The 576,716-nt window shown below is 44.1% G+C and overlaps 1 protein-coding gene, 2 non-coding genes and 1 pseudogene across 3 annotated transcripts; 2 read left to right on the plus strand and 2 right to left on the minus strand.

Moving 5' to 3' along the window:
• The first annotated feature begins 2,440 nt into the window (after positions 1-2,440).
• On the plus strand, positions 2,441-482,113 carry LOC126456483 (frizzled-4). Its single transcript, XM_050092233.1, has 6 exons — positions 2,441-2,794; positions 120,140-120,561; positions 432,817-432,983; positions 477,144-477,322; positions 481,127-481,309; positions 482,099-482,113. The coding sequence occupies exons 1-6, from the start codon at positions 2,441-2,443 to the stop codon at positions 482,111-482,113; spliced, it is 1,320 nt and encodes a 439-aa protein (XP_049948190.1).
• On the plus strand, positions 243,477-243,594 carry LOC126459695 (5S ribosomal RNA; annotated as a pseudogene).
• Positions 396,329-396,400, minus strand: Trnaw-cca (transfer RNA tryptophan (anticodon CCA)). The gene has a single exon. It is a non-coding gene; the product is annotated as a tRNA-Trp (tRNA).
• Positions 482,114-567,220: 85,107 nt separating the features above from the next.
• Positions 567,221-567,294, minus strand: Trnat-ugu (transfer RNA threonine (anticodon UGU)). Its single transcript has one exon. It is a non-coding gene; the product is annotated as a tRNA-Thr (tRNA).
• Between the last annotated feature and the right edge of the window lie 9,422 nt (positions 567,295-576,716).

Raw genomic sequence — 576,716 nt, forward strand, 5'->3', positions numbered from 1 at the left:
TTTTTTTGTTTTTGTTTTAGAGTGAGACCACCTGCTCTACTCCGGCTTGCTAAAAGCTGTTCGGATGTTTCCAGATGTAAAAGTGGATGACTGTAGCTATGGTTGTGGGGTTGTGGATGTGAAGTCGCCACCTGCCAATCAGCACACGAGTAATAGCATGCATTGTGCCCCTTGCTCACCCTCCACCCCCCCCCCCCCCCCCACACACACACATACACACACAGACCCGTCGAATGAAGGTTATTAAAAAGAGTCTCACCAAACATCAGTGGTCGCGACTTTGAAGCCGTGTTTACAAACACACTATAGAGATATCAAATAGCTGTAGTGATGCCAGCGCTCCAACGACTACATTTCACATTGCAGTGAACAGAAGATGAACAACTTTTATGATCAAATCTACGGTGAGGCTCTAGATTTGATCACATTTCTTAGACGAAAGGCGAGATATGACAAAGTTCCCTATTACACTTTTAAATGAACGCACCGCCATTTGAGTGTGTTGATATTTATTTATTTGCGACCCACGTTTCGGGTTTTTATGCTACATTCGAGTGATTGGGTTTACGTCACTGATATATTGCAGGACATCAAGCTATTACACTGTCAAATTTCATTGATGTAAATATTTGACATACCAGTTGTGACAAAGAAATACACTGAAGGACCAAAGAAACTGGTATAGCCGTGCGTATTCAAATACGGAAGTATGTAAACAGGCAGAAATCGGAGCTGCGATCGGCAACGCCTACATAAGACAACATGTGACTGTCGCAGTTGCTACATCGTTTGCTGACGCTACAGCGGCAGGTTATCAAGATTTAAGTAAGTTTGAACGCGGTGTTATAGTCGACGTACGAGGTATGAGATACAGTATCTCCGAGGTAGAGATGAAGTGGGGATTTTCCCGTACGGCCATTTCACGAGTGTACCGTGAATATCAGGAATCCGGTAAAACACCAAATCTCCGACTTCGCTGCGGGCGGAAAAAGATCCTCCAAGAACGGACCAACGACGACTGAAGAGAATCGGTTCAACGTGACAATACTGCAACCCTTCGCTGATTGCTGCAGATTTCAGTGCTGGGCCATCAACAAGTGTTAGTGTTCGAAAGATTCAACGAAAACTCATTGATATGGGCTTTCGGAGCCGGAGGCCCACTCTTGTACACTTGGTGACTGCAAGACGCAAAGCTTTACGCCTCGCCTGGGCCCGTCAACATCGACATTGAACTGTTGATGACTGGAAACATGTCGCCAGGTCGGACGAATCTCGTTTCAAATTGTATCGAGCTGATGGACGTGTACGGATATGCAGACAACCTCATGAATGCATGGAACCTGCCTGTCAGTAGGTGGAGGCTCTGTAATGGTATGGAGCGTGTGCAGTTGGAGTGATATGGGACCGCTGATACGTCTAGATATGAACCTGACAGGTGACACGTACGTAAGCATTCTGTCTGAGCACCTTCATCAATTCATGTCCATTGTGCATTCCGACGGACTTGGGCAAATCCAGCAGGACAATGCGAGACCCCATACGTCCCGAATTGCTAGAGAGTGGAACCAACAATACTCTTGTTGTTGTTGTGGTCTTCAGTCCTGAGACTGGTTTGATACAGCCCTCCATGCTACTCTATCCTGTGCAAGCTTCTTCATCTCCCAGTACCTACTGCAACCTGCATCCTTCTGAATCTGTTTAGTGTATTCATCTCTTGGTCTCCCTCTACGATTTTCACCCTCCAAGCTGCCCTCAAATAATAAACTGGTGATCCCTTGATGCCTCAAAATGTGTGCTACCAACACTGTTATGAGTTTAAACACTTCCGCTGGCCACCAAACTCCCCAGACATGAACATTGTTGAGCAAATCTGGGATGCCTTGCAATGTGTTGTTGAGAAGAGATCTCCACTCCTTCGTACTCTTACGGATTTATGGCCAGCCGTGCAGAATTGATGGTATCAAATCCCTGCAGCACTACTTCAGACATTAGTCAAGTAGCGCATTCCACGTCGCGTTGCGGCACTTCTGCGAGCTCGCGTGGGCCCTACACACGATATCGGGCAGGTGTACCAGTTTCTTTGGCTCTTCGGTGCACGATAGTGTACGATACCGGCCTTCCAGAGTCGCACGTGCCAGCGTCGCTGGGAGTGCGGGCGAGATTCTGTCGGGAGGCCCTCGGGATCAGCTGCGGAGCGGTTAACGAGGCCCTCCGGTTTGTTGTGTCGCCGTGGCCGGCCGGCGAGTGGTGGGGGTAGACAGCCCGGTCCCCCCTCCCCTTCCCCCTCTCCCTGCCTCCGCCGCGCTCCAGCGCCGCCTCGGCCGCCGGCGCTCTCAGTAAGTCGCGGGCCGCGATGGCGCGAGTGCGGCTGCTGGCGCTGGCGGTGGGCGTGGCGGCCGCGGCGGGCCGCGCGCGCGGCTGCGAGCCACTGGCCATCGACATGTGCCGCGGCATCGGCTACAACCACACGGGGCTGTCGGCGCTCGCGCAGAAGGAGGCCGAGTTCATGCTGCAGTCGTTCAACCCGCTGGTGCAGTACGGCTGCTCGGCGCAGCTGCAGCTGCTGCTGTGCGCCGTGTTCGCGCCCATGTGCACCGACAAGGTGGCGGCGCCCATCGGGCCGTGCCGCGGCCTCTGCCACGCGGTGCGCCGCCGCTGCCTGCCCGTGCTGCAGGGCTTCGGCTTCCCCTGGCCCGCGTCGCTCAACTGCTCGCTCTTCCCGGCCGACAACAACCACGAGACCATGTGCATGGAGGGCCCCGGCGAGGACGAGCCGCCGCCGCCCGCCGCCGACGCCCCCGCGCCGCCCCCGACGCCGCCGCTGCCTCCGCGCGACGCCTGCCCGCAGGTATGGCGCTACCGCGTCCCCCCTACCGCCTCGTTTCTGCTCCGACCGACAACACGGTTGTGACGCCCCGCCCGATGCTGTCATTACAGTCGGCAAAAACGGTGTCGGAAAGAAATTCGTCCGTATCTGTCTTAAAGCAAACAAATCGCCTTAAACCGTTTAGGAAATCAGAGGAAAAACTGCCTGTCGTACAGAGGCCGCCCTATTCACGGTTTACAAAATTTTACTAAATTTTACTCCTGGATGCACTTCCTTTCGCGAAAGCCGTCAGTTGACCAAATGAAAGGCACGCTGTTTGCGCCACCTGGCTACGCATCGCGTAAAGTTTGCTCTGTTTCATCTTGGGTATTAATAACCGCTTCAGCTGTATTTTGGTCCTGTATCACTGTACCACTACCCGTTTCGTGGCGTTCAAGCCACATCTTCAGGTGACACATGACAAAACATTACATCGGAAAAGCTCGGAATCATTTTTCCCAACATTCGTTATCCGTCAAATACAAAACACCGCTAAAAGAAGGTATGACAGCGATTAAAAACTGCCAAATTTCAGTGTAGTGGATGGGTCAAAAGTATCATAATGGTCGCTTCTCCAATGTATATGGAACCGCGTACAGTGGACGCGGCCGTGTGCTCTGTTATAGTATGTTACCGTTTTATAGCTCTGTGTTTTCGATTTTCTGAGAAGACTGGCGACGACCACAGCATTCTGTCTGAACGACCCTGAAAAACCTCTGTTAAACCACACCTGCACCTCGCACCGAGACACTTCCCTTTCTCGCAACTTATTATTCGACTACAATATCTAAGCGCCAAATGCAGAGAAATGTAAGTTATTGATGTTGAGTAGGAAGAGCAAACCCGTAATGTTCGGATACGGTATTAGTAGTGTCCTAATTTACACAGTCACATCTTCTAAATATCTGGGCATAACGCTGCACAGTGATATGGATTGGAATGAGCATGTGAGAATCGTCGTAGGGAAGGCGAATGGTCGACTTCGGTTTGTTGGGAGAATTCTAGGAATGAGTGGTTCATCTGTAAAGGAGACCGCATATAGGACGCTATTGCGACCTATTCCGCACCAGATCGGATTAAAGGAAGACATCAAAGCAATTCAGAGGCGGGCTGCTACATTTGTTACTGGTAGGTTGGAGCAATACGCAAGTTTTACGGACATGCTTCACGAACTGAAATGGGAATCGCCGGAGGGAAGGCGGCGTTCTTCTCGAACACCAGTGAGAAAATTTAGAGAACCGGCATCTGAAACTGACTGCAGAACGGTTCTGTTGCCTCCAGCATACATTGCGCCGCGAGAATGATATACGAGAAATTGAGGTGTCATACGGAGGCATGTAGATAGTCTTTTTCTCCTCGCCCTGTTGGCGAGTGGAACAGGACAGCACACAGGGTACCCTCCGCCACGCACCGTGTAGTCGATTGCGGAGTATGCATGTAGACTTAGATGTAGATATTGCACTTGGGACTGAGTGCGCTTCGGTCGGATTATCTTGAGTCTTTATCGAGATGTTTCACGAGTACACGGTGAACCACTTGTCAGTACATGCACAAGTGTCCTGAAAGTAATCACAGTGCGAGGCGTTTTCCTAGTCACCGCTGTACTAGTGTACTGTAATGTCAATGCGTGTTTCCCGTAACAGCCACGGGAGACTAAGCACAATAATATCGTGGTCAGCTTCGTGCACGTCAATTGCTGCAATTGTTGTTATTTTCAGTCCGAAGACTCATATGATACAGCTCTCCATGCCACTCCATCCTGTCCAACACTCTTCATCTCTACACAACCTGTATGGATAAAGCCGGGAAAACAGGAAAAAGTTACAGTTTAATTTCCCGCCCGTCGACGTCATTAGGCACGGATCACAACCTCGAAGTGGGGAAGGAAAAGGGCCGTGACCTTTTCACAGGTATCGTCCTGGCATTTGCAATAAACGATTAGAGGAAACAACGTGAAACCTATTTCTGAGTCAATTGATGGTAGATTTGAACTACTGTCGTCATTTTCCTCACAAATGCGGCGATTCACTAGATTCTGTAGGACAAGAAATAGACTTGCATGGAGGGACGAAGGTTCAAATCTCCCCTCCCTAAATCGCTTAAGCAGAAATCCCGAAATAATTCCTTTTAAGGGTCGCGGTCGACTACTTTCCCCAATTCGAATTTCTGCTCCGAACCCAATGACCTCTTCTTCGACTACACGTTAATCTTCCCTCCTTCGTTTCTTTCAGATGAGTATAACTATTTACAGCCCTCAATAATGTCTACATGTTTTCGAATTACGGAATGTATTTTGCGCTCACGTGTAATCACTATTATAAAGACCAACAACTCCTCTCCGCGAATCAACGTGGTTTCAACAAGCACCGATCGTGAGACAGCTGGCGTACTATATTCGTTTATGACAGCTCAGGTTCATGCAGTATTTATCAGCTTCCAGAAAGCCACGACAACAGCTTCGTACCCAAAACTCGGGCGAACTGCCGGATGTTTGCAACTTCCTGCCACAATATTTCGGCGCAGTGTGTTCTGGCCATCTACAGGTGATACTGGCGAACACTCCCTAAGCTCTGGCATTTAAGGTCCCTCCGGCACATGCGTGGTGGATTCACTTGGCGTTGCGCATGCGCTACTTGAGCGCTTTCGGTTCTGCTGCGCCGCGCGCCCTCTGAGTTGAAAATTCGCCGCATCGATATCAATTCGATTGTCTTCCTGCGGTTCCATCATAGACCTACGCCGGCTACGGTGGACACGAAGTTTTTCGACAATTGGATTCCATGCCGAATTCAGTTGGTAACCGCCGTCACGATTAATAAGAGACTCATTGTCAGACAGCCGTATTTCCACGGATTCAGTAATAATAGAAGTCCAAAAGTTAGACGTATGGGCTACAATTTTTGTCTCATTGTAATTCATGGCATGTCCAGTGGAAATACAGTGTTCGGCGATGGCAGACTTACAAGGCTGAAGAAGGTGAGTATGCCGCTGATGTTCTACAATGCGATCCTGCACATACGCGAACGGTGTATGGTGCAGGGTATTTTCCGCCCCTTCGTATTTCATTCTCGGATAGGACGGGAGAAGTGAAAATAAATCTAGCACCTAATAAACTCCTCCATATACGTTGCAAAGGGCTGCGTAATATACACACAGGTCAAGATGGCTGGACGGACATTTCAGCGTTGGTGTGGTGGTAAATAAATCAGTTGGTATAAGATTATTCAGCTGAGTAGATCAGTAAAACATGTTAGTAACTCGATTCAGTGTATCGTATAGCAGTACAGTACATTTGAGTATCTCATTTATCAGCCAGGTCAGTTGCTGATAGATTGGCAACATGGCACGTTGGAGGAATGATAAAACACTAAAAATTTTCCATTGCTTTTGTGGGCGCTGACTGCTTATGGACTGTAATGTCTTGTGTACTGTCGACTTCCCCTGTAGAAATCGGTGTATCACGGTCCTTGAACTACATCCTGGATGCTTAGTACTGACTCCATTTTTGTTCTTGGCGATATGGTTTCTTTTGGACGGCTCACGATACTTAGGATGGCAGTTCGTAGTTTTTCTTATAAAAAAAAATTTGCGCAAATCTGCGAGTTTGTAATTCTGGAAAAGTATTGTTTAGGTACTCCATCTGCGAGTTCCCTAAGGCTAGCTCCATAAATTTCATTTTCGTTATCAGACACTTCTTCCGGGGTCAGCGCTGCTCTGAGATTTAATACCTGAAACACACTGTCTTTGCAGAACTTATTGTTGTCATCTTCCTCCGCATTCACCACTTGACTTCAACTAAGTTACGCTTGATTTGGTTCACTTGTTCTTACCCCATTTATTAGCGATTTCAAAACACTCATAACTTGACTAAATTACACTGACGTGACAGAAGTCATGGGATGCTTCCTAATATCGTGTCGGACCTCTTTGCTCGGCGAAGTGCAGAAATTCGACGTGGTATGAACTCAACAATTCATTTCAAGTCCCCTGCAGAAATATTGAGCCATGCTGCACCTATGGCCGTTCGTACTTGCGAAAGCGTTCCCGGTGCGGGATTTTGTGCACGAACTGACCTTTCGATTATGTCCCACGTCGAGCGATCTGGGTGGCCAGATCATTCGCTCGAATTGTCCAGAACAACCAATCCCAAACAATTGTGGTCTGGTGACATGGCGCATTGCTGTCCATAAAAATTCCAACGTTGTTTCGGAACATGAAGTCCATAAATGGCTACAAATGGCCTAGTAGCCGAACATAACCATTTACAGTCAATGACAAGTTCAGTTGGACCAGAGGACACAGTTCATTCCGTGAAAACACAGTCCACACGGTCATGGAGACACCACCAACTTGTACAGTGCCTTGTTGACAACCTGGGTCCATGGTTTATCGCAGTCTGTGCCACACAAGAACCCTACCATCAGCTCTTATCATGCTAAGTGATACCGGGACTCATCTGACCAGGCAACACTTTCCCAGTCGTCTAGGGTCGAACAGATTTGGTCACCATCCCAGGAGAAGCGGTGCAGGCGATGTCGCGCTGTTAGCATAGGCACTCGCGTCGGTCGTCTGCTGCCATAGCCCATCAATACCAAATTTTATGGCGCTGTCCTAATAGATACGTTCGTCGTATGTCCCACATTGATTTATGCGGTTATTTAACGCTGTGTTGCTTGTCTGTTATCACTGACAACTCTACGCAAATGCCGCTGCTCTCGGTCGTTAAGTGAAGGCCGTCGGCCACTGCTTTGTTCGTGGTGAGACGTAATGCCCGAAATTTGTTGTCCTCGGCACAGCCTTGACACTATGGATCTCGGAATATTGAATTTTGTAACAGTTTCCAAAATTGGAATGTCCCTTGCATCTAGCTTCTACTACAATTCCGTGTTCGAAGTCTGTTAATCCTCGTCGTGCGGCCATAATCACGTCGGATACCTTTTCGTATGAATCCGACAGTTGCGTCGGTGCACTGCCCTTTCATACCTTGTGTGCTTGACGCTATCGCCATCTGTATATGTGCAGATCGCTATTCCCTTGACTTTTTGCCACCTAAATGTATATATTTTATATGTAATGAGACCTAAGAGCCAAAACAAATATTCTGATTGACAACAGTCTGCTGGACAGTTGTCTTTTTGTTTTGATTTTTCCTATTCTGCACAGTTTCGGCTCTTTAGTGATTTTTAAGTGTGTAAGATACATACCAGCATACTATCCAAGAGAATAAGGATATCTTAATACCAATAAACGCGAACCAGTTCGGCAGACTGTTTGTTATCCTTCGGGAAACTTTCGATTAGGCAAGTGTTCTCGTTGCCAACAAGGCGTAGCCAAATGGGGCACTCTACCCACAGCAGTCGGGCTGGGCTGGGGTATATGTTTCAGCACGTGCTGGACGCGTGGCAGCGATCTCGTGAGAAATGGTGGGGACAACCTGTTTTGTCAGCAGCAAATCCACCGACCGTCATGTAGGTTACGCCCGGCTAAATTCCAGAAATGCTTGCATTCGGCAAAGAAAAAAAGTTGACTGAATTTGAACAGATTTTTAGCTAATATTAGAAAAGTGAGTTGAGAAAATAAATGGAGAATTTGTAGTTTCATCAAATCTGTGCGCAGGTAAATTCATATAAAATATTTGTTTCTGTATGTTTAGAGAAGTTTAAGTCACTTTTCATCTTTTTCATGTTCATGTACTTTATCTAATTTCCTAATAACGTCCAAAGATTATTATTACTATTGTTATTAGTGCTATTATTATTCCTTACAAATAAATGACGTTTCTGACTTTTCCATTCCATGATTGTACTTTCTGTTAATGGTTTCGTCTCGTACATCATCGCCTAGTCAATTTGGTAAAGAAACAACCAAAAGCAAAGTACTGCCTCCAACCGAAGCATTAAATACATTCAAGAAATAATGAAGCAATTACACGATGAGAACCACCTACTAGTTCTATCCTTGTACCCCGAATAAAAAAAATGGCTCTGAGCACTATGGGACTCAACTGCTGAGGTCATAAGTCCCCTAGAACTTAGAACTACTTAAACCTAACTAACCTAAGGACAACACACACATCCATGCCCGAGGCAGGATTCGAACCTGCGACCGTAGCGGTGGCGCGGTTCCAGACTGTAGCGCCAGAACCGCTCGGCCACCGGCGGCCGGCTGTACCCCGAATAGCCGAAGGTCCATTCATTTTTGCGTAGATGCCTACATTGCGATGATTACATAGCGAACGCTTCAATCTACTTCCGTAGCCCTGCCATTAGACAGCTAGAACCTACACAGCGCGAAGTATTACGTAGGTACCACTTATTTTCTAATGCGGTATTTTAACTAATACCTCACAAACGCCCATGTAATGTTTGTTGTTAGGTATACGTTAAGGGCACCAGATATGTTTATGGTTTACCCCACCGCGCTATGCTGGGGCACTGAGTTTTGCTCTTTTCTTTTTTGGGTTTTTTTTCTTCCACAAGCAGTAAATATTAAAAAATTGAGCATAAATTTCGGAACGAACATTTCTTACTCAGCAGCGGAATTGCCTGACAGATTAAAACTGTGTTTCAAACTCGTTCTCGGGCCAGAAATCTTGGCTTTCACGGCCAGGTACGGGCAAAGTTGAAGTTGTGAAGACGGGACTTGAGTGGTGCCTTCATATCTCAGGCGCTAAGTGGACAGAAATGACTTTCCTCTTGCCGTGACCACTGAAGTTTAGTTAACAAACCTCTGCAGCTCATATTGAAAGTATTGAGCATGACGTGTCCTATGTCATTAAACCACACACACAGACACCAAACATAATTGTCAATCACAAAACATATCACGAGCCACGCAGATGTCCAGATGTGGTAACGAATGACTGGATCACGATCAGAATTCTGTCTGAAGAAGAAACACATTACTTAAAATTTGTTTTCAACTTAATAGAAAACTTTTAATGGAGCAAGTTGTAAATTCGCTCAGTCCGAAATGATGGTAGAAACTGTGCTAACAATGACTATATGAAATAGCACTACAGTAAAATACACTACTGGCCATTAAAATTGCTACACCAAGAAGAAATGCAGATGATAAACGGGTATTCATTGGACAAATATATTATACTAGAACTGACATGTGATTACATTTTCACGCAGTTTGCGTGCATAGATCCTGAGAAATCAGTACCCAGAACAACCACCTGTGAACGTAATAATGGCCTTGTTACGCCTGGGCATTGAGTCAAACAGAGCTTGGATGGCGTGTACAGGTACAGCTGTACATGCAGCTTCAACGCGATACCACAATTCATCAAGAGCAGTGATTGGCGTATTGTGACGAGCCAGTTGCTCCGCCACCATTGACCAGACGTTTTCAAGTGGTGAGAGATCTGGAGAATGTGCTGGCCAGGGCAGCAGTCGAACATTTTCTGTATCCAGAAAGGCCCGTACAGGACCTGCAATGTAGGGTTTCGCAGGGATGGAATGAAGGGTACAGCCACGGATCGTAACACATCTGAAATGTAACGTCCAATGCCCATAGTGCCGTCAATGCGAACAAGAGGTGACCGAGATGTGTAACCAATGGCACCCCATACCATCACGCCTGGTGATACGCCAGTATGGCGATGACTAATACACGCTTCCAATGTGCGTTCACCGCGATGTCGCCAAAACGGATGCTACCATCATGATGCTGTAAACATAACGTAGATTCATCCGAAAAAATGACGTTTTGCCATTCGTGCACCCAGGTTCGTCGTCGAGTGCACCATCACAGGCGCTCCTGTCTGTGATGCAGCGTCAAGGGTAACCGCAGCCACGGTCTCCGAGCTGATAGTCCACGCTGCTGCAAACCTCGTCGAACTGTTCGTGTAGATGGTTGTTGTCTAGCAAACGTCCCCATCTGTTGACTCAGGGTTCGAGACGTGACTGCACGATCCGTTACAGCTATGCGGATAAGATACCTGTCATCTCTTACTGCTAGTGATACGAGGCCGTTGGGATCCAGCACGGCGTTCCGTATTGCCCTCCTGAACTCACCGATTCCATATTCTGCTAACAGTCATTGGATCTCGACCAACGCGAGCAGCAATGTCGCGGTGCGATAAACCGCAATCGCGATTGGCTACAATCCGACCTTTATCAAAATCGGAAACGTGATGGTACGCATTTCTCCTACTTACACGAGGCATCACAATAACGTTCCACCAGGCAACGCCGGTCAACTGCTGTTTGTGTATGAGAAATCGGTTGGATACTTTCCTGATGTCAGCACGTTGTAGGTGTCGCCACCGGCGGCAACCTTGTGTGAATGCTCTGTAAAGCTAATCCTTTGGATATCACAGCATCTTCTTCCTGTCGGTTAAATTTCGCGTCTGTAGCACGTCGTCTTCTTGGTGTAGCAATTGTAATGGCCAGTAGTGTACATGAAACTGGCGTACATACAACGCTTGGAGAAAAAATGGAGAAATGCGTGCTTGAACAAAATCTCCGTTGCTAGCCAAGTCTGCAGGTAGCACTGTTTTGTTTGACCACGAACGGCACCTGAGCAATGCCCTCAACACGATTTAAGTGTCAGTCGTGTTCAAAACAGTGTTCTGTGTAGTTGTGAGTGTATTGTGTTGGAGCTGAATAAATTCCAACGTGAGCAAACTGTTGATGCTCGTATGGTGGCTGCTTCCGTAACGAAGATAGCCGAAGTGTTTCCTGTTTCACGGGGCACTACGTCGAAGATTTATGTTACGTACAGGGAAACCGGAAAAATATCATCTGCTAAGTTACCGCGGACGAACTGCGTGTTGAGTGATCGTGGCTGAGGTTATGAAAGACAATTGTGACAAAAATTAACAGGAGACATCTGCAGAAGTCACTGCACGACGGAATGTCGCAGTCGCGAACCCTGTCACCAACAAAAGAACACGAAGGGTTGCGTGGGGGCTTAATTCTTATTAAATTTGAAAATCATTTTTATTTTTCGTAGCTGTAAGTCCGATTACGCTGTGTCTCGTAAACGGTTCGCCCTGACTAGTATTATTACGCACTCTGACTGCATAGAACAACAACAAAGAATGAAATGAAAATTTTCTGTTAACACAATTAATTAATTAAGTCCCCAGCAACTATAAAACCTACGAAACCAAAGCACAAGTCTAATTGTTCTGTGTGTGGGAGTGTGACTCAACGTACACATCTGGCACGGTTCTTCTTCAACAAGACAAGAAATTTTAAATATCATTTATACTGAAGTAATTAAAAAAATAGAAACCCTATAATCACGCAAGAAAACCAGAATTACACTCTAATACAAGAACACAAGCCAGATGCTTTGTTGACTGAACCTGTAATAACGCATTATTTACGACACTGAAATAATGAGAGAGAAAAGAAGAAAAAAAAATTTTTTTTTTTTTTTTTACCTTCGTTTATATTAATGAAAAGCACTCTAGACATTACAATCTCTCCACACCGACTCGCCACTGCCACATCTCAACAAGAACTTTTCAGTATCACATCTCAGCAAGCACTGCCTACTAGCACATCTCAACAAACACTCTCTGCTACGAGTTCTTAACAAGCACTGACTACTACGAGTCCTCGACAGGCACCGACTACTACGAGCTCTCCCCAAGCACTGTGGAGGCGGCTGAATAATACTCTTTGGCGCAATCTCTGGCGCTGTGGCTCAGTGTAGCCACCTTTCAGGGTGCTGCGTAACCTGGAAACTGCAGGGCGTGCTGGAATTCCAAGACCACTCATCGGTGGTGCAAATGCGCCCAACAGGAAAACATGGAGCCCGAGCCATAAGTAGTGGACTTGGGGGATAAGTGGAATAATGTCATTTGGGCGGACGAGTCTTCTTGCACACTGATTCAAATTTCTAGCAGCGTCTACGTCCCAAGAGTGAAACATGATGGGTAGTTCGCTGATGATTTGTGCAGCCGTGTCATGGTATTCTACAGGCCGCATGGCCACTTTGCCGGATTATGTGACTGTTTTGGTTGATCAGGTCCATCCCATAGTACAGTATTTGTTCCCCAATAGTGACTCAGTATTCCAATCGACAAGGCAGTTCACACAGCTCGCACCGTCCAGGACTGGGGTTGTGAACACCTGGATGAATTTTCGCATCTCACCTGGACACCAGTCACCGGATCTCAATGTTATTCCGCCTTTGTGGTCTGCTTTGGAGAGAAGCGTGCGTGGTCGCTAATCACCTCCATTATCGTTGCCTGGACGTGCCCCTATTTTGCAGGTAGAATGGTGTAAGTTTCCCTTGAAAACCATACAGGGTCTATACTTATCCATTCCGAGACAACTGAAAGCTGTTTGAATTCGGTCCATTTTCCTACAACGTTGAACTGTGAATTTACCTTCAAAACCTTTTCTTAAAAATTTACTTTATCTACTAGCGATTCATCAAGAACATTAACACATTTAATCACACTATGTGAACGTGGAAGTAGTTGCCAATGGGTAACTGATGAAAACAAATCAAATTTCTTTCAACAAATGGAAATTTTATTCGTAAAAGCCCTTTTTTTAAACAGAATTAAAATTATAATCAGAAAGCATCCTCTAAATATTAAGTTACAATTTATTCACAGGCAGCAAGAACAATTCTTGACTGTGTGAGCTTTTGGGCTGAGAACCTAACCGCTCCCTTTTGACACGGCTGTAGTAACGACCGCTCGCAACAACCTCTGAAAGACTACACTGGTGCAAATCTGCAACACACCAGATTACTTTAAACTAAAAATTTTAACAACTCACACAAGCACATAAACTATGCACCCCGTAGGAGGGATGGAAATGGTACAAAACACTAACATTAAAAGATAAACTTGCCACCGAAGGTGCAACTTGATTTTAAGAAAAAGGTCTTACGGTGGAAGGGTGGCAACCTTATATACTAAAATGACCATTTAAATAAAAACCCATGAAATGCAGTCTTACATAAAATATACAAGGTTGGCCAAACATGCTGTACATTACACATATACCGCCTCTCAAGATGATAAGCAAGATAAAAACATATTTTAGGAATTCGGCCGTTACACTTCAAGCAATAAATTCGTTAACACCGAATCCGACAAACATGACAGAGGCAGCTATTAACGTACGGCAAATCGACAGACAGACAGACAGAGACTAACTGCCTAACAAATACGGACGGGAGACAGACGAGCAAGCTGTGGACGAGAGACTGACCAAGAAAACAAATAGAATTTAACAAGTAAATGAAACAACATATCACGAATCACTTAACTTCTAGTAAACTGCGATGTCTGGCGAAGACCTGGCGCAGCACCCCCAAAACGCTCTCCCGAACCGTCCGCTGCCAGCTGCTTCAACGGACGAAGGAAGGCGCGCCGATCTCCCGTCTCACGGTGTCGCACCTCGCACCGGTCAGACCGATGTCGTCGGTGGCTCGTGTTGCTCTCGTATACGGCGCAGCCCACTGGACTGACGTGGCGACGCTCAAGACGGACAAGTCATCTTGTGTCCCAGTGCGCGACCGACCAACTGATCGATCCAACCGCCAATGACCATTGCCTGAACAAACTCGAGAATACTGGCGGCCTAACACATACTAGCACTCCGGACGACAGACAGACACTGACTGCCCACAATGGCCCAGCTGACCAACTGACCAGACTCCCCCTAGCGAGCTGATAGCGCCCCTTAAATGCACGTGAACAGGCTACCTCTCCCCTTTCCCACCAGTGGGAGACGCCGAAGCTGCGATTGCCACAGCGGCGCCACCGCCAGAAACGGAGGGCGACTGCTTCACACTACACGCTGCGTCGCGCTCTTCAAAACAGCAATTTTTATCACTGCTCAAACGTATTAGGCATTGTAATGTTTTGCGTTTTTGGTGTTTCCATATTAATGTCCACCCTCTGTATTCTGCTTCACCGCCCAGATTATGTGACGTGGCATTGCGGCGGTGTCGGTGTGAGGAAGAGGCAAAGCAGAGTGGTGGGGAAGCATTTCAAGACAAGGTCAAAGATACATACAGCCTGGCCATACGAAATATCATCCACCCCTGCTGCAACAGTACGACCATATCTCGGCAACTGCATGCAGCAGCCCGCTCGACCAGGAACGTTGCCGAGCAATACTGCAATACCGCTGCTACATCGCAACAGGTCTACTAAAGAGACTGCTTACACCACGCTTGTACGCCCTATTCTGGAGTATTGCTGTGAAGTGTGGGATCCGCATCAGGTGGGACTGACGGATGACATCGAAAAAGTACAAAGGAAGGCAGCTCGTTTCGTATTATCGCAAAATATGGGAGATACTGTCACAGATATGATACGTGAATTGGAGTGGCAATCATTAAAGCAAAGGCGTTTTTCGTTGCGACGGGATCTTCTCATGAAATTTCAATCACGAGTTTTCTCCTCCGATTGCGAAAACATTCTGTTGGCACCCACCTACATAGGGAGAAATGATCATCACGATAAAATAAGACAAATCAGGGCTCACACAGAAAAATTTAAGTGCTCCTTTTTCCCGCGTGCCGTTAGAGAGTGGAAAGGTAGAGAGACAGCTTGAAGGTGGTTCATTGAACCCTCTGCCAGGCACTTTATTGTGAATAGCAGAGTAATCACGTAGATGTACATGTCGGCAACACTGTCGCGGCGACACATTGCCGTAAAATATTGCCCGTTTAAGCGCACCGTCACACAGGACAAAAACTAGTCCTCGTTTGAAGGTGACCACTGCTATTCGCACGTAATTACGAAGTATACAATGTTGCAGCGCTTGTTTGCTTCCTTTGAGTTCAGACCCGTAACATGACATTTTCCAAGCTGCCCCTCCACCGAAACTATAAATAACTAACCTGATTGATTTCTATCAAACATTTAGCAAGTGGGAGAGGCAGAACCTTAAGACAGCGGTTATGCGTTACGACAAGTTTTCTGTTAAAATTCTGTGAGACTACTTTCTAAATAGAGTTGGGCGACGTCCGGTATCACTTCCTTGTGTGCACATCTCGCGAAGTGACCGTAACGCCTCAATCAGAAAAAATTGATAACTCGTCCTTCGCGGTGGACATGGAACCACGCTACACGCCGTGGGGTGTACAATTAGGTACGTACGGTGTTCTTCTCAATGACTCAGTTGTTACTTTCATCTCTGCGCAATGCCGTTTATTTTCGTTACAATGACCCATATGCTGCGTCTTCCGACCCCGCTAAGCTGCTCACGTAAATCTCGATTTGCTCGGGTTTCGACTTAGATGGCGTCACGCGCTCTTTTTGCTAGCCGACAACTGAATAAGTAGACACTTATACGCGCAGGAAGAATAGGGAGCTACAATCTGGCTACGTAATCGGCAGGTGGTTTGCAAAGTAGTTGGGAGATGAACGCTACTTGGCCCTAACCTGGCGAGTAGGACTCTGTGAGCTCTCAACAGAAAATGTAAGTATATCCTCGACTCAAAAGAATCCGTACTCGAATGTACCTCAGACTGTTCCCTGACAAGTCCACTCTTCGTCGCTGTTTAGGTTAAGCAAATTCGACTGCAAAATATGAACGTTTTATTACTACCATTTACAAGGATCCAGTAATAAATTTTGAAATGACAAAGACGTCGAGAATCTTGTGTTCCATGCATCATGTTTGCGCTCGAGAAAATTTTAATTCTGATGACGTTACGGCGCTTCCGATAAGTTGAGAAAAATGCATTGACGTAAGTGAAGGCTGTTAAGATAGCCGTTCGCGCTGTTTCTTATGTATTCTATTCCTAAACTCTCTGATAGCTCAGCATAGCTTGCGTACTTATTTTCCCAATCTTGTATTCAGGCAATGCGGGTTATATTTACATGTCAATCCCTCCCCCTGCTCGGCGAATGCAATCTCATCATAACACAAGAGTGAAGCAATGGCGCGGAAAGCTGTCGATCTGATACTAACATTAATCATTTTCGATTATTTTCCATGTTTCCGCCTATCCACTCACAACTGCAAGTCTACGATTGCTAGGCATGTTACTCCCAGTATTTTTCCAGCTGGGAAGTGGCATTTGCATAGAATTTGGTTGAAAATGCTCCAAATGGTTCAAATGGCTCTGAGCACTATGGGACTTAACATCTATGGTCATCAGTCCCCTAGAACTTAGAACTACTTAAACCTAACTAACCTAAGGACATCACACAACACCCAGTCATCACGAGGCAGAGAAAATCCCTGACCCCGCCGGGAATCGAACCCGGGAACCCGGGCGCTGGAGAAAATGCTCCACGCAATCGCTAGTTATGCTTTACAAGTTATCCACTTTCACGCCTTCACCATGAGTCAACTCCCAAATACCTTAGCAGCCCAGATTACGTTGGGTTTCGCACTAATATTCGTCGTTTTCGAATATTTTTACTTTACCCATAACCTCAAACACGCACACCCACGCGTCTTAGGACCTGTCACCACTCTAGCGAACACAATATTTTCGGAAGTACAGATATAGGTAATTATCGATAAATTCTCAGAGTGATACGGATGCTGCCAATATGTCGGCAGTAAAATGTCGCCATTTTCGATGAATCGGAATTTTTGATACGTCAAGAACAGTTTTTACACGAAAAAAACGTTAAACTTAAAACGGGAAACACTTATTTACATTTTTTGTATGACAACTTAGGCACCGCTGATTTACCATCTAGTATTACCAACAAATTTTCTCAAGTTTTGGAAAAAGGCTGTGAATCTTTTTCGTAGCGTTTGAAGAAATGAAAACAGCATCTGTAAATTAGTAACTTTGACATTTTTTAGAAGTTCTACTTTGTAGTTTAGTTCAATGTTGGCTTAAAGGTGGTATGGACTTAAATACGAAAAAGAAAAAACGTCTGGTCAACAACAGGCTCACGTTCAATAATTTGAAGAGGTATATAAAAAAAATCTTTGTTTCTGCAGGACGCCCATTTTTCTTATTTATAAAGTTGTTCAACGGTTGCAGACTGACAGTCAAGAATATGTGTGATTTCTCTATACTATCAAGAAGTCCAATGAATTCATTAAAATTTTAAAAAAATGTTTACCATATCGATGAATAGAGGTATCGTCTATCATGTGATATTAGAAATGTTTAACTCATCTTTGTCAAGTTTATTTGACAATGCGTGTGAAAAACAGCTTATTATTTACATCCAGTGTCCAATAAAAGAATATAGAAATAGAAAATAAAATTATGAATGACCGAAATATGGTAAAATGTATCAATATACCTCCAGTTTAATATCGATAAATGAATGTTCACATAATTTATACAAAGTATAAGGCCCCTGGAGTAGACGACATTCTGTCAGAACTACTGATAACCTTGGGAGAGCCAGCCACAACAAAACTCTTCCACCTGGAGTGCAAGAAGCATGAAACAGGGGACATACCCTCAGACTTCGAGAAGAATGTAATAATTCGAATTCCAAAGAAAGCAGGTGCTGACAGGTGTGAAAATTACGAAACTGTCGGTTTAATAAGCTATGGTAGCAAAATTTCAACACGAATTCCCAACAGAAGAATGGAAAAACTGGTAGAAGTCGACCTCGAGCAAGATCAGTTTGGATTTCAAAGAAATGTAAGAACACGCGAGGCAATAGTGACCCTACAACTTATCTTTTAAGATAGGTTAAGGAAAGCAAACCTGCGTTTATAGCTTTTGTGGACTTAGAGAAAGCTTTTGATAATGTTGACTGGAAACTCTTTTTGAAATTCTGAAGGAAGCAGCGGAAAAATAGAGAGAAGGAAAGGTTGTTTACAACGTGTACTAAAACCAGACGGCAGTTATAAAAGTCGAGCGGCATGAAAGCGAAGCAATGGTTGAAAAGAAGTGAGACAGAGTCATAGCGTATCCCAGATGTTATTCAGTCTGTAAACTTGAGAAAGCAGTAAAGGAAACCCAAAGAAAAATTTGGAGTGGAATTAAAATTTAGGGAGAAGAAATAATAATTTTGAGGTTTGTCGATGGTACAGTAATTCCGTCAGAGACGACGAAGGACTTGGAAGAACATTTGAACGGAATGGACAGTGTCTTGTAAGGAGGATATAAGATGAACATCAACAAAAGCAAAACAAGGATAATGGAATGTAGTCGAATTGAATCAGATGATGCTTGGGGGATTAGATAAGGGAACGAGGGTAGATGGATTCTGCTATTTGAGAAGCGAAATAATTGATCTTGAGGGTATTTTGGTTCAGTCGTTGGAACTACAGAAATGCGTGATTGTTTCCACCAGACGCTTTTCGCTTTATTGAGGTAAAGCATCATCAGTGGTCTGTAATTAAGTTTTTATATTTTGATTAGATTTTAGATCGAAAAACAGTTCGTTAAGAATATCATGATTTGTACTTACGGCGACTTACAAATCAGCATATTCGTAACGAACTGTTTTTCGATCTAAAATCAGAATGTAAAGAGTTGATTAGAGACCGCTGATGATGCTTTACATTAGTAAAGCAAACGCGTCTGATGAAAAAAATCACGCGTTTTTGTAGTTGCAACGACAGAACAAAAATACCCTCAAGAATTGTAATGCAACCACGGACAAATCGCCACACAAATGAAGAAAAGAACTGATGATGGTCGAAGTAGGAAGGATATAAAATGTAGACTGGCAGTGGCATGAAAAGCGTTTCTGAGCAAGAGAAATTTGTTAACATAGAGTGTAGATGAAAGTGTCGGAAGTCTTCTGTGAAACTAATTGTAAGGAATTTAGCCATGTATGGAAGTGAAACATGGACGATAAACAGTTTAGACAAAAAGGGAACAGAAGCTTTCGAAATGTGGTGCTGCCGTACAATGTTGAAGACAAGATGGATCGATGACGTAATAGTTGGGAAGGTACTGAATAGAAATGTGGGGACAAGAAATTTGTGGCACAATGTGACTAAAAGAAGGGATCGGTTGATCTGACATTGTGAGACACGAAGGGATCACCAGGTTAGTACCAGAGGGAAGTGTGGGGAGCTGAAATTGTAGAGGGAAACCAAGAGATGAATACATTAAGCATATTCAGAAGGATACAGGCTGCAGTAGTTGTTCGGGGATGAAGAGGCTTGCACAGTACAGAGTAGCATGGAGAGCTGCATCAAACCAGTCTCAGGACTGAAGACCACCACAACAACAACTTTATACAAAATATCAATCGTTCCTGTGTAATCAATATACAAGGTGTTTCACAAAAAAAATACGTATTTCCAATGCATATGTTTATTAAACTTTAAGACATACGAATATTAAACTTTAAACACATATTTAGGAACCTCTCAAGTTCGGATTACAAATGTTCAATATGTCGAAAAATGGAAATTTGTGGTAAGGTGTTATGGGACCAATCTGCTAAGGTCATCGGTCCCCAGGCTTACACACTACTGAAACTAACTAACTTTCGCTAAGGACGACACACACGTTCATGCCCGAGGAAGGAGTCGAACCTCCAACGGGGGAGCCGCGCGGACTGTGACAAGACGCCTTAGAATCTTAGATCGAGCGGCTACCCCGCGCGCCTACAGTATGTCCTCCACCAGCAACACGAATAATATCACGTCGATACTCAAATTCCTCCCATACACGGGCAAGCATGTCCTTAGTCACTGATGTTTGGCAGTACGGATTTGGTTCTTCAACTCTTCCAGGTACTGTGGGAGTGGTGTTGTATTTAACGAAACCCCACAGGAGGAAGTCAGAGGGCGTAAAATCCGGTGACCGTGGAGCCCCGCAGCGACATGCTACACTACTGGCCATTAAAATTGCTGCACCAAGAAGAAATGCAGATGATATTCATTGGACAAATATCTTATACTAGACCTGACATTACATTTTCACGCAGTTTGGGTGCATAGATCCTGAGAAATCAGTTCCCAGAACAACCACAACTGGCCGTAATAACGGCCTCGATACGCCTGGGCATTGAGTCAAACAGAGTTTGAATGGCGTATACAAGTACAGCTGCCCATGCAGTTTCAACAAGATACCACAGTTCATCAAGAGTAGTGACTGGCGTAGTGTGACGAGCCATTTCCTCGGCCACCATTGACGAGACGTTTTCAGTTGGTGAGAGATCTGGAGAATCTGCTGGCCAGGGCAGCAGTCGAGCATTTTCTGTATCCAGAAAGGCCCGTACAGGACTTGCCACATGCGGTCGTGCATTATTCTGCCGAAATTTAGGGTTTCGCAGGGATCGAATGAAGAGTAGAGCCACGGGTCGTAACACATCTGAAATGTAACGTCCACTGTTCAAAGTGCCGTCAATATGAACAACAGGTGGCCCAGATGTGTAACCAATGGCACCCCATACCATCACGCAGGTTGACACGCCAGTATGGTGATGACGAATACACGCTTCCGATGTGCGTTCACCGCGATGTCGCCAAACACGGATGGGACCATCGTGATGCTGTAAACAGAACCTGAATTCGTCCGAAAACATGACGTTTTGCCATTCGTGCACCCAGGTTCATCGTCGAGTAGTTCATCGCCGGCGCTCCTATCTGTGATGCAGCGTCAAGGGTAACCGCAGCCACGGTCTCCGAGCTGATAATCCATGCTGCTGCAAACGTCGTCAGACTCTAAGTGCAGATGGTTATTGTCTTGCAAACGTCCCCATCTGTTGACTCAGGGATCGAGAGCTGGCTGCACGATCCGTTACAGCCATGCGGATAAGATACCTGTCATCTCGACTGCTAGTGATACGAGGCCGTTGGGATCCAGCACGGCGTTCCGTATTACCCTCGTGAACCCACCGATTCCATATTCTGCTAACAGTCATTGGATCCTGACCAACGCGAGCAGCAATGTCGCGGTACGATAAACCGCAATCGCGATAGGCTACAATCCGACCTTTATCAAAGTCGGAAACGTGATGGTACGCATTTCTCCTCCTTACACGAGGCATCACAACAACGTTTCACCAGGCAACCCCGGTCAACTGCTGTTTGTGTATGAGAAATCGATTGGAAACTTTCCTCATGTCAGCACGTTGTAGGTGTCGCCACTGGCGCCAATCTTGTGTGAATACTCTGAAAAGCTAATCATTTGCATAGCACAGCATCCTCTCCCTGTCGGTTAAATTTCGCGTCTGTAGCACGTCATCTTCGTGGTGTAGCAATTTTAATGGCCAGTAGTGTAAGTAGCCAGCTTCTTGACGACCAATTCAACGGTTCGGTAGAGTTTCATTCAGATATTCATGGACTTGTTGGAAAATGAATTTGTCTTCGTGCAGCGTCGGAAACAGCCAATTTTGTAACATAGGGAGACACTGCTGACAGTTAATCGTGCTTCCATCAAAGAAGGATGGACCGTAAACAGATTATCGGGATATCGCACAAAACACATAGACTTTGGGCGAATCTCGTACATGTTCAATGGCTGCATGTGCGCTCTGTAGGCCCCAAATTCGCAAATTGTGTTTGTTTACCTGACCACCACATGTAAAGTCGCTTCATCGCTGAACATGATGCGTTGTGCGAAAGTGTTATCACTGTCAAAAGCATCAAGAATCTCGTTACAAAATGCCACACGTTTGTGTTTGTCATCAGGACACAGAGCTTTACTTACACAGCTTCCATGTGAAAAGAGTGCAGTGAAAATTTTATCAAAATTTCTTAGTTTTGCGTTGCTTGGTACATGGAAAATGGAAATTATAGCGTCTTACATAAGTCAATATATTGATAAAAGGCAGACTAATTTAACAGAGATGAAAACTTTTATCGATTTACTGTATTTGGCTCGATAAAAGTAAAAGTCAGGGCGAATGAATCTGGATGTAATGTGAGCTTCGAGTGGCTTCGGAGTTGAAATATTCTAAGTGACGATGGGGGTAGGACGATTTAGATTTCTTCTGAAATGTTTAAGATTTAATGACAGAGAAACAAGGCCCAGTAGAAAAGAAGAAGCAATCAGAAACTTCATGGATTGTTTAGTAACCTATTGTGAAACATACCACTCATCTGGTGAAATTGTAGTATTCTGTAGTGAGTGGAACTGTATAGTCTTTCAAAATCGGCGAAATATGGGCTAAAGTATGTAGTCCAGTTGACTGCAAAATGTTTTGTACCAATGATTTAGAAATGTGATAGCAAACAGTGTGAAAGGCCTTACCAAGTAGGGAATAAAAGTACTGTTGTTGTTGAAAGAATGGTTTTTACCAGTTAAAGAAACAGGACGTTATCTTACAGCTTGTTTAGCGTCGTCTGCCTTCTAGAGACTCTGACTAAAAATCCTTGGTTATCGTTCGTTAGCACACTTGTCAAAAATAAGTGGCAAATCCTTTCAGGCAAACTAAAGAACATAAAAAAATGCTTTACATTCAAATGTGTCGACACGCTAGGAATGTGGAACCGTAGTGTTCTAGTGCCGAAAGCGACGAAGATTGACCTCTACATTTCCAGCTCACATTCTGATGGGTTTATTGACGAGGCAGCACCAATCATTTTGTCACATTCTACAATAAAACAAAATGGAGTACAGGTACTGATATTGCCGATAAAATATGTTCAACATACAGCGTCTCTCGAAGTATAAAAATATGGACAATAGTTGTGTTTTATTCAACACTGAGCATCACAGGAATAGATGAGCATGTTATTTACAGAGGGTATCGAAACTAAATCTGCTGCCTCAAATATTTAAGAAACGAAAAAAAAAGTGAAAAACGTACTTGGCCAGGAACGTACCTATGTCAGCGGCTCACACAATGGGCAACAATGGACTGATTCATAAATGTAAACTAACATCACTTCGAACATAAAGTTACGTTTTTTAAATGGCTCGTGTACGTTTTTTCTACATCTACATCTACATCTATACTCCGCGAGCCACCTTACGGTGTGTGGCGGAGGGTACTTATTGTACCACTATCTAATCCCCCCTTCCCTGTTCCATTCACGAATTGTGCGTGGGAAGAACGACTGCTTGTAAGTCTCCGTATTTGCTCTAATTTCTCGGATCTTTTCGTTGTGATCATTACGCGAGATATATGTGGGCGGTAGTAATATGTTGCCCATCTCTTCCCGGAATGTGGTCTCTCGTAATTTCGATAGTAAACCTCTCCGTATTGCGTAACGCCTTTCTTGAAGTGTCCGCCACTGGAGCTTGTTCAGCATCTCCGTAACGCTCTCGCGCTGACTAAATGTCCCCATGACGAATCGCGCTGCTTTTCGCTGGATCATGTCTATCTCTTCTATTAATCCAACCTGGTAAGGGTCCCATACTGATGAGCAATACTCAAGAATCGGACGAACAAGCGTTTTGTAAGCTACTTCTTTCGTCGATGAGTCACATTTTCTTAGAATTCTTCCTATGAATCTCAACCTGGCGCCTGCTTTTCCCACTATTTGTTTTATGTGATCATTCCACTTCAGATCGCTCCGGATAGTAACTCCTAAGTATTTTACGGTCGTTACCGCTTCCAATGATTTACCACCTATGGCATAATCGTACTGGAATGGATTTCTGCCCCTATGTATGCGCATTATATTACATTTATCTACGTTTAGGGAAAGCTGCCAGCTGTCGCACCATGCATTAATCCTCTGCAGGTCCTCCTGGAGTACGTACGAGTCTTCTGATGTTGCTACTTTCTTGTAGACAACCGTGTCATCTGCAAATAGCCTCACGGAGCTACCGATGTTGTCAACTAAGTCATTTATGTATATTGTAAACAATAAAGGTCCTATCACGCTTCCCTGCGGTACCCCCGAAATTACCTCTACATCTGCAGATTTTGAACCGTTAAGAATGACATGTTGTGTTCTTTCTTCTAGGAAATCCCGAATCCAATCACAAACCTGGTCCGATATTCCGTAAGCTCGTATTTTTTTCACTAAACGTAAGTGCGGAACCGTATCAAATGCCTTCCTGAAGTCCAGGAATACGGCATCAATCTGCTCGCCAGTGTCTACGGCACTGTGAATTTCTTGGGCAAATAGGGCGAGCTGAGTTTCACATGATCTCTGTTTGCGGAATCCATGTTGGTTATGATGAAGGAGATTTGTATTTTCTACGGAAATGAAATCTAGAGTTACTGTCAGTGACAGCAGACTTGTTTTTACTGTTCTAAACCTCAAACTTCCTTAAATATGTTGACATTAAAGGATGCCAACGGAGCCACAGTAATGCGCAGAGCTAGGATTACCTACAGAAAGCACCAGGGAGTGCAGGCAACCTGCATTACAGCAGAAACTGTGGCTCCGTTTCTATTGTTTAGAGGCTAAGCATTCCAAAAGCTATATCGCTTAGAGCGGTCAAACAAAATCTTCCACCACTAAATTTACCTCCAGTTTTTGTTTCGGTAGAAAAAAAGTATGTGTGCAATTGAAAAATGTAATTTTTGTGTCCAAAGTGATGTTTGTTTACTTGTAGGGATTACGTATTCTTTCCCATTGTGTCATTCCCTGACAGAGTTGCATCCCTGGCCAATTTCGTTTTCTACGTCTTGCTTTATTTCGGAAATATATGTGGTGGAAAAGTTAGTTGGGACAATCTGTACCAACACTGTATGTACGGGGTGAGTCACTAACTATTGCCACCAAGTGTAACTCTGAAAGTATGATGGTAGCTGAAAAGTTTGTGGGACAAAAGTTGCATGGGACAATCGTAGCCATAATATGACGTTGGCGTTTTGTTGCTAGGTGATGTCGCTTCAGAGATATGGTCAACCTTTTTTTTTTAATGGGATGCTATAGTTTTTTACTTATTTTCTGAAAGCGGCTATCGAGACGAATCCGATGATGTGTAACAGTAAGGTCTTTGGAGGTCAACAAAGGTCACAAAGGTGGCATGAACGTCCATTTACAGAATGTGTTCGAAATGATGACAATTGGTATCAGTGCAGTGCTGCAATCTTCTTATCATAGATTGATTGATATTCCTTATCATATCGGCACTTATCGAAGCACATGCTCTGACAATTCTCTCTCGCATATCTTCAGGTGTAGTTGGAACGTCTTTATAAACAACGTTTTTTCCGAATCCTCACAAGAAAACATCCTGAGGCGTCAAGTCTGGCGAACGAGCTGACCACGACAAATCTGCTCCGCGTCCAATCCAACGATTTGGGAATTGTCTCTGCAGCTCATTTCTAGCCATCAGCGAAAAATGTGCCGGGCACCCATCGTGTTGGTACCACATTCTGATCCTTGTTCTAAAGGTATTTCTTCTAATAACAAACCTAATGTTTCTTGCAGGAATGTGGTGTACTTCCTACCATTAAGATTACCATCGATGAAATAGGGGCCTACAATTCTGTCCTCCAGAATCCCACAACATACCTTCACCGACCACCGTTTTTGGTGTGCAACTTGCCGCAGCCAACATGGATTTTAGTTGCCCAGTAATGCATGTTATGCAAATTGACATTTCCATGGTTTGTGAATGTAGCCTTGTCAGTAAACAAAACCAAATTAATAAATGTTTCATCCCTCTGAATCTGAAGTTGAGCCCATCGGCAGAATTCAATGCGACGCATACAATCCGTACCAGTTTATTCTTGGTAAAGACTGATATGGTAATGATGATATTTATGGCGATGCAGAACACGAACAACACTACTCTGGCTCATGCCAGATTCCCTTGCGATTTGACGCGAACTAACACAAGGATCTCGAACCACAATAGCAAGAGTACCAATTTCCGTTTCCTCGTTAGTAACTTTCCTTTGCCGGATATGTTTCCGATGCGTTAAAGATCCAGTTGTTCTCACCTTATCATACACATATTTAAATGTACGACCTTTAGGGTGAGTACGTTGAGGATATCTTTCAGCGTATAAGTCCCTAGCCCTCATTGAATTTCGTTGCATTCTCCGCAAATGAGAAACACATCGACTTGTTCTTCGAAGGAATACATCATTCACATTCGCTTGGTTCGACGATACTAGTCTTACCGTTCCTGTTGGTGTTGTATTGCGTAACCATCGAATGGTGTTTACATGTCAATAAAACGTTAGATGGATACGCCGTATTCGGCGAATATTTACTATTTGTACGATATACGAGAGAGAATTGTCAGAGCATGTGCTTCGATAAGTGCCGATGTGATAAGGAATACCACTCTATCCAAGATGAGAAGATTGCAGCACTGCATTGATACCAATGGTCATCATTTCGAGCACCTTCTGTAAATGGACGTTCATGCCACCTTTTTGGTTGGTTCAAATGGCTCTGAGCACTATGCGACTTAACTTCTGAGGTCATCAGTCGCCTAGAACCTAGAACTAATTAAACATAACTAACCTAAGGACATCACACACATCCATGCCCGAGGCAGGATTCGAACCTACGACCGTAGCGGTCGCTCGGCTCCAGACTGTAGCGCCTAGAAACGCACGGCCAATCCGGCCGGCATACCTTTTTGGCCTTCATTCCTGTTACAAATCATTGGATTCGTCTCGATAGCCGCTATCAGAAAATAAGTACCAAAAAAAAAAAAAAAGGTTGACCTTCATGTCTCTGAAGCGACCCCACCCAGCAACAAAAAAAACTACGTCATATGCATTTGTCCCACAAACTTTTCAGCTACTAGCTTTCTTCCGGAGTTATTCTAGGTGCCAATAGTTCTCACCCAGTATATTTCCTTACAGAGGAGAACAAATATATATCCAAATTTCCTTTATCTCTGTCGTCTGGGACATTGTCTCCTGCACGATATTTCTGTATTTAACGAGTATGGGAACCAAACGACTGGCTCATAGAAGATGTACGATTCTTGAAACGATGAAAGTCACTTTTCTTATCGCTGAGAAAAATTAGAACTTCTTGTGGACTTAAAAATAGCATCATAACTACTGTTGTAAGCAACAGCTGTTCACACTTTACTAAGTATTTTGTAATGAATGAAGGATTAAAGATATTTAATTCAGTTACTTGTATTGTTTTATTACGTCATTGACTATCTCCATGTGCGATTAGGTTATATTTAAGCGATGTGCATCTCAGATATCTGCTGACATGAACCCACTGTGCACGCTTGGGACCAGCTGAAACCTGCAAATAGGCGTCGAATGAGCCCTCCTGATACGCTGTACTTCGATTGAAATAACTTTTGTGATGGACGATTCAGCGAGCTGAGTGGCAGGCGCCAGCCACCAGCAAATCGTAATTCTTTCTCGAGCGCGCCACGAGTGTCCTGTTTTTGTTTCGTAGGTACGTGCTAGAGCCTTGTTAAACGTTGTTGCCAACACGACCTCGAGACTGCCCCCCGCCACTACAATCTGTCAGTCAGAAAGTTGTTTTTTCCGAGGTATGGACGACCTCAGAATGAGGGAGGTCGGGGAGGCACCGCCAAAGGAAATGGGCAGGCCTGATCAACACGTTGCAGTGCGCGGAATGGACCAACACGGTATCGAATGTTACGCAGCCGCAGGCGTTGATCTCACATATATCAAAAGAAGGTGGGCATTCGGTCAGACTGCCTCTATTTCGACTATTTTTTTGTTCTTATTTAACAGTAAAGACACATTACGTTTGTTTCCTAAGGGTTTTGCTTTCATTTACTGCTCCCCATCAATCTATGCCTACACACATTCGCAAATATGCAGGAGGAGCAAAACATTTTTAGAGCCGTTACCCTAAGCTGCGCTGGTGTTTTGTGGCCTGATAATCACAGCGCAGCCAAGTCATCGGCGTAACAGCTGCCGGTGTCTTTCATAACACACATTACAGCTGTGGAGCAACTCCCATTTAAATTGTTTCTTAATTGATAGTGAGTGCTTCGTTAGCGACTTGCAAGTGGTGCCTTGTTCTATAGCTATTTTTCATTCCAGCTTGTTGAATGGTTGTCAGCTGAGAGGTATACAGTTTTTAAATGATTTAGCTATCTCGTATCTTGTAAAGTAGAACAAAGAGTATTCATCCAATATGAAGGACATCTTCTTAAGCATACAAAACAAACAAACGCTTTTTCAACTGGCCTTGAAGGCTCAGCGGTACCGACCGGCCGCCGTGACATCCTCAGACCTTAGGCGTCAGCGGATGTGGATACGCAGGGGCATGTGGTCAGCACACCACTCTCGCCGACGCTGTCAGTTTTCGTGATCGGTGCCGCTACTTCTCAATCAAGTAGCTCCTCTGTTCTCTGTTGGCCTAACAAGGGCCGAGTGCACCCCACTTGTCAAGAGCACTCGGCAGACCCGGACGGTGACCCATCCAAATGCTAGCCAAGCCCGACAGCGCGTAACTTCTATGATTCGACGGCAACTGGTGTTGCCACTGCAGCTAGGCCGTTGTCTTCAAAATCACACATTCTGCACAGACTTAGCAAGTTTCTTTTGGAGCGCTTCTGTATCTACTGAAATGCCACAATCTCCACGCCTCTTTTCTATCTTCTATTTGGAATGGCTTTATACGCCATATGATGATACCCATCCATCTTCTTCTGTAACTGAGTGGTCAGTGTGGATGGCTGACATGCGGAGGACGTGAATTCGATATCCGGTATTGACAAGGATTTTTTCTTGGTGCGAGGACTGTTACGGTGTGCATACAATCTCGTGATGCCAACTGAGAATCTACTTGACTGAACAGTAGCGGCTCCGGAGTCTAGAAAGTCGGTAAAAAGGCCGAGAGAGCAGTGTGCTGACCACATCATCTTCCATACCGCAACCGCCGCGTGGAACCGCGAGGCAAAGAATGATCCGGCGGCCGGTTGACATCCGTTGGGCCTTCGACACCTTGACGAGGAGCTCGAAACATCTGCAAGGAGCGGCGATATCATGTATTAATTAAACAGGTGAAACAAGCAAAAGAAGTGAACTGAACTGCCAGCCTCTCTAATTAAACATGAATATTAATTTCATTTATGTTTCCTAAGTGTTAGATAGATGTCAATAACATCGCTAAGAGGTGATTCCAGTTAAATGAAGCCTTTTGTGACGAACCCGCCGTCACCCGCACTATTCCACTTCGAAAGTTATATTGGCTGTAAAAAGTCGCCAGTACCGAGGAAACTAACATTATGAGGCGTTTCCTTCAGAACCTACTGCAAAAAGACCCAATAGGGTGCATCAGAAGGAATGGATCTACTTTCGTCATTCGACTGTTTCTCTTCAGACAAGAGCCTTTAGAAATAATCGAGAGAAGGCAGCTATCAACATCTACATCTACTTTTATACTCCGCAAGCCACCCAACGGTGTGTGGCAGAGGGCACTTCACGTTCCACTGTCATTACCTCCCTTTCCTGTTCCGGTCGCGTATGGTTCGCGGGAAGAACGACTGCCGGAAAGCCTCCGTGCGCTCTCGAATTTCTCTAATTTTACATTCGTGATCTCCTCGGGAGGTATAAGTAGGGGGAAGCAATATATTCGATACCTTATCCAGAAACGCACTCTCTCGAAACCTGGACAGCAAGCTACACCGCGATGCAGAGCGCCTCTCTTGCAGAGTCTGCCACTTGAGTTTGCTAAACATCTCCGTAACGCTATCACGCTTACCAAATAACCCTGTGACGAAACGCGCCGCTCTTCTTTGGATCTTCTCTATCTCCTCTGTCAACCCGACCTGGTACGGATCCCACACTGATGAGCAATAGTCAAGCATAGGTCGAACGAGTGTTTTGTAAGCCACCTCCTTTGTGGACGGACTACATTTTCTAAGGACTCTCCCAATGAATCTCAGCCTGGCACCCGCCTTACCAACAATTAATTTTATATGATCATACCACCTCACATCGTTCCGTACGCATACTCCCAGATGTTTTACAGAAGTAACTGCTACCAGTTTTTGTTCTGCTATCATATAATCATACAATAAAGGATCCTTCTTTCTATGTATTCGCAATACATTTGTCTATGTTAAAGGTCAGTTGCCACTCCCTGCACCAAGTGCCTATCCGCTGCAGATCTTCCTGCATTTCGCTGCAATTTTCTAATGCTGCAACTTCTCTGTATACTACAGCATCATCCGCGAAAAGCCGCATGGAACTTCCGACAATATCTATCTACTTTGAACTTGACTTGGGAGAGACAAACACGTTCTCCCAGGATCGGTAAAGTCTGGAGATCCAGACCACACGGGTCCAGACCAGATTACAGTCTTAAGAGCCATCTTGGTTTAGCTATTTTCTGAGTGCTGAGGGTTCAGAACTGAGAAAGCCACTAATTTCATTTCATTTCTCGCGAGTCAAGATGCGACAGATGCTAATTTAACTATGATGGCACGAATGGACAAGCATCGCCGAGCCTGGGCGTGAGCCACTGTGGCGCTTTGGCAACCGCGTGAATGTCGTGCTCCCACTGAACCACCGCTCGTCTGTATCTCACTCTTCGGCGCGCCTTGTTATGTAATCTTCCTTGTTACCACTGTATTTTGTGTTTATTTGGGACTATTTATGCACTTTTTGCCGTCGGTGTGCTGTAACATGCAGGGTGAAACAGAACTCCATCGACGAACTTTTAGAGGTTCTTAATAGCTTCACAATATTTTCGTATAATGGACCCACGGTGTCCGTCTGCGTTTAAGGGGAGGTTTACCATCTTTGGCCCTTAAAAAGCATGTTCTTTGATATTTTTTCTGGGAATGTGTTATAGATATCACTGTCAAATTTGGTCAAAATGTTTATTGATATTTCCTCTAGAAACTGGAATTTTTTCGACCAGAAATGTCTTAGAGCAAAGGCGGAAATGCCGTTGGAAAGAAACAAAATTTCGATGTAGACCTCCACGCGCAGTATGTCACAGGTCAGCCGGCTCGTCTGAAATCAAAATTGAGTTGACGTTAGCGAAGTATATAAGATTGTTTAGGAGTTGTGCCTCGCTTTAGTTATTTGGACCATAGGAAACAAAATGGCGGCCATTTGAAAAAAATAGGTTTTTTTTCATCGATTTTTCGACTTCGTCGGCCAACTAAAAATATTTATAGTTGATGGATCGGAATAAAAGTGGGACAACTCCTAGACATGTTTAGCTTCGTCGGAAACAAAGAACCATGCCAATTGGTTCTGTATATTTGAAGTTACCATACCGCTCGATAAAAAAGTCATTTCGAGAAAAACGCATTTGAAGTTTTGACTACATATAAATGCAAATATTATGCAACGTACGTTCAATCTGCTATTCCGGGTCCATAAAATAGTCCTTCCTCTTCCTCAAAGAGGGCGTTCTGCTGGATCTGGGACACCCTGCGCTGCTCCAGAACCGATCGTACGGCCGGTGACAAGCGGTTTTCGGCCACTTGAATCCGGTGGTCGTCCAAATGCTTGGCGAACTGCGTCGAATAGAGTCCCAGGGTGACGTCCATCGTTGTCAAGGTCTTCAGGAGGAGGAGATTAGTGTTTAACGTCCCGTCGACAACGAGGTCATTAGAGACAGAGCGCAAGCTCGGGTGAGGGAAGGATGGGGAAGGAAATCGGCCGTGCCCTTTCAAAGGTACCATCCCGGCATTTGCCTGAAGCGATTGAGGTAAATCACGGAAAACCTAAATCAGGATGGCCGGAGACGGGATTGAACCGTCGTCCTCCCGAATGCGAGTCCAGTGTGCTAACCACTGCGCCACCTCGCTCGATTAAGGTCTTCAGAATTGCTGACTACCCTTCGTCGAAGCTGCTCACTACGAGGAAAGTCGCAATCTCCACAGTCTTCGCAACAGAATGCAAATGCTTGGGGGCTAACTTCCAAACACACGCGTTCAAAGTTTCATTTGAATTTTGTGTGTTTTCTCCCAAGCACCGGTACAATAACTCCTCCTCCGAGAAAAAAACTGGTACGTGAAAAAGGCTGATTTCTGCAGGTGCTTTTTTTGCTCAACCGCGAATAACAAATATTTCCGTTCCGTATTCGGAAAAAACCGTTTCAGGGGTGGATTCTAAACACTTTTATGGATCCAAAATTGCAATTTTTAAAAAATCGAATTTTTGAACCAAAAGATAGTAAACATTTCCTTCAGATTAATAATGTAATAATGATATATTCGATTTGTTATCCCAGTTACCCTTGTTACTGAGAAAATATGTTCGCATCAATGAAAATTACTGTCACGTGCAGTCATTCTAACGCGGAAGGATCCGGTTTCTCGTAGGTACCTGTGTGCAGAAGCAAAAGTACTGTGGTGATGTTGCCGTCCCAGCAGGAACACCTCAGCATAGATTCGTTGTGCCGCTGTTGCACTGCACTCAGTGAACCCACACACGAGGCCTACTCTTCTTCACCGCTAAATCCATCCACGCTACGTTAACGTACAACTGGCACTGCCGGAGAAACAAACCCGAGGCAAAACCGAGCAGTGCTGAATGCAAGCTTGAATGCGTAGCTTGTTTCCAAGTAAGACAGAGAGCACATAACTACCAATATCTGCAGTATTCTCCAGTGTTTTCAGTTTTTTTTCTCTTTTTCAAGGATGCTACACCCTCGCGGGTGGTGTCGACTGTTGAGTACTCAAGTCTTTATCAGCCTGGGGTTAGTTAATGCTGTTGGGGCACCATTTATTTATTCCGCGGGAGAGTCCTGCCTACTTGGGTTGGTTCTGTTATCCTCGCGCAAGCCATTTTGTAATCTGTCTTTGCCTTATTCGGTGTGGTGGAATTCCTCAACCCTCGATTAACCTAACAACTACGGGAAACCACCAAAACCCCGGTCAGGATGGCGGACAAGAAACCAAACGAAAGGCAATAATTCTGTAACGAGTCGCCGGAGACCGTGAGTCCCTAATAGCAATATACTCAGAAGGTATCACTAAACAACCTCTGAAAGTTTCGCACGGAGAATGAACAGGAATCCAGCAGCGACTGAGCAGCGTTGCATGCTTAGCAGAAACAGTCAGCGCGGGCCAGGGCAGTGCTGTCGCTGTTGGAGTACCAAAAATGGTTCAAATGGCTCTGAGCCCTAAGGGACTTAACAGCGGAGGTCATCAGTCTCCTAGAACTTAGAACTACTTAAACCTAACTAACCAAAGGACATCACACACATCCATGCTCGAGGCAGGATTCGAACCTGCGACCGTAGCGGTCGCGCGGTCCCAGACTGAAGCGCCTAGAACCGCTCGGCCACTGATGGAGTACCAGTTATTCTCCAAGTTATACTGTTTCTGTTAATACATACGGTATCGATGACAAATTTCACACTACACTAATCTGGGAACGCTCCGTCGAATCGGCACGTAAAGTTCTGCTTTAAAAGTCATTTTTGTTTGTACCGGGCCGGCCGGTGTGGCCGAGTGCTTCTAGGCGCTTCAGTATGGAACCGCGCGACTGCTACGGTCGCAGGTTCGAATCCTGCCTCGGGCATGGGTGTGTGTGATGTCCCTAGGTTAGTTAGGTTTAAGTAGTTCTAAGTTCTAGGGGACTGATGACCTCAGATGTTAAGTCCCATAGTGCTCAGAGCCATTTGAACCATTTTTGTTTGTACCGTTAAACAAACCGACGCTTCCCGTCGACACTGGGTATCACATGAAAGACTTCATCAATAATATTTCTTCGGGCTGACTCCAGCTACACAATAAAAAGACGAAATTGCAGATATCTGCCGAAACCCCAGACAAAATGCGGTTGGCGACTCTCATGAGACAGCCAGTATGTGTATTACTGAGGAGCCTAGACGTTCTTGCTTTGGAACGCAGTACGGTAGCATTTCTGAGTGACGCGGATTGGACAAGTACTTGGGTAGATTTCCGGAGGTACCTGACACCAGATGTCTACGCACTGGTCACGCACTTCCCGTAAATTACTGGTCGATAGTTAGTAGATACGGAACTGGCGCCGTATAGCGCCTTAGACTTTTTCATCTGGTTCCGATGAGGCGAATTTGGTGGCCAAGACATCAACGTGAGCTAACAGGCGGCGTGTCATGAGTTGTCTTGACACGCTTCCTGTTAGTACACAATCCAGTACAAATGAGGGACCATTAGCTCTTCAGATTTCACATTATTCGGTAGATACATACAGTCTGTGCTTTGATCACTATTTCGGGGTATGTGGGGACCCAATTAGCTCAACAGATACTGTTACTTATAGTATCACGGAAGCGTTCTACGTTATTTTGTGTCTGACGTGCGCTACTTGGCGAAAATTATCGACTGTGAACGCTCGGTCGTCCTATTATTTTTTCTCGATCAGAAAATGACGAAACCTCCTGACAGATTAAAACTGTGTGCCGTACCGAGACTCGACCTCGGGACTTTTGCCTTTCTCATTCTGGAAACATCGCCCAGGCTGTGGCTAAGCCATGTCTCCGCAATATCCTTTCTTTCAGGAGTGCTAGTTCTGCAAGGTTCGCAGGTGAACTTCTGTGAAGTCTGGAAGGTAGGAGGCGAGGTACTGGTAGAACTGAAGCTGTGAGGACGGGTCGTGAGTCGTGCTTGGGTAGCTCAGATTGTAGAGCACTTTCTCGCTAAATGAAAGGTCCCGAGTTCGAGTCTCGGTCCGGCGCACAGTTTTAATCTGTCAGGAGGTTTCATATCAGCGCACACTTCGCTGCAGAGTGAAAATCTCATTCTAAAAGATGATGATTTTATTGCCCTGATGACGCAGCTAAAAGGCTGCGAAACGTATTCCGCCTACAAATAAAGCACTTACAGCATAAGCGGTCTTATCTTTTCAAAATAAAACATCAATCTGAGTTCACTGTCACGATCCTCAAACCATCGTGGCACGATTCAGGCTGGAAGATGCCATCACCGTTGACGAATACATCAAGGACGAAGACTAGTACGTTGCCCGCAATAATATTCATGTTGTCTGCAACTTCGATGTTGCTTTCATTTACTACCATATGGCCCATGGAAGGCCAGGTCAGTGTCCCCTGTGACGTAACACTGCCCCCGTGGCGCGGAAATGTTTTAACAGCCGTTCGCACGGGTGACGACGTATCTGGCTGGCTATGACCATCGACTTGGTGTTACTCAGTCGACATACTACCTCTGATCCAGCCTCACGATCTCGTGCACACTGCAATAGTAATTGACGACGTCGTTGGGTCAACACTGGAACTAATAGAGGTCGTCCGCAGAGGAGTCCTGGTCAACAACGTGCGCCGAACGGCGTGCTCCGGGAAACACTTGTCTCTGCACCGGCGTCGTACTCTGTCGTCAGATCTGCCATAGACCCTGTGTTGTCTGGTGGGGCGTGGACGTTCAACACCTTGTAGGCTGTTCGTGGGTTCACAGCCCTTAAAGCACTTTGCATATTCCATCATGACACTAGCGCGCGGACAGACGGCAGGTTCGCCGTTTGCGAGTTGCTCGTTCCCAGCAGCTGTGCCATAACAGTCTGCGCATTGTCAGAGTCGCTTATGCCATTGGGTTCCCCCACATGCGGTACGTAATGTCGCTACAATAATTGCCCATTCGTCCCTCCTCGGCTTATATACTTTCTTGACTGCGCCACGTGCCCGCAAGCCACCACGCGGCATTCTTCGCCGCGGCGGGCGGCATCCATAATGTTCTCGCTCATCATTAAGCCTGAGCTAAAAGACTGAGCGTAAACTCACCTTGCCAGTAGGAAAAGAAACTCATGACAGCAAGCTTTCGTGCAGGTGTCCATTTTGATGAGAACCTGACCGAGAGCAGAGGTTACTTTCCTCTCCAAAAACGGTGTTCATTACTGCAACCTCATCTTATAGGGTGACGATTATGGAACTATATAAAATAGAAAATCGTCATAACTACTGAACGGTTTGCGTTAGGTCGTTCAGACTGCGTGGTAAGCGTGGGGCATAATGGGACTGCATGCGCATGCGCACGCGCCTTCTTGTTGTCGGCCATTTGCACGTGAAAATATCACAGTACAGCGTGCCTGAGCGTGTGGTGCTTGTGAAGGCCTACTGTGCGAGCAATAACAGCCCAATTGCGGCTGAAAGAAGTTTGTGACCGACTTCAAGCTGAAGACAGCCGGTCCAAGTGTGCTAGATTAGATGAGATTAGTTTTTCGTTCCATAGATCCGTGCTGAGGAGATCCTCGTGGATGTGGAACATTTTTTTTTAAGCTGAAATAACAATACTAATAGTATGAATTTATACAATACATCATTTGTTTTTATTAAAAACTTCGTTAACGGAGTAGAAGGAGTTGGCCACTAGTAAGTCTTTCAGGCTCCTTTTAAACTGATGTTTATTTGTAACTAAATTTTTTGTGTTTGCTGGAAAATTATTGAAGATGAGTGTTCCTGAGTAGTGGACTCCTTTTTGAACTAAAGTAAGTGCTTTTAAGTCCTTGTGCAGATCATTTTTGTTCTTCGTATTGTATGTATGAACTGAGCTGCTTGTTGGAAAAAGAGATATATTATTTATAACAAATTTCATTAAGGAGTAAATATACTGAGAGGCAGTAGTTAGTATACCCAGTACTTTGAAGAGGTTTCTACAGGACGTCCGTGAATTTACTCCTCAAATAATACGTATTACACGCCTTTGGACTCTGAAAACTTTTGTTTGACCTGAAGAGTTACCCCAAAATATTATACCATATGACATTATTGAATGAAAGTAGACAGAGTATGCAAGCTTATTCATTTTTATGTCGCCTATGTCAGCTAACACTCGAATTGCAAATACAGATTTGTTAAGGCGTTTCTGCAGTTCTGTGGTGTTCTCCTCCCAACTGAATTTATTATCAAGTTGTAATACCAGGAATTTAAGACTGTCAACCTCTTCCATCTGCTCATGCCAAGAAATTAAGCATTTGATTCACAAGTTTGACAGAACGGATAGTGTTCGTAATGACAGTGTTTGCAATGTCGGTCGTCCAGAAAGGATAAAAAGCCTGAAACATAGATAAGACACGCGTTGTGTTTCAAATCATCCCCATAAAATCGATCAGACGAGCTGCACAACATGTGGGAAATCAAATGGGAGACAATGCAACAAATTGTTGTTGAAGATCTGCATCTCTTCCCATGCAAAATTCAGTCTCATCAGCCATTAAGCCCACGACCATGGAACAGCGGTTGTGTTCCACCAAACTGTTGTCCACAGAACTAACAGGACTTTGATGTGAATATGTTTTGGTTTAACAACGAAACCCACTTTCATTTGGATGGGTTCGTCAATAAGCAAAATTGGGGGACTGAGAAGTCGCATTTCGCGATCGAGAACTCTCTTTCTCCCTCAACCGGTGACTGTGTGGTGTGCAGTGTCCAGTCACGGAATAATCGCTGCGATATTCCTTGATGACACGGTGCACCGAATGCCACGTGAGCCGGCCAGAGTGGCCGTGCGGTTCTAGGCGCTACAGTCTGGAGCAGCGCGACCACTACGATCGCAGGTTTGAATGCTGCCTCGGGCATGGATGTGTGTTATGTCCTTAGGTTAGTTAGATTTAAGTAGCTCTAAGTTCTAGGGGACTGATGACCTCAGAAGTTAAGTCCCATAGTGCTCAGAGCCATTTGAACCATTAGAACCAATGCTACCTGAAGGTTTTGGAGGATGATTTCATTCCCACTATCCAAAATGATCCTCATTTCGACAAGATGTGGTTCACACATGACGGAGCTTGACTCCTTCGAAGCAGGAGAGTGTTTGGTGTCCTGAAGGAGTACTTTGGGGACCGCATTCTGGCTCTGGGATACCCAGAGGGCGCTGGCATGGGTTTCCATTGGTCGCCATACTCTCCGGATCTGAACACATGCTAGTCCTTTTTGTGGGGCTGTATTACAGACTAGGTGTACAGCAATAACTCCAAAACCACTGAGCTGTAAGCAGCCATTCAGGAGGTCACTGACAGCATCGATGTTCCGACATTTCAATGGGTCATACAGAATTTAGCTATTCGTCTGCGCCACATCATCGCCAATGATGGCAGGCATATCGAACGTGTCATATCCTTAATCGGAATACCTGTAGAGACGTTTACGTAGTTTCTAACTAATATACATTTTTTTTCTTGTTCAATAACTGTCACCGTGTACATAATGACGACGGGTGCGTTGTCAGAAGTCGTTTGTTGAATCTCGGCAATAGGTCTGTTTGTGTCTGCGCTCCGCCCATGTCGCTGCTGTAAAGTGGAGAGAGCAAGTGGAGTAGTTGTGACGGATGGACGCGACATGTGCCACCGCGCCCTCTAGATGCGGCTGACGCAACGCCCGGCCGCGGGTCAACGGGACAATTGAAAAGCTCTGCTGGACGCCCCGCCCCGCGCAGGAACTTGTTTGCGTCTTATTGTAGCCTCTCCCATCCAGAGGAGCTTATCGTGGCGACAAGGAAGCACGCGTCGAGTGGCCCTCACACAAGACGTGAACGAGAAGGCGATTTGTAGGTAGTTGGTGACTACTCGGAAACGATCGTATGGATGTCTTCGTGGAAAATTACAAAAAAAGGTACTCATTACTAACTTATTCGTCGACTACTACCTAAATCTAAGGTGCTCCTCCCCTTCTGGCCGGTGGAAATAGAAGGCTTTGCTGGAAAACGAACAGATCCAGTTTTGTAATTTCTCAGTAAATCGAAAGAAATCTTTGTAAAAATCGTAACTGAAAATTGTGTTAAAATTTTTTGCCGGATGAAGTTCCTTGATGATTTTTACATAAAATGGCAATGTTTTCTCTCAAAATACCGGGTGATCAAAAAGTCAGTATAAATTTGAAAACTTAATAAACCACGGAATAATGTAGACAGAGAGGTATTGACACACATGCTTGGAATGACATGGGGTATAATTAGAGCCAAAAAAATTGCTAGACGCGTGAAAGATATCTTGCGCGCGTCGCTTGGTGGTGATCGTGTGTTCAGCCGCCACTTTCGTCATGCTTGGCCTCCTAGGTCCCCAGACTTCAGTCCGTGCAATTGTTGGCTTTGGGGTTCCCTGAAGTTGCAAGTGTATCGTGATCGACCGACATCTCTAGGGATGCCGAAAGACAAAATCCGACGCCAATGCCTCACCATAACTCCGGACATGCTTTACAGTGCTGTTCACAACATTATTCCTCGACTACAGCTATTGTTGAGGAATGATGGTGGACATATTGAGCATTTCCTGGAAAGAACATCATCTTTGCTTTGTCTTACTTTGTTATGCTAATTATTGCTATTCTCATCAGATGAAACGCCCGCCATCTGCCGTACATTTTGTGAACGTTTGTATTTTTTTGGTTCTAATAAAACCCCATGTAATTCCAAGCATGTGTGTCAATTTGTACCTCTCTATCTACATTATTCCGTGATTTATTCAGTTTTCAAATTTATACCGACTTTTTGATCACCCGGTATATATTCCAGATCTCGTGGCACGTCTCCCGTTGTTGAAATTATCTCAAATGGATGTTCTCTCTACTTTTACAAAACAGATTTCATAAAAAAGTACCATCTACTATCATAACACTTTATGCCTTCATCCTTCATGTGACACAAGTGCCTCTTTACGAACGCACTCATCACGCACGTGGAGAAATATCCGGTTGAGTAAACCGTGGCTTGACATTACCTATTCTTCTTTCTTCTGCATTGACTTTGAATAACACTAATGAGGCCTCGTAACTAAACATACTATGCTTCGTATTTGTCCGAGTTTAGTAAAAGAATCCGGAAGAGAGACTTTTTCGCTATCAGTAACTTTGCCGAAACATTGGTACATACAGATATGATCGCGGCCAGTAATTCATAGTGAGTTACGTTTTCCACTTTCGGTTTGGTAAGTCTTTCGTCATTCGCTCGCATTTCCTATCCATTCGCTGGGTTTCGAAACTTTACCCTTATCCTAAGAGCAATGCGATTGCTGTTTGCGCCATCTTCGCCACAAGTAATGTCTTTGCTATCGCTACACTCAGACTGGTTGTTCGATTATGGGGGAGGGGATCAAACAGCAATATCATCGGTCCCATCTGATTAGGGAAGGACGGGGAAGGAAGTCGGCCGTGCCCTTTCAAAGGAACCATCCCGGCTTTTGCCTGAAGCGATTTGGGGAACTCACGGAAAATCTAACTCGGGATGCCCGGAGGCGACTTTGAACCGTCGTCCACCCAAACGCTAACCACTGCGCCACCTCGCTCGGTGCGAACTAAATAGTACATCTTCTCGAGAATTACTCGTTATTCTTTCGACAGTATGCACCATTAGGTTTATTATAACCAAGACCACTATACACGACTGAAAAACATTCCACTGCTGATAACACTTCAGCGTTACGTTCCTGTAAAGTAACTACATCAGTCGTTCGACAGAACGAAGAGGTAAGCATGAGCTACCTCTTGCTAGTTGCAAACTAATGAGACTGAGTAACGAGAGAAATAACGACTGGAGCAGCATCTTCCTTGGGCAGACCAAAAGAGCTTATACTCTACTACAAGACAGTACACACGAACACATCAACAATTTGAAGAAATGCGTGTTTTCCATCAGCTGTAGAAATTTACTATTTACTTTCTACAATTTCGTTCGTAGCCGGGAAGAATTTGACTCTCCATGAGAGAAGATGAAAACAATCAGAATCATAGCATGTTTACAGAACGACATGACTTTCACACCAGCCCAAAACTGACTGCATTATCATTAAACGGAGCAATAATTGCGGTACTACGAGGAAAGACCGCTCGTATCGATAGATATCCATCTAAAGTACAGCTTTTGTTCTTTCTATAAACATGGCCACCAAGACCGAAACCGAAACCGGTAGAAAACAAAGAATACATTTGTACATCTGATGCCAAAAACGCAGTTCTTCAAATACTGCTCTGTGGAATCACCTCATCAAACTGTTACATCATCAATGCTTACAAACCAATGGTTAGCGCCATTTCACTTTATTGTTTGCTATTTTGTTTCTTTTTAAGTATTGCATTTTACTCCATCAATAGAATCTTTTATCTATTTACTTTGTTATTTATGCCCAGTGTTGACTTTTTCTTTGTCCCGTTACTGTAAAACCTAGATCGTATTTTGCTTTCAGGTAGCTGGTAACTCTTACACGAGGGAAAATATCGAGTCCTTGTGCAATCTTCGCAGTCTGTCACGAAAACAATCAAACAATGTACACTGAAGAGCAAAGAAACTGGTACACCTGACCAACATCGTGTAAGGCCCCCGTGAGCACGGAGAAGTGCCGCAACACGACGTGGCGTGGACTCGACTAATGTCTGAAGTAGTGGTGGGGGAAACTGGCAATATTAATCCTGCAGAGCTGTCCATAAATCCGTAAGAGTACGAGGGGGCGGAGATCTCTTCTGAACAGCACGTCGCAAGGCATTCCAGATATGCTCAATAATGTTCACGTCCGGGCAGTTTGGTGGCCAGCGAAAGTGTTTAAACTCAGCACAATATTCCTGGAGCCACTCTGTAGCAATTCTGGACGTGTGGGGTATCGCATTGTCCTGCTGGAATTGTCCAAGTCCGTCGGAATGCACAATGGATATAAATGGACGCAGGTGATCAGACAGGAAGCTTACGTACGTGTCACCCGTCAGAGTCGTATCTAGACGTATCAGGGGTCCCATATCACTCCACCTGCACACACCGCACACCATTAGAGTCTCCACCAGCTTGAACAGTCCCCTGCTGACATGCAGGACCCATGGATTCATGAGGTTGTCTCCATACCCGTACACGTCCATCCGCTCGATACAATTTTAAACGAGACTCTTCCCACCAGGCAACATGTTTCCAGTCATGAACAGTCCAGTGTCGGTGTTGACGGGCCCAGGCGAGTCGGAAAGCTTTGTGCCGTGCAGTCAAGAATGGCATACGAGTGGGCCTTCGGCTCCGAAAGCCCATATAGATGATGTTACGTTGAATGGTTCGCACGCTGACACTTGTTGATGGCCCAGCATTGAAATCTGCAGCAGTTTGCTGAATGGTTGCACTTCCGTTTCGTTGAACGAATCTCTTCAGTCGTCTTATGTTTTACCGGATTCCTGATATTCACGGTATACACTCGTGAAATGGTCGTACGGGAAAATCCCCACTTTATAGCTACCTCGGAGATGCTGTGTCCCATCGCACGTGCGCCGACTGTAACACCACGTTCAAACTCACTTAAATGTTGATAACCTGCCATTGTAGCAGCAGTAACCGATCTACCAACTGCGCCAGACACTTGTTTTCTTATATAGGCGTTTCCGACTGCAACGTTGTATTCTGCCTGTTTACATATCTCTAAACTTGAAACGCTTGCCTGTACCAGTTTGTTTGGTACTTCAGTATAAATAGGACTAAGAAGATGCAAAGACACAAAATCCATGTCATAGAAATAAATGCGACGAGAAGTGGTTAATTTGCGATATCCGCAGACGATGCTACCGTCTCCCCGATGCCAGCTGTGTGCTGCTTCTGCGCTTTTGCAGTCTTCAGCTTACTTGGGGTGTGACAACTCTTACAGTCGGCATGATCTGTTGACCACTGACGTTACCAACAGGTCGCGGCGTGGTTGGCGGCTGATTTACACCGAGGCATCCGACGCGCACCATTCACGATGATTCTTTTATTTGACTTTATTTTATTTTGCAAGGTTCGACTGAAGTGTCCTTACGCTCAATTATATTAACATTTTGTGTAACTAACATAACATCACAATGGTGGGAAAAAAAATTTACCATCAAGGTAATACAAACTCCAAAGCATGACAAGGTGCAGATGAATAACCAGTCTATGGAAAAAAAACCGACGCACCAGGGTGAATTATCCAAGTAGGACGGAAATCGATAGATGTAATGTACATGTACGGAACAACAAATGATTACAGTTTCAGAAAAACTAGGTGATATATTCAAGAGAATGAGCTTTACAAATTGAGCAAGTACAGTTGAGCCATATGGCCCAACAACCAGAAGTTATTGTCACGTGTGACACTTCTTTCATAGCAGGACCCCTTTGGTTGTTATCCATGGCACCCTTGCAGCACAGTGATACGTATACGATATTCTACGCCCCGTTTTGTTGCCCTTCATGGCAAGCCATTCCGGCCTTACAATTCAAAGAGATAATGCCCTCCTGCACACACCCGCCAGGGTAGCCGAGAGCACTAAGGCGCTGCTTCCTGGGGTAGGCGCGCCGGCCCAGGATGGAATCCGCCCGGCGGATTAGCGACGAGGGCCGGTGTGCCGGCCAGCCTGGGTGTGGTTTTTGGGCGTTTTCCACATCCAGCCTCAGTGACAAGACTCGCAGACATTTGAAACACGTTCGCACTATTCTATGGACTACACTACACGCAGGCAGTTGGGTACACTCATTCCGTCCCAGGGGGTAAGGGTAGGGGTAGGGGTAGGGGGGGGGCGGCAGGAAGGGTATCTGGCCACCCCTTAAAATTAACACGCCAAATCCGGTTAACCATAACAGCAGACCCCGCGAGTTGGGGTTAATGCTAGGAAAGAGAGAACTCCCCCCTGCACACGACGAGAGTTTCCACCGCTCGTCTTCGTGCTTACCAGATCTCACCTCAGGCAGCAAGGTCACCAGATCACATCCCAATCGAGAACGTTTGTAGCATTGTGGGCAGTGCCCTTCAACCAGATCGGGATTTGGACGATTTAACATGCCAATTGGACAGAATTTGGGACGATATCCCTCAGGGGGACATCAAACAATTGTATCAATCAATGGCAAGCAGAATAAATGCTAACATATGGGGCAGAAGTGAACCAATTCGTTATTGACTTGTTCCATTTGTAAAGCTAAATGGTTCAAATGGTTCTGAGTGTGGTGTCACCGCCAGACACCACACTTGCTAGGTGGTAGCCTTTAAATCGGCCGCGGTCCGTTAGTATACGTCGGACCCGCGTGTCGCCACTATCAGTGATTGCAGACCGAGCGCCGCCACACGGCAGGTCTAGTCTAGAGAGACTCCCTAGCACTCGCCCCAGTTGTACAGCCGACTTTGCTAGCTATGGTTCACTGTCTACATACGCTCTCATTTGCAGAGACGACAGTTTAGCAAAGCCTTCAGCTACGTCATTTGCTACTACCTAGCAAGGCGCCATATTCTTCAAGAATGTATTCTGAACAGATAATATTGTGAATCATGTACCGTCAAGAGCGACGTTCCTCATTAATGGATTAAAGTTAAGTATCAAATTTTTTACGTCCGCTTTCTGAATTCTAATTCCTTGTCGTGTTCCACACCTCACGTCAGTATAGTTCTTCCATCCTCACGTCAGCCTGCGTGAGCTAAGACGCGTGCATTTCGGCCTCCACTAGTAACACGGTGTTGGCTCTTCTGCCAACACAACACTGAGCACTATAGGACTCAACATCTGAGGTCATCAGTTCCCTAGAACGTAGAACTACTTAAACCTACTAACCTAAAGACATCACACACATCCATGCCCGAGGCAGGATTCGAACCTGCGACCGTAGCGGTCGCTCGGTTCCAGACTGTAGCGCCTAGAACCGAACGGCCACTCCGGCCGGCTAAAATTTTTGTGTTACAATGACCACCTCATAATTACATTTTAAACAATGATAGGTTTACAAAGATTCTGGTCAACTTTCATCATTATTGTAAGAAAGATGATGTTTGACCTCTAACACACATGACTATAAGATACGAATGTTTATAGTGTTGTAAGTCAGCTGGTCCAGGATGTTAAACGAGGAATAACTGACAAATTAGTGTGTTGGCTGAATAAGGAAGTTTGCTCTAAAAGCTTTCAGATATGGATAGATACTCTTCTGAAACAGTTTCAATTTTCAAGTCATTGTGGATTGTTGAGTTTGTAATGAAATGGAGAGCATTTAATATTATATGCATTTTCTTATTTTGGTAAATTTTTCTTGAAGGTAAGGCGTTTGCCAGCGGTAGCCGATTTAGAGAAGAAAATCACTCCAGTAAAATGGGCTTTAGACTTGATGACTGGAATCGTGTCGCAATAATGGAGACGGCTGGGTTTTCCGAGTACTCGTGCGGACTAGTGAGAAGTCCGTGTAAATGTTTACTAGAGTAATTGGTGTCTGCTAGAGCCTGCGAAAGCCGCGCGCCTTGCAGGTATTGCGGACAGACAGAGAGAGACAGGGCGACAAACTGGTTTACAGCCCATAAACGCCTGCTTCCATTAGTCCGTCCACGACTCTGGTTATAGTACTCGTCGGCTCCGCTCCTGCTGCAATCTGTTTGCTGCGATTGCTGCAGCCCACGCCAAGTACAAGACTGCAGAGTTCGTTCTAGCAGTCTGCCAACAATTCTCTGCTCCCAAACGAAGTTTGAAGGTGCTAAACGTCCGATTTACTTATCTATATCTACTAACATAGTCAGCAAGCCACCGTGTGATGCATGGTGGAGGTTTCCTTATACCGCTGTTAGTCATTCCCTTTCCTGTTCCATCCGCAAATGAAGCGAGGGAAAAACGATAGTCTATATGCATCCGTACAAGCCCTGATTTCCCTTATCTTGCCTTTACGTTCTTCAGGCGAGATGCACGTTGACGGCAGTACCATTCTACTGAAATTCCTTGTAAATTCCCGTTCTCTAAATTTTTTCAACAATATTTCACGAAAAGAACGTGTTCTTGCCTCCAGGGATCCCCGTTTGAGTTCGGGGAGCGTTTCGGTAATATGTATTGATAGATCCTAGTGGTAGCCAGTGTGGCAGCGCACCTTTGAATTGCTTCGATTTCTTCCTTTAACCCGACCTCGTGGGTATACCAAACATTCTAGCAGTATTCAAAAATGGGTAGCATTAGCGTTCTACACACGGTCTCATGTACAGACGAACCCCACTTACTTAAAACTCTCCCAACAAACATGTCGACGATTCGCCTTCTCTGCAACCATCCTTACGTGATCTTTCCATTTCATATCGCTTTGAAAAGTTACACCTAGATATTTCATAGAAGCGACTTGTCCAAACAATGTATTCGAATATTACAGTAGTGTTTTTCCTAGTCATCTGCATTAACTTACGTTTCTCTAAATTTAGTGAAAGATGCAATTCATCACACGAACTAGAAATTTCGTCCAACTCATTTTATATGCTCATACAGTCAGTCATCAGCAAAACCCCGCAGACTGCTGCTCACGCTGCCGGTCGGAGTGGCCGAGCGGTTCTAGGCGCTTCAGTCTGGAACCGCGCGACCGCTACGGTCGCAAGTTCGGATTCTGGCTCGGGCATGGATGTGTGTGATGTCCTTAGGTTAGTTAGGTTTAAGTAGTTCTAAGTTCTAGGGGACTGATGACCTCAGATGTTAAGTCCCATAGTGCTTTTTTTTTCCTGCTCACCCTGTCAGTCGGGTAGGTTGGTGCATAAGTCTATAGCGTTTTTCCATAAGTTTGATAAACATGACAGATACAAAACAAAGACTCTAGTCGTCAATAATATAATCTCCTTCACTGTTTGCAACAGTCTGCCAACGCTGGGGTAACTTTTCGATTCCACGCCTCTAGAAATGTCATCCGTCTTCTGACTGGTTTGATGCTGCCCACCACGAATTCCTCTCCTGTGCCAATCTCTTCATCTCCCGAGTAGCTCTTGCAACCTACGTCCTCAATTATTTGTTGAATGTTTTCCAATGTCTGTCCTCCTGTACAGTTTCTTCCTTCTACAGCTCCCTCCAGTACGGTCTTAACAGGTGTCCTGTCAACCTGTCCCTTCTACTTGTTAGTGTTTTCAGTGTTTTCCACATACTCCTTTCCTCTCCGATTCTGCGCAGAACCTCCTCATTCCTTACCTTACCAGTCCACCTAATTCTCAACATACGTCTGTAGCACCACATCTCAAATGCTTCGATTCTCTTCTTTTCCGGTTTTTCCACAGTCCATGTTTCACTACCATGTATGCTGTGCTCCAAACGTACATTCTCCGAAATTTCTTCCTCATATTAAGGCCTATGTTTGATGCTAGTAGACTGATCTTCGCCAGGAATGCCCTTTTTGCCAGTGCTCGTCTCCTTTTGATGTCCTCCTTGCTCCGTGCGTCAATGTTTATTCTGCTGCCTTGGTAGTAGAATTCCTTAATTTCATTTACTTCGTGACCATCAATCCTGAGATTAAGTTTCTCGCTGTTCTCATTCCCAGTATTTCTCATCACTTTTGTCTTTCTTCGATTAATTCTCAATCCATATTCTGTACTCAATAGGATGTTTATTCCATTTAGCAGATCGTGTAATTCTTCTTCACTTTCACTCAGGGCAGCAGTGTCATCAGCGAATCGTATCATTGATATCTTTTCACCTTGAACTTTAATTCCACTCCTGAACTTTTCTTTTATTTCCATCATTGCTTTTTTGATGTACAGATTGAACAGTAGCGGCGAAAGGCTACATCCCTGTCTTACACTCTTTTTAATCCGAGAAACTCGTTCTCGGTCGTCCACTCTTATTACACATGTAAGTATTGTATAACACCCGTCTCTCCCTATAGCTTTCCCCTATTTTTCTCAGAATTTCGAACATCTTGCACCATTTTACATTGTCGAACGCTTTTTCCAGGTCGACAAATCCTATGTTCTATAGAGAGCGCTGAAGATAAAAATCTGAGGACGTAGGATCATGATGGAGAGGTGCAGAATGACTTCACAACGCAACTCCTGAGTAGTGTTTGTTTTTTACAAGCCGATGAGAATACAGGCGGTCGTTATCGTGGACTAGCGTCACTTGACGCAGTGTTCCTGGTTGTTCTTGGATTTCGTCGGCAAGACGTTTCAGTTGTTGACAATAAATGTCGGCAGTGATGTTTACACCTCGGGGAAGCAATTCATAGTACACCACACCGTCACTGTTCCACCACATGCATACGTTGTGGATGCGCATAGGTGTTTGTACGGGAAGTTGCTGCTTTGTTTGGGCTCAACCATTCATTTTTTTCCCTATGTCAGCATAAAGACCCCATTTCTCGTCACTAGTAACGATACAGGATGGGAATGGTCGGTGTTGTTCATGAGCCAATTGACGACGAGCAAGCAGAGGACGCATATACAGCCACCCACTGATTCTTGTGATTTTGGCTTAGAGCTTGTGGTACCCATACACCAGATTTTTTAACCTTTCGCACTGCATTCAAATGTCGCACGATGGTGGAATGATCACAGTTCATCACATTTGCAGTTCCTGAGTGCAGTGACGCGGATTAATGCTTTCATCAAACACCGAAGGTTTTCCTGGACGTGGCGGGTCACTAACGTCAAAGCGATCCTCCTTAAAACGAGAAAACCATTTCCTTGCCATGCTCTGCCCAGTGGTACTATCCCCGTACACGTCGCGAATGTTTCTGGCTGTCTATGCTGCTGTTACACCTCAGTCACAAGTATATCTCGGAAATGTTTTGATTTCTCCACTTGGCTCTCCTCTTTTAGCGTCCACAGCTTCATTCACCATCCGCAAATAATAAAATGGCAGTATGTAAACTCAAATACCAGCAGTGAACTACAGATAAAAAATGACAATCGGTAAATAAACCCTTAGCAACCAAAATACCAACATGCAAGACAAAAACTCTACGAACTTGTGCACCAACTAACATAAAGAGGATAAGAGCGTTCCTATCGTATTTCCTTGGGGGACACCTGACATACACGGCCGGGGTGGCCGAGCGGTTCTAGGCGCTACAATCTGGAACCGCGCGACCGCTACGGTCGCAGGTTCGAATCCTGCCTCGCGCATGGATGTGTGTGATGTCCTTATGTTAGTTAGGTTTAAGCAGTTCTAAGTTCCAGGGGACTGATGACCCCTTCCGAGGTGTCCCATAGTGGAGGCGAGGCGAGTCCCATAGTGCTCAGAGCCATTTGAACCATTTGAGCTCCTGGCATACAACGAAAAGCACATACGTATACTTAACTAAGGAGACTGTATCAATACTACAAATCTTCTGCATCGATACTCTTCAAACCTGTGTGAAGCGTGCAGAGGGCACTTCCATTGTACCAGTTCGTAGGGCTCTTTACCGTTCCATTAACGAGTGTACCACGGGAGTGTGCCTCTATGCGCGCTATAATTAGTCGAATATCGTCTGTGTGGTCCCTAAGGGAGTTATACGTAGGGGTTGTAGTATACGCCTAGACTAAGCATATAAAGCTTGACCTCGAAAGTTTGTGTTTAAGACTTGACGGGATAATTTGCGTCTTCAGCATCTCTGTGACATTCCTCCGCGGGTCAGGCAAACCTGTGGCCACTCGTGCTGTGCTTCTCCGTATGCGTTCAATATACCCTGTTAGTCTTGTTTTGTACGGATCCTACACAGCTGAGCAAAATTCAACGAGTTGCACAAGCCTTTTGTTAGCAATCTCCAATTGCAGACATGTTCCCACTATGCTACCAGTGAAATCAAGTCTTCCACCACCTTCGCCTACGACTGAGGTTATTTGATACTTCCATTATATGTCCCTACAAATCATTACACCCAACTATTTGCACGAGCTGACTGATTCCAAATGTGGCTCACTGACTCCATAGCTCTCAAAATTTTTTATGTCTGACGAAAGCTGCGCCAGATTCATATTCGGTAATCATAGAATCATAGCATACTACGTTTTCTCGTTTCGTGAAGTGTATAATTTTACATGTCTGAACATTTAAAACTACGTGCCAATCTTTGCACAACCTTCAGATCTTATCAAAATCTAACTGAATGTTTGTGCAGTTATTATTCAGATGATACTTCATTACAGATAACTGCATCATCTGCGAAAAGTCTGAAGTTACTGTTGTCCGCCAGATCATTAATGTATAACAGAAACAGCAAGGATCCCAACACGTTTCCCTGCAGCATACCCGAAGTTATTCTACATCTCTCGATCATTATCCGTCCAAGATAAGATGCTACGTCCTTCCAGCAAGAAATTCTCAATCCGTACATAACAAAAAATCCAGACCAGAACTTGGTAATCTCAAGTGCCATAATGATTGTTTTGGCTTTGTCCTCCATGGGGCACGAAACTGGATATAAACGACTCTGTAAGAAGTCTTCTTTAGCCCCAACACTCACTAAACAGATTACGTAGTGAACCGCGTCTCTGGAGAATAGTTTTGCTTCTTGAAACACCAGAACGGATTCTGTTCAGCGACTTCCAGATAGTTTATTCTCCGCTAGGTCATGAGGGAGACCTTTACTTATCATCCACCGTTTTGCTTCCATAGCGCTCAAAACATTGGGGACTCAGGTGGTATACGACTTACTACGAAGAATAAAAAAATTATATATTTTTATCATTATTTTTTATGTCAGATGAAAGCTTTGATAGATTCATACTGGGTATTATATACAGTATCTCATGAAGAGTATCCGTACTCGCATTAGTAGACATGCATACGGAGCATGTCCACTCTTCGCCTTTATGAAGTCTTACACCCTGCTGGGGACACTTTCAGTCAGGTGTCTGAACGTCTATAGAGGAATTACAGCCCCTCCCTCAAGAACCGAAACCAGAGGAAGTAGTGATGTTGGATGCTGGGGCCTGGATCGAAGACGACTTGCTAAGACATCCCAAGGGTGTTCCATTGGGTTCAAATCGAGACGCTGGGCAGGCCAGTCGAAAAAATGGCTCTGAGCACTATGGGACTTAACATCTTAGAACTACTTAAACCTAACTAACCTAAGGACATCACACACATCCATACCCGAGGCAGGATTCGGACCTGCGACCGTAGCGGTCACGCGGTTCCAAACTGAAGCGCCTAGAACCGCTCGGCCACACCGTCCGGCTAGGCCAGTCGATTTCAGGTTTGATGCGACCCGCCACGAATCCGTCTCATGTGCCAGCCTCTTCATCTCAGAGTAGCTCTTGCACCCTACATCCTCAATTCCGTGTTGGATGTATTCCAATCTCCGTCTTGCTTTACAGTTTTTGTCCTCTACAGCTCCCTCTAGTACCATGCATGCCATTCCCTGATGTCTTAACAGATGTCCTATCATCCTGTCCTTTCTACCTTATCAGTCCACCTAATTTTCAACATAGCATTGCATCTCAAATGCTTCTATTCTCTTCTGATCCGGTTTTCCCACAGTCCATGTTTCATACCATACAATGCTGTGCTCCAAACGTACATTCGCAGAAATTTCTTCCTCTTGTTTGATACTAGTAGACTTCTCTTGGCCTGGAATGCCCTTTTTGCCAGTGCTAGTATGTTTTTCATGTCCTTGCTCCGTCTGTTACTGGTCATTGTCCACAAACCATTGCCTCAAAGATGCTGCTTTATGACAGGGTGTATTTTCATGCTGATACAACTATCGTCTTCGATCTGCGGTCTCAGTGTTAGCAGTGAACAATACTTTAAAATGTGTTCATGTCGTCCGCATTAAGTGTTTCTTATTGTACTTGGAAGTCGACTTCAGTTAACAGAAAATACGAGGGTCGTCAAGTACGCAAGTTTTCTAATTTTATAAAAAGCGTTTGACATTGTACAATGCTTCTGTTACTTTTCTACATAGTAGCTATGTTTTCCCAAGCATTTCTGGTAACGTCACGCAAGGTTTACCAAAGCAGTGTTGTCCAAGTCTGATCCAGTGCTCGTAACCAGCTGTTCACTGTCGATGTGACTTCATCATCAGCCTCGAATTGCTTATCTCCAAGATGACCTTTGAGTTAAGGGATCACTTCGGTCACGTCAGATGAATATTGAGGATGCGGAAACACTTCCCAGGTGAATCTTCCGAGCTCCGCCTGGATGATTCGAGCTGTATGAGACCGAGCATTGTCATGAAGGAAGAGAATTTGGCGAGACAAAAGTCCAGGACGCTTTCTTCTGATGGCAGCTCGCAGATTCATCAAGACGAGCATAGGAACCAACCTGTTACAACACTGCTTTGAGGAAACTTGTGTGACGTTAGCAGAAATGCTTGGAAAAGAATGGCTTCTGTGTAGAGAGGCAACGAAAGCGTTTTACAATGTCAAATAAATTATTTTAATATGATAAATTGTGTATAATATTTCTTTTTATGAAATGGGGAAAATTACTGCACGCGTCTCGTAGTTCTGCATAAGTGAGTTTTTTTTATTGCTCGTGGGCCTGCAGCGTTGTATATGTCTTGTAAGGACATTATATATTGGAAAAGCAATTACGTTGCTATAATGTTTTTATTGAGCTGTCCTGATTGCCATGAGCTCATTTCGAACCCCACGGTCATTTTCAAGCCATCTGCAAAAAATTCAATCTCGAAACAAACGTTCTTGTACATTTTCGTTTCTTACAAATTACGTTACAATTTTGAATTACTTACATCCTTAGCACATCGTTATTGCAGATGCTGTCGAAATGTTAATGTATGTGGAGATGTATTAACCTTCAGCTTTTGCAGGTACTGCACACTCTTTTTGAGACGGTCGATTATATTTGTATTTGACAGCTTATTTTGACAACTTTTAACGATGTGCTATGGTTACATCTCTGGATTGTTATTCTATGGGTTTGTCAGATGTTGTAGTCTTTGTTTTGTTAATTGGTACTATGGTTACACCTCTGTTATTAATCTATGGATTCGTATGATTTTGTTATCTTTGTTTTGTTTGCTGGTGGTGTTATCTGTGCTTAATTTATTTACCCATGATCGATTTCGATGATTTCAATGAAGTTCGACAACCTTTATGTTTTAATTCAGTTTGTTCGTTTAAGATTTTGTGATATTTGCGCGTATGTTGTAAATTTCTATTTCTTCCAGAAGATTTAGTTTCGGTCCCTTCGGTGTTATGTGCAAGATTTCTATGGCGTGTTGTAACTGGCTTTCAAATGACAGAGCACAGCAATCAGTGGTCCTCTTCTTGCAGATCTTGAAAGAACTGTGACACAAGCCCGAACAACAGGAGACTGATATACTAGAACATGCATTGACACTACGAAATGATGCATTGATAATGGCTAGGCACTAGCCGAAATCTAGATTTATCAAATAAAAACTGCAAGAAAAGGACGACTGAGTGCTGTGCTCTATCATTTGAAAGTGTTGTAACTGCTTTACGTGGTGATTTTTTGTTCTGATGTAATGACAGATAAATATAGAAAGTGAATTTTAATGTAGTAACGTATTACTATCTTTACGACGTTTCTCATCGAGCCATATACGTTATCTCGCATTTCTAGCTGCTTCTCTCACACAAATAATTATAAAAATTCAAAAATTCAGGGCCGCCATCAGCCCAAGCCCTTCCTAACCATTTAGAAAAAAAACAGAGCTGGAAAATTATTAGTTTAATTACTTTAATAATTTAATTAAAAGTATGTAAATTTATTTAAGTAGCCAGTAGCCAGTATTTAAGTAGTATAAAAAGTACTTCATGTCGTGCATGAAGCAACTTGATTAATTCAGGATTGGAAATCGGAGTAAGTGGGTAAGATCAACACCACAGAATTTATCTTTCACGTAGATTATTTATTGTATCTAAGCATTTGGTTGCACATACTAACTACACATAACTGATGCCTGACTAGAAATATTTAAGTAAGAATTACGTGAGAATCTAACAGAGCACAATTTAACTACTGCAAGAAGAAACACAGAAAACGGGGGTGGGAGACAATGATACTATCATCTCCTTTGCATTCATACCATAAAAATATCTCAGTGAGATTCGCATTACGATTCTACGCATGCACTATTCTGGACAGAGGTTTAACCAATGCACGAGGTTGTGCGATAATTATTCAACATACAAACTGCGTCTGCTGCTTGCAAACGGCCGAACTAGAGCACGTGCTGCATTCCGAATCAAACTGTTGTGCTGCTTTGTAGAAACGCGCACGAAAGAACAGATATTCTTGCAGAAATCATAGCTCATCAAAGAAGCAAACTGTTAAAATAAAGCCTACTGCGGTGCCGTGATGGACCAGAAGGGTCATTGATTACCAAACACGTGGCACAAAATCGACACACAAAGACAAAAGCAACTTCCACAAAATATAATATTAAAAATCATTAAAAATCATACTCGCTTCGACACAGTATTACACTCACGTACGGTTGAAGCGATCGTAACCAGCTTTTCCTAATCAGATTTACCGTTTGAAATTCTACTTCATCGTTGTTCAAAAGGAAGAAAGTAACTTCCACACTTTTAACTCAAACACCCTAAAATCGCCTATTTAAAGCAATATAATTATGGCACATTCGGAAAAATAACTCGCTTCAGTTAAGCTGAAGTTCTTAAGTATTTCAACAGTTAAACATAACAAAGTCCTAACTCAACCTGCTTCTCATCACCTGAAACCCACCCTTAAGAGCCACGATCCGTACTCACCAAGCATTCACCGAAGAGTGCCGCTTTCTCTTTCGAGATTACCTAGCTCCCCGTGCAGCGGAAGGTACCAGAGGGGTATCCCTCCGTCACCAACCTCACACACAAAAACAGCCTTCGACTAAGATGGCTAAACCTCTCTGTTCAGGTATTGGAAACCTAAGTTGGTCATCCTGTGCTCTCCTTCGAACGAGAAGCAACATCGTCTGCTCCCAGCAGACGATGACCAACTCAGCGTTTCCCACAAAATAAAACCGAATCCCCCCATTAAAACACACATATAATATTGAATAGGCCTTATCTGAGTGCTCAGTCTTTCAGGAAGAGTTCATGAATTGAGCTAAAATCAGGCAGTAAAATGAATAAGTTTTACCGAATTCGACAAGCGTCTTATGAAGCGACTTCACAGAGACGTTTCAATGTGGTTTCACGAGCACAGACAGGCATAGAAGTGTTCGTCATTTTCAAAATATGTTCTAGTTTTAAATTCGTAATTTGAAAAGTATTTTCTGGTTTTTAAAGCTGATGATGTTTTTTCTATAACTGAATATGCGTATCACTGACGCGGGACTGCTCTTATGTTGGACACGCTGTATTTTGTAGTTCGCGATTGCGTCGCAGCGTGATATTCCATGTCGTGACGTCACAGTCCCCGTTCCGTTCCACGTTCGCGCCCGCGTGTCGTGTGACTTCCGCTCGAGGCGTGTGTCGGAAGGGGCAGCTGCGCCGCTCCGGTGCCATCCGGCGTCTGCATTCCGAAGTCCGGGCGCTCGTGTTTTACGCCTCGCTGCGAGCGTCAGAAGAGCGCGGCCACGAAAAACCGCCGCCGGCTGCGTGTCGTGTCGTCGCGTTTTTACGGCGTCTAGGCCGCCAGGCGCTTGTTGCGGGCAGGCGACCGTTCTTACGCTAGCCTACCCAAGAGCGAGAGCGTACCCAGGGTCTGAGATAGGGGAGACGAAGAGAGGAAACGCAGCAAAATTTCTTACAAAACACCTTCGATAGTGATAGAAGCTGAATAAATGAATTGAAATCTGTCCTACGACCATGAATTGATCCCGGGTTTCCTGCTTACTAGACAGCTCAAATGTTCAAATGTGTGTGAAATCTTATGGGACTTAACTGCTAAGGTCATCAGTCACTAAGCTTACACACTACTTAACCTAAATTATCCTAACGACAAACACACACACCTATACCTGCAGTCCATGACTGCAGGGCCCCAGACCGCTCGGCTAATCCCGCGCGGCTACTAGACAGTTGTCCTAACCATTATACACTACGGTAACAGTATGGCTATTGCAGATGCACAGACTACCCTAGCCCAATGCCCTCTCTGACATGAAGTACAATGTATCACCTACGCCTGAGGCACAGGGAGAATTTCCCTATCATGTAAAAAGCTGGGATGCTATACCAGTACCAGAGCCTGGGCGATACTGACGATTTACGAAGGGGAAAAAGAGCTGCAGGTGTGAATTGAAATTTGTGTTAGCGAGCGCATTGGATTACAGTAGTCCAGGCAGCTGTGTCAGTCATACTGCTCCGGTGATGTAATGATTAGCTTATCGGCCTAGTACGCAGGAGGCCTAGGTTCAAGTCTCAGCTGTGGCACAAACTCTAATTCGTTTCTTCAGCTTCTGTCATTATCGAATATAAAGCTGGGACTCATATGTCTGAAGGAAAATTTAATTCCATCAGATCAGTATTGAAACACCGTATTTATCAATCAATAAATATACTACTGCTACCACTTCAGAATAAGCATATCGCCGGCCGCAGTGGCCGAGCGGTTCTAGGCGCTACAGTCAGGAACCGCGAGACCGCTTGGTCGCAGGTTCGAATCCTGCCTCGGGCATGGATGTGTGTGATGTCCTTAGGTTAGTTAGGTTTAAGTAGTTCTAGGTTCTAGGGGACCGATGACCTCAGAATTTAAATCCCATAGTGCTCAGAGCCATTTGAACCAATAAGCATATCGGACAAAAATTAGACACGCCAATAGAGATCAAGCTACTACCGCGTAACACCGCCTCTCACCTTCACAATGGCGTCAGTTCGGCGACGAAGATAGCGTACAAGTTTCATCGATTAATCAGTCAGATCTAAAGGCCGTAAATTCAACACCTAGCAATTACCTAGGTATTTAGTTGAATTTACGGCTTTTGGATTAGACTGATTTATCGAGTAACCGAAGTTTGACGAATTCCTTTTAGCACTCATATGGATGACCTCACACTTTTCGTTATTTAGGGTCAACTGCCAATCTTAGCACCATTCATATATCTTTTCTAAATCGTTTTGCAATTTGTTTTGATCTTCTGATGACTATCAGTCGATAAACGACAGCGTCATCTGCAAACAACCTAAAACGGCTGCTCAGATTATCTCCCACATCGTTTATATAGATAAGGAACAGCAAAGGGCCTATAACACTACCTTGGGGAACGACAGAAATCACTTCTGTTTACCTCTCTGACAGGAAATCACAAATCCAGTCACATAACTGAGACGATATTCCATAAGCGCGCAATTTCACTACAAGCCGCTCTGTTGTACAATGTCAAAAGCCTTTCGGAAATCCAGAAATACGGAATCGATCTGAAATCCCTTGTCAATAGCACTCAACACTTCATGTTAATAAAGGGCTAGTTGTCTTCACAGGAACGATATTTTCTAAACCCATGTTATTGTGTGTAAACAGACAGTTTTCTTCTGGGTAATTCATAATGTTTTAACACAATACATGTTCCAAAATCCTGCTGCATATCGAAGGTAACGATATGGGCCTGTAATTTAGTGGATTACTCCTACCTTTCCTGAATATTGGTGTGACCTGTGCAACTTTCCTGTCTTTCGGAGCCCGCATCTCGTGGTCGTGCGGTAGCGTTCTCGCTTCCCACGCCCGGGTTCCCGGGTTCGATTCCCGGCGGGGTCAGGGATTTTCTCTGCCTCGTGATGGCTGGGTGTTGTGTGCTGTCCTTAGGTTAGTTAGGTTTAAGTAGATCTAAGTTCTAGGGGACTGATGACCATAGATGTTAAGTCCCATAGTGCTCAGAGCCATTTGAACCATTTGAACCTGTCTTTCGGTACGGATCATTCGTCGAGCGAACGGTTGTATATGATTAGTAACTATGGAGCTAATGCATCAGCATACTCCAAAAGGAACCTAATTGGTATACAGTCTGGACCAGAAGACTTGCTTTTATTAAGTGATTTAAGTTGCTTCACTACTCCGAGGATATTTACTTCTACGTTAATCATGGTTCAAATGGCTCTGAGCACTATGGGATTAAACATCTGTGGTCATCAGTCCCCTAGAACTTAGAACTACTTCAACCTAACTAACCTAAGGACATCACACACATCCATGCCCGAGGCAGGATTCGAACCTGCGACCGTAGCAGTCGCGCGGTTCCGGACTGAGCGCCTAGAACCGCTAGACCACCGCGGCCGGCCGTTAAATCATGTTGGCAGCCGTTCTCGATTCGAATTCTGGAATATTTACTTCGTCTTCTTTTGTGTAGGCTTTTCGGAAGGCTGTGTTTAGTAACTCTGCGTTGGCAGCACTGTCTCCGATAGTATCTCCATTGCTTTCGCGCAGGGAAGGCATTGATTGTTTCTTGCCGCTAACACACTTCACATACAACCAGAATCTCTTTGGATTTTCTGCCAGGTTCGAATCAAAGTCCGCGTTAATACAGCAACAAATGGGGCAACTTAATTCACGGTGCGGTCACGGGCACGTCCAAACCCGATAGCGCCTTTGAAGCATTCTATCGCTCCTTAATGTCGCGACCGACTGCAACAAAGACACCGCTTCACTGCCACGGCATAAGGTCAGTTGTGGAGGGTTGCAGCTGCGCCTTACACCAGTTCTGCACTATCTACAGAGCTCAAGAGTGCCTAGTTTGCTGTTTTGAGGCGGTGACTAATATTTATTTTCTGAGCTTATTTATCTACTACCACTTATAATCTGCTTAACTCGGACAGTATAGTTTGTATGAGATTCGTATACATTATTTTTCTTTCACTTCTAATTTTATAATGTAGGAGTTGACACTGGCAGGCACCTAAAAAAAGTACATCACGAATTGAAGATAAAACGCTAGAGAAAGTCTACAGAACAGAGACAGATAAGAAATTTTCATCTGCAAGCAGACTAGAGGCCAGCGCGGAATAGTTTTGAGATTTCACGTCTAGTGGCTCTGGATATGCTTGCCACTAGTCAGTATCCATTACATTCTCTGTCTTCAATTCGAAATGTTTCATATGTGTGGCGGGGCAGTGTGCCGATTCTTATCCTTTTTTGTATAGTGGGGGGTGGGGGGAAGGGGGGGGGAAGAGATTGTCGCTTTTCTCTTCTTCTCGATACATACGCCCTCAAGGAAGAGCGATGAAAAGTAGTAAAAAGTAGGACAACAATTTGCTTAGCAACAAAGTCGGGAACGAAACAGTAGTGGAAGAATTAAAGGAGTCCTCCTGTGTAGAAAGTAAGATTACAAGGATCGTCGAAGTAGAAAAAAAAGCTTTATTCAGTAAAATATCTCCACTGGTATCACATATTGACATGGAGACGATGAGTAAGTACCTAGCAGTGTATGTCGAAGTTCTACAGTGGCACTTTTCGCTAAGCAAATAAATCGCAAACAGTGTACACTAGCGTGTTATGTATATCATATTATGGCGGGCGTGCGCCTTAATGAAACAATACTTTTACAGACTGGAGTACGAAACAATGTTCACTGATTGGATCACAAGCTTTACTTCCACCTTAATAATCCGTAATCTAACGAACTAGTCGTCTACGTCGGATTCAGCACTTGGTCAACAGCAGTATTGCTAGCTCGTGTTGTGCCTAGGATTAGTCATGTCACTCCTTTTCAACAACCCCAGTAAACCACACAGTGGGGTAGAGCTCTACAAGACGTCGTGTTGAGCAAATTATTCCATTCCAAGATCACGTTAACGGAACTAACTGCAGTCACACAACGTTGCATTTGAGTACCAGCCGCGGTAACTTCAAATTTAACGCGCAAGCGTAGTTATTTCCGTAAGAGCGAAATGCTAATCCTTTACTGACTACTTTTCAATTAGAAGATCGCATGACCTCGCCATGCGATCGCTCCTACAGTCCGACTATTTCAATGACCGTGGCTACTTTGACTTTACCTTTTTCTGTGCTTAACTTTCAAGATTGATAACGCGCTTATAGCGCTTCAACACATACACAGTTTGTTTAATGACTTCGTAAATGTATTCAAGAATAATAGGGAACGAGTTTTCAGTAAACTGCTCGTCACTAGTCTTGTTGGCATTATGACGAAAATGCTATGCGGAATACCTCTCATAAAATATTATATCTTACAAACAATTTGACGATAAAGTAATCTGTTAATGTTACTTTCCGTCTTCAGCTTGATAATATTATATTGTTTAAATAATATTAATTTTCTACACAAAGCCCGTCTTGCGACTAGATATCTGAATACCTAATGATTCTTTAGTCTCCTAAATCAGTATAAGGCAGACTTAAATGGAGGTCAGCCGTTTGCCTTTAAACCTTGCAGAATTACGTCACTGTCGATTCACTTCATAAAACTTACCGACCAGGTGATTAAATACTCACAAAATACTGTGCTGTTAAAGTGATGTTCTTCAAATAAACAAGCCCGATATTTTTATTCTAATGTTCGCACGGCAATTCAAGGTTGAATACTATCGTTTAAAGAGTACAAATCTTTCCTCTAAAGTCAGCGATGAGTGTAACTATACGTCAGCGATATAACCCTTGCCATGCTGACTACTGATAAGCTCTTTCTTTACTACCATTACAGAATGTTTCGTAATATTAACTATTCAGAATCATAATATTCAGATTATTCCTGATCCCTCCTTAAAAATTGTTTCACATTCATTTTCAGAATCTTATTTGAAATTATTTCTTTTGGTAAGTAACAACCTCTTCTTGATATTTTTCTTATTCTACAACCATCAAAGCTTCTAACTGTTTTGGCAAACCTCTCTAATTTATGTTCGTAATATTTTCTTTCTTAAGGCTATTACTTTCTTCAGTCAGTTATTTTCCTTTCATTACATCAATGGAAAGTCAATGGATTCCATTTTTTTTAAAGAATATTTTATTTCTCTTTCACAACACTGTTGCACGTTGGTGTGATACAAGGGCCGGCAACTTCCTGATGACCGGACTGAATATTTATAAAGTAAATAAAATAAACCCCTAACGGCCACCGCCACCTAAACTCTGACCTTTAACAGGTTAGGCTACAGAGCCGCTTCAGACATTGACCGATATATCGCGCACACTGAAGACGTTGCCTTGAGCCTGTCGTAACTTTCTATTTGAAGTGGATGGAACAGCTGTATTTGCTCAGTCATATGGTTCCGTGGTTACTTATTCAATTTTAGTAAGGACAAAACTTAACTTTCAAATCTGAGTAGCAAAATTAAATCAACCACCGACTACTGTTTCCATATAATGTTCCGCTCAAGTGTACGTAGCATCTGCAATAAACCACCTAAACACGCAATAAAGCTACAATCCCATACATTGCCCACAAATATATTACAATACATGCAAAAGCTTCGATTCAGTTAACCTTGAGCGAGCGAGACAGACGCACTTCGGAACAAATATCACCACACAATTTAACCTCGTCTCATACACGAAAGGGAAATAGCAATTGCAAAGCATCAGGTATTACTGAATTAAATCACATTAAATTTCTCTCACATTAACCTTTAGTAGACTTAGGTCCCGACACTCGCAAACTTCCGACGCACATCCAAGTAAATAACCTCTGTCACGGAAAACTCTTAATACTGCCCAACAATGATAGGCTGAAATTTTAACTCTTCACTAATTAGCAAGTCACGCGTCTAGCGCTGAAGACAACCTTAATGTGGAGTAATGCATGTCATTTTTTTCTTATGGTACTGTATTTATGTGCATCAGTGTTCGTTCTGCAGTGCATTGTGTAAACAAAGAAGTAATGATGGCCTGGAGGGTTTGTAAAGTAAAAAGAAAGTCTCTGATGTGTGTGAAACGGAGAGATTACAATAAGTGTGTTACCAGTTTTGACCTATGATAGGGGCTTAATGAAATAAAACTGCGAAATGGAGAGGTGAATATTGGCAGTTACTGGAAGGGACGCAAAAACAATGAAATGTTTCAAAAAAATGGTTCAAAAGGCTCTGAGCACTATGGGACTCAACTGCTGTGGTCATAAGTCCCCTAGAACTTAGAACTACTTAAACCTAACTAACCTAAGGACAGCACACAACACCCAGCCATCACGAGGTAGAGAAAATCCCAGACCCCGCCGGGAATCGAACCCGGGAACCCGGGCGTGGGAAGCGAGAACGCTACCGCACGACCACGAGATGCGGGCGAAATGTTTCAGTGAGCAGACGTATCATGGCTGGAGTAAACATAGCCAGGGAAACGGATGTCTCCCGAACCGCATAAGTTCCTTTTTGCATCCCAAGAGATAAAAGAAAAAGACCAATACACCTCGTATAGGTGAAGAGCGTAATGCGTGTAAAAACGTAGAGGAGACTTTTATCGCCGGCCGGAGTGGCCGAGCGGTTCTAGGCGCTACAGTCTGGAACCGCGCGACCGCTACGGTCGCAGGTTCGAATCCTGCCACGGGCATGGATGTGTGTGACGTCCTTAGGTTAGTTAGGTTTAAGTAGTTCTAAGTTCTAGGGGACTCATGACCTCAGAAGTTAAGTCCCATAGTGCTCAGAGCCATTTGAACCATTTGAGACTTTTATCCAGTGGCTGTTCATGATATCGGCCCTTTTCAGTCTGTTTACAGGCAGAGTACAGTTTGTAAACATACTGCAAACATCAAGCCCCCTACACAGGCCAAAGAGAGTTGGCTTACGGGCTCACAATTGGTAGTAACAGGTACAACATGAAGTTCTGAAATACAATTATGAAAAATGAGTGTACCATACGCAGGCCGGGTGCCGCACTTGTCAACAGCTCGAACACTTGAGTTAGTCTCCCGCTACCGATACTTTCGGAAGCCATGTTGGTGATTTTTTTTTTTTTTCAGGTACATCATTATGTTGTCCGGGTAATTTATTTTATACCCTTGCCTGTGCTATTCCTTAGTGCTGAAATTTTTCACAAACTGTAGCGTAAATCTAATCTTAGTGTCTAGCAAAGAGGTGAGTTTATATACTAGGCGGGAATTACGGTTGGCCATAACTGGAGTAAGTAAGCCATAACGTGTTCATTTGGAGATGGCGACTGCGCTAACTGGACGAACGAGTTGCAGCGTAAGGAGGCGGGAAAAAAACACGCAAACACTTTGGTCGGCGTCCGCGTCGCATAATGACTCCGCAAGGAAGCAGGCAGCGGAGTTAACTTAATAGCCGACAACCGCGCGCAGGGCAGCCGGCGTAACTAGGCATTACGGCGCGTAACTCACAGAGCGTGTGTGACAGGGGACAACAAACAGACGTGCGACGAGTTTATTTACGCCGCGACTTTAATTCGTCTCGCCAGTTTATACGGCAGCGGCGGCCGGTTTTTCCACGGGACGGACCCTGGCGAGGAAATATGTCCCGCCGAGGCAGAGGAAGGGGCCCCGGGGGTTTGTATAAAACCGGCGCTGCGGTGCCGGCCAATTTCTCAAGCCGCTGCCACGGCGTGTTTGTATAAATGGCGGTATTTATAAAGTAAACGCCGGGCTGCCGGGGAGATTACTCCGGGAGACAGTTTCCAAATGGCGCGCCATAAAAACTGTAAGGTGCCCGTGGCAGGCGGCGCTACTAGGGGACAGTTAGTAGTTCCCGCTAGCAGCGGGTGGTGGCGCCAGGGTGACGACCATCCGGCAAAGTAAACGTTTTCAGATTGTCAACTGGCGTGGCCTGTGTGGCAGAAAAGGGTCAGCGCAAACCCATCGCGAGACAGGATTGATACCATTTGGGACACCAGCAACCAGCAGTACACCCGTAGACATTTTCTTTTAAAATATCGTATAAAATACTAGGGCCGTTGACAAAATATCGATGTTTTTCCCAAAAGGTGTCAATAAATACAGGCAGCATTTTTTTTTTCCCGACATGTCGCCATAGAAATGGCAATATCAGGTGTCGATACTTTTATTCTATGTTATATTTTTGTCGCAATTTTTCGGTACATATTTGAAATTGTGGTAGAACATAATTTTACTTTCACTGTGTGACGGAGTCTTACTACTTTTTGAGCTTTCATCAAATCGAATCTTTCTCTTTGACTGTGTGGAGCATCTATAGGCGGCACAAAGAAGAAGTCCTGTTGCACTTTCGAGGGGCGGGGGGGGGTGAAAGGAATAACAATATATCCGATGTGAAGAAACAGCAGACAGCACAAGAGCTGCGTAAAAAACAATTTTTAACGCAACTAGTGTGCAATTTCTTCAGATGAGCGTTCTTAAAAAATCTACATTACAAGACTGGCTTTTGCGCTGGGCGGAGACGTGTGAAGGGAAGTGCTGACGTAATCGGAGCTCGGTACTACCGACAATAAAGGCAACGTTTAATTTCACCACGCAATTTTAAACTGCAACTGCTAGGTTGCTATCGTTTGCACGAAAAAAAAAAAAAACAGGGAAGTCGGCGAAGTGTTCCGATATGCGACGAAACCGAACGACGGACACCTTCCATTGTGCCACTTACCTGCAGTTACTATTATTAGCAAAGTGGTTATCGCCAAGCGTGAACGTGTACGGTTTTCCTTTCAGTTTTTTTTCTTTTTTTTTTTGCATGTACAGTGTCCCTTTTTCCGTCGATACATCGATAATTATTTTTGATATATCGTGGCTGATAATGATATTTTAAATATCGATATATCGGATTCGCTATATTTTCAAAAATATCAACACTCCGAGTGTGGACCATCAGGCGGTCACCACCAAAATGTACGTTCTGAAATTGTGTACTGCCGTCGCCCCTATCTGACAGAAAATAGCCAGCGCAACTCATAACGAGACAATCCATACCCTTTGGGACACCAGCAGCCGGCAGTACAACCATAGATCTTTTAGATTTTTTAAAACATCGTATTGTATACCTCTACAGATCTTCTCATGATGTATCAAAAATAAGGGCTCAAGTCGTACCTTTCAAATGCTTGTGTAAGAAAGGTGTTACGACTTTAGTGCGAACAACGCCAGACGACTTTAGCAGCGTTTGGAGTCGTTATCAATAAACACGACAAGAGACACTGAACAAAGTCAGAGACCAGATGCTAGGATCGTTACAGGTCGGTATAGCAAACACGAAAGTGTAACAAGAATGCTCGGAAAACTTAAAACAAGGCTTGTTGAAAGTGAGAGATGTAGCTGTTGCAAAACCCTGTTGGCTTAATTTAGAGAAGCTGTCTGTATTCCAGGAAGATTAGGCGAATATTCTGCTGCCTTCACGCTGCGTCTCTTGTAGAAATCTTTAGAATAAGATAAGAGACATTAGGGCGCGTGCAGGGACATATAGACTATCGTTTTTCCCTCCCTCAATACTTGAGTGGAAACGGAAATAAAATCCTCCATACACTGTACAGTGGCATACGGAGTACCTAAATAGATGTTAATAAAGATACGACAAGCGTTCAATGAATTGGGAAGTAGTATTGTGTTTAAGGAGTTGACGACTGTTTCGCTGCGAAAAATCGTCATGGGGTTCCTCTTTTCAGCTATCAAACAGTGGACGACATGATGAATATTGTGATAAGTGGTCGGAAATCCACTGCCTGACAAAACAGTGTAGCAACCAGAAGACATGGTCGGTCGTACACGCCATCGGCAGCTGTGTAAATGGTTAAATGGTTCAAATGGCTCTGAGCACTATGCGACTCAACCTCTGAGATCATCAGTCAACTAATTAAACCTAACTAACCTAAGGACATCACACACATCCATGCCCGAGGCAGGATTCGAACCTGCGACCGTAGCGGTCGCTCGGTTCCAGACTGCAGCGCCTAGAACGGCCACCAAAGTGCATCAGTACTGCTTGCGTTTAATGTTGTTACCAGTCCTGGTGGCATACAGTTACAATGCACGTGAAGAGCGACAACTCTGAAAGACATGCAGATGCCGCGAAATCATGTCAGACAGCTAGTCACAGAGTTTGAAATAGGTCTCTTTGTGCGTTTCCATTAGGCAGGCTGGTCGAATCGTGAAATAACCAGATTTGTGGGGCTCTGGAATGCGATAATGTGCCAATGTTGGACTGCATCGGGATGTGAGAACATGCATCCTTCTCGAGAAGGTTCCGGTCAACAAAGTCAGACCACCACAAGGGAGGAACGCCGTACTATGTCCCAAGCCCATCACAACAACTCCGCATCGGCGCCAGCCATCCGAGAGCAAATAGACGACTCCCTGCAACATTCCGCACTGAAACACCAAAAAAAACTGGTATAGGCATGTGTTTTCAAATATGTTTACAGGCAGAACATGGCGCTGCGATCAGAAACGCCTGTATAAGACAACAAGTCTCTGTCGCAGTTGCCAGATCTGTTACTGCTGCCACAATGGTAGGTTATCAACATTTAAGTGAGTTTGAACGTGATATTATAGTCGGCGCACGAGCGATGGGACTCAGCATCTCTCAGCTAGCGATGAAGTGGGGATTTTCCCATACGACCATTTCACGAGTGTACCGTGAATATCAGGAATCCGGGAAAACATCAAGTCTCCGACATCGCTGCGGCCGGATAAAGATCCTGCAAGAACGGGACCAACGACGACTGAAGAGACTCATTCAACGAGACACAAATGCAACCCTTTCGGAAGTTGCTGCAGATTTTAATGCTGGGTCATCAGTTGTCAGCGTGCGAACCGTTCAACGAAACACCATCGATATGGGCTTTCGGAGGCAAATACCCACTCGTGTACCCTTGATGACTGCATGACACAAAGCTTTACGCCTCGCCTGTATCCATCAACACCGACATTAGACTGTTGATAAGAACATGTTGCCTGGTCCGACGATTCCCGTTTCAGATTGTATCGAGCGGATGGACGTATATGTGTACAGGTTTGGAGACAGCCTCTTGAATCCATGGACCCTGCATGTCAGCAGGGGACTTTTCAAGCTGGTGCAGGCTACGTAATGTTGTGCGGCCGCCATTTAAGTCTGACTTACACTGATTTAGGAGAGTAAAGAATCATTAGGTATTCAGATATCTAGTCGCAAGACGGGCTTTATGTAGAAAATCACCTAACTACGCAATAAAGCAGTTGGAGTGATACGTTTAGATACGACTCTGGAAGGTGGCACGTATGTAGGCATCCTGTCTTATCATCTGCATCCATTCATGTCCATTGTACGTTCCGGCGGACTTGGGCAATCCAGCAGGACAGTGCGACGCCCCACACGTACAGAATTACTATAGAGTGGCTGCAGAAACACTCTTCTGAGTTTAAACACTTCCGCTGGCCACCAAACTCCCCAGACATGAACATTGTTGGGCATATCTGGAATGCCTTTCAACGTGCTCTTCAGAAGAGGTCCCCACCCCCTCGTACTCTTACGGATTGTTTGACAGCCCTGCAGGATCCATGGTGTCAATTCCCTCCAGCACTACCTCAGTCATTTGTCGAGTCCATGCCACACCGTGTTGCGGCACTTCTGCGTGCTCGCGGGGGCCCTATACGACATTAAGCGGGTGTACCAGTTTCTGTGACTCGTCAGTGTATGTCGTACTTCACTGTTGGTCGAACACTAGCGGCAGTCTTATAAGGGAATTAGCGTCCAATGCGTAGGCCGCCATTAACACCACAACACAGACGGCTACGTTTCAATGGTCCCCCAACGAAACACCACCATTTTGTACAACTTCGCATGTTCGTCGTCGGCGGGTTTGGCGGTAACGTCTGTACGAGACCCGTTCTTCCAATGTTTTGGAAAGGCACAGTGGTGTTAGTTCAGGAGTCATGGTATGGGCAGCCACTGTATATGATTTCAGCTTACGACCAGTAGTGACCAAGAGGGCTCTGGCGGCACAATGGTGTGTCACGAACATACTGCGTTCACACGTCTTACCCCTCACGCGGCACTATCTTGGTACTGTTTTTCCACAGCAAAGAGCTCATCAACCCATTGTACATGAACTGTTTGCGTGGTCAGCAAAATCACCAGATCTGCCCCGATAGAATGTGCTTGGATGTAGACCCCTTTCCAGTGGCAGTATCTACGAAATCGAGGACCAGTTACAAAGTCTCTGCTGATCCATCATGGACAGGGGACACCAGCTGGTCAAGTAATTATCAATGAAATTCGCCAACAGGCCTGTAATTGATAAGTTACTTTCTTTTATTTTGACTACCAGTTTCGACATTCCACTATGCAGTCTTCAGGCCCCATATGCATTCATTGATTGTTACAACAGTTGTTGTCCCTCTTGCCTCAGGAGAGGATACAGCGACTGTATGACACCCTTCCCAAACGATTCACTGCGTGCATCCAGACCACAGGGGGTGCAACGTAATAGTGATAAGTCGCCTCATAGTGACAAGTTATTTGTAAATTTAACTCGATTCTGCAGTCACTGAAATAACACCACATGCCGTGTTCACCCGTGAAGTTTCATTTCCTTCCGTTTTAGGCAACATATACACGTGCTCTGTTCAAAACATTCTGGAACATACGGAATTTCGTGCAGATGGTGTTGGGGCGAAATACGATTAGCATCCCTGCTCACGCCTATGATTAATATGCAACTTCGGAGGTTTCATTGTTGTTTGTCTTTTAGTTATTGTTCAGTGCTGTACTGAGTTGATCGTTGTGTCGCGCAGTTTGCGGATTTCGAGAGGACAGAGTTACAGGAGCAACGTGTCCGCATTAAATTTTGCGTGAAACTCAGGAAAACCTTTACAGAGACCCACCAAATGATGCAGGAAGCCTACGGTGCTTAAGTCGTACTCGATGTTGCGAATGGTTCACACGGTTTAAAAATGGCCGAACGGAAGTTAAAGACGACCCTTATTCAGGACGCCTTTCGACATCTACCGACGACACTCATGTCAGCAACGTTAACGAAACAGTCGGTGCCAATCGAACACTGTCTGTCCGAGAGATTGCAGAAGAATGTAACATTTCAGTTGGATCATATCATTTGGATCATATCATGAAATCCTGATACAGCATTTTGGAATACATCGTGTTGCCGCCAAGTTTTTCCCACGGCTCATGACTCAAGACCAGAAAGATCTTCGCCTGTGAAATCACTGTGCTGCCTCGTTCGTTCGTCCTCTCCATGCGTGGCCCTTGCGGATTTTTTTCTATTTCCAAAGTTGAAAACCCCTTTGAAAGGACGAAGATTTGCAACGATAGACGAGATAAAAGAAAATTCGCTGACGGCTCTTCGCCCGATCCAGCAAGAGGCGTTCCAAGACTGTTTCCGAGAGTGGAAACGGCGTTGAGAGCTGTGTATCAGTTGTAGAGGACAATATTTCAAAGGAGACCATGCACAATAAGTAGAAGATAAGCGTAGAAAAATGTTGTGGACTAAGTTCTATGATTTAGTGGACAACATCAGAAAACCTTCAAGTTATTTAAGGATGGTACTGTGGTATATAGGAACGTTGCAAAATGAGAAAAATGTGACGAAATGCAGGAAGACCTGTACAGGGACGACATTTACTCGCAAGATTTGCAGTCGATCATCAGCGTAAATGGATGTAATGCATTCCGCGTAAATTTGCGAAAAGAGAAGCGGCACTGAAAAGAAGCACAACAGGAAAATGTCTTGGAGTAACACAGGGTGTATACGTCGCGGGACAACCGGGAATTTTTTCATCCGGGAGAAATCTGGGAAAAACACGAGAATTTTTTAGTATTCCGGGAATTTACTTTTCAGTTACATTTTTGTAATGTTGACTGGTAAGAACTGATACTCTAACAAAGAATTCTACTTTAACTCGCTACTTCAGAATAATACTGCAGCAATAAAACATAAACGAGAGAATAACACCAAAATAAAACGTCAGTTGCAAGAAAATGCGCCATTTACAATAACAACACCAAGCACACACAAGCGTCTGTCGACAGAAAATGTGTCAAAGACTATGCAGTATTGCGTAACAACAAATTGCTTTCGATGCCTCTTTCTCATGAGCCTCGTTTCGATGAATGTGACGAAGACTATGCAACACAACAAACTGATTTCGATAAGCGTGACGTCACAACTGTTTACATTTCCAACACATGTCCTATCATCCGATGTCATTGTTGGTTTGAGAACCGCACTTAAAACTAAATTTCCTTTTACGTAAGGTGAATTATGTTACTTGTGAGAATGTGCGGTGAATTTCTTAAATCACACTGCGTTAGACTCTCATTTAAACTTATCACTGAGGACCAGCCACTTAGAAAAATTTCGGGGCAAAATACCAGCCATTTATGCCGTTTCTTAAAATTTTAGTGGCACATTTGTGTCTGATATGTCGTAAAGGTAACACACGCTAAAAAGACCAAGTTTCAATGTTAGTTTTTATATTTATTTTAATTCTTTCACAGATTACAAATTATGCAATAACGATGGCAAAAAGTATAATTATCCTTCAAAAGAAGTGCTAGGTGAGTTCTTGAGCAATTTCACACGTAACTGGCTTTTCTATTCTGTGCAAAAGTAAGTGCTTGACGGAACATGTATTCAGCCAGGTAAACGACGAAATGTTCGGTACGCAGCAGTGAAATTTATAATCGTGCTCATCGAATTATTCCGCTGCTGCAATTTAGGCTGTACTCTTAGGATCCTGCGTAACCAAATCCTCGGAAGAGCCGGCCGCTGTGGCCGAACGGTTCTAGGCGCTTCAGTCGGGAACCGCGCTGCTGCTACGGTCGCAGGTTCGAATCCTGCCTCGGGCATGGATGTGTGTGATGCCCTTAGGTTAGTTAGGTTTAAGTAGTTCTAAGTCTAGGGGACTGATGACCTCGGATGTTAAGTGCCATAGTGCTTAGAACATTTGAATTTTTCCTCGGACGAAAAACAGCAAAAACGTTTTGACGACCAATATCATATGTGAAAGCTTAGCTTTTCTTGCAGCTATACTGTATGTACAGGGTGAAAAGTATTTAAACCGACAAACTCTGGGAGGTTGTAGGGGACATCAAAGTAAATATTTTTCCCTAATGTCATTTTTTCCTATGATGAATATTTAAACCGGTAGAGCAAGATTTCTCTGGCGGCAAATTAATTAAGCCAACAAACACTTTTCCATTTTTTTATGACCAAGAGACATTAACACAACACAATTTCAATTACAGTAGATTTTCAAAAATGCTTCCATTGACACGTAAACAAATATTACACCGTTGGATCATGTTACGTCTGACACGGGCAAAAACCCCAGGAGTATCCTGAATTGTTCCCGAAGCTGTTACTATCCGGACAAACAGATCCTCTTCTGATGCAACAGAAGTTGCGTAAACAAGGTTGCGCATCTCTCCCCACACAAAAAAGTCCAGAGGGGACATATCTGGGTATCGAGCAGTCCATGGTACAGGACTACCTCTGCCAACCCAGGTTTCTGGGAACCGTCGGTCCAGAAATGGACGCACACGATGACTGAAATGTGCCGGCGCCCCGTCATGTTGGAACCACATATGTTGTCTTGCATGGAGCAGGACGTCTTCCAGCAATTCTGGCAATGCTCTGGCGAGAAAATTGTAACAGCGCCTGCCATTTAATGGCCTAGGTAGCAGATACGGCCCAATTAAACAGTCCCCAACAACACCAACCCACACATTAAAGAAGAATTGCACTTGATGAGCGCTAGTAACTGTGGCACGTGGGTTATCCTCACTCCAAACATGCGAACTGTGCATGTTGAAGACTCCATCACGCCCGAACGTTGTTTCATCGGTAAACAACACAGAGGATGGAAATTTAGGATTCATTTCACACTTTTCCAGGTACCACTGCGAAAATTGTGCTCTGGGTGGATAATCAACTGGTTCCAGGCTGTGGACACGCTGTAAGTGAAATGGAAGTAACAATTGCTCTCAAAGGACTGTTCTTACATTCGTCTGATTCGTCCCCATGTTACGTGCAATTGAACGAGTGCTGATTGATGGATCCCGCTCCGCATGCTGCAGGACAGCTTCCTCAAATTGCAGCGTTCTTACCGTGCGACGGTGTCCCTGTCCAGGTAATCTGCTAAATGACCCGGTCTCACGAAGACCTTGGTACACAGCAGCAAAGGTCATATGATGCGGGATACGGTGATTAGGATATTGTTGATAAACCCGCTGTGCAGCTCGTCTGTTGTGGTGCGCTACGTAGTACGCACCAACCATATCAGTGTACTCACTCCTAGTGTATCGCTGCATTAGTAATCAGAGACAATGCACTACTTCATTGTTGGACAGCAGTTGCCTACAACTGAAGAGCGTAATACGCCCTCTAACAACTGAAGAGCGTAATACGGCCTCCACCAGTTTAAATAATCCTCCTAGGAAAAAATTACATTAGGGAAAAATATTTGTTTAGATGTCCCCTACAACCTCCCAGAGTTTGTCGGTTTAAATACTTTTCACCCTGTACATTAATTTAAACCGTTAACTTTTCTTATTTATGCATTCGCACTACTTCACAGTGATTTGCCATTGGCTAACTACATCACTTGTGTTCTGAATGTCTGCTGTCATTGGCTGGCGAGATCATGTGACATGAGCTGTAATTGGCTGACAAATGCGCGTCGCAATATCGATTCCACTGCTCCGGAAGCTGACGTGCTGTATTTGGTGGAATTTGTGTTTACACTTTTTTAATACGAAAATATGCAGTGTAAACGTTGCCTCTCATCAAAGATCTTTACAAAAACATGTAATTTTTTGGTGGGTTTCTTTTCCTAATGTGACGGGAATTTCTATCTCGGTGAATAAAACTTTGGCCATTCAAAGAATTAATATGTTTTACAGCTCCGAGGGAAAGTATATTGCCACTTAACACGGAAAAAATGTACTTTCACCAGGGAAAAAGCGTGTTCTCACCCGGGGAAAAAGGGTATTTTCACCCGATAAAAGTGTTTTTTTAATCGGGAAATCAGGGAAAAATCTTGGAATTTTTTTTGTCGTGCCCGCGTATATACCTTGAAACAGTCCGGAGGTACATAGTTGGAACAGCCACCATAAAACTAATTCTAACAAAAGTGGATAGCAGACTGTGTTTCATTGCAAGAATCTTGAGAAGTGTAATATTCGTCCACGAACAAATGGTCAAAGAAACACTCTTTCGACGGATTCTTGTGTATTATTCGTCAGTTTAGGACCTGTATTAGTTCAGATTAAGAGAGTAGTAGCGCCTTTCGTCACAGGTTCATTTAGCAAGCACTAGAACATTACGAGAAACTGAACGAACTCCAGTGACAGGGTAAGAGAGGCGCTGTGCATCACGGAGAGGCCTATTATTGAAATTCCGACAGCGCACGTTCCAGAAAGAGTGGGGTAACATATTACTTCCTGCCAAGTGTATCTCGCGAAATGACACGGAGTTTTACGGAGAGTCGTTCTTCCCACACACCATTAGGAGTGGGGGTGGGGAGGGGCGGGGAGGGATAATAGCCGTACGATAGTTACCATCCACCGCATACCGTTAGTTGTTTTGCGGAATAAAGATGCAGAGACAGCTGTAAATGGAAAGTGGTTATGGCAATACGTTTACTTTTCTTAGAGGGTAGCTGAGTATCTGCCCTTCCTCTACTTCATGATCCACAGTTTTGATGAGTTTTTCGTTAGTCGCATTTCTGGCACTCCTCATTACTTCTTGTTCTCTTTGGTTTATTCTCTTTCCATACTCAGTGCCCGGTAGACTGTTCATTCTATTCTACTCGTGCTGTAATTATTCGCCACTTCCACTGCGGATTGCAGTGCCATCCTCGTACGTCTCCAGGCTCACAGATTCTGCTGCGGTGCAGTTCACAAAAAAACAGCGTTTCAGTCTGACTGCGGGAGTCCACCTTCGAAGACTTCAAAGAAACCTACATCATATTTCACTCCAGTCTGCAGACTCCAAACAAAATTCTTTCGAATGCTAAAAAAAACGCAGTGCGAGGCGGGAAAAAAAGAAGTGAGGCGAAACGTTGCGAAAATAATGGCTGCGTGACGGAATATTGTCAGTGACGAACGCGGGGTCATGCACGGCCCAAACTGTATGGCACAGCGCATGCGCAGGTTGGGGGCGGCACATCCTCGTCGCTCATATGTTTCCCTGCTAAATAAACATGAGCTGGGAGCGGAAAACACGCCGGCCCGCGAAACGCCATAAATATCCGCCTTTATTCATACTTACTACCCGGAAAATTTACGACGCACGCGCCTTTCTCAAACAAAAGAAAAGTCCCATGCATAATACGCCGACTTGACGTTGTTCTCGGACCGAGAAGGCCGGCTGCGGCTGATTTATCTGTGACGTTCATCCCGCAGCCCGCTGGGGAACACGGCCCAAATACACCAACTCGTAAAGCACCGTATTGTTGTCACAGTGCTCCCACTGTTGTGCAGTAAAATTCGGTTTCGCTTCTGGCGGGGTCCGTTGAAACCGCCAGCCGCCGTTGCGTGGTGCTATCGCAATTTTCGGTTCAGCCAAGCCGTAGAGGACAAGTCCAAGAAACAAACAAAACACAACCACCGTTTCCAGCGACCTCGCAATCACGAAGCGACGCTGGGTTATCCCGAGAAGGGAAGATTAGCTCGTAATGTCACGCTGGCGACAAGGTCATTGGGGAGGGAGCAGAAGAGATTCGGGATGATGATATCAGTACAGCCCTTTTCCGAGGAAACGTCTCATCGTTTGCCTCAAGCGACGTAATATGTCGATGAGAAATTGAAACGTCTTCCCGAATGCGAGGTTCAGTGCCTTAACCGATGTGTCGCCTCGCTTGGTAGAGCTTGTCCTCATTCTCGCAGTATTTTGTAGCAGATTGTCGTCACACATGTGCGCAGAGATGCCCGGGCCAGTCACACTGATGCCAATCGGAACATGTTTTATATGTACATATTGTGAGCTTTTTGAACACCAAAAATGAACATGGATACCGCAAACAGTAATCTTGTGAAATTCCGTTCGCTCTGTTCATCTAGAGAAGATTTAGGAAGTAGAAATAGCGGTGGACGAGTTGCTACTGTGTTACTCATTTCCGGGAGACAACCTTTCGCACTGTGCGGGATTTGTGACAGGACTGAAGACTTGCTAGGAAACAGAATTTCGTATGTCGTGCTTAACGAGGAGAAATGGAGGAAAGTAGCTTCGAATGCACGCCGAAGGAGTTTTATACCATCATTACCGTTGATGATGTACACATGGTGTTTCAGCAGAGTGGTTACAAACTCTGGCAAGAGGTACACATAGAGACGATGGAAAATCACACAGCAATACACGGTTGGAAACGCCAAGCGTCGGAGATGTGAGGCATGCACCACGATCCGCTTGTTCGATGACGATCGTTGTGTATTTTCGTTCTTATTTTTTGATTTCTGCCGAACTAAGCATAACAAACATATTTTCTCGCCGTGTTCGTGTCCTTATGTTCTTGTGTTTTTTGTCGTCATAAGCACGCCACGAAAGCGTTTCCGACCATGGACTGTTGTATGATTTTCTATCGTCTATCCGCTGTGCTGAACCACCCTGTATAGATGACTTGATGGATAACATCGAAATTTATTGCGATTTATTGGTAGAACACTTAGAAAACGCAACCGATCAACTCAAGAGACTGCGTACGCCACGCTTGTCCGCCTCTTCTGGAGTATTTCTGTGCAGTGTGGTATCCACATCAGATGGGACTGATGGAGGACATCGAAAAAGTTCAGAAAAGGGCAGTTTGATTTGTATTATCGCGAAATAGGGGAGAGAGTGCAACGGAAATGATGCGTGAAGACGTTCTTCGTTCCGGCAGAACGTTGTCGTGAAATTTGAATCACCAACTTTCTCCTCCGAATGCGAAAATAATCTGTTTGTTCCCATCTACAGAGTGAGAAATCATCGTCATGATAAAGTAAGATAAATCAGAGCTCGCACAGAAAGATTTAAGTGCTCGTTTTCCCACCTGGAACCGTAGAGAAATAGTTCGAAGGGTGTCCGATGAACCCTCTGCCGCGCACTTCATTGTGAATTGCTGGGTAATCACGTAGATGTAGATGTAGGCCGAGGTAAGAAAATCGTCGCGGATTGCAGAACCTAGAGAGAATAGAAACTTGGTATTGGTAAAATGAACCTCCGTATGGCGCATAAGTAGACGAAAAGATCAATTATTGTTGAATTAAGCGTTCTTTGATTAATCACTAGTGACAGCCAATATAGCAACAACAACAAAATCGATTAGAAGTGGAACCACTATACAAAACTCAGTATAGCACATGCCACACTATGATTCATTAGAATAATCTTAAGGAAATATAACTGAAGCACAAAAATCCTCGTTCGAGCGGTTTATGAGGACTGTTTGTCAGTCTGGGGCACTTTCCTGTTGGGATTAGTAGACGAGAAATAGAAGACACAAAGAAAATATTTTCGTCGCGAGTTCTTTTAGTAGGCGCGAGTGCGTCACTAAGATGCCTCTTGCATAAACTGTAGCAGAAAGAGGCATTTGGAGGGCAACAGGCAGATTCCATACTTCTAGATTTCATTTGACACGGTGCGCATTGCAGGATGTTAACGAAGGTACGAGCATATGGAGTAAGTTCACAGATATGTGAGTGGCTCGAAGACTTCGTAAATAATAGATCCGAAGTATGTTGTCCTCGGGGCGAGTGTTCGTCAGAGGCCGGGGTATTGTCAGGAGTGCCATAGGGAAGTGTGATGGACCCGCTGATGTTCTCTATATACATAAATGATTTTGTGGACAGGGTGGGCAGCAATCTGCGGTTGTTTGCTTATGATGCCGTAGTGTTCGGTAAGGTGTCGTAGTTGAGTGGCTATAGAAAGATACGAGACGACTTAGACAAATGTTCAAATGTGTGTGAAATCTTATGGGACTTAACTGCTAAGGCCAACAGTCCCTAAGCATACACACTACTTTACCTAAATTATGCTAAGGACAAACACACACACCCATGCCCGAGGGAGGACTCGAACCTCCGCCGGGACCAGCCGCACAGTCCATGACACGACTTAGACACAATTTCCTGTTGGTGTGGTGAATGGCAGCTAGCCCTAAATATGGAAAAATGTAAGTCAATGCGGATGAGTAGGAAGAACAAACCTGTGATGTTCGGATACAGTATTGATAGTGACCTGCTTGACACAGTCAAGTTGTTTAGATATCTGGGTGTAACGTTGCGAAGCGGTATGAGTTGGAACGAGCATGTGATAACTTGAGAGCTGTGGTAGTGAAGGCGAATGATCCACTTCGGTTTGTTGGGAGAATTTTAGGAAAGAATGGTTCGTCTCTAAAGGAGGCCGCATATAGGACCCTGGTGTGACCTATTCTGGATTACTGCTCAACTGTTTGGGATCCGTACCAGGTCGGATTGAAGGACCTCATTCTTTTTAAGTCTCTACGCACAGTCGTGCTAGCTGGACTGCTGGTAACACTTTGGAACTCAGGAGCGCTTCTACATCTACATCTACATTTATACTCCGCAAGCCACCCAAAGGTGTGTGGCGGAGGGCACTGTACGTGCCACTGTCATTACCTCCCTTTCCTGTTCCAGTCGCGTATGGTACCCGGGAAGAACGACTGCCGGAAAGCCTCCGTGCGCGCTCGAATCTCTCTAATTTTACATTCGTGGTCTCCTCGGGAGGTATAAGTAGGGGGGAAGCAATATATTCGATATCTCATCCAGAAACGCACCCTCTCGAAACCTGGACAGCAAGCTACACCGCGATGCAGAGCGCCTCTCTTGCAGAGTCTGCCACTTGAGTTTGCTGAACACCTCCGTAACGCTATCGCGGTTACCAAATAACCCTGTGACGAAACGCGCCGCTGTTGTTTGGATCTTCTCTATATCCTCTGTCAACCCGACCTGGTACGGATCCCATACTCATGAGAAATACTCAAGTATAGGTCGAACGAGTGTTTTGTAAGCCACCTCCTTTGTTGATGGACTACATTTTCTAAGGAATGTCCCAATGAATCTCAACCTGGCACCCGCCTTATCAACAATTAATTTTATATGATCATTCCACTTCAAATCGTTCCGCACACATACTCCCAGATATTTTACAGAAATAGGTGCTACCAGTGTTTGTTCCGCTATCATATAGTCATACACTAAAGGATCCTTCTTTCCGTGTATTCGCAGCCGGCCGCGGTGGTCTCGCGGTTCTAGGCGCTCAGTCCGGAACCGCGCGACTGCTACGATCGCACGTTCGAATACTGCCTCGGGCATGGATGTGTGTGATGTCCTTAGGTTAGTTAGGTTTAAGTAGTTCTAAGTTCTAGGGGACTGATGACCACAGATGTTAAGTCCCATAGTGCTCAGAGTCATTTGAACCATTTGAACCATGTATTCGCAATACATTACATTTGTCTATGTTAAGGGTCAGTTGCCACTCCCTGCACCAAGTGCCTATCCGCTGCAGATCTTCCTGCATTTCGCTGCAATTTTCTAATGCTGCAACTTCTCTGTATACTACAGCACCATCCGTGAAAAGCCGCATGGCACTTCCGACACTATCTACTCGGTCATTTATATATATTGTGAAAAGTAATAGTCCCATAACACTCCCCTGTGGCACGCCAGAGGTTACTTTAACGTCTGTAGACGTCTCTCCATTGAGAACAACATGCTGTGTTCTGTTTGCTAAAAACTCTTCAGTCCATCCAAAGAGCTGGTCTGATATTCCGTAGGCTCTTTGTTTATCAGGCGAAAGTGCGGAACTGTATCGAACGCCTTGCGGAAGTCAAGGAAAATGTCATCTACCTGGGAGCCTGGCTTCCTTCCGCTAATTTCATGCGATTTTTTACAACCACTCTCCGTCATCCTCGAGGGTCCCTATCCGTCATTTCAAGAGGTCTGCGTGGTCTTGTTGTTCCTTCGCGTTTCCGCTACGCAATCACATCACCAACAGACGACATCCAATGAGCCATCGACGTTTAGAGTCACTGAGATCTCCTGAGCGATTCATTCTGGCGTTACTGCTTACCTGCCGACAACACAATAGGTCTCCGTCCTTTTTATATTGAATGGTCCGCCCCTCGTGACATTTGGAAGTCAGTCCGGAGACTGACGAACAGACAGCTTACTTATGAGGTTGCATTGTGGGGACGAGTGGGCGGTGGCCGGGTACACGGAGTGACTCAGTCCGGCCAGCAGCACCTGTTTGTTGTGGCCCCCGCCGGAAGGTACAGACTGACGGGACGCTGGCAGGCGACATAAGGCAGCCAGCTTTATGTGGCGTCGCGGTCGTGATTCAACGCGGGCCGGCGGCCGTGGGCGTCGCCCGTGTCGCCGGCACGTGGGCAGCCGCGGTGGGCGACCGCGTCCCGAGCCTCCGCTAGAGGCGCTGCGAACAGGGGCGCACTTCACGTGGTGAGGCAGCTCGGCCACACCGGCTGGCATCCGACTGTTACCATTGTGATAGAAACAAAGAACAGCCCTAGCAGAAATAGCAGTCAGCCGCGACCCTGAGATATTACGGGGTTCACTGTAAACGAAATACACAAAGTTTTTTTAAACATCCAGTTTGTTAATACGTTCTTGAGAGACAAAATGTCATTTTTGGGCACAAAGTCCATCCCTTTCAATTGCCTTACGCCTACGTGGAGCAGCGCGGGATTAGCCGAGCGGTCTCAGACACTGCAATCATGTACTGTGCGGCTGGTCCCGGCGGACGTTCGACTTCACCCTCGGGCATGGGTGTGTGTGTGTTCGTCCTTAGGATAATTTAGGTAAAGTAGTGTGTAAGCTTAGGGACTGATGACCTTAGCAGTTAAGTCCCATAAGATTTCACACACATTTAAACATTTTGCCTACTTGGAAATACCTGCACCGTAGAAGTCAGAGCCGACGTGTTTTGTCACAGTTTAGCAGCCTTCACAAAGGAGTCACTGTTGAATCCTGCCTATTCGTCGAATAGGCGTTGTCTAGGAAACCTGCCTTCTCGGATCGCTAGAAAACATTCAAACAAATCGTATTCGTGACAAAACTAAATTTTGACACTAACACAGAAGTACCGCAAGCAAAGGGCGACATGTAAATAAGAAATCTCTTCATTATATACACTACTGCCCATTAAAATTGCTACACTAAGAAGAAATGCAGATGATAAACGGGTATTCATTGGACAAATATATTATACTAGAACTGGCATGTGATTACATTTTCACGCAGTGTGGGTGCATAGATCCTGAGAAATCAGTGCCCAGAACAACCACCTGTAGCCGTAATAACGGCTTTGATACGCCTCGGCAGTGAGTCAAACAGAGCTTCGATGGCGTGTACAGGTACAGCTGCCCATGCAACTCCAACACGATACCACAGTTTATCGAAAGCAGTGACTGGCGTATTGTGACGAGCCTGTTGCTCGGCCACCATTGACCAGACGTTTTCAATTGGTGAGAGATCTGGAGAATGTGCTGGCCAGGGCAGCAGTCGAACATTTTCTGTATCCAGAAAGGCCCGTACAGGACCTGCAACATGCGGTCGTGCATTATCCTGCTGAAATGTAGGGTTTCGCAGGGATCGAATGGAGGGTAGAGCCACGGGTCATAACACATCTGAAATGTAACGTCCACTGTTCAAAGTGCCGTCAGTGCGAAACCAGAGGTGACCGAGACGTATAACCAATGGCACCCCATACCATCACCCCGGGTGATACGCCCGTATGGCGATAACGAATACACGCCTCCAATGTGCATTTACCGCGATGTTGCCAAACACGGATGCGACCATCATGATGCTATAAACAGAAACTGGATTCATCCGAAGAAATGACGTTTTGCCATTCGTGCACCCAGGTTCGTCGTTGAGTACACCATTGCAGGCGCTCCTGTCTGTGATGCAGCGTCAAGGGTAACCGCAGCCACGGTCTGCGAGCTGATAGCCCATGCTGCTGCAAACGTCGTCGAACTGTTCGTGCAGATGGTTGTTGTCTTGCAAACGTCCCCATCTGTTGACTCAGGGACCGAGATGTGGCTGCACGATCTATTACACCCATGCGGACAAGATACCTGTCATCTCTTACTGCTAGTGATACGAGGCCGTTGGGATCCAGCACGGCGTTCCGTATTACCCTCCTGAACCCACCAATTCCACATTCTGCTAACTGTCATTGGATCTGGACCAACGCGAGCAGCAATGTCGCGATACGATAAACGGCAATCGCGATAGGCTACAATTCGACCTTTATCAAAGTTGGAAACGTGATGGTACGCATTTCTCCTCCTTACACGAGGCATCACAACGTTTCACCAGGCAACACCGGTCAACTGCTGTTTGTGTATTGGAAATCGGTTGGAAAGTTTCCACATGTCAGGACGTTGTAGGTGTCGCCACCGGCGCCAACCTTGTGTGAATGCTCTGAAAAGCTAATCACTTGCATATCACAGCATCTTCTTGCTGTCGGTTAAATTTCGCGTCTGTAGCACGTCATCTTCGTGGTGTAGCAATTTTAATGGCTAGTAGTTTACAATTCCTAAGTCGTTGGGCTTCATGCTGCTGTAGAAGTGGGCAGTGACCAGTGGGCGCGGCGCTTATGTCCTCTTCGCATAGAGGCCGCTGCTGTCGCGTTGTTGTACTGGATAGGGGTCGGTCAGCATGCAATTGGCTGGCGTCTTCTTGACAGCCCTCTCCACTCTATCGTCCCCGACTGTCGGGCCGGCGCTTGACTTCACGCCGTAACAGCCAGCATCCTCAAGTCTCGTTGGGCGAAGGGATTCTTTCAGTTCACGTGTTCTTTCAAGCCAGTCGTCTCCAGAATTCTCACAGTGTTCCGAAAGTTCGGTGCACAGTGTTTTCCCTGTTTCTTTGTTGCCATCCGTCAACATTCTCTGAACCCACCTGGCACAAAACTTCCTCTCCAACTCCCACTCTTATTATCTGGCTGACAGTTCGTTCATTGTTATGCATCTGTGAGCCAAAACCACTCGTGAATGCACATTGCCCGGAGTCTGCGCAGTGCTCGGTCTGCTGCTGGGCGGAGGGTCCCGAGTGATGGAGAGCCCACTCTCACCAGATACACTGCCGGCCCAACGGCCAACCGTACAGCGCCATCCCCATCCACCTCCTCCTATTTCTCGTCAATGTTTGTCACTGTCTCGTTCTCGCAGCAGAGCAGCTCAATAACAGCACGTTCCTTCAGAATAAGAGCAAGTGCAGCACCACCCTTCAATAAGTCCTACGACAGTGCGACTTACGAAAACACATCGAATTAAATTTGAATTGTAGCGGGAAGAAAGTTTCTGTGAGTTCCGTGAACAGCAAGACAGGTTAGACTTTTGAAAACTATTTGTACCTTTCGTTTGAAGTGACACTCGTTTTTGTTTTTCTCCTCCACGACGGAACCTGCAGTTCCTTTTGAGCCACACGTTTCTATAGTCCATGCTAAGCGATGATTGAAGTGGTATAGAGAACGACTACACTGGACAGTGATTTGCAGTGGTGAATCACGCTACACCCTGTGGCAGTCCGACGAAAGGGTTTGAGTGGCCAATTCCTTCACAAAGTTACCCGCCTCATCAATAGCACCAACAGTCAAGAAAAGAGGCCGTGGTTTCACGGTATGCTTTTCATGGTTACGCTCTGATCTCCTCATTTGGCGGAGCAAAACGCTAAATGCGGAGGAATGTGTACACATTTTATAGCATTGTGTATTGCTTACATTAGAGGAATAGTTTGGAGACTACGGTTGTATCAGCATGACAGTGCACCCTGTCATAAAGCAGCTTCTGTGAGGCAACGGTTTGTGGACAACAACACTCCTGAAATGGACTGCAGTGCAGAGTGTCCCGGCCTCTAGCCAACGGAGCACCTTTGGGGTGAGTTAGAAGGTGGATTTCGCTCCAGACCCCAGTATCCAACATCACTCCCTTCTCTGGTTTCGTGCATCGAGAAAGAATGATCTGACATTGCTCCACATACATTCAGACACCTCACTGAAAGTGTCGTCAGCAGAGTTCAAGCCGTAACAAAGCCAAAGGGATACACAACCCAAATGGAGATCCACTAATAGGTGTCTGGAAGCCTTCGATCAAATAGCGTATGTCACCCATGCCTTGTTGTTGGTCAGTCTGGTCTTCAGTCCAAACAGTTTTTTGATACAGCTCTTCACGCTAGTCTATCCTGTGCAAGCTTCTTTATCTCTGCAGAACTACTGTAAACTACATTCACTTCAATCTGCGTACTTTATTCAAGCATTCGCGTCCCTCTAGAATATTTGGCTGATTGGGGAGGAAGGACGAAACAGCGACGTCATCGGTTCATCAGATGATGGAAGGATGGGGAACGAAAAAGGCCGTGACCTTTCAATTGAACCGTCCCGGCATTTGCCTGAAGTGATTTAGGGAAATCGCGGAAAACCTAAATCAGGAAAGACGGGCGCGGGTTTGAACCGTCATCTTCCCAAATGCGAATCGAGTGTGCTAACCACTGCGCCACCTCGCTCGGTTCTCTAGAATTTTTACCCGCCAAGCTGTCTCGTCAATCCCATGTAGTCACCTGATCTTCAGCGTTCTTCTGTAGCACCACACTTCAAACCCTCCTACCCTTTTGTCTGAACTGTTTATCGTCCTTGCTTAACTTCACATATGACCTCACTCCAGACAAGCACGATCACGAAAGACTAACACTGAAATTTCTGTTCGTATTGGAGTATTCCTGTTGCTCAGAAAAGCATTTCCTGCTGCTGTAACTGTGTATTTTATATAAGCTTTACTTGTTCTACCGTCATTTATTTTGGTATCCAGATACTAAAACTCAACTACTTTTAGTGTCTTTTCCTAATCTAATGCCCAGTATGGCATGATTTAAATCGACTGCATTCCATTACCCTTTTTTTGCTTTTGTTGATGTTCGTCTTATATCTTCCTTCCAAGGAACTCCACTTCCAAGTCCTTTGGCGCCTCTCACCGATCTACAATATCATCGGTCATCGTCAGCACTAAAAGTTCTGATTTTTTTTTTTTCCTGAACTTCAATTTCTTCTCAAGATTTTTCTTTGGCTGCCTTGTCAGCTTCCTCAGCATGCAGACTGAATAACATCGGCGATTGGCTACAGTACTGTCTCACTCTATTCTCAACCACTGCTTTCCTTTCAAACCTTCCATTTTTACAACTGCCGTCTGCTTGCTGTACAAGTTGTACATAACTTTTCGCTCCCTGTATTTTACTGCTGTTACCTTCAGATTAGCTATTATAAGTCGAATGTTTTTAGATTAGGTAGTACTTCCAGTTACAAACGGCAGTATGTCAGGTATTGATGTGTGGACGCTTGGATGCAAAATGTTTAGCCTATACTGACAGGCATAGTCCACTTCGCGGTGCAATTATGACCGTGCAGAAAAAGTCAGGTCATAAAGTTTGTGACGTATTTGTTTGAAGACCGTTCGACGAAGGGAAAAACCAACCACTACATTGATGTCTATGCATATCAAGGTACCACATACAAAAATAATTGCACTTTTACCCGCTACAGCCTGCATAGTACGACAAGTATCCAGTGCCAAGCACTTCGTAACGATTCGTAGACTATTTACAAGTATTCGTTCATTTTTCTTTTGTACGCAGTTCGCCACAGGAATGATGCGATATTTGTTGGTGGTGTAGAAAACTTTTCCCACCACAGAAGAAGAATCAAAATGGCTCTTCTCGCCGCGTTCGCTAACTTCTGCCAAAAATTTACTAAATGAGGACACTAATCGCGCCACCCATGCACTGTCTCTAGCCTTCAATTGGTCTTGAATGGCGGGCTGCCGATCTCAAATAAGAGGACAGGACGTCATCTCAAATTCCCCTTTGGTCATGCACACTGAGGTTTTCCGCGATTTCCCTAAAACGATGGAGGTGAATGCCGCGATGGTTCCTTCGAAAGGATACAGCCCATTTCCTTCCCCAACCGAGCTTGTGCTCCGTCTCGTAGCGACTTCGTCGTCCACGTAATGTTAAACCCTGATCTTCCTTTCGTTGCGAGATGGGTGAGGTGCTGTCCCATCTTCTACTCGAGGTCCTGGAAAAATCCTCGGAAGGGGATGGTCAGCTCCGATGCTCGAAATTTCTGTAACGTGTCACAACTTACTATTATTTCCACTATGTATTTCGGAGAGTTATACCTACATCTTCAGGTAGCTTTATCACAATTAATAAGGCACACGTGTGACCTTTGGGCAGTTGGTGGCACTATTTGGCAGGGAAGAAAAATTACACTACATACACTATGTGACAAAAAGTATCCGAACACCTGGCTGAAAATGACGTACAAGTTCGTGACGCCCTCCATCAGTAATGCAAGTGGTGCAAGCCCCCTCTTTGAAAAACACGACCATATCATAACACCACCACCTCCGAATTTTGCTGTCGGCAATATATAAGCTGGCAGATGACGTTCACCGGTTATTCGCCATACCCACACCCTGCCATCGGATCGCCACATTGTGTGCCGTGATTCTTCACCCCACACAACGTTTTCCACTGTTCAATAGTCCAATGTTTATGCTCCTTAGACCAAGTGAGGCGTCGTTTGGCATTTACCGGCGTGATGTGTGCCTTATGAGCAGCCGTTCGACCATGAAATCCATATTTTCTCACCTCCCGCCTAACTGTCATGATGCAGTTTGGAATTCCTGTGCGATGGTCTGGATAGATGTCTGCCTATTACACATTACGACCCTCTTCAACTGTGGGCGGTCTCTGTCAGTCAACAGACGAGGTCGGCCTGTACGCTTTTGTGCTGTACGTGTCCGTTCACGTCTCCACTTCACTATCACATCGGAAACAGTGGACCTAGGGATGTTTAGGAGTGTGGAAATCTCGCAGACAGACGTATGACACAAGTGACACCCAATCAACTGGTCACGTTCGAAGTCCGTGAGTTCCGCAGAGCGCTCCATTCTGCTCTCTTACGATGTCTAATGAATACTGAGGTCGCTGATATGGAGTACCTAGCAGTAGGTGGCAGCACAATGCACCTACTATGAAAAACATATGTTTTGGGGTATCCGGATACTTTTGATCACACAGTGTATACCGCAGTGGCTCACAATCTTTGTTTGACCAGGGTCAACTTTGATTTCTTTATTTTTAGCAGTGCCCACACGGTTCAAGAAAACTAAACTATGTCAATATAAAAATAAACTTTCAACAAATTTTTTTCACATATTCGTAAAACTCAAAAGTAACATGCATTCTATTATAATAGAAAACGCAACATTTTTAGTAGAAAATCAATTTCTGTTTGCATCAATGTGATTTTTGAGCTTGCATATTCTGTAGAGGTTCGGTAATCCTGGGGCTGATATAACTGCTCCAAGCTACACACATACCATCACTTATTTCAATCGATTTCTGGACTTGTTTTGAATCACCAGTGAACGAGACAACATTTCTTCGCGTAAATAAGTTGTGAATAAAAGCATAAGATAGCGCAAGATAGCGAATTTAACTGCATCGAATTGCTTTTTGCACCAAAACTGTTCAAGAGAATCAGTGTCAAATGCATCCGTACAGTTTTTTTTTTTTTATTATTATTCTGGAATTCAGTGAGCTCTTCCCAGATTTCTTCTGTAACTTCTCTAGCACTGGTGCTAAAAGGGCCGTGACTCAGTTTTTGGTCAACTTTAGCTTTTGTTTTGTTATCTTCTAGGAAGATTGAATTCATCAGCCAACATCTGCAGATGAAACTTGATGTTTTAATCTACATTTGCACTAATTGTGTCATACTTTTATCACCAACGAGTGCTTTTAATGTCGCGAACGCAGAATAATTGTTTTCGCTAATTTTACCTGTCCACAATTGAAGTTCCCAAATAAATGCACGAATATCTACAAAGAGAATATATTTACAACGCCCTCCAAATATCTGTTTCTGGAACCTTGCAAGTTCAACTTACACAAGTGTGTGAAAATATCCACAAGTTAAGCCAAATGCGCCTGAGACGTCAGATCAGAAACCGGTTCTAGTAAGTCTCATTTCTTTCCCATATATAAACAACTCAACCTCTCCTCTGAGGGCCGGCCGCTGTGACCGAGCGGTTCTAGGCGTTTCAGTCCGGAACCGCGCTGCTGCTGCGGTCGCAGGTTCGAATCCTCCCTCCGGCATGGATGTGTGTGATGTCCTTAGGTTAGTTAGGTTTAAGCAGTTGTAAGTTCTAGGGGACTGATGACCTCAGATGTTAAGTCCCTTAGTGCTCAGAGCCATTTGAACCATTTGAATTTCGGTACAGCGTGATTTTAAAGCGAACCTGATCAGCACCGTCATAGTGGCGCTACTAGCGCTATTCTTATGCGACTGGCGCTAAATTTTAATAGACATCTTTAACACGTAAGAATCACGCTTAACAAATCTTGTTTATGTCACACAACTCATTCTTGGTGTTGCTACGTTTTTTCCATCTGTGTAGTTCCCTGTCTACAGTGGCTCAACCGGCGAAAGTTTAATTAGAACCATCCTTCACATATTTATCAATCGTCGCCATGCAGTCGGAGGATACACGTGTAACTTTGAGCTTTGAACTAAAATACTGTTTTCGTCTTCTGCTGCCAGAGAGCGACACAGTATTATCCAAAAGCCGCACACACAGTACATCCATGACTTGCTAGTTGACATAATACAACTGACGATGCAGATATGATCTTCCGAAACGCGTAGTGGAAAGTTAAGGGGACCACACCGTGGTTCAGGGCGAAAAAAATCGATTTTCGGTCTTCATCATATTTCGATGGATTAAGGTTTTATTTAAGTACTCTGAAAAGGATTTTGATGAAAAAAAAATTTTTTTCGAGCATTTAAAGACCAATTTCCTACCACGTGTGTTTATGTGCCACGCCCAATTTTCTGTTGTCACCCACTGTCAACCTTCCCACTGTCAATTCTAAGCCATATGGAGATGTCATTGTTAGCAAAATAGAATGTGTAGGCCATGTTCAAAAACATTTGGGAACAAGGCTGAGAAAACTAACTGCTGATATGAGAGGAAAAAAATTAGAAGATGGAAATTTGTTGACCGGACAGGGTAGGTTAACTAAAACTGAAATAGAAAACTTGCAGGTATACTATGGGCAGGCAATTAGGAGATATAAAGAAAATCTGGAGGCAATGAAGAGCGATGTTTGGGCCATATTCTTCCATAAGTCCTCTACTGATGATAAGCCATGTCATGGATTGTGTCCATCAGGAGAAAATTCGTGGTGCAAAGACAATAGGACTCAGAATCTTATTCTCACCAGCATTCACTTCCTGCTGCTATTATTACAGCAATTAAACCTATTTTCAGAGACTTGGCTCATCCTAACCTTCTAAGGAAATGTCTGCATGGGCAGACACAGAAACCAAATGAATGTTTCAACAGCATAATTTGGAACCGCCTTCCTAAAACTGTATTTGTAGTCATGCATACAATGAAACTAGGAGTTCATGATGCTATTATTACATTCAATTGTGGTAACATTAGAAAGTGTTGGGTACTGAAAAAGCGATAAAATGAGGATAGCCGATGCAGACAGTTCTGCATCTAATATGGCCAAGAAAGCAAGACAAACATTCAGGAAGGTGAAAAAGAAGCAGGAAGACCTGCTAGATGCCAAAGAAGGGCTATCATATGCAGCAGGAGAGTTTTAATTAACAGTAAGTAACAAATTTCAAAAGGTTTTTCTTTAACGTCAATTTCCTGCAAACTAAAATTTTCAGTACATATGCCCCAGAGACAGCAAAGGACTTGGAAGAGCAGTTGAACTGAATGGACAGTGTCTTGAAAGAAGGATATAAGATGAACAACAACAAAAGCAAAACGAGGATAATGGAATGTAGTCGAATTAAGTTCGGTGATGCTGAGGGAATTAGATTAGGAAATGAGACACTTAAAGTAGTTAAGGAGTTTTTCTATTTCGGGAGCAAAATAACTGATGATGTTCGAAGTAGAGAGGATATAAGATGTAGACTGGCAATGGCAAGGAAAGCGTTTCTGAAGAAGAGAAATTTGTTAACATCGAGTATAGATTTAAGTGTCAGGAGGTCGTTACTGAAAGTATTTGTATGGAGTGTAGCCATGTATGGAAGTGAAACATGTACGATAAATAGTTTGGACAAGAAGAGAACAGAAGCTTTCGAAATGTGGTGCTACGGAAGAATGCTGTAGATTAGCTGGGTAGATCACATAACTAATGAGGAGGTATTGAATAGAATTGGGGAGAAGAGGAGTTTGTGGCACAACTTGACTAGAAGAAGGGACCGGCTGGTAGGACATGTTCTGAGGCATTAAGGGATCACAAATTTAGCATTGGAGGGCAGCGTGGAGGGTAAAAATCATAGAGGGAGACCAAGAGATGAATACACTAAGCAGATTCAGAGGGATGTAGGTTGCAGTAAGTACTGGGAGATGAAGAAGTTTGCACAGGACAGAGTAGCATGGAGAGCTGCATCAAACCAGGCTCAGGACTGAAGACCACAACAATAACAATGCCCCATTATATCAGAAACTATCATAGATATATGAATGAAATTTCCAGGGACTCTGCATAACATAAAAAGCCACCTCTGGTACTATATTCATTAATATTCTCCCATTAGGAAGTTCACAAAAAAATATTTTCTGCAGAAAAATCTTAATATTTTTTGTTAATAAATAAAAAAAACTATTTCTTCAAATCTGCAAAATGGATAAAGTAGATTTTAGTTCAGTTGATTGTATTAGCATCATGTAACATACAGTAAAAATATTAAGGTCCTGCATCAAATAGTTTTTTCAGAAATGGGTCAAATACTTGCCTAAATTAAGATGGGTTATATAGGCAGGGTGTGGTCCCTTAAGTAACTGTCACTGGTCACAGTAATTCCTGGTTTCAACTGAATGATAAAAGTCACGACTAAGCGGAACCTAAACTTTTCGCATTTAGAATGTAAGGTGCGAGAGTTTCCGCGGCGGCGCCCTACCTGCTGTGCAGACGGCCGCGGCCTCTGCCCTGGTTGTGGCGAGGGGGCGTCGTTATAAATAGCCCCCACGCCACGGCTGAGCTAAGCTCGCGCTGGTCTGGCGCAGCCGCCACCTCTCACTGTGAGACAGCCAACACCTCGACATCCCTCGAGCCCCACTGGTGCTAGACGACACGCTAAAAGCCACGGATCGAGGCTGTCGGGTCGGTGGAGTATAAAACCATTTCACTGTGTGCCACACGAACACTTATTAACGAAAGTTAGGTAGCGCGGGATATCTAGCGAAGTTTGTGACACGATTGAGGATTCCTTAGAAGGCAGGATGCTGCATGTTATCATGCATGGAGAGTAGTCGAGAGATGGAGAAATAACCCCCAGTGTACCCCAGGCAAGTGTGATGGGATCCTTGCCGTTCATGTTGTCTATTAATGACCTTGCAGATAATATTAATACACTACTGGCCATTAAAATTGCTACACCACGAAGATGACGTGCTACAGAGGCGAAATTTAACCGACAGGAACAAGATGCTGTGATATGCAAATGACTAGCTTTTCAGAGCATTCATACAAGGTTGGCGCCGGTGGCGACACCTACAACGCGCTGACATGAGGAAAGTTTCCAACCGATTTCTCATACACAAACAGCAGTTGACCGGCGTTGCCTGGTGAAACGTTGTTGTGATGCCTCGTGTAAGGAGGAGAAATGCGTACCATCACGTTTCCGACTTTGATAAAGGTCGGATTCTAGCCTATCGCGATTGCAGTTTATCGTATCACGACATTGCTGTAAGCGTTGGTCGAGATACAATGACTGTTAACAGAATATGGAATCGGTGGGTTCAGGAGGGTAATAGGGAACGCCATGCTGGATCCCAACCGCCTCGTATCACTAGCAGTCGAGATGACAGGCATCTTAACCGCATGGCTGTAACGGAACGTGCAGCCACGTCTCGATCCCCGAGTCAACAGATGGGGACGTTTGTAAGACAACCACCATCTGCACGAACAGTTCGACGACGTTTGCAGCAGCATGGACTATCAGCCATTGGTTACGCGTCTCGGTGACCTCTTGTTCGCTTTGACGGCACTTTGAACAGTGGACTTTACATTTCAGATGTGTTACGACCCGTGGCTCTACCCTTCATTCGACCCCTGCGAAACCCTACATTTCAGCAGGATAATGCACGACCGCATGTTGCAGGTCCTGTACGGGCCTTTCTGGATACAGAAAATGTTCGACTGCTGCCCTGGCCAGCACATTCTCCATATCTCTCACCAATTGAAAACGTCTGGTCAACGGTGGCCGAGCAACTGGCTCGTCACAATACGCCAGTCACTACTCTTGATGAACCGTGGTATCGTGTTGAAGCTGCATGGGCAGCTGTACCTGTACACGCCATCGAAGCTCTGTTTGACTCAATGCCCAGGCGTATGAAGGCCGTTATTACGGCCAGAGGTGGTTGTTCCCGGTACTGATTTCTCAGGATCTATGCACACAAATTGCGTGAAAATGTAATCACATGTCAGTTCTAGTATAGTATATTTGTCCAATGAATACCCGGCAATTTTAATGGCCAGTAGTATAGTAACCTCAGAAGTAGATGATGCAGTTATCTACAATGGAGTACTATCTGAAAGGAACTGTACAAATATTCACTCACCTCCTGATATGCTTCCAAATAGTGCAATACTTAGCAGCGTGCTTTAAATGTTAAGAAATGTAAAATTTTGCACTTCAAATACGAAGAAATGTACTACCGTATCGTATTATTAAGTCACAGTTGGGGAGTTGGAGTCGCTATTTTCAACATACACTTCGCTGTGACAGTTTCTTGGAATGCGAATCGGTTCAGTGAAACGAGTGAGGACTTTGGTTCATAGGTAACATACTTAAAAAATGTAGTCACTGTACAAAGGAGATTCGTTACCAAACGCTCATGCGAGCCGTCCTGGAACCATCACGTTTCCGACTTTGATAAAGGTCGGATTCTAGCCTGTCGCGATTGCAGTTTATCGTATCACGACATTGCTGTAAGCGTTGGTCGAGATACAATGACTGTTAGCAGAATATGGAATCGGTGGGTTCAGTGCTGGACCATTACCAAATAGGAATAACAGAGAATATCGAATATATAGAAAGAAGAACAGTCCAGTCCACGACAGAGCATTTCTGAAGTACTGGGAAACCTGAAGTGACACCCTTACCATTTCACACACATCCGAAGTTTAGTTCTGACAACTCTCGTTCAAACAAAGCATTTCTGGCCATTGTACGCTTTAGTTTGTTTCTTCACTGTCGTTATCTTTAAACACTCTAAATACCGTAACTCATCAACGGATTGTATTAACTCGTCAACGGATTGTAGGACTGTAGATTGCTTTCTACTATTTGCCGTTCAACATATTGGTTGTACGACATTTTAGTCTTATGGTACCTAATTCTCAGACCTACTTTGAAACTTTCCTCTTGAACTTCCTTAATACACTGCTGAAATTCCTCTGCACTCAAACAAACGCAACAGTTTCATTGGTAAAACGGAGCGGGTTTAGATGTGCTCCACTAGCAAGTATGCTTTCTTCGTTGTCCCGGGGTAAGGAACTGAAAACTACTTCTAGAGCTGCTGAGAATGGTTTTAGTGATATGGAATCTCCTCTTCAAATTCTGAATTTCGTACTATCCTGATGAAATATAATTTAAGCTGTAGGATTGGCGTGTACATTTCTCAGCATCCTAACGTAATTTGAACCATTGATTTGTTTCTAACGCGTTGCTTATGTACAAACCAGTGAAACTACGTCAAAAATTTTTTCAATGTCTTTGAATCTCAAGCTAAGTAGTAATTCATTGATATTCACTACTCCGTTCCATAATTTCGGTCAAGACTTGAAATGGACCATCTGAAACTAGCTTTTTCCTTTGCCAGAACAAAACCCAAAGTTTTCTCTGAGAGGTTGTTTGATACTTGTACAGTGTGAAGAGGAAGCTGCCATATAAGTGTTAGGAAATCTCTTCTGAAGTCTGAAGTGTAGTCTTGTAAATAGGGGGAGACGTATACGATAATCAGTTCGGACAACAAGAGAATAGGAATATTTGTGCTACGGAAGAATGGTGAAGAGTACATGAGTAGATTAGGTAACTAATAAGGACTTACTAAACAGAGTTGGGGTGATTAAAAGAAGGGACTAGATGACTGGACACATTCTCAGACGTCAAGGGATCACCAGTAGTGGAGGGAAGTGTGGGGCGTAAAAATTATTCAAGGAGACCAATAGATTGAATATAGTAAGCAGGTTCAAAAGAATATAGGTTGCAATAGTTATTCAAAGATGAAGCTGCTTGCACAGGATAGAGTAGCGTGGAGAGCTGTATCAAACCAGTCTTTGGACTGAAGACTAGAACAACAATACTTAGGCCTACATTTTGAAAAAAAATTGCAGTTAACATTTTTATTACTCTGCATCCGTCTTTAACAGTTGAAAACGTCACCAGGAAAATAAATAGAAGTTGTGTAAGCCACATCTTGAGACGGTACTGATTACTCCAGCAAGAAACCGAAAGCATGTTAAAGGGAAAGGGATAGATTGGAAGAAGAAGATGCCAACTAACAGTAATAGGGAGGCAATCAATTACTACACGGGACTGGAGAGGAAACCACAACATGACCAGCAACGACCGATCATGTCAACTGTGATCATTTCTATCGAAACAGCGTTATCTTTCGGCACCGTAACTTTTTCCGGCATGAATGGTTCCGTGCACCTCATCTGGCATTATTTCCTGGAAGCTGATTTCTTTTTCGTCAGCTGCCTCCTCCATATGTACTTTCGACCATATATGTATCTATAAATGAACTAGTGGACAACATCGGAAGTTGTATTAGGCTTTGTGCAGATGGCGCTGTTGTATACAGAAAAGTTGCAACGCTAGAAAATTTTAGTAAAACACAGGAAGCTCTGCAGGGGATGGACACTTGTTGCAGAGATTGGCAATTGACTCGCAACATATAAAATTTAATGTATTGCATATATGTAGATAGAGAAGCCACGCCCATTATTATATCATTACATGACCGCAGAACAATTAAGGGAAGCATATCTAGGTACATCAGAGTGGAGAGAATTAAAAGTGGAACAATCACATAAAACTAATCGTAGATAAGGGAAGAATCCTCAAGAAATGTAGCCGACCCACAAAGTAGGTAACTTACAAAACACTCATTCAACGAATACTTGAATATTGCTCATTAGTGTGGGATCTGTACCAGGTAGGGTTCATAGAGGCAGTAGAGAAGGTCCAGAAAAGAGCAGTGCATTTAGTTAAAGGTTCATTTAGTAATTGCAGAAGCATCAAGGAGATGCTCAGCCAACTCCAGCAGCAACCGCTCCAAGAGAGACATTCTGTATCGTGGTATGGTTTACTGTTAAAGTTGCAAGAGTGTACTTTCCTAGAAGAGTCAACCAATATATTGGTTCCTCCCACACATGTTTCATGAAAAGACCATGATGGTAATCACACAGAGAACAGGAAAAGGGAGGAGTAACAGTAGTATGCTAATTACTCTCTGCGCCACACTGTTAGGTGGCTTGTCAAAAGAGAGAGAGAGAGAGAGAGAGAGAGAGAGAGAGAGAGAGACATGGAAGGAGAAGTGTATGATGTATGTATGGGATCTCTTCCTAAATCTCTCAACCGATTTCAACGAAATCTGCAGACAAAACTCGACGAGTATCAGCACTGTGGGGTTTATAACCCCCTAGCTCCAAAAGGAATGGAGATACGAGCAGATATGTTCTTTCAGCAGCTGCTGTAAGGCAGCCCTGTATGACAGGTATTTTGTATGGGAATAGTATCAATCTGCTTTATTGACCTGCACTGCAGCGTAACCTACACGGGTATCCAGCCCACGATATGTAGGCTGCCCTGCACAACAGGTGTGTTGTGTTGGTCTACTTTGCATAGCATGTTAGACAACAGGGGCAACAAGACGATTTTTAAGCTCAGCATGTGGCAGGAGTATTCGCATGTTTATCGTCCCTGTATTGTAGGGGCAATATGTGTGGATGGATATGGCTGTGCAAGGTTGGAAATGGGTAGACAAGGGGATGGACGGAGAGTGGGAGTCAGAAGGGGTCAAACAGGGAGAGATGGCATCAGGAGGGTACGGACAGAGAAGGGAGGAGGAAATGGAAAGAGAGGGACTGGGAGAGAGGAGGGGAGGAAGAGACGGTCTGGGACAGAAGGGGACATAGAGAGATGGGGAGGAGAAGGAGTAGATGGACAGCGGGGAGGGAAGAGGAACAGAACGAGTGAGAGGCGAGAGAGAAAACGAACGGAGGAAGGGATGGTCAGGGGGCGGGGGGGGGGGGGGCAGACAGAGAGGTGAGGAGGAGGAGGAAGAGATAGCCAGAGAGGGGGTAAGGAGATCTGTACAGTAACTATGTCGAACAGCATAGGCAGATGGCAGAAAAGAGATGGGCATCGTGTCTTGTGAGAAGGACAAGAGACAAAAACGTTGAGCACGGCAGCGCCTTGCTTGGTCAGCTCAGAAGCGATAGCAAACAGCGGAAACACCGGTGTCCGCAGTAAACGATGGCGACCGCAGACGGATGGGGGGAGGGGGGACGCCTCGCCTGGCCGCGAACACGCCTCGCCGTGACGTCACGCGGTGCCTGCGGTCGGCAAATCGCTTCCTACCGCTTTTTGCGGTGCGTAACGACGCCCGTGTCGGCGGCGAATGCTGTCACGTCGGCCCCCATCTGCCGCTTCTTACCACAGCCCGCTATTGACAGAAGCCTTCCCAGCAGCGGCCGACCACGAAGCCAGCGATATCTCTACTCTGCGAGTAAATGTCGAGCGCGTGACACATGGGTACTTTCTTATTTCTTCATTTTACTTTTGCATCGACTTCCATGTAGAGCCAAGCTACTTGGTCACGGACGACTCACCGTGTAACACACACAAACGCTGATGAAATTTAAAAACTAATCATTCTCTGCATTGAAACATCCCCTTTGAAAAACTAATGAATTGCTGTGCTGATAAACCTCTACGTTATTTGATTTTCAAACAGATGAGCAGAACTGAACGTACTCAGACATTTCGCTCTTTACCTATTCTGATCATCACTAAACTGACACACAATATTTTTAGCGCAACGCAATCTGACTTTAAAAAATCCCTACAAAAGAATGGCCCTCACTAACAATAACCTATACCTTTCATGAATCACTTACCTCCCAAAAATCTTCGTTACTAGAACTACTGCAATACAGCGAGCGCCACTACTGCCAGCTAAATAAAAGATTCTAACTACTGAAGGCACTAACTGCTCATTGACATAGTTAGCAAATGAAAGATTTTGATAGAGAACAAACAATGTATTTACCGTAATAGTGTTCCAAAGTCATCATATATACATATCAGTTCATGACATCCAGTCTTACAAATGTACTGTCTCTGATGGACACACGTCCAGATCATCCGCTCTCAAAACTCCGCCATCTCACTCCCCACATCCACCACTGCTGGCGGCTCACCTGCAACTGCGCAACGCTACGCGCTGTTCACATCCAACTGCCCAACACTACAATAGCGAAGTTCCAACAATGCCAACCAGCCACAGACTGCACACAGCACAGCCAGTGATTTTCAAATAGAGCACTACGTGGCGTTACCAGCATAAAAACTTAAACAGCCTACTATTGTTGGAACATTCGCTGTTGTAGTGTAGTAAAATTCATATTTTATAGGATCCACACTAACAAATTTCTCTCTCTTTTTATCCGTGTAAATTATTATACATACTTCTTATTTCCCCCCCCCCCCCCATGAACCATGGACCTTGCCGTTGGTGGGGAGGCTTACGTGCCTCAGCGATATAGATGGGCGTACCGTAGGTGCAACCACAACGGAGGGGTATCTGTTGAGAGGCCAGACAAACATGTGGTTCCTGAAGAGGGGCAGCAGCCTTTTCAGTAGTTGCAGGGGCAACAGTCTGGATGATTGACTGATCTGGCCTTGTAACATTAACCAAAACGGCCTTGCTGTGCTGGTACTGCGAACGGCTGAAAGCAAGGGGAAACTACAGCCGTAATTTTTCCCGAGGACATGTAGCTTTACTGTATGATTAAATGATGATGGCGTCCTCTTGGGTAAAATATTCCGGAGGTAAAATAGTTCCCCATTCGGATATCCGGGCGGGGACTACTCAAGAGGACGTCGTTATCAGGAGAAAGAAAACTGGCGTTCTACGGATCGGAGTGTGGAATGTCAGATCCCTTAATCGGGCAGGTAGGTTAGAAAATTTAAAAAGGGAAATGGATAGGTTAAAGTTAGATATAATGGGAATTAGTGAAGTTCGGTGGCAGGAGGAACAAGACTTTTGGTCAGGTGATTACAGGGTTATAAATACAAAATCAAATAGAGGTAATGCAGGAGTAGGTTTAATAATGAATAAAAAAATAGGAGTGCGGGTTAGCTACTACAAACAGCATAGTGAACGCATTATTGTGACCAAGATAGACACAAAGCCCATGCCTGCTACAGTAGTACAAGTTTATATGCCAACTAGCTCTGCAGATGATGAAGAAATTGATGAAATGATTGACGGGATAAAAGAAATTATTCAAGTAGTGAAGGGAGACGAAAATTTAATAGTTATGGGTGACTGGAATTCGTCAGTAGGAAAAGGGAGAGAAGGAAATGTAGTAGGTGAATATGGATTGGGGGGAAGAAATGAAAGAGGAAGCCGCCTTGTAGAATTTTGCACAGAGCATAACTTAATCATAGCTAACACTTGGTTCAAGAATCATAAAAGAAGGTTGTATACCTGGAAGAATCCTGGAGATATTAAAAGGTATCAGATAGATTATATAATGGTAAGACAGAGATTTAGGAACCAGGTTTTAAATTGTAAGACATTTCCAGGGGCAGATATGGATTCTGACCACAATCTCTTGGTTATGAACTGCAGATTGAAACTGAAAAAACTGCAAAAAGGTGGGAATTTAAGGAGATGGGACCTGGATAAACTGAAAGAACGAGAGGTTGTAGAGAGTTTCAGGGAGAACATAAGGGAACAATTGACAGGAATGGGGGAAAGAAATACAGTAGAAGAAGAATGGGTAGCTCTGAGGGATGAAGTAGTGAAAGCAGCAGACGATCAAGTAGGTAAAAAGACGAGGGCTAGTAGAAATCCTTGGGTAACAGAAGAAATATTAAATTTAATTGATGAAAGGAAAAAATATAAAAATGCAGTAAATGAAGCAGGCAAAAAGGAATACAAACGTCTCAAAAATGAGATCGACAGGAAGTGCAAAATGGCTAAGCAGGGATGGCTAGAGGACAAATGTAAGGATGTAGAGGCTTCTCTCACTAGGGGTAACATAGATACTGCCTACAGGAAAATTAAAGAGACCTTTGGAGAGAAGAGAACCACTTGTATGAATATCAAGAGCTCAGATAGAAACCCAGGTCTAAGCAAAGAAGGGAAAGCAGAAAGGTGGAAGGAGTATATAGAGAGTCTATACAGGGGCAATGTATTTAAGGACAATATTATGGAAATGGAAGAGGAAATAGATGAAGATGAAATGGGAGATACGATACTGCGTGAAGAGTTTGACAAAGCACTGAAAGACCTGAGTCGAAACAAGGCCCCGGGAGTAGACAACATTCCATTAGAACTACTGACGGCCTTGGGAGAGCCAGTCCTTACAAAACTCTACCATCTGGTGAGCAAGATGTATGAGACAGGTGAAATACCCTCAGACTTCAAGAAGAATATAATAATTCCAATCCCAAAGAAAGCAGGTGTTGACAGATGTGAAAATTACCGAACTATCAGTTTAATAAGTCACAGCTGCAAAATACTAACGCGAATTCTTTACAGACGAATGGAAAAACTGGTAGAAGCGGACCTCGGGGAACATCAGTTTGGATTCCGTAGAAATGTTGGAACACGTGAGGCAATACTAACCTTACGACTTATCTTAGAAGAAAGATTAAGAAAAGGCGAACCTACGTTTCTAGCATTTGTAGACTTAGAGAAAGCTTATGACAATGTTGACTGGAATACTCTCTTTTACATTCTATTGGTGGCAGGGGTAAAATACAGGGAGCGAAAGGCTATTTACAATTTGTACAGAAAGTAGATGGCAGTTATAAGAGTCGAGGGACATGAAAGGGAAGCAGTGGTTGGGAAGGGAGTGAGACAGGGTTGCAGCCTATCCCCGATTTTATTCAATCTGTATATTGAGCAAGCAGTAAAGGAAACAAAAGAAAAATTCGGAGGAGGTATTAAAATTCATGGAGAAGAAGTAAAAACTTTGAGGTTCGCCGATGACATTGTAATTCTGTCAGAGACAGCAAAGGACTTGGAAGAGAAGTTGAACGGAATGGACAGTGTCTTGAAAGGAGGATATAAGATGAACATCAACAAAAGCAAAACGAGGATAATGGAATGTAGTCGAATTAAATCGGGTGATGCTGAGGGAATTAGATTAGGAAAAGAGACACTTAAAGTAGTAAAGGAGTTTTGCTATTTAGGGAGTAAAATAACTGACGATGGTCGAAGTAGAGGATATAAAATGTAGACTGGCAATGGCAAGGAAATCGTTTCTGAAGAAGAGGAATTTGTTAACATCGAGTATAGATTTAAGTGTCAGGAAGTCGTTTCTGAAAGTATTTGTATGGAGTGTAGCCATGTATGGAACTGAAACATGGACGATAACTAGTATGGACAAGAAGAGAATAGACGCTTTCGAAATGTGGTGGTACAGAAGAATGCTGAAGATAAGGTGGGTAGATCACATAACTAATGAGGAGGTATTGAATAGGATTGGGGAGAAGAGAAGTTTGTGTCAGAACTTGACTAGAAGAAGGGATCGGTTGGTAGGACATGTTTTGAGGCATCAAGGGATCACAAATTTAGCATTGGAGGGCAGCGTGGTGGGTAAAAATCGTAGAGGGAGACCAAGAGATGAATACACTAAGCAGATTGAGAAGGATGTAGGTTGCAGTAGGTACTGGGAGATGAAGAAGCTTGCACAGGATAGAGTAGTATGGAGAGCTGCATCAAACCAGTCTCAGGTCTGAAGACCACAACAACAACAACAACAACAACTTCTTATTTAGGCCTAGAAAAATAACTTGCGTTTGTTTTACTTTCTTTTGACTGCCCCTAAGAAACTGAGAAAAAAATTATTTACTATGTAATATTTAACAAACAATACTCATTACTCCGTTCTATTGAAGTGATCTAAACTACTGTGAGGAACTCCCGTACATAGTAAAAAGGGTATGGCACAGGAATACCTTCCAGCTTATTGTTAGATTCGCAAATCTGGGGCTTGTCATTCAAGTTTTTCAATGGTGCTGGAAGCCAATTGAAATATGCAGAATAATGTACATATTTCTGTACCATGGTTAAAAAAAGTGTTATCGACGTGCAAATGCAGTGTTTACTGAGTGAATGTACCATTCCCTTGGAGTAGAACTGGAGTGGAATACATAATTATGAAATGAACGTGAAATGGAGATGGGCAGGGCTTGTGGCCAGGTGAATGGATTGTATGCTGACTGAAGAGGTTCTTTGCTGTATCCCAAGGAACAAGAAGCGATCGAGACGATCGCACACACGATGGACGGAGGACATACGGAAACATGAAGGATAGACACTGATGCGTGGGGCTGGAAACCGCAATTTTTGGAGAAGTATGGAGCGCTGCTGGTGATGACCTGGTATTACTTTTGCGAAAATCATTTAACAAATGACGGTACCAGTTACTTGTTTACTTATATGTTGCTTACGATCCTAGCGTACAGCCTCCCTATTTGCCAGTAACAGAATTTCAACGTCATGAGGAAAGTTTTCATTATTCCATCCGGGATGCAAATTCTGTATATCCATCGGATGGCGACAGAAAGCTCTTCTGGCGATGGGTAACAGCTTTTTTCAGCGTTCACTGGGCTGAGGACAGGGAGCTCTAGGGAAAACTTCCCAAAGACAATCTCGCAACTTTTCGTTTACTAATTTACCTGTGAGCGGGCGAGCCATGCCATGGTGGATGGGTGGACCAGCGCGGAGTAACAGTACTTTCTGTCAAATTTCTTCAATTTTTTATACGCAGTCAGAATAATAAACTACGGTGATACCACGTGGATTTGTGTCCCGATGATTCTATGAAGATTGAATGGAAAGATTATCCTTTTTTTTTTTTTTTTTTTTTTTTGAGGTTTGTGGTAAGGTCTTACGTCTTATGGGACCTAAGTGCTGAGGTCATCGGTCCCTAAGCCTGCAACTACTTAATTTAGTTTAAACTAACTTGCGCTATGGACGACACACACACCCATGCCCGAGGAGGACTCGAACCTCCGACGGGGCAGCCGCACGGACGATGGCAAGGCGCCTCAAATCGCCAGGGCTACCCCGCGTGGCATCACTTGTTTTACCCCTGACTGAACTAGCTGGATTTCTTTTTGTCGTGCGGAAGAATAACTCTGACAGTCTTACAATGAGTTCAGGTCCTGTTCAAAAAAGTGTACCCGACTTAGTGAAAGAATGCTCCACTTCCAATGTAGATTCTTTGAGAAAGGCGGAGACGTCCAGCCGTTTGTGCTCTTGTTCAACAGTCGAGTAGTGAGGGACCTACAGCAATAAAAAAATTTTTCTTCTTTAAATAATGTGTCAGAATTCGATTTAGTGTCTATGCTGAATCCCTATACCCTAAGAAAATTGTTCGTATTTTGAACGACTATCTATTCTTTCAGTAACTTTGTACTGTGGGTATTTCTCAACAACTTGGGTGTACTGCCATAACAAACCGGACAGAATTTACTTTGCCTGGGTAGGTGTCAGTTGTTAGAAATAAATGCTTATCCGAGTTACTTGTAGACAGGTGCACGAACATCAGTTTTACATTCTAGTACAGGTAGAGGAAGCTTTCTACAAGTTATAATTTGTAGAATTACGTACTTTTGATCCTCTTTACTGGCAGTTATTCCGCCATTCGAGCCCGCTAATTTCATGATTTGGCAAAATTATTTTATCTTTGTGGCCGAATGGATTTCCTGAAGGGACAGTCTTCAGTTCCCTTTACGAAAGAAACTCGTGTGCATTATCTGTCTGCGAGTGTTTTCATTTTTCTGCGTTATCGTGTCTTGAAAGGAGAATATAAGATGAACATCAACAAAAGCAAAAGGACGATAATGGAATGTAGTCGAATTAAATGAGGTGATGCTGAGGGTATTAGATTAGGATATGAGACACTTACTGTAGTAAATGGGTTTTGTTATGTGGAGAGAAAAATAACTGATGATGGGCGGAGTAGAGAGGATATAAAATGTAGACTGGCTATGGCAAGAAAAGCGTTTCTGACGAAGAGAAATTTGTTAACATCGAGTATAGATTTAAGTGTCAGGAAGTCCGTTCTGAAAGTATTTGTATGGAGTGTAAACATGTATGGAAGCGAAACATAGACGATAAAAAGTGTAGACAAGAAGAGAATAGAAGGTTTCGAAATGTGGTGCTACGGAAGAATGCTGAAGATTAGATGGGTAGATCATGTAGCTAAGGAGGAGGTACTGAACAGAATTGGGGAGAAGAGGAATTTGTAGCACAACTTGACAAGAAAAAGGAATCGGCTGGTAGGACACGTTCTGAGGCATCAAGGTATCACCAATTTGCTACTGGAAGGAAGCGTGGAGGGTTAAAATCGTAGAGGGAGACCAAGAGATGAAGACACAAAGCAGATTCAGAAGGATGTAAGTTGCAGTAGTTATTCTAAGATGAAGAGGCTTGCACGGGGTAGAGTAGCATGGAGAGCTGCATCGAACCAGTCTCTCGGCTGAAGAGCACAACAACGTGTTTTAACTGCTTGGGTATCATATTTTGTGAGCCGCAGATCGGGAACGGGATCAGCATTTGCCGAAATGACCGTGAAAAACTGGCAAAAAGCCACAGTCTGGCTGCCGCTGTACCAGATTACAAGGCGTGCTGTCGAATGCTTTTCCCGACTGCAACAGCGTACGGTGGTGCCAGTGTGCGAGCGCTGGGTGTTTTCCAGCTGACAGTGGCGGCATATTCCGCGACGCCACAGTCCGAGCGAGTGTGGCACGTCATTGTGGTGCTCCCGGATCTCCGCGTGGCAGCCCGGCTGCAACTTCCGCCGCGCTGGCCGCATCTCCGCGTTCCGTGTGATGCTCTCTCTCCCCCTACCACTCCAGATAACGCACACTCAGCCAGCCCTCGTCTCCACTTATCGTTTGCCTGGCGCTCGAGAGCTGCTCGAGTCGGAACGCACTCCACAGCTAACCACTTCGAGAGCTAAACATCTCCTCAAGAACACGTCACTCGCGATGACGCGTGATAAAGCTGTAAATTCCAAAGTACCTACAACTCATTTTGTCCACTCACGCCAAAGCATTGTCGGTTCAAATTACTGTAGAGCCAGCACGTGGAAAGAAATAAACGGGAAGAACTGATAGGGAAATTCGTTTGCTGCATTGCACTAAGGACTTAAGTCGTGTGCTGTTTTTATTTTTTGTCGGCCGTTTCTTGCAAAGTTTAAACTGACGAGCCAAAGCATTATGACACCGTTAGGACTGTAGCATCGAGAATGTCCTTCTTCAGATTGCTGCTTTGTATGCAGGGTGATTCCATGATAATGTTACAAATTCAAATAGTTCAAATGGCTGTGAGCACTATGGGACTTAACATCTGAGGTCATCAGTCCCCAAGAACTTACAACTACCTAAACCTAACTAAACTAAGGACATCACACACATCCATGCCCGAGGCAGGATTCGAACCTGCCACCGTAGCGGTCGCGCGGTTCCAGACTAAAGCGCCTAGAACCGCTCGGCCGCACCGGCCGGCCAATGTTAGTAACTTTCAGAGGTGATGGAGAAGTAAAAGACGACGGTCCGGAAACGATCTAGTTTTGATGCCTCTGACAGTGGACGTCTTCTACCGCAAGCTTACTTTCCGTATGCAAGGGAGGAGGCAGTATGGGCCAAAACAAGAAAAATTGTCTGATAAGGGTGGACTCTAAAATGCATGTCATGAGAGCTATGAGCGGAACCGAGCGAGGTGGCGCAGTGGTTAGCACACTGGACTCGCATTCGGGAGGACAACGTTCACACCCGGGTCCGGCCATCCTGATTTCGGTTTTCTGTGATTTACCTAAATCGCTTCAGGCAAATGACGGGATGGTTCCTTTGAAAGGGCACACTCGATTTCCTTCTCCATCCTTCCCTAATCCTGTGGAACTGATGAAAAATGGTTCAAATGGCTCTGAGAACTTCTGAGGTCATCACTCGCGTAGAACTTAGAACTAATTAAACCTAACTAACCTAAGGACATCACGCACGTCCATGCCCGAGGCAGGATTCGAACCTGCGACCGTAGCGGTCGCTCGGCTTCAGACTGTAACGCGTAGAACCGCTCGGCCATTTCGGCCGGCGGGACTGATGACCTCGCTGTTTGGTCCCCTTCCCCAAATCGACCAACCAATCACCTTTGCGTGTGTCAAAATACACTTCTTCTACTGAACAAGTGCTCAAAAAATGGTTCAAATGGCTCTGAGCACTATGGGACTCAACTGCTGAGGTCATTAGTCCCCTAGAACTTAGAACTAGTTAAACCTAACTAACCTAAGGACATCACAAACATCCATGCCCGAGGTAGGATTCGAACCTGCAACCGTAGCGGTCTTGCGGTTCCAGACTGCAGCCCCTTTAACCGCACGGCCACTTCGGCCGGCCAAGTGCTCATAGCTCTTGAGGTATGTACGAAAGTTATTCGTTTGTTACAATCCAATCGGTCGGGAAATGAAATCAGCGAAAATCAAAAATGTTTTACTTGCAGCACTTAGCTACATCTCCCAGCTACTTCTGTACATAGTTGCCACCCCGACGAAGACATATGTCGTAGTATCGTACAGCTTTGCAATAACCGCGTCACAGAAGGCCTGCGCTTTTCGCCAGTTCTCTACGCTGGTCTGCAGCTCATTGTCTGTGACGAAATGTTGTCTTTATAACCAAAAGTTCACGTGAGCGGAGATAGACTGCGGACTGTACTGAAGGTGATCAAACACTTCCCATCTAAAGCACTGCAGAGCGTCTTCATTGCTCGTGCAGTGTGTGGGCGAGAACTGTCATGAAGAAGGAAACGCACAACACTTATGTTACGTTAACCTTGCTGCATGACATCAGGCGACATCTCTTAGTAGGCACGCATAAGTGGCGGGGGACATTATTCTCGAGGTATCTTTATGTCCTCGCTGTGCGCTCAGAACTTAAAACAGCGACGTGACGCGATCGACGGGCTTACTGGAGACAATGCCCAATACATCTGTGCAAAGCTTCGTCGGCTTTTCACTGTGATTTTCATTTCGCGGCAGATCACATCTTAATAAATTAATAGCCCTCGTGGTTTAGAGCCCATGTTTACTGGACAGTCCTTCTCTTTTTTTGATCCACACTACCTCCACCCAAGATAAGTACAGCAAAGAGCTTGCAGTAGAAGAGGTCCACTGTCAGAAGCATCAGAAAGATTTTCGCTTATAACTTTGGACTTGATCGTTTCCGGATCAGAGCCACTTACCTCAAATTGATACATTAACCCTTCTCCATCAACCCTGAAAGTTTGAAGCATCGGCACGGAATCATCCTGTATACACATTTCCATCTTCTGGAGCTCTGACCGTAGATATACGTATCAAATTTATTAGCCATTTCTACAGTCTTGTAGGCAACAAACAAATGGAGTGCTCAAACGTTCACGTGGCAGCATACGAACTCAAGCGAAGTAATATTGTTTCGCAGCTCAGCATTGTAGTGCTGTCGACGTGAGAAAGAAGAAGCTAGGGTGAGACTGAGAAGGAAGCATTTACAGACTAGCACAGAGGCAGTACGAAATATTCTCCACCCTGATGGACAATCAGCAGCACAGTGGCCATAACTTGGCAAATTTGAGGGACGTTCGATAAGTAATGCAACATCCGAGCGTTGTAACTTAAATAGAAATGGTTCAAATGGCTCTAAGCACTATGGGACTTAACATATGAGGTCATCGGTCCCCTAGACTTAGAACTGCTTAAACTTAACTAACGTAAGGACATCACACACATCCATGCCCTTGGCAGGATTCGAACCTGCGGCCGTAGCAGCAGCGCGGTTCTGGACTGAAGTGCCCAGAACTTAAATAGTGGCAACTATTTACTCACAACCAATACAGAAGAGTTACATGTTTGCACCTGTTATTGTCCTTCACAGTAGTCACCAGCATAGTGTAGAACTCGTTGCCAGCGATGTGGAAGGCATAGTACACCGTTAGCAGTGCCTGCTCTGTTGATGGTGCGAATGGAGCGGTCTACTGCCTGTCGAATCTCTGGAACAGTTCTGAAGCGAATGCCACGAAGTGGTTCCCTCATCTTCTGAATCAAATCAAAGTCACAAGGACTTACGTCGTATTACTGTTCGTTTTTGGAGCATCACCTGCGACCAGCTTTGCGAAAGTATCGGCGACACTTTCTGCGCAACCCACCCATCATTTTGCACGACAGTGCGCGGGCGCATACAGCGCAAGCTGTGGGTACACTATTTGGTCGATGGGACTGGGAAGTACTGTACCATCCACCATACTCCCCAGACTTAAGTCCTTGTGATTTTGATTTAATACCAGAGATGAAGGAACCACTCCGTGGCGTTCGCTTCAGAACTGTTCCAGAGATTAGACAGGCAGCAGACCGCTGCATTCGCACCATCAACAGAACATGCTAACGGTATACTACGCCCTTCACATCGCTGACAACGAGTTCTACACAACGCTAGTGACTGCTCTGAAGGACAGTAACTCTTTTGTATCGGTTGTGAATAAATAGTTGACACTATTTAAGTTCCAACCCTCGTATTTTTTTCTCGGACAATTTCGGTCAAAAAATTTCGAAATATTCTCGCTTCAGTCCCTATAGCTTCATGAAGTTCCGATAGCTGGGCGACGATATATGTAATCTTCAAAATGGCGTCTGTAACGGAAATGCGTTTCAAGCAGAAAGCTGCATGGAGATTCATTTGGCGGAAAACCAGAGCCTCGCAGATATTCATAGAGGTTTGCAGAATGTTTACGGAGACCTGGCAGTGAACAAAGGCACGGTGAGTCGTTGGGCGAGGCCTGTGTCATCGCAACAATGTCGCGGAGGCCTGTCCGAACTCCTGCAGCCCGTCATGCCGCACACAGACGTGACTCCTGCAATGTTGGAACGTGGCGACACTCTCATTCGAGGTAATTGCCGGATCACAATCGAAGCACCTCGTTTCTCAACTGGAAGTCTCTGTTGGTAGTGCTGGCACACTTGTCCTCAGGTGTGCCGCCACTGGGTTCAAATGGTTCTGAGTGCTATGGGACTTAACATCTGAGGTCATCAGTCCCCTAGAACTTAGAACTACTTAAACCTAACTAACCTAAGGACATCACACACATCCATGCCCGAGGCAGGATTCGAACCTGCGACCGTAGCGATCAAGCGGTTCCACACTGAAGCGCCTAGAACCGCACGGCCCCACTGGGTTCCTCGCCACCTAACAGAAGACCGTAAAGAGCAACGAAGGACGATGTGTGCGGAATTTGCTTGCGCGTTACGAAGCTGATCGTGACAATTTTTTGTCGAACATCGTCGCAGGTTGTTAAACAAAGGTTCATCACTTCGAACCGGAAACGAAACGGCAATCGTTGGAGTGGCGCAACACCATCTCTCCTCCGAAGAAAAAGTTCAAAGCTGCGCCCTCAGCCGGTAAAGCCATGCCGACGGTCTTCTGGTACTCTTTAAGGGGTCATTCTGTTTGATGTCCTCCGTCACGATTTAACGACCAGCTCTGAAGTGTATTGCGCTACCCTCAGGAAATCGAAGGGACGACTTCAGCGTGCTCGCCGCTACAAAAATGCAAACTAACTTCTTCTCCATGACAGCGCATGGCCTCACACAAGTCTACGCATCCGAGAGGAGCTCACAAAACTTCAATGGACTATTCTTCCTCACCCGCCCTACAGCCCGGCCGTATCTCGCAGCTTCCGGTTTCCATCAGTTTGGCCCAACGAAGGATGCACTCTGCAGGATCTACATCTACATCTACATTTATGCTCCGCAAGCCACCCAACGGTGTGTGGCGGAGGGCACTTTACGAGCCACTGTCATTACCTCCGTTTCCTGTTCCAGTTGCGTATGGTTCGCGGGAACAACGACTACAGGAAAGCCTCCGTGCGCGCTCGAATCTCTCAAATTTTACATTCGTGATTCCTCGGGAGGTTAAGTAGGAGGAAGCAATATATTCGATACCTCATCCAGAAACGCACCCTCTCGAAACCTGGACACCAAGCTGCACCGCGATGCAGAGCGCCTCTCTTGCAGACTCTGCCACTTGAGTTTGCGAAACATCTCCGTAACGCTATCACGATTACCAAATAACCCTGTGACGGGAACGCGCCGCTCGTCTTTGGATCTTCTCTGTCTCCTCCGTCAACCCGACCAGGTGCGGATCCCACACTGATGAGCAATACTCAAGTACAGGTCGAACGAGTGTTTTGTAAGCCACCTTATTGTTGATGGACTACATTTTCTAAGGACTCTCCCAAAGAATCTCAGCCTGGCACCCGCCTTACCAACAATTAATTTTATATGATCATTTCACTTCAAATCGTTCCGTACGCATACTCCCAGATATTTTACAGAAGTACGTGCTACCAGTGTTTGTTCCGCTATCATATAATCATACAATAAAGGATCTATCTTTCTATGTATTCGCAATACATTAAATTTGTCTATGTTAGAGGTCAGTTGCCACTCCCTGCACCAAGTGCCTATCCGCTGCAGATCTTCCTGCATTTCGCTGCAGTTTTCTAATGCTGTAACTTCTCTGTATACTACAGCACCATCCGCGAAAAGCCACATCGATCTTCCGACCTTATCTACTCGGTCATTTATATATATTGTGAAAAGTAATGGTCCCATAACACTCCCCTGTGGCACGCCGGAGTTTACTTTAACGTCTGTAGACGTCTCTCCATTGAGAACAACATGCTGTGTTCTGTTTGCTAAAAACTCCTCAATCCAGCCACACAGCTGGTCTGATATTACGTAGGCTCTTACTTTGTTCATCAGGCGATAGTGCGGAACTGTATCGAACGCCTTCCGGAAGTCAAGGAAAATGGCATCTACCTGGGAGCCTGTATCTAATATTTTCTGGGTCTCATGAACAAATAAAGCGAGTTGGGTCGCTGTTTCCGGAATCCATGTTGATTCCTACATAGTAGATTCTGGGTTTCCAAAAACGACATGATACGAGAGCGAAAAACATGTTCTAAAATTCTAGAACAGATCGATGTCAGAGATATAGGCCTATAGTTTTGCGCGTCTGCTCGACGACCCTTCTTGAAAACTGGAACTACCTGTGCTCTTTTCCAATCATTTGGAACCTTCCGTTCCTCTAGAGACTTGCGGTACACGGCTGTTAGAAGGGGGGCAAGTTCTTTCGCGGATGATGGGGAGGTCATTGTAGCAGCAACGCGATGGCTCTGACGTAGACCAGCACCGAGCATACAAGTCCTCCCAGAAAGGTGGCATAAATCCGTCGCATTGAACGGAGATTATGTTGAAAAACAGGATTTTGTGTCGCAAAGAGTGGAGAATAATATAGATCTTGGAATCCTGAATAAAACTAACCTGCTATCAGAAAAAAATGTGTTGCATTACTTATTGAACGCCCCTCGCACCTGAAACCGCCTATTCCATCAGAAGTACTGCCTGGCCACATAGAAATATTGCTGCGCGTTGCAGCCTCATTGCAGCAGTACTGACAGCAACACTGTTGCAACCACACACCGCCGTGCTACCGTGCCGAGGGCCGGCCCCTGCGGCCTAGGCTGCCCGCCACGCGGCACTGTCTCGTTCTCCTCTTCACTGTCCCCACCCGCTGGAGCCGCGATGCTTGCCTTCGCTCAGCTCTCCTGGTCGTTTGTCAGCCGGGAGCGGGTCCGTCCGCTCCCACGCGGCAGTCTGCAGCCACACACCGGGCCGACAGATGCGCCCTGTCGCGACGGACAGCCGCCATCCATCACCGCAGCAGCCCTCTCCTCAATCGTCCTGCCCGGTGTCGTCGCGCATCGGACAGTCGCAAAGCTCCCACCGAACACGTCATTACTCACGCCATTCTCCCAGTGACACCTTTCTCATCGATCAAGATCGCTACATCTCATCGTCGTGGCTGTCGTTCCTGAGGCAACAGGTGGCTTCAGCTACGCTCAACACCAACTAAATTAGACACACGTTGGTAGCAGCGCTTAACCTGCACTGCATATCTGACTTTTTGAAGGCTTACTGGCAACTAACAGACGAAACTCCGCATCACAGCCCCCTCAGATTTAGTGCTAAGATAGCCCATTGGGTAGCCCGTCAAAAACTGAACACAGATCAAGATGAAAGGAGGAAGAAGGTGTACTGGACCGTGAAAAAAAAAGTAGTAAAATAGAAACTGTGAACGGTCGAAACGTGTAATATTGTGCGCAAATGAATAGCCATGGCGTCGTGGTTAAGTGGGTACGGTGTTGGACTATGGAGCAGGCGAGCTGAGTACGAAATTCCCTCGTGCCATGTAGTTTTTCCACAACACTACGAACTCTTCGTTTGGTCATTGAAACGTTTGTCCTCTTTCTGTAGTCTTGGCAGTTGTCATACTATATACTGGTTATAGAATATAAGTCACTTGGTAAGAATACGTTACCGTCGCAAGTAAACGTCATAAATAGTGAGAGCAGGCGAGACAGCACATAGACGTCTCACAGAAAAAAAACCGGGTGTGAACTATGTTACAACAAAGGAATTCTAGAGTCGAGACTTCAAAAACGTTAAAAACATATTTTGAGACAGCACACAGAAACTGTGTGGCTGTGAAACTGTTGCGTTCATTTGTTGCAGGTTGTGTGACAAACTAGTATGTTTACATTATTTCTTTGCGACTAAACACATTCACTTTCATACGAACACCTAAATCGGGCAAGAAGGCATATCCCACTCACTCACCAGGCGTACAATTAGGTGCTTTTGTAAGAGATTCCTATCATACGACACACATACTGTCACAAATACAGTGTACGACACACCAGACGTGTTTTCCGGTGCAGAATTCGGTTGACTTGTCGCCTTGATATCATACGTTTGCTGTTCCCATTCGAAACCCACTTTCTTTCGGCTGCTAATAGAGTAGTTGTGCGGAATCAACTGTCAATATAGGTCCCTTCCTTACACCTCGCTGTTGCAAACGGACGGTTACACCACGACACAGCTACGGTCACAGGTTCGAATCCTGCCTCGGGCATGGATGTTTGTGATGTCCTAGGTTAGTTAGGTTTAACTAGTTCTAAGTTCTAGGGGACTAATGACCTCAGCAGTTGAGTCCCACAGTGCTCAGAGCCATTTGAACCATTTTGAACCACGACACAGACACAAATTTGGTGACATCGGGCAGCGAAAAAGAAAAATAGTTTTCCCCAGGAGGGAGGTTTGAACACCGCTCGCCCGCTTGACAGTCCAACACTGTGACCACTTGACCACAACGCCATTGCTCTTTTAGCCTTCTCTCTATTGCAGTTTTTGTACTTCAACCGTTCTGTTTCTGTTTTGCTTTTTTTTTTCACTGTTCAATACACCTTCCTCTTTTCATGCTTGATCTGTGTTCAGTTTTTGTCGGGCTGCGCACTGGGCCCTGTTACCACCAAATCTGAGGGGGGGGGGGAGGGGGGGGAGGTTCCGATGGAGAGTTTCCTTTGTAAGTGATACAGGAGATCATGAAGGCGTACAATATTTGAAAATGTGAGGTTCTCATAGCCACAAACCACCTCAAACTTAAGTTATCTATATCGAAGACTTATTAAACGCCAGAGAATTTGGACGCAAGCGAGGAATGGAAGATAGTATGGGAGACATCCAAACGTAGCAATCACGTCCCTGTTACAGACCCAACAGCTAAGGTGCAAGAAATGACTGATGCAGGAAGACGATGACAGAGGGTATGTACAAGACGAGATGTATGTGACTGCAGACAGGTGCAGGCCAGGGAGCATTTACTGAAATGTGACATACCGCGTGTTCCAGGAGAAATGGTCAGTATTCAGGAACATGAGAAGAACGATCAGTTTAAGCAAGACACTTCATATTGACTTATATTCTACTCCCGAATGGTTTCCGAAGTAGAACACATTAAATGTACGTTTACTTTTGGGCTAATGGTCCGCAGATATATGTTTTGCCCACTCAATCCCTTTGACGTTTTATCTGGCGAAACCTAGCTGGTTGCTTTCAGCCTCTTTGCTAGGGGTGTCTTCGTGCCATTAAACTACGACATATGAAAGGTGAACACGCGAGATGAACTCCTTGGTTGCATCATAGACGTTGCTGACCCCATCAGAGAACTTTCACAGGCACTCACACAAGCACACGAACGCACTGAAATTGTTGTTGTTGTTGTGGTCTTCAGTCCTGAGACTGGTTTGATGCAGCTCTCCATGATACTCCATCCTGTGCAAGCTTCTTCATCTCCCAGTACCTAGTGCAACCTACATCCTTCTGAATCTGTTTAGTCTATTCATCTCTTGGTCTCCCTCTACAATTTTTACCCTCCACGCTGCCCTCCAGTACTAAATTGGTGATCCCTTGATGCCTCAGAACATGTCCTACCAACCGATTCCTTCTTCTAGTCAAGTTGTGCCACAAACGTCTCTTCTCCCCAATCCTATTCCATTCCTCCTCATTAGTTATATGATCTACCCATCTAATCTTCAGCATTCCTCTGTAGCACCACATTTCGAAAGCTTCTATTCTCTTCTTGTCCAAACTAGTTACCGTCCATGTTTCACTTCCATATATGGCTACGCTCCATACAAATACTTTCAGAAACGACTTCCTGACACTTAAATCTATACTTGATATTAAAAAATTTCTCTTCTTCAGAAATGCTTTCCTTGCCATTGCCAGTCTACATTTTATATCCTCTCTACTTCGACCATCATCAGTTATTTTGCTCCCCAAATAGCAAAAGTCCTTTACTACTTTAAGTGTCTCATTTCCTAATCTAATTCCCTCAGTATCACCAGACTTAATTCGACTACATTCCATTATCCTCGTTTTGCTTTTGTTGATGTTCATCTTATACCCTCCTTTCAAGACACTGTCCATTCCGTTCAACTGCTCTTCCAAGTCCTTTGCTGTCTCTGACAGAATTACAATGTCATCGGTCAACCTCAAAGTTTTTATTTCTTCTCTATGGATTTTAATACCTACTCCGAATTTTTCTTTTGTTTCCTTCACTGCTTGCTCAATATACAGATTGAATAACATCGGGGATAGGCTGCAACCCTGTCTCACTCCCTTCCCAACCACTGCTTCCCTTTCATGTCCCTCGACTCTTATAACTGCCATCTGGTATCTGTACAAATTGTAAATAGCCTTTCGCTCCCTGTATTTTACCCCTGCCACCTTCTGAATTTGAAAGAGAGTATTCCAGTCAACATTGTCAAAAGCTTTCTCTAAGTCTACAAATGCTAGAAACGTAGGTTTGCCTTTCCTTAATCTAGCTTCTAAGCTAGGTCGTAGGGTCAGTATTGCCTCACGTGTTCCAACATTTCTACGGAATCCAAACTGATCTTCCCCGAGGTCGGCTTCTACCAGTTTTTCCATTCGTCTGTAAAGAATTCGCGTTAGTATTTTGCATCCGTGACTTATTAAACTGATAGTCCGGTAATTTTCACATCTGTCAACACCTGCTTTCTTTGGGATTGGAATTATTACTACTCCCGGGGCCTTGTTTCGACTCAGGTCTTTCAGTGCTCTGTCAAACTCTTCACGCAGTATCGTATCTCCCATTTCATCTTCATCTACATCGTCTTCCATTTCCATAATATTGTCCTTAAATACATTGCCCTTGTATAGGCTCTCTATATACTCCTTCCACCTTTCTGCTTTCCCTTCTTTGCTTAGACATGGGTTTCTATCTGAGCTCTTGATATTCATACAAGTGGTTCTCTTTTCTCCAAAGGTCTCTTTAATTTTCCTGTAGGCAGTATCTATCTTACCCCTAGTCAGATAAGCCTCTACATCCTTACATTTGTCCTCTAGCCATCTCTGCTTAGCCATTTTGCACTTCCTGTCGATATCATTTTTGAGACGTTTGTATTCCTTTTTGCCTGCTTCATTTACTGCATTTTTATATTTTCTCCTTTCATAAATTAAATTCAATATTTCTTCTGTTACCCAAGGATTTCTACCAGCCCTCGTCTTTTTACCTACTACATCCTCTGCTGCCTTCACTACTTCATCTCTCAAAGCTACCCATTCTTCTTCTACTGTATTTCTTTCCCCCATTCCTGTCAATTGTTCCCTTATGCTCTCCCTGAAACTCTGTACAACCTCTGGTTCTTTCGGTTTATCCAGGTCCCATCTCCTTAAATTCCCATCTTTTTGCGGTTTCTTCAGTTTTAACCTACAGTTCATAACCAATAGATTGTGGTCAGAGTCCACATCTGCTCCTGGAAATGTCTTACAATTTAAAACCTGGTTCCTAAATCTCTGTCTTACCATTATATAATCTATCTTAAACCTGTCAGTATCTCCAGGCTTCTTCCATGTATACAACCTTCTTTTATGATTCTTGAACCAAGTGTTAGCTATGATTAAGTTAAGCTCTGTGCAAAATTCTATCAGCCGGCTTCCTCTTTCATTTCTTAGCCCCAATACGTATTCACCTACTACGTTTCCTTCTCTCCCTTCTCTTACTACCGAATTCCAGTCAGCCATGACTATTAAATTTTCGTCTCCCTCCACTATCTGAATAATTTCTTTTATTTCATCATACATTTCTCCAATTTCTTCGTCATCTGCAGAGCTAGTTGGCATGTAAACTTGTACTACTGTAGTAGGCGTGGGCTTCGTGTCTATCTTGGCCACAATAATGCGTTCACTATGCTGTTTGTAGTAGCTTACCCGCACTCCTATTTTTTTTATTCATTATGAATTCGACTCCTGCATTACCCCTATTTGATTTTGCATTTATAACCCTGTATTCGCCTGACCAAAAGTCTTGTTCCTCCTGCCACCGAACTTCAGTAATTCCTATTATACCTAACTTTAACCTACGCATTTCCCTTTTTAAATTTTCTAACCTACCTCCTCGATTAAGGTATCTGACATTCCACGCTCCGATCCGTAGAACGCCATTTTTCTTTCTCCTGATAACGACGTGCTCCTGAGTAGTCCCCGCCCGGAGATCCGAATGGGGGACTATTTTACCTCCGGAATATTTTACCCAAGAGGACGTCATCATCATTTAACCATACAGTAAAGCTGCATGCCCTGGGGAAAAATTACGGCTGTAGTTTCCCCTTGCTTTCAGCCGTTCACAGTACTAGCACAGCAAGGCCGTTTTGGTTAGTGTTACAAGGCCAGATCAGTCAATCATCCAGACTGTTGCCCCTGCAACTACTGAAAAGGCTGCTGCCCCTCTTCAGAAACCGTAAGTTTGTCTGGCCTCTCAACAGATACCCCTCCGTTGTGGTTGCACCTACGGTACGGCTATCTGTATCGCTGAGGCACCCAAGCCTCCCCACCAACGGCAAGGTCCATGGTTCATGGGGGGGGGGGGGGGGGGGGGCGGAATGGAATTTACGGTAGGATATTCGAACATTTGTTGTGAACTGCACAACAGGTGAAATGCGATGTGTACGAGAATGCTTGGAGGTGAACGTGTAGTAGTGTTTACTGACTGTTGTACATGTGTAGACCTGACAATATATAGGGTAGTACATGAAATAAATAACAATGTACGTTAAGTATGCTCATTTCAGAAAACATTCGGAATAGGGCGCTTCAAATGACTTAATGAATTGCTGCGACAGAAAACGAAACACTGCCGATAAAATTTCGTCGGTTGTATACCGAACAGCAGCCAAGTTCCTATTTTTATGTAACCGTTACCTAACAGAATAGTGATGATCGGGTTTAGCTGTTTTGTGAGCTGTTTTCATTCAGAATGATGCTGCTTAACAATGTCAAACACAATCGAGAGGGGTTTTTGCAGTAATCAACATCAAGATATTTTACACTATTTGGGCGATATATTGTGGTTAGAGACAATGTGAGGCAGACACTACTTTCGTCTTACACTTCTAGTTACGGTTAATCCCGACACGGGTCAGTACTTTGATATGTCGTCACACGCTGTAGCAAGAATCAGCACACACAATCCTCATTGCAAACCAAGGTGTGGCCGGCGCGGTTGACGCGAACGCGGACTTTCACGCTCCATAAACTTTTTTGAACTTTCGTCAATAACACTACTTGTCACGATTTGGTGTTACGTTTTACCGAGAGTGAAGCGGTGACGGTGGGGCACTCTCATCCGATATATCACGGGATACTTTTCGCGCCATTACAACCGCTATAAGCGCACTCACCGACGGCTACGCCCGGACTGCTGTCACCTACACTCACTTAGCGCTCGCTGCGCTTGACAATCCATTGTGCATACTATCGACCTCTGCGACGCAAAATGTGTTTATCTCTGAGTTAGAGATGGTGGATCCATACAAACAGATAGAGCAAATCAGTTGAGAAATATATAGAGTCAGAGGATGTTCCTTTTTATTCTATTTTTTAAATTGTGTATTTCGAGGAAACCAAAAGAAAATGTTTTTCGGTTTTTTTGTTCCTTAAAAAAATGGCTCTGAGCACTATGGGACTTAACATCTGTAGTCATCAGTCCCCTAGAACTTAGAACTACTTAAAAACTAACCTAAGGACATCACACACATTCATGCCCGAGGCAGGATTCGAACCTGCGACCGTAGCAGTCGCGCGGTTCCGGACTGAGCGCCTAGAACCGCTAGACCACCGCGGCGGCTTTTGTTCCTTATACAAACATGTGTCGACATATTTTACAGAAATAAAATAAGATCTTCGGAAGATGACTTACAGGTGTCGAATCATGTTTGTGTGAAGAATGAAAAGAAGAGAAATGTTGGGTACTGGAGAGGGCGCTATTCTAAAACGCCGAATGACAGTCTTATTAACATTACGTCAAACAGCTTGCTCTTTACGTTTTTGTCAAGCTAATCCAGACGGCTAAAGAAGTAATCTACACTGAAGAGCCAAAGAAACTGGTACAACTGCGTAATATCGTGTAGGCCCCCCGCGAACACGCAGAAGTGCCGCAAGACACGACGTAGCATGTACTCGACTAACATCTGAAACATCCAGAAGGAAGCTGACGCCATGAATCCTGCAGGGCTGTCCATAAATCCGTAAGAGTACGAGTGGGTGGAGATTGCTTATGAAAAGCACGTTGTAATACATTCAAGATATGCTCAATAATATTCATGTCTGGGGAGTTTCGTGGACAGAGGAAGTGTTTAGATTCAGAAGAGTGTTCCTGGAGCCACGCTATAGCAAATCTGGACGTGTAGGGTGTCGCATTGTCTTGCTGGAATTGCCCAAGTCCGTCGGAATGCACAATGGACATTAATGGATGCATGTGATCACACAGGATGCTTCCGTACGTGTCACCTGTCAGAGTCGTATCTAGACGTATCAGGGGTCCCATATTATTCCAACTGCATACCTCCCACTCCAATACAGAGCCCCCACCAGCTTGAACAGTCCCCTCCTGACATGCAACGTCCATGGATTCATGAGGTTGTCCCCATACCAGTACACGTTCATACGCTAGACACAATTTGAAAACAGACTCGTCCGACCAGGCAACATGTTTCCAGTCATAAACACTCGAATGTCGGTGTTGACGGGCCCTGGTGAGGTGTAAACCTCTGTGTCGTGGAGTCATCAAGAGTGCACAAGTGGGTTTTCAGCTCCTAAAGCGCATATCGATGATGTTTCGTGGAATGGTTCGCACGCTGAAACTTTTTGATGGCCCAGCATTGAAATGTGCAGCAATTTGCGGAAGGATTGCACTTCTGAACGATTCTCTTCAGTCGTCGTTGGTCCCGTGGTCCCGTTCTTGCAGGATCTTTTTCCAGCCGCAGCGACGTCGGAGATTTGATGTTTTACCGGGTTCCTGATATACGTAGTACACTAGAGATATGGTCGCACGAGTAAATTCCCAATTCACCACTACCTCTGAGATCCTGTGTCCCATCGCTAGTGCGCCGACTAACACCACGTTCAAACTCAAATCAAATGGTTCAAATGGCTCTGAGCACTATGGGGCTTAACATCTGAGGTCAACAGTCCCCTAGAACTTACAACTACTTAAACCTAACTAACCAAAGGACATCACACACATCCATGCCCGAGGCAGGATTCGAACCTGCGACCGTAGCGGTCGCGCGGTTCCAGACTGAAGCGCCTAGAACCGCTCGGCCACACCGGCCGGCGTTCAAACTCACTTAAAGCTTGATAACCTGCCATTCTAGCAGTCAATATAACATCTGCGCCAAATACTCGTTGTCTAATATAGGCGTTGACAACCGTAGCGCCGTCTTCTGCCTGTTACACATATCTCTGTATTTGAATCTGCCAACCTATACCAGTTACTTTGGCGCTTCAGTGTAGATTGTGGTAAGATAAACCACCTTATCAGTGAACTGCGCCGTTTTGTTTGGGCTCCTGCTGTGGCGTGCCAGGGTGCTGTGGCGCTGGGATTTCAGTGTGCAGGACGACTGCAAACAAACAGCAGATTAAATACACTACTGGCCATTAAAATTGCTACGCCATGAAGATGTGCTACAGACGCGAAATTTAACCGACAGGAAGAAGATGCTGTGATATGCAAATGATTAGTTTTTCAGAGCATTCACACAAGGCTGGCACCGGTGGCGACGCCTACAGGCTGCTGACATGAGGAAAGTCTCCAACCGATTTCTCATACACGAACAACAGTTGACCGGCGTTGCCTGGTGAATCGTTGTTGTGATGCCTCGTGTAAGGAGGAGAAATGCGGACCATCACGTTTCCTACTTTGTTAAAGGTCGGATTGTAGCCTATCGCGATTGCGGGTTATCGTATCGCGACATTGCTGCTTGCGTTGTTCGAGATCCAATGACTGTTAGCAGAATATGGGATCGGTGGGTTCATGAGGGTAATACGGATCGCCGTGCTGGATCCCAACGGCCTCGTATCACTAGCAGTCGAGATGACAGGCATCTTATCCGCACGGCTGTAATGGATCGTGTAGCCACGTCTCGATCCCTGAGTCAACAGATGGAGACGTTGCAAGACAACAACCATCTGCACGAACAGTTCGACGACGTTTGCAGCAGCATGGGCTACCAGGTCGGAGACCATGGCTGCGGTTACCCTTGACGCTGGATCACAGACAGGAGCGCCTGCGATGGTGTACTCAACGACGAACCTGGGTATACGAATGGTAGAGCGTCATTTATTCGGATGAATCCAGGTTCTGTTTACAGCATCATGGTGTTCGCATCCGTGTTTGGCGACATCGCGGTGAACGAACATTGGAAGCGTGTATTCGTCATCGCCATACTGGCGTATCACCCGGCGTGATGGTATGGGGTGCCATTGGTTACACGTCTCGGTCACCTCTTGTTCACATTGACGGCACTTTGAACAGTGGACGTTACATTTCAGATGTGTTACGACCCGTGGCTCTACCCTTCATTTGATCCCTGCGACACCCTACATTTGAGCAGGATAATGCACGACCGCATGTTGCAGGTCCTGTACGGGCCTTTCTGGATACAGAAAATGTTCGACTGCTGCCCTGCCCAGCACATTCTCCAGATCTCTCACCAATTCAAAACGTCTGGTCAATGGTGGCCGAGCAACAGGCTCGTTACAATACGCCAGTCACTGCTCTTGATGAACTGTGGTATCGTGTTGAAGCTGCATGGGCAACTGTACCTGTACACGCCATCCAAGCTCTGTTTGACTCAATGCCCAGGCGTATCAAGGCCGTTGTTACGGCCAGAGGTGGTTGTTCGGGGTAGTGATTACTCAGGATCTCTGCACCCAAATTATGTGAAAATGTAATCACATGTCAGTTCTAGTATAATATATTTGTCCAATGAATACTCGTTTATCATCTGCATTTCTTCTTGGTGTAGCAATTTTAATGGCGAGTAGTGTATTTAACTCTAACTAAAAGTTTATCATTGTCCTTCGTGTAAGTCCTGCTCGCAGATCTCCTGTAGTTCGCCCTTTGTGAGCCGCCACTGTGATGTCTAAACCCCTCGGTCGTGTTGCAGGGCCCTCCCGGCGTGCCGTCGCGCTGCCAGCCGGCGTGCGACGCGGACGTGGCGTGGGCGGCGGCCGAGAAGCGGCTGGCCGAGGCGTGGGCCACCGGCTGGGCGGCGGTGGGCTTCGCCGCGTCTCTGGGGGCGGCGCTGACGCTGGTGGGCGGCGGGGGCGGCGGCCGCGGCCGGCAGGGCGGGGGCGGCGCCGGCTCCTCGGGGGCGGCGTCGGCGCGCTCGCCGCCGGCCGTCGCCTTCCTGGCGCTGTCGCACAACCTGTGCGCCGTCGGCTGGGCGGTGCGGGCGGCGGCGGGGCGGCGCGCCGTCGCCTGCAGCGCCGCCCACGCGCTGCTCATGACGCGCGACGGGCTGGCCAACGCCAACTGCGCCGTCGTCTTCCTGCTCCTCTACTACTTCGGCACCGCCGCCTCCGTCTGGTCAGTAGCGCGCTCTGCTCACACCTGGCCTAAACGAGAACGCACAGTCGCTTCATAATGTACTATCGATTATTGGAACAAAGTCGATCGCAGATACCTAACGACAGGCTCTTAGAACCTAAACTAAATTGACATTGCGTATATTCCATTTTCTTTTTATAAGACATGTTTATAACAACATTGTTGATTCAGTAGATACCGTAAGAGTCCTTCTGATATTGTATTTTAAGATCCCTGTAAGAAAGCTCCATTTCGAATGCTGAAACCACTTTAATTCATCACGTCATACTTTGCTACCTTGAACTGACGAACGATACTAGTCACAGATCATTCTAATTTCATAGGAGACATACACATTAGGTTAATTGCAAAACTGTGTCACGTAGTAATGAAATATGAAGCAATACTGTAATTACATTAAACGATTGTTTTCAGAAGTAACGTTCATTCAACTAATGTTAGAGAAGAAACGATCATGCTTTACACATACAACTGTAACCCAAACACATAACATGAATTAATGCAAATAAAATTTTAATCGTAATATTAAATTCTGAACAACTTTGGTAATATTACAGATACAAAAATCTAACACCAGTTTTGGAATAAGCACACAAATTCCTTTAATATGAGACATTTAACAGGTCCTTTAACAGTCCCTCTAAATTTCGTAAAATTACATTTACATCATTTTGCCAAGATGGCAAAAAACGTTGTCCAAACAATAATTGACTCAAATATGGCTCCTACCACATTAACATTACAGGAAAAACTCAGCCTTCAGACAGTTCAATTTTGCTGAAGAACAGTGTCATGTATCTGAGTCACTCTGAATTGTAGTGCAGCGTTCATTGAAACTTAATTGACCTACCATAATAATAACGTGCAACCTCCATTTAGAAGTCCACTCGTGTTTCCGTGCAGTTGGTCGTAATTTTAGTATTGTCTTTTCCGTTATTGAGTCCATACATATATTACCTGGCTCCTCTCTTGTGAAGCAGGCCAAATTACAGTATCGTTCTAGTTCTGAACACACAGTTTCATGAAGCCTGTATAAAACAAACTAAAAATGATCGAAAACGCAGATCACTTTTGCGCTAGCTTGTTGCCTTAGGAGCTTCCGGTCGTTTTCTTAATAGAGCTCCACTTAGTACAGAAGTAGCACAGGGTACTCAGTAGGTAGCGACCACGAAAGAGCGCTGTGCCTGGCCGTGCACTTCCCTCTCCTCTTCAAACCATCCCACCACGTCCCGTCGCGTCCCGTCGGGTCCAGAATAAATTACGATAGGAAGCGGTGCGCGCATCGAGCACGCGGATCTCAGCGCTCGTTCGCCGTTAAAAGCAAACAAGTTTCGCCTCGCCATCAGCACGGCGCGCGGAAAAAAGGAGCACGAGGAGATTATTTTAAATTATCGGCAAAGTGTAACAGCCGCGGCGCGCCTGTGATGGCTGCACCTCGCCACGGGCGTCATTATCGATAGTGGATAGTGAGGCGCGTCGACCCGCGGCGCGGTCGACAAAAAGCCGCAGCGCTGCTCGGCTGTCCGGCCACTGTTTGTCTTAACAATTACGGCCGGGCATCCGCTCTGCTGTGCGCATGCGCGCCAGCCCTGTCTCACCTGTGCGCAGTACCACGGCGCACCGGGCCATCGTCGGCTTTTTTTTGTGGCGCGCGCAGCACTGTGGGTAATCACCGTGGCGGAGCGGCGTGCCAGATGCCATGATGGCCGTCCGCAATCGATTCGATGCAGTTTTGATCGAGCTTTCCACGCCTCCTGCTGCTCCTCAACTTCTTCTGCCCCCCTGCGCCGGAGATCTCTTAATTCCCGTTTGACGTACTGGACACTCACCTTGCTCCGGAATCCAGGCGCGAAGCACTGATCCAGCATTGTGCAGGAATGGTAATGAGAGAAATGTAGATGTCATTGCATCCGGGCTGCTACAAATATGGTATTTTAATGGCAGCAGCACTATAGCGTATGCAGAAAGTGTATGAACAAATGCTTTTGAAGTGTCGGTCATACACACAGAAGTAAATGCCATCGGCATCGACTCCTCCACAATTAGAGCTAAGTCGATGTGAGTAAAATTTCATATTTTGTTATCTAGTTTACTTTCTTAGGCAAAACTACACCTCCCACGAAATTTCATACGTTGACCATTTCTTTTTTCTTTTATAATGTTATGACGACTTATCTGATAAGAGATGGAGAAACAAACTCTGTACAGAATCAACTGAAATGTAGATAAAGTATTCTGGAGAAATCAGAATACTTCGTACAAGGGTTTTTGACTGAAATACTGTGGGCTCAAAGCTATTTTTATTTATTTATTAGCGATTTCCCCGCAGTTCAGCCCACATGTGTGTTCGACACATATCACCTCCTCCTCCCCCTCTCTGTGTCCACCTCTGCCTCCTCTGTCTGTCCAACTCATCCTCCCCACTCTGCTTGTCCCTTAATCTCCTCCTCCCTCTCTCTTTGTCCATTTCCTCCACCACCTCTATCTTACCACATCTTCCTCCCCCTTTCCTCTGACCATATCCTCCTCCCTTTCCACTATTCCATCTCCACCTCCCCCTCTTCTTTTCTACCTGCCCACTACCCCTCTTCACCTTCCACCTGCCATGTGCACCTCCCACTCCTCACCTCTGTCTGTCCATTTCCTCCTGCCCCTCACTCTGTCCATCCCCCCCCCCCCTCTATCTATCTCAACCTGCCCACAGCCATGCTTGTCACCACATGCAGCCCCTACAACACGGTTCAGTAAATGGTTCAAATGGCTCTGAGCACTATGGGACTTAACTTCTAAGGTCATCAGTCCCCTAGAACTTAGAACTACTTAAACCTAACTAACCCAAGGACATCACACACATCCATGCCCGAGGCAGGATTCGAACCTGCGACCGTAGCAGTCGCGCGGTTCCAGACTGTAGCGCCTAGAACCGCTCGGCCACCCCGGCCGGCACAGTTCAGTAAAGCAGACTGATACTAGACATACAACATGCCTGTCATGCAGGGCAGGCTACACATCAGGAGCTTCAATATCATTTATCTGTTCCTGACGTACAGGCCGCCATGCGAAACAGGTCGATGCTAATTCAACACAATGCACCTGTAATGCAGGGCAGCCTACATGTTAGGGCCCAGAAAACTGTTTTTTGGCCCTGATATGTAGGCTGCCCAGCAAAGCTCGTTGATCTGGTTGGCCAATACTGTTTTCACACAATTTGCCTCTCATGATGGTAGCCAATATGCCAGGGGCTGGGAAAGTATGTTTTTCCTGTATGCCTGCTCCTGCCGGAGCTAGGAGTTTACAACAGTGCTGACACTCGTGAAGTCTGACGTCTCTGTGCTAGATTTGGTAGAAATTCATCCTGGAAATACATACATACATACACTCTGCTTTATGTAGCAGATTGGCTGGAAACAATAAAAAATGCTTTCTACATTTGACTTGCAGTGAGTCAGGAGCTAATCCATTCCTTTTATTAACATTTCTTGATTAAAGGAATGAAATCAGAATAGGTTAGGTCACAAACAAATTCGAGAACATTCGCTCCCTCCACCTCCCACCTCACTTTGACATACAACAAGACCATTCACAAATTAATCTAAATTTATTAAACATGAAAGTGGATTGTTTTTTCTTTTAAAATAAGTGCTATATACATATTCCCTTGTAACAGAAAGAAATGTCGTTTATCTCATTCCAGTGATGCACATTAAAAGAAGAAATAATTCTTTTCCATTTAAGGTAATACCTGAGATCTTTGAAAACTTTTAGTGGTAAAAATTTGTTGTTATATGTACAGGAGGATCAAAAATAACAGCAAAAACTGGCACAGTGAAAGTATACGATGGGAGAAGGAAGATGTTCCAGTAAGCATGAATCCGTGAACAAGCCATTTATAAGATAACTAGAATGTGTGATTTTATTTATTTAATCGTGTTGAGCTACATCTGTAATTAATTAATAGGCTATATATACTATGTTACAAATACAACTAAATAATAGTTATAAATTCATATATACATTCATGATCTTCACATGTCGTAAGTCATCATTGTTGTCTATAGCCAGACTTATATATGTCTCCAGTGTTCAGGACACTCCACTGCAGCGTCGTTGGACAACCACAGGTCTTGAAAATGGCATGTGGCCAGCAAGGATGGAAAGGTCAACAGGTGTGTCATCATTTGTTTTCTTCCACATTGGCAGGGTTCTTCTTCGGCATATCCCCACTTGAACAGATTTTGATATTCCCATTTGACACCTAAGTCTATTTAGGCTCTTCCAGACACTGCATTCCAATTGCGATCCAGCAGGAAGTTTTTCTTTAATGTTACAACTTTTCAGGCTGCTTTTACCCAATTTCTGTTTCCACATTGATTCCCTGGTGTAGATTGACTTTCGTTTAGTGGACGTTCAGCTTTTATGAAATCTTTCCTGGATTTAAGTCGTGCCACCACTGGGTGATGTGCGTACTGGGGATGTCTCCTGTCTTTGCACTTCCTGCTTCGTTCGGCCATCGCCAACGTTTGCCATCTGATCTGTGGGGAGGGGGGAGGGCTATTCCAGAACACATATAAAGGAGATCACGGTTTGTAGGCTTCAGGCATCGCGTAATTAACCGACATGAGTCATTCAGTGCTGCATCTAGCTTCTGGGCATGTGTCAATTTTCTCCGTACGGGGCATGCATATTCAGCTGGAGCAATGCACAATGCCAGGTATGATGCACGTAGAATTTCAGAATTTGCTCCCCAGTGTGAGTTGGTAAGTTTGCGGATTGTACCGTTCTGTGTGTTGACTTTCGCTCTAGTTTTTTCTACGTGTTTCTTCTAAGACAGTGTTCGATATAATGTGACTCCAAGATAAACTGGGATTCGGCAGTGTTTAACTGAGCTCCATTCCAAATGTAATTCCCTGTTTGCTTCCTTACTGTTCAGATGAAACAAACAAGTCTGCGTCTTTGCTGTATTCGGTCGAAGCTGGTTCCCGTTGTAATATTCAGTTAGTACTTCTAAGCCATCTGTTAGGTTTCTCTCAATCTGTTTGATTGATCTGGATTGGCAGGCTATGGCTATATCATCAGCATAGATAAAACTTCTTGTCGTCGGTCCAACTGACGGGTCATTTGTATACAGATTGAAAAGTAGAGGGGACTAAACACTACCTTGTGGGAGCCCATTCTTCTGGTTCCTCCAGCGACTTCTTTGCTCTTGAAATTCCACATAGTATCTTCTGTTGGAGATGAGTGTTCTCACAACTTCAGTAATATGGTAGTTTCCCGTCATTTTGAAATTTTTTCCCAGGAGGATTTTGTGCTTTATCGTGTCGTATGCTGCTGATAAGTCGACAAACACCACACCAGTTTTTTCTCCCTTCTCAAAACCGTCCCCTATGTATTGTGTTAGGCAGATGACCTGGCCAGTGCAAGACTTACCCGGTCTGAAACCTGCTTGTTGTGGAATGATTTGGCTTTCTAGTTGTGGTCCTATTTTATTCAAGACAAGACGTTCATATAGATTGAAAGGGCAGCTCAACAGCGATACTGGACGATAGTTCTTGGCATCATCTCTTGATTTACCTGGCTTTGGAATAGCTACTACCTTGGCCTTCAACTATGGCGTAGGTACCGTCTTGTTAGACCAGCAAAAGTTATAGAGTTGTAAGAGCCATTCCTTAGCTATGGGCCCAAACGTCTTCTTACAAGTTGCAGAAAATAATGCGTTGGTTTTCTTGGACTCTTGGTCTGGACATAAAGACACCCCTTTCTTTAGGAGGACAACGAAAAGACTTAATATAATTCGGGTTACACCCGGAACGTGTAATTCAGCCTCTTGATGAAAAGAAATTGAATAGTGTAACGCACTTTATAGAAAATTGTCTGACAATATAATTTCCGGTAGTTCTTCGTTATTTCAGGTCTATCAGCGGAACAGTATTGTTAAATTTTAGTCATTTGTGCATTGTCAGTTTGCATATCCACGTTTTACGAATTGATCAAGTATGTCTCGTACGCAGCACAATATACAGAATAACAAGGGCCACGCCCAGTTCTTACCCCATCCGAATTCCGTCTAAATAAAAGTAATAATTATTGTGAAGTGAGTGAATTAAGTGATTTTTGTTTTAACAGGTCTGCCTGCTGTAAGAGAAATGTTTGTTTCCATCATCCAATAAACACTTCGCATTTTTGTGACTACTACAGAGCATAAATATGGAATTGTTTCACTGTTAGTAAAATATACATTATCCAAATTTATCATAAGAAACGTGCTACACGAACTGTTATAAAATACCTCATGTCAACAAATTGAAGCTCTAATTGATGGAAGTCTGTAATATAACATCATAAACGCGACATGGATTGCGGAGCTGAAAAAATTATTGATTTTTGGCCAGTTGCAATATGCATAGATGTTTCTGGGACGATAATGGAAACAATTACAAGAACAACTTCCTGCATCAAAAAATTCAGGGTGGGTTTCGACACGTCGTATTGGACCAATGCATTGTTACGTCAATGTGAAGCCATCTTGAAGAGAATGACTTCAGTGAAAGTACAGTTGCACAAATGCAGAAGATAGCAAAAGAACACTATGTGCAGCTAACGGTGGAGATAGAGAATATGCCATGTACAGAGCGAAACATTTTATGTCCAAACATCACATACAACAAACTTCTCAATATGAAACTTCCTGGCAGATTAAAACTGTGTGCCCGACCGAGACTCGAACTCGGGACCTTTGCCTTTCGCGGGCAAGTGCTCTGCCAACTGAGCTACGGAAGCACGACTCGCGCCCGGTACTCACAGCCTTTCTTTGCCAGTACCTCGTCTCCTACCTTCCAAACTTTACAGAAGCTCTCCTGCGAACCTTGCAGAACTAGCACTCCTGAAAGAAAGGATATTGCGGAGACATGGCTTAGCCACAGCCTGGGGGATGTTTCCAGAATGAGATTTTCACTCTGCAGCGGAGTGTGCGCTGATATGAAACTTCCTGGCAGATTAAAACTGTGTGCCCGACCGAGACTCGAACTCGGGACCTTTGCCTTTCGCGGGCAAGTGCTCTCGGTCGGGCACACAGTTTTAATCTGCCAGGAAGTTTCATATCAGCGCACACTCCGCTGCAGAGTGAAAATCTCATTCTGGAAACATCCCCCAGGCTGTGGCTAAGCCATGTCTCCGCAATATCCTTTCTTTCAGGAGTGCTAGTTCTGCAAGGTTCGCAGGAGAGCGTCTGTAAAGTTTGGAAGGTAGGAGACGGATACTGGCAGAAGAAAAGCTGTGAGTATCGGGCGTGAGTCGTGCTTCGGTAGCTCAGTTGGTAGAGCACTTGCCCGCGAAAGGCAAAGGTCCCGAGTTCGAGTCTCGGTCGGGCACACAGTTTTAATCTGCCAGGAAGTTTCATATCAGCGCACACTCCGCTGCAGAGTGAAAATCTCATTCTGGAAACTTCTCAATAGACGGCGCCAAAATCATCTGGAACAAATTTGGCAACCGCAGACTTTGGAACGTGATATGAATACTACTGGGCCGAGGAATAAAAGTCTCGACTTTCGAAAAAGAGCGCTACGCGTTTTCCACTTTCAATACTGACGATAATGCACCGTGTATTAGTGTATCTCATTTCCTTACAGCATTCTGAATTTGATTAACATCCTTGAATTTAGCTGAAGTCAATTTTAGGTGGCTGAAGTAGATTCCGGAGTAAACCTACAAAATACTGTCGCTGAGCACCCGAGCGGGAATCTCTGTCATGAATTCAGACGCGTTTGTTGTGTGTGTTTTGTTACGTTATCAAAGTAAGTGCCGAGACTTCCATTTGAGAGACGAAAATGGTGCTTCGGTACTTATAAAATTTCGAAACTTAAGCGTCCACTGATATGGCCGTGTAGCCTTACGAAACTAGTTTTGTACCACTGGTTTCAAGAAACGAGTTTGGCAATTCAGCGTCACCGTGTAAACTAGGCTTAATGGCGTATTGAAACCTATCGACATACACAGGACGTTAACGCCAACTGTTCGGAAAGTATTTGGGTTTCCCAGGGGCTGAGGCGATGTGACTGCCAACACATTGCACTGGTTTCGCTAACTGATATGAGTTACGTGGTGAACGACGAAATAGGTTTGAGCTGTCTTGACCCTGGCGATACCCACTGCTGGTCAGTACCCGTCACATGTTCTGGCTTTCGTCACACTGGTAATGCGATGACACGTGTGTCTGTGCGGCGGGACAGGACAGTACTTTCCCGTAGCTTTTCTTCTTTTCTTAAGGAGAATAGGATGTCCTCCCTGCTGCTAGGGCGTTGCTTGCGCCTGCTGTGGCGGAAGGAGCGCAGATCCCGGTATCTGCTATCACTGCTTCTCTAATCGAGGTCGCGGACGGAAGAACTGTCTGACAGGCACCAGAAGCTTGGTGGGAAGCCTATCCACTGCCTCACTACTTTGTTCATTTCACAGTAGTTGTTTATTATTAAAAAAGGATGATGTTACAAATGGTTCAAATGGCTCTGAGCACTATGGGACTCAACTGCTGAGGTCATTAATCCCCTAGAACTTAGAACTAGTTAAACCTAACTAACCTACGGACATCACAAACATCCATGCCCGAGGCAGGATTCGAACCTGCGACCGTAGCGGTCTTGCGGTTCCAGACTGCAGCGCCTTTAACCGCACGGCCACTTCGGCCGGCGATGATGTTACAAAAAGATCACAAAGGTGAGGACATTTTATTTTAATGGCGATGATGCCAACGCTGATGAGGCCAGTTTTGGAGAGCGGAAAGAAAGAAATTGCTTGAAGCCCTACTTAAGAAGAAAAAGAAATTGAAACTCATATATCGACCGTTAAGTCAGTGCCTCGTTTCTCAAGTGGGTGAAACGTCATTTGCTCATACTGAAGTAAACGTCTTGTGGATATTTATGAATCACAAACAGTGCATACACATATCCTGTATTACACACTACATCTTCGGCAACGAGTTGTAATAGACGAATATTGTGTGGTATCCACATCTGAAACCAGCTTGTTGATTTTCTTGTCTAAAATCCGATGACTTTTCCAAAGTCTACATCCACGTATATTCTCCGCAAGTTACCATACAGTTCACCAGTGTCAGCCATTTTCTGTCACATTCCATTTGCGTTTGCAGAGTAAAATAATGAAACGTACATCATGCCCCTTTACTTGCCTTATAGTGATGATCCATACTGGATGTCCTCATATACTGGCTCTCCAAATGCACCCAGTAAGGGGTCGCGACAAAATTATCATCTTTCTTCCGAAGATTACCCATTTATGTTCCCCGAGCACCTGACTTACACTGTAACGTCTATACCGACGTGCTAAGAACCTAGCCGTACGCCTCTTACCTCGTCCGATTTCTGTTGTCGTGCCAACCTGACACGATTTCGAAAAGCTAGAACAGTACTTTGCAATTGTTCGCCCTAGCGTCTTGTATGCGATTTCCTTTACAGATGCACTACACTTCCGCAGACCGGTTCTAACAAATATGTCTTCCGTCCGCAGTCTCCAATACTAATTTAACGCGACCGTTCCATTTCATATCTCTCCTTAGTATTATCTCTAAACACACATACGCTGTGAAGTGCTCAACTGATCTTGTAAATGGGTAATGTCACGTTCTTCCTCGTGCACTCTTTTGGAGGAGTCAGTTTGATCAATTGGCTTAATCTCACAGGTCAGCTTGCACTAGTTATAGCAAGATATTTTGCGCCTTTTTCCTTTAAGGTTCGTAATTCAGATGTTTAGATTGTGCTACTGAATAGGAACTGTGATCAAGAGAGAATGACCATAAGGTATTACTAAAAAGTAAGAATGACGAAATAATATTTATCTTAGGTGGAGAACTATTGTAAATTGGTATCGCACTGTTTGTAATGGAACTTTTATAAGCCGATGGCCTTTAATGATTGGACTTGGTACTTTCCTTTTTGCCTTATAATATGTCTACGGATACAGATAGAACAACGTATCTAGCGTATGGACAATCGAGGAAATGTGCGTTACAGTAGATCTAACGTAGGAATTTTACGTGCACCGACTTCGTAAAAAGTGTGATTTACGAGCTAGGAACATTCTACAACTGCCGCTGCAGCGTGTTGCGATCTCGGCACGCTCAGTGTTGATGTTGGAGAGCACGGTAGCTACCGCTTGCTGATGGTGGTGTTGGTGGGGAGGAGGGGGGGGGGGGGGGGTGCAGGGCGCTGCGCCGAAACCTGAGCGAAGGAAAGCAATTGTCCGTCAACTGGAACCGCTACGGTGGTACATCTGTTTCTAAATCGATACTATGCGAACACTATGAAGTATATGGCAGTGGATATAACCGCCGCGCTATGTTTTAGCGTATCTTCATGTTCCGTCATTCGCATATACAGCGCGGGAATAATGGCTGCTTAAACGCTTGCGTGTGCGCCGTAACTAGTCTATTCGTCGCCTTAGCGCCGCTACGGCAGCCTAAGCCGGCCGAAGTGGCCCTGCGGTTAAAGGCGCTGCAGTCTGGCACCGCAAGACCGCTACGGTCGCAGGTTCGAATCCTGCCTCGGGCATGGATGTTTGTGATGTCCTTAGGTTAGTTAGGTTTAACTAGTTCTAAGTTCTAGGGGACTAATGACCTCAGCAGTTGAGTCCCATAGTGCTCAGAGCCATTTTTGCTACGGCAGCCAGTAATGGTACAGACGACTTGTTTTAATAACAGATTGGCCGGGTGATTGTTTCTTCGTCCTAGCCTCTGCTGTCGTGTCCCACTGACGTGTCCTGAGAGGGAGTGGAAGGACTGCGTTGGTGCGCGTCAGAGAACTTACTTAGCATGAGGTCTCGTTGGTGTGGGCCGCCAACTCCTCACTGCTCCGTTGTAGAGAAGGCTGCAAGGTGAGCTAGAGTACGGAACTCGGATAGGATCTTAGGGAAGCTTTCATATATGAACACTCGATGTATAGAACGATTATACTGGAAGTACCCCTGACACTTGTGATTTAAATAAGATTCTATATACTGTCTCCAATGATTGTCTATCTGGCTATGCAGTTGCCATCCCTAACTTCCCAAACCTAAGTCCTAATACAGCAGAGGCGAGCGCACCAGACTAAGTGTCAGCTGTGTCGATTCAGCCTAAGTCCCTACTTGTTGCTGTGCTCAATACTCTCCTGCAACTCTTGCAGCATCCCGACGCAGACTGACGTGGACCGGCTTCCTAAGTACCTCACTCCATCACTCTCCTTCGATCTAGCGGCTATCTGCTTTTATAGGGGTTAGTGCACCCGGCACCACTTGTTCTAGAAGGTTCTAGCACCCCGAACTTTGAGCCCTGAGTAAGCTAGTCACGCGGCAGCATGTGATGCCTACGTGATGAACTAGCCATTCTCCACTGTTTGCTGTGTCCACGGGTTGCCACTAACTGTGTTTGAGCCTCGTGATACTGCATACTCCGCTCTGGTTAGTCGAGTACACATTACACATTACACATGAGATAGTCTGGTCACGTCCGCCTCGCTTGATCTGTAGCAATAATTTTCCAGCCTACAGCCTACATGATTTTAATTCTATCTTCTACTATTCGCGACACTGCGTCCACGTCAAATGTACGAACGTTTTTCACTCCCTCTCCATGTTTTGAGTGGTTTCAAATAATGTGAGACGGCCACCTGAAATTAGTCCCTGGAAATTACGTGACTGTCTCAGTCTTCGAGTAGGCGCTTTCACGTACATACCTCCTCAGACTGTGCGGTTTTACACGAACCATATGACTGGGGTTGCTGATCTTTTTACACAGGGGTTGCTGATCTTTTTACACAAAACTAGCGTTTCTTATTTTGAGGAGAGCACATTTCTAAAAATGAAGTAAGAGGGTTGCCCAAAATTTCCTTCAACAATTCTTTGTTGAACATAATGATAATTACACACACGAAAGAATGGTGTTTTATCTACACGCCCTATTTTTCCTCGTAATATTCATCCCGTTCTATGGCCTTCCTCCAGCGCGAAACAAGGGTGTGTACGCCCTTTCGGTAGCAATCCTTGCCCTGGTGGCGGAGCCAGTGCTTCACTATGTCAGTCACGCCCTCATCGTCTTCTCGAGTCACAATGCGTCTGTCCTCGCGCATGACATCAGTTCGTTGCAACGTGTCAGGTGCGAAACCTGAACGTGGTCTCCCCGACCGCTGCAAATCGTGGAGCTCCGTCGAACCGCCGTCTGATGACCTCACCCTCCGTGATCTGGTATGATTTTTTTTTTTAGTAATTTAATTGAAAGCTTTGTTGCTTTGGTAAAAATAAAATTGGTTCTTTTTGTCGTGACAGAATAAATTACTATTAATCACACCAGATTTGTCGGAGAACAGCAGCAACATGTGTAATTGACCCAGCTTTAAGAAATTCTATTACCTTTTAGCGGAAAATTCGTGCGGTACTCTCCGATGTTAGAAAAGTCGTGCTGTTCCGTTCGGAGCAGGAGGCGGCTGTCTTTTCTCATTCGCGATATCGAAAATTACTAAAAAATGAACAGAATTTTTTTTTTCGATTGCGCGGAGAAAACAGACAGAAGTTACATGAAAGAAACCTAAGGGACCAACTAATTGGATTTGTACGAACATATAAACGGAACTGAAAGAACTTGGAATAAATACTATAACGATGTCGTCACGACAGCCTCCTGTTCCGACAGAACACACGCTGGATCATAAGCTGCATAAATCTTTTAAACAGAAAAGATTATCACAAGTATAATTAATGAAAATAAGGTTGAGAGATTTTCTTTGAAATTAAATAAACTTCAAGGCTTCAAGTATTATATTATGAAACGGAAACTTACATTAACATGGCCACCCATCGTGGCGGTGGAGCGAATTTTCACGATATACATTCTCGCTTGTTTGTGGCTACATATATTTTTAATCACTTAAACTCTTAAATTTACAATAAAATGATTATATCAGTATGGAGCACAATACTTTTGCGTCCGACTCGCAACACATTCACAGAAGAACAGCTAGAGAGCGGCGCGGCTCCCTGCAGAAGTAAAAATTGGCAATTGTTATTTTGAAACATAGGTGCATCGTTTTTTTACTGATCGATAGCAGCGTATAACAGTTTATAGCTATCGTGGTATTCTGCGCTTTTCAGGAGCGCGGCAAAGATATCTGGTTACAACATTCATTGGTATATGTTAAAAGTTCGCACATACTGACGCGAATACAGAAAAAAACTTTTACATGTTAAAAATCGCAGTGATAAAGGCTGTAATGTCACAGTGCCCAGCGACTAATTGTACTTCAGTCGATAGCAGATGCTCCATAGACTTCGCACAAGCGTTTGTGAATATTCCCCACAGTTTCTCTCTCTGCAGTGAGAAGTTCAATGAGGGTACGTTGCTTGTAACGAACATCACCTACAGACGCCATTTTGAAACCGTCCTACAGCTACGCTATCTGTCGGAGGTGGTGGAAACTTGGTGCGCTCACGCAGGACAATTCGTAGCATTGTTTTCGGCTGAGAAAAAAAAATGTGGTGCATTACTTTCTGGGCAACCGTCATATATTCAAAATCTATGTTTTTATTTATTTAAACACGTACTTTTCCTACTTCAGGCATTAAATATCTATATTTGGTTGGTTTTGAGGGTTTGATAACTGGTGCTACATTAAATTTATCTTGAGGCTTAGTTTTCATCGAGTCATACAGTTTCTTCCATTCCCACGCAACCTACAGAAGAACTACAGCATGTTTCTTACTTTCTCCCTCATACGTCTCGCGAAATGACCACAACGAACAAATTCGAGAAATTAGCGCTGATGCGGAGGCTTACCGGTAATCATTCTTGCCCTGCTCCATTCCCGAATGCAACAGGGAGCGGGTATCGGTTAGAGGTACAAGAAGTAGCCTCCACCACACTCCTCAAGACGGCTTGAAGAGTGTTGATGTAGATGTAGAGAGTTTCAATTAAAACGAACGAGTGAATACGAGTAATTTAGTAAATCTGTAAAACTACAACGGACTGTATAGATTCGTTTCACTCGACAGAAATAAACGGATAATAATCCAGCCGAGAGGTAATACTACAACAGACTGTTTTTTAGGTTCTTCTCATATACTGGTTTCACTCAGAACAACGAACAAATAATTGAGCCGATAAGCAAAACTACAACGAATAGTTTGTTTTCCAACATCCGACTGAATCGATTGTTTTCGTTCGGTTGTCGTCATCAGTATTGGGTTGTACTATATTGCTAGATTACGAATTCAGTACAGTTTCTTGAATTTTGTAATTAGGTTTTCGTGAGACAGTTTTCACCCATCTTCAAGGGTCTGCCGTTTTCGAAGTATCTGCGTGACGTTCTCCCGTGGTTCAAGGAAACCTGTGACCATTCATGTTTCCCTCAACTGTGTACGTTCATGTTCGCGATGACGACGATTCAAATACACGTCCCACCATCCACTTTCAGCTCTTCCGTGATTTCCCTATATCGTATGTACATGCGGGGATTCTTCCTTTGTAAAGGACATGACCGATTTCCTTACCCATTCTTCAGTAGTCCGAGCTTCTGTTCCGTCTCTAAATGAACTCGTTGTCGATGAGGCGTTAAATTCTAAATCTTCCTTTTTTCTTTCTTGCATACATTCACCAACCCCTGTCAGTTCCATTTGTTATGGCTCATGGGTCGCACAAATGTCTTGCAACCAATCTCTTGAGTAGACACATCGCGTTTTCCGAGTATGCTATCAGTGAACCCACGTCTGCTACCTTCTTTTGACTGTCAGTGCTGATGCAAAGGTCAGTAACACTGCGGGCTGTGCCTCTAGATTGAAATGTGCAGTCGGTCACTCGCACTGAAATGGTGTTGTTCGCATTTACAGAATTAGATGACGTGGTATTCGTGTAAATGGAAACTGCTGGGAAGTAACGGGTTCTGTAGTGTCACGTAGCGACGTAGCTGAAATACAACGCACACCGGGGTCTCCAAGCCTATTTTAACGGATGAGAGGAACAGAGTAGAGATGGGCAAACTCGTTCATCCTTGGGAACTAGTTCGCTGGTGATCGCTCTTTTTTGGAGAACCGTTCATTTTTACTCGTTCACCGTTTATTTTGCTTTGTTATATGGTTCTTATGAAAAATTGAAAATTAGTAGCATAGGTGACAGAAGATGGAAGGCGCAAAGAGGGGCACTAGTCTCCCCCCTGGAGTACAGAGTTTTTATTCATAACAGAATTCTCACACACTTGTAATTTTCGTGATTCTGCAAAACCTGTAGCGTTATGTGGCTGATCGCAGTGAAATAATATGAGGTGGCGCACGAAAAACCGGCCCCGAGTACAGACTGCTCGCCAATTACGCACGATTTGTTGACCGCTACGAGCAGAATGGATAAACAAGTAATAATTAGGCAGCGAAGAAATAACAAATAAGCTAATGCAAACAATTTCGAAACAATAGATGACGATTGGTGGGCGACAATGAGCAGTCTAGTACTCGGGGCCGATTTTTCGTGCGCGACCCTGTACCACTCAAATAATATTGTGGAAGTTATCATATTCTCTTTACAAAATGTAACACCATACACTCGATTACGAAGCGCGAGTTTCATTCGACTGTAAGTCGGTCTACCTTCCATAACAATGAACATGCTCTTTTACTATGGATAAAAAAAGGACGGAAAATGGCCACTCCTGTGTGTCATGCCGACGTACTTTGTACGTGTGATAACAAAAAAATCTTGCCTTTTTGCAAGTATTTCTTCTGTTGTATATCGAAATAGTGAAGTAAGCTGATACGCAGTTTTGTAACCTGAAAAGATGTATGTATTACATACCACGTAATTTTTATGTAATTTACGTAATTATGAAATTCATTTTAATTACCGGTCGTGGACGTTGAATAGAATACGAAAAGAACCAGAAGCTCAGAGTTAAAAAATGTTTGAAACAGAAGTAGAATGGGTGTGCGAAGCGAACGAAACGAACAAAACTCGATACTGAACAATGAGCAGTGGGCAGGGGAACTGCGACGAGTGGCCACGCGAAGGACGAGTCCGGCCGAACGAGACAGACGGGAACGGGACAGAGGCTGGAACGAGACTGGCCGACGTGCCGTTCGGGAACGAGACCGACCGTTTGTCGTTCCCGGGAACTATAAGTAGAGAGCTGCGACCGAAGTGAACTACGAAAGACCGTTCCTTAGCATTCGTTCCTCGCTCGTTCCGTTCGTCTTGGTGAACCGTTCCTTTGGACCCGTTTGTTCTAGAAATGAGTCGTTCGTGAACTGAGTGAGTGGTGCTACGAAGCAGCAACTGAACAGAACAACTGCATGGAGCAGCGTTTGCTCGCATGAATAAAGTTGTTACGGCACAGAATAGTAAGGGGTAGAAATTAGAAAAAAAAATTATTAAAACTCGATCACATTGCCACAGCCAAACTCAAGTCATGCCAGAGACAGAGGCAGAAGCAGGAAGTGAGCCAGTATGTCGCAAGTGGGGCAGGTTGTCGCCACATTGCGGTACTGTCTGCCGAATCAGCAGAAAGGAGAGTGCGACAGTAAGACAAAGGAAGCGACACACGCATATTCGGTAGCTCGTAAGACGTGTTGCAAGAAACTCTGTCTCGTTCACAAGAGCACACAGCTAGGAACTGAGACAACAGTCAACTGCCTGTTAAGTGAATATAGCAAAATAAGGAGGACAAATTCACTCATTATGAACCGAGCGTTGCGTCATAGTCTCACGCCAGCTCCCATAATGTGTTGATCATTGGACTCAAAGGCATTCACAGTAATAGCACTTGATTCCATGATTATGATACTGTGGTGAATCTCTGTCCTAGATACTCCAGCACAGTCTTGGAACTAGTCGATGGTGGTCTTCATCAGATGAACTTCATGCTACTCTGCACCTATCATCCACTGATGAAGAGACTATCGTCTGACAACAGGACATCACAGATTGCTGCCAGCACTGAAGTTCAGCGTGAAGGACAGGAACAGGGCATCTTGGGGTCCATGTTCCTGTTCAGCACTCAGATACCTCCAGGTGCTAAAAGCTACCAGCCAGTAGGGAGGAGATCAACTGACCAAACAAGTGCCGACACCAGGTGCAATGCATATGGGTCACCTATTGTCATCGCGGAAATCGAAGTGGGGGATTGGGACCGACAGCACTCCAGCAGCCAGGGTGAAACCACTCAGCACTAGGCAATGGCCACTTCTGCTCAGTGGCAACCTGCTGTGGTACTGACAAAGGAACCTCCCCATCGCACCCCCCTCAGATTTAGTTACAAGTTGACACAGTGGATAGGCCTTGAAAAACTGAACACAGATCAACTGAGAAAACAGGAAGAATTTGTGTGGAACTGTGAAAAAATAAGCAAAATATACAAACTGAGTAGTTCAAGGGAAGATAAGCAACAATAAGGACGGTAGGAACGCAGCATCGCCGTGGTCTCGTAGTAACGTGAGCAGCTGCGGAACGAAAGGTCCTTGGTTCAAATCTTCCATCGAGTGAAAACTTTAATTTTTTATTTTCAGTTTATGTGACAAACTCTTATGTTTTCATCACTTTTTTGGGAGTGATTATCACATCCACAAGAAAACCTAAATCGGGCAAGGTAGAAGAATCTTTTTACCCATTCGCCAAGTGTACAAGTTAGGTGGGTCGACAACATATTCCTGTCATGTGACGCACATGCCGTCACCAGTGTCGTATAGAATATATCAGATGTGTTTTCCTGTGGAGGAATCGGTTGACCTATGACCTTGCGATCAAATGTTTTCGGTTCCGATTGGAGAGGCACGTCCTTTCGTCTACTAATCGCACGGATTTGCGATGCTGTCGCAAAACACAGACACTAAACTCATTACAGTGAACAGAGACGTCAATGAACGAACGGACAGATAATAACTATGCAAAAATAAAGAAAGTAAAATTTTCACTCGAGGGAAGACTTGAACCAAGGACCTCTTCTTCTGCAGCTGCTCACGCTACCACGGGACCACAGCACTCCTGAGCTCACGTTCTCCTTTATGTTGCCTATGTGGCCCATGGACTACTCAGTTTGTATATTTTGCTTATTTTTTCGCTGTTCCACACAACTTCTTCCTGTTTTCTCGATTGATCTGTGTTCAGTTTTTCAAGGCTTATCCACTGTGCCAAGTTATAACTAAATCTGACGGGGGTGCGATGGAGAGGTTCCCTTGTGAGGTCACTAAATATCGCCTGGGTGTGCAACCACTGAGCTGACTCGCCAGACGTCAGCTAGGTACGATATTGCAGTGCCGGTGTACTTGTGACGACGATGCACTATGGCGACCACAGCCGTTACTAAACACATCAAATGAATTCGCAATTGCGTCGGCCCCTCAGATCGGCACCGGATCGTGGACGTTAGTTATCAGTGACGTGCCTCAACTTGCCTGAACAGTTCACGTATCAATGACTCTAAATTATATTGGAAGTCGCCCCTTGTTTGCGACTACTATTTGTAAATCTCCAAAGTTAAGAGTTGTCAACTGCTTTACAGAAATAAAACTAGTAAGTCATTTATTTGAATTGGTGTGTAGCATTCCGAGAACGCTGCATCCCGTAGGCACCCTATTAGCGACGAGTGGGCAAGACCCACATCATTATTCGCAATTGCGAATTCATTTGATGGGATGTCAGCTAGAGTCGAAAACGCAGCTCAGTGAGCAACAGTCAAGGCTAGTGTGGAAGAATGGTGATTTGTAAACACTGAGAACAAAATACTGAACTCTAATAATGTTTTACAAGTATGTAAGTCTCTTCACAGATCCCCAACAGCTATCATGACTTCACACAAACTCGTCTCCACTCGGCCCTATGTAGAGAACCTCCCTTCAGCATTCAGTCACTTGGCACACGAGTGTCACACACAGCAGTGTGAAGTAAAGTAATACCAGCTATCACTCCGCCATTCAGAAAAAGAAAAAAAAAAATGCGAGCTTTAAATCCATCACGACTTTGGAGATGTTTGGACAACATGGTTACGGATTAACAACGATTAATATAAATTAACTTAGTATTAAGAAAACAGTCTTAATCGCGTTTATTATTTATTTAGTGCCGACCGGTTTCAGCCCATCGCAGGGGCCATCTTCAGCGCGAAGATATGGTCGACTGCTGATGGCGTCACGTCCAGCAAGATGTGGCAGGAGACACCTTCGCCCTGAAGATGGCCTTTGCGATGGGCTGAAACCGGTCGGCACTAAATAAATAATAAACGCGATGAAGACTGTTTTCTTAATACTAAATGAAACGACTTTGGAGCTCGCATTGTGTTCACCTAATGAGTATGCTCGCTTCTTTGCCTGGCTACTTGCTTTTCTCTTGGGTGAAGCATTTCCATGAGATACTTCTACCTGCATCACTTTGCGCATCTTGCTGAGGAGCACAAGTTTCAGAATTCCCCTGAGCGGTGGATAGGAAGAGGAGATTCGAGTTCATGACCAACTAGTTCAGCTGATTCGTCCCCGCTTGATTTGTAGTGGGGATCACGCGAAACATTTTTGTGTGCATCACTTTTGTCTACACTGAAGAGGATCCCTTGTCAAAAATGTTCCTTAGCTATACCATTGTCTAAACAACACTGGGATTGTTTGGGCGAGTGTGACAGAATTTTGTGTGAGAATGTCTTTGCTGCATAAAGAATAGGACGCAGCATACGACCATCATGTTGCACGGCATGCGACAACATGACATTGCGAAGAGCGATGGATGTCTGAAGATATACCAGTCGCCAGAGACTGACTCGAAGCCCATTCCTCATTTATAACAGACCAGTGTCTCAGGTGGTACATCGGTTAGCACACTGGACTCACATTCGGGAGGTCGACGGTTCAAACCTGCGTCCGGCCATCCTGATTTAGGTTTTGCGTGATTGCCTTAAATCGCTTCAGGCAAATGGTTCAAATGGCTCGGAGCACTAAGGGACTTAACATCTGAGGTCATCAGTCCCCTAGAATTTAGAACTACTTAAACGTAGCTAGCCTAAGGACATCACACACATCCATGCCCGAGGCAGGATTCGAACCTGCGACCGTAGCGTTCGCGCAGTCCCAGACTGAAGGCCTGGAACCGCTCGGCCACATCGGCCGGCTTCAGGCAAATGCTAGAATGGTTCCTTTGAAAGGGCACGGCCGACTTCCTTCCGAATCCACCCCTAATCCGTTGGGACCGGTGACCTTACTGTTTGGCTCCCTCTCCCCAAATCAACCAACCAACCAGTGTCTAACCACTGTCCCATGTCATTTGATGAATCGTTTCATCAGGATGTTAACCACCCGATCCAAAGCCTCACGATTAATGATCTAATAAATAGAAACCTTTCGTTTCGTTTAGAATCCTCAAGCCTCACAGAGAAGCAGCACAGGTAGCTCCGGCTGACCATGTCTTGCTAACAGCGAGGCAGAGTACGTGCAGAGAGTGTGAGTGTTGCGCTTGCGGACCAGGTGGAGCGCAGTCTGTGGTGGAGGTGAAGGTGACCGGACGCGAAACCCGACACCGGTGCGCGGCGCGGCGCGGCGCTGCGGGACGGGCCGGCGGGCGCCTGGCGACCGCGACAGGACCGCCGCCAGGCTTGGGTTTCTGGCCGCCCGGCCGCCACCTGCGAGGCTAGTGTTTCTCAGACCTGTCCACAGTCGTTAAGGCGACGATCTCCACCCGCACACCAATCTGGGGCACTTCTTGCCGTGCCAAAAGCCTCACACGTTACCGCAGGGACAGTCACTTTCCTGTAAATAGTTATGTACTCAGTAAGCAGTCGTACAGCATATGGCTGGTGGAACACGTTTTACCCATAATCATTATCCACTTTCGTTCCATACGCTATTGATGCCCAAGAAATAGGGACGTACCTCCAGGAAACAATATAGGAACGTTACGCTCGCTATATCCAGGATTAAATACAGTTGGTTGTGGAATATTGTCAGTTCGGCGGTGTCTTCTGTTTCTACTGTTGGGCTTTTGAGAAGGTCGGGGTGTTGATCTGCGACGAGTCGGCAGAATTCGTTGTCGAATTTGTCATCGATTGGGAAGGAATGTATGGACTTTAGGATGTTTTGGTAGGCGTCTGCTTGTGTTTTGGGGTCTGTGGTTGGTTCATTGTCTATATGGAGCATGTGGTTGGAGGGTTTCTTTTGGCTTGTTAACGTTATAAACTTATTCCAAAATTTGCTGCCTTCTTTGTAATTTAGCTGTCGACATGTGTCATCCCATTCTTTTTTTTTTTTGTGGCGGGAGACGAGTCGTTTTGCCTGAGCGTTAAGGCGGTTCCATTGCCTTTTGAGATCTGGGTTTCGAGTTCTCGTCATTTCGCGCTGTAGTCGTTTTTTTTTTTGGATGATTGCTAGCACCTCCGCCGGTATGGTGGGGCGCCAGTTGTTGATTGTTTTTTCGGGACTGCTTCGTCTGTGGCCTTCTTGATGGCGTTTTCTAGTTGGGTGTTTATGTAGTCTAGATCGTCATTGTCTGTTAGAGTTATGAGTGCTGTCAGTTCGCCTTGTATGGTTGTTTTGTACATGGCCCAGTCTGCCTTGGAGTATAGCCGGATAGTGCGTTGTGTGGGGTGAGGGTTAGGGGCGCTGATTGCTGAGGTGCTGAAAAGAATGGGGAGGTGGTCACTGGTTATGGGGTCTCCTCGCCGGGGTTCTGTGAGGGTGTCGGATAGGATGGGACTATAGAGGATGAAAAAAAAAAACTGGAGCATTTATTGCTGTCAGAGGTAGTTTGCCTTGTAGCGAAATTGAAGTAGATAGTTCGTGTGAAATAGTATGGGTAGAGGTTATACCTGACAATCGGACTTAACTATCAATTGGATCGTTTTACCGACTCAGAAGACATAGTTGCTGAACAGTTCAAAGAAAACTTGAGTCTCATTTCAAATAAGTACCCCGCTCATACAATTATAGTCGGTGGTGACTTCAATCTACCGTCGATATGCTGGAAAAATTATACGCTTAAAGCCGGCGGCAGGCATAAAACGTCATCCGAAATTGTACTGAATGCTTTCTCAGAAAATTATTTTGAACAATTAGTTAATGAGCCCACTCGAAGCGTAAACGGTTGCGAAAGCATACTTGACCTTTTAGCAACAAATAATCCTGGACAAATAGTGAGTGTTCTGACGAATACAGGGATTAGCGACCACAAGGCAGTTGCTGCTAGGCTGAATACCGTAACAAGTACAACCATCAAAAAGAATCGCAAAGTATATCTATTTAGAAAAGCTGATAAAAATGCTCTTAACGCCTTTTTAAGAGACAGTCTTCACTCCTTCCGATCTGAGTGTAGAAAAGTTGTGGAATGTTTTCAAGGAGACAGTATCAACAGCAATTGAGAGATATATATACCTCATAAATTAATAAGTGATGGTACTGATTCCCCATGGTACACAAAATGGGTCAGATAGTTGTTGCAGAAGCAACGAAAAAAGCATGCCAAATTTAAAAGAACGCAAAATCCCCAAGATTGACAAAGCTTTACAGAAGTTCGAAATATGGCGCGTACTTCAATGCGACATGCTTTTAATAATTTCGACAAAGAAATTCTGTCTCGAAATCTGGCAGAAAACCCAAAGAGATTCTGCTCATACATAAAGCACACCAGTGGCAAGACACAATCAATACCTTCACTGCGCGATGACAACGGCGAAGTCACTGATGACAGTGCGACTAAAGCAGAGTTATTAAACACGGTTTTCCGAAACTCCTTCACCAAAGAAGACGGCCGGCCGCTGTGGCCGAGTGGTTCTAGGCGCTTCAGTCCGGAACCGCGCTGCTCCTACGGTCGCAGGTTCGAATCCTGCCTCGGGCATGGATTTGTGTAATGTCCTTAGGTTAGTTAGGTTTAAGTAGTTCTCTAAGTTCTAGGGGACTGATGACCTCAGACGTTAAGTCCCATAGTGCTCAGAGCCATTTGAACCATTTTGAACCAAAGAAGACGAAGTAAATATTCCTGAATTCCAATCACGAACAACTGCCAGGATGAGAAATATAAAAGTAGATATCGTCGGTGTAACAAAGCAGCTTAAATCACTTAATAAAGGCAAGGCCTCCGGTCCAGATTGTATACCAGTCAGGTTCCTCTCAGAGTATGCTGATAAAATAGCTCCATATTTAGCAATTATATACAACCACTCGCTCACAGAAAGATACGTACCTAAAGACTGCAAAATTGCTCTTAAGTCACACCAATACCCAAAAAGGAATTACAGGCCTTTATCACTAACGTCGATTTGCAGTAGGGTTCTAGAACATATCTGTATCCGAACATTATGAAGTACCTCCAAGGAAACGATTTATTGACATATAGTCAGCACGGATTCAGAAAATATGGTTCTTGTGAAACACAACTAGCTCTTTACACTCACGAAGTAATAAGTGCTATCGACAGGGGATGTCAAATTGATTCCATATTTTTAGAGTTCCAGAAGGCTTTGGACACCGTTTCTCACAAGCGTCTTCTAATCAAACTGCGTGCCTACGGAGTATCGCCTCAGTTGTGCGACTTCCCCAAGGAAGTGTTATTGGCCCTCTATTGTTCCTGATCTATATTAACGACATAGGTGACTATCTGAGTAGCCGTCTTAGATTGTTTGCAGATGATGCTGTCATTTACCTTCTTGTAAAGTCATCAGATGATGAAAACGACTTGCAAAATGATTTAGATAAGATATCTGTATGGTGCGAAAAGTGGCAATTGACCCTGAATAAAGAAAAGTACGAAGTTACTCACATGAGTACTAAAAGAAATCACCTAATTTCGATCACGCGATAAGTCACACAAATCTGAGGGCTGTAAATTTAACTAAATACTTAGGGATTACAATTACAAATAACCTAAATTGGAAAGATCACATAAATATTATTGTGGGTAGAGCAAGCCAAAGACTGCGATTCATTGGCAGAACAGAAGGTGCAACAGCTCTACCAAAGAGACTGCTTAGTCTACGCTTGTCCGCCCTATTCTGGGGTACTGCTGTGCGGTGTGGGATCCGCATCAGGTGGGACTGACGGATGACATCGAAAAAGTCAAAGAAGGGCAGCTCGGTTTGTATTATCGCGAAATAGGGGAGATAGTGTTACAGACATGATACGTGGAGTGGCAATCATTAAAACAAAGGCGTTTTTCGTTGCGACGGGATCTTCTCATGAAATTTTAATCACCAGTTTTCTCCTCCGATTGCGAAAACATTCTGTTGGCACCCACCTACATAGGGAGAAATTATGGTCACGATAAAATAAGAGAAATCAGGGCTTGTACGGAAAAATTTAAGTGCTCATTTTTCCCGCGTGCCGTTCGAGTGTGGAACGGTAGAGAGACAGCATGAAAGTGGTTCATTGAACCCTCTGCCAGGCACTGTATTGTGAATAGCAGAGTAATCACGTAGATGTAGAAATTAGAACTTCACCAACAAACTTTCAGCGTTTATTCTGTAAGGCCTTAAAAAAAAAAAAATGTTCTAATGTGTGTGAAATCTTATTGGACTTAACTGCTAAGGTCATCAGTCCCTAAGCTTACACACTACTTAACCTAAACTATCCTAAGGACAAACACACACACCCATGCCCGAGGGAGGACTCGAACCTCCGCCGGGACCAGCCGCACAGTCCATGACTGCAGCGCCTAAGACCGCTAAGCTAATCCCGCGCGGCTGTAAGGCTTTCTGAATTTTTTTTTTTTTTTTTTTGGGGGGGGGGGGGGGGTGGAGGTTGGGTTGGGTTGTTTGTGGGAGGAGACCAGACAGCGAGGTCATCGGTGTCATCGGTCTCGGGAAGGATGGGGAAGGAAGTGGGCCGTGTCCTTTCAAAGGAACCATCCCGGCATTTGCCTGGAGCGATTTAGGAAAATCACGGAAAAGCTAAATCAGGATGGCCGGACGCGGGATTGAACCGTCGTCCTCTCGAATGCGAGTCCAGTGTACTAATCACTGCACCACCACGCTCGGTGAATATTCTGGCACAAGGGGGCCACGGTCTTGATGATTCGTCACAGAGTTACTACACCTTGTTTGGTTTCTTGTCCTAATCAGCTTTGTGTCTGTATTGAACCGAAAATAGTGCACAGAAGCGCTCATGTCGACCTTATGCGCTGTGAGTCCTGTTTCCATTCGCTCAGGTTCCTGGTGTTGGCAACAGTAACGCCCTGTTTAACGCGTTGCCCTCGGGTTTTCATTGAGAACTGCTCTGTTCTGTCTAGGGTTTCGTATTCCGCCAGTGGTAGTTGTGCGTTAACCGTGATACGCGGCAGTGCTATGGATAGGTTTTCCGGCCGATACACTCCTCGAGCGTAGCTTCACTGAACGCAGTGGGAGAGCGGCACGGCGGCGCTGTGCTGAGCTGTTCCCGCGCCGCCAGCAGCCACGTCGCAGCACAGTGGTTCGTCTGGCGGTTGCCGAGTTGCGAGTTGCTCTGTGCTCTGTGAAGTAGGTTTTTTGGTTGTTCCACATGACAGGCTTCTTCACTGTTGCGAATGTACTTTCACAGAAACAGGGTTGACTGCGGTACCAAACCCAACAAATCATAATCGGTACGCATGCGACAGCATGTACTACCACTATCTTCCAAAACGCTGCGCCTAAAAAAAGAAATTTTTCCGCGGCACATACCTGGAGGTCTGTTGGTGACAGAAACTTACGGGCAAGTGTTTTGCATAGCCCTTGGGCTAGGAGCCATATATGTACCCAGTAGAAGGACCGCCTTACTGTATGTATCCTACAGTCAACTTATGCATTTTACAAACTTCTACTAGGTTAAGCAAATGGAACAAATCTCGACAGGCTTTTCTTTTTCATTAGATTGGTCTATAGTGCGCCTTAAGGGGCTTATGCAGCCACCATTCAGTTCAAGAGCGGTTCCTACGAAAAAGTGCGTTTTTCACCATTTTTTCGCCGTCAGTGGCGGATATCTAAATAACGACAGAAAATTCCTCAAATTTGGGTATGTTCTGTGGGCAAGTATCTAGAAGTGCCATCTTCCCGTTTAAAAAAAATGTTTATCTGCTATAGAAATGGCTCTGAGCACTATGGGACTTAACTTCTGAGGTCAGCAGTCCCCTAGAACTCAGAACTACTTAAACCTAACTAACCTTAGGACATCACACACATCCTTGCCCGAGGCAGGATTCGAACCTGCGACCGTAGTGGTCGCGCGGTTCCAGAATGTAGCGTTTAGAACTGCTTGGCCACCCCGGCCGGCCTGTCTGCTATAGAGAAACACCCCAGAAACATAGGTTTTAGATACCAAAACCGAGCCGCTGATTCCAAGGAGGCTATGCACAGCAACTGGCTGTAGTTTTTACGAAATACATATAAGCTCCCGATCTCGAACGACTTACAAAATTTTGTCGATATCTTCCGAGATACAGAAGTTCAAATTTACCGTACTTGTATAAGTAAAATACACAAGTAAAATGCCGTCTGATTAAAAAACGTAATTTAAAAAGTGAAATGTGTTCTAAACCGTCTCCGTTATCATAAGAAGGACTCTGGGAACTGCAAGGTGTAGTACTGAAACACATGCAAAACTTTTGTCCAAATAAAAATTAAGTCTCAGGTGTAAAACTATATAGTTTTACCCTATTTCAGTTTTCCATAAGTAAACTACCTAATTTTATTGACCCATAAAGTTCTTTTCATATGAGTGACATGTCCAGCTGTAGCAGGGAAAACAAGGGAACTAGGAGAAAAATGCTCTTATCGGGGCGTAGAAAAGCCTAATATACTACTGCTTTAAAAGACTCTGACTGAAAATATGGGTACCAGTTGCCACACTGTACCTTCTTCCTCAGCACCTTTAAAAATTCTCCCAAATAGGTTGGCATGCGAACATATTCGCAAAAAAATGGTTCAGATGGCTCTGAGCACTATGGGACTTAACATCTGAGGTCATCAGTCCCCTAGAACTTAGAACTACTTAAACCTAACTAACCTATGGACATCACACACATCCATGCCCGAGGCAGGATTCGAACCTGCGACCGTAGCGGTCGCGCGGTTCTAGACTGAAGCGCCTAGAATCTCTCGGCCACCACGACCGGCGAACATATTCGCCCTTCTTTATTCTGAAAGAGGACGACGCAGTGGCCTTGGGAAAGAGACGGAAAAGTAATAAATACTGCAAGATGGTAGACAGTGGTTGTGGTACAGAAAGAGCGAAAGAGACAATGGCGGTTCGAAAGAAAGGGATACAATGGCACCGGAAAATAGTTGACAGTGCAGAACAGTATTAGGGAAACAGTGAAAGAGATAGTGCCGGTGGGAGAGGAATAGAGAGAAGGAGAAAGTGGTATCGGATGAGATCCAGTGATAACGAGAAGCAGAATCTTTGATAACGACAACGAGGGAGAGACAGATAGCGACAGTGTTAGTAACAGCAGCAGTGGGAAGGAATGAATGAGACAACAGCAGAAAGAGAGAGACAGTGACAGTGAGAGGAGACAGAGGTAGCAGCACAGAGCGAAGGGGACTGTGGCTGTGAGGCAGGGGGCAGTGACAGGTAGACACAAAGAGGCAATGACAATGAGTTGAGCTGAATGACTGAGTGAGACTGGGCAAGTGGGAGACGATGGGTACGAGCGGCTTACAGCGATGGGCTAGTTACTGCGAGTAAATTACTGTTATGGGAGCTTGTGGGAATGAGAGACTGCCGAAATCATTGGGAAACATGTTAAACGTACCGAGGAAGGTTGAGTAAGGCTGCTGGTAAACCACTTTCCAGTCAGAGTCTTTTAATAAGAGGAGCATATTCGCCTTTTATTTTAGCTCCGATGGAACAATTTTTCCCGCTGGTAAGATATATTTGACAAAGTAGGCAATAGTGCACAACTGTTCCAAAGGCTTCCTGAGGTCAAGAAACAAGAACTGTGTTATCTTCATTTTAATGAAGGTGTCCTGAATTTCATACACTACATTTGCAACCGGAGCATTAACGACTGTGCTGTCCGCAGTATAGGTTATTTAACATGCCTAGCCTTAAATATCTACATCTACATGACTACTCTGCAATTCACATTTAAGTGCTTGGCAGAGGGTTCATCGAACCACAATCATACTATCTCTCTACCATTCCACTCCCGAACAGCGCGCGGGAAAAACGAACACCTAAACCTTTCTGTTCGAGCTCTCATTTCTCTTATTTTGTTTTGATGATCATTCCTACCTATGTAGGTTGGGCTCAACAAAATATTTTCGCATTCGGAAGAGAAAGTTGGTGATTGAAATTTCGTAAATAGATCTCGCCGCGACGAAAAACGTCTTTGCTTTAATGACTTCCATCCCAACTCGCGTATCATAACTGCCACACTCTCTCCCCTATTACGTGATAATACAAAACGAGCTGCCCTTTTTTGTACCCTTTCGATGCCCTCCGTCAATCCCACCTGGTAAGGATCCCACACCGCGCAGCAATATTCTAACAGAGGACGAACGAGTGTAGTGTAAGCTGTCTCTTTAGTGGACTTGTTGCATCTTCTAAGTGTCCTGCCAATGAAACGCAACCTTTGGCTCGCCTTCCCCACAATATTATCTATGTGGTCTTTCCAACTGAAGTTGTTCGTAATTTTAACACCCAGGTACTTAGTTGAATTGACAGCCTTGAGAATTGTACTATTTATCGAGTAATCGAATTCCAACGGATTTCTTTCGGAACTCATGTGGATCACCTCACACCTTTCGTTATTTAGCGTCAACTGCGACCTGCCACACCACACAGCAATCTTTTCTAAATCGCTTTGCAACTGATACTGGTCTTCGGATGACCTTACTAAACGGTAAATTACAGCATCATCTGCGAACAACCTAAGAGAACTGCTCAGATTGTCACCCAGGTCATTTATATAGACCAGGAACAGCAGAGGTCCCAGGACGCTTCCCTGGGGAACACCTGATATCACTTCAGTTTTACTCGATGATTTGCTGTTTATTACTACGAACTGCGACCTTCCTGACAGGAAATCACGAATCTAGTCGCACAACTGAGACGATACCCCATAGGCCCGCAGCCTGATTAGAAGTCGCTTGTGAGGAACGGTGTCAAAAGCTTTCCGGAAATCTAGAAATACGGAATCAACTTGAGATCCCCTGTCGATAGCGGCCATTACTTCGTGCGAATAAAGAGCTAGCTGCGTTGCACAAGAACGATGTTTTTTGAAACCATGCTGATTACGTATCAATAGATCGTTTCCTTCGAGGTGATTCATAATGTTTGAATACAATATATGCTCCAAAACCCTACTGCAAACCGACGTCAATGATATAGGTCTGTAGTTCGATGGATTACTCCTACTACCCTTCTTAAACACTGGTGCAACCTGCGCAATATTCCAATATGTAGGTACAGATCTATCGGTGAGCGAGCGGTTGTATATGATTGCTAAGTAGGGAGCTATTGTATCAGCGTAATCTGAAAGGAACCTAATCCGTATACAATCTGGACCTGAAGACTTGCCCGTGTCAAGCGATTTGAGTTGCTTCGCAACCCCTAAGGTATCTGCTTCTAAGAAACTCATGCTAGCAGTTGTTCGTGTTTCAAATTCTGGAATATTCCATTCTTCCCTGGTGAAGGAATTTCTGAAAACTGCGTTCAATAGCTCCGCTTTAGCGGCACAGTCGTCGGTAACAGTACCATCGGCACTGTGCAGCGAAGGTATTGACTGCGTCTTGCCACTTGTGTACTTTACATATGACCAGAATTTCTTTGATTTTCTACCAAATTTCGAGACAATTTTTCGTTGTGGAACCTATTAAAGGCATCTCGCATTGAAGTCCGTGCCATATTTCGCGCGTCCGTAAAGTTTAGCCAATCTTCGGGATTTCGCGTTCTTCTGAACTTCGCATGCTTTTTCCGTTGCCTCTGCAACAGCGTTCGGACCTGTTTTGTGTACCACGGGGGATCAGTTCCATCTTTTACCAATTTATGAGGTATGAAACTCTCAATTGCTGTTGCTGTATATTTATATGTGCGTCAATTAGCCACGGTAATAACAAATGTTCACTGAATTCTATGCGTTTCCAATATCTAACACTGGTGCCTTGGCATTACATACAGTGTGACAATTATTGAAGTATGTGGTATAAAGTTGTCATAACTTCTGAACGGTCTGCACGGTTGGCCGAGGGACGACAGCCGTGGGTGCACGATGGGAATTAGTATGGTTTGGTTTAGCGACGAAGCCCACTTTCATTTGGATGGGTTCGTCAATAAGCGAAATCGGCCCGTTTGGGGGGCTGAGAATTCGCATTTCGTGACCGAGAAGTCTCTTTACCCTCCCGTGCAATCCCCAGTCACGGAATAATCAGGGCGATATTCGTTGATGACACGGTCACTACCGAACGGTATGTGAAGGTTTTGGAAAATGATTTCATACCCATTATCCAAAGTGACTCTGATTTCGACAAGATGTGGTTCGTGCAAGACTGAGTTGGACTCCATCAAGCAGGTGAGTGTTTCATGTCCTGGAGAGGAGCACTTTGGGGGCCACATTCTGGCTCTGGGATACCCAGAGGCCACTGGCACGGGCCTCGATTGGCCACCATATTCTCCGGACCTGAACACATGCGACTTCTTCTTGTGGGGCTATATTAAAGACAAGGTGTACAGCAATAACCCCAAAACCACCGTTGAGCTGAAAACAGCCGTTCAGGAGGCCATCGACAGAGTCGATGTTCCGACACTTCAGCGGGTCTTAGAATTTCGCTATTCGTCTGCGCCACATCATCGACATGATGGCAAGCATATCGAGTATGTCATAACGTAAATCCGAATATGTATAGTGACGTTTAGATGTTAAATAAAGGTGTGCACGCCGTAGTTTGTAACTAATTTTCGTATTTTTCATACAGTTCAATAATTGTAACCCTGTACATCTGCAACAAATTTGTATTTAAGAAATAGTATTAGGTAACGCTGTTGTTGATGAACTAATTCAGTAGGTTGTTTATGGTATTTGTGACAGCAACCCAATGACGGTGCTACCAGGCGAAACAGACTTCAGGGCAAGCAGTCCCAAAACTGGCTTGCAGGCATTTTTATTCGCGTCGTGTTTCGATTCTCTCGTACCCATCCTCAGGAGTTACATTCGGTCGGCGAACACTTGTGCTAGGGTTGTACGAAACTGAAATTAGTGTCGCCATCAGCTCTTGCCACGGGACGTGTCTTGTATTCTGGACACACACGCTGTCGGGATTCCGCAAACTCCTCGACAGGCTACAAGTTACTAGCTACGTGCCTGACGTGTTCGGAACAGACAGGAGTGGGCGTATCCAGACTCCAGGCCACGTACGCCTTGTGTGAGCTGCTGGAGCCACGTCGGGGTTTCGCCCACCGCCTCGTTAGCTTGGTAAGGCGATAGTTGTAATATTCGTGTGCGGCCATTTCCGGGTTCACGTAATGAGGGCCAGAGAGCAGCAAATCGTTTACCCAGTCCACGGTTGTTCTTTTTTCCTTGTTCTGCGGAGTGCTTCAGGCTGCCCGCAGTATCTGCTCAGCCACCTGCGCGCTCTCTGTCAGTACTACACACGTAGACACAAGCACGCACACGCAGGGGCTATGTTCCAATTCTAAAAACGCTGACAGCGTTTGAACAAGTGATTAATGTGCACGACAAACGCGGACCTAAACAGAAAGGAAACTCTAATTTGCAAGTAGTGTGACTGAAAAGAAAGATTGTATATCAAGAAAATTTTATATGACATGAAAAGAATGAACTGATGTGGCTGATTATCGACCTGTCTCTCCACTCAGCATGACATATAAATTAATGCAGAGGGTAATGCTCAATCGCTGCCAAGACGTCACTGATAAAGTAATCCATGTCGAGCACGCTGGCTTTAGAAACAGTCGGAGCTGCTGCGATCAGGTGCTAATGCCTACAGTATTGGTTGAATCTGGTTTCAGAGAGGCCTCAAATAGGCTGTAGCTTTCATGCATCTGAAGTCAGTTTACGTCGCAGTGTGGTGAGAAGGCCTGATGCTCAAATTTGGTGATGTAAATCCATGTCAGAAGCTAGCAGGTTTACTCAACAGCATACTCTCTGATGGTCGAAGGTTTACAGTTTATCTGATAGAAAAAGCTAGCAGAGGGACAACCCTGACCAAAGGCCTACCACGAGGATCATTTCTGGCTCCTAATTTGTTTTAATTTGTATGTTCACTACACAACAGCTACTGGTTCCATGAAAATCCATAATGCAAATGATGTCAGAATCAAGAAATCACTAATCGTGAGAGTGCACTTTCAAGTAAACTAGCCATATTGAATGAGTTCCTTTCCAGTGGAGAGTGCAGACAAACACAAATAAAACTGAGGTCTCAGTGTCCCATTTTCTTAAAAAAAGAAGCACGCTGGAAGATACACGTATTATTTGGTGGGGCGGATGTTTCCCATAACTAGGTGTCACTCTCGATCGGGTACTGCAGGAAAGAAGCTTGGCTCAAGTTTAAATCTACTCCATAAAATAGCGCATCATTTTTGACAATGGCCAGATCTACATTGGTTTTGTGTTCTACCCAGTATTACTCGTCCGGATCTCAGAGGAAACGCTGCGTAGGGTGCAAATTCTTAAGAAGACAAGGTCACAGAGGAATAGTTTTTTTCTAGGTAGCGTCCTCCAAAGTCGACCAGCTATACACCTGAACAGAAGCAAGGCGCCTAGGGTCGATATTTAAGTCACAGACGTTTTCCGTGTTACTAGAATTGGAAAGGACGCTGAAATAGACATCCACCACAGAGCGCCCACCTGACCCAAAACGCTACGATGAAAGTTGCAGGGATTGATCGGCCCCGTTGCGGATGGTCAAGATTCAACCGCAAACGAATGGAAAAGGAGAAATGTTGCTTTACCTTGAAGAAGTGAGGTTATTGTGAAAGTACTGCGCGTGACTGTGGTGTAGACAAACAGAAAATAAGACACACTGTGGAGAATTGCCCACTACAAGGTTTTAAAGGATGCATCAAAGACTTGCATGAAGTGACACCAAGTACTGCGATCTGCTTGTGAAATTTAAGCCTTAACCTGTAAATCTACTGTGTGTGCGGATGCGCATGTTCAGTGATGCCGAGTAAACTTTGTAGGGGCTGGACAAAAATATGGCCGCGCGGGATTAGCCGAGCGGTCTTAGGCGCTGCAGTCATGGACTGTGCGGCTGGTCCCGGCGGAGGTTCGAGCCCTCCCTCAGGCATGGGTGTGTGTGTTTGTCCTTAGGATAATTTAGGTTAAGTAGTTTGTAAGCATAGGGACTGATGACCATAGCAGTCAAGTCCCATAAGATTTCACACACATTTGAACATTTTTGAACAAAAATATGGAAACACAGCGCGAAATGCATGCTCGAACGTAAATGCAGGCGCTGGCCAGGCCTGCAGGTTGCGCTGTTGGATTTTATCACGAACGGCACCTGTGAATGTCCTCAGTACGTAACTAAGTGTCATTCATGCTCAGGAATGTCACATGTAGTTGTGAGTGCTTTATGTTGGAGCTAAGTGAATCCGGACTTGGGCAAATTGTTGGTGCTCGTATGGTGGGTTCTCCCGTAACCAAGGAAGCCGAAATCTATAGTGTTTGAAGATGCACCGTTTCGAAGATTTACGAACACCATACTCAGAGAAAGCGCAAAACATCATCGGCTAAGACGGAACGCGGATGAATATTTGTGTCGAGTGGTCGTCACATACAGTCATTGAAGGCCACTGTGACGAAAAATTAGGAGACGACAATTACAGAACTGAGCTCCATAAGCAGGGAATTGCAAGGCGAGCTGGAATTCCGGAACTGTACATCAGTGATGCAAATGCCGGTAACAGTAAAACATGCTGCAGAAAACATAAAACCTAAACTATGGAGCAACGGAAGAAGTTATTCGGTCGAAAGAGTCTTGTTCGCACTGTTTCCAACTTCTGGTCAAGTTTAGGGCCCACGAGTGGAACACGGTGGGGGATTCGGTGATGATTTGTGCAGCCATATCATGGCACTAGCTGAGTACCCAGCATTTATTTATCCCAATCTTCTATTAGTCCATCTCGTCCTTCCTCCTCTCTCTGTCCACCTCATCCTTCATCCCCTCTCTGTCCCCCTCCCTTTCTCTACGTCCATCTCCTCCTCTCCCTGCACATCTCCTCCTCTTTCCTTTGTCTCTCCATCTCGTCCATTCCCCTCTCTCTGTTCATCTCCTCGTGTCTGTTTCCTCCTCCCTCTCTCAGTGTTCACTTCTCCTGCCCCTTCTTTCTTCATTTTCTTCCTCCCCTTGCCTCTGTCCATCTCTTCCAATTCTTTTTCTGTCCATCTCCTCCTCTCCCCTCTCTTTGTCCATCTCCCCCTCCCTCCTATCCGTGTCCGTATCTTACTTTCCTTCTGTGCCTGTCCATCTTAGGATGCTAGTGGTTCTTACTGCCACAGTACAGCGTGTTTATAAATGAATATTGGGGTTTTAACGCTTTGTAATACTTATTATATTAAACTTAAAATTATAAATGATAAGTCAAATGGAAGAGCAACTCAAACAGTTTTACCAACAACCTTATAAATCTTCAATGTGAGTACCATTTGTTACATGGCACACATCAAGTCTATAGCCGAGTTCTTCCTAAACATTGACAAGTGTGTCTTCAGTGATTGTAGGTAGCAACAGCTGCTTCAAACTAGTTTCGTAATTCAGGTAGGTCTGCTGGTAGCGGAGGCATGTACACACGATCCTTGATGAAGCCCCAAAGGAAAAAATGGCTTGGCGTTAGGTCGGGTGAACATGGAGACCATGCAAAGCAAGCCCTGTCATTGGGCCCCTTGCGGCCTATCCAGTGCTCGGGTACAGTGAAGTTCAACCAGCCACGTACTTCACTATGACAGTGAGGTGGCGCACCATCTTGCTGGAAAATGAAGTTCTCTGGCTGATCTTCTTCCAACTGAGAGAAGAGCCATTGCTCTAGTGTATCAAGGTATTAAGTCTCTTCACTAACTCTTGGTCACATGTGCTCTTTCCTTTACAAAGATAGCCGGTATCTTCAAATTGATGATACCATCTACGAATGTAGAGGAGGATCACAACCGAACTTCAGCCGGAACACACGTTGCACAGTAATTACAGATTCGGTCTTTGCAAATTGCAAAACACAAAACTCTTTCTGTTCACTAGTCGCCATCTTCGAAACTACCGCTGTCTAGCGGATTGCGGCGGAAACATTGAGCGCTGCGCATGCGCACTGGTGCCAAACACAACTGTTTGAGATGTTCTCTCATTTGACATATCATTTATAACTGTAAGTTTAATGTAATAAATATTATAAAGCGTTAAAACCCCGATAATCATTTATAAACACCCTGTATTTCTTTCCAGATTGTAACTAATGTGTGTACCAATTTTGGTTGAAATAGTTCCAGGGGTATAGGATGGCCCATTTACGCGTTGCTTTGCTCACGAACGCACATGTCAAACATATTTCACATGTATTTAATATATTTTACACATATTTCTACACACATTTCACCTGAATCTCAAGCGATTTTCACCCTGCAGTTTTATTTTCACGCAGCTTAATGTTTATGACGTCGTTATCTCCTGAACTAAGTACTGTACAGTGATACTACTTTGCACGTACATCCAGTGCTATATGTGGCTATTGTCCGCAAAATGTGTTATGAATAGAGTTAGTAGTAAAGAAGTAATAAATTAAAAGTCATAAATGATTCCCGCAACAATATGGGAATTGTGAGTCTGCCTTGATGCAAAACACTTTTGTTATTTATTTAATTATTTATTCCCCAAACTAGTTTCAGCGACAAATATAGCCATCATCTGTAGGTTCTTTAAATCTAAAACATGCAAAAATAACGTGGATATAAAACACTATAAAACAAACAGTACAAATGTAATAATGTTATACAATGTTTTATAACTATTTTGTGCATGTTTTAGATTAAAGAACCCTCTGATTATGGCGATATTTGTCGCTGAAACTAATTTGGGGAATAAATAAATAAATAAATAACAAAAGTGTTTTGCATTAACGCAGACTCACACTTGCCATATTGTTGTTTGTGATTGCAAACACGAACCAAACGGAAGACTTCCAAGATAGCCGGCTTCTGTAGCCGAGCGGTTCTAGGCCCTTCAGTCCGGAACCGCGCTGCTGCTACGGTCGCAGGTTCGAATCCTGCCTCGGGCATGGATGTGTGTGATGTCCTTAGGTTATTTAGGTTTAAGTAGTTCTAAGTCTAGGGGACTGATGACCTCGGATGTTAAGTCCCATAGAACTTAGAGCCATTTGAACCATTTGAACTCCCAAGATAAAATTAGTGAATCCCGCAATTTTTCACGCCGTACATCACTTGAGCTATATGGTCTTTCAATGATATACTTTGGCCGGTCATTGAGTGGTATATGAGCATACTCTCTGCAAAATGTGTCGCGATTACGGTTAGTTGTAATAAATTAAAACGTCATGCTTCATGCGGTAGTTTTATTGCATGAACAGTGATAATGAAGTAAGAATTAAACATTTTTCCTTTCATCTTTTTGTGGGCGATGGCAGTGAGAAAGTTTCATAAGAGTTTGAAGTTATGTATAAAGATTTTTCAAGTCACTAAGTGCTACTTTTCTCAAATACTGGATGACTAAAGTATGGATATTCGCGCGCCGTTGGCCACACTGGTTTTGCACCACCACCACGACCACCCTTTTGATAGGTAGGTGGTTCTTACCCCTACGGCGATTCTTTCCAGGCATGTGTACCGATTTAGGTTGAAACTGGTCCAGATGCTTAGGAGGGGATGTTGAACCAACGTAGATACATACATATACAGATAAATTCATTGTTAATGTTATTATTATTATTATTATTGTTGTTATTGTTATTATTTGCGCCTCGACCCCGTAGGATCAAGCAAAGCATTCTGCCTCATTTGAGCATTCTTTCTGATCTTCCATAATTCTCTTTATTTTTTTTTTCTCCATGGAGTCTCTTTTCATCCTCAGTCCACTTTGTCCCTCGTTTCTTCAGGACTTCATTCTCTGATCTAACATTCGACATGTATATCTTGCATATGAGTGAGTTTCTGTCTTGAACGTCCATGGATCGATCTGTGCTTTTGCTAGGTCAATTTTGACTTGTGTGATCCATGGTATCGCTGACTTGACACCTTGCATTTATGTCAGAATTCTGTTGGTGAGTCTTGTTGGCGGTAGCCTGATGTTTTGCCCGCATAACTTAAACTTTCTGTCTCTAACATATGCTGCTAGGTTTGAATCTTCTCTGTGGTTTTCCTGGAGTGTAACCTGTGTCCCCCTTCTGTCAGCTTTGGGCCGAGAATTTTTCTCATTATTTTGCCGTCTTCCTTCAGTATGCTTTCCATGTCTCTTTTCGTATGGAATGTCAGTATCTCACGTCTTATAAATGTCCTGTGCTCTGCCTTAATCTCTCTTCGTTTGTTGTAGACGAGTCTTCTCCTCCTGTAGGTTCGAAGATTTCACCGTGATATTTGAGAAGTGTAACTCTGTTTATATTTTCGTATTTTGTGTCTAATTTTTACATACGTAATTTTGAGCAGAAGAATTCCGAAAAATTACAAGCAACCAAGACTCGTGCGAGGAATAACATCCATTTTTATAACATATTTGGCTGTATATATTCCATGGGCCCCATAGTTACTCTGCACGGTCGTATTACTGCCAAGCATTATGTGACCATTTTGGCTGAGCAGGTATGCTCCCCAATGGTGATGCTGTGTTCCAAGGCGACAGGGCCGTGGTTAACAGGCCTCGCATCATCCAGGACTGGTTTTTCGAGCTCGAGGGTGAATTGGCGCAACTCCCCTGGTCACCACATTCACAAAATTTCAATATTATTGAGCCTTCGTGGTGTACTTTGGAGGTATGGGTGCACGATGCCTATCCACCTCTATCATTGTTACCTGAACTCGCCACTATTTTACAGGAAGAATGAGATCACATTCCCTTGGAAACGAAACAGGAATTGTATTTATTCATTGCGAGACGACTGAAAGCTATTTTGAATGCCAGCATGTTTCCTACAAAATATTGGGCATGGTAATGTGCTGTGTTTTTGCTGTTTCGATATTACGAGGGTCACTCCAAAAGAAATGCACACTATTTTTGTAAAAATACGATTTTCATTCTGCATTTGTGAAAGCTTTACAGTGTGTAGACACAGCCTCCCCGCTTGTTCTCAAACTTAGTTCAACCTGTTCCCGTGAGTGGCGCCGTCACAGCATGTCTTCAACATGACTGCTACACTTGACGTTCGTCAGAAGCAACGCGCTGTCATAGAATTCCTGTGCTGTGAAAACGAGACAGTGGGAAACATCCACAAGAGGTTGAAAAAGGTGTATGGAGATGCTGCTGTCGATCGCAGTACAGTTAGTTGGTGGGCAAGCGTGATGAAAGCGGGCACGGCAATATTGAGGATTGCCCTCGCAGCGGCAGGCCTCGTACTGCACGCACTCCAGACAATGTGCAGAGAGTTAACGAATTGGTGACTGCTGACAGACGCATCACAGTGAACGAATTGTCAGGCTACGTTGGGTTAGGGGAAGGAAGTGTTTGCAGAATACTGAAAGTGTTGGCGCTAAGAAAGGTTTGTGCCAGGTGGGTTCCCAGGATGTTGACAGTGACTCACAAAGAAACAAGAAAAACGGTATGCAGCGAACTTTTGGAACAGTACGAGAGTGGTGGAGATGAATTTCTTGGAAGAATTCTGACAGGTGATGAAACAGGGCTTCATCATTTTTCACCAGAGACGAAGAGGCAATCAGTGGAGTTGCATCATGCAAATTCACCCACGAAAAAAAAAAAAATTCAGAACCACACCTTCTGCTGGAAAAGTTACGGCTACGGTGTTTTTCGATTCCGAAGGACTCTTGCTAGTGGACATCATGCCAAGTGGAACCACCATAAATTCTGATGCATATGTAACGACACTGAAGGAACTTCAAGTTCGATTGAGTCGTGTTCGACCACATCGGCAAAAGCAGGATGTTTTGCTGTTGCACAACAATGCATGGCCACATGTCAGTCAAGAAACCATGGAAGCGATCATAAAATTCGGATGGACAACACTGAAACACCCGCCTTACAGTCCCGACCTGGCTCCATGTGACTATCATCTCTTTGGGAAACTGAAAGACTCTCTTCGTGGAACAAGGTTTGAAGATGATGACTCCCTTGTGCACGCTGCCAAACAGTGGCTCCGACAGGTTGGTCCAGAATTTTACCGTGCGGGTATACAGACGCTGGTTCCAAGATGGCGTAAGCCAGTTGAGAGGGATGGAAATTATGTGGAGAAATGAAAATATTGTTCCTAAAGGATGTATGTAGATACTGTTAAACTTTCAAACACGTAGAATGAAAGATGGATTTAAAAAAAAAAATAGTGTGCATTTCTTTTGGAGTGACCCTCGTATTCTCCACCCCCTTTATATGCCTGGACGTAACAGAAGGGAAGATGAGAGAAATTACAGCTGATGCTGGGGCTTATGGCAACAGTCGTCCTGCTGGCGGACAGATCAGGTTGGGGGTGGGAATCAGTCTCGGCCACAGACCGCTGTGAGACAGCGGCCGTTTAGTCGCGCTGTGCCGAGCTTGGCTGCTCCGGCAGGTAGACGGGGCGCGGGGACCATGTGGCAACACGGGAGCGGGCGGCGCGGCGCGGGCCTGCCTTGTTATACCGCCGCTGCCGCTGCTGCTGCCTCAGCCGTTGTTTGACTTGAGGCCCGGGATTACATCTCGGCCCATTAACGGCCGGCCGGCGGCTAACGCAACCTGCGACCGCGTGTAGCCACCCCCCCCCCCCCACCCAATAGCGTCGCGCAGGCGCGTCGGCGCTCTCCGGAATGTAAACATCGCTACCACGCCGTGACATTATAAATCTGTCCAACCGTAGCAGAAAGCTGCCAAAATCAGGTTCTGTGCACGAAAAGCCCACACAATTAACGAGAAAGAAAAGAATCACTCAACTGAGCACAAGTAACACCTCGGTGTTCATCGTCGCCATTCAGACAATAACGAAGTGAGTGAGCTACAGAACACAGCCGAACAAATCGACAACAGGCTCGAAATTCCCACCAATTGCATAATTATTAAAACAATATTGGTCCAGTGTTTCGAGTCCTCATCAAGTAGACATCATACTGTTATGAGCGAATTCGAATGCTCTGCTAGGATCGTAATAGGCCCACGCGCGCGCGCACACACACACACACACACACACACACACACACACACACACACACACAAGCGCGCGCGCGGAGAAAGAGAGAAAGGAGCCGATGGAAACCAGTGTTAGCTATTACCCAACCCCACCCAGGTTTCCCCTCTTCTCCACATGTCTCGCCCCTTCACCTTCCCACACATACACATATACAGGGTGTTCAAATGTGTGTGAAATCTTACGGGACTTAACTGCTAAGGTCATCAGTCCCTAAGCTTACACACTACTTAACCTAAATTATCCTAAGGACAAACACACACACCCATGCTCGAGGGAGGACTCGAACCTCCGCCGGGATCAGCCGCACAGTCCATGACTGCAGCGCCTAAGACCGCTCGGCTAATCCCGCGCGGCAACAGGGTGTTCCGAAACGTTGCGACAAACTTCAAGGGATTATAGAGACTGGCTTGAGGAACAAATCGAGGATAGGATCCAGTGTGCGGGAACGTCATTCAACCGAAAATTAATGCTTTGACTAAATTGTTTTTCATATTAACAGAATCTTCTGTCGGTTCTTCGTAGAACAACATTATAATAAATTAAAAGCACCAGTTTGCTTTTGTTCTACAATATATTCGTGCTTTTCATTTATTAAATTGTTTTTGACTAAATAGTACGCCACACAGTTGTTTCCAACCAAACTATACGAGACCAACGGCAAAAAATATAATATAGAGGCGTGTTTACAACTATTTCATCAGGTATCTAATACATACTATTACATAACGTACGACTCAAAATATGTATTACAGGCCTCAGGAAGTGCCTTGGAAATGTAGAAGCGAAATGTGTCGTGCAGTGAAACAAGCAGGGTCCTATTTTGTCTAAGAGACGGGCCTTAAACCCTAAGCTGATGATGACAATAATAATGAAGTTAGTAACTGAGGAACGACAGCAGAAACCTCGAATTATATAACTATCCTTAGAACGGGAGAGTTGAGCTGTTTGAGTTATCAGAAACTCAGCAATCAGGCCCTGAAGACCAGAAGATGCGGACCGGCCGCCGTGTCATCCTCTGTCAATGACATTCGGGTGGCGGCTGAAGGACCGCACAGTCAGCACGCCGTTCTTCCAGCCACTGGCACCTTCCCGATCCCTCAAACCGCCACTGCTCACCCAAGTGGCTCTTCGGTTGGCATAGCCAAACTCCCTGGCAGTGCCCAGAATCAAACCAGGGCCCTCCGCATAGCAGCCAGTGGTACTCCCCGCTCAGCTACACGGAGAAAGAAGTCTGCAGTATATCAAACGAAAAGGAACAGCATATTGAAAAGAACATTTTGACATCAACCTAACCTGCTTTAAAACTGCGTATACAAAATTTCAGTGTGTTTACAGGAGATAAAGAAACACTTGTTTTATACAAAATGTCATATTGCGCCATTTCCCCACTAGGCGTCCATGAAGGTTTTGACGCCAGCGATGTTCAGAAACGTTGTTCAGACTTCCGTGTAATGAATATTGGTTTAGAGATGTTGCTGAAAATGTGGTCCATTTACATTAATGCACGGGCTAGCATCTGCTAATGATGGTCTAACACGTTCAAAACAACCATATGTTTGGGGAATTACGGCTGCAGCTTCAGCCAAATCGGAAATAAGCTTTTCTGCAGTGTCTATCGGTATCTCGTGATACACCATACCCTTCATGTCGCTCCCTCCCCAACACGAAGAAATCCACAGGAGGTCAGCAACATCTCCAAACCAATATTCATTTTACGGTAGTTTGAGAATCGTCTCCGAGCATAATTAGCGTCAAATCTTAATGGAACCCTAGCGGAGAAACGGTGCATCTATGTCAAAAAGTCATATATAAAACTGATTCTTCTTATCTCCTCCAGACACTCGAAAATCTTGTATACGTAGTTTGTTTTTAAACCCAGTAGAAAAATCATTTTCTTATGATAACTAGTTTAGATCTGTACGGATCATCACCTCGTTCTACTGGCGCATTAGCAAAACATTTCCTTACGAGAGCGACCTCGAGATATACAGCTTGTAGTCACGAAGAGAAAATGTGAACAAGGAGAGGAAATTAAGAAATGGTCTACCACAAGGCTCCGTCTTAGCCCCTCTCTTTTTCAACCTGTATATCTCCGATCTCCCCAATACTAGGTCAAAAAAATTCTGCTTGTAGAACCAAGGAGGTCGGACGAGTGGAGACAATTCTCACAGAAGATCTAGCCGTTATGAGCGCCTATTTTATAAAGTGGTGACTTAAACACAGTACAAGAAAACTGAAATATGTTCATCCCATCTGACAAACAAACAAGCTAACGTGGAGCTCAGAGCGAAACTTAACACAAACACTCTTTGCCATAACAAATACTCGGTGTCACCCTTGGCAGCAACCATTCATATCGAAAACATCTTGAAAATGCTGCTGCCAAAATAAAAACTCCTAACAATATTATTCAAAAATTGTGTGGAATGACATGGGGAACTTCAGCAAATACCTTGTGCACGTCATCCATTGCGCTAGTATTCTCAGCAGCCGAGTATTGTGCCCTAGTGTGGCTAAACAGCTGCCACACCAGTCTGTTCTATGTTCAGTTGAACCACACTATCGGTTAACAAGTGAGGCAATCCGACCAACACCGATTTATTGGCTTCTTCTGCTCGGCAGCACCCATCCACCCGCAATCCGCAGAAGCGAGGCCTTGCTTAAGGAGTACCGCAAGCTACAAGAGAACCTGGAATTACCCATACAGGAAGACGTACCAAGTTTACAACGAAATAGACTCCGTTCAAGAAACCCATCATTACGACAAGCAGAACAGTTATATGCCTGTAATACAGGAGTGAGAGACCTGTGGGACCACAGCTGTCAACTTATCGAAAATCCTGAAGAGTTTGAGTATTTCCGAAAGTAAAACTTTGAGACTGTTGGCACAGAACTCGACAGGAACTGTGCATCAAATTGGACAGAGCTCGCACTGGGCATGGCCGATGCGCAGACACTCTTTACATATGGGGTGCTACAGAGTCTCCGGCTTGTGACTTTGGGGCTCCGAACCAGACAATCGAGCACATTAGAAACGAATGCCAGTTGCGTTCCTACCAGAGGAGTTGGAGCGACCTCATGAAAGCTGATGACATGGCTCGGCTCTTATATGGATTAGGGACCTAGGTATTGGCATTTAGTTAGTTTTATATGTAGTTTTGTATTTTCATATTCCTGGACCCGTGGTCTAGGGGTCTAGGGGTAGCGTCTTTGATTCATGATCAAAACGTCTTCGGTTCTGGGTTCGATCCCCGCCACTGCCTAAATTTTGATAAATAATCAGCATTGGCGGCCGAAGACTTCCGGCATAAGAAGTCAGCCTAATTCTGCCAACGGCTTTGTCAAAGAGGGCGGAGGAGCGGATAGAGGTTCAGGGCACTCTCTTGTCCTAGGGCTGGGAAATTGCCCCTAAAGGCGGAAGAATCAGCAATGATCAACGACATGAGGATGCAGAAGGCAATGGAAACCACTGCATTAAAGACACGTAACGTGTATCCACAGGACATGTGGCCTGTAATTGAAGAAGTGTCATGATGATCTCTCCATTGGCAAAAGATTCCGGAATAGTCCCCCATTCGGATCTCCGGGAGGGGACTGCCAAGGGGGAGGTTACCATGAGAAAAAGATTGAATAATCAACGAAAGGATAACGTTCTACGAGTCGGGGCGTGGAATGTCAGAAGCTTGAACGTGGTAGGGACACTAGAAAATCTGAAAAGGGAAATGCAAAGGCTTAATCTAGATATCGTTGGGGTCAGTGAAAAGAAGTGAAAGGAAGACAAGGATTTCTGGTCAGATGAGTATTGGGTAATATCAACAGCAGCAGAAAATGGTATACAGGTGTAGGATTCGTTATGAATAGGAAGGTAGGGCAGAGGGTGTGTTACTGTGAACAGTTCAGTGATCGGGTTGTTCTAATCAGAATCGACAGCAGACCAACACCGACAACGATAGTTCAGGTATACATGCCGACGTCGCAAGCTGAAGATGAATAGATAGAGAAAGTGTATGAGGATATTGAAAGGATAATGCAGTATGTAAAGGGGGACGAAAATCTAATAGTCATGGGCGACTGGAATGCAGTTGTAGGGGAAGGAGTAGAATAAAAGGTTACAGGAGAATATGGGCTTGGGACGAGGAATGAAAGAGGAGCAAGACTAATTGAGTTCTGTAAAAAGTTTCAGCTAGTAATAGCGGATACCCTGTTCAAGAATCACAAGAGGAGGAGGTATACTTGGGAAAGGCCGGGAGATACGGGAAGATTTCAATTAGATTACATCATGGTCAGACAGAGATTCCAAAATCAGATACTGGATTGTAAGGCGTACCCAGGAGCAGATATAGACTCGGATCACACTATAGTAGTGATGAAGAGTAGGCTGAAGTTCAAGACATTAGTCAGGATGAATCAATACGCAAAGAAGTGGGATACGGAAGTACTAAGGAATGACGAGATACGTTTGAAGTTCTCTAACGCTATAGATACAGCAATAAGGAATAGCGCAGTAGGCAGTACAGTTGAAGAGTAATGGACATCTCTAAAAAGGGCCATCACAGAAGTTGGAAAGGAAAACATAGGTACAAAGCCGGCCGAAGTGGCCGTGCGGTTAAAGGCGCTGCAGTCTGGAACCGCAAGACCACTACGGTCGCAGGTTCGAATCCTGCCTCGGGCATGGATGTTTGTGATGTCCTTAGGTTAGTTAGGTTTAACTAGTTCTAAGATCTAGGGGACTAATGACCTCAGCAGTTGAGTCCCATAGTGCTCAGAGCCATAGGTACAAAGAAGGTAGCTGCGAAGAAACCATGGGTAACAGAAGAAATACTTCAGTTGATTGATGAAAGGAGGAAGTACAAACATGTTCCGGGAAAATCAGGAATACAGAAATACAAGTCGCTGAGGAATGAAATAAATAGGAAGTGCAGGGAAACTAAGACGAAATGGCTGCAGGAAAAATGTGAAGACATCGAAAAAGATATGATTGTCGGAAGGACAGACTCAGCATACAGGAAAGTCAAAACAACCTTTGGTGACATTTAAAGCAACGGTGGTAACATTAAGAGTGCAACGGGAATTCCACTGTTAAATGCAGAGGAAAGAGCAGATAGGTGGAAAGAATACATTGAAAGCCTCTATGAGGGTGAAGATTTGTCTGATGTGATAGAAGAAGAAACAGGAGTCGACTTAGAAGAGATAGGGGGTCCAGTATTAGAATCGGAATTTAAAAGAGCTTTGGAGGACTTACGGTCAAATAAGGCAGAAGGGATAGATAACATTCCATCAGAATTTCTAAAATCATTGGGGGAAGTGGCAACAAAACGACTATTCACGTTGGTGTGTAGAATATATGAGTCTGGCGATATACCATCTGACTTTCGGAAAAGCATCATCCACACAATTCCGAAGACGTCAAGAGCTGACAAGTGCGAGAATTATCGCACAATCAGCTTAACAGTTCACGCATCGAAGTTGCTTACAAGAATCATATACAGAAGAATGGAAAAGAAAATTGAGAATGCGCTAGGTGACGATCAGTTTGGCTTTAGGAAAAGTAAAGAGACGAGAGAGGCAATTCTGACGATACGGCTAATAATGGAAGCAAGGCTAAAGAAAAATCAAGACACTTTCATAGGATTTGTCGACCTGGAAAAAGCGTTCGACAATATAAAATGGTGCAAGCTGTTCGAGATTCTGAAAAAAGTAGGGGTAAGCTATAGGGAGAGACGGGTCATATACAATATGTACAACAACCAAGAGGGAATAATAAGAGTGGACGATCAAGAACGAAGTGCTCGTATTAAGAAGGGTGTAAGACAAGGCTGTATCCTTTCGCCCCTACTCTTCAATCAGTACATCGAGGAAGCAATGACGGAAATAAAAGAAAGGTTCAGGAGTGGAATTAAAATACAAGGTAAAAGGATATCAATGATACGATTCGCTGATGATATTGCTATCCTGAGTGAAAGTGAAGAAGAATTAAATGATCTGCTGAACGGAATGAACAGTCTAATGTGTACACAGCATGGTTTGAGAGTAAATCGGAGAAAGACGAAGGTAATGAGAAGTAGTAGAAATGAGAACAGCGAGAAACTTAACATCAGGATTGATGGTCACGAAATCAATGAAGCTAAGGAATTCTGCTACCTAGGCAGTAAAATAACCAATGACGGACGGAGCAAGGAGGACATCAAAAGCAGACTCGCTGTGGCAAAAAAGGCATTTCTGGCCAAGAGAAGTCTACTAATATCAAATACCGGCCTTAATTTGAGGAAGAAATTTCTGAGGATGTACATCTGGAGTACAGCATTGTATGGTAGTGAAACATGGACTGTGGGAAAACCGGAACAGAAGAGAATCGAAGCATTTGAGATGTGGTGCTATAGACGAATGTTGAAAATTAGGTGGACTGGTAAGGTAAGGAATGAGGAGGTTCTACGCAGGATCGGAGAGGAAAGGAATATGTGGAAAACACTGATAAGGAGAAGGGACAGGATGATAGGACATCTGCTAAGACATGAGGGAATGACTTCCATGGTACTAGAGGGAGCTGCAGAGGGCAAAAACTGTAGAGGAAGACAGAGATTGGAATACGTCAAGCAAATAATTGAGGACGTAGGTTGCAAGTGCTACTCTGAGATGAAGAGGTTAGCACAGGAAAGGAATTCGTGGCGGGCCGCATCAAACCAGTCAGTAGACTGATGACCTAAAAAAAAAAAAATCCTGTTATATGTAGTATTACTAATGTCATATACCTGTAATTTTAAACTGCATTTGAGCCATACGAAAAAATAAATATACGAAACTTCAAAGTTGTGGGTTAGGGATAAGATTCTGCTGTCACGCTGATGTTCGACATATAGTCATGAAAACTGTACATATGAAAGTTGTGTACAACCAACTGATGCTGAGAACATGAACGGTAAGGGGGGTTAAATTAGCTAAATTTGAGAGTTGCAATAGTCGTTTACAGAACAAGGTAAAACATGCCTATTAACAAGGTCACCACAGTGCACACGACACCGCCGTTTATTGTATTCCACTGACAACGTTATGAGACAGCTTATCACGTAATTTGTTTTGATCTTCAGTTAATACACAATCGACTTCAAAAACTGTACAATCTCGTCAGCACCTCAGAAATCAGTCCCACAAGCAGGAGGACACCATACCGAGACCAAGGTGCCGGATTCAGCGGCCACGAGTTAAAACGAGCCAGCTACACCCTCCCCCCTCCCCTTCCACTGTGCCTTGTTGCACTGTTGGTGGAGAGCCCCTCTCCACGTCCACATTCCCACACAAGCTACGTCTAGCTTTTCCTTCTAACTGCTCGCCTCTGCAGGCCGAGCACGCGCGAAAAGTTCTGCGTTTCTGGGTGGCGCCGTTGCGGACCAGATTCCGCGCAGACCCGGAATGCAGGCGCGGGCTGTGTTTGTCTAGCCCCCCCCCCCCCCTCCACAAATACACATAGGGTAACGCAACTCCTCTCGCGTGGCCTGGAACTGAGGGCACCCAAGTCCTAATTTGAGACCACACCCCTCGCAAACACAACCTGACACGCAGAGAGCTACCAAAACAATGCGTACACGTACAGAAAATATTGAATACAGCACTGGAGGACCTCGAAACTAATGTCGAAGTGCGATTCGCAGCGGAATGGGTTCATAAAACTCGTTTTCTTTTATTCGTCATAGTAGACAGAAGGGAGATTATGTCTCAATATCTCGACAACTTGGTCACATCCTCGCATGGGTGGAAGAAATCGGACGCGTCTTTTCAACGGAACCATCCTGACAATCTCCTTAATCGATTTAGGGAATTCAAGGAAAATCAAAATCTGGATCACTGGACGGGGGTTTGAACCGCTAGTCTCATTACTGCGCCAGCCCAGCGGAATCCCCGTAGCGAATATCAACTGTTCACAACAGACCGAAGCTATTTTCGTAACCAAAGTAAGGAGCTCAAATTATGGCACTTACCAGTTTACCCTCCATGTTTTGTTTTATTAGCACAGAATGAGTTATAGGGTCAGTCCCGATAATTATGCATCAGGTTTTACGTGTGGCTAGACTGGTTAGTAGACGCAGGAACTACGGTAAAAAAATAATAAAGGTCGGCCAATCTCGGCAAAAATTGGATAAAATTAACGTTAAAATTAGAAAAAAACGGAAACGTTCATTAAGTAATCTTCACATTGGTCGTTTCGCAACAGATGAGCAGAAAGTAGCCAAAATTATCTGGATGGAATAGCAAACATACTGGAGTAGCTATTTATGAGCGAAACGTCTTTATTATTCATGAAATGAATGATAATTTGCTGAATTTTGAATAGCGGTATAGTTACTAACTACTTCCTCGCAAATGACTTGTTTTGCAGTGAACGTCGCTACATTTACATAACACTAGACTGTGTAAGTTAAGGATATCTTTCATAACTGATGCACTACAATCCGTTTTGGTCATTCCTTACCTACATCTGTCGTCTTGAGATACAGTGAATCAAGTCAACAATTGGACTTGTTTATTACGCCAAAAAGGGCATACGGAGGTACTATTTTTTACCTGATTCTATCTGTCTGAATTCATTTTGACCACAGGAACGCGAAGGTTTGTATAAGCTGCTTACATTATTTCGGTATCTTGACTGAGCGTTGGTTTTGAGAACTGAAATTCACATCTGAATTCAAGCAAGAGAGCACAATTGGGACTTTTTGCATTTATATACACTGAAGAACCGAAGAAACTGGTACATCTGCATAATATCGTAGCCTATAGGTGCCCCCGCGAGCATGCAGAAGTGCCACAACACGGCAAGTGTTTAAACTCAGAAGAGTATTCCTGGAGCCACTCTGTAGCAATTCTGGACGTGTGGGATGTCGCTTTGCCCTGCTGAAATTGCCGAAGTCTGTCGGAATGCACAATGGACATGAATGGATGCAGATGATCAGACAGGATGCTTACGTACGTGTCACCTCTCAGAGTCGTATTTAGACTAGAGTTGTATCCACCAGTTTGAACAGTCCCCTGCTGAGTTGGATGGTTCACGGATTCATGAGGTTGTCTCCATACTCGGGCTGGTACTTCCACACGATACAATCTAAAACGAGACTCGTTCGACGAGGCAACATGTTTCCAGTCATCAATAGTCCAATGTCGATGTTGACGGGCCCAGACAAGGCCTAAAACTTTGTGTCGTGCAGTCATCTAAGGTACACGAGTGGGCCTTCCGCTCCGAAAGTCCATATTGATGATGTTTCGTTCAAAGGTTCATCGATGTCGGAGATTTGATGTTTTACGACATTCCTTATATTCACGGTCCGCCCCTGAAATCGTCGCACGGGAAAATCCCCGCTGCATCGCTTCCTCGGCGATGCTGTGTCCCATCGCTCGTGCGCCGACTATGCGAAGACATGAGCCAGCAGTAATATTTCAATGTCAGTATTCAAACTGGTATGGTACTGCTCTAAATGTTGCACTTCTAGGCTCACTGGTCTTAACCAGCTCCGTAATACGTGTAGATACGTATATAAGAAGAAAGAGAGGGGAAGGTTCTCGTTTTGTGTACTAAATCAGTTGGCGGCTATGTTACAGTATAGGAGCAGATTTGCATCAGACGCGCTGCTGTTACGACAGCTTGGCAGGCAGTGTTGCATCTGCCACTGATCTTCCACCCGGCTATCTGGCGATTCCCCAAATCGGCTTACGGTTAACTTGCGCCCTGAACGTAAGCTGCTTCGGTGTTATCTGATCCCGGCCGCTCTGGGACACCGCGTATGAAAAATGATACGAAACTCCTCAGACACTCTCCTCCTCCTAAGCCGCGGCGTCTCTCAGTATTGAGCTCACATCGCGCGGCTGAACGTCTGGGCTTGTGCTCCTTCAATGTAATGCCGTGTCAGGCTCTGGTGCTCACGTCATACCCAACGCCGACGTCAATCACCCGGAACAATGTCGTCGTAGAGGGATAATGAGGTCGCGGAAGGATGAGCCACGGCGATGCCTCTAACTTTCCGACAATGTACCCACAACATTGGCCGCCGTTCTAAAGGAGTTACTGTATCCGTGGGTTCTGTAAATCGATGTTGGAACATTGCCTCCATTTCCGTAATCTTGTTCAGTTCGAGAAAGTGGTCAGTCTCATTATCAATGGGACCTTGAATTAAAACTTCGTGCGTTTTCATGCGTCTGCTCCATAATCAGGATGACAACTATTTCCTAGAGAAGTTAGCACTCCTGTCGCGTAGGCAAATGAGAAAATTAAGCCGCAGAGGAATTACAGACATTGGCTGCGAGCGGGCTTTGATGGAAATCAACGGGGAAAGCTGGAAATCTGTGCCAGACCAGGATTCGAACCCAAGTCTGCTGCTTACTTGGCAGATACTCGGGCCAATAAACCATGCGACACAGTGGTCGTTGCACCTGCACTGATTAGCCGGCCGCGGTGGCCGTGCGGTTCTAGGCGCTTCAGTCCGGAACCGCGTGACTGCTACGGTCGCAGGTTCGAATCCTGCCTCGGGCATGGATGTGTGTGATGTGCTTAGGATAGTTAGGTTTAAGTAGTTCTAAGTTCTAGGGGACTGATGACCTCAGATGTTAAGTCCCATAGTGCTCAGAGCCATTTGAACCATTTTGAACCTGCACTGATTACCCTAGCATGCCTCTCGTCAGCTTATCCACACACTACGAATGTAGTGCCCCTTACCCATGGTCCTCATCATTCGCAGCATTTCGCCGATTCCCGTAAGAGTTCGAGCTTGATGTGCATCTGCACTCAAGAAATCATTTACCGTCCTCACCCGATAGTATATATACAGCGCGGTCCATTGATAGTGACCGGGCCAAATATCTCACGAAATAAGCATCAAACGAAGAAACTACAAAGAACGAAATTCGTCTAGCTTGAAGGGGGCAACCAGATGGCGCTGTGGTTGGCCCGCTAGATGGCGCTGCCATAGGTCAAACGGATATCAGCTGCGTTGTCTATTTAAATAGGAACCCCCATTTTACGTGTAATACGTAAAGAAAAACGAATGTTTTAGTTGGACCACTTTTTTCGCTTTGTGATAGATGGCGCTGCAATATTCACAAACGCATAAGTACGTGGTATCACGTAACACTCCGCCAGTGCAAACGGTATTTGCTTCGTGCGACTTTACCCGTGTTAAAATGGACCGTTTACCAATTGCGGAAAAGGTCGATATCGTGTTGATGTATGGCTATTGTGATCAAAATGCCCAACGGGCGTGTGCTATGTATGCTGCTCAGTATTCTGGACGACATCATTCAAGTGTCCGGACCGTTCGCCGGATAGTTACGTTATTTAACGAAACAGGAAGTGTTCAACCACATGTGAAACGTCCACCATGACCTGCAACAAATGATGATGCTGCTGTCGCGGCTAATCCGCGCATCAGTTGCAGACAAATTGCGCGAGAATCGGGAATCTCAAGAAGTCGGTATTGAGAATGCTACATCAACATCGATTTCACCCGTACCATATTTCTATTATTTCTATGCACCAGGAATTGCATGTCGATGACATTGAACGTCGTGTACAGTTCTGCACTGGGCACAAGAGAAATTACGGGACGATGACAGATATTTTGCACGCGTTCTATTTAGCGACGAAGCGTCATTCACCAACAGTGGTAACGTAAACCGGCATAATATGCACTATTGGGCAACGGAAAATCCACGATGGCTGCGACAAGTGGAACATCAGCGACCTTGGCGGGTTAATGTATGGTGCGGCATTATGGGAAGAAGGATAATTGGCCCCCATTTTATTGATGGCAATCTAAATAGTGCAATGTATGCTGATTTCCCTAGTAATGTTCTACCGATGTTACTACAAGATGTTTCACTGCATGACAGAATGGCGATGTACTTCCAACATGATGGATGTCCGGCACATAGCTCGTGTACGGTTGAAGCGGTATTGAATAGCATATTTCATGACAGTTGGATTGGTCGTCAAAGCACGTTCACCGGATCTGACGTCCCCGGATTTCTTTCTGTGACCCACCGACAACGCCTGACAACATGCGTCAGCGCATTGTCAATGCATGTGCGAACATTACGAAAGGCGAACTACTCGCTGTTGAGAGGAATGTCGTTACACGTATTGCCAAATGCATTGAGGTTGACGGACATCATTTGAGCATTTATTGCATTAATGTGGTATTTACAGGTAATCACGCCGTAACAGCATGCGTTCTCAGAAATGTTAAGTTCACAAAGGTACATGTATCACATTGGAACAACCGAAATAAAATGTTCAAAGGTACCTACATTCTGTATTTTAATTTAAAAAACCTACCTGCTACCAACTGTTCGTCTAAAATTGTGAGCCATATGTTTGTGACTATTACAGCGCCATTTATCACAAAGCGAAAAAAGAGGTCCAACTAAAAAATTCATATTTTTTTACGTACTACACGAATATATAATAAAAAATAGGGGTTCCTATTTAAAAAGACAACGCAGCTGATATCCGTTTGACCTATGGCAGCGCCATCTAGCGAGCCAACCATAGCGCCATCTGGTTTACCCCTTCAAGCTAGACAAGTTTCGTTCTTTGCAGTTTTTCCGTCTGACGCTTATTTCGTGAGATATTTGGCCCGGTCACGATCAATGGACCACCCTATATATATATATATATATATATATATATATATATATATATATATATATATATATATATATATATATATATACTGAAGCGCCAAAGAAACTGGTGTAGGCATGCGTATTCAAATACAGAGATATGTAAACAGGCAGATGACGGTGCTGCGGTCGGCAGCACATTTATAAGACAAGTGTCTGGCCCAGTTGTTAGATCGGTTACTGCTGCTACAAATTTTCGAAAAAATTGAAAATAGCCTTTTGTCCCTGTAGCCCTGCCATCGTCAGAATTTGAAAGAGTATTACAGTCAACATTGTCAAAAGCTTTCCCTAAATCTACCAATGGTATAAACGTAGGTTTGACTTCCTTAACCTATATCCTGTGAAAGGGCGTAGGGTCAGTACTGCCTCGCGCCTTCCTACATTTCTCTGGAATCCAACTGACCTTCCCCAAGGTCGGCTTCTACCAGTTTTTCCATTCATCTATAAAGGATTCGTGTTATTATTTTGCAACTGTGACTTATTAAACTGAAAGTTCGGTTATTTTCACACCTGTCAGAATCTGCTTTCTTTGGAATTGGAATTATTATATTCTTCTCAAAGTCTGTGGGTATTTCGCCTATCTCATACATCTCACTCGCCAGATGGAAGAGTTTTGTCGTGGCTGGCTCTGCCAAGGCTATCAGTAGTTCTAATGGAATGTTGTGTACTCCCGGGCCCTGTTTCGACTTACGTCTTTCTTCAGTGCTTTGTCAAATTCTTCTCGCAGTATCGTATCTCCCTTCTCATCTTCGTCTACCTCCTCTTTGATTTCCATAATATTGCCTTCAAGAACATCTCCCTTGTAGAAATCCTCTATCTACTCCTTCCACGTGCTTTCCATTCTTTGCTTAGGACTGATTTTCCATCCGAGCTCTTGATATTCATACAGGTGGTTCTCTTTTCTCCAAAGGTTTCTTTAATTTTCCTGTAGGCAGCATCTATCTTAACCCTAGTGATCCTAGTGATATATGCTTCTACATCCTTACGTTTGTCCTATAACCATTCCTCCTTAGCCATTTTCCTTTTTCTTTCGATCAAATTTCTTAGACCTGTGTATTCCTTTCCGCCTGCTTCATTTACTGCATTTTATGTTTTTTTTCCTTTCATCGATTAAATTCAGTATTTCTTGTTTACCCGCGGATTCCTAATAGCCAGTCTTTTTACCTACTTCATCCTCTGCAGCCTTCACTATTTCATCTCTGAAAGCTATCCATCTCTCCACTGCTAATACAGATTACACGCTCTTGTACCTGCTTATCTTCCTACCACAAGGCGGTGTCGGATTCGACGTCTATTTTTGTTTTCGCTTACACAGGAAACAGCGCTAATGTGTGTTATGTATGTAAACCAAATAAACTAAACTCAGTCCGAACAGGCCATGAAGGCCCAGCGGTACCGACCGGTCACCGTGTCATCCTCAGACCGCAGGCCTCACTTTATGCGGATATGGAGGGGCATGTGGTCAGCACACCACTCTGCCGGCGGTATGTCAGTTCACGCGACCGGTGCCGCTATTTCTCACTCAAGTAGCTTCTGAGTTTGCCTCACAAGGGCTCAGTGCATCCTGCTTGCCAACAGCACTCGGCAGACCGGATGGTCACCCATCCAAATGGTAGTTCAGCCTGACAGCGCTTGAGTTTAGTGATCTGACGGAAACCGGTGTTACCACTGCGGCAAGGCTGTAATGTAAACAAAATAAACCCTATTTATAAAGGGACAAACAATATTTTAGCAGGAAGGTTGATGTAATGAAGGCTTGGTCACTTGGTCTCCCACTACAATGTTCACGCAGCTCCCCGAACTTCCTTCTACAGGGTGTTTGGAAATTCTCGTTACAAACTTCTAGGACATGGAGAGGGGAGAGAGTAGGTAACATTATGAATAAGACCCCGTTTCCGTCCTACGACATTTTCAACTCAGATCTTCAACTCATCCACTTCAAGTTGAGGAACTGAATTAGGCGTGAGGCAGTACAATTATTCCGTAACAGTTCGAAAGGAAGCATCCATTTATCCTTTAAGCTTATTTGTTTGTATTAACAGTGAAACAATACGTGTTTACATTATTCAAAAACAAAAAAGAACTCAACAAAATGGTTCAAATGCCTCTGAGCACTACGGGACTTAACTTCTGAGGTCATCAGTCCCCTAGAACTTAGAACTACTTAAACCTAACTAACATAACGACATCACACACATCCATGCCCGAGGAAGGATTCGAACCTGCGACCGTAGCGGTCGCGCGGTTCCAGACTGTAGCGCCTACAACTCAACATGCTGTACTCAGAGAACATTATTGATGCATGACAACAGCCGGATGTTGTGACCACCAACTTTGTTATAGACATTGTACGTACGAAGCATGTTCTGGTACACACTCTCCATCCCACCTGGTGTCTCTTCATAGTCCAGTGGCCAGAACTCGTGCCAGTTCAAATGGTTCAAATGGCTCTGAGCACTATGGGACGTAACATCTGTGGTCATCAGTCCCCTAGAACTTACAACTACTTAAACCTAACTAACCTAAGGACATCACACACATCCATGCCCGAGGCACGATTCGAACCTGCGACCGTAGCGGTCGCGCGGTTCCAGACTGAAGCGCCTAGAACCGCACGGTCACACCGGCCGGCTCGTGCCAGTAGATCTTCCTCTGTCTCTACAGGTATCTCCTAAAGTAAACTTTGGATGCGACGTGAAGTGATAACAGGTGACCCTCTGATGTAGTACAAATCACTCTGTCCACCCTATCGAATACCAGGCCAAGCAACTCTGAGACTTTCCTCTGTCCCTTAGCAGATGTGGACGCGTTACACATCTGAATTGAAACCGTCGTAGAACGGAAACGGTACCTTTCCGACAATGGGTCCTTCTACAAAATATTGTCTACTCAAGCCCCTCTACACGTCCTACAAGTCTGTAACGGGGATTTCCGACCAGCCTCTATAATCAAATCTGACTATTCATTAATTTGCCGGCCGGCCGGCCGTAGCGGAAAAGCATCCGGACCAGACGAGATACCCTTAAAATTCTACAGTGATTATGCTAAAGAACTTGCCCCCTTTCTATCAGCAATTTATCGTAGATCGCTGGAAGAACGTAAAGTACCTAGCGACTGGAAGAAAGCGCAGGTGGTTCCCATTTTCAAGAAGGGTCATAAATCAGATGCGAATAATTATGGGCCTATTTCGCTTACGTCAATCTGTTGTAGAATAATGGAACATGTTTTGTGTTCTCGTATTATGACGTTCTTAGATAATACAAATCTCCTTCATCATAACCAACATGGATTCCGCAAACAGAGATCATGTGAAACTCAGCTCGCCCTATTTGCCCAAGAAATTCACAGTGCCGTAGACACTGGCGAGCAGATTGATGCCGTATTCCTGGACTTCAGGAAGGCATTTGATACGGTTCCGCACTTACGTTTAGTGAAAAAAAATACGAGCTTACGGAATATCGGACCAGGTTTGTGATTGGATTCAGGATTTCCTAGAAGAAAGAACACAACATGTCATTCTTAACGGTTCAAAATCTGCAGATGTAGAGGTAATTTCGGGAGTACCGCAGGGAAGCGTGATAGGACCTTTATTGTTTACAATATACATAAATGACTTAGTTGACAACATCGGTAGCTCCGTGAGGCTATTTGCAGATGACACGGTTGTCTACAAGAAAGTAGCAACATCAGAAGACTCGTACGTACTCCAGGAGGACCTGCAGAGGATTAATGCATGGTGCGACAGCTGGCAGCTTTCCCTAAACGTAGATAAATGTAATATAATGCGCATACATAGGGGCAGAAATCCATTCCAGTACGATTATGCCATAGGTGGTAAATCATTGGAAGCGGTAACGACCGTAAAATACTTAGGAGTTACTATCCGGAGCGATCTGAAGTGGAATGATCACATAAAACAAATAGTGGGAAAAGCAGGCGCCAGGTTGAGATTCATAGGAAGAATTCTAAGAAAATGTGACTCATCGACGAAAGAAGTAGCTTACAAAACGCTTGTTCGTCCGATTCTTGAGTATTGCTCATCAGTATGGGACCCTTACCAGGTTGGATTAATAGAAGAGATAGACATGATCCAGCGAAAAGCAGCGCGATTCGTCATGGGGACATTTAGTCAGCGCGAGAGCGTTACGGAGATGCTGAACAAGCTCCAGTGGCGGACACTTCAAGAAAGGCGTTACGCAATACGGAGAGGTTTATTATCGAAATTACGAGAGAGCACATTCCGGGAAGAGATGGGCAACATATTACTACCGCCCACATATATCTCAACGAAAAGATCCGAGAAATTAGAGCAAATACGGAGACTTACAAGCAGTCGTTCTTCCCACGCACAATTCGTGAATGGAACAGGGAAGGGGGGATCAGATAGTGGTACAATAAGTACCCTCCGCCACACACCGTAAGGTGGCTCGCGGAGTATAGATGTAGATGTAGATGTTGTGACCGAGCGGTTCTAGGCGCGTCAGTCCGGAACCGCGCTGCTGCTACGGTCGCAGGTTCGAATCCTGCCTCGGGCATGGATTTGTGTCATGCCCTTAGGTTAGTTAGGTTTAAGTAGTTCTAAGTCTAGGGGACTGATGACCTCAGATGTTAAGTCCCATAGTGCTCAGAGCCATTTGAACCATTTTCTTCATTGATGCCTCAGGATCTGTCCTGTCAACCTGTATCCTCATTTGCTCCGGTTGTACTATAAATTTGTTTTCTCCTCGATTTGCAGTATATTTTCCTACTTCTCCAACTATACGAGCTACAGTTTTGCGCATGGGAGACAGGGTTTGCACGGCCGGCCGTGTCCCGGAACAGAGAGCCGGGAGAGCAGCAGAGCGCGGCGTGCTCTAGAAATAGCGCGCCGTGTTCCCGCGCGCTGGCGGCTCACGCGTAAACACGGCCGTGCTGCGCTGCGCCGCGCCGTGCTGATAAGAGCTGCCGCCTTATCGCGGACACACGTCCCTGGCCGGCCGCTGGCCTCTGGTCGCCGCCACCCACGCAGCGGCAGCCACACTGCACGCGCTGGTGCTCGATGGACGTCTCCCATTAAAATCGTCGTCCCTAAATGATACCTAACATTCACCCACACCACTTTCCGAGAACATATTTCTGAGGCTTGCGGTCACAGATTGGTTATCGCCTGTCATTTATAGCACACTGCTTGGTAAAGATCCTTCACATACTCCTTCCTCCAGGCCCCGTGTGGCGAGAAATGTTGGAGTGTCAGCAACCTGCAGCCGCGATGGAAGGGCGGAAGGCAGGCAGGGCAGCATTACACTTGATGTGATGTTTAAAGCTTTCCCGGCGTACTGATTGTTCCATAAAAACACGGGAGAACTGCCGGATATCAGTAACGTTCTGCCACGATATTTCGGCGCAGAGTCTTCTGGCCATCTTCAGGTGAATGCCACTGTAGTAGTACTGGCGAGTACGCGCTGAGCTCCGCTATTTAAAGCCTTCTGAGGTGACATTGCTCATGCGCTGCTCAGCGTGCGCGTTCATAACGGCTCCGTGCGCTGCGCCTCCACTGTGAAAGCCTGGCGTATCGGCGTCAGGTCGATTTCCATCTTTATGCAGATAACTATCGACTATGAAGTTTCTCTATAACAGGATTCCAAGCAGAGTTTAGCTGATAACCGCTATCTCGATTGATGACTGTCTCGTTGTCAGACAATCTTATTTCCACAGATTCATTGATAATCGAGCTCCAAAAATTTGATGTGTGGGCCAAAATTTTTGTGTCGTCGTAATTCATTTTTATGGAACAATCAGTACGCCGGGAAAGCTTTAAACATCACATCAAGCAACTCTACGGGGAGGAAGTGATGGAATGTATTCGAAGATTCGGCAAGTTACGTGAAAGAAGAGCGAGGCTGCTGAGCTCATTGATATTCTTATTAAGTTGCAGAGACAAGGGCATTATTCCAACGTTTGCCAAAATTGTGCATTTCATAAACACCACTACTGCAAACAACATCAAACGTAAAGCAAGCATAGCTTTGGTGAGAGAAAGGATTCGTTTTACTCGGCGTGAATTGGATTCTGTGTCAAAGGACATATTCCACATACATTTGGAATTGGCAGCAAGACTATCTTCTCTGTCGTGGGACTGGGTGGATGGTGTGACATGGGCTAAAGCAAACTGGAGCCATGATAAAGCTGTGAGGAGGCAAACTGCCAAGATTGACAGACTTTCTAAACAGATGCAGCAGGAAGTTCCAACTCGACGATCTGTTGTTTTTTTGACAGAGAAAACTTTAGATGACGCGACTGTGTCTGTGCTTGCAAAAGGACTGAATTTTGCTCCCACATCTGTTTCACCGCCACTTGTGGATTTCATCAGTGCCATCGAAGAAGCTGTACGCCGTCTTGATGCAGATGAAGCGGAGGAAGTTCGTCGAGAGTCTTGCCGTGTATTGACCAGGGGTGCACCAATAAAGAATAACATCTCGCCCATGGGGAGGATAGCCCTCCGTAACTTACGAGCAGATGTGGATACAGTAGTCTTAAAATCTGACAAAGGAAACGCTACTGTCCTCATGCCAAGGGATGACTATATTAATAAGATCAATGTTTTATTGTGTGATTCAACGTATCGCAAAATCGATAAGGATCCCACGAGCCGAGTAGTGCGGAAAACAGCAGAACTTTTATCAAATAGTTCTCTACCGAAGGAGGTTATCAAGAGACTGAAACCAAACAGTTCAGTTCCACCTAGGCTATATGGACTGCCTAAGATCCATAAGGAAAATGTGCCATTACGCCCAATTGTGAGTAACATTGGAGCAGCCACCTACGACCTAGCAAAATTCTTGGCATCTTTGCTCAAACCAATGATAGGCAAATGTGCACATCACATAAAGAATTCTGGTGATTTTATCAGTCGACTTCAGTCACTACAACTGCAAAGTAGTGACTTATTGGTCAGTCTTGATGTGGTTTCACTTTTCACAAAGGTGCCTCTGGTGGACTCACTACACCTCATTGGCAATATGTTTGGTGCAGACATTACAGCGTTGTTTGAGCACACTCTCTCCTCTACATATTTTATATTTAACAATGAATTTTAAGAACAATCTGATGGTGTCGCCATGGGGAGTCCTTTGTCTCCCCTGGTGGCCAATCTTTTTATGGAGGATTTTGAGGAGAGAGCACTCGACTCTGCCACTTTTAAACCGACAGTATTTTGGCGGTACGTTGACGACACATTTATAGTGTGGCCTCATGGTCTGGACCGTCTCCAAGAATTTTTGTGTCACATGAACTCCATACATGAAAACATAAAGTTTACCATGGAGATAGAGAAAGATGGTTGTCTGCCATTTTTAGACGTCTTGGTGCGACGGAAGAGTGATGGCACACTTGGTCACTGGGTGTACAGAAAGCCCACTCATACAGACCTATATCTACAAGCTACTAGTTGCCACCATCCAGCACAAACAATGGGCGTTCTCAAAACCTTGGTCCACCGTGCCCATACTATCTCTGACGCCAACATTCTTCAAGCGGAACTGGAATACCTGCAAAAAGTATTTTTGAAGAATGGCTTTTCACCTAGGCAAGTGAACAGAGTGATGAAGACCTACAAACGACGGAACAAGAAAGAGGAAGAGGCTTTCAGGTCGACTGTTTATCTACCATTTATTGGGAATATTTCTTCACAGATAGGCAGAATATTGAGAAAGTATCAAGTGAGAGTCATCTTTCGTCCTCCTTCCAAAATTTCATCACTGGTGGGATCCGTTAAAGACGACCTGGGCCTGCGTAAACCAGGTGTTTACAAAATTCCGTGTGAATGCGGCAAATCATATATAGGGCAAACGACACGAACTGTGCAGGAACGCATTGTGGAACACCAACGGCATACTCGCCTTCTCCAACCCACCAAGTCCGCAATCGCCGAACATTGTATTTCCACAGACCATTCCATGAATTACGACGACACAAAAATTTTGGCCCATACATCAAACTTTTGGAGCTCGATTATCAATGAATCTGTGGAAATAAGATTGTCTGACAACGAGACTGTCATCAATCGAGATAGCGGTTATCAGCTACACTCTGCTTGGAATCCTGTTATAGAGAAACTTTGTAGTCGACATAGTTATCTGCATAAAGATGGAAATCGACCTGACACCGATACGCCAGGCTTTCACAGTGGAGGCGCTATATCTTATTATCATCAAGAGGTGGAGCCCCTCCACGCCCACACCGGCATGATGGCCAACACAAAAGGTCTACTGCCATCTCTGCATAAGGGTTAGTATTCACTAAAGTGAGGTGTCGCAGGATGTGGGTACTGCGATGTTTGCGTACGTCTGGTTAGGATTAACCATTAATACGCGCTCATCTGGAGATAGATTGGTCGAAATCTGACGAAGGGTAGCGGTTTGAAGGGCAGAGGAAAAAAAGTGCCAAGGCAAGAGCCAAGGGAAAAAAACCTCTGCGAAAGTTAGGTCGGGCGGCAAGAGCAGTAGCGGTTGTCTTGCTGCCTGCGATAGGTTGTGCAAGGATAGGCTTTGTTAGTAGTGGGTATCATGCATGTCGATACCTTGACGTTGTGCGTTTGTGCTGCTCGGCGGCTGGCGCTGGGTGCTGGTACAGAGTCCTCGTTCAGCGTCCTGCAACCTGCAACAGTTATGTTTGTTATCGGTCTTGTGTCCGATAGGTCATATACCGGAGGCACAGTGTGAGGGAGTGTTGGCAGGTTGTTCGTGCGTCTGTGGGCGAGCTCGTCGGTGTCCCTGCTGTGGCCTGTTGGTCGGCTCTAATAGCAGCTGGTAGTTGCCAGTCAGTATTGCTGATATGCAGGGGCTTACCGACGTTTGTCGCTGTTTGCGTATGTTAGTTTACCATAGGTGGTTATGCCCTAGCTAGCAGTGTCTTTGGTCGCTTGTGTTTCCACCTGTGGTTGTGATCGTAGTTTCCCAGAGTGAGGATGAAAGGATTGTTCGAGTGTCTCGAGTTCCTGTATAGTCGTGTGGCGTGTTTCTTGAATACTTCCTTGAGGGTATCAAGGCGGTATTCATGGTGAAGATCCACGGTGCGTGTGTAGTGTGGAGCATTGCTAATGAAGTGGAGGCGCAGCGCACGGAGCCGTTATGAACGCGCACGCTGAGTAGCGCATGCGCAATGTCACCTCAGAAGGCTTTAAATAGCGGAGCTCAGCGCGTACTCGCCAGTACTACTACAGTGGCATTCACCAGAAGATGGCTAGAAGACTCTGCGCCGAAATATCGTGGCAGAACGTTACTGATATCCGGCAGTTTTCCCGTGTTTTTATGGAACGAGCATTACAGTTTTTTTTATTTGTTCACAACATGCTCCATTACAATGTTTGTAACACTACGTGTATGTGTTGTACGTGTCTGCAGAGTGTGGTGTAATGTTTGTATTGTATGGTGATGATGCTAATGATGATGATGATGATGATGATGATGAGAGAAGGGAGAGGGCGAAACCCGATGGCAGCAGTCTACTCCTCTCGAATGCGTCTAGATCTACATCTACATAGATATTCCGCAAGCCAACGTAAGGTGCGTGGCGGAGCGTACCCTGTACCACTACTTCTCATTTCCCCTCCTGTTCCACTCGCAAATAGAGCGAGGCAAAAAGACTGAACGTCTCCGTATGAGCCCTAATCTCTCGAATCTTATCTTCGTGCTCCTTACGCGCGATGTATGTTAGGCGGCAGCAGAATCGTTCGGCAGTCAGCTTCAAATGCCGATTCTCTAAATTTTCTTAATAGTGTGTCCCGAAAAAGAACGTCGCATTCCGTCCAGGGATTCCCATTTGAATTTCCGTAACACTTACGTGTTGTTCGAACCTACCGGTAACAAATCTAGCAACCCTTCTCTGAATTGCTTCGATGCCCTTCTTCAATACCACCTGGTACGGATCCCAAACGCTCGAGCTGTACTTAAGAATAGGTCGCACCGGCGTCCTTTATGCGGTCTGCTTTACAAGTGAACCACTCTTTCCTAAAATTCTCCCAACAAACCGAAGTCGACCATTTGCCTTCCCTACCACAGTTTTCACATGCTCGTACCATTTCATATCGCTTTACAACGTTACGCCCAAGTACTTACACGACTTGACTGTGTCAAGCTGGACATTAGTAATACTATATCCGAACATTACAGGTTTGTTCTTCCTACTCATCCACATTGACTTACATTTTTCCACATTTAGGGCAAGCTGCATTTCGTCAGACCAACTGGAAACTTTGTCTCATTCGCCATGTATCTTCCTACAGTCACTCAACTTCGACACCTTACCGTACACCACGGCATCGTCAGCAAACAACCGCAGACTGCTGCCCTCCCTGTCCGCCAATCATTTAAACATATAGACAACAACAGCGATCCCATCTCACTTCCCTGAGGCACTCCTGACGATACCCTTGTCTCTGATGAACACTCGCCGTCGAGGACAACATATTGGCTTCCATTATTTAAGAAGTCTTCGAGCCACTCACATATCTGTGAAATTACTCCATACGCTCGTACCTTGGTGAACAGCCTGCAATGGGGTAGCGTGTCAGGTGCTTTCCGGAAGTCTAGAAAACTGCGATCGGTCTGGTGCCCTTCATCCATAGTTCTCAGTATATCATGTGAGAAAAGGGCAAGATAGTTTCGCTCGAGCGGTGCTTTCTAAAACAATGGCGATTTGTGGGTATAAGCTGTTTAGCCTCAAGAAAGTTTATTATATTGGAACTGAGAATGTGTTCAAGGATTCAGCAGCAAAGAGAAGTTAGGAGTATTGGTTTGTAATTTTGCGGATCCTTTCTTTAACCTTTCTCACATACTGGAGTCACCTGCGCTTTTCTTCAGTCGCTTGGCAGTTTGTGCTGGGAGAGGGCACCAAGGGGGCCGCCGAGTTTAACATCTTTATCCGACGCACGGATCAGCATCACCTTTCACACATGACACACTGAAAACTTTTTATCAAGGCAATAAGGTGGATGCACTGTTTCTTGATTTCCGAAAAGCTTTCGATTCAGTATCGCACCTGCATTTAATGTCAAAAGTGCGCTCGTTTGAGGTGTCAAGTGAAATCTGTGACTGGCTTGAGGACTTATTGGTAGGAGTACAGATGTAAATGTAAATGCAAAAAACAATGTCACAACGCCTCACTTCATGTAACACTGCAGAGAGATCTAGTATTTAAACGAGGATATTGCCGCTAAGTTTGGTCGTCAGGAACTCTACGCCGCCAACTCTCCTCCCCGAACCGGCCAAATGCTGGCAGTGATAATTTTTTCTGCCACCAGGATTCGAACCATCTTACCTCCGGGTCAAGCGCCACCATCAAGTGGGCTGTGTCGACGGATTAGGTAACAGCTCAACACTTGGAGGTCACTTCTACAACAATCAGCATTATCAGAGCGTTTCACAGCTTGTTTTATTCATACGCGATATCTCGTTCACAGCATATGCAGGTGGAAAGGCAGATTCCGTCTTCTCAGATTTCCGGAAAGGCATTCTACACTGACTCTCATCGTCCATGCAAACCAAGGTGTGTCACAGTCTCAATTCACTTTCGACTAATAGAACTCAGAATGTAACTTAGAACCGAGAAGAAACTAGGCAGTTTTGAAGAGCGTTAACAACAGAACGATAACGAAAATTGGTAAAATTTGGCAGCTACAGCTTGTCTCTGCTAATAATAGATTGAATTTTCTCATTATGGGAGTACTGAAGGACGATCTATTTTAATCGTTAAAAAACACTCAAAAGCCAAGATCGCATGAAGCATTTTTTATTCAGAACGACCTGTTACAACAGTTTTAGCTCTCATCTTCTGGTCTTAAACATTTTTGTATGGTAAAACACGTTTATTTTACGCTGAACCTCACGCATAAAATGCGCCAGGTGGATAAGAACTCAGCACATTATAAACGTTTGTCATCGCTGAATATTTACGAACACACAGCCTTTTGGACAAGGTGCTGCGTGTTGTCTTCTTCTAAGGTTTTCCCATAGCCCATGATTCACTATCATACAGCGCCGTGCTCTAAACGCGCATTCTCAGAAATCTCTTGCTTTGCCGGCCGTTGTGGCCGAGCGGTTCTAGGCGCTTCAGACTGGAACTGCGCGACCGCTACGGTCGCAGCCTGCCTTGGGCATTGATGTGTGTGATGTCCTTAGGTTAGTTAGGTTTAAGTAGTTCTAAGTTCTAGGGGACTGATGACCTCAGAAATTAAGTCCCATAGTGCTCAGAGCCATTTTTATTTTTATTTTTTTGTCTTGCTTTTCTTAAGGCACATGTTCGATACTAGCCCTTTCATCCTAAATTTTAATCCCACTCTTTAACCATTCTTTATAACCCGTTTTTCATAGAATTTCGAAAATCTTGCACCATTTTAAGTTGTCGAACGCTTTTTCCGGATCGACTAATCCTATGAATGTGTCTCTATTTATCTAAAGTCTTGCTACCATTATCTAATGTAACTACCTCTCTGGTGCCCTTACATCCCCTAAAACCACACTGATCGTCATCCATCAGATCTCGCGTTTTGTTTCCTATTCCTCTGTATATTATTCTTGTTAGCAACTTGGATGCATGAGCCCTTTTGCTGACTGTGCGACAGTTCTCGCACTTATCAGCCCATGCATTCTTCTGATTTGTGTTTTTCCGAAAGTGTGACTGTTTGCCGCTAGTCTCATACACTGAAGCGCCAAAGAAACTGGTATAAGAATGCCTATTCAACTACAGGAATGGTTCAAATGGATCTAAGCACTATGGGACTTAACATCCGAGGTCATCAGTCCCCTAGACATAGAACACTTAAACCTAACTAACCTAAGGACATCATACACATCCATGCCCGAGGCAGGATTCGAACCTGCGACCGTAGCAGTAGCGCGTTTCCGGACTGAAGCGCCTATAACCGCTCGGCCACAGCGGCCGGCATTCAACTACAGAGATATGTAAACAGGCAGAATACGGCGGTGGGGTCGGCAACGCTTATATAAGGCAACAAGTGTCTGGCGAAGTTGTTAGATCGGTTACTGCTGCTACAATGGCAGGTTATCAATATTTAAGTGAGTTAGGAAGTGGTCTTGCAGTCGGTGCACGGGCGATGGGACACAGCATCTCCGAGGTAGCGATGAAGTAAGGACTTTTTCCGTACGACCATTTCACGAGTGTACCGTGAATATCGGCAATCCAGTAAAACACCAAATCTCCGACATCGCTGCGGCCGGAAAAAGATCCTGCAAGAACGGGACCAACGACGACCGAAGAGAATCGTTCAACGTAACGGAAATGCAACCCTTCCGAAAATTGCTGGACATTTCAGTGCTGGGCCATCAACAAGTTTCAGCGTGCGAACCATTCAGCGAAACATAATCGATATGGGCCTTCGGGTCCGAAGGCCCACTCGTGTACCTTTGATGACTGCACGACACAAAGCTTTATGCCTCGCCTGGGCCCGTAACACCGACATTGGACTGTTGATGACTGGTCGTATGAGTCTCGTTTCAAATTGTTTCGAGCGGATGGGCGTGTATGGGTATGAAGACGACCCCATGAATCAATGGAACCTACATGTCAGCAGGGGACTGTTCAAGCTGGTGGAGGCTCTGTTAAACATCTAGATACCACTCTGACAGGTGACACGCACGTAAGCATCCTGTCTGACCACCTGCATCCATTCATGTCCATTGTGCATTCCGACGGACTTGGACAATTCCGGCAGGACAATGCGACACCCCGCACGTCCAAAATTGCTACAGAGTGGCTCCGGTACACTCATCTGAGTTTAATTCCGCTGGTCACCAAACCCCCCAGACATGAACATTATTGATCATATCTGGGATGCCTTGCAACGTGCTGTTCAGGAGAGATCTCCATCCCCTCGTACTCTTGCGGATTTATGGACAGCCATACAGGATTCGTCCGCGGCTCGTGGTCTCTCGGCAGCTTTCTAGCTTCCCAACCACGGGGTCCCGGGTTCGATTTCTGGCGGGGTCAGGGATTTCTCGCCTGCCTGAAGATGACTGGGTGTTGATGTGTCGTCTTCTTCATCATCATCATCATCATCCATCCCCATTATGGTCGGAGGAAGGCAACGGCTAACCACCTTCATTTGGGCGTCGTATAGTACGGCGGTGCGGGTGTCCGGCATCGTTCCCCTACGCTCTGTCAAGAAGCATGGGATTTCATTTCCATTTTCCTACAGGATTTATGATGTCAGTTCCCTCCAGCACTAGTTTAGATATTAGTCGAGTCCATGCCACGTCGTGTTGCGGCACTTCTGCGTGCTCTCGGGTGCTCTACACCATTTTGGTTTCCGCTTCCTGCAGGCATTTTAGAAATTCCGTATGGATTTTATCCATCCGTACTGACTTACTTGATCACAAGCTTTCGGAACCTCTGTCTGTCTGTAATATTGGATCTCCTCCTATGTCGTTCATATCCCCAGTGACGTCATTGGACAAGTGACTCGCATTTTAGAGCCCTTCAGTGAATCATCCGCTCTGTCCTATCCGTTTAACAGTTGAACTGCCACTGAGCTTTCTGCGTTGCCGGCCTTGCCCGTATCTGCTAAGTCCTTGGAAGTCCTGAGTCGAGTCCTGAGTCCAATCCTCGATAAGTTCGTGTTCGATACAGTGAGCGACAGTGCGGGGCCGTGTTAAATGCGTTGTCGAAGTGAAGGAAATTAACATCAGTTCTGAGCCCCGTTGTCTTTGGCGCCCTATCCGTTGTTGACAATCAGAGCGACTATCTTGTTACGAATGCGAAGGTAATATCTTCAAAAATACGGTGGCCTGTTCCCTGTCGCTTCCTTGCAATCCTTTACATTGATGAGAGTTCCGCGTTCTTTAGCTTGCCGTCCAGTACTCTGGACACTTGTGGCGCAGCACAGCACGCAGTCACCTCCCGCCGGCTGCCCTGGCCGAGTTATCGCGAGCGTCTTCTGGGAAGCGCCTGCCGGCTTGCTTAATCGCGGCTGCTGCGCGTCATCCCGAGCCCTGAGCACTGCACTATATAGTGTACTGTGTATACTGAGCAGAAGAGCGGCTTGCGGCGCTATCTCGAGTGTTACGAGAAGCAGGCGCCGCTACGGAGCCGACTACACGGCCGTATCTCTACTGAATGCGGGCGATGATGCATCTCATTCACAACATTACGAGTGCGTCGCCACTTCAAACCGACAGGAACGCCACGTTTCATGTCGCCGCGAGATCCGCTGTATGTGACGAAAGTCACTGCACACCCTTTTTCTACAACTGTGTCATACAGTGACAGAGGAAACCACGAACGACTTACTTCAAAGCAGAAATACGTCATTCATGTTTTTTTTCTATCCGCCTTTTTTTTTTAATTTTGACTTTCAACAGCAGTAATTCAGTATTCTCAACGTACTCTGTGACAATTGCTTTGGACGGTTAGGCCAGATGCTCATTTGTCAGCAGTTTCCCCGAGCCCTCGATGTACAAATGGAAACTGGTCTTCCACTTTGCAAGCTCGCTGGAAACACGGTGTTTGTAAAGTTACTATCCTCTTTTGCTCGCTTCGTTACTGGAAATTTTCGTGCATTTCCCACCAAGATGACTATCAAATATTTATAATGTCACTTGCTTCCGACGTGTCGTTTGTTAGCGACAAGTTTGTAGTCACTAGTTTCTGTAAAAAAAGATGGAAGGAGTCTACTGGGAAACACTTATATATGGCACCAGAATACGATAAGAATATTAATAAGTTAAAATGAAACTAGTATACTACATTACTGGCCATTAAAATTGCTACACCACGAAGTTGACGTGCTACAGACCCGAAATTTAACCGACAGGATATGAAAATGATTAGCTTTTCAGAGCATTCACACAAGGTTGTCGCCGGTGGCGACACCTACAACGTGCTGACATGAGGAAAGTTTCCAACCGATTTCTCATACACAAACAGCAGTTGACCGGCGTTGCCTGGTGAAACGTTGTTGTGATGTCTCGTGTAAGGAGGAGAAATGCGTACCATAGCGTTTCCGACTTTGATAAAGGTCGGATTGTAGCCTATCGCGATTGCGGTTTATTGTACCGCGACATTGCTGCTCGCGTTGGTCAGGATCCAATGACTGTTAGCAGAATATGGAATCGGTGGGTTCAGGAGGGTAATACGAAACGCCGTGCTGGATCCCAACGGCCTCGTATCACTAGCAGTCTAGATGACAGGCATGTTATCCGCACGGCTGTAACGGATCGTGCAGCCAGGTCTCGATCCCTGAGTCAACAGATGGGGACGTTTGCAAGACAACAACCATCTGCACGAACAGTTCGACGACGTTTGCAGCAGCATGGACTATCAGCTCGGAGACCATGGCTAAGGTTACCCTTGACGCTGCATCACAGACAGGAGCGCTTGCGATGTACTCAACGACGAACCTGGGTGCACGAATGGCAAAGCGTCATTTTTTCGGATGAATCCAGGTTCTGTTTACAGCATCATGATGGTCGCATCCGTGTTTGGCGACATCGCGGTGAACGCACATTGGAAGCGTGTATTCGTCATCGCCATACTGCCGAAGGTGGGATCTGGCCGCGTGGCAGCTGCCTTACCCCTTTCCAACAGGTACGGGGTGCTTCCTAGTGGTGATGACATCGTTTCCGAGCCACCACAGGATGCCTCGCCTGTTGGGCCAGTGGCCGATTCTCCGGCAAGGTCCCGACAGTCACAGAGGGCGGGCCTATTAGTTATAGGGAGCTCCAACGTTAGGCGGGTTATGGAGCCCCTCAGGAAAATAGCGGGTAGGTCGGGGAAGAATGCCAGTGTGCACTCGGTGTGCTTGCCGGGGGGTCTCGTCCGTAATGTGGAGGAGGCCCTTCCGGCAGCTATTGAACGCACTGGGTGTGACCGGCTGCAGATAGTAGCACATGTCGGAACGAATGACGCCTGCCGCTTGGGTTCTGAGGCCATCCTTGGTTCCTTCCGGCGGCTGGCTGATTTGGTGAAGACAACCAGCATCGCACGCGGAATGCAAGCTGAGCTTAATATCTGCAGCATAGTGCCCAGAGTCGATCGCGGTCCTCTGGTTTGGAGCCGTGTGGAGGGTCTAAACCAGAGGCTCAGACGACTCTGCGACTATAATGGTTGCAAATTCATCGACCTCCGTTATTGGGTGGAGAACTGTAGGGCCCCCCTAGACAGGTCAGGCGTGCACTACACACCGGAAGCAGCTACTAGGGTAGCAGAGTACGTGTGGCGTGCACACGGGGGTTTTTTAGGTTAGAGGGACCCCCCCTTGGGCGAAACGATAAAATACCTGACGGCTTACCAGAGAGGACATTATCATCGTTGATAAAGAACGTCCCTCCTCAGAGACCAAAAACAGGAAAAGTTAACGTAATATTGGTAAACTGCAGGAGTATCCAGGGCAAGGTTCCTGAATTAGTATCTCTTATTGAAGGAAATAGTGCGCATATAGTATTAGGAACGGAAAGTTGGTTAAAACCGGAAGTGAACAGTAACGAAATCCTAGACACAGAATGGAATATATACCGCAAGGATAGGATAAACGCCAATGGTGGAGGAGTATTTATAGCAGTAAAGAATTCAATAATATCCAGTGAAGTTATTAGCGAATGCGAATGTGAAATAATCTGGGTTAAGTTAAGTATCAAAGGTGGGTCAGATATGATAGTCGGATGCTTCTATAGACCACCTGCATCAGCAACCGTAGTAGTTGAGCGCCTCAGAGAGAACCTGCAGAACGTCGTGAAGAAGTTTCGTGATCATACTATTGTAATAGGGGGAGACTTCAATCTACCAGGTATAGAATGGGATAGTCACACAATCAGAACTGGAGCCAGGGACAGAGACTCTTGTGACATTATCCTGACTGCCTTGTCCGAGAATTACTTCGAGCAGATAGTTAGAGAACCAACTCGTGAAGCTAACGTTTTAGACCTCATAGCAACAAATAGACCGGAACTTTTCGACTCCGTGAATGTAGAAGAGGGTATCAGTGATCATAAGTCAGTGGTTGCATCAATGACTACAAGTGTAATAAGAAATGCCAAGAAAGGAAGGAAAATATATTTGCTTAACAAGAATGATAGGGCACAAATCGCAGAATATCTGAGTGACCACCATCAAACGTTCATTTCTGAGGAAGAGGATGTGGAACAAAAATGGAAAAAATTCAGAAACATCGTCCAGTACGCCTTAGATAAGTTCGTACCGACTAAGGTCCAAAGCGAGGGGAAAGATCCACCGTGGTATAACAATCATGTACGAAAGGTACTACGGAAACAAAGAAAGCTTCATCATAGGTTTAAGAGTAGTCGAATCATAGCTGATAAGGAAAAGCTGAACGAAGCGAAAAAGAGCGTAAAGAGAGCAATGAGAGAAGCATTCAACGAATTCGAACATAAAACATTGGCAAACAATCTAAACAAGATCTAAATCCCCTATTCAGTCACTCGTTGATCACGATGGCACCGAAACAGAGGACGACCGAAGAAAGGCAGAAATACTGAATTCAGTGTTCCGAAACTGTTTCACTGCGGAAAATCGTAACACGGTCCCTGACTTCAGTCGTCGCACGGACGCCAAAATGGAAAATATTGAAATAAACGATATCGGAATTGAAAAACAACTGCTATCACTTAGTACGGAAAAGCATCCGGACCAGACGAGATACCCTTAAGATTCTACAGTGATTATGCTAAAGAACTTGCCCCCTTTCTATCAGCAATTTATCGTAGATCGCTGGAAGAACGTAAAGTACCTAGCGACTGGAAGAAAGCGCAGGTCGTTCCCATTTTCAAGAAGGGTCATAAATCAGATGCGAATAATTATAGGCCTATTTCGCTTACGTCAATCTGTTGTAGAATAATGGAACATGTTTTGTGTTCTCGTATTATGACGTTCTTAGATAATACAAATCTCCTTCATCATAACCAAGATGGATTCCGCAAACAGAGATCATGTGAAACTCAGCTCGCCCTATTTGCCCAAGAAATTCACAGTGCCGTAGACACTGGCGAGCAGATTGATGCCGTATTCCTGGACTTCAGGAAGGCATTTGATACGGTTCCGCACTTACGTTTAGTGAAAAAAATACGAGCTTACGGAATATCGGACCAGGTTTGTGATTGGATTCAGGATTTCCTAGAAGAAAGAACACAACATGTCATTCTTAACGGTTCAAAATCTGCAGATGTAGAGGTAATTTCGGGAGTACCGCAGGGAAGCGTGATAGGACCTTTATTGTTTACAATATACATAAATGACTTAGTTGACAACATCGGTAGCTCCGTGAGGCTATTTGCAGATGACACGGTTGTCTACAAGAAAGTAGCAACATCAGAAGACTCGTACGTACTCCAGGACCTGCAGAGGATTAATGCATGGTGCGACAGCTGGCAGCTTTCCCTAAACGTAGATAAATGTAATATAATGCGCATACATAGGGGCAGAAATCCATTCCAGTACGATTATGCCATAGGTGGTAAATCATTGGAAGCGGTAACGACCGTAAAATACTTAGGAGTTACTATCCGGAGCGATCTGAAGTGGAATGATCACATAAAACAAATAGTGGGAAAAGCAGGCGCCAGGTTGAGATTCATAGGAAGAATTCTAAGAAAATGTGACTCATCGACGAAAGAAGTAGCTTACAAAACGCTTGTTCGTCCGATTCTTGAGTATTGCTCATCAGTATGGGACCCTTACCAGGTTGGATTAATAGAAGAGATAGACATGATCCAGCGAAAAGCAGCGCGATTCGTCATGGGGACATTTAGTCAGCGCGAGAGCGTTACGGAGATGCTGAACAAGCTCCAGTGGCGGACACTTCAAGAAAGGCGTTACGCAATACGGAGAGGTTATTATCGAAATTACGAGAGAGCACATTCCGGGAAGAGATGGGCAACATATTACTACCGCCCACATATATCTCGCGTAATGATCACAACGAAAAGATCCGAGAAATTAGAGCAAATACGGAGACTTACAAGCAGTCGTTCTTCCCACGCACAATTCGTGAATGGAACAGGAAAGGGGGGATCAGATAGTGGTACAATAAGTACCCTCCGCCACACACCGTAAGGTGGCTCGCGGAGTATAGAAGTAGATGATGGTATGGGATACCATTGGTTACACGTCTCGGTCACCTCTTGTTCGCATTGACGCCACTTTGAACAGTGGACGTTACATTTCAGATGTGTTACGACCCGTGGCTCTACCTTTCATTCGATCCCTGCGAAACCCTACATTTCAGCAAGATAATGCACGACCGCATGTTGCAGGTCCTGTACGGGCCTTTATGGATACAGAAAATGTTCGACTGCTGCACTGGCCAGCACATTCTCCAGATCTCTCACCAATTGAAAACGGCTGGTCAATGGTAGCCGAGCAACTGGCTCGTCATAATACGCCAGTACTGTGGTATCGTGTTGAAGCTGCATGGGCAGCTGCACCTGTACACGCCATCCAAGCTCTGTTTGACTCAGTGCCCAGGCGTATCAAGGCCGTTATTACGGCCAGAGGTGGTTGTTCTGGGTATTGATTTCTCAGGATCTATGCATCGAAATAGCGTGAAAATGTAATCACATGTCAGTTCTAGTAATATATTTGTCTAATGAATACCCGTTTATCATCTGCATTTCTTCTTGGTGTAGCAATTTTAATGGCCAGTAGTGTATAAACGATGAATGTCTCTGATAGGCTCGATAATGCGGATCGCTGACTGCGCTACCGTAGAGCCAAAGATACTGCTTTGTTGGAGGAAGAGAGCGCTGGCCGCACAGTCGTAGGTAACTGTCTGTGAGGGAAAGGCGATGGAATATGCAGTCTTTGTAGTGTGCTGTGTGAAGCCACCAAGTAAAGTATTAGATTAATGTAGGTATGTCAATATTGTTGAACATGGAAGCAGAAGTCTTCATACAACCAAGGTAAAGGTGTTAAATAAATATGATTTCTGTTTTGCCAGCGCGTTAGTATAGATGAGTTGGATGATAATTTGTAATTGTTGAGTAATCCCAGAATGTACGCAAACCGTTTTGATAAAAAAGCTAGTTGGATATTTCACTTTTTGATGATTTGCATTAATGTTGGATTAATGAAGTTAGATAATACTTTCTGTTTAAATCTCATTGTTTGGGGATCAGTTGTGAGTAATGTAATTTCAGTTGTCAGATGTTTTTGAAAAGACAAACTTAACTTGCAATATAACTTTTGCCAAAAAAAAAATCAGTTTAGTAATTCACCACAGTCAGTTCCGTCTCCCTGTCGAGGTCATATATTTTTCAAAGAAGTTGGATTTTCGTAAATGTTTTCATTTATCATCCAAAATAGTTTCATGTGCATTTCAAAGTACAACAGCTAATAATGCACATCGCTGAGCCTGTAGCTAGCATATTTATATTTTTTGTGAGAGATAAGAATATATGACATTCCACCGTTGCTGCTCTAGAGCAAAGAAAATTTAATTTATTTGTTATGTGCACAGGGACCAAAGTTATCAGTTTTGAACAGGGCCTTAGGATTCAGTGGTTAAGCGGCTGAAAGTAATTTGCAGTGACTGTATTTCTTTATTGGTATTGGGAGTTGCATATCCCAATCGATTCGTATTAACAATAACACAAGTGTAAGTACACAGCTTGCAGTTACAACAAGCTACACGATAATTCGAGTTTTGTATCCATTCCATAGTTCAGACTTGATTTAACGTAATCGTAAAGTTATCTCCTTATAAATTAAAAGAACGTTACATTGGTCTTCAACTTTTAAATTTTTTTCAGCATTACTTTTACGTCTTTTGACTTTCTCTACATTTCAAAATAGTATACAAGTCGCATCGTAATTAATTGTGAAACTTACACGGGGAACTATATGATAGTAGCAGCAAAAACATTGTAGTTAGTTAATTGGTTTCGTGTTCCATGGATCATTTTGTACGATAAATAGTAATGATGTGGAGCGAGTCACTTTCCATTCACATCGCAAATTAATTGGTAAGCATGGCTGCATGCTAAACATTTACAAGTTGGTTTTTTGTTTCGTTTTAAATACAGATTGCTTTTACACATTACACAAATTGAAATTCTTCTGTGGAATAGAAGAAGTCATCAAGGAGAAACTTTTTCAGTTTGCGATCTGTCGGACATTAGGTAAGTGCAGCATTGTGCACCCGTTTTTGTGCTAAAGATAGCCCTAACGTGGAGTCGAGTAACGAATGCTATTTTCCCCTCTGGTATTGTATGATGACCATCATTGTTCCTTTTGGACTCTAGAGGACTATTTACAACAAACATCATGAGGGAGTAAGTAACCTGTGAAGCAGTAGTCAGATTAGCCTACTCCTTAAACAGGTGTGTACAAGATCATCGTGGGTGATCTCCACATAGAGTCCTTATAGCACGTTTTTGCGCAACGAAGACTTTCTTTCTAAAAAATGAGTTCCCCCAGAACATTATCCATATGAAATTATTAATTGAATACGTGCAAAATATGTCGATTTTCTGATTTGTCTCTCCCCAGAATTTGCAATAATTCTAAGTGCAAATGTGGCTGAAGTAAGTTGTTTTAAGAGTTCCAAAATGTGCTTTTTCTAGTTTAATTTCTCTTCAACATAACAGTTAAGAATTTTGAAGTTACCACCGTGCTTATTATTTCCTCGCTATGTGTTACACTTATCATTTGCGTACTGCCCCTAGATGTGCAGAAATGAACATGTTGCGTCTTTTAAAGCTGAGGGTGAGATCACTGGCAATGATACTTTTAAGAACACTGTTTACCATTACTTCTGTTTCTGTCTGTATGCCCTGAAATGATTACAATACTCGTTTCATCTACAAAAAGAACTAATTCTGCTTTTTGTATATTGGACGAAAAATTGTTTACATATATGAGGAACAATAGTAGTCCTAGAATAGATCCTTGGGGAATCGCCTAAGTGATTTCTCCGAATTAGATACCCAAACCTATTGGTTGACTTACCTAGCACAAATTTCCTGCATTTTTTTTTTTTTTTTTTTTTTTTTTTTTTTTTTTTTTTTTTTTTTTTTTTTTTTGCTTGATATGACATTATATATTGGTTAGCTGTGCCATCAATCCCATAAAACTTCATTTTATCTAGGAAAATAGCGTGGTTTAAACAGTCAAATACCTTAGATAGATCGCCCGCTATTTTATTATTTAACGGTTATAAAATATGGTGAGTGAACATTTAAATGACGTTCTTATTAGAGCAACTCTTCTGGACTACTGCATCTGTGATTTGCTGAAGTTGAGATACTATTCTTCTAGACTAAATCAACTTCTCAAAGATTTTGGAAAAGGATGTCAGGAGTAAACATGAGACAGTTTCCAATGTGTGCTTACTAGCTGCCAAGGACTTCAGTATCGAGTATAGACCTAGTTACTGCAAATGTATCTGAAATCTAAGCTTTTCAATTGAATCAACATTGAGTTGGGCTCAAATATCACCAGGGCCCACAGTTGAGGAATGTGATTCACGAACGACGGACCAGCACCATATTCTGCTGCTGCTGCAAAGCGACGTTCAACGCGTCAGTATTTTTGAAGAGGGACTGGTCGAACAGGGCACTTACCCTGCCCTCCAGGATCACCACACTGCAATTTTCCCAACTTTTCTACCTGGGATCATCTAAAAAGTGAAAGCTACTGTGAAAGCTACCCGTTGATGATTGAAGAAAAAGGAGCTGCGAATTTGTTGTGCCGGACGGAATAACACTCGTCGGCGCTGTGGTGGGTTCTTAGATTTACGTCTGGAGGAGGCCGAGTTGACAAAATAATGAAATGCTTAACTCTGTAACAATTCATGTCCACAGGAATGTCATCTGTCTTTATTACTGTCACTGAACACTAACGTTTTACTTGCTGCATACCTTATACAACTCTCGCACTACTGGCTCTGTAGTGAGAAGACGCTGTCATCTTCGGCGACGATCGCAAAGTGGGCTGAGTGGCACTCCGTTCTCACGTAAGCAAGCTTGCTACAGCGGTGACGTGTGGGAACTCTTTGAGGCTACAATAAGGGGAGATGGCACTACCTATGCCGAGCATAGCCGTAAGTTGAAGCCAGGGGCACCATCTTGGTGAGCCCAGGAAGTGAGTTTCTCGGTTAAATACCGTGTGACGTTTGCCCTATTAGCTTTTGTACGTCTGATTGGCAGTCATATCTGAGTATGTGTTTTGATACAATATACAAAGGATCAGTGCAATGCAGTATGAATACTCACTCGACACCAAGTCTTATGGGCATGCCAATATAGCCACGGTGCTTCAGTTTTGTGGCTTAAGGTAATCTCCTTGGTCTACTCCGACATCTATCATTCGTTGCTGCGTCGGGCAGTGACTGTCCTTACTTTTAGTTGCTTCGCGAGGTACCAACTTCGCCTTGGGAAACGTTCTTCGAACGACACCACAGAACTAGTCTCGTCTAGCTTTACGAGATGATTCGAAGGATTCTTAACTCACTATAGAGGCGGGTTCAGTGCTGCATACAAATCCTAGGACGACACATGAAACGCCTCCTTTAACGGTTACAAGAGTACGGCAAAGTGTAACATCTAACGTGGGGAAGTAGTGTTGTACTTCTTGTTAAGGAAGGCCATCTCTGAAATTTTGAGCCCAAATAGAAAAATTTACCAATCAAATACATTTATATTAACTAGGCCAGAACTTCTTGCTGCAACAAGTGCTGGCTCCAGACTACACATTCCACAACTATCTTGCAGTCTGTTCATTTGCGAACCCATGTCTAATGGTAACGTTTTTGTTCTATCGTCGTGCACTTCCATCCGTGTTACACATAATACGCCCTAAGTATAAATAATAGTGTTTCCGTCACAGCGTGCAAAAATTTAACAGGACAAACAGGAAAAATTAAACTGAACAATTTGAGGTAGGGAATCTGGGGTCGGAGAAGCCAGCTGAAGGAGATAATAGGAATAAAATCACATTACTGTGTACTTTTTTATTTACGTTAGCTACAGTTTACACAATGAACGTACCATCTCAACTGTATCTTCCAAATGTGCTGAAACTTAAGGCCATCAATCTCAATGCAACCATGACATCGGCGAACAAGATTCTGACGCAACCTGACAAATATCCTTGGCGTGTTTCGAATCACATCGCAGGCAGCAACAGTTTTGTTAATTCCTTGTTTCCTTTCAGAAAATAAAGAACATACATATAAATAAACAGCACAGTACATGTAAACTTGTACGCATGTTAGTTGTAAATAAGCTTGAAAACAGTAACGCTAGACAAAGCAGTAGACAAATTTACTTCCAAATCTCCTTAAGCTGGCTTCTCCGACCGCAGGTTCCCTACCGCAAATATTTCAGTGGAGCATTCTCTATCTACTGTTACATTTTTACACCCTTACGGAAACACCCTCCACACACACACACACACACACACACACACACACACACACACACACACACACACACACACACACACACAAAGGTACGGCCAAACTTTCAGGAAACATTCCTCAAACACAAAGAAAGAAAATATGTTATGTGGACATGTGTCCGGAAACGCTTACTTTCCATGTTAGAGCTCATTTTATCACTTCTCTTCAAATCACATTAATCACGGAATGGAAACACACAGCAACAGAACGTACCAGCGTGACTTCAAACACTTTGTCACAGGAAATGTTCAAAATGTCCTCCGTTAGCGAGGATACATGCATCCACCCTCCGTCGCATGGAATCCCTGATGCGCTGATGCAGCCCTGGAGAATGGCGTATTGTATCACAGCCGTCCACAATACGAGCACGAAGAGTCTCTACATTTGATACCGGGGTTGCGTAGACGAGAGCTTTCAAATGCCCCCACAAATGAAAGTCAAGAGGGTTGAGGTCAGGAGAGCGTGGAGGCCATGGAATTGGTCCGCCTCTACCAATCCATCGGTCACCGAATCTGTTGTTGAGAAGCGTACGAACACTTCGACTGAAATGTGCAGGAGCTCCATCGTGCATGAACCACATGTCGTGTCGTATTTGTAAAGGCGCATGTTCTAGCAGCACAGGTAGAGTATCCCGTATGAAATCATGATAACGTGCTCCATTGAGCGTAGGTGGAAGAAACTAAAATGAGCTCTAACATGGAAATTAAGCGTTTCCGGACACATGTCCATATAATATCTTTTCTTTATTTGTGTGTGAGGAATGTTTCCTGAAAGTTTGGCCGTACCTTTTTGTAACACCCTGTATATATATATATATATATATATATATATATATATATATATATATATATATATATATATATGTGTGTGTGTGTGTGTGTGTGTGTGTGTGTGTGTGTGTGTAGGGTGTTTGTGTGTGTGAGAGAGAGAGAGAGAGAGAGAGAGAGAGAGAGAGAGAGAGAGAGAGAGAAAGAGGAGGTGGACGGGCGAATCAGAGATATAATTTTATTTACTAGTAAATATGATTTTTTTTTGCCTTCTACTGAACCCTAACATTCCTCTATCTTTTTTGCAGGTAAGTCATGACGGTGATCGCTGCAGCAACCAGCGTCCTTTTCCCGTAAGTAAGGCTGTAGCAATGGCATAGATGGAAGAAGCGCTTTAACTCAGGTTAGGCTATTATTTGCTAAATTGTGCCAATGCATTTTTTTGGCATTCACTGTACGTACTGTCATAACGTCGTCGGCCCGGCATTCAAATTTGGCTAGCTATACAGGCTAACCATTTCGCCGTTTTTAAGAACATTGTTTTCGGTTATTCTCAAGGCGCGACTCTTGGCCCATATTGGCGAGTGCTCGAAATGTTGTAGGATACGCTCCATCATATTTCAGTGCTGTCAGAGGATTAATATAGCTGTGTGTCTAGCAGAAGTTCTTATTTTCCCCATATCCATCAAAAAGCGACGGAAATGTATGGGCATTCATGTTAAACGCAGTCGGGTGCTTTTGCAGGCACTGGCTCAGGAGCATTAGTGACGGAACATTTCACGGAAAGCTTGGAGAAGATTGCACGTAAATTTCGTGGTCATGTTAGAAAATTAGGGGGACATTACAGCTTACTAGCTATACGCTGGGAGACTTAAAGGGATTCGTGCTTTGTAGGGGGAGCGAATCGTGATAAAGTCTTACCCGATAATTGCATTGAGCAGTTAATCAGAGAACCGGCTCGTGAAGGCATCATCTCATATCTCCTCGTTGTAAACGAGCTCGAACTCCCTTAACATAGACAAATGTAATGTATTGCGAATACATAGAAAGAAGGATCCTTTATTGTATGATTATATGATAGCGGGACAAACACTGGTAGCAGTTACTTCTTTAAAATATCTGGGAGTGTGCGTACGGAACGATTTGAAGTGGAATGATCATATAAAATTAATTGTTGGTAAGGCGGGTACCAGGTTGAGATTCATTGGGAGAGTGCTTAGAAAATGTAGTCCATCAACAAAGGAGGTGGCTTACAAAACACTCGTTCGACCTATACTTGAGTATTGCTCATCAGTGTGGGATCCGTACCAGGTCGGGTTGACGGAGGAGATAGAGAAGATCCAAAGAAGAGCGGCGCGTTTTGTCACCGGGTTATTTGGTAACCGTGATAGCGTTACGGAGATGTTTAATAAACTCAAGTGGCAGACTCTGCAAGAGAGGCGCTCTGCATCGCGGTGTAGCTTGCTCGCCAGGTTTCGAGAGGGTGCGTTTCTGGATGAGGTATCGAATATATTGCTTCCCCCTACTTATACCTCCCGAGGAGATCACGAATGTAAAATTAGAGAGATTAGAGCGCGCACGGAGGCTTTCAGACAGTCGTTCTTCCCGCGAACCATACGCGACTGGAACAGGAAAGGGAGGTAATGACAGTGGCACGTAAGGTGCCCTCCGCCACACACCGTTGGGTGGCTTGCGGAGTATCAATGTAGATGTAGATGTAGATGAACTTATCGATTACGTTAACGTCGAACAGGGAATCAGTGACCATAGAGGCCGTTATAGCGTCACTGAATATGGCTGTGAATGCGAATACAAATAGAGATAGGCAGATCTTTCTGCTTAGCAAGAGCGACAGGAAACAGACTACCTGAGCTGTCAGCACGAAAATTTCATCTCCAGCACTACTGCAACGTTGCTGAGTATCAATGGACCAAGTTCAAGGGCAATGTGCAATACGCTTTAGGCAGGTATGTGTCGAGCGAAGTTGTGAGGAACGGAAAAGATCGCCCATGGTTCGACAGTCACGTTAGAATGCTGCTACGAAAGCATAGAGAGAGCTTCACTGCAAATTTAAACGTAGCCAAAGCCTCACAGGCAAACACACTTTAAACGAAATTGCCGTAAGGAGGGCCATGCGTGAAACTTTCAACGAATTCTAAAGTAAAAGTCTATCTATCGACCTGACAGAAAATGCTAAGATGTTTTGGTCTAATATTAAATGACCAAACGGATCAAAGCCATTTGCCCGGACACACTGTGACCATAATGGCATCGAGACGGATGATGACAGAGAGAACGTCGAAATACTAAATCCCTTTTCCGAAAATTGTTTCACTGCGATAAATCGTATTGTGGTTCCTTCTTTAAATCGCCACATGAACTTCAAAATGGCAGATATCGAAAATTGTGACCACAGGATAGAAAGCCAACTACAACCGCTGAACAGAGGAAAGGCCACTGGACCTGAAAGGATACATATACGGCTTTGCGTAGAATGTGTGAGAGAACTTGCTCCTCTCGTAGCTGCAGTGCGTCGTAGGTCACAATTGGAGCATTCCGCGTGATTGGATAAAAGGACAGGTCATTCCCGTTTTCAAGAATAGTCGTTGAACAAATGCACGAGACTATAGGCTGTATCTCCGGTGCCAGTCTGTTGTAGAATATTGGGTCATAATTTCAGCTGGCGTATTACGATATTTTTGGACACACAAAATTTCCTCTGTAGAAAAGAAAAGGTCGTTCGACACAGCTTGATCTGTTCGTCCACAAGACTTAGAAAGTAGCACGTACCGGTGCCCTGTTTCCAGCTGTGTTTGCTCCTTGTCTTCCGGGAAAAAAAAATTAGAGGCAGTTCTTAACTGCCGCCTAACGAACAAAATGTGAGCGTACGGAATAACAGCCCTGCTGTGTCGCTGGACTAAAGTATTTTTAGCAAACAGAAGACCGCATGTCATTCTTGACGGAGAGAAATCTTCAGATGCAAAAGTCACTTCAAGCGTACCCCAAGGTAGTGTCATGGGACCATTACTTCTCAAGCGTATGCAAACGACCCACTGAATAACGTCGGAAGCCCCGTTGGGCTTTCCGCGTGTGATGCTGTTGTAGAAAGGGAAGGTGCAGTGATGAAAAATTGCAGCAAAATGCAGGAAGACCTCCAGAGGATCGACATTCTTGCAGGGATTACCAATTGATCCTCAACATTAAGAAATAGGGCGTAAGAAGGCGGAAAGACCCATTATACAAGGGTTGACTGAAAAGTAATGCCTCCACCTTCGCAACTCTTCAACTGTTGGCAGCATTGATATGCGGCGGGTACTGGCTTGTTCCGTAGCCTCTTCTCTACAGCTCCAGTTGGCGGGAAGCCTTGGTATTGAATGGTTGTGTTGTTAGAGTGTAAAGTATGGAACCCTGCGCAGACGATCGGTCAATGAGATTAAACAACGTGCAGTCATTGAATTCTTGACAGCAGAAAGTGTTACCCCAAAGGAGACTCTTTAGAGAATGGAAACAATTTATGGTGATTGTGTTGATGTGAGTACCGTGCGTCGTGGGGCGAGTAAGTTTAAAGATGTTGAGGCGGGAACATCTGACCTGAATGACAAACAAAGAGTTGGACATCCTGTGACAGCAACCACCGAGTTTCACAAGCAAAATATTGACAGATTCATCCAGGACGATCGTCGTATCACTCAGAGAGAAACTGAAAGCACACCCGGCATTGCACAAGAACGTGTGGACCACATTATTACTTTGCTTGGCTATCGGAAGATCTGTGCACGATGCTGACTCCTGAAATGAAAGCGCACAGACTTGAAATTTGCCAGGAACTCCTCTCGCGTTACGAGGATGAAGGTGACGCCTTTCTCCATTCAATTGTGACAGGAGACGAAACGTAGGTACACCATTACGACCCGAAGACGGAACGTTAATCTATGGAATACTGAAACAAAGACTCGCCCCAGAAAACGAAATTCAAGACGCAGCCCTCAGCTGGAAAAATCAAGGCCACAGTGTTGGTGGTGTTATCCATGTCGATTTCCTTGAGCGTGGAACAACAATAATTTAGAGCGTTACATCACAACGCTGCGAACTCTGAAACGGCGGTTAACAAAGGTCCGAAAGGAAAAGGGAAATGTTTTCCTGCAGCATGACAATGCCAAACCACACACTTCACGTGCCACCACAGCAGAACTTCAGAGACTGAATCTCACCATCGTACGGTATCCTCCATACAGTCCAGATTTAGCACCGTCTGACTTCCATCTGTTCCCGATAGTGACAGACGATCTGCGAAGACATCATTTTGCTTCTGATGAAGACGTTGAAAGAACTGTGAGACTGTGGTTGCGGAAACAGTGTGTCGACTTCTTCCGTGACGGCTTCAGAAAACTTGTTCATCGTTGGCAGAAATGTATCCAATCGGCTGGTGATTATGTGGAAAAGTGAATACTGATAATTGAAGATCACATTCAGAGGATTATTTCTGCCTTTGATTTATTAAAATATTCCCATCCAAATCCAACTAATGAAGGCGGAGGCATTACTTTTTCATTCAACCCTCGTGGTATGATTGCAAGATTGCAGAACATTGACTGTAAGCAGTCACACGCACTGTCAGGGAGTACGTGAACGAAGCTATTTAAAGCGGAATGGCCACGTAAAACTAGTCGCAGGTAAGGCAGAAGCCAGACTGAGATTCATTGGAAGAATTGTCGGGAGCTATACTCCACCCACAAAGGAGGAAGCCTGCAAGATCTTCGTTTGACCAATACTTGAATTTTGCTCGCCAGTCTGGGAAATAGAGAAGATTGAAAGAAAAGCAGCGCGTTTCGTGACAGGTTCATTCTGTAAGCACGAAAGCGTAACGGAGATGTGCAACCAACTCCATTGGCAGACGCTACAAGAGAGGCGTTGTGCGTCACGTTGATGTTTTCTGTTAAATTTCCGAGAGTGTACGCTCCTTGAAGAAGTCTAGTATATTGCTTCCTTCTGTACCTCGCGAGTAGACCATGAAGGTAAAATTACAGAGATTCGAACTCACACAGAGGGCTGCGAACAATCGTTCTTCCCTACAATCATTTGCGACTGGAACAGGAAAAGGTGGGACATAGAGAGTACACAAACTACCCCCCGCCAGCCACCTTACGGTATAGACGTAGCTGTAGAACATTATTAGGTAAGATACAGGGTGGCAATTATTGACCTATATGAAAAAAAACTTAATAACTTCTGAAGGGTTTGCGTTAGGACGTTCAAACTGCACGGTTGGCCGCGGGGCATGATGGGAATTAGTATGCGCATATATGCTTTGGTTTAGCGACGAAGCCCACTTTCATTTGGATAGCATCGTCAATAAGCAAAATTGGCGCATTTGGGGGACAGAGAATCCGCATTTCGCGATCGAGAAGTCTCTTCGGCCTCAACGGGCGACTGTGTGGTGTGTAATGCGCGTCACGGAATAATCGGTCCGATATTCCTTGATGGCACGGTGACTACCGAACTGTACATCAAGGTTTTGGAAGATGATTTCATCCCCATTTTCCAAAGTGATCCTGATTTCGACAAGAGGAGGTTCATACCAGACGGAGCTCGACCCATCGAAGCAGGAGAGTGTTTGACATCTTGGAGGAGCACTTTGGGGACCGCATTCTGGCTCTGTGGTACCCAGAGGCCACTGGCATTGGCCTCGATTGGCCGCCGTATTCTCCGTATCTTAACACATGCGACTCCTTTTTGTGGGGCTATATTAAAGACATGGTGAACAACATTACCCCAAAACCGTAGCTGAGCTGAAAACAGCCATTCGGGAAGTCACTGACAGCGTCGATGTCCCGACACTTCAGCGAGTCATGCAGAATTTCGCTATCCGTTTGCGCCACATCATCGCCATTGATGGCAGGCATATCGAGCACGTCATAACGTAAATCCGAATATCTTTAGTGAGGTTTAGATGTTGATAAAGAGTGTGCGGCCCGTAGTTTGTAACAAATTTTCATGTAGTTCAATAATTGTCACCCTGGTCTTCATGTGACCACTGCCGTGTATCACTAAACAATAAACGGAAGTGTAAGGAAGTAAAAAAGTACACAATACATTACTGTAACACTAGTGAGCGCTGCGAAAATATGTTAACTTTTGATATTAGGAGATATAACACCCCAACGACCCCCTTAAAGTCAGTTAAGACAGAATATCATAATATGAAGTAGGGAAGTGTTATCTTGGCAAAAACGACATCTTTGCCGATAGGATAACACCAAGACATTTTGATAACAACAACATTATACATCACTGAGAGTTTTTGTTGTGAAAAGAGGAGGAAGAAACCTCAGATTTAATTAGTGGACAAATATCCATGTGTTAATCGCAATTAATATCTTGAAAGCTAAGTCCAAGGTGATGTTAGTCAGAGATAACTTTTATGTGGAAGAGAGTTGTAAGCGCAACGAAGAAATTCAATGCGCCTACAATACTCTTTCACAGAAGAAGTCGCTTGCTGGTTCTCGTCCTGTAAAGACGTGCGAGAACAACTCTTGTCTTAGTTACTGAGAGTACGGAACGCGACGAGATTGTTTTGCGTTCAGAAGTGTTTCTTGCGTGACATGATTCACGAACTTCGGAAACTGATTTTCTAAGCAGGGACAGGAACTGATAGACGCGTTTAATCGTGCATAACGGGTTAATTGAACTTCATTGACGAAACTAGTGAATATTGGACTTGACTTTCAAATAATTGGAACTAAAAGAAGAGTGGATAGTATATCAAAGGACTACACCCAATTAGTCTCGAGTAGGACACAATTACACGACTTCACGAAGATAATACAATTACGCTGAAGAGTCAAGTTGTCGTAATTGTCAAGAAATTTAATTTTAATAGAACTGACTTTACCAACCAACTGCGTGTGCGTGTGGTGCGAAAGTTATGAAGTATTTAGTCGCCAAGGAAACAATAAACTGTTCGTTCCAAGTGAAATGTCAAGCGTGGACTACATTATTAAGTGATTTAATCAATGATAGTTAACCAACGACTGTTCAGCAGGGACAATTTAATCTGAATATCAAAATACCTACTTCATTAATTGAAAGGAGAACTTTTGAACATTTTTAACACTACGGCGTAGGTTCACTCAGACGTCATCAAAGAGTATCTGTAGATCTCGCTTCATACAGGTTCAACAATTCCATAGCAACGAGCCAACAACGTACGAGAAGACTGACAACTGCAATGTTTCCTCGCAATTGGTGGTGTGTACGATGCGGATAAGATTTAACAACTACTGCATATCCGAGCAATGAATCATTCAATCTTAAATCAGAAGAAGCATCCATCGTACGAGTTCGCATTTCTGTCTCCCGTTCACCAACGGAGACCTATGTCATCGCGCTGAGGCAGTAGCAGCTTTACGGCGTCGACAATATGAGCACGCGGTTGGAGTGCGGGGACGCAAAAGAGACGACGCCACATTCCCCTGCGCACTGTTTGAGCATACTCTGGACTTTAGAACTCTGTACTCGGTACAGTCAATTACTGTCGTCGTCGTCCACCCACTCGAAAAGTGTCTGACGTCTGGTTTGGACGCTGGCACGTGAACAGCACCCACCGTGACCAGCCCGTTTTGAGCAGAAACGGGCTGCAGGCTGAGGCTGCGTGGCCAGGCCGGCCACTGGGTCTGTGGGCTGCTGGGCTGGTGGCGATAAATCAGGCGGGCCTTTGCTCTCGCCGCACAGCCAGTTTCGTAAGCGGCTGCCTGCTTGCCCACGGCTCGCACGCGGCACACCGCGCAGGAATGCCGACCACGCGCGGCGCGCAATGCTGACTCCCCTAATGGCGGCCGCAGACTCTACTTATACACAGCGGCGCCAGCAGAAGGCTCAATTAGGAGAGCGGAGCAACAGGTGTCGAGCAACAGGTGCACACGTCAGAGGGTGTATCCGACACCGTTTCACGGGACAGCGAGTACCCGAGTACCCAATCCGTACTCGCTAATACGTATCGTAATTCGGGGGTAGACTTACACTCGGGCTTATTTATCCCACCATTTCGTTTAGCGTTTCCCATACATTTCCTCAGAGCCACTTTGCCCGTGTCTTTACCGTCCACAACAAAGCGCTCGTTAAAGCCAATGGGAAAAGTCCCGTGTCGTTAGTCGAACCGCAAACAGTACTAAACACAAAGAGGGAATCTATAACGGTGACAAATGCTCAAGGAAATTTTTCAAATTCTGCGACAGCTGCACTGTATGCCGTGGTCGTCACAAATACAATGAATATTATTAAGCTCTTATCATTTAATTGTAGAGGGAGATCAAGTGATGAGTACAGTAAGCAGGCTTAAATGGATGTAAAGTGCTTTAGTTATTTGAGATGAAGAGGCTTCAACAGGATAGAATAGCGTGGCGAGCAGCGTCGAACATGTCATCGGACTGAAGACTGTTATAGTAACAATCATTTTATCAGACAACCACATAATTTTATCCCATTGTCTCAGAACACGCCGCGTTAATTTCCAGCACCATTTCTCTTTATCTCAATGACATGTCTTTCTTCCCGCTACTGTTAACATGTAGTTTCATTTTTCTCTTTAATTTTAATGAGTAATAAATTATAACGTTATGAATGAAAGAACTGTCGCATGCAGATTTAAAATAGAAAGAAGATATCTCGCGGTGATAGATGTTTATGTTCCAGAATAGGGAAGGAAAGTAGAGACCAAAAAATTTTATTATACACCGCACACAAGAAGCAGATCAAATAAACAAAGATCATGTTTATAATATGTGGCTGGCCGGTGTGGCCGTGCGGTTCTAGGCGCTTCAGTCTGGAACCGCGTGACCGCTACGGTCGCAGGTTCGAATCCTGCCTCGGGCATGGATGTGTGTGATGTCCTTAGGTTAGTTAGGTTTAAGTAGTTCTAAGTTCTAGGGGACTGATGACCTCAGATGTTAAGTCCCATAGTGCTCGGACCCATTTGAACCATTTTTTATAATATGTGGAGATCTAAAACCAAGAATTGATAAGAAACCGATATCAGAAGTGGTTGGCAATTTTTGCGAACAAAAAAGTAATGATATTGGACGACAACTAAGGCAGTTTCCGACATAATAATCAATTAAAAATAAGCATCTCAGTCTTCTGGAAAAAAGGTGCACATAAATATATTCAATTGGCTCGAAGCTTAAATACTGTAATGTATTATTTTACTGTAGACTTAAAAATGAGAAAACGTATACAAGGTGAAAGAGGTTATACGGGATGAGACAAATAATCAGGAAATGTTTCGCTAAGATTGGGCTCAACAGCTGTAAAGTTTTTTTATAAAACGCATTTTAACTATCAGCCCTTTATTTGTCCTATAAGTCATCTACCGGTCTCGCTTATTAACCATCATCCAGGATGCCGGGTACAACCGATTAGCTAGAAGCATTCCATATTCCTTTGAAGCTGAACAGTATCGGAATTATCCAGTGAAATTGTACAAAAACTTAACACAATTCGTCTTAGAATACTGACAGTCATATCTCATGTCAAACAGACAAACGTCACAGGAAAAGGATGATGGTTAATAAGGGAAACCGGTAGATGACTCACAGGTCAAATGAACAGCTGATGGTCAAAATGCATTTTATAAAATATTCAAGTCTTTTCAACTACTCTAAACAATAAAATTAAAAGCCAAATGGAAGAAATTCTATTTAAAAAAATTCTTCAGAGGAAGTATTCCAAATATATTTTGTACTGTAGTACGAACGTGCCAGCGTAGATTACAGCAGTATCTATTAACCACTTCGATAGCTGATGATACAGAGTGTAATATCCCCTCCCCCTTCTTCCATCCTTCATCTATTGTCCACATTAAACAATATCCATTCCAAGTAATTAATAAGCAAAGTCTTTTATGAAGATTTGAGAGGAGCCAAGATTACAATAAACTTAGCTTGTCATGTTGAGATGGCTCCAGATCTTTTTGTCTAGGGGTCTGATCGTTAAAGCTGAAAATCTAACATCAGATCCTCGCGGTTGGTTTGAACTACATAATTTAGAAGACTGTTGTTGCAGATTTTTTACGTAAATATATTTTCCACTAATTTCGTCACATTATAGTATATCATACAGTTTCTGATTTTTCACGTTAATAAAAATTACATTGTTCGCACTTATTATACAAAAATACATCGGATCATATCAGACGCAAGCTTACGACTCTCTCTCTCTCTCTCTCTCTCTCTCTCTCTCTCTCTCTCTCTCTCTGCGGAAATAACAATATTCCAAAGGGTTTACAATTTTTCTTAACAAATGAACTCCTAGTTTTCGTTACATTATTAATTTCGATTATTATTTCATAAATGAATCTAGAAATAAACATAGTAAACAGTACAGGATTACGTAATTAGTAAAAGAAATTTTAAGTGTGCTAATAATTCGTAATCTCAAATGTTTCTAAAAAAATAATCTTAACTGTACATTCAGAAGTAGTACTTATTGATTATAACATCGAAAGTAAAGTATTTTATAAATTTTGCTTGAAATATAACATACAGTGTATAAAATTGTATGAAAGTTTTCAGAAAAGCAATTGAGATAATACTAAATTGTCCAAAATTCGAGAAATAATACTGGTAGCGACAACCATTGTTGAGCAAAAGTAATGCTAGAGGAGTATGTCCGGTTTCAAGAGGCTGAGTAGCGTAACGTTAAAGACTGCAAACAAAAAGTTGCGCTTGAGCGGCCAGTGACCATGAGTTCCTTATACTAAAATACTCACGAGGTATCCCTGAACAACCTCTGAAAGTTTTTAGAGTAAAAACATATTCCAAGTCGGCAGTATTCTTTTTATTATCCGCGAAAATGGTCAGTTACAAAGGTCGCTTCATTTCAAGCATATGTTTTAAGCTTTCTGCTGCAGCTTCATTTCACACTCTATATTCGCATTGTGTGAAACCTGTGCTTGAAAATGACCCGCGGTTTAAATTGGCGAATTGCACGAACAATAAAGAGAATACAACCTATTTGGACAATGTTTTCATTCTCAAAACACGTTGAGGCCGTGGATCCCCACAAAAATAAAATTCTGAAACTCTGGAAGTTTGTCGCTGGAGTTCTGGTGCACCCTGTATATCGTGAACGCCACCAGTGCTACTGTTGCTTTGGACAATGCTTTGCGCATTAAGAATTACTTAATAGGCTCCGTTTGCTAGGAATTAAGTCCATCTTTCCTGTTCAGGTACTACGACGAAAAAAGCAGGGTACATGACGTCACGGTGAGCTATGGAGGGAAAGAGCAGGAGGGTGATGGTTAGAAACGCATAAATTTGCCCTCGCTGACGATCTAACAGCCAAACTTGGCCCACGTGTTTGCAGACGTCTTGGCCGAATAAGGCTGGCGCAATCTGAAAGCCGCGAAGAGCTCAGAGAGTGACCATCTGCTGGATGGTGGGAGGGGTGAGGGAGGGAGTTATGCAAAGCGGGCGCTATACATAGAGGCCCGCAGCTGGCGGAAGCTGCCGTAAAGGCTTAACGAGTACGCTATTCCTGGGGAGCCCTATGTACATGTGTGGCCGCACCTCTCACTGCGGCCAACAAGGAACCACCATCATTAAGCCTGGCCCAAACACAGGCTTGCAAAACAACTCGTATAGCGCGCGTCATATGCACGTATGCAGTCTGGAGGAAATCTGATATTGCTGAAGGCTGTATGACTAACTCCCATCATCTGGAAAGCTTTACTGCCCCATCCAAGAAACCAGATGCTCATCAAACCAGTGGCTGGGGTAACGGCCGGAAAGCTCAAACAGAGAAGGAAAACGAATTCCATTCGTAAGACTAAGTCTGATGGACACATGCCCGGACTGTAGGGAGCATGAGACGTTACATCCCACCGGTTAATGGCACAGCGTTTCTCAAGAGTGGTATGTAGTGTCACCGCCAGACACCACACTTGCTAGGTGGTAGCCTTTAAATCGGCCGCGGTCCATTAGTATACGCCGGACCCGCGTGTCGCCACTGTCAGTGATAGGAGACCGAGCGCCACCACACGGCAGGTCTAGAGAGACTTACTAGCACTCGCCCCAGTTGTACAGCAGACTTTGCTAGCGAAGCCACACTGACAACTACGCTCTCATTTGCCGAGACGATAGTTAGCATAGCCTTCAGCTACATTTGCTACGACCTAGCAAGGCGCCGTATTCAATTGATATTGAGATTCTATTAATGTATCATCAAGAGCGATGTTCTACAAATGTGGATTAAAGTTAAGTATTACAGCAACTGCGTCCATTTTCTAAGTTCTCATTTCCTTTTAACTGTTCCAGATCTCACGCCAATCTGCGTGAGCTTAACGCGTGCCTTTCGGCTTCCTCTCGTTGTGACTTGGCTGTCTTGCTAAGTCACAACATGGTATCTAGCATACTTTTGTTGATTACAGTCACAAGTATGTGAAATAGTGTAAACATTAAAGATAAAAATAATTACACTATGCCGGCCGGGGTGGCCGAGCGGTTCTAGGCACTACAGTATGGAACCGCGCGACCGCTACGATCGTAGGTTCGAATCCTGCCTCGGGCATGGATGTGTGTGATGTCCTTTGATTGGTTAGGTTTAAGTAGTTCTAAGTTCTAGGGGACTGATGACCTCAGAAGTTAAGTCCCATAGTGCTCAGAGCCATTTGAACCATTTGAATTACACTATAATAATTCAAAAGTAGAATTGGCTGTCGAAGCTTTACATTCGAAAACCGCCTTCTCAAGAAAGACGCAAAAAAGTAGTGAAATGTAAGGTTTAATAGCAGTAAAGGTTTTTCTGGCTGGTATGCAGAGGTCGAATGTACTAAAGATTTTTCGGACTGGTATGCAGTAGTCGAATGGACTATCTTGATAAACATTCCCGTACAGATGAGTAACATCATCAGTTTCCCACCAGCGTTCGATAATAGCCGACATCGGGTAACTGCCCTCGAATTTCAAAAGGACGAGACGACACGCCCCACCGCGCACTTCCTGATTTCATTTCATTTCATGAGCACTGTCTGCTGTAAATCGACCTCGCGTCCTCTGCAGACGAAGATGAAACATTCGGTTTGCAAAGGAAATCCACTCTACCACGGGCTAATTACTCTGAAAAATTTAATAATGGTTATTGGAGTACTATCGAGCAAGATATTATAGACTAAAAGACAACTGTACAAAGCGGTTATTTTTGTTATAGGTAGGCGTATATGTGCCCTTCTCATGGCGACGTTCCAGCCTCAAGAAAGGAGAGAGAGAGTGGGTGAGAGAGAGAGAGAGAGAGAGAGAGAGAGAGAGAGAGAGAGAGAGAGAGAAGTAGTAGTAGTAGAGATAGTATGCAAGTCCCTGAGATAGATCCCAAGTGCACCTGTTCGAAGGCGTGGAAATCTGACCAGTCTTTTTCCGATTTTTCTTGGCGAGTGTTGCGCTTCAGTGGATTTGCTCGTTATCAGACGGCGGAGTCCATCGTGGAACCGTCACGAAGCTGGTATTAGCGCTAACGGACGGGACTGATTCGGAGAAGTTTTAATTTACGGATCTCTTGACCTATGTTTCATCTTTGTGGAAATTTCTGCCCAAATTGTAAGGAACCAATTTGAGCTTGTGTATGAGCAGGTAGTGGCGTACGTTTTCCACTGCAGAGAGCTGATCTTGGAATCTGAGTTGTGTCAGATCGCTTCAGATAATTTTACGTGTGCCAATGGAGTACTGCTTACTTTAAAGCTTTCTCGCGGGTCAAAGTCAGGTGATTATCCTTATTACAATTGTTCTGTAAGTGTACCAGTGCCGAGAATCGATGAGGATGGTTGACAACTTTCGCTTGATAACCACTTGCGCACCATGACGTACAATTTGTCCAGTGCCGCATTGGAGCACGTGGATTCGCGGGAGGTTTGGGGCTACGTCATGACATCACACAAGGAGAGGAAAGGAACGTTTAATGTAAGAACGGTCCAAAAAAATTTGTTCACTGTTTAACAGCTCGTGTACTCTTAAAAACTTCACAGCCAGGTATAATTTTTGACGGTGAACGAGAGGCATGTTAGAAATGACCATTAGCAGTTTCTAGACAACACCCGTGGCGCCGAACTGCAAACCTAACTGCGCTTGTTGATCGTACACCGTTTTACTCGATATACTTTGTTGCATTCTGTAGCGTTACGTGGGTTCTAGAAGCAGCAAGTAGAGAATGAGAGACACAGTAACAGTTATGATAAAAGGCTTTCACTTAAGAAGTTGGAATACACTACCAGACAGATCCGATAGAACTTTACATTGTGTCCCAGTTCGTAGCAGAGTTCGTTATCCTATGTTACTTACATAGAGATAGAGGCTTTGCATTCGCAGGCTGACATCACAAGACAGAAGGGCTGATCGTAGACTGAAGTGGCATCTTACTCACTTGGCTCGCGGCGCTGCCTGCGCTGGCTGCAGAGGGCGTGTCCAGACGGGCGGTCGTCGATTGGCGGTCGCGTTTGATGTCTTGCTCTCTCTGACGGCAGTGCTCGTAACGTTTGATGCCAACCTATCAATGACGAAGCGACACGAGGGCGCGGTGTCTGCAGCGAATGACATCACACACTTCCTCCTTAACGGTCCCCCACTGGCACGAGGCATAGCTGTCAAATCAGGAGTACGAGTCGGGTACTACACAGGGTAGTCCATTGATAGTGACCGGGCCAAATATCTCACGAAATAAGCATCAAACGAAAAAACTACAAAGAACGAAACTTGTCTAGCTTGAAGGGGACAACCAGATGGCGCTATGGTTGGCCCGCTAGATGACGCTGCCATAGGTCAAACGGATGTCAACTGCGTTTCCTAAAAGAGGAACCCCTTTTTTTATTACATATCCGTGTAGTACGTAAAGAAATATGAATGTTTTAGTTCGACCACTTTTTTCGCCTTGTGATAGATGGCGCTGTAATAGTCACAAACGTGGTATCACGTAACACTCCGCCAGTGCGGACGGTATTTGCTTCGTGATACATTACCCGTGTTAAAATGGACCGTTTACCAATTGCGGAAAAGGTCGATACCGTGTTGATATATGGCTATTGTGATCAAAATGCCCAACGGGCGTGTGCTATGTATGGTGCTCGGTATCCAGGACGACATCATCCAAGTGTCCCGACCGTTCGCCGGATAGTTACGTTATTTAAGGAAACAAAGTGTTCAGCCACATGTGAAACGTCAACCACGACCTGCAACAAATGATGGTGCCCAAGTAGGTTTTTTAGCTGCTGTCGCGGCTAATCCGCACATCAGTAGCAGACAAATTGCGCGAGAATCGGGAATCTCAAAAACGTCGGTATTGAGAATGCTACATCAACATCGATTTCACCCGTACCGTATTTCTATTATTTCTATGCACCAGGAATTGCATGTCGATGACATTGAACGTCGTGTACAGTTCTGCCACTGAGCACAAGAGAAATTACGGGACGATGACAGATTTTTCGCACGCGTTCTATTTAGCGACGAAGCGTCATTCACCAAGAGCGGTAACATAAACCGGCGTAATATGCACTATTGGACAACGGAAAATCCACCATGGCTGTGACAAGTGGAACATCAGCGACCTTGGCGGGTTAATGTATGGTGCGGCATTATGGGAGGAAGGATAATTGGCCCACATTTTATCGATGGCAATCTAAATGGTGCAATGTACGCTGATTTCTTGCGTAATGTTCTACCGATGTTACTACAAGATGTTTCACTGCATGACAGAATGGCGATGTACTTTCAACATGATGGATGTCCAGCACATAGCTCGCGTGCGGTTGAAGCGGTATTGAATAGCATATTTCATGACAGGTTAATTGGTCGTTGAAGCACCGCACGTTCACCGGATCTGACGTCCCCGGATTTCTTTCTGTGGGGAAAGCTGAAGGATATTCGCTATCGTGATCTACCGACAACACCTGACAAATGCGTCAGCGCATTGTCAATGCATGTGCGAACATTACGGAAGGCGAACTACTCGCTGTTGAGAGGAATGTCGTTACACGTATTGCGAAATGCATTGAGGTTGACGGACATCATTTGAGCATTTATTGCATTAATGTGGTATTTAGAGGTAATCACGCCGTAACAGCATGCGTTCTCAGAAATGTTAAGTTCACAAAGGTACATGTATCACATTGGAACAACCGAAATGAAATGTTAAAACGTACCTACGTTCTGTATTTTAATTTAAAAAACCTACCTGTTACCAACTGTTCGTCTACAATTGAGAGCCATGTGTTTGTGACTATTACAGCGCCATCTATCACAAAGCGAAAAAAGTGGTCCAACTAAAACATTCATATTTCTTTACGTACTATACGAATATGTAATAAAAAATGGGGGTTTCTATTTAAAAAAACGCAGTTGATATCCGTTTGACCTATGGCAGCGCCATCTAGCGGGCCAACCATAGCGCCCTCTGGTTTCCCTCTTCAAGCTAGACGAGTTTCGTTCTATGTAGTTTTTGACGCTTTTTTGCGAGATATTTGGCCCGGTAACGATCAATGGACCACCCTGTATATAGCGTATCCCAGAGGGAATGGTAAATGTCCAGGAATACGGCAACAACGATCATTTGAAGCAAAAACCAAAAAAAAAAGGGACGTATACCCTGTTCCGAACCGTTTTCGAGATAGAACACATTTAGTGTGCATTGTTATTTATTTTCTATATTATTCAGTATATTGGCTATATAATTGAATATACTGTCACGTGCAACAGTTAGTAAACATTACGACATGCGTTTCACAAAGTACCACTTTTTAACATCCCTAAGCGTTATCGTACACGTCGCATTACAGCTATTGTACAGTTCACAATAAGTGTTCGAATATCCCACCGTCAACTTCAGTTGATTGGTGCACTCTTGGGAGAATATGTTGTGTTCTTTGTCTGACTGGCTCTGCACGTTCCATAATGACGGTAGCCGCGTCCTTGATTTGACCAAGCAGTATTCAGCTTTCGTTTGTACGTCTGTTACATCATCCAACCCCATATACAAAAATCTAATGGCGTAAGGTCTAGCAAGCGTGGTGACCAATTACTGTACTACCATCACCAATACAGCCATTAGGGTAAGATACATCGATCAGCCACAACATCTTGACCATCTACCTAAAAGCCACCACTGGCACGGGTAACAGCGGCCATGCGTCGAGGTGTGCAAGCAATGAGGCCTTGGTAGGTCGCTGGAGGGAGTTGGCACCACGTCTGCACACACACGTCACCTAATTGCCGTAAATTCCGGGGAGTGGCGCGATGAGCTGTGACACCACGTTCAGTCACAACGTAGACGTGTTCGATCGGTTTCGGATCTGGTAACTGGGTGGCCAGCACATCAATAGGAACTCGCCACTCCGTTTCTCGAATCATTCCGTCACACCCCTGACCTTGTCACATGGCGCTTTGTCTAGATGAAAAATGCCACTGCCGTCGGGAAACATGATCGTCATGAAGCGGTGTACGTGATCTGCAACCAGTGAGGCCATCATGGTGCCGTGCACGAGCGCCACTGGACCCACAGATGCCCACGTAAATGTTCCCCAGAGCATAATGGAGCCGTCGCCAGCTTGTCTCGGTCTCGCAGTACACCCCTGGAAGACGACGGATTCGCGCCCTCCCATCGGCATGATGGAGAAGGTAGCGGGATTCATGAGACCATGCAACGCCCTGCCATTGGCCGTGGACGTCGTTTCTCCTTGGTCTCCCCACATGTTGAACACACTCACGACAGCACTCCTGGAACGTCCAACGAGTCGTGCAATTTCCGAAATGCTTGTGCCGTGCATCTGGTCGATCACAATCTGCCCTCGGTCAAACTCAAATACATCGTGCTTCTTCCCCATTCTACACACGGACAGCACGCTCACTGATACTACACGCACCGTGCGTGTGTCTGACTAGCAGTCATTCCTCGCCAGGTGAGGCTGCTACCGCCTGGACGGGTTTATATCGATAGTAGGTCGGTGGCCATAATGTTCTGGCTGACCAGTGTACGTGGCCGTCAGTAGCCCAGAAACAAATTCACATTACATGTGTTCTATCTCGGAAACTATTCGGAATAGGGCATATACCCACACGAAGTTTTTTGCTTGAGTCACCGCTTCCTTCATATCCATGAATACTGATCATTCTTCCTCAGACACCGTGTATTAGGACCTCTTCGGCTCACCCACCGTCTGCGTAGAGTATCATCCACGTACGATCTGACTTCTACATCTTTGTTGGGCGAGGTTCCATTTGCGTGCGTGTAAGACATTTCATCTCCGCACACGGTTTGCATTCCGTGCAGAGTCCTTGCTTGAAGCATGTCAAGAAATGTCCGACCAGTTACGGTACTCTCGAAGAAGTAGGTAGCGATGAGACAACGACATGGCACACCACACCACACCACACCACACATTAAGCCCCCAGCAGACTAACTGCCTTGTCCTCAAGAATTTGAGGCTTTCAGAAGCCGTTGTTCCGTTAAGTTTGAATTTCGGCTCGTCAGACCACACAAATTCCTCTGAAAATTTCTCAAGCGAACCATCATGTGCTGAAAGCAGTGACAACATTCAATCCTTCCATTGGGAAAGCCCTCGTTCATCGCGTGCACCACGTTCCCATTTAGCACCCAGAAGAATGTGTCTTGCACCTGACGGGCTCACGTCACTTTCGCATTTTCCCTGGTAGTTGTTCGTAGTCTGCCGCATCTTGTTTTTCACACATCTTTCGCAATTTCGAAGTTTTAATCGTCCCCTCGAAATATACCAGTCAGTGACAATGAAACTTGACAGCCGTGTTAACCGAGCCCTACATATTCACTCTTCAATGGGGCAGGACGGATGATATGGCGGAGACCTTTGTTGTAAAAGTCCATTTTGGCTTGTGAGGAAACGTTCCGCCTTGAAAACCAGCACGTCGTCTTGCTGCCATGCAACAATTTTTTCTATCTAAGGAAGAAGGAACAAGTTAACTGGGTTCCACGATAGGAAAATACGGGAGGTAAAATAAAATTCGATAGCCGAAAGAAGCAGATCTTGCGATACTGCCCTACGTAGAAAAAAGAGCTGGTGCGTTGTCATGGACCAAACACCTCCCTGGACAATTTCCCGCGACGCTTCGTCCCGACAGCCTCTAATAACCTTCTCAGGAGATAATATGCGCCTGTGATGGCTCATCCCTTAGGAGAATAATCTCGTAGCACAACTCGTGGCAGTTCTCTTCCTCCCCCCCCTCCCCCCCCCCCCCCCACACACACACATACAAAAACAAGGAAAAAAACACTCATCACTTTGCCCGATGACTGTTGGATCTTCTGCATTTTTGCTGCTGTTGAATACCCATCTTTCCACTGATTGCTACTGTGTCTTGCTATCATAGTGATACGTTCAGCACTTGTCAACTGTGTCAAGGCGGATAAGGAAGTCATCTGGATTGGTCTGACACTGCTGGAACGTTACCGCTGGTGTCCGAACTATTGCACGGTAGTCCATTTTCTCACTTGAATGTGACATTTTGGTTTTGCTTCTCGAGCTACTGGGACCTATTGCGCGCGGATTTCAGTGTGCACCACAGCTGCAGATATGTGCCTGTAAAAAAAGTAATTTTATGTTTTCGAAGTGATAATTAAGAGCTAACGACTACCACTCGTAGTGGCTCGCCGCCTCAGCCCCACCACCCGCGAACATGCGGCACGCGAATTGCCAGCTCCACCTACCAGGCGCCAAATTTAATGGTTAAACTACACATCCTCATGAGGTTTCAAAATTACTCAATTACAACTAGTAATTTGTTTCGGCTACCGAGTATGTAAGAACATTATATAGGTGGACGACAGTTACAAAACATGACAACAGCATGGGCGTGGGCTGGCCTCTGGCAGCCGCCGTAAACAGCGCGGCTCTTCTCGATCGGGCGTCCAGTTGCTCGGAGCCGGCTTAGTCGGCCGACACGTGGAAGCCGGGCGGACGTTTACGCCGTCGTAAAGCGCGGGTTTCGGCCAGCGCGCTCTCAGGACCGGTCATAACACCGTCTGGACTTTCATCGCCCCAATCTATGGGCTTACGATCGTCAGGGCCAGATAAGTTTTTGTCTTAATCGTGTCTCGGAGGACAACTGTGTCTCTGTGGACCTGCACAGCCTTCATGAGTGTCTAACTAGGCTCCTCCGTGGACACTGCTTGTTACTACGACAGCGTAGCGTACGCGGGCTCTACGTGGTCCTTGCTCATCTGACATTCACTACTGACTATTGGATAAAAGCCTGCCCCAGACTTTTTCGAGCATTACCACCTTGAGCTATGAGCACTCAAGTACGTCCTGCGTGCTCCCTAATGTCAACAATCCACATTTCATTAGACTCCCACCTCCATCTTATCTCTTATAATTCATTGCGCATGAGGTGGTAAGTTCCTATGGGACCAAACTGCTGAGGCTATCGGTCTCTAGGCTTACACATTACTTATCTAAATTAAACTAATTTACGCTATGCTAAGGACAACACACACATCCATGCCCGAGGGAGGACTCAAACCTCCGAGCGCGGGAGGGGGGGGGGGGGGGGGTTCGAACCTTGACAAGGCGCCCCTGACCGCGCGGCACTACGCATGAATCTTGGTCGACCCACTCCCCTGGCTACATGTCCCGCCAATCTCCATTTCATTTTCATTACTTTCTACGTCTTCATTCCGTCTCCTCAACCACGGTTATCTTTTCTTGTCGCTCCTCTTACCAGCGTGCATCTTGCCACGCTTAACTAAATCAGAATAGTAAATTGAACAGGAAATGCTGAAAAAGGCTCAAATCGTTTATATCAAACAGGAAACAAAAGTTGTCAACAGGAAAGAGACATCAGGCATCATCCAGCTGAGATCTAATTACATGTGGTATCCCACAAGGTTCCTTCTTAGGGCTCTTGCTGTTTCTTGTGCTTGTCCATGAACTTCAATCAGTAACACCACCAGATGCCAACTCCGTTCTCTTTGCACATGATACGAAAATTCCAATAAGTAGCAAATCAAGCACAGTTTCAGAAAGATTGGTTAATGAAATATTTCATGGACGTTAATGATCCTATAGTATCTATGTTCCGGGCGGAAAGGAGCGCCTGGTCCCCGGCAAGAATCCGCCCGGCGGATTTGTGTCGAGGTCCGGTGAACCGTCCAGTCTGTGGATGGTATTTAGGCGGTTTTCCATCTGCCTCGGCGAATGCGGGCTGGTTCCCCTTATTCCGCCTCAGTTACATTATTTCGGCGATTGCTGCGCAAAAAAGTTCTCCACGTACGCGTACACCACCATTACTCTGCCACGCAAACATAGGGGTTACACTAGTCTGGTGTGAGACGTTCCCTTGGGGGTCCACCGGGGGCCGAACTGCACAATAACCCTGGGTTCGGTGTGGGGCGGCGGAGAAGTGAAGTGCACTGCGGTAGTCGTCGTGGGGTTGTGGACCACTCTGGCTGCGGCGGGAACGGAGCCTCTCCGCCGTTTCTAGGTCCCCAGTTAACATACAGTACAATACAATACAATAGTATCTATCGTTAAATTTTCTACATTTTTACTTTTGTGTGTACATAACGTTTTAAAACTTTTTTTTGTAATTATGTTTCTTCAGCACTAAGTTTAGTGTCTCTGAGGTTTATTACACTCTGTAGATCGATGTGCGCGTTTCTGCCAGTTTGTGATTTTTGAGCGTGTTTGTTGGTCTGTAAGTGTTTTTAGTATTTTTTCTGTCTTTGTACTAACTGCTCTATGGCATTGCAATGGGTTTTCTTTAACTTTGTCCAAAATATAAGAGAGCTTGGCGCTGTTATTCATGGTATCAACTAAGTGCAAGTAGCTTTCACACAGTTTAAGTTTCATTTTCGTTTTTTTGTCATATAGACTGAGGTGATAAAAGTCATGGGACACCTCCTAATAGCGTGTTGGATCTCCTTTTGTCCGGTGTAGTGCAGTAACTAAAAGTGGCATGCACTCAACAAGTCATTGGAAGTCCTCAGCGGAAATATTGAGGTCTGCGTCACACTGGAACCATTAGCTCTTACCAACTGAAATCAGGGCTCATCTGAGAAGGTCACGGTTTTCCAGTCGTCTAGAGACCAACCGGTGTGATCAGGAGCTAAGGAGAAGCGCTGCAGGCGATGTCGTGCTGTCAGCAGAGGCACTCGCGTCGGTCATCTGCTGTCATAGCCCATTAGCGGCAAATTTCGCCGCAATTTCCTAACGGATACGCTCGTCGTACGTCCCAAATTGACTTCTGTCGTTATTTCACGCAGTGCTGCTTGTCTGTTATCACTGATAACTCTACGTAAACGCCACTGCTCTCGGTCGTTGAATAAAGGCCGTCGGCCTCTGCGTTGTCCGTGCTGAGAGGTAATGCCTGAAATTTGGCATTCTCGGCACACTCTTGACAGTGCCGATCTCAGGATACTGAATTCCCTAACGATTTCCGAAATGGAATGTCCCATGCGTCTAGCTCTGACTACCATCCCGCGTTCAAAGTCTGTTAATTCCCGTCGTGCAAAAACCTTTTTACATAAATCACCTGAGTAGAAATAACTGCTCTGCCAATGCACTGCCTTTTTATACCTTGTGTACGCAGTACTACCGCCATCTGTATATGAACATATCACCATCCCATGTCTTTTGTCACCTCCGTGTAATAATCTAATATCACTACTGTGCCAGTATTTTTGAGCTAATGATTTTGCCTATTGTCCAGCACATAATCTGCTTCTGATCGCTACATTCACATAGTTAGGTAAGGGGTTATTAGATCTACAATATTTACGGTGTGTTGAATGGACTGATGCAGCTGGACGCGTGTACTTCGGTATCCGAGGCATAGGCCGCCAGGAAACGCTTGACTGTGCATCATCATCTTTGTTTTTGGGTATTCGTTTCTCCGCAGTTGTAGTTTTAGAAGTAATATAGGTTACATTCTGCATTTTACGACTTTAATATAACGCGTTTCACTTGTAAGATTTAGATTGTAATACATACATCAAAACCTGTACAGAAAATTGCAACAGAGATCAACATAAACATCATTTCCGCCCTTTTTATTGCTCATGAAAACCACACATTTCATGTCGTACTATCATGCAGCGAGATCTTCAGAGGTGGTGGTCCAGATTACTGTACACACCGTCCTAGTGGACAGCCCGTCAAAAACTGAACACAGATCAAGCATGAAGACAGGAAGAAGGTGCACTGAACTGTGGAGGAAAAAAAGGCAAAATAGAAACAGTGAACGCTCCAAGCTAAACAAGTGAAACATCTGGCGAAGTGGAAGAGCTTACTGTGTCGTGGTTAAGTGATCGTGGTATTCGGCCGCGAAACGGGCGACCCGTGTTCAGAGCTCCCTCGTGGCAAATTTTTTTTCTTCGCTGTACTCTGTATTCAAATTTGTGTCTGTGCCTGTATCGTGGTGTTACGTCCGTTTGCAACGGTGAGGTGTAAGGAACGGACCAGTAATGAAACTTGATTGTGCTCAACTACTCTGTTAGCAACGGGCAGGAAGTGGCTTTCGAATGGGAACCGCAAACGTTTGATGACAAGGCGACAAGTCAACCGAATCCTCCACCGGAAAACACGTCTGGTGTGTCGTACACGGCATTAGTGACGTATATGTCTCATATGATAGCACCCTCTTATCGACGCACCTAATTTGTACCCCTGGTGAGTGAGTGAGATATGCCTCTTTCCCGATTTAGGTGTTCGTATGAAAGCGAATGTGATCACTCCCAAGGAAATGATGAAAGCATAATTTGTCACTTAAGCTGCAACAAATGAACGCAACAGTTTCACAACCACACAGTCTCTCTGTGCTCTATCGAAACATACGTTTTTAACGTTCTTGAAGTTGCGTTTCGTTTTGGAAGTTAGTACTCTTGAAATCCTTTGTTGTAAGATAGTTCGTATCCCTTTATTTGTTGTTTCAATTTTGTGAGGCATCTACGCGGTATCTCGCCTGCTGTCACTAATCATCACATTTACTTAACACATGACTCATATTCTCTAACCAATGTATAGTACGGCAACTGCCAAAACTACAGAAAGACAACAAACGTTTAAACGACCAGCCGGATAGTTCACATATGTTATGAGAAAAAAAAAAGTAAATGGCACGAGCGAAGTTTGAACCCAACTCGCTCGTTTCGCAGTCTAACACCATGACCAATGTATTTTTCATTTATTACTTATTATTTTTTGTTCTGGAAAAGTTACATTTACATCATACTCCGCAAGCCACCTAATGGTGTGTGGCGGAGGGTATTTTCGGTACCACTATCCGATCCCTCCAGCCTTGTTCCACTCGCGAATAGTGGGTGGGAAGAATGATTCTCGGTAAGCCTCTGTATTGCCTCTAATTACTCGAATTTTCTCCTCTTGGTCAATACGCCAGATGTATGTGGGGGGAACTGATATGTTGTCTGACTCCTCCTGAAAAGTGCTGTCCTGAAATTTCAATAGTAAATCTCCACGTGATGCACAATGCCTCTCTTGTAACGTCTGCCAGTGGAGTTTGTTTAGCATCTCCGTAACGCTCTCTCGCCAGCTAAACGTTCCCGTGACGAAACGCGCCGCTCTTCGTTGGATCTTCTGGATCTTCTCAATCTCCTCTATCAGTCCTACCTGATAGGGATCCCAGATAGATGAGCAATACTCAAGAACGAACGAACAACCTAAAAGCCACTTCTTTCGTGGATGAGTTACATTACCTGAAGATTCTTTCGATGAATCGGAGTCTGGTATCTGCTTTTCCCACTATCTGTTTTATGTGGTCATTAAAAAAAAAATGGTTCAAATGGCTCTGAGCACTATGGGACTTAACATCTGAGATCATCAGTTCCCTATAACTTAAAATTACTTAAACCTAACTAACATAAGGACGTCACACACATCCATGCCCGAGGCAGGATTCGAACCTGCGACCGTAGCAGTCGCGCAGTTCCAGACTGAAGCGCCTAGAACCGCTCGGCCACACCGGCCGGCTGTGGTCATTCCATTTACGGTCGCTCTGGATAGTTACGCCCAGATATTTTACGGCAGACGCTGTCTCCAGCTGCTTGTCATCAATAGTGTAGCTGTACAGTAGTGGATTTCTTTTCGTTACATTTTTATACGTTCAGGGTCAACTGCCAGAACTTGCACCAGTCATCATTTCTCTGCATATCGTTCTGCAAATTCTTGCTATCTTCAGGCGTTGCTACTTTGGTGTAGGCAACTGCATCATCTGCGAATAGCCTTAAAGAGCATCCAACGCTTTCTACTAGATCATTACACAGTGTTAAAATTATTTGACTTCGCGTAAAAGAATCGTTACAAAAAAAGAAAAAAGAAAAGGCCCCTCCCAGGCTATAAGACTTATGGTTTGCTTCCGGAACACATTTCTGAACATGGAGACAGAAGGTATGGAGACTTCCGGACTTTCCGGATTCGCGGCCGCCTTCTCGATGCTTATTTCGGACCTGTCCACCACAGCCGGCCGCAGTGGTCTAGCGGTTCTAGGCGCTCAGTCCGGAACCGCGCGACTGCTACGGCCGCAGGTTCGAATCCTGCCTCGGGCGTGGATGTGTGTGATGTCCTTAGGTTAGTTAGTTCTAAGTTCTAGGGGACTGATGACCACAGATATTAAGTCCCATAGTGCTCAGAGCCATTTGAACCATTTTTGAACCTGTCCACCACGCTGCCGCTATTCGCCTCACTCAGTGTTGCACTCGTTATCCTTGAACCGTTCACTGTTTCTATTTTGCTGTTTTTCCACAGTTCAGTACACCTTCATCCATGTCCTCATGCTTGATCTGTGTTCAGCGTCTGACGACCTGTGCGCTGGGCCGTCTTACCACTAAATCTGATGGGCGTGCGATGGGGAGAGTTGGTAGTGGAGTCCTCTACAGATCTTTCAACCAAACCTTTCTCTGAGGGAATCGGACCTGGGACGTCCGGGTTAGCAGGCATCGACAATAGTCACTAGTCCACGGAGGCTGCTTTCCAGCTGAGAAACGTAAGAGCTGTATACAAGCGCCTAGTTCGCTAATCCTGTAGAGCCCGTTGTTGTCCAACTGTCTTACGAAGGGGCGCCGGATGTAATCTCAAACATCTACTTTCACAATTTTAAGTACGAGTATTTTTTTCCGTAACGTTGGCAGTCCTTCCGCAGAAAGGGAGTCAGCGCTGGCAGACAACTGTGTGTGCCCGCGAGCGCGACTCGCGACCTGCGTCTCCGTCACGGCGCCTCATTCGCGCGCGCGTCAGCCTGAACCGCGTCGTGCTGGCGGCTGTCTCCCGATAGTCATCGGCGCCGTATGTTAGCGCCTTGTACTTTGTATTCTAATTGTGCGCCGCTGATGCGCATCTGACTAACAAGCGGCCATTGTGTCCGCCGAGAACAAACCCGGCTCCGGGCTTAACGGGGACTCTTTCCTCCGCCGAATCCCTTCTGCTGCGGCGATAATCGCTCGCTCCTCCCTCGGCCTGTGACACGGCCGGGAGAAATGGAAGCCAGCGCCCAGGTATGCGGCGGCCGCTTATTCCATTAGCATGTCGTAGTTGAAAGTAAAATGAACCATTCATAATCTTCCTTACAGCCATTTGCATAAACATACGAGCCCGCCCGTAATCGTGAATCAGCAAACAGACGAGCTCGCCAACAGCGACTAATTATATAATGTTTATTACGGCGGCCAATTTGTCGCGTGGGCTGGCGCCGACCCGTCCGCGTGCCAGGCGGAACACATAAACAGACAAACAAACAAGCCTGAAACTGCGCGCTGGCGGAGGCAGTGACACCTAATTATCGTTTTCTCAGAACAAACGTTATTGATGATGACTGCCCTAGCCGTATTCTTATTTCCGCCGCGAATGTTAGAGATAAACTACTTGCGCTGTTAATTAAACGGCAAACCAATCTCTTCATAATAAGTTAATCATTGGTTCCACTTTGCGAGCACTTTCGTAACCCACAGATGTACTTGTCTGACAGACGGATTTCGGACTCGAGGCGCGCTGTTACACGTGTCGGCTCAGCTTCGTACTATTAGAATGAAAACAGTTTCGTTAGGAAACTTGAGCATTGAACATAAAATACAGGGTGACAATTACTGAACTATATGAAAAAAAACGTAGATACGTTACAAACTATGGCGTGCACACACTTTATTCGACATGTAAACGCCAGTATTTATATTCAGATTTAGGTTATGACATGTTCAATATGTCAGCCATCATTGGCGATGATGTGGCGCAGACGAATAGCGAAATTTGCATGACCCGCTGAAGTGGCGGAACATCTACATCTACATCCACATCTACATCCATACTCCGCAAGCCACCTGACGGTGTGTGGCGGAGGGTACCTTGAGTACCTCTATCGGTTCTCCCTTCTATTCCAGTTTCGTATTGGTCGTGGAAAGAAGGATTGTCGGTATGCCTCTGTGTGGGCTCCAATCTCTCTGAGTTTATCCTCATGGTCTCTTCGCGAGATATACGTAGGAGGGAGCAATATACTGCTTGATTCCTCGGTGAAGGTATGTTCTCGAAACTTCAACAAAAGCCCTTACCGAGCTACTTAGCGTCTCTCCTGCAGAGTCTTCCACTGGAATTTATCTGTCATCTCCATAACGCTTTCGCGATTACTAAATGATCCTGTAACGAAGCGCGCTGCTCTCCGTTGGATCTTCTCTATCTCTTCTATCAACCCTATCTGGTACGGATCCCACACTGCTGAGTAGTATTCAAGCAGTGGGCAAACAAGCGTACTGTAACCAACTTCCTTTGTTTTGGGATTGCATTTCCTGAAGATTCTTCCATCGATGCTGTCGACGACCTCATGAATGACTATTTTCAGCTCAGTAATGGTTTTGCGGTTATTGCTGTACACCTTGTGTTTAATATAGCCCCACAAAAAGCATGTGTTCAGATCCGGAGAATATGGCGGCCTGTCGAGGCCCATGCCAGTGGCCTCTGGGTACACCGGAGCCAGAACGCGGTCCCCAAAGTGGTCCTCCAGGACATCAAACACTCTCTTGCTTCGGCGGGGTCGAGATTCGTATTGCATGAACCACACCTTGTGGAAATCAGGGTCACTTTGAATAACGGGGATGAAATCCAAACACATTGGGTAATCGAAATGAGAGTGGGTTTCGTCGCTAAACCAAACCAAGTATGCGCATACTCATGGCCCGCGGGCAACCGCGCAGTTTGAACGCCCTAACGCAAACCGTTCAGAAGTTGTGACGATTTTATTTCATATAGTTCAATAATTGTCACCCCGTATGTACTGGCATCGACTTTTTCATTTTTAATGAATCGTATTCCACTTCATTAGCTAACCTTGCTGACGTACTTAACACTTTGCCCGAACGCTAAAAGCGCGATCTATAGCCTCCACAGCGGTGGCCTTCTGATTTTTTCTAATTTTCTCTGGACATCCGCTGGAAAACACAGTAATGAGGGAAAAAGTGATATAATGCTCATATCTAGGATACGGGATGGTAGAGGAGGAAGGTAGAGCCGGAAATAGAAGTAAGGGAGGGAGATTTCTCGCCCCGTCGACAACGAAGGCATCACAAATGGAGGAGAGGGTCCCATTGTGGAAAAATGCGGACAGATGTCGGCCTTATCCTTTTCAGTGTAACCATCGTAGCATTTCCGTAAGCGTCATTACTGGACACAGGTTAAAACACTGGACTCACTTTCGGTGATTCAAATCCGCGTCCGGCCATCCAATTTAGTTTTGCAGATGTTTTCCTAAGTCCGTTAAGGTAAATTCCACAGTGGTTGCTTTGAAACGGACACGTTCGATTCCCTTTCCTGATCTTCCCCACCCCGAATTTATGATACGTCTATAGCGACTGCATCGTTGACGTTATACAATTTATCTTTTCATATTTTGGACGGCCGGACAGGGACCTGAATTACCGACCTCGTGAATGCGACCTCGCTGTCTTAATTTCCACGCTAAGTGAAAGGAAGTGCGTATGGCACCCCATTGTCACACTGCATTCGGTGAAATGGCGATTGACTTACACTTGCTTCCTAAATCAATTGTAGGTATACATCTTGTCTACGTCTTTTACACGAATTTTTCATTTTACAGGGGCTGGACAAAAATACTAAAGCACAACGCATTACGTTGTCTAAAACGGTGTAGGAAAACTGTTGGCATTCAAAACAGGTTTCAGTCGTCTCGAAATGGACAACTACAGGTCCTGTATGGTTTTTCAAGAGAATGTTACACCAGTCTTCCTCCAACATAATCGCAAGCCCAAGTAACGATGATGGATATGAATAGCAATCAAGCAGTCTTCTCTCCAAAGTAGACCAGAAAGGTTCAATAATGTCGAGATCTGGTGACTGCGGTGGCCAAAGTTGCCTCGTGCTCACAGAACAAGTCCTGGACGATGAGAACTGTGTGAACTGGGGGCCCCGTCGTCCTGAAACACAGCATCACCTATGGAGGACAAATATTGTACCATGGGATGGACTTGAACCGCCAAAATGGCCACATAATCCTAGGCAGTAACTCGACCACTCACAGTAACCAAGGGGCGCACGGAAGACCACCTAAATCATCACCAAAACCCCAGAATGTCTCATTGTTGGGACATAAACTCGGCCAGAAGAAGGAAACAGTGTGAAACAAAACTCATGCAACCAAGTGACTTTCTTCCATTGCTCTAGAGCCCAAGCTTTATGGCTTACTCATCACGTTTTCTTGTTATGGGAATCTGCATCACCGATGAGTGATTTCGGAATTCCAGCTCGCCCTGCAAACCCCAACTTCCGGCATTCCCGTGGCGTTCTTTTGCTGCTGACAGGGTTCGCGAGTGCGACATTCTCTTCTTCAGTGAATTTTGCAGCTATTGTTCACTTATATTTCGTCTCATTCCTCATCAATCACCGTCTGTCACAATCACTCAACACACATTTTCGTTCGTGTTGTGACTTGGCGGATGATGTTACCCGCTTTCCCTGTATGCAGTATAAATCTTAGATACGATGTCTCTTGGAAACTCCGAACACTTTGGCTACGTTGGTTATGAAACACCTATCATACGAACACTAACAATTCGCCAAGTGCACCTAGTTCCGATGTAATGCACTAGCAGCTACACGTAACACTGTTCTGTCCACGACTGTATTGAGGACACTGCACAGGTGTCGCTCGCGTTGAAATACAACAGCGTAACCTGAAAGTTTGGCAAGCATCCGCATTTATGTTCAAGTATGCATTTCTCACAGTGTTTCCACATTTTTGCCCAAACCTTGCACTTTAATTATGCTACGGGTCATGCCACTGCCGCAAACTTTGACTTCCAGACTGTAGAAGTTTGTTGTGACTCCGTTACTATCAGAATCTAGCGCGTTGGAGTGTGCACACAGTGTGACGTCAGTAGGCAGTGGTACCGCATACGTCGTGATACCACGTGACGTCTTCCAGTAGGTGCATGAATTGCTAGGCAGAGCGACGAGCATGCATTCTGTCTCTGGCGACCAAGAGGGCAACGTTTTTCTATCGTGTGGTACTAGTCAATTTGTGTAGTATGACTGGAAATGTACTTAACCTATCACGGTACATAAACATTGTATCAGTTCAAAAGTATTTGCTGGTCATTAATTTGTTGGATGTGAGTCCGCCAGTTTAAAAACTGTGATATAACGTCATCGTGCCTACAATGTTCAGACCAATCAACTGCCCCAGCTCAAACGATTTCTTTCAACTCTCTGAAGCGTAACTTTTCTATCTGAACTGACCTAGCAGCACCCCACAATGTAGGCGCTTCCGAACGATGGGCAAAACTTATCTGACTTTTCCCTACACTAGTGAAAAATTAATATTCACTAATACTTCTCTTTATGGTTAAATTGAAGTGCTCAGACATCTTCGGTTACTCTCTGTTGTATGCGACAGCGCTTGAAATTGAATCTGTTTTGTATGTTACTTACTATTATAAAAAAATATTCATGTATGTTTCGTTGTCCATGGTCTTTCAAGTATGCAGTAATTTCATACGGTAGTTATAACTACTAACAACGCCGATTTAAGAGTGGAAATATCCATGGAGTGAGCGTTCAAGTGCACGGAACAGAATATTTGTCCCCAAACACGTGACTATGACACGGCGTTAACTTTTTCTGGAAGCGTTCTGCAGATTTTGAATGTCGTTATATCTTCAGTAAACGCAGATTCCGGTTAATTGGTTCAAATGGCTCTGAGCACTATGGGGCTTAACTTCTAAGGTCATCAGTCCCCTAGAACTTAGAACTACTTAAACCTAACTAACCTAAGGACATCACACACATCCATGCCCGAGGCAGGATTCGAAACTGCGACCGTAGCGGTCGCGCAGTTCCGGACTGAATCGCCTAGAACCGCTTGACCACCGCGGCCGGCATTCCGGTTAAAAGTAGCGCATATTTATTACAAGCGTTTCATAGGCATCTTAGCTATTTCCATTCGTTTCTGGAATTAGCTTACAGCTTCGAAATTAATTCTAACACATTTCGGTTCTTTGCGACTAGTGTCACAGCTGAGATGCCGCAAATTTTTTGTTACAGATAAAGACGGGACACCCACTTCTGTTACTGTATTTCATCGTATCACTGAGTCTCTATTTTACTAAATTATGATTTGACGGTCCACGAAATGTCTTCCTAGTGTGCAAAAGTAAAAGTGCAAATTAGCAGCAATTAAATTCTTCCTTTTTCACTTTTTGCTGCCAAATCATTAATCTTCATTCATCCTCAGGGAAACAACAATATCTATCTCACGTACTCATTTTCACGTTCTAGGTGCTACTGCTACAGTTTCCTATTGTGACAATGTGAAAATACGCACAATGATTTGGAGGTTTCTAAAATTCGAAAGAAATGACTCAGTCTGTCATCTTAAAATGCTCGATATGTCTACAGTGATGTCTGACAGCACAGTTCCATACCAGCAGATTTATCTGGCATTAGCACGACAAATATTTGATGATACGTTCGCATAATTTAGCCCTGCAATAGGAAGTCTTTGTTACACTGTGCTTGGATATTTTTCGACAGATAAAGAGTCTCGTGCTAGTGTGATAACTGTAATTAGACATCTCTGATACTCTACTATGAAAAATATGTTTTTCTCCTTTGAGTGTTTTGACTTACATCCGTAGCAGCAACAATAAATGTGTGAAAACAGGGCAAATAAGAGCAGGTCTAATAGTATAGTTTCGGTCTTAACATAAAATGTAAGCTAACAGCGTTATAGTACAGTAACGTGACGTTTCCTGTGTAACATTGGCGACATGAGCAGCACGCTATGCTCTGTCCATAGATATTCCTACTCTGTGCTTGGTGAGATCAATGGGCAAGACAGACTACATATTCGAATATACGGGCGCAAAGATCGTACTTTTCTACTTCAAACAGCATTAACTCGCTGACGACAGATTTTTATCTTGGGAAATTTATCAAATTATACCTGCGAGACGTTTTTTTTCCTGTTTATTTCGGTAAATGCAGGTTAAATGGTGATACTGAACAGATTAATTATAAAGTAAAACAACTAATAACTGCGAAACAAATTTTAGAGTTGACGTTAGCGTCTGTATCGAATGATTAGTGATTTTTTTTTTTTCAATTGACATCTATCTATATTTCATAACGGTTATCAGTTCAGAAACTGAACGTTTTCTTGTCATATACAGACTATTAAACCGTTAATGCTGTAGTACTTGAAGGTAATCAACAATCGCAGTTGTTTAATGTTCCGCAAAATTAGTTGGCATGCTGTTGACTGAATTTAAATGTCAATGAATCTTGATTCTACATAATATATTTGCGTCCAGTGTACGCAACCAACTCTCTTTTTGGTACATTTCATTACTGTCATAAATGCACAGCTATAAAGTTCACTTGAATGTATGTAGTTAGTGAAGTACAAGGTTACCAGTAATATGCGATCGCTGAATTATGATCTGCTGCATGAATGCATTGTTTACGTTAAGTTATTAACAAAGAAAAATCACGTTCGTCTGCTGTGGTAAACGAACGAATATGCATTGAAAACATTTGTAGTAAGTAAACAAAAAACATATCACACTGAGAAAACAGGGCGTGGGAAATTGTTGACAAGAAAATCGGGTAGTATTCAGGCAGAGTGACTCAGATATGTTTCTCCTTATTTTGGCAAGTTAAGTTGGTAATCGCATCCAAACCGTTGTCCAGTATTTCTCTCTAACACAGGCGGCGAGAGGCTTGCAGTGTATGAGTGTTCGGTTCTCGGGCTTGTCCATTCATAATAGGCTTATTTCCAGCAGTAAATTCACAACGGCTGCAGTTTCCAGATGCCTAGCTCAACTCTACACACACACACACACACACACACACACACACACACACACACACACACACACACACACACACAGAGAGAGAGAGAGAGAGAGAGAGAGAGAGAGAGAGAGAGAGAGAGGCGCCTCTGACTTTTCACAATCCCCAGCAAAGACAATTACATCACAATATCATGAAAAGGATAGTTGCTACTCACCACAATCTTATACAGTCGCGACACTACAGCTCATTTTTCTTATACTATGCGACAGCAGCGCTCCAAGCGGCCAGCAGGCTACACTTCGGAATACGATATCGGATTAGTGCGAATAGTATCAGTCATACTGATTTATAAGATAGTTTTTGCAATAGGGAGCGTATGTAGTGCCATAAAAAAACGATATAATTATAAAATGACACCACATTTGTCTTTCTTTCGTTTCCTAAGGACCCTGGGAACTATGAAACGGTTTATTGCAGAAAAGTTTATTTACTATTCGCTTGTAACCTACAGATATTTAATGAAGAATCTCGTTTTCTTTTAAGAACAAAAACTTGCTAGTAAACAGCAGAAGAACGGATGTTTTGCAGAAAGGTGTCGTGTATCTAGTCAACACGTGAAGTTTTCTTCACTGGACTTCCAGTCTAATCAGTGGATATGGAGCGTAGAAAACTTGTATGTAATGCAATATCTACACTATTTAACGTGCCAAATAAGTCGCCACAGCTGTAGCGGAAGGGAAAACCACGCAGACGTGATAATAAAACATCAAAAGTAACAAAAGCTGTTATCCTTATCACAATATTGTCAATATTCCATACTGGATTTTACACACATCACAGAATTTCTCTGGCGTGCTGAGATTCTCATTTAAAGCTGAATTAATTAATCCTTTTAACGACTGAGTGCTCTTCCGGTATAGTGTTATATATGTAACACTACAATTAACATAATTTTTTGCGTAATCTCCAAAATTATTCTAAATTATCGTTTTAACATTTGATATCAGTCATAACATACGATTTCCCACAAAACTGGCTTTCACGTTTTACAAATTTAGCCCCATCTAATGGAGATACTGGAACAATATTAAGACAAAAAAACAATATACCATAAAGCGCTGATTGTTCAGAAAACTGGTGTAATGAGTCAGAGAATGTTAATGTTTCGTAGTCTCAAAATCTTTCGTCACTTTTCTTTACAGTAGTGTCATAAAAAAAACAGACAGCATGTATTTTAAATATGAATGTCCGATGCAGATCACGTTGTCACGTATTTCTCTGAAATGGCGATATCCTCATTTTCCTTGATACTAAATGTGGTGGAAAATAAAACCCATGGCACAGAACCCAAGTTTAGGTTCCTTCGCCGGCCGGAGCGGCCGAGCGGTTCTAGGCGCTTCAGTTAGGAACCGCGCGACCGCTACGGTCGCAGGTTCGAACCCTGCCTCGGGCATGGATGTGTGTGATGTCCTTAGGTTAGTTAGGTTTAAGTAGTTCTAAGTTCTAGGGGACTGATGACCTCCGATGTTAAGTCCCATAGTGCTCAGAGCCATTTGAACCATTTTTTTAGGTTCCTTCCAGCAAGAAAGGTCGTAGAGTCAAAGTACTGAGGTTAAAACGTTTGCGCGTATCTTTGTTTGGTCGTTGACCTTAAAAACATTTTCCTTCTCATGGCAAGGGTCGAAACATTCCTTTGTACTTCATCAGTGGGCGAACTGTTACCACTATCGATGATAACATACGTAGAAATTATTGTGCTCAAAAAATAGGAGATAAATGTAATATTCAGACATTTCCATTCGTACTTTTTATGGGGCAGTCATACACGTCGTTTACTAATATATTCGTAACATTTACAGTCAAATTAATTGACATCCGTTCAGTAACGATCTCAATATTTAGCTTCAGTCTATAATTCAGTGCTTTAACCCTCAAAATGTGATTCAAAATTTTGGTATTTTGAAAACACTCTTACATGTCGAACTAAATAATACTTCATTCCATCCATTTCCTGTACAAACAAACGCTGCACAAAAATTCAAAATTTAAAACAAAAAAAATCTTGACTGAAAACACTATAGTAAAGAAAATTTAGCGTATACCCGACAAACTACCTGCAAGCGGCGCCCACCCGTTAGTTGCTGGAGACGTTTGTTTGCATCATAATGACGTGATGAACGGTCTATCTCATCTAAGTGCTGTGGGCTTTGTAATGGTTGACAACTGGGGCCAGGTCTACATATGGAATTTACTAGACCCTGAATATGACCTCATCTCCAAATACAGACCAGCATGTACGTAAATTGTTTACAGAGAACCTATATCATTATTACTTATAAAAGTAATAGGAATATCATAAATTGTGCGGATTGCATCCACAATATACACTCCTGGAAATTGAAATAAGAACACCGTGAATTCATTGTCCCAGGAAGGGGAAACTTTATTGACACATTCCTGGGGTCAGATACATCACATGATCACACTGACAGAAACACAGGCACATAGACACAGGCAACAGAGCATGCACAATGTCGGCACTAGTACAGTGTATATCCACCTTTCGCAGCAATGCAGGCTGCTATTCTCCCATGGAGACGATCGTAGAGATGCTGGATGTAGTCCTGTGGAACGGCTTGCCATGCCATTTCCATCTGGCGCCTCAGTTGGACCAGCGTTCGTGCTGGACGTGCAGACCGTGAGACGACGCTTCATCCAGTCCCAAACATGCTCAATGGGGGACAGATCCGGAGATCTTGCTGGCCAGGGTAGTTGACTTACACCTTCTAGAGCACGTTGGGTGGCACGGGATACATGCGGACGTGCATTGTCCTGTTGGAACAGCAAGTTCCCTTGCCGGTCTAGGAATGGTAGAACGATGGGTTCGATGACGGTTTGGATGTACCGTGCACTATTCAGTGTCCCCTCGACGATTACCAGTGGTGCACGGCCAGTGTAGGAGATCGCTCCCCACACCATGATGCCGGGTGTTGGCCCTGTGTGCCTCGGTCGTATGCAGTCCTGATTGTGGCGCTCACCTGCGCGGCGCCAAACACGCATACGACCATCATTGGCACCAAGGAAGAAGCGACTCTCATCGCTGAAGACGACACGTCTCCATTCGTCCCTCCATTCACGCCTGTCACGACACCACTGGAGGCGGGCTGCACGATGTTGGGGCGTGAGCGGAAGACGGCCTAACGGTGTGCGGGACCATAGCCCAGCTTCATGGAGACGGTTGCGAATGGTCCTCGCCGATACCCCAGGAGCAACAGTGTCCGTAATTTGCTGGGAAGTGGCGGTGCGGTCCCCTACGGCACTGCGTAGGATCCTACGGTCTTGGCGTGCATCCGTGCGTCGCTGCGGTCCGGTCCCAGGTCGACGGGCACGTGCACCTTCCGCCGACCACTGGCGACAACATCGATGTACTGTGGAGACCTCACGCCCCACGTGTTGAGCAATTCGGCGGTACGTCCACCCGGCCTCCCGCATGCCCACTATACGCCCTCGCTCAAAGTCCGTCAACTGCACATACGGTTCACGTCCACGCTGTCGCGGCATGCTACCAGTGTTAAAGACTGCGATGGAGCTCCGTATGCCACGGCAAACTGGCTGACACTGACGGCGGCGGTGCACAAATGCTGCGCAGCTAGGGCCATTCGACGGCCAACACCGCGGTTCCTGGTGTGTCCGCTGTGCCGTGCGTGTGATCATTGCTTGTACAGCCCTCTCGCAGTGTCCGGAGCAAGTATGGTGGGTCTGACACACCGGTGTCAATGTGTTCTTTTTTCCATTTCCAGGAGTGTAAATGTAAGTTTTGTAAATTTTATGCTTTACTTTTTGTTGTCCAGACGAATCATTGTTGTGGATAATAGAAGGAGCTTCTTCCCCCAGGAGATATTCCAAGCCGGACGGTGTGGCCGAGCGGTTCTAGGCGCTTCAGTCTGGAACCGCGCGACCGCTACGGTCGCAGGTTCGATTCCTGCCTCGGACATGGATGTGTGTATTGTCCTTAGGTTAGTTAGGTTTAAGTAGTTCTAAGTTCTAAGGGACTGATGACCTCAGATGTTAAGTCCCGCTTTATACAGCGGTTGACATGTCTTCATGTCGTCCTTAGTTTTGTCGAGGCACCATGTTTTCGGACATTTGTGATGGCTGCATACTGCTCGTACTACCTGTGACATAATACTTGCATCTTGACAGCCCTCGGCGAGTCTTCCCTGTGCCTTATAATTAGTACTTCTGGTGTACTCATACCGTGTAAGACAGACACTTAACATTTTGCATTCGTCTCAATTGCTAATGTTGGTTCAATAATCCAGTTCTCCTGCGTAACGGGCAAAACGGATACGCGTCAGTCAGATTGGGTTCGTCAAACATGACACACTGTACACACGCAGAACAGATGGCCGTAGCAGAGAAAAATTATAATTGCGTATTCTATGTTTGTTGGTATATAATAAGTAGTACCATCCAAAACGATCAACTATCAGAAAAGATGTATCGATGCCTGTAAGCTTACAACGAATGCATCGGGGGGAAAAAAAACCTGTGACTATTAGAAGCATCGTCTTTCATTACTCGTGCTTGCAGTACTTCCGACAGTCGTAAAAGCGTTTAAGCAGTGAGATATATGCTTGCCGAGCAAGTCAGACTCCTTGAATTACAGGGATGGCAGGACCGAGACAGTCTAATCCTAGAATTTCACGTCCTATCGATCCCTACTATCATGTCCGTGCAGCGAGCACGGAATCGACATGCCAAGGACGGCTCGTTATCGAACGGGCATCGAAGGCGGTTAAAAACAATTTTCCTGTCGGCTCCCAGCGGCGCGACACAAATCACACCGGTACTATATTTGAAGAGGGCGCGACACGGCACCGTATGAGATACGAGCCGCGTCTGAGGACGAGTGACTTGCTTCAGGTCCGACTCTCCCTCCTCCCCACTGATAATGTAACGGCTCTCGGAGACGTGGCGAGGACATTAATATGCTGACGGCATTGGTGCGCAGCGCTGACAGACGTAGTCGAGGAAAAATTACTGCCCGTCAGTGCCGTCCAAGATTTACCACAGTGTTCGAGGAAGTTGTTTTAGTTGTGGGGAGGTGGGGGGGGGGGGGGGGGGGGAAGTACTCGCCTGCAGAAGGACGCGCGTCCCACGACGGCGCTGGGCTCCCCCAGTTCCACCGGTGTTGGCTGCGGCCAGCCGCATTGCGCTCGTTACCGGGCCTCGGCGTTAACATAAAGTGCGGCCGGGCCTGCTTTATGCGACGTGATGCATGCGGCGAGCGTGCGAGGTATAAATCGCACGCCACGGCCGCCTGCGGCCGGCTGGCGTCATTTGAGCAGCTGGCGTCTGCGTGAGACTTGTCCGCGGCTTGCGTGTGCCTCGACCAACGAGTTCAGTGACCTTTTGCCTCGCTCACATCATCTGCTATTCGCACAAGCAGACACACACACATGTCGGAGTTAAACAGGGGAAGGGATTTGAAAGTTACCGTTTCTGAGCCGAATAACTCATATGTAGGAATTACATTAAAGTCCACAAGCAATGACCGTGTGGAACTTGCGTTTGCTCCTTTCTTTCACGACATACGGACGGTAGTAGGTAGCGGAATTCAGATTTATACCTTGTTTCTTGCCACTCGCGGATCCCAGGTTCGGTTTTGGGGAGAGTCATACTTTCTCAAGGGCCTCTTGCACACTCAGCTTTGTCTGACAAGGAGAGGTGCAATCTACTTTTTGCAACCACCTATATGGTGGTGTAGGTTAAGAACCTAGGTATCACATCCTGAAGCCATTCACCCTGGTGGGCCCTCGTCTACGAGCAAAAGCCTAAAAACAATTTAGTCTGTACCACTAGACCATTAATGTAATACAATAACTTTCGACTGCTGCTGCAGCGGTAATGTGTAGCATCAGAGACAGCCGGCACGGTAGCTCAGCGTGTTCGGTCAGAGAGCTAGCTGGTCTCTTCAAAAATGGTTCAAATGGCTCTGAGCACTATAGGACTTAACATCTGAGGTCATCAGTCCCCTAGAACTTAGAACTACTTAAACCTAACTAACCTAAGGACATCACACACATCCATGCCCGAGGCAGGATTCGAACCTGCGACCCTAGCGGTCGCGCAGTTCCAGACTGAAGCGCCTAGAACCGCTCGGTCACAACGGCCGGTGGCTGGTCTCTGTAATAAAAAAAATTAAAAAATGAGTGAGGGGTTCAACAACGAACTTTAACAGATGTCATGTGACAACCACTACGACCAAATACTACGAACAAAATGAAAAGGCAGAGACAGGTAAATTAAAGGTGATGGTATCACGATCTTATAATTTTTCTGTTTCAAAAGCTTTTATTTTTCTGCAGTTATTTGCTCCAAATGTAATGTTTTTAAAATTTCTAATCGTTTGTCAAGTTATTTGAACCATTGTATTAACTTTCTTATTGGTTCAAATGGCTCTGAGCACTATGGGACTCAACTGCTGAGGTCATTAGTCCCCTAGAACTTAGAACTAGTTTAACCTAACTAACCTAAGGACAGCACAATCCATGCCCGAGGCAGGATTCGAACCTGCGATCGTAGCGGTCTCGCGGTTCCAGACTGCAGCGCCAGAACCGCGCGGTCACTTCGGCCGGCTAACTTTCTTATTCGTTCTGATTTCTGCATTGGGCTCAAAATCATGTTATCAAACACAAATTAGTTCATTTTTGTTTATTTTTTGCGTTTCATCTCGAATTTGTTTTGTGAGTGTGCGGAATTTAAAATGTCCGACAACGTAAATTCGTTAACCAGCAATTGTCATGACGGACGAATGGAGAAACTTGACGAAAAGCGAGGAGAACTTTCACGAATGCCCTACGCTGTGCATTGTCTGTTTACGAGGAGAGCTCTGTCCCTTCTGAAAACGCTCCCCATTTTCTAAAAGCAAACGCAAAAGCGATGGGCGAACGAATCGCAGAGGAAACGATTCACTGCTGATGGACAGTATTATTGTTCAGGAAGATAGTCTCATTTTAAGCAGCAAGACTGATGACGAGGGTTTGTATGATGAGGTAAGCCTTTCCATACTACTGTCTGATAATTTCCGGATTTCCTCGTCCGCTATTAACTGCATATCCTCCAATGATTTTGAGCCCAATGGAGAAATGAGAACAAATAAGAAAGTTAATACAATGGTTCAAATGGGTTGGTAAAGGATTAGAAAATTTAAAAACATTACATTTGGAGCAAATAACTGAAGAAAAATAAAATTCAAAAAATAAGAGATATCGTAAGTACGTGACAATATTCGAATTCGCTACGTGCAGTTTACCTGCCTGTCTCGCGATCCATTACGCTACGGCATCAGTCGAAAGTCGAGGAGTTAAGTTAATTCTCTAGATGAACAGGCAAAATTTTTTTTTGCGGGGGGGGGGGGGGGGTTACTCGTAAACGAAGGTCCACCAGGGTGAATGGTTTCAGAGCGGGATACCTGGCTTCTTAACCTACACCACCATATAGGTGGTTGCGAAAAGTCGATTGCATCACCTGGGGACCTCTCCTTGTGAGTAGGCCATGTTCACAACGGCCGCTTGCGCATCTGCTTTGCAGGCCTCACTTAGCATTCACACGCTCCGGCCACAATGCAGCTTTGGCCCAATCGTAAATCAGTAGTCCGAGTGTGTAGAGTATTTTCTGGCCGTGGCCAAATTAATTAACTGTGCTTATAAGATAATTGTCCTGTCTAGTAATATTATTTGGTGAGTTACAAAAGAGGAAGGTCAGTACGACGAAGTTAGACAAATTAGTGGCTCCTAAAACGCGCAACCCTTTGCCATGTTAATCTTTTGCAGGAGCTAAATATTGGAAAAGAGGTTCGGTTTAACTACCTAGGACGATGAGACATTTTGTGTTGTTGGAGTATGTTACACTGCATATAAGGGGAAACGACACTGAAATGATCATATCAATAATTGCTTATGAAAAACTTATAGTAAACATAGAGAGATACTTGGCACTTCGCAGAAGCTATGCCGATTTGAAATTTTTTGATTTTTTTTTTCCTTACCTTCATCGTTCAGCCACATCATTCTGGAAACACGTCGTGCCGTACAAGAAATACTGAAGCACTTCCTCTGACCTGCACGTGCCGTCTGCGTCAGTTCAAGCGCCAACACACACCGCACAGGCCGAACACAGACAATTTTTTATGTCAGCAATCCATTCATACGCAATAATTTGTGTGTGCAAACACTGCCTGTACAGACAAGTCGGCGCAAATATCTCGGGGTGTAAAGGGCCCTTTACTCCCCCCTCCCTCGCTCCCCCTCTCCCACCCTCCCTCCCCTTCCCTCTTTCTCTCCCTCCCCCTCCCCCTGCCTCACCAAATATAATTTGCCTACATTCCCATTTTCAGGGTGTCACAAATGCCTAGGATTTTAACAATAAAATATATAAAATGTTTTAATGTATAGCAATTCTAAAGATCTATGGGCATTTTAAAATAATGGAACCAACCAGATTAACAACACTGCTTGCAGAGTTCTAAAAGACTTGAAGCAGAGGAAAACTTAAAACAAAAAAGTGATCATAGCAGCAAAAGAAAACCTCAAGGAAGCAGGAATTACACAATTTGATACAGCAAACAGGGAAATTTTTAGGCCTGCCAGGAAAGCCTATGAAAACAGTAACAGCTTGAGGGAATATAAAAAATCTGGGCACAAAGGAGCGCTGAGGCAAAACTCTGAAAATGTACCGTGTTGAACATCACATGTTCTAGCACGGCCCAAACATTAATGAAATAACAATAAAATGTTTTAATATAATTACTTGAAGTATGGAAACGTTACACGTTCTAAATTTTATATGTTTCAAGTCCCTAGATTTCTTCCAAGTGCCAAATCGTGGAGAAAACGTTTCAGACATTCATCACTGGCTGGCGCATTATCTTTATGCGAAGCAGTTCTGGAGCTCCAAATGGCTGCGTCAAGGACGCACAGTTTGCGTGGTAAGCAGAGTGCGTTTAAGCTTTTGTTCGTAAAAGGAAAACACCCTTGTAATGAAATGAGGTAATATGGTTTTCAAAAATTGTTATAAAAGTGAAAAACAATGTGAGCAATACGTCTTATACTCATCCATGTCAAACAGCTATCAAAAATTCTTACTTTGAAACAAAAGAATGGAAAAATGTCATTGTATTAAAAAGAGGGGTGACAGTGGCTGTATTTCATCTGGAAGACCAGCCATATTTGTCAGTTGCAAAACAAAGCAGCTATTTCTTCAACAGCGTAGGGAGTTTTGTAGAAAACTTTGCAACACATATCCGCAAGAAGGGAGCTGTGTAAGCAACAGAAGTCAGTACTGGAAAATAATTGTTTTCTTTTAAAACTTTAAAACATATGAGTAATTGTTTTAGTTGACTACAGTTCTACTAGTTAAAACATGACTGCTGTATATCTATACTTGTATTAACACAAATAAAACGTAGTTCCTTATTGGCACTCAGAACCAGTAAGTTCCCGGTATGGCAACTTGAGCGTTTCTAATGAATTATTTATTTAGCAATAATACAACACAACTTGTAAAACTAGCACAAACGCGATATTTTTCAATATTTTCTTTAAATATTACCTAATTTTGCGCTAACAAAAATGCTATATTTCTACAAATGCGAAATTCCGCCTGTGAATAAAACAATGCGTGTATTTTTGTGTCTAATACGAGTATTATAAAACGAATTTTAACAACTTTACTAACTTTATGGAAGTTATTATTACACTGCATCCCTGTCTGTAGGGCAATGGTAGGGAAGCCAGGTGTTATTTTTTTCGTATTTCTGAGAGAGTAAACTGTGATGATAGTGGTGCATTGTTACGTCGGGTGTGTGTATCTCGTGCAGGACGAGAAGTTGATGAGTGTGAGGCCACGTCATATTTTCCGAGACACAATGGGAGCGAAGGATGTAGGCAGATAAATTAAGCTGCAAATAACACCAAGATCCTGCGCCAAAATCGCCTACAATTAGCGAGAGCATTGTGGTAATGACTGAAGCAAATGGACCACTGCCGCACAGAGGCCGACAGCGTCGTCCCAGCAACACCGACTACTTGTAAGTCTTTTCACATCTGGCTGGCTTTGAGCTGTTGTAAGACACACTTAGTAAGTTTCATTGCAAACTAAATAACGACACTAGTCATGTAAAATCTTAATTTCAAGATCTTGTCGTTAACATCAGTGTTATTGGGTTATGATCCTACAGCTTTCCTATTATAATAGGACCGAGTTTCGCTAATGTGTCAAAGAAAAGATACATTTCGAAATTTATGCCAGTTTTGTTTTGTTGGAAAACAATCTAAATAGTACACTAATAATAACTCAGTCAGTCAGCCAGTCCATTTCTTCAGTAATCTAAATATCAGAGAGAGTTTACATGATACATAATCTGAATGAAAGTGCTACTAAAGCAATACTACGATAATTTAAATGCAGTAATACAGGCAGACTAAAACAATGTTTATTGAACTTCTTGTCTCATGACTGATTGGTGGAAGTTGCCAACGGCCTTGTCGCAGTGGTAACACCGGTTCCCGTCAGATCGCCGAAGTAAAGCGCTGTCGGGCTGGGCTAGCACTTGGATGGGTGACCGTCCGGTCTGCCGAGCGCTGTTGGCAAGCGGGGTGCACTCAGCCCTTGTGAGGGAAACTGAGGAGCTACTTGACTGAGAAGTAGCGGCTCCAGTCTCGGAAACTGACATACGGCCGGGAGAGCGGTGTGCTGACCACACGCCCCTCCATATCCGCATCCGGTGTCGCCTGTGGGCTGAGCAGGATACGGCGGCCGGTCGGTACCGTTGAGCCTTCCATAGGCCTGTTAGGACGGAGTTTAGGTTTTTTTTTTTTAGTTTTAGATTGATAGAAGTGTTTTCTGTTGCTTGTTTGGATGTTCGTATTTCGGCCTTGCAATTGCGCTGAATTTTAATTCCTTTTACTTCATGGGAAGACTTCCAAATTATTTAAAAGTGTGAAATTCTGAATTTTTATTTGTGTTTGCCGTGCTGGTAAACATTGCGAGCGAACGCATATTTTTTTCTAATATGGATAGCTCACCATTTAGCCTCTTCCTTAATGATCATTCGCATTTTTTTCCGAATTATCGCATCTGATTTTCTTCAGTAATCTAAAACTATCGTTAACATTTCTCTTTTTTATTTCGTAAAGTCTTCTCATGGTTTCGTGCGCGAACTACACTGCCTAGAGCCGGCCGGGGTGGCCGAGCGGTTCTAGGCCGCTACAGTCTGGAACCGCGTGACTGCTATGGTCGCAGGTTCGAATCCTGCCTCGGGCATGGATGTGTGTGATGTCCTTAGGTTAGTTAGATTTAAGTAGTTCTAAGTTCTAGTGGACTGATGACCTCAGAAATTAAGCCCCATGGTGCTGAGAGTCATTTGAGCCATTACACCGATTTGGCTAACTGTCAAAACCCTGAATGACCACCATTTACAGCGCGGAACACCGCGAGACGCGCAGGCAGTGAGTCAGTGAGTTTCTGGGAGGTACCGACAAGGAGGTGGAGCGACGTCGATTCCAGTGCCGTGACCAGCTGCACTAAGTTCCGGGGCTGAGGATCTACTGCGCGAACAGCCCGATCGAGGTAGTCCCACAGATTCTCGAGTTGGTTTAAATTCGGAGAGTTTGGTGACCAGGAATGTACGGTAAACTCATCCTGACGCTCTTCGCACCACGCACGTACGCTGCGAGCTGTGTGACTCGTCGCATTGTCCTGCTTATAGAAGCCACCGTGCCGAGGGAAAAGAAACTACATGTAGGGGTGGACACGCTCCCCACGGATAGATGTGCACTTGCGTTGATCCAATGTGCATTCCAGAATTACGGGATCACCCAGAGCATGCGACGAAAACATTCCCCAGACCATCCATCCTCCGGCCTGGACCCTTCCAACGACGGGTGCGGGGTGTCCGATGGAGCATCAAACGTGATTCATGTGAAAAGGCCACGTTTCGCCACTCGGTGGACGTCCAGTTCCGGTACTGGCGCGCAAATTCCAGCCTTCGTTGCCGAAGAACTCCAGTCGGACACCTGCTGCGGAGGACCACACGCAGCAACGTTCGGACGGTCGTTTAAGGAGACAGTTTTGGTGGCCCTTCGGTTCACCTGGCTGGTCAGTTGCTCAACAGTTCCACGTCTGTTCCCCCGTACACATCTCCGGAGCCGTTGTTCACCCCTGTCATTTTTAGCTCGTGGTGCGCCGCAGTTGCCTTGGCGCCGGTTTTGGATAGAGCCATTTTGCATGGAAGGTATAGTTGAACTACAGCGGCAAGCGAACAGTTTATAAACGTAGCCGTTTCAGAAATGGATCTACCCTTGGTCCGAAAGTCAATGTCCATGCCCTTTTGGGGGTCAGATAAATCGCTTCATTTCCGCATTACAACAATGACTCCTCTTTTGTCCGTGCCCCCCCCCCCCCGACAGTGCTAGTGCTGCCACCTGCCTTCTGTGAGTGGCTGGTGCACGTTGACGTGGAACATAAGGCGGTGGTCACATTAATGTCACTGGACCGTGAATGTCGTCAGCATACGTAACTACTATCATATAACCAATTGCTTAATGAACAGAATTCGTCCAATTGGTCTGGCTCCGAATTTAGAAGTAACTCCACGGATTTGCTTTGGATTACTCAAAATTTCATGATACTTTTCATTGTCTATGTTGTGTGTAATTTGAATTACAAAACCGTCATTCAAAATTTACTTAGGAAGAAGGTAAAGTTAACTGTAAAAGTAATTTGTACTCTTTCCTCGCTAATCAGTTATTATTTTGGAAACAATAGCGTTATTTTTAATCCGAGTAGGCCCAAGCGATAAGTCATTTGCTTAGCCGATTAGAGACGGGGGTTGTCACAAACTGTCATTTTTGCCACTAATTTTGAAACAATTCGTGCTTTTCTTTTTTTTGGGAAATCTGGATCATACGATGACAGGGCGCAGCGCGCTGTCTGGAAGTCACACTTCCGTATTATATGTAAATAAAGATAAGTGTGGAAATTGTATTCCAGTAACCAGAGCAGATACGACGAGGCGAGTACCAGATGAACAGGCTTGTGCCCTGACGTCTGGAGCAACAGAAGCAGAATTGTGGATGAGTCACTAGTCGCTAGTATAGCTGCAGCGAATAACCAAAGGCCAACCCATCGATCAACGGCATTCTTAACAACATAATCATCCCCTCTTCAACGTTCGAGAATACAATTTTGTCTCATAAAAATTAAGGCACGCTTCTGAAATGAGGGACAGGTTCTCCGCTAATGTAAACATAATCTCCGTCGAGAGATAATCAGACGGTCACGTGGGTAACGATACCTGTACGACTTTACGAGACGATAACAATTGTGTGGGGAGGGGAGGGGCATTTTTACGACGACAAATGAGGCCAAAGTGCAGACCATCCCGAAAGAGCAGAGCCGCTTCGCGACTCATCTCATCCAACAGGCGCTGTTTCTTATAGTCGAGTCGGCGTACAGTAATCCTTGTCAGCTAACAACGTTGTTGCTGTTTTTCAGCTGCAAACTACAAACGGCTGCAGACAAAAACAATAGCTGTCCATAAAAAAGTGCATATGGGCCCCTTTCGGGGAGTTCGGCTGCCTGGGTCATGTGTTTTCATTTGACGCCACTGCAGCGAATTGCGTGTCGATAATGATGATGAGGATAAACACAACACCCAATCCGTGGCCGGGAATCAATTCCGGGTCCTTAGCATGGCTTTCAGCCGCTCTAAATACTGATCTACGGACTCGTCCATATAGCTGTAACAACATTGAGGCGTTGCCGTAGGGACATCCACAAAATCGCGTTATGAGACTGGTTGAGGTGGGAGCGCGAAGCTGCTGCGCCCAGCCCACTGCAGCTGCCAGGGTCAACTTAACGCCGACACGACTATAGGCGAAGTGGCCGACACCAAAACAATACCGGCTGCTTAAAAGCGTAGTTGAACGCAATGCAGTAGCGATTATGCGTGTCGTGGATTCGAGAAGTCTTTCCGGAGGTATGTGGCAGCAGATGTGTACGCACAGGTCACGCAATTCCCATACAATATTACAGACCGTTCATCCATAGACGCTTCCCAGATGTGTTCCATCAGGTTCAGGTCGGGCGAAGTTTGTGGCCAAGACATCAACGTCAGATTGACCGAAAAGGTCCTCAAAGCCCTGTACCATGATTCTGACCTTGTGACACCTGCTGGAAGATGCAATCGCTATTAGAGTAGACGATAAGCATGAACGGATACTGGTGGTCCTTAGTAATGTTAACGTGGCCCACAACTGTCATGGTGCCTTCGATTGTTACCACTGGTTGTAGTGGCGTAACAAGACAGCTACGCCACACTGAAGTAGCCCAAAGGCACGCGTAATCTCAAGTAGGCTAGATAGAGGTCTGAAACAGGATACTTATTAATGTTATAAAGAAAAGTATGTAGCTGCGGGAATACTTAACTTTTAATCCTTGTTGTATACATCGTTCTTGATGAGACATTTCATACGATAACTATCAAACTATGTAAGGCTAATGGCGCCTTGCTAGGTCGTAGCCATTGACTTAGCTGAAGGCTATTCTAACTGTCTCTCGGCAAATGAGAGAAAGGCTTCGTCAGTATAGTCGCTAGCAATGTCGTCCGTACAACTGGGGCGAGTGCTAGTCCGTATCTCGAGACCTGCCTTGTGGTGGCGCTCGGTCTGCTATCACACAGTGGCGACACGCGGGTCCGACATGTACTAAATGGACCGCGGCCGATTTAAGCTACCACCTAGCAAGTGTGGTGTCTGGCGGTGACACCACACTGGTCACATGGAAGCCTGGAGAACGTCCCTCGTCAGTCAACAGATCCACCCGACCAGTACACAAGGAACTCCAAAGCCAAAACGTAAACGGCGTAGCCGCCCACAACCAAGTATGCACGTGATGGAGAGCGATAACACGGTGAGAGAAGGACACTGCCTGAATTTTACGTCAGTGGCCTGGGCAGGTAACCGGAACGCTAACTGCCACAAGGCAGAAAATTTCGCTGGTGCATTTGGACTTCAAATAACCAAAATACAGTTAAACTCCACCGGATGGTGGCTAACAACTCGAACACTCGCTGTTGCTCACGGGAATACCCCCAACAGCCGACCATGAAAACCAACAGCACAATGTGAACATACTGGCTTCAGTAATTAAATCATCACTCAACTTTGATGTCCTGGCTCGGTGAGCCACGAACCTCGTCGCAATCGGAACAGCTCCCACACACTCCGACACTGCGTAGAGACCGCCAGCACGCCCGGCCCACTGCGCCGCGCGAAGATTTCCTGGCTGATCCACACCAACCGACCGACCGTCATACATCAGCACGGAGACTGCACTAAAATAACTGAGCAGTCGACATTACAAGCTACACACAGTTTCACGAACACTTGCACGAAAGACTACACAATACTAAAGGCAGCGACTGTGCAATAACAAGGAGGAATCACGAGTCGGCACACGCAGGCATCCCATAAGCGGTCGCCGGCCAACATACACGTCGTCCGACAAGACGACCGACCGACGACCAACCAAGGTGGTCGTCACTCAAGTGATATGTCCCGGCAACCGTCGGGAGAGACGTGGCTGTCCGGGCCTCACTGCAGCCGCGCCCCCACTGAATTTCTGCCGCGTCCTACGTCAGACACTGCCAGGTCCGAACTGCACTGCTAGCGCCTCCAAAGGAAGTAATAGCAGTCAGCAAAGATAATACGCCAGGGCTTATATCGATAAGCGCTGCTGCTGCCGCTTATGGGCAGGCAAGGCGGCAACTCAGTGACACCAGTAATTGAAATTAACATAACGAGGTGGTAGTACAATAAAAACAGGATGTCAAATGGGGTGTGGCCCGAACACGAGCCACGCACGGCTCAGTGTTCTTCATCAGTGGCTCGAGCAGCGGTTCACCTGGATAACGGCGTTTCCAAACACGATCATTGACAGGGTGAAACTATAAAACTGATTCATTAGGGGCCAAAATGTTTCCATCGCTCCAATCTCGATGATCCTGTGTCCACTGCATTGGTAATGCCAATGTCGGCGAGTCATAATGGGAACATGTAGGATTCGTCTGCTACGGAGCCCCGTATTCAAGAACTTGCACTAAACAGCGTGTTACGAGACACTTGTGTCTGTAACATAACTGTCGTCTGTCGCCAGATCTCCCACAAGTTGGCCGCCAATCTTGCTTTACAGAGCGGGGAAGCATCAGACCTGTACGATCTGTGATGAGACGTGTACATCGAACAGATGGTTTACTAATCTTAGTTTCACCGCCCTTGAGCCATTTTCCATAAATGCTCACGACTGGAGCACGTGAGCAGCCAATGAGACTCACCATTTCCGACATACAGCTCTTTGTCAATGTCGCTTATTTCAGTGGATTTCCCCATTCGTTGTCCATATCGTCGCTGGAATGATTCCCCAGTCGTCCCTGTTCCGCTTATTTTCTTTCCTTACTGCGTCACGTCTCCGCAGCGCCACCAGTATGACGGTGGATGGTGGTCACAGCGGTTTGTCTCATCAGTGAGTGTTATAGAGCGTTCTCCCGTACCACACGCGGTAACTGACAGTCATTATTATAAAACAATCAGCGATCTTCGTCGGCCGTGTAGCAGCTCTGTGTTATATGTGTAGAGGTATGAGGGACAGGACGAATATCAGAGCTCAACGTCCTGCCAATGGCCGTGGTTTAGGTAATCTTGTGACACTCAGCTCCCTTTGTGTGACCCAGAGAGCGGTATATACCGGCGTCCAGCTTGATACGCTGTCCCTTCACTTCCGCAGGGCGTTTAAGGCAGTCCCCAATTGTCACCGAGTGGACAAAATACGAACTTACGGAATACCGGACCACCTTTGTTATTGCTGTTGCGCCATCGGCTCCTGCGGTTGAAGAAAGTCGGACATGTGGCCTGCCACTTACGAAATTCCACTGTCAGGCACAGTATATCTGCTACTTCAGCGTCCTGCACTCCACAAGTTGCTCCACAACAGGCCCAGTTGCTGCAAACCAACGCCTGGGACAGTGCTTTTCAGGCATACGTAACAAAAAGCGGGACTTCTCGTCACACCCGGCCGGGGTGTCCGAGCGGTTCTAGGCGCTACAGTCTGGAACCGCGCGACCACTACGGCCGAAGGTTCGAATCGTGTCTCGGGCATGGATGTGTGTGATGTCCTTAGGTTAGTTAGTTTAAGTAGTTCTTAGAACTAGGAGACTGATGACCTCAGAAGTTAAGTCCCATAGTGCTCAGAGACATTTCAACCACTTTTCGTCACAACGCTGTCGAGAGGACGAGTGTATCTGGGCCTCCAGTGCAGCGGAAGGTAGCTTGCACTGGGGACTTGTCTCTCGTCACCCTACGTTAGGTCTGGGCTTCTGATGCGTATTCTGCGGCGTCGTGCTGTGCTTCATCCTCGGTCCTCACTACCGACTCCAGCCTCGACACCGACGCAGTAGCAGTGGATACAATGTTGACTGGAATACTCTCTTTCAAATTCTGATGGTGGCAGGGGTAAAATACAGGGAGCGAAAGGCTATTTACAATTTGTACAGAAAGCAGACGGCAGTTATAAGAGTCGAGGGACATGAAAGGGAAGCAGTGGTTGGGAAGGGAGTGAGACAGGGTTGTAGCCTCTCCCCGATGTTATTCAATCTGTATATTGAGCAAGCAGTAAAGGAAACAAAAGAAAAATTCGGCGTAGGAATTAAAATCAATGGAGAAGAAATAAAAACTTTGAGGTTCGACGATGACACTGTAATTCTGTCAGAGACAGCAAAGGACCAGGAAGAGCAGCTGAACCGAATGGACAGTGTCTTGAGAGGTGGATATAAGATGAACATCAACAAAAGCAAAACGAGGATAATGGAATGTAGTCGAATTAAATCGTGTGATGCTGAGGGTATTAGATGAGACGCTTAAATTAGTAAAGGAGTTTTGCTATTTGGGGAGCAAAATAACTGATGATGGTCGAAGTAGAGAGAATATAAAATGTAGATTGGCAACGGCAAGGAAAGCGTTTCTGAAGAAGAGACATTTGTTAACATCGAGTACAGATTTAAGTGTCAGGAAGTCATTTCTGAAAGTATTCGTATGGAGTGCAGCCATGTATGGAAGTGAAACATGGACGATAAATAGTTTGGACAAGAAGAGAATAGAAGCTTTCGAAATGTGGTGCTACAGAAGAATGCTGAAGATTAGATGGGTAGATCACATAACTAATGAGGAGGAATGGAATAGGATTGGGGAGAAGAGAAGTTTGTGGCACAACTTGACCAGAAGAAGGGATCGGTTGGTAGGACATGTTCTGAGGCATCAAGGGGTCACCAGTTTAGTATTGGAGGGCAACGTGGAGGGTAAAAATCGTAGAGGGAGACCAAGAGAAGAATACACTAAGAAGATTCAGAAGGGTGTAGGTTGCAGTAGGTACTGGGAGATGAAGAAGCTTGCACAGGATAGAGTAGCATGGAGAGCTGCATACTTTAGCTACGTAACTTTTATTTTAAAAATCGTGTACAGTCACAGACTCTCTGTAAGCGCTGCTTGTGCTCTGATCCTCTCGCTGTTTATACGTACAGTAAAAATGGACGACACTGCTTCCTGCTCCATAGTGAAGCACGCGCGGAACACCGTTAATGGCTAGAAATAAGTAGTTCTTGATGTTTTTCACAACATTACAAAGAAAAATCAGCTTTGACATTTTCGAGAAAAACTATGTAATAAATATAAGGGAGACGAACACACATAAGGGAGACTATTTGAATTATATGTGTAGCGTAACCGGTTGCGTTATAAATTGCTACCGGAGTGTACGAGAAAACTGCGGCTCAGAACACTTTGTTAGCTACATTGTTTTTGTTCGGTTTGAATATCTAAATTATTTAATGTGAAATTCATGAAACATTAATTAACTCACACTTGACCATCATTTTTTCAATGAAGGTGCACCTCTTCTAGTTTCTAATAATACATCGCACGAAAAATTCTGGATTTCATAGTAAATATACGGTCTTAATTATCGATGTTGATGTTAACAAAACATTACGCAATCTCAGTTTTTGGAGAAAAATGAAAAATCAAATACTCTTTGTTTGAATATGCCCTTTCTTTTGTAGAACCGATGTGGTCTCACACGAGCCAAAGTGATAAGCGTCGTTGAAACATGGAAAACAGTCATTTTCATGGCGTCGAGAACACTCTAGAAATGCTGCATTTTTACCGTTGTCAACTTAACACTGCAATCTGAACCCAAAGGAATTGATCTGGAGCCAAGTCAATGGATTTGTGGCGAGAAATAACAAGACTATTAAGCTGTCAAACGTACTGGAACTAATGCAGGAAGCTTTGTGACACGTCACTGCCCGTGCGAAATGCAGAATAGCACGTCATAAAAGAGGAGGAGCAGATGTCGATTTTTTTGGTGGCTTGGGATTCTGTTGCTGATCGCCTCGTTATCAACGTAGCAGTACTGAGATGTACTCCTCAGAGTCAATATGGAAGGAGCTCAGAAGTTAGCAGATGACTGGCTGTAATACCGTCAGTAGCTTCAAGTACCTGGTGAAATCTCAGCAGTGCGCTTTTAGGCCACACACAGCTCATGAAGAAGAATTACCCTTTTTACAGTAAGGAATTTTCATCACTCTTGTTTTTAATTACAGTACTATGTTAGCTAAGATCGAGAGCCTGTTGCCGGCCGGGGTGGCCGAGCAGTTCTAGGCGCTTCAGTCTGGAACCGCGCGACCGCTACGGTCGCAGGTTCGAATCCTGCCTCGGGCATGGATGTGTGTGATGTCCTTAGGTTGGTTAGGTTTAAGTAGTTCAAAAGATCTAGGGGACTGATGACCTCAGATGTTAAGTCCCATAGAGTCATTTGAGCCATTTTTAGAGCGTGTTGTGTTTTCCATCAGATCACCTAAGAAGCGTATCGCCTGAGTTTTACCACTATTTTCTTGTGCTTGAAAATTAAATGACATTCAAAATCATATCGTTCTCCTCCTGTCTCTTTTTAAGTCTGTATTGCAACTGTTCGCAACACTGCAGCTTAGTTGGACCAGGTGGCTGACCAGTGCTGTCCAAGTTAAATGCGCCGGTAAAGTTGTTGTCCCGTATTATATATATATATATAAAGGTTCAAATGGCTCTAAGCACTATGGGACTTTACATCTGAGGTCATCAGTCCCCTAGACTTAGAACTACTTAAACCTAACTAACCTAAGGACATCACACACATCCATGCCCGAGCCAGGATTCGAACCTGCGACCGTAGTAGCAGCGCGGTTCCGGAGTGAAGCGCCTTTAACCGCTCGGCCACAGCGGCCGGCACAGGGAAAACAGGAATGATATTACACAATTAGCGATGTGATAGACATTATACTAGATTCTTCGCAAAAAATAGACAAATTTAGTGTTGTTCTCATGAAAAAAGGATGCTGTACGGATTACAGTACTTAGTGGTCAAAATTTTACAAAAAACCTTGCATTGGTAATGATTCTTATCGAAAAGGTATTCCAAAGGAGCAAAAGATTTCTTTTGCGTCCTCAGAGTATACCAAGGGTATACTGCACGTAGCTCAGTGCAACGTAAACATCAACGGTCTGTGAGCAGATACTTTTCGATGAATCTAGAACTCTCCAGGGCATCTCATGACATCTTAAAAATCAATGATATTAAAAATGTTTAATTTACATTCCGGAAGAAAAGATGCAATTTTGGAATGAAATTTTGATGCATCCGACAGCAAAGAGAAATTAAGCTGATGGGAATAAGTCCGAAGCTTATTTTGGTGTAATAATATTTAGAATGTATTTAGTGTGAGGAAAAACGTAAAATAAGTACGTATCCTCAAAATAGAGGGCTTTTAATTTATGTCGCACATTGTTTGTTGCAAAAAGGGAACATGCACAGTTTGAAAATATTTTTTAAGCTACTTGTAACACAGTGATAGATAAAAATTGCATAATATCAAGCACCGTACAACCAAAAATTTTTAGAAAAAAATATAATAATTTTGCTTCAAAGTTTTTCTGCGTAGCAATTTTTATCTCTCCTGTAAAATTTGTAAAAAGTGGTCTTGTTCTCTTTCTACAGTTAGCAGTTTACATACGTGTAATCTAGTGCCAGTAAGCAGGTAGAATCGTTCAATATTCTTCCATTCGACTGGACTACTGAGGGTGAATCACAGGAAACAGTATCAATTGTAAGACGCCCAGGAGAAACCTTCCAGGGCGAACTGGCGTGAAACGACCACCTAAAATCAGTTAATTCCGAAAGCTTGTAGTCGGGCAACACATTACTTTTTCTCACTTATATCTTTAAATGTCCTCGACAGTAATACCAGAATAATGGGAGCTCATACATGAAGCAATGTGGCGTAGTGGATAAGTCGGGGGAGTCTTTTTCGGGAGAAACGCGGTTCAAATCCCTGTTCGACCTTCAAGATGTAGGTTATCCGAGATTTCCGTAGATCACTGAAGGCAAATGTTGGGATGGCTCATTTGAAAACGAAAAGGTCGATTTCCTTCCCCTGTCCCAACTGCTACGTCTGTAACGGCACCCTCCTCGTCAGGGCGTTGAACTTGGAACAAAAACTGGGAAAAACATACCATAACGTGAATTTCGGAGTGTAGAAGTAGATCTAGGAATTATAAAGTTCAGGGACACCATGGAAAATATAAATCCAGTGTTCTAAACACTGCGCAAGTTTCGGATTTTTATGATATCTTAAATGTTGACAGTGTTCTTAGTAGGCAGCTTCACGTCATGTCTTAATTTTCACTTTGTCCGCAGCTCGTGGTCTACTGGCCAGCGTTGCTGCCTCTGGATCACGGGGTCCCGGGTTCGATTACCGGCCGGGTTAGAGATTTTCTCTGCCTGGGGACTGTGTGTTCGTGTTGTCATCATTATAATTTGTGGCAGTGGCTGCACTGGATTGCGTAAAACGTGGACCGTGTAGAAATTGGGACTTTGTACGGGCGCTGATGACCGCACAGTTGAGCGCCCCACAAACCAAACATCATCATCATAATCTTCACTTTTATTGCTTTCCATCTACCTGTAGATGAACCACCTCGTAATGTCTAGCGTCCGCATGCGCTTCCATTAGGGCGCAAGTATTACGTTCTACTAGTGGTGCATCGTGTCGAACAACGCACCGGCTATTCGTCGGACTGATCCATTTGTGACAAATGAAGCTTGAACCTTTTGCGTCAGTTACTGTATTTACTGCTTGCGCTTAATGCAAGGCCTTAGACAGAATGACACTACAAGACGTCGCAGAAGAGTTGAAGTAGAATTCAGCAGAGGATAAACCGCTCTTCAACTCAATGATGCTCCGCTACGCATCTCGTTGGCGTACGTCGGGCTGGCGTCGCTGTCACGACCCATTGGCGGTCGGCAGAAGGCAGGCGCCACCGACGATCCCCAGGGCCGGCCGCGGAACCGGCCCCGATCTGTGCTCAGGCGCGGAAACAAACGACAGTCGAGCGGAGCGCTGACAGCTGAGACGTGACGTGACGTCAGCGCCGGCACTCGTTCCGCTGGCGGGCGGGCGCTGACGGCTCAATCCAGGCGCGGCGTCTGCTGCCGCCTTCGACCATGGATACTAGTAGACTGGCGTTCCTGTGCAGAGGCTATAGGGCTGGTGAGGCTCCAACATAAACCACGTGACTGTTGGCAAAACGAGGCGGGATTTCAAATCAGCGGTTGCCATCCTATGTTTGTATCGTATTTTACCCACATTTCTCAATTGACTGCCAAACGCTTCCAACAAAAATTACTTTTTTATTTGCGAAAAATTATGTCAGAACTACATTTGACCTGGGTTTGTTCACAGTACCATTTATAAAACCTAACAAATACATCGAACGCCCCTCTGGTGGGCAGCGGGACGAAATTACTATAAACTATCAATTATATCAATTAAAGTAAAATGTGCTCGTGTCAAAACTTTAAATATTGGATTCGCCGCGTTTTGAGCTCTAGTCACTTATAAAAGAAAACGGGATATGGGAATTACGTCAACTATAGGTGCCAAAAGTGTCGACTTTAGGAGCAAGTCCATTTTAGAGTATCAGTTTTAGGTGCACTTCAAAGGTTCAGTTCCTACTATTTTTATAAAAGTTTAAACTATCAGTTTAAAAAAAATGATATTTTAGATGAAAGGTGAGACTTTGTAGTTTCAGAAAATAATTTTGGAGCCTACATTTATTTAATAGTATTATAAGGTAGAAAAAAATTCTCTTCATGTGTCGACTATAGGTGCTCTTACCTTATTATAATCTCACTTAGATATACAAAAAGGCGCGTATGTGCAGATGGCTTAAAGTTTTTCCGTTTCAGGGCCTGTATCCAAAGCTGCCTTCGGTTTTCATCCTTAGGGAACCTATGAGTAAGAACGAGAAACAGTTATACTTACTTTTGTAAACGAATTATCACAGATACTTTCCAAAATGTAATATGAGTCTGACTTTATAGGCATCACTTTCAACACTTTAATTTACGTGATACTCTATTTCAAGTGTAAAAAACATATAAAAGTCACTTCAGCAGATTTCAATAAACGCATCTGCGCTATCATAGAAACACACGTGAAATGTAATGCCATTTCCCCCGACAAAACGCTGAGTACAGCCATAAGCACAACACGAAACAACCATGTTTTGCCAACATTCACGTGACTTTAGCCCAGAGATGTTGGAGCCACGAAAATGACGTCAGGGCCAGTCTATTATATTTATGGTCGAAGGCTGCCGCTGGGTGCGGCGTCCGTCACTTGTCTTTACGTCATCTCGGCGTCCACGTGATTTTACAGAGACCTTTATTCTTTCGCACTTGCTCTTGCTTTCAACATCCCTGCAGTGTGAATCGTGTTATTCCGATCGTACTAATTCTGTACCCAATTAACTATGAAGATGTGGCATTTACGAACATGGTACGACACTCTATTTACAACGTACCCTAGCAGCACTAATGTAATAAAGCACGCAACCATCCGGCACACGAAATGGACAATTTAAATTACAATGTGAGCTGCTAAATCAACTATGTAGCGGGACGGAAACCCTCGACAAAAAATGGGTCAAATGGCTCTAAACACTATGGGACTTAACAACTGAGGTCATCAGTCCCTTAGACTTAGAACTACTTAAACCTAACTAACCTAAGGACATCACACAACACCCAGTCATCACGAGGCAGAGAAAATCCCTGACCCCGCCGGGAATCCTTGATGTTATTGTCTGAACTATAGTAGGTATCAATTTGCAACCAATCCAGTCATCAAACCTCACGCAAGCCAGGCAGAATGTGTCGATATGATCCTTGCATCTACATACAGCGTGTTTCAGATAAGGTGTTTTTCTCTGTAACTTGAAACATAATAAGTGAAACGAATATTTGTTTAGGTCGGTAAATGTAAAAAAATTTCTTTCTGTGCATTTATAAACGTAGTGTATTTAGATACTTTCTAGAGAGTTACAAGATTTATCAAATAGAACATTATTTCTTTTTTATGTAGGTGATATTTTTAAATCAACTTTGTATAAATCAATTTAAATCAAATTTACATCAATTTCAGTTAGGCAGCCAGAAAAGTTTAAAGATTTATGGGTAGATGAAACATGGCTGTATACAAAATTGCTGGTGTCACGGAGCGACAAGCTTCCTCGACGTGCTTTTTTTAAGTCATCTGGCGTCGTGTTTTCGGTGACATGTACATGATACTTTAGATATCACCATAAAAATAAATCTAGTGGTGATAAATCGAGCAGACGGCTCATGGGAGCCACACCGTCCCAACCATCTTGCAGGAAATCTGTTGTTCAGTTCTCGCCCAACATCACGCGCAGAACTGGCTGGCTGACTATCGTGCTGCGTACACATACGGCTGCTATGTCTAGACTGACATTTTCAAGGAGAGCACCTGAACTGTCATCGATAAAAACTCGGTATGCCTCACCTGTGAGAGTACCTACGACGCAGCGTGGATCGATGATTTCATATTCATGGATTTCACACCGCACATTATGGTTCATCTACTCTGACCATTGACGTGACGTTGCCACATATGATTTTCTGCGGCCTAGTAATTCGTATCATGGAGGTTCACTGCACCATAATTTGTAAACGTGTAATCATCAGAGGACGTAACATTTTATAAGGTCTTCACTGTGAAATTATTCACAGCCCATTCGCAGAAGGTGACTTCTCAAATTGAATTCGTTCCCATACAGCTCCTATTGTACTTGTGAGACTTGTAGCCATGTACTACGCGCCGCAACGAAGTAAGGCTGGAACCAGTGACTACAGCAATTTCTCGTAAATTTATATTGGGTCGTGGTGTACTGCAGCTAAAACACATATCCTCACTCCCTGCTGGTATTCGCTTATTACCGTCGCAACTTCCTCAAACTGCCTGTTCTTTCAAGTCGTGGTTCAGCACGCAAGAACGTAATAACTGGTGGAGCTCTGCGACCAGGATATCTCACGCCATACGCTAAACAACGCAATATAGTGTAATGTAGTGATTTTCAGTCTGGTAGGGCGAAATGTGCTAACTTAAGGAGATGGGACCTGAATAAACTGACTAAACCAGAGGTTGTAGAGAGTTTCAGGGAGAGCATGAGGGAACAATTGACAGGAATGGGGGAAAGAAATACAGTAGAAGAAGAATGGGTAGCTCTGAGGGATGAAGTAGTGAAGGCAGCAGACGATCAAGTAGGTAAAAAGACGAGGGCTAGTAGAAATCCTTGGGTCAGAAAAACAGAAAAAATATTGAATTTAATTGATGAAAGGAGAAAATATAAAAATGCATTAAATGAAGCAGGCAAAAAGGAATACAAACGTCTCAAAAATGAGGTCGACAGGAAGTGTAACATGGCTAAGCAGGGATGGCTAGAGGACAAATGTAAGGATGTAGAGGCTTATCTCACTAGGGGTAAGATAGATACTGCTCTACAGGAAAATTAAAGACACCTTTGGAGAGAAGAGAACCACTTGTATGAATATCAAGAGCTCAGATAGAAGCCCAGTTCTAAGCAAAGAAGGGAAGGCAGAAAGATGGAAGGAGTATATAGAGGGTTTATACAATGGCGATGTACTTGAGGACAATGTTATGGAAATGGAAGAGGATGTAGATAAAGACGAAATGGGAGATAAGATACTGCGTGAAGAGTTTGACAGAGCACTGAAAGACCTGAGTCGAAACAAGGCTCCGGGAGTAGACAACATTCCATTAGAACTACTGACAGCCTTGGGAGAGCCAGTCATGACAAAACTCTACCATCTGGTGAGCAAGATGTATGAGACAGGCGAAATACCCTCAGACTTCAAGAAGAATATAATAATTCCAATCCCAAAGAAAGCAGGTGTTGACAGATGTGAAAATTACCGAACTATCAGTTTAATAAGTCACAGCTGGAAAATGCTAACGCGAATTCTTTACAGACGAATGGAAAAACTGATAGAAGCGGACCACGGGGAAGATCACTTTGGATTCCGTAGAAATGTTGGAACACGTGAGGCAATACTAACCTTACGACTTATCTTAGAAGAAAGATTAAGAACAGGCAAACCTACGTTTCTAGCATTTGTAGACTTAGAGAAATCTTTTGACAATGTTAACTGGAATACTCTCTTTCAAATTCTGAAGGTGGCAGGGGTAAAATACAGGAAGTGAAAGGCTATTTACAATTTGTACAGAAACCAGATGGCAGTTATAAGAGTCGAGGGGCATGAAAGGGAAGCAGTGGTTGGGAAGGGAGTGAGACAGGGTTGTAGCCTCTCCCCGATGTTATTCAATCTGTATATTGAGCAAGCAGTAAAGGAAACAAAAGAAAAATTCGGCGTAGGAATTAAAATCAATGGAGAAGAAATAAAAACTTTGAGGTTCGACGATGACATTGTAATTCTGTCAGAGACAGCAAAGGACTTGGAAGAGCAGTTGAATCGAATGGATAGAGTCTTGAAAGGAGGATATAAGATGAACATCAACAAAAGCAAAACGAGGATAATGGAATGTAGTCGAATTAAATCGGGTGATGCTGAGGGAATTAGATTAGGAAATGAGACACTTAAACTAGAAAAGGAGTTTTGCTATTTGGGGAGCAAAATAAGTAATGATGGTCGAAGTAGAGAGGATATAAAATGTAGACTGGCAATGGCAAGGAAATCGTTTCTGAAGAAGAGAAATTTGTTAACACCGAGAATAGATTTAAGTGTCAGGAAGTCGTTTCTGAAAGTATTTGTATGGAGTGTATGGAAGTGAAACACGGACGGTAAATAGTTTGGACAAGAAGAGAATAGAAGCTTTCGAAATGTGGTGCTACAGAAGAATGCTGAAGATTAGATGGGTAGATCACATAACTAATGAGGAGGTATTGAATAGAACTGGAGAGAAGAGAAATTTGTGGCACAACTTGACTAGAAGAAGGGATCGGTTGGTAGGGCATATTCTGAGGATTCAAGGGATCACCAATTTAGTATTGGAGGGCAGCGTGGAGGGTAAAAATCGTAGAGGGAGACCAAGAGATGAATACACTAAACAGATTCAGAAGGATGTACGTTGCAGTAGGTACTGGGAGATGAAGAAGCTTGTACAGGATAGAGTAGCTCGGTATCTGTAGAAAATAGAATAGTGTTTCTAAGTACGGCTTTAGAAACATATCCTAAGCAAAAAGAAAGAAACCGGAAGCATCTCCTCGACTACAGCAAGTTCATATGACATGTCACTAACCTTGAAGAAACCAAAATGTTTCCTAGAAACAAATGACACACAGGTGTTCAGTATCATGGAATTAAACAGGCTGGTGGCACTGGAGCAATTGAAGTTGACAGGAATCCAAATGGAAAAAGAAGGTGTGATAGTGAAATTCCTTAATGCAGAGTTGTACAACAGAAACAACGCTCAAAAGGAGGAAAATCAAAATTTTAAAAATTTCATTTTACCGCATTCAGCTGCTGGTAAAATACTTTATTTATAAAATCAGTTTCAGTCGCGTGACCATCATCAGGTTCTTAAACGTATTCACATCCGCAAGTTAGGCGAAATATAAGATCGTTATCGTCAGGTGATAAAACCATGAATAGGACACTGTCATAATATCGTACCAAATATACTGAAAATGAAAATAGTTATATATATAAAATTCAAAATTCTGCATTTTGTGTTAGAGACGCAATTTTATGTCTTTTTTTTCTTTTTTTTTTTTCATGCCCTCTTCTAAGAATTTCCCACTCACGGCCTCTTCTTCATTATCGCCATCGCCATGCAAATCCTGTGCAGTATCTTCAAAATCTTCATCCCGTAGATGTTTCGCGACCTTATGCAGTGCAAAGCATCAAGCTATAGTTATTGGAACATTTGATAAGGAAACTCTACACACAAACTCCAAAATAGGAAACCGTCTCTTTAGATGGGCCTCATTCTTTTGAAAGCCTGTTGAATGATGTGTGACTCTCTTCTGTTGGAATGCGATAGGGGGTCACCAAACAAGTCTCTAGGCGATAGCCTTCATCACCCAAAAGAACAGTGTTCGTAAATTCAATTAGCAGTTCCCCGACACTTGATTTTCTCCATAGTCGACTGTCATTTACTGACCCGGGATAGCTAGCCTCAACTCTGTGTGAGCTATTTCTTTACACTGCACGTAGCCTGCACATTTATAATAGTGAAACCCTTTGCATTCCTACACTCGTCGCCATACTAAATGGGTTTCGGAATTCGTATGTACGAGAGTCACTTACATCCACAGAACCTGCCAATTTTGCATTTTCTAGCCACTCGTTTCTTGCTGCAGTCACGTCATGTGGTGACGACGGAAATTTGATTCGAATGTCATTTTGTTCCATTATCTCCTTAGAAAGTCAGCTCACTGTTTTGATGAACGACTATTTCTTCTGCTATGCCGGACTGGAATCCTAAGTCAGCTGCATACAGAAGAATCCTCTGTTCTAGTGATAGTGATCCTCATCTTCTTTCCCCTGTGTCGGGAAAAAAATGAACGGCAATCCATATAACATTTCCTTCGTTGAAACGATATAGAATTTTATAATGCTCTCCAAGCGGACATCGACGTGGTCTGTAGCATTTATCACGGTGTACACATGCCACTAGTTGAGCCTTATCTGCGTTCTGCAAACGTGAGTCTACTACTGACCAGCCTCCATATTTTAGAAGCTGTTGCTTCCAGACTGAAGTCAGAGTTTCTCTTTATTCATACAGTTTATCTAATGCCGAAGCCAGAGCACAACACGAAGGAAAAGCGTTTTTCTCCGTTTTGTCATAAATTCCGAAGCTTAAGCTTCGAAATTCGAAGGAAAATCGTTTGCTCCACTTTATTTATACGGTCCAGTATGCTCAATGGAAAGTGGGGGGGGGGGGGGAGGGGGTAGAGAAGGGAGAGGGGCATATAACATCACCCCTGCTCGCTACTCTAAATCGTTGTAAAAACCTTTCACTGTTCATTAAAAGCGGCGGTGTGATAAAAGTTCTCCTGATCTTGGCAGAAACTAAATTCTGTTAAATACGGGTCATAAATTAATGAATTCCCAAGGAAAAGGCAGCTGCGACAGTTTTATAACTCAGCAAAATGATTTCATTCTTCCTTGCAAATAAATAGCGTGTCGTGTATACTGCAAGGAACCACGCAGTGAGAGAGCAAACAGTCTTTTACTGTTTCTAAAACTTTTTTAAGGTTGAAAATATTTTATGACCCCCCCCCCCCCCCACACGATTCGGTTACACAGATAAAACTAAAACTTAATAAAGCTTGGTAGTCGATTGAAACAGAGTTTAATGACGCAAAACTAATATGATTACCTTCCGCCTTCTCTGTTCCGATGTGCCCTCTCAGACACGTGAAGACCAGAATTATTAAGAAGTTATGTGGAAACTTAAGTATAACCCTATGACCCGTGCGCACTAACTGGCAACTGTAAAATTATTACTCATAAATATGCTGATGAGCAGGATATTTATTTGCCTTGTGTCTTGTAGCAATCAGTATGCCAACGTATAAATTTACTTGGCATCCAGAGGGAAGATATATGACATTTCAGTAGATGAAACTGCTCCATAAGTGAATACGAACATAATTATGAGCAATAATTCAGAATACAGATATGATGATAATAAATTTTTAACTACTTGACAAGGATGAAGGCTATATATGCTCGCATGATTTGTGATAATTTCAATAATCACCGGTAAAAATTACAAGGAAGCAAAGTGAGTCGGATCGAAACCAAACCCATTATGTAGGTGATTAATTCAAACGAGTTGAAAGTTTTCCTTTGGTAATCATCGTTGTTCTTCTTGAGAATGCACGTAGTTGTATACCTTTTGGTTGTCCTATCATGTACTTTTTGTCACTTACGAAGAGGAGTGTGATGGAGTTTACTGAACACTTAATGATTTCAAACGTCAGCTCTAGCTGAGACTTCTTGCTACCAGTCACCAGTTATCATACGAAGACAGTCTGTTTGAAACAAACATGGGAAAGGCTATCTGATATTCGGAACGCGTAATGGCCAAATAAACATATATTACGGATGATAATGTTCATAAATTAGTCCACACGTCACTACGAAATGCTTCCTTCTATTAATACAGATCGTTTCGGTTTTTGTTTTCACTCAGTTTCCGTAAGGCAAAGCAACTGGCTAATGGAACGACATTGTAACGGTCATGAAAAAATTACACGAAAACATTAGAAAATACTGAAACAGTATATCTGCGATGTTTTTTTCAAAGCTCTGCCAGCAATTTCTGTACACAGCATAAGTAACACACCCTAACTGCCTGTTTTTTACTAGGCTAACATTATTCTTTGCTAATGCGAGAAGTTGATGCATTATTAGATTAAACAAATTTTTACTTTGTAGAGTGACTATCGTCATAGTAAAGATATCAGCATTTAGTTTCTACGCAATATCCTGAATGTGATACTTCCAAGGGAGCTTTTCATCTACATGCAATTGCTAAGAATTTAAAACGTGCGATTTAGCTGATAATTTCCTGTGATAACAAAATTTCGCTTACGAGAGAGTCCCATGTCAGTAACTATATACATTGTACATATTTTGATGCATTATGAGACTGTTTATTGACAGTCTCTCATTCCCGTATTGGCTAAATCATTTTCATTGCGTTATCACGTCTTCCACTCATCATCTGCAAAAAAGAAAAAAATATGTACTGACTTTGTCCCAGTGGCCTAATTTCCAACACCAACAAATTCTTTTTAATAACCTGTCACGTTCAGTGGACACACACACACACACACACACACACACACACACACACACACACACACACACACACACACAGAGAGAGAGAGAGAAGAGAGAGAGAGAGAGAGAGAGAGAGATTATATATATGTAAGCCCATACATAGGGACAGAGTGATTCAGTTGTTCCTACCTATGGATTTTATGTAACCACAACGCCTTCCAAAACTATGCGCGAAATTTTCATATTCTCTCGCTTTCCAGACGCAAACTATTAGTCCTACAGAACAATTGGACAGGACCTTCTTGCAGGAAATTTAATGCAGCTACCTTTTCTACTGGATACGTTTACGCTAGAGGCTGAAAAATACGACCCGAAAACTATGGCCTCCAACAGATACGTATCTCATCTACACAGTGCAAAAAAACGAAACTGCAAAAATCTGCCGAAAAACCAGAGACCGGTTTTGACAGATCATCATTGTGCTGTAGCAATGAAACGGTGTAGTTTCATACCACAGACCTTATGGCGCTACATGCATCAGATCTGGGAAGTCTTTAAATATCGAAACGTACTTTCCTGAAATTTTATTATGACATAGATCCTCAGTTTGCTGATGTTTTGAAAGAGCTTATATTCATACCACATGCTCTAAAATAATAATAAAAAAAGCAAATACGGAGTTTTAACTCCATACAGTATGGCGGCTTCTAAGTTTTGCTTGTGACATAAAAGCGATTTGGCATCTCACTGACCATGTACCTCGCCACAAGGCAAAAATATGACATACCAAGGTCTTCATTTCACGCTCCGCAGTGTAGTGGAATGTGGAATCCCACGCTGTGACGTCACCAGCTTTTCGTCCATGCGAATTTTCACATCCCGTGAGACGGTAGGCGCTTTTCCTCTGGCGTCTTGGCAGATATTTACAACAAACAAATATTGCTCATCATGTCTTTGACGCAACGTCCAGTGTCGACGGAATGCGTCTGTTTGTTTCTCGTTACAAACAAAATTATGTTTAAAGTGAAATTTTGCGTCCCATTCGATAGAGCAGTCCCAAATTAGTCTAGTGCGATATCTCGTTTATCGATATGTGTTAGCAGGGATAGTAAATCAACCGCCACGCAGCAGCGGTTCCCAGTCGCTGCTGGGGTACTGGGCTTCTACTGTCCCTATAAATACATATCGACAAAACAATTAACGCACTAGACAAATCTGCGACCGCTCTATCGACTGGACACGTAAATTCCGCTTTAAAAATAATTTATTTTTAACGGAAAACCAACTGACGCTTTCGCTCGACATGCGTCGCATGAGAGAAATGATGAGCAGTATTTGTTTAGGCTATCTCCAGCTGCACAGTGCAGAAACGAAACTGCCAGTATGTGCCGAAACACCAGAGAAAATGCGCCTGCTCTCATTACAGACGCCCGGTAGACAGGGTGTAACGGGTGTAAGTGCAGATATTTCTGATGGTGACAACATACATCAGCATTTATGCCATTTGAAGAGTAATAATTATAGCTATTACAAGTCGTATGTTTTTAGCTTGGATAGTACCTCCCCAAGTTCATGTGGCAAAAACAAGCCATTAATAATGATTTTCCCCTGGGCAGCAGGAAAGCTGTTGTAAGTGCGGACGCATGGACGGAAAATGGTTAGTCTATACCGACAGGCGTATTCCAGTTAGTGGTGCAGTTATGACCGTGCAGAAAACATCAGTTAGTAAATTGTGTGACGTGTTTGCGGGAATGCTCTTCGACACAGAGAAAAAAAACAGCCAACACACGTATTAAGGTACCACATCTAAAAATATTTCACTTACACTCGTTAAAGTCTGCATATAGCACTATAATAACAATAGACCTAGAAGAGAACACTGTGGTAACCCCTGCCCCTCTCCTTGGCACACCACAATCAAATTCTGATCTAGCTCCTGTTTGTTGGCACTGGATGATAGCTTTTTGCTTCTTTTTTTCTCCTTAGAATTGAAATAAACCATTAGTGGCCTTTTTCCTTAATTCTATGATGCTGCAATTTATGCAAAACTGTAGCGTGGTATATACAAGAAAATGCGTTCAAAAATGGTTCAAATGGCTCTGAGCACTATGAGACTTAACAAAAAATGGTTCAATTGGCTCTGAGCACTATGGGACTTAACATCTGTGGTCATCAGTCCCCTAGAACTTAGAACTACTTAAACCTAACTAACCTAAGGACATCAAACACATCCATGCCCGAGGCAGGATTCGAACCTGCGACCGTAGCAGTCGCGCTGTTCCGGACTGCGCGCCTAGAACCGCTAGACCACCGCGGCCGGCTGAGACTTAACACCTGAGGTCATCAGTCCCCTAGAACTTAGAACTACTTAAACCTAACGAACCTAAGGACATCACACACATCCATGCCCGAGGCAGGATTCGAACCTGCGGCCATAGCAGTCGCGCGGTTCCGGACTGAAGCGCCCAGAACCGCTCGGCCACCGCGGCCGGCAAAATGAGTTCATTAAATAAAAAGGATTCATACTGTCCTCCACTGACCATTTAGCACAGTAAGTGACTCATACATAAAATAATAACTGAAATGTTCTGTTGATGCTCCTTTCCTGAAGCCAAACAGTACAGTTGAATGTGTTGCCAGTCTTTTTAATTTTATTCTAAAACCATCTAAATGACTGATAGTAATAAACTGCCATGTAGCTCGCTACATTAACTTTTTATAATGATGTCAGTCAGCAGTGTACTGTCAAATTTACAGCACAGCTGACTTTGCTATTGAATCTTACTAGAGTGGAAGCAGTTTTCTGATCTTATGCATTGCCACCACTCGCATTTTGTTTCTTATGCCCGAAACTCCTGTTCCGTATACAAAATACTGGCTGTGATATAAGGAATGATCAAAGAGTTTCTGTTTGAGGCGTTGCTGCTGCAACGTAGCGCGACTTCGACGCGAGTATACAGGGTGTTCGGGATTAAAGGTCAATATTTTAAACAGTGATAGTATAACTAATGCTGAACAATATATGAAGATAGGTCCGCAAATACTTCGTTAGGGATGTATGGTTATTGAAAGGAACTTTAATTCTGCAAAACTGATGTTCACAGCATGAAAATATACGCAATACAACTGGACCGTAACGTGATTTTCTTGCAAACGATGCACGGGTACCTGCCATGTTTACACTATCCAACCTAGGATGTATTATGGTCATGTGGCGTACGTAGTACAATCACCCGTTGTTTGCGCAGTTGTGCCGTGTAAGCCGTATTGTGCAGTGTACCGGCGACGGATGGGTTAGCTGTGTAGTGTATGGTGTGAACTGTGTTCGTACAAGCGCTGCTAACAATGCCACACGTCTACAGTAATGAGGAATACGCAGATGTGGTGTGTGTTTCTAGCTTCTGCGACGGTAGTGCTACCGCTGCAAGAGAAGAATACAACAGGCGCTTTCCGACTCGACGATTACCAGATCGCAGGGTGTTTACCAAAGTGTTTATCACCTTACGTGCAACAGGCTCTGTTCCAAGTCTGTCTGCCAAGACATTTTTCGTCCGAACGTGCACGTCAACAAACTTTGCAAGAACAGGAAGAAATTATCGCAAGTGTTGAGCGATGTCCCAGTACGATCATAACGACGAATGTCCCTGCGTATGAATGTCCCACAGACACGTGTATGGGAAATATTACATGCGGAAAACATGTATCCATTTCACATACAGCGTGCCTAAAATCTCCTCGTTCGCGACAATGCCCAATGACTTCAATTCTGTCACTGGGTAATTGAGAATAGTCATTTGCTTCCATACATACTATGCACTGACAAAGCCCAGTTTTCACGACATGGAATAAACAACACACGCAATAATCATCGATGGTCACGGAAAAATACACACGCTTCAGTCGGTAGCAATTTCCAAGTTCGTTTTGCCATAAATATTTGGTGCGGCATGAAAGGTAACCGTTTGATAGGTCCATTTATTATCAATCAGCGATTAACGGGGACAGAAACCTGAATTTTTTGGAAAATTTGAATTTTTTGGAAAATTTATTTGTGAAACTATTGGAAGACGTTCCTTTAGCCAAGCGAACTGGAATGTACTTTCAACATGACGGTGCCCCTCCACATGTTACCTTACGTGTGAGGGACCATCTCAACCGCACCTACCCTAATCGCTGGATTGACCGTGGCGGTGCTATTAACTGGCCTCCAAGATCACCTGACCGTACACCTTTAAATTTCTGTTTATGGGGTTGGATGAAATCAGAGGTGCACAAAGGGAAGGGAAATACACGAGATGAACTGCTTCGTCGCGTCATGGGCGCTGCTGAATTGATTAGGAACCAATCACAGGCAACTGAACAAGCAACACAACATGATATCCGTAGAGCGCAAAAGTGCATTGACGTTCATGGTGGGATATTCGAACCTGTTCTCGATAAAGTGTTAAAGCCGTTTGTAAAAGACGTGGTACGGCGTTTTCAACTGAATACATGTACATGTATATTATAACGCATATGTACTAAATGCAAAATAAATAAATATTATGTAAAAATGTGTAACATAACTGTACTCCTCTGAAACGTTTTCAAGAAAATCACGTTACGGGCCAGTTGTATTGCGTATACGTTCATGATGTGCACATAAACTTTGCAGATTTAAAGTTCCTTTCAATACCCATACCTCCCTAACGAAGCATTTGCGGACCTATGTTCATATAACATTTTTTGTTCAGAATTACTTATACTATCACATTGTAAAATATTGACCTTTCCTACCCAAACAGCCTGTGTAAGCACCGAAATTAAGGCAAGGGATTAGTGTGACATTCGTGTGTTTCCAACGTGCGTGCGGTAAATGCGGAAACGTGAAATATGGCGACGTTATTGCCAGATGATTTCAAAGAGGACCAAAATGCTGTCTTTCTCTTCTTGGCTGCCGAAGGAGAAACATTAGTAGACATCCATCGGAAAGTGACGAATGTGTGTGGGGCAAGTAATGCGAAACGTCAGGGAGAACTGCGACACGGGGTGCAACAGCTTCATGAGAACGTATGTCGCCCTATCGCAAATGTTGCAACGCAGAAGTTAGGCCGACCCAGGTGGGACACACTCGAGCACCCGTTCTATAGTCCTGTTTTCTCCACACGCAATTATCGCGCCTTCAAAAATGGTTCAAACGGCTCTGAGCACAATGGGACTTAACATCTGAGGTCATCAGTCCACTAGACTTAGAATTATTTACACCTAACTAACCTAAGGATATCACACACATCCATGCCCGAGGCAGGATTCGAACCTGCGACCGTGGCGGTCGCGCGGTTGCAGACTGAAGCGCCTATAACCGCTCGGCCACACTGGCGGCTATGGCGCCTTCGATCCCATAAAAAGGGCCTTCAAGGGGCGACGATTCCTGTCGCATGAGGGTGTGCAGCACGCATCTACGCACTTCTTCGTGCAGCAGGATACGGTGTTTTACCAAACGGCTACCTTCAACCTGGTGCCTCGGTGCGATCAGTGCCTCAGTGCCTCAGTGCTAGCGGCGATTTTGTCTGATTGGCATACCGATTCTGGACTGCACGGCCTTCCAACGGAGACTTTTTGATCGCTCTTTATAAATAACGATAAATTTAAAATATAAACGATCACAGTCGCGTTAATTTTCAAACGCGACTTCCAGAAAAGGGACTTTCAAAAGAGTATCAAACTGTGATTGGCGTGGATAGCACTAAAAGAACAATGCACTGGTGTATGTTTCTAGAGTAACAGCGTTGAGTTATGAAAGTAATTAGCATATATTACAGTGCAAACTGTAAAAGCTTTGTCCAGCATGGTACTATGAGAAGTGAAATCTCACTTATTTTTCTCTTTTACAGGTAAGTCATCGCGGAGATTACTGTAGTATCGAGTGCCTATTTCCGTAAGTAAAGCTTCCCACTGTATAGAAATTAATAAAATACATTTTACAGCTACAAATATTGTTAATTCATTCATAACAGGTCTGTTTGTGTTCGCTTCACTATGTAGCTTAGTTTTGCGGCCAAGTGTTTGGAGAGCGTGAGACATATTCATATTCGGTACTTCAAATTTTCTGTGTACATATACCTATGCATCTCTCTCTCTCTCTCAGCGTGCGTGCGTGCGTGCGTGTGTGTGTGTGTGTGTGTGTGTGTGTGTGTGTGTGTGTGTGTGTGTGTGAGAGAGAGAGAGAGAGTCTTTGAAGATCTGAGATTCGTTAGCTGACTCACCCGAGAATTTCTTCCTCTCGATTATAATTTGGAGATGTGAAGATATTGATTCTATAGCTTGGTTCGGATTCCGACTTGAAGTACATACAGTTTCCTTAGTGACCGAGAGCGTACATTCCGGGAAGAGTCGGGCAGCACATTACTTCCTCCCACACACGTGACAACGGTGCGAGCATTGTTACATCTACACCTACACTCTGTACGCCACCTTAGGATGAGTGACAGAGGTTTCTTAGTGTACCACTATCACCCCCGTTTCCCCTTTTCGAGTTCCGCTCACGATTAGTGAGCTGGAGGGATGGTAAGTGTCCCTGTGACCTGGAATTTCACTAATGTTATCTACATGGCCATTTGTTCCTCGTATTTGTAGAGCATCGTGTAGGCTGACTTTTGCAGGAACGGAATTTTAAGTGTAAACACCGTTATCCTTAATTCGTCTCTTGAGGCGTCTGCCATATTGTGTTGACATGCCGACAGAGACGACACCGCAACAGAATCGGCCACACAGGGGAGGAGGGGTCATAGTTGAATTACATTTCGATAGTGTTTTCTAAAAATTTCCCTAAATATTCAACGTTTGTGACTGTTTACATCGACTCATTGTTGTGTACTACTTCGTACAGCATGGTAAGGAGAGGTAGGATACAGAGTAGTGAATCAGCTGTCTTTGTAGGGAAGCTGGACAGGAGCAGAAACGATTAGCAAACGTGTTAATATAGTAAACAAAAGTTTTACCCTATTTATAGCTTTATCCAAGCGCTGCGAAGAAACTTAACAAAAGAATAAACAGCAGTGAAGTCCAGCTATTACAAGAAGCAGCCAACAGCCTTGCCGCAGTGGTAACACCGGTTCCCGTCAGATCACCGAAGTTAAGCGCTGTCGAGCTGGGCTCGATGATGGATGACCAGCCGGTCTGTCCAACGCTGTTGGCAAGCGGGGTGCACTCAGCCCTTGTGAGGCAAACTGAAGAGCTACTTGATTGAGAAGTAGCGGCTCCGGTCTCGGAAACTGACATACGGCCGGGAGAGCGGTGTGCTGACCACATGCCCCTCCATATCCGCATCCAGTGACGCCTGGGGCTGAGGATGACACGGCGGCCAGTCGGTACCTTTGGGCCTTCATGGCCTGTGCGGGACATGTTGAGGGACAACTGGAATTCCCTGCTCCAAGCTGCAGATCTACCAGAATTCCGTTACAGTTGTACGGCGTTGCAACTTCCCTGTAGACATAACCATCGTTCGTATATATCCTCGCGTTTCTCCCTTTCTTATCCACCATGGCATTTATATCACGGGCAGTATCGGCCCTAACACTCCATTACAGTACGCGTATTCTTACACCCGGAGATTTCGACGCATTAACTAGACTGTGCGTTTGCAAAAAGCTTTAATGAAAGCATTAAGGAACTTTACACAATGGTACTCGTACTTTCAGAACGCTGCGAATATCCATATAGAAAATAGTCGGCCTCTTTCGGTAATACCATTTACTTGCCGCATTCTTAATGTGTCTCGCAGCATTCAGCACGTTTCCAGGAACTGCTGGAGCAGTCTCCCAGAAAAAGACCAAAGGCAGAGAGTGTCGAGCTCATTCGCAGTGAGAGTATTCCTGCAGTGACTCTTCTGGAAGCAGCGGCAGATAGGTTCCCAGAACCGGCGGTTGGCGTGGCAGTGATTGCCACTGGGAACGGAACGGAGGATTCGTTCCGAGCGTCCTCGCTGGCGGGCTTTGTGCCGTGTCGCAGCGGAACGACAGGCAGACTAGGGCACATCCGCCGACGGCCGTTTGTCACTCTGCAGGCCGAACGAGCTGAGACATTGACCGCGTGAACATTTTTTTTAGCAAGGCGTTCGATGGAATTCCCTACAGTCGTTTAATGAACAAAGTAAGAGCATATGGACTATCAGACCAATTGTGTGATTGGATCGAAGAGTTCCTAGAGAACAGAACGCAGCATGTCATTCTCAATGGAGAGAAGTCTTCCGAAGTAAGAGTGATTGCTGGTGTGCTGCAGGGGAGTGTCATAGGACCGTTGCTATTCACAGTATACATAAATGACCTTGTGGATGACATCGGAAGTTCACTGAGGCTTTTTACGGATGATGCTGTGGTATATCGAGAGGTTGTAACAATGGAAAATTGTACTGAAATGCAGGAGGATCTGCAGTGAATTAATGCATGGTGCAGGGAATGGCAATTGAATCTCAATGTAGACAAGTGTAATGTGCTGCGAATACATAGAAAGAAAGATCCCTTATCATTTAGCAGCAGCAATATAGCAGGTCAGCAACTGGAAGCAGTTAATTTTGTGGCGGTGTTCGTAGCGACAAACAATTCGCTGTAGAAACGGCTTACGAAGTCACCGCCACACTTTTAATAGCGGGCCGACCGGTCCGCTGGAACAGTGAACAGAAAGATGAAAGCCCAAACACTCAGATTAAATAAAAGTCGGTACTTATCTTTATTAACGAAGATACAGAAACAAGGTCGTGAACTGCGTGTCTACAGTAATCTGTCTAGTTCGAGTCGGAGCGGCTAGGTCAGCGTCGGCTGACGACAAACAGCAACTCTACTGCGATGAATACACAACTGACTAGCAAGTACACAATTCGGTGGCGAGTACACAACTGAGCGGCGAATACAGAACTTTCCTAGCGCTCTCGACTCCAGCGCTTAAGAAGCCAGAAGCCAGCGGTGGCGCGCGCAGACTTGCGGCGATTTCCTGTATCACTGGCGCTGCTTATGCGGACGGCGTCCGGACTTTGATGCTGCCAACCTTTTGGCAGCGGGCTCGGTTGGCATTACTGGCTAGAATATAACAGTTAATTCCATAAATTATCTGGGAGTACGCATTAGGAGTGATTTAAAATGGAATGATCATATAAAGTTGATCGTCGGTAAAGCAGATGCCAAACTGAGATTCATTGGAAGAATCCTAAGGAAATGCAATCCGAAAACAAAGGAAGTAGGTTACAGTACGCTTGTTCGCCCACTGCTTGAATACTGCTCAGCAGTGTGGGATCCGTACCAGATAGGGTTGATAGAAGAGATAGAGAAGATCCAAAGGAGAGCTGCGCGCTTCGTTACAGGATCATTCAGTAATCACGAAAGCGTTACGGAGATGATAGATAAACTCCAGTGGAAGACTCTGCAGGAGAGACGCTCAGTAGCTCGGTAAGGGCTTTTGTTGAAGTTTCGAGAACATACCTTCACCGAGGAGTCAAGCAGTATATTGCTCCCTCGTACGTATATCTCGCGAAGAGACGATGGGGATAAAATCAGAGAGGTTAGAGCCCACACAGAGGCATACCGGCAATCCTTCTTTCCACGAACAATACGAGACTGGAATAGAAGGGAGAACCAATAGAGGTACTCAGGGTACCCTCCGCCACACACCGTCAGGTGGCTTGCGGAGTATGGATGTAGATGTAGATGAAAGAGTGGAGCCCCTCCACGCCCGCACCGGCATCGTGACCATCACGAAAGTTCTACTCTCACTTCTGTATTTGTTAGCCTCACTCGAGAATTTCATAGGATGGGGGTCTGATTACCTACTAACATGGGCCTGTCGAGGTGATGAAGTGGACGAAAGCAAATGAATAATAGCGGTTTTAAGGGCAGAGAGAGGGAAGGGAGAGGGGAGGAGGGGAGGGGAGGGAAGTGCAAAGGCAAGCACCAAGGGGAAAAGCAGTTCTACGACAGCGTGGTCGCTTAGTAAGAGCAGTAGCGATTTTCTTGTTTGCTGCGACAGATCATGCAAGGATGAGGTAATTATTAGTTATTGGATATTATGGAAAATTCGGTACCAGAGTCATGTCTTCAGTTCGTCATAGAGAGTTGTTGTTGTCGTTGTGGTCTTCAGTCCTGAGACTGGTTTGATGCAGCTCTCCATGCTACTCTATCCTGCACAAGCTTCTTCATCTCACAGTACCCACTGCAGCCTACATCCTTCTGAATCTGCTTAGTGTATTCATCTCTTGGTCTCCCTCTACGATTTTTTCCCTCCACGCTGCCCTCCAATGCTAAATTTGTGATCCCTTGATGCCTCAGAACATGTCCTATCAACCAGTCCCTTCTTCTTTTCAAGTTATGCCACAAACTCCTCTTCTCCCCAGTTCTATTCAATACCTCCTCATTAGTTATGTGATCTACCCATCTAATCTTCAGCATTCTTCTGAAGCACCACATTTCAAAAGCTTCTATTCTCTTCTTGTCTAAACTATTTATCGTCCATGTTTCACTTCTACACATGACTACACTCCATATAAATACTTTCAGAAACGACTTCGTGACACTTAAATCAAAACTCGATGTTAACAACTTTCTCTTCTTCAGAAACGCTTTCCTCGCCATTTCCAGTCTACATTTTATATCCTCTCTACTTCGACCATCATCAGTTATTTTGCTCCCCAAATAGCAAAACTCCTTTTCTAGTTTAAGTGTCTCATTTCCTAATCTAATTCCCTCAGCATCACCCGATTTAATTCGACTACATTCCATTATCCTCATTCTGCTTTTGTTGATGTTCATCTTATATCCTCCTTTCAAGACACTGTCCACTCCGTTCAGCTGCTCTTCCAGGTCCTTTGCTGTCTCTGACAGAATTACAATGTCATCGGCAAACCTCAAAGTTTTTATTTCTTCTCCATGGATTTTAATAACTACTCCGAATTTTCCTTTTGTTTCCTTTACTGCTTGCTCAATATACAGATTGAATAACATCGGGGAGAGGCTACAACCATGTCTCACTTCCTTCCCAACCGCTGCTTCCCTTTCATGTCCCTCGACTCTTATAACTGCCATCTGGTTTCTGTACAAAGTGTAAATAGCCTTTCGCTCCCTGCCACCCTCAGAATTTGACAGAGAGTATTCCAGTCAACGTTGTCAAAAGCTTTCTCCAGTCCAAATTGGTGAGAGGTACTGCTCAGGCTGGGCTCTGACGTCTCCTGGGCGAGCTGCGGCGTCCGTGTGCCTGTGACACGCCGTGGTTGTCATGACAGGTCGAGTCGTGATAAATCGATCGCACAGTGTGAAGGTTGTGTGGGTTTTGTGTTAAGTGTGCAAATTGTCTTCCCTGCTGTCCCCGGTTTTATGACTGTGTTCATTCATCTGGCAGTTTCAATCAGATTTGCTGACATGGAGGAGTCCGGGGATTTTTCGGTTGTCACAGGTGTACCGTTTCACCGCCAAGGATCAATGATGGTTGTAATGCTGTTCAAACTGCTTTGTGACGAATAATGTTTTAGGGATGTTACTGAAATGCCGTCTGTTTGCATTACTACACAACCGGCATCTGCATTCTAATAATGGTCTGTCATCTTGAAAGCAAGCAGGTGTTTCACGCATAGTGGCTGCAACTTCAGTCACATGGGAATCATCTCATTTGCAGTGTCTGTTGTTATCTAGTGCAGCTAACGAATAGTCTGCCCGCACAAAAGTACGTACTGGCCACGGTGCTGCCCACCTCAACAGCTGCGGAAAACAATGTCTACATGTTGTCTGATATCAAAGGCAAAGTGTGATGCAGCAGCATTAGGGAGCAACCACAGTCACAGCCTGACAACTAGTGGGATATTCTCCAACATTTTCAGCGGTACTTGACGGAGAAAGAAGTGGTTTCTTTCGTCAGTCGAGACGGCCGCTGTGACGGGCGGTTCTAGGTGCTTCAGTCCGGAACCGCGCTGCTGCTACGGTCGCAGGTTCGAATCCTGCCTCGGGCACGGATGTGTGTGATGTCCTTAGGTTAGCTAGGTTTAAGTAGTTCTAAGCCTAGGGGACTGATGGCCTCAGATGTTAAGCCCCATAATGCTTAGAGCCATTTTTTTTTTTCGTCCGTCGAGTGTATTAGGCGGAAGATACGGCCCAATGATACCGGTTGTGAATAATAGTAGCCCGCACGTTTATAGTAAATCTCTGCTGATAGAGGAATACACTCATTGGCTCAGCACTTTCAAGCTTCCAGATGTCCCCCTCGGCAGTTGCGCGGTCAGCGCTGCGGATTGCCAGATGAAGGAACCAGGGTTCGACTGCCGGTCGGTCGAGAATTTTCTCCGTTCGGGGACTACACATTGTGTTGTCCTTACGTCTGTATCGTCATAACTGAAATTTTGCTATTGAGATGGCTGAATGGGCAACACCCGAAAACCAACAAATAATTAAAAAAAAACTCCCGTGCATTGCTACCGTGACTGTTGAATGTTTCTTCTCCTGCGGAGCGAACCTCATCAGCAAACACGGCACACGTTTGAAATTTAGGGGAGTTTAAAATTTCCACAGATTGGCGTTGGAAAATGGTTGAAATGGCTCTGAGCACTATGGGTCTTAACTTCTGAGGTCATCAATCCCCCAGAATTTAGAACTACTTAAACCTAACTAACCTAAGGACATCACACCGAGCGACCGCTACGGTCGCAGGTTCGAATCCTGCCTCGGGCATGGATGTGTGTGATGTCCTGAGGTTAGTTAGGTTTAATTAGTTCTAAGTTCTAGGGGATTGATGACCTCAGAAGTTAAGTCGCATAGTGCTCAGAGCCATTGAACCATTTTTTAAGGACATCACACACATCCATGGCCGAGGCAGGATTCGAACCTGCGACCTATATCGGTCGCGCGGTTCCCGACTGAAGCGCCTAGAAACGCACAGCCACTCCGGCCGGCTTGGCGTTGGAGGTATTTAGTTCCTTGGATATGGATCGTGTAGTGATGTAAAGACTGTTATCAAGTTATTGTAACACAGCTTCCTCAAACTCAACACATCGAATGCTGCGAGGTCTAGCAGGTTGCCGTCGCTCTAGTCTAAAGCATCCTGTTTTACGAAGACGATCAACAGTCTATGAAACGTGACAAGATCGGTAACCTCCTCGCTGGAAATCGTCCTGCATGCAGGCGCCTTGCAACTCAACTGTTGCATCGTGCCTCCCTATAAATGAGATGCACGTCAACTAAATCTGTTAGGGTGTCGTCAGCCATCAAGAACATGTAAACATTGGTACAAACTTTCATTTGCATACAACATAACAAATATAATAACAATATAATTGTTTATCCAGCGACCTACACACTGCTAGCAGAACTGAAAACTGACCCCTACTAGCAGTAATACGTAATTTTGTTGCAAATATAACTCCAGTATCAACCTGTTTCGTAAGAAGTAGTCGAAACAACTGCGAAAGTTGGCCTGTGGGAAGTCCGGCTTCAAATTCCGCTGGATGATGATGATGATGATGATGATGATGATATTTGGTTTGCGGGGTGCTCAAATGCGTGTTTATCGGCGCCTGTACAAATTCCCAATCTTTGCACTGTACTATCTCGCTACTTTCCAGAATTATGATTAGGATAACATAAAAACTCAGTTATTGGGCGAAGAAAATCCCCGACCCGGCTGGGAATCGAATCCGCAACCCAGTGATCCATAGGCAGCAATACTAGCCACTAGAACACATGCTGCGGACACTGACCCCTACTTGAGATGCGGTACAACTGCGACATTTGTGTTACAAAATAAAGTGTTCTTTTTATCTCCTGTAAGTGCTCTACAGACCTGCATATGGAGCGTTTTTTTTTTACACAACACACCATACATTGTAGAATAATTGAATTTACCTGTTCATTTGTGTCGCCATTGTGTGTGTCATTGCTTTACAACTATTAAAGGGGTATGAAATCCGTCTTAGTTGTATACCTTATTTGACCAGTTACGTTTCGTTTTATTCATTTCAAACGTAACTGATCCATACAACATAATTTTTTTTATTTTTTTAAAAATTAAGATGAATGTTAGCCGCATTATACTTACAATTTCTTTTTTCTGAAAGTAACAACCGTTCTGAATTGCACACTGCTCCTACACATTGTGATATTCTTTCGTATTGGACATATCTTTCCCGTAGAAAAGAAAGTACTAAAACGCATTTAAACTGGTTGCAAATTGAATTTTCCAGGCCGTGCCTTCCCCTAGTCAATTTTATGCAACCTGTCGTATGAGGCTCAGTGTTCATATTTACGTTACGGACACTGGCGAGAGAAGAGGTACGTCAAGTGTTCGTCAACAGTAGTCAGGATTAATTTCGTTACTGGCTGTAAATGCAAAACATAAACACCTGGATGTTATTACCTAGTTACTTAACGTACCACGCCCCATTGTTTTGACGGCATAAAACATAGCGAAGGGCCGTACAACTTATTTCACTGTCAATGTTGAGTTGCCTCTCCGCATATTCCGTCTCTTCGTTCCCAATCTCACTGTGGTCCGTCGACCTTACAGCGTGGCCAATTTCAACAGAACAGTTCGTTGCAGTTGTGGTTCACGAGATTTAAGCGCCATCGTGTATGGCGTGACTGCTACCACGTTGTTGTGTGGCGTCGTTTCCCATGTGAACTACCAGCAATAATTCCTGTAACTCGAGTCTGATAAAGCAGCTATCGTCAGTAGACACTGAAACCTGCAGAAAAGTCCAGTTTCTCAGGCAAAAATCCCTTCCAGCCCCTTTTCGCCAGTGCTATGATGTTCTCGCTAGCTCAGTTTCGCCAGTGGTATTTATATATGTATTTACACCCACCAACTTGTTGCAGTATCACATGACCAAGAAGTGCAGTACTAACACTTATTAATCGACAAAGCGAACCGTAGACTCGGCCTTAGGCGGAACTAACTTGGTTACGTGACTGGGTACGATCACGTCACAGTTGTTATCTCGGAGTGCAGATACACTACTGGCCATTAAAATTGCAACACCAAGAAGAAATGCAGATGATAAACACGTATTCATTGGACAAATATATTATACTAGAACTGACATGTGAGTACATTTTCACGCAATTTGGCTGCATAGATCCTGAGAAATCACTACCCAGAACAACCACCTCTGGCCGTAATAACGGCCTTGATACGCCTGGGCATTGAGTCAAACAGAGCTTGGATGGCGTGTACAGGTACAGCTGCCTATGCAGCTTCAACACGATACCACAGTTCATCAAGAGTAGTGACTGGCGTATTGTGACGAGCTACTTGCTCGGCCACCATTGACCAGACGTTTTCAGTTGGTGAGAGATCTGGAGAATGTGCTGGTCAGGACAGCAGTCGAACATTTTCTGTATCCAGATAGGCCCGTACAGGACCTGCAACATGCGGTCGTGCATTATCCTGCTTAAATGTAGGGTTTCGCAGGGATCCGAATGAAGGGTAGAGCCACGGGTCGTAACACATCTGAAATGTAACGTCCACTGTTCAAAGTGCCGTCAATGCGAACAGGAGGTGACCGAGACGTGTAACCAATGGCACCCCATAGTATCACGCCGGGTCATACACCAGTATGGCGATGACGAATGCACGCTTCCAATGTGCGTTCACTGCGATGTCGCCAAACACGGATGCGACCATCATAATGCTGTAAACAGAACCTGGATTCATCCGAAAAAATGACGCTTTGCCATTCGTGCACCCAGGTTCGCCGTCGGGTACACCATCGCAAGCGCTCCTGTCTGTGATGCAGCGTCAAGGGTAACCGCAGCCATGGTCTCCGAGCTGAAAGTCCATGCAGCTGCAAATGTCGTCGAACTGTTCGTGCAGATGGTTGTTGTCTTGCAAACGTCCCCATCTGTTGACTCAGAGATCGAGACGTCGCTGCACGATCCGTTACAGCCGTGCGGATAACATGCCTGTCATCTCGACTGCTAGTGATACGAGGCCGTTGGGATCCAGCACGGCGTTCCGTATTACCCTCCTGAACCCACCGATTCCATATTCTGCTAACAGTCATTGGATCTCGACCAACGCGAGCAGCAATGTCGCGATACGATAAACCGCAATCGTGATAGGCTACAATCCGACCTTTATCAAAGTCGGAAACGTGATGGTACGCATTTCTCCTCCTTACACGAGGCATCACAACAACGTTTGACCAGGCAACGCCGGTCAACTGCTCTTTGTGTATGAGAAATTGGTTGGAAACTTTCCTCATGTCAGCACGTTGTAGGTGTCGCCACCGGCGCCAACCTTGTGTGAATGCTCTGAAAAGCTAATCATTTGCATATCACAACATGTTCTTCCTGTCGGTTAAATTTCGCGTCTGCAACACGTCATCTTCGTGGTGTAGCAATTTTAATGACCAATAGTGTATTAAATTTATTAACGGTGTCGAAAAGTTGGCAGGACTGACGGTAAAGGTAACGGACCATGCAAGCAAAATGTTGAAGCTGAGTAATTCGATGGCGTGCAAGTTACAGAAGGAGGAGTGGATACTGAGAAGAGTGGGATTATCTATCTACACCAAATAAGTAGAAGCGAAGTGTACACCACAAATATCCCATTGATAACACGGTTAAAATTATTAAACAGCAATTTTTGCGAGATCATGAACATGATCAAAGAAACACCAGCTTTCCAAAAACTATAGCTTTCGTCACACAACACTGTGTTTAAGCCTAGCAGCAAATTGGGAGAAAAATTTTACGTCTTTGGTGCCAGAATAAACGAGCCATGATGTACGAAGGAGACGAAATTGATCGAAAACAGGCATACCGGGCCGGCCTGGGTGACCGAGCGGTTCTAGGCGCTACAGTCTGGAACCGCGCGAACGCTACGGTTGCAGATTCGAATCCCGCCTCGGGCATGGATGTGTGTGATGTCCTTAGGTTAGTTAGGTTTAAGTAGTTCTAAGTCTAGGGGACTGATGACCTCAGAAGTTAAGTCCAATAGTGCTCAGAGCCATTTGAGCCAAGCATATTACGAAGAACACGAAGCATCAGAATTAAAGCGGGTGATATTTACAGTGTAAATAAAAGTTGTCATAGTTATATTCTACGAAGAGTTTTGTCAGACACAAGTGGGTGACCGAGCGGTTCTAGGCGCTACAGTCTGGAACCGCGCGAACGCTACGGTTGCAGATTCGAATCCCGCCTCGGGCATGGATGTGTGTGATGTCCTTAGGTTAGTTAGGTTTAAGTAGTTCTAAGTCTAGGGGACTGATGACCTCAGAAGTTAAGTCCAATAGTGCTCAGAGCCATTTGAGCCAAGCATATTACGAAGAACACGAAGCATCAGAATTAAAGCGGGTGATATTTACAGTGTAAATAAAAGTTGTCATAGTTATATTCTACGAAGAGTTTTGTCAGACACAAGTGCCTGTCAATGCACTGTTTAATTGTTGTACTAAGGAAGGCATTGCCGTATAGACGTGTCAAGTGATACACCGCTCCAGTAACAAGAATTTTTCGGTGTACACTGACAGGCTCCTGTTTCTCGGACGAAAACACGGCAGGCTCCCTAGTTTGGTTTTCTTTGCCAGATAATATATTCTCGTGTTTCATATCGTTCATGTTGATACAATCCTTTTCTAGTACATTCTTTCTTCTGTTCTACAACAAATCTGGTCTTTGAGGTCAAATTGATCCCTGTAATCTTTTGAATGGCAATGTATACTTACTTTGGTTTTGAAATCGATTCCACGGTTTCTGTCTACGTCGTCTTAATGATTTTAACGTCTTAAGCGTGAGGACGTTCGCAAGTAGTATTTAAATTTCATGGGAGTCAACTCGGCTTGCCTGTAGGAATCGCGGGCGGATTTGCCTATTCAGCTAATTTCGGCAGCAGAATTCGTGAGCTTCCCCTTTTCTGCTCCACATTCTGTCTACAGAATGATCCACGTTGTGACACTAGCAGTGTATTACAAGTAGGAAAGAGGCTACAAACCGTACATCATATCGGCTATTAAAAACTGTACTTATAAAGGGACGAGTGTTCCACTGAGCCTGCTTCAGCGCGCCACGACGGCGCCTCTCAAATAAACTTTCTGCACGCTGTCCTAATGAAGTACATGTTTGCACAGGTAATGTATTTGGCTAGCGCCTGACAAGCGCGGCTCGGCAGAGTACAGGGCCCTGGAGATTCGTCCGCTCTGCGTGCTCAGCCGAGTAACTAACTGGCTGCGCCGAGTTCCGGGAAATGTTGCGCTCCGCAGTTGGCAGGCCTGTTGTCGTGTCCGTATTAAGCGTAATGTTACGGCGGCGTGACTCCGGAGGGAACCGCGGCCACAAAAGGCCGGCGTCATCTCGTTAGCGGCGACTGCCCTTACCTCCCCAAACGCCTAGCTCGGAAAGCTCCGCGTCCGACTACTGCCACTTCATACCAGGAAAACGAAAACACGCTCTTTAGGCCATTAGTTTTTCGAAAGACCATTCCACGGACGCCTCAGGATGTCCCACTTGTTACCTAAAGCGGCAGATCTGTAATAAGTTTTGATTATATCTTGACAAGCGAAAAGAAGTGTCAGACCACGATTCAGACCGAATAACCTGCTAATCGCAAGATGTCATCTTAACCAATTAGACCATCCGAGCTCGTCTGTAGAACGTATCTAACCTCCTGGCGTGTTAGGACGACCAAGTGATTAACCCCATAGATCGCGATATACTGCAGCCACAGATTCGAAATCCTGTCAAGTACAAATTTTCATTTGTGATGAAGCACTCGTTACACTGAAGATACAACATTTCTGTACGTTCATTTCCTTCCCATTTTATTCGATTTATTTAACGTCAGTGACTTTTAATTCAACTGATGTTCAATGAATTTGGTGTAAATGAGGATAATGTAATTGAACACTAACTGGAATTGCTTCGATTTTCCATGAATATAATAATAAATGATGTAGTGACTATTTCCGTCCACATGGAATGAGGTTTGATTGCAACTGGCCAAGCTTCACTGCCTTGGCAAAGCACTGAAGTGGCGACACTGTGGTGCCTACAGTATGCACTCTTCAGTGACACGTGACACTAATTCGATGGTAGGAGTTCTCTGGCTGGGAGAGTGACACAAGGCTGTATATAGGTGTAGATATCCGTGGGTACAGCGAAATCCATCTGCTGATTGCTATGTTTTATAATCTAAGTCTGGGCGAAGACCTAATCCTTAACGTTGATGTACGCAGGAGACGTTTAAACTGTCTAGCCATATATTAAGAGTTGGGAGAACAGGAAATAATGAACCAACGATACCGTACGTCTACTCTGATGTTATGGACTGTGACATCATACATGCGAGACCAAAGATAGAAGAAACCACTGCAAATATTTATTTTGCTTATAAATTATTTTTCAGATGTTAATTGTGGCGATGTCCTGACCTGTAGCGTTGTCCGAAGTATGAGTTGGTTGTACGTTGGAGAAGCAAATAACTGTCAGGTCATGAAAATACAGTGTGAGTGACCAACTATTGCCACCTATAATAACTCCGAAAATATTATAGTAGGTGAAAAGTTTGTGGGACAAATGTTGCATGGGATGACGGGGGCCATAATATGACGGTTTTTTTGTCGCGAGGTGGTGTTGCGTCAGAGATATGAAGGTCAACCTTCTTTTTTTTGTTTGTTTTTATGGGATGCTATAGTTTGGTACTTATTTTCTGATAGCGGCTATCGAGACGAATCCAATGATTAGTAACAGTAAGGTCTTTGAAGGTCACAAAAGTGGTATGAACGTCCATTTACAGAGAGTGTTCGAAGAGATGACCATTGGTATCAATGTAGTGCTGCAATCTTCTTGAGTGGTATTCCTTATAACATCGGCACTTATCGAAGCATATGCTCTGACAATTCTCTCTCGCATATCTTCAGCTGTTGTTGGAACGTCTTTATAAACAAGTCTCGTACGAATCGCCACAAGAAAAAATCCCGAGGCGTCAAGTCTGGCGAACGAGCCGGCCACGACACATCTCTGCGTCCTGTCCGACGACTTGGCGAACTCCAGCATGAAATTTTCACTCTGCAGCGGAGTTTGCGCTGATATGAAACTTCCTGGCAGATTAAAACTGAGAGCTGGACCAAGACTCGAACTCGGGACCTTTGCCTTTCGCGCGCAAGTGCTCTACCAACTGAGCCACCCAAGCACGACTCACGTCCCGTCCCCACAGCTTTACTTCTGCCAGTACCTCGTCTCCTACCTTCCAAACTTTACTTAAGCTCTCCTGTGAACCTTGCAGAACTAGGACTCCTGAAAGAAGGGATATTGCGGAGACGAGGTACTGGCAGAAGTGAAGCTGTGGGGACGGGGCGTGAGTCGTGCTTGGGCGGCTCAGTTGGTAGAGCACTTGCCCGCGAAAGGCAAAGGTCCCGAGTTCGAGTCTCGGTCCGACACACGGTTTTACTCTGCCAGGAAGTTTCGATTTGGGAGCTGTCTCTGCAACTCATTTCTAGACACTAGCGAAAAATGTACCGGACACCCATCGTGTTGATACCACATTCTGTGCCTTGTTCCTAAAGGTATTTCTTCCAATACGTGCATGTTCTGTACGCCTGCCTTGACTCAATGTCTGTAGCTTTGGGCGGTGGTTTGAGAGGTAAAGGATAGCGAGGGCTCCACAGTGTTTTCATCTGCATCTACATCATACTCTGCCCACCACCTAATGGCGTGTGGCGGAGGGTACTTTCTGTACCATTAACTGAGCCCTTCAACCCTGTTCCATTCGCGAATTGTGCGTGGGAAGAATGATTGTCGGTAAGCCTCTGTACTGGCTCTAATTTCTCGAATTTTCTCCTCGTGGTCGTTACGCGAGACGTATTTGAGGGGAAGTAATATGTTGTTCGACTCTTCCCGGAAAGTGCTCTCTCGAAATTCCAATAGCAAATCTCTCCGTGATGCACAACGCTTCAGTTGTAACGCCTGCCAATGGAGTTTGTTGTGCATCTGTGTAACGCTCTTGTGCCGACAAAACGATCCCGTGACGAAACGCGCCGCTCTTCGTTGAATCTTCTCTATCTCTTCTATCAGTCCTATCTGGTAGGGATCCCAGATACACGAACAGCACTCAAGAATCGGTCGAACGAGTACCTTGTAAGCCACTTCCTTCTTGGACTGAGTACATCTCCTTAAGTTTCTTCCTATGAGTCTGAGTCTGGCATCTGCTTTTCCCATTATTTGCTTTATGTGGTCATGCCACGTAAGGTCGCCTAGGATAGTTATTCCTAGATATTTTTCGGTATATACTGTTTCCAGCGGTTTGTCATCAATAGCGTAGCTGTACAGTAGTGCATTTCTTATTCTAAGGATGTGAAATATGTTATATTTATTTTCGTTCAGAGTCGACTGCCAGAGCCTGCACCATTCATCAATTTTCCAAAGGTCATTCTGCAAATCGTTGTATCTTCCGGCGTTGCTACTTTCTTATAGACAACGGCATCATCTGCGAACAGTCTTAAAGAGCATCCGACGCTTTCTGTTAGATCAGTTAAATATATTGTAAACAGTAATGGTCCTATCACACTTCCTTGGTGTACCTCGGAAATAACCTTTACATCTGTTGGTTTTGTTTCGTTAAGAGCGACGTGTTGAGTTCTGTCTGCAAGGAATTCTTGAATCCAGTCGCAAATCTGCTCCGATACTCGATAAGCTCATATTTTTTTCACTAAGCGGCAGTGCGCGACGGTGTCAACTGGATTCCTGAAGTCATGGAACACGGCATCAACATGAGCGCCGTTGCCTGCGGCCTTATGGGTCTCGTGGAGAGGAACAAAGGGAGCTGTTTCTCATCATTTTCTGTGTGCGGAATCCACGTTGATTTTTATAGAGATTTTCATTCTCAAAAAAGTCATAATTCTTGAGCATAAAACATGTTCCATAATTGTGCAAGAGACTGACGTTAACGATAGAGGCCTATAATTGTGTGCATCTATCCCATGGCCCTTCTTAAAAACGGGAATGACCTGCGCTTTCTTCCAATCGCTAGGTACCCATCGTTGCTCAACCGATCTACGATAAATTACTGCTAGAATGGGAGCAAGGTCTTTCGCATAATCTTACAGATATCTCGTCGTAACTCTTTTCCACTACTAAGCAATTATAGTTATTCCTCTATTCCGTGGTCGGTTACCTCAATACCTACCATTTCGACGTTCGTACGACGATTTTAAGGGGAGACCGAGCTATGATCTTTCGAGGTGAAACAGTTTCGGAAGACAGAATTCAGTATTTCGGCTTTCTCTCTGTTATGTTCCATTTCGGTGCCAGTATTGTCACTGAATGAACAGATGATTTTGACCCACTTACTGATTTCACATAGAACCAAAATCTCTTGGGTATTTTACTCAAGTCTGTTGAAAAATGTCCCATGTAGGCCTTGTTTACAATGACAAGGCGCACCAGTGCCTCTGCCTCTAGAATTAATATCGCTCTACCATCGACAGATTTCAGGATGTGGTTCCAGAAACTGCCCGATGAGGACAAGATACAATGTTGTCGCTTTTCGGTCCGCCATAAAGTTCGATTCTATGCCGAGATCAAACCTGTAACTGGAAATTCTCTCTTGTTTCGAAAATATCAGGCCAGGGGAAAGCTCATAACTACGCCATTGTTACTGTATACCAACCACTGTTCAACTCCTTCGTGCTTACATCGGATAGGCATCGAGGATAATCTTTCTGTCAAAAGAAATAAGGACATTTAGACCACTTGCTGCACAGCAAAAGCGTTTACTGGACTGTCTTCTGCAACGGAAGGCTACCCTACTAACAAGTGCACCAGTCTTATACGTTAAACGAGATTGGCTCAAAATGGCTCTGAGCACTATGAGACTTAACTGCTAAGGTCATCAGTCCCCTAGAATTTAGAACTACTTAAACCTAACTAACCTAAGGACATCACACGCAGCCATGCCCGAGGCAGGGTTCGAACCTGCGACCGCAGCGGTCGCGCGGTTCCAAACTGTAGCGCCTAGAACCGCTCGGCCACTCCGGCCGGCCAAACGAGATTGTAACTTGTGTTCAAAAGTGGCTGTTTTAACAGTTAAATTTAGAGACGGATGCTCCGCAGTCTCTGTTCTTTTTGTATTACATTTCTTCTACAGCAGGTGCCTTAACACGTTCCCTGACCCTCCAGGCATGGTAGCTCGTGTAACGTCAGGTGGCCGACGCCACGCATGGCGTGTTCTGTCTGTCGGCGCCGTCTCGCCTTTGTTTTGTTTACAGTGCAAGTCGGATTTGCGTCAGTCCGTGCCCGGCCACTCTGCAGCGAACGTCAGTCGCGATTTGGCTGTCGGTTTATCTTTCTACCATTCTACTGTGAAACTTATGCTGGTAAGTGCATTTCCTTTCAATTTATCGTTCTTTATCTATAAAATAATTATTTTCAGCCTAATTACTCACAAATTTTATTTTTATAGAAGTGTCCGAAAACAGGCGTCGACGTAAAACAAATTATTTCCTGTTGAAGGTACATTTTATGTTTAATTACGCTGAAAATAATAATCTTATAGATAAAGAAATATAAACTGAAGACACATGCTCTTTCCTGAACAAGTTTCATCGTAGAATGGTAGAAAGATAAACCAACAGCAGAGTGCCCGGGCATGAACGTACGCAAATCCGACCCACACAGTGAACAAAACATAAGACTAGACGGCGCTGATAGAACACGCTAGGCATGGCGGGGCGGGGGCACCGAACGTGTTAAAAGATTCTTTACACGTATTGTGTGTCTACTAGTATAATATAAAATAATTTTACAGAATAATACAAACACTGTGACTCGCTGGTGAAGTTACTACAAATCCGAAGGTCTCGGGTTCGATAGAATATTTATCTGTCTCTTGTCATTTCTCTCCCCTCAGGCAATGTCTGTTGACCAGAAAAATGCCAAGTGGCACCATAGTTCGGAATCCCACTTTGCACTGTAGGATCGCCTACAAACGGCTGGGTAAGTCAGTTCAGAGGTCGGGGGATGGCAACAGCTTAGCACCTCCAACAGGACCGAGCCCAGTAAACCAAGGAGATGTTCATAATAATCTTCGCAATTTTTCAGCCAATTTTCAGCAGTCGATAAGTGAGTCAAAAAACTCGTGACACTGAACTGCATTAACATGATTTTATTAGTACTAGCAGTTTCGACCGTAAGCCATCACCTGGTACGAAAATCAGCATTTCATTTGTCGTGAATATTGAAACACAAAGCTTTGAATATTTTAATCCACATGAAAGACGCAATAAAAAAACTCATTCATACCATTTACAAGAGCAGAAATCATCCTACTCATATGAGATGAGAGCAACAAATCTTGGGGTTGTTAGTTGCATCTTCTAAGTATCCTTTCAATAAAACGCAGTCTTTGGTTAGCCTTCCTCACAACATTTTCTGTGTGTTCCTTCCAGTTTAAGTCGTTCGTAATTGTAATTCGTAGGTGTTTAGTTGAATTTACGGCCTTTAGATTTGACTGATTTATCGTGTGATCGAAATTTAACGGGTTCCTTGTAGCACTCACGTGGGTAAATTGCCAGTTTTCGCACCAAAGAGATATGTTTTCTAAATCATCTTGCAGTTTGTTTTGATCTTCTGATAACTGTATTAGTCGATAAAAAACAGCATCAATTGCAAACAACCTGAGATGGTTGCTCAGATTGCCTCAGATTGTGATGCTGCTCCACTGTGTTCAGTGTACTCATGCCCGAGGCACATACTGGTCAGCCGCGCGGGATTAGCCTTGCGGTCTGATCCGCTGCAGTCATGGACTGTGCGGCTGGTCCCAGCGGAGGTTCGAGTCCTCCCTCGGGCATTGGTGTGTGTGTTTGTCCTTAGGATAATTTAGTTCAAATGGTTCAAATGGCTCTGAGCACTATGGGACTCAACTGCTGAGGTCATTAGTCCCCTAGAAATTAGAACTAGTTAAACCTAACTAACCTAAGGACATCACACACATCCATGCCCGAGGCAGGATTCGAATCTGCGACCGTAGCGGTCTCGCGGTTCCAGACTGCAGCGCCAGAACCGCGCGGCCACTTCGGCCGGCGGATAATTTAGGTTAAGTAGTGTGTAAGCTTAGGGACGATGACCTTAGCAGTTAAGTCCCATAAGATTTCACACACACAACAACGCAACATACTGGTCAACTCTTCATCGGTTAACATACCCATAGTGTTGAATGAAATTTTCACTGGTATGAAACTTCCTGGCGGATCAAAACTGTGTGCTGGACCGTGACTCGAACTCCGGGCCTCTGCCTTTCGCAGGCAAGTGCTCTACCGACTGAGGACGTTACATATCAGCGCACATTCCGCTGCAGAGTGAAAATTTCAGTCTGGAAACATCTCCCAGTCTGTGCCTAAGCCATGTCCCCGCGATATCTTTCTTCCAGGAGAGCTAGTCCCACAACTTTCGCTGTGAAGTTCGGAAGGTAGGATACGAGGTACTGGCGAAAGTACAGCTGTGCGGGCGGGTCGTAAGCCGTGCTTGGGTAACTCAGATGGACCCCGGCACGTTGGCTCAGCGTGTTCGGTTCGAGGGGTAGCTGCTCTCTGTAATTAAAAAAAAAACTGAGTGAACCAATCAACGATGAACTTGAACAGGAGTCGTGGGACGTCCACCCGGAACAAATGCAACGAACAATAATGAACAAAACGAGATCAGAAAAAAAGGTAGAGCACCTGCCTGCAAAACGCAAAGGTCCCGAGTTCGAAACTCGGTCCTGCACACTGTTTTAATCTGCCAGGAAGTTCCATATCCAAAATGCTGTCTATCACTGTTAACATACAACTAATACTAAACTAAAATCCGCCCGAACAGGCCATGAAAGCCCAACGGTGCCAATCGGCCGCCGTGTCATCCTCTGCCCACAGGCGTCACTGGATGCGACTGGAGGACATGTGGTCAGCACACCGCTCTCCCGGCCGTATGTCAGTTTACGAGACCGGAGCCGCTACTTCTGGATCCAGTAGTTCCTCAGTTTGCCTCGCAAGGGCTGAGTGCACCCCGCTTGCCAACAGCGCTCGGCAGACCAGAGGGTCACCCATGCAAATGCCAGCCCAGCCCGACAGAGCTTAACTCCGGTGATCTGAAGGGAACCGGTGTTACCACTGCGGCAAGACCGTTGGTCACAACTAATACTATCGGCAATAATAAAAAGAGAGAGAGGAACCAGGCAGTGCTGAATGGAAGCTTGGAAGCAAGCAGTAAAGTGAACGTCACTGCTGCCGGCAGCACGAAGCACAGCGTAAACGTCGACATTACCACTGTTGTTCACACATTTTCGGTTCAGTACAGAGTTAAGTGTAATTGGGTGGTAAGAAATAAAGCGAAATGCAACTTGTAACGAGATACCGCAGATCACAGGTCGCTTATACCAAAATTCTCGACAATTATCTTGGAGTAACGTCCGAAATTTGGTCGGTAGATTGGGGTTCAGTATGTAGCAAAGAACACGAAGTTATCCAGCCAAGCAATTTGCTACGAATGTCCTTTTATCATAAGTAATGGGGCGGCCTTGGTTGCTTATGGCAAGTGTAGCGTTCCGTCTCGTTCGGCCCGGATATGTCGTGTGAGTGTACGTTACAATGTGGGAGGCTACGTAGACGATCGAGATGGCGAAAGGGGTAGCTGGCGCCAGCAGGGGATGCACCCCTCCCAGAACGGGGATGGTCCCTCAGGTAAGAGACGGGGACGAGACGGCACAATTAGGCCGCCCCATAATTTAATTGCTGCTCACTCCGGAGGCCGGCGTTCTGGAGCGGCCATCCGGTGTAATCGGCGAGTTGATTTACTGAATAGATGATTGCCGGTTACGTGTACATTAATTGGGGTCCATGAATCATTATCCTGGGCGCAGGCAAGTCAAGTGGGCCCATGATAAATGTCGACGGGCCCGCCCGCCGCGGCGAAAACAAATAATGCGGCTTGGATAGGGGGGAGGGAGGGGGGCACGGGAGGGGGAGGGGCACAAAAAGGCGACGGTGTTTGTTGAGACGCAGGCCACTCGCCCGGCGTAGCAGCGCGTCCCTCCCGCGGCGAGCCAACAGCTTCTAATTTATACGGCGCGCGTACCGGTTATACGAGCTCCATCCCGGGAGTAATTTTGTTGTTTGGACGGGCGCACGCAGCCGCGCTGGCAACGTGGCGTGGCGTGGCGCGTACCGCCGACACGGACTCGTGGTGGCCAGGTGCACCTAGCACAGACCTCGGTGCTGCTTTCTTTTTGGTGTCGAGTGTCCTCTAAGAGCACACTCCGCTTTATCTTGGCGCCTGGATACCAGGGTGCTCAATGGCTAGGAGCAGGGAACACTACTACATAAACGTCTGCCGTTACAAGTCTCCGTGTGCTGTGTGGAGGAGGGCGCGCAGTGTGGTACTGTCATCCCCTCCCCTCTTATTCCATTCCTCGGACGGTACGGAAGAAGGGACTGCTCGCAGTTTCTCCGATTTATATTACGCCAGATAAATGTTGGAAGCACCAGTATGTCTCTCCGCTCGTTTTGGAACGAGGTCTTTCGCAGTTTTGCGAGGAATGCTCTTCCCGATGGATACAGTCTCTTGTAACGTCTACAAATGCAGTTTGTTGAGCATTTACAAGGCACTCTCATGCTGACTACACAACCTGAGACCCGTCGTGCATATATTCTCTGAATCTTTTCTATCTCTCCTACTAATTAGACTTTTTGAAGTGGGATGATCATATAAAATTAATTGTTGGTAAGGCGGGTGCCAGGGATCCTTAGAAAATGTAGTCCATTAACAAAGCAGGTGGCTTACAAAACACTCGTTCGACGTATACTTGAGTATTGCTCATTACTGTGGGATCCGTACCAGGTCGGGTTGACAGAGGAGATAAAGAAGACCCAAAGAAGAGCCGCGCGTTTCGTCACAGGGTTATTTGGTAAGCGTGATAGCGTTACGGAGATGTTAAGCAAACTCAAGTGGCAGACTCTGCAAGAGAGGCGCTCTGCATCGTGGTGTAGCTTGCTGTCCAGGTTTCAAGAGGGTGCGTTTCTGGATGAGGTATCGAATATACTGCTTCCTCCTACTTATACCTCCCGAAGCGATCACGAATGTAAAATTAGAGAGGTTCGAGCGCGCACGGAGGCTTTCCGGCAGTCGTTCTTCCCGCGAACCATACGCGACCGGAACAGGAAAGGGAGGTAATGACAGTGGCACGTAAAGTGCCCTCCGCCACACACCGTTGGGTGGCTTGCGGAGTATAAATGTAGATGTAGATGTAGGTAGCGTCCCAGAGAGACGAGCAGTACTCAGGAATTGGTCGAACAAAGTTATCGCAGGCGATCTCCGTCCTGTGTCAATTACTCTTCCTCCGGGTTCTTCAAATGAATCCGCGTCTATCATTCGTCTTTTTCATGGCTAGATTCGTATCACCGTTCCACCCCAAGTTGCTCCGGACAGATACGCCTACATACTTGAAGTGTGTGAGTGATTAGTGTGTGTGTATGCGGGCACGTAGTCAGACGATACTGGATCTTTTCGTCTGTGTCACGCTTATTTCATTATTTATGTGAGTGATAATTTTTCCACCAGTTGCAGATCAATTGCAAGTGTCTGCATTTAGCAACAACTTTCTAACGACGTAACGACCCAGGAACACCTGTGTTGTAGACTTACAGAGTTTATTCACCGCTTAATTTACATGTACGCGTGAACAACAGCGGCCCTATGACATAACCCCTAAGAACGCCAGACACTACCTCAGGAGCACAATCGCGTACGTGTTCAGATATTCTGTATGCAAGTATTGGGCGGAGGTCCGGATCTGTATCAAAGGCTCTCCGCATGTCGTAGAGAGACGGCATCAACCAGAGTTCTACTAGCCAATGCTTTCACGCTCTCGAGAAGGAAAAGAGCGACCTGAGTTTGATACTATCGGTGTTTGCGGAAACGGTCTTGATTGCTAGAAAGAAGTTGTTTGGATTCCTCCAGGAAAAATTTATGTCCTACAATCCCACAAGAAATAGACGCCGGTGATACAGGTCTATCTGTCAATGCATCAGTCTTGCAGTCCTTACAGACAGCACATTTTACAACCGCGCTCCGTTGTTCCAGCGACCTATTGAAAAATGATGCTAGAAGAGGTTGGAGTTACTCCACTTTTCTTCTGACCAATCATTTGTGCTGGTCCTTTTTGTTCCAGTTCTTAAAGCCGGAATTGATTTGTCTCAGCTAGTTGCCAGAGATATGCAATGATGTGTGATGGATATGTGCTACCGCTACATGGTCATTTCGAGTTACCAGTTATCGCGTTTAAACTTCTTCCCCTCTTTCTTTATTTGGTGGCGTGTGTTATTACAACTTTTCGTCACGCTCTGACGTATCATTTCTTTGCCGCGCCTGTCGGTTAGAGCTGTTCCTCATTAAGAACACCAGCGCCGGTTTCCGGGGTCGGAACTATTCCATAGCCTGGAGATAATGGGCCGGTGTCCCCTTAATACAGCTAAGTGGGTGGCGCTCTGGCCCGACTGCGCTGTTTTGAAAAATGAGTGATTTCCATAGGACGACCCGTGTTTCCTAATCTTCTTTGAGAAGAAAACGTCGAAGGTCATCGGTCCATAGGCTTACACATTACTTAAACTAACTTACGCTAAGGGCAACACACCCACCCATGTCCGATGGAGAACTCGAACCTCCGTCTGAGGGAGCTGCGCGAACCGTGACGAGGCGTCCAGACCGCTCGGCAACCCCGCGCGGCGAAACGTCGAAGTCCTGATAGTAAGCAGTACCAAGCAGCAAGTACTATGAGCTAGCAGCAAATGGCCTCCTGAAGTATCTACAGTCTGGTTATTTTGACTCTTAAAATAATTTCGTGGTGTGGTGAAATCGAGAGTCGACCCACTGTCTTCGCGGGTCTACGAGGAGACGTGTGTCCTGTGGGCCGAATGTAATGTTGCAAAGTGTGTTTTGTTTCGAAAGGGTTCGCAGCTACATTCCCGAATATGGGCCTGCGAACTGGCTTCTACATTCGACTGTATAGTTCAAATGGCTCTGAGCACTATGGGACTTAACTTCTGAGGTCATCAGTCCCCTAGAACTTAGAACTACGTAAACCTATTTAACCTAAGGACATGACACACATCCATGCCCGAGGCAGGATTCGAACGTGCGACCGTAGCGGTCGCGCGGTTCCAGACTGTAGCGACTAGAGCCGCTCGGCCACTTCGGCTGGCTGTTTAGTGGGCGTACATGATACCGATAGATGAAAATTGGAAATTTGTGGTAAGGACTTATTGGACCAAACTGCTGAGGTCATCGGTCCCTAAGCCTACACACTATTTAACCTAACTTTGTAAGGTGGCTATAATTTCTCACCTTACAAGACCCCATCCACATACTTTGCGGTGATCTACAAAGACAATTAGGTATCATGTAATCGGTTGTACATCGTATATATGAATATATAAAGGAGGCTGACATTGTCACGTACGCCTTTTAAATAATTGTCAACGCTTATTGCATGAAAGGTGACGGAGAGTCTTTATTATCATACTAGTAGAGGTTGGAACGCCAGTGGAGATGAAACGGCAGGCGGAACTCAAGCTCCGGGTGGAAGGCCCGCACAGGTGTTTGTCCTGCTTTAACACAGGAGGCAGCTAGACGGACGTCGTGGCACCTGATCTCGGAAGCACAATAGGGTGACGGGCGGCCGCATTGTAGTAGGGGCCGGAAGGATAACCGGATAATACTTCTGAACGCTGAAAATCTTGGACGCAGGTGAGAGGAACGAAGAAGCGGCACCTCGGAAACCACACAGGTTGTGTTATTTCCAAGGATTTTTACTCAGAAGCGTACTATTGAACGAGTTTAGGTTTTTCCTCGCAAACTTTCCGCGCTGGATGACAAAAGACTAAAATATGGTTGGTCGGCGTTCGGAAGAATCTGTAGAGAGTGAGAATATTCCGTGGTTTCGGGTATATGATTCGTTTTCGGAATTACGAGGGTGGGGAGCCGAACCTTGCTGGGAGGCCAGCGGGGGCGGAGACAAGGTATTCCGTGGTGAACGCCCATGTGTGACGGTCGCTCGGTATCATCGTTGTTGGTACAGACGGACTTACTGTCTTTGCTCTCAGGAGAGTTTATAGTTAGAACAGTTAGGCACGGTACTGTTGCGAAACTATACGATTCTGGACTTCACTTCCGGGTTGGAAGTCGTCGTTGAGTACGCAAGGTTCAGCAATTGAGAGCACTTCCTCTGCCTATACTTATGTTGAGACGCTAGCCGAACGCCGTCCTTGTAGCTGGGAGTTCGCGTTTCTCGTCTGTAGAACACAGAGAGGAGAAGACAATATTAGAGTATATTAGTCAAGAGGACCGCCTTCTGCCGTCCTAGTGTTTGAAAGAGTTTATTTGTGGCTGGAGTTCTTCCATCGTCGCAGACGAGTACGAGAACCATCACTTCGACACACCGGATGCACTACATGCGGTGATATAGCAAATGCTTCGGCTTATTAGGGCTATAAAAGCTAAACAGCTGTGATCACGTTAGTTTATTTCCACTGAGGTTCCACACCACCGTAGATCATCTTTGAAAGTAGTGTTTGGTACATAGATGATGTCAGTCATTTCGCGTTATTGATATTAGACCGCGCAGTCATAATAAGGGGCAGAGTCGGGCAATTGATTAGTAATTTTACTAAGGAAATGTAAACTTTGAAATATAAAGGTTTTTTTTAATCTACAATAAATATATGAGCAGGAACAACGTTTATCATTTAGTAGGATTAGTTGCCTTCATCATTCATTTATGTTTAGATAATAATTTAGGTAATTTATTTAGGTAATTTACAGAATTAAGAGATCCTAAGATCTGCTTCAGGGGGTAGTCAGACAGGGCCAAATCTTCATTTTAGCGTTTATTGTTTTCCGTTGCGCACATTCATTATACACCCGTCTGGAGTAGCATATTGGAACTTAAACTAACGTACGCTATGGACAACAAACACTGCCGTGTCAGAGGGAGGACTCGAATCTCCGATAGATGAGCGTGAACCTGCAGCTAGCTACAATAGTTGTTGTGTGAAGGACCTGGACTTGGCGAGGTTTTGTTATAGGGTAGTAACTTCAGTTTTGTTTCAATGGAAGTTTGAAGTGTGGAATTCGTGTGTGTGTGTGTGTGTGTGTGTGTGTGTGTGTGTGTGTGTGTGACAATTTTAACCCTATCTCGCGGGTCCTGGTGACTCTTAGACTGTTGGTGCAAGTGTATCATTGGCCAGGATTAATGCTGGTTTGCCAACAAACGTTTCCCTATAATTTGTATTTGATGACGAACCACGGTTTCCAGTATTGAAACTAATTCCTGAAATTCAACTTAACTGTCACGAAAATGACAACGATAGTCTATTACGTCTCGTTGTCTTTATTCTGAAACCTGCGCGGGGATCACGACATGTGAGAGTGTGGTTAAATGAATTAACATTCTATGAGAATAAAGAGATAAATGTGTGGCATATGAAAGTTCGGGTCGGTCCGGGGAGCGTCCTAAGTGGTAAGGCGAGTGCTCGTGATAAGCGGCAAATCCGGGTCCTATTTTACGTAGTTCAAGTATACCTATTACAGTTAAGCTAAACTTAAGGAATAAATTTCAAGTGTCCTGTAAGTCTGTGGAGGAATGAGTTGCGTAATTTTGTCTTGCGTGCTGCACGTCGACGAGAGTGCATGTGGCAGCGATACCGAGAGGGACTTTGCTCGGCGCTATGGTGGCTCCCAAGCAACAACGAGAACGAGCGTTTAATGCTTGCCGTACATCATCATTAAAACAAAATCAGTATACAAGTACAGAATATACAGGCAATAGGAATTCCCAAAACCATACGTGAATACTGCATGTGATGCAATTACAAATGTAAACAAATTAAATAATCTGCAAAATGGTGAATAACGTGACAGTCGAAATTCGTGCTGGACGTAGCAGAGTGTGACTAATGAACATAATTGTTACTTGTGCAATGCTTGCACTGTTTACAACCTTTTTAAAAAACTAATCCCCTTAGGGACAGTTTCCTACGTGCAAAAGGAGCGATAGATAAGACTGAGTTATACACATTTCTGTGCTAAAATGAAATTTATATACGAAAATTAGTGTATGCTAGTCAATAATAGTCGCTGATCTTCTGGTACAAATGCCGCGACTGTTCTTAATTCTTCATTTCGTTTCTCCCATCCGCTTTCTCTAAGATGCATTTAGTCTCTCCTCATTTCTAAAGTACATTCATGTTCAGAGAAAACACGACACCTTGAACGGCTAAAGGTAGGACGTTCATATTCACAGGATATGTACATCAATGTGTTCTGCAAAAATGGTTAGCATTTGAGTCAGCACGGTTCAGCATGTGTCCTGTTGCCTAATAGGCACAGAGTCCCGGACAACTTGTTCCATGCGTGATCGCATCTACGCCTGTAAGGAGCGAATGGGGTCCATCCATGCTGCATTCGCCTGGTTCGAAGTTCATCTGTGGTGGTTGGCATTGGGTCACAGAGCTGCACCCATCGTTTCACCATATCCCACGGGTTTTCGATTGGCGACAAGTCAGGTGATCTAGCGGGCCAGGGCAAAAGGCTGACATCCTGTGACACCAAGAAGGCACGTGTTCGTGCAGCAACATGTGGTCGTGCATTGTCTTCCTGAATGATGGCGTTTGGGGTATTGTGCAGAAAGGGAATGGCTACGGGTCACAGGATGTCATTCACGTAGGTCACACTGGTCACAGTGCCCTGGGCACCACCAACTGTCACTTTTGGTTGTACACAATAGCATCCCACAACATAAGGCCTTGAGTCGGTGCTCTATGTCTTGTGCGAATGCAGTCACTGTGATGCCGCGCCGCCTGTCTGCAGCGAACCAAAATGCGGACATAATTTTTCAAACAAAGAGAACCTGGATTCGTTCGTAAACAGTATATCTGCCATTCCTATCCCCAGTGACGTCGTCCCATACACCATTGCCATCTAGTATGTTCCAGCACATTCGTCAAAAGTAGGGGGAGAAGTGGACGACGCGCATGTAACCCGTGCTGTAATAAACGACGATGGTCTGTCCCCCCCCCCCCCCCTGATAGTGTACGATTTATTCCACTGTTGCGCCAGAGCCGAGGAGGACGCACATCTGTCCTGCAGTGCTACTCGGATGAAGTGTCAGTCTTCTCGGGGTCTGGTCTGGGTGGTGCGACCCGCCCCATCTCGTCGTGTTCTACGGCCTTCCGTGAACCATTCGGCACACGCCCGTTGCACTGCCGAAACACTTCGTCCCACACGAGCAGCAGTCTCCCGGACGGCTGCATCACATTCTCTCACGCCAATAATGCACCATCTTTCGAACTCACTGATTTGCTGGTACGATTCGCGCATACTTTTGCAAGACATCCTGCACGTCTGTTCAAGTCAAACTGATCTAGCTGCGCGGGGTAGCCGAGCGGTCTTAGGCGCCTTGTCCCAGTTCGCGCGACTCCCCCCATCGGAGGTAAGAGTCCTCCCTCGGGCATGGGTGTGTGTGTCGTCCTTAGCGTAATTTAGTTTCATTTAGGTTAAGTACTGTGTAAGCTTAGGGACAGATGACCTCAGCAGTTTGGTCCCGTAGAACTTACCACAAATTTCCAATTTCCAAACTGATTGCCGACGGGTGTGGCCGAGCGGTTCTAGACGCTTCAAGCTGGAACCGCGCAACCGCTACGGTCGCAGGTTCGAATCCTGCCTCGGGCATGGATGTGAGTGATGTCCTTAGGTTACTTATGTTTAAGTAGTTCTAAGTTCTAGGGGACTGATGACCTCAGAAGTTAAGTCCCATAGTGCTCAGAGCCATTTGAACCAAACTGATCCATTACCTTCGTTTTATAGCGACATGAGAGCTGCAGGCACATTTTAGCGGTAGTTGGTGCTGCGCTACGATATCGATGTTGCCCCTGAAACCGCGGGTCGACATGTTTCAAACGCTACCATTTCTACAGAACACACAAATGTACGTGTCCTGTGAATATCAACGCTCTATCTACAGTCGTTCGAGGTCTGTTTTTTCTGAATGTGAGTGTATCTCAGACTCTCTTCTGAATCTACTATCAGCATTTGCGAAAACGAACGGTCAAGACGACGCAGCCGGCCGTTGTGACCGGGCGGTTCTAGGTGCTGCAGTCCGGAACCGCGCGACTGCTACGGTCGCAGGTTCGAATCCTGCCTCAGGCATGGATGTGTGTGATGTCCCTATGTTAGTTAGGTTTAAGTAGTTCTAAGTTCTAGGGGACTGATGACCTCAGATGTTAAGTCCCATAGTGCTCAGAGCCATTTGAACCATTTTTGAGATGACGCAGTGGAAAGACACTGGATTCGCTTGCAGAAAGACAGTGATTACAATCTCCATCTGGTCCAGATCTGGACTTTCTGTGGTGACCCTAAACCGCGTAAAACAAACGTCGGGATGGTTCCTTTAAAAAGGACGCAGCCGATTTCCTTCCCCTAGCCCTGGCTTTGAAACTCTCCCACGACCTCATTGCCCATGGGACGTTAATCACTTACCTTTCCTTACTTTCTTGTTACCTGCAGGTAATCCCGGGTCAAACAGTCCTCCTTCGGCTCCACCTGAAGCCAGTCGTTTGTGAACGCCAGAACACTTCACTGGGATGTGCTGTGCCCCAGACACGACAGCGTGGTTTTCCATTTGGTGTCAGCCATCGGCGACACGAGATCTCCGACCCGTATACGTCTTGCTGCCAGCTTCTAACAGCTCGCCTGTGTACTTTGAGACACAGATCTTGATGAAAGTAATGAGCGACGTACTTTCCCGCAGGAGCGCTGCCCGGATTGATCCATTGATCCGCCTGGAAGTAATTACTCCTCTGGGAGGCCGTAATCTGTCTCCGGGGAGGAGTGCCGGCTTATTAAGGGGACACCGGCTAACGGCCACTCTCGGACACCGCCGCTAGCTTTTCTCATTAACTCACAGTTCGACGTATCTTAATAACAAATCCGATTTCGCTGCAACGAGAAACTTCCATCCATGATGGATTACAACCTTGTCTTCAGGCGGCACATTTCATATTAAAAGTGTGCAAACAAAGACCTATTACGGAAATTAATCGTTTATGTGGCAAGGCGTTAATATTCTCAGTATAAATACTTTATCATTACAGGTACTGTTAATCAAACTCTCAGTGTTGTTCATGGCCAAGACTGATTTTTCTTAGTGTAAACAGTGACCTGAAAATGTCACATCCTTCTCAGTTTCATTTGGAATCTGAAAAGTATTTCTTCCATTACTGCGTTCAACTGACAGTGAGTTGCACCTACCCTATTTTCCTGGCATACATCAAGATGTGTTTGTGCGCATACCATCTCAATGCAACAGTTAAATTTATTCAATACGACTTATTCTACAGCGTAGACTAAAGCCCGGTCCAAACGCAACGATCTGTCTGCGCAGACATCGGCGCAGATGTCTGTACATGCAAAAGATCGCTGCAAATGTGGTGTGTTCACTCGCCCGCCATCTGTCGGTGTAGAAAAGAAATATCAGTGGCAAGCGACTACGCTGCCCGTAAACGTCAAAAATTTAATTCAGTTATTTTGAAATACAGGGTGTTACAAAAAGGTACGGCCAAACTTTCAGGAAACATTCCTCACACACAAAGAAAGAAAATATGTTATGTGGACATGTGTCCGGAAACGCTTACTTTCCATGTTAGAGCTCATTTTATTACTTCTCTTCAAATCACATTAATCATGGAATGGAAACACAGCAACAGAACGTACCAGCGTGACTTGAAACACTTTGTTACAGGAAATGTTCCAAATGTCCTCCGTTAGCGAGGATACATGCATCCACCCTCTGTCGCATGGAATCCCTGATGCGCTGATGCAGCCCTGGAGAATGGCGTATTGTATCACAGCCGTCCACAATACGAGCACGAAGAGTCTCTACATTTGGTACCGGGGTTGCGTAGACAAGAGCTTTCAAATGCCCCATAAATGAAAGTCAAGAGGGTTGAGGTCAGGAGAGCGTGGAGGCCATGGAATTGGTCCGCCTCTACCAATCCATCGGTCACCGAAACTGTTGTTGAGAAGCGTACGAACACTTCGACTTAAATGTGCAGGAGCTCCATCGTGCATGAACCACATGTCGTGTCGTATTTGTAAAGGCACATGTTCTAGCAGCACAGGTAGAGTATCCCGTATGAAATCATGATAACGTGCTCCATTGAGCGTAGGTGGAAGAACATGGGGCCCAATCAAGACATCACCAACAATGCCTGCCCAAACGTTCACAGAAAATCTGTGTTGATGACGTGATTGCACAATTGCGTGCGGATTCTCGTCAGCCCACACATGTTGATTGTGAAAATTTACAATTTGATCCGTAAAGAGAACATTTGGACTGAAATGAGGATTGACACATTGTTGGATGAACCATTCGCAGAAGTGTACCCGTGGAGGCCAATCAGCTGCTGATAGTGCCTGCACACGCTGTACATGGTACGGAAACAACTGGTTCTCCCGTAGCACTCTCCATACAGTGACGTGGTCAACGTTACCTTGTACAGCAGCAACTTCTCTGACGCTGACATTAGGGTTATCGTCAACTGCACGAAGAATTGCCTCGTCCATTGTAGGTGACCTCGTCGTTCTAGGTCTTCCCTAGTCGCGAGTCATTGGCTGGACGTTCCGTTCTCCCTAAGACGCCGATCAATTGCTTCGAACGTCTTCCTGTCGGGGCACCTTCGTTCTGGAAATCTGTCTCGAAACAAACGTACCGCGCCACGGCTATTGCCCCGTGCTAATCCATACATCAAATGGGCATCTGTCAACTCCGCATTTGTAAACATTGCACTGACTGCAAAACTACGTTCGTGATGAACACTAACCTGTTGACGCTACGTACTGATATGCTTGATGTTAGTACTGTAGAGCAATGAGTCGCATGTCAACTCAAGCACCGAAGTCAACATTACCTTCCTTCAATTGGGCCAACTGGCGGTGAATCGAGGAAGTACAGTACATACTGACGAAACTAAAATGAGCTCTAACATGGAAATTAAGCGTTTCCGGACACATGTCCACATAACATCTTTTCTTTATTTGTGTGTGAGGAATGTTTCCTGAAAGTTTGGCCGTACAGTTTTGTAACACCCTGTATAGAAATGGAGGAAGTTCTGTTGTGGTCTGTGTTCGCTATTTGTGTTGCGAGAAACATTCAGACCAACCGCAGGAAACAGAGAAGGTGGTCAAAATGGTGTAGACAGTTGCTGCTAAAGCGAAAGCAGTTTTCTCACGTAAATTTACTGCCAGAGTTGCAGGGCGACCCTAAAACATGGACAAGTATATTCATGTTTCTTTTTATAACAGCAGTTAATTTTCTATTATGTTTGCACACAAATATATTCTTTTGAATAAACTTTTGATAAACGTATGTGAAATATATTGTTTTACATAACGTCCTGTTCCATTTCCTCGCACATTGACACTCCAGTTTGACCTTCAGTTGTACTCCTGCTTGGTCTTGGCGTTTCTTGATCACTAAGAAATCCAAGCAGATCAAAATACCATAACGGTGGCTGGTATACTTGATCTACTCTGAACTTTGGATAACTCTTTTCGGTAAACAGTTCGCAACGAATTTTTTTTGTTACTGTTTCTCTGTTTGCCGAGGCGTCAACTGCCCGCAATTTTTCAATTAGAGCATTGTATGCTGCTGTCTGTTTGTCTCGGTCACTAAATTCTTTACTTTTAATCTTCCACAAACATGGATAGTTTCTATATGTTTCAATGAATTCACTTACAAACTCTCGAGAACACTGACGAGCATCAGCCATTTTAATGCCCTGTGCGCACAAATACAAACACTAGAATGAGCAAACCACTGTTTCGCGCCAGATTTGCGGCGATCTCCTGTCCACACGCTCCAACTTGTCAGCGCAGATGTGGTTTGAACCCACAGATTTGAGAGGTTTCGCTCAAACCTCCAACTCCAACTTCCAGGTTTGCACACACCTCAGGTTGGTGCAAATCTTCTGTCCACACGCAACGATCTGTCTGCGCAGATGTGATGTGCGCAGACATTTGCGCAGACAGATCGTTGCATGTGGACGGGTCTTAACGGCAGTATGTCGGTCCGATTGCTACTAGTTTCTTGGAACGTAAAAACGGTTCGTAAACAGAAAAAGTGTTGTCATTACGAGATATACAAGTGTAATTACGTGACAATAAATGAATCTCGTACGTAATCGTGAGAGCTAGTTTTGAGAGCTGTATGTACAGTGATCAATAAACGCAACCCACCTTGATCCACAAAACACAGTTCTTTAACTGCAGCATAGTTCACTCGAAACACGTGGGTCCTTACGAGGGTGTTTTCTGAGTACAGTTGAGAGTAATAGACTCGGGTTTTATTAGCAGTCACTAATGGCAGTCACGTTGTATGACCGTCAAAACGATGCGAAAATATGGTTGGTCGGTGACCAGTGGAGAGATTAATAGAAGAGACGGGGAAACAAAAATTGATCAGAAATTATAAATTGCAGTTGTTTCAAAGAAAATGCCTTTTTTGCATGCTGCACATAGAAATTTTCATTTTTGTTTATGCACCCAGGCGCGTTTCACCTTTTTTACAAGGCATCTTCAGTGGGTTCCATGAAATATTACGTGATTTGTCCATTTTTACACATAGGTTATGGGTTCATATCCAGGTTAAAGATTTAAAAAAAGTACCTTAACTTTTTTTTATGAAATGAAAAGGTATTTACAGGTAACTTCTAATTCATTGCATTTAAGCAAACTGCTTTTTCTCATGTGGCAACCAGGTGGGCATCTTACAGTTCACTTTCAGTTCACTGTTTACGTTACCCATCACTGTAACTGCCATCTTTTTAATACAGAGATTCATTAGTTTTTCTAAGTGTTACCAACATTCTCAGTTTTCTGCATTCAACTGTTCTGTGAATGTGTGTGTGTGTGTGTGTGTGTGTGTGTGTGTGTGTGTGTGTGTGTGTGTGTGTGTGTTTGCATTAGAGAGGGAGAGAGATAGACAGATTTCTTATTTTGTATTTTTATTTTTGTGGTTATTTTCTCTCAAATTTTCTGGAAAAGTTGAGTGGCTCCTTCCATATTTCCATGACATCTCCTAACATTCAAGGAAAATTTATCATGTATACAAAACAAAGACTGAAAAGAAACAACTATTAAATGACCAAGTAAATATGACTAAAAACTCACTGCTTACACTGATTGATAATACACTCCTGGAAATTGAAATAAGAACATCGGGAATTCATTGTCCCAGGAAGGGGAAACTTTATTGACACATTCCTGGGGTCAGATACATCACATGATCACACTGACAGAACCACAGGCACATAGACACAGGCAACAGAGCATGCACAATGTCGGCACTAGTACAGTGTATATCCACCTTTCGCAGCAATGCAGGCTGCTATTCTCCCATGGAGACGATCGTAGAGATGCTGGATGTAGTCCTGTGGAACGGCTTGCCATGCCATTTCCACCTGGCGCCTCAGTTGGACCAGCGTTCGTGCTGGACGTTCAGACCGCGTGAGACGACGCTTCATCCAGTCCCAAACATGCTCAATGGGGGACAGATCCGGAGATCTTGCTGGCCAGGGTAGTTGACTTACACCTTCTAGAGCACGTTGGGTGGCACGGGATACATGCGGACGTGCATTGTCCTGTTGGAACAGCAAGTTCCCTTGCCGGTCTAGGAATGGTAGAACGATGGGTTCGATGACGGTTTGGATGTACCGTGCACTATTCAGTGTCCCCTCGACGATCACCAGTGGTGTACGGCCAGTGTAGGAGATCGCTCCCCACACCATGATGCCGGGTGTTGGCCCTGTGTGCCTCGGTCGTGTGCAGTCCTGATTGTGGCGCTCACCTGCACGGCGCCAAACACGCATACGACCATCATTGGCACCAAGGCAGAAGCGACTCTCATCGCTGAAGACGACACGTCTCCATTCGTCCCTTCATTCACGCCTGTCGCGACACCACTGGAGGCGGGCTGCACGATGTTGGGGCGTGAGCGGAAGACGGCCTAACGGTGTGCGGGACCGTAGCCCAGCTTCATGGAGACGGTTGCGAATGGTCCTCGCCGATACCCCAGGAGCAACAGTGTCCCTAATTTGCTGGGAAGTGGCGGTGCGGTCCCCTACGGCACTGCGTAGGATCCTACGGTCTTGGCGTGAATCCGTGCGTCGCTGCGGTCCGGTCCCAGGTCGACGGACACGTGCACCTTTCGCCGACCACTGGCGACAACATCGATGTACTGTGGAGACCTCACGCCCCACGTGTTGAGCAATTCGGCGGTACGTCCACCCGGCCTCCCGCATGCCCACTATACGCCCTCGCTCAAAGTCCGTCAACTGCACATACTGTTCACGTCCACGCTGTCGCGGCATGCTACCAGTGTTAAAGACTGCGATGGAGCTCCGTATGCCATGGCAAACTGGCTGACACTGACGGCGGCGGTGCACAAATGCTGCGCAGCTAGCGCCATTCGACGGCCAACACCGCGGTTCCTGGTGTGTCCGCTGTGCCGTGCGTGTGATCATTGCTTGTACAGCCCTCTCGCAGTGTCCGGAGCAAGTATGGTGCGTCTGACACACCGGCGTCAATGTGTTCTTTTTTCCATTTCCAGGAGTGTGTAATAGAAATTCCAAGAAATGGTTACACATCTGATTCCTCTCATAAGTATATACAGGAAAATATAATAATAATAATAATTATTATTATTTTTAAGAATAAATAAATGAATAAAAAACAGTTATAAAATAAAATAAATAATTTTTATTTTTATTTTATTAAAAAAATAAAAATAAAAAATAAGAAATTTCTCTCCCTCTCTAATACACACACACACACACACACACACACACACATACACACACACACACACACACACACACACACACACACACCATATTCACAACACAGTTGAATGCAGAAAACTGATAATGTTGGTAACACTTAGAAAAACTAATGAATCTCTGTATTAAAAAGATGGCAGTTATAGTGATGGGTAACGTAAACAGTGAACTGAAAGTGAACTGTAAGATGCCGACCTGGTTGCCACATGAGAAAAAGCAGTTTGCTTAGATGCAATGAATTTGAAGTTACCTGTAAGCACCTTTCCATTTCATAAAAGAAACGTTAAGGAACTGTTTTTAAATCTATAACCTAGATATGAACCCATAACCTACGTGTAAAAATGGACAAATCATGTAATGTTTCAGGGCACCCACTGAAGATGCCTTGTAAAAAAAGGCGAAACGCGTCTGGGTGCATAAATAAAAATAAAAATTTCGATGTGCAGCATGCAAAAAAGGCATTTTCTTCGAAACAACTGCAATTTATCTACAACTACTGCGAAAATGGTCACTACAAGAAACGTGTTGATCAGAAAACTAATTGGACTGGCACATGCAACTATGGTTGGAAAGGAAATAAAATAGAGGTGGTCGGGACGCGTAGCCAGCCTACGCAACCATTTTTAGGGCGACCTACAGTCAACAGCAGACTCGGCACCAAGTTGCGACTTGGCATTTTTCAAAAAAAGACAACTCCAGATCTGCGGAGAAGCAGTCTGGCACGTACTCACTGAGCCAGCCACACTCGTCAGGTAGCTCACGGTGATCTGGACGGTGAATTAAACAACAAACAAGCAGGCGGACTACCAGCCTGCGTTGGCGCGTTCTGATTTTTTTATCGCCAGTGTTGGCCAGAAGCTGTTTACGGCGAGGCGGCTCAGAAAGGCGTTATCGCGAGAGGCTGAGGGCAACGGAAAAGTGAATTTATCGCGCGCAGCTCGGCCGGAAGGCGGAGCCGCCAACTTTGGAGGTCGCGAGCAGCCGCCGTGCTGGGCTCGCACGCAACGCACAGCGGAGTGGGAGGGGGAGGGAAAACTGTTGTGACAAGATTTATTGGCCGCCTGCCAGCGGCTGGGTGATTTGTGGGCCCGCCGAACCACAGCCACCTGTTGGGAAGTCCATAGCGCGGCACGCGGGGGTCCTCTCCTCTGCCGTCCCCAGGGTCACACGAGGACCGCTGGTGCCGGCACATCTGCCGGCCACCCGCCCTTCTTCTTTACTGTTTTTCTGCCCCCTGTAGGGGCGGCCAGGGCACTCTGTTTTTCAGCCAGATACGTTTTATATCCCCCCCATGAACCATGGACCTTGCCGTTGGAGGGGAGGCACGTAAGCCTCAGTGATACATATAGCCGTAACGTAAGTGCAGCCTCAACGGAGGGCCAGACAAACGTGTGGTTTCTGAATAGGGGCAGCAGCCTTTTCAGGAGTTGTAGGGGCAACAGTCTGGATAATTGATCTGGCCGTGTAAGATAAACTAAACGGAACTGCTGTGCTGGTACTGCGAACAGCTGAAAGCAATGGGAAACTACAGCCGTAACTTTTCCCGAGGGCATGCAGCTCTACTGTGTGGTTAAATGGCGATGGCGTCTTCTTGGGCACAATTTTCCGGAGGTAAAACAATCCCCCATTCGGATCACCGGGCGGGGACCGCTCAGAAGAAACAAAATTGGCGTTCTAGGGATCACGTCCATTAACAGGACAAGTACACTACTGGCCATTAAAATTGCTACACCACGAAGATGACGTGCTACAGATGCGAAATTTAACCGACAGGAAGAAGATGCTGTGATATGTTTACAGCATCATGATGGTCGCATCCGTGTTTGGCGACATCGCGGTGAACGCACATTGGAAGCGCGTATCGCCCGGCGTGATGGTATGGGGTGCCACTGGTTACACGTCTCGGTCACCTCTCGTTCGCATTGACGACACTTTGAACAGTGGACGTTACATTTCAGATGTGTTACGACTCGTGGCTCTACCCTTCTTTCGATTCCTGCGAAACCCTACATTTCAGCAGGATAATGCACGACCGCATGTTGCGGGTCCTGTACGGGCCTTTCTGGATACATAAAATGTTCGACTGCTGCCCTGGCCAGCACATTCTCCAGATCTCTCACCAATTGAAAACGTCTGGTCAATGGTGGCCGAGCAACTGGCTCGTCACAATGCGCCAGTCACTACTCTTGATGAACTGTGGTATCGTGTTGAAGCTGCATGGGTAGCTGTACCTGTACATGCCATCCAAGCTCTGTTTGACTCAATGCCCACTAGTATCAAGGCCTTTATTACGGCCAGAGGTGGTTGTTCTGGGTACTGATTTCTCAGGATCTATGCACCCAGATTGCGTGTAAATGTAATCACATGTCAGTTCTAGTATAATATATTTGTCCAATGAATACCCGTATATCATCTGCATTCCTTCTTAGTGTAGCAATTTTAATGGCCAGTAGTGTAGATCAGAAAATTCAAAAAGGGAAATGGATAAGTTAAAGTTAGATGTAGTGTGAACTAGCGAAGTTTCGATGGCAGGAGAAACAGGATGAGACAAATTCAGATAGTTAAGGGAGACGAAAATTTAATACGCGGGAATGGAAATCTATAACGGGGAAAGGAAGAGAAGAAAAATTAGCGGATGAACGTGCACTGTGGGAAAGGAATAAAAGAGGAGGCCGCCTCGTAGAATTTTGCACAGAGCATAATTTAATCATTGTAAACACTTTGTTTAAGAATCATGAAAGTAAAGTATCTGACTGGTACACAGTTTTAATCTGCCAGGAAGTTTCATATCAGGACACACTTCGCAGCAGAGTGAAAATTTCCTTCTGAAATCATGTAAGTAGATTGTATACATGGAAGAGACCTGGAGACACCAGAAGGTTTTAGATGGCAAGACACAAATTTCGGAAGCAGATTATAAATTCTAAAATATCTCCAGGAGCCGGTGTGGACTCTGACCACGATTTCACAGTTTATTGGTTATGACATGTGGATGAAAACAGAAGAACTCGCAAAAAGGTAGGAAATTAAAGAGATGGGACCTGGATAAACTGAAATACCAAAGATTACTGAGAGTTTTAGAGGGAGCGTTAGGGAATGATTGACAGTAACAGGGGAAAGGAATACAGTAGAAGAAGTGTGGGTAGCTTTGTGAGATGAAATAGTGAAGGCAACAGAGGATCAAGAACAAGTAGGTAAAAAGACGAGGGCTAGCAGAAATCCTTGGGTAACACAAGACATGTTGAATTTAACTGATGAAAGGAAAAAATATAAAAATGTAGTAAATGAAGCAGGCGAAAGGGAATACAATGTCTAAAAAACGAGACTGACAGGAAGTGCATAATGGCTAAGCTGGAATGGATAGAGGACAAATGTAAAGATTTAGAAGCATATATCATTAGGTGGAGGATAGATATTGCCTACAGGGAAGTTAAACAGGGCATCGGACAACAGAGAAGCAGTTGTATGAATATCAAGAACTCAGATGTAAAACCAGTCTTAAGCAAAGAAGAGAAAGCTGAAAAGTAGAAGGAGTATCTTAGAAGGGCTGTGCAACAGAAACTTACTTGAGGGCAATATTACAGAAATAGAAGAGGACGTAGATGAAGCTCAGATGGGAGACAAGATACTGTGAGAAGAATCTGACAGAGCGCTGAAAGACCTAAGTAGAAACAAGGCTATGGGAATAGACAACGTTGCGTTACAACTACTGATACCTTGGGAGAGCCAGCCACCACAGAACTCCACCATCTGGCGAGAAAGATGTATGAGGCAGGTGAAATACACTCAGACTTCAAGAAGAAAGTAGATGCCGATAGGTGTGAAAATTACCGAACTGTCACTCTAATAAGTCACGGTTGCAAAATACTAACACGAATTCTTTACAGAAGGATGGAAAAGCTTGCAGTAGCCGACCTCGGGGAAAACCAGTTTGGATTTCGGAGAAATATAGGAACACGCGAGACAATACTGACCCTACGACTTCTCATAAAAGATAGGTAAGGAAAGGCAATCCTATGTAGACTTAGAAAAAGGATTTGACAATGTTGCCTGGAAAAATCTCTTTGAAATTCTGACGATAGCAGGGGTAAAATACAGAGAGCGAAAGGCTCGTGTCCAAGCAGGCAGTTACGTGTCATCTCTAAGTCGGTTATGATAAGCCAATAAATGTTTTGTTGCTAATTATACAAGCAATAATTATTTAAATAAAATGAATGTTTAATATACCCGCTTTTAAATGGGACTAAAACAGATAAAATAATTCTTTTATCCATTTTGAATGCGGACACTGCGACTGTGATAAACATTTCCAGAAATAACTGCAACCAATCACCCTTTGCGATGCTTCAATTTTTATTTATCATTATTGGTTTAGAATCGCCTAACGATTCATCATTAGATGGTACATATTTAATGAATGTGTGGAGCATTTTGGTGGTCGTGTAGCAGTCGCAAGATATAACGACGACACAAATAAGCGAGAATTATTTACATCATGAGGTCGACTTAAAGATTTTACTCACAGTTATTAGTAGCCGTTGGATTATTCCTGGTGCACATATTACTCTGGAAAACATAGTGTTTGTTTACCAGTAACGTTAAATCTATACCACCAAACAAACTTTGCCATAGGCAGCAACTCCCATGTGCTTTACAGATTGTAAATAAAACCAAACAGCCCCATATAGATAGTCCTAAAAATGTGTGATTATGAATTTTTAATAGATATGAACAACTAGTTATCAATCAGTTAGTAAGTAGTGTAATAATAAGGAGGTAAATAATCGTGAATCAGTTATGTATTGTTTGTGCCCCAAGTTTTCCTTTTAAGTCTTACAAATACTTCCACAGTTATTAAAAATTCACAGTCACAAATTTTCTGGACTATCCGTATGGTTAAGTAATCTGTATGGGGCTAGGAGAAATTATTTTACACTTTTTAGTACAATTTTAACACGTGGGATGTTAAAAAAAATTATTTAAATGCTTATTACCTGCTTTTTAGACACGCAGTAAAATTTTTAATAGATTTTAAACATTTTGATGACATTACAACAGAGACATGTGGGCAATTTCATATTTATATCAGTTTCTCTTAACCTGAGTTAGCCAATATATTGCTTCTGCCAACGTATATCTCGCGAAAATTTAGAGAGATTCGAACTCATAGAGAGGCTTACCATCAGTCTCTCTTGCTGTGAATCATTCGTGGCTGGACAAGGGGATAAATGGCAGTGGTACACGAAGTACCCTCCACGTTATAACAGACAAGAAAGCAGCTTAATATTGCATTGTCATCGTGTTCGGAGTGTGTTTAAAATTTCATGTCTCTAGCTCATCGTGAAGTAAGTTTAAAACCAATTGAAAATTTTTTACCAAAAGACGCACACACACACACACACACACACACACACACACACACACACACAGTGAGAGAGAGAGGAGGGGAGAGAAAAAAAAGTAATAGTTATCCTCTCTCCCCCGCCCCTTCTGCTGAGCTATGCCCATCCGCTCGCAAACCACCTGGAATGCATTGTGATACTACCAGCATAACATGCTGGTCCTGCAGGGCAGCCAACGTATCAGGTGTCACCATCCTTCTCCCCACCTCCACTGAACATGCCGACATAAAAACGAGTTAATACTGCATTGTCATCTGTTTCAGCAACATTTAAAGTCTCTAGCTCTTTGGAAAGTTAATCTAAAGTGAACCGCAAAATTTGTACTGAACAGACAAGAAAGCGACCTAATAGAAACATGGTAAAAACGAGCAGGAACCGTGTTTATCTCTCATAGGTAGAGCTTATATGGAGGCCTTCAACTGTCCATGCAGAAAGGGAAGAAATGATACTGCATCCAGAATAACTGTCTTCCATAAATCGAAAGCTTGTTTGCTGAGTATACAAGAAAATTTACGATAAAAACAGGTGTTAATCTGATGTCAGAGTGATTGCGATGACGATAAGAGGTAGTATCTAACTAAATAGTATTATGGGAAGGTAAGCGACCGTGAGAAATGGGTGGGGAGCTGGTAAGAGGATTTGTGATGGAGAATTCTGCGACGGTTGGGGTAATAGAACGGTCGCTGGCTGTTGTGATTGGGTTAGGTAGCTATATGGATGCTGCTCAACATAGGCTGGAACATGATGAAACAAACATGTCTGAGTGGGACAAGGTGGAACTGTATTGACAGTGACAGTCAAGTGAAATACAGAACGGGTGGCCAGTGTGATGTGTTGGTGCATACTAGGTCGCTGAAACGGGTTGATATTTTGGTAAGGGGTTGTGCGCAAGAAACATCAACTGCAGTAGCCTACAAGACAAAATCAGTTCTATTTGGTGGCTCTTCTGTGCACACGGACGTGTTTCGCACATACTGGTCTACGTTTGCGTGATGGCTGCAATTGTAGAGAAGTGCTGTGCGGTGCTAAAAATTATTCCGCCAGGCTAAACAACCAGACATTTCGCGGGAGGCAATCGTTGTGACCTGTGAAGTACCAAAAGCAGTGTTTTATAACCTCCATTCATGTCCGCGAACGAGACCCGCCATAAAGCACTCTTCAGACAAGGGAGCTACAGCTTCAGTGAATGGAGGATCAACAGAAAGGCCAACTGTGTACGTCCGTACGTCTTTTATCTCGTCTGCACGAGTTTTACAACGAGAATCAAGTGTGATGAGAAAGAAGAGACGATACCTGTTAAGATGAAGGATTAAAAACGAAATTAATGACTGGTGTACAAACGCACCACGCGGGATACGTACCGTTTGACGGAACATAGGCTTCATCAGATTGTCTCGTATTTTCTCGGTCGTTTACGCGCACAGGAAGTAATCTGTATTACTACTCGAAATTCAGTTCTCTTTGTCTGTGTGCAGCGCCCAAACAATTGTGTATCGTTACACGGGTAAAGATGGACTCAGCCTGCACGTCATCACGTTCTTTCCTCCATCGGTAATTTCAGCCCTAGTATGAACAAACGCACGCTCTTCGATTGTTCGTCGGCTGCAGTGCACACGCGTTGAATGTTGTGACAACACAGCGAGTAGGCCACGAGTACTTAGGTGTCAGTTATTTCGTTATTATTCCAGCACGAATGATACAAAAGTGCACGCTGAGACGTTGGAAGTATTCCGTGGTTTCCGCCAATCACACGTACGAAAATGTGGGAAGTGCTTCTTGTTTTCTGGGGAAACACAGTTGTCGAATTGTGCTTAATCATGCATTTTAAAAATTGACCTGAATACCTGTAGTACCTTAAGTTTTATTATTTGCGCGTTATACATCGTTTTTACGATTGACATGCACATGGAATTTTATATTTTAGTGATCGACTGTTAGGATAAGTTCACGAAGCTGTAGCTGCAGTCTTATCCCCGGCTAGGGTGGATCCCAGTTCAGCTACTGGTCATTTTTTTTTTTTTTTTTTTTTTTTTATTATTATTTGCCGGCCGGAGTGGTCGTGCGGTTCTAGGCGCTACAGTCTGGAGCCGATTGACCGCTACGGTCGCAGGTTCGAATCCAGCCTCGGGCATGGATGTGTGTGATGTCCTTAGGTTAGTTAGGTTTAATTAGTTCTAAGTTCTAGGCGACTGATGCCCTCAGAAGTTAAGTCGCATAGTGCTCAGAGCCATTTGAACCATTTTTTTTTTCAATTTATTTATTTACTGTATTTAGTTGCCCAGTTATTTACAATTATACATTCATTTGTTACATTAACAGAGGATTTCCGATATATCTCACTATTTCGTAATTATATACTATCACTACAAATAACACAAGCATATAAACTTATTATTATGCTGAAGGTTATTAATAATTGGCAGTCATGTTTCACTCGAGTTAGTTTCATGCAATTCATTAGTATAAATTTATACACTTCGTAGACGTCTGTTCCAGTCCATTGTTTATGGTTCAAGGTAATGGTTGTAGGTTGCCTATGTAACGGCTCGCAGGGGCAACAAAAATTTTATTTTCAGTTTTTCACATAATTATTGGCCGAATTAAAAAAAATTAAATGCTGTCGTAGCTTACTCATTAAGAGGTATCATGTTAAAAACTGATCACAGTACGTCAAGTACTACAGTTAGCAACTGCATATGTTTTGTAGGAATGTATTTCGCTGCTGCAAATACCCAGATTATAGGCCTATTCATCCAGTATTTGTGGATGAAAGCACTTAGCAACTTGCAACAGACTTAGCAGGCGATTACAAATTTTTACGAATTTTTTTCCCTCTGACACTCCCCCAAAATGGTGAAAGGAAAAAAGTTTCTCTCGTGCCATATTTTCGCTGTTCGTACAGTAAAGATGCTGTATTAGGCATGTAGTTTAAATTTATTACTTCTGTACTACTAACTCTATTGGCAACAAATTTTGCAAACAGTATCCACATGCACCACTGAATGTACCTGCAAAACTATATCGTTGTATAGCACATATTGAGAACGTAGCCTACGGTAAATACAGGCCTGAGCGCATGTCTTTGTGAAATCAGCAAGGTAGTGTTAACAGCTGGCCCACACAAATGCGTGCTTTGTCAAAGATTTCGTCAAACTTCTTTGACCAAACTTCTTCACTGGCAGTATTACATGATCGTGAAGTTTTTCGTCATAGTTGTTCGGGAACGAGCGCTAAACAGTTTAAAACAGCATATGTTGGTGGCGAGCACTTTGCTGGAGAAAAGGGAAATGGAAACGATTGTGGGTGTAACCGTAGATAGCGAGTGGAGAAGCTCGAAGTGTTTAGCAGAATATGCTTCCCGAGCTGAAGTGTGAGGACGTAAAGAACAACAATTTGAGAATGAGCGAACAAACATCTCAATTTGCCTTCATGAAACTGGCCCCCAATATTTGCATAAACAAACTCATTTAAGAAATGCTACTTCTTAATTTCATTCATCATAATCCATGCTTTTCGAAAGTCTGCAACTGTATCATTCATGATCTAAATAATGAAACACTGCACTAGTTACGTATTTTTTATACTTAATAAGAATCTTTTCGAGAATTTACTCCCATTACCAACAGGAAATATTTGCATACGCATTTTATGTGGTGTTTATATGTGTAGTGTTCTGCCTCTCTTGCCCTGCAGTTATATTGTCATGGTCGACTGCAATCGGGCAGATTTCTTTTGGGCAATTTTCCAAAACATCACATAAAATACCTATGTAAATATTTGTACTTGTTCATGCGAATAAATTTTCGCAGGGCCTTGTACAAAACGTGAAAAAGTACGTAACTGGTGCTGTTTCATTCTTTAAGTCATGAATGCTGTTCCTGTTACAGATAGTCTCAAGGCTAATTTAAGATTTTTAGCTACAGACAAAAGCCATTCCAGCTTTCAATGTAGTACTTCGATCCCATAATGTACCGTATTACGTATTATTCCAGAAATATGTGAACCAACATACAAATCACCTAATGAGGAATTTATGAAGGTTATATTAAAGTTGTTTGGAGTACAAATAAAGACATTTATTTCACTTATATATTATTTGAAAAAGTATCCGGACATCCCCAAAAACTTACGTTTTTCATATGAGGTGCATTGTGCTGCCACCTACTACCAGGTACTCCATATCAGCGACCCCAGTAGTCATTAGACATCGTGAGAGAACAGAATGGAGCGCTCCTCGAACTGACGTACTTCTAAAGTGGTCAGGTGATGGGTGTCACTTACGTCACACGTCTGTACGCGAGATTTCCACACTCCTAAACATCCCTACGTCCACTGTTTGGATGTGATAGTGAAGCAGAAACATGAAGGGGAACGTACAGCGCAAAATCGTACAGGCCGACCTCGTCTGTTGACTGACAGAGACCGCCGACAGTTGAACAGGGTCGTAAAGTGTAATAGGCAGACAACTATCCAGACCGTCACACAGGAATTCCAAACTGCATCAGGATCCTCTGTTGGATTTCATGGTTGAGCGGCTGCTCATAAGCCACACATCACGCTGGTAAATGCGAAACAACGCATCGCGTGGTGTAAAGAGCGTAAACATTGGACGATTGAACAGTGGAATAACCCATGAACGTCATCTGCCAGCGAGTGTAGTGCCAACAATAAAATTCGGAGGCGATGGTGTTATGGTGTGGTCGGTTTTTCATGGAGGGGGATTGCACCCTTTGTGTTTTGCGTGGCACTACCGCAGCACAGGCCGACATTGATGTTTTAAGCATCTTCTTGCTTCACACTGTTGAAGAGCAATTAGGGGATGGCGATTGCATCTTTTAACACGATCAAGCACCTGTTCATAATGCACGGCCTGTGGCGGAGTGGTTACGCGACAATAACGTCTCTGTAATGGACTGGCCTGCACAGAGTCCTGACCTGAATCCTATAGAACACCTTTGGGATGTTTTGGAACGCCGACTTCGTGCCAGGCCTCACCGACCGACCTCGAAACCTCTCCTCAGTGCAGAACTCCGTGAAGAATGGGCTGCCATTCCCCAAGGAACCTTCCAGCACCTGGCTGAACGTATGCCTGGGACAGTGGAAGCTGTCATCAAGGCTGAGGGTGGGCCAACACCATATTCCAGCATTACCGATGGAGGGCACCACGACTTCTCATTAGCAGCCAGGTGTCCAGATACATTTGATCACATAGTGTACTTGGGTTTTCACACCTTCATCTCCTTCCACATCCTTTTCTATTATATGTAAATTTAACATCGCCCACAGTGCAGCAGATTTGAATGCAACTGATACACTCCCGGAAATTGAAATAAGAACACCGTGAATTCATTGTCCCAGGAAGGGGAAACTTTATTGACACATTCCTGGGGTCAGATACATCACATGATCACACTGACAGAACCACAGGCACATAGACACAGGCAACAGAGCATGCACAATGTCGGCACTAGTACAGTGTATATCCACCTTTCGCAGCAATGCAGGCTGCTATTCTCCCATGGAGACGATCGTAGAGATGCTGGATGTAGTCCTGTGGAACGGCTTGCCATGCCATTTCCACCTGGCGCTTCAGTTGGACCAGCGTTCGTGCTGGACGTGCAGACCGCGTGAGACGACGCTTCCTCCAGTCCCAAACATGCTCAATGGGGGACAGATCCGGAGATCTTGCTGGCCAGGGTAGTTGACTTACACCTTCTAGAGCACGTTGGGTGGCACGGGATACATGCGGACGTGCATTGTCCTGTTGGAACAGCAAGTTCCCTTGCCGGTCTAGGAATGGTAGAACGATGGGTTCGATGACGGTTTGGATGTACCGTGCACTATTCAGTGTCCCCTCGACGATCACCAGTGGTGTACGGCCAGTGTAGGAGATCGCTTCCCACTCCATGATGCCGGGTGTTGGCCCTGTGTGCCTCGGTCGTATGCAGTCCTGATTGTGGCGCTCACCTGCACGGCGCCAAACACGCATACGACCATCATTGGCACCAAGGCACAAGCGACTCTCATCGCTGAAGACGACACGTCTCCATTCGTCCCTCCATTCACGCCTGTCGCGACACCACTGGAGGCGGGCTGCACGATGTTGGGGCGTGAGCGGAAGACGGCCTAACGGTGTGCGGGACCGTAGCCCAGCTTCATGGAGACGGTTGCGAATGGTCCTCGCCGATACCCCAGGAGCAACAGTGTCCCTAATTTGCTGGGAAGTGGCGGTGCGGTCCCCTACGGCACTGCGTAGGATCCTACGGTCTTGGGGTGCATCCGTGCGTCGCTGCGGTCCGGTCCCAGGTCGACGGGCACGTGCATCTTTCGCCGACCACTGGCGACAACATCGATGTACTGTGGGGACCTCACGCCCCACGTGTTGAGCAATTCGGCGGTACGTCCACCCGGCCTCCCGCATGCCCACTATACGCCCTCGCTCAAAGTCTGTCAACTGCACATACGGTTCACGTCCACGCTGTCGCGGCATGCTACCAGTGTTAAAGACTGCGATGGAGCTCCGTATGCCACGGCAAACTGGCTGACACTGACGGCGGCGGTGCACAAATGCTGCGCAGCTAGCGCCATTCGACGGCCAACACCGCGGTTCCTGGTGTGTCCGCTGTGCCGTGCGTGTGATCATTGCTTGTACAGCCCTCTCGCAGTGTCCGGAGCAAGTATGGTGGGTCTGACACACCGGTGTCAATGTGTTCTTTTTTCCATTTCCAGGAGTGTAGATGCAGCGATTTCTTTGTAAGATTGCAACCGCTTATTACGGTTTTAATAGTCAGCGTGCTTTGTGGTATGAATAATTTCGTATTTTTCATCCTCCTCAACGATCACTGTGGTGGTAGTCACACAACAAATATATTCTATTATTTTATAGTTTAAATGTACTGACACAAACGAAGCGATATGTAAACAATGGCCTCACTCTAACTTTTCATCAAAGATCTTTGCTAAAAGCTTCCCTACTACACTGTCAAAAATTTGATCAAATGGCTTTGACTCAGTCATGCGTATGACAATGGGCTTTGATAAATATTTATCGTTGGCCAAGAGCACTACATTTCCGACGTCACACAGCCGTGCGCTTGGGCCTGTATTTTGTCTTAGGCCACGTTTCAGGACATGTGAAGTCATAACACTGAGATACGTGAATAACTAACTCTTGCAAATTACACAGACTATATTCCTCCATTGTTTGATACAGAGAGCACTTAGGGACTTCCGACAAACTTTATAAGCATAATTTCAAAGCTTTCCTAAATTACTTCTCGCTTACATGGTTAACGCCAAATATTTAACACGTTAACTCGTTTGTAAAATAATCAAAAGCGTGGAGCTGTTATACATGGGAGTCCAATTCTTTAAAGAATCGGGTGTTTACAGGTAAAAAACTAATCTGACAGGAGATGAATACTATACACAAATAACTAATTATAACACGGCTGCAGAGTTTTTTTTTTTTTGTTTTTTTTTTTTTTTTTGCCTCGGTCACAAACCCGCCATTGGGGCGACGTGCGAGTGGGGAGGCTGCAGCACAAACGTATCGAACAATAGTCGTAAGCTAAATATGCTACTCCACTCGTTAGGGAGAGGTTTTTATGTTTCGCGGGAAGGAGAACCCAACGAGGTAACAACAAACGCAAAGCAATGCAAGCGCAATGCTTATTCCCATCTTTAGCATATGATAAACAGTACAGCACCTCTGAGAAGAAAGATATAGCCTCATTACTGTTGACGGACATATCCTTTTTGGACGCTCTCTGTGACTTTCGACGCTATATCGAAAAGATCAGACTTCATTCCTATGATTCCTACGAGTGCATGATGCCGTCATGTGCCTTTAAAAATGATGCTGCGGCTTGACCGTCACGAAATTTAACTTTATTTTGACCTGTGTTGTTAACAGAGTTGTGTGTGTGTATGTGTGTGTTATGACTGCGTGACTTAGCGATCGGAAACGAAACCAAACTGTAAGGCATTTGAAGACAAGAATGTGCCGACTGGCTGGTCCAGGGAGGATGGCGGCCTTTCTGGTTTCAGGTGAAGGCTTGCAGAACCCGCCGGGCTTGTGTAGGCGTAGCCTTCAAAGCTGCAGTACTTACGATGGTACTGCGAAACGTTTGAGGATGATGTCATTGGTGCCTGAATCGCTCATCACATGGGCGTACCTTTTGCGCACTGCACTGTGAATCTTAGCTCTCCGTCCATTTCCTCCCAACGGGTGAGGAGTACACAATCACACTGCAGTGGAATGCTGCTAGCTTTAGTTCATAACAAGCTTAGTTTTCGATCGCCTCCTAGGGTCGGGAACCAATATTCCTAATATTTCAGGCGGTACGAGGTCTCGGACGAGCAGTGGGTGAATGCAATGTGTGTTCAAGCACAGCGACGCCACGACTTTTAAAGTTGTAGTGAAGTCTCCTGATGATGTCAGAGATAAGTAACGTAACACTTATAGCATCAATATCAATGATGTCTGGTGACGTCATTGTAACTACAGGCATGAGGTAGGCGACCTTGGCTTGGCCGTGTTGAAAACGCATCGCCTTACTACTTACTCTCACGGACGCACGCGTTGTCCATTTGAGACCTCGTATAGTGCTTGTTGTTAAGGTTCCCACGGAGTAGATACCATCTCTGACGTGTCATCGTAAGGGCCTGCAAAATAATCATCTACGGTTGCCGAACTTCATCATAGGACTCGAAATGATTTCCAGCCATTAAATGGCGGAACTGGTAAACGTCAGCGGCTGCCGAATGGGGTGAACTGGGTGGATATTAGAATACTTCGTACTTCGCATCTATTCTTTTTTCTTATCGTCTTAGCTTCGTAAGCAGCAGTACTGACTCGAATAAATATTTTTTTATGCAGTACAGGGTCTCTCTTTACGTACTCTTTCACCAGTTTGCTTCAAACGATTTGCGTAGTTGGTTAGTTAGTTGATTAGGGGGAGGGGACGAAATAGCGAGGTCATCGGTCCCATCGGATTGGGGAAGGCAGTTGGTCGTGCAATTTTGCAGGAACCATTTACGTGAAGCAATTTAGGGAAATCACGAGAAACCGAAATCAGAATAGCCGGGCGCGGGTTTGAACGGCCGTCCTTCCGAATGCGAGTCCAACGACTTGCGTAGTATTCAGCTATTTTTATTCCACTGTTCTAAAGGTAAATATCTATTTACCTATCTTATTCTTCCACCATTACAACCAGTCACATTGATAGCTACAATAGACCACATAATCGCATACATTTATTGATGGTAATTGTGTGCATGACAGTTATTTGTGCGTGTCGCGTAGCATATTAATGGTGGTAAACATTAGAAAAAGTTACTTCCCACTACCACAAAAATGTCGTTGGCCTTCAAACCCACTGTACAACTTGTGGTAGTGCTGTTTTTGCTACTGCTACCCTGAGTGATATGATTAGTACTACACACTTAAGTTCTCTCATTTCGGCTATCGTTACTGGCAGGATCAACATGATTAAATTATTCAGGATTGCTGGTCACCCATGCGTTACGAAGAAGTCCCAGGAGACAATGAGCGCCATCTGCACCCTCAACACTTTTTGTGCGCAACAACCTTTTCCAATCGCCGTGAAGTTTCGGCACGACGTGAGGCCTCGTAAAGTAAAATGCTGGGTGTTTCAAAAGGGACTTTACAACTTTGAAAATTCATATAAATTAATTCATAGTACCTACAGAGGTGATTGTAGTGTCAATTTGTAAGGCAAGACATCAGGTTTTGTCTCGCGTAGTTCGCTAGTGCCGAATCGGACCGTAAGGAGGGCTAGCGGCAGTTGCGTTCAAGATGGCTGCCTTCACTGGACCTGAGCGAGCTAGCTGTGTGTTTTGGTTTGAAGAACTGAAGTCGGCGACAACAGTTCAGTGTAACTTCAGTACCAAGTATTTGCACTTTAAAGATCCTCCTAGTAGCCCTACAGTTTATGAGTGGCATATATGTTTTGTAGAAACAGCGTGCTCGGTAATACATAGGAAATCATCACGTCGTCCAAGCACATCTGACGACGTCGCTGAGCGAGTGAGACAGTTTTGTCAACAGCCCTACGAATTGACCCGGTGTGCATCTCGCGAACTGCAAATCCCACATACGATTGTTTGGCGTTTGTTGAGAAACCGTTTGCATTTGAAACCGTACAGATTGACTATCGTACAAGCAATAAAAGACACAGATAAAATTGCTCGCAAGAACTTCTGTGTGGATATGTTAAATGGATTACATGAGGATGAACATTTATTGGACAAATCATCTTTTCTGACAAGTCGACTTTTCACTTAAGTGGCAAGGTTAACACACGTGACTGTAGGATTTGGTGCAGTGAAAATCTACGTTAAACATTGCAACATTTTCGTGATAGCACTAAAATGAACTTTTTTGTGCACTGATCAAGAACAAAATGTACGGCCTCTTTTTTTCCCGGATATCTAACAACAATTTTTGATACCACAGATCGATGAGGATAACCAAGAACGAAATGTTTGTTTCATGCAAAATGGTGCACAACCCCACTACCTGGCTGATATCGGGGATTTTCTCAGTGACCGCTTTCCAGGTCAATGGACTGACCGTGATGCACCAATTCCATGGTCCCCACGTTTCCCAGACCTGACACCACTCGATTTTTTTTATGGGGATTCATTAATGATACCGTGTTTGTACCTCCTATGCCGACTTCTCTACCTGAACTTAGAGCAAGAATTTACGCCGCCATCGAGCAAGTTACACCTGCAATGCTACAGCGAGCTTGGGAAGAAATTGACTTCCGCTGGAATGTGTGCACCATAACCAACGGAAGCCACATACAATATCTTTAGCTTAATGTAAAGAAACTTAATATGTTTCCCTACAAAATAACATTAAACCCAGCTCTATATCTTCTTTCAATAAATTTAGATGAATTTTTAAAGTTGTAAAGGACTTTTTGAAACACTCTGTAGATCGGCGCCCTTTTTTTTGTCCTTTTCAGACCATCCAAACACTGATCACAAATTTGTTTTACATTTGCCTTTGGTAGCTCTTACGTTGCACAAGGCATTCTTGTGGTTAATTATTAATGAAAAATATACAGCACTCTTCCTTTGGATAACCCAGTTGCGCGTGCTGTCTTTCATACACTTTTAACGCTGATCGTCCGATATACACTCCTGGAAATGGAAAAAAGAACACATTGACACCGGTGTGTCAGACCCACTATACTTGCTCCGGACACTGCGAGAGGGCTGTACAAGCAATGATCACACGCACGGCACAGCGGACACACCAGGAACCGCGGTGTTGGCCGTCGAATGGCGCTAGCTGCGCAGCATTTGTGCACCGCCGCCGTCAGTGTCAGCCAGTTTACCGTGGCATACGGAGCTCCATCGCAGTCTTTAACACTGGTAGCATGCCGCGACAGCGTGGACGTGAACCGTACGTGCAGTTGACGGACTTTGAGCAAGGGCGTATAGTGGGCATGCGGGAGGCCGGGTGGACGTACCGCCGAATTGCTCAACACGTGGGGCGTGAGGTCTCCACAGTACATCGATGTTGTCGCCAGTGGTCGGCGGAAGGTGCACGTGCCCGTCGACCTGGGACCGGACCGCAGCGACGCACGGATGCACCCCAAGACCGTAGGATCCTACGCAGTGCCGTAGGGGACCGCACCGCCACTTCCCAGCAAATTAGGGACACTGTTGCTCCTGGGGTATCGGCGAGGACCATTCGCAACCGTCTCCATGAAGCTGGGCTACGGTCCCGCACACCGTTAGGCCGTCTTCCGCTCACGCCCCAACATCGTGCAGCCCGCCTCCAGTGGTGTCGCGACAGGCGTGAATGGAGGGACGAATGGAGACGTGTCGTCTTCAGCGATGAGAGTCGCTTCTGCCTTGGTGCCAATGATGGTCGTATGCGTGTTTGGCGCCGTGCAGGTGAGCGCCACAATCAGGACTGCATACGACCGAGGCACACAGGGCCAACACCCGGCATCATGGTGTGGGGAGCGATCTCCTACACTGGCCGTACACCACTGGTGATCGTCGAGGGGACACTGAATAGTGCACGGTACATCCAAACCGTCATCGAACCCATCGTTCTACCATTCTTAGACCGGCAAGGGAACTTGCTGTTCCAACAGGACAATGCACGTCCGCATGTATCCCGTGCCACCCAACGTGCTCTAGAAGGTGTAAGTCAACTACCCTGGCCAGCAAGATCTCCGGATCTGTCCCCCATTGAGCATGTTTGGGACTGGATGAAGCGTCGTCTCACGCGGTCTGCACGTCCAGCACGAACGCTGGTCCAACTGAGGCGCCAGGTGGAAATGGCATGGCAAGCCGTTCCACAGGACTGCATCCAGCATCTCTACGATCGTCTCCATGGGAGAATAGCAGCCTGCATTGCTGCGAAAGGTGGATATACACTGTACTAGTGCCGACATTGTGCATGCTCTGTTGCCTGTGTCTATGTGCCTGTGGTTCTGTCAGTGTGATCATGTGATGTATCTGACCCCAGGAATGTGTCAATAAAGTTTCCCCTTCCTGGGGCAATGAATTCAAGGTGTTCTTATTTCAATTTCCAGGAGTGTATGTTGTGTTTACAAACGTGAGTCCAGTTGTGGATCGTCGTTCGCGTGAATCACATAGAAAATAAGTGCTACCTTGTCTAAATTCAGCCGCCTGTTTTCTTGAGAGTTGAAAATCCTTATAAATAGCAGTTATTCTTTTTTGCGTTCCTAATTTTCATTTCCCTATGTGGGATAAGCTAGCACTGACGGTGCTACTGCTATTCAGCTATGGTTGAAAATGATAAACAGACAAATATAGCATTTATTAAGATAAATAAATGATAATGAAAAGACTGACATGATGGAGATGACTGGGAGGAGGGCCAGTTCCTGATTCTACTAGGTCGGAAGGGACGATAAAATTGTTGGAAAGAGCTGAAATACTACTTGATACGGGATGGATCCAAGTTTGAGTGAAGGTAGTTCCAGGCCATGGGTATCGAGGATGGGAGTTAAGGTAGGGTGGTGGGATTGAGCTTAGGGAAGTATAGAACAGGCGGAGACGTTCTAGATGAGGGAACTCTTATGAGATGGTACAAGATTCGGGTGAGAGACGGTAGTCGTATACGGAATGCGAAGTGGAATGCACGTCGTTCCAGCTTTTGAAGGAGGCTGTTAAACGTGGGAGGAGCAGAGGGGTTAAGTCTTTATCAACTTTGGATGAATCGTAATTGGCGATAAGTTGCTGTTAAACAAAGAACAGACATGAAGAACAGCAAACCAGACGGGTGCAATAGGTTAGTGAATACATCATTTTTTACACTACTGTCCATTAAAATTGCTACACCACGAAGATGGCGTGCTACAGACGTGAAATTTAACCGATAGGAAGAAGATGCTGTGATATGCAAATGTTAGCTTTTCAGAGCATTCACACAAGGTTGGCGCCGGTGGCGACACCTACAACGTGCTGACATGAGGAAAGTTTCCTACCGATTTCTCATAGACAAACAGCAGTTGACCGGCGTTGCCTGGTGAAACGTTGTTGTGATGCCTCGTGTAAGGAGGAGAAATGCATAACATCACGTTTCCGACTTTGATAAAGGTCGGATTATAGCCTGTCGCGATTGCGGTATATCGCATCGCGACATTGCTGCTCGCGTTGGTCGAGATCCAATGACTATTAGACGAATATGGAATGGGTGGGTTCAGGAGGGTAATACGGAACGCCATGCTGGATCCCAATGGCCTCGTATCACTAGCAGTCGAGATGACAAGCATCTTATCCGCACGGCTGTAACGGATCGTGCAGCCACGTCTTGATCCATGAGTCCACAGATGGGGACGTTTGCGAGACAACAACCATCTGCACGAACAGTTCGACGGCGTTTGCAGCAGCATGGACTATCAGCTCGGAGACCATGGCTGCGGTCACCCTTGACACTGCATCACAGACAGGAGCTGCTGCGATGGAGTACTCAACGACGGTCCTGGGTGCACGAATGGCAAAATGACATTTTTTTGGATGAATCCAGGTTCTGTTTACAGCATCATGATGGTCGCATCCGTGTTTGGCGACATCGCGGTGAACGCACATTGGAAGCGTGTATTCGTCATCTCCATTGGTTACACGTCTCGGTCACCTCCTGTTCGCATTGACGGCACTTTGAACAGTGGACGTTACATTTCAGATGTGTTACGACCCGTGGCTGTACCCTACGAAACGCTACATTTCAGCAGGATAATGCACGACCGCATATTGCAGGTCCTGTACGGGCCTTTCAGGATACACACAATGTTTTACTGGTGCCCTGGCCAGCACATTCTCAAGATCTCTCACCAATTAAAAACGTCTGGTCAATGGTGGCGGAGCAACTGGTTCGTCACAATACGCCAGTTACTACTCTTGATGAACTGTGGTATCGTGTTGAAGCTGCATGGGCAGCTGTACCTGTACACGCCATCCAGGCTCTGTTTGACTCAATGTCCAGGCGTATGAAGGCCGTTATTACGGCCAGAGGTGGTTTTTCTGGGTACTGATTTCTCAGGATCTATGCACCAAAATTACGTGAAAATGTAATCACATGTCAGTTCTAGTATAATATATTTGTCCAATACCCGTTTATCATCTGCATTTCTTCTTGGTGTAGCAATTTTAATGGCCAGTAGTTTAATTTATAGATGTGTTTTGCGTTAGACTTGAGCAAATAGGGCACAAGGTGACAGCGAAAGTTCGAATTGAAAGTCACAGACATGACCACTTTAAAAGACTCGTGCACAAAAACTTTACTTTTTTCAATTGATTTCAGGCAACGCCCATTTCACCAGATATAATTACATCATACTAACGATGCGGCCCGGCTTCGAAAGGGTAGCGATAAATATGTACGGCCAGACGACTTGTCGGGCGTAGCGATAGTAAATTATACGTTATACTCAAAGCTTCCTCGTGTTCAATTTCTGCATTAGTTACAATCCCTACAGTAGTTACTGAGATTAGCCTTCACGCACAAACAGAAAATCGCGGCGGGGGCTTACGATACATACAGACAATTATAAAAACAGGACATTGTCTGACTTCGTTACAAAATCTAAAACACAACGAATTACGTAAAACCGAATTATATAAAGGTAAGCGAACAATTACGGGGTGACAACTATTGAACTATATGAAAAAAAACGTAAATTAGTTACGAACTACGGCGTGCATACACTTTAGTCAACATGTAACGGTCACTAAAGATACACGGATTTAGGTTATGCCATGTTCGATATGCCTGCCATCATTGATGTGTTGCAGAAGAATAGCGAAATTCTGCCTGACCCGCTGAAGTGTCGGAACACTGATGCTGTCGATGACCTCCTGAATCGCTGTTTTCAACTCCGCAATGGTTTGGGGGTTATTGCTGTAACCTTGTCTTCAATATAGCCCCACAAAAAGGACGAGTCGCATGTATTCAGATCCGGAGAATATGGAGGCCAATCGAGGCCCATGCGAGTGGCCTCTGGTTATCCCACAGCCAAATGCTGTCCCCAAAGTGCTCTTCTAGGACATTAAACACTCTCCCGGTTCGATGGGGTCGAGCTCCGTCTTGCATGAGCCACATCTTGTCGAAATCAGGGTCACTTCCAAAACCTTCACGTACCGTTCGGTAGTCATCGTGCCACCAAGGAATATCGCACCGATTATTCCGTGTCTGGACATTGCACATCACACAGCCACCCGTTGAGGGTGAAGAGACTTCCCGATCGCCAAACGCGGATTTCCCCCAAATGCGCCAATTTGATTTATTGACGAACCCATCCGATTGAACGTGGGCTACGTCGCTAAACCAAACCACTAACTTCCATCAAGCCCCGCGGCCAACCGTGCAGTTTGAACGGCCTAACGCAAACCATTCAAAACATTATGAAGGTTTTATTTTATATAGTTCGATGATTGTCTCGGTATGTGCACAGGTCAAGTTGAGTATTACATTACTGTGCAGTAAAATTTCATTTATACCAACGCCGACTCATTACCATACCCTGACCCTCTTTCATGAATTTATGAGTCGTCGACAACAACGAGAAATTACCCGAAATATGAAAGGCAACCCAAAATTTTGGCTGCCATCTGTAAGCCGCGTAGACACTTCGCAGGGCGATATATGCAGTAGGTATTGTGAGACGGACTTTCTCCTCTCATTACTCAACGTGCTTTGGTGTATGCATGTTTGTGTGCGTGCGTGCGTGCGAGACGTGGGGGTGGTACCCGTATCACCGACGCAATCTCCCTGAAATCTCTGATGAATATGCAGCGTAGCTGGGTGGAACTGCGGGATTTGCAATTCAGCAGGAGGTCGGCATGTTTCCGGCGTGATTAGATCGGCGCGGCGGCCGCCCTAATGGGAGCAGCTCCTGGTAAGGCGCGCCACGACCGCCCCTGCTCCCGCCGACGTTAATGAGCGTCCCGGGCTGGATGCGCACCTACTCACTCCACGTCTGATCCTGAGGGCGATTACACGGCTCTGCAAATCAGATGTGCAGCGAGCGAGAGCTCTGTGGCCTGGAGAGGGCGACGGAATTTTGATTTTGTTAATTTACGACGAGTAGCGTAATAACTTCAGGTCAAATGTAGACTTGATTTGTACAACAGCTTAGTTTTACTTGTTTCTGAAGTGGACGCGTGCTATGTGACTAATTCCAACACCTAAACCGGAATACCTGCAGTCATACTTGTTTACTTAGTAGCTCAAATCTGCCGATGTCCAGTTACTTATAACTCATTACCATTACTAGCCATTAAAATTACTACACCAAGAAGAAATGCAGATGATAAACGGGTATTCATTGGACAAATACATTATACTAGAACTGACATGTGATTACATTTTCACGCAACTTGGGTGCATAGATCCTGAGCAATCAGTACCCAGAAGAGCCACCTCTGGCCGTAATAATGGCCTTCATAAGCCTGGGCAATGAGTCAAACAGAGCTTGGATGGCGTGTACAGGTACAGCTGCCCATGCAACTTCAACACGACACCACAGTTCATCCAGAGTAGTGACTGGCGTATTGTGACGAGCCAGATGCTCGGCCACCATTGACCAGACGTTTTCAATTGGTGAGAGATCTGGAGAATGTGCTGGCCAGGGCAGCAGTCGAACATTTTGTGTATCCAGAAAGGCCCGTACAGGACCTGCAACATGCGGTCGTGCATTATCCTGCTGAAATGTAGGGTTTCGCAGGTATCGAATAAAGGGTAGAGCCACGAATCGTAACACATCTGAAATGTAACGTCCACTGTTCAAAGTGCCGTCGATGCGAACAACAGGTGACCGAGACGTGTAACCAATGGCACCCCATACCATAACGCCGTGTGGTACGCCAGTATGGCGATGACGAATACACGCTTCCAATGTGCGTTCACCGCGATGTCGCCAAACACGGATGCGACCATCATGATGCTGTAAACAGAACCTGGATTCATCCCAAAAAATGACGTTTTGCCATTCGTGCACCCAGGTTCGTCGTTGAGTACACCATCGCAGGCGCTCCTGTCTGTGATGCAGCGTCAAGGGTAACCGCAGCCATATTCTCCGAGCTGATAGTCCATGCTGCTGCAAACATCGTCGAACTGTTCGTGCAGATGGTTGTTGTCTTGCAAACGTCCCCTTCTGTTGACTCAGGGATCGAGACGTGACTGCACGATCCGTTACAGCCAAGCGGATAAGATGTCTGTCATCTCCACTGCTAGTGATACGAGGCCGTTAGGATCCAGCACGGTGTTCCGTATTACCCTCCTGAACCCACGGATTCCATATTCCGCTAACAGTCCTTGGATCTCGACCAACGCGAGCAGCAATGTCGCGATACGATAAACCGCAATCGTGATAGGCTACAATCCGACCTTTATCAAAGTCGGAAACGTGATGGTACGCGTTTCTCCTCCTTACACGAGGCGTCAAAACAACGTTTCACTAGGCAACGCCGGTCAACTGCTGTTTGTCTATGAGAAATCGGTAGGAAACTATCCTTATGTCAGCACGTTGTAGGTGTCGCCACCGGCGCCAACCTTGTTTGAATGCTCTGAACAGCTAATCATTTGCATATGACAGCATCTTCTTCCTGTCGGTTAAATTTTGCGTCTGTAGCACGTCAATTCGTGGTGTAAAAATTTTAATGGCCAGTAGTGCAGTTACAGCGCAGTATTAAATGAAGCAGAACGATTTAAAATTATTTTGTTTTGCAACTTTTAAAGAAATGAATGCGCCAGCTTTTTAGTAAAACTCGCAATCGGTATTATGATTCAAAATAGTTACGTTGTACATCACAGCACGTTATGAATCAAGTCCATGAATCACAATGTTGGCAACAAATAATGTTTGCTCTATGCAAAATTCTGTTTATGGCATTAACGTCTCTGAAATACATTTTATGAGTGCGTCTGGGTCAATGGATAAATGTACAATTACAAATTGCAAATGAACGGTCAAAACCGAAGGTCTCGGGTTCGATACCCAGTAGGTCGTATGATTTTTTTGCCACGTATCGCCCCTTTCACCTCTAGCAGTGATTTGTGAATATGACATAAGTCAAATGGTTCAAATGGCTCTGAGCACTATGGGACTTAACATCTGTGGTCATCAGTCCCCTAGAACTTAGAACTAACTAACCTAAGGACATCACACACATCCATGCCCGAGGCAGGATCCGAACCTGCGACCGTAGCGGTCACGCGGTTCCAGACTGAAGCGCCTAGAACTGCACGGCCACACAGGCCGGCGACATAAGTCAAATTGCACCGTGGTTAGTGGTCTACATTAAGGGTTAAGTTGTCCCGTAATTGCTACGATATGTCAGTCCAAAACTGACCCACTCGTATTGCTTAACGCGCATAATACGACTCTATATTTGAACTCGTATAGATTATCAACAGTTTTTACTGATGAATGCAGTGTACCATTTTCTTAATGTCGTTTATTTCAGTCGCTGTTAACGGAGATTCTAATTAAAAAAACTTGTTGTTGTTGTTTCGTCATTCGTGATTATTCCTCTTTTAGCCCCCCCCCCCCATTTCGTTTGTATCATTTCCGGTCCTCTTTACAAAAGAAGCAGTTTCTTCTTTACAAAAGAAAAACTGGTTTGGAGATTTCATTAAAGTAGGTTGATATATATATATATTCTTTTTTTCCCACCGGCGTACACCACAACTTCAGGTTCGTCGGAGACAGTATGACACTATCCTGGCATCCACGTTATCAAATGCAAACCCTGTGGATGAAGACAACCTCCGCTTGCACTCTTCCTATGCAGCTTTTGCCTCGCATTTGGCATAGGTTCGAAGATTCCGCACTTTTTTTGTATCCTTCATCAAGCATGATTCCGAGGTTATCAACAACTTTGCCATCTGTCTTTTTTTGTGAGGTTTCCGTATATATTAATTTCGATGTCCCGTAGTTCTGGTCATCGATGAACTGTTTTTATAAAATTCATATTTCTCATCGTTGTCCATTTCTCCGTTGCTGTACACTACATGCGAATGGCAACAAACGATTACAAAACATATCGCTATAAGTAACCGCGCAAACTTTCGCACAAAAACGAAACAATATTGTTTTAGCTTAGGCAAGAAACTGCAGCGCTGTCGGCTAGAGACGTAACAAACAAACGTGAGCGCAAGAGGGGAGCATTTGCAGACAGGACACACAGAAATATTGCCCTGCAATACGAAATGTTACCCACTTTGGTGGACAACACCGGCAGCTCGTCGGCAATGCAGCTACGTGTAACACCAACAACAGTGCCCGGCGATACAGCAAAAGTGCAGCCACACTGCTCCAATGTTGGCGGCAACGCTATTCCTGCCAAATATTGCCGTAAAACATGGCCCATCTAAAAGCACGTCGAGAAGGTGGATGGAGGGCAGTTTTACAGTGGCAAGCAGAAGCGTACCACGGGACGCTCCAGCCAGTAGCGCCATTCTACCGCGTCTGACCACGGCACGCCCTTCGGGTTGCGTCTTTAGGCTGGCCGCAAGATGAGACTCAGGTCTGTGAGGTGACGCAGGGTGACTCACGGCGAGTTTTTGCGAACCACACAACTGAATGGTCCTGCGCACGTTAGAGCGCAGCATGACGTGACGCAGTTCCTGCGCTTGGTGACTCTGCGGACCGCAGTCTCCCGAACGCAGTTTACTGCGAGGCTCACGGTGGTTCTGGCTGTTTGTAGTTCGAAATGGAGGAAAAGTTAATTGAAGTCGTACGTGTTCGCAAAGTTCTGTATGATACAAGCCATGAAGATTACTTGAAAACGAAGCTGAAAGCTGAGAAGTGGGAGGAAGTGGCCAAGGAAACGGACATACGAAATGGTAAGTGGCATTGTAATTCGTTGTTAACATTCTACATTGACATTGTTAAAACTCTGTAGCAAATTTTCGTGTATGTGCTCTGTCCTGCTTAAACGTTTATCAAGAAAGATGCCTAGGTTCCTTAGAATATCATTCCTTACTAGCGTGTAGCCCCTCCATATCTACCAGTGAAAACGGAATAGATGGATTTAACCACGTCTTTGATCAATGTAGAATCTAAACTGTAGTCCGAATACATTTCTTATACAAATTTTATAACGGGGAAACATTGTTACAAAAAATCGTGAAAAATTACATGTATATAGGTTATATATAATATATTAAAGAAATAGGTACCTTTACCATCCTGTATTAGAATGCAACGTTGTGTCAAAATTTCAAAGCAATCGGTCAAGAGCTTTCGGAGGTTAGTGGCTATACACAAACCAACAGAACATTTTTATATATGGAGATATGTGTTAATCATAATAGCTTGCCTTAAAAACAGCTAGTTTTTCCTTGGTTCCAATCAGCCTTGTAGCGTTGCATCCCTGTCTGTCAATTTCACTCTTGATGAGACGATGCACTTCTTGGAATTGATCACGATCTAAAATAGTTCGTGAATTTTTCATCATCAAATTCCTTAGTTAAAGCGAATTCCCCATGACTTAGTCTTCTTTTCATGTACGCACTTTTTTCTGCTTTTTGTTTCATCAGAGCGATGTAACACACCGTTTCGAACTCAAACTCAGAATCGGAATCCGATTCTGAACCTATATCTATTAACATAGCAGAAGTAGTCGCCATCTCTGCCAGAGCCAAAGTTCCTCAGCAAACTGCGTATTGAAACTGCGATCCAACTTGCGACGATTGTCGCCGTGACCCACGCTGCCGTGAGGAATTTAGCGTGAGCCCCCCTGCGTCTTCTCACGGGCCTGCGTCTCATCTTGAGGCCCGCCTTAGCGTCGGTTTACCAGTTCGTCTACATATGAGAGGTTACTTAGCTGCTGTAGTGTTCATTAAGGGTGGCATAAACCGTGCACGAGAATTACGTTAAGTGGCGAGAGTAGGAACTGTGCCGCGATGTTGAGGGTGGTATTAGGCAACGGCAGAGTTGTGGCGTGGGACACACAATACGCAGTGTATTCTATATGCCTCCCCGAGCACAACGCATCACGCACTGGCCCTCCTACCTGCGCTCCAGCTACAGAACAAGTGCTTAAAGGCCACTAGCTGAGAGATGGCGCCGGCGGTTAGCGCTGGCAGCTGCCGACACGGCGTTAATAAGCCGGCGGCTGCGGCGGCGCTGGTTTATCCTCGCGCCGGGCCCTAAATCTGATGCCATCTGCACGCCAGAGCGCGGGAGGGGCGCCAATTACACGCGCCGCGCTGTCCGGCATCCTGCGCTGGGCGCGGTCCTCCGCTAATTAAAAACTCTGTCCTGCTGGTGTCGCCGCGTCCCCACACTGGCCGCCGAGTGGGTTGCATCTGGCGGGAATGGACTCGAAACACCACGCTTTTCTTGCCTGTGAGATTCGTTCTTTAAAACTTCATCCTTATGCGAGCTTACTTTCACTACGGAAAAAACTATAACTACATCTACATCCACATCTACATTTATACTCCGCAAGCCACCCAACGGTGTGCGGCGGAGGGCACTTTACGTGCCACTGTCATTACCTCCCTTTCCTGTTCCAGTCGCGTATGGTTCGCGGGAAGAACGACTGCCGGAAAGCCTCCGTGCGCGCTCGAATCTCTCTAATTTTTCATTCGTGATCTCCTCGGGAGGTATAAGTAGGGGGAAGCAATATATTCGATACCTCATCCAGAGCCGGCCGGAGTAGCCGAGCGGTTCTAGGCGCTACAGTCTGGAACCGCGCGACCGCGACCAGGTTCGAATCCTGCCTCGGGCATGGATGTGTGTGATGTCCTTAGGTTAGTTAGGTTTAAGTAGTTCTAAGTTCTAGGGGACTGATGACCTCAGAAGTTAAGTCCCATAGCGCTCAGAGCCATTTGGACCATTTTTGGACCTCATCCAGAAACGCGCCCTCTCGAAACCTGGACAGCAAGCTACATCGCGATGCAGAGCGCCTCTCTTGCAGAGTCTGCCATTTGAGGTTGCTAAGCATGTCCGTAACGCTATCACGCTTACCAAATAACCCTGTGACGAAACGCGCCGCTCTTCTTTGGATCTTCTCTATCTCCTCTGTCAACCCGACCTGGTAAGGATCCCAAAGTGATGAGCAGTACTCAAGTATAGGTCGAACGAGTGTTTTGTAAGCCACCTCCTTTCTTCAAATGGCTCTGAGCACTATGGGACTCAACTCCTGAGGTCATTAGTCCCCTAGAACTTAGAACTAGTTAAACCTAACTAACCTAAGGACATCACACACATCCATGCCCGAGGAAGGATTCGAACCTGCGACCGTAGCGGTCTCGCGGTTCCAGACTGCAGCGCCTATAACCGCACGGCCACTTCGGCCGGCCCTCCTTTGTTGATGGACTACATTTTCTAAGGACTCTCCCAATGAATCTCAACCTGGTACCCACCTTATCAACAATAAATTTTATATGATCATTCCACTTCAAATCGTTCCGCACGCATGCTCCCAGATATTTTACAGAAGTAACTGCTACCTCTGTTTGCTCCGCTATCATATAATGATGCAATAAAGGATCCTTCTATCTTCTTCTTCTTCGTCATCAGTCTACTGACTGGTTTGATGCGGCCCGCCACGAATTCCTTTCTGTACTAACCTCTTCATCTCAGAGAGTAGCACTTGCAACCTACGTCCTCAATTATTTGCTTGACGTATTCCAATCTCTGTCTCCCTCTACGGTTTTTGCCCTCTACAGCTCCCTCTAGTACCATGGAAGTCATTCCCTCATATCTTAGCAGATGTCCTATCATCCTGTCCCTTCTCCTTATCAGTGTTTTCCACATATTCCTTTCCTCTCCGATTCTGCGTAGAACCTCCTCATTCCTTACCTTATCAGTCCACCTAATTTTCAACATTCGTCTATAGCACCACATCTCAAATGCTTCGATTCTCTTCTGTTCCGGTTTTCCCACAGTCCATGTTTCACTACCATACAATGCTGTACTCCAGACGTACATCCTCAGAAATTTCTTCCTCAAATTAAGGCCGGTATTTGATATTAGTAGACTTCTCTTGGCCAGAAATGCCTTTTTTGTCATAGCGAGTCTGCTTTTGATGTCCTCCTTGCTCCGTCCGTCATCGGTTATTTTACTGCCTAGGTAGCAGAATTCCTTAACTTCTTTGACTTCGTGACCATCAATCCTGATGTTAAGTTTCTCGCTGTTCTCATTTCTATTACTTCTCATTACCTTCGTCTTTCTCCGATTTACTCTCAAACCATACTGTGTACTCATTAGACTGTTCATTCCGTTCAGCAGATCATTTAATTCTTCTTCACTTTCACTCAGGATAGCAATGTCATCAGCGAATCGTATCATTGATATCCTTTCACCTTGTACTTTAATTCCACTCCTGAACCTTTCTTTTATTTCCATCATTGCTTCCTCGATATACAGATTGAAGAGTAGGGGCGAAAGGCTACAGCCGTGTCTTACACCCTTCTTAATACGAGCACTTCGTTCTTGATCGTCCACTCTTATTATTCCCTGTTGGTTGTTGTACATATTGTATATGACCCGTCTCTCCCTATAGCTTACCCCTACTTTTTTCAGAATCTCGAACAGCTTGCACCATTTTATATTGTCGAACGCTTTTTCCAGGTCGACAAATCCTATGAAAGTGTCTTGATTTTTCTTTAGCCTTGCTTCCATTATTAGCCGTAACGTCAGAATTGCCTCTCTCGTGCCTTGACTTTTCCTAAAGCCAAACTGATCGTCACCTAGCGCATTCTCAATTTTCTTTTCCATTCTTCTGTATATTATTCTTGTAAGCAGCTTCGATGCATGAGCTGTTAAGCTGATTGTGCGATAATTCTCGCACTTGTCAGCTCTTGCCGTCTTCGGAATTGTGTGGATGATGCTTTTCCGAAAGTCAGATGGTATATGGCCAGACTCATATATTCTACACACCAACGTGAATAGTCGTTTTGTTGCCACTTCCCCCAATGATTTTAGAAATTATTTCTATGTATTCGCAATACATTACATTTGTCTATGTTGAGGGTCAGTTGCCACTCCCTGCACGAAGTGGCTATCCGCTGCAGATCTTCCCGCATTTCGCTGCAATTTTCTAATGCTGCAACTTCTCTGTATACCCTAGAGACGAGGGTGTGAGTCAGTGAAGACTACTGGGAGTTTTTAATGTTAGTGCAATTTTTCAGATGGGTATCGCAACACACCATGCGCAGAGAACGTGCTCACGAAGCTTATTGTCATCTTTCACACTTTGAGGAAGGCCGGACCATTGTTACGAGGGTAATCCCAAAAGTAAGGTCTCCTACTTTTTTTTATAAGTATAGAACTCTGTTTGTGTGGCAGTTGGTCACATTGTTATGAAGAGTGCTTCACGCGCTGTGTATAAACATGCGCACGCCGCGATGAGGCGCTGTCTTGGCTTGGAGCTCACGTTGTGTGTTGCCGCCAAGTGGGAATTGCGCGCAGTTATTCGGTTTTTGAACGCAAAGGGCACTGCGCCGATTGAAATCCATCGCCAATTCACGGAAGTGTATGGTGAGTCGTGCATGGATGTCAAAAATGTTCGTAAGTGTAGTAGAGACTTTGCAGCTGGTCGGACCGAAATTCACGACGAACAAAGGAGCGGGAGACCGTCAATTTCTGGGGAGACAGTGTTGAAGGTTGATCAAAGCATGCGTGAGGATCAGCGGATCACCCTGGATAATCTCTGCACGTTGGTTTCTGAGGTTTCCCGAAGCACCGCTCACAGAATTTTAACGGAAACATTGAACTACCGGAAGGTGTGCGCAAGATGGGCGCCACGCATGTTGACGGAAGACGACATGCGGCAACGAGTTGATGCTACCCGCGCATTTCTTCACCGCCTTGCAGCCGAACAGGACAACTTTCTGGAATAAATTGTCACAGGTGACGAAATCTTTGGCCAGAAAGCGATTCAGCTCCGACGATGAAGTGAAAGAAGAGGTTCATAACTTTCTTAACAGCATGGCGGCGAGCTGGTATGACATGGGCATACAAAAACTGCCACAGCGTCTACAAAAAGGCATCGGCAGAAATGGTGATTATGTCGAAACATAACTAAATGTTCAAGCTGTAAATTGATGTAAACGATTGTAGAAACAAACAGGTCTATGTACTTATAAAAAAGTAGGAGACCTTACTTTTGGGATTACACTCGTATATGGGACGTGTGGCTAGGTGAAGTTGGCGTATAATCGGGTAGTTAAGGAGAAAGCTAGATATCAGTGACAATTTTCATTTTTCAGACATCGAACTTATTTCAGTGAAACATAAACAAGTGATTAACAAAATATATGACCTAAGACGACTTATTTTTGATGGTTTAAATTATATTTAATGTAACTCAGCACTATGCAATACACGGTTATATCCCGTGCCATGGGTAAAAGCAGGTACTCTGTGGGACACAAGTGGGGAATGTTGTACTTTCCGTCTTAGGCATGGGCCGGCCGTTGTGGCCGAGCGGTTCTAGGCGCTTCAGTCTGGAACCACGCGACCGCTACGGTCGCAGGTTCGAATCCTGCCTCGGGCATGGATGTGTGTGATGTCCTTAGGTTGGTTAGGTTTAGAGGACTGATGACCTCAGATGTTAAGTCCCATAGTGTTCAGAGCCATTTGAACCATATTAGGCATGGGACGCACCGCTACACGTGCAATTCACCGTCAGTCCACCCTGTACAATCCTCATGGGCCCACTTCTTACACTTTAAATACTTTACTCGATCATCTGATTTTCCTGTTGACGAGTAGATCTCTTTGCAAATAAGACAAGGCGTTTTATTCTTAGCTTCAGCTCTTTTTGCTATAGTCGTCCGCCTTCAATTTCCATAGCCTGCCGGGAAGAAGCTTTTGTTGCACTGCGTTCGTTTTTTTAGGGAGTCTCCGTGATCAGGGCGCATTTTCCTCTTGTTCTGATTGATAATGGTATCTCGTAATGATAAATTGGCTTTACACTCTCTTGTAATAACAGCAAATGAAGACTGTGTTTGCACATCAGTGGATAGATTTGGATGTTGAGAAGAAGTAATAACTCACTCTGTTGTGATCTGGAAATCTAGAATGTTCTGAGGCATCAAGGGATCACAAATTTAGTATTGGAGGGCAGCGTGGAGGGTAAAAATCTTAGAGGGAGACCAAGAGATGAATACACTAAGCAGATTCAGAAGGATGTAGGCTACAGTAGGTACTGGGAGATGATGAAGCTTGCACAGGATAGAGTAGCATGGAGAGCTGCATCAAACCAGTCTCAGGGCTGAAGACCACCACAACAACAACAACAACAACAACGCGTCTGACACTAATAGGCCTGATGGCGGTTCTGAAGTTGCCGACTGTCATCGTGGTCTAACGGCCAAAAAATTGTGTTACCAATTCGTGAAGAGAAACACGAGGGTTCCACGTCCCAATTTCGCCTGTCATACCGACACATTGCACGGACAGTTAGATGGCTGGAGAGCGACGGTTGCAGTATGAGAGAGCCGAGACGAACTCACGACAACAGTGTCGCTCTGACGAACAGACGGATGACAACAGATGAAGTACGAGCAGAGGTTGCTGGCAGACTGTCATCACAAAGTGTCGGCAACAGATTGATGGAAATTAGGTTGAGACCTCGAGTTTCCATACCACAGGAAACAGACAGAGCCACAGTCAACTCGGAATGCTACTCAGGAGTGTTCAGTGGTGAGTCTCGCATATGCCCGGAGCGGTCAGACGGAGCAGTAGGAGATTAGTGTTTAACTTCCCATCGACAACGAGGTCATTAGAGACGGAAGACACGTACGGATTAGGGAGAAAGATGGAGAAGGAAAGCGGCCGTGCCCTTTCCAAGGAACCATCCGAGCGTTTGCTTTAAGCGATGTAGGGAAATCGCGGAAAACCTAAATCAGGATGGTCGGACGGCAGGTTTGAACTGTCGTCCTCCCGAATGCGAGTCCAGTGTGCTAGTCACTGCGCCACCCCAGTTAGTGCGGTCAGATAAACGTTTACGAAGCAGATACCAGGCTGAGATTCGTAGGAATAATATTAAGGAAATATAATTCACCCATGAAAGAAGTGGCTTACAAAACACTTGTTCGGCCGATTCTTCTGGAGTATTGCTCATCAATCTGAGACCTTCGCTGATGGAAAGTACATTTATCAAACTGTGTGGAGATGTTGGTCACACAAACGAGTGTTAAACGAGTAAAATTATGCTCATCATCTACGTCAGTAGCGGGTGTTGACCGACACGAGCACACTCGTACTCTTGGCATAGAAGCAAAAAGCCGCGGAATGTCGTATTGACGAGGTTCTTGCCGTGCCTGAAACACATGCTGTGTCAATTCTCGAAGATCTCCTCCTGGAGGGTAGTATGAAAGCACACATCTTCCCATCGTGTGCTAGACATTCTCTGTGAATGACGAATCAGGCCAGTCAAGGATCCGTACATTCTTAAAGGTATACATGGTGTGAACTGCAGGGTCTTGTCTTATTCTCCTGGAATACGCCAACAGGTACCGTGGTCGTGAAGGCTATGCCCTCAAGGTTCATCACTCTTGAGACGTATTAGCTGGTATCCGGCCTCCCTACAACAATTACCAAATCGGTCCTCCTGTTCCCCAGTAGTTCCCCATACCGAGATTCCAGAAGTTGGAAAGGTATCGGTCTGGAGAATTGCTGCTTCATATGACCCTTCAGCATGTCGTTTACAGACCTTTACCAGGTTGAATAGATAGAAGAAGCAGACAAGATCCAACGAAGAGCGGCACGTTTCGTCACGGCATCGTTTAGTCGGCGCGAGTGTGTTAAGAAAATACTTAGCAAACCCCAGCGGTAGACGCTACAAGCGAGGCGTTGTCCATCACGGAAAATGTTTACTACCGCTACTGAAATCCCGAGAGAACTCTTTGTTCAGGGAAGAGTCGGACAACATATTACCTCCTTCCAGATACGTCTCGCGAAATAACCACGACGAGAAAGTTCGAGAAATTGGCGCTAATTCGGAGGTTTCCCAACAGTCATTCTTCCCACGCGCCATTTGTGATTGGAACATGGAAAGCGGTATCGGATAGTGATACCAGAATACCTTCTGCCGCACACCATCAGGTGGCTTGTGGGGTATGTTGTAGATGTTTAAGAATTCAACAAGATATCTAACCGAACACTACTCGAAACCGCGCATCGAGGAAGCGTGACATCAATAACTCTACACCTAGGCCAAAGTCCGAAAGTCGTTTAGAAGGTGTGCATTCAAGTCGTGCATTCAAGAAAATGGGTATTCGTTTAAATTAACTCTCTGTCACCAGAAAATCCATATGAAAACAGTGAATCATGTTGCAGCCACCCCTGAAACTACGAACGTTTTATAGCTCCATAAATGAAATTGATATGTACACAGTTGATTTAAATCATTAGCTGCGTTATAGGAAAAATTATGTTTCATTAAAGAAATTGTAGCTCTTTGCTGTAACTCACTGAAAAATTGCTAAATAAACTACATTCAGAGCACCGCAGAAAGAGTTCTGTTTCTTACGTTCATCTATCCAAATATACTGTAGGTACAGGCAAAATCATCTTATCTGAAACACTCGGTATATCTCTTGTAATGGCCACGATTGTAAGTTAGAGATATTCTGGCTGGAGTACCGAAAGTCTTCCTTCCAGCATACCATTCTCGATCGGAAAAGGGAAGGGACTCAGCACTTTTTTAATTCAGCTTGCCACAAAAGGTCGTAGAGGAGACGTGCGATCATTACCCGATTAAACGCGCGCTAAATAATAAGAATCTAGTTGTTTTAAAAACTGTATTTATACTTCTCTGGCATGGCCCATCATTAGAATATCAGAAACAAGGGTGATACAAAGTATCGTGTCGAGTGGTAACTACTAACATCTTTGCACTGCGTACCTTCCACCACACAATATTCAGTAACCTGAGGAGTACTTAGGTTGACAACTGTTAATGCTGTGTGTTCCGCGCTACAAAAATGGTTCAAATGGCTCTGAGCACTATGGGACTTAACTTCTGAGGTCATCAGTCCCCTAGAACCTGGAACTACTTAAACGTATTTAACCTAAGGACATCATACACATCCATGCCCGAGGCAGGATTCGAACCTGCGACTGTAGCGGTCGCCCGGTTCCAGACTGTTGCGCCTAGAACCGCTCGGCCACATCGGCCGGCTCCGCGCAACACAAAGAATATAGTTTCAGTGCTCAGATATGTGGCATCGCATCTCGAGTAAGGCTCTGCTAACTAAGGCTAATGTGAGAGGCAGAGTTTACGGAGGAACTGAACATCGGCGTGCATGTGATGACGGTGGCTTGGGAGGAGAGGGATAAGCGAGATGGCGGTGGTCATAGGAGTCGCTTAGGCACGCTCCCAGTGTAACACAATGCTGCCAGACGAGACGGCGTGACACGACCGGGTAATTTGGCGCCGTTGCGGGTAAAGCCCGTCGTTGCGGCGGGTAATGGCGGGGTAATTTGCGTGAGCCGCGTCCCCGCCTGGTGTGCCGACTCGCTAATTGGGAGCGCAGCGGGGCCCCGACAGGAGACTGATTGAATCGTAGCGGTCGTAACAGACTGCTGGGCCACCCCTGTGCAGAGTACTTGCTCACAGCAGGTACACACAAGACTGCAAGTGTCGAAAGAGTGCTTTTAACGACCTGTGTCAGGTATTTCACGAAGATTCGATCAGCACAAAGCAAACAGCCAGCACTTAATTCACCGTTATCATTAGACATTCAACACACACTCCTGGGAATAGACCTCTTCCATACTCCTCTTACACATTACGGTATTCAGCTATACGCATCCAGGTGAGACAATGATTTGAAACCAGATCTGCATACATCTATGGTTATTTGGAATAAAAGTACTGACTAAGGATTAATGTTACTAGAATAGGACTTGTACGGAAATCTGGAAACACCAAAAACACAACACATTACCACGCCTAACGAGGTCTAGGAGACGCTATGGTATTCAAAATAGCTTCCAGTCATCTCGCAATGGATAAACACGCGTGCTGTGTGGTTTTTAACAGGATCTTATACCATTCTTCCTGCAAAATAATGCTAGGTCCAGCTAACGATGATGGAGGTATATAGCGATGACGCACCCATCTCTCCAAAGTAGACCACGGTGGACAAGGTACAAGTGGCAATTCATCCTCGTGCTGATACAACCGGTGAACACTGTGTGAACACGGACCCTGTTGGCTTGGAACACAGGATAACCATTGCGGAACAAACATTGTACGACGCGGTGTACCTGATCGGCCAGAATGATCGCATAATCCTTGGCAGCAATGCGGCCTTGCAGAGTAATCATTGGGCCCGTTCAATACCATGATATGGCCGCTCATACCAAATCATCACCGGACCCCTGCCACGTTTCACTCCTGGAACGTAAACTGTTACCAGGCTTGATAGCTCATGTAAGGGGCGCGAAGAGCTTCAGATATTGGGTGATCAGGAGAGGCTGCGTACTCGCGAGACAGCGTTATCAATGCCTGAAAGAATTTGAACGGGGTCTCACTGTACGTCTCCATTTCGCCGGCTCATCGAATTGTGCAAAATCCTGATTTACGAGACATTCGGATGTGACAGTGGCTCGCTGTTGGACCACATGGGGTCACGAGGGCAGGCATATACCTTGTCAAGGTTCCGGCCGATCGTGTGTGACCACCACAAGACAGGGTCGCCTTATTGTGCACCAGTCGCATTGTAACCTGTTCACACCCGCGCCGGCTATCCGAGAACAAGTAACGGACCCCCTGCAGCATTCTGTTCTCCCCCCATCAGTCGGAGGTTATATCACGGTGTAAGTGTATATGTGGATGTGTGTCAGGGTACACTTTATCACGGGATAATTATATATTTTTGTTTTTATAATTATATTTTTTACGACTTTGGTTTGGGGTGGCTTTAAATACTGTGGGCTAGCATGAGACTTTTAATTAACTTATACCGCGATAACACTCGTACGGACATCGGCAGCCCCAATACGTACAACATAATATTTTTTTAACACAGCGCGCGACTCACCGCCTTCTAATAAATAGTTTGCGTGAGCGCTGCTATTTAGAAAAGAAAATATGCGTATTCTTACGCAAAGTGTAATTATTAATATGGGTCTCAGGGGCTACTGGTTATTTATGTACCAAATTACATAAATATTCTCGCGGTTCTAGGCGCGCAGTCCGGAACCGTGCGACTGCTACCGTCGCAGGTTCGAATCCTGCCTCGGGCATGGATGTGTGTGATGTCCTTAGGTTGGTTAGGTTTAAGTAGTTCTAAGTTCTAGGGGGCTGATGACCACAGCTGTTAAGTCCCATAGTGCTCAGAGCCATTTGAACCATTTTGAACATAAAGATTAACTGAGATATTGCGGAATGTAATGATTTTCAATATTTCTTGTTCATTCTTCGCAAGGCAAAACTGGAAAGAATCTCGTCTGCCATTAGGCGGCCAAAATGAAACATACTGAACTCATTCAGTGCTGTGAATTTTGGTAACTGAAATTAATTTTAACTTCGAACTTAACGAAAGATCAAAATTGAGAAGTCTCTCGCATTTACATTTAATAACATGAATCGTCAGCGTAATGGCCGACTAAATCCTGCTAGGGGAGATGAGCTCCCTGCACTACGAAGTTCTGTAAAAACTTTGTTAATTATAATTTATGGTTGCGATCATGAGGGGAGACTACTAAGTCAATAATACACACTTTCTAAAAACAATATCTATTATATTTTTAAAAAATACAAATAAAACTTACGTTAATTATCAGACAGCACTACAATGGCGGCCTGCCGCTTGACGAACAAAACAGGAGAGCTAGTTCAAATGTGTGTGAATTCCTAAGGGACCAAACTGCTTAGGTCATCGGTCCCTAGACTTACACATTACTTAAACTAACTTATGCTAAGAACGACACACACACACACACACACACACCCATGCCCGAGGGAGGACTCGAACCTCCGATGGGAGTGGCCGCGCAGTCCGTGACATGACGCCTCAAACCTCGCGACTACTCCGCGCGGCAGAGCTAGTTCAATGAAAGCATTGTCTCTGATCTCCATGTCCTATGTTACAGAGAGATTATACCAAAAAAACTGTTTTGTTAATTACATCGATGTTTGTGTTTTTATAATAATAACTTACGTTCTTTACTATTTGTTATACATCGCGCACACGTACACAGTCTTGAAATAATTTATAATTCACACGTCTCATAACAAAAACTTCCTTTCCCTTCCTCTAAATGCCCATTTATGTGACGTACCGTCACAGTTACCAGCAGCCGGAATAGGGAATTAGTGTTCCACATTTAGGGTGCCGTAAACACCACAGCACGAAGGACTGCTATGAAGCGTGGAAAGCCGATGATTGACAGTCAGCGATAATCAAGATTTTGCACTAAACCAAATGACCATCGTATGGCGATGATATGGGGAGAGATAAGATTCTTCAGTCTTTTTAGGACAGGTAGAGTGGTGTTGCTCCAGATGTGGGGAACCATCGAGTATGACTTCTGGACACGACAGGACAGTGCTCGTTTACACATGTCACGTGTCTCTGTAATGTGTCAGTCCCCGGTAGATCGTGGGGGTACCAGTTCGGACATCATGTCCGTCCCTGTGTCAGTATCCAGGATTTCAAGGACCAGTTACAGCAGTTGCCGGCCACATTGCCAACCGAATCAGGCCACGCATCTAGGCCAGAGAGTATGAATCGTCATATTGATGAGTGGGCTCAGCATGTGAAGCTGCTTGTAAATTTGACTCGATTTTACAACCACTGAAATTTCATCACATAACCTCTCGTGCCCGTCTCTCCTCATAGGTACTTTACTTTTTTTTACTTTCAGTGTATTTAGGTGCACATTTTTCACGAGTCATGAACACGTTGCTACGTTTACGGGTTGTAATGGTGAAAACTTGGGTATAACATGGAGCTAAGCAGCGTTCGTGTAGCCCGAAGTGAGGATGTGACACTAGCAAATTGCCTGACAGACTGACGTCGAGTGGACGGGCGGTCTGTGTGGTACGGGGCTCGGCAGGTTAGCGGCCTGGGCCCGCCGCCCGCTCCTCGCAGCTCGCTGCTTGTTCAAACAAAGAGTGTCCGCGGCCTTGAGCGGGTCACGCCTCAGCAGCCGTGGTGGCGGAGAATGCCCCGCCACGAGCTGAGGCAAGCAGGGCCCGGCCAGGGCAGTCGCATGGGACGCGCTACGCGACACCTGGCTGGCGAGCCACCTGCTTACTGGCTGCGCCGGCGTGTAGTTTGCAAGCCTAACCAGCACACCAGTCATGCTGCTAGCGAGGGCGTATAGGGTGAACCACAGCTCCAGGGGTTCTACGAGGGGGCCTTCAGAGAATTTCGGTGCAAGGGACTCACGGTCCCCGGCGCCACGTTACAGAGCAACAATTAATTGCGATTTTTTTCGGCTTGTTACCGCAATCGCTCTTGTTTCTGTGAAAACACCTTCGTAACGGTGGAGAAGTCCGTAATATGCAACAATTCAAATGTGTGTGAATTGCTAAGGGACCAAACTGCTGACGCCATCGGTCCATCGATCCCTAGACTTACACACCACTTAAACTGAGAACAACACACACACCCCCATGCCCGAGGGAGGACTCGAACCTCCGGCGGGAGGGGCCGCGCAGTCTGTGACATAGCACATCTTAATGGCGCGGCCACTCCGCTCGGCATGCAACAATTAAAACGAACGAATCACAACACAGAGGAATATCACAATCCACAATCGAAACATGTAACTTCCAGTGTTTTCATTGTGTTCAGTGAGTGCACAGTACAGCACATGACGAAAGCAGAACTGTTCTGTTACAGGTATTGCTCAAATTGCCGACCGCCCTGATCACTACAGAGAGTACAGCGACGCACCGTGGACTCTCTTACGAGCTCAAGTATTCCCAGGTGTTCGGCGTGCTACTTCGGTGTCAACCATAATAATAATAATAATAATAATAATAATAATGGTGACGGACTTTAACCATTACTCTTTAATATCATTCTTGAAAAAATTATCAGGACATGGGAAAAAGAAGTCAAAGGAATCCAAATTTGCATTAGAAAAGATAATAGATTCAATCTGAAGTGTTTAGCTTTTGCAGATGACCTTGCAATCCTCACAAATAGTAGAAAAGAAGCTACTAACGCCATACAGAAGTAACTCGAATTTGCACAAAGAACTGGCCTGCAAATCTCGTATGAGAAAACCCAGACATAGAAAGAGTGCCACAAGACAAATTGCCTATTGTGACAACCCATGGGACAATCGTACAAGTACCACATTTTAAGTACCAGGGAGAAATCATCCAGCCCTCAGGTATCAACCTAAAGGCCAATCAGGAAAGAATAAAAAAAACTACAGAAAGCATATACACTCACGTGGAACTATTATAACAATAAGTCCATATCCACTAACGCAAAATTGAGGCACTACAACACTGTCGTACTTCCGGAGGCACTGTATGCATCTGGAACAACACAAATAGGTGGGCAAACTAAAAGTCAAAGAAATAGAGAAACAAGAAATGAAAATTCTCAGGAAAATTTTTGGCCCGATACAAGAGCAAGAAATCTGGAAGAAGAGACCAACATCAGAACTATATAAATACACAGACAAGATTACGGATACAATAAGGAAAAGGAGGATGCAGTTCTACGGACATATCCACAGGATGAATGAAAACAGAATTTCAAAGCGAATTCTCAAAGTCATCAACTCAGGCAGGGCAAAAACAAAATGGTTCAAAAATGGCTCTGAGCACTATTGGACTTAACATCTGTGGTCATCAGTTCCCTAGAACTTAGAACTACTTAAACCTAACCAACCTAAGTACATCACACACATCCATGCCCGAGGCAGGATTCGAACCTGCGACCGTAGCAGTCCCGCGGTTCCGGACTGAGCGCCTGAACCGCTAGACCACCGCGGCCGGCAAAACAAAAGGTATAAAAGAAGTTGAAGAGGACCTCAGACAAGCATACATCACAGTAAACGATGCAGAAAATAGAACTGAATTCAGAAACATCATCAAAAAACATAAATTTAACACCACAACAAAGAAGAGACCAGGATGCAAATGGACAGCGGAGCGAAAGAAACAACGCAATGAACACATGAAGAAAATTTGGGCTCAGAAAAAACATAAACAATCAAAAAATCATCATAAAGGAATTCTTCAAGTTCAAACGCTCTCTTTACATGGGAATAATCGAAAATAATAAAAATCACAAGCTGCGACAAGGTCGCGAATAAAACAGTGACCCGAATATAGAATATATTTCCTTTACTTCACGTCTATGGTCATAATTTTTTTTTTTTAATTAGACTACCGGTTTCGGTCTAGAATGAACATCTTCAGACCTGTTTTATAAAAGCATTATATTAGGACATGTTTTTATAAAGCAGATCTGAAGATGGTCATTATAGACCGGAACCGGTAGTCTGATGACAAAAAAAATTGTGGCCATAGACGTGAAGTAAAGGGAATTTAATAATAATAATGATGATGGTAACAGGAAGTTGGACCGTGCGAGTATCCACCGAAGTCTCGTAAACTACACTCTTGACATGCTCCAGGAGGAATGGTGTTACGTCTGGCAATGGAACAGGACCCCCGCGATCAGTCCGTTGTCGCCCTAAAACCACTTCAGTGTGTTTCCTAACATCGAATGCAAAGCGTGCCGGCGCCCCGTCATGTTGTAACCACGTAAGCTAATCAATTCTCAGTGGCACATCGTGTAGAAATTGTGGGAGGACACGTTGAAGGAAGAACGTAATAACGAATGCAATAATCAAGAAGAATGTAATAATTCCAATGAAAGCGGTTGCTGACGGGTGTTCAAATTGCCGAAATATCAGTTTAATAAGTCTTGGTTGCAAAATGCTATCACGAATTCTTTGCAGAAAGATGGAAAACTGGTAGAAGCCGACCGCGGGGAAGATCAGTTTGGATTTCGGAGAAATGTAGGAACACGCGAGGCAATACAGACCCTAAGACTTATTTTTTAACAGATAGGTTAAGGAAAGGCAAACTTACGTTTATAGCATTCGCAGACTAAGAGAAAGCTTTTGACAATATTGACTGGAATACGCTCTTTGAAATTCTGAAGCAGGGGTAAAATAAAGGGAGCGAAAGGCCATTTGCAACGTGTGCAGAAACCAGACGGTGCTTATAAAGAGTCGAGGGGCACGAAAGGGAAGCAATGGTTCAGAAGGGATTGAGACAGGATGAATGCAGCAGCAGGTATCTCAGTTTTGTGAGCGTAATAACGTCAATCGCTACACGGAAGATTGCCTGAGAAATCTTGAATATAATTTCAGGTTTACCTGTGGCAAATTCCTGGATTAGTAACATTATGATTAGTAGTATTATCTGTGGTTACTTTGTATTCGTAAGGGTCGACGGTGTGGTAATAGGCTTTGGAGGGGACAGTGTGCATAAATGAAATGTCACACGCCGTGAGAGCAAATCATTTTTGCCGGAAACTGAGTATTTTAAGCCCGCTTACCACTCTGATTAGAACAGACCCTACAGATAACTCTGAATACCCTCAGTCATGAAGACCACTTTCTAATAAATTGTAGCTATTGATTATTTCATTAATATCAATGTACCATGGTTTTATTTGGTCTGTACAGAGTACAAAAGAGCACACACCCCACCAATATACATTTGTGACTTTGTTATATTAGGTAATATACAGGTTGAAACGAAGCTCCACCGACAAACTTTCAGAGGTTGTTTTGGGACACCTTCTGAGTATTTTGGTATGAGGGACCATTGGTCTCGGGCGACTCGTTACAGAGTTACTGAGCCGGCCGCGGTGGTCTAGCGATTCTAGGCGCTCAGTCCGGAACCGCGGGACTGCTACGGTCGCAGGTTCGAATCCTGCCTCGGGCATGGATGTGTGTGCTGTCCTTAGGTTAGTTAGGTTTAAGTAGTTCTAAGTTCTAGGGGACTGATGACCTCTGATGTTAAGTCCCATAGTGATCAGAGCCATTTGAACCATTTGAACAGAGTTACTGTACTTCGTTTGGCCTCGTGCCCCCACTCAGCTTTGTATTGCACCGAAAATAATGCACAACAGTGCAGATGTGTTTTGGTGCGCTGTGTCCCTAGTTTGCATTCGCTCACGCTACCTGCTGCTGATAACACTAGTAGCCTCGCAACTCTTCAGGCTTGCATTCAGTACTGCTCTCAGCTCTGTCTTGGGTTTGTTCCTTCAGCAGTGTTAGTGGTACGTCAACAGTGACACCTATCAGTACGTATATGTTTACAGATCAAGAGTGGCCGATATGCATCTATGAGTTCACTGAATGCAATTCAACGAAGCTATAGTATACCGAGCTGTTCCCGCAACGACGGAACCACTTTATAGTACAGCGGTTCGTGTTGAGGTTTCTAGTATGATAAAAAAAATTAGTAATATTATTACGTTAAATATATTTCAATTCTATCAATTTAAATCTGTATTTCATACTAGAATGCCGTGTTCCCAGTTTGGCACAGCTTTGCCACAGGACACACGAAAGCGGTCGAAGACGTCCGTCTTCTGGTCGGCTCCTGATCGTTGTCAGAAGGAGGCTACTTTATGATTACGCAAAGACTTCTATTATTTGGAAAAGAACAACCCGGATTTCTTTACGTACTCAGTATGAATTTTATAATTACCTAAGGGACCTTTAACAATGAATAGTAAAAAAAAAAATTGCTTTTGCAAATGAAATCATTAATAAATGGGGCAGCTATGAGTTGTATAGAAGACAAGGAGCGGCCTTCTGTCTAAGACCAGGATGCCGCAGTATTCTCTGCTGTAGTAAAGGCTGTTTGACATTTATAAAAATAATATGGCACGGAGGATAAAAAAATATAAAGGAAAAGAACAGAAAAGAAGTCTGGGAAACACTAAATATATTCAAACAATTCTCACTAGCAAATTAGGGCTTATTTATAAACAATACAACTTACATAATTACTTTTCTAACACTATGGTGCGATCAGATTTCAGCCTGTCCTGTGCTGTCTCCTTGGTTCACGTTTTTTTTTTTTGTCACAAATTATAGTCACTACTTTTCTCCTTTCGCTGAAGACAATTCTTGCACTGTTCAACTCCTCCGATAACAATAACTTGCTGATTTACAGTTTCTAACATGAATTACTTTAATTTTATTAATTAATAATGTTGTCTGCACGCTAGCAAGACCGCTCACTTTCATTCGGGAGGACGACGGTTCAATCCCGCGTCCGGCCATCCTGATTTAGGTTTTCCGTGATTTCCCTAAATCGCTCCAGGCAAATGCCGGGATGGTTCATTTCAAAGGGCAGGGCCGACTTCCTTCCCCGTCCTTCCCTAACCCGATGAGACCGATGACCTCGCTGTCTGGTCTCCTTCCCCGAAAGAACCAACCAACCAACCGCTCACTTTTTTAACTTAAAGTCGACCTCCTTTACGTTTTCACATAACAAGCAGAAGCACATTAAAATCTTAAGATCTACAAACGTTTTTTACTGTCATCTTTTATTTAGATCGAAGCGGAACGACAGTTCAGCTTCTGTTAAAATGTTTCTTTGACTGCGCAATCGATGTATTAGCGTCCGCGCTAGATGCGCATCTTTACAGTTATGTAAATTATACAAAACAAATGTCTTTCAAAGGGTACTCAAAGCTTTCATAGGACGGAAATACCAATAATATTACAGGTTGTTGCATCACTACCTGCTGTGTGTTGCACATTTTGGTTATCTCATATTACAGTCTTCCTTACTCCTGTGAAGGTATTTTCAAATGGCTCTGAGCACTATGGGACTTAACATCTATGGTCATCAGTCCCCTAGAACTTAGAACTAGTTAAACCTAACTAACCTAAGGACATCACACAACACCCAGTCATCACGAGGCAGAGAAAATCCCTGACCCCGCCGAGAATCGAACCCGGGAACCCGGGGAAGGTATTTTCCCAGAAACAAGGGTGATTGCGGTAACACACGGAATAATTAATCACAACTAAATAACATACTCCGTGGCTAGCCGCCGGAGATAGGGGGACCCTCTTACCAAAATACTCTGAAGTTATACCTGAGTAACCTCTGAAAGTTTGTCGGCGGAGAGCTCCGGTTCAGCCTATTAAACCACTACTTACGGAATGTTCTGAAAATTGCCAGAAGTAAGGTGGCACCTACAGGGCGGGAGGCAGCACATAGCAACATTCAAGGTAATGACGCGTGCACAAGTAGCAAACCGAGTAACGTATGAACGACAAGAACAAAGAACAAAATAATAGAATCCCAACACTGCTCTTCGTCACTATAGATGTGTACAGCCACCCTGTGACTGCAATCACATAAAATTTTCTATAATAATTTTTAGGCTGAAACGTTGTAAATTCAACTAAATACTTAGAGATTACAATTACAAATAACCTAAATTGGAACGATCACATAGATAATATTGTGGGTAGAGCAAACCAAAGACTGCGATTCATTGGCAGCATATATTTAGTAGGGGCAACAGCTCTACTAAAAAGACTGCTTACACCACGCTTGTCCGCCCTATTCTTAAGTATCGCTGTGCGATGTGGGATCCGCATCGACACCGACCTACATAGGGAGGAACGTTCACCACGATAAAATAAGGGAAATCAGAGCTCGTACGGAAAGATATAGGTGTTCATTCTTTCCGCGCGCTATACGAGATTGGAATAATAGAGAATTGTGAAGGTGGTTCGATGAACCCTCTGCCAGGCACTTAAATGTGATTTGCAGAGTATCCATGTAGATCTAGATGTAGGTGGGACTGACGGATGACATCGAAAAAGTCAAAGAAGGGTAGCTCGTTTTGTATTATCGCGAAACAGGGGAGATATTGTCACAGAGATGGTACGTGAATCGGAGTGGCAATATTAAAACAAAGGCGTTTTACGTTGTGACGGGATCTTCTCATGAAATTTCAATCACCAGATTTCTCCTCCGATTGCGAAAACATTCTGTTGGCACCCGCCTACATAGGGAGAAATGACTATCACGATAAAATAAGAGAAATCAGGGCTCACACAGAAAAATTTAAGTGCTCGTTTTTCCCGCAGGGTTCCAGAGTGGAACGGTAGAGACAGCCTGAAGGTGGGTTATTGAACCCTCTGCCAGGCACTTTATTGTGATCACGTAGATGTAGATGTAATCACGGTCTGTGATAAGAAACATTCAAAAATGGTTCAAATGGCTCTGAGCACTATGGGACTTAACATATGAGGTCACCAGTCCCCTAGAACTTAGAACTACTTGAACCTAACTAACCCGCTACGGTCGCAGGTTCGAATCCTGCGTGGGGCATGGATGTGTGTGATGTTCTTAGGTTAGTTAGGTTTAAGTAGTTCTAAGTTCTAGGGGACTGATGACCTCAGATGTTAAGTCCCGTAGTGCTCAGAGCCATTTCAACCATTTTGAACCTAACTAACTAAGGACACCACACACATCCACGCCCGAGGCAGGATTCCAGACTCCGACCGTAGCATTCACGCGGTTCCAAACTGAAGCGCCTAAAACTGCTCGGCCACAGCGGCCGGCAAGAAACATTCTTTCCGAACAGGCGTGGTGGGTACGCCAAAGTACTCCTACAGAGAAGAACAACATATGAAATCAGTTGAAACTTCCAGGCAGATTAAAACCGTGTGTTGAACCAGAGTTGAATTGGGAACCTTTGTCTTCTGCGGGCAAGTGCTCAACCGGCTAAGCTACCCAAGCACAACAGACCACTCTTCCTGACAGCTCTAGTTTCGCCAGTACCCCCTCTTATACTTTCCAAACCTAACAGGAGCTCTCCTGCGAAACTTTCCTGTGAAACTTGCAAAGGTACCGAGTTCGAGTCTCCCACCCACCACACAGTTTTTAATCTGCCGGAAAGTTTCATATCCGCGCACACTCCGTTGCAGAGTGAAAATTTCGTAATGAAATCAGTTGTTCTTTGTGTATGAAAATGTCAGTTGGAATATCTCTGATAAATATGCTTTTGAGGTTGAATTGTCAACTAACTTGCTGGAAGATTTCCCGATAGAGCGTACGGATAATCTGCTAAGTAATATTCGAACTAACATATGATATTGAACACCGTAGTATATGTATGACAAAGAAATTAAAAAGTGGTTTATAATTAAAAGATGTAACAAAACAATGTGTGATGTAATGAAATATGTAGTTGAATATTAGTTAGCATGTGAGTGAATGCGTGTGTAGTGTTTGTGTGTGCGGGGGGGATTAGTCATATCATATTTTCCGTCACTTTTAATAATGAATGTTCTGCCGTCACAGGGCACAAATGCTTCTTTGAGTTTCTTCTTTTGCTGTTATAAAACTGTCCTCCGTAACAAGCATTGATAACGGTTGCACAAATAATTACAAAACGCCCATTACATGTAAAACCGGGATAAGTTTCCAGCCTGCAGTTGCATTACTTCTGCCTCTACATTAAATTGCTTTGAAAAAAAAAAAATGTAGGCGGCACAGAGCGAAGGGGGAAACGAGGGCTCGTTCCCAGCGTGTAATTTAAGTCGCTAATCCGACGTAACGCTGTAGTTAGTGCTGGCGGCCGGAGAGGAAACGCGAACTAATAAGCAGCGGATCCGGGCCCGCCGAGTACCGGACTGCGCAAGCCGCGCCCCGCAGTTTCGCCGGCATTCACCAGTGTTTACCTACGCGGCCTGGGTGCTTATTAATTTCGACTTTTCCGCTTCGTTTTGGCGAGCGCAACGCAGTGCAGTGCAGTGCAGGATGCGCGAGTTTCTCTTCCCCTCTCATTCTCTTTGCGCCGTTCTCCACGACGTGACGACAGGTGGTAATTAACATCGGAGAGAGATATCTTGCGAGCATGTTTGAAGAAGAAATTACGGGTCGCAGCGGGGCACGGAACACGCAGCCCGTGTTGTGTGTCTACTGCTCGAGAGTGTGTGTGTTTTCAGCAGCCCTCCAAACAAGGAGAGAGCCCTCGAGACGGACAACTTGTACGTAACTTGAAACGGCGCTATCAGCGGCGGACGATCGTCTGTCCACTTAAGATAAACCGCCGCAGCAAAAAGTCATTACACGCCGTTTTCCGGCAGACTGCTGTGCTATTAAACTGATTACGCATCCGTAATGGGCTGTTTAATATTCGGACACCGGACTGCAGTAGCTGCTTAGAGTGTAATTAGCGGAGAATGCGGCAAGAATGGATGAATACACAGGCTTAGGGTGAAATTACTAACAAGGGACCACCGTGAAGCGGAAATCCTGACGAGTGGGTTACGGCTATGTTTACTGGAAAAAAAAAACAAAAAAACAGTACTGAAAACTTGTACAATACACCTAGATAAAAAAATCATGTTTTCCATTCGTTAACAAACTCTCGCGCTAGTATTGATTGTTCTCGCGTAATTTACTACAAAAGCTAATCAGTACATTGTCATCACTGTCCGATGATCAAACTTCAAACTGCGCAGTAAGTTCACGTGCACCCAATCAAGAATACGGTTAACAACTTCTACTGCACCCATAGTTCACAAAACCAATTCCTCCGTAGAGTGCTCACAAGCGAGAAGGTCACCATGCAGCGCTCCCTCCTCCCCCTCCCCCCCCCCCCCGCCCTCCTCCAAAAAAGAAACCTAAAAGGAGTCGAACCAGGGCCCTAGACGAGTACCCACCTTTCCCCGAACAGTGCGTCCAGATGTTCTCAAACCAGTGAGGAGCTTGCTTGTTAACATAAAGAGATCGTGCGACATCAGGTGATCGCAACATGTAAATACTAAATGTGGGTATAACAACCTAGAAAACGTCAGTATTAGTGTGACAGCTAAAAATATAGGTTGTATTGTTTGCAACGTAATATGTTCCTCTGCAAAACTTCATAAACTAATATCTAGAAGCAAGTGGCCAGAAAATAGTCTATAGAACACAATCACAGGAGAAGTCTCTCTGCGGGAGCAGTGGCTACGTCGCTAAATGGAAACTCGATATTCGAAACCAATGTTGTAATAAATTTTACTGCCAACGTGTTGCCTGTTGGCTTTCATCTCGGGATCTTCGGACTTCGCATGTTTAGTGATTTTTCTGACATTTCATCGGCATGAGTGGCTGGTATTGTCAGAGATTCACCCCATGTTGCTGCAATCGAGCTCGTAGCCACAGCTGACAAGATAGTGACGGACAGACCGAGAACTGTGCAAAGAGTTGTTTCTTATCGAAAGCCAACGCAGATTCTCGGTTTTCAGTCCACACTGCGCAGTGTCAGAAAATTGTTGACAACAAGGGTTATATTTCTATCGCTGGCATAGTTACATGCAATGCGACATTTAGCTGTGTTTTGTGTGAACATGATCACGTTGATACTGAAGTCCATATTCCTGATAAGCTAAAAGTTGTGGGTTCGAATCCCATTAACTCCTTTAACTTTTTAAAATCTTTATCATATATTTTGACCGTTATTTTTATCCAATTAACTGGTTTAAATGTTACTTCTTTATTTCTAAAGCTTTGTCTCGAGATTGTATTAACTAATTTAGTTGGTCACATTTTTTCTTCTTATCATTCCTTTCTCATTTGGAATCTTTGTCATGTGATTTTAATTATTTTTATCTGTTAAATTCGATTTTATTACTTAGATTTTGTCCCTTTCATTTTCGTCCATGTCACTTCAGTCATTATTTCTGTTCCTCACTTTACTTGAATTTTGTTTTATTTACAACAATTTCTTTTGTTTAAAACTTCATCTGCGTTATTTTGTCCATAGTGCAAGAAGGATGTATGTTTTAAATCTTTGTATCACGATTACCACCCAGAAGTTCTAGGTTTTCGGGCCTCGCTTTTCAGTTTTCGTTTCTCAGTTCTTGCATCTTGGTTCTCAGTTTTATTTCCTTCAAAAATGGTTCAAATGTCTCTGAGCACTGTGGGACTTAACATCTGAGGTCATCAGCCCCCTAGAACTTAGAACTACTTAAACCTAACTAACCTAAGGACATCACACACATCCATGACCGAGGCAGGATTCGAACTTGCGACCGTAGGGGTCGCGCGATTCCAGACTGATGCGCCTAGAACCGCTCGGTCACAGAGGCTGGCTTTTATTTCGTGCCTGCTGCCATTTGTTATATACAGGAATTCAGGGAACGCCGTTGATTTCGCCATTTGTTAAACAAATTACAACGTTTAATTAAATGTGTATTAAAACATGCACTATCCTTCCCTAACCCGATGGGACCGATGACCTCGCTGTTTCGTCCCGTGCCCCGAATCAACCAAAAAAAAAAAGCGTCTGCAAGACGATTCAAATGGCTCTGAGCACTATGGGACTTAGCTTCTGAGGTCATCAGTCTCCTAGAACTTAGAACTACTTAAATCTAACTAACTAAGGACATCATACACAGTCCGGCCCTCCTGATTTAGGTTTTCCGTGATTTCCCTAAATCGCTCCAGGCAAATGCCGTGATGGTTCCTTTCAAAGGGCACGGCCGACTTCCTTCCCCGTCCTTCCCTAATTCGATGAGACCGATGACCTCGCTGTCTGGTCTCCTTCCCCAGAACAACCAACCAACCAACCATCACACACATCCATGGCCTAGGCAGGATTCGAACCTGCGACCGTAGCGGTCGCGCGGTTCCAGACTATGACGCCTAGAACCGCTCGGCCACTTCGGCTTGCAAGAAATGTTCAAATGTGTGTGAAACCTTATGGGACTGAACTGGTAAGCTCATCAGTCCCTAAGCTTACACACCGCTTAACTTAAATTATCCTAAGGACAAACACACACACCCATGCCCGAGGGAGGACTCGAAGCTCCGCCGGGACTAGCCGTGCAAGACGGTTCAGTTGTTAACAATAAATGTCAGCAGGGATGGTTACACCTCAGGGAAGTAATGCGTAGTACACCACGCCGTCGTTATTCCACCATATGCGTAACATATCTTTTGTGGAGCGCGCAGTTACTGCGGGGACTTACTGCCTTGTCTGCGCTCAACCATTCCTTTCTTGTCCTTATGTTTGCATAAAGACACAATTTTTCGTCACCACTAATGATAAAGGATGAGAACGGTCGGTGTTGTTCACGAGCCAGATGATGACGTGCAAGCGGAAATGCACCCAAGTCCACCCGCTGATTTTTGTGATTTTGACTTGGTGCATGCGGTATCCACACACCTGAATTTTTAACCTTTCCTACTGCATACAAATGACGCACGATGGTGGAATGACCACAGGGGATTCATCATATTTACCAGATTTACCAGTTCTCGAGTACACTGAACGTATATCAATGTTGATTACTGCGTTTAAACGATCTTCTTCAAACCCCGAAGGTCTTCCAGAATGTGGAGAGTCGATAATGTCGAAATGATACTCCTTAAAACGAGAAAACCAATTTCTTGTCGTTCTCTGTTCAGTGGTATTTTCCGCATACATGGCTGAAATGTTTCTGGGTGTCTCCGCTGCTGTCACCCTTCCATTAAACTCAGACAGAAGAATATGTCGGAAATGTTCCGATTTCTCCACTTTGCATTCCATTTTCTAGCATCCACAGCTCCGCTCACTATCTCCAAAAATAGCAACAATGAACCACAAATAAAAAATGACAGTCGATAAATAAACTCATAGCAAACGGAATACCAACATGCAATGCAGAAACGCTACGCACTTATGCACCAGTCCAATAATATAGGATGCGACAACGATCGCTGTGGGCTCCCGCAAAAGCGGGTGGAAGTCGCCGTGGAGCGTTACACCGGTTGGATCGCTGTCTACCCAGGTGTCAAAAGTCGTCAGCTGAGCAGGCGCCTCTGGTCTCGGGGTAGCGTCAGCGGCAGGTCGGGGTGGCCGAGCGGTTCTAGGCGCTTCAGTCTGGAACCGTGCGACCACTACGGTCGCAAGTTCGAATCCAGCCTCGGGCATGGATATGTGTGATGTCCTTAGGTTAGTTAGGTTTAAGTAGTTCTAAGTTCTAGGGGACTGATGACCTCAGAAGTTAAGTCCCATAGTGCTCAGAGCCATTTGAACCTTTTAGCGTCAGCGACTCGCGTAGTGGAGGTCGTCGTTCCAATGCTGCAGGGATATGGATTTTAATACGGAATTTAGCTGAGCACATGCTTTGGATGGATCAGAATGACTGGTCAACCATCACGCTTCCAATAGATACGGTGTTCGCACATCAAAACTACTACTAATGAAAATAACTCATAACATGTAGTATGTAGCTTTGCAATAATCAGCGAGTTCGAATGGAGCGAAGGAAGTATATTTCTGCGTATATCTGGAAGGCTTGGAGCAGTGTTAACCAGACTACGTACTGTCTGAACAAAAGGACTATAAGATTTTCCTAGAACGCTATTTGGGGCAAGAGGCTGGAGTGGCAGTAAAAAAAGGCTGATGTGCATCGAAAACGCAGTCCATAACTTTCGGGGTCTCAATGCCGACTGACAAAATCTGTCTTTAGAAACTTCTACAACGAACTGGAATAGAAGCTATTTTTTAACGCCTTTACAGTCTGGTACACTTCACAATTTTGATGGTCAAAACGCAGTAATTTCTGTGCAAACACTCAGTTTTGAACGTGAAATATGCACTGCCTTCGACAGTAATTTATACATTTGTCTTTCAACCTGAACTGTATATGGGGGTTCAAAAGTATGAGAGTGGATAAAAAAAAAATAATTCGGATGTTTATTCGATTCCTCTTGCTTCTCTGGAACAAAGATCTCGATTCCTTGAAGTTCTCGTTTCTGCCCATCTGTATTCCCTGTACTCTCGGAGCTATAGTACGCAGAGGGTTGTTTCCTAATCTTTATCGTTGTAGCTGCTCCACTGTTACTTACAAGTTGCAGCTGTCATTCTTTGCAGCATGGGATGTAGGATCCGTTTATATTGAGGTTTTCTTCTTTCTTGTTGAAAATGGTTGTGATATTTATGGATTTTACTGTGCAAGTGGTGAAATGGAAATGAGCGTATGGCATCGTTGGCCGCGAGGCCCCATCCGTGGAAGTTTTGCCGCCAAGTGCAAGTCTTATTTCAGTAGACGCCATGTTGGGCGACTTGGGCGTCGATCATGAGGATGAAATGATGATGAGGACAACACAACATTCAATCCCAGAGCGGACAATATCTCCAACCCTGCCGGGAATCGAACCCGGGCATGCTTGCATGGGAGGCGAGCACGTTACCACCCAGCTAAGCAGTCGGACACTGTGCAAGTGAATTGTGTACACTGTATATCCCGTTGCAAAAGGGTCGTTAGAGACGGACCAAAAAGAGGAGACTGAAAGCATTTGAAATGTTGGTGGTACAGCATGATGGTGAAAACCAAGTAGGTAGACAATCCACAACACGAAGAAGCATAAAAAGAGGAGATTAAACTAGAAGCCTTGGATGCAGAAACATGATGAATAAACAGTAATTGTGGAGGTATGCCTAGCTGTCATTCGTATCACGACTGATTATGCAGATTTTACTGTCCTCATATGGTACTCGATTTATTGATAATTGTATCATTAGAAAGTCTGAAGTTACTGTTAGTATTCAGGTATGTTCTTGTAGGGTTGTAACAGTACAGTAGAATGGTAGTATATAGAGCCTAACTGACTTCAATCTATATGTAAATAACACTAGTCATTTAACTGATAATGACCATTGGCTCTATTATCTTTAAGAGTAACACAGCCCTATTAGAAGGTTGTTTTTAACTTATTTGTATGCCATAATGTGACATCAAATCTTATGCTTGTAAATGACACAAAACCCGATGTTGCAAGCAGCGCAACAAAAGTTACTGCTAAAAGCGAATTTGACGTAATTTAAAGAATTTATAGGGGCTATGGGGTCCTATTACAAGAAATTAATTGCAGGGCAATGGGAGTGCTACAGGCATACTAAGGTACGCAAGAAAAACAGGATGAAACTTGAAAAAGGCACTCTTATGAATCCACAATGTTTCAGGCACAGAGAGACTCCCAAATATGTTTGTGTTGGGATATATTCGCAGTATAGTGCTGTAAAAAAATGCTGATCGACGATCGATTAAATCTGTAGTACGTGATAACTTTAAACGTAAGCATGATCTGAACAGAAAGCCCATTTGTCATTAGAGAGTTTAATTCGCTACAATTCCACTCAGTTCATAAACTGATTAACGACTGTATACATATGGTCAGTAACGAAGTGCGGACAAGACATGATCATAAGCTTGACAAATTAAGAAAGCAGGAAAGTAACCCTAGTTTTACATGTGACTGTATTGAAAGTAATTTTAAATCTTGTAAACGTGAAGCCAACCTCAGTGATATTACATTTAGTGCAACTGTAAAGGATATTTTAAACAAAAGGTTGAAGTACAGTGTGGCTTCTCCTTTGGATGTTAGTACTGTAAAGACAATTATTGCTATGCCACTGAAGTTTCTTTTGTTATGATCCAACTGCCAGACCATGAACAAAATAGGATCACTGTAGTAGATTTACTTCAGGAGGAGGCTGAGCAGACTACAACACATACAAAATATCAGATCACTAAATATTAGAACACGAAAGGTGGGGAAATGCTGCAATTCTACAACCATCCTAAAATTTACTACTCCACATTTTATTCGAAGGATACATAATTTGTAGGTTATGCATTAGTTAGTTACTATTATCAGATCATTAATGGTATTCCACATATCAAATTCAGTACAAAATGTCCTGTTTTATACCATACTGCAACGGTAAATTTTATGAGGATTTAGTAATCTAGGGTTAAAACTTGAAAAAGATAGAATACGTAACTTCGAAACAATCCAGATCCACTGCTAGGGTGTATGTAGCTGCTATTGAACTTTGTCACTTGGTTGGATACATTGAGACTGACATAAGATTATTGAGATTATTCGATAGTCATATCTCGATGTACAGTTGACCGTAAACTCTGATAGAGTGTCTGGCTTCTGATACAACTCCCACTCCTGGATGTGAAGTGAGACGTTGCTGTCGTCGTAAGCTATGATTATTGGACTGTCCGCCCCCGGTGGCTGAGTCAATTCTAAGGGCCCGGGTTCGATTCCCGGCTGGGTCGGAGATTTTCTCCACTCAGGGACTGGGTGTTGTGTTGTCCTAATCACCATCATTTCATCCCTATCAACGCGCAAGTCGCCGAAGTGGCGTCAAATCGAAAGAATTGCACCCGGCGAACGGTCTACCCTACGGGAGGCCCTAGTCACACGACTACATACATTATTGGAGTGAGCGGCTTTGCGCTCTGACGTTAAGTACTCTTCTGCAGCGGTGGCGTGTGGAACCTCTTGAGAGCCGGCTGCTGTGGCCGAGCGATTCTAGGCGCTTCAGTCCGGAACCGCGCTGCTGCTACGGTCGCAGGTTCGATTCCTGCCTCGGGTATGGATGTGTGTGATGTCCTTAGATTAGTTAGGTTTAAGTAGTTCTAAGTCTAGGGGACTGATGACCTCAGATGTTAAGTCCCATAGTGCTCAGAGCCATTTGATTTGAACCTCTTGAGAGCGTGTCTACGCCGGCGTCTCTCATTTGCTGCTGCGTCAGGCAACGACTGTCCTTATTTTCATTCCGTCGTGAGGTACCAACTTTGACATGGGACCTCCTTCTTCGGATGACACCACAATTACTAACAAAATAGCTAGGGTTGTTGCTGAACAGATAAATGGCGGCACAGGGTGGTACAATAATAAGACGCAAGGCAATCATATCGTACCTGGAATTAACAAGACGTTAACAACAAACGAGCACCTTTAATATCGTCTGCCAGGTCATTAATATGCAACTCGAACAAAAAGCGTCCCATCGTATTTCCCTGTGGCACGCGTAAGTTATTTCCACTTTTGTGGATGACTCTCCATCCATGATTAAAGTGATACGTCCACCCTGCCCAGGAATCCTCAGTCCAGACACACATTTTGAGACTCCGTCACACTTCGGTGCTTTGCCTGCTTAAAATAATTTAAGTTGTTAAGGCCCCCGTAAACGAGCAAACATATTGTCAAACGTAACTTGCCAAATATTTGACCGTGTACGGTGCAGTCAAGCATAGACCCTGTTCGACGTGTTTGAGAGAACTTTTGATTCACAGGAAGTTTGACAAGATGGCGGACGATGTTTGTGTTGAAGTTTCACCTCACATGTTTAGTGAAAAACTGCTTTATTACGATTTACCTCACTGTATCGGGAGTTTCAACTACCGTGAAAACTACGATAAAGTGATAAACAAAATAGCACTGACGATTGCCGGCCTGGGTGGCCTTGCGGTTCTAGGCGCTACAGTCTGGAACCGCACTACCGCTGCGGTCGCAGGTTCGAATCCTGCCTCGGGCATGGATGTGTGTGATGTCTTTAGGTTGGTTAGGTTTAAGTATTTCTAAGTTGTAGGGGACTGATGACCTCAGAAGTTAAGTCCCATAGTGCTCAGAGCCATTTGAGCCAGCACTGACGATTACCAAAATAGTGGAGGTACGAAATCTTTCCGAGCCATGTACTACGCAATAAGAGGTAGATATCTTACGCATACGGTGACATGCAATCGGAAATAAAAGAAATCGAAGTTATCCGGTTCTTTCACGGACGATGTGAGCTATATGTTCCCACGTTGCGGTATTTTAATGACACGTCATTAGTGGACCAAGTAGAAGAGAATAAATTTGCGAATACTTGTGTCTTCCTTCTCAGTGTAAGGGTGAAGTAAACAATTTAATAGACGTTTGACTGCCCATCCGCAGAAAGTAGATGTAATCATTTCCATTAACAGGTTTCCAGTCGCATATTTCTCATTTTAAACCATTCCCTTGACCAGTGTCTTGTTTCCTCCTTCCTTAAACACAGCGCCAGATGCAATGTTAGAAATACTTTATCTGCCTTTCTATCCATTTCCACTAGTGTCAAAATACAGCATACACGAAAAGTGTCTGCTTCAAATGTAAGGTTAAACTGGCAAGCTTTCTTACTACTTGTACGGGCTTGTTTGTCACATCCGTGGTGAGACAAGTGCAAACATGACAGACAAGTTTGTCCTTCTAGGAGGAACTGAATAGGTTTTAAAAAGTTTCAATGTCCATTCGGAGAAAATTGATGTAATCATTGGGTTCTGAGAGTAATGTTTCCTTTGGCGTATTTTCATGGTTAAATCTCTCTTTTTAAGCCATTCCCTGGACCGAAGTCTGGTTTTCTTCTTGTTCCTTAAACACAGTGCTTAAGTCTGCATTTGTGGCCGCACTGACTACTTTTAAAATACACACGAACACGAAAAGCGTCTGCCTCAAAGGTTATATGATAAGTACTGAAACTTCCTGTCAGATTAAAACCGTGTGCCAGATCGAGGCTTGAACCCGGGACTTTTGGCTTCGAGCGGTTTTAGGCGCTTCCATCCGAAACCACGCGGCTGCTACGGTCGCAGGTTCGAATCCTGCCTCGGGCGTGGATGTGTGTGACGTCCTTAGGTTAGTTAAGTTTAAGTAGTTCTAAGTCTAGGGGACTGATGACCTCAGATATTAAATCCAATAGTGCTTAGAGCCATTTGAACATTTCGCGGGCAAATGCTCTACTAACTAATCTAACCAAACATGACTCACGACCTGTCCTCACAGTTTTACCTCCGCCAGTACCTCTTCTCCTACCTTCCAAACTTCACAGTAGCTGTCCTGGGAAACATCCCCCAGTCTGTGGCTAAGCCATGTCTCCGCAGTATCCTTTCTTCTATGAGTGCTAGTTCTGCAAATTTCGCAGGAGAGCTGCTTGTGAAGTTTGGAAGGTAGGAGACAAGTTACCGGTGGAAGTAAAGCTGAGAGGAGGGGTCGTGCGTCGTGCTTCGGCAGCTCAGTAGAGCGCTTGCTCTCGAAAGGCAAAGGTCCCGAGACTGAGTCTCTGTCTACCACACAGTTTTAATCTGCCAGGAAGTGTCGTATCAGCGCATACTCCGCTGCAGAGTGAAAAGTTAATTGTGACAGTCATTGCTTGGCAAATCCGTGCCTAGATATGAGCGATTTTGTCAAATATGTTTGATCGTTTAGGGGGGCCTTTATTATAAACCGGAGATGCTTCGGTCAGTGTCACCGGAGCGGCGAGGAGTGGAATTTGGTATTTCGGCTTTGTGCCTGTTGCACTTTTCACGAAATTGGGGGAGGCGGCGTCTCTGTTCGGTCGCTGGAGTTTCCCCTTGCAGGACGCGGTGTCTGGTTGCAGACGTCTCGAATTCCACGAGCCAATCGGGGCTCCGCGCAGGAGAGGTGTGTGGGGTGGCGAGTTTAGTTCCGCGGGCGACACCTGCGGCGCTAGCAGCTGTCACAACAGGACGGACGGCACAATGCCAGAGGCGGACGCGGGTCGCTATTAAGCCGTCGCCCCTTCCCCCTGCCGGGTTGTTTTGTCTGCCTGCCAGGCGGCTTCCGCCTGCCCCCACACCAGGAAACGCCGCCTAAATATTCATGCCGGCCGCCAAATAACAGGAAACGAGAGGTGTGGTGCGCCTCCCCGTATTGTTACAGCGCTGGGGGGCGCACAGTACACGGGGCTCAGAATATCGGATGAGCCCGGTTATTCTTTGGGAAGACGCGCGTTCAAATCAATTAAGGTTAACGCTGCAGTGTTCCCCTGAACACGACCGCAAGCAATTCCTCTGCCAGCCGTGTCAGATCTCACCTGTTGCGTCTCCCCGTCATCTCGGCACGAGACCAATGCAGTTCAGTCAGCTGTTGCCGACACTAACAATACTTACCCTGCCGCACTTTTACTAGCGAGAAATTTAATTGGCAATCATATACAACCGCTAGCTCGACGAAACATCCTACCTAAAGAGGTCAACCAAGTATACAAGACCGGAAATAGAAGCAACCCGCTGAATTATAGATCCGCATCATTTAGATCGATTTGTAACACGATTTTGGAACGTACAGCGAAAAGATTTAGACAAGGTATCTGCGTGGTACGAAATTTAAAACTGGCTCAAATCCATAAACAGTGTGAAATCCTCTACATCGATACTAAAGAAATTCTGTTGAATTTCGGTTTCACGATAACACAAGTTTAAAGATCGTAGGTTCAACTGAATACCTACTAATTACATCTACAAATAACTTAAATTGGAATGATCACTTAGATAATGTTGTGGGGAAGCAAACCAGACATTACGCTTTACTGGAAGAGCACTTAGAATCTTCAACAAGTCTACTAAAGAGACCGCCTACATTACGCTTGTCCATCGTCTTCTAGAGTATTGTTGCGCGGTATCGGATCCCTACTATATAGGATTGACGGAGGAAATCGAACAAGTTCAAAAAAGGGCAGCTAGTTTTGTATTATCGCGAAATAGGGGAGAGAGTCTCAGGGATGTGATACGCGAGTTTGGAGTGGCAATCATCAAAACAAAGGCATTTTTCCTCGAAATGATCACCATATAAAATAAGAGAAATCAGAGCTAGCACGGAGAGATTTAAATGTTCGTTACTTTAGCGCGCTGTTCCAGAGGAACGGTAGAGGAACAGTATGGAAGTGGTCGATGAAGCTTCTGCCACCCAATTAAGTATGAATTGCAGAGTATTCATGAAGACGTAGGTGGAAGCTGTACTTGAGAAATGACAAGGACAGAATATGGAAGGGAAGCATTTGGAACAATACGTGATTTGTTGACGACAAGAGTCATAGAAATTGATCTACGTCAGAGATCTACAAATTGCTTTATTTGGAGTGTATTTATGCATTTATTTATCGCATGGGATATGTAATAAGTTTGCGAGTCACAATAATAGCAATTCTTATACAAAGGTTACTAAACAAGTACATGCCAACACTGCAACAGATTTCTTCAGCATAATACAAATTATAACAGATCTATACAATTATCAAGGTCTGTTATACAGTTTATGTCGCCGTTCATCGGTCTCAGGAAGTCTTCGAAAGGACCCTTGTATGCATGTGCCAGACTTGTTGATATAACATGCGCAGCTGTCTGTTGTTCCGCACCACCGTCCCAAGATAGTGTGGAAAGTGTCTGCACATCTTCCATAGCCGCTTCGGATGCGGGTCTGTGTAGTTCAAATGTCCCAAGACTGGTCAAATCCAAGAGGTTTCTCCTGAATGTAGAGCAGTTTCAGATATTGAGGATCACAGTTTTTTGCCTTGTTTCCAATAGCGTGTCCCTTCACCGATGACACTGAATTCAATTTCTGTAAGCTGTGATAAGAGTGGCATCTCATGATCTTCCGCAGGGAATACACTGTACAATATTGCAAGATTTGGGTTATCAGCAATTGTCTAATATTCACGCAAATGCGTGCTCTTCCCTCCGATATCAGGAGAGTGTGGCTCAAAGTAGGTAGCCAGTATATGAAGAAGATAGTGTTGACCCACTAACAATGCGGATGGCACTGCTATGTTGGACGTCTTATCTTTTTTACGTATGGACTTTAGCGCCAGACAGTACTTTGCTGCTGAATATATCAGTCCCGCCGGCAAGTGTGGCCGAGCGGTTCAAGGCGCTTCAGTCTGGAACCGCGCGACCGCTATGGTCGCAGGTTCGAATCCTGCCTCGGGCATGGATGTGTGTGATGTCCCTAGGTTAGTTAGGTTTAAGTAGTTCTAAGTTCTAGGGGACTGTTGACCTCAGAAGTTAAGTCCCATAGTGCTCACAAGGGAACCTCCCCATCGCACCCCCCCCCCCCCCCTCAGATTTAGTTATAAATTGGCACAGTGGATAAGCCTTGAAAAACTGAACACAGATCAATAGAGAAAACAGGAAGAAGTTGTGTGGAACTATGAAAAAAATAAGCAAAATATACAAACTGAGTAGTCCATGCGAAGATAGGCAACATCAAGGATGATCTGAGTTCAGGAGCGCCGTGGTCCCGTGGTTAGCGTTAGCAATTGCGGAACGAGAGGTCCTTGGTTCAAGTCTTCCTTCTAGCGTAAAATTTTATTTTTTATTTTCAGACAATTATCAAAGTTCAGGCACTCACACATAATCAACTCTCCAAAATTCCAGGACATGTTCAGATTTGCTTGGACATATGCACGATTTGACGGTCTACACACGGACCATATATCAGTCCGAGTGCCGATACGCGAAGAATGTCTGGTGAATATCTCGATCTAGAACCACAGAGTTAATGGATGATGTTGTTGCTGCTTTTGAACTTAGCAGATGTTGGGGTCAAGTTCTCCTCAAAGAAAGTGTCCTATCTAATGTAATCAGTAGGAAGAAGTCAGCCTGCTTAGCCTGCTTGCCTCCCGTTCACTGGGCACGGGTTCGATTCCCGGCCGGGTCGTGAACTGCGTGTTGTGTTATCATCATCATTTCATCCTCATCATCGGCCGCAAGTCGCCCAATGCGGCGTCGACTGAAATAAGACTTGCAGTTGTCGGCCGAACGCGAACGTTGTATCCCGGCCAACAATGCCATATGATCATTTCATTTTTTTTCAGTAGGAAGAAGAGGAGAAATATTTGGTACGCTTAAAAAGCCTGTTTGTGGAGGACAATGGCAGTAAAAGTTAAATGTCTGGACATGGGTAGACACGGTTAAATTTTGGAGAGAGTAAAGAAAACGAGAATGCTCATGAAGTATATCAGAAAGAAGAAAGGGAATTGGATCCGATACATTCTAAGAAAATCTCTTTCCAAAAAGCTATCATTAAAGGACAAATAGAAACGAAAAGGAGATTTGGGATGCAGACAGATTAGAGGATAGCAATATCCTGACGAGAACTATAGGATAGCAAGGGATAGGACGAAGTTCATCTGGACTTGTCTCCTGAGGGATTTAAGTAATATCACGATGACTTGACTGTAACTTGTTGTAGCGACAGTAGGGAGAGATCCACACCTTTGTTGGTGGGAACGAAATGTCTTCTCTCTGTGTACTACCTCGCGGCGAGAGATGACCGTGGCTCCGTGGGCAAACACTTGGCGGGGACAAAGCCCGGGCAGGTAGGCGCGTCGTTAATTCAAGGGCCAACACCCCGCGCTCGTGACATTCCGGGCCGCGGGCTTTTTGTGGCCGCGGCTGTGTTGACAGACGTGTCGACCTCTGGTACGCGTCAGTTCGCTTGTTAGCCGCTGCGAGGTGGAAGAGCAGGAGCACCCTCTGCCAGTCTCGGCCGCTCGAGTGCCAGCCAGACATGACGGGCCAGTCATTTCCGTCCTCGTGTTTCTTCTGCTACGCATGCTCCCTTTGTACTCCAAGCCACATGTGCTTAACTACTTCGCATGCCACTGTAGTGCACACTTACCTAGCTGTAGGTCCCCTTTCCCCAATTGGATAAGTGGGGTAGATTAGGCACACGCAAGTCGTCTAACAAGGGAACCTCCCCATCGCACCCCCCTCAGATTTAGTTATAAGTTGGCACAGTGTATAGGCCTTGAAAAACTGAACACAGATCAATCGATAAAATAGGAAGACGTTGTGTGGAACTATGAAAAAATAAGCAAAATATACAAACTGAGTAGTCCATGTGCAAGATAAGCAACATCAAGGAGACTCTGAGCCCCTGAGCGCCGTGGTCCCGTGGTTACCGTGAGCAACTACGGAAAGAGAGGTCCTTGGTTCAAGTCTTCCCTCGAGTGAAAACTTTATTTTCTTTATTTTCGCAAAGTTATGATCTGTCCGTTCGTTCATTGACGTCTCTGTTCACGGTAATAAGTTTAGTGTCTGTGTTTTGCGACCGCACCGCAAAACCGTGCGATTAGTAGACGAAAGGACGTGCCTCCCCAATGGGAACTGAAAACATTTGATCGCAAGGTCAACCGATTCCTCCACAGGAAAACACGTCTGACATATTCTATACGACACTGGTGATGGCATGTGCGTCACATGACAGGAATATGTTGTCGACCCACCTAACTTGTACACTTGGCGAATGGGTAAAAGGATTCTTCCCCCTTGCCCGATTTAGGTTTTCTTGAGGATGTGATAATCACTTCCAAAAAAGTGATGAAAACATAAGAGGTTGTCACTTAAACTGAAAATAAAAAATTAAAATTTTTCACCCAAGGTAAGACTTTTTTTTTTCATTTGAACCATTTTGAATCGTCAGAGATGAGATCACGTCCGCAGAACGTACGTGACGTGAGCAAGGCGATATGAGCTGCAAGAGACAGAATTAAATTAGATTCTCTTTTATAATTTCGGTTGTGATGTAAGAAGTTCTGCACTCCACCGTGTCCGGATCCCAACAGAACTGCAGAGTCGTAAGGGACGACATCGCTATTTCCTTCTGTAAGACAGTAGGGGTGGTAGCTGCTTTATGAGGTTCGTGAACATCACACCTAACAAATGCGCCTTGGCTAAGAAAACTAAAGTTAAAAACATTACAACAGACTTCTCTTCCTACTGCACAAACCATGTATGCGCAGAAATCACAGTCGGCAAATATCTAAGATTTTACAAGTACCATGCAGATCTATTGATCTACCGTGTTTTTCATGTAATGATTAAACATCATCAAATTATACTCTCTTGGGAAGGTTAATTAATGGATTCCACTCTTATTTTACGAGATGGAACGCATTTCGTACTACGTGAACACCAAACATCAGTCACATAAGTTATTCATTGCCGACAGGACTGATCGAATATAGCTCTTTCAAAAGCTGTAAGCTATATCATTGAACCAAGGACCTCTCGTTCAGCAGCTGCTTTTGCTAACCACGGGACCACGGCGCTCCTCTGCCTGCGTTCTCCTTCATGTTGCCTATCTTGCACATGGACTACTCAGTTCGTATATTTTGCATATTTTTTCATAGTTCCACACAACTTCTTCCTGTTTTCTCGATTGATCTGTGTTCAGTTTTTCAAGGCCTATCCACTGTGCCAACTTATAACTAAATCTGAGGGGGATGCGATGAGGAGGTTCCCTTGTAAGTGGTGTCCAGTAGAAAGACACCGAGCCATGAGCCACACGAAATTATAATTATTCTGACTGCCGTCTGAAGACCACAACAACTGTCGTAGTGGGTTCAAATTGCCTGCCATCACTTTCCCCAGTGATGTGACGCTTTTTTATTATTTCCGCGTAACAAAAACTCCGCCATATGCTGAAAGTTTGCAATGTGTTTTGTAATTTTATCAAACGGTATCACTGTTGGCAAGCGTGTTCTTTTATGGATTGTTGACAAGGGTTCAAACATATACCGCGGCAGTTAACGTGTTGACAGTCCTCACAAGCATACGCCGTAGCGGAATGTGAAATAAATATCAACTGTCGAACTGATATCGAAGATTTTCTTTTTACGGCTCTTCTGCTTGACGTATCAAACTAAATTGAGCCAAGATCACAGAAACTCTGCACCAACAATGAACGCCTTTGGATTAGCGACTTTAAACGTGGCCATAGAAACACTGGGAATGAAAAGCAAGCAGCCAAGAAGTGCCTCCGGAGAGCGTTTCAGGCCCGAACTATGTTGGCAAGGTTGTCTCTGAGCGCTCACCAGCCTGCTGGAAACCTCACTTTCGTTCGCGTACAAGTACGGATTCACCCCTCGTGAGAGGAAGACTTGATCACGGACAGGGGAAAGCATTTATTCAGTAGGCCTACGTAAGCTTAACGGCTTTCTAATAGCTGAGCTTTCTTGGAAATGAGACAATGAACAGCAATTCAGGAAATCTCAAAACTTCCAAAAATGGTTCAAATGGCTCTAAGCACTATGGGACTTAACATCTGAGGCAATCAGTCCCCTAGACTTAGAACTACTTAAACCTAACAAACTTAAGGACATCACACACATCCACGCCCGAGGCAGGATTCGAACCTGCGACCGTAGCAGTAACGCGGTTCCAGACTGAAGCGCCTTGAACCGCTCGGCCACAAGGTCTAAACTGCCAGAATGGCCTTTATACTCGTACATATCCTCTGATGCATCCATGGCCTACACAGCGTGGTCACTGGGAAATCAGGAGATTGTCCGCAGCTCGTGGTCGTGCGGTAGCGTTCTCGCTTCCCGCGCCCGGGTTCGATTCCCGGCGGGGTCAGGGATTTTCTCTGCCTCGTGATGACTGGGTGTTGTGTGATGTCCTTAGGTTAGTTAGGTTTAAGTAGTTCTAAGTTCTAGGGGACTGATGACCATAGATGTTAAGTCCCATAGTGCTCAGAGCCAAATCAGGAGATTGTTGCAATTATCGTTAGACTTTCGACTGTTTTGGCGAAGGCTTTGAATAGTTTGTGGCTAGCGTCAGTTGCTCCATCGTTGTTGTTGTGGTCTTGAGTACAAAGACTGGTTTGCTGTAGCACCCCACGCTATTTTACGCTGTACAGTGTACACGTTTGCGCATAACCACTGCATCCACTTGAGCCTGCTTACTGCAGCCTGTCTCTACAATTTTATTCCGATACCTCGATCTGTTACAAAACCAACGATTCATTGATCTCTCAGGAAGGGCCCTATCAATCGACTCCTTCTTTCAGTCTAGTTGTGCCATAAACTTCTTTTCTCTCCAGGTCGGGTCAGAACCATTTCAACAGTTCTCCGATGTATCCATCTACCATCTACTCGTCGGCATTTTCCTGTAGCACCACATTTCAAATGCTTCTATTCTCTTCTTGCCTGAACTGTTTAACGTACATGTTTCACTTCCGTAGGAGGCTATACTCAGACAAATACCTTCTGATTCGACTTCCTAACACTTAAATCCATATTCGATATCAACAATCTTTTTCAGTAAACATTTTCTTACTATTGAGAGCCTGCATAGTATATCCTCTCTGTGCTGTCAGTTATTCTGCTGCCGAAATAGCAAAACTTATGGGATACTGTGTCTCATTTCCTGATTCCCTCAGCATCGCCTGATTTAATTCGGCTATTACCCTTGCCGCGCGGGATTAGCCGAGCGGTCTAATGGCGCTGCAGTCATGGACTGTGCGGCTGGCCTCGGCGGAGGTTCGAGTCCTCCCTCGGGCATGGGTGTGTGTGTTTGTCCTTAGGATAATTTAGGTTAAGTAGTGTGTAGACTTAGGGACTGATGACCTTAGCAGTTAAGTCCCATAAGATTTCACACACATCTGAACATTTTTGAACATCCATTACCCTTGTTTTATTTTTGTTCAACTTACGATCACACCAAGACAATATTCATTTCGTTCCACCATTCTTTCAAGTCCTTTGCTTTCACCGACAGAATTACAATGTCAACAGAAAACCTCAAGGTTTTGATTTTTTTCACCCTGCAATTTAATACAGTTTCCAGTTTACTTCACTGCTAGCTCAGTGTACAATCCCTCGTTTCCTTTTCAATTACTGCTTCCCTTTCACGTCCTTCAATTCTTAAAGCTGTAGTCTGGTTTCTGTGCAGATTTTAAAAGCTCTCACATCCTCTATTTTGTCTCTGTTACTTTCAGAATTTCACTTTTCAGAGAACATCCTGGAAAGTCACTCTGTAGCTCTCAATGGCCTGGCTGTTAGCGTCCAGGAATAGTCCCTGCTCGTGGCCCCGGCTTCAAAATCGGACAGGATCAGCAACACTATAGGGTGAGGGTGCAGCTGTGTACATGAAAGTACGTCACTGGATTTTCGTAAGGAATGCCAGAAAGACGAGGACAAAATTTTCACTTGGTGCAATGATTGGCACCTCTCTTTTAATGTCAATAAATATAAGATAATGCATGTAATAAAGAGATACAACCTTACAATATCTGATTACAAGATTAGCGGTGAACGTCTTGAGCACACCACGTCGTTTAAACATTTAGCAGTACCGCTATGGAGCTGTATGAAATGGGACGATCAAGTGAAATCAGTATTTGCAGATGGGAAGAGTTGTGGGCTCAATGCAACGCGTTTGTGACGGCAATCATATGCTAGACGTTAGTGCGACCAATACTATTGTTCCAATGTTTGGAGTCCTTATGACGTAGGAATGGCAACAGAATTCAGTGATACGTTGCTAGGCTCGTAAGAAACGAACACTAAAGTACAGTAGAAATGTGCGGAACACTGAAATGGGTGAAGTCAGAGAACCCGTACTCAAAGATGGCTGCGCGACCCGAAGCTGCCACGAACGTATACCGCGTATATAGCGATCAAGACAACAAGAAAAAAACAAATTGTTCAAATGTGTGTGAAATCTTATGAGACTTAACTGCTAAGGTCATCAGTCCCTAAGCTTACGCACTACTTAACCTAAATTATCCTAAGGACAAACACACAGACCCATGCCCGAGGGAGGACTCGAACCTCCGCCTGGACCAGCCGCACAGTCCATGACTGCAGCGCCATTAGACCGCTCGGCTAATCCCGCGGGGCAGACAACAAGAAAAGGGAGCTTGGTGTACATACAATCATTATTCAGTAGCTCAGCACGCGAGTGGAATGTGAAAGGAAACGGCCAATATTGGTTTGACGTACCTTCCGCCGTGCACCGTACGGTGGTTCAAAAAAATAGCTCTGAGCACTATGGGACTTAACATCTGAGGTCATCAGTCCCCTAGAACTTAGAACTACTTAAACCTAAGGACATCACACACATCCATGCCCGAGGCAGGATTCGAACCTGCGACCGTAGCGGTCGCGCGGTTCCAGCCGTACGGTGGCTTGCGGAGTATTTACGTAGCTGTAGGCGTGGCAACTACAAGGCAGAGGACGCAGCGGCGAAGTCACCGGTAGCGTGCTCCATCCCGTGTAACCGGAGCCGCGCGCGCGTGCGTTTGTGTGTGCGTGTGTGTCCCCGTTCCTACCTGTCGCAGCGCGGCCCGGTAATTAAGTAAAACAAACAGGGGCGGTTTTTCTGGGGCGCTGGGTGTAGTGTTTCGGTGCATTAGCGGGCGGCCGGCGCGCGGGTGCGCTGTTTACCCGAGCAGGCGGGCGCGTTTATACAAGACGAAAAAGCCTTCCTGTCTCCCTCCGCCACGGCCCGAAATAGTGCTGTCACTCGGGACGCGCCAGCGGCAGCTGAATGAACATCCTGACAACCGGCCGACGCTAACCAAATAAATTACCTTGTCGCGACGGCACACAGCGCCGCGTGGACAAAAGGTGTGGGCAGAGCCCGGCGTCCGTCTGCGGCGTGACGACCTGACGCTGCCTGCTGCGACAGCCGAGCACCTCACGGCGCGCTTTCAGCTTATTCCTCGTTTTCTTTTGCTGTCCACCCATGTCTTAACTGCCCTAAACGTGAAAAGTCATCAGCCTGTTGCACGACTACATTTTCTTTTTCTTTTCCGCTCAAAAAGGGATTCACACAACCAGAGTAGTACAGAAGGCTATTTCTGAAACTAGCTGTTTTTCTGTTAACTTACCTATATGAAGTAATCTAGAATTATTATTATCAGCTCGATTAGATTAGCGCTGGTCATAATTTTTACCAATATAGTTTGCAGAAGTGGTTGCTTCTGTCTGAAGTATAACTTGATTCCCCAAAGGATCTCCTTCATGATGGTATTGACGGAATACGAAGTGCCCAACAATACGGCAGTATTTGTTTGCACGCCATAGAGGCATTGTGCCGTGCGCGGCTCAACCGCTTTTATCTTAATAACCGTGACCCTATTATGTACTGTTATGGCGGATTCAGCTGGTGTGTTGCATTCTACGAGGGCTGGAACTTCAATATGGCTCGTGCAAAATAGATACGTGTTTCAAAGTTTTACTGACCTTCAGAGTAGTCACCAGCATTGTGTATAACCCATTGCCAGCGACGTGGAAGTCGTAGGATACTCTTAGCAGTGACAGTTGTGTTGACAGTTCGAGCGGCGCAGTCTATTGCCCGACGAATTTGTAACAGTTCTGAAGCGAATGCCGTGAGGTGTTTCCTTCAGTTTAAAAATCGAGTTGAACTTGCGAGGGCCTTAAGTCAGGAGAGTGCAGTAGGTGGTATAGCACTTAGCAGCCCCATCAGTCAAACAAATCAGTAACAGCTTGCACTGAACGTGCATATCCGGTTAGTTTTCCATTTTACGTTGTTGCATGACGGATGGGTTTCATATCCTGCTATTTTTACACAATCTAATGATGCCCCAAAAGCGTGAAACGAGTCATTGATATTAAATAATTTCGCAACCAAGACTGTTTTTATTCCGAAATTAAAAAGCAAGCACGAAAATCAGTTATAGTAAGTGTAAAACAATCACCGAAAGGAAAATTCTGCAAGTACACAGTGATACAGTGGATATAGTTTTGTCCTGCAAAATGATGGTCTGGTCCTGCAGAAAGTGTCATCACTTCTGTCTCTAAGCTGGTCGTAGGTTGTGTTCCAAAAATGAACAGCATAGAGACAGAAGTGATGATGACACCTTCTGCAGGACCTGACCATCATTTTGCAGGACAATGCTCACGCAAGTACAATGCAAGCTATTACTGATTTGTTTGACTGATGGGGCTGCTATGTGCTGTACCACCTACTGCACTCCCCTGACTTAAGCCTCGTAAGTTAAACTCGATTTCTAAACTGAAGGAAACACTTCACGGCATTCTCTTCAGAACAGCTACAAATTCGCCGGGCAATAGACCGCGCCGCCCGGACTGTCAACACAACTGTCACTGCTAAGAGTATCGTGCGACTTCCACATCGCTGGCAATGGGTTATACACAACGCTGGTGACTACTCTGAAGGTCCGTAAAACTTTGAAACACTTATCTATTTTGCACGAGCTGTAAATAAATATGTTTTCATGAAAGATGGATTACATATCCGGTTACAGTTTTCCATTTTACGTTGTTGCATGACGGATGGGTTTCATATCCTGCAATTTTTACACAATCTAATGATGCCCCAAAAGCGTGAAACGAGTCATTGATATTAAATAATTTCGCAACCAAGACTGTTTTTATTCCGAAATTAAAAAGCAAGCACGAAAATCAGTTATAGTAAGTGTAAAACAATCACCGAAAGGAAAATTCTGCAAGTACACAGTGATACAGTGGATATAGTTTTGTACTTAGGATAATTGAGGGCAATCGAATTGTGGATGGGAAAAGAAATAAACAGTGGAAGTGGTCACGAGTGGATGATTCAGTACTAAACACAACACTGAAAACTAAGGTTTCAATAATGAGTATGAAACTGAGCGTTAGAAGTCAGTGCGTATTAGAGAATCGCTCTAGAAATAGAGGTCTGTTAAGCGACAAGTGGAAAGAAGGATGTTAGGAATTGCTAGGAAGACAAAACAAATGTTCGAGGGAACACGATGGGGTGGTGTACGCTGATAAAACCGCAATAAAAATGAAATGGGGTTGGGAGGGACGTGTAGACAAGCAAATGGATGGTATATGAACCATGGAATCTCTTTGTTGGATCTCAAAAGAGAAGTAAAGACCTTAAAATGCAGACGGCATTAGGAAACATGAAGAGCAACATGGATGACTGAAGGGAAAAATACACGGGGAAGTCTATCGGAGGCTTTTACTGGCAGTTGGTGATAAATTGACGCTTCTGCTGCAGATAATGACATGAAAGAAGACACTGCCGTGGAGGTGGATCGCCTGCGGAAGTGTGGACCCTGGGGCCTTGACGGAGAACGCTGAACTTGGCGAGCATAATCTTGTTTGTTCCGATACCAGGTTTGTCATTTCGTCACGGGGGCAGCCGTTTGTCCGGGATTAGTGTGTAATCTGCCGGTGTGGGAGGATTCGGCCGTTACGGCCATAAAAGTAAGCCCGTGCTGGCGTTACGTCGGTGGCAGCTCAGATAAGCCGGGAGGAGGGGAGGGGGGTAGGGGGGGAGTTTAACTGTAAACGCAAGTAAGGTGTCGCGGTGCGGCGAGCCGAGCCCAACGTGTTTCGAATCGCATGGAGGTTTGTGTATATCTGTGTGGGCGAGGCACAAATTCTAACAGATTCCATAACAAAACGGTAGCAGATCGGAGATAAAAAGTACTGACGATAAATTACAATTTATGAAACAGAGTTCCCTCTTTCACTGATTGTTAAGCATTTTAATTAGTTTGACATGTTTTGTAGCACGCTGAAATTCTCACTATGCATCACAAATACTGAAACACCATTCAAACGGACATGCGTCATTTTGCGTAGATAGCGTGGAGCATATGAACACACACGGAAAACTAAGACTAGACGACGCCATTCCAATAGGCATGCGTTTAGATGTCTTTGACAGTATTTCTACTTCGTGTACTGAATGTTAGTATGTGCACCATAATGGCAAGCACAAAGCGAAAGGAATGTCAAATTGACTGCATATATTTAGACTTTCAGGAGGCTTTTGACACCGTTCCTCACAAGCGACTTTCAATCAAATAGCGTGCGCACGGAGTGTCGTCTCAGTTGTGCCACTGGATTCGCGATTTCATCTACATCTACATTTATACTCCGCAAGCCACCCAACGGTGTGTGGCGGAGGGCACTTTACGTGCCACTGTCATTACCTCCCTTTCCTGTTCCAGTCGCGTATGGTTCGCGGGAAGAACGAGTGCGCAAAGCCTCCGTGCGCGCTCTAATCTCTTTAATTTTACATTCGTGATCTCCTCGGAACGTATAATTAGGGGGAAGCAATATATTCGATACTTCATCTAGAAACGCACCCTCTCGAAAGCTGGACAGCAAGCTACACCGCGATGCAGAGCGCCTCTCTTGCAGAGTCTGCCACTTGAGTTTGCTAAACATCTCCGTAACGCTATCACGCTTACCAAATAACCCTGTGACGAAACGCGCCGCTCTTCTTTGGATCTTCTCTGTCTCCTCTGTCAACCAGACCTGGTACGGATCCCACACTGATGAGCAATACTCAAGTATAGGTCGAACGAGTGTTTTGTAAGCCACTTCCTTTGTTGATCGACTACATTTTCTCAGGACTCTCCCAATGAATCTCAACCTGGCACCCGCCTTCCCAAGAATTAATTTTATATGATCATTCCACTTCAAATCGTTCCGTACGCATCCTCTCAGATATTTTACAGAAGTAACTGCTACCAGTGTTTGTTCCGCTATCATATAATTATACAATAAAGAATCCTTCCTTCGATGTATTCGCAACACATGTTTCCTGTCAGAAAGGTCACAGTTCGGAGTACGTGACGGAACGTCATCGAGTAAAACAGAAGCAATATGTGGCCTTCTTCGAAGAAGTGTTATAAGTCCTCTCCTGTTCTTGATCCATATAAAAGATTTAGGAGACAAACGGAGGACATCTTAGATTGTTTGCAGATGATTCTCTTATTTACCGTCTAACAGGCATACTAAAGTAACTGCCTACACTATGCTTGTCCGTCTTCTTCCGCAGCACTGCTGTACAGTATGGGATCTTACCAGACAGGATAGACGGGGAGACACGGCATCGAAAAAGTCCAAGGAAGGCAGCTCGTTTTGTATTATCGCGAAATAGGGGACAAAGTGTCACGGATATCAAAACATAGTTGGGGTGGAATTCATTAGAACAAAGGCGTTTTTCGTTGCGACAGGATCTCCTCATGAAATTCCAATCATCAACTTTCTCCTCCGAACGTGAAAACTGTTTGTTGGTGCCCAGTTACGTAGGAGAAATGTTCATTGTAGAAAAATGAGAAAAATCAGAACTCGCCCGGGAATGTTTAATTTTTCGTCTTTCCCGCGAGCTGTTCAACAGTGGAGAGGTAGAGATATAGCTTGAAGATGGTTCACAATTAAATCCCTGTGCAAGGCACTTAATTGTGAATTGCAGAGTAATCATGTAAGTGTGGATGTAGATAGTAGAAGATTACAAGCAAGTGGTAAACTTGTCACATCGTTTAAATATCCAGCGGTAACGGTTCAAGGCGATACTAAATACAGCGAACATGTGACTTCATTGTTGCGGAAGGCCAATGGAAGGTTTACACTGCGTGAGAGCAGATATCGAAGTCATTCACTGTCACGTTGGAGGGTCGTAATAAGTCGGAAAACACCATTCGAAAATGGAACAGAGTTGTTGTTCAGGAATCATAAACGGGAACTAGTGAAAGAAGGGCGGCTTGATTCGACCAAAAACCGGTTGAGTAAACTGGTATTCGAACAATACTCAAACTGTTCCGCTACCCCCATCGCATTTCTCATATAGGTAGCATGAGAACAATTCAGATTATGGTCTGCATGAAGTGTATAACCAGTTATTTTTCCTTTGCTTACCTCTATTTGACTATAATTTCTAAACCACATTTGGCCGTTCAGCACGTTCTCAGGTGGAACAGCTCTCAGAACACGTTTTTCTAAAACAATTTTTGGTAACAGAAAACTAGAGGCAGCGACTTGATGCAACGAAAATTTTGCTTCCGAGTCCACAACTAACACTTTGTAAGGTGTCACTAATCTGAGTATTTATTAATTACGACGCTTTTCGGTGAATTTGGTCAATGACACAGGCGACAGCTTAAATTTGTAGTTCAGTAACATAGGTCTCGGAAAACCATGAGATGTCGAGCAACCTACAGAAAAACTCATTAAAAATTTGCGACAGCTATTGGTGGGTTAGCGAAACAACATTCTTTTTAGAATGAGATTTTCACTCTGCAGCTGAATGTGCGCTGATACGAAACTTCCTGGCAAATTAAAACTTTGTGCCGGACCGAGACTCGAACTCGGGGCCTTTGCCTTTCGGGAGCAAGTGCTCTAGGAGATGAGGTACTGGCGGAATTGAAGCTGTGAGGACGGGGCGAGTCATGCTTGGGTAGCTCAGATGGTAGAGCACTTGCCCGCGAAAAGCAAAGGCCCCGAGTTCGAATCTCGGTCCGGCACCAGTTTTAATCTGCCAGGAAGTTTCAACATTCTTCTTACAACCGATGTTGCAAACCAGCGGTTAATTGCAGATAAATTTGTGTTACTTTTATAATTATCGACATCTTTGCGTTTCTGAGACCAATTTTGCTGAACTAAAAACATAATTCGTCTTCTGGTAATGGAGTAAAGCCTCCGAAACGCGTTGTAATTAATAAATATTGAAGTGTAATGCTGGTTGCAACGGGTTGTTTCTTTATAGCTTTAACTTAAGTCACCGTACCACACACACCAAGAAGAAGTAGTTGTTGTAGCACATGGCTGTGGTATCCTGTAAAAACCGCGCACAGCAATAGAGCAAAATGTAAGTAATGTGATTAAACAGGAATATTGACTGGTTTTCTGCAAGTGGTCTCTCTCTTGATAGCAACAACAACAACAACAATAACAACAGTATGTACACAATGACACTGACACATTTAAAGGATGGGAAGAGGTAGTAAGTTTAAGATGGAATCTTAGAAAAATTTTGGTGTACATATTGACGAGAAATTAAATAGAAAGAAACTAGTTTCATACCGTCTTACGCAACTTGTTTATGTGCAAAGTTGCTTCGAAATATTTTGATATCATACCAAACGATATGTGGTCCAACAGATCAACAAAAGCATTTTGATACAATTTCATTTCCAAAGCATTGGCACACGTTTATCATGTTGTGAACACTGGACAGAAACACGTAACTGTTGAAACAATTGTATTCTCTTCTCCAGGAAACGCCTCTTTAGGATCTCTTATCAACGTACAGGGTAAGAAATCATTACCGGATTCGATGCCCTAAATCGCAGCATATGGTCGATAACGTTGAAGTTACATGACAAGTTGAAAAGTTAACCTTCAGTTTAACTAAGTTTCCAAGTTGAACTTGGAAGGCCACTTGGAATAAACTACAGCTCTGCAGCCTGAAAGAAGAACGTTCTCCCATGGGATCAACGGTTTACCTTAAGAAGTACTTGCTGACTTCCCAAATGTGGAAATAAACTTGGTCATAATTATGGGTAGCAAAAGGACCATCGTAACCTTATGAAAATGTGAGCTACATCAAAAATGGTTCAAATGGCTCTGAGCACTATGGGACTCAACATCTTAGGTCATAAGTCCCCTAGAACTTAGAACTACTTAAACCTAACTAACCTAAGGACATCACACACACCCATGCCCGAGGCAGGATTCGAACCTGCGACCGTAGCAGCCCCGCGGTTCCGGACTGCAGCGCCAGAACCGCTAGACCACCGCGGCCGGATGTGAGCTACATCATCACAGCGTCATATTCGTGTTTTCAGTGCCGGAATCAGGCCGTCTGACGCACGAGATTCTTGGATCTTTGGTCCTAGATAAATCGGGCTCATTGTTGGAAGAAAGGCGATAAGTGAGTAATCTCACAGCATTACTCTTACATAGTTAGGTGCGCTTCATAGTTCGCGCATCACTGGCACTCTAATAACGCATATTTTCTCGTCATCTGAAGATTGGAGAGTTCTGCTCAGTCGCTGATGTTTTTAGTTTGTGCAGTTCGGGTATGCCATGGCTGCAGAATAGCTCATGCGACACCCTGCTAAAATCCCTGCGCCACTTCTGCTCTGTGGCAACGATTCCCGCTTCTCCGCTGACTCTCTTGCCACGAGTCGCTACGTCGTCGTGACTTGGACACTGTGCAGTTGAAACATCGTAACGCGCTGGCAGTTTTCCACAGACTTGCTCTACGAACCTGCTAAAAAAAGCCAGGCCTCGTTGAAAGTCAGAGTGGTAGCTCTCTTTGCATCGGACAACTGCACGGTCGAATACGTAACACATCCCCTAGCGTTCCTGCACCGCTCCAGCAACCGAGCAAGGTGCGACAAAGTTGAGGTACTGCATTTGCATTCGCGACGAGCGGGGTTCAAATCCCTGTCCGTCTACCAGAGCTTTTCGTGGTTTGCCTAACTCGCTTAGCGCAAGTATAGACACGCACAAGTTCTTTCCCCATTCTTATTCATTCCAGTTCCGCAGGGTTCAGTATAATGTGCATTGCTTTTTTGCTTACATACAATATAACATACTTTCCATTTAATACACACCAAGAAGAAATAGCTCTTGTAGCACAAGGCACTGGAATCACAATCAATTCCTAAAAATCTGACACAGCAACAGAGGAAAATTTAAGTAAAGTGATTAAAAGAAATATTGTCTGGTTTTCCGCAAGTGGTCTCTCTCTTCATAATAACAACAATATTAACAATATGCATACAACAATACTGACACATTTAAAGAATGTGCAAGAGGTAGTAAGTTTTGGTGTACTTATAGATGAGAAATTAAATAAACTAGTTTCACGCCGTCTTAAGCAACGGCGTTCATCCATTTCAGCATGTCGTGTCGGCTGCACGTCTTGGAGAGAAACAAATCACTAACATAACATGGATTGTTTATTTACATTTGGTAAAATAATATTTTATTTTATTCTCTCTTATACGCACAGAAAAGAGTGTTGGTTGCAGGTCACCACTTTGAAATACGTGAACAGTCCCATCACGTGTATGTGTGTGTGTGTGTGTGTGTGTGTGTGTGTGTGTGTGTAGATATATAAAAAAAAATACAGAATATTTGAGACAGAAAATGTCAATAACAGAACAATATTGACGTCTACAAGTGTATGCTTTAAAAACAGGAAGTATAAATGAATTCGTACTGAAAGAAAGAAAAGCAACAAGGGATTGTTATTTGTTTCTTTTATTAAAAAATAGCGCCGTTACTAGTTTAGAACAGACAGGTTCATTTTCGGACAGCCATTCACATTTATTTTGTGCATTCTCATGGTGCTGACAGCAAGCTGTCGAGGGTTCAAGCTGTGGTGGAAGTTTCTTTAAGTAATAATACCTTGCAGTTAGGACGGACATAAAAATGATAACTTTCTTCTTAGCAGTCCTAATGACGAGCTGAAAACAATTTAATGGCCTTTGTAAGTGCTCAAAATAACTCTTGTGCTATTTACGTCGAAAAAACACTTGCTGTGTTTGCCGGTCTACTGTCTGCCATTTGAATGTTTAATTTTGCCGGGAACACCAAGTTATAAAGTAATATACTCTGACACATATTTTACAACTAGAGCAAAAGTGTTTCGACAAGAAGATAGGACGAGTTGTAAATAATCCAGTATCTGTTTAATACGGAGGTGTTTCCATAAGTGAAGCATCATTACCTACGACTCAAAAGCTTACGGCAAAAAAAAGGAAAGCGTGGAGTCTTTCGAGAGACGTTGCTTGCAGAGAACGCAGAAAATAGGCGGTCGGAAATCGAGTTAGAGCGAGAAGGATGCGTATTGTCGCCAGAAGAAAGAATATGGTCAACCATTCAGGACACCATTTCAGCTAGTTTACATTCCTGTTTGGGGGAACATTGTACATACGAAGAGGTTAACCGAGACAAGAGTAAATAAAAGATAGGCGACAAGTCTACATTCGGAGAAGCATGAGATTACATCTTAAAATAAGTAGAAGAAAGTACAAGCTACGGGAATATACCTATTGTACGCTTATAACACAAATTACATATTCCAAATTATGTATTACAAAACAGAGCGGAAGAGAGAGAAGTTGCATACGTAGTAGCCGACATACGGTCCTGGAGGTTGTAATGGGTGAGGCAATCAGGGCAGGAATGTGTGTGCTAGCTTGTGTGGACCTCACACGTTAGACGTTATTGTGAATAAAAAGTTTAGATATATTTTTTTTCGATCTTGTTCTTCTTGTCTGCGCTGTTAAAAGACTTCCACACTTACCAGTTTTCTTGATGGACAAGGGGTAATTCTTCAGATGATTTCCTCCAGGGATGATCTATTGAAATTGGCCATATCCCCACTTCCGGATGAATTTGGTACTCGTAATCCTCGGTTGCTCCAAGGAAGCAATTCTAGATTTCAGCCGGATAGTGGGTTTTGTTCGGATGTGGGTGAGCTCATGCTCCCTTCGTAAGCAGTTGTATCACATCAAATTGTCGGTGGAGCAATTCCAGCCAGGTGGCAGATCTTATCTGTAGATCCGCGATGAATCTCCTCGTTTAGTGCGACATCAGCTTGCTTGGCATGGCTGGGTTTATACGAAACAGAGAGGCCTATTCGCCCGCTGGAGGCAAACTGTCAGTGCTGTTGTTTTTCACACTTGTAGTTTAACACCGCTTATTTCAGCTTAAAATATTGTCTCTGCCTCTGAATTTCATTCTGGAGTCCACGTGGTGCTGCCTATATCTCAGGGTAGGGACAGTGGTCCAACAGCCTTCCTCTTCCTGCAGCTCTCTGGTAGCGTGCTTATTGTGGAGACAAAGGCACAGACCACGGTTTTTGTGGGGTTAGGATTAAGTGAAGTCCAGGTATAGTATTCTTCGAACCTCTCTTTTAGTCGTTTATTATACACTGAAGAGCCAAATAAACTGGGACACCTGCCTAATATCGTGTAGGGCCCCCGCGAGCACGCAGAAGTGCCGCAACACGACGTGGCATGGACTCGACTAATGTCTGAAGTAGTGCTGGAGGAAACTGACACCATGAATCCTGCAGGGCTGTCGATAAATCCGTAAGAGTACGAGGGGTTGGAGATCTCTTTTGAACATCACGTTACAAGGCATCCCAGATTGTTGTTGTTGTGGTCTTCAGTCCTGAGACTGGTTTGATGCAGCTCTCCATGCCACTCTATCCTGTGCAAGCTTTTTCATCTCCCAGTACCTACTGCAACCTACATCCTTCTGAATCTGCTTAGTGTATTCATCTCTTGGTCTCCCTCTACGATTTTTACCCTCCACGCTGCCCTCCAATACTAAATTGGTGATCCCTTCATGCCTCAGAACATGTCCTACCAACCGATCCCTTCTTCTGGTCAAGTTGTGCCACAAACGTCTCTTCTCCCCAATCCTATTCAATACTTCCTCATTAGTTATGTGATCTACCCATCTAATCTTCAGCATTCTTCTGTAGCACCACATTTCGAAAGCTTCTATTCTCTTCTTGTCCAAACTATTTATCGTCCATGTTTCACTTCCATACATGGCTACACTCCATACGAATACTTTCAGAAATGACTTCCTGACACTTAAATCAATACTGTATGTTAACAAATTTCTCTTCTTCAGAAACACTTTCCTTGCCATTGCCAGCCTACATTTTATATCCTCTCTACTTCGACCATCATCAGTTATTTTGCTCCCCAAATAGCAAAACTCCTTTACTACTTTAAGTGCCTCATTTCCTAATCTAATTCCCTCAGCATCACCCGACTTAATTAGACTACATTCCATTATCCTTGTTTTGCTTTTGTTGATGTTCATCTTATATCCTCCTTTCAAGACACTGTCCATTCCATTCAACTGCTCTTCCAAGTCCTTTGCTGTCTCTGACAGAATTACAATGTCATCGGCGAACCTCAAAGTTTTTATTTCTTCTCCATGAATTTTAATACCTACCCCGTATTTTTCTTTTGTTTCCTTTACTGCTTGCTCAATATACAGATTGAACAACATCGGGGAGAGGCTACAACCCTGTCTTACTCCCTTCCCAACCACTGCTTCCCTTTCATGTCTCTCGACTCTTTATAACTGCCATCTGGTTTCTGTACAAATTGTAAATAGCCTTTCGCTCCCTGTGTTTTACCCCTGCCACCTTCAGAATTTGAAAGAGAGTATTCCAGTCAACATTGTCAAAAGCTTTCTCTAAGTCTACAAATGCTAGAAACGTAGGTTTGCCTTTCCTTAATCTTTCTTCTAAGATAAGTCGTAAGGTCAGTATTGCCTCACGTGTTCCAGTGTTTCTAAGGAATCCAAACTGATCTTCCCCGAGGTTGGCTTCTACCAGTTTTTCCATTCGTCTGTAAAGAATTCGTGTTAGTATTTTGCAGCTGTGACTTATTAAGCTGATAGTTCGGTAATTTTCACATCTGTCAACACCTGCTTTCTTTGGGATTGGAATTATTATACTCTTCTTGAAGTCTGAGGGTATTTCGCCTGTTTCATACATCTTGCTCACCAGATGGTAGAGTTTTGTCAGGACTGGCTCTCCCACGGCCGTCAGTAGTTCCAATGGAATATTGTCTACTCCGGGGGCCTTGTTTCGACTCAGGTCTTTCAGTGCTCTGTCAAACTCTTCACGCAGATATGCTCAATAATATTCATGTCTGGGGAGTTTGGTGGCCAGCGGAAGTGTTTAAACTGAGAAGAGTGTTCCTGGAGCCACTCTGTAACAATTGCGGACATGTGGGGTGTCGCATTGTCTTGCTGGAATTGGCCAAATCAATCGGAATGCACAATGGACATGAATGGATGCCGGTGATGAGACAGGATGGTTACGTACGTGTCACCTATCGAAGTCTTTTCTATCAGGAGTCCCATATCACTGCACAACGGCACACCGTTACAGAGCCTCCACCAGCTTGAACAGCCCCCTGCTGACATGCAGGGTCCATGGATTCATGAGGTTGTCTCCATACCTGTACACGTCCATCCGCTCGATATTATATGAAACAAGACTTGTCTAATCAGGTAACATTTTTCCAGTCATCAACAGTCCAATGTCGGTGTTGACGGGCCCAGGCGAGGCGTAAAGCTTTGTGTCGTGCAGTCATGAAGGGTACACGAGTGGACCTTCGGCTCCGGAAGTCCATATCGATGATGTTTCGTCGAATGGTTCCCACGATGGCACTTGGTGGCAGCCTAGCATTGAAATCTGCAGCAATTTGCGGAAGGTTGCAATTCTGTGGAGGTGAACCATTCTCTTCAATCGTCGTTGGTCCCGTTCTTGCAAAATCTTTTTCCGGTTTTTTCGGTCGCAACGATGTCGGAGATTTGATGTTTTACCGGATTCCGGATATTCACGGTACACTCGTGAAATGGTCGTACAGGAAAATCCCCACTTTGTCACTACCTCGGAGATGCTGTGTCCCATCGCTCGTGCCACGACTATAACGCCACGTCCAAACTCACTTAAATCTTGATAACCTGGCATTGTAGCAGGAGTAACCGATCTACCAACTGTGCCAGACACTTGTATTATAGAGGCGTTGCCGACCGCAACGCTGTGTTCTGCCTTTAAACATATCTCTGTACGTGAATACACATGCCTACACCAATTTCTTTGGCGCTTCAGTGCAGCTTCCATAACATCTGGCTTATAGAGAAGAAAAATGACGAAGAGGAAGAAAGGGACTCGAAATCTGCTGAACGAAGTATATTTCCCATCCTAAACGGTAGTGATGGGTGAATCATCTATTTTCGGGCTGAGATAAGTAGGCCGGATTCCCGCCGCCTGCCGATAACCTCGGGCCTACAAGTAAAAAGAAGAAGAAAAAAAGCGACCAACTAGAGAATGGACTCCGCTGTTGACGCCTGGCCTCCGCGCTATCTGAGTCCGCTGTGACAGTATTTTGAAACATGTCGCCCCGGAGTTTAGATAGCGGTCGGTCCTGAGCAGGGGAACCATTCAGCGCTTCTACAGCCTTTCCACTGGAGGCTGCGGCCCAACAAGGCAGATGCCAACGTCACTGGCTGATCGTTAAGCTGTCCTCACACGGGACGAGGCAGCTACCGTTGACGTGGACGGGACATCCGGCTCCACGAGATTAGCGCCGCCGTCACACGAGAAGAGCCGGTTAACGTCATTTGCTCTCTTATCCCTCTCCAGCGGCCGTTGTTGGCTTTATTTGGCCCGCAGACCACACAGTTCCTTTACGAAACTGGACGCGTGGAAAATAGCTGCGTTAACTCTGGCAGCGATTGTCGAAGAAGAGTGAAGAAAATCGCGAAGAAGAGTGTGGACTCGTCGATGGCTTGAGCAGCGAAATGCTGCTAGAGAAACACTACATAACGCTGTGCCACGACCTGACATACACACTAGTAGAAGTTACTTATTAACTCACTTGAATTTTCATCCCATTTTCTATTATAAATTGAATATGGTCGAGGTATAGTGTCAGTTTGCGCACGCATAATATCCATACTCTTCATGTAACGTACTTCACCACATAGTTTTCAAGATCGCGATTCGTTTCTTAATTTAATTCGAATGGAAGAGAAGATTTTTTCAAAGCTGCTTACCATCACTGAGAAAGATATTTACCAGCAAATTACACACATGTGTCTGTCCATAAACCCAGAGATAGTTACGTATATTTTACAGAAAGTTTCATAGTAGTAGGAACTTCCAGTGTCTAAATTGTGTATACTTAGAGGCGTAGACTGGCAGTCACGTTAAGATTTCTGCCCACTAAGGAAACATTTCATTCGTTAATTTTTTTTTTTTTTTTTTTTTTTTTTTTTTTTTTTTTGCAGCAAGACTTACAGCAAATACATTATTGATAATTAAAGACATAGTCTTTTGAGAGAATTCTTCTATTAAATGAATAAGAAAGACCCAGAATCTTTTAGAAAACGAAAGGTGAAAAAAAAGCCTGAAAAGAGATGGACGCGAACCGGAAAACTTTTTTCTTCGCAACTCCTAAATCGCGATGCTACCAACTTCGCTACAGATTCGACAAAGCAACTAGCCTTGCATAAAGACCGTATCTGCATGTCATGATTTGGTATTCAAGATGCAGACTGTACCAAACAGACGCGCTGTTGATAGATCACCACCGCGCCGTAGCATTAAAACGGTATACTTTCGTAGAACCCAGGTTATGAGATTAAAATCATCAACTGCAGGAAGCCTTTACCTACAGATATGTAGTTTCTCGCCATTTTATTATAAAAAATTGTAGCTAAAAGGAAACATTTTCGAGAAATGCTGAATTTGCTGATGCTTTGAAACAGTTTATATTCATACCACGTCCTCTGTGAGAAAAAAAGCAAACACCAGATACGATGTTTTAAGCCATACAATTTGGCGGCGCAAATGTTCTGCTTGTAATGTAAAACGATGTCACATCTCATAGGCCATTTTCCTCTCCATAAAGTAAAAATCTGACATACCAGATTCTGTATTTCACGCTCCGCAGAGTGGAATTTCACGCCACGTGCGGAACTTTATAGGTAGCAACAAAATGAAAGAACGCTCTATAGTATCTAATGTGAGAGGTAAACTTCTGCTGCTTGTCACATCCCGTAGTTTACGTAACTCTAGGCACTACTGTGAGGCGATATACACTCCTGGAAATTGAAATAAGAACACCGTGAATTCATTGTTCCAGGAAGGGTAAACTTTATTGACACATTCCTGGGGTCAGATACATCACATGATCACACTGACAGAACCACAGGCACATAGACACAGGCAACAGAGCATGCACAATGTCGGCACTAGTACAGTGTATATCCACCTTTCGCAGCAATGCAGGCTGCTATTCTCCCATGGAGACGATCGTAGAGATGCTGGCTGTAGTCCTGTGGAACGGCTTGCCATGCCATTTCCACCTGGCGCCTCAGTTGGACCAGCGTTCGTGCTGGACGTGCAGACCGCGTGAGACGACGCTTCATCCAGTCCCAAACATGCTCAATGGGGGACAGATCCGGAGATCTTGCTGGCTAGGGTAGTTGACTTACACCTTCTAGAGCACGTTGGGTGGCACGGGATACATGCGGACGTGCATTGTCCTGTTGGAACAGCAAGTTCCCTGGCCGGTCTAGGAATGGTAGAACGATGGGTTCGATGACGGTTTGGATGTACCGTGCACTATTCAGTGTCCCCTCGACGATCACCAGTGGTGTACGGCCAGTGTAGGAGATCGCTCCCCACACCATGATGCCGGGTGTTGGCCCTGTGTGCCTCGGTCGTATGCAGTCCTGATTGTGGCGCTCACCTGCACGGCGCCAAACACGCATACGACCATCATTGGCACCAAGGCAGAAGCGACTCTCATCGCTGAAGACGACACGTCTCCATTCGTCCCTCCATTCACGCCTGTCGCGACACCACTGGAGGCGGGCTGCACGATGTTGGGGCGTGAGCGGAAGACGGCCTAACGGTGTGCGGGACCGTAGCCCAGCTTCATGGAGACGGTTGCGAATGGTCCTCGCCGATACCCCAGGAGCAACAGTGTCCCTAATTTGGTGGGAAGTGGCGGTGCGGTCCCCTACGGCACTGCGTAGGATCCTACGGTCTTGGCGTGCATCCGTGCGTCGCTGCGGTCCGGTCCCAGGTCGACGGGCACGTGCACCTTCCGCCGACCACTGGCGACAACATCGATGTACTGTGGAGACCTCACGCCCCACGTGTTGAGCAATTCGGCGGTACGTCCACCCGGCCTCCCGCATGCCCACTATACGCCCTCGCTCAAAGTCCGTCAACTGCACATACGGTTCACGTCCACGCTGTCGCGGCATGCTACCAGTGTTAAAGACTGCGATGGAGCTCCGTATGCCACGGCAAACTGGCTGACACTGACGGCGGCGGTGCACAAATGCTGCGCAGCTAGCGCCATTCGACGGCCAACACCGCGGTTTCTGGTGTGTCCGCTGTGCCGTGCGTGTGATCATTGCTTGTACAGCCCTCTTGCAGTGTCCGGAGCAAGTATGGTGGGTCTGTCACACCGGTGTCAATGTGTTCTTTTTTCCATTTCCAGGAGTGTATAATGTCTCAGTGCCATAATTCAAAACTGCCAGTCCACATTAAATATAAATTTGTCGTTTCACGCGCAGTGGGAGCTTAGTTGTAAAAGCTCCATTTGCTTTATCAAAAGACTATATGCCAATTTCACGTTTCTGTTGATTTCATTTGCTGTCCGCCCAGTCGTTGACTTAGTTACAAAAACTTGATACAGACACTATGACGTTATCGTAATTTGTGCGCTGTGTTTATTACAAATTATTTTCGTACCGTATTATTGTTGCCGTGAAACAAGCTGATGTTACCCTCTGGGAGGATTTTAAAGATTGACCGCGCATGTGTTTAATGGACAAAGGTATCGGACTACAATTATGAATTTTGTGAAATTAATAGAAAAAAACCAAACAGACTTTAACCTAGGGAGTTAATGAAAGTGATAAAATCATAAGTGAATGAAAAAATTAACGGTCGCCAGCCCAAGTAGGCACATTAATTTGGAAATATACTTTTAAGAAAATTGAATATTGGTTATTGAAATTACTTTCTTTGAGATTTCCCTTTGTTAGCAAACAGGATACAAACTGACACAGTGCACTCTGAAATGTGTGTAGCAGCAGTTACCAATAACGCACACATAAGTAAATTATAAGAAGTAATTTTGCATCAAGCTCATACCAATGACAGCTACACTCGAGAGCATTACTTAATCAATTACTGAAATGTTATTGCATGAAGTGCAGTACTTAATTTGGACATTAGGGGCTTTTATCTTAACTGACATAAAAAAAATCAACAAATATGAATAATCTCATAAATACACTGTCTAACAAATATGGATAATCTCATAAATACACTGTCTGAGTTCCTCTAAATACATCAGTTTTCCTCAGCAACAGCAACAGTTCAATTTTTTCTTAAGTGAAGAATGTGATGGGTATCCATAAACTAGTATAGTTTCTCTAGTCAACTCTCTCTCTCTCTGATTATTACAGTAAAAAAAACCTAATTCAAAAAAGATAATCATTCACTTCACTTGGAGTAGTTCATAATTTACTTTGTAAGACACTACAACACAACACTAAGCTTAATTAACTTCAAAAATGGAACCATTCATGATACAAATCAAAACCACACTATTTTTGAGAATGAGCTTAACTTATTTGCCTTTTTATCGCCTGTGAAGCAATTATTTTAGACAGTAATATTTTCACAATCTTGTACTGTATTCCTACAAAACTATACTTTGTAATAAACTAAGGATACTTTAGCAAACCACTTTTGTGGTTTTAACTTTTACTACTCCTTTTACATTAGGCAAAAATAACTTTAAAACACTTGAATGCAAGAATTGTTCATTTAAATTAGGATACTCGGTTTTGTTAGCACTTAGGTGAGGACCCTGCATAGCTCGTGATCAGGATAGAAAATATGGTTCCGGACGCAAATTTATTTTGGTGCTTATTATTCAAACCACAGACAAATTAACTGAGACAGATCCACATCCGAGGCAAATCCATTGTAAAGCAGCTTCCAATTGCCTCTCTTAGCACCGTCGAAGTGTACCGTGCTACGGCTAGCCACATACTGCGCACCGTTCACACGAAGGAGCCGTTCAGTTCGATCGCCAAAACCACCTTTTACATCGCGCCACGCCACTTCCGTTGCGGAGGGACTTCCCTGCATCTTTTATATATTACAAATACAAGGGCCGTAAGCATGAACCAGCTTTCAATAAACATTTTCTTTTTATGAACATACACGTATTATAATAATTTATCATTTTAATAAATCATTTTGCATTTTTCATATATACGTTACAGAACTCTAATTTTCCTCTCACAAATCAAGGACTTTAAATAAAAAAGAATGCACACTCCATAATTGCAGATACACAGATACATAACATAAACCTACTTCTTCGATATAAGTGTTACAAGGCAAACACATAACGGAAGAACAAGTTGGAAAGTAGGCCGAGGAATACAGACAGTCAGGATGTCGGCACACGGAGACTGAAAAGGAACGAAACAGGCAGGCGATCTACTTCGGCAACCGGTTGCCGATTAGCTGGCAACGCAGTTCCGCACAAGGGGCAACTCACGTGTCAGAAATGAGAAACTGCAGTTTTCGTGTGAGAGCGAGGAGGAGAGAGTGTATTGTTTATCGCACAAGAGCATCTTTCGGATACAGTCAGCATGTCCTGCACAGATTCAAGCTCAGAGTAAGATATAGTTCTCTATTATTATTTCACACTAATAAAAAAACGAAGAAAATTCTCGATTCATCCGTACATACGCAGAGGTGTAAAGTGCAAACTGTATATATTGGGTTGGTGTATATGTCTCTAGCGTCTCTCCGTAAGTTTAATCAACACAATACATAACACACACTTTAGTCGTCAATAATATACTCTCCTTCACGGCTTACAACCATCTGCCAAAGCTGGGGTAATTTTTCGATTCCGCGACGGTAGAAATCACGTGGTTTAAGGACGAAATTTCCTTGAAAGTTGCGTGATAGAGCGGGAAAGGTGAAAATTTGAGGACGCAAGATCAGGTGAATAAGGTGGGTGCGGAGTGACTTTCCAACTCAACCCAAGTATAGCGAATTTTGTCACTAGCAGAATGCCTGCGGGCGTTGTCGTGGAATAACATCACATCACGCAGTCCTTCTGGTCGTTGTTCCTGGATCGCGTCTGCAAGACGCCTCCGTTGTTGACAGTAAACGTCAGAAATGATGATTACGCCTCGGGGAAGCAATCCGTAGTACACCAGATGATGCAAAACATTATCTTTCGTGGTTACGCGCAGGTCTTTATACGTGGAATTGCTGCTTTGTTTGGGCTCAACCAAAAAAATGTTCAAATGCGTCTGAAATCTTATGGGACTTAATTGCTAGAAATCTTATGGGACTTAACTGCTAAGGTCATCAGTCCCTAAGCTTACACACTGCTTAATCTAAATTATCCTAAGGACAGACACACACACTCATGCCCGAGGGAGGGCTTGAACTTCCGCCAGGACCAGCCGCACAGCCCATGACTGCAGTGCCTGAGACCGCTCGGCTAATCACGCCCGGCTGGGCTGAACCACTCCTTTCTTTTCATTTATGTTAGCATAAAGACACACCAGTAACGATACAGGATAGAAATGATCCGTGTTATTCATGAACCAATTGATGAGGAGCAAGCAGAGATGCACATTTGGCCACCCGCAGATTTCTGTAAATTTGGCCTAGAGCATGAGGTAGCCATTCACCCGATTTCCGGTTTTTGAAACTTCCCCATCACATGCAAATGCCGCACAATGGTGGAATGATCACAGCTCGTCATATCTGCCATTCCTCGAGTACAATGCCGGGGATCATTGTGCATTATGCGTTTAAACGATCTTCATCAAAACCCGAAGCCCTTCCTGAATGTGGAAAGTCACTGATCAAAACGATCCTCCTTAAAACGAGAGAAACAGTTTTTTGCCGTGCTCTGTCCAATGGAATTCTCCCCATACACGACGCAAGTGTTTCTGGCTACCTCCGCTGCTGTCATCCCTCTACTGAACTCAGTTCGCACTCCATTTTATAACGTCCACAACTACACCCTCGCAACCTCCAACTGACAATATGTAAACTCAAGTAGCTACAGTGAACTACAAATCGAAAATAACAATCGATAAATAAATCTATAGGAACTGTTGTAGGAACATGCAAAACAGAAACGCTAATAACTTATGCACCAACCTAATAGCAACCAATGAACTATAACCGAGCGATTCGAAATTCATGGATTTTTACAGAACGAGTAAACAGTGCTACTGTGACTTGGTACAGTTGACTTCTTCCGCCGTAACACATCGTTACTTTTATTTTGAAAACCCAAATATCTTGAGATGGTTTGCGTGCTTTTTGTGATGCTGGTTTGCGTTCGTTAAATCATATGTAGGTTAGCACCATTGTATTCATACGTACCGGAGAGATGGGGCTTTTCACTGTTCGTTTCCACTTGACAACGTAATTTTATTGAGTGACAGAGGTCGCTAGTCACACAAAGGAATACTATCGATGGTGTTACAATTTTCTGTATAATTGTTTCCGTTGACATACCGCTAATTTTATTTTAAACAATAGGTGTACACATTCCGCTTTCTCTGTCAAACCCTCCTGCAGTAGCCTCGGAGCATGTAGTTGCATAAAATGGGAGCGCTCGGCTTTCCCATAGAAAGCTAATGTTCACAACCTGCTTGTTCGTCTTCAAATTGAACCAATATGGAGCTGTGTTCGAGAACACGACGCAAGCCAGATCGCTTGAGAGCACGGTCGCCGATTCGTCGACAACTGGTTGACAACGCGTTGCAAGCGACTGACTACGGAGTCACTACGCAGTCGCGCCGTTTGAGGAACCCTCTTTAACCGGACCAGCGAGATACATGGGCCCTGCAACGAACTTTTGACTCACGGTAGCAGGCTTGTCCGCCACACTTCGGTAATGCTCGGCTCCATGGAGGGCCCACGGGAAATCAATATTTCATTGAAATGGTACCAACTGAAGGTCTTAATTTTGTCGTGTGCTATCGAGAACTTGCATGCATTTAAATGCGCATAGAACTGTTAAACTCGTCTGAAATAGATACCCGCTCAACGCCAGAGACGGTTGCTGGTACTCGAAGACATGCGATCACGGGGTCCCGAGTTCGATCCCGGCTGGATTGGGTATTTTCTCTGCCCTGGGACTGGGTGTTTGTGTTGTCCTCATCATTTCATCATCATCATTATCATTCGTGACAGTGGCTATAATTGCACTGTGTAAAAACTGAACTGTGTGAAAATTGGGACTTTGTACGGGCGCTGATGACCACGCAGTTGAGCGCCCCACAAACCAAACAGCATCATCATCATCATCGAAGACCTGCAGTGTCATGAGCTGTGACGTACGCGCCAACGTCTGTCTTCCGCGCGGGCCTCCCTTTGGAAGTGCACATCAAGTGATTCGTTGACGACCCGTTACCAATTCACGTCGGCAACGAATTGCTTTTGAGTCGCTCAGTGTGCGGAGGGCCTCGGTATTCACTCGCTTCACACTGATACGAAATACCCTCTGCCAGTTTTCCAGTACGGCTCAGAGACAGGTGTGACGGATATGAAACATCTCGGTAATCTACAGAGGCATGAGATTCGTGAGATCTGTGAGAGGCTGCACGAGATTAGATAAGATTTAAAAAAAAAAAGCGAAATTCGGAAAGAATATATATTTCCTTTGCTTCTCTCTCTATTTTGCGAGTAGTTTAAAGCACTTTAGACCGTTACTTGCCACCTCTTTCTTAGAACTAATGGTCACCTTTTATTCTTTGTTTATTGAGAGCTACAAGAGAGAACAAATTCGTGTAACATGTGAGAGCTCGTACCCTGCGAAATGCGTACGTAGTAATCGATTTACAAAACTAAAAACTAATGACGCGTCACAGTTTTCTAATCCAGTCATTTCATCCCCTACCCTTCTTCCCTGCCTTTGTACAATCGATGTATGAGGTCCACCAAATCGCCATTTCTGCATTGCTGGCTATTGCATGCTTGATCTGTGCCAGTTCCCCACAGGTATCAGGCGGTCATCTGTCAGTGAATCGCGGTAAGCCAGTAGTAATAAGTACCGCGTCGCTGTTTTATGCCCGTATGTTTATATTTGAAGTAGATGATGGCTAATTTTGTAAGACCAAGAAAAAAAAAACTAAATCCGAATGGCAAAACCAGCAGACTATGTTGTGTTTCGCTCACAGCACCTCAGGTCGCTGTCGGCAATTGTCAGTAACACGCACATGGAAAGACAAGTGTGGCGTGTGTAAACCATTTACACCCATTGCGAAGTAAGTTCTCCTTTTTGTTGTACGAAATTAATATTTTCAAAGTTTGGTGTCGTTTGTGTGTGTTAACCAGCGCTTAAGTGCATATAACTTGTCAGTCGTTACTAATCAGAGAGAAACCAATATTCTTTAACAATTACCAATGACGCTAACAAGTCACTTGAGGCCTATATTTCATCCTTACCTATTTAAACGGTCAACTGATTTAGAACAAATTTTGATGCTTTACAAGCTGTAGCTATGTTGTTTTACATTATAACAAATCTTTTGCTTACACGTTTTTTCTTCTCATTTGGTCATACGCAAGAAAAATATTTTGACCCCGACGTGATTTGAACACGCAACCTTCTGATCTGGAGTCAGACGCGCTACCGTTGCGCCACGGAGTCAGCGTGGGTGAACGAAGCTGCCGCTTCAAACTCACTGTGGAGCACATGCTTTTTGGATTTGTTTTCTCGGTTCTTCAATTAAATTATACAGTTACGTTGCAAAACTACAGAACAAGATGGCAACAGCGCGTTAAACTCTACCGGCAAACAACAATAAGAAAGTTAATCCGAGGTAAAAAAAAAAAAAATGGGTGCTACGTCCATTATTTCAGTTACACTGACTGTATCAAGCCATTCTTAAAAGTCGTAATATTTATTACTACGAGAGTAGCAACGTAAATGGGTTTTGCCTAGCCGAAATACAGTATTTCATATCCGCATGTAAGCTAGGAAATGCTACTGTGAATAACCTTCAGGAAGTTGTGCAGTAAATAAAATTATTAGAAAGATGTGTCTGCTTCGACGTTTAACATTGTCTTCAGACGAAAACTAAATTAAAAACGCCCACATTTTCGCTTATCAACTTTCCACTTAATGATTTCCGGACCACGGTTCCTTATCGTAAATTGGTATTTTCGCCAATCTCCGACATCCTTGACACCGTTTGCCATCTTCACGGTGATACTCTACGTACCATGTATGTTCGGCAATGTCCTTTACGCGTCTCTTTAGGTTCCTCTTCTGTGACTCTCGTAACGATCCCTGACGAAAGCAATTTCTGTCAATAAGTTGTTTGCTAATATAAGGGCGCCCTCTCACTCTTTCATTTTGCTATTCATGCAGGAAGAAAAACAGTTAAATTAATTAAGAGTTGCTGATGGAGAACGCAAGCAGCCACAAATGCTTTTAGAAGTGCGTAAGGACGAAAACTAGACTTGTAACTTAGTTACCTTAGGTGTTCTCCATTACTCAAGTCATCCGCGCGGCATTTAAGGTGACGCTAAATACTCAAATATATGCGGTGCGCAACGACATACAACTGACGAAACTAATACTGTAGTAAACCTAGCGCAGGCGTCTACAAATGGACATCATAGCAGTAAAATAAAGCCATTTTAAGAGTATTTGTTGCTGGCTGCTTTCTCCATCAACAATCCTTAACTGAAAAAAGAAATGGTTCAAATGGCTCTGAGCACTATGGGACTTAACATCTGTGGTCATCAGTCCCCTAGAACTTAGAACTACTTCAACCTAACCAACCTAAGGACATCACACACATCCATACCCAAGGCAGGATTCGAACCTGCGACCGTAGCGGTCACGCGGTTCCAAACTGAAGCGCCTAGAACCGCACGGCCACATCGGCCGGCTCTTTAACTGGAGCGTAGATAAAATACTATAAATAATATAAATTACAATTGTGAATATCGTTAGTGTTGAAGGATCAATTTCAAAGTTATGCATCTTGTGATGTAATGATGTCTCCCTTTAATAATGCGGTGCTGGCCAGGGGCGATTCTAGAAGTCGGTCAAGGGGAGGGGGGCTAATGGCTTGTAGGGGGGTGGGGGGATGGAATATCGCTTAACAAAGGGACACCGACAATTGGTAATATTTGGTGCTGCTTGGTTTCTGGTCGGAGTTCAGGGTAAAAATGTGTCTACAGAATATGTGTGCCCGGGAAAATAATACGATTTGACCCAGATGTCCGGCGATTTCGAAGTTTTTGTCTGGGGTCAGCAATTTAAGTGTTGGTGGGCATACCCGGCATATTTAGCTCTCTTGATTATTGTAAGTGGTACTCGTACATTAATGTACATCCATTGTATATTAATGAATAATAAGACGCCCATTTTAGGTTAAATGATATTTATTGATTTAGATAGTAAGCTATTTGCCGCTCTTATTCTTTTATTAAAATGTATTTGAAATACATTGCAACCTATGTTGTTACATATTATAAAAAATGATTGAATCTGTTGAAGTAATATATTCGCTGATTTCTGAAGTCATTTTATCCGGTGTAATATGATACTTCATTCAGGGAAGGGGGGGCGGGCTGTATCCCCCCCATATTCAACACGCACTCCATAAAAATTTCGATCAATCGCAAGCTGTTACCTTCACGCGCATATGTATTTTATATAGAGTACAATTGCAAAGCAGACAACGTATATACTTGTTTGCTGATCTCGCCGTTGGGTACGCCAGTTAATTCAAACTGACCGCCATCAAAATTTCGTGTGCCCAAGATAAAGAAAGGAGTCAAGTACTCAACAAAGGACACAGAAAACCGTTAAAAGACCGATTTCACTCAACATTTTAGCATTTGACACAAACGTGCTGTCATAGTAACACTATTACACAACCAAGAAGACATGTAAATGAAAACATTAAGTTAATTGCATAACAAGATGAATCAACCACAACGCAAGTTAAACAACACAAAATCAAGATTTTGAACAAAAATGAAAAACAATACTCTTGACTCGCACCAAGACCAGGAAACCACTTTCCTACAAGTGTGTGAAACAATCTGCAATAAAAATGTAACGGCAATTCTGATACGTGTGTTGATCACAAGCATGTAATACGTCAACATTAACAGCCGTAAACGGATAAAATCAAACTACTCAGATGCAATGCAACTATTACACAGTCTGAATAAGCGAGTTTCCATTCTTAGAATCGGGCTGAGTGCCACAGTTAACTACGTGAGCTACAGGAATGACTGTATTGTTTTAAAGGTAAGACTGGAAAACAGTATAATGATATGGGGAGATAAAAGTTATGTTCATAAAATTTCATTCTTTCTCTGACATGTATCGTATTATACGTAAATAGACGGAGTTCGCAAACTGGATACAAGGTATCTGTGAGTACTGATATTATGCAATAATTTACCCAAGAGAACGGTGGCTAAGCTCCATTCTGCGCATCGGATTCCAGATATATTAGCAGTTCCTCTCTCATTAACTGCATCTGTGGCTGCTTGGTCATCATTAAGACATAAAAGAGAATACTGCACACTCATTGAAGTACGCCCAATCTACGAAATGCAGGCCCCCACAACGCACGAGTGGTCGACTGTGAAGAGCGGACAAATTGAATAGGTGGGCGGAGGCCATTAGAGTGGTAATCTGATGCGCGGAGTTCGAATGTTTATACATCGATTTTGGTTATAAAATGCCTTCCCTTGAGTTAGGTCGCAAACATAATGCCTCATTTAAATACGTTACTACAATATACTTTTTAATTTATGAACAAACAGCAACTAGTCACTGTTTATGAATTTATCTTACGTACTACATTGAATTTGCCGTAGCTAAAAGTTATGTACTGGACCCCTAGCATTTTTCGTAGTTCATTTACAATAGATGTACGCAAAATGCATCAAAATACTCGAAGATTTGCCCTCTATATTAATAGATATTTTCTGACTCTACCTTGCTTTAGATTTTATGACGAGAAGTGCGTTATATATGGCATAGTGCTTTGGCAACTCACGACCAAATTATCAAGTTTCAACCTAACCTAGACCATGAAAACACTACCGATAAGCCAACTTTCTAAATGATCAGAACATGTAAAATGGTATTCTGTCGGTCGGAAATCTTGCTTCCTGACAGCGTGTAACCATTTTTGTAACAGCTGTGGTTTTGAGAAAGGAAACCTGCAAATAGATGCACAGACATTATGCTAATACCGTGTTACAAAAACATTTATTAAGCAAGCGCACTGACATACAAAACAACTTAAAATATTCACATACCTGTGAAATGTAATATTCGTTCCTTTCTCGAATTTATTTGTACAATTAATCGCTGCACAACTCTTCACCATTGTACTTCTTTTGATTGGAATGTACAGACAGTAGAATTACGAGTAACAAATACTGTATGTACGCCCCAACAAATATACAACGTTGAATCAGGGTCTTCATAAACAACAATACTACACAACACATCAGACTACAACCACTATAATGGCGTCCAGCCGAAGGTTCAAATTATCCCGCGACTGCAGCGCCATCAGTGAGTCTAGTTATTTTTTACAAGGTCTTTGACGAAATGTGTGAACATTTGTTACAACTGTGTCTGTAACAGCCAGGTACTACTACCGCTCAGCGATGCCCCAAACAATGGAAATTAAAAACAGTTGCAGCCCACTCGTTCCAAAGATACAGTTTACAAATCGATGTATGGAGGCAAGAAAAGAAGGGAGGTGGCACTACAGACTTACGCTGTACGTTGTTTTGAAGCCAGGGTGGGCGCCATTTTAAGTAGCCCTAAACATTAGCACACTACTGTTTACTAGCGCTTCTTGTTCATTATATCTGTCGTGTGCGCGCTTTAACTGTTTTAAATACTAAAATTATAGAGCTTACATGAATAACATAGTGTCAGGGAGGCAATTTCGAACGTTTTTCTGTTGTTGGATGCATATTTGCTCTAGTAATACGATACAAGTCAGCGTGACGTCACGGGAAGTGCCACTGCGACGAACCTAACGTTTTGGGTTAGTTAACATGGCGGACACCGGCTTCAAGTTTCTGACGTAATGTCACCTCTTCTTTCTTTTTTACCTCCATGTGTTGATACTTCCTGTTGGTGTATAATGTAGGGATACCTATGGCCTAAATGGTGATATAAATATCTTTGTATGCTGACAGATTCATAAATATTTTGCTGTGATTTACTTATGGAGCAAACAACTTTATATGACTTCATAGATAATGAGTGATGATATGAACATGATATAACAAATTTACTTAACATCTTCCACTATTCCAATGCGAATAGTGATATTTTCGTGTTATTTCCTGGGACTTTTCTCTCCAGGACTGTACACCAGTGGACATGAAGATTATGAACAGCTACCATTCCAAATTAATGTTGCACTATGCCCCTAAGGAAACATAATTTTTCTTGTAAAGCCGTATCTTTACATAAGTATTGCAATCCTGCCGGCCGGGGTGGCCTAGCGGTTCTAGGCGCTATAGTCTGGAACCGCGCGACCGCTACGGTCACAGGTTCGAATCCTGCCTCGGGCATGGACGTGAGTGATGTCCTTAGGTTGGTTAGGTTTAAGTAGTTCTAAGTTCCAGGGGACTGATGACCACAGCAGTTAAGTCTCATAGTGCTCAGAGCCATTTGAACCATTTTTTTCTTCCAACACTCAACGTATTTCTTTATCTTATACCTATATTTCTCTATTTTGTGAACTATGTTGTATTTATATTGCCAGTTAACGTGTTATATCTTATTTAATTCTACAGTCATTAGGTTTTTCCGACCTAAATAACATCATTCATCTATTACTTTCATCATTTCATTTCCTGCTCCGATTACAGTACTTAAGTATCATCTGATTTAGTTCAGCCATATTTCATTGGCCATGTTTTACTTATGTTTACGCTCATCTTATAGCTCTTTTCAAAGACGCTATTTATTCTGTTCAACTGACTGACTTGCACATCATCGAAACGTGTTCCTCCCCCATGAACTTCAATTTCTTTTCTAATTTTTTTTCTTCATCAGATACAGCTACTTCCATCCGTAGCAATAAGTTGTGCGTTTGAAACATACCAAGCCGCAACGTGGTTCGAAGTTCCCGTTAAACTGTACGGCCCCCTACAACAGGTTGCTTAAGCCACTTCGAAGGTCGGAGGAAGGTAGTGGCATACTATCTCGAACAGGACGATGCCTTGCAAAGCTTCGCGGTCTTCGAACCAACATTCGGTCTGATGACAGCTTTACTTAACAAATTCTGAGCGACTCGCCCACTGTAAGTGCCAGCCAGCACTTGAAATTATCATGTGCGGATTTTCATTGCCCGGTACACAAGATTCCTGCTGTGACGTAATTATAACAAGCTAACAAGATGTAACCGTGAACGCATTTTGAACAATACATGTATGAAAGAGTTCCATGTGGTGTGTGCTGTTCCTGCGCGGTCCCAACTATTCATTGTATTATTAATGCATTATGAGGAGGCGTAAAAAATGAATTCTAATACGTGATACCATAAGTATTTGTTCGTTCCTTTCTGTTCAGCCCGTACACAGTCTACATCGTGTGTGATACGCGTACACAACTTGGTTTCAGTGTGTTCGCCGCTTCGGGGTGTACACATTACCCGCTGACTTCCCCGGCCAGCAGCCAGAACCGCGTGAGAAGCGGCGGCCGGTATACATTCCTACCGTCACAAACCCAGGGTACGTCACAGGCAGTTAGGCCCGCGCAGGAAGGCGAGGCGTCAAGCCGGCCGTAATGCAAACCGGCGCCCTTTTGTGCCCCGGAACAAACCGCGCTTTGTTTTGAGGCCGCCATTGTCCATCCGGAAACCTACACCCGTGCTCGCCGGAACACAGGCCGTCAACAGCCTCCAATAATAGAAGAGGGTCTTGCAGCCCAGCCAAACGCGCCGCTTTCTTCAACGCCGTCCGTCAAGGCGAGAGTAAAACGACAATTCGGCGCTACGCTTGAAATCTGTATCCGTGTTTTTATCTCTTGTTACTGTTACGGAACGTAACACAGGTCGTATTCATACTATCGTTAGTGTAGAAACGGTATTTATAATTAAGATACAGGTGGTTTTTGTATATTTTTATAAAATTTGGTTTTGTAGCTCAATTGTTGAATGAGTCGCTGAACACTGTAAAGTTACCGCCATTCAGCACGTAACGACAGTTCCATGAGCGGAGACAGAGCCATCTGTTGGTCGCTGGCGGCTATCATTCACAATCGCGGAAATTAAAGCAAGTGCTGCGCTCATGCAAAGAAGCTTGATGTCATTACGTCAAACGGCTAGGAAATGTTGACAGCTCTCATTATCGTTAATGATGAATTACAATGTACAGCAGAGAAATCGACATTATTTTGCCTTCGCTTTTTTTATAGTAATAGTACCAGGTGGCGATTTATGGGTGTATTATGAGTGGTTGAGAACCAAATTGGACCTACTCCGCTTGGAACAAAGAAATCGTGTCCTAAAATTTTTGGTTCATTAAGAATTCCAGGAGATTTAAATTGATTTTAGAATCTGCTTAATGACTAGGACATAGTTTAACTTAAATTTTGGCACGCGTATGAAATAATTTATTAACCACGCTAAACAATTTACTTAGGAACAAGAAAAAATGGACTTAGTTAGCTCTGGTTGTGAATTTCAATTTATTAGCTGGAGCAAAAAATTCAATTTACGCAGTGTTTTTAAACGGTCAGTGTGTTTTTTAATAGCTGTAACACTTTTAATATTACAATACAGATTTTGTGCCTTTTTCCACATTCCATATCAGCACAATTCAAGTCAATCAGTGCACACATATTTATCATTTTCATCGTCTTCGTTTTTTACTGTAACACTTGTAGTAGTAAGTGGGAGTTTCTTGAGGAAGTAATGGTGAATTCGTGGTGTATAGGGCAAGCGATACATTATGTCCTTATTCTTAACTACAGAGATTTTCGTTGCATTCTTTACAGGGGCTCCTGAATGACCGGTGACGACGATAGTAACGATCGTTCTCCACCCTTATTTTGCTTAAGATTACCTCAAAGAAAAATATCTTCATTTAGAGATTGCTTGATAAACATTTGGAATGGGGAGCCTTTCGCCACTAGTAACCACCTTACGTGTAGCCAGCTGAAGGCTCGACCATTAACAGTGTTTTTTTTTTTTTATTTTATTTTTTTTTTTTAATATAACCTTGAAATGTGGAATATACCGCTCTGAGGATTTGAAAAGATGGGCTGAATCTTCCAGTGTGTAGACATGTAGCACCATTTTGGTTGCAGATTCAATTATTCCAAATCCAGAATCAGTTGGGAGAAACAAATGACCAGATACCAGGAACTTGTGCTCTCTTACATTCGCTGAAAAACCTAGGTCATAAACCAGCTTCAGAAAAATGAGTAGCATTTCTATATTTTAGTTCTGTCAGCAACAGCAATCAGAATATAAAATGGTATGCTTGTCGTTGGAGTCATTATTCTTTGACTGCTTCTTCACATCAATGACAAAATACTGAGATCTCCTTACACCACTTGCTTCGTCAGCAACATACATGTCAGTACTGAAGCAATGGACTTCCAAACTGTACATGTACATGTTTTTTTTTTTTTTTTTTAGTAGTAAGCCGATGGGATTGTAAAATGTAAGGCCTCTTGTAGATCAAATGTGCAAGCGTAAACACTGTTTGAGGTTTTCTCCTTGTCAGTGCGGAATGTTGCTCTAGGCTGCTCAGCTCTCCAAATATGTTCCTTCTCTGTAACAAGGATTTATTTCTCACCTATCTGCTGCATGGACATTCTTTTCTAAAGCACAACAGAGTCGACAAGTATCTCTGTTAGGAGGCTTAAAGTGCCAATTTATATTTGTTGCTGAAAATTTTGTGACATGTTTTCTCTTTTACTCTTTCTGTTCCCTCTGATTCAATTTTTTTTTCCAAGTAAAGGAGGTACATTTTGTGAATTGAAAGTTCAGGATGCAAATACTTATTTATAGGATTATCTTTCCTAGAATAGTGACTACAGTATGCCAAAAACGATTTTATGTATGAAATTACACTGCTATGATTTATTGCCTAGAATAGGTTTTTCACGGTTATCTGTGATATCGATATGCAAGGGTAAATACGACCCCAGCTGATTTGTACCAAGAAAATACTTCTTGCAAACAGTAACATTTTCTACATTTGCCCGAAGAGTAAACTGATCGGTGAAAGTTTTTGTTCTTCCGCTACCATCACGATAGCGGGATCTAAAACAGTAATTTTATCTTGAAACTCTTCCATTGGTCCGTGTTTGCATACAAAAGCAACAATATGGGATTATGAGTCCGCCGTGATGAAAAACACTTTTGTTATTCATTCCTAAACTGGTTTGAGCGACAAATGTCGCCATCACCAGTGGGTTCTTTGATTATAAAACATGCAGATATAGCATACTTATAAACCATTATAAAACTTATTACGTGTGTACTGTTTAGTTCCAAATATTGCGTCTGTGAATAAATGTGCCATTTTCACACACGTGCTCCACAGGATAAACAGAACTCCTCTTAAACCAGAAAACTACACACAAGAATTAAATGTAATAAAACAAATTGCTGTTGAAAGCGACTGCAAAACAAGACACCATAAACAAGCTGATCGGTCACTGCTGTGGCCGCCCCGGGTACTGCCTGCACTGAGGTTGAACTCTCACCCGTGGTCGAGTAGGAGATCATTTCAAAGTCTGGCAGGCAGCGGAAGACTTTCCGAGGGGCCGATCGCAGGGCCTCCGCGTTTCGTTTGACGAACAGGCTTCGGGCGTTATCTGTGGCTGACGAAGTCTCTGAACCGGATGCAATGTCCCTGTTCCAGAGGAAGCTTCTCGGCCCGCAAGGTCTGGGCATTCACAGACGGTGGGTTTACTAATAATTGGGAGCTCCAACGTTAGGCGCGTAATGGGGCCCCTTAGGAACATGGCTTCCAAGGAGAGGAAGCAATCCAGTGTGCACTCCGTCTGGAGTCATTCCGGATGTGGAAGGGTGCTTCCAGACGCCATGAAGAGTACAGGGTGCAGTCAACTGGTGACCCATGTCGGTACCAATGGCGTGTGTCGCTTTGGATCGGAGGAGATTCTGTCTGCTTTCGGGCGGCTAGTGGAAATGCTAAAGACTGCCAGTCTTGCTTCCGAGATTAAGGCGGAGCTCACCATCTGGAGCATCGTCGACAGAACCGACTGTGGGCCTTTGGCGTAGAGCCGAGCAGAGGGTCTGAATCAGAGGCTCAGACGGTTCTGTGGTCGTGTAGGCTGCAGATTCCTCGACTTGCGCCATCGGGTGGTGAGTTTCCGGGTCCGCTTAATAGCTCAGGAGTCCATTACGGACAGAAAGCGGCTACACGGATTGCGGGGGTTGTGTGGAAGGGAGTGGGTGGATTTTTAGGTTAGAGGGTCTCAGGAAATCGTAGAAAGGGCGTCTGTCTAAAAGGGGGCAGGTAAAACACAATAAGGTAGTTGTAGAGACGATATGTATTGTAGTTGTAAATTGTCGTAGCTGTGTTGGGAAAGAACCAGGGCCCCAAGCCCTAATGGGAAGCACTGAAGCTCAGATAGTTATAGGTGCGGAAAGCTGGCTAAAGCCGGAAATAAGTTCAGCCGAATTTTTTTCAAACGACCTAACAGTGTTCAGAAAGGATAGATTAAACACAGTTGGTAGTGCAGTATTTATTGCTGTCAGAAGTAGTTTACCTTGTAGTGAAATGGAATTAGTTCCTGCGAAATAGTTTGGATAGAGGTTATACCTGACAATCGGACTAATCTATTAATTGGATCGTTTTACCGACCCCCCCCCCCCCCCCCCACTCAGGTGATGTAGTTGCTGAACAGTTCTAAGAAAACTTCAGTCTCATTTCAGATAGGTACCCCATTCATACAATTATAGTCGGTGGCGACTTCAATCTACCCTCGATATGCTGGAAAAATTATACGTTTCAAGCCGGCGGCAGGCATAAAACGTCATCCGAAATTGTACTGAATGCTTTCTCAGAAAATTATTTTGAACAATTAGTTCATGAGCCCACTCGAAGCGTAAATGGTTGAGAAAGCATACTTGACCTCTTAGCAACAAATAATCCTGGACAAATAATGAGTATCGTTACGAATACAGGGATTAGCGACCACAAGGCAGTAGCTGCTAGGCTGAATAGCGTAACTCCTACAACCATCTAAAAGAAACGTAAAGTACATCTATTTAAAAAAGGTGATAAAATGCTCTTAACGCCTTTTTAAGAGACACACTCCACTCCTTCCGATCGAGCGGATGGACATGTACGGGTATGGACACAACCTCATGAGTCCATGACCCTGCATGTGAGTAGGGGACTGTTCAAGCTGGTAGAGGCTCTGTAATGGTGTGGGGCGTGTGCAGATGCAGTGATATGGGACTCCTGATACTTCTAGATACGACTCTGGCAGGTGACATGTACGTAAGCATCCTGTATGATCACCTGCATCCATTCATGTCCATTGTGCATTCCGACGGACGTGGGTAATTTCAGCAGGACAATGCAACACTCCGCACATCCAGAAGTGCTACAGAGTGGCTGCAGGAACACTCTTCTCCGTTTAAACACTTCCGTTGGTCATCAAACTCCCCAGACATGAACATTATTGAGCGTATCTGGGATGTCTTGGAACGTGCTGTTCAGAAGAGATCTCCACCCCCTCGTACTCTTACGGATTTATGGACAGCCCTGTAGGATTCATGGTGTCAGTTCCCTCCAGCACTGCTTCAGACATTATTCGAGTCGATACTACATGCTGCGGCTCTTCTGACTGCTCGCGTGGGCCCTCCACGATATAGGCAGGTGTACCAGTTTCTTTGGCTCTTCAGTGTATAATTAAATGATGTGAGTTCATTGTCTAAGTGATATGGTAAAAACTGCTTACCTGGTGGTATGAAAAAGTATTATACCTTACAAGTAAGGTTCCTGCAAAACGTCAGTTGCTCACAAGATAGAATAAGTTGTTTCGCTAATGTGCTTGGCGTTAACGGAACTCTAATCTAGCGCAAGGTGCCACACAAGCTGTTACGACGTTCCGCTCGCAATATTGTATTATAAAACAAGGAAAACGCTGACACGGATACAGCTGCCCGTCTTTATGAAACATGGGAAATGTTTAAAGTGAGAACAATACGACCGTCTCGTGATGATTTGGAGCTAGGGGTGCGTTTTCGCCAGTGGCAGAGCGAGAGTTGTGGCACACACTGATGTAGGGAGCCAGAGCAGGAAATCCGCCAGCAGCGATACTGGAGGGGTGCAGCGTTACTGTTGGCTGTGGCAGGAGGTTCTGGGCGCTGTTTGCACAACACCCACAGTCGGGCGCGCCACGCGCGATGTTTATCTTGACGGATTCGGGCTGTGGATGCATCTCGGAGAGGCGACTACACAAAAAGAAGAGGGGTCAGCTGTCCCCGAAGATGGAGGACCTGGGCGTGTGTGACAGCTGAAGGCGGGAAGTGGCAGATAAGCCGGAGCCCGCCTGCTACCTGGCCAGGCGAGCGTCCCGTATCCCCTTATCGCTGGCGTCCGACACGAATTATTAAAAACTTCAGTTGACGTATCTTTCGGGCTTGAATCTTTTCTATCTGTTTCTCTCCACCATTTTTTGTTCTGTTCGATCTGAATGCTTTTAGGTTTAATGAAAGCCATTAAAGTCCCAGAATGCATGCGTCCTCGTGAAACTCCCTGACGGACTGAAACTATGTCGGACTGTGGCTCAAACCTGGAAACTTGCTTTTCGTGCGTAATCCCCTTACCGGTCCAGGCAGGACTCCAAACCGTCGCTCACGGCTTCAATTCTGCCAGACCTCTCTTCTGGTTTCCAAACTTCCCAAAAGCTGTCTTGCACCCCTTGGCGGCCTAGTATAGTGGCCGGCCGTGGTGACCAAGCGGTTAAAGGCGCTACAGTCTGAAACCGCGCGACCGCTACGGTCGCAGGTTCGAATCCTGCCTCGGGCATGGATGTGTGTGATGTCCTTAGGTTAGTTAGGTTTAAGTAGTTCTAAGTTCTAGGGGACTGATGACCTTAGAAGGTAAGTCCCATAGTGCTCAGAGCCATTTGAACCTAGTATAGTGGTCGTCAACTGCGGCCCGAATCAACTATTGTGTGGATCTCAGCCGTATTTTACAACAATATGCATCTCGCAACTTGTAACACCATTATCGAATGTAAGTAGCTTATACAGTGTTATTATGTGTAATTAACTACGAAGTGATTGTTCTGTACTAGTTAAGATCTTTGAATTGTCAGAGGGAAAGTGGAAGTTTATGATGTATATATTGTAAAGATTAGATAATATTTAAAAATAATGAAACTTCGTAAAATATGTATGCTCGTAAAAGAGAAATTGTACTTTGAATACTGGTTCACACTTAGGGAAGTTGCATTATATAAGGAAATGGTGTAGGGGCTCCGCACGTGAGAAAAGGTGGATTTGGCGGTCAATCTGGGCGGCAAGAGAGAGGGCACATTACGCAGTCAGTAGCCAGCAGTTGTACAGTCAACACCAAAGGTGCCAAGTGAGGCAATCGGAAGCCGATTTATGTTGAATGTTGTTATCAAAGCTACCTGCTGAACAGGTGGTGAGAAAGGCACGTATATTGAACTATGTTGAAAAGTAACTTGCATTGATTAATATTATGAACTATTTTCTGAAATTGGTTTAGCTTAATATTTGACTAACTTGTGTTAAAGCATTTGAACATAAACTATTGCAAGTGGAGCTAAAAATTTAATGTTATTAAATTGCAGTTGGTGTCCGAAATAATTTCAGAGTTTGCATGTAAAGAAAGTAACAGTTTATGGATCCCCACAGTAATCTATTCTCAAATTGAAAGATAATGTGGTTTTCTTTGCTATTAAAATTAATCTGTGACATTGCTAATAATGAAGGCATAATAAGTATAGGTGTAGGATTATTTAATTTTATTTGTAGTATGTATGTGTTAGCTAAAATCAGAACTCTTTCCATGTCCAATTTCAGTCCAGTGTGTCTTTAGTAACATCTTAATGTTGAATTAGTACTGAATCAATTAATGATTGCAATAGTAACTTTTATTACTGTGAGTGAAGTATTATTTAGTTCTTCTATGTCCGCTGGTTTGTGTAAAAGCTATCTATTGCTATCCACTGCGTAGTTCGTTCTTTAGTTGTGTGTATCCATTACACTACTTAAAAGGAGCATTAACGAAAGTCACTTCAGCAATCCATGTTCAGTTTTTTAAACTTAATGTTTTAAAGTATTATGCCTAATTTGGCTGGCGACCGTCGATTATTTCATTTGTATGCATTTTATTACTTTCATTATCTCCAAAACTCGGTCTGTTAGTCTTTTTATTACCTGCCATAGAAACGAAAATACTTTTCGATACCCTCTGCCCATTAGGTTAAAACACGGTCAAACTTCAAAAATCCTCCCAGAGCGTAACGCTAGATTGCAATAGAGCGTTATACTTCACGCGAACTTGCAGTAATAGTGTTAAAAGCTAACAGCCGAAACCGAAAACGTCAACTAACGTTAAGAGCTTCTTAAGAGTGTAGTTTTCCTCCTCAGTAACAAACAAAAATAATTATAGAGGCAGTAATGTTTTGAGACGTGCCTAAATTCAATTTACACTGGGGAACCCGGCATGAGCTGAATAAAGTTGGCCGCTTACGTCAGACGCACGAGGTGTAAGTAGCGCGGTCGATGGAGTGTTGGGAGAGGTGGGTGGGTGGGGGGTGGGGGGGTTATGATTTATTGTTTGTCTTCCAGTACTGACAACTCACGGACGTGCCATGCCTACAGATCAGCTGCTATGGTACGTGTTTCACACGGAAGTAACATGGATTGGTGAATGCGCGTTATTGACGGTCATCAAGATATGTACTTAAGAGGGCTGTTAAAAAAATTCCAGAACCTTATCTACAAAATTTTCTTACGCTTACCTTGTACTTATTGTGCATGGTGTTCTTCGAAATATTTTCCTCCACAATTGATACACTGCTCCCAATGTCGTCTCCACTTTCGGAAGCAGTCTTGGTACGCCACTTGATGGATCGCACGAAGCGCCACATGGGAATTTTCTTTTATGTAGTTTGCTGGCCCACTGTGAAGATTGATCCTTGGTCTCAACATCATAACTGTAGACCCACGTCTCATCACCAGTTATGATTCTCTGAAGGAACATATCGTTCTCATTTGCGCGATCCACAGACTGCGAGGTCTGTCTACAGGATTTCTCGATATATTCCAACTGAAATGTTACATTCTTCTGCAATCTCTCGGACACTCAGTCTTCGAGTGGCACGCACAATTTCGTTGACGTTCCTTACAAGAGCGTCGTCTGTAGACTTCGAAGGCCTTCGTGAACGAGAGTCATCTTTAACTTCCGTCCGGCCCTTTTTAAACCGTGTGAACCTTTCGTAACGCCGTAGGCTTCGTGCGTCATTTGGTGTGTCAATATTAAGGTTTTCTTGAGTTTCACGCAAAATTTATTGCAGACGCCTTGCTGGTCTAACTGTGCCATCTCGAAATTCCGAAACAGTGCGACACAACGTTCTACACACTACAGCACTGAACAATAGCTACAAGACATAGAGCGATGAAACTTCGGCAGTTAGTCATTAAACACAGTCGTGTGCCGAGATGCCAGCCGTATATCGCTCCAACATACCATTGGCGTGAAATTACAAATGTTCAGGAATTTTTTGAACAGACGTCGTATCTGTATCAAAGAATATGAAATTAAGTGAAGGATGTTATGATACAATGCAACGAGTAGATGAAAAATTACGTTTGTCGACATTTTCGTGTCTGATACTGCATAATGCTTTTCAATATAAGTGAAGTTACTAATCAGTTAATCATCTGTTCACACAGACAGCATAGCAACACGTTGTCAGGTAATTACAGTGTCACAACTTTGGGGTTGCTGAGGAGGCGGCAATCTGAAACACAGAACAGGCGACACGAACTGTTCCGAATGGTGCCGACTTTCAACGAACAGTACTTGCGAGTAGGTGGCCAACTTATCGCGTCCACCGGGGGCTCTTAACGTATTAATTTATCTAGATTACCAATTAATAATAAGCTCAGTACATACGCGGCCCGAGGTTACACCCCAAAATGTCAGTATTGGCTCTTGAGCAAAGAAGTTTGATGGCCACTTGCCTACTACACGTGGAAGAGAGAATATCACAGAGAAATGGCGTAGCCACAATCTAAAGACTTGTTTCCAGATAAACTACCGTCTAGGCTGTGCCTGAACGTTCTGAGAAATCATCCATTTTACTCTACGCGTATACCACATTTATATATGGATGTATGGAGGAGTAAGAAGGAGAGAGGCGCACTGATTTGCATACTGTACTTATACTTTTGAAGACGTGGAAATTATAATTATTTTAATTTTACACTTTAGTTAGATTTAATTCCTCTCCCTGTTTACTAGAGTCTGGAATATATAAACATCCGAGAGGTAATCAGCTTGTCTTCATGGTTTTCACAAGTGCTCACGATTGGCTGTCACACTACATATGAGACAATAAACACACACACACACACACACACACACACAGAGAGAGAGAGAGAGAGAGAGAGAGAGAGAGAGAGAGTTACATACTGACTGACGGAACACCCTTTTTAAGAGGGAGCGCTCAGATAAAATAACTATATAAAATAGTGCAAGTTGAAATTACATGTAGGTACTGATGTAACAGTGTGACTCTGTATCTCCATCGCAGGCTACAGGTGAAAAGGTCTGTGGTTTAATCCCCCTTTACTCCTAGGATTTTTGTCTGTCAATTATAGCTTTTCTCCCCTTTGGCAGTGTCTGTTAATGGGAAGAACGCCGAGTTGCGCCGTAGTTTCAGGTCCACATTAAATGGGTAGAGTCGGAAAAAGGTAACGGCGTCACCACATCTAACAGGAAGTTGTTTAGCAAAGCACTGTGGTAAGCAAACCATCCATATGGGTGCTGAAGGTTTTAGCTTTTTATCTTACTGACGTATTGCTTACGTAATCAGAGCAGACAGTATGATGTCATTGTACCAATATACATTTACATTTAGATAGGGCCAGTATTCAGCATCACTACACTGGGATTCTTATTAAAAATATCTTAAGCAAATGGCTATTATAGTGTAACAGTCAATACCCCACCCAGATAAAGTTTTTTTGCGTTTGTGAAAGTACGCTGTAATAATTTTGAATGAAACAGTTTCGCTTCAAGACAGACGCAAACTGCTTCATTATCTCCCGGCACGGGTCAGTCAGATGTAGAGCAAAATTGTACAATAACTGATTCAAGAAATAAAAATAAGGGATCGTTTTATTTTCTCTTTACTTCTGAAACAGAGCGTACCGTACTTAAAATCTGTTACACGTGTTCTGTCGTCTGCGCTGGCACCTGTGAATCCTAGTTTTCGTCTCGTAGAATCGGCAAAAGGTTGTTGACTTCAAGCTGTTATTCGACTTTTAAATACGCTGCAGCCGATTTGCCGCTCCTTGGGCTACCGCCAGCTGGGGGTACCATCTGCTGCCACTCAGGCGGTCAACCGCAAGCTGTCGAGAGGTTTTGCACCGCCGTGTCAGCAGTGACTGGCGATCCGCTTGGCTGCGTCCTTCAAGGGTGGCCTCTGTCTGCAAAGCTTCTTCATATCGTTCTGTACATCATCAAAAATAATCTTCTTTGGCGTGCGATCGTCTTGCAGCCTCACGGAGTGACGGCGCGGTTAGAGGCGCCACGCCACGGATTGCGCGGCCACTCCCGCCGGAGGTTCGAGTCCTCCCTCGAGATGGGTGTGTGTGTTGTTCTTAGCATAAGTTAGCTTAAGTGGTGTGTAAGTCTAGGGACCGATGACCTCAGCAGTTTGGTCACTTACTAATTCACACACTTTTGGACATTTTGATCGTTTTGCATCCGGACCACGTACTCCGTTATGTGAAAACAGATGGCTGCAGTATTCCAACACATGGACCCTTTGTCCTCAGAAATTATCAGAACTTCACACACGGGCCGTTATGGAAGCGGAACATGTACCATTTCTTATAAAGACAGAAATGGATTTTAAACAGCCCAAATGTTTCTTAGGACGGTAGAAAGACTCATGCCCAGAAAACAAAAGGAATGAAAGTGTGGCATACCGAATACGTATTTGCAATTCTCATGCAAAGTAATTAACATTCTTAAGCAGTACAATATTAAGGTTAGTTTTTGTATAAAAATAAGCTCTCACTCCAGACACCAAATACACGAAATAACACAAACTACCACAGTCTGGAGATTGTAAAACCAACTCCCATAACTGCATCCATTCCTATATATTACTTTAAATAGGTAACGTGCTGCAGCTTCTAAATATATGAAAAAATGCATTTTTATAGACACCAACTTCAGACATTCAACTTTATTCTTTACCAGTTTCGGTTTTTATTATCAGCATCATCACTGGAAGCGCAGCTGTACATCAGATGAGTCAAAACTGCGTGTCACATACAGCGATGTTCCACAGTGGTATCATTTTGCATACCACTGTGGAACATCGATTGTATTTTGTATAGTGTTGAGTCACTTACGACTTGTACTCATTTTTGACCCATCTGATGTGCAGCTTTTATCCCAGTGATGATAGCCGTAATAACCGAAACCGGTAAAGAATAAAGTTGAATGTTTCGCAGCGGATGGCTATAAAATTGCTTTTCCTCAGGTCAAAATGAATGGAGTGAGGTTTGGAGAAGGTCTCGCAGCTTTACGCCTTTGCAACCCAATAAATTAGCAGTAGCTGGACACTGGCGTGAAACTGGATACATTGTTGTTAATATTAAAAACGAATTAAAAAATCCTACATACACAACTAAAAAGGCGTGAACTGGACGTTCGGTGGCAACTATAATTTTTCCGACACACAGTTACAGAATCACGTCACATGCTTCATGAAAAAGCAGATACTGGTGTTTTCAATACGTTCAGTAAACTTTATGTTAAAGACCCCTGTCCATAGTATGCAAACTACTATTTCACATTTTCTTTCCGTTCTTTCTAAAATCAGCTCATCACTTTCTCTGTGAAAGCAGTTGTATAAGAAAGACTCAGCATTTGATAGGAAACTTTTATCCCCAATGTGAATTATCTATAGGGTAGAACTACTTTACGTGATTATGTAGGAAACTAAATAGCCCACATGACAAATGTTTTTATGCATATTTTTTGAGAATATGTGTATAATTAAAATGAAACTTGGAGAAACTGTATCACGGATTACCAACTAAAAGGATTCGTGCAATATGCAGTTGTTTTAAAGCGCTGTAGGTTACTGTTCACTAGCATTCTCATGCCGTTTTAGTTAATTTAACAGCATTTCGCAGATGCGACTGCTTCACTAGGCCAAGAAAACTACAATAGTACTTGGAAACCCTTATGCTCGAGCTTCCCGTTCGAATTACGTATAGGTAAACTGAAACCGAAATACTGGCAGCTGACGGACTTCTCATGAAATATGTTTCACTGTCCTTGTCTGCCATGCGAAACCATTGTGAATTGGTAAAAAAAAAAAAAAACATGGTATTCTGAAGGCAGTGGACAAAGAATCATTAACAGGAGAGAGACGAGATGCAGCATTTGTCTTTCGTTGATTATTTCAGATAACTGGAAGAATTATTGCCGGTAATGGAATTGTGTATGAAAGAATTGTGATTTCAACATAGCGAATGATATTTGATAATAATGCTAGAAGCGTCGTGAATCTTGAACTGTTTTCATTCATCCATTTTCCAGTTGTATTTGCAATAATGACTTTTACGCTAGGACACGAGTTCATTGTTAGAAGTATACACGATCAATGGATGTGAGCTCTCTTAGTAATTAAACAGTCGAGTGCCAAAAGTTAATTAAATTGTGATAACAAGTTACTACAGAAAGCATACACATACTTTACACAAAGTGGAAATATTGTCCAAGTCATCCTCAGGTCCAACGACGATACTTTCCCATTGACAGACGCATCATCAATGAACAATCTAATTGTGCTGCTGACTCTGTCTGATAAATCACTTTTGTAATTATACTAAGAACATCAGAACTACTACGCTTTCGTTTCTGTTGAACATGTGCCGTTTCGTACAAAGCATTGGGTTCTACTACTCGCATGTCGGCGAAGTTGTGCATGTGATTGTATTTTGGTTATTAGTCGGCTGTTTGCTTCAGTTTCTACATCTGCATCAGTACTCAGCAAGCGTGTTGGAGGGTACTTCTGGTGCCGCTAACTAATTCTCCTTTCCCTGTTCCATTCGCGAATGGCGCGGGGGAAGAATGATTGTCGGTAAGCCTCCGTATCGTCTCTAATTTCTCGTTGTGGTCATGTCGCCACACTTATGTGGGAGGAAATACTGTGCGTCCCGACTCTTTCCAGAAGGTACTCTTTCGGAATTACAATAGTAAACCTCTTCGTGATGCACAGCGCCTCTCTTGTAACGCCTGCCACTGGTGTTTGTTGAGCATCTCTGTAATGCAATGCATTCGCGCCGACTAAACGATCCGATAAGGAAACCCGACGCTCTTCTTTGGATGTTTTGTATCTCTATCAGTCCTGTCTGGTCAGGATCGTAAACTGAGACCCAATACTTAAAAACCACTCGAACAAGCGTCTTTTAAGCCACTTCTTTCGTGGATGAGTTACATTTGCTTAAGATTCTCCCTGTGGATCTCAGTCTGGCATCCGCCTTTCCTGCTATTTTGTGTGTGTGTGTGTGTGTGTGTGTGTGTGTGTGTGTGTGTGTGTGTAGTCAGGCCACTTAAGGTCACTCCGGGTGGTTAATCCTAGGTATTTTTCAGTATTTACTGTTTCCAGAAATTTGTCATCAATAGTGTAATTGTACAGGAGTAGATTTCTTTTCCCGAGTGTGGGCAATACGGTTTGTTGATTTTCTTTCAGGGTCAGTGGTCAGTCCCTGCAACATTCATCAATCCTCTGCAGCTCTTCCTGCAATTCGCTACAATGTCTGACGTTGCCGCTTTGTTATAGACAACCGCATCATTTCCAACCAGCCGTCTGCACCTTTCGACTTTACTCACCGTGCATTGTATAGACAAATTACCTGTATAGTTGTGTATTTTGTGCCGTTGAGAGCGACGTGTTGAGTCCTATCTGTAAGAAAGTCTTGAATCCTATCGAAAATCTGGTCCGGTACTCGACAAGCTCGTATTTTTTTCACTAAACGGCAGTATGGGACGGTATCAAATGCCATCCTGAGGTCAAGGAACACGGCGTCAACCTGAGCGCCGATGTCTTCGGCGCTACTGATGTTATCAGGGCAAACACAGCGAGCTGAGTTTCGCATTATTTCAGTTTGCTGAATATGCACTGCGCTAGAGTACTAAAGGGTTACTTCGTTGAAGCCACGTCATTTTCACTCATTGCCACGCAGAAAAAGCTGGCTACAATCTTGCTCTGGAGAGGAAAAGCGCGGCGACACCTCAAACATTGAGGTATCGACACGTATGAGGAAAAATGTCCAGAGCTCAGAAGTTCACGTGACGTGCAAGGTGGGTTAATAACGTCACATTGGCACCAAATTTCACCGCAGTGCTGCGCAACGCCACAGTGGACGTGTCACACTGTGGGAAGGTCGACACACCCTCCTTAACGATATCTGCTGCCAATGCGACGGAGGTCAGAAGCGCGACGCCCCGTGTTGAAGTCAAGCGGTTCTTTTATGAATGACTGAGGAAAGCGTTTCAGACACAACGCCGTTCAGAACTGATACGAACAAGCCATGGGAGCTGGCATTAAGGGCTTCAATAAAACCACCCTGTCACTTGCAGTCTGCAAAGCAATGTGCAACAGGCCGACGTTCTTGATAACCTTTGACACTGCCGAACCCACCCTCCCCCCCTCCCCCAGACGACTGAGCCCTTCTCTCAGGACATGATGAGGCTGCGAACCCAGTGAACGTGACCTGACCCGTTTGGAGTGTAGCTTGACTGCAGTTTTTGCTCTGGATATACAGAGTGGAACCACTGGGGACCATTCAAAACCATCCGATGAAATTTGATCGTGATCCGAAGGAGCAAAGGGTATGTATGATTTTCAGCCCTCCTGTTTTGCGCCCTTATGTGGTGTGGTAATGTGGGATGCGACACTGACACGTGGATGAATAAAACGGCAAAGGGTCCGTCTAAGACGCTCCCAGCTCGGCAACACAATCTGTCATAGCCACGCACATTTTTTTAGCACTTTAGAAATGTGCATATACTGAGACATCCTTGACCGATTCCTAGGCGCCTGCAGAAAGGCAACGCCTTCGACTCCCTACAGGTGAGTAGCGCTACATTGCTTCTCTAGCAGCTGCTTGCAGGATTGCAGGCTCTCAGGGGGTCGAAAGATCACGTTCAAATCTGGTGGAATGGTTTTGAACGACTCCCTAGTTGTTACATTCTGTATACCAGAGCAAAATTTGCTGTCGTGCTGCACTGTAAAGGGGCCAGATCACGTTCAATGTTGTTACAGCCCCACGATGTCAGGAGGCATGGGTTCAATCGTCTAGGGGGTGTCGACACTGCGAAATATTGTCAAGAACGTGGTCCTGTTGCTATTCGCACTGTAAACTGTCGTTTTTGACCGCAAAATTTGTATAAACGAACACTCCAAGGGAAGGGGTGGCTTTATTGGCGCTCTTTGTACCACTTCCCGGCGGAGGTTCGAGTCCTCCCTCGGGCATGGGTGTGTGTGTTTGTCCTTAGGTTAATTTAGGTTAAGTAGTGTGTAAGCTTCGGGACTGATGACCTTAGCAATTAAGTCCCATAAGATTTCACTCACATTTGAACATTTTATACCACTTGCTGAAACCTCTTGGTCTCTTGTCTTAGCAACGCTGTGTCTGAAATGTTTTCCTTAGCCATCTATAAGAAAATCGCGGGTGATTCGAACAGTGGGCGTCGTCGCGGGTCCGACCTCCATCGCAGAGGTGTCAAGAGGAGGAGTGTGATAATTTAGTGCCAATGTGTCTTCTCATACGAACGTCTGAGCTCTGGCCTTTTTCCTCTTTTTTTTCATGTGTCGACACCTTGCTGCCTAAGGATGAAGTCACAGCGCGCGACTGTTTTGCATCTTTACAGGCATTTTTATATCCTTATATGCTGGCACTATGGTGTATAAATCAAACAACGGTTTGAAAAATGAGGCAGGCATGAGAGGAAGCTAATTGAAGATATCGTGCGATCGGCTCCCCCACGCTGCTTTCGCATGACTCGGTTTGCTTCTAGAGGATCATGGGTGCCCGAACGTGCGAAGAATTATAGAGATTGGTAGATGCATTTTTGAGCCAAATTTCAAACTTCTACGTCGCAATGAGGGAATTCAAATGGTTCAAATGGCTCTGAGCACTATGGGACTCAACTGCTGTGGTCATAAGTCCCCTAGAACTTAGAACTACTTAAACCTAACTAACCTAAGGACATCACACACATCCATGCCCGAGGCAGGATTCGAACCTGCGACCGTAGCGGTCGTGCGGTTCCAGACTGTAGCGCCTTTAACCGCTCGGCCACTCCGGCCGGCCAATGAGGGAAAATTACGGAGTTTAAGAAGTGACCCTTTAATTCTTTTGCGCAGCAAATGTTGATTTCCACAGAGGATATTTTCGTTCTCCAAAAATGTCATAGTATATGAGCGTAAAACGTGTTCTATATTTCTGCAACTGATTGATGTCAGCAATATAGACCTACAATTAGGCACAGCTGCCCTACTATCCTTCCTGAAAATGGGAATCTATCTATAACCACGCATATCAACAATGGTGCTGTTTGCCAAAACTCCCTGCATTTCACTGAAACTTTGCAGACTTGTGAAAGAACACACTTGTGCTTGGAAGAGGGTGCCGTTGCGAGATGTGCTTATTCACTCCAAATGGCGGAGCACTGGTTGGGAGCGCTGGCCAGACAGCTGGGCAACAGCACACAGCCGCGGCCACACAGACACAGCCGGAATCACGAGCCTGTGTAACTCCGTGTTTAGCCGAGTCGGCCCCAGCCCCTCTTGTAAGCACCGCCGGCCGCAAACTGTAATACACCGAGTATTGCTGCCGGCTGTGGCCGTCAAGTCGACTTCTGAGAACACGCGCGCACGGCTATAGGCGGCTATCGCACTCTGCCGTACATGCGACGCATTACGCATATAATTTACGACCGCCGCGTGCACCGCGCCCTAGCCTAGCCTATTCTAGCCTATCCTAGCTGCAGACACGAGACAACACGCGTACAAGCCACGCACAAAAGGAGACGCCGCAGCGGACAAAGCGCGATCCGTTGCAAATATCCTGATAAAGCTCCCGGAGATTTTACTTCAGATGAGTTCTTACGTTATTGCAATTCTACATGGAACACGTGTGCGGCGTATACGGACTATATGACGCTCTAAACACGAGGTCGCGTTCACAAAGATACCGATATCATGCTGAAAGGGAAAAAGAGCCAAAAGGAAATGTGACTAAACTTTGCGGCTCGTGCGGGTATCTGTGCGTAACAATTTCTAGGGATGTGAAGTAGTGGACCGAACACGTAGGCTCATTCGTTGGTAAGACAGCTGGCAGACTTGGTTTCACTGGTAGGTCACGGGAAAAACACAGTCTATCTACATATTACAATATCGCCAACCGTGCGCGACCCATACCAGATATGTCAAATAGGGGATACTGAATGAAGGAGCAGCTTTTTAAATCGCATAGTATCACAGAAAGTAAAGTTTTCGTGAGAAGCGGAAAACGACACCTCAAAAAGTACTTTATTCCCGACGTTGGTGCATAGGGCACATGTAGTGTCTGATAAAGACAGCCTTGCAGACGAATTAGAGCACTTGAAATCGGTATTTCAACGTAATGGATATTCTGCACATCAGGTCAGTACTGCTTTAAGGAGGAAAAAAACGTGACCACCAACAAGATCAAGAGGATAAGGAGGTGTTTAAGTCCAGAGCATTTCTCCCATATGTCGGGAACATTTCATCGAAAGTAGGCAGAATTTTAAAGAAACATCGTGTGAAAGCAATCTTCCGGCCACCTACAAAGACTCGCGCTCTTCTGGGCTCAGCCAAGGATGATTTGGGATTACGGAAGGCTGGAATTTATAAAATACCTTGCGAGTGTGGGAAAGCCTACATTGGTCAAACCACACGCACAGTACACGACCGCTGCGTTGAACATGAGCGCCACACTCGCCTTTTACAGCCAAGTAAGTCGGCTATAGCCGAACATTGTATTTCCACAGGACATACTATGGATTTTTCGGCCACGAAAATCTTGGCCCCATCGAGATCCTTCTGGGATTCAGTTGTGAAGGAATCCGTGGAAATACGTTTAGCGGATAATCTCATTAATCGTGATGGCGGCTTTTTATTGAATAAGGCCTGGGACCCATTGATTTCTTTAATTTCAACCAAAAGAAAACTTTTTATGGCTTCTGACACGTCGAGCGACCAGTAATTTTAATACTGAAATTTTGCATTTTGTTGTTTTGGACACGTCTGCGTGCAATTTTACTTTTTTCACGCATTCGATTGCACTCCATAGATGCAGTAATATTGTAGAGGGCCTTCGAATCGACAGGTGGCGCGCATGCTACGGTAACTTGCGCATGCGCGCCTGCGGCACTTTTACGTATAAATAGAGCGACTTGCACTACCTTCACCTGCCCATGTTAGGCAAAATTTTTCTGCCTGACTCATGCAGTACTATCACCGTCAGAGGGTGGTACGGGACTACAAGTCCCACCGCCACACCTCCAAAGTGAATTGCAGTGACACAGTCACTGCCCTGTGGAAATGTACTGCCTCACCAACACAGTTAGACCGCAATAGATCGGTGATGCTGTATTGTAACATATCACCCCGGACTTAAAAAAAAAAAAAAAAAAAAAAAAAAAAAAAAAAAAAAAAAAAATAGCAATCTCCAGTGTCAAACACTCGCCTGAAGATGGCTGTAAGGTTGTCAGCCGAAATATCGTCGATGAGATCCGGCTGCAATCCTGAAATCTTGTGGACTATTCGATACGCCGGGAAAACTTCAAGAGTCACAGTTTTCATTTTGCTTTTAAAATATAAGGACATTTGTGTTGGACTAAAAGCAGTTTGTTGTGTTTTGTTGGACAATATGCATTTTGAAGTAAGCTATTTTGTAGATAATGCATTGTGACTAGTTCTCAATAACATAGAACTATTTAATATAGAACTATTTAATATTCACTAAAGCACTAATTAAACTTCAATAGCAGAAACAAAATCGTAAGAGTGTTTCATTTCCAATGATAGATCTCATATTATTTTTCCAAAACAGGCTCCTTTTCAATACAATCCGAACAGTAACTTGGGCAATAAGTTCGTTACATGGAAGGCTGGTAATAATGGTGAAAAATTTAGATATTTCATTTTCTCTCCAATTTTTTTCCAAATCTCAGACGTAGCGGTTTTTGTGCATCATCTGTCTTTTCTTGTTTAATCCTGTCAGAAGATGGACACTTTCGCTCTATTTTCTACTTTGCTATGGCTGTATGCACGTTGCCTAATGGCAAAAAGCACTTTGAAGGATCATCAGAAAAGTGTTTGAGATGAGTTTTGATTTTCTCATCAATTACCCTTCCGCCTACTATGCATTTCTTCAGATAAATCATTTTCAGATCACCCGATCCTATTTTTACAGGCTTCAAACTTTCTCTTAGGTCCTTGTAATTAAATATTTCGCAATATTTCCCCAAAATCCCACTTCTGAATAAACTTACTGGTATGTATTTCGATTCAGTATTTCTGAAATTTTACGTTTTTTCCCTACTTAGCCAAAAACTCGATCGGCAGATAAAAAAGGAGTGTCCTCGAAATGTAAAGGAATGAGGTGCCTCGGTCACATGCACTGGAGATTCTCCACTGACTAGAAAGGTCGAAAATTAATCGAAAATATGCATCCACTCTCTATTATACAGTCCATCTTGACAGTACAAAGTTTTTACATCTGACTTCCGTATTTCTGACAGTCAGTATGAGAAAAAGGTACAGAACAGTGCAGTAATGGTGAAAACGAATACCAGCTGGACACAGTTGGTAAGTCGAAAGCTTTCACACCAGTACGTTGCATTGTAGTTAACATTGCTTAATGAAAGAAAAGAAAATAAATTTATGAACTTTATGCAGTTTGATGCATTCATACTTGTGGACAAAATTGTAATTGTTGCATTTTTTACTCTTCAGAGTTCTTCTTCAATGTTTTAAAACGGGTTTTAGCGATATCTGATGGTAGGAGTATGTAGTGCTGGTCAGAAAATACGCGATATCATATCAGACTCACTTCTGTCCACGCGTGGATGTTATGGGTTTTGAAAAGTTGCTCGTCTACAAGGGAGAAATGAAGGTTAGGGTTTAAGGTCCCATCAACGACGAGGTCTTTAGTAGCGGAGTACAAGCTCCGATTAAGGAAGGCTGGAGAAGGAAATCTGCTACGCTCATTTCAGAGGAACCATCCCGGAATTTGCCTTCAGCGATTAAAGTAAAACCACCGATGCCCGGACGCCGATTTAAAACTTCAAATTCCAGAATGTAAGTCAAGTGCCTTACCACTGCGCCCCTATACTCGATGCACTGAGCAAATCTTGAGCATACGTCTTTAACGCGCCATTTCATAAGCTTCTATTCTCTTATTTTCTGTATTATGTATCGTTCACATTTCACATTCAAATAAGACTACATGCCACACAAGTACATTCGGAGAAAACTTAACAATCATTTAAATTTGTATTACTTGTTAAAGTATTTACCTCTTTTAGAAATGATTTTTATGCTACTGCCAGTCTGCATTTTGTATCATATCTACTTCCTTGCCAGTCACCAAATCTCTGCTCATTTTCTAATTTAATTCCCTTAGCATCGTGTGGTTTCACTCGACTACACTTCGTTATCCCCGTGTAACTTTTGTTGATGTTCATCTTATAGCGTGTCTTCAAGCGATTGCGTGCAACTGATGATCCGTGTTCTCTGGCTTCGCTGATACAATTACTGTGTCAAACCTCATTTTGTTCGTCTGTCTTAAATTTAGTTGTTTTCCAAAAATGTGTTTAGCTTCGTTTAACGCCTGTTCAACGTGATGAGTGTGTAATGTCCCCTTAGAAAAAATTTTAAAAGACACTGCTGGAAATCCTCTACGTTGATTTTCAAACAGCTCAGCAAAACTGAACGCACTCAGACATTTTTCTCTTTATTTATTCTGCTGATCAACACTAAACTGACACACATTCGCGCTCTCTCTCTCTCTCTCTCTCCCTACAAAAGAATGGCCCTGACTAACAATAACCTATACCTTTCATAAATCACTTACCTCACAAAAATGTTCGTTACTCAAACTACTGCAATACAGCGTGCGCCAATACTGCCAGCTGAATAAAAGATTCTAACTACTGATAGGCATAGTTAGCAAATGAAAGAATTTGATGGAGAACAAACAACGTATTTACTTTAATAGTGTTCAAAAGTCATCATATATATACCAGTTCATGACATCTAGTCTTACAAATTTCCTTTTTATGACGGACACACGTCCAGATCGTCCGCTCTCAAAACTCTGCCATATCTCTCCCCACATCTACCACTGCTGGCGGCTCAACTCCAACTGCGCAACACTACACGCTGTTCACATCCTACTGCCCAACACTACACAAGCGAATATTCCAACAATGCCAACCAGCCATAGACTGCACACAGCACATTCAGTGATTTTCATACAGAGCGCTACGTGGCGCTACCAACATAAAAACCTAAACAGCCTACTTACAAGTGAACGCCATGGAGGATAGGTTACGACTCTACTTCACTCCCTCCTCAAATACTGCTTATGTGACTGTATGATGTGATTCCACAAACTCCTTCATTCTTGGTCCGTTTTTCTTCGAGGAGAGGACACCTCGCGGGTGTGTTAGGGGCGTAGTGACTCCTACACACTATAAGGGCTTCCTTGTGCAATACAGCTTTGAAAAAAACGCAATTGTGTCCTCATCACTATTTTCACGCAAGATGGGGTGACACAACATGCCGCTTGTCAGGGGAAAGATTTTCATCGAGAAACCTTCGATAACAACCGCATGGTCTCTAGGCAGTTTCAAAAGTGTGGCCTTCCAGACTACCGACCTACTCCATGTGACTTCTTGTTGTGATGATATCTGACAGATCGTGTCTATCAGTGATGTATCCAGACTCCTCCTGATCTGAAGGATAGTATACAGGATGTGCTATGAGCAACTGTCGTATATGCTGTTTTACGGATGAAGAACGTTGGTGAGTCGGGAGGCCATACTGAACACCTGTAGTAACTTGTGACCATATCCTAATAAACGTGTCATAACCACCGTTATCATGTGTGTGATCGTTCCTTCCATTTTACGCTCACACCACATTCCAACTGCTTACAGCGCCATATTTTCACCTGGTGGCAGAAAGTGGAATTGCGATTTTTCAGGATACTACGCGAGCGCACCGATTAATGAGCATACCTACGATGTTTTCAGCATCCTGCGATGAATACAGCCCGCACTGCAGGACTCAGAATACCGCCAGTTTGATCATAACCACCCGGTACTTAACTCTGGTTCAAGGGCATTGGAGGTTTGCTTCTCTGTGGCGAGAAGAACTGAGACGATCACGGAATGCGTGCAAGGACGAGATCTGAAAGAATAATCTCTTTCGTTCGTCTCACGCTGGCCGTGTTTTCGCGGTCGCTCCGATTCCCACGCAGCCTGCGCTTTCCCCAGAGCCCGTGGCGCCGGCGAGGCACGCCACACATTCCCGTCTCTGTCTGTCCCGGACTGGCGCCAAACGCGACCCGTTTTTTTGTCGCCCGTGGCGGACCAGAGGGGGGAAAAACTGTTTTGCTTTCCGTCCGGTGGGAGATTAATTTCGGCGCCGACTGATGCCCTCTTCCGCTCCGTCCCACGACTCGCGTTCGCAGCCGGGTCTGCAGCTTCACGTCCCGTCTACGTCCGCGTCACCGGAGACAGGGAACACGAGCACCGCTCGACAGAGGTGGAGGTACAAGCTGATGCAGTCTCCCTGAAGGAGTCATGCAAGCACTGTACTGAAATGACCTAAGGAAGCGACGGGGATACCGAGGAAAGCAGGAAGACTACCACATTATTAAACATGGGACACATGTTTGATTGGGATACAACCACTCACTTGACGAAAGGTTTGTTCCTAAAGACTGTAAAGTAACAGGTCACACCAATATTCGAGAAAGGAAATAGGAGTAACCCATCGAATTACAGACCCGTATCACTGACTTCAATTTGCAGTAGAATTTTGGAGTATATACTGTACTCGAACATTGTGAACCATCTTGAAGAAAATGACTTATTGATACATAACCAAAACGGCTTCAGAAAATACCGTTCTTGTGCTACACAGCTAGCTCTTTATTTCCATGAAGTAATGAGTGCTGTCGACAAGAAATCTCAGACGATTCCATATTCCTAGATTTCCAGAAGGCTTTTGATACCGTTCCTCACAAGCGACTATTAATCAAATTGTGTGACTGGATTCGTGATTTCCTCTCATAGAGGTCACAGTTAGTAGTGATAGACGGTAAATCATCGAGTAGAACAGAAGTGATATCTGGCGTTCCGCAAGGTAGTGTCATAGGCCCTCCGCTGTTCCTGATTTACATAAATGATCTAGGTGATAATCTGAGCAGCCCCCTTAGACTGTTTGCAGATGACGCTGTAATTTACCGTCTAGTAAAATCATCAGACGATCAATTCCAATTACAAAATGATTTAGAGAGAATTTCTGTGTGGTGCGAAAAGTGGCAATTGGCACAAACAAAGAAAAGTGCGAGGTCAATCACATGAGTACTAAAAGAAATCCGATAAATTTTGGGTATACGATAAATTGCACAAATCTAAGGGCTATCAATTCGACTAAATACCTCGGAATTACAATTACAAGCAACTTAAATTGGAAAGACCACACAGATAATATTGTGGGGAAGGCAAGGCGAAGCAAAGACTGCGCTTTGTTGGCAGAACACTTAGAAGATGCGACAAACCCACTAAAGAGACAGCCTACATTACACTTGTCCGTCCTCTGCTGGAATTCTGCTGCGCGGTGTGGGATCCTTACCAGGTAGGATTGACGGAGGACATCGAAAGAGTGCAAAGAGGAGCAGCTCGTTTCGTGTTATCGCGCAACAGAGGTGAGAGTGTCACTGATATGATTCGCAAGTTGGGGTGGCAGTCACTGAAACAAAGGCGTTTTTTTTTTTTTTTTTTTTTTTTTTTTTGCAGCGAGATCTATTTACTAAATTTTAATCACCAACTTTCTCTTCCGAATGCGAAAATATTTTGTTGGCACCCACCTACGTAGGGAGAAATGATCATCATAATAAAATAAGAGATATCAGAGCTCGAACGGAAAGATTTAGGTGTTCCTTTTCGCCATGCGGCATTCAAGAGTGGAAGGGTAGAGAAGTAGTATGAAAATGGTTCGATGAACCCTCTGCCAGGCACTTAAATGTGAATTGCAGAGTAACCAAGTAGATGTAGATAATGAGAAAGTAGGAACCATCGTAGTTATTTAGGATACCAAGGAAAACCTAAAAACGGACGGCCACTCAGGCATCCTGTGAGGGATATGCAAGACAGACCCATGCTGCTTGGGATTGATCCTGCTTATTCACGTCGTACGAATGCCGCGACGTTATCATACATGTGCGACCGCAGCGCACTCCCGCAGCCATTGGAGGCTTCAAATGATGTCCGCGAACTACACACGAGTACTCGGAGTGGACTAGCATGAGTTTTGTAGAAGAGGCGACATAGATCCTGCAAATGACAAGATTTATTATGGTAGTTAGAATTTCTCACACCGTACACTCACTGTTCCTTAAACGCATCTACCAATCTCTATAATTCTTCGCACGTCCGGGCACCCATGATGCTCTAGAAGCAAACCGAGTCATGCGAAAACATCTTGGGGGAGCCGATCGCACGACGGCTCACGCCAGCACGATATCTTCAATTACCTTCATTTTCCTCTCATGCCCGCCTTATTTTTCAAACTGTCGTTTGACGTTTACCCCATACTGACATCATACAAGGATATAAAAAGTACGAAATGGCTTATAACAGATCATAAATCACTGCATAGTAAATGACGATGCCCACAATTCGTTTATATTACTGAGGGATGAAAGGTAAGTAATAGTGAGAACACACTATCTCATTCCGAACTGAAATAGTTACATGGTGTTGGTTTCTTCATGTACATCTGCATCTATTCCCCATAAGCCGCATCGCGGTGTGGCGGAAGGTATTTCTGATATCCTCTTTCCAGTTCCAATCGCGAATTGTGGCTTGGGAAGAAGGCGTTCCAAAGCACAAGGCATTGGTTTATGTGCTGTCGTCTTGTGGTGACAGAATTTCACCGAGAATATTTTGTTATTACCATCAGTGAGTCAGAGATGTGTGGAATAATTTTAGTTCAAAAATTGATTCATTAAATCTAGAGGGTAAATAGAACGTTTAGCCCGCATCTCGTGGTCGTGCGGTAGCGTTCTCGCTTCCCACGCCCGGGTTCTCGTGTTCGATTCCCGGCGGGGTCAGGGATTTTCTGTGCCTCGTGATGGCTGGGTGTTGTGTGCTGTCCTTAGGTTAGTTAGGTTTAAGTAGTTCTAAGTTCTAGGGGACTGATGACCATAGCTGTTAAGTCCCATAGTGGTCAGAGCCATTTGAACCATTTTTAGAACGTTTACCTATCGACATTTTAAAACGTGAGTGGATCTGAGACAATATTTCGTAGGCGAATGCTGGTTGACTATCATTTAAGTGACAACAAATAAATGTGTTTGTATAAGCTGGTTGCTTTGTAACAATATTTTATTGGATACATGCCAGGATTACTGAACGACTATGACATACCTCTTTGTACTTAGTACGATGTGATGTTTCATCTAATTCTTTCACTATCCGTAAATACATACGTAATATGATGTGCACGAGATGTTCATCAATAATGTTGTATCCGGATAATATCAGGTTCTTTCTCTTTGTTGACAGCATAATTTTGTAATTATGCAGATTTAAAGAGAGCTGACAGCCATAACAGCAAATTGAAATTTATTCCAAATCCTGGTCTAATGATGGTGAAAGTGATAGTGTTTCCGTTAAGACTGGTTAGTCTGTAATACGAGAAATAGAACGTTTGTGTTGTAAATATAGGTTTTTTAGCTCTTTACTATTATAAACACTGGATTAGGATCCAGTTGTCGTTCATTTTTATGTTTTTAACAGATTTAAAGATCTCCGATTCTGCCAGAAACCGTTCATTATGAGAGAATAGAACATCGATCGTCAGTTTGAAAATAAACGTATTTTCTGTAAATTATGATCTCGGATCCTTCCTGAACGACAAGTACGTCCAGTAGCAGGTGCTGTCCTGTAGAAAACGCCATCGTCAGAGTGTTGCTGGTCATATCTGATTAATCTTTTTGTACTTTTTAAACTGATAGAGCTCCTATTTTACTCGGTTCTGCTTTCGTTTAGCATGCGCCGTCGAGTGTAACGGGTTCTATTAGTTCTCCAACTTTCTAAAATGCCTCAGCTTTTCTAAATGACACTGCCCGTTATTTTATGCTTCTCAGGTAGACGAACGTGTGAGCATGCAGTTTGCAACAGACGAAGTCTACTCTGACACCTGCTGTCTGATGGCTTGACAGGTCTTGTGCTTGTTAGCCGCAAGTACAGCGCGTGTAGCACAGGGACAGAACTTCTGCCGACCTGTTAACTCGCCATCTCATCAGCGTTTTCAGTTCAGAAGCACCACGTGTTGGACGTATTCGTCACCGAAGCGTTTCCTGCTATTACCATTTGAAGCGGAAGCGAAAGTGTGTTCAAGAGTGGTTCTCAATCGAGTTCTTTAAACTGCTGAGCTACCGATCGTGGGAGAAAGCTGCCAGCAGGTAGGAATGGCGCCAAGCAGGCGCCAGCTGAGGGCAGGCATTTCTGGCGACAGCAAACTGGCCACTTGTCATGCTGCGTCGACCCAAAGTCGGTATTGAGCGACGAGCCGCAGTGGGAAAGGACTGCGCATATCCTTGCCTTCAAATACATCCCCTTCGGCATAAATGCCAATTTTTTGTTCATTTTTCATTTGCCTGGACTCTGACGATGTTCATTTCTAACACACACTGGTGCGCCAAAACACTATTGAATGCTAACCTGTCGTCTTTTACTAGTGGAAGGTACTGGTGGGATCAGCTTCGCAAAGTATCTCTTTTCTGATTTTCTGAATCGCAAAAATGGCTATGCAGGTACAGCCTACGTTCGCATGCCTCGAACAAGTACCAAACACAAAATTTCTGATTAGTGGGACAAATTTATTTAAATCTTATTGAATTAAGCTGCTGAAAAGGACCAACCTCACAGATCATTTGATGATTTGATAAGATACCAATCCATATATTGGATGTTCAATAATCATGTTCAATTTCATTGAAACATTATTAAGGGGAGGTGCAAACAGACAGCCGGCCGTGGTGGCCGAGCGGTTCTAGGCGCTACAGTCTGGAACCACGCGACCGCTACGGTCGCAGGTTCGAATCCTCCTCCCTCGGGCATGGATGTGTGTGATGTCCTTAGGTTAGTTAGGTTTAAGTAGTTCTAAGTTCTAGGGGACTGATGACCACAGAAGTTAAGTCCCATGGTGCTCAGAGCCATTTGAACCGTTTTGCAAACAGACTGATTTTAAGGATCCTGACTAGAAAGCGGAATGGGACTTTGACGTGTTGTAGGAACGAATTTAGCAATAATTAACATTTATTTCCTCATTAAAAGTAACACACGCACATATGTTGTTAAAACACAGTTGCTTGGAATGCTGGCGCGTGAATCTCGACACTTTGTACATTATGCAGCGCAACAACTGGACCGACACGTGTGGGCCAAGTCTGCTAAAATACTGGTTACGATTTATCAACATCACACTGATCACTCACACAACGAAAGATAGGATTTAGAAGAAAGTTTCCCTACTCCACATGTAAGCTCACTGGGACAGAGCGTGACTGGCTCTAGTGGCCAATTTCAGAGAACAAAGCCCACTTCTGAAATTCCGTACAACTCAGTAATTTTGTAAATACATTTGCCGAGCATGAGCAGATCTACTCCGCGATGAAACCGAGCCTTCAGTTCGAACACGAGAGTTGTTTACGTCGAATTGGAGCCTCGTGGCTGGCAAAGAATTGCACGTGGTGCAGCAGAGTACGGCTACAAAGTCCGTGGGGATGGATACTGAATTTAAGAGGCCTGTGTATTGCTGATTAGCATTTCTGTGTTGGCACGTCAGTGTTACTGTGTTGAGGCAAGTGTGTGGTGGCATAAATTTTCTTGTTGTAGTGGGTAAGTGGAGTTGAGTTTTCAGGTCTGTGTGTATGTACACTACTGGCCATTCAAAGTGCTACACCACGAAGATGACGTGCAACAGACGCGAAATTTAACCGAGAAGAAGAAGATGTTGTGATATGCAAATGATTAGCTTTTCAGAGCATTCATACAAGGTTGGCGCCGGTGGCGGCATATACAACGTGCTGGCATGAGGAACGTTTCCAACTGATTTCTCATACACAAACAGCAGTTGACCGGTGTTGCCTAGTGAAGCGTTGTTGTGATGCCTCGGGTAACGAGGAGAAATGCGTACCATCACGTTACCGACTTTGATAAAGGGCGCATTGTAGCCTAGCGCGACTGCTGTTTATCGTATCACGACATTGCTGCTCGCATTGGTCGAGATCCAATGACTGTTAGCAGAATATGGAATCGGGTGGTTCAGGAGGTAATACGGAACGCCGTGCTGGATCCTAACGGCCTCGTATCACTAGCTGTCAACATGACAGGCATCTTATTCGCATGGCTGTAACGGATCGTGCAGCCACGTCTTGATCTCTGCGTCAACAAATGGGGACGTTTGCAAGACAAAAACCATCTGCACGAACAGTTCGACGACGTCTGCAGCAGCATGGACTATCAGCTCGGAGACCATGGGTGCGGTTACCCTTGACGCTGCATCACAGACAGGAGCGCCTGCGATGGTGTACTCAACGACGAACCTGGGTGCACGAATGGCAAAACGTCATTTTTTCGGATGAATCCAGGTTATGTTTACAGCATCATGATGGTCACGTCCGTGTTTGGCGACATCGCGGTGAACGCACATTGGAAGCGTCTATTCGTCATCGCCATACTGGCGTATCATCTGGCGTGATGGTATGGGGTGCCATTGGTTACACGTCTCGGTCACCTTTTGTTCGGACTGACGGCACTTTGAACAGTGGACGTTACATTTCAGATGTGTTGCGACCCGTGGCTCAACCCTTCATTCATCCCTGCGAAACCCTACATTTCAGCAGGATAACGCACGACCGCATGTTGCAGGTCCTGTGCGGGCTATCTGGATACAGAAAATGTTCGATTGCTGCCATGCCCAGCACATTCTCCAGATCTCTCACCAATTGAAAACGTCCCGTCAATGGTGGCCGAGCAACTGGCTCGTCACAATACGCCAGTAACTACTGTTGATGAACTGTGGTATCTTGTGGAAGCTGTGTGGGCAGCTGTACCTGTACAAGCCATCCAATCTCTGTTTGACTCAATGCGCAGGCGTATCAAGGCCGTTATTACGGCCAGAGGTCGTTGTTCGGGGTATTGATTTCTCAGGATCTATGCACCCAAATTGCGTGAAAATGTAATCACATGCCAGTTCTAGTATAATATATTTATTCAATGAATAACCGTTTATCATCTGCATTTCTTCTTGATGTAGCAATTTTAATGGCCAGTAGTGTGTGAGTGTGTGTGTGTGTGTGTGTGTGTGTGTTGTGGTGATTTCTGCAAGTTGAACTCATGGCTGTTTGCCGGCACGTCCGCAGCCCCTTGTCGCTGGGCTCGTGGCCGTGTGTACAGTAGTGGGCCCTGATGGCAGCGGTGTGCCGGCAGGTGGGTGGTGCTGTGCCTGTCGTGGTTCCTGTCGGCGGGCGGCGGCTGGTCGGCGGAGCGCGTGCAGCAGCAGTCGTCGCTCTTCCACCTGGCGGGCTGGGGGCTGCCCGCCGTCTGCACCGTCGCCGTGCTCGTCCTCAGGCACGTCGACGCCGACGAGCTCACAGGTAGGCTCACTCTCTACTGCTAGTCTGTCGCGAACTGGCGTGGGAGGCTGTGGCCGTGCAGACATACAGGCAGATTGTTACAAAAAGTGAAATAGATAAACAGTAGCCAGCCACTGGTCGTACCGCCATTTATTAAACAGAAAAAATAGCGTCGTTACCGGCCTTGACAGGGGCATCGTCAAATGCCTTTTCACGTATGACCGTGTCATTGTTAATATCTTATGAGGGACGGGAAAAGGGTTTTACCTGGGGAAGGTAAAGGCCAGCCAAGGCAAGGACTGTGGTGTGGAAGGGGAACCGAAGGATAACAACAGCAACACCATTCGCAACTAAAAAATTTTAAACAGCAAATGTATTTAATATTTGGCAAGCCTAATTTGATATAGCAGCCTCAACTAATTGCTTTATTTATTGTGTTTGTATGATAATGAAAAACGGAGTGCAGTTTTTTCAAGATATACATTTTCTTAAAAACACTGTATCACAAATAGCTTTAACAAGATCCAAGAAAATATTCAAAATAGTGTTATTTTAAGTAAGATATTTGCTTTACATACTTAGCAGTTATTAAGGCAATGAACAACTTGAACTACTAGCAACTCGCTCAGTTCGTTCCAACACTTAAGGCTAACAATTACTGGCATTAAGAAAATGATCGATTACATTTACAACATTAAAAATACCAACACAAACACAACTGTTAGTCACTTCATTCCAGAAACAATCATTTCTCACGACACACTACTTCCTGAAATCGTAAAACTTACATTCAATAACTGGCTACTGATAATTTACAGAGATTACAACGTGATTAAGTGCGTTTTGTGCACTCGCACAGAATGTAAGAAAATGCTGCTAAGCACACGCTTAAATACAGTTCAGTTGCCAAGTGGCAAGCAAATTGAGCGTGGCACTTTAACAGTAACTTAATAACGTTAACACGACTCTCCGTAATCCAATGACGACGCACCAACCTGTTCTCTTTTGTCACAGCAATATTAGAAATACGGTTACAGCATTGGGCAGTTTCCTTCCTTCATCAACTGACCGGTGAAGACCATTTGGATAACCATAAACAACTTATTTGCTTGCCCAACAACATGAAGGAAAAGGCGACCAGTTACAGGACCGAGGAATTGTCTTCTAAAACAGACTTAACATTACTAACAAGGGAACCTCCCCATCGCACCCCCCTCAGATTTAGTTATAACTTGGCACAGTGGACAGGCCTTGATAAACCGAACACAGATCAATTGAGAAAACAGGAAGAAGTTGTGTGAAACTGTGAAAAAATAAGCAAAATATACAAACTGAGTAATCCACGGGCCACATAGCACGTGAGCTCAGGAACGCCGTGATCACGTGATAGCGTGAGCAGCTGCAGAAGGAGAGGTGCTTGGTTCAAGTCTTCGCACAAGTGAAAATTTTACTTTCTTTATTTTTGCATAGTTATATCTGTCCGTTCGTTCATTGACGTCTCTGTTCACTGTAATAAGTTTAGTGTCTGTGTTTTGCGACCGCATCGCAAAACCGTGCGATTAGTAGACGAAAGGACGTGCTTCTCCACTCGGAACCGAAAACATTTGATCGAAAGGTCATAGGTCAACCGATTCCTCCACAGGAAAACACATCTGATATATTCTATACGACACTGGTGACGGCATGTGCGTCACATGAGAGGAATATGTTGTCGACCCACCTAACTTGTACACTTGGCGAATGGGTAAAAAAGATTCTTCTACCTTGCCCGATTTAGGTTTTCTTGTGGATGTGATAATCACTCCCAAAAAAGTGATGAAAACGTAAGAGTTTGTCACATAAACTGAAAATGAAAAATTAAAGTTTTCACTCGATGGAAGATTTGAACCAAGGACCTTTCGTTCTGCAGCTGCTCACGTTACCACGAGACCACGGCGCTCCTGCAATCCCAGTCTCCTTGATGTTGCATATCTTCCCATAAACTACTCAGTTTGTATATTTTGCTTATTTTTTCACAGTTCCACACAACTTCTTCCTGTTTTCTCAATTGATCAGTTTTTCAAGGCCTATCCAATGTGCCAACTTATAACTAAATCTGAGGGGGGGTGCGATGGGGAGGTTCCCTTGTAAGGAGAACCGTAAGCTTATATTGCTTAAAGGGGCGTTTGGTCCATGAGCATTGACATACGGCTTAACTCCGTTATCAGACAAGAATGAAACATTCAGGTTTCCTGACTGTAGGAAGTTACTGCCAGTCTGAACTAATGAGGTTCAGTATATGTGATTACACCAAGCACGACACGGCAACGGAGCCTTTATAGTTTTGAATACTTTCAGATTAGTCCATGTACTTGAGCTGACCAAACCGCACCACAAAGTCACATGCAGACGCATGCTTGAGCCTACTACACTTGTGTCGCCTTTAATCAGAGTACACAGTTCTAAGTATTAAGCTCGATTCGTGAGAAACATTCACAACCAGCTCTTCGTTAAACTCAGATTTGTCGGAAGCGTACCAAGGCTCACCGTTTTCAATCGCCGGAATTGGTCTCATCAAGCAGCGTACACAGTGGTATCAATAGACACGAGGCCACGACTGCACAGCTCCACGGACCATCTCAGCAAAAGACGAAGTAGCCTACCAAGACAGCAACAATCGACTTTCTACGGGCCGGTCTCCACACCCCATTCGGGCGCACAGCACTCCTCCAAAGTCCCTCTCGCGATCGCCGTCCGCACGCGTCTTCTGCTACGCGCCGCAACCCGACGTCTCGCGGCTAGTTTCTCTACCTCTCTAAACGCTCGCAAAGATGTTCTTCCCATCCCCCCCCCCCCGCCCCCCTGCCATTCAGCCATTCAGTACCATCGCTCAGGGCGTTGAATAAGTAATGCAACACAATTTTTTTTGTGAAAGTAGGTTGGTGTAATTCAGGATTCCAGTACATCATATTATTCTCCACTCTTTTGGCTACAGAACCCTGTTTTTCAGCATCGTTCATTGCGATAGCCTTACGCCACCTTACTGGTTACCACTATATTGGTCGACGTCGCAGCCAACCTCTTGCTGCATCAATAACACCCCCGTCATCCACGTATTGCTTCCCGCGGCGTGGAGCTCTCAGTCACGGAAGTCAGGAGGTGCGAGATCTCGGCTGTAGGATGGATGGGGAAGAACAGTTCAGTGAAGTTTCGTGAACTCTAAGGAGTGCAGACTTGTATGAAGCCTTGCTTTTTCAAGGAGAACATTTGCATTTTCGGGTTGACGAACACCTTTCAGAAGTCTCGTCTGTGTGCAACGAGCCAGCATGTGGGAAATCGGACAGGTTGGCGTGACCTTGTTGCGATGATGACAGAAGCCTAGTCCGATGAATCACCGTGCTTTTGTTCTCTGCTAAGTCTCCGCAGAAATTGTGCAAGCGCTTATGAATATCAGCGATGCTGTGCTTTTCCGCCAAAAGAAACTCAATGACATCTCTCCGATTAGAACGCACATCCGTTACAGACGCTGCTTTTTAACGCTACGGTAGCAGAATCACCTGTCGGTACTTCATGAAACTATAGAGATTGAAACGGGAATATTCCATGATGTTCCACAACAAATCCCGCATTTTTTCTTTTTTTAAATTGAAACTGGCCGAAAAAAAGTGCAAACACGATGCATACGACAGGGTCGGCCACGACGTTCAGACCTGCACGAGTGCACGACGCGCTGTACTTTGACTCGGCACTCCTTGATACGTCTCCCCTTTGCTCGGCCCTTCTCGGAAATACGCGGTGCAGCGCCGACATTTCATTTAGCAATGCAGTGCGATATTTTTCGCTCGACACGACTATCTTCAATTCAGAAGAAACGTGGAGTCGTCGCTGTCTGTCAAATGGTTCAAATGGCTCTGAGCACTATGGGACTCAGCTGCTGAGGTCATTAGTCCCCTAGAACTTAGAACTAGTTAAACCTAACTAACCTAAGGACATCACAAACATCCATGCCCGAGGCAGGATTCGAACCTGCGACCGTAGCGGTCTTGCGGCTCCAGACTGCAGCGCCTTTAACCGCACGGCCACTTCGGCCGGCCGCTGTCTGTCCTTCGCCATTTGTTCGTGGTATAAACAAAGTTCACAGGTCCAATGGCAAAAAAAGCGGCAATCTAGCGATTGAATGGGATTGACAGAAAAGAGGGGTGAGAGTCCTTAGTATCTACGGTCCAGTCACATAATCGACAAGTACCGCGTATTTGCCTTGAAGCGACATTGCAACACTATGCAGACAGAATTCAGAGATTTGGTTGACAATGAAAGAGCAAAAAATTACAATGATCAAAGGACGGTTTGTTCATCAAGAAGCACTAAGTGCTAAATTTGTAAGGATGTAGCAAATGATGAAACTGGAGGCATGAACAGAAAAATTATCTGAAGTCACATGCATTATTACACTGTCTGTTGTAACAGTTTTCGATGGAATTGAACGAAGAATAACAAGACGTTATTCGCAGTGTTAGGGAAACACATACAGATTTTGAGATCGTTGATATCTTACTATATAACCACTTCACTGTGTTAGTTGTTTTTTCTGTGTCTAAGAGTCTTCTCATAAACACATCACATAATTTACTGCTTGATGTTTTCTACATGGTCGTAACTGCACTGGGCAGTGGACTACGGCTCTCGGTATAGACACACGTCCACATAACAATACCTGACCTGCTACTCAGGGGAAAATCTACATCAGTGGCTTGGTTATGCCACGCACACTTGGACATACTAACCAACATAAAAACGTACTACTCGTAATAGCTATAATTATTAGTCTGCAAATGTAGTAAATACTGGTGTAATGTTGTTCAGTACACTGTGGTTACTCATCGGTGCAAATATTTGCACTTACGTGCGTAACACCTTGTATATTATTGCGAAGTACGTTGCTTAAGTCAAGGGGCACACCTGGAACGATTTTTGGATTTAAAACCTACTGTCGTTGAATTTCTGAAGGAAAAGGGAAAGCAGAAACGAAAATTAGAACTCCTGGAATGGATTGTAGTCCTAGTGGACTTGACTGCACACTGCCCACAGTAAAATGTTGCAAGGTGAGAAACAACTTATTTCTGATTTGATGCGAATGAAGTTTAAAAGAACATCGCTTTGAGGAAGCGGCAAATTCTGACAGAAAACTCCCTTCACTTCCCTAAGCTCACTAGCGTTAAAGAAAGCGCGATTCTGAAGCCATTGTGACGTTGAAAGAATTACAGGGATAATTTTCTAAAGGTCTGGAGGAAACTGCCAATCTTACAACTGTATTTGAGCTCTTTTTGAGACAGTTTGCCATTCCAGTCGAAATTTCTGCTGCAAACGTGCAGATAGGACTGATTGATTTGCCATGCAGTTCCCGTTTAAAAGGCAAGTTCATGTACGTTAAAACTGTTCACGAGGTCTATGTTTGTTTACTTGGCAAGAAGTTCCACGTTTCCGTAATGAGGTTGCAAACGTGATATATATCTAGATAAACATACGTGCATGAAGGACTTTCTTTCGATTATGAAAATAAGCAACTCACGATTACATGGCGCCCTGAGCTACGGAAATCTGCGAAATTGTCTGCATGCCGCCAGTTTGTACCAGATAAAAATTCTTTTGGCTTCAGTGCGCAAAAAAATAATAAATTAATAGTAAAAATTTGTTTCATTGTGATCTATGTTGGAAAATATGAAGCACGCCGCACAGAAGAAGTTCTGTGTTCCTTGCGCTACTGCATTGTCATTTAAAGGCAGGGCGTTTCCGATTTCCCCGTGTTCCCCCTCCTCCAGCTCAGACAGCATGGCGTGGTGGTGGGGGAAATGTGCAGCCAGGCGTGAGAACTAATCACATGTGCGTGGGCAATGAATGCGTGCACGACTCTGGCCATCCTTTGTATACAAGGTGTTAATTAGGTATTATCATCTGTATAGTGAGATTGAAGACAATAGGGTCTATTATTCCTTTACACTTGATGATGTGGTATATGTTGCAAGGTTTTCTGCATACACTGCAGTGACAATTGTCAGTGGGTTTGTGATAATCCTTGGTTGAACATATTCAGTGATGTAGTCTACGGGCTGCCACCCTCATATACAGGAGGCGCAATTGAAAGCTGCCTTCCTCCCGTTCTTCATTTGTTATTGCTGGGGCGTTGAGGAGTGCACGATCTATGTCTCTCTGCTTTCTTCCGCCTGTCTTCCACTAGTCTGGCGCTCTGTGCTGTTGATATCAGGTTATGAACTGCCATCAAGTTTGCAATGAAGAAGGGTTGTCTCTGCCAAGATGTAGGTTATTCTTTGGGATGAGATGTTCCGCCTTATGCAAGACACCTTTGTTTTCTGTTTTTGTTTCACCCATAAATGTTTCAGCATTTTTGTGCTACATCAGTGGGTTTAATTTTTATTTTTTACTGTAAAATTATTGTTACATATTCACATTTGTGTTGTTTATAACATTATGTAAAAGTTCCATTTATAGCTTAATTGGCGAAAAGTGGTTGTATGCATTAGTTAACATACCTTACCTGGTGTTATTGTCCATTTATTTTGGTAGTTATTCAGCTACACAATATACAACTTGTCATCTGCAAACAGCAGAACGTAATTTATTTTTCTGTTTGATATGGATTTACGAACGGAAATATCCGCGACACTCTACCCCCTGTTTCGCGATAATACAAAACTAGCTACCTTTTTTGGACTTTTCCGATGTCCTCCGTCAATTGTATCTGGTAAGGATCCTACATCGCACAGCAGCACTTGAATGGAGGGCGGACAAGCATAGTGTAGGGAGTTGTTTCAGTAGACCTGTTACATCTTCTAAGTGTTCAGCCACTAAAACGAGTCTTTGTTTTGCATTCCCCACATCACCTATGTGATCGTTCCAATTTAAGCTGTTTGTAATTATAATTCGTAGGCATTTAGTTGAATTGACAGCCCTCAGATTTGTGTGACTTATGGTGTAACCAAAATTTATTGGATTTATTGTAGTACTCATGAGGATGACCTCACACTTTTCCTCATTCAGAGACAATCATTTTGCAATTGGTTTTAACCGAGTCATAGCGTTACCTGCAAAAAATGTAACAGGGCTGCTCAGATTGTCCCCTAAATCGTTTATAAAGATTAGGGACAGCAGATGACCTATAACACGTCCGTGTCGGACGCCAGATTATAACTTCTGTTTTTCTCACTGATCTTCCGTCGATTACTACGTACTGTGACAGGAAGTTTCCGGCGAGGAACTGTGTCAAAAGATTTCAGGAAATCGAGAAACATGGAATCAGTTTGAGATCCCCTGTCGATAGCACTCATTACTTCGTGCGAATAAAGAGTTGCTTTGTGTCACAAGAACGGTATTTTCTGAATCCGTGCTATGTGTCAATACATCGTTTTCTTCGAGGCAGTTCATGATGTTAACACACGACATACGTTCCAAAATCCTACTGAAAATCGACGTCAGTGATATGGGTCTGTAATGCATCGGATTACTCACATTTCCTTTCCTGAGTACTGATGTTACCTGCACTACTTTCCAGTCTTTGGAACTGATCTTTCCACGAGCGAGCGGTAGTGTATGATTGCTAAGTAGAGGGCTGTTGTATCAGGATATTCTGAATGGAACCTAATTGGTATATGGTCTGTACCAGAACACTTGCCTTTTTAAGTGACTTAAACTGCTTCGCTACACGGAGGATATCCTCTAAGTTTCTCACGTTGACAGCAGTTCTTGATACGAATTCTAAAATGTGTTCTTTATCTTCTTTGGTGGCGGAATTTCAGAAAACTGCTTTGTAACTCTGTTTTAGTGCCGCTGTCATCATAAATATCACCATTGGTATTGCACAGAGAAATTATTGATGCGTCTTGCCGGTAGTGTACTTTTCAGAATCTCTATGGATTTTCTGTCAGATTTCGTTCTGGAAGCTATTAAATTTCATACCAAGTTTCGAACTTCAGTAAAACATCACCTGTCTCGGAGATTTTGCGTTCTTTTAAACGTGGCATGTATTTTCGTTGCTTCTGCAACAGAGTTCTAATCTGTTTTGTGTACCATGGGGGATCAGTATTAATTTATTCGGTATTAATCTGTCAATTGCAACAGATACTATCTCTTTGAATTTAAGCTGCGTACGACCTACAAGTATATAGTCAGTTGGGAAGGAGCAGAGGCTGTCTCTTAGGAAAGCGTAAAACGAATTTTTATCTGCTACTTTAAATATACGTATTTTGTGTTTATTTTTGGTGGATTTGGATGTTGCGTTGGCCACTCTCGCTGCAATGCCCTTGTGGGTACTGATCCCACTATCTGTCATAATGCTACCTGTTTGCTCAGGATTATTTGTTGCTGAGGTGTCAAGTATCTTTTCGCAACCATTGACATTTCGAGTTGACTCCTGAACGAATTGCTCAAAAAAATTTCGGAGAAAATCACCGGCTTTTAATGTATATTTCCGCCAACATATCGAGGGAAGACTGGACTCACCACCACCTATAACGAATTTTCTTTGAACTGTTCAGCAACTGAAGCATCTGAATCGGGTTCGGTAAAAGGAACAAATCATTAATTTCGCTATAAGATGAACCACTTTAAAGAGCAACAAACACGCCGTCATCAACTGTGTTAATCTATCCTTTCTTGCACACCGTTAGGTCCTTCGTAAAAATTTCAGTTGAAGTTATCTCCGTCTTTAGCTATCTTCCTGTACCTAAAACAATTTGAACTTCAGTGATTTCTGTTAGCACTTGGGGCTCTGGTTCTTTCCCAACACAGCTTGGACAATTTACAACATGTCTACCTCTTCCCGTGCTTGTTCTGCACCCTTGAAGACTGAAGCCCTTTCTGTACTTTCCCGAGGCGCTCCCCAATCTAAAAAACCACCCAGCACCCTCCACACAGCCTCAGCTAACCGTGCAGCCGCTTCCTGTGTATGGTGGATACCTGACCTAATAAGCAGAACCAGGAAGCGCGCCACCCGATGGCGCAAGTGGAGCAATCCGGACCCTACACTGTCGCGGAACTGTCTAAGCCTCTGATTCAGAACTCCCACTCACCTCTGCACCAAAGGTCCGCAATCGGTCTTGTCGACGATGCTGCAGGCGGTGAGCTCTGCCATCGTCTCGCAAGCAGGACTGGCGGTCTTAACCACTTCAGGTAGCCGCCCGAAACCAGAGAGAATCTCATTCGATCCAAAGTGACACCTATCGTTAGCACCGACAATGGACGCCACCTGCATGTATCCATCATGGATTCTGGTAGCGTTTTATTAGAGGATTATTGCTATGGACTTGAGCATCTGACTTTCTGCGCCAAGCAATTGGTTTAGCTCTTCCAATACTCTGCCCCTGATTACCCCGTCAAAAGCTTGTCTGTATACAGCGAAGATTTCTTTAGACAGGGCCTCTCTTATGACTTGGAGAAGGCGTCCCACTGGTTGGGTGGTTGATCTTCCAGGAATGAAGGTGTGATATTGCAAGGCTATCATTGTCATTATGTTGTCATGGATCTTTTTAAGTATGATGTTGTTCGTTACCTTGAGCGGTGCACATTCAAAGGCGATTCCTCATCTACGTCTACATCCATACTCAGCAAGCCACCTGACGGTGTGTGGTGGAGTGTACTTTGAATACCTCTCCCTTCTATTCCAATCTCGTATTGATCGTTGAAAGAAAGATCTTCTCTACCTCCTCTATCAACCCCATATGGTATGGATCCCACACTGGTGAGCAATATTCAAGCAGTGGGCGAACAAGTGTACTGTAACCTACTTCCTTTGTTTTCAGATTGCATTTCCTTAGGATTCTTCCAATGAATCTCAGTCTGGCATCTGCTTTACCGACGATCACCTTTATATGATCAGTCCATTTTAAATCACTCCTAATGCCTACTCCCAGATAATTTATGGAATTAACTGTTTCCAGTTGCTGACCTGCTATATTGTAGCTAAATAATAAAGGATCTTTCTTTCTATGTATTCGCAGCACATTACACTTGTCTACATTGAGATTCAATTGCCATTCCCTGCACCATGCGTCAGTTCGTTGCAGATCCTCCTGCATTTCAGTACAATTTTCCATTGTTACAACCTCTCGATATACTACAGCATCATCCCCAAAAATCCTCAGTGAACTTCCGATGTTATCCACAAGGTCATTTACAGCAACGGTCCTACGACACTACCCTGCGGCACACCTGTAATCATTCTTACTTTCGAAGACTTCTCTCCGTTGAGAATGACATGCTCAGATATTCCTCTGTAGAAATCCGGTGAGTTCTACGATCCTTGACCTTTTTAGATCACTTTAACTGTGTATTCTCTCCATATTTTGGGGATGTCCATGATTTCTAGGCACTTGTAGAACTGTGCTGTCCAGAGTTTCGCAGTGTCTAGCACTGCTCCTTTTGTTAGCTCATACGACATATTGTCTGCGCTGGCAGTCTTACGAGCTTTACTTCTTTCAATTGCTTGCCATACTTTAGCTCCTGTTATTATTTCGTTTTCAGTTAAGGGGGTACTGTCCTAATTTTGATAATGCTAGCTCTTCTTCTTCCGGAGTACGTTTTCCCATACTGTCAGGAAACACATGGGGTCGTCTATGTTCTCCATGTTTCCAGGACGTTTCTCTTGCTTCCCATAAAGTTTGTGTTACACTACTGGTCATTAAAATTGCTACACCAAGAAGAAAAGCAGATGATAAACGGGTATTCATTAGACAAATATATTATACTAGAACTGACATGTGACTACATTTTCATGCAATTTGGGTGCATAGATCCTGAGAAATCAGTACCCAGAACAACCACCTCTGGCCGTAATAACGGCCTTGATACGCCTAGGCATTGAGTCAAACAGAGCTTGGATGGCGTGTACAGGTACAGCTGTCCATGCAGCTTCAACACAATACCACAGTTCATCAAGAGTAGTGACTGACGTATTGTGACGATTCAGTTGCTCGGCCACCATTGACCAGACGTTTTCAGTTGATGAGAGATCTGGAGAATGTGCTGGCCAGGGCAGCAGTCGAACATTTTCTGTATCCAGAAAGGCCTGTACAGGACCTGCAACATGCGGTCGTGCATTATCCTGCTCAAATGTAGGGTTTCGCAGGGATCGATTGAAGGGTAGAGACACGGGTCGTAACACATCTGAAATGTAACGTCCACTGTTCAAAGTGCCGTCAGTGCGAACAAGAGGTGACCGAGACGTGTAACCAATGGCATCCCATACCATCACGCCGGGTGATACGCCAGTATGGCGATGACGAATACACGCTTCCAATGTGCGTTCACCGCGATGTCGCCAAACACGGATGCGACCATCATGATGCTGTAAATAGAACCTGGATTCACCCGAAAAAATGACGTTTTGCCATTCGTGCACCCAGGTCCGTCGTTGAGTACACCATCGCAGGCGCTCCTGTCTGTGATGCAGCGTCAAGGGTAACCGCTGCCATGGTCTCCGAGCTGATAGTCCATGCTGCTGCAAAGGTCGTCGAATTGTTCGTGCAAATGATTGTTGTCTTGCAAACGTCCCCATCTGTTGACTCAGGGATCGAGACGTGGCTGCACGATCGGTTACAGCCATGCGGATAACATGCCTGTCATCTCGACTGCTAGTGATACGAGGCCGTTGGGATCCAGCACGGCGTTCCGTATTACCCTCCTGAACGCACCGATTCCATATTCTGCTAACAGTCATTGGGTCTTGACCAATGCGAGCAGCAATGTCGCGATACGATAAACCGCAATCGCGATAGGCTACAATCCGACCTTTATCAAAGTCGGAAACGTGATGGTACGCATTTCTCCTCCTTACACGAGGCATCCCAACAACGTATCACCAGGGAACGCCGGTCAACTGCTGTTTGCGTATGAGAAATCGGTTGGAAACTTTCCTCATGTCAGCACATTGTAGGTATCACCACCGGCGCCAGCCTTGTGTGAATGTTCTGAAAAGTTAATCATTTCTTCCTGTCGGTTAAATTTCGCGTCTGTAGCGCGTCATCTTTGTGGTGTAGCAATTTTAATGGCCAGTATTGTACATTATGGTGTACTTAACAGGGCGGTGGTGCCGCAGAAAATACTGCGTCACTTTTATCTCACTGTTGACTGTTGTCGAAGGCGTTTGTGTTTGGTGGAATGGGACTCGAGGCTGAACACTTTTCCCGAACTGTGGAGACACAAGCAGTATAGATCCGCACACACTCGCTAATGCCTGGCAGGAAACCGCACACTCTTCCCCTCGTGCCGGCACAGTCCCAGATGGGTTGTCACAACTGTGGGACGCGGTGGAGCCACGGCAGCGAGCTGCGCCCACGGCCTGCGTATAGGCGGCTGCTGCTTTCGCGCCGGGCCTCCGCCGAGGCGCTAAGCGGCGCTGATTGGTCGCCAAACACGCGCCCGGGTCATCGGCACGGCCGTTAGACAATGCTGCCGGCGCTCGGCTGACAACGCGCTCTTTCTGCCGGTCTCCCCTCCCCCACACCTCCCCCTTCCCTTCCTGGACCGTTTTATTTCTGCCGGCCCGCTTTTTGTTTGACAAGCCGGCTCGCATTGGCAGCAAACAGCTTTCCGCTGTATACGATTGGTCACTCCGAAAGAGTCGAAAAATAAATCCGATTTCTGTTTTTTCCGAAAACAGACGTCACGTCTTCTCAGAGTGCTCTTCTTCATACTGACGCTTCTTCTCTAACCACTTACTGAAGCGTACACAATACGGTTATCTTGGGAAGTTTGCTCTGAAACGTTCCGTAAGCAGGGATCTTATTTCAAGGAATCGAAATGGTAGCCACGGACTATTTCTTTCGCTGTTAGACACAGTAGCCAAGGACGATTTCTTTAGCTATTAGATACAGCAAGAAATCGTTTCTGCCCATATCTGGGGTGTGAGGTGTATTCTGCACTCCTCAAAAAATACTTGTTGTCACGCTACCGGTACTGCTCCAATTTACTGGTTGCCATAACTAAAGTTCGTAGTACCTAGCAAAATTAAAAAAAAAATGGTTCAAATGGCTCTGAGCACTATGGGATTTAACATCTGAGGTCATCAGTCCCCTAGACTTAGAACTACTTAAACCTAACTAACATAAGGACGTCACACACATCCATACCCGAGGCACGATTCGAACCTGCGACCGCAGCTGCGCGCTTCCGAACTGAAGCGCCTAGAACCTCTCGTCCACAACGGCCGGCTAGCAAAGTTACACCTGCTTCTACCATACATAATACACTATCCAACCATGACAACGATTTAGTTGTTAGTGAGCGACCCCCGTAGCGCAGTCTAATTTTCCTATATCCATCCTCAACCTAGGATGCATAATGAGACAACAGCTGATCAATACACTCTGAAGTGCCAAAGAAACAGGTACAGGCATGTGTATTCAAATACAGATATATAAACAGGCAGAATACGGAGCTCCAGTCGGCAACGCCTATATAAGACATTTAGTGTTTGGAGCAGTTGTTGGATCGGTTACTGATGCTCCAGTAGCAGGTTATCAAGATTTAAGTGAGTTTGTACGTGATGTTATAGTCGGCGCGCGAGCGATGGGGCACAGCATCTCTGAGGTAGTGATGAAGTGGCGATTTTCCCGTAAGACCATTTCACGAGTGCACCATGAATATCAGGAATATGGCAAAACATCAAATCTCCGACATCGCTGAGACCGGAAAAGTTCCTGCAAGGACGGGGCCAACAACGACTGAAGAGAATCGTTCAACGTGACAAAGGTGCAACCCTTCCGCAGATTGCTGCAAATATCAATGCTGGGCCATCAACAAGTGTCAGCGTGCGAACGATTCAACGAAACATCATCGATATTGGCTTTCGGAGCCGGAGGCCCACTCGTGTACCTTGGTGACTGCACGTCAAAGCTTTACGCCTCGCGTGGGCCCGTCAGCGCCGCCATTCAACTGTTGATGACTGGAAACATGTTGTCTGGCTGTGGATGGACGTGTAAGGGTATGGAGACAACCTCATGAATTCATGGACCCTGCATGTCTGCAGGGAACTGTAGAAGCTGGTGGAGGCTCTGTAATGGTATGGGGCGTGTGCTGTTGGAATTATATGGGACTCCTGATACGCCTAGATACGATCCTGACAGGTGACACGTACGTAAGCATCCTGTCTGATCACCTGCATCCATTCAAGTCCATTGTGCATTCTTACGGACTTGGGCAATTCCAGCAGGAAAATACGACACCCCACACGTCCAGAATTGCTACAGGGTGGCTCCAGGAATACTCTTCTGAGTTTAACACTTCCGCTGGCCACGAAACTCCCCAGACACGAACATTATTGAGCATATCTGGGATGCCTTACAACGTGCTGTTCGGGAGAGGTCTCCACTCCCTCGTACTCTTACGGATTTATGGACAGCTCTGAAGGATTCATGGTGTCACTTCCCGCCAGCACTACTTCAGACATTAGTCGAGTCCATGCCACTTCGTGTTGCGGCACTTGTGCGTGCTCGCCGAAGCCCTACACGATATTAGGCAGATGTACCAGTTCCTTTGGCTCTTCAGTGTATGAGAAGTTGTGTCGTGTTTGTATCTTTCTGTTCAAATGCGACAAGAAACAGTACAATGTTGCAGCTTCAGCGGAAAGCGTTGGCAAGTACTGTGCGTGAAATAACATGGACTACCCCACTGTGGAGAAGATATAAAGTGTAGAGTGGCAATGGCAAGGCAAGCGTTTCTGAAGAAGAGAAATTTGCTAACATCGGGTATAGATTTAAGTGTCAGGAAGTCGTTTCTGAAAGTATTTGTATGCAGTGTAGCCATGTATGGAAGTGAAACGTGGACGATAAATAGTTCGGACAAGAAGAGAATAGAAGCTTTCGAAATGTGGTGCTACAGAAGAATGCTGAAGATTAGATGGGTAGATCACATAACTAATGAGGAGGTATTGAATAGAATTGGGGAGGAGTTCGTGGCACAACTTGACAAGAAGAAGGGACTGGTTGGTAGGACATGTTCTGAGGCATCAAGGGATCACAAATTTAGCATTGGAGGGCAGCGTGGAGGGTAAAAATCTTTGAGAGAGACCAAGAGATGAATACACTAAGCAGATTCAGAAGGATGTAAGTTGCAGTAAGTACTGGGAGATGAAGAAGCTTGCACAGAATAGGGTAGAATGGAGAGCTGCATCAAACCAGTCTCAGGACTGAAGACCACAACAACAACAACACCCTACTGTGGTAAGTAGTGATAACGCCATCAGTCGTGTGTCTGTATCGATTTAAGCAAATGCGACCGTTTTCGGTGGTCCGCCGCACCGTCATCAGTCTCTGTTATTGGCAAACAGTGTTCCTGTAACCAACTGTACTCAGTACCGTAGAACAGAATAGAATCGGTCCCCTCACACGTGTTCATACGTAGTGTGGCTAGCACAACCCAATGGACGGTGTAATTAACAATGTAGTCATCAGTTTTTGGGCGCCTCTGTAAGTTGATTCCGTTGATAGTACTTAATTTTTCGTAAGTGGTTTAGAAACGATGCCTCATAACTTATTTTTCACCATTGGAAACAACGAAATTAACAGGTGCTATCAAAATAGGAAGTGTGGACGTAACAACTTTCAAGTATGTAAACCAATGAAAAGATTAATACAGGGTCTATCTGAAGTGAATATAGGAAATGAGAGGGTGGGTCATAACAAGGGTATTTCACAGAGCAACCATGAGATCCGGCGATCGCGCTGGCCATGGGACAGGACCTCCCGTGGTTCGCCAATATTAACGTCGATGATGATGATGATTGGGTTGTGGGGCGCTCAACCGCGCGGTCATCAGCGCCCGTACAAAGGCCCAATTTTTACACAGTCCAATCTAGCCAATGTCACGAATGATGATGATGATGACGACGAAATGATGGGGACAACACAAACACTCAGTCCCCGGGCATAGAAAATCCCCAACCCGGTCGGGAATCGAACCTGGGACGCCGTGATCCAGAGGCAGCAGCGCTAGCCACTAGACCACGAGATGCGGACATATTGACATCGAAGTGAGCTGGTCGCGTTGAACCCACATCCTTTCGCGTAGAAGAATTGTAGAATTGTGGGAGCACATCTCGCAGGAACACCAGGTATCGTGGACCGGTCAAACGGAAGCAACAAATTTCGTATTAGGTGGTCTTGGACAATGCCCACCCATACGTTGACAGAGAATTGTTGCTGGTGGCCACCAATAAGGGTGGCATGGGAACTGTCCTCACTCCAGACATGGCAGTTGAAAATACCGTGACGGTTGAATGAGGCCTCAACCGTGAACAATACAAACTATAGGAAATTCTGCGATGGATAATCCATTGACGTAAGTAGTGAGCGCGGAGCTGAAAATACGATGGTTCCAGTGTTTGCACACGTTTTTCATGATAGGGATGAAGTTTGTGTTCCACCAGTACTCTCCACACAGTATCCTTTGAAGTGCGCATTTCAAGTGCAAGCTGATGGTGGTTATTGGTGGGTTGTCGACCACACGGTCCAACACCATCTTCTCAACCTCTGGTGTTCGGACATGTCTTTGGCGGAAACCCTGGCCGGCTCTCTGTGGTGTGAACGACCCCGCTTCTCGTAATTTGGTTTCCACGGAGATAAACGTATTCCAGTTAGGATGATGCCTTTTGAGAAAGCGTTCTCTGTGCATTCGTGCTGCTTTGGGGCAATGCATCCTGCCGCACCGTACATTAAATGTATGTCTGCCAACTTCATTGACATGTAGTGTTCAGTCCTTGACTATGAGTCATGCACTGTACCATAGCTACATACCGCACCTTGGACACATTACGAGCTGTCTGGTGCAATTAACAACTGACACTAGTGATGTGCGTGCGGAACAGGATAATTCTGTGGTGCGATGCATGTTGTCGTCACATTACAGACGTGCTGTGAGTTACGTTGTATACAGTATGACTGTTTGGTGGTCAGTTGTGTACACAGCTTATCACCAGCTGCCTGTCGCAGTGTTTACATCAGACACCCGGAATATTTACGAGAGTTTGGCAGAACTGCATGCGCCGTTGCAGTACGTGCTTTGAGACTGGCGGTCATCGCGTTGAACAGTTACTACGAGCTACGTTTTTGTTATGTGGTGTACGCTATGTATGTCCATAAACAATAAATATGCATTTCCGACCTGGTTCTCTGTCTCAGTATAATCGGTTGTGGACTCACTATTACCTGTTTCAGTTTGACTCAAAATGTCTGAGACGGTATGTTTGTACGACGGTATGTTTGTACGATTCTCCAGCGTGAACGATTTCTTGAGCATGCTGAAATCGGCTTTCGTTTTGCTATGCCACAGCAGATTGGCCAACAGATAACTGGATGAAAGCTTAGCGACTGTACATAGGGCCACAATTTTCTTGGGTTCTGTGCCAGATCTTTTGATAAGACGTAACGGTGGTAGCTCTTGTATGCTTCGCCATACATCTTTTCGCAGATGCACGAATCTCTGCTAAGCCTCGCTTGTCATCATTTGCGCATTCTGTTTTGAACCGAGAGTGCAACAGCCTCTGCTTCCTCGGTATTTTTCGAATTCCGTTACTAAACCGCGGTGGTTTCTTTTACATCCTTAATCAACTTACTAAATCCACTTACTGGGCACATAATTCTCCGGACCGCTATTTAAGATCTGCTTAAACTTCCTTTATGTCCATCTTACAGGAAATAAGTGATGTCAATTCATCGTGTAAGTGAGATGCTAAAACCACTTATCTTTTCTTCCTAACAGAAACACTCTCCTAGCCTTCTTGACTGATTTATTAACTTTCGTAACCATAGTTGCTGTAATGACATCATGATCGCTAATCCCCGTTTCTGTACTGACGCCATCGATAAGGTCCAGCTTATTTGTAGATACAAGGTCTATAATATTTCATTTACGTATGGGTTGCCCAACAAACTTTTTAAGACAGTTTTAAGGAAACGTGATCGAAGGTATTTCGCACGACTGTCTGTCTCTAGCGCGTGCAATGAATCTATAGATTTCTCAATGCGTACTCGATGGATTAAAGTCGCGTCCAACAAGCATTGTGTGATCTCGGCAATTACGGGCTGCTGGCCATAGACTTTCTAAGAATGTCTCTAGAACTATCACAGCGGAGTCGGGTGGCCGGACAAACATCCTACACTTAACTTGGCTTCACATAGGTCTTCATACGCGATCAGATAACTTCACTTTCACTCTGAACTTCGACATCAATAGATAATATTTTGTCAACTGCAGTGAACACTCACCTTGCTCTGACGTCTAATCTGCATTTTACAGATACGTTCCATGACTCGCTAAATGTCACCCTGAATATCAAGCATGAAATAAGTAACTGAAATGAGATCAAAAATGTGTTGCAAGACTGTAACCTGAAACATAACGCTGATGTGTGCCACTACAGTGCCAGTAACAACAATTGCTCGAGCTTTCCGCCTCCATTGTTTGTGTGCTCGGTCGGCTAGACGGCCCTCCGCTGGAACAGAAATAGTCGTTTCTGCGAGGCAGCTCGGGCAGTCGGCGCGAAGCAGTGACTGACGGGCGCTGCTGACGTCACTTAGCGCCCAGTAGACGGCGAGCGTAAATCAGGAGCGGTCCAGGCGTATAGGCGCTTGTTGCGCCGCGGCCGACCCGGTTGCTAGTGGGTAGGGTTAACAGGGGCGCGCCGGGCTCCGATCATAAGGAAAACAGTCGGCGCGAGCGGTAAACAGAATGGCCTGCGCGTACGCGTCCTCGTTCCGCGGCAGTCGTTGCGCGCCGCAGCCGCCGACTTATTTTTATCGGCAAGAACTGTGAAAACAAGCAGCGGCCCAGCAGTTCTGCCGCTGTCACGCCGCCGCTAAAAGCCGCACCATGATGGCCTGATGCGCAGCGACGCGGCAGAAGTATCGATACCTCGATATCGGCACCGATAGTTCTTTCTCGATACTTTTCACTTTGTACTTGTACCCATTGGCTATTTGTGAGGGTATAATATGCAATCAGTTGCTTTTTTTAAAAAATTTTGATACTGTTTGTGAGCTGTACCGGTAACTTTCAAGCCATTGCATGCTCATCATCAGAAGGAGGTGTTACAGATGGACGCTAGGGTCGTGATGCTGGCGCAACTGACGGAAATATAGTTAGCGGTAACGATTATGTTCGGGGTACTTACTCTGCACTGACTCGCGGTATCCAGGACAGATTCGTTCCGGTAATGTACATTTTGCATGTTATAGACACACACAATAAGCAAACACTGAGCGTGAGAATAAAGAATGTAAATATTCCACAAATCATATTTGCTACGTCGCGTCCTTTTAGGTAAGATGCATTGCATTACAAAGTAAATACACAGCGTCGTTTTTTCCACTTCGTACAAGCGCTAGGGATTGATCGCTGAGAAGATACGGAACAAAAAAGGTCTAATGAACTTATGTCCGGAAATGCATGGTTTCCATGCTCGAGACTATTTATTATGCATAGTTTCCTCCTACGTCATGCCCTAGTGCCCTCTCCTGCCATAGTCATTGGTAATGCTGTGTCCGATTCACTTCTGTTGTTGACTCACCTTGCAGTGGATGTGATACAGCGCTTTACACAATGGTTCCGTGTTCGAATCGAGAGCTTGCCTACATGGCGCTTACTTACGGAAGGGCAAATGGCAACGGGCGACGGGCAGCAAGGTTGTGTCAGGAGACCCATCCCCGCCGGCAGCAACCACAGCGTTCAATGTTGGCAACAGTCTTTCGCCGTTTGTCTGAGACAGAATCGTTTCAGGAAGCAGGAAATCATGAAGGACGTACCAGAAATGTTCGGACACCGGACTTGGAGGAAAATGAAATTAACGCTGGGGAAGTCGACTGCCGTGTCAGTACCAGACAGTTGGCCTATCAGTACAGAATAAGCCAGACGACCGTGTGGAACATTCTCTATCACAATTGTTCCTACTCTTATCATTGGGGCCGAACCGCACAATAACCCTGGGTTCGGTGTGGGGCGGTGGTGAGGTGGATGGACTGCTGTGACCTGTTGTGGCGTTGTGAACCACTGAGGGCTACGGCGGGTCGAAACCTCTCTGTCGTTTCTAGGTCCCCGGTTTAATGCATACATACAAGGTGTTTATGAGGGAGGTACTGTGTCCATTACTTTGGGCTACACATTTTAGATATGTTCATTTCATTACTAGCGTCTCTTTCACTGATACCAATGTAAAGACCAAGATGATGGATATAATCCCTTCCTCGTCAGTGTGGGACCCATACGAGGTAGGTTTGATAGAGAAAAGACAGAAGGTCCAAAGATAAGTAGCGCTAATTTGAGGTATTTCATTCAACCCCTTTCGTAGTTTTCCGCGAACATAATACATTCACGTGGGTTGTGTAGAATCTGTGCCATTTATGTCAAGCTTAAGAAGCTCCAGTCTGCTTCTGAGACACCTGATATTTTGATGGAACACATGCACTATGTCACCAAAGGCATCCGAAAACGTTTATGGCATGCGGACTTGACCGCTAGATATCACAAGAGGTGCACGTGCCAGTATTAAAGTAAGAGGAGAGGCAGGAACTGCAGAATGGTTCGAGAGACCGCAGTGACTTCGAACTTGGACTGGTCATTGGAAGTTACCTAGTATCAAATGGATCAGGGACATTTCAGCACATCTAAAATTGCCGAAGTCGACTGTTGGTGAAGTGATAGTAGTAGTAAAAAAAAGTGTCCGGTTCTAGACGCTTCAGTCCGGAACCGCGCTGTTGCTACGGTCGCAGGTTCGAATCCTGTCTCGGGTATGGATGTGTGTGACGTCCTTAGGTTAGTTAGGTTTAAGTAGTTCTAAATCTAGGGGACTGATGACCTCAGATGTTAAGTCCCATAGTGCTCAGAGCCATTTGAACCATTTTGATCGTAAAATGGAAATGTGACAGAACCACCACAGCTGAAGCAAGACCAGACAGACGTCGGGCGTTGCGTGCTGGCGGTAAAATAACGCCTGAAATCATCGGAATGAATCAGTCATGATTTCCAAAGTGCTACCAGCAGTCTAACTAGGGCGATGATGACTGGGTGTAGAGAGTTAAAAGGAATGGGGAATAATGGTGGAGCAGCTGCTCATAAGCCACACGTTCCTATAGTGGGTGCTGTAAACAGTGACGCCATTGGACAGTGGATGACTGGAGACGAATGATTTGGAGCGACGAATCACGCTATACCAATTGGCAATTCAGCAGAATGGTTTGCTTTTGACGGATACCTGAAGAATGTTGTTCCCATCACGTGTAGTGTCAACAGTGAAATACAGAGGAGGCCGTGTTGCGGTATGGTGGTGTTTCTCGTGGTTAGGATGTGGGTCCAAGTACTGCGCTTCAGAAAACGCTAAATGCGGAAGGATATGGACACATCTTTCAGCACTGTGTAGTGCGTAGAGAAGAGGTACAGTTCGGAAACGCTAACTGTCGACAGTAACATTCCTGAAAGGCGCTGGCCTACCCAGTGATTCGACCTGAACCCGATGGAACAGCTTTTGGACGAGTTATAACTTGACTTGGTTCCGGCTTCGGCTCTTGTGGAAGAATGGGCTGCCATTCCTCCAGACATTCAGATACCTCATTGAAAGCTACCACGGTACAGTTCAAGCTGCCGTAAAGGCGAAGGATGGACACGGCCCATAGTGATGTCCAATAATAATAGGTATTTGGAACTTTTGATCATATGATGTATAAGTGTTTGTTGTCACTGATATTTCTTATCGTGTAAAAGAAACAATGGTGTTCAGCGTCTCGGTAGATCCCCATGAGAATCGTATTCGACGCCAGTGACCTTTTTCCGCATAAAATAGGAAATATTTTTCGTTAGCCTGATCGGTATTATGCGTGTTACGTAAGCTGGTTCAAATGGCTCTGAGCACTATGCGACTTAATTTCTGAGGTCATCAGTCGCCTAGAACTTAAAACTACTTAAACATAGCTAAGGCCGGTATTACACTATCAAATTTCTTTGTCAAAGATTTGATCAAAGATGTGATCCAATATTCCGTCCAATATATTTGACAAAGATCTTTGACGTAGCGCTAGAAGGGGTATTACACTGTCATCAAATTTTTCGTCAAAGTTCAAGATGGCTGACAACAACTTGTTATAAACAGCAGCAGCTGTACGTACCCCAATTGCATTGTGTGCACATGCGGAAAGAAGTGGGGCAAAAATGGAACCATACATATGAGGTTGACAGTCTTAAAAGACCTGGGATTATAACTTGATAATAAATTCAGTTGGGAGGAGCACACCACAGAACTGCAGAAAGACCTTAACAAATCTGTATTTGCAATTCGAGTGTTAGCAGACATAGGCAACATAAAAATGAAAAAGCTTGCATACTTTCATTCCATAATGTCATATGGGATAATATTTTGGGGTAAATCTTGAAGTCAAACAAAAGTTTTCAGAGTCCAAAAGCGTGTAATACGTATTATTTGTGGAGTAAACTCACGGACGTCCTGCAGAAACCTCTTCAAAGAACTGCGTATACTAACTACTGCCTCTCAGTATATTTACTTCTTAATGAAATTTGTCGTAAATAATATATCTCTTTTTTCCAACAAACAACTCAGTTCATACATACAATACCAGGAACAAAAATGATCTGCACAAGGACTTAAAAGCACTTACTTTAGTTAATAAAGGGGTCCACTTCTCAGGAACACTCATCTTCAATAATTTGCCAGGAAACATAAAAAATTTAGTTAGAAATAAAGATCAGTTTAAAAGGAGCCTGAAAGACTTACTACTGGCCAACTCCTTCTACTCCATTGGCGAAATTTTTAATAGAAACAAATGATGTATTGTATTTATTCATACTATTAGTATTGTTATTTCAGCTTAAAAAAAATCGACATGTTCCACATCCACGAGGATCTCCTCAGCACGGATCTATGGAACGAAAAACTAATCTAATCTGGGTGAAGCCGTAGGTTTTACGACGACACGATAAAAGCATTCAACAAAACTTGTTACGTGAGCTTACAGTGGAAGACGTCAAGTCGTACATCAATTACTTAAGAATGGATGAGCATACATTTCCGTATGTGCTCAATGAAGTGTATCCTCATATCACAAAGCACAATATTCACTTAAGAATTGCTACATCTTCAGAAGACAGGCTCACTGTAACACTCCGATTCCTTGATACAGGAGAGGGTTATGTTAGGTTAGGTTAGGTTAGGTCAGGTCTCGTCTCCAATCTTCTTAATCTATTTTTGTATTCAGGGTGTCTCACGTTGTAAAGCGCCTCATCAGCTTCAGACATCTCTATTAATTTTGTAGTTGTCGGCACACACCAATTGTATTTACCGGCAATGGTTATAAAAACACTACAGACGACAGACAGCTGCAGCGATGCTAGCGCTCCATGTGGTAACATGTCACATTGCAGTGAACAGAAGACAAGCGGTTTCTTTGATCAAATATACAGCGAGGCCGTAGATTTGATCAAATATTGGACGACATTTGGCAAAGTCCCTATTACACTATCAAATATCTTTGACAAAGATATTGGACAAAGAAATTTGATAGTGTAATACCGGCCTAACCTAAGGACATCACACACATTCATGCCCGAGGCAGGATTCGAACCTGCGACCGTAGCGGTCGCGCGGTTCCAGACTGAAGCGCCTAGAACCGCTCTGCCACACCGGGCGGCTATTGACCTTAAGATCATACTTAAGGTCGCTCTTCCCTTGACTTCTAATTTCTCATTTAGAGCTTTCTTATTCGTCTCGAAACATTCTGCTGCGAACTGGTAGAGCGCGTGACAAAAACACGACTGATTTAACGTATATTGATAGCTACCAGTTTGTTGATGGAAAGAAGTATTGGGGTAAAAATTGTAGAGGGAAACCAATACTTACTAAAATACGCAGGTTTAAGTGGACATAGACTGCAGTAATTGTGCAGAGATGAAGAGGCTTTGCACAGGAAAGATCAGCATTGAGAGTTGCTCCAAACCATGTTCTGATTGAAGACCACTACCACGATGCCGTCAATGATAATTGCGCTTCAGCATCGTGCTCGAAATCTGTTCTCCTCAGAGGTCTCTGACAGGTCAGTATGAGCTGGTACAGTGATAGACGGTAGTGTTTTTTGGAGGTGTGTGTTTGGCCTGCCTTGTCGCTCCCGTGTGAGGACAACATAGAGGTGGGAAGTCGGCAGTACCGGGTGTGGACCTGGGGTGTGGACTCGCGCGTGTTTGTGTTTGGACAGGCAGTGTCGCTGACAGATTAACTTATAACCGCGGTCGTTGTGATAGCGCGGCAGGAAGCGGGCGATAAGGCATTCAACGCCGCCTCTGTGTGGGGGTTGGGGGCGGCAGCATCTCGCAGAAGGCGAGAGGAACGGGGGTGGGGGGCTCACAGCTGGACGGGGGCGGCAGGGGGAGGGTCTGGAGAAACCGCCTGTCGCCGACGAAACGGGAGCTAGGCTACGGATGTAGCGGCCTTGAACAGTACTATCTTGCTCGATTAGTTCGCAGGAATGCCTTTCGAGGTTCGCCACTTATCAGCTTTCTCAAACGAGTTCATTCCTGCACTACGTTCATCAAAAGTTTCACTATTTAAGTCAGCGTTACACTATGTGTTCCTCATCGGTTTTTTCCTTGAATTATGTTGTAATGAATGTAGTTTTGTTTCATGTAGACTTCGTTTACAGGGTTGTGGTGAACAACGATAGTCTGCTCATCATGATGCTGATATGTGAAAGTAAAGCAGTAAAAGATTAAAGTCTCTTTAAAGATCTGTTGAATGAGGTTCTTCTTCTCTGTGGCTCTACAGTTGACTGTGAACGGTGCTCTCTTCAACAGCTCTCTGTCTGCAATGACTATCCAACACCCGAGCTTTCCATCCACCACAGCCCATCTTCTGCAGGTCGCCCGTGACTCCATCTGTTACCTCGACCTCTTTGAACCCCTGAATTTGCGTCTAATATTCTCTTAGTTATTCCCGTATCACTCATTCGTGCCATGTGTCCTTCTCATCTCAGTCCAATAGATTTCATTATTCTTCTTGATTTTTATGTACAAAGTACAGGTCCGGTTGTATCAGTTGGTCCATCTTTGCCGGCCGGGGTAGCCGAGCGGTTCTAGGCGCTTGTCTGGAACCGCGCGACCGCTACGGTCGCAGGTTCGAATCCTGCCTCGGGCATAGATGTGTGTGATGTCCTTAGGTTAGTTAGGTTTAAGTAGTTCTAAGTTCTGGGGGACTGATGACCTCAGAAGTTAAGTCCCATAGTGCTCAGAGCCATTGGAACCATTCGTCCATCTTTTTCTTTCAGAGATTGGGCCAAACACTTTTCGAAGCCTCTACCAAAGGCATCTAGCATTCCAAAATCTTCTGATGTTAAGGAATACTTATAACACAGGTGTTATAAGTATTTTATAAACGGTTAATTTGATGAGACGAGTTAGGAGCCTTGATGAAATCTCTCCCTCGCCACGGCGAGTGTCCCGTTAGGTTCCCTTGGAAAGGTGGCCCACTGACCACTGTGCCTCATGTACAAATACCTCCAGAGAGGGCAGCACTGTCCAGAGACTCAGTCACATTTAACGACCGAACACACAGAATTCATATGGCTGTGACAGGAGCCAGCCGTCCACTGTGTCCGTTCGTCGTCCGAGTTGAAGGCTCTTCAGATGTTTTCTTAGCGGATGAAACACCTGGAAGTCTCAGGGCGACATGTCCGTACTGCTGCCATTTGAACTTGGCCATTATACTCCCTCCGTGAGCAGTCCAAGCAGTTTGCTCTTGATAGACTTGCTGAGGCTATGGGGTGTCTAACAGTACGTCACTATTAATGTTTTTAGCGCTCGAGGAATTAGATGAGTATCGGACCTTGGACGACGAAAAAGACGGTGAGCACCACATTGCCCACTGAAAGCACAGCTTTGAACTCTTGAAGGGGACGTGACGACGAACGCTTCGCGTCCCTAGATGCTTCACTACGTTATCCAAAGCGGCATCTGCAAATTTCAACCGACTTGTTTGCTACGACGCTTCGTACATTTTCATTTTAATACTCCTTACAGTTTTTCTTAATGCAAAATACGCTCTGTTGGCTGCTATTAACCACTGTTTAATTTTGTAATACTTCATATGAGTGGATGACTGTCGATTGAAGATATTTTAACTGCTCAGCTCTCCCAATAGCATAACTACCGAAAATTATTGAGGGTTTCACAGTCTCCTTCCCAGCGGTCATATAATTTGTTTTGTACTGTACAGGCTGGCTGATATTCAGTCCCATATTCTTACCGACAGGCTCAAGTGCGATGAATATCTTCTCCATTGCCTTTCGAGGTCTTTGGTTCAAATGGTTCAAATGGCTCTGAGCACTATGGGACTTAACTTCTGTGGTCATCAGTCCCCTAGAACTTAGAACTACTTAAACCTAACTAACCTAAGGACATCACACACATCCATGCCCGAGGCAGGATTCGAACCTGCGACCGTAGCGGCCGCGCGGTTCCAGACTGTAGCGCCTTTAACCGATTGGCCACCACGGCCGTCTTTCGAGGTCTTTCATCTATATCTACCTATAGCACTGATTTGTAAAAGATAGCTTGCCTGCTCAGTAGGTTTGCATCCTTCATGAACTTCTCCTAGGCAACACTAAAAAGGAGACACGCCAGCGCATCTCAATGCTTTACCCCACTTTGTATATCTAATGGATCAGACTCCATTCCTGCTGTTCTTATTCAGCTCTTTTCCTCATTCAGTGTCATTCTCTCAAGCCTTAACAATTTCCCAGGAGGTGCCAGTTCAAAGCACGGTACAGTTGGTCTCTGTCTATGCTGTCGTATACTACTTCGTAGCCAATGAACGACTGATTCATTTCAGTCCTGAATTCAGTTGCCTTTTCCAAAATTTGTCTTAGGGTGAAGATCTGATCTATAATTGATTTCTGTGGGAGGAACCCACATTGGTGTCAGCCAATCTGTCCCTGAACAGCTGGGACGTGATGGTCAAATAGTACTTTAGAGAATGCTTTATCTCCCAAGTTTAGCTGCGTAATTCCTCCATAGTTGTCACACTACAACATATCTCCTTTCTTGTGTACAGGCTGTGTAAGATTCCTTGTCTCCACTGCCAGGACTGTTTCTCCTGATGCCACACGGAAATTACCAGCTTTAGGAGAATCAGTTCTGATTGCCGGCCATCTTATTTCTTTACAAAGTTGTGGCAAACAACGATAATCAGCTCGTCATAAAGCTGTGGTATAAAACTAAAAAGTATGAAGGATTTAAGTTACTTAGCGGGGTTGCCATTTGTTAAAGACCTGTTGACAGGTATTATAGACTGCAATAATTACGCAGCAGTCGCTTTTAACGTTTTGTGCAAAATTAAGATATTTATGACATACTGACTTCGCAAACGGGTGTAGCCTTGTTTCATTTAGTCGTGACAAATGTTTTTCTCAGTACAACGAAAAAACCAGTCCATTCCACTTTTTCGTTCACTGGGCGACATGTTTCGGGCCGGGACCCATTTTCACAACATCGAGTGAATAAAAAAAGTGAAATTTGCAACTTTTGACTTGTTTTTCATTGTGCTGTTTAACAGAAGTTGCTGACCCACAGCTATTCCAGCATGCTGGAAATTTGTAAATGCTTTTGTTACGATAGCCGCTTTTAAGTGAACGACGCAATGTCCCGTAATGTTAATCAAATCACTTTCACTCGGGATACATTCCAGATGACAGAACTGCTTCCTAAACGAAATATATTTTTGAACGAGTGCTGTAAAACTGTGTCCTAGACCCGGAACCTGATAGGCCTTCATATGTTCTGCTATTATTAGTTCTCGAGACGGATAATGAAATATACGGTCGCTTCTTATGACAGCTAATCTTGAGGAAAGTTGAAACTTGTAATTTTTATCCCAATTTGCGAAATTAATAACTCACTCAAAGAGCAGCAGTTGCAAAATCTGCCTCTGTGAATGATCGTCCAATGTTACTCCGTTCGTTTCTTAGCGCACACTAACGAAACCAACGTAACTATGGAGACGAAGCTTTCTGACAGTTGAAAAATGTTTTGCTGTACTGGGATTGGAACCGAGGACCTGGTCTTTCGTGGGAAGTGCTATTCATTAACCTCATCTCCGGAACCACATACACGGCGTTCATTCAGTCAGCGTATTTCTTTTCTCTGCTTATACAAACATGTTTCGACACTCATGTGTCATCTGCTGTGTGTCTCGATTTACTTCTGTAAAAGTATTGTACAAAATCCGTGGCTGTTTTTTACATTTTAGGCTTAAAATTATAAAAAAAGTGTGTGAAATCTTACGGTACTTAACTGCTAAGGTCATCAGTCCCTAAGCTTACACACTACTTAACCTAAATTATCCTAAGGACAAACACACACACCCATGCCCAAGGGATGACTCGAACCTCCGTCGGGACCAACCGTACATAAAATTATAACATGGGTGTCTTTTATATGTGTATATTACATAATGTTAAGCATAAAGTAGAAAAACAGTCATGAACTCTGAACAATATTTTTACAGGAGTAAGTGGAGAAGGAAATGACACATAGATGTCGAAATACGTCTGAGTAAATAGAAAAAGGAAATTCGTTGTGTTTGGAGATTCACTAACACGGATAAAACGTCAACAGGAGCCACAATCCCGGCAGGATGGTTATTAATTCGATCAGTTCCTTTTTGCTTCGTGTCAGACCCATTACCGAGCCACAAGACGTCGTGGTACGACACAGGACTCGCATTAGCGAGGGCGGTGGTTTGTATCCGGTCATCCAAATTTAAGTTTTCCGCGATTTCTCTAAATCACTAAACGTAAATTTTAGGATAAAAAGGAAGAGTCGGATGGGGTTGTTAACTGGGAAACGGCAAAGAGAGGTTCAGCCGTCTAATCAGAAAGGGTCTCCCTCCTCTGGTCTCTTTTCTCTCCGTGTATGAGTTGTGTCTTTAGTGTTGGTTGCTGAAATGGATGTGTGTGTGCGTGTAATGTGGTATCATGCTCTCTCTCTCTCTTTCTCTTTCCCTTTCCCTTTCTCTCTCTCTCTCTCTCTCTCTCTCTCTCTCTCTCTCTCGATTTCCGACTTACGTAACTTTCATTAAACACCGTAGCGCTGAGATTTACTAATACATTAGAAATTTTATGTTAAGAAATAGTGTATTCGACTCACATACACAGTTCCATGTGCGAGATCTGGTTTGTTTTAGTATGCAGATGACAGACTGAAAAGAAAACAACAAATAAATAAATCCAGGGAAGAAAGAAGGTCAGCATTGGTCGTAATATCAACGGTCTTTTCTACTGCAGATCTGGCTTTCAGCTGGCAATGCAGCTATTATCAGTCCGTTGTAGTCAGTTATGCATTCTCAACGTAATTGTAACAACACATGTTCCAACATAACTTAGGCACGTACAAGATTAAGTGGTCCATAGCTTTTCTCATTATGGAATCTATGGCTAATATGGAAAGGAACGCTGGTAAAATGCGTCCTTGTCTGACAACTGTCAGAATGCCAAGAGAAGGGGTGTTCCCGTTTTCTGTTCTTGTACAGCAAGTCGAGTGTAAACACAGGTTTGTGAAAACATCTATGAGCTGGTTAGGAATTCCCTATGGGCTTACAATACTCCGCTCGACACAGGTTTGTGAAAACATCTATGAGCTGGTTAGGAATTCCCTATGGGCTTACAATACTCCGCTCGACACAGGTTTGTGAAAACATCTATGAGCTGGTTAGGAATTCCCTATGGGCTTACAATACTCCGCTCGGAGGACATTGTCAATTGTTTTTAAAGTAATCAACCAAGTTAAGGTGCAGTGGACAGTTGGGTTCTATGCATAATCGTATTACATGTCGCAGAACAAATATTTGTTCAGGGCAGGATCTCCCTTTTATAAAGCCAGCCTTTTCTTCTCAGTCGACAGTCCGCTCCTTCTTCTAACATTTTTAGGATAACAAGGAATATCTTGTTACGGAGAGTCAAAATTATTTATTGTCTTTTATTATTAATTTTGCCTCCAAGAACCGGCTGTATTTACTGACTTGGGATGGAGTTTGAAGCACGAAAGGCTTCACCTTCAGGCACACTGCGCAATGAACGATGTATTACACACTGCTCAAAAGAATTAGAGGAACTTGAACTTGGACGTCTGTCATATTCCACTGAGCAATAACGGAGGTCTTAGTATGTTAGCAAATTATACCTTTACCTTTCGCAAATTAATTATACAACAAAACATCATTAAATAGTCTGTCATTTACACAACAAAAGGTGAAATGTCGACAGGTGTCTAAAATAAAGTGGAAACAATCTTTTGTCTCGTCATCTTGGGTGCTTCGAGTGCTCCGTGAGCGTTTATCACCACCTGACACCCATGTCACGGGCGCCCTACAGGTCTACGGAAACCTTGTTCAGTGCGCCGGTGAAGTTTCGAAACGTTCTGGCAGATGGCAGAGCCGTAGAACAGAGTCCAAATGACGTCTACATACGACTCACCTTACAAGCAGCGTGCTGTTATTGAAATCTTGTGTGCAGAAAAAGAAACGTGCTGAACATCCATAAACGTTTGTGTGCAGTGTACGGCGATGCTGCAGTTGATAGGAGTACAGTTGGGCGATGGGTAAAGAAAGTTACAGCCTCAGGAAATGCAGAAACAGAGCTCCATAATCAGCCACGCTTGGGACGTCCTGTCACAGCCACTGCTCCAGACATCGTGCAGATGCCATTATTCGTGCCGACCGGCGCATCACAACTCGAAAATTGGCTCACAGTTGTCGGTCAGCATTGGAAGTGCGTCCGCAATGAACGAGACTCTCGGATATACAAAGAGATGCTCACGATGGGTTCCACGAATGCTCACAGCGAACCAGAAGATTCTGCGTTTTGAGACCGACGGAGAGGCCTTTCTGTCACGGATCGTTACGGGGGACGAAAGCTGGGTGCACCACTTTGTGCCAGAAACAAAAAAAAGGCAGTCCACGGAATGGCGTCATCCTCATTCACCACAAAAGAAGAAATCCAAGATAACACCCTCTGCCGGAAAAGTCGTGGGGACTGTCTTCTGGGATTGTGATGACGTCATTCTCGTGGTTGTGTTGCCAAGAGGATCAACCATCAATGCAGAGGCATACGTGAAGACTCTGAATAAACTCAAGACCCGTTTTCGACGTGTTCGATCAGACAAGAATACAGCAGAAATGTTGCTCCAACACGATAATGTACGCCCACACACAATTCTGAGAACCCGGGAACACATCGCCAAATTGGGTTGCACATCATTGCCTCATCCACCCTATAGTCCAGACCTGGCACCCTCGGATTTCCATCTCTTTGGGCCGCTTAAGGATTCTCTACGGTGAACTCATTTCGAAGATAACGAGAGTGTCAGTCATGCAGGGCAAACATGGCTATGCCTACAGGACAAGAGCTTTCACCAGCAGGGAATACATGCTCTTCCACAACGTTGGCGTACGGCCATAGAACGTGATGGAGACTACGTAGAAAAATAGGACATGGGCAAAACATTTTGATGTATATTGTCACCAGATTCTGACTCTTAACAATGCGTATGTTCTGAGAAAAAAATAAATGTGGGGGATTACTTATTGAACGACCCTGTAGTTGTTGCATACATTGAAAGGGAAGATCTCAGGTTATTTGGCGTAAGACCACTGGTACCCCCTGTATGAATTTTAACGTAGCGAAAGCTGATCCACCTGTTCCCGTAATTCTTTTGAGCTGTGTACATTCACATTTGTGTCGTGCCCTCATAAGGTGGTAGCATCTCGTGTCGTTACACCACAACCGGCCAATGCTGGGGTACAGTAATGCATCGATTAACATGCGAGCTGCTTCTTGTTGAAGCCATTTGTTTTTTAAATCGATCGCAAATCAGCAAATACAAGGGATTGGAGATGAAAACAATAATACTAAAAGATATATTTTCGATCGTTCAATACGATTCAAAACAGCTCAGACTCCGCTGCAGAGCTAAAAGTTCACAGAGGCGGGGAAGCCTCAGCGGTGAAGAGTGGTACGTGTGTCGCGTCGGTGTCCGGCAGCAGAGAGAGGCACGCTACCTGTTTGCCGTCCACTCCTCTTGTCTGCCGAGCAAGCACACACACTGCTGCATGTGTTTGAGCTGTATATTTTCGTGCTTCGACAGCGGACTAATTGATTCATGAATACATTAATATTAATCCTGGCGCGGACCGCGAGAGGCTTTCGGTGTAGCGCCGGGTACAGTTGCGGCCGCTCAAAATGGAGGCGCCCGGCCGCCCGCTCTGCCGCCACAGTTGCAGAGGAAACGTGTGTCCCAGTGGCGACATCCACGGCGATTCCTTTTTCTCTTCTCGTTCCGGGTGCTGCTCCAGCCGCGAGTGACTTTCTAGCACGGAGGCAGGTAACCGCCGCGAAGGCTCGCCCCAGACCTGTACGGAGAGCGGCTCTCGCGGCTGTCTCGACATTTAAAAGCAAACACTTGTTGGCCTGCCACAGCACCACCCCTTAATGCATAAGCAATTAGCAGACTTGCCTCAGCTGTATACACACACATACGACACTGATAATGTGTACAGAAATACTCTCGCCACCGTGTGAGCCGTCTCTGGTGCTAGGGCCATATTTAGTAACTTCCATTTTATCCGTAGTGGCTAGCGTTGGAGAATGATTTACATTCGTAAAATATAAGCGAAATAACCACTACGTTAAAAAAAAAAAACAACTACAAAGCACGATACATTATGAGCTATAAAGTCCCAACTTCAGATTGTTAGTCATTATTTGTTCATCGCAAAAGCTTCAGATAGAAACTAATGAGAAGAAATTACACCTGTCAGAACAACTTGAAGTACTTTTGCAAACAGATTTTTTTCCAACGAATTATAAATAATGGAACTGATTTCAGGAGACATAGTTTTTGCACTTGTGTAACACAACTGTCGTATCTTGACCACAAGTGTTTTTAGTTGAATCACTTCTCCCTACTCGTTTCGACCACTGGCCATCTTCAAAGGACTGCTAGTTGTATAACCCTTTTCAAGGTGGTCTGTGATCGAATCGTGTAGGGAGAAGTGATTCAATAAAAAAACACTTGTGGTCAAGACATGACATTTGTGTTACGTAAGTGTAACAGTGAGTGCTGCATCTTATGTCGCTTTTCTCAAATATCTTCCCACAATTTCTTCAGTAATTTTGCAGATAATTATTTACAGCCCTCAAGTCTGCTCTGCAATGCATAAGAGAGCTGTAATATTAACTATAGCCTCGCCTTAGAATAGAAAAAATGAAACATCTTTATTTTTAGTAATATTTTTACTTGTTTGTATTTTTGTAACATACATGAATTTTCAAATTGATAACATGTGAAAAAAATCTGTGTAACACACAAAATTTGTGTGTTCAAAAAGTGAAGTCTGTACAACTAATAACAGAAGCAGTAAGTTGTTTTTGTACAAACGTTCATTTTAGTGACAATTATTTCACCATCATAACTAAACTGTATTTTTGAAATATGGTCAGTGAGCACTGCCAAATACAAATAGTGACTAAATAATGTAATAAGTACTTAAACATTAGCGTTTGCAGTCCAAAATGTATTGTAGCTTCTAATAAAAACATCTGTTTGTTACAGAATGCGGTTGCTTTTTCTATATAATAGTCATTTAAAATTAATACCTAACTGTTCTGGGAGGAGTTTCGAGTGCCGTAGTACCGAGAGACCAAATACATGTATTTTGTTAACAAACATAGTGAGTTAGAATCATTGTAAAGTCAGTCAGAATGTCAAATCTTAATGAGATGTGCTATTCATTAACACGGTGCTTCAAATCGATAAAACTAATAGCATTCGTAAGCTAACCTCAGTTGCCCATGAGCTGTCGACAGCACATCCCTGCCAGCGCTCCTCCTTTATATCGATGTTCCTGACCAAGCTTTCGTTCCCCCCCCCCCCCCTTTTTTTTCCGTCTCTCCTTCTCGCACCAGCAAAATAGGTGGTATCTTTTCAACATTGTCAAATGAAACAGAACTTTGCGTGCTGGCCAAGCAAACTTACATGGCGAAACTTGCTCCATGTCAAACAGTCAAACAGGCTGTACAATAGTTTACACCTCTAGATGCTAATGCAGACTGTGTGTCTCCCATTACATAATTAAATATTAAACAAAAAGTGACTTTCTGCATGTTGCCTACTAACCCAGCCCTCTTACCTTATGAATCTCAATGAAAAAACTCAGCAGGGTGCAGAGAATCTCGACCTGGGTTAAAATACACACGTGACACTTAACATGCAACTAACGTAATAATGTAAGAAAATACACTGAAGACCCAAAGAAACCGGTACACCTGCTTAGTATCGTGTAGGGCCCCAGCGAGCACGCAGAAGCGCCGCAAAAGGACGTGACATGGACTCGCATGGACTCAGCTAATGTCTGAAGTAGTGCTGGAGGGAACTGACACCATGATGCCTACGGAGCTGTCCATAAATCCGTAAGAGTACGAGGGGGTGGAGAACTCTTCTGAACAGCACGTTGCAAGACATCCCAGATATGTTCAATAATGTTCATATCTAGAGAGTTTGGTGGCCAGCAGAAGTGTTTAAACTGAGAAGAGTGTTCCTAGAGCCACTCTGTAGCAATTCTGGACATGTGGGGTGTCGCATTGTCCAGGTGGAATAGCCATAGTCCGTCGGAATGCGCAACGGACTTGAATGGATGCAGGTGATCAGACAGGATGCTTACGTACGTGTCACCTGTCAAAGTCGTGTCTAGACGTATCAGGGGTCCCATATCACTCCAACTGCACACGCCCCACAACATTACAGAGCCTCTACCAGCTTGAAGAGTTCCCTGCTGACATGCAGGGTCCATGAATTCATGAGGTTATTTCCAAACCCGTACACGTCCATCCGCTCGAGATAATTTGAAACGAGACTCGTCCGACATGTTTCCAGTCATCAGCAGTCAAATGTCGGTGTTGGCGGGCCCAGGAGAGGTGTAAAGCTTTGTGTCGTGCTGTCATCAAGGGTACACGAGTGGGCCTTCGCCTTCGAAACCGCATATCGATGATGTTTCGTTGAGTGATTCGCGCGCTGACACTTGTTGGTGGCCCAGAATTGAAATCTGCAGCAATTTGGTGGTGGGTTACACTTCTGTCACGTTGAACGATTCTCTTCAGTCGTCGTTGGTCTCGTTCTTGCAGGATCTTTATCCGGCCGCGGCGATGTCGATGATTTGATATTTTACCGGATTCTGATATTCACGGTACACTCGTGAAAGGATCGTACGGGAAAATCACCGCTTAATCGCTACCTCGGAGATGCCTTGTCCCATCGCTCGTGCGCCGACTATAACACCACGCTCAAACTCACTTAAATCTTGATAACCTGCCATTGTAGCAGCAGTAATCGATCTAATAATTGCGTCAGACACTTGTTGTCTTATATAGACGTTACCGACTGTAGCACCGTATTCTGCCTGTTTATATATCTCTGTTGGAATACGCATGCCTATATCAGTTTCTTTGGCGCTTCAATTAATAAACATGTTAAATTATGAAATACCGAAATGGTTAAGTACATTAAAGAAAATTAACGACTTAAAGAACAGTTGTAATTATGTTCTTCAAAACATTGGTGAGAATATCTTGAGCATTTGGTTTAGGAATATTACTCAAACTGGTTCAAATGGCTCTGAGCACTATGGGACTTAATATCTGTGGTCATCAGTCCCCTAGAACTTAGAGCTACTTAAACGTAACTAACCTAAAGGACATCACACACATCCATGCCCGAGGCAGGATTCGAACCTGCGACCGTAGCGGTCACGCGGTTATAGACTGAAGCGCCTAGAACCGCACGGCCACACCGGCCGGCCTAGGAATATTACTCCATTGCGATTTGTGGCACAGCAACTTCGATGCACTACGCCTGCTAGTCCACTGCCTGCACACAACTGACAGATCGCGTGCGCGTCTGTTGTTTACCGTTGTTAGGTCAAGCTGACGTCGCTTACGCGGTAGGAATAGGATCAGCTGGGCGTGTTTTGGAAGGACGGCGTACCTCCAGGTACGGAGTGGTAGAGGGCGTGGTTTTGCCCTGGGCGTCGGCGCGCGTGTGGTCTGGTGCGAGGTGGCGAGTGGAGCTGGACTCGACCGCGCTCTCCGCGTTCTTAGAATAACGGCGGGCGCCGACACAAAGGCCGCCGCGCGACACAACAGTTTATTTTGAACCCGAGTAGGCCCTGTAAACTACACGGGCCGGCGTTCCAGCGCGCCCCTCTGCCGTCCTCTCCCGTTACTTAATAGCCGCGGCAGGGACACTGACTTCCCCGGCGTCGTCCCCTGTGCGTCTGCAAGCAGCGCCGAATGCGGTTCGTTTCAAGAGGCCTACGACATTTCTCGGTACGGCACAGGGCTGGCGATGTTATACACTATGTGATCAAAATTATTCAGACACCTGGCTAACAATGACTTACAGTTTGTGGCGCCCTCCATATGTAATGCTGGAATTGACGCACCCTTAGCCTTGATGACAGCTTCCACTCTCGGAGGCGTACGTTCAATCAGGTGATGGAGCGTTTCGTGGGGAATGGCAGCCCATTCTTCACGGAGTGCTGCACTGTCGAGAGGTATCGATGTCGGTCGGTGAGGCCTGGTACGAAGTCGGCGATCCAAAACATCCCAACGGTGTTCCTTAGGAATCAAGTGAGTACTCTGTTCAGGCCAGTCGATTGCAGGGATGTTATTGTCGTGTAACCACTCCGTAACAGGCCGTGCATTATGAACAGGTGCTCGATCATGTTGAAAGATGGAATCGCCATCCCCGAATCGCTCATCAACATTGGGAAGCAAGAAGGTGCTTAAAACATCGATGTAGGCCTGTGCTGTGATAGTGCCACGCAAAACAACAAGGGATGCAACCCTCCTTCACAAAAAAACACGACCACACCATAACACCACCACCTCCGAATTTGACTGTTCGCACTATACACGCTGGCAGATGACGTTCACCGGGCATTCGCCATACCTACACCCTGCCATCGGATCGCCACATTGTGTACCGTCATTCGTCACTCCACGCAACGTTTTTCCACTATTCAATCGTCCAATGTTTACGCTCCTTACATTAAGCGACGTGTCGTCTGGCATTTACGGGCGTGATGTGTGGCTTATGAACAGTTTTCTCACCTCCCGCCTAACTGTCATAGTACTTGTAGTGTATCCTGATGCTGTTTGGAATTCCTGTGTGATGGTCTGGATAGATGTCTGTCTATTACACATCACGAACCTCTTCAACTGTTGGCAGTCTCTGTCAGTCAACAGACAAGGTCGGCCTGTACGCTTTTGTTCAGTACGTGTCCCTTTACTTTCCCACTCCGCTATCACATCGGAAACAGCGGACCTAGGGATGCTTAGGAGTGCCTAAATCTCGCGTACAGACGTATGACACAAGTGACACCCGATCACCTGACCACATTCGAAGTCCGTCACTTCTTCTGTGAAGAGCTTCTGTTAAATTAGGAAGGTAGGAGACGAGGTACTGGCGGAATTGAAGCTGTGAGGACGGGGCGTGAGTCGTGCTTGGGTAGCTCAGTTGGTAGAGCACTTGCCCGCGAAAGGCAAAGGTCCCGAGTTCGAGTCTCGGTCCGGTACACAGTTTTAATCCGCCAGGAAGTTTCACATCAGCACGCACTCCGCTGCAGAGTGAAAATCTCTTTCATATAATTGATTCATCCAGCTGGGCAGTGGATCAACCTTCTTTAGTGCGGATGCACAAGTACGTCCGACCTCCTGCTGGAATCTCAGATTCTAGGCGCTACAGTCTGGAACCGCGAGACCGCTACGGTGGCAGGTTCGAATCCTGCCTCGGGCATGGATGTGTGTGATGTCCTTAGGTTGGTTAGGTTTAAGTAGTTCTAAGTTCTAGGGGACTGATGACCTCAGATGTTAAGTCCCATAGTGCTCAGAGCCATTTGAACCATTTGGAATCTCAGAGTAGCGAGTGTGGAGTCAATGGACAGGGACTGCGGACAGTTGGTGCTCGGTGAGAATGTGGATAGGGTGTGAGGCGTGCCGAGATGGTCGCGCAGTTGCGCTAAACGCTGTATCCCGGATGGTGCAGTGGTTAAAGCACCTGCCTACTAAGCAGGAGATCTCGGGTTCGAATCCTGGTGCGGTACGCATTTCCACTCGTTGCCCCTGACTTTGCATAATGTCCCGATGCAGCTGACATCAGTGATCCCTTCATTTTCCTTTCCTTTCTCCCACCTTCAATTTACATGTTTTTTTTTTAAAAAAAATGCTTGGTTGCTTATAGACGGTCGCTGGTTTTCTCTGAATTTGTTTATTAACTGTCATGACGCATTGTATTTCTGCATTACGATACCTTGCTAATTTGCACTGTAACAGATTTATATTTCCTTTGGTCATATCTTGACAATTTTACAAACTGTTAAAGAAATAGTAAAGATTTATTATGCTGACCTTACTATAACACATAACGTGAATTTCTGTTAGAAAGGTTTGTATTAGAAGGTACATTGATACGCACTTCCTCCAATTGTCTCTTAAGAATTTGAATATAATTCTTGCATTGATCACGAATCTGTGTGTGGCGCTATTTTTAATGTGTCAACGGGGTGGCTGTCTCACCCAAAGTTTTTCGTAAGTGGTCAGTCAGTGACATTTCCCCATGCTGTTCTTTTAGCTGTTTTGTGTTTTGTTTTCCCTCTGTTTTAATTTCTTGATTAGCTCTCTTGCTTCCTCATTGGTTTTAGTGCATGTGAGAGTGCCTGTGCGATATAGTCATTGTGTGGTCCTTTCGTGTGCATGCGCGTACGACAGTTTTCGTTCTTATCCACATTCGTTTGTTTTAATCGATGTCGGGGCGCTGATAACCTCGCCGTTGAGCGCCCATAAGATCCCAAACCACACACACACGCTTTGTAACCGTGCATCGACACAGGAACGACAGAGCCATCCTCCCAGCTCATCCGCTTGCGCTGTTCATATTGTGTATGGAACTCCAAGAGTACCTGTTTGTTTCTATGTTTTGGTAGTGACAGTCGTTGACGTCTACTCAGTCTCTTGTATCTATATCAGAAAGTGTTTCGTTCATGAATATATAGGTCATCAGGTGATGGGTCAAACTCTAAACGTTCCAGAAATTCAGAGAAAATCAGCGACTGTTTTTAAGCGACCATGCAGCTTTTTTAAATTCCTTCCTTCCAATAATGTCTTCTGCCTCACCATTTAGAACCGTACTGTCGAACTAATTAACACATTAAAGTAACCTCCGACTAACCTTTGAGTATAAATTAACAGACCAACGCCATCTATGAAATACATAACATAAAGCCCACTAAGCCCGCATCTCGTGGTCGTGCGGTAGCGTTCTCGCTTCCCACGCCCGGGTTCCCGGGTTCGATTCCCGGCGGGGTCAGGGATTTTCTCTGCCTCGTGATGGCTGGGTGTTGTGTGATGTCCTTAGGTTAATTAGGTTTAAGTAGTTCTAAGTTCTAGGGGACTGATGACCATAGCTGTTAAGTCCCATAGTACTCAGAGCCATTTGAAAGCCCACTAACGACTGAATATGGGGCCCTTTGAATTCATCAAACAACTTGACAGCAAATATGTAAATTTGGCAGGAAGAGAACCCCCTATCAACAAAGTAGTTGCTGTTACGAGGTGCCTTGCTTGCACACAGCACCGTACAGAATCGTCACAGGGCCAGATAGGGTTTATTGAATGACGTTTTACAGTACGTAAGTGAAGTTTAGGATTGTGCGTGAGAATATAGGTCAGTGTTCACTGACGTTTCTTCAATCTCTGATGTAGTTAGAGATCCAGTGAACGATGACCAACCACACTTGTATAACGCCCGGTTCGGCTTTTCTTGGCGGTGACGAGATAGGTCCTGAGACACTCGCTGAGAAACTGTCCTGAGGTACTACTTTCAGGTACGCACTTGAGGTACTAACTAACTAATTACTGAGTGCAACTGTGTGTCTGCTTATATCCGTATATGGCGGATGGATATCCACCTGGGAACTATTTGTGTGGCGTAGCGCGGATGCGTAGCGTAATCCGTGTCGTGTATACATTGCCTTGGTCGTTCATCTTTACTAAGTTGCGCCTGAATCAAAGGCAAGTCGGTGCTCTTTTATGTAGGCTGTGTCCCATACCTTTTGGGGAAACAGAGAAGGGGAGTGGTTCCTCCATACCAGAAAGTCTTAATCTCACTTACCCTCTCTTTTGCCAAAATCCGCTGAATTGCCTCTCCATTAAAAGCCCATCACTCCCTCCCTCCCTCTAAATCCTCACCCTCGCCACCCCACTTTTGCAGTAAAGTATTAATTTCCATCATTTTTCCCACAGTGAACACTGAAGTTCCTAACCTTCCTGTAAAGTGATAGCAACCATCCAATGATTACCAAAACTGGCCCTATGCCGCACTTGTATCATTATCCCCCTCCCCCAACTTTAGCTACATACTCCCCACGTCATATCGCAATAACACCTGACAACGAAGGCCGCCCAAGATCTACGCATTCTTCCAGCTTTAACAGAATAATTCCTTTCGTCTCCATGCCTAGTTTCATTCTTGTCACTCTTCTCCCTTCCATTTCAAGAGTTTGATTCCTGGTCGCCACCCACATCATTTGCATCTCGAATCCTTTCCAAAACACTCTCTCACAAAAACCCTGACCACCTACTGCTCACTTCTTTCTCAAAATCAGAACAATCCTTTTATCGCTTATTCCTAATCACTGACAGCCCCAAAATCTTGCAGCACCATTACCGCCGATGATTTTCAACACCATTGGAAGATATCAATTGTTATTTATAAGAGTAAAAAATCCAAGGAAATTACCGATATTTTAACTTATAGACTTTATTCTGCTACAATATTATACAAAAATTAATAATATTCAGACATTAAGAAATGGGCATCTGAACTCAAATGCCGCTATACTTTTCTCTGAAATCATCTACAGTGTCCGCCCCGATAGCTAAATGGTCGGCATGACGGACTGCCGTCCTAAGGGGCCCGGTTTCGATTCCCGGCTGGGTCGGGGATTTTCTCCGCTCAGGGACTGGCTGTTGTGTTGTCTTCATCATCATTTCATCCCCATGCGGCGCGCAGGTCGCCCATGGTGGCGTCGAATGTAATAAGACCTGCACCAAGGCGGCCGGACCTGTCCCATAAGGGCCTCCCGGCCAATGACGCCAAACGCTCATTTCCATCTACAATCTAAACGAAGTACGTTCAAAAACTTCGATCACACATGGAAATGTCGAGAAAATGCGCAGTACTGCTATGGACGAAAGGCGATTTAAGGTGTATGAAACATTTGCCGCGGTAAGTGTACCAGGAGACAGTACTATTACTTTTGCATAAGGGATTACCTATGAGAAAACTGTGTGATGGATGGACGCTGCTTTTTCAGTGATGACGGATAGCAAATGGAAAAATGCATTTCTCGGCAAATTATGGATTATTTTAAAAGGAACCAGCTGATTTTTTTTCTGAACTAGTTACCTTGTGTAAGATGTTTCCCAGGAACTAACGACAAAAATTGATAATACTTTAGGTCATTAACTTTAATTAAGAGAGGTTATAGTTTTTAAAACTAAAAACCGTACCGGGAAGTAGGTAGGATTGAAACCAGATCGGCGACAGGCAGTCTAGCACACTACTGAGCTACTTCACTTGTCTGCTACCGTGCTCCTTATGACCTGTATATGAGGTGTGTATGAGCTATGTTTAAAACTTTAGAGCCCATTTTTCGGGATTTTCTGGTTAGTGCCCTTTAAGACTTGAGGTATACTACTAACCTGCGAAGCCTCATCCCGAACCGAATATCCCAGACCGGAAGTTCCCCTCGTAAGTCGGAGTGGCGACTATGTAGAGAAGTAGCTGGATGGTGTTGAACCTCCGCCCTTGTCTGTTGCGCGATGGCGTTATCCACGGTTGCATATCCAGAGGTTTACTGCTTTAGGCTGTTGTTCGATGTTGTGCCGCTAGTATACAGAAATACTAACGTTTCCACACACATTTACTTCGTAAACGGAAACGAAATCACTCTTTCATCACGTTTCCTGACATGGTCAACATAGAAATAATGAGATGGTTGAAATGGCTCTAAGCGCTATGGGACTTAGCATCTGAGGTCATCAGTGCCATAGAACTTAGAACTACTTAAACTTAACTAACCTAAGAGCATCACACACATCCATGCCCGGGACAGGATTCAAACCTGCAACCGTAGCAGCAGCGCGGTTCCGGTCTGAAGCACCTAGAACCGCTCGGCCAAATATGAGAGAAAGTGTCTACGGTCAGTGACTGCAGGCAGTTGTATGGTTTCCACTGGAGCTCAGGATTGACTAACATATCTGTCTGAAGCGGTTCTGTTTATCTATGTACACACGCAAATAAATACATACTCTGTAAACCACTGCGAAGTGTATGAGAGGGGGTACGACTTGTTAGGTTACTAGTCTCCTGCCCTTTCCAATGGAGCGCTGTGCAATGAGTGTGTGTGATGAGGAAATTCAAACATAAATTAATGGAGTGCAATTTTCAGAAGTGTCCCGCGGTAAAAACTGGTTATTTTAATTTGGAATCACTATTTCTCACATCCGCCCTCAGTAACAATGATTTTACGGGATCGTCCATTTCATGCCGCTTCTCAATGTTACTCCCAAATACTAAGTGCCCTCGTCATGTCCACTAGTAATCTTGTAACTATATATTATCGGGTTCTGTTTCGCCTTTATAGGCTCTTATCCACATCTGGAGAGAGCAGTCATTTATTAGACCAAGGGCAAATTTTGTCCAAGTTTATGTGCATTTCCTTACGATTGTCGATCCATGGTACGTTGCTGTGGGCAACAGCATTGTCAGAGAACAACCTCCTAGTGCTGTTGATCCTATCCGACACTTGTCTTTGTAATCACGCCTACTGTGTCGTTTTCTTGAAGAGTGCACATTATGACACTGGCTGACTGTAACGTGTTGTTATTGTTCTTGTTGTTACACCCCGTGCTCGATGCGCAACCACAGCACACAGTCGCTGCTGTCTGCAGAGTTTTGGGGTTGTTCTTGCAGGGTCGTGCTGCGAAGGCTCACTGCTGACTGTAGCGTGTTGTTGTTGCTGTTATTTGTAGGCTCGTGCTGCGAAGGCTCACTGCTGACTGTAGCGTGTTGTTGTTGCTGTTGTTTGTAGGCTCGTGCTATGTGGGCTCACTGCTGGCTGTAGCGTGTTGTTGTTGCTGTTATTTGTAGACTAGTGCTACGTGGGCTCACTGCTGACTGTAGCGTGTTATTGTTGCTGTTATTTCTAGGCTCGTGCTATGTGGGCTCACTGCTGACTGTAGCTTGTTGTTGTTGTTGCTGTTATTTGTAGGCGCCTGCTACGTGGGCTCACTGCTAACTGTAGCGTGTTGTTGTTGCTGTTATTTCTAGGCTCGTGCTATGTGGGCTCACTGCTGACTGTAGCGTGTTGTTGTTGCTGTTATTTCTAGGCTGATGCCACGTGGGGCTCACTGCTGACTGTGGCGTGTTGTTGTTGCAGTTATTTCTAGGTTCGTGCTATGTGGGCTGACTGCTGACTGTAGCATGTTATTGTTGCTGTTATTTCTAGGCTCATGCGACATGGGCTGACTGCTGACTGTAGCATGTTGTTGTTGCTGTTATTAGGAGGCTCGTGCTTTGTGGGCTCATTGCTGACTGTAGCGTGTTGTTGTTGCTGTTATTTCTAGGCTGATGCCACGTGGGGCTCACTGCTGACTGTGACGTGTTGTTGTTGCAGTTATTTCTAGGTTCATGCTATGTGGGCTGACTGCTGACTGTAGCGTGTTGTTGTTGCTGTTATTAGTAGGTTCGTGCTACGTGGGCTCACTGCTTACTGTAGCGTGTTGTTGTTGCTGTTATTAGTAGGCTCATGCTACGTGGGCTCACTGCTGAATGTAGCATGTTGTTGTTGCTGTTATTTCTAGGTTAGTGCTACGTGGGCTCACTGCTGACTGTAGCGTGTTGTTGTTGCTGTTATTAGGAGGCTCGTGCTACGTGGGCTCACTGCTGATTGTAGCGTGTTGTTGTTGCTGTTGTTTGCAGGATCGTGCTAACTGGGCTCACTGCTGACTAGCGCGTTGTTGTTGCCGTTGTTTACAGGGTCGTGCTACGTGGGCAACCACAGCGCGCGCTCGCTGCTGGTGTTCGTGGTGGTGCCGCAGCTGGCGTGGCTGTGCGCCGGCGGCGCCCTGCTCGCCGCTGGCTGGCTGGGCTGCCGCAGGCGCCGGGGCGCCGCCGCCAGGATGCGAACCCTGGGCCCGGACGCCAAGCTCAACCAGGTGAGCGCCGCGCCGCCCCAGCCACCACCTACCCTCTACACAATATTCGAGAACTGCTGTCTTCTGAGTTCTTACAAGAGCAATAAATCGTTATACTGTTATTGCTAATCACAGTTTGGACCTACTGGAGCTTGCAATACACAATATGAGGCCTTTTCAGATTTTTTTTTTTAAATATTTCCTCGGTGCCCACATCGCTCTTGTTTACTCAAAATGTGCTCTTTTCTGCTCGTCAGACCAGGCTCCTCCTTGGATTTTTTTCTGCCATACCGACGTCCACCCGTGAATCTTATGCGTAAATACGCTGAAGAGCCAAAGAAAATGGTACACCTGCCTGATATTGGTTACGGCCCCCGCGAGCACGTGGAAGTGCCACAACACGACGTGGCATGGACTCGACAAATATCTGAAATAGTGCTGGAGGGAACAGGCTCCATGAAGCCTGCAGGGCTGTCCATAAATCCGTAAGAGTACGAGGGGGTGGAGATGTTTTCTGAACAGCACTTTGTAAGGCATTCCCCTCGCACTCTTACGGATTTATGGACAGCCCTGCAGGATTCATGGAGTCAGTTCCCTCCAGCGCTTGAGACATTAGTCGAGTCCATGCCACGTCGTGTTGCGGCACTTCTGTGTGCTTGCGGTGCCTCCACACGATATTAGGCAGGTTGTAAGAGGTCCATGAGTAAGGAATTTATTGCTACCGCACTCGAGCAGATGTAATTTCGATGGATTGTTCACGTGCTGCATGCGACATGCAAGCTATAAGAGAATCTCAAACCAGAGAGCAGTGTTGGCTGCAGCAGGAGCTGTGTCAGTAGGAGTAAGTAGTAGCTAGCAGTCCGGTGTATGGAATTCGCGAGGCCTGTCGTGGGGAGCATGGCGGTGTCTGAGCGATGTAGTATCAGGTAAAAATAGCCGCGCGCATATATAGTTTATTACAACAAAATTTGTACTATTGTTATATCAAGTCCCATGTCAATGTTTTAAAAAATCTTTTAATATTTATCTTTTCTATAAAATTAACTTTTTTGACAATCATTAATTTGAATTTAAATAATTTATTAATTTCTGCAATCCATGGTCATCCCGATTATCGTAAAGAAAAATCAGTTGTTTCTTTTTATACATGACAGATCTAGCGGCCAGCATTTCACACGGCCGTGCCAGAAAAATTTCTTATAGGATCAGATATATACGCGTTATCCGGCGACTTCACTGAGGTAAGATTTTTCAATTTATTCAGAATGAATTTTCAGGGCCATGACACAGCACTGCTGACGTCCAAAATTTACCAATTTAAATTCACAGTCAATTATTGAAAGGTTTTAAGTGAGCCTCAGTTTTATTGAGGGATTAGTCACATTTTATTTTTGGCAGGTTACGGAATTTATCTGTTGGAAAGTTATACTAAATGTGAATGCAATATCATTTTTTTTTCTGTTGGGAGGTTACACTGAATGTGAATCCTACACATATTTTTACTGTTGGGAGGTTACAAGGCGTACCAGTTTCTTTGGCTCTTCAGTGTATTTATTATAAAATGCATATTGTATATTCAACCGGGAAACTTCGTTAGTAATGTTGAGAGGCACCCACATGCCTTGCTCATACTGTGGCATCAAATAGTCAGGGCTGCAAGATGAGTGGTCTGCCAAGCGAGTGGACTCATTCTTATTTATCGAGTAACATGAACTCTAGTACTCACAATTAAGTTACAGGTTATTCTCCTGTTTGAATATTACGCAACGGAAACGGAAACGCACATCTGACATTCAGTAATTTACACAACTCTGGCTGTTCACTACGCACTGGCAATACCACATTTTCTTTCTTATTTAACGGCTTTGATCAACACGTGGCAATCGCACTGAATATGAATGGCGCACACATTATAAATTCTAGATATCATGACAACATACTATTCGAAGGAAAAGGCCACTAATCTTGTTCTTTTCACTATCTTTTTTATTCCGATAAATTCTATAACCTAAACACACAAATTCTATAACCTACAACAATAACACATGAGAAATTCCGCCCAGTGGGCATGGCTTTACATTGGTGATTCTCTAGCTTATGGTCTCGTAATTATCTAATACTACAGTGCACTTTCTGGATAGGATGGTGTATCTTTTGCTATATCTCACACTTAGACTCTCTCAACCATCATCACGAAACTTTCCTCCAGACAGACCGAGCGGTAGAAAAAGGAACATGCATAACCCACTGCCTCTTGTTACTCTCCCGTGTCAACCACACATACTTAAATTTCATGAAATACATCACACTGGCAACATACAATACAAAGAAATAGTCACAACGTTATAATCACATCACTTTCAGCTTTCCCACTTCAATTAGTATTTATCCCAGTTTCACACGACACTGCCCCACTTCGTAACTTTTCTTTCCTACTATGAACTCTGGAGGATATATGCACGTCTTCCTGTGCAATGCAAGCCAAGTGGCGTTGCTGTATAGACGGCTGACTCACCTTGCTTCATTCTCAGAGTATTATAGTTTGAATCAAGCGTCACACAGCAGCATAACACGCAAAGTAATATTAAGAACATATTCATCACACACGCGAGTCCTCAACTGATACCATGGACGAGTACTTCTCTCTATCTTTTGTCTCATACACAGTTTGAGACTCACACAGTACTCACCACGTGGAAGTATTCGTCTCTAATTTAAAGTCCTGCACACGCCATTTCTTAAATATTTCCAACTTATAGTACACACGCTAGTAATTCAGCTTAACTTAAGCACTCGGAAGTATTTCAGCTTAGTACTAGCACTCACAAGTATTTAAACTTATTGCTACACGTGGTTTCAATGTGACCGTCGGTCACTTCCGAAGATTACTACGATCCCCTTAATATTACCTGCCTGTCATTTAATTGTCCCCCCAAAAGTTCCTGGAATAGAGAAATAATTGAAACTTCCTGGCAGATTAAAACTGTGTGCCCGACCGAGACTCGAACTCGGGTCCTTTGCCTTTCGCGGGCAAGTGCTGTACCATCTGAGCTACCGAAGCACGACTCACGCCCATGAGTCGTGCTTCGGTAGCTCAGATGGTAGAGCACTTGCCCGCGAAAGGCAAAGGTCCCGAGTTCGAGTCTCGGTCGGGCACACAGTTTTAATCTGCCAGGAAGTTTCATATCAGCGCACACTCCGCTGCAGAGTGAAAATCTCATTTTGGGGAGAGAAACAATTATTCCAAACTACTCTTTAAGTATTTCACATGCTGACCATTCTCTCCATTCTTTTGTCTTTACGGAGCACACTTAAGACAGGTCTTACCAACACAAGATCCAGCGCCAGAGTACTGAAACATGGCCGTTCTTCAGGTCATCTCGCACCTCCACCGAGGTGGGGGAGCACCATGCTACCGTATTGGTCAGCCACATTTCAGGTGCTCAAGGCTCAGGTAAATTTCATCTCTCTGGTTCCAGCGAAGGTGACCAAAGGACCGTCTCAAAGATGATCAATACTGCACATTCACTATCTGCAGTTAGCAGACGACCATACATCCATTCATTTCGCAGATCTCACCAAATTGGATGTAGGGATTTATTTTGTGGAAGTGCACATGTGATCAATTAAATAAATAAATTGTCATTCTTTCCGGTATCCTGGTATCCGGCTTCGCTGTATTAATTGAAATTGAGTTATTATTGCAAAAAATATGTTGTTCTGACAAGAATAACGAAGAATGCTGTACGTATTTTCAATGTCGGGCGGTACTGTATGTGGCTGAAGTGACAGCTTACGTGCAGGGTTTTTCGTGTCTGTGCGCAGGGTGAGCTGTGCCGCCTGGGGGCGCTGGCCGGGGCGTGCGCGGTGCCCGCGGCGCTGAGCCTGGTGGCGCTGCTGGTGGAGTACGGGGCGCGCCGCCCCCACGAGGCGGGGGCGACGCCGCTGTGGGCGCCGCTGCTGCGGCTGGCGGCGGGGCAGGCGGGCGCCGTGGCCGTGGCCGGCTGGGTGTGGCTGTGTTCGCCGCCGCCCTGCCGCTCGCTGCGCGCCTGGCGCCGCCTCCAGCCGTGCAAGCAGCCGCCGCCCGCTTCCGCCGCCCCCGCGCCGCCGCCGCACCCGCCGCCGCTCTACTACCAGCCGGCGGCGCTGGCCCGGCCGCCCTACCAGCACGCCGCGCCCTCCACCACCGCGCAGCTGGTGCACCTGCAGCACAGCGCCGCCCACGCCTCCCAGCCGCTGCTGCCCGCCACCCTGGGCCAGCACCAGCCGCTGCTGCTGCCCGCCGGCCCCGCCGCCCACGTCCACGGCGGCCACAAGCCGGCGCGCAAGCACCGCTCTTCCAAACACACCAAGCACGGCAGTGAGACCACTGTCTGACCGCACCGCTGCCTCCACTGGCCGAACAGCTTCACTGTTTACGATACTCGTAGTGGTGTAGGACACTAGAGACGAGAAACCGACTGTATTGTCAGACTCCTCGCCAGAGCTGAGCAACAACTCTTCGACTGTGCAGTGACGTCTGCACTCCCTGGCAGATTGAAGCTGCGTACTAGACTGGATTTTGCCTTCTACAGTCTGTGTTCTTGCTGCGCATGACACACAACTCGCCCTTACGAGCTCTACTCTGCCGGTACCTCTCAACTCAACTTCCCAAATTCACTGAATCTCTCCACCGTACCGTGCGGCACTGATACCTCGGGAGCTTTCCCAGTTTGAGCATCACCTTTAATTTGTCAGTAAGTTTCATCTGGTATTATGATTTATTGCATGATGCTATAACTTAGCCACTGCCAACAGTTTCTTGAAGATTGAGACAGCTGCTTTCTGTATACTTTCTTTTTATCTCTCTGTTCTTCTCCCACTGCATAACCACAATAAAACTGAAGACTTCGCCCAGTTGCTACAGTTTGCACTCGAATAATGCGTTAACACAGTAGCAACCATTCTCAAATGCCTCTGTTTTTAATATAACATTTCTCTGAGAAGTGGTATTTACACTGTGAAGCGAACTTCCAACAACCCAGCCTAATTCAGAACAGAGACAGCACAGATAACTGAAGAAAAACACATGTTTTCAGGAGAAACTGGTATTTATCCCATTTCAAAAACATGCTACGCATCACATTTCAAAGCTCACTGACTTCCTTACATGTTACTCGCCTGAAAATTTACGAAATTTCACTTAAAACACTTTATTTTATACCACTTATTTTCAGTTCAGTTTCAGCATATGAAATGCCCATATTTCTGGCCTTGTTTTTCGTTCTTTCTTCTTGTCGACAATTCTTATTGTTTGGAGAATCTAAACACTGGTATAGCAGGCAAATTTTATCTTTCATACCATGACAACAGAGCTAAAAATTTCAGTTCCTCTGTGTATGACAAAAATCAGTCCCATTCATATAGTGAATTCTAAAAAAAATATTATTTCTGATAATAACAGAAGACTTCAGGTTAATTTTTTATTTTTTTAAAAATAATCAGACTATGCACACACTATCCTCTTACTATATACTCTGCACCAGAATAGTTGGTAGCTTGGTGTATTAATACAGACAGTTATGTGCACGTATGAATTTACAAAGCATTTTCAGTATAAATAAGATAAAAAATTAAACTACTCATGCCCTCAGGTGTTTCAGTGAATGCAAGTGTTCTGCATGAAAGCAACTCTGTTTCCTTCGTTGACAACACTAATTAGCAGTAGCATAACTACTGGCCACTCTCTGCCCACTTCTCAACCTCCTTCTGATGATGGCAAGAAGTATGTACATTCCACTGTTAATAGCATCAATTCTGATGACACATTCTATGTTTATATTTCTTCTCATACTTTTTCAAAACCTATACGAGAACTACATGAGGCTGGTATCAAATAAATTCACCATTCATGATCGAAATGGCACTTATTGCTTGCATGTTCGTAGCAGCAAACCTGAATAAATCTGTTTCCAAATAGATACAGTCTAATCGTTTCTTAAATAAGAAACATTTCAAATATTCAAATTTAATTTTTATAAAACAAAGTGTTACATCAAACTTTCAATCTTGAAAGTTGACATACTGTTGCAGACCACTTAACTGGACCAACACATCCTACAAACTGCTTTGAGAAATAATGCATTAGTTCAGCTTTTGCACATTTCTCCTGAAGTCACCAAAATTGAATCTCATATTTGCAGATATATTTTATGTGTTTATGCATAGAAATTTGTTAATCACTCTTGTAAGTGTCCACTACTTGTCTTACTAATAACGTTCAAGGGTAATATGTTACATCAGTTTTATCTTCTTATCAAACTACACATAAGAGGAAGCCTCAGGGTCTTCCTTACAACTGATGTTGTCTGCTAATTTATTTCTGCTCCTCAATCATCAGAACAACTCTAGAACCTGATAACTAGAGTCTCTCTAGATAACCTGAAACACTGTTCAAAATTTTTCATTGCTAAATATGCTTAATGGAAATTCCTTTTTTTACTACTTAATTTGTAACTGATGTTCATAAAATGAAACTATTTGCTGCCAGTCATGTACATACTAACACATAAAATTACAGACACATGAATGCTCATTTTAACGATCTTGTAATCTATATAACAGACTTATACAAATTGAAACACGTTTTAGTGTTAAATATTGTGATATTTTGAGACAAAGTGCTTCAAGTCACTAGTGTGTACATACTGGTCATTGATCTGAGAGTAAGTTAGCTGTTACTCAAGTATATAGAGTTTAATCTTTGCTTATGTAATTGGCAAAGAAGACTTCTTTTTTATTTAAGTATTTTGTAATTACTATTTGTGATACCATGTTTAATCAATGTACAAAATTTTGTAGTTAATTATTTGTAAATAACTACCTTTACCATAGGATGTTTTGCTCCATATTTGTAGTTAACAGTTTCAAATAAACTTTTAAGGACCTTAATCTGCACTTTAAACATTGCTAGGCAATGGTGAACAATGCAGATATAAAATATGATTTATGTTATCATTTTGATATGTTACATTTAAACTCGTTAAATATTACTGACATAAAAATATGAAGTATTGTATGTTCCTTTCAGATATCATTTTAAGTCTGTAGTATCTTGATTTATTACTTGTATCTGCTACTTCCAGGATATGATGGGAACATGCAGATTTATGATATTAAAAGATCTCATAACAGTATCACTTCTAATGAAACAATGTTGAGCAACAAAACTCTGTAATTACAGTTGAGAGTCTTTGAAAAGTGAAATAAAAGACCTTGAAACTACAAGTATAAAAATGTTTCTTTTGCAATATAGTTATTTTTCTGTCAATGGTGACAGTTTTTGTTAATCATTCTCATAATTCTGACCTATACTGTGCTGCAAGTGAATTTCACATGACATCAGTGAAGACAATCTCAAACGCTGTACCTGAAACTCCATTACTTTTTTACCTATCAAATGGAAGGACATCAAGTCCTGTGTTATTATTTTACAAACTGGTACCAATCTTTATGATCAGCATACAATCACAGAGGTGAATTTGGAAGATTTATCAATTTAATTATATTTTTATTTTAACAATTTATATTTTATAGTGACAGATTATGCTGCCCTATTTGAAATCTTACATGTTTTTTAATAACACATGCATAAAACAGTGTATTTTAATCTTATTGCTGCTCTTATAGATATCAGAGACTATATTATTGGTTTTATGTAATATTTTACCACATGTGCCTTAACAAACAAAGAGGTAAAATGTATAATTAAGAATACAAACCTGTTAGTATAATTAGTGTTGTAAAAGAGAAAATAATTGAATAAAATTATTATATTTTAATGAATAGATATATGTATTTGTATCCTTTGTAAATAAAATTTATATTCGGATTACAAGTGGCGTTTTCTGTGATTTCACCACCTTGATTTCAGGTAATTGAAATTTTGCAGCTAAAGAGAAGAATAATTTTACTGTTATGTTACAGTGTTTAATACAGTTCTACAACCACGACATAACATGTATAGAAACACAAAAACAAAACAGTTTTCTAAAATATATTCCTGAGTACATAAGGAAAAAAGAAACCAACAATGTTTACTTACAAACAATTACATTTTCAAATGAAGCCAAAAATATGTAATACAATTGATCTTATAAACTTGTTACAACTCTACATGAAATGTATAATACTAAAAAAATATATTGTCTGTATGAATGCAGGGTCTCGCAGTGATAACATTGAATAAAATGTTCTCGGGTTTCCAACTGCGTCAATTGCTTAAAACTACACGAGCTTTCTGCCAAGCACTCCTTGGCCATTGTCGAGAGGTATGAATGCTGGTGGGCTGTTGGTGCGCCCCTACATACGCTAGCTAATGGCTGTGACGTCACTGGTGCCAGTGACATTGCCGTATATGGGCATGTTTTGAGTCGGCGTTCGATGTGCCCTCTTCAACCGCGCGATTGCTGGATCCCACGCAGTGCTGAGCTGCAAGCCACCGTCTCTTTTCAGGGTGTTTGCGGTAATTTTTATTTCAATAGCTTCCATTATTAAACTACCCAGAAGCTGTTAGTGCGAGCCACGACAGAGGTATCGTCAAATTTTATGTGGTGACCGTTTTCTAACGCATGCTCATCTAATGCAGATTTCTCTGGATTGTTCCACAGTGAGAACTGTTTGTCCGATGTACTTCTGGCCACACTCACGAGGTATTTTGTAGACTCCAGGTGGTCTGAGACCTACTGCGTCTTTAATTGGTCTCAGTAATTGACGGATTTTCGTTGGAGGCCGGAAAATTGATTTGATGTTGTGTCTTTTCAACAGGTGGCTTATCTTGCCCGACACAGAGCCACAGAATGGCAGCAAAGCAAGTTTCTTTTCCTGCTCTTTGTCGGTGGTCTTATTAATTCTTATCACTTCTTTCACTTGATGGGCGCTGTAGCCGTTATTCCTGAAAACCTTGCATAGGTGGCTCAATTCATGGGGCAGGTTATCGTCATCTGATATTACTCTTGCATGATGCACCAATGTTTGTAATACTGTGCACTTCTGTGCTGGATGATGATGGCTGGTGGCGTGCAGGTACAGGTCTGTGTAGTTTTAAGCAACTGACACGGTTGGAAAACTGAGAACATTTTATTCAATATATTTTCTGTTGGCAGCTGAATATCATTCAAAGTCAATCATCCTTACTGAAAGCTTAATGATTTTCAAATATCAGGTTTAGTGTCGTGCATGGAACTATATACATTAAGTGATGCATTGAATTTTCATTGCATAGATAATCATGGAATCCTATTTCCATTTTGTGAAAGTAGATTTTGAGCTACAATTAGTAAATTAAGACTGTTTTATGTGAATAAGGATCCTGAGTTATGATAACAATAAAAATAGTGATTCTGGCTGCTTAAAATGTATACAGCTTCCAAATACAAACATCAGAAACTAGATAAAATGTTACACAAATGAAGAATGGTCACTTATACTCCACAGTGATATTTTAAGGCAGGATGCTATTCTGCTTTATCTGTGAAAGCAATAAAATTATGAGAATAATTTTAACTTTTCTGTATAATAGATGATGCAGTTACATGAACTGATAATTAAAAATAACCATTTATGCAACAGAAGGCAGAGAAGAAACAAATTTTTTCTTCAAATGACAGTACAATTAGTAATTTATTCTGTATTAATCTTTGGGTCACATTATTTACAAACTATCATATGCCAAATAGTCATACTATGAAGTCACATAAAATAATTACTGCAAGTGTGACTATCTAGTAAAAGTATGTTGTAGAGACAGATACAAAGTGACAGAGCTTTCGTTAAACTTACTACAGAACTTTTATTCAGTAACCAGATTTGAAAAGAATTTTGTGCTAGTAAAAATGACTATGATACCAGTATGTAACACGCAAACAATGAACAAACATGCACCTGTTTTAAAGAGAAACTGAAAAACTAAACGCTAAAAACTGCCGAGATGGGAATTTATTTACTTGTAACAAATCAGAAAAATGAGCTATAATTGAGATACTACTAGGTTGGTTGAATTGTCTCGTAATCTTAATACTCAATATAATAAAACAACACTCTATGAAATCCATGTAATAAAGGTATGCACAATGTTCGTCTTACTCCTAGTGTTGTCTCATGGTCATGGGGTTGACTCGTTTTTTATGAGTTTATATTTATTTACCTTAATTCTCTGGCTGGTTGCCCATCCTGCACTACACTTGTCAGCCTAAAGTAGGAAAGTCCTATACATCTTTTATATGTGAGTCAAGTAAACCTTTTCTGTTTGCTCTCTTAGCTGTATATGTATCATGTCTTCGATGTAGAGAGAAGGAACTGGCCTGGTACTGGTTAAACAACCATAAGTAATAGCCTAAAATAACACTGGGTTTGGCAGGTGAATAAGAACACTGGTCATTAGTCAGGTCCATGGGTATAATCTGGGTCTCACTTAACTCCCTATTTTGTAAGCTAATGTGCTGTGCTACCAGTACTGTAAAACTAATAAATATGGACAATCGGAAATAATTCCTACAAAGAGTTTTATTGTTTCAGTGGCTTCATTTTTGAAATTTTGCATTGAATGAGACCAAACACATATTTTTTGGACCACCCATCTCGCACTAACGCTCATTGAAGTTGGGCTGATTTTACATAGTTAAGAAAAATCTTTGTTTCTTCTGATTTTTGGTAATATCATCTAAAATAACTCATCTATCAGTAAAGTGGTCCATACTAGCGTTATAGAGCACACTGGACTCGCATTCGGGAGGACAAAAGGTTCAATCCCGCGTCTGACCATCCTGATTTACGTTTTCCGTGATTTCCCTAAATCGCTCCATGCAAATGCCGGGATGGTTCCTTTGAAAGGGCACGGCCTACTTCCTTCTCCGTCCGTCCCTAATCCATTGAGACCTATGACCTCGCTGTCTGGTCTCCTTCCCCAAACAACCCAACCCAAAAGTTATAGAGGAATAAATTCTGCGTTCAATGAGAACATAAGTGACTTTTTTGAATCATTTTCCCACAGATCCATCTTAAGGCTGGACTATTTCTCATAATCATTTAAGAATGCTGAAATTGCAACTCTTCAGTAAGTGTTATTTACAATACCTTGGGCATATTACTACAGCACCCCATTGTTCTAGTCTTGTACTTCGTAAATATTAAAATTGCTGTATAAATAAAAAGATAGTATTAAAAATGGTTTATATTATTTGATGCGATCCATTCAACTGATATGGAGATGGAAGCAGGATAAGAAACACAGTTCTTGAAATCAATTAGTAATGAGTATATTTCATAATAAAAAATTGTAGGTAAGGTATGAAGATGAAAAGGGTACAAAAATTTCACAGATGTCGATGTTTGACTATTGCTGGATCTCTTGGTTCCTCAAAGCCTGTAACTTATAATACAGAGTCTGTCGCCCCATCGCTCGGCTCCTCAAACTCTGCAGTTTTCATCGTCCCATATATGCAGTCCAGGTATTTTGTCAACATCTGGTTCATCAATTTCATCTTGTTGGAGGAAGTTACTGCAGGAGTTTCCCTTGCAGTTGGTACAATTCAACGAGCACTTAATCCCATCCTTCTGACACCCACGTCCCTTGTTGCATTTGCAGAAAATTGTGGAGAGAAGAGATTGTGGGGCTGATTCCGTGGAGGTAGGAACAGGGTCAACATCAAACGCTGAAGCTTGCCACCCCAGACGAATTGATCCACCTAGTGTCCGAATCACATTTGTACTTTTAGGTAAGTTTTCAAGCAGTGTTGGCAGACTGCTTCAGACGTCAATTTATCTAAAGTATCTCCTCATATACCTCCATAGAGGGTTGTTAAAAATCGTAGTGAAATTTGGCAATAGCTCCAACTTGACTGTCATGCTTGAAGAAAGGTTTGATTTCTTCTAGAAGACATTTATTTTAGATCAATAGCTGAACTGCCTTCTTCTTGCCCTACTTGAAGAGTGGTGCAGTTGTCACGTCCAGTTATGGCGTGGAGAAGCCTGAGTGGCCTTCTGATGTTGTCTGCTGGTTTGAAGCTTTTGAGGGGTCGTTCCTCTTCCAGGTTTGGTGAAATATATGTTTGCTTATGGTGTGTTTAGGGCATTGAACATGGTGGCAGTACCTTCTCATGCTCCTGTGATACCTCAAGGCCCATGGCAACAATAAGACGAGCTGCGTCTTCATTAGCTTGTTTTACTGAAAAGCCTTTCCTTCAAGCCTCTTAGGTAGCAAGCTAACGAGACGCGCTTTATTTGTGTCGTTGGAAAGGAATTTGCTCCCGAGTCACAGGCACCACCATAAGCTAGGTGCAGTTACCTCAGGTGTTACGTGTCTTTTGGTTCGGCGGAGGCGCTTACCATATTTGATGCTCTTGGTGGACAGTTCTTCTGGGTAGCCATCAAACACCACACTTGGCGCAATTCAGTTGTAGTGTTTGCACTCCAACGAAGTTATGATTCCTCTTTCTTTCACAGTCACTGCCTCATTATCCTCTATTGTGTTTTTTTTTCACACACTGGAAACATATGCGTCATTTTTGCTTGTTTCCAACATGCAACAAAATTGGAGGAGAAGATTAGTCTTTAACGTCCCGTCGACAACGAAGTCATTAGAGACGGAGCACAAGCTCGGATTTGCCTTAAGCGATTTAGGGAAATCATGGAAAACCCAGATCAGGATGGCTGGACGCGGGTTTGAACCGTCGTCCTCCCAAATGCGAGTTGAATTAATAACTGCGCTAATCAATTTGGTGCAACAAAATTAATTGTAAATTTCAAATTTTAGTTAAATAACGTGCTACTACATTTACTAGGTACAAGACTAGTACTATGATGTGCTATAGTCCTTTGTTTTGCCCTACACCTAACTTCAATACGAATCACGCTACAAAAAAAAAAAAAAAAAAAAAAAAAAAAAAAAAATTTCCCTCATCTTCCCGACAACTTAAACAATCAACGTGGGCTGGTCCAGCTTTAAGACAGGTTGAGCAAAAAGGTCACTTTTGGTCTCGTCGAACGCAGAATTTATTCTTCTATAACTTTTGTATGGGTTGCTTTATTGGTAGATGGTTCAGTTTAGATGATATTACTAAAAAGCAGGAGTTAAAGAGATAATTTTTCTTAAATATGTAAAATTTGACCAATTTTGATGAGCACTAGTATGGGAACAGGTGGTCCAAAAACTACGCATCTGGTCTCATTTAATGCAGAATTTAATGGCCTATAACTTTTAATACGACCACGTTTGGATACTGTGAGTCCTTTAAGAGATATAACCGTAAAACTGCAAAAATACCCCTTTTGGGGTTACATTTTTACCCTCTATCACTTAAGCACAACTCTGTCGGAGAGGAAAACTAGGGCAGTCATACTGGGCCACAAATGAAGCCATTAAAACAGTAGAACCTTTTGCAGCAGTTATTTCCGATATGAATTTGAATCCTACTGGCCTAATACGAGTAGGTTGTGATAAAGTCATGGAAAATATGTAAGATAAGCGCAACCTGTGGTGAAGTTTATTGGTTGGAAGAATGTGTAAATTCTCTTAGTAAGATGTAATAGTCCCTGAAGTTCAATGAGTACGAAACAGTAAGAACATTGGGTTTTACGTACATAATGTTTCAATATCTTCTAGTGGTTTGTGCAGTGCTTACGTTTCTATAGACACTTTTGACAGTTGGGATAACAGGTAATGCACCATACGTTACGTGCTTTAGATCTCATTAATCTCCAAGACTAGCTGCAAGAATTTCAGCTCGGACGTTAAATTATCTTACACATCACTGTTGTTAGTTGGGGTTACTCAAACTCAACTGTTGACTTTTGCAAAGAAACAGGGCCAGCTCAAGGGGAGGTGTTGGAGGGTTGTAGGAGGTGGAGGGCGAACCATGCCACAGCCCTCGGCAGCAGGTTTTTGTGACATTAAATTTTAATATCGCCTCAAACGATGAATTAAACAAAATGAATGTTTTGCATAAATGGAGAAGTGTGAGAATAAATGGGAAATACAAATCATTCATAAAATTTTGTGTCTTACTGGGAATTATCTGTGGTATTGTGAAACAGATGACAAATGAAGCGCTGGAGTTGGTTCTTGAGTGTCTCTTTCAAAATGCAAAGCTTGCTGGTGATATTGCTGCCAACTCAGTTTCTACCATGTGCCTACAAAACACGTGACATATACCTATGACAGATTGAAAGTAGTACAGAAGTAGAAAAACAGTACAATAATGAAACAAAGATAAATATCAGCTTGTGATGGCCTAACAGTTCTTATACAACAACTTCAAACCCCTATAGCTGAATCGCTGAGAAGAACACTTTATAAAAAATAAATACAGAATAAGAAAAATGTGAACTGCTCATCACAATCTATAGTGTTTTGAACACAGACAATGTGGCTAAATGATGTTTACATGCAGAAAGTTGCATGGCATTCTTCCAGCATCACTACCTCTCCTTTGGAACTGTCATTTATACCATTTCGTTTCACTTCTTCCTACCACATTACTCTAAATTAATTTTCTTCTACTTTGTCTGTAACTTTTTTTACGTTTTCCCTCATTTCCTTTTCTTTCTCTGTGTTGAAGACATAATCAAAAGATATTAATATTATGGTCATACTGATAAAACATATCAAACATTATTTTGGAGCTGAAGCGACTAATCTGCCAGCATGAAGCGTATATTCAGTTTCCTCACATTTCAAACAGTCTGTGTACCAACAACGTTATTTAGGATTTAACTTTTAGTAGATTGACAGTGGAAGTTTTGGAACAAAGTTGGTCACTCATGACATCATCGATGAGTCATTGGATTTCCCCATCTTACAAATACCAATTGCAGTATGTAGAAAATGGCGGGAATTTCATATTTTAACCCCACCCTTCTCCTCCTATGACATCACTGTTGAAGTAGAGTTGCTGTCCTAAGTAGATACTGGTGGGAGATTCAAACACCCAAGACAGTTCATTGTGATGTTGGCTGTTCTAGAATACTGGGACTTGCTTTATGACGTTAGAATCCAAACTGGCGATCCAAGATGGCGGACCCAGGGTACTGGGACATGCTAACCTACAATACTGGTACTGCCTCTGCATCAGAATCCAAGACCTGGAATGCAGGCACTATGATGTCAGATTGCCATCTAAGATAAAGGCTGGTTATTCCCTCCTCTAATTGCAAGCCTGTCTGTTAGACAAAGGATACCATTCTGTTGACCTACTTAACACGTTTCCCCAAGCTGCTATTCACTCAGAGTTGTATGGTGACTTATAGAATGCCTGAGTACTTCTTCTCCTAAATTAGGATCTTTCCACTTCATATGTTTAACATCACACTGGGAAATACAAGGTGGCGATCCAACATGGCCACCAGGGCATACTGCCACAGGTCTAAGACGTCTGTCTCGCGATGATGAATAGTGTTACTGGCACTGCCTTAGTATGACATCAGCATCCAAAACACTAGAACGGGGGGAAGTAACTTGCCAGTAGAGAACGATAGCACTATTTTAAGTCTATAATTCCATATTGTGTGTTGTAAATTAAACAATCCCTCATATACGTAACTATTTAAAGAGTTCTCAAGATGGCCAGCATATATGTCATACAGCATCGTGTTACTTCAGTTCTAAAATCGGGAGCTCACATGTCCTTGTAGACGATTCCACCTATACCACAATAGGGAGAGCTCTCTTTCCACAGTCGCAAAATTCGTGATCGCTAGACCTTTTGATAAGTCTGCCACCTCCTCGTCTGCATTACCCCTCTAAAAGTTGCGTCTTGGTGCACCACTTCTGCTGTTGTAAGATTGGGCAGGGTCAAACTGTCAGTCGCTCGGGTTCCCGTGCCATGTGAGACGTAGGAATACATAGTTAAAATGGTGGGAAACATGAAAAATGCAGGAAGCATATTTGTACTTTAAACCACATGAAAAATGAGAGGGGTTGAAAGATTACATAAGTTGAAAATAACGTATAACTCACACACAAGTTTGGTGTGGAATTGAAAAATCAAGACATGCTCATTCGTCCTCCTGGCAGTGAACAGTTGTGCTCTTGCCCCGAAGCCAAACAAAATAGATGCAGGTATTATGCTTGTAAAATTCACCACAGAATAGTTGGTTGCGGGAAGAGCAAGAACTATGAAAGAATCTATAGTCATAGCCTGCCACCCCTGTTCTGTTATTAACTTGGAATTCTTATATGTAATTGCCATATATGAAGCACATTTGAGAATCGAACACGTTTACACCTATTTAGAAGTTGTGGTAAATAAAGACAATGAAAGAATGACATCTTGTTAGGGTAATGCCCCATACCGATCTTATCCATGGCATTTCACTGTCACCAGTATCAAATGCTAGAACACAGAGCATCCTGTGAACTTGGTCCAGAGGCTGCAGGCGAATAGAACGTCCGGCCATCCATCAAACTGACTAAGATGATACTGTTAGCATAGTGGAGCTATGAATCATGCAGTTAGTTTGGAGTGCTGGCGGCCGGTCACTGTCGATAGCGACACCCGACGCAAGCTACCACTCACATTCAGCCGCGCACAGCCATTCGCGGTTATGAATGGTGCCCGTCAATGATAGGCATGGAGTGGTACTTCCATTAGAAATGTGGGATATACATACAATACTGATCATACCAACATCCTGCATACTATTCCCTTTACAATGTACAGTAGTGCTCCACTTCACATTACTTAGGAGGACATCCAACAATTTTGACCACACCGAATATAACGCCGAAATCAATGAAAATTTGTACCCAAAGTAAGTGTAAAGCCTCTCTCCAGATGTATTCATATGCTTTTAAACCGAATATTGTCCTGACAACGCCGATATTCCGTTTAAAATAGCGAATACAGTACCTAAATAAATGAAAATATTATTCCGACAACACTGAATTTTGCGCTGCAAGTAGCAAATATAGTTATGGAAACAATGGAGTTTGTACCTAAAGATGTGTAAAGTCACTCTCCAGATGCTTTCAAAACGAATGTGGTAAATTAGTGGCCACCATTAAGGATGGCATGCTAACTGCTAGGAACTCTTCAGACCAATCATAAATCCAAAATGATTTTCAGAGTTTTGCTAATACAGGTGTGAAATGAGGCTTGCCTTCTTTTCAACTACATAGTTTCAACTACTTCCATTACACGTAGATCATCGTAAATAGGAGAGCTTTAGGGATTTTCGGGATGGTAGAGAACACGAAGACAAATATTGTTGTATGGAATCTTTATTAGTTTCTACAAATACAGTTACACATAAAAAACAATTATTTCTTTATTTTTGTTTACAATTGTTTTAATAACACCCAGTTTAATTTTTAGCTTGTGATTTATATCTACATCTGAATCGGATATTTCCTTCTTCAGCCAGTAATTTGACAAGTACAGGGAAGATACATTTTCGAATTCTAATACATATCTAACTTTTGTCTTGTAAAATATCTCTTTTACGGCTTTAGCAATTAGCTCTATTCCTTCATGCAATTCTTCTCGGCGAGAGCATTCGGGGAGTTTAACTTTTCCTCATATTTCCTGCATGACACTGCTGTTAAACCACTCCACATCTTCCTGGGTGTACGCTACCAGCTCTTCTGCTGCGAACGCTTGTGAAATGTCCGAATGGAATTTTAAGTTTAAAACTTTTGCAAACGAGTGCCCATTAAATACCGATATTCCGACAGTTCTGAACTCCGCAAATGGCTATTGAGTTTTTGAGTGCACTACATACAGTACGTCACATTTAGATTGGAGGTAGCCATGCTTTTTAAGTAGATAAAAGTGGGAATGGAGTTTTGTGAACATGTATTTCGTGCTTCCTGGTGCTTCCATATCAACTTTTTCTTGTATTCCACTTGCTGACACATACTAGTTATCATGTACAAGAATTTTCCCGCACCAAGCAGAAGACATCCAAGTACTCCAAGCTGGGTGACTGAAAGGTAGTTGAGACTACGTAGTTGAAAAGAAGGCAACCCTCATTTCACACTTGTATGAGCAAAATGCTGCATTTATGATCGAACTGAAGAGTTTCTAGGAACTAGCATGCCATTCTTAATGGTGGGTACTAGTTTAGCACATTCGTTTTGAAATCATCTGGAGAGTGACTTTACATTTCTGCAGGTACAAATTTCATTGTTTTCAATACTATATTTGCTATTTGCAACGCAAAATTCAGTGTTGTTGCAACAGTATTTTCATTTATTTCGGTACTGTATTCGCTATTTTAAAGGGAATATCGGTGTTGTCAGTACAATATTCGGTTTAAAAGCATAAGACTACAACTGGAGAGAGGCTTTACATTGATGTACATACAAATTTTCATTGATTTCGGTGTTTTCAAAATTCGTCGATGTCTTCCTGAATAATGTGAAGTGGGGCACTACTGTGCACTGTAAAGGCAGTAGTTTAGAGGGTGCTGGTGTGATCAGTATTGTATGTATATCCCACATTTCTAATAGAAGTACCACTCCATTCTAGTAATTAATGAGCATGATTTACAACTGCAGCTGGCTGTGTGTGGCTGTACATGTTGTACATGGAAAGGAGTTTGTGATAGCTAGAGGAATGAGAGTAAAAGTGAACATGGGAACACCGGGCACCAGGGAAACAGTCTTTTTTATTATGGATGGCGATAAACGACTGGAATAGAATATGTAACGTGGATGACTGCCAAATGTAGAGTAATAAATTGATATATGTCAGAGGACTAGCCCGTGTATGATGCAAAAGTTATTGGGAAGCGGCTGCAATATACAGCTATGGAACGGATCATGTGTTTGACACTGTACAAGACTGTTTAGATGTTTTAAAGCCTAACAGACAGTACTTACAATGTGCTTCTCTGTAGTCTCTACAAACCACAAAAACGTGGTTGTGGGACTAATGTGACTGCCAGTATGTGTGCTTCATGAGCCAGCTCTGTGTCTGGTCCTTTCTCCCGATTTGCACATGTGGAAATACAGAAGGCGGCCGGCATGTGGACGTGCAATGTCCCGGCTGGTATGCCTGCCCTGTGGTTGTGTGAAGATGCGATTGGAAAATTATTTGTAGTGAGTTTTTTTGATTTCGATTTCATGACAGTATGCCTTGCACCATTGGGAAAAAGGAATCTGTTAAATTACTTCTTTTTGATGTATTTTGCAAGTCCTGCTTCTTCCAATATAGAAGAGAATGATAACCAAGAGAGATCTGCCCCTGCAAATTGAATTTTATGAATAAATACTATATTCTTTGCTATGTAATTGTATTTCTTGTCATGAGGTCCTTCTTCTCTAGCATAGACTGAGTCGACAGACTGCCTATTGGCAGTCTCGGGTTCTTCGGCCAATGTTCATCTGATGATTTTACTGACTTTTCGCCAGCACGAGTGGCTGGCATTGTCAAAGCTTCACCCTCCATTGCTTGTGGTGAACTGGAAACGTCAGTAAAATCATCAGATTAATGTCAGCTGAAGAACCCGAGACAGAAGCCAATAGGCAGTTTGTCAACAAGCCTTAACAATTTTGTATAGACTTAGTCCTCTTCCTGCCACATTCCAGGTTGGGGAGTAGAAGAGGAAGGATGGGGGGATTTCCCTGAGGGGGAGAGATTAATTAATTTATCGATTTTATTCATGAGCCAATTAATTCCATATCAAAGGTGTGCTTGTATTGGTGATGGGAGTTCCCAGAAGGGTGGGGGAGAGGGGGAAGGAGGGATGGGGCTTTCTTGGAAGGACAGATTATCCCCAAGGAGTCATAAACTACTTAGGAGAACAATATGTTAAGGGGAGGGGTTCTAAATGAATCAAGTTTTCCCCTGAATATATGCAACCTGTACTAACAAATTGTCTCAGAATCTCCATTACCCTACTACTCTCATGCAGTTGATTCAGACTCCGCAAAACAGCCCTACAAAATAAACCATTTTGTTTGGACAATCCCAGTCAAAAGAGAACGTCCAGAACAAATAACTGAGTTTGACGGCTGTCCTGAGGATGATTCTAATTGTTTCTTCACTTCTAAAAAATTTTAGTTTGTGGAGTGGTGAAATTGTTCAGAGGAAATGGTTGGTTTATTCAAAAAGTTCAAATGTTCAAACCCTTATGAAACTTTTCCTTGCTGATGACCCCCACAAAATGACAAAAGGAAAAAAAAAATTATCACTTACTACATTTTCGCAGTTCATGCAGTCAAACTGGGGAATGAAGCATGCCATTTTCATTTATTACTTGTTTAGTACTAATTGTATTTGAGACACACTTTTGCAGATAATATTCAAATTTACCACTGGATATACTACAAAAAATTATATCATTGTATGACACACAGTTCAGGAGATATGACGCCATAAACACTGTGATGCGAAAAACTGTCAAATCATGCATGACGTTTTAATTTATTACTTGTTTATTACCAACTGTATTCACAATACATTTTGCATACAGTAGCCATATATACCATTGGATGTACGAGCAAAATTACATAAGTGTATTACGTTTGGGCTGAAGTTTAAGAGCCTAGTCAGGAAGACTAGGATAAGGAAGTACTAAGGAATGAAGAGACACACTTTAAGTTCTCTGAGGTTATCGATACTGCGATAACAAATAGCTCAATAGGGAATTCAGTTGAAAAGGAATGGACATCTTTAAAAAGGGCAATTGCAGAAGTTGGAAAGTAAAACGTAGGTACAAAGAAGGTAACTGTGAGGAAACCATGGGCAGCAAAACTGGAAATTTGTAGTAAGTTTCTATGGGACTAACTGCTGAGGTCAACGGTCCCTAGGCTTACACACTACTTAATCTAACTTAAACTAACTTACGCTAAGGACAGCATACACACCCATGGCCAAAGGAGGACTCGAACCTCCGACGGGGGGAGCCGCACGAATCGAGGCAAGACGCCTCGGCAGCAGAAGAAATACTTCAGCTGATTGACGAAAGGAGACAGTACAAAAATATCCGGAAAATTCAAGAATACAGAAATACGAGTCATTTAGGAAATAAATAAACTTGAAGTGCAGGGAAGCTAAGACGAAATGGCTATGTGAAAAATGTGGTTAAATCGAAATAGAAATGATTATTGGAAAGACTGACTCAGCATACGGAAAAGCTAAAGCAACCTTCGTTGAAATTAAATGTAAGGGCGGCAACATTAAGAGTGCAATGGGAACTCCACTGTTACATGCAAAGGAGGTAGGTGGAAAGAGTACAGTGAAGGCCTCTGTGAGGGGGAGGACTTCTCTGATGACGTGATAGAAGAATAAACAACAGTCCATAGGGAAGAGATAGGGGACCCAGTACTTCAATCAGACTGTAGAGGAGCTTTGGTAGACTTAAGAGCGAACAAGCAGAAGGGATAGCTAAAATTCCATCGAAATTTCTGAAATCATTGGGGGATGTTGGTGTGTAGAGTGCATGAGACTGTCGATATACCATTGGAGTTTCGGAAAAACATCATCGATACAATTCCAAAGATAGCAAGAATCAGCTTAACAGCTCATGCATCCAAGTTGCTTACAACAATAACATGCAGGAGGACGGAAAAGAAAAGTGAGGATCCGTGAAATGACAGTTAGTTCGGCTTTAGGAAAGGTAAAGACACCGGAGAAGCGGTCCTGACGTTTTGGTTGATAATGGAACGAAGACTGAAGAAAAATCAAGAGACTTTCGTGGGATTTGCCGACCTGGAAAAAGCTTTCGACAATGTAAAATGATGGAAGACGTTCGAAATTCTGGTAAAAATAGAAGTAAGCTGTAGGGAAAGACAGGTAATATACGATACAGTACAAGAACTTAGAGCGAAGATTAAAAATAGGAGACCAAGAACGAAGTGCTCGGATTAAAAAGGGTGTAAGACAGGGACCTACTCTTTCGCCCCTATTGTTCTATCTACACATGGAAGAACCAGTGAGGGAAATAAAAGAAAGCTTCAAGAACGGCATTAAAACTCATAGTCAAAGGATATGGACGATAAGATTCACTGATGACATTGCTATCCTCAGTGAAAATGAAGAAGAATTACAGGACCTGTTGAACGGAATGAACAGTATAATCGAATTGAGAGTAAACCAGAAAAAGACAAAAGCAACGAGAAGTAGCAGAAATGAGAATAGCGAGAAACTTAACATCAATATTGGGAATCATAAAGTAGACGAAGTTAAGGAACTACCTTGGAAGCAAAAAAACCTATGACGGACGGAGCAAGGAGCACATGAGAAGCAAACTAGCATAGGCAAAGAGGGCATTTCTGGCCAACAGACGTCGACTGGTATCAAACATAGTCCGTAATCTGAAGAAGAAATTTCTGAGAATGTCGTTTGGAGCACAGAATTGTATGGTAGTGAATCATAGCCAATGGGAAAACCAGAACCGAAGAGAATCGAAGCGTTTGAGATGTGACACCGTTAACATATCAGCGAATAGCTTCCAAGGTACTGGAGGGAGCTACAGAGGGTAAGAATTGTAGAGGAAGACAGACATTAAAGTACACCCAGCAAACAATTGAGGATGTATGTTCCCAGTGCTACTACGAGATGAAACGACTGGCGCAGGAAAGGAACGGCGAATACATGGGTAAAAAGCTTATTCTAAAACCCTGGAACGATTTGAACCAAATTTGGTACATATATTATTTACGACGTGGAAAAAAGTCCTGCCTGGGTATCAGCCACCAGCCTCCTATTGGGGTGAACGTGATGATGTGGAGAGAGAAGGGGAGATGTTGAGATGGACAGACAGCGAGGGGAAGGAGAAGATGGGCAGATATAGGGTGAGGAGGAGATGGATAGAGAGAAGGGAGGGGGAGGGGAGAGGAGGATACGGACAGAGCAAGGAAAGAAGATAGGATGAACAGAGGCAGGGGGAGGAAGAGACAGGAAGAGAGATAGGGGAGCACGAGATTGAGAAAGGAGGATGGAGGGAGAGGCGGTGGATGGACAGAGGGGGTGTAGTGGATGGAGAGAGGAGGTGTAGACGATGGACAGAGAGGGGTGAAGGAGGAGATGGCCAAAGGAGAAGATGCACTAATTGGAATAAATACTTACCCAGGCAACGCCGGGTACTCAGCTAGTATTATGTATGACAATTGACATTAGGTCTGTAGTTGCGTGAGCAATCTGTCGTGTCTATACCGCAACTAAGAGGTAAATTCACCAGTTACGTACAATACTTTCACACTTTTTGTAAAATAATAAAAAGTAAGTAGTTTGTTTTTCTTTGCTTTTAGATCTGAAGATGTTTTGCGGGTGGAACAGGAACGGAAATGACTAGTAGTGCTGCAGGGTACCATCCGCCATGCACCATACTGTGGCTTGCCTAGAGTGTATGGAGGTGTTGACGAAAATCTGGTTTTGAAAGCTTCATCTGTCGGAAACCTTTAGGTATCTCCAGGTCTCCACCTGTGTACAGATAAGACGATTACCGGAGTAGAGATGACACAAAACGCAGACTGGCAGTAGTAAGAAAAAAGTTTCTGAAAAAGAGAAATTTGTGAATATCGAATATAAATTTTAGTTCCGATTAATAAACACAGACATTCAGTTGCCGGAAGTTTATTAAAATTTTGTATGGAGTGTAGCATTGCATGGAAGTGAAAAGTGGACAATAAGCAGTACAGATAAAACCAGGATAGAAGCCTTTGAAATGTGATGCTACGGAAGAACGTTGAAAATTAGATGAGTAGAACGAATAAGTAATGCGGAAGTTTCGAACCGAATTGGGGGCGGGGGGAGGGGGGGCGGAGAGAAATTTGTGGCACAACTTGACTAAAAAGAGAGATCGATTGGCTGGATACATGAGGCATCAATGCACCGTCGGTTTGGTAATAGAGAGAGGTATGTGTGTGTGTGGGGGGGGGGGGCGGTAAAATTGTAGAGAGAGACCGAGTGATGAATACAGTAAGGTCATTCAAAAATGGTTCAAATGGCTCTGAGCACTATGGGACTTAACATCTGAGGTCATCAGTCCCCTAGAACTTAGAACTACTTAAACCTAACTAACCTAAGCACATCACACACAGCTATGCCCGAGGCAGGATTCGAACCTGCGACCGTAGCGGTCACGCGGTTCCAGACTGAAGTGCCTAGAACCGCACGGTCACACCGGCCGGCTAAGGTGATTCAAGTGCAGATAGGTTGCTAAACTATCCCAGAGGCATGAACAGGATAGAGTAACATGGAGAGCTACATCAAACCAGTTTCCGACTGAATACCATAAGAATATTGCATGGGGGCTTAATTATGAATAATAATGAATACATGCAATAATTTTAGTAGCTGTGTGACTGGTTACAAAGTCTTGTAACCGGTTGGCCCTGACCAGTATTAGCACGAAATCTGACTGCATAAAATAAAAATGAAGAATGACAAGGAATTTCCATTAACACAATTGATTAATTAAGTCCCCTGCAACTATAAAAGCTAAGAAACAACAAAGCACAAGTGTAACTGTTCTGTGTGTGGTGGTGTGGCTCGGCTCTTTCTCAATAGGACAAAATAATTTAAACACCATTTACAATGAACTAATTGAAAACCAGAAATACTATAATTGCACATAGAAACCAGAATTATAAGTCTAATAAATGAACACTAGCCAGATGCTTTGTTGACTGTACCTGTGAGCAAGAGACATTGTCATTAAAGTAAACTGTAATACCTTTTTACTTCATTATATACTGAGGAAAATTTTCCATTACACCAGCATCATAAACCAAAAGCCCATCTTCTTTCTCAAATACACTGTGACAATTGCAACTTCTTCCATCTATACATTACACCAATCGAACAGCATCTACTCTCTCGCCCAACAGAACAACAACTGCCCTCGACATCCTCTGAACTACTACCGCACCGGTGGAGGCGGCGGAATAATAATCTTTAGCGCAGTCTCTGGCGCTGTGACTCAGTGTAGCCACCTTTCAATATCAGCTTTTTGTATAAACTATCTGAGTGCTGCAGGGAGCGCCCGGACTAGAGTGTCTTCCACGCAGCAGGCTGCAGAGGGTCGATGCAGCTCTTGCACCAACAGGCAGGGCCAGCACTGAATAAGCGGCGCAAGGCGACGCGTAAAATGTGTCTCTCTTATGTGGCTAGCAGCGCCTCGGCGCCACGACATTAAGTCTCGCCTGTAGACCAGTTTTTTCTGAATACCTTGAGAAGCAGGAAAGCCGTGGACGTATGAGATACGACAGAGTTCTGTGGTGGGTCCAGTGCAGTGGCAGCGGCTGGTGTAGGTCCCTCGCTGTCCCAGAGGCGGTGCCGTGTATGCAAGGCTCGCCCCCTGCGCCCCGCTGCGCACGTACGCCACGCAATTTATGTTTCCGGCGCGCGCCAGAGGGTCCAGCCGGAGGGCTAACGTTCCAGCCTCCATCCAGTCTGCTCTCTCAGGACGCGAAGCGCCGCAGCCAACAATCCCGCGAAGATTCCTGGGACCCAAAAGCCATCACATACTGGCGTCCATGTTCCTCGACTTCCGGAGGACGCTCGATGCATTTCTGCACTGTCGGCCAATTAACAAAATAAGATACCACAGAATATCAAACCAACTTTGTGACTGGATTAATAGCATTCTCCATAAACTCTGTGGCACTTCTGGGTCGTCAGCAGACAGTCGGCGAGTATCGTTATTCGGATCAGTATAGGGGAAGCCATATCGTTTGGACCAAATGAAGTTCACCATTGATAAGCTCTGACTGACTGAACCCTAGCCTAGAAATATATTTTCTTGGGTACTATTCAGCACGATACATCAATCGATGAATATAAATTTTATTTCTTCATGAAACTACCGTAGTGACAATAATAAACAGTTGAAGTTCAGTATCATGTAATTTGGACCTCATCCGAGTAATTTGGAGCACATATTCGTGTAAATTGGACTACATGATACTAACCTGTCTATACATAATAAATACAGCCGGGCGGTCTAAGGCGCTGCAGTCATGGACTGTGCGGCTGGTCCCGGCGGAGGTTCGAGTCATCCCTCGGGCATGGGTGTGTGTGTTTGTCCTTAGGATAATTTAGGTTAAGTAGTGTGTAAGCTCAGGGACTGATGACCTTAGCAGTTAAGTCCCATGAGATTTCACACACATTTGAACATTTTTGAATAAATACAGAGGAGTCAACTAGAAAACACAACAAGTCAAAATAAGATGTTTACTACGAATGCCAATCACAAAAATAAAAACTGTCTTTTCTTAATTCAGCACACTTTTCGTGCGACTATCTTTTGCATTTATCACACTGATTCCAGTCCTCCTTAAATGATTCTCCACATACCAGACAGAAAGTCCCATTGGCATCTGAAGACCCTGTAACTTCAATCATCGTTTTCGTTTCTGTAAACAGCCGGTGCTCATGCGCTACGTTATGTCGATTGCGTCATTACCAGCGTTGTCTTATGAGGAGTTCCAGTTAGAATTATACCAGACACTGTACCAAGATTGCGATGTTTCCTACCTGAACCATCTACACTGGTTGATGGAAGAGGACTAATTTTGTTTGCTGGAACATAGTCATGAAATGCTTTCGACGTGTTTGGGAAGTCTGAGGATGTATGGAGTGGTTGTGTGGTGAGGGAATGAGAAGGTCTGGACGTTTCATTCTCATCCCACTGACATTCAGGCTGCTCGGTGACAATGAAGGAGCAAAATCACCTTCGGTCGAAATTTGTCTATCTCTGGCCATAATCCACTTACTCCGAAACCATTGATGTTTCCCTAGTCGCTGCCCTAGGGAACCAAAGCTATTGTCACTAGGGACGCTATGTGCGCTGTTATCGGTCGTCTCGCAGGATTCTGCCTTAGTTTTGTTGCAATTGCTGACCCGAAGTATGTATTAAGCGGTTTGAGCAAAGCCACGCTCAAAGGCTGCATGCGGCGAGTGCAGTGGGACGGCAACGAAAACATGATTATTCCATTTTTTCGAGCAATTTCTATGGCGGCTAGACTTGGGTATGGGTACTGTGTCCATCAACTATCAACAAGACTTTTGTTTCTGGAGAAGGCTTGACAGCACATGCAAAGTGCTCCATCCATGGCAGAAAGTTTAAACATGCATCCATCCCTTTTCTTGGCAACAAAATATTGCCCCAGGAGGTGATCCAAATGAAAGAAATTCCTTTTTTCTCGTCTTAGGATATATGAGCAACGGTGGCACGTAGATTCCTGACGCACCAACAGCGTAGACCCCTGTCACATTTAGCCCTCTTTCACAACTTGTGACAGCTCCTATTCGATGTTTCCCTTTCTTAACAAGCACCTTTTCAGGACGTTGCACAGCTGTGTGCCAAGTTTCGTCCTCGTTGAATATTCTTGTGGCTGTGATTTTATGTTCATCCATAATCCTCTACAACAAATCAAAAAAAATTGTGAACTACTACCTTGTTGAAGCCTAGCAGCAGCGCGGTTCCTGACTGAAGCGCCTAGAACCGCTTGGCCACAACGGCCGGCTTTTCTGTTCATCCACACTCCTCTACAACAAATCAAAAAATTTGTGAATTGTTGTGTTGAAGCCGGATGCTCTAGCTTGAGATGTTAATTCCGATTGTCGTAAGCTCAGTTCGGGCGCCGCCTCATGAAACGGTCATACTATTTCTTACCAGCCGATCTTTGGTTCCTGTTGAAGCGTGTGTTGATTTTACTTGCCTCTGCTTTTTCGAAAGCTAGTCGTATCACATCCCTCCTGGTCACGCTGAAAAGAACGAAAACCTACACTTTAAAAGGTAAACAAGACAGCAATTTCAATGAGGAATACTGACAGTGGCAAGTTTAATTGCAGGTGATACAGATGCCAGCCTCAGAGTCACTGAGAAAATAGTCAGGAAGTGTAGTCAATCCATCAAAGAGTTAAGTTTCTAAACCCTCGTTTGACTATCACTTCAATATTTCTCTCCGTCTGGGACCCGTACCAGATAACAGCAGCTCGTGGTCGTGCGGTAGCGTTCTCGCTTCCCACGCCCGGGTTCCCGGGTACGATTCCCGGCGGGGTCAGGGATTTTCTCTGCCTCGTGATGACTGGGTGTTGTGTGATGTCCTTAGGTTAATTAGGTTTAAGTAGTTCTAAGTTCTAGGGGACTGATGACCATAGCTGTTAAGTCCCATAGTGCTCAGAGCCATTTGAACCAGATAACATTGATAGAGGAAGTACTGGAGATCTAAAGAATAACAGCGCATTTCTTCACAGGTTCGTTAAGTGAACCTGAAAGCGTCATGGAGATACTCGTGCAACTCCAATCGCAGAGAATGCAGCTGATACAAAAACTCAGTGTGCCAATATCACAGTGGTGTTGGAAATACAACTAAATACTTTTATTTTTGTTTCGTTTGCTTACTTAATTTTAACTGCTTATAGGTTATGTTGTCATTGAACTTCCTTTTGCACGCATTTTCGATGTCCGACACTAGACGGTTTTGGTGCATCAACGATACGGCTGTAAACGCGAATTGTAATTATGGAATAATTTTCGATGTATCAGCGGTATAACGAACAATATATTGACCATATTGTTTCGATTATAGATGAAAACTGATCTTCTGGAATGTATACACCGCTTCATAACATTCTCGCGGAAAGGAGTACGTCACGATTGAAGTCGTGTCAGACATTTTGTATCGCACTACGTCTTCCCACATAGCAATGTTTGGATGTGTTGGATGTAGGTTATTAGTCTGCCCGTATTGTCACAATGGTTTTTATTTCAGGTTCATCACTATAAATGCGTACAATTTAAGTTGGAGTTTATTATGTTTATTTAAAGAGTGTTAAACGAAAATGTTGGAACAACAGTGCCTTTTCCTCTTAGTAATCAATAATATGTTGTACCGAGGTTCATGCTGCGATTAACAGAATGACTATGTCTCAATTTTTATTACATAGCATTACAGGATAGCATCGGAGCTTCCATGGTGCTCGGTGAGTCATACTGCCAAGGATGGCTTTTGTATTGTTTCGTTTTTGTCTTCTCTAGAATATCTAAGATAAAGTATAAAAAATTCACATATATTATCAGTTTGCATGAACTAGCACAATTTATCATCCTGTAAACTTTGTCACATTTTATGTGGTATGTGGAAAAGATAGTCAACAAACTCCCATGTAAAGTAAAGTAAGTAATTGTGATTCCGTAGGTAGTCAAAAATAAGTTAAGAACATGTCTCATTCTTTGTACAAATTATTTACGTAGAGCCAAGGACTGAAAAACACTGTTAACTTCGTGGCAAGCAGTATTGTCCAACGTATCGTTCTGCTACATTGTTTTAGCCCCCTCTCTCGTTTTCTTCCTGTGTTGTCCATGTTTTACTGCTGACGCCCTGCTTCATCCCACGCTTCGGTGTGGGTGAGCACATCTTTTCCGATGATTGTTTCCCCTGTTTTATGTTCCGTTTTATGTAAATATTCTGAGCTTTTTTTTTTTTCCTTGACACCCGTCTCACTATGATACTGAACGGGCGCTGAAGACCTTGCTGTCGTGCGCCCACAAAACCCCTCTACAACTACAACTGTACACAGGAATTTTAATTTTTCTGTTTTACGTATTTCTTTTCTTCCATTTTATTGATGATAATATATCCTACCTTGTACAAGACAGAGAATACACTGTCTTCTCTAACTTAAGTCAATGCCATTTACCAAACACCATCAATAAAGACATTCAGAGTAATTCAGATACTGTATCTCTAGTGGGACTGATTATGATGAGGATATCATCAGCAAACAGTATGTATTCTGTTTTGTCAGTATGCTATGGCAATTCATTATAGAAAGACAAGAATAGGTCCTGATACTGATCCCTGTGGAGCACTTGTAGTGATTTGTCCCCACCTATAAGATCTATTAGACCAATCCAACATTACTATGTGGTACTTGTCGGTTAACTAGGGAATGAATCACTCACTGATTATCTACATCTACATCTACATTTATACTCCCCAAGCCACCCAACGGTGTGTGGCGGAGGGCACTTTACGTGCCACTGTCATTACCTCCCTTTCCTGTTCCAGTCGGGTATGGTTCACGGGAATAACGACTGCCGGACGGAAAGCCTCCGTGCGCGCTCGAATCTCTCTAATTTTACATTCGTGATCTCCTCGGGAGTAATAAGTAGGGGGAAGCAATATATTCAATACCTCATCCAGAAACGCACCCTCTCGAAACCTGGACAGCAAGCTACACCGCTATGCAGAGCGCCTCTCTTGCAGAGTCTGCCACTTGAGTTTGCTAAGCATCTCCGTAACGCTATCACGCTTACCATATAACCCTGGGACGAAACGCGCCGCTCTTCTTTGGATCTTCTCTATCTCCTCTGTCAACCCGACCTGGTACGGATCCCACAATGATGAGCAATAATCAAGTATAGGTCGAACGACTGTTTTGTAAGCGACCTCCTTTGTTGATGGACTACATTTTCTAAGGACTCATCCAATGAATCTCAACGTGGCACCCGCCTTACCAACAATTAATTTTATGTGACCATTCCACTTCAAATCGTTCCGTACGCATACTCCCAGATCTTTTACAGAAGTAACTGCTACCAGTGTTTGTTCCGCTATCATGTAATCATACAATAAAGGATCCTTCTTTCTATGTATTCGCAGTACACTACATTTGTCTATGTTAAGGGTCAGTTGCCACTCCCTGCACCAAGTGCCTATCCGCTGCAGATCTTCCTGCATTTCGCTGCAATTTTCTAATGCTGCGTCTTCTCTGTATAGTACAGCATCATCCGCGAAAAGCCGCATGGAACTTCCGACACTATCTACTAGGTCATTTATACATATTGTGAAAAGCAATGGTCCCATAACACTCCACTGTGGCACGCCAGAGGTTAATTTAACCTCTGTAGACGTCTCTCCATTGAGAACAACATGCTGTGTTCTGTTTGCTAAAAACTCTTCAATCCAGCTAAACATTATAACATGAAAGGCTTCAGTTTTCGTATTCCTGCTTTATGTCTTCTGTCGTCCAGTCTTCCAGCTTGGACCTTACACCATCCCGGTTGGTACTGCACAAAAACCAGCAGTCCTATATTTTAGTTAGTTGTTTTTTCTCCATAAATAATTTTAAAATTATTTTAGATATGTCTTAAGCTGAACTGTCTAATGTCATTGTAAAATATTTTGGTAGGTAAATCAACAGCTAAGTTATTAAAACAGCCATCCGCTGGAGTGTTCCACAGATTGCTAAATTTGTGTACGCTCGGCGTGACTTGTGCCCGGCTGCCTGCAGCACTGGCAGGCTAATCAAGACCCACAGCCCGGACACGTAAACATCCTGGAGGGCGCGCACGGCTGCTGCGGCTGACTTGCTAATCCGATTGCGTCATTCCTCCCAGACGTGACTCGAACACGAAGCCTACGACGGCAATATTAACGACAGCGACGTGTACCACACTTCGTTCAGGAAGCACATTTGTGTGCGCGCGGTTGCTTCGTTGACACCACCTTCCTCTTCCTCCGAACTTATCACAATGTCACATCTTGTAGTCTCTGACCACACGAGGTCACGCTGTGGTAACACACTGCCTTCGCATTGGAGAAGACGGTGGTTCACATCCCTGTCCGACCACCCATATTAAGACTAATCAAGGCGACAGGAGAGATGTCGATAAACAGCTAACCTTTTCACTAATGACATCATTTTCCAAAATTCTTGAGAAGCTTACTTATTCTAGAATAGTATCTCATCTTAGGAACAATAATAGCCTCAGCAAATCACAGTTTGAGTTTCAGAAGAGTTCTTCAAATAAGAATACATTTACAAGTTCACTCACCAAATTTTACAAGCATTAAATAACGAAATAGCTCCACTTGACATTTTCTGTAAGCTGTTTGAGGCATTTGACTGTGAAATCACAATATTCTTCTAGATAAATTGAGGTTTTATAGAAATTCATGTCCAGCCAATCAATGGATAATGTCGTATTTAACCATAAGTATGCAAAAGTTGTAGTTAATTATTCAACCAAAGTAAACAAGGGAGATTCCTCTGAATGGGGAAAAATCACTTATGGCGTTCTACAAGGCTCAATCATTGCTATACTATCGCTTCTCATTTATAGAAACTATAATAATATACAAGAAGCAGAATCAGTTCTTCATGCAGATAACATTAGTATTGCAATCAATCGAAATATGCGTTCCGCAACCGAAGGAATTGTAAAAATGTTCTTAAAACTATTACTGAATGGTTTTTTCAAAGTAATTCTAGAGGTAGTACACCAGTGACAAATGTGTACACATGGCAAGGTAATATCTAGTTTGGACAATTCAAAATTTTTAGGCGTCCATATTAATGATAACTTAAACTAAAAAACATATTTTATAACTCGTAAAACAACTTAATTCAGCCACATTTGCACTTTGAATCATTGCAAATCTTGGTGAGAGACAAGACAGCAAGTTAACATACAGTTTTCTGCGTATTTGCATTCATTAATGTCATACGGGATAATATTCATGGACAGCTCATCTTTAAGAAAGTCTTCATTGCTCAAAAATATGCTGCAAGAGTAATATATAGTGCCCACCCACGATCACACGGTAGACAACTGTTTAAGGATTTAAGCATTTTGATTACTGCCTCACAGTACATATACATTCTCATGAAATTCGTTCTAAATAATACACTACAGTTCAAAGGGAAGAATGATGCACGTAATTACAGTTGTTGTTGTTGTTGTGGTCTTCAGTCCTGAGACTGGTTTGATGCAGCTTTCCATGCTACTCTATCCTGTGCAAGCTTCTTCATCTCCCAGTACCTACTGCAACCTACATCCTTCTGAATCTGTTTAGTGTACTCATCTCTTGGTCTCCCTCTACGATTTTTACCCTCCACGCTGCCCTCCAATGCCAAATTTGTGATCCCTTGATGCCTCAAAACGTGTCCTACCAACCGATCCCTTCTTCTAGTCAAGTTGTGCCACAAACTTCTCTTCTCCCCAATCCTATTCAATACCTCCTCATTAGTTACGTGATCTACCCACCTTATCTTCAGCATTCTTCTGTAGCACCACATTTCGAAAGCTTCTATTCTCTTCTTGTGTAAATTGCTTATCGTCCATGTTTCACTTCCATACATGGCTACACTCCATACAAATACTTTCAGAAACGACTTCCTGACACTTAAATCTATACTCGATGTTAACAAATTTCTCTTCTTCAGAAACGATTTCCTTGCCATTGCCAGTCTACATTTTATATCCTCTCTACTTCGACCATCATCAGTTATTTTACTCCCTAAATAGCAAAACTCCTTTACTACTTTAAGTGTCTCATTTCCTAATCTAATCCCCTCAGCATCACCCGATTTAATTTGACTACATTCCATTATCCTCGTTTTGCTTTTGTTGATGTTCATCTTATATCCTCCTTTCAAGACACTGTCCATTCCGTTCAACTGCTCTTCCAAGTCCTTTGCTGTCTCTGACAGAATTACAATGTCATCGGCGAACCTCAAAGTTTTTACTTCTTCTCCATGAATTTTAATACCTACTCCGAATTTTTCTTTTGTTTCCTTTACTGCTTGATCAATATACAGACTGAATAACATCGGGGAGAGGCTACAACCCTGTCTCACTCCTTTCCCAACCACTGCTTCCCTTTCTTGCCCCTCGACTCTTATAACTGCCATCTGGTTTCTGTACAAATTGTAAATAGCCTTTCGCTCCCTGTATTTTACCCCTGCCACCTTCAGAATTTGAAAGAGAGTATTCCAGTTAACGTTGTCAAAAGCTTTCTCTAATTCTACAAATGCTAGAAACGTAGGTTTACCTTGTCTTAATCTTTCTTCTAAGATAATTCGTAAGCTTAGTATTGCCTCACGTGTTCCAACATTTCTACGAAATCCAAACTGATCTTCCCCGAGGTCCGCTTCTACTAGTTTTTCCATTCGTCTGTAAAGAATTCGCGTTAGTATTTTGCAGCTGTGACTTATTAAACCGATAGTTCGGTAATTTTCACATCTGTCGACACCGGCTTTCTTTGGGATTGGAATTATTATGTTCTTCTTGAAGTCTGTGGGTATTTCGCCTGTCTCATACATCTTGCTCACAAGATGGTAGAGTTTTGTCATGACTGGCTCTCCCAAGGCCATCAGTAGTTCTAATGGAATGTTGTCTACTCCCGGAGCCTTGTTTCGACTCAGATCTTTCAGTGCTCTGTCAAACTCTTCACGCAGTATCATATCTCCCATTTCATCTTCATCTACACCCTCTTTCATTTCCATAATATTGTCCTCAAGTACATCGCCCTTGTATAAACCCTCTATATACTCCTTCCACCTTTCTGCCTTCCCTTCTTTGCTTAGAACTGGGTTGCCATCTGAGCTCTTGATATTCATACAACTGGTCCTCTTCTCTCCAAAGGTCTCTTTAATTTTCCTGTAGGCAGTATCTATCTTACCCCTAGTGAGACAAGCCTCTACATCCTTACATTTGTCCTCTAGCCATCCCTGCTTAGCCATTTTGCACTTCCTGTCAATCTCATTTTTGAGACGTTTGTATTCCTTTTTGCCTGCTTCATTTACTGCATTTTTGTATTTTCTCCTTTCATCAATTAAATTCAATATTTCTTCTGTTACCCAAGGATTTCTATTAGCCCTCCTCTTTTTACCTACTTGATCGTCTGCTGCCTTTACTACTTCATCCCTCAGAGCTACCCATTCTTGTTCTACTGTATTTCTTTCCCCCATTCCTGTCAATTGTTCCCTTATGCTCTCCCTGAAACTCTCTACAACCTCTGGTTCTTTCAGTTTATCCAGGTCCCATCTCCTTAAATTCCCACCTTTTTGCAGCTTCTTCAGTTTCAATCTGCAGTTCATAACCAATATATTGTGGTCAGAATCCACATCTGCCCCTGGAAATGTCTTACAATTTAAAACCTGGTTCCTAAATCTCTATCTTAACATTATATAATCTATCTGATACCTTTTAGTATCTCCAGGATTCTTCCACGTGTACAACCTTCTTTTATGATTCTTGAACCAAGTGTTAGCTATGATTTAGTTGTGCTCTGTGCAAAATTCTACAAGGTGGCTTCCTCTTTCATTTCTTCCCCCCAATGCATATTCACCTACTATGTTTCCTTCTCTCCCTTTTCCTACTGACGAATTCCAGTCACCCATGACTATTAAATTTTCGTCTCCCTTCACTACCTGAATAATTTCTTTTATCTCGTCATACATTTCATCAATTTCTTCATCATCTGCAGAGCTAGTTGGCATATAAACTTGTACTTGTACTTTGTGTCTATCTTGGCCACAATAATGTGTTCACTATGCTGTTTGTAGTAGCTAACCCGCACTCCTATTTTTTTATTCATTATTAAACCTACTCCTGCATTACCCCTATTTGATTTTGTATTTATAACCCTGTAATCACCTGACCAAAAGTCTTGTCCCTCCTGCCACCGAACTTCACTAATTCCCACTATATCTAACATTAACCTATCCATTTCCTTTTTTAAATTTTCTAACCTACCTGCCCGATTAAGGGATCTGACATTTCACGCTCCGATCCGTAGAACGCCAGTTTTCTTTCTCCTGATAACGACGTCCTCTTGAGTAGTCCCCGCCCGGAGATCCGAATGGGGGACAATTTTACCTCCGGAATATTTTACCCAAGAGGACGCCATCATCATTTAATCATACAGTAAAGCTGCATGTCCTCGGGAAAAATTACGGCTGTAGTTTCCCCTTGCTTTCAGCCGTTCGCAGTACCAGCACAGCAAGGCCGTTTTGGTTAATGTTACAAGGCCAGATCAGTCAAGCATCCAGACTGTTGCCCCTGCAACTACTGAAAAGGCTGCTGCCCCTCTTCAGGAACCACATGTTTGTCTGGCCTCTCAACAGATACCCTTCCGTTGTGGATGCACCTATGGTACGGCCATCTGTATCGCTGAGGCTCGCAAGCCTCCCCACCAACGGTATGGTCCATGGTTCATGGGGGGGGGGGGGGTAATTACAGTACCAGATGAAAAATGATATTATTATTCCATACTAAGGTTGTCTTTTGCACAAAAAGGGCGCGTAATACTACGCACCAATAATTTTTATCACTTAGCCAGTTATACAAAATGTCTGACAGAAAGAGAAGTTAAATTTGACAACAAAAGGTTTTTTCTTGACTATTCCTTCTATTCTGTTGAAGAAATTCTGTTTTTATTATGTGTAAAAGGGGGTGGATATAAATTACCATTCCACACCAGGATCTTAAAAAATTGAAATAAAATACAATATTGTCAGCATTCGACAGGTTGTTAAAGCCTAATCTTGCTTTCTTCTATAGGTGTCGGAGATCTCATGCAACCGTCAGTAACCTCTTGCACGCCAAATATATTCCTTGGGTATGAGTTCCTTTCCTTTCACGCGTAGTAATTCCTAACGTGCATCTCTCCATTGCTAGATGATCACCTCTTAGTTCACTGGTATGCGCATTAAAAGACGGTGTCTTACTAGCATAATACTAAGTCACCAATATAATTAACTATCACTTTCAGACTTACATGAAGCTTAATTTGAAAGCTGTATCAATTTATCAAAAGTACCCAAAGCCATTGCTATTCTTCTGTATTTTATTATCCAGACAGTCTGTTTCTTCAGCTACCTCAAATACAGAAAATCGTCAACTCGTGACTACGTTGTTCACATGTACTACATTCGTTTTGGACATCCTGCGAAATATTGCTAAATGCTTTCTCTGAAAACTAGATAGAACAGTTAGTTCGGGACCCCACTCATGATGTAAATATATTGGATGTAACGATCATAAACGGACTTGGCCTCTTTGAGGATGTGCACATCGAAACTGGCATCAGTGACCATGACGTAGTTATGGCAACAATGATTACCAAAGTACAAAGGACAACTGAAACAAGGAGGAAGTTATACATGTTCCGTAAACTAGATAAAAAAAGGTAGTGTTATATCTCAGCGAGGAACTTGAAACTTTCAGCACAGGGCAGTAGCATGTGAAGGAACTATGGATCAAGTTTAAAAGAATATTTGACCATGCACTAGATAGGTTTGTATCCAGTAGAACAGCCCATAATGGGAGGGACCTTCTATGGTAGACAGTCACTGTAAAGAAATTTCTAAAAAAACAGAGATTACTGCATAATAGGTGTAAAACAAAACATTGGGCTATAGGTAGAGAGAAGCTGAATGAAACGCGTTTGGCTGTCAAGAGAGTAGCATGTGAACCCTCCAGTGACTACTGTAGTAGAATATTGTCAAGTGATCTTTCACAGAACCCAAAGAAATTCTGGTCGTGTCTAAGGGCTGTTAGTGGCACCAAAGTTAATGTCCTGTCCGTAGCGAATGAGACAGGAACTGAAACTGAGGGTAAGAAAACAAAAGCTGATATGCTTAACTCCGCTTTAAAATGTTCCTTTACCTAGGAAAACACAGGAAAATCGTCCCAATTTAATTCTCGTACCACTGAAACGATGAGCGAGATACGTATTAGTATCTGTGATGTTGAGAAACAGCTGAAATGGTTAAAACTGAACAAAACTCTATGGCCCGATGGAATCCCTGTCAGATTCTATACTGAATTTGTAGCTGAGTTAGTCCCTCTTCTAACTTTAATCTATCGTAGATCCCTCGAACAAAAAAACCATGCCCAGTAGCTGGTAGAAAGAAGAGATGACACCCGTCTACAGAAAGGGTAATAGAAGTGATCCACTAAACTACCGCCCAATATCATTCACATCGATTTGTTGTAGAGCCTCGAACTGAGCGCACATTTACGCCACCCATGATAAAAACATGTACTTTAATTTAATGTAGAAACACATTGCACAAACTAAACAGACCAACAAAATATTTTCTCTATCCATGATTAAGTACAATACAGTATGGTTTACATTTTAGCCTCTTCAATATATCCACCATTTGAGCTCCGAAAGGCCAACGGCCTTGCCGCATTGGTAACACTGGTTCCTGTCAGATCGCGGAAGTCAAGAGCTGTCGGGCTTGGTTAGCACTTGGATGGGTTACCGTCCGGGTCTGCCGAGTGCTGTTCGCAAGCGGGGTACACTTACCCCTTGTGAGGCCAACCGTGGAGTTACTAGATCGAGCAGTAGCGACATCAGTCCGTTGACACCTAAGTAAGGATGACACGGCGGCCGGTCGGTACCGCTGGGCCCTCAAGGCCTGTTCGGACGGTGTTTGTTTTGCCCTTCGAAGAGCTGCACAAACTCTTGGAATTCTGAAGGTATGATTTTGCAATTTTTACGCAGATATTGCAATCCAACACGTCTGTAAATCATTCCATAGATCTTCAACATTAGATGACCTTCCTATCAAGTTCAGCCCAAAAAATTTCAATGGGATTTAAGTCAAGTGACTAACCCGGCCAAATCATATTCTTCAGTTTCCAATATTTCTCTTTTCTGTTCACATAACCTCTGCACAATTTAGAAGCATATTTGGGATCATTTTCCTGTTGCAGAACGAAACCATGACCAATAAGTCTCTAGCCAGATAAAACTCTGTTGTTGATCAGTATCCTCTGATATCCTTTCTTCTTTAGTGTTCCCTTTATCTTCACTAGATAACCAACTTTATATCCCACAGAACATACCCACACAAAGTCCGATCATCCACCGTGCTTCACCATTGGCATCACACATTGAGTCTTCATACGTTCTCCATGAAGTCGACGTACAAAATTCGACGATGACTTCCAAATACCCCAAACTTAAACTTCCTGGCAGATTAAAACTGTGTGCCCGACCGAGACTCGAACTCGGGACCTTTGCCTTTCGCGGGCAAGTGCTCTACCAACTGAGCTACCGAAGCACGACTCACGCCCGGTACTCACAGCTTTACTTCTGCCAGTACCTCGTCTCCTACCTTCCAAACTTTACAGAAGCTCTCCTGCGAACCTTGCAGAACTAGCACTCCTGAAAGAAAGGATATTGCGGAGACATGGCTTAGCCACAGCCTGGGGGATGTTTCCAGAATGAGATTTTCACTCTGCAGCGGAGTGTGCGCTGATATGAAACTTCCTGGCAGATTAAAACTGGTCCCGAGTTCGAGTCTCGGTCGGGCACACAGTTTTAATCTGCCAGGAAGTTTCATATCAGCGCACACTCCGCTGCAGAGTGAAAATCTCATTCTGGAAACATCCCCCAGGCTGTGGCTAAGCCATGTCTCCGCAATATCCTTTCTTTCAGGAGTGCTAGTTCTGCAAGGTTCGCAGGAGAGCTTCTGTAAAGTTTGGAAGGTAGGAGACGAGGTACTGGCAGAAGTAAAGCTGTGAGTACCGGGCGTGAGTCGTGCTTCGGTAGCTCAGTTGGTAGAGCACTTGCCTGCGAAAGCCAAAGGTCCCGAGTTCGAGTCTCGGTCGGGCACACAGTTTTAATCTGCCAGGAAGTTTCATATCAGCGCACACTTCGCTGCAGAGTGAAAATCTCATTCTGGAAACATCCCCCAGGCTGTGGCTAAGCCATGTGTCCGCAATATCCTTTCTTTCAGGAGTGCTAGTTCTGCAAGGTTCGCAGGAGAGCTTCTGTAAAGTTTGGAAGGTAGGAGACGAGGTACTGGCAGAAGTAAAGCTGTGAGTACCGGCCGTGAGTCGTGCTTCGGTAGCTCAGTTGGTAGAGCACTTGCCCGCGAAAGGCAAAGGTCCCGAGTTCGAGTCTCGGTCGGGCACACAGTTTTAATCTGCCAGGAAGTTTCATATCAACGCACACTCCGCTGCAGAGTGAAAATCTCATTCTGGACCCCAAACTTAGATTCGTCCGGGAATATCACTAGGACAATTGCTGCACGCTCCAGTTTTTATGCTACTGTACCCATTTCAATCTATTTAGCTTATTTTGTTTGTGTAATAAAGGCTTTTTGGCCGCCATACAGCAGCAGGATTGTTCTTACTAAAATCGACAGCAAACCACCACCGACAACCATAGTTCAGATATAAATGGTGACGTCGCAAGCTGAAGTTGAAGATACGGAGAAAGTATATGAGGATATCGAAAGGGTAATACAGTACGTAAAGTGGGATGGAAATCTGATATTCATGGAGGACTGGAATGCAACTGTAGGGGAAAGAGCAGAAGAAAAAGTTACAGGAGAGTATGGGCTTGGGACAAGGAATGAGAGAGGAGAAATATTAATTGGGTTCTGTAATAAATTATAGCTAGTAATAGCGAATACGCTGTTCAAGAATCGCGAGAGGGGGAGGTATACTTGAAAAAGGCCAGGTGATATGGGACGATTTCAGTTAGATTACATAATAGTCAGAGATTCCGAAATCAGATACCGGATTGTAAGGCGTACACAGGAACAGATATAGACTCAGATCACAATGAAGAAGTGACGAAGAGTACGCTGAAGTTTAAGAGATTAGTCAGGAAGAATCAATATGCAAAGAAGTGGAAAACAGAAGTACTAAGGAATGACGAGATACGATTGAAGGTTCTCTAAGGCTATAGATACAGCAATAAGGAATAGCTCAGTAGGCAGTACAGTTGAAGAGGAATGGACATCTATAAAAAGGGCAGTCACAGAAATTGGTAAGAAAAATCATAGATACAAAGAAAGTAATTGCGAAGAAACCATGGGTAACAGAACAAATACTTCAGTCGATCGATGAACGAAGGAAGCACAAAAATGTTCAGGGCAATTGAGGAATACAGAAATACAAGTCGCTGAGGAGTGAGATAAATAGGAAGTGCAGGGAAGCTTAGACGAAATTGCTGTATGAAAGCTATGAAGAAACAGAAAAAGAAATGGTTTTCCGAAGTACTGACTCAGCATATAGGAAAGTCAAAATAACCTTCAGTGAAATTAAAAGTAACGGTGGTAACCTTAAGAGTGCAACGGGAATTCCACTGTTAAATGCAGATAAGAGGGCGGATAGGTGGAAAGAGAACACTGAAGGCCTCTATGAGTGGGAAGATTTGTCTGATGTGACAAAAGAAGAAACAAGAGTCTATTTAGAATACAACAGGGGACCCAGTATTAGAATCAGAATTTAAGAGAGCCTTGGATGATTTAAAATCAAATAACACAGAAGGGATAGACAGCATTACATCAAAATTTCTAAAGTCATCGGGGGAAGTGGGGAAAATGGCAACAAAACGACTATTCACGTTGCTGTGTAGAATGTGTGAGTTTGGCGACATAGCATCTGCTTTTCGGAAAAATATCATCCGCGCAATTCCGAAGACTGCAACAGCTAACTAGTGCGAGAATTATTGCACAATCAGCTTAACTGCTCATGAATCCAAGTTGCTAACAAGAAGAATGGGAAATAAATCGAGTATGTGTTACATGAAGAGCAGTTTGGCTTTAGGAAAGGTAAAGGCACCAGAGAGATAATTCTGACGTTGCGGTTGATAATGGAAGCTAGACTAAAGAAAACCCGGAAAAAGCGTTCGACAGTGTAAAATGGTGCAAGATGTTCGTAATTCTGAGAAAAATAGGGGTACGGTATAAGGAGAGACGGGTAATATACAATATGTACAAGAGCCAAGAGGATATAATAAGAGTGAACGACCAAGAACGAAGTGCTCGGAATAAAAAAGGTGTAGGACAGGGATGTAGTCTTTCGCCCCTACTGTTCAATCTGTACATAGCAGAAAAAATGATGGAAATAAAAGAATGGTTCAAGTGTGCAATTAAAATTCAGGGTGAAGGAATATGAATGATACGATTTTCTGATGACATTACAATCCTGAGTGAAAGGTAAGGAGAGTTACATGATCTGTTGAATGGAATGAAGTCTAATGAGTACAGAATATGGACTGAGAGTAGTTAGAAAAAAGACGAAAGTAATGTGAACTAGCAGATGTTAAAACAGCGAGAAATTTAACATCACGTCAGATGGCCAGAAATTAGATGAAGTTAAGAAATTTTACTACCTAGGCAGCAAAATAACCGACGACAGACGGAGCAAGGAGGACATCAGAAGCAGACTAGCACTGGCAAAGAGGGCATTCCTGGCCAAGAGAAGTCAGCTAGTATCAAACATAGTCCTTAATTTGAGAAATAATTTTGCGTTTGGAGCGCAGCATTGTATGGAAGTGAAACATGGACTGTGGGAAAACCGGAACAGAAGAGAATCGAAGGATTTGAGATGTAGTGTAACAGACGAATGTTGAAAATTAGGTGGACTGATAAGGTAAGGAGTGAGTAGGTTCTGCACAGAATCGGGGAGGAAAGGAATATGTGGAAAACACTGACAAGGAAAAGGAACAAGACGACAGGACATCTGCTAAGATATCAGGGAATGACTTCCACGGTAGTAGAGGGAGCTGTAGAGGGCAAAAACTGTAGAGGAAGACAGAGATTGAAATACAGTCAGGAAATAATTGAGGACGTAGAGTGCAAGTTCTACTCTGAGATGAAGAGGTTGGCACAGGAGAGGAATTCGCGGCGGCCCCATCAAACCAATCAGAAGACTAATGACTCAAAAAACCAATCAGAAGACTAATGACTCAAAAAAAAATAAAAAAGCGGCATTTTAAATTCTGTCCACGAAGATGGCGTTGCACTATTGGGACAGAAGTTGGAATTGCTCGCATACTATTAACTTCCTCGCGAATTTCAGGTGCAGCACGAGTCCTCTACCGTTTACTCCGTACACTTATGAACTGATATCTTCCCTATATAATGTTACGCTGGGTCTTCCAGATAGCGGAAAATTTCCGTTGGAACTAGTTGATTAGTCTGCTGTAATGTATACACCGCTGTAGATTGGGCTCCGCCAGCTTTTGTTGCTATTATTGTACTAGAAACGCCTTCCTGATGCAGAGCTACAGTTACCGCACATTTTTCACTTCCCATCCCCTGATTCTGTCCCATTAGGAGATAATATGTTATATATACAAACACACTGATAGATGCACACAATGTACTACAAATTATTGCGAACTGATTACTACAAAGACAGGTGAAGGAATAGGGTCTATTCGAGTGAAACCGTCTTAGGTAAGGGCATGCCATGTGGTTGTGGATACTCATCAGCGCCCCCCTACGCGAACAAGCTACTTTCTGCTCTGGAGGCTGATTGGCAGAAACGTCTGCCTGTGAAAAGAATATCGTGGAGCTGCCTTCAAAAGCTCTCAAGAGTGAAATCGAGAAGTGGGTCGAGCGGCAGCCCCGATGGGGTGCAGCGAGCGAGTTTGGAGCCCTCTCTGGTGAACATGGTGTTGCGGTGCTTAGTTCGGAAGTTTGTAGGCACGGACAAGTAAAGTTATTCTCTCGGTGTGCAACGCTCAGGAAGTGTCAGAAGTGCGTTCCTGGGAGCGTGGGAAGCGGCTTAGTCAGTTACCTGTTTTCGAGGCGAGTGTTGCGGTTTAGCTACAAAATAGTTCAAATGGCTCTGAGCACTATGGGACTTAACATTTTAGGTCATCAGTCCCCTAGAACTTAGAACTACTTAAACCTAACTAACCTAAGGACATCACACACATCCATGCCCGAGGCAGGATTCGAACCTGCGACCGGAGCGGTCACGCGGTTCCAGACTGAAGCGCCTAGACCGCACGGCCACACCGGCCGGCGTTTAGCTACAACAGGCCGCCTAACTGAACGTGGAGCAACTGGCTACTTAGAGGCGTTGTCCAGCGGACGAAATGGACCTGGCGAGGGATAGTACAAGAGAATAACTGCGTTTTATTTCAATGGAAATTGGAACTGTGGAGATATTGTGTATGTTCTTAACTTCACCGTGTGATCATGTGTGGATTACAGAGGAGATGGTAAAAACCCGTGAGCAACGGTGTACAGACTGACTGCAGTGTTCTTTGTCGATTCCAGTAGTCGGACTTGGCAGTTTTTGAAAGTAGTCAGACGACTTGAGGACTTGGAATCGTGATATAGAGGAGAATACTTTTTTAACCCTGTCTCTCGAATCAAAGCGAGGCTGGAACCCTTATTTGGCTCTGTAGCGTACGTGTAGTAAGGCCTAGAAATTATACAAGTCCGCCAACGAACGTTTGGGAAGAACTCTACCGAGGAATGCGTGGCGTGATGTCTCGCGCAGTTCGTGGACTCTGGCTGCAGTCGCGAATGGAACTTCACCTGAAGATACAGGAGCTAAGAGACGACGAACAAGGATGAGAGTTTCATTGTCAGATGCATTTTTGCCGGTCTTTCGGCAGATATTTTCAATTTCGTTATTGCAATTCTCATGTGATATTTACCTAAAAAAATACTGCTCATCACATGAATCACGCGACAACCAGTGTCAACAGATAGCTTTGGTTTGTTACCAATTACAAATAAAATCTTTTTTAAAGCAGACATTTACGTTCCCATTCGATAAAGTGTCCCAAAAGTTCGCTTGTGCGTTATTCGGTTTAGCGATATGCACAGTACGGATAGTAGAACACAAAGTATAACCAGTACTCCAGCGACGACTGAGCTGCGCTGCTGCACGGTGTTAGCAGATAGCACAGGCCAGGGCAGTGCACGAGGTGGGGTAAGTCGGGAGACCTCGTCATGGTGAACAAAGGTCTTATTGTGTTTTCCGTCCCTGTTTGGGACCGTTCAGTCGAATGGCTCGTAAAATTCCGCTTCCGCTTGTAATGGAAAATAAATCGAAGCTTTGCTTTGAACAGAGTTTGTTTTGGCTGGCTCAAGCTACACATTGCAAAAAAAGGAAGTTCAAATATCTGTGAAATAGCAGATAAAACATGCCTGATGACTCTTAGGGGTGACTCTCACATCCCTCTTTCCGTCCTTCTCCTCGCCCACTCTCTCTGTCCTTCTCCTCTTCCCCCTCTCACTTTCCTTCTCCCCCCCAGTCTATCTCTATTTCCTCCTCACCCCACTTTCTGACCACCTCTTGCTTCCACCTCTCTCTGTCCATTTTCTCCCCCTCCACGTCTTTGTTCATCTCCTCTTACCCTCCCTTGCTGACCTTGATCCTTGTTTATTGTTACTTCAAACGAAACCTTGACTGACAAATGAAGTCACTTAAAATGAATGGGTAAATCGGTTGGATCACTATAAGGGGAGCAGGAGAGACCTGTCCAGATGCTGGGTCTTTGAGGATAGCAGCTGCAATGACAGTACTTCTCAAACTTTTAAATCTGTGAACGGGGAGGATTGTAGAGTTTTGAATGACTCAGATTCCATAGCAGTACTCAAATCATAAGTCTTTCCTCTTAAAAAACTGACTGCGAGGAGGAAGACAAAACAACTGTTTTTTATATAGTTTTTGTTTAAAATCATATATAACGGAAAAGAATATATGTGGAAGGAACAATTTGTCTAATAGTTTAATTGTCCAGTACCTACGTTAAAACTGATTGCGAGAAAGAAAACGAAACCACACATTTTCACAACCAAGCATTTTCTTCAGCGGTTGTAAAAGAAAATTGGTACATTGTTGGTTACAACAATATATAGCCTATGTCCGTTTGAATGTTCGTGTAGTATCATGTAGCAATTTGAAGTAAAAACGTCCGTAAAGTCCCGAGAATTTTGCTAACAACGTCTCCTCTGTATACATTAAACATATGTATATGTAATACATGTATTTTAAAAATGTCAGTCCGAATGTTTATTAGAGCGTCAGACAAAAATTTGAAATAAATTGGTCAAGAACTTTTCGCGGCTTTTACTAAAAACTTTTCCCCTTTATCTATATCATATATAATTTTATGTACCGTATTACACTACTGACCATTAAAATTGCTACACCACGAAGGTGACGTGCTACAGACGCGAAATTTAACCGACAGGAAGAAGATGCTGTGATATGCAAATGATTAGCTTTTCAGAGCATTCACACAAGGTTGGCCCCGGTGGCGACACCTACAACGTGCTGACATGAGGAAAGTTTCCAACCGATTTCTCATACACAAACAGCAATTGACCGGCGTTGCCTGGTGAAACGTTGTTGTGATTCCTCGTGTAAGGAGGATAAATGCGTACCATCAAGTTTCCGGATTCGATAAAGGTCGGATTGTAGCCTATCGCGATTGCGGTTTATCGTATCGCGACATTGCTGCTCGCGTCGGTCGAGATCCAATGACTGTTCGCAGAATATGGAATCGGTGGGTTCAGGAGGGTAATACGGAACGCCGTGCTGGATCCCAACGGCCTCGTATCACTAGCAGTCGCGATGACAGGCATCTTATCCGCATGGCTGTAACGGATCGTGCAGCCACGTCTCGATCCCTCAGTCAGCAGATGGGGACGTTTGCAAGGCAACAACCATCTGCACGAATAGTTCGATGACGTTTGCAGCAGCATGGACTATCAGCTCGGCGACCATAGCTGCGGTTACCCTTGACCCTGCATCACAGACAGGAGCGCCTGCGATGGTGTACTCAACGACGAACGTGGGTGCACGAATGGCAAAACGTCATTTTTTCGGATGAATCCTCGTTCTGTTTACAGCATCATGATGGTCGCATCCGTGTTTGGCGACATCGCGGTGAACGCGCATTGGAAGCGTGTAATCATCCCCATACTGGCATATCACCCGCCGTGATGGTATGGGGTGCCATTGATTACACGTCTCGATCACCTCTTGTTCGCATTGACGGCACTTTGAACAGTTGACGTTACGTTTCAGATGTTTTACGACCCGTGGCTCTACCCTTCATTCGATCCCTGCGAAACCTTACATTTCAGCAGGATGATGCACGACCGTATGTTGCAGGTCCTGTACGGGCCTTTCTGGATACAGAAAATGTTCGACTGCTGCCCTGGCCAGCACATTCTCCAGATCTCTCACCAATTGAAAACATCTGGTCAATGGTGGCCGAGCAACTGGCTCGTCACAATACGCCAGTCACTACTCTTGATGAACTGTGGTATCGTGTTGAAGCTGAATGAGCAGCTGTAGCTGTACATGCCATCCAAGCTCTGTTTGACTCAATGCCCAGGCGTATCAAGGTGGTTGTTCTGGGCACTGATTTCGCAGGATCTATGCACCCAAATTGCGTGAAAATGTAATCACATGTCAGTTCTAGTATAATATATTTGTCCAATGAATAACCGTTTATTATCTGCATTTCTTCTTGGTGTAGCAATTTTAATGGCCAGTAGTGTAGATTCACGTTTGTAAATCGATTGTGTAAGGAATAACATGATGAATGGCAAACAACTCCGTAGTCAGTACGGACGTGTCTACACATTAAAAGGGTTGTCCCCACCCAGATTAGTCACCATTTGATGATCGTCTATTCCTAGACTTTGCGAAGACAACGAAAAATTCGCACTGTTGGCCTTTCATTTCAGGCAGCACTACTGCGGCGCCCAAGTATCGCGATGGGTTTGGCAGCAATAGGGTGGCGTGCGGCCGGAATCTCCGTAACAGGCTGGACGACTGGTGGGAAAGGAGGGATGGAGGGAGAGGGGGAGGGGGAGGGGGCGGGGGAAGGAGGCCGTCAGCAGCGCGTTTCTCCAGACCCATTAAAAAATTTCAAAGCAAACACAGCAGCTGCGGCGGACACTTTATTTTTTCGTCATTCCAGACTGCCGGGCCCCTGCCGCAGAATAATCTGACAGGAACGTCTGCCGGAAGAGACTTGTAGGCGAGAGGAGGGTAGGGGGAGGAAGAGGGGGAGGGTGTGATGAAAATGATGGGCCGTTAACTGCGGCCCGGGACGGTGTAAATGTTTGAAAAGACACCGGGATTAATAACCCGGCGGGCGGATGGGGGCGTCTACAGCCAGTGCAGTGGACACAAACGGGTCACGAGGCAGAGGAAGCTGTGAAATACTGGGACCAAAATCCGAAAATATGAACAGTGGCACGAGGAATAAAAAAGTATACATTAACAGGGACAGTCAAACCATTTACGACTATCTCTGTACTGTATAACCCACATAAGGAGTGCATGGTTAGGTGAAAACTACCAAAATAATTCCTCCGATTTCTATTCCATTAATGAATGCTCAGAATCATTTCGTATAAAAAAGGAAGTGACTTTAAGATTTAACGTTCCGTCGACGACGTGGCGTTAGAGAGCGCTGTCGTGGACGGGGAGAGAAATCGCTGGTGTCGTTTTCAAAGGCAGTCGCTTCAGCCTTTTAGGAAAATATAAACTTCGACTGCCAAACAGGGATCTGAACATCCGCTGTTAAAACGGGCTGTCCTACTTGCCATGACGATTTTCAGAAAGTTTTGGCCTTAAATGTGAATGAAGCTGCGGATTTGATAAATGTACTCAACCTCTGTAATATCGATATTATCATATACTTCGTAAGACTTGTGTTTGAAGCCGGAGATGTTGGTCAGAGAGGTTAACTTTGCTTTGTCAGTGGAAATCAGAGAGTAGCAGAGTGTGTTGGACAGTCTGGCAATGTACTTTGTTTAGAAAGGAGGAAACTGGTCTACTGTGTATTGCAGGCAGCATTATTTAAAAAGGATTTTGTAATAATATGTTTTCAGGAAAGATATTGAACAAATGAGATTATATGAAAGGAAGAATGATAAAAGCCAACTTTTAATGTAGTCTAGTTTTTTTTCATATTTGTAACTGTGTAGCTTCTCATTGGTACAACTTTGCGTATGGTTGAAGTTTGCTGTAGAAATTTTCTAATGAAGCATATGGCCTTGTTTTATAGTTGAAACAAATGTCAAGGGAGATAATTGTGACAGGAGAGTTATTAAGAAATATTTTGCTAACTTGTATAGATGTGGGAACTTTACGCAAAGGTGGATTGTTATTATGGAACAGTTAAACTTGGAGATTTTCTTCTCATTTATCAGTCGTTAGGATTAGTTCCCCATTTCCATTTACTTTTATGACTGTGTTTCCACATTCGCATTGCACATCACGAGTTTACTGAGAAGCATTTACGAAAATTGGTAAGATGCCGTACTGCACAGAACATCGCCACTACGTCAAATGAAATTTGATTTTTGACAGTCACATCATTATTTCTAACAATAACAAGTTGCAGATCAGACGTGCATTCCGTGCGCACGGGTAGGCCAGTAAATTTAATTACAATCAGAGTTCATGTCCACTGAAAGTCACAGTGATTGGCGGAGTGTATTGTGAAAATAATATCGGTTCAGAGGCTTAATATCAGTAAGATTTCAGGAAAGTGCTATCTTGTGAGTTTTCAAGCAGTTTTATCAGAAAGTCTGGTGCTTTAATTTTGAGGTTCATTTGCTGTGTTATTAAAATAACAGTTCTGGCACAGTGATTGTTTACAAGACTAAATATGAAGAATAGCAATATTCAAAGCCGCAATATTCAAAGCCGATATTTTAAACTGAGTCATTTTGTTTTGCAGTCAGACGGCGTATATAAATTTAATTGAAAACGGGTTGCTTTCTCGCAGACGAATTGTTTGATGTACCGGCTAGTCTGGAAATCGCATCATGAAGCGTGAGCTCCACTTACACTGAGTGATCAAAAGTATCCGCACACCCCCAATAATTACACGTTCTTCATTTTAAGTGCATTGTGATGCCACCTACTGCCAGGTACTCCATATCAGCGACCTCAGTACTCATTAGACATCGTGAGAGAGCAGAATGGGGCGGTCCGCGGAACTCACAAGACTTGGAACGTGGTCAGGTGATCTTGTGTCACTTGCGTCATACGCCTGTATGCGAGATTTCCACACTCCTGAACATCCCTATATCCACTGTTTCCGATGTGATAGTGAAGTGGAAACGTGAACGGACACGTACAGCACAAAAGCGTACAGGCCGGCCTCGTCTGATGACTGACAGAGACCGCCGACTGTTGAAGAAGGTCGTAATGTGTAATAGGCAGACATCTATCCAGACCATCACACAGGAATTCCAAACTACAGGGTTATTACAAATGATTGAAGCGATTTCACAGCTCTACAATAACTTTATTATTTGAGATATTTTCACAATGCTTTGCACACACATACAAAAACTCAAAAAGTTTTTTTAGGCATTCATAAATGTTCGATATGTGCCCCTTTAGTGATTCGGCAGACATCAAGCCGATAATCAAGTTCCTCCTACACTCGGCGCAGCATGTCCCCATCAATGAGTTCGAAAGCATCGTTGATGCGAGCTCGCAGTTCTGGCATGTTTCTTAGTAGAGGAGGTTTAAACACTGAATCTTTCATATAACCCCACAAAAAGAAATCGCATGGGGTTAAGTCGGGAGAGCGTGGAGGCCATGACATGAACTGCTGATCATGATCTCCACCACGACCGATCCATCGGTTTTACAATCTCCTGTTTAAGAAATGCCGAACATCATGATGGAAGTGCGGTGGAGCACCATCCTGTTCATAGATGAAGTCGGCGCTGTCGGTCTCCAGTTGTGGCATGAGCCAATTCATTCGTCGACTTCCGCGGGCTACGCGTGAAACTTGCCCGCACGCGTTCAACCGTTTCTTCGCTCACTGCAGGCCGACCCGTTGATTTCCCCTTACAGAGGCATCCAGAAGCTTTAAACTGCGCATACCATCGCCTAAAGGAGTTAGCAGTTGGTGGATCTTTGTTGAACTTCGTCCTGAAGTGTCGTTGCACTGTTATGACTGATGTGAGTGCATTTCAAGCACGACATACGCTTTCTCGGCTCCTGTCGCCATTTTGTCTCACTGCGTTCTCGAGCGCTCTGGCGGCAGAAACCTGAAGTGCGGCTTCAGCCGAACAAAACTTTATGAGTTTTTCTACGTATCTGTAGTGTGTCGTGACCATATGTCAATGAATGGAGCTACAGTGAATTTATGAAATCGCTTCAATCATTTGTAATAGCCCTGTACATCAGGATCCACTGCAAGTACTATGGCAGTTAGGCGGGAGGCGAGAAAACTCGGATTTCATGGTCGAGCGGCTGCTCATAAGCCACACATCACGTCGGTAAATGCAAAACGACGCCTCACTTGATGTAAGGAGCGTAAACATTGGACGATTGAACAGTGGAAAAACGTTGTGTGGGGTGACGAAACATAGTACACAACGTGGTGATCCGATGACAGGGTGTGGGTATGGCGAATGCCCGATGAACGTCATCTGCCAGCGTGTCTAGTGCCGACAGTAAAATTCAGAGACGGTGGTGTTATGGTGTGATCATGGGAAGGGGGGGGGGCTTTCACCCCTTGTTGTTTTGCATGGCACTATTACAGCACAGGCCTACATTGATGCTTTAAGCACCTTCTTGCTTCTCACTGTTGAAAAGCAATTCGAGGCTGGCGATTGCATCTTTCAACACGATCGAGCACCTGTTCATAATGCACGGCCTGTGGCGGAGTGGTTACACGACCATAACATCCCTGCAATGGACTGGCCTGCACAGAGTACTCACTTGATTCCTACAGATCACCTTTGGGACGTTTTGGAACGCCAACTTCGTGCCAGTCCTCACCGACCGACATCGTTACCTGTCCTCAGTGCAGCACTCCGTAAAGAATGGGCTGTCATTCCCCAAGAAACCTTCCAGCACCTGATTGAAAGTATGCCTGCGAGAGTGGAAGCTGTCATCAAAACTAAGTGTGGGCCAACACCATACTGAAAATCAGTCACGAGCGTGATATACAGATAGCCATACTTTGAGTTTTAATGCTCCTGACGAACTTTCTGATTTGTCCCATATAAGTGTACTGACACGCGAACACAGTGCGTTACGCAAACAAAATAGTTCGGATGTCTCACACAACGTGAAAAATAATTTACCCCCTCATCATAATGACTGATTTGATTACAAACATTTTCTTACACTTAGAAAATCTGAAGTTTTTCGAAATTCTGCTAATGGCATGCATCCCAGAGCGTGGCTACAATATTTTCAAAACTGTCTCCCACCTTCATGGCCAGTTGATCATAAACTTGAATATAAGTGAGGCTATTTAGAATATGAATCAGCCACAAGAATGAGACGCAATCGCACAAGAATGCCAAACGAAGGTGATTTTTATCACACTTTCTTGTCGGAATGTTGATCTGAAGCAACACAAGACAGTCAAAAATAGCATCACTGTGCTAAAGGATTTTGAACAATCAAATTTTTCCAGCCCGGCGGACTATTCTCAACACATGATAAGCAAGAATCGCTTCTTATCGAATCCGTACAGTCCATCTGAATTAATAAGAATTTGTTTGAACAAACTACCAACAGGTTTGCAATACATATTTTGGTAGGTCGCTGTAAACAAGACATGAGGAGTTTCAAAATTTAGTGCAAGAACTCAAAGTTGACAGTGAGAAATTTTACTCGCGAAATAAATACAGAGACAGCAACAGACAAAATTTCCAATTGCAACGAAACAAATCTGGGTATTCTCCGAATCTGAACATAAATATGAACAGAATAGTCAGTTCTCCAATAGTCAAGATCGTAATTATTCGAAAAATTGGCATTCGAGAGATCAGTCGAACAATCGCGGCAATTTCAGACGTAGAAACAGAGGCCGTGGAGTTAGGAACCAAAGACGTTACGGCAGTAATGGTGATTCCCACGGAGGAGAGTATAATATATGAAATAACAGTAATCGGTGTGAACGACGAAATTTTAATTCAAATCGAGGAACTGAGAAAACTGGTTTCAGATCACATCATTGGAACCAAACAGCACATAGTTTGCTTGATCATAACAGTTATTACGAAAGAAATAATAAAGGAGGAACGCGAGAGTGGAAATTTTAGTCCTGAACGACGTGTTGAAGTAGTTGAGATTACACTATCTAATCCTCGTGATAATATTAGACGTGACGGGCCATCACAGGGATGACTGATGGCACATGGCACAAACGACTAGTTTGTCGATACAGAGAATTCCTCTATTCATAACACAAATATCGAGCATTGTGAACCCATTAGTGAACAAAATGAACAGTGTGAGACTATTTAGTGATAAAAATGAGTAACTTTTGCTAGGTGAAAACGACCATAATACTGTTAATATAGAGACTGTTGAGAACAAAGCATTAAACTTTAGGGAAATCGATGTTTCTAACTGGATAACTGATTACACGCCTTAGTCAGATGATAATAGTGAATTTGGAAAAGATGTACATCGACAAGCACTACGGAAGGTAACTAATGGCATGGTAGTAGACTTTGGTAACAGTTTCTTAGGAAAAACATTTTCTGACATGGATTCAGAGGAGAGACGAATAAATTTTGTCCAGTTGGATGATATTAGAAACACCTTGCTGGAAGAAAAGGTAGACATTCAGAATATATTAGTCCATCCTACAGTGTCAGTTTATGTTGGACAGGTTTTATGCATCAGCAATATTAGACTCGGGTAGTCCTATTTCGGTTATCAGTGAGGCAGCTTTCACTAAATGACAGGGCTCAATTGTTTGTCCAATATTTCTATGGCAACGAACCAAAAATTCGTAAAATTGTAGAAGTCAGAAACCAAGCACGTTTGAATTTAATTTTTAGAGGTCATCAGTTCTCTACTAACTTCTAAATGGTGCCACTTCTTACTACACAAATGACATTGGATGTCTATTTCTTGACTGGATATACGGCAATTCTGATTTTAGTGCTGCTCAGCCGAGAGCTCGCAAGTTAATATATTTGCAATACGAGGATTCGATTACATAACAGGAAGAAGACATCAACTGTTTGAAATTTTTATCTTCGTTAAAATCCTAATTTTCCACTGAAGCTATTGGTCATAAATTATTTCTTACGAAATGGAACGGTCTTTCGATACCTCGGAAATTATACGTGATAAAATGAACCATGGACCTTGCTGTTGGTGGGCAGGCTTGCGTGCCTCAGCGATACAGACAGCCATACCATAGGTGCAACTATAACGGAGGGGTATCTGTTGAGAGGCCAGACAAACGTGTGGTTCCTGAAGAAGGGCAGCAGCCTTTCAGCTTTCAGAAGTTGCGGGGACAACAGTCTGGGTGACTGACTGATCTGGCCTTGTAACATCAACCAAGACGGCCTAACTGTGCTGGTACTGCGAACGGCTGAAATCAAGGGGAAAATATAGTCATAATTTTTCCAAAGGACATGCAGTTCTACTGTATGGTTAAATAATAATGGCAGCCGCTTGGGTAAAATATTCTGGAGGCAAAATAGACCCCCAATCAGATCTCCGGGCGGGGACTATTCAGGAGGATGTCGTTATCAGAAGGAACAATGGAGCGTGGAACGTCAGATCCCTTAATCGGCCAGGTAGGTTAGATAATTTTAAAATGAAATGGATAGGTTGAAGTTGTTAGATATAGTAGGAGTTGGTGAAGTTCAGTGGCAGGAGGAATAGGGCTTCTGGTCAGGTGACTACAGTGTTACAAATACAAAATCAGATAGGGGCAATGCAGTAGTTTTATAAATGAATAAGACTTTAGGAATGTGGGCAAGCTACTATGAACAGCATATTGAACGCATTATTATAGCCAAGATCGACACGAAGGCCACATCTACCACAATAGTACAAGTTTATATGCCAACTAGCTCCGCAGATGATGAAGAGACTGAAGAAATGTATGATGAGATAAAAGAAATTATTGAGATAGTTATGGGAGACGAAAATTTAACGTTCATGGCGGACGGGAATTCGATAGTAGGAAAAGGAAAAGAAGGAAACGTAGCAGGTGAATATGGACTAGCCGGCCGCTGTGGCCGAGCGGTTCTAGGCGCTTCAGTCCGAAACCACGCTTCTGCTACGGTCGCACGTTCGAATCCTGACTCGGGCATGGATGTGTGTGATGTCCTTAGGTTAGTTAGGTTTACCTAGTTGTAAGTCTAGGGGACTGATGACCTCAGATGCTAAGTCCCATAGTGCTTAGAGCCATTTGAATATGGACTGGGGCAACGGAATGAAAGAGGAAGCCGCCAGCTGGAATTTAGCACAGTGCATAATTTAATCATCGCTCACACTTAGTTCAAGAATCATGAAAGAAAGCTGTAAATGTGGGAGAGACCTGGAGACACTGGAATTTTCAGACTGATTGTATAATGGGAAAACTGAGACTTTGGAACCACATCTTAAATTGTAAGACGTTTACAGGGGCAGATGTGGACTCTGACACAATTTATCGGTTATGAACTGTAGATTAAAACCGAAGAAATTGTAAAAATGAGGGAATTTAAGGAGATGAGGGCTGGATAAACTGAAAGAACTAGACGTTTTTGAGAGTTTCAGAGAGAGCATTAGGGAACGATTGACAAGAACACGTGAAAGGAACACAGTAGAAGAAGAATGGGTAGCACTGAGGGAGGAAACAGTGAAGGCAGCAGAGGATCAAGTAAGTAAAAAGATGAGGGCTAGTAAAAACTTTGGGTAACACAAGACATATTGAAGTCAACTGACGAAAGGAGAAAATGTAAAAATGCAGTAAATGTAGCAGGCGAAAGGGAATACAAACGTCTAGAAACTAAGATTGACAGGAGGTGCAAAGTGGCCAATCAGGAATGGCAAGAGGACAAATCCATGATTTAGAAGAATATACCAGTAGGGGAAAGGTAGATAGTGCCTCTATGAAAATTAAGGAGACATTTGAACAAATGGGAGACGAAAATTTAACGTTCATGGTGGACGGGAATTCGATAGTAGGAAAAGGAAAAGAAGGAAAGGTAGCAGGTGAATATGGACTAGCCGGCCGCTGTGGCCGAGCGGTTCTAAGCGCTTCAGTCCGAAACCACGCTTCTGCTACGGTCGCACGTTCGAATCCTGCGGAACGATTTGAAGTGGAATGATCATATAAAATTAATTGTTGGTAAGGCGGGTACCAGGTTGAGATTCATTGGGAGAGTGCTTAGAAAATGTAGTCCATCAACAAAGTAGGTGGATTACAAAACACTCGTTCGACCTATACTTGAGTATTGCTCATCAGTGTGGGATCCGTACCAGATCGGTCTGACGGAGGAGATAGAGAAGATCCAAAGAAGAGCGGCGCGTTTCGTCACAGGGTTATTTGGTAACCGTGATAGCGTTACGGAGATGTTTAATAAACTCAAGTGGCAGACTCTGCAAGAGAGGCGCTCTGCATCGCGGTGTAGCTTGCTCGCCAGGTTTCGAGAGGGTGCGTTTCTGGATGAGGTATCGAATATATTGCTTCCCCCTACTTATACCTCCCGAGGAGATCACGAATGTAAAATTAGAGAGATTAGAGCGCGCACGGAGGCTTTCAGACAGTCGTTCTTCCCGCGAACCATACGCGACTGGAACAGGAAAGGGAGGTAATGACAGTGGCACGTAAAGTGCCCTCCGCCACACACCGTTGGGTGGCTTGCGGAGTATCAATGTAGATGTAGATGTAGATGTAGATGTAGATGAAATCAAGAGCTCAGATGGAAAACCAGTCCCAAGTGAAGAAGGGAAAGCTGAAAGTGGAAGGAGTACATAAAGGGTCTACACAAGGGAGATGTACCTGATGGCAATATGATAGAAATTGAAGACGATGTAGATGAGATGGGAGATAAGACAGTGTGTGAAGAATTAGACAAATTACTGAAAGACCTAACTCTAAATAACGCCCTAGGAGGAGACAACATTTTCTTAGAACTACTGATAGCCTTGGGCGAGCGAGCCATGACAAAATTCTACCATCTGGTGAGCAAGAGCAGGCGAAATACCCTTAGTTTTTAAGATGAATATATTGATTCCAGTCCAAAGAATGCAGGAGCTGACAGATGTGAAAATTACCGAACTATCAGTTTAATGTCATGGTCGCAAGATACTGACATGAATTCCTTACAGAAGAATGGAAAAACTGGTAGAAGCTGACCTCAGAGAAGATTAGTGTGGATTCCGGAGAAACCTAGAAACCTGTGAGGCAATACTGACTCTACAACTTCTCATAGAAGATAGATTATGGAAAGGCAAACTAGTGTTTATAGCATTTGTACACTCAGAGAAAGTTTTTGACGATATTGACTGGAATATCCTCTTTGAAATTCTGAGGCAGCATGGTAAAATACAAGGAGCAAATGGCTATTTACAACTTGTACAGCATCTAGGTGGCAGTAAAAGAGTCGAGGGGCATGAAAGGGATGCAGTAAGGGAGTGAGACAGGGTTGTAGCCCATACCAATGTTATTCAACCTGTATATTGAGCAGTCATCAAAGGAAACAAAAGAATAATTTGGAATAGTAATTAAGGTCCACAGAGAAGAAATAAAAGCTTTGAGGCTTGCCAATGACATTGTAATTCTATCAGAGACAGCAAAGGACTTGGAAGAGCAGTTGAACGGAATGGGCATTGTCTTGAAAGCAGGATATAAGATGAATATCAGCAAAAGCAAAACGAGAATAATAGAATGCAGTCCAATTAAATCAGGTGGTGCTGAGGGAATTGGATAAGGAAGTGAGACACAAAAGTAGATGGGTCTTGCTATTTGGGCAGCAAAATAACAGAAGTAGAGAGGATAACAAATGTAGACTGGCAATGGGAAGAAAAGCGTTTTTGAAGAAGAGAAACTTGTTTAACATCAAGTATAGATTTACGTGTCAGGAAGTCTTTTCTGAAAGTATTTGAATGGAGTGTAACCATGTATGGACGTGAAACATGGATAATAAACAGTTTAGACAAGAAGAGAATATAAGGTTTTGAAAAGTGGTGCTGCATAAGAATGCTGAAGATCGGATGGTTAGATCACCTAGCTAACGAGAAGGTACTGAAAGAACTGGGGAGAAGAGTAATTTGTGGCACAACTTGATTAGAAGAAGGAATCGGTTGGTAGGACACGTTCTGAGGCATCAAGGGATCACCAATTTAGTACTGGATGGAAGTGTGCGGAGGGGTAAAAAACATAGAGGGGGCCAACAAATGAATACAGGAAGAAGATTCAGAAGGATGTGGGTTGCAGTAATTACTTGGAGACGAAGAGGTTAACATAGGATAGAGTAGCATAGAGAGTTTCATCAAACCAGTTTTTGTACTGAAGATCACAACAACATCAAAATACTCAGTGTACAGGATATTTCTGAAGTAGATAGGCAAGAATTATTCGATTTCTTACAGTCAAATGCTGAAGTCTTTGTCAACAAACCTGCTACCATACGAAAATTTCTGTATGAATTTAAAGTCAACAAACATATGAAGTTTTTTGTTCCACCTTATGCTATTCCATTGGTATACAGGGAAAGAGTACAGAATGAGATCCAGTCCACGTTAGCTCAATGTGACATTGAGCCTGCTGTGAGTTTTACAACAATCCACTTCATTTTGCTGAAGAAGGAGATGGGTCAATACATTTGATGTTAGATCCCAGACAGGTTAGTACCATTATTCTTCCTGAAACAAAATGTTTGTCAGACACTGGAGTAATTGCTACAGAAATTTCGTGGTGGAAAGCTGTTATTTACTTGAGATCTCAGATCCAGCTTTTGGTAAGGACAGTTGCACCCTGCTTGTAGTGTATATACTGTTTTTTTTTTTTTTGCTTTGGTAACTGTTACTAGTTTTGTAAATTGCCCTTGGGACTTAACATTTCATCTTCTGCTTTATTTGTGGATTAAACTCTGTTCTTCCTGAACACTTGAAGGAAAAAGTTACCACATATGTTAATGATATCCTCATTGCAGAAAAGTCGTGATTAGAATATAAAAGTCTTCTTAATTCACAGCTACAGTTATTTTATGAGTTTTGCATCACAGTTGATTTGGAAAGGTCGCAGTTTGGCCAATCTCAAATTGAATTTCTTAGTCATATCATGTCTAATGAAGGACTTAAGCCTGGTCCAGAGAAGTTGGAAGTTATTGCAAAAATTCCTCTACCTACAACTAAATGTCAACTCTGAGGGTTTTTAAGGCTCATTAATTTCTACCATCACCTCATTAGTTTGAAAATCTTTATCACTCCCAGGTTGTATGAGTTGACTGGTAAGAATATTCTGGGCCATTGGAAAGGGGTAGTTCAGGATGAATTTCAAAGTTTGAAGCACGCACTTTTTGCTGTGCCTATATCATACAGATCTGTCATGTGACAGCTTTAAATTTGGACTTGGCAGGCACGTTTTTCAAGAATTTGAGGAAAAGGACTACTGCATTTGCCAGTCGAATTTTATCTAAATCAGAATGTAATTACTCTGTGACCAAAATGGAGGCATTTGATGTGGTTTTGGCTTTTGATAAAGTCCAACATTTCTTGTATGGCAGGTATACCAAGGAGTGTACTAATCACTGTGCCCTTCAGTTTCTGATGACTGCTAAGTTAACTCATGATTGTCTTAAGCGTTGGCCCTTAACTTTACAGGAGTTCCATTTTACCATTGTTTACATACCACGGACACAAAAAATAGTAGCTGACACTTTGTCTCGTTCACCTGTTGGTCTTATCATAGTAACTGAAGAAGATTGTCAGGAAAATAACTTTAATATCTTACACACTGAAAAGGTTGCATTTGAGATTTATGTTTCACTAACACCGGCTGACATCGCTGAGAAGCAAGATAAGGATCCTACATGGAGGGAAATCAAAGAGAAATGGAAAGACAGGACAATGCAGTTGTGAGAAAAGTTTATCTGATGTGGAGCAGTATTCTTTTCAGACATAGTAGAAGTCCTAAGAGTGAATTATGGATGATATGTATTTTTGATGACTTGGTGAACAAAGTTGGGTGGCACATAAAAGTTGGTTACGCTCATCCTGGGGCATAGAAATGTTTTTACAAGTTACACGACTCATTTATCTTCTCAATATGTAGAAAAGCGTATGTATAGTGCTTTCAAAGTGTTAACTATGTCAAAAATGAAAACCTCCTACTATATCCCACGATGCTACAGTGTTTCCTATAATCTCTAATAAATTAAGACCACTCGCAGCCATCGATTTATTTGTCCCCCTTTCCAGAACAAACAATGGTTACTCTTTCGTTTTTGTGGCGGTACGACTTACGTCGAAATTTGTGTCATTTACCCCACTACGCAGAGCAATAGCAACCACTGTATCTGCACCATTTTTAAACCCTTACTGAAAGAAGCTGGCCGCTTAGACAAAGTATTATCAGATAACGGACCTCAGTTCCGATCGCAGCAATGGATGCAGAAAAATTAAACATGTCTTTGCCTCCTTCTATCATGAATCTACAAACCCTTGTGAACGGCCAATGAAGGAACCTGGGAACTCTGCAGATTGTATTGTCTCCACAAACATAACATTTTGGATAAATATCTTTGTTTCAGAACGTATTGAATGAGTTACCAAAATATATATCAAGGCTGTGAACCCATGCGCTCAAAGGGTTCCGCACAAACTTAGTTATGTATATATACACTGAAGAGCCAGAGAAACTGGTACGCCTGCCTAATATCGTGTAGGACCCCCGCGAGCACTCAGAAGTGCCACAACCGACATGGCATGGACTCGACTAGTGTCTGAAGTAGTGCTGGAAGGAACTGAAAACATGAATCCTGCAAGACTGTCTATAAATCCCTAAGAGTACCAGGGGATGCAGATCTCTCCTGAACAGGACGTTGCAAGGCATCCCAGATAAGCTCAATAATGTTCATGTCTGGGGAGTCTGGTGGCCAGCAGAAGTGTTTAAACTCAGAAGAGTGACCCTGGAGCCACTCTGTAGCAATTCTGGACGTGTGGGGTGTCGCATTGTCCTGCTGGAATTGCAAAAGTCCGTCGGAAGGCACAACGGACATGAATGGATGCAGGTGATCAGACAGGATGCTTACGTACGTGTCAACTGTCCGAGTCCTATGTGGACGTATCGGGGGTCCCGTATCACTCCAACTGCACACGCCCCACACCATTACTGAGCCTATACCAACTTGAACAGTCCCCTGTTCACATGCTGGGTTCACGGATTCATGAGGTTGTCTCCATACTCGTAAACGTCCATCCGCTCGATACAATTTGAAACAAGACCTGTCCGACCAGGCAACATGTTTCCAGTCATCAACAGCCCAATGTCGGTGTTTACGTGCCCAGACAAGGCGTAAAGCTTTGTGTCGAGCAGTCATCAAGGGTACACGAGTGGGTCTGTGGCTCCGAAAGCCCATATCGGTGATTTTTCGTTGAATGTTTCGCATGCTGATACTTGGTGATGGCTCAGCATTGAAATCTGCAGCAATTTGCGGAAGGGTTGCACTTCTGTCATGTTGAACGATTCTGCTCAGTCGTCGTTTGTCCCGTTCTTGCAGGATGTTTTTCCGGTCGGAGCGATGTCGGAGATTTGATGTTTACCGGAGTCCTGATATTCATGGTATACTCGTGAAATGGTCGTAGGGGAAAATTCTCAGTTCATCACTACCTCGGAGATGCGGTGTCCCATCGCTCGTGCACCGACTATAACACCACGTCGAGACTCACTTAAATCTTGATAACCTGCCATTGTAGCAGCAGCAACCGATCTAACAACTGCGCCAGACACTTGTTGTCTTATACAGGCGTTGCCGACCGCAGTGCCGTATTTTGCAGTTTACATATCTCTGTATTTGAATATGCATGCCTATACCAGTTCTTTGGCGCTTCAGTGTGTTACACATTGCTTCCGTGAGGATTCCGGGCACACAGTGAGCTGTATTTAGGAGAGCAGCGCAGCCGTAATTCACGCGCTGTTGTCGGGAAGACGCGCTGCCGGTGGTGCAGAGCAGAGGTGTGCGAGTCTTGTTCTTACAGGGCAGCAGCCGCCAGCGGTGGCCGTGCGCCGTACCGGGGCGCGCGTGTAGGCCGAGGGCGGCGGTCGCTGGCTGTGTACACACGGCAGGCAGGCCAAGCAAACAGCCGCAGATTAATGCCGCCACACAAGTGCTTCCGGCCTGCTACCAGGCCAGGGGAGCACTTCTGGCCGGCGCGCCCTCCAGCGCTGCTGCCGGTAGCTGGGAACACTGCGACAAACGTACACTTCAACGCAGAGCAGGTGCTTGCCAAGCCCGCAGGTTGCGCTGTTTTATTTCATCACGTGAGCAACCTTCTCAAGACACTGCAAGTGTCAGGGCAGTGTTCTGTGTAGTTGCGAGTGCATTACGTCGCAGCTAAAACGAATTCGAACGTGGGCAAATTGTTGGTGCTCGAAGGTAACCGAAGAGGATGGTATTTCGAGAGGCACCGTATCGAAGATTTATACCACATAGAGGGTAGGCGGTAAAACATCATCCGTCACTAGGTCACAACGCTGGCCAAAGTTTGTTGCGTGATCGTGACAGACTGCGCCGACAAATAAGAAGTCGGCAGATGCAAAATGACTGCAGAGCTGAATGTTGCACTCTCGAACCCTTTCAGGGAGCACCACAGACTGCGAATTGCAGGGCGAGATGGAAGTCCAAAACCTCTCATCAGTGACGCAAATGCCGGTAACAGGAAAACGTGGTGCCGAAGCAATAAATTGTGGACTAGGGAGCAGTCGAAGAAAGTTACTGGGTCGGATGAGTCTTGTTTCACACTACTTCCAACTTCTGGCTGCGTTTATGTTGCAACAGTGAAATATGGCGAGTTTTCGGTGATGATTTGGGCCTCTATGTCATGCTATCTACGTCTACGTCATACTCCTCAAACCACCCAATAGTGTGTGGTGGAGGGTACTTTTGGTACCACTATCTGATCCCTCCAACACTCGTGAATAGTGCATGGGAAGAATGATTGTCACTAGGCCTCTGTATTGACTGTAATTTCTCGAATTTTCTCTTCGTGGTCAATACGCCAGATGTATGTGGGAGGAAGTAATATGTTGTCCGACTCCTCCTGAAAAGTGCTGTCCCAAAATTTCAATAGTAAATCTCTCCATGATGCACAACGCCTCTCTTGTAACGTCTGCCAGTGGAGTTTGTTTAGCATCTCCGTAACACTCCCTCGCCAGCTAAACGATCCCGTCAGGAAACACGCCGCTCTTCGTTGGATCTCCTCTATCGGTACTATCTGATAGGGATCCCAGATAGATGAACAATACTCAAGAGTCGGGTGAAGCCACTTCTTTCGTGGATGAGTTGCATTTCCCGTAAGCTTCTTACGATAAATCTGTGTTTGGTATCTGCTTCTTCCACTATCTGTTTTACGTGGTTATTCCACTAAGTTACGCATAGCTATTATACGGCAGCTGTTTGTCATCAGTAGTGTAGCTGTACAGTAGTGTATGTATGCGCAATATGCCACATTTATTTATATTCAGGGTCAACTGCCAGAACCTGCACCATTCATCATTCCTCTGCAGGTCGTTCTGCAAATTTTTACTATCTTCTGGTGTAAACAACTGCATCATCTGCCAATAGCCTTAAGAGCATCCAACACTTTCTACTAGATAATTTATATATATATTGTAAACAGCAACGGTCCCATCACACTTCCCTGTGGTACTCCGGATATTACGTTTATCTCTGTCGATTTAGTTCCGTTAACAGCGACGTGTTGAGTTCTATCTGCAAGAAAAAAAAGTCTTGACTCCAAAAGCAAATGCGCTCCGATACTTCGTAAGTTTCTATTTTTTTTCATTAAACGGCAATGCGGGACGGTGTCAAATGCCTTACTGAAATCAAGGAACACGACATCAGCCTGAGCGCCGTTGTCCACTGCGCTGTGGATCTCATGGAGGAACAGAGCGAGTCACAGACTCTCTGTTTGCGAAATCCATGTTAATTTTTATAGAGGAGAAGTTCATTTCCCAAAAAGTCATAATTCTTGAGCATAAAACATGTTCCATAACTGTACATGACACTTACGTCAACGATTTAGGTCTATAATTGTGTGGATCTGTCTTATGGCCTTTCTCACTAATGGGAATGACCTACGCTTTTTTCCTGTCGTTACGTCCTTTCGTTGCTCAAGCGATCTGCCATAAATTACTGCTAGAAGGGGAGCAAGTTCTTTCGCATAATCTTTATAGAATCTTATAAATACCTCATCTGGTCCTGCTTTTCAATTCCGCGATCGGTTATCTCAATATCTGCCATTTAGACGTTGTACGGTGATTGAAAGGAGTGTTACGATCTTCTGCGGTGAAACAAGTTCGGCAAACCGAATGGGTCCCATGGGTTATATATCTACATCTACATCTACGTGATTACTCTGCTGTTCACAATAAAGTGCCTGGCGGAGGGTTCAATGAACCACCTGCAAGCTGTCTCTCTACCGTTCCATCCTCGAACGGCACGCAGGAAAAACGAGCACTTAAATTTTTCTGTGCGAGCGCTGATTTCTGTTATTTTATCGTAATGATCATTTCTCCCTATGTAGGTGGGTGCCAACAGAATGTTTTCGCAATCGGAGGAGAAAACTGGTGATTGAAATTTCATGAGAAGATCTCGTCGCAACGAAAATCGCCTTTGTTTTAATGATTGCCACTCCAATTCACGTATCATATCTGTGTCACTATCTACCCTATTTCGCGATAATACAAAACGAGCTGCCCTTATTTGTACTTTTTCGATGTCATCCGTCAGTGCCACCTGATGCGGATCCCACACCGCACAGCAATACATGAGAATAGGGCGGACAAGCGTAGTGTAAGCAGTCTCTTTGGTAGACCTGTTGCACCTTCTAAGTGTTCTGCCAATGAATCGCAGTCTTTGGTTTGCTCTACCTACAATATTATCTATGCGATCGTTCCAATTTAGGTTATTTGTAATTGTAGTCCCTAAGTATTTAGTTGGATTTACAGCTCTCAGATTTGTGTGACTTATCGCTTAAACAACAACAACATCGCGTAATCAAAATTTAGGTGATTTCTTTTAGTACTCATGTGAATAACTTCACACTTTTCTTTATTCAGGGTCAATTGCCACTTTTCGCACAATACAGATATCTTATCAAAATCATTTTGCAATTCCTTTTGGTTATCTGATGACTTTACGAGACGGAAAATGACAGCATCATCTACAAACAGTCTAAGACGGCTACTCAGATTGTCTCCTATGTCGTTAATATAGATCAGGAAAAATAGAGGGCCTATAACACTTCCTTGGGGAACGCCGGATATTATTTCTGTTTTACTCGATAACTTTCCGTCTATTACTACGAACCGTGACCATTCTGACAGGAAATCGCGGATCCAGTCGCACAACGCGATACTCCGTAGGCACGCAGTTCTCTGCAAGGTCGCACTATTGCCAAGGTCTATGTAACAATTTTGGTTTATCAGGTCCATCCCATGGTACAGAGTTTATTCTCCAGTGGTGACGCTGTGTTGCAAGGTGACAGGTCCCCTGTTCACAAAGCTTGCTTCTCCGAGGACCGACTTTGTGTGCACAGGTATGAACTCGAATTCCACTGGCTGCCACAGTCACCAGATTTCAATGTTATTGAGACTTTATGGTGTAAGTTGGAGTGAGCGCGTGATCGCTATCGTCATTTGAACTTGCCACTATCTTGCAGGAAGACTGGTACAAAATTCTCTTAAAACCCTTACAGGACCTGTACTTATCCTTTACGTGGCGACTGGAAGCTGTATTGAGTGCCAACGGATTTCCTACACCGTTTCAGGAGCGGTAGTTTTGTGTTAGTGGTGTTTCATATATTCGGCCACCCTCTGTATACAAACTCTGCAAACCACTATGAAGAACACGGCAAAGGGTACTGCTCTTCAGCTAACTTTATAAGAGATACAACTTCGAAAAACGAAAATCCAACATCAGAAACCATTTTCGACTGTCGTGTTTACATTTCAAGGCCAGCATCGGTTTTGTTAGACCGTCAATATCGATTTTCCAATCGTTTGTTGATTTACATAAATGGTATTGGAAAATCAACTGATCCGACTTCTGATTTAAGAATTACAAAGGCTGTTTCTCTTCAGTCAAGTATTGGAGGTAGACTGATTCATGATAAATGTAACATTTCTGCTTCCCCTTCACTGCACAAAACGTCACTCCCTCCAGATTAGCCGAAAATGTTCAAAAACGAGATATAACTTGGCTACACAAGCACGTTTCAATAACGGCTGCGCGTATATATGGTAGCAAAAATCAGTTGTGAAAGAGGATATTAGGCACTTATGGACAAGTTACGGGCCGGCCGAAGTGGCCGTGTGCGGTTAAAGGCGCTGCAGTCTGGAACCGCAAGACCGCTACGGTCTCAGGTTCGAACCCTGCCTCGGACATGGATGTTTGTGATGTCCTTAGGTTAGTTAGGTTTAACTAGTTCTAAGTTCTAGGTGACTAATGACCTCAGCAGTTGAGTCCCATAGTGCTCAGAGCCATTTGAACCATTTTTGACAAGTTACGTCCTTGTATGGTGTCAGGCAAATCCAACACCTTCCATGAAAACCCTGACATGATAAGCAAATACGGCAGTATGTCACATAGCTCCGAATAAATCCTAACATTAAATTAACCAAAGTAATGCGATCAACGAGTGAGCAAATGGAGTACCACAGACTAACAGGAGAACGCCTAAATGCATGTCATACCTCCCCACCGTGAAACAGACGCAGTTCCGAGGGAAGAAACGAGAACAGAAGCCGAGAGCAGAACCGTGTTAAACTAGAAGGCCCTACGATAAGGGACGGACACCCATGTCGCCAGCCGATCGCCAGGACCACCCCCCAGCCCATGTTAAAAGATAGAGCCCTCCAGAAGAACAGTATAGACCTTACGATAACACTAAAAGGGCCACACCAGCTGCAAGTTTTAGTGTGAGACTTTTTCGCTTCTCTGTTACGTTGCAAACGTTAAAAACATTGTCCCACCACGAAAAGTATAACTTTTCTCGTTGGATAGACAGAATTTTTGTAGGCGGAGCTTAAGGTTAACATTGAGACCCTGATTGGTCAGTTGAAAACACAGCCAGACAGCTTTTTTTAAACCAATTTCGGTAAATTGTAGTAAGGAGAAGTTAAGAGAGAGTTGCTTCCGAGACGGCGAGGTGCGTGGAGCTGTGCCGCCCGCCACCCCCTGACGCTGCCTAAACACCGACAAGGTAATGAACGCAGGCGATGCCGCATTTTTGAGCGCATAAGGCTTCACTCAGAACTGCAGAAGTCTCATCTGTTACATCCCCTTTTTACGTAATTCTAGTGTCGATCGTCAGTTTCGTCAATTAAATCTCATGGTGTTCTCATTTGCTACTTGAAGTAAAAATCTGAAATGCTATGATTTTTCTGTTACATAATTATTGAGAAGCCACATCAGCCACTGTAATTTACAAGTTAGATAAGTAATTAAAGATAATTGAGGGTCACTGTAGACCATTTTGATAGTTTTCTCTTTTATGAAACTTAACTTAAATCTAGATTATAGATGTGATATGGCATAAGTCATCCTTCGATCCATTGTAGAACTTGGAAACCCATTCAGGGAATATTCGTTCACATTTTTGTTCAACGCAGTTGGTTTTTATCATCCTGTATTAAAATATTTCCTTTTATCAATAGTGCAATTTATAAACAATGTTTTGTGAGTAGAATAAAATTTCCAATGGTAAACTTAACTGCTTTTTCGACGTTATTTTAGCAGCTAACTAAAAATAGGAAAGCCTTGAACCCCTTCCACTAAATTTAGTTAGTATTAAGATTGTTTTACAGGGAGCGCAGTGGAGCTGACGCTGAAATCATTAAGTGTTTGATTATATCATCGCTAGTCTCACTGAACTCTTCTTAACTCTACATGTCATTTGTGGTCTGGCGTCTCCTTACCAGCAACAGGTCCCAGGTTCAAACTAGTCAATTCCCTAAAAAACACGCTCAGAGCGTCGTTGCGCGAAAGTGGTAGGGAGACACGACTTAGAACAAACAGACACCACGCAGAATGTTAGATCCTGACCACATATGGAACACATTGGAACAAAGACATTTCAGGAAAACGCAAAGTCTCATGTTCTAAACAAAGTTCGCGAAGCATCTTTTGATAATAAGTCTATATTCTGAAATTTTATATCCTGTAGAAACAATGTGAATACATCAAAACCCAAGTGATAACCAAACAAAACTCACATCGAGACATGGGTAATACTGAACAAACACATGTCTCCAAATTTTCTATTCGACGGAAGGACGTGATGACTGGATGTTGTGTGATGTCCTTAGGTTAGTTAGGTTTAAGTAGTTCTAAGTTCTAGGGGACTGATGACCATAGATGTTAAGTCCCATAGTGTTCAGAGCCATTTGAACCATTTTTCGACGGAAGGACACAATAACCACGTGTCTGGAATAAAATCCTCAATTACAGTAGAAACATTTAATAAAGACACGCAAGGAATCTGGATATGTAGCACCTACCCTAATTCATGTGCTACCTATGTGCGTGGGAGATAAACAGGTTCCAGGTTCCCGGAAGGACACAATAACCACGTGTCTGGAATAAAATCCTCAATTACAGTAGAAACATTTAATAAAGACACGCAAGGAATCTGGATATGTAGCACCTACCCTAATTCATGTGCTACCTGTGTGCGTGGGAGATAAACAGGTTCCAGGTTCCCACAACAAAGAACAAGAAAACCTAACACACTCTGAAGGAGCATCTTTTTTCCGTTCAAAATTACACGTCTCCAGGCTTTATCACACATAAGCTGACGAGACAGTGGCCATATTATTCTCAAGATACTGAATTACAAAATCTAGTTTACTTTAAAAAATAGTATGAACATATAAACGGTGAACATAAATAAAACCGACAAACTGCAGGGAGGGATTCTTGACTTGAAGTGGAGGAAAAAAAGGTCCTACGATCTTGTGTCCTGAAACGTGTCATTGCCACGGTAGATGGCGCTGACGAAACAAAGTTCCTCTGACCACGTGCGTGTGTACATTGTGTGCTGCAGCCTGTGTGATTGACGCAGCATACTGTAAGCACCAGAATGGTCCGGTAGTCAGGTCGCAAACAAGCCGAGATGTTGTTAGCGTATGGTATAACGTCGCACTCTGGGTAACTAGCGGCAGAGCTGTATATATTGACGTTATATAAGAAATCTATTTGGGCTGCGCTGAAATCTCACCGTTTGTCTCGATCAGGTCAAGGAATTACGTGCTCCCCGGCGTATTTAAACACAGCTACACGTAGGATATACCAGTTCCTATTCCGGTATTAATCATAGCTTCAGTGCATACACAGCACCGATATCTCCACTAAAGGTTTTCAGTTTACTGTAGCCTAATAGTTCGTACAGAGCGATAATTGGTTAATGCGGCAAAGAGTACTTATGTCCGCCGCGCTCCTTGGACAATCAATGTCGTCGCACAGATAATTATTTACTGAGTACACAATATTGAATGGATTGAAAGAAGTTATTAACGCAGTAATGCTGGTTTATGGCACTATTTTCACATCCTACATTGCCGTAAGGAAGTAGCTTTTCCTATCTGGGTGGAATTAATGACATATACTTCAGTCCAAGTTGTTATGCAAATTCCAGAGCCCATTAACTGATTTTACGAAAGTTAATTCTTTTCTCACAATTCGGTTTCAAAGTTTAGTCTCTATATCGGTCCATCGTTAATAGTTTCTAACTTTGGGTAATGTCCAGTCTTTTATTGAAAATATTCAATTTAAGACAATATCGAATCTTTCACTATCAGGATTCTAAGTGATATCCTATTTGAAGTTACTGATTTACTTCTTACAAGTTCAGTGCGTCGTAGTAGATCGCAAATCCTTAGCGTTCAAAAAACAATCTCGTCGCGCCCACGTATACGAGCACAAGCTGAGGTACGACTTGCTCCGGCAAACTCTCGTAACACAGTAACAATGCATGGCTCTTTCCTAGGTATTACACACGATTCTCAAAGAGTACTCTTAAGGAGTATTCTTTGAGATCGTTCGTCCTACTGCGTGATTTCTAATTACGGTACTTTGCGATCTACTATGAGTTTATTTGGAAACTAATGGGTTTCTATCTTTTCTCTTTCTTTCTTTTTCAAAACACTAAGCTACTTGGTACTGAATTTCTTTTCTATCTACGTACTACTATTCAGGCAACATTATTCCAAAAGGTACTTTGTTTTTTTTTCTTTTTTTATGAAATTTGGAACTTGATTTTTGGGACTTTTGAGTTTTGGGGTACTCTTTTTGTAATCTTCATTTTTCGTCCAAAGGAAGCGGCGTTACAATGGCCAAGTAGATACAAACGGCCAAACGGCCAAAACAAGTAGCCTTACAGACACCAACTACGTAACACAACATTTCAATCCCTATTCTGGCCGTTTGAGTGATCATGTGTAGTTTCAGGGTGACGAACGTGCAGGGAGGTGGCGGATTGCGCGTGCACCAAATTTGGAAGATCTGTTTCTACTGGGCATTGAGGCGAACTCTAATATAAGCTTCAGCAAAGTGGCCCGCTAACATAACGTAAGCCAAAGTACGAGATTACATGTCTCCTGCATGACAACCGCTGCCAGTCCTATCACCTGCAGTCCCATGGAAGCCACTTTGAACGTCTGTTGTGGCGCGGATGCGATGCAGCTCTGTGGTGTGTTCTGGAACATGTTGTCGTTGCAAGCCGTCCATTTCTGGACACATGTTCATAGGATCTTTTTCCCACTATTTCCAGTCAGGAATCCGCCCCTGCAGTTTTTCGGTTTTGTTACTGTTCACCCTATATAATAATTCAGTTGGGAGATCTCTGTAGTCATTTCCGCAGTGCATCGCACCGATGCAATCTCTATAATGCTACACGAAATTACAAAAAAGGAACAAAGAAAGAAACTTCAGTCACTGATTTGGTAAATGTTTTTTATTCCAGTCTTTGATCACAATATGAATTCTTTAGACGATGACCGGTTTCAGTCCGTAATGACCATCCTGAGATCTATAATATACATATATATACACCTAGTGAGCAGTGTGTCTTTCAACATAATACAGCAATACGTATCACAATATACTATCATACAACCAGGGAGACGTACAGAAAATCGGTAAAACGTACCTTTTTTACACCATGTCCTAAAATGATAAGGACATAATGGCATCGTCAAAACATATAAATATAATCAGCATAGCATCGTCATATAGATCTAAAATAAGGTGTAGAATAGGCCGCATCCTCCACACAGTCATTATTGCAACTGGCTACTGAAGTATAGTAGCTACCAGAAATCTGTTTGCCTACATCATCCCTAGACGTCGCTACTGTGGGTTTAGATGTAGTCATCATTTACGCAAAAAACATAATCTGGTAAAAACACATTATGTAAAATACATGTAGCAAACTTTTAAAATTGATAACTATCGCAAATTAGAGACGTGAAGGTCAACTTTTTTTAAAAAAAATTTTTTTAGTGGAATGTTATAGTTTGGTACTTATTTTGTGACAGCGGCTATCGAGACGAATCCAATGATGTGTAACAGTAAGATCTTTGAAGATCAACGAAGGTCACAAGGGTGGCACGAACGTCCATTTACAGAAGGTGCTCGAAGTGATGACCATTGGTATCAATGCAGTGCTGCAATCTTCTTATCATGGTTTGAGTGGAATTCCTTATCACATCAGCACTTAGCGAAGCACATGCTCTGACAATTCGCTCTCGCATATCTTCAGGTGCAGTTGGAACGTCTTTATAAACAATGTCTTTTACGAATTCCCACAAGAAAAAATCCAGAGCGTCAAGTCTGGCGAACGAGCCGGCCACGATGCATCTTCGCGTCCAATCCAACGATTTGGGAATTGTCTCTGCAGCTCATTTCCAGCCATCAGCGAAAAATGTGCCGGATACCCAACGTGTTGATACCACATTCTGTTCCTTGTTACTAAAGGTATTTCTTCCAGTAACAGACCTAATGTTTCTTGCAGGAATGGGGTGTACGTCCTATCATTAAGATTTCCTTCGATGATATAGGGGCCTATAATTCTGTTCTCCAGAATCCCACACCATACATTCACCGACACGGTTTTTTGTGTGCAGCTTGCCGCAGTCAACATGGATTTTCAGTTTCCCAATAATGCATGTTGTGCAAATTAACATTTCCATGGTTCGTGAATGTAGCCTCGTCAGTAAATAAAATCAAATTAATAAATGTCTCATTCCTCTGAATCTAAAGTTGAACCAATCTCTGGAATTCAATGCCACGCATACAATCAGTACCAGTTAATTCTCGGTGGAGATTGATAAGGTAAGGATATTTATGGCGATGCAGAACACGTACAACACTACTCTGGCTCATGCCAGATTCCCTTGCGATTTGACGTGATTTGGTCGGTGTGGCCGAGCGGTTCTAGGAGCTTCAGTCCGGAACCGCGCTGCTGCTACGGTCGCAGGTTCGAATCTTGCCTCGGGCATGGATGTGTGTGATGTCCTTAGGTTAGTTAGGTTTAAGTAGTTCTAAGTCTAGGGGACTGATGACATCAGATGGTAAGTCCCATAGTGCTTAGAGCCATTTTTGATTTGACGCGAACTAACACAAGGACCTCGAACTACTGTGGCAGGAGTACCAATTTCCGTTTCCCCGTTAGTAACTTTTCTTTGCCGGATACGTTTTCGCTGCTTTAAACATTCAGTTATTCTAAATTTATCATACACATATTTAAATGTACGACGTGTAGGGTGAGTACGTTGAGGATATCTTTCAGCGTATTAGTCTCTAGCTCTCACTGAATTTCGCTGGCATTCTCCGTAAATGAGAAGCATATCGACTTGTTCTTCGAAGGAATACATCATTCACATTCGCTTGATACGACGATATTAGTCTTACAGTTCCTATTAGTGTCGTATTGCGAAACCGTCGAATGGTGTTTCCATGTCAATGGCACGTTAGATGAATACGTCGTATTCGGCGAATATTTACTATTTGCGCGATATACGAGAGAGAATTGTCAGAGCATGTGCTTCGGTAAGTGTCGAAGTGATAAGGAGTACCACTCAATCCATGATAAGAAGATTGCAGCACTGCATTGACACCAATGGTCGTCAGTTCGAACACCTTCTGTAAATGGATGTTCATGCCACCTTTTTGACCTTCGTTGACCTCCAAAGACCTTACTGTAACACATCATTGGATACGCCTCGATAGCCGCTATCAGAAAAGAGTACCAAACTATAGCACCCCATTTAAAAAAACAAAGTCGACCTTCATATCTCTGACGCGACCCTACTCAGAAAAAAAACAAAAAAAAGTCATATTAAGGCCCCCGTAGCCCCATGCAGCTTTTGTCCCACAAACGTTTCAGCTGCTATCATAATTTCGGAGTTATTCTAGGTGGTAATAGTTAGTGACTCACCCTGCACCCTGTATTTTCAAGTACTGGAGTTACTCCATTAGGTTTGATTATAATACATGCATCATCAGCAAAGAGAACTCTTTTTGATTCTTGAATATATGATAGCAAATCATACGTATATAACAACACAAAGATCTTTAACGGTTTTTTCCCTTTATGGAGATACTGTTCATTGCGTACACTTCCCTTAGTCACTCTGAATACGACAGGAACATTCCCCCTATTATTCCATTACGGATTTACATTCATCCTCACAGAATGTGTTTGAGTTATACGATCTCTTTACAGTTTCCGATTTCGACCAAATGTTGGTCATCTGTAGAAAATAGCCCACGAAAAAGCACTCAAAATCAGATTGTACATGTAGAAGGCAGGTATTGGTACAAATTAAGTATCACTTTATTTCTTCTACAAGTTCAAGTTCTTGTAGCGTGCTGCTTCGTGATGTATAATTTGAAAATGGCTGATGTCTGGTCCTGAACTCCACAATAAGCCAATGACGGTCAATTTTAGGACTTTAAGTAAACAAGTCACAGTGCGTGGTTTTCACAAATACATGATGGTATAGGATGCTGATTTGTATAGAATCCTCTGAAGCTGACCCATGATTAGCCAAAACCGTTAAAGTGTTGAGGAGCTATGAAGTAATAGTGTCACTCAAAGAAATGACATGAAAAAGTTCTGTCAAGCTCAAACTTTTCCTTTCTGTCATTATGAGCGCCTCTGCAAGATTTACTTCTGAAAGGAAACCTCAGAATAGTGTACATTCTCTTGCTGAGTGAAAGGTCGATTATGTGAAGATTTATATCTCAGGACATGTCAAAATCTGCGTCCATGTCTCGCTGTGAAGCTGGATATTTGGGGATATCCAGTTACCTCCCTGATGTCTGCAGCTAACATATTAACAGAAGGCAGAACTGAACTTTTTGATTAACTCAGCCACGTGATGGTGCCATCTCAACTAATCGTCCTTCTGGATACTTAGGAACTTCACATACGAACGCAAGTGTAGCGCGTGCCTATTCATTTCTACTTCTGATATCTGTCAATCATTTTGATCTGTTTATCATTGCGTAAAATGAGTTTTTGTAATATTAAAGATTAAGCTGTTGGTAGTGAAACACTTACAATCCTCTCCGATTATTTTGCTGGCTGCTTGTGCTATGTCTGATTTCGGGCCGTTTGTCAGTAGGTTATACTTCTGTCACCACCAAACAGCAGTTTCTGAAGTGTCCTCCGACGTCCCAGGTAAATCATTAATGTGGGCCAGCAAGAGGAGCGGGTTTTGTACTGAATTTTAGGAATACCATATTTAATGTTTCCCTACTTCACCTTGCATCATTTACTAACGCAACGTTCTGTTTCCTGCTGTTAACATACTACTTGCTACATGCAAGGGAAATGATTTCAACAGCATACCGTTTTAGCATCTCTGGTAGAATTTTTCGATCTATACAACTAAAAGCCTTGGCAAGATCACTGATAACGCCCACACGGTAATGTTTCTTGCTTGGAGATAATATATATATATCTTTAGTTGCAGAGAAACCATCACGGAAGCGCGAACCTAGCTGCTGGTTACACGTTATTCTCAGGTACATGGTTCAATAATCTGCTGCAGGGTAGCTTCTAAAATATTGTTGAGAACGCGGCAAGGAGGGAGGTGGGGCTATAGTTAAAGGTCACTTGCTTATCTACACTTTTATCAACGAATGTTATTACTGCATACTTGAGTCCTCAGGAATTATACCTTGGCAACTGGACTGGTTACAAAAGTAACTCGCGGTGGGGAAGAAGGAGACGCGGCAGGCAGAAGGGTTACTGTTTTTCAGTTACTTACTGGTATATAAACGTTCCTAATTAATCACAAATGGGGATGTTTCATTCAGGGAGTCTTAACATATTGACGATGGACCTGAGTACATTCGTGTTTGGCGCGCCATCTGTTGCGGACGGTCTGCGAGATAACTTGTGTTTACTACATGCTGCCCGTTTACTTCGTTTAGATAGGTATTTACACTGAAGAGCCAAAGAAACTGCTACACCTGCCTAATATCGAACCCCTCCCCTCTCCGCCCCCCCCCCCCCCCCGAGCATGCAGAAGTGGCGCAGCACCACATGGCATGGACTTGACTAATGTCTGAAGCAGTGCGGGAAGAAATTGACACCATGAATCCTGCAAAGATGTCCACAAATCCGTAAGAGTACGAGGGGCGCGGAGATGTTTCTGAACAGCACGTTGCAAGGCATTCCAGATATGATCAATTATTTTCATGTCTGGGGAGTTTAGTGGCCAGCGGAAGTGTTTAAGCCCAGAAGAATGTTCCTGGAGCCACTCTGGAGCAATTCTGGACGTGTGGGGTGTCGCATTGTCCTGCTGGAATTGTCCAAGTCGGTCGGAATGCACAATGGACATGAATGGATGCAGGTGATCAGACAGAATTCTAACGTACGTGTCAACTGTCAGAGTCGTATCTAGACGTATCAGGAGTCCCATATCACTCCAACTGCACACGTCCCATACCATTACAGAGCCTATACCAACTTGAACAGCCCCCTGCTGACATGCAGGGTCCATGGATACATAAGATTGTCTCCATACTCCTACACGTCCATCCGCTCGATACAATTTGAAACGAGACTCGTCCGACCAGGCAACATGTTCCCAGTCATCGACAGTCAAATGTTGGTGTTGACGGGCCCAGGCGACGCGCAAAGCCTTGTGTCGTGCAGTCATCAAGGGTACACGAATGGGTCTTCGGCTCCGGAAGCCCATATCGATGATGTTTCGTCGAATGGTTCACACGCTGACACTTGTTGATGGCCCAGCATTGAAATGTGCAGCAATCTGCGGAAGGGTTGCACTTCAGTCACGTTGAACGATTCTCTTTACTCGTCACTTGTCCCGTTCTTGCAGGATCTTTTTCCGGCCGCAGCATTGTCGGAGATTTGATGTTTTATCGGATTCCTGACATTCATGGTACACTCGTGGTATGGTCGTACTGGAAAATCCCCACTTCATCGGTACCTCGGAGATGCGGTGTCCCATCGCTCGTGCGCCGACTATAACACCACATTCAGACTCAGTTAAATCTTGGTAACCTCCCATTGAAGCAGCAGTAACCTAACTGACAACCGCGCCAGACACTTGTCTTAAATAGGCTTTGCCGACCACAGCGCCGTATTCTGCCTGTTTACACATCTCTTTCTTTGAATACGCATGCCTATACCAATTTTTTTAGCGCTTCAGTGTAGAACCTTAGGCAACGTAGAAAACGTGACTGGCTTCACGTAGCTGTACTTATTTAACATCACGAGTGCATTTTTATATTTAAAATAGTTCAGGAAACGGAAGGAAATGAATGACTGAGAAATAATTTCAGAGGTTTTGACTACTAATATTCAGATGTTCCTAATGAGTTTGGAGATCTGGATGACAATCTTACGGAATGTATTTACGGTTCTGTGCACGAATCCAGTGACAATGGTATTTTTGGACCTATAAAGAATAGGAAGGTGGCGCTGCTGTCACGTGATTCCTAGCTTAACTATGGTGATTCTGTTGGTATGAATGATTCGTGTTCCCGTGATGAGAAGAATGATTGTCATGAAACTGACATTAAACCACAATTGCAGTCGTTTGAAGGTCATCCTGAGGTCATTATATTTCTAACACAATGTGATTCTGTAGCCTGTCTGATTAGCCTGATGTTTGATGACGACTTTCTTGAATTGTTTTGCAAGGAGTTTTGCACCTATCATGATCAAACTTCAGTGAATCGTAAAACACCGACTAAAGCACTCAAGTTGTCTCGTGCTCCTTGGCCTAATTCTTCTAACGGGACAAACAATGAAAGGTAGATGGATAGATTATATGTCAATAGACCCTTAGTAGCTATTCCAGTGTTTTCACAGACTGTGAGTCGCAGTAGATTTGAAGAGAGGTGGAAATGTTCAAATGTGTATGAAATCTTATGGGACTTAACTGCTAAGGTCATCAGTCCCTAAGCTTACACACTACTTAAGCTAAATTATCCTAAGGACAAACACACACACCCATACCCGAGGGAGGACTCGAACCTCCGCCGGGACCAGCCGCACAGTCCATGACTGCAGCGCCCAAGACCGCTCGGCTAATCCCGCGCGGCAGAGGTGGAAATTCTGGCACTTTATTGACAACACGAAAGTGAACAATAGCTGTGACAGACTTCAGAAAGTTCAAAGGACGGCGTGTGATAGTGACGCAGACCATATGTGCAATATGGAGACTTACAATGGCGCAGGGAAGAAATTGGGGGAATCTATTTGTCAGCTCTTGCCGTTATCTTTGTATATGTCTAGCAGGCAAATAGTACCTATAGTGCAGAGTTACTATTGGAAAAGAGAACCATAGTCTGGTACTATTAGGATGAACAGAGGTTTACAGCGGAAAGCCAAAACATCAAGCATGAATTAAGGAGACATAGTTCTATGTAGAAAAGATGACATTCTTCTCCTCGTATGGAAAGCCAAGCCGGATGTCAGAATTATATCAACAATCCATGACGCTTCTGCCAATAATACGCGAGTCCGCAGCTCGTGGTCTAGTCGCTAACGTTGCTGCCTCTGGATCACGGGGTCCTGGGTTCGGTTCCCAGCCGGGTCAGGGGATTTTTCTCCGCTCGGGGACTGGGTGTTTGTGTTGAGCGCATCATTTCATCATCTTTCGTGAAAGTGGCGAGTCTGGACTGTGTAAAGATTGAGAATTTGTACGTACGCTGACAACCATGCAGTTGAGAGCCCCACAAACCAAATATCATCATCATCTTCATCATCTAATACGGGAAAATCCACCACCGTAGATGAGTGGACAGCGTGCCGGCTTGTCATGCCGTGAGGAGGAGGGGGGGGGGGCAGGTTCGATTCCCCGCTAGGTTGAAGATTTTATCCGCTCAGGGACTGGATATTTGTGTCGTCTTCATCATCATCATTTTATCCTTCAGTCAGGAAACCATGAAGTGAAGTTTTCTGAAACAGACATTTATCTGCAACGTCAAATAATAATTCACGACTATGTAGAGAAGCCATTGAAATTTATAAGCATCAGGATAATTTTAATAGGAAAGAGGAGGCAATGAAACTTAGCGACATACGGACAGTAGCTCTGCAGAAACGTTACATAATTTTATCTTTGACAATACGACAATCGATAGTTCAGTTACATCTTTGACAGGGATCATCTCTCCTCATCACGTGTTACTTCGACCACCCCCCTTTCCTACAGTATTTATGTCGCTCTCGGACCTCCGACCGATCAGTTGGCAAGACTCAGTGGAGGAGCGCCTCTGAGGATGTCCAACGCAGTCCTGGACGAAATGTCAGGAACAGAAGAGTTTCTTGGACAACGACCTCACATTCCGAAAAGTTTACCAACAGCTATATCGCATTCAAAGTTTTGATTTAGTTCACTCCAGGCTTAATTCCCATTTTCTCTGAAACGTATTTCCTGCTTTGCACACCATTATTAAAACATGAAACTGCATCATAAACACCAAAAGCAAGTGCATTTCTTGCCACAAAAATGGGTTTTGGCAATCTTTCCCATACACATTGGTTAAAACTTTCATTTGGGTTTTGACTACCACCATAAAGACATTTCTCCAAAGAAAGTATCGATGTCAATAGTCCTTTGTTTCACATATGACACTCTCTGGCGCAAATATATACATTCAAGTTCTATAGAGCGAAATAGACTTACATATGACAGACGAACACTGTGCAAAGGGGTGTTGCGCTGCATCTTGGTACATTTAAGACCAAAGAACGTGCCTTATAATCTCTCAAATATATATGTTTTATACATAAAACTATTCAGGATGATGTGCGCTTCAAAACAGGCATATTTTTGAGAAATCGAGTTTTTAAATTTTTGACTTCTCACCCCATTAAACCGTTAATAAATATGTAGTTAATATGGAAAACAATTTAGATATGACATACAACTCCTCCAGATACAGAACCGAGCTGACCATCTTTCTCAGTTTGAAATTGTAGAAGAATCAACATAAAAGTGATGCTGTTAAGTAATGTACAAGTGGGAATCGACCCTGAAAGTCAATGAAGCGACTTACGCATTATTCATTATTACCACAATGGCTGTATCTGCCCCCCCCCCCTCCCTCCCTACCATCACGACCACACCATCATTTCCCTTAAATGGCATTTCGGTGTCTTGACCCATTCACCAAAAAAACCGGGTTGCAAGTTTTGTATAGTTCAACCGAACTTTCAAAACTGCTCAGTGGCATAGTATTGTTTATTACACATATAGATGTCACAAATATTGATTATTTGTACACGCCTAACTGTTGTCGCTATGTTTTAGAAGATCCCCAAAACATCCAGGGTGAGACTCGAGAATGCGTGAAAGACATCACAACAACGTTTCACCAGGCAACGCCGGTCAACTGCTGTTTGTGTATGAGAAATCGGTTGGAAACCTTCCTCATGTCAGCAAGTTGTAGGTGTCGCCACCGGCGCCAACCTTGTGTGAATATTCTGAAAAGCTAATCATTTGCATATAACAGCGTCTTCTTCCTGTCGGTTAAATTTCGCGTCTGTAGCACGTCATCTTCGTGGTGTAGCAATTTTAATTGCCATTACTGTACCACAACCCCCTACATATCGCTCGCTTAGGGATCGTGAAGACAAGATTAGATTAATCACAGCGTGCACAGAGGCACTTAAACCATCATTATTCCCGCTTTCCATATGTGTATGAAACTTATAACTGGTACATTGTAAAATACTCTTTGTCATACACTTCACAGTGACTTTCAGAGTATGAATGTAGCTATAGAAATGAATGTTTGATCACCAAAGGCAATATCTTGTTGTTTTCCGGCAACATATGATGTAACAATATCGTCCACACTTAAAGCACGGGGTATTGTAAACTGAAACAGCGCATGTTAGCAAACGTACAATCACTGATTACGAAAACGACATTTTCTCAGCGTAAGGGACGACATGGTAATTCAGACATTTCTTGAATCGTAAAACAACTTTTCGTTCCGAGACTATCCCGGATTAATATCAATACAGCTGGAGATATGTTACAAACACATTCTAAAACTAAGAAATTAAAGCACAAAACTAGGTTCTATGCTTACATACTACACGCAGGCCTGTCACTGTCACTTGGAACAGGCACATCCGCCGGTATATCAGTTTACATGACGTGCTCGGCGGTGTTGTGGGTTGCCTAACTGTCGGGCACCGACCAACTCGCTTTCCACAGCGATACAAAGAGATTCCGGCGTCAACCGTGACGGTTCTTTTCTCTTATGAAAACGACCTTCTACGTTGCTTTAGCACACTGTTTCCTAACACGGCGTGTGAACACTGTCTAGATGTTGCAGCTGTTTTTATTTTTCGTGCTTGCTAAGAAAAACCGGGTACATACGCCGTCTTGTGCAAGACGCCGTTTTATTCTTTATTACACAGACATGTTTCAGAACTTTATGTGGCATCTTCAGTTTATACTTTCATGAAAAATATTATTATATTTTAACCTGTTATGTTATGTTATATGTTATATGAATATTTGGCTGAAAAGATACACAGGTGTGATAGGTGTCAAACATTTTACTTTAGATTACATATAAAGACACAAATCTCTGCTTTAAGGCGTTGTGTGTTGCACATTTACGCTATGCTGAAAGATTCTGGTCCTATATACTAAATTTGGTAATACTCGTTATGCATATTTGTTCATGTACCTCACATGACGCTATTAGTTGTGAAGAATGGCAGTTTTGTATCCACCATATATTCTATAGTTTGTCATCTGTAGACAACGAAATATTTTCTGTTATGTGTTTTCGTCCATTTTAGACCGAGAATCACTATACATCGCGTTATTTAGCGCGTTACGGTTTTTTAGTACTATGATCTGGCTTCCCTTATTTACGACGTGTTAAAACACGTGTTTCTTCCGCTGTTGTCATTTGTTGCTCTTACACACGTATTTACTCTAATTTATTAGCAAAGCACAAGGTTTCTGCTGACATTCCACGTTTTGTAACAGCTGTGTAAAGTTCGCACATACCTGTAACAACACGACACAGCGACAGAAAAACAGAGAAACAGAAACCATTTAGTTACTTGTAGATGACAATTTGTAGAATGTGTGATAGATACAAGACTACCAACATAAACAACTAACAGCGCCATGTGCGGTATGTGAACAAATATTCAACCGTATTATCCCCAAATTTAGTATCCTAGACGTCAATCTTTCGGCGTAGCGTAAGTGTACGACATACAATGCCTCAATCCAAAGACTTAAATCTTTAACTGCAGATGTAAAGTAATGTAAATATCGATCATTTGTGCAAGTAAATACCGTTTAGCCAAAAATTCATATCACCAATACAACAGGTTAACATGTTACATTATTTTTTCATAAAAAATAAACAAAAATTTCCACTGAAGTCAGCACACAAAGGGGCGTAATATCTTTGGGTAGTAACTAAACAGGCAAGGTTGTTTTGCATAAGGTTTCTTTATTTCTATAAGCAGCTCCTGGCTGCAAACATTGGTTTAATTAATGCTTAGGTGCAGTCTATTGTACTGCTATCTTGTGTTATACCATGTCTCGTGAATGTGTGCCTCGACGCCACTTTTCGCTGCTTTATCGCAAGCGATTTCCAATTTATCACTGCAAAGCACCATTCAATTCATCATCTTTTGAGGCGCTGAGTTATAACCCTTTGAGTGAAACGTCCCCTTTGAACAATTATACATGACTGTGCTTAAACAGACACACAATATTTTGTTAGCGCAACGCAATCTGACTTTCAAAATTCCCTACAAAAGAATGGCCCTGACTAACATTAAACTATACCTTTCACAAATCACTTACCTCACAAAAATCTTCGCTGCTCAAGCTACTGCAATACAGCGAGCGCCACTACTGCCAGCTAAATAAATGATTCAAACTATGGAAGGCACTGACTACTGATAGGGATAGTTAGCAAATGAAAGATATTAATAGAGAACAAACAATGTATTTACCTTGATATCATCATATATAAATATAGCAGTTCATGACAAATTTCAAAACTCCGCCATCTCTCTCCCCACATCCACCACTGCTGGCGGCTCACCTCCAACTGCGCAACGCTTCGCGCTGTTCACATCCAGCTGCCGCTGCCCAACACTACAATGGCAGACAACAATGCAAACTAGCCACAGACTGCACACAGCACAGCCAGTGATTTTCATACAGAGGTGGCGTTACCAATAAAAAAACCTAAACAGCCTACTTACATAGCCCCCATGCTCCCCACAAAAAATTTTACAAAATGGATTGGGCAGTGGCCAATACAGATTTGAAAAAAATTTTTCATAATTGCAATAACAAAGAAATCAAATGCACACACTTATTGATACAATGTTGGTCAAAAGCTAAAAATTTCTTACAGTCCATAAAGACAGTCCAGATTGTTCATCACAGTAAAAATGCAGAGTTTTTCTCAAAGTCTGAGCAGTAAAAGAAAATGCACACAGAAGTAGTGGATTTCCATGCAGTCTTGAAGAAGTAGTGTTGTCCTTCCAACGGAAAGACAGTGCTGACTCTTGACATGCATACAGGTAATGGGCCACAACAGAGCAAACCCACAGCAGAGTCAGTCGAAATTTTGAAGAGTATTGGTAGGTAGGTCATCACAGAGCAGACCCACTGTAGTCCTGGTAGAGATTACGGTATTGGTGGGCCACCAGAGGTGCAGACCCACTGCAGTCCTTGTAGAAATAATGGTATTGATGGATCATCAAAGATGTAGACCCACTGTAGTCCTTGTAGAGATAGCCAGCAGCCATCTGTTGTGACTGTGCAGGTGCACAATCACCATTGAAGAGTCTTGCGGATAATATAGCAAGTCCATAAACCACCACTTGTGCACTCACAAAGTTTTTGGAACTGTCCTTAGAACCAACAATGCTGTTATCCAGTCCCTTGCTGAATTATTAACACACGTGCAAACACTAACAGTCCCTACTTCTCACATATTGTCCATATACTATGATCAACAGAAATGTGTGCAGTGAAATGAATGCTTACAAGTTACTTAGTTTGATAAACTGTGTCAATTACAATTTTATAACATGAGAATACAATAACAAAGGTACAGAATACATCATTAAAGAATATAACAATACAGATAACATTTGTAGTAAAACAGGCTTTACAAAAGAATAGAAATAGACATATACATCAATGTTACAGGAATTATGACATAAGTAAATATATAAAAGATCAGAATAACTTTTGAAACATCAACTTCAAACATGAGCATTAAAACAAAACAGAATAAATAATGTCTAAACATCTTTACAAAGAAAATAACATATTATAAATGCAAATTATGTTTGAGGATAACAGTATTCCTCATCATAGTGAATGTAGCTTAGTATTAGAAAAATTCTACAACATAAGTCTTATCAGATAAACATAGAAATACAGGAAAAACATAAATACCCAAGGGTACACAAACATATAGCGGAATAATACAAGGAAAGGACAGGGTTTGTTTTACTGCAGTGTTTTGCGGACAAAACTTTCTTTACTTCTTGGAGATCTCCCTTCATTCATCATTATTCCCAAAAGGTCCTATCTATACCTCCTTCCCGTACTTTTCTCGTATAGCCTCTCAGTGCATTTCTTCAAATTCATCGCAACTCATTCTCTTATAGGCTACCCCCTCTTAAGCTAACTTAAATCTACTGAGCTCAGATGCTAAACTAACGGACGAGGCAATGCAGCAGCACATAAAACAATTAATATAAACAGCAATGAAAAAAAATGGAAAATCGCAAAGCAAGCTACAGTAAATCTAAATTACCAAGCAATTCAACATTACAACTAATATGAGGCAATGCGCAGCAAACAAAAAAATAAATCTGGCTTAGCAGAGTAACACAAATTAAAGTTCAGTAGCACTATGCCTGGCAAACAGCAGCTTATATCTAAACATGACATAGCTCAAGCAGAAAAAATAGTACACTAAAGATAACAATGCAGATAAGGGAAATGTATATTCACATCTTAATGTCTATGTAATTAAAGTGGTGCACCACAACAACTTATTGTAAAAGAAATATTACCATGTACTTGAAAAGAAAATTATGTGTCCAGTTACTGTTACTAGTCCCTTCTTATTGTTCTTTCCTTTCCAAGTGCTCCTTTTTTTAAAGAATGTGGATTACAAACTTATCATTTAATAGATCTGTTGACAGAAAGTGTTCACATTAGCAAATGCATTTAAGTTTATTTTATAAAACTAATGCTGTAACACAGCTGGAAAACAGGTATCAAATGAAATAAGCAATTACGCAAACCAAAGCATAAAAATATCATTCAATAGTCATGTTACATTTTATAAGTTAGTAGAAATTCTCTCAACTCTCGTAGAAAGACACTTGTCGTAATCAGGTGTGCAGATGTAAAAATATTTCTTGTCATTTCATTAGGCATTTCAATAAATATCATAAATTACGAGCTCCACAGTATGCTTTCAACAAGGAAATGTCAATAGCGAGGATAATGGCCTCCCCTTTTTTTTTCTACCTGTGCTTCCGGAAAGGCACACCCTAATGGCTTGTTCTCCAGGTGTCTGACACAGCGGTGTGCCGACGACGCACGTGCAGGTGGTCACTTAACTTCCTTACGGAAATATTTACGACAGCAGTTTCCGCTACAGTGACAGTCTCATATAAAATATTTCACAGGTCAAGAATTTGCGTTGCAAATGTGTAGAAACAAAATGCTATTGATATAAGAGTGTCCAAAAAATTTTCGCCGGCATTGTGATACATTCACGCATTTACACACATTTCATAACTCTTAAAGTACGATTCTTGGTTTCCAACATCCTTTTTCACAAATCAAGAGTCCCTACCCACTATTCATTATGCCTTACCTTATTACACATATACATATTCGTATTCATCAACACATAATAACTACATAGCATAATCAGATTCCTCATATAACATCAGCTTATTGATCATAAACATACCTCAACAGCATAATACACATCCATCGTCGTCATAAAAACAACATCATTACCAGTCAAATCTCAAAAACGTCGTAGCTTTCTGCATTAATGTCAAAACCTAAAAAAATTCTCTGCTCATGTCAAAAGTGTCATCTGCCTCAAACGTACTTTAAAAATCATGATCCCATACCAAATACATCATTCAAAGCTCTCATAGTATCACAATGGTTCCGAAAAAATATGAACAGTTCACAAAGTACAGACAAAATACAATTTTGTAAGTGTGAAGTTATACAACGATGTAATTACGTAAACATCTGTCACTGATGTAGTAAAAAAAAATATTTGTCTCTCTCAGTTAAATGATCAGATAGCTATGTAATTTATGTGTTAGAGGAATATGGTACCGATGTGTAAAGTTGTATAAGCAAATACCATATTAGCTAGGGTTCCTTGTGGTTGCCACACACATGGTACACAAAGTAAGCGTGTACCCCCCTGAGGATCAATGTAATTATACCCTCAGGTGCTACAGATTACAGCAAAGGAATGAAATGTATCACGGAAAATCTTCGTATCATTGTACTTCAAATATCTTTAAAAATAAATGTTTTAAGTACAAAATTAATCACTCAAATGCGTGTCCTGTAGCGCTAAATTGTGCGTCTTGTTGTAAGATAATCTCTGTGGAGGTGTCATAGTTGTCGTCCTCCGAAAGCTAAGTTCTGCAGAAGTCAATGTACTTACCTCATGATAAACAAAAATGAAATGCTTTGAGTATAGATATCTTAGTTATTACGCTTATTGCCGTGATGAAGAAAGTACTGTGCTGTAACATATTGTTGTGCTACAGAAAAGGCTGTCTCCTTGTAGCTATACCACAAAAGTTACTACTAAAATATGTTTTACTTTCCAGAAGAATTCAGAAAAACTGTGCAGATATAAAACAGATACACCGCAAAAGCAACATTGTAAATTGTCACTCATTAGTAGCGTCGTGATAAAATCGTGTAGCTGTCACATAAACAATGCATTCGTAATTTCTGTTTAAAAATGTTCCCTAGGTTTTAGACTGGATAGTTAACTTCAAAACATTGTTGCATGTTAACAGTTTCTCAGTGTGACAAATTGTACTAATGCGTGAAGTGAAAGTTTTATGGCAAAGACTAAGTTAAAAAACAGATTATCTTTCAATAAACGGTTTTATATGTGAAATGTGGTGTAAACCTTTACTCTTCCTAGTATGCAGAGTTTCAACTTCAAAGCAATTATCATGTTGTATACGTCGGTAAGGAATGCTAAAATTTGCGCAAGGTTAACGTCTATGTTATTTTTCCCTGAGCCAGCGGGCGCAGGTGGCAGCCTGCGGTGCGAGTCATTGTCTGTTTCTTTGTTGCCGCGCGTCGTTACTGGGATTAGGAGACGTAACTTCTACAAATTCGCCTTGCCGAGAGGGCCCAGCTCTGTTTGAATCCCGCCAGTTCTGATGCAATTCAGGTCTGTCGTTACGATCATATCGTCTGTCGTCATGTCGGTAGATTCCATCGTTTCTTTCTTGTCGGTCACGTGGTGGAGAATTTCTCCCTGAATTGTAACTGCGCGCTGGACCGTTGCGTCTAAAGTTATTCTGTCTCCCGTAATAATAATTGTTTTGGTTCCCATATTGTCTGTTTCTGTGATTGTCTCTGTCATATTCATTACAACGAAAATGCGATGTTTCTCTATAACTATTGTTACTCTGCCAGTGGTTGTCATATGGGTGGTGTCTGTTTTGGTCACGATTTGCGTTGTAAGAATAGACTTGTCGTGTCCAGTTATTGTTTCTGCCGTCACGGAATTGTGACGTATGTGACCTGTAGTGATTATTTTCCTGTTTTCGCATCTGGCGACTGTCTGTGTCAATTTCTAATTCTTGTAAGAGTCCCTGAAATGCTTCAATGCCGTCTTTGCAACGTCCTGCCAAAATAATATGCCGTAAATGTTCAGGCAGTTTGATTAAGCAAATGCAGATGAGTTCTGAGGGGCTGTATGGGTTTGAAATATACTGATTCTTATGCAACATGTCTTCAAAATATTCCATAAGACTGGAAAATTCAGATTGTTCGAAACGTTTCATCATTATGATGCTATGTTTTACTCGGTCTTGTGTGGCTTGAGACCAATATGCTGAGAGGAAGGCATGGTAAAACTCTCCTTCACTGTGGCAATCGTGAATTACCGATGGCATTCTTACAGCTGGTTCATTCTCCAAGTAGCCACACATAAATTCTAATCTGTGTTCTAACGACCAGTTGGGAGGAAAACAATGCGAGAATTGATGGAGCCATGCTTGTGGATGAATGTCGTTGCCAGAATTTTTAAATGTTTTGAATTTACGTGTAGTCATGAACAGCTTATAGTCAAAATCATCATGTCGGCGAGTCGCATATCGGTCATTGTTAGGTCGTGTCGGCCGTTCCATCTCAAAATTCGGTGCACATTGCCAATTTCTTTCATAACTTCTGAAATGCCCTGTGTTATTATTTTGTGGCTGTTCCGTATTTCTGTGTCCCTCTTCCCGTATTGGGGCGCGAGTATCCTCTGAAATACGTAATAGTTGTATTACCTGTGTCAGCTGATCTTGTACTTCACGGATTTCTCTTTTGTACTGTGTATTGATTTGATTTTGATTCTGTTTGAATTTTCTAATTTGTTCATACTCTTCTGTGTCAGTGAAGGCTACAGGTCTTGTGTCATTCAGATCATCATCTACTTTTGTAGATAAATTAGTGACCTGATCCGAAAGTTCGGCTACTTTCTCCGATAGTGAACACATTTCCTCAGTGTGTTTTTCTGAACCAAGTTTCAGAGTGTCCATTTGTGTTGAAATCGAATCTACTGTATCCTTTAAGTTTTCCTGAGTTTTTGCAAGTTGCGTAACCGAATCGGTAGATGCAACTGAGTCAATTTTAGCCCACAAGGACTCATGATTTTCATGAACAATGGTTTGCAGTTCTTTTATGGCTGCTTCGTGATTCTGTAATGCATTTTCATGCCGCGAAAAAATAGGTTGAAAATGCTCACAAATTTGTGTTTTTACGTCATTACAGACTTTTTGACATTTCGATTCAATGTTATGTAACTCAGTAGTTAAATCTTCACGTGTTTGTTCAAGTGTGGTGTCTAACTTTCGAAGATTTTGTTCCATTGTGTCTAACTGTTGCTGTGTTTGTCTCTGGTGTTGTTCCATTGTGTCTAACTTTTGAAGATTTTGTTCCATTGTGTCTAACTTTTTAAGATTTTGTTCCACTGTGTCTAACTTTTTAAGATTTTGTCCCATTTGTCTCTGATTTTGTTCCATTTGTTGCATTAATTGCAATAATAATGTATTAGTGTCTGGAATCTGTTTCTCTACGCTTTTCGGCAGTGCATTTGCACCGGCAACATTCACATTTTGACAAGCAGAAAATGTGTCTTGACTTATTTGAGAAAACGGTGATGACCCAAAACCTGAATCTACAGTATTTGCGAAATTGTGTCCTGTCATTTCGGATTCCTGAGGCGAGCTGTTGCCGACCGATCGATCGATAATGCTTCCCTGTTCACTACGTGTTTCACTGTCTACACCATTGTTTGCAGCCCGCTCCATTTCCCTATGCACAATTACCAAATTACTACTTTGAACATCAGTTAATTCATTACTCGGTGGCGCTAACACACTGCTTTCATTTTCACTGTCATTTCTCAGTTTACTTTGGAGCCCAGTATTACGTTTTTCACACGCCATTATTGTCACAGTATTTCACACGACAACACAGAAAAACACAATTTGAAGATCAAAAATAAGAGAACACATTAACATAGCACTGAAAATAATATCTAGTTAATTGCAGCTGCGAAATACTTGGTGCAAATCTACATGCATGCCACAACTGTTTTACTGTACAACAATGAAAGACTGCAACTACAAAGGAGATTTTCTCTACAATTACGCGCTAGCAATAAACAATAGCTACACTAATTACACAAACTACAAGAAACAAATCAGAAGATTTCAGTGAGGTATCCTCGGCTAAGGGTCGACATATGTAACGTCCCCTTTAGAAAAATTTATACAAGTGACTGTGCTTAAACAGACACACAATATTTTGTTAGCGCAACGCAATCTGACTTTCAAAATTCCCTACAAAAGAATGGCCCTGACTAACATTAAACTATACCTTTCACAAATCACTTACCTCACAAAAATCTTCGCTGCTCAAGCTACTGCAATACAGCGAGCGCCACTACTGCCAGCTAAATAAATGATTCAAACTATGGAAGGCACTGACTACTGATAGGGATAGTTAGCAAATGAAAGATATTAATAGAGAACAAACAATGTATTTACCTTGATATCATCATATATAAATATAGCAGTTCATGACAAATTTCAAAACTCCGCCATCTCTCTCCCCACATCCACCACTGCTGGCGGCTCACCTCCAACTGCGCAACGCTTCGCGCTGTTCACATCCAGCTGCCGCTGCCCAACACTACAATGGCAGACAACAATGCAAACTAGCCACAGACTGCACACAGCACAGCCAGTGATTTTCATACAGAGGTGGCGTTACCAATAAAAAAACCTAAACAGCCTACTTACATGAGTACCTATGGTTTCTGCCTGAAACCACAGTTTTGTTAATTTTGTTTTGAAGTACCAGTGTCTTTAGCACGAAACCACCGATGCTTTTGGAAGACAAAGACATGTAGAGTGGTAAACTGAGGTACTTCTACGAATGTAGTGCACTGTAGCACTCACTTGTAGCGTACAGACCAGCAGTCGGCGCGGGGATTGGGCAGTGTGATTGTAGGAAATATATATGAAGATGGTATCTGTTCTTTCAGTGACCATGCAGCTCTTTCGAATGAAATTACAATGAAATGAATATCCCTAGGTGCATACAGGCGTTGATATAAGTCAACAGGGACAGTTGAAAATGTGTGCCCCGACCGGGACTCGAACCCGGGATCTCCTGCTTACATGGCAGACGCTCTATCCATCTGAGCTACCGAGGACACAGAGGATAGTGCGACTGCAGGGACTTAGCTCTGGCAAGCCCCCCCCCCCTTGAGACCCACATTCCCAACTTTTTTTTTTCTTTATTGATTTTCAATTCCCCCGAAGTGGGCGGGCTGGCAGCAGCTTAGTACGTTGCTCTACAGCCTACAGACTTTTTTAAAAACGGAAGAAGAAATGAAACAAGAAAAACAGGCAATAAAGCGGTGACTTAAAGTGTAAAATGGCGGAAAAATGCGGAAAGTTAAAACAGAAAGCAAAGGGGTTGGCAATGTTAATAAAATACACAGGAATCAGACAAGTAACATATTAGACACACAATTAAAAAACATGGCGACAGTCTGGTTTCTGTTCGCAAGAGATAAAAAAATCACACCCGGCGACAGTATGATGGTCGTTCGCAACACTTCCCAAAAGACACAACACGGAACACTCACTGTAGAACACTCACTGTAAAACACTGCACAAAAATGGCGGCACAAAGATGACACTCCCGAGCCAAAGGCAGATGGGGGGGGGGGGGGAGGTGGGGGACCTGGAGGAGGGGGAAAACAAGGAGGGAGGAGAGGAAAAAACGATAGGGGGGGGGGGGAACCAAGAAGGGATCCCAACCACTTGTCACGCACTATATTCATAGTGCCCCTGCCCATTATACTCATTACTCGCGGCTTTTTGTCGATTCCCGTAAGAGTTCGGGCACTGTTTGTGCATCCGCACAAAAGAAGATGGTCAAATGGCCGGTGAGCCTTAACTATACAGGGTGGTCCATTGATCGTGACAGGGCCAAATATCTCACGAAATAAGCGTCAAACGAAAAAACTACAAAGAACGAAACTTGTCTAGCTTGAAGGGGGAAACCAGATGGCGCTATGGTTGGCCCGCTAGATGGCGCTGGCATCGGTCAAACGGATATCAACTGTTTTTTTTAAAAATAGGAACCCCCATTTTTATTACATATTCGTGTAGTACGCAAAGAAATATGAATGTTTTAGTTGGACCACTTTTTTCGCTTTGTGATAGATGGCGCTGTAATAGTCACAAACATATGGCTCACAATTTTAGACGAACAGTTGGTAACAGGTAGGTTTTTTTAAAATTAAAATTCAGAACGTAGGTACGTTTGAACATTTTATTTCGGTTGTTCCAATGTGATACATGTACCTTTGGAAACTTATCATTTCTGAGAACGCATGCTGTTACAGCGTGATTACCTGTAAATACCACATTAATGCAATAAATGCTCAAAATGATGTCCGTCAACCTCAATGCATTTGGCAATAACTGTAACGACATTCCTCTCAACAGCGAGTAGTTCGCCTTCCGTAATGTTCGCACATGCATTGACAACGCGCTGACGCATGTTGTCAGGCGCTGTCGGTGGATCACAGAAAGAAATCCGGGGACGTCAGATCCGGCGAATGTGCGGGCCATACGACGACCAATCCACCTGTCATGAAATATGCTATTCAGTACCGCTTCAACCGCACGGGAGCTATGTGCCGGATATCCATCATGTTGGAAGTACATCTCCATTCTGTCATGCAGTTTCACATCTTGTAGTAACATCGGTAGAACATTTCGTAGGAAATCAGCATACATAGCACCATTTAGATTGCCATCGATAAAATGGGGGCCAATTATCCTTCCTATCATTATGCCGCACCGTACATTAACCCGCTAAGGTCGCTGATGTTCCACTTGTCGCAGCAATCGTGTATTTTCCGTTGCCCAATAGTGCATATTGTATCGGTTTACGTTACCGCTATTGGTGAATGACGCTTCGTCGCTAAATAGAACGCGTGCCGAATATCTGTCATCGTCCCGTAATTTCTCTTGTGCCCAGTGGCAGAACTGTACACGACGTCAAAGTCGTCGCAATGCAATTCCTGGTGCATAGAAAAATGGTACGGGTGCAATCGATGTTGATGTAGCATTATCAACGCCGACGTTTTCGAGATTCCCGATTCTCGCGCAATTTGTCTGCTACTGATGTGCGGATTGGCCGCGACAGCAGCTAAAACACCTACTTGGGCATCATCATTTGCTGCAGGTCGTGGTTGACGTTTCACATGTGGCTGAACACTTCCTGTTTCCTTAAATAACGTAACTATCCGGCGAACGGTCCGGATACTTGGATGATGTCGTCGGATACCGAGCAGCATACATAGCACACGCCCGTTGGGCATTTTGATCACAGTAGCTATACATCAACACGGTATCGACCTTTTCCGCAATTGGTAAACGGTCCATTTTAACACGAATAATGTATCACGAAGCAGATGCCGTCCGCACTGGCGGAATGTTACGTGATACCACGTACTTATACTTTTGTGACTATTACAGCGCCATCTATCACAAAGCGAAAAAAGTAGTCCAACTAAAACATTCATATTTCTTTACGTACTACACGAATATGTAATGAAAAAATGGGGGTTCCTATTTGAAAATACGCAGTTGATATCGGTTTGACCTATGGCAGCACCATCTAGCGGGCCAACGATAGCGCCATCTGGTTTCCCCCTTCAAGCTAGACGAGTTTCGTTCTTCGCGGTTTTTTCGTTTGATGCTTATTTCGTGAGATATTTGGCCCGGTCACTATCAATGGACCACCCTGTATATATGTGAAGATGGTATCTGTTCTCTCGGACATGTCCAGGTGTTGTGTGCTGTCCTTAGGTTAGTTAGGTTTAAGTAGTTCTAAGTTCTAGGGGACTGATGACCATATATGTTAAGTCCCATAGTGCTCAGAGCCATTTGAACCATTTGAACATGTCCAGGAGGCGTGCCAGAGATAAGTGCCTGCAGTCGCACTATCCTCTGTGTCCTCAGACATGTACGAACCACCTAAATATATTAGCAAGATGAAAGATGGTGACAAGAGCGGTCACACCCCGGCTAGGTATCCACCAAAAAAACCCGGAGAAGTCGTCCACCACTACGAGAATATACGAACTGCCTTTTTTCGTCCGGAGAAGCGAGACCACATAATCAACAAACAGTTTGTCCAACAGATGCTCTTCCCGTTCTGACTGGACCAACCCCCTCGCCAGAGAGTTACTTGGTTTTCTTACGATCTCGGCATTCTTTGACTAACCCTCGAATGTTTTTATAAAGTGTCGGCCAGGTCAGCTGCTCCTTGACCTTCTCTAAGGTTTTATAAAGACCTAAATGATCTCCTCCTGGAGAGTCATGGAAGTACCGGACTGCCGGAATAGCTAACGTTCGTGGGGAGAAATTCTAGCTTCCCCAGACCTACCCCTGCGGTTACACAGAATGCCGCTCTTCAGAAAATAGTCACTGGGTTCCTGTCCATCTATTATTTGCTTCCTGAGCCCTCCCCCCCCCCCCCCCCCACACACACAATGGGTCTTGCTTTTGTTTAGTTTTCAAATTATTAAACAGTTGGGGTACCTCGGTAGGGATCGTACATACTAAGTGAATGTCCGGGGTTTGCTCATCAAGCTCGTGCTGTTGGAACATCCTACTAAGGGCGTCAGCAACCTGATTATCAGATCCCCTAAGGTGCCGAACCTTAAAACGTAAAGCCAAAATGCGGACCACCCATCTCGCGATACGCCCTGTCTTCCTAGGACGAGATAGGACCCAACTAAGGGCCTGATTATCCGTCTCTAGGTCAAATTCACGAAGCTCGAGATAGAGCCGAAATTTTTCCAGGGCAAATAACACAGCTAACTTTTCGCACTCATATACGGAGTAATTGAGCTCAGGCCCCTCCAGACGTCGGGAAGCAAATGCTAACGGATGCCTGGTATCTTGATCTTTCTGTAAAAGAACTGCCGCCACAACAGTATTGCAAGCATCAATCTGGACCACAAATCTTTTCTTAAAGTCAGTTACGGCTGAAACCGATGCCAAGAGGGATTGTCGATACTACACCTGAGCCAGTGGCGCCAGACAGAACAGTCTACTAATTCAATGGCGCAACGGCTCAGTTTTCATATTGTCGGGATTTTGCCGGCCGCGTTGGCCGAGCGGTTCTAGGCGCTTCAGTGCGGAGCTGCGCGACTGCTACGGTCGCAGGTTCGAATCCTGCCTCGGGCATGGATGTGTGTGATGTCCTTAGGTTAGTTAGGTTTAAGTAGTTCCAAGTTCTAGGGGGCTGATGACCTCAGATGTTAAGTCCCATAGTGCTCAGAGCCATTTGTCGGGATTTTAAGGGATAAAGACTCGAACCCCATGAATAGAACATCTTCAAACGTCTGATTACTTTATGAATGAGTCAACGTGGCAATACGAGTGTTTAAGCGCGTAAGGGGGCAAGAGTTTAGGAAAAGTTTGAAATTATACACAAAGTTTGTTGGAAGTTGTTAGGTGTTCTCATTATAAAACAGTGTGTGAATATAAACTGGATCATTTGCCCTCCGTTTCAAGCAAACGCAAATTTTTCACACACCTCAATGTTTATGACATCATATCACCTGAAATATGTGTCGTACAATGATACAATTTTGCAGCTACATTAAGTGATATTTGTAGATACCGTATACAAAGTGTGTTTCGAATAGAATTAGTAGTTAATCAGTAATAAATTAAAATGTCATTGCTGATGTTTAAGTTTGACTGCACGAACGACAAAAATGTAGGAGAAAAACCTGTTTTCCTTTCATCATTTTGTGGGGGATATCAGCGAGAAAAAGTTTCGTGTAGGCTTGGAATTATGTGTAATCTTCGTTGAAAGTCGCTCAGATTCTCAAATGCAAATGCTGGATGAATGAAGTCTGTGTGTTTGCGGGCCGTCAGTTAACGCCACCTCAAAAAAAAAATTTTTAACTGTAACACTTGTCTTGCTGTGTTTCACTTTTAACATAAGATTATACGTCCTAACGAGTAGATTATGACAGGATTTTAAATTTCTAAATTCGGTCGATAATTACGTGAAATATTGAAAATACACTCCTGGAAATGGAAAAAAGAACACATTGACACCGGTGTGTCAGACCCACCATACGTGCTCCGGACACTGCGAGAGGGCTGTACAAGCAATGATCACACGCACGGCACAGCGGACACACCAGGAACCGCGGTGTTGGCCGTCGAATGGCGCTAGCTGCGCAGCATTTGTGCACCGCCGCCGTCAGTGTCAGCCAGTTTGCCGTGGCATACGGAGCTCCATCGCAGTCTTTAACACTGGTAGCATGCCGCGACAGCGTGGACGTGAACCGTATGTGCAGTTGACGGACTTTGAGCGAGGGCGTATAGTGGGCATGCGGGAGGCCGGGTGGACGTACCGCCGAATTGCTCAACACGTGGGGCGTAAGGTCTCCACAGTACATCGATGTTGTCGCCAGTGGTCGACGGAAGGTGCACGTACCCGTCGACCTGGGACCGGACCGCAGCGACGCACGGATGCACGCCAAGACCGTAGGACCGTAGGGGACCGCACCGCCACTTCCCAGCAAATTAGGGACACTGTTGCTCCTGGGGTATCGGCGAGGACCATTCGCAACCGTCTCCATGAAGCTGGGCTACGGTCCCGCACACCGTTAGGCCGTCTTCCGCTCACGCCCCAACATCGTGCAGCCCGCCTCCAGTGGTGTCGCGACAGGCGTGAATGGAGGGACGAATGGAGACGTGTCGTCTTCAGCGATGAGAGTCGCTTCTGCCTTGGTGCCAATGATGGTCGTATGCGTGTTTGGCGCCGTGCAGGTGAGCGCCACAATCAGGACTGCATACGACCGAGGCACACAGGGCCAACATCCGGCATCATGGTGTGGGGAGCGATTTCCTACACTGGCCGTACACCACTGGTGATCGTCGAGGGGACACTGAATAGTGCACGGTACATCCAAACCGTCATCGAACCCATCGTTCTACCATTCATAGACCGGCAAGGGAACTTGCTGTTCCAACAGGACAATGCACGTCCGCATGTATCCCGTGCCACCCAACGTGCTCTAGAAGGTGTACGTCAACTACCCTGGCCAGCAAGATCTCCGGATCTGTCCCCCATTGAGCATGTTTGGGACTGGATGAAGCGTCGTCTCACGCGGTCTGCACGTCCAGCACGAACGCTGGTCCAACTGAGGCGCCAGGTGGAAATGGCATGGCAAGCCGTTCCACAGGACTACATCCAGCATCTCTACGATCGTCTCCATGGGAGAATAGCAGCCTGCATTGCTGCGAAAGGTGGATATACACTGTACTAATGCCGACATTGTGCATGCTCTGTTGCCTGTGTCTATGTGCCTGTGGTTCTGTCAGTGTGATCATGTGATGTATCTGACCCCAGGAATGTGTCAATAAAGTTTCCCCTTCCTGGGACAATGAATTCACGGTGTTCTTATTTCAATTTCCAGGAGTGTAGAATTTTTGTTGCCGCTACACTGCAGCTGGCACCGGGTTCTGGATTCCGAGTTCCGAGATAAGATTTTAGTAATATGCAGCGTAATTCTTATTAACGTATAGAATCCACTTCTGAAATAAGTAATTTAATAGAAGACAAATGGGGCCGCAAATGTCGGGAAATACCCCAAAAGTGAATGACAAATGTTGAACATGTGATGTCACCAGGTGACGTACCTTCCCTCCCGGTGGAGCGAATCGGTCTGTCGCACCTGATTCTCCCAAACCAACTCAAGTATTCACGTCGGTGTTGCTCCAGGCCAACGACACGACTTTGGAGCGTGGGGCTCAGGCTTCGAGTCTTACGTCGGGCTTTGCGTTAGACAATTATGTGGTTACACTGAGGTAATATTAATTATTTTATTTGCCGGTCTCCCGGTCTCCGCTCGTTAATTGCACAGTACAACAGAAATTACCATTTTGCGTCACAAGTAAACAATTACAAGCTTTCGAACTGCAACGCTACCAGTAAGTGACCCACGTTTTCTTTTACGAAATAGTTTGTAAACGAGAAAAGAAGGGACAAAAGGAAATAAACACAAAATAAGAGTACACTGATCAGCCAGAACATCAAGACCACCGACCTACCACCTACTATCAGTATAAACCTTTCCAGACGATAGCAGCGTCACCTGGCGAGGAATGACTGCTAGTCAGACACACGCACAGAGCATGTAGTATCAGTGAGCGTGCTGTCCGTGTGTAGAATGGGGAAGGCGCGCGATCTACTGAGTTTTACCGAGGGCAGATTGTGATGGCCCAGAGGCTGGCAGCCCCCCGCCCCCCCCCCCCCCCCGTCACCACCACCACAACCAACACCACCACCATTTCCCGAAATACCGTTTCGGTGTCTTGGACCGTTAACGAAATAAAGCGGGCTGCAAGTTTTTTATGGTTCACCCTGCCCATTCTACGGCACTTTCAAAACAGGTTACTGGCATAGTATTGTTTATTACACATGTCGATGACGCCAATATTAATTATTTGTACACGCCCAACTATTGTCGCGATGTTTCAGAAGCTCCCTAAAACTTTCCGGGTGAGACTCGATAATGCGTGAAACCTTCACTATCGAAAGATAGCTCAGAAATCACGAAGAAACCATGGTCGTATATAAAGGATGTCAGTGATACCAAAGTAAGTGTTAACACATCCATGGACGAGACAGCACTGAAAACGAGGGTAGTCTAACGTAAGTAAGTTAGCTTCTCTATTAGCAGAAACTGTGAGGGGGTCCACAGTCAAACAAGGGGTGATCCCTGTGGTTAATGGGTCCAGGCAGACAGGTTTTTTAGGTTAAAGCCAAAGTCCAGACAGGTGACAATCAAGATAAATAGAATAAAAGAAACTTCACGTACAGTTAATTGGGGTAAAGCTAAGAGCAGTATCAACATACTTCATCAAAATATCAGGTGAATAATAAATAAAGTAGATGAACTATCAGTGTGTTTAGATGATCTCAAAAATAAGGATGAGATTGATATAATCTGTCTGTCTGAACACCATGTAACTGTGGGCATGGATAGTGTCAGTATAAGTGGGTATAATTTAGCATCTTACACTTGTAGATCTAAGATGGATAAAGGAAGAGTTGCCATTTTAATAAAACTGTAGAAGTTAGCAAATTTTGCGTTGGCCAGCACTTTAAGGTTTGTGCATGTGAACTTCAGCTAGATAATGTAGTATTGATATTAGCGACAATGTACAGGTCCCCATTAGGAGACTGGGAGCTGTTCATAAAAAAGTTTGACTCCCTATTATGCTGTCAGACAAAAAGAAGAAGTTATTAATCTGTGGTGATTTCAATATAAACTTTCTATGTAATTCTGATAGGAAAAGTGAACTAGATGTATTATTAACAACATATAACTTAGAATCAGTGATCAATTTCCCCACATGTATAGCTCAGGACAGTAGCACGCTAATAGACAATGTATTTGTACAGAAAGAGGATGTAAAACATACAAGTGCTTTCCCTGTGGTAAATGGATTATCAGATCATGATGCACAACTGACTAACTTACAAAACCTAGAAGGGTGTACAGTTCAGAAACCATTAAGTAAAAGTGTGAGATCGCTCAACCCAGTATCTATATAGCACTTCAGAGAAAGCTTAAGAAATGTTAATTGAGGAGATGTATATAATGAGCCAAATGCTAAAGATAAGTGCAACACATTTCTTGATAAATTTATATCCCTCTTTGAACATTGTTTCCCAAAGAAAATTACTAAGTGTAACACCACACACTTTTCGAAGAAACCTTGGATTACTAAGGCACTAAAGTGTCTTCAGAAAGAAAAGGAAAACTGTGTGAGACAGCAAGAACTAGTAAAGATCCAGAAGTAGTCTTACACTATAAAAATTATTGTAACATACTGAAAAAAGTTGTAAGGAAATCAAGAAATATGTGTGTTGGAGATGAAATTAACACCTCCGGCAATAAAATCAAATCAATATGGAATGTTGTTAGAAGCTGGGTAGGTAGTATTACTGTTAAAGAGAACGAGACCATCCTAACCAACAGTACACAAGTAGCTAATGTATTTAACAATCATTTCTTAAGTGTAGGAGGAAAAATTGGTGAGAACAGTTCGAAAGAAAAAGCTAGGCAGTACATGGAAGATTCCGTTTTGTAAAAAATTTTGTCACTTAGTAAATCACAGTTCAGATTTCATAAATGCTGTTCCACTGAGACAGCAATATACAATTTAAATGTCCACATAATAGAGTCTTTAAATAGTAAAATGTCACCAATAGGAATTTTCTGTGACTTGTTCAAAGCATTTGATTGTCTGAACCATGACTTTATGTTACAGAAATTACAATTCTATGGTATAAATGGAATAGCATATGAGGTGTTTCAGTCATACCCACAGTACAGGAAGCAAAAAGTTTCCTTATATGGGTCAAGTGATTTAAATAAGTTTGCCACTTCATCTAACTGGGGTGAAATTACATTAGGTATTCCACAGGGTTCAATCATGGGTCCCCTTCTGTTCTTGATACATGTGAACGGCCTCCCTACCTATCTGAAACAGGAAGCTGAACTGACACTGT

This window comes from Schistocerca serialis, chromosome 2 (genome assembly GCF_023864345.2).
Source record: "Schistocerca serialis cubense isolate TAMUIC-IGC-003099 chromosome 2, iqSchSeri2.2, whole genome shotgun sequence".
In the NCBI taxonomy this organism is placed as follows: domain Eukaryota; kingdom Metazoa; phylum Arthropoda; class Insecta; order Orthoptera; family Acrididae; genus Schistocerca; species Schistocerca serialis.

Excerpts from the sequence above, each read along its gene's own strand:
- LOC126456483 (XM_050092233.1), top strand. The coding sequence starts at position 2,441 with ATGTGCCGCGGCATCGGCTACAACCACACGGGGCTGTCGGCGCTCGCG. Across the intron at positions 2,795-120,139 it reads CGCCGCCGCCCGCCGCCGAC|GGCCCTCCCGGCGTGCCGTC; the intron begins GCCCCCGCGCCG and ends GTCGTGTTGCAG. Across the intron at positions 120,562-432,816 it reads GGCACCGCCGCCTCCGTCTG|GTGGGTGGTGCTGTGCCTGT; the intron begins GTCAGTAGCGCG and ends GTGTGCCGGCAG.